Below are 564,702 nucleotides of genomic sequence, written 5' to 3'. Positions count from 1 at the left end.
CACATTGATTACAGAATCTTTTGGTACCATGCAGACACCAGCGTACAAATTTTTTAATACGATAACCATAAAATAAGGATGCGTCGCACAGGGTCCGCGTCAAAAAAGTATTAATTTCTAATATTTTAAGACGAGCCAAAAATTTATCGATTATACATTTAAATAGTACATTGATTACAGAATCTTTTGGTACCAACCAGACAACAGCGTACAAATTTTTTAATACGATAAACATTAAATAAGGATACGTCGCACAGGGTCAGCGGTAAAAAAGTATCGATTTCTAATATTTTAAGACGAGCCAAAAATTCATCGATTATACATTTTAATAGCACATTGATTACAGAATCTTTTGGTACCATGCAGACACCAGCGTACAAATTTTTTAATACGATAAACATAAAATAAGGATGCGTCGCACAGGGTCCACGTCAAAAAAGTATTAATTTCTAATATTTTAAGACGAGCCAAAAATTTATCGATTATACATTTAAATAGCACATTGATTACAGAATTATTTGGTACCAACCAGACACCAGCGTACAAATTTTTTAATACGATAAACATTAAATAAGGATACGTCGCACAGGGTCAGCGGTAAAAAAGTATCGATTTCTAATATTTTAAGACGAGCCAAAAATTCATCGATTATACATTTAAATAGTACATTGATTACAGAATCTTTTGGTACCAACCAGACAACAGCGTACAAATTTTTTAACTAGATATACATAAAATAAGGATGCGTCGACAGGGTCCGCGTCAAGAAAGTCTCGATTTCTAATATATTAAGACGAGCCAAAAATTCATCGATTATACATTTTAATAGCACATTGATTACAGAATCTTTTGGTACCATGCAGACACCAGCGTACAAATTTTTTAATACGATAAACATAAAATAAGGATGCGTCGCACAGGGTCCGCGTCAAAAAAGTATCAATTTCTAATATTTTAAGACGAGCCAAAAATTCATCGATTGTACATTTAAATAGTACATTGATTACAGAATCTTTTGGTACCAAGCAGACAACAGCGTACAAACTTTTTCATTTGCTATACATAAATTAAGGATGCGTCGCATAGGGTCAGCGGTAAAAAAGAATCGATTTCCAATATTTTAAGACGACCCAAAAATTCATCGATTATACATTTAAATAGTACATTGATTACAGAATCTTTTGGTACCAAGCAGACAACAGCGTACAATCTTTTTCATTTGCTATACATAAATTAAGGATGCGTCGCATAGGGTCAGCGGTAAAAAAGTATCGATTTATAATATTTTAAGACGAGCCAAAAATTCATCGATTGTACATTTAAATAGTACATTGATTACAGAATCTTTTGGTACCAACCAGACAACAGCGTACAAATTTTTTAACTAGATATACATAAAATAAGGATGTGTCGACAGGGTCCGCGTCAAGAAAGTCTCGATTTCTAATATATTAAGACGAGCCAAAAATTCATCGATTATACATTTTAATAGCACATTGATTACAGAATCTTTTGGTACCATGCAGACACCAGCGTACAAATTTTTTAATACGATTAACATAAAATAAGGATGCGTCGCACAGGGTCCGCGTCAAAAAAGTATCAATTTCTAATATTTTAATACGAGCCAAAAATTCATCGATTGTACATTTAAATACTACATTGATTACAGAATCTTTTGGTACCAAGCAGACAACAGCGTACAAACTTTTTCATTTGCTATACATAAATTAAGGATGCGTCGCATAGATTCCGCGGCAAAAAAGTATCGATTTCTAATATTTAAAGACGAGCCAAAAATTCATCGATTATACATTTGATTAGTACATTGATTACAGAATCTTTTGGTATAATGCAGACACCAGCGTACAAATATTTTAATATGATAAACATAAAATAAGTATGCGTCGACAGGGTCCGCTTCAAAAAAGTATCGATTTCCAATATTTTAAGACGAGCCAAAAATTCATCGATTATACATTTAAATAGTACATTGATTACAGAATCTTTTGGTACCAAGCAGAAAACAGCGTACAATCTTTTTCATTTGCTATACATAAATTATGATGCGTCGCATAGGGTCAGCGGTAATAAAGTATCGATTTCTAATATTTTAAGACGAGCCAAAAATTCATCGATTGTACATTTAAATAGTACATTGATTACAGAATCTTTTGGTACCAAGCAGACAACAGCGTACAAACTTTTTCATTTGCTATACATAAATTAAGGATGCGTCGCATAGGGTCAGCGGTAAAAAAGTATCGATTTCTAATATTTTAAGACGAGCCAAAAATTCATCGATTATACATTTTAATAGTACATTGATTACAGAATCTTTTGGTACCAAGCAGACAACAGCGTACAAACTTTTTCATTTGCTATACATAAATTGAGGATGCGTCGCATGGGGTCAGCGGTAAAAAAGTATCGATTTCTAATATTTTAAGACGAGCCAAAAATTCATCGATTGTACATTTTAATAGTACATTGATTACAGAATCTTTTGGTACCAAGCAGACAACAGCGTACAAACTTTTTAATTTTCTATACATAAATTGAGGATGCGTCACATAGAATCAGCGGCAAAAAAGTATCGATTTCCAATATTTTAAGACGAGCCAAAAATTCATCGATTATACATTTAAATAGTACATTGATTACAGAATCTTTTGGTACCAAGCAGACAACAGCGTACAATCTTTTTCATTTGCTATACATAAATTAAGGATGCGTCGCATAGGGTCAGCGGTAAAAAAGTATCGATTTCTAATATTTTAAGACGAGCCAAAAATTCATCGATTGTACATTTAAATAGTACATTGATTACAGAATCTTTTGGTACCAACCAGACAACAGCGTACAAATTTTTTAACTACATATACATAAAATAAGGATGGGTCGACAGGGTCCGCGTTAAGAAAGTCTCGATTTCTAATATATTAAGACGAGCCAAAAATTCATCGATTATACATTTTAATAGCACATTGATTACAGAATTTTTGGTACCATGCAGACACCAGCGTACAAATTTTTTAATACGATAACCATAAAATATGGATGCGTCGCACAGGGTCCACGTCAAAAAAGTATTAATTTCTAATATTTTAAGACGAGCCAAAAATTTATCGATTATACATTTAAATAGCACATTGATTACAGAATTATTTGGTACCAACCAGACACCAGCGTACAAATTTTTTAATACGATAAACATTAAATAAGGATACGTCGCACAGGGTCAGCGGTAAAAAAGTATCGATTTCTAATATTTTAAGACGAGCCAAAAATTCATCGATTGTACATTTAAATAGTACATTGATTACAGAATCTTTTTGTACCAACCAGACAACAGCATACAAATTTTTTAACTAGATATACATAAAATAAGGATGTGTCGACAGGGTCCGCGTCAAGAAAGTCTCGATTTCTAATATATTAAGACGAGCCAAAAATTCATCGATTATACATTTTAATAGCACATTGATTACAGAATCTTTTGGTACCATGCAGACACCAGCGTACAAATTTTTTAATACGATAAACATAAAATAAGGATGCGTCGCACAGGGTCCGCGTCAAAAAAGTATCAATTTCTAATATTTTAAGACGAGCCAAAAATTCATCGATTGTACATTTAAATAGTACATTGATTACAGAATCTTTTGGTACCAAGCAGACAACAGCGTACAAACTTTTTCATTTGCTATACATAAATTGAGGATGCGTCGCATAGATTCAGCGGCAAAAAAGTATCGATTTCTAATATTTCAAGACGAGCCAAAAATTCATCGATTGTACATTTAAATAGTACATTGATTACAGAATCTTTTGGTACCAAGCAGACAACAGCGTACAAACTTTTTCATTTGCTATACTTAAATTAAGGATGCGTCGCATAGGGTCAGCGGTAAAAAAGTATCGATTTCTAATATTTTAAGACGAGCCAAAAATTCATCGATTATACATTTTAATAGCACATTGATTACAGAATCTTTTGGTACCATGCAGACACCAGCGTACAAATTTTTTAATACGATAACCATAAAATATGGATGCGTCGCACAGGGTCCACGTCAAAAAAGTATTAATTTGTAATATTTTAAGACGAGCCAAAAATTTATCGATTATACATTTAAATAGCACATTGATTACAGAATTATTTGGTACCAACCAGACACCAGCGTACAAATTTTTTAATACGATAAACATTAAATAAGGATACGTCGCACAGGGTCAGCGGTAAAAAAGTATCGATTTCTAATATTTTAAGACGAGCCAAAAATTCATCGATTATACATTTAAATAGTACATTGATTACAGAATCTTTTGGTACCAACCAGACAACAGCGTACAAATTTTTTAACTAGATATACATAAAATAAGGATGCGTCGACAGGGTCCGCGTCAAGAAAGTCTCGATTTCTAATATATTAAGACGAGCCAAAAATTCATCGATTATACATTTTAATAGCACATTGATTACAGAATCTTTTGGTACCATGCAGACACCAGCGTACAAATTTTTTAATACGATAAACATAAAATAAGGATGCGTCGCACAGGGTCCGCGTCAAAAAAGTATCAATTTCTAATATTTTAAGACGAGCCAAAAATTCATCGATTGTACATTTAAATAGTACATTGATTACAGAATCTTTTGGTACCAAGCAGACAACAGCGTACAAACTTTTTCATTTGCTATACATAAATTAAGGATGCGTCGCATAGGTTCAGCGGTAAAAAAGAATCGATTTCCAATATTTTAAGACGAGCCAAAAATTCATCGATTATACATTTTAATAGCACATTGATTACAGAATCTTTTGGTACCATGCAGACACCAGCGTACAAATTTTTTAATACGATAACCATAAAATATGGTTGCGTCGCACAGGGTCCGCGTCAAAAAAGTATCGATTTCCAATATTTTAAGACGAGCCAAAAATTCATCGATTATACATTTAAATAGTACATTGATTACAGAATCTTTTGGTACCAAGCAGACAACAGCGTACAATCTTTTTCATTTGCTATACATAAATTAAGGATGCGTCGCATAGGGTCAGCGGTAAAAAAGTATCGATTTCTAATATTTTAAGACGAGCCAAAAATTCATCGATTGTACATTTAAATAGTACATTGATTACAGAATCTTTTGGTACCAACCAGACAACAGCGTACAAATTTTTTAACTAGATATACATAAAATAAGGATGGGTCGACATGGTCCGCGTCAAGAAAGTCTCGATTTCTAATATATTAAGACGAGCCAAAAATTCATCGATTATACATTTTAATAGCACATTGATTACAGAATCTTTTGGTACCATGCAGACACCAGCGTACAAATTTTTTAATACGATAACCATAAAATAAGGATGCGTCGCACAGGGTCCGCGTCAAAAAAGTATTAATTTCTAATATTTTAAGACGAGCCAAAAATTTATCGATTATACATTTAAATAGTACATTGATTACAGAATCTTTTGGTACCAACCAGACAACAGCGTACAAATTTTTTAATACGATAAACATTAAATAAGGATACGTCGCACAGGGTCAGCGGTAAAAAAGTATCGATTTCTAATATTTTAAGACGAGCCAAAAATTCATCGATTATACATTTTAATATTACATTGATTACAGAATCTTTTGGTACCAACCAGACAACAGCGTACAAATTTTTTAACTAGATATACATAAAATAAGGATGCGTCGACAGGGTCCGCGTCAAGAAAGTCTCGATTTCTAATATATTAAGACGAGCCAAAAATTCATCGATTATACATTTTAATAGCACATTGATTACAGAATCTTTTGGTACCATGCAGACACCAGCGTACAAATTTTTTAATACGATAAACATAAAATAAGGATGTGTCGCACAGGGTCCGCGTCAAAAAAATATCAATTTCTAATATATTAAGACGAGCCAAAAATTCATCGATTGTACATTTAAATAGTACATTGATTACAGAATCTTTTGGTACCAAGCAGACAACAGCGTACAAACTTTTTCATTTGCTATACATAAATTAAGGATGCGTCGCATAGGGTCAGCGGTAAAAAAGTATCGATTTCCAATATTTTAAGACGAGCCAAAAATTCATCGATTGTACATTTTAATAGTACATTGATTACAGAATCTTTTGGTACCAAGCAGACAACAGCGTACAAACTTTTTAATTTGCTATACATAAATTGAGGATGCGTCACATAGAATCAGCGGCAAAAAAGTATCGATTTCCAATATTTTAAGACGAGCCAAAAATTCATCGATTATACATTTAAATAGTACATTGATTACAGAATCTTTTGGTACCAAGCAGACAACAGCGTACAATCTTTTTCATTTGCTATACATAAATTAAGGATGCGTCGCATAGGGTCAGCGGTAAAAAAGTATCGATTTCTAATATTTTAAGACGAGCCAAAAATTCATCGATTATACATTTTAATAGCACATTGATTACAGAATCTTTTGGTACCATGCAGACACCAGCGTACAAATTTTTTAATACGATAACCATAAAATATGGTTGCGTCGCACAGGGTCCGCGTCAAAAAAGTATCGATTTCCAATATTTTAAGACGAGCCAAAAATTCATCGATTATACATTTAAATAGTACATTGATTACAGAATCTTTTGGTACCAAGCAGACAACAGCGTACAATCTTTTTCATTTGCTATACATAAATTAAGGATGCGTCGCATAGGGTCAGCGGTAAAAAAGTATCGATTTCTAATATTTTAAGACGAGCCAAAAATTCATCGATTGTACATTTAAATAGTACATTGATTACAGAATCTTTTGGTACCAACCAGACAACAGCGTACAAATATTTTAACTAGATATACATAAAATAAGGATGGGTCGACAGGGTCCGCGTTAAGAAAGTCTCGATTTCTAATATATTAAGACGAGCCAAAAATTCATCGATTATACATTTTAATAGCACATTGATTACAGAATCTTTTGGTACCATGCAGACACCAGCGTACAAATTTTTTAATACGATAACCATAAAATATGGATGCGTCGCACAGGGTCCACGTCAAAAAAGTATTAATTTCTAATATTTTAAGACGAGCCAAAAATTTATCGATTATACATTTAAATAGCACATTGATTACAGAATTATTTGGTACCAACCAGACACCAGCGTACAAATTTTTTAATACGATAAACATTAAATAAGGATACGTCGCACAGGGTCAGCGGTAAAAAAGTATCGATTTCTAATATTTTAAGACGAGCCAAAAATTCATCGATTATACATTTAAATAGTACATTGATTACAGAATCTTTTGGTACCAACCAGACAACAGCGTACAAATTTTTTAACTAGATATACATAAAATAAGGATGCGTCGACAGGGTCCGCGTCAAGAAAGTCTCGATTTCTAATATATTAAGACGAGCCAAAAATTCATCGATTATACATTTTAATAGCACATTGATTACAGAATCTTTTGGTACCATGCAGACACCAGCGTACAAATTTTTTAATACGATAAACATAAAATAAGGATGCGTCGCACAGGGTCCGCGTCAAAAAAGTATCAATTTCTAATATTTTAAGACGAGCCAAAAATTCATCGATTGTACATTTAAATAGTACATTGATTACAGAATCTTTTGGTACCAAGCAGACAACAGCGTACAAACTTTTTCATTTGCTATACATAAATTAAGGATGCGTCGCATAGGGTCAGCGGTAAAAAAGTATCGATTTCCAATATTTTAAGACGAGCCAAAAATTCATCGATTATACATTTAAATAGTACATTGATTACAGAATCTTTTGGTACCAAGCAGACAACAGCGTACAATCTTTTTCATTTGCTATACATAAATTAAGGATGCGTCGCATAGGGTCAGCGGTAAAAAAGTATCGATTTCTAATGTTTTAAGACGAGCCAAAAATTCATCGATTGTACATTTAAATAGTACATTGATTACAGAATCTTTTTGTACCAACCAGACAACAGCGTACAAATTTTTTAACTAGATATACATAAAATAAGGATGTGTCGACAGGGTCCGCGTCAAGAAAGTCTCGATTTCTAATATATTAAGACGAGCCAAAAATTCATCGATTATACATTTTAATAGCACATTGATTACAGAATCTTTTGGTACCATGCAGACACCAGCGTACAAATTTTTTAATACGATAAACATAAAATAAGGATGCGTCGCACAGGGTCCGCGTCAAAAAAGTATCAATTTCTAATATTTTAAGACGAGCCAAAAATTCATCGATTGTACATTTAAATAGTACATTGATTACAGAATCTTTTGGTACCAAGCAGACAACAGCGTACAAACTTTTTCATTTGCTATACATAAATTGAGGATGCGTCGCATAGATTCAGCGGCAAAAAAGTATCGATTTCTAATATTTCAAGACGAGCCAAAAATTCATCGATTGTACATTTAAATAGTACATTGATTACAGAATCTTTTGGTACCAAGCAGACAACAGCGTACAAACTTTTTCATTTGCTATACTTAAATTAAGGATGCGTCGCATAGGGTCAGCGGTAAAAAAGTATCGATTTCTAATATTTTAAGACGAGCCAAAAATTCATCGATTATACATTTTAATAGCACATTGATTACAGAATCTTTTGGTACCATGCAGACACCAGCGTACAAATTTTTTAATACGATAACCATAAAATATGGATGCGTCGCACAGGGTCCACGTCAAAAAAGTATTAATTTCTAATATTTTAAGACGAGCCAAAAATTTATCGATTATACATTTAAATAGCACATTGATTACAGAATTATTTGGTACCAACCAGACACCAGCGTACAAATTTTTTAATACGATAAACATTAAATAAGGATACGTCGCACAGGGTCAGCGGTAAAAAAGTATCGATTTCTAATATTTTAAGACGAGCCAAAAATTCATCGATTATACATTTAAATAGTACATTGATTACAGAATCTTTTGGTACCAACCAGACAACAGCGTACAAATTTTTTAACTAGATATACATAAAATAAGGATGCGTCGACAGGGTCCGCGTCAAGAAAGTCTCGATTTCTAATATATTAAGACGAGCCAAAAATTCATCGATTATACATTTTAATAGCACATTGATTACAGAATCTTTTGGTACCATGCAGACACCAGCGTACAAATTTTTTAATACGATAAACATAAAATAAGGATGCGTCGCACAGGGTCCGCGTCAAAAAAGTATCAATTTCTAATATTTTAAGACGAGCCAAAAATTCATCGATTGTACATTTAAATAGTACATTGATTACAGAATCTTTTGGTATCAAGCAGACAACAGCGTACAAACTTTTTCATTTGCTATACATAAATTAAGGATGCGTCGCATAGGGTCAGCGGTAAAAAAGAATCGATTTCCAATATTTTAAGACGAGCCAAAAATTCATCGATTATACATTTTAATAGCACATTGATTACAGAATCTTTTGGTACCATGCAGACACCAGCGTACAAATTTTTTAATACGATAACCATAAAATATGGTTGCGTCGCACAGGGTCCGCGTCAAAAAAGTATCGATTTCCAATATTTTAAGACGAGCCAAAAATTCATCGATTATACATTTAAATAGTACATTGATTACAGAATCTTTTGGTACCAAGCAGACAACAGCGTACAATCTTTTTCATTTGCTATACATAAATTAAGGATGCGTCGCATAGGGTCAGCGGTAAAAAAGTATCGATTTCTAATATTTTAAGACGAGCCAAAAATTCATCGATTGTACATTTAAATAGTACATTGATTACAGAATCTTTTGGTACCAACCAGACAACAGCGTACAAATTTTTTAACTAGATATACATAAAATAAGGATGGGTCGACATGGTCCGCGTCAAGAAAGTCTCGATTTCTAATATATTAAGACGAGCCAAAAATTCATCGATTATACATTTTAATAGCACATTGATTACAGAATCTTTTGGTACCATGCAGACACCAGCGTACAAATTTTTTAATACGATAACCATAAAATAAGGATGCGTCGCACAGGGTCCGCGTCAAAAAAGTATTAATTTCTAATATTTTAAGACGAGCCAAAAATTTATCGATTATACATTTAAATAGTACATTGATTACAGAATCTTTTGGTACCAACCAGACAACAGCGTACAAATTTTTTAATACGATAAACATTAAATAAGGATACGTCGCACAGGGTCAGCGGTAAAAAAGTATCGATTTCTAATATTTTAAGACGAGCCAAAAATTCATCGATTATACATTTTAATATTACATTGATTACAGAATCTTTTGGTACCAACCAGACAACAGCGTACAAATTTTTTAACTAGATATACATAAAATAAGGATGCGTCGACAGGGTCCGCGTCAAGAAAGTCTCGATTTCTAATATATTAAGACGAGCCAAAAATTCATCGATTATACATTTTAATAGCACATTGATTACAGAATCTTTTGGTACCATGCAGACACCAGCGTACAAATTTTTTAATACGATAAACATAAAATAAGGATGTGTCGCACAGGGTCCGCGTCAAAAAAATATCAATTTCTAATATTTTAAGACGAGCCAAAAATTCATCGATTGTACATTTAAATAGTACATTGATTACAGAATCTTTTGGTACCAAGCAGACAACAGCGTACAAACTTTTTCATTTGCTATACATAAATTAAGGATGCGTCGCATAGGGTCAGCGGTAAAAAAGTATCGATTTCCAATATTTTAAGACGAGCCAAAAATTCATCGATTATACATTTAAATAGTACATTGATTACAGAATCTTTTGGTACCAAGCAGACAACAGCGTACAATCTTTTTCATTTGCTATACATAAATTAAGGATGCGTCGCATAGGGTCAGCGGTAAAAAAGTATCGATTTCTAATGTTTTAAGACGAGCCAAAAATTCATCGATTGTACATTTAAATAGTACATTGATTACAGAATCTTTTTGTACCAACCAGACAACAGCGTACAAATTTTTTAACTAGATATACATAAAATAAGGATGTGTCGACAGGGTCCGCGTCAAGAAAGTCTCGATTTCTAATATATTAAGACGAGCCAAAAATTCATCGATTATACATTTTAATAGCACATTGATTACAGAATCTTTTGGTACCATGCAGACACCAGCGTACAAATTTTTTAATACGATAAACATAAAATAAGGATGCGTCGCACAGGGTCCGCGTCAAAAAAGTATCAATTTCTAATATTTTAAGACGAGCCAAAAATTCATCGATTGTACATTTAAATAGTACATTGATTACAGAATCTTTTGGTACCAAGCAGACAACAGCGTACAAACTTTTTCATTTGCTATACATAAATTGAGGATGCGTCGCATAGATTCAGCGGCAAAAAAGTATCGATTTCTAATATTTCAAGACGAGCCAAAAATTCATCGATTGTACATTTAAATAGTACATTGATTACAGAATCTTTTGGTACCAAGCAGACAACAGCGTACAAACTTTTTCATTTGCTATACTTAAATTAAGGATGCGTCGCATAGGGTCAGCGGTAAAAAAGTATCGATTTCTAATATTTTAAGACGAGCCAAAAATTCATCGATTATACATTTTAATAGCACATTGATTACAGAATCTTTTGGTACCATGCAGACACCAGCGTACAAATTTTTTAATACGATAACCATAAAATATGGATGCGTCGCACAGGGTCCACGTCAAAAAAGTATTAATTTCTAATATTTTAAGACGAGCCAAAAATTTATCGATTATACATTTAAATAGCACATTGATTACAGAATTATTTGGTACCAACCAGACACCAGCGTACAAATTTTTTAATACGATAAACATTAAATAAGGATACGTCGCACAGGGTCAGCGGTAAAAAAGTATCGATTTCTAATATTTTAAGACGAGCCAAAAATTCATCGATTGTACATTTAAATAGTACATTGATTACAGAATCTTTTGGTACCAAGCAGACAACAGCGTACAAACTTTTTCATTTGCTATACATAAATTAAGGATGCGTCGCATAGGGTCAGCGGTAAAAAAGTATCGATTTCTAATATTTTAAGACGAGCCAAAAATTCATCGATTATACATTTTAATAGTACATTGATTACAGAATCTTTTGGTACCAAGCAGACAACAGCGTACAAACTTTTTCATTTGCTATACATAAATTAAGGATGCGTCGCATGGGGTCAGCGGTAAAAAAGTATCGATTTCTAATATTTTAAGACGAGCCAAAAATTCATCGATTGTACATTTTAATAGTACATTGATTACAGAATCTTTTGGTACCAAGCAGACAACAGCGTACAAACTTTTTAATTTGCTATACATAAATTGAGGATGCGTCACATAGAATCAGCGGCAAAAAAGTATCGATTTCCAATATTTTAAGACGAGCCAAAAATTCATCGATTATACATTTAAATAGTACATTGATTACAGAATCTTCTGGTACCAAGCAGACAACAGCGTACAAACTTTTTAATTTGCTATACATAAATTAAGGATGCGTCGCATAGATTCCGCGGCAAAAAAGTATCGATTTCTAATATTTTAAGACGAGCCAAAAATTCATCGATTGTACATTTAAAAAGTACATTGATTACAGAATCTTTTGGTACCAAGCAGACAACAGCGTACAAACTTTTTCATTTGCTATACATAAATTAAGGATGCGTCGCATAGGGTCAGCGGTAAAAAAGTATCGATTTCTAATATTTTAAGACGAGCCAAAAATTCATCGATTATACATTTTAATAGTACATTGATTACAGAATCTTTTGGTACCAAGCAGACAACAGCGTACAAACTTTTTCATTTGCTATACATAAATTGAGGATGCGTCGCATAGATTCAGCGGCAAAAAAGTATCGATTTCTAATATTTCAAGACGAGCCAAAAATTCATCGATTGTACATTTAAATAGTACATTGATTACAGAATCTTTTGGTACCAAGCAGACAACAGCGTACAAACTTTTTCATTTGCTATACTTAAATTAAGGATGCGTCGCATAGGGTCCGCGTAAAAAAGTATCGATTTCTAATATTTTAAGACGAGCCAAAAATTCATCGATTATACAATTTAATAGTACATTGATTACAGAATCTTTTGGTACCAACCAGACAACAGCGTACAATCTTTTTCATTTGCTATACATAAATTAAGGATGCGTCGCATAGGGTCAGCGGTAAAAAAGTATCGATTTCTAATATTTTAAGACGAGCCAAAAATTCATCGATTATACATTTTAATAGCACATTGATTACAGAATCTTTTGGTACCATGCAGACACCAGCGTACAAATTTTTTAATACGATAACCATAAAATATGGTTGCGTCGCACAGGGTCCGCGTCAAAAAAGTATCGATTTCCAATATTTTAAGACGAGCCAAAAATTCATCGATTATACATTTAAATAGTACATTGATTACAGAATCTTTTGGTACCAAGCAGACAACAGCTTACAATCTTTTTCATTTGCTATACATAAATTAAGGATGCGTCGCATAGGGTCAGCGGTAAAAAAGTATCGATTTCTAATATTTTAAGACGAGCCAAAAATTCATCGATTGTACATTTAAATAGTACATTGATTACAGAATCTTTTGGTACCAACCAGACAACAGCGTACAAATTTTTTAACTAGATATACATAAAATAAGGATGGGTCGACAGGGTCCGCGTCAAGAAAGTCTCGATTTCTAATATATTAAGACGAGCCAAAAATTCATCGATTATACATTTTAATAGCACATTGATTACAGAATCTTTTGGTACCATGCAGACACCAGCGTACAAATTTTTTAATACGATAAACATAAAATAAGGATGCACAGGGTCCGCGTCAAAAAAGTATCTATTTCTAATATTTTAAGACGAGCCAAAAATTCATCGATTGTACATTTAAATAGTATATTGATTACAGAATCTTTTGGTACCAAGCAGACAACAGCGTACAAACTTTTTCATTTGCTATACATAAATTAAGGATGCGTCGCATAGGGTCAGCGGTAAAAAAGTATCGATTTCCAATATTTTAAGACGAGCCAAAAATTCATCGATTATACATTTAAATAGTACATTGATTACAGAATCTTTTGGTACCAAGCAGACAACAGCGTACAATCTTTTTCATTTGCTATACATAAATTAAGGATGCGTCGCATAGGGTCAGCGGTAAAATAGTATCGATTGCTAATATTTTAAGACGAGCCAAAAATTCATCGATTGTACATTTAAATAGTACATTGATTACAGAATCTTTTGGTACCAACCAGACACCAGCGTACAAATTTTTTAATACGATAACCATAAAATATGGTTGCGTCGCACAGGGTCCGCGTCAAAAAAGTATCGATTTCCAATATTTTAAGACGAGCCAAAAATTCATCGATTATACATTTAAATAGTACATTGATTACAGAATCTTTTGGTACCAAGCAGACAACAGCGTACAATCTTTTTCATTTGCTATACATAAATTAAGGATGCGTCGCATAGGGTCAGCGGTAAAAAAGTATTGATTTCTAATATTTTAAGACGAGCCAAAAATTCATCGATTGTACATTTAAATAGTACATTGATTACAGAATCTTTTGGTACCAAGCAGACAACAGCGTACAAACTTTTTCATTTGCTATACATAAATTGAGTTTGCGTCGCATAGATTCAGCGGCAAAAAAGTATCGATTTCTAATATTTCAAGACGAGCCAAAAATTCATCGATTGTACATTTAAATAATACATTGATTACAGAATCTTTTGGTACCAAGCAGACAACAGCGTACAAACTTTTTCATTTGCTATACTTAAATTAAGGATGCGTCGCATAGGGTCAGCGGTAAAAAAGTATCGATTTCTAATATTTTAAGACGAGCCAAAAATTCATCGATTATACATTTTAATAGCACATTGATTACAGAATCTTTTGGTACCATGCAGACACCAGCGTACAAATTTTTTAATACGATAACCATAAAATATGGATGCGTCGCACAGGGTCCACGTCAAAAAAGTATCAATTTCTAATATTTTAAGACGAGCCAAAAATTTATCGATTATACATTTAAATAGCACATTGATTACAGAATTATTTGGTACCAACCAGACACCAGCGTACAAATTTTTTAATACGATAAACATTAAATAAGGATACGTCGCACAGGGTCAGCGGTAAAAAAGTATCGATTTCTAATATTTTAAGACGAGCCAAAAATTCATCGATTATACATTTAAATAGTACATTGATTACAGAATCTTTTGGTACCAACCAGACAACAGCGTACAAATTTTTTAACTAGATATACATAAAATAAGGATGCGTCGACAGGGTCCGCGTCAAGAAAGTCTCGATTTCTAATATATTAAGACGAGCCAAAAATTCATCGATTATACATTTTAATAGCACATTGATTACAGAATCTTTTGGTACCATGCAGACACCAGCGTACAAATTTTTTAATACGATAAACATAAAATAAGGATGCGTCGCATAGGGTCCGCGTCAAAAAAGTATCAATTTCTAATATTTTAAGACGAGCCAAAAATTCATCAATTGTACATTTAAATAGTACATTGATTACAGAATCTTTTGGTACCAAGCAGACAACAGCGTACAAACTTTTTCATTTGCTATACATAAATTAAGGATGCGTCGCATAGGGTCAGCGGTAAAAAAGTATCGATTTCCAATATTTTAAGACGAGCCAAAAATTCATCGATTATACATTTAAATAGTACATTGATTACAGAATCTTTTGGTACCAAGCAGACAACAGCGTACAATCTTTTTCATTTGCTATACATAAATTAAGGATGCGTCGCATAGGGTCAGCGGTAAAAAAGTATCGATTTCTAATATTTTAAGACGAGCCAAAAATTCATCGATTGTACATTTAAATAGTACATTGATTACAGAATCTTTTGGTACCAACCAGACAACAGCGTACAAATTTTTTAACTAGATATACATAAAATAAGGATGGGTCGACAGGGTCCGCGTCAAGAAAGTCTCGATTTCTAATATATTAAGACGAGCCAAAAATTCATCGATTATACATTTTAATAGCACATTGATTACAGAATCTTTTGGTACCATGCAGACACCAGCGTACAAATTTTTTAATACGATAACCATAAAATAAGGATGCGTCGCACAGGGTCCGCGTCAAAAAAGTATTAATTTCTAATATTTTAAGACGAGCCAAAAATTTATCGATTATACATTTAAATAGTACATTGATTACAGAATCTTTTGGTACCAACCAGACAACAGCGTACAAATTTTTTAATACGATAAACATTAAATAAGGATACGTCGCACAGGGTCAGCGGTAAAAAAGTATCGATTTCTAATATTTTAAGACGAGCCAAAAATTCATCGATTATACATTTTAATATTACATTGATTACAGAATCTTTTGGTACCAACCAGACAACAGCGTACAAATTTTTTAACTAGATATACATAAAATAAGGATGCGTCGACAGGGTCCGCGTCAAGAAAGTCTCGATTTCTAATATATTAAGACGAGCCAAAAATTCATCGATTATACATTTTAATAGCACATTGATTACAGAATCTTTTGGTACCATGCAGACACCAGCGTACAAATTTTTTAATACGATAAACATAAAATAAGGATGTGTCGCACAGGGTCCGCGTCAAAAAAATATCAATTTCTAATATTTTAAGACGAGCCAAAAATTCATCGATTGTACATTTAAATAGTACATTGATTACAGAATCTTTTGGTACCAAGCAGACAACAGCGTACAAACTTTTTCATTTGCTATACATAAATTAAGGATGCGTCGCATAGGGTCAGCGGTAAAAAAGTATCGATTTCCAATATTTTAAGACGAGCCAAAAATTCATCGATTATACATTTAAATAGTACATTGATTACAGAATCTTTTGGTACCAAGCAGACAACAGCGTACAATCTTTTTCATTTGCTATACATAAATTAAGGATGCGTCGCATAGGGTCAGCGGTAAAAAAGTATCGATTTCTAATGTTTTAAGACGAGCCAAAAATTCATCGATTGTACATTTAAATAGTACATTGATTACAGAATCTTTTTGTACCAACCAGACAACAGCGTACAAATTTTTTAACTAGATATACATAAAATAAGGATGTGTCGACAGGGTCCGCGTCAAGAAAGTCTCGATTTCTAATATATTAAGACGAGCCAAAAATTCATCGATTATACATTTTAATAGCACATTGATTACAGAATCTTTTGGTACCATGCAGACACCAGCGTACAAATTTTTTAATACGATAAACATAAAATAAGGATGCGTCGCACAGGGTCCGCGTCAAAAAAGTATCAATTTCTAATATTTTAAGACGAGCCAAAAATTCATCGATTGTACATTTAAATAGTACATTGATTACAGAATCTTTTGGTACCAAGCAGACAACAGCGTACAAACTTTTTCATTTGCTATACATAAATTGAGGATGCGTCGCATAGATTCAGCGGCAAAAAAGTATCGATTTCTAATATTTCAAGACGAGCCAAAAATTCATCGATTGTACATTTAAATAGTACATTGATTACAGAATCTTTTGGTACCAAGCAGACAACAGCGTACAAACTTTTTCATTTGCTATACTTAAATTAAGGATGCGTCGCATAGGGTCAGCGGTAAAAAAGTATCGATTTCTAATATTTTAAGACGAGCCAAAAATTCATCGATTATACATTTTAATAGCACATTGATTACAGAATCTTTTGGTACCATGCAGACACCAGCGTACAAATTTTTTAATACGATAACCATAAAATATGGATGCGTCGCACAGGGTCCACGTCAAAAAAGTATTAATTTCTAATATTTTAAGACGAGCCAAAAATTTATCGATTATACATTTAAATAGCACATTGATTACAGAATTATTTGGTACCAACCAGACACCAGCGTACAAATTTTTTAATACGATAAACATTAAATAAGGATACGTCGCACAGGGTCAGCGGTAAAAAAGTATCGATTTCTAATATTTTAAGACGAGCCAAAAATTCATCGATTATACATTTAAATAGTACATTGATTACAGAATCTTTTGGTACCAACCAGACAACAGCGTACAAATTTTTTAACTAGATATACATAAAATAAGGATGCGTCGACAGGGTCCGCGTCAAGAAAGTCTCGATTTCTAATATATTAAGACGAGCCAAAAATTCATCGATTATACATTTTAATAGCACATTGATTACAGAATCTTTTGGTACCATGCAGACACCAGCGTACAAATTTTTTAATACGATAAACATAAAATAAGGATGCGTCGCACAGGGTCCGCGTCAAAAAAGTATCAATTTCTAATATTTTAAGACGAGCCAAAAATTCATCGATTGTACATTTAAATAGTACATTGATTACAGAATCTTTTGGTACCAAGCAGACAACAGCGTACAAACTTTTTCATTTGCTATACATAAATTAAGGATGCGTCGCATAGGGTCAGCGGTAAAAAAGTATCGATTTCTAATATTTTAAGACGAGCCAAAAATTCATCGATTATACATTTTAATAGTACATTGATTACAGAATCTTTTGGTACCAAGCAGACAACAGCGTACAAACTTTTTCATTTGCTATACATAAATTAAGGATGCGTCGCATGGGGTCAGCGGTAAAAAAGTATCGATTTCTAATATTTTAAGACGAGCCAAAAATTCATCGATTGTACATTTTAATAGTACATTGATTACAGAATCTTTTGGTACCAAGCAGACAACAGCGTACAAACTTTTTAATTTGCTATACATAAATTGAGGATGCGTCACATAGAATCAGCGGCAAAAAAGTATCGATTTCCAATATTTTAAGACGAGCCAAAAATTCATCGATTATACATTTAAATAGTACATTGATTACAGAATCTTCTGGTACCAAGCAGACAACAGCGTACAAACTTTTTAATTTGCTATACATAAATTAAGGATGCGTCGCATAGATTCCGCGGCAAAAAAGTATCGATTTCTAATATTTTAAGACGAGCCAAAAATTCATCGATTGTACATTTAAATAGTACATTGATTACAGAATCTTTTGGTACCAAGCAGACAACAGCGTACAAACTTTTTCATTTGCTATACATAAATTAAGGATGCGTCGCATAGGGTCAGCGGTAAAAAAGTATCGATTTCTAATATTTTAAGACGAGCCAAAAATTCATCGATTATACATTTTAATAGTACATTGATTACAGAATCTTTTGGTACCAAGCAGACAACAGCGTACAAACTTTTTCATTTGCTATACATAAATTGAGGATGCGTCGCATAGATTCAGCGGCAAAAAAGTATCGATTTCTAATATTTCAAGACGAGCCAAAAATTCATCGATTGTACATTTAAATAGTACATTGATTACAGAATCTTTTGGTACCAAGCAGACAACAGCGTACAAACTTTTTCATTTGCTATACTTAAATTAAGGATGCGTCGCATAGGGTCCGCGTAAAAAAGTATCGATTTCTAATATTTTAAGACGAGCCAAAAATTCATCGATTATACAATTTAATAGTACATTGATTACAGAATCTTTTGGTACCAACCAGACAACAGCGTACAATCTTTTTCATTTGCTATACATAAATTAAGGATGCGTCGCATAGGGTCAGCGGTAAAAAAGTATCGATTTCTAATATTTTAAGACGAGCCAAAAATTCATCGATTATACATTTTAATAGCACATTGATTACAGAATCTTTTGGTACCATGCAGACACCAGCGTACAAATTTTTTAATACGATAACCATAAAATATGGTTGCGTGTCACAGGGTCCGCGTCAAAAAAGTATCGATTTCCAATATTTTAAGACGAGCCAAAAATTCATCGATTGTACATTTAAATAGTATATTGATTACAGAATCTTTTGGTACCAAGCAGACAACAGCGTACAAACTTTTTCATTTGCTATACATAAATTAAGGATGCGTCGCATAGGGTCAGCGGTAAAAAAGTATCGATTTCCAATATTTTAAGACGAGCCAAAAATTCATCGATTATACATTTAAATAGTACATTGATTACAGAATCTTTTGGTACCAAGCAGACAACAGCGTACAATCTTTTTCATTTGCTATACATAAATTAAGGATGCGTCGCATAGGGTCAGCGGTAAAAAAGTATCGATTTCTAATATTTTAAGACGAGCCAAAAATTCATCGATTGTACATTTAAATAGTACATTGATTACAGAATCTTTTGGTACCAACCAGACACCAGCGTACAAATTTTTTAATACGATAACCATAAAATATGGTTGCGTCGCACAGGGTCCGCGTCAAAAAAGTATCGATTTCCAATATTTTAAGACGAGCCAAAAATTCATCGATTGTACATTTAAATAGTACATTGATTACAGAATCTTTTGGTACCAAGCAGACAACAGCGTACAAACTTTTTCATTTGCTATACTTAAATTAAGGATGCGTCGCATAGGGTCAGCGGTAAAAAAGTATCGATTTCTAATATTTTAAGACGAGCCAAAAATTCATCGATTATACATTTTAATAGCACATTGATTACAGAATCTTTTGGTACCATGCAGACACCAGCGTACAAATTTTTTAATACGATAACCATAAAATATGGATGCGTCGCACAGGGTCCACGTCAAAAAAGTATTAATTTCTAATATTTTAAGACGAGCCAAAAATTTATCGATTATACATTTAAATAGCACATTGATTACAGAATTATTTGGTACCAACCAGACACCAGCGTACAAATTTTTTAATACGATAAACATTAAATAAGGATACGTCGCACAGGGTCAGCGGTAAAAAAGTATCGATTTCTAATATTTTAAGACGAGCCAAAAATTCATCGATTATACATTTAAATAGTACATTGATTACAGAATCTTTTGGTACCAACCAGACAACAGCGTACAAATTTTTTAACTAGATATACATAAAATAAGGATGCGTCGACAGGGTCCGCGTCAAGAAAGTCTCGATTTCTAATATATTAAGACGAGCCAAAAATTCATCGATTATACATTTTAATAGCACATTGATTACAGAATCTTTTGGTACCATGCAGACACCAGCGTACAAATTTTTTAATACGATAAACATAAAATAAGGATGCGTCGCATAGGGTCCGCGTCAAAAAAGTATCAATTTCTAATATTTTAAGACGAGCCAAAAATTCATCGATTGTACATTTAAATAGTACATTGATTACAGAATCTTTTGGTACCAAGCAGACAACAGCGTACAAACTTTTTCATTTGCTATACATAAATTAAGGATGCGTCGCATAGGGTCAGCGGTAAAAAAGTATCGATTTCCAATATTTTAAGACGAGCCAAAAATTCATCGATTATACATTTAAATAGTACATTGATTACAGAATCTTTTGGTACCAAGCAGACAACAGCGTACAATCTTTTTCATTTGCTATACATAAATTAATGATGCGTCGCATAGGGTCAGCGGTAAAAAAGTATCGATTTCTAATATTTTAAGACGAGCCAAAAATTCATCGATTGTACATTTAAATAGTACATTGATTACAGAATCTTTTGGTACCAACCAGACAACAGCGTACAAATTTTTTAACTAGATATACATAAAATAAGGATGTGTCGACAGGGTCCGCGTCAAGAAAGTCTCGATTTCTAATATATTAAGACGAGCCAAAAATTCATCGATTATACATTTTAATAGCACATTGATTACAGAATCTTTTGGTACCAAGCAGACAACAGCGTACAAACTTTTTCATTTGCTATACATAAATTGAGGATGCGTCGCATAGATTCAGCGGCAAAAAAGTATCGATTTCTAATATTTCAAGACGAGCCAAAAATTCATCGATTGTACATTTAAATAGTACATTGTTTACAGAATCTTTTGGTACCAAGCAGACAACAGCGTACAAACTTTTTCATTTGCTATACTTAAATTAAGGATGCGTCGCATAGGGTCAGCGGTAAAAAAGTATCGATTTCTAATATTTTAAGACGAGCCAAAAATTCATCGATTATACATTTTAATAGCACATTGATTACAGAATCTTTTGGTACCATGCAGACACCAGCGTACAAATTTTTTAATACGATAACCATAAAATATGGATGCGTCGCACAGGGTCCGCGTCAAAAAAGTATTAATTTCTAATATTTTAAGACGAGCCAAAAATTTATCGATTATACATTTAAATAGCACATTGATTACAGAATTATTTGGTACCAACCAGACACCAGCGTACAAATTTTTTAATACGATAAACATTAAATAAGGATACGTCGCACAGGGTCAGCGGTAAAAAAGTATCGATTTCTAATATTTTAAGACGAGCCAAAAATTCATCGATTATACATTTTAATAGTACATTGATTACAGAATCTTTTGGTACCAAACAGACACCAGCGTACAAATTTTTTAACTTGATATACATAAAATAATGTTGCGTCGCATAGGGTCAGCGGCATAAATGTATGAATTTCTAATATATTAAGACGAGCCAAAATTTCGATTATACATTTTAATAGTACATTGATTACAGAATCATTTGGTACCAAACAGACACCAGCGTACAATTGTTTTAACTTGATATACATGGAATAAGATTGCGTCGCATAGGGTCAACTGTAAAAAAGTATCGATTTCTAATATTTTAAGGCGAGCCAAAAATTCATCGTATATATATTTCAATAGTGTATTGTTTGCAGATTATCTAAGTACCATAAGCATACCAGCGTACTATCTTTTTGGTCCAATATACGTTATATTAATCTGTTCCGTATGGGATTTGCGGCTTAAAAATTTTAATTTTCGATATGTCAAAACGTGCAAAAAATTAATCTTATATACATTTTAACAGTACATTGTCTGCACATTATCACGAGTTATGCGTGACTGCATGCATATATCGCGGTAATATATGTCGAAGCTCATTTCTACTGCGCATTCGGAATTCGAATTATATCAAGATAATCGAAAAGTTTCGGACGATATATATTTGTGACTCTAATTAAGAAAATAATTTTTGTTTTAATAATTATATCTACGAAACCTTAATTGTAAATTTGTATTCATGTCTCACTTCTATTCTTAACTTAATGAATATACTACTTCTTAATTAAATAAATATATTAGAAAATATTAATATAGTAAGGTAATTAAATTTTAAAATAGTAATATGTTATAAAAATTAAAATAGCAATATATTGTAAATAATATGTTGTAATATCTTATCCTCGATTAATATTTTTGTTACAGAAATCAGCTGATTAAAACGTTAATTTGCTAATTAATTTTTAATATAAGAATATATTATAACATTTAAAATAATATGTTTTAAATAATGTAATATATAATTCCTTAAACTCGATTAATATTTATAACAGCTATCAGCTGATATCTGTCAAAAAATATTAATCGAGTTTAAGGAATTATATATTATTTTAATTTTTATAACATATTTTTATTTCAAAATTTAATTGGCAATGTAATGCTTTAATCATCTGATTTCTGTAAAAAAATATTAATGAAGTTTAAACAAACTTTATATAAATACATCATACTTTTTTTAATAAAATCGAGAAATGGCATAACGCGCGCTTGTGTTATTCTAGTCTTTTTCTAAAAAAGACATATTAAGTCGATTCTCGCAAGTATTGTTGCCTCGTTTCCGCAAAAATATTAATCAAAATTTAAAGTATTATAACATATTATTTAAAACATGTCATTATTTTATTTAATTTTATTTTGGACTAACTGTCAAACTGCTAACTGCTAACCCTCACGATGACAGCCTCTTCATGCTACAAATATAACACATAAGGCGAATGTCAAAAATAATAATCAAGTTTAAAGTATTATAACATATTATTTAAAACATATTATTATTTTATTTTATTTTATTTTGGACTAACTGTCAAACTGCTAACTGCTAACCCTCGTGATGACAGCCTTTCGATGCTACGAATATAACACAACGCGTATCGACAGAGAGCCAATCAGCATCGCGGAAAAGCGACAACAATGTCAATAACATGCCTTTTTTAGAAAGGGGATGATCGATAATAAAATTATAGCGAAGACAAAAAACTTTGTATTAATTAATATTCCAACAAATAATATATGATAGTATATAATATAAAATATAATAATATATTTTTTATGTACAAAAAAATATATGTGTGTGTATTAATTTCTTATATTTGTTTCCTAATAATTCTCTATATTATAGTTTCTACATATATATAACACTATCTATTATACTTACATATGTGTTTTTAATAGTTTTTTGTCCTGCAAACAATATGCTAAAATAAAATATTATATATGTATATTATTATATAAAATAATATTACATTATTTATAAAATATTAAAAACATTTATACACACACACACACACACACATTATTATACGTCATAAAATGTATAAGCATAATTATTATTATACATAATAATGCATATTGATACGAAATCATAAATTCTTTTACGGATTCAAAAATTTTGTTTTGTTTGTATATTCTATAAAAGTAATAATTTTATTTTAAGCTAAATTTGATTCTGATTGTTGATGACACTTTAAACCCTGCATTTTCACAGTTTAACAATGACACGTTTAACATTGAATCTATATCGTCTATATTGTCTAATTAATTATCAATATTATGATGATAATTCGATAGATATTTGCAAAAGTTACGACTTTTTTGTTAAATCGATTCCATAAATGTATTTTTTATGTTACTTCGATTCTTACACGATTAAATGAAATGTATTTCGAGATTTAGCTTCGCGATATATGTAGTTACACATTATATATAATTGTAAAAATTAATAACTCATTTTATCATGGGAAATAGTTTTCTGATATCGATCACGATTGCGTGTAGAGAAGAATCCTTTTACCTTTTAATTTTGTTAATTTAGATTTATGTCACTTCGAATCTTACTTAATAAAATGAATATATTATGAATATATATTGCAATGATAGATCTCGAAACACTTTTATTCGTTTTTATTCGTAATATATTCATTTAATTAAATAAGAATCGAAGTGACAATCCAAATTAACAATTAAGATTTTATAACGATCTTTAAGAACAATAATTATATATTTCTTTAATCTTAATTAGAGTCACAAATATATTTCGTCCGATGTTCTTTGATGATCTAAATATAATTCGGATTGAGAATGCGCAGTAAAAATGCGTTTCGAGATCTATCATCGCGATATATATAATTATACACATTAATTGTAGAAATTATAATAACTTATTAATTATTTTATCATATATATGAAATAAATTTTCTGATTTATGATTATGCATTGTAAAATCCTTCTCTACATGCAATTGAGATTGATATTAGAAAACTATTTCCTTTAATAGAATTATTAATGAGTTATTAACTTTTAATTTTTAACTTTTTTTTATTTTGCGATTATGAATTTGTATATAACATTGAAGGCAAAATTAAATCGTAATTATTTTTCTACGAATTTACAGAGGCAGACAAAAGTATTCGAATGGCCATATGTTCATAGTTGAAAAAGACACAAATTACACAATGTAATAAGTATTTGTATAAAATTATGTGTACGTTGTATATAAGTTATGTATCTGAATAAAATAATATGTAAGTTTAAGACTAAATTCAAATATAAACACGTCTAAATTACAATTTTTTTATTAGAGTAAGAGATATTATAGATCACAATAAAATATTCAAACTGAGATTACAAATTATAATTATATATTTATTTAATATGTATGAAAAAAATATTCGAGCAAACGGTTAATGAATACACAAATGAAGATACAATGAACAGTAAATTTATCAATTACATCTAAATCTTACTGTCATTTGTGGAACGACGATCAAGATTGTGGAATTGTCAAAGTCCTAAGTATAATAGCAACGCTATCACATACAATTAATATAGAAGATATCTGTAAAATCTAGACAGAAATGGAAACAGCGAAATTATTTTCAAGGAGACGGATTATGAATCAAGTTATCCATCATATAAAGAGGAGATGGACAGCAGGCAAAGGCATCAGTCGAAGAAAAGATATCCAGTCATGTTGGTGACAATTCTACCATTTTTTATAGGTACGTTTTTAAAATTTATTTTAACAGTAAATCACTAATATTTGTGCTTTGTCCAATAAAGACAAAATATTTTGCTTATTTATATTTATATGTCAATAACTTCGTTTTATTAATTAATCTGTATTTTTTAAACCTTGAGGATTCATGTGATATAAAGAGAAAAACAATTTTATTATTATAAATATATATATATATATACATATATATCTAAAAATATATTTTTAAACATTTGGAATTAGAGAGACTATCTCGTCCTAATTATTATACAAAATATTAATTCTTTCTCTTTTTTATTCTTGCAGTATTTAATATTATTAAATCTATAAGCATAATAATTTGCACCTGCAGTAATTGCAATCATTTATATTAACCGTGATCTTATTATACTTCCGCTAATTATTTTTTATCATCCCATAGCCGCAAATGTCACCATCGACGATCAACAGTCCAAATGGGCTATGTATGGCCCAGAATGCACCTATGACGTCCTCGTAAACACATCCCTAGCCAACATCGTCCACGAGAACGATAATTTCTGCTCCATGATGGCCACCGAGCTTAAGTGCCGACCCAAGGGACACGATACTCTTAGCTGTCGCTTCCAGAATTCTCGAATCAAACGTCCCGATCCGAAGGACAGTAGATGCTCAAACGCGAAGGACTTTGTGCCCACAAGACACAAATTCGTGGGCGAGGAACCTTTCGAAATCAGATTTAATTCGAGGGGTGTCGAGAACCTGGTGGTCCATAGATCGATTCCCAGATGGAGACTCGACATGATCAAGATCATCGTAAGTCAGCTGAACATCGGGTTTGAAGTGCCGGAACGTGATAACTTGTTCACTATAATGGAAAATTCGACGATGGGTCACTGCAAAGTCGACATTCTAATTAGCCGACATTTCGGTTCCGAGGAGGACGATGATTCTGCCGAGATGAGCGAAAATTTCGAGATTGAATATCTCACAGGTCTAGTAGATGAAAGTCTTTATGTGAAAAAAGTACGACATTCAAAGACATGTCCGCGAAGAATAATATATTTTTTCGGAGATCATGAAGATTACAGTCGTGGTAATAGAGAACTTTACATGGACATGGTACGATGATTGATAGTAATTTATAGAATATATCAAATTAAAATTATGTTAAATATAAAGCGAACGATATAAGATATAACTGTCATATATTAATCTTTTTTGACATTTATTTATTGCAAATCTTTCAAAATTGCTCTTTAATGTTCTAAAATCATTTACTTTAAAAAATCTGATATTTCTTCGGAAATTTAATATCACACAAATTCAATTATTTATTTAAAAAAAAAAAATTTAACAAATAATGTCTTGCTGCCTCTATATAGATATATGTTTAATCTCTCTGTTCTCTTTGTTTCAGACTAGTTCCACGAGTTTCATTACGATCTCAAAGGACACTTTTGAATCTTATACAGTATCGGAGGGTATAATGAAGACGGCGAATAAATCGCGAATTATGATACCTCGTCAGAATATAAGTGTAAAATTGAAGCAAATAGATTTTGCCCAATTTTTAATGCCAGAGATACAAGATCCAGCCTCAACAAGTCTATTTGCCTTTTCAAATCTTGAAGTCATTCCGGAAGACAAATGAAAAATTTGTCATATTGAAAAAAATCGAAGAAATCATATATGTATATTAAGACATATAAAAATGAATGGCCGAAATAAAATACTAATCAGTTATTAATAAACAACATATTGTAATAATAACGTTCCGTTTTTTTTTTTTTTTTTTTTTTATTGGACGATGTATTAAATATTTGTAAGTGTAAATAAAATTATAATATCGCAAATGCATTTATAGCTTACAGATTATTAAATATGATATATAATAAAAGTATGAAGCAAGAATGATATAGTGACACTAGAATTGGCATAATTCTTTGAATACCTTCGCTTCTTGCTAAGCAATTCTCGCCTTATTGTCAACGATTGTGTCCGCTATGAGAAGAACTAATTTAATTTCATTTAAGACCCGCATGTAACGAGACTCCTGCAGCGCTTAACAAATCTCCAAGAAGTGTGCGTTATAAATAGACATATGCAAAACGAAAATAAACTTTCCGCTAGTCACAAATACATCTATTGGTGCGCGCTAAAAAATGATACAATTATTCTATCTTTCCTCTAAAACAAAAGAGAACGGAAGAACTTTGAAAAAATAATTTGTGTAATAAATTAAATTTCCGAAGAAACTTCAGGTTTTTAAAAATAAATAATTTTAAGAGTAATTTTGAAAGATTTGCAATAAAATAAATGTTGAAAAAAAGATTAATAAATTAGACACAATTACACCCTATAATTTTCTGTCATAAAATAATTTAGTTACTTAATAATTTGAATGTAATATATATGTATTTTGCTATTGTGATTAATTATAATAATATTAGTTTGATTAAAAAATATTGAAAAGCTCTCTTTATATCGTTTATATTCGTAATTTATTCTTGCATCTACGCACCTATGTATATATATGTGCCAGATGCAGTACGATATGCGTCATTCTATAGGGTTTGTTACGGATGCGAGCGCTTGAACATTATGCTGTTAAATTATGAGCACGTTCTGATATAAAGGAGGCTTGTGCGAGTGTAAGAAGACTAGTGTCAGCGTTCGTGTAGCCGGTTACGTTGTTACGAGATGAACGTCGTTCTAATCCCGTTTTTCCTAGGTAAGTCACTAATAAGTTAAAACAAGGTTGAATTTATATGCTCTTCCATTTATTTATGTAGCCTCATGTTGCATTTACCTATTTCGAACACGAAAGCATGTTTAAATAAATAATTGCATAAAAGCATGTTTAAATAAATAAATATAATATATATAAATACACGTCGTATATTGATTCTATATATTACTAATATTTTAGAAAAGTTTGTGACTGATATAAACTTAAATAAAATAAAAAAAGAAATTAACAGATCCAAATAGCCTATCAACTGTTTATCTGTTATTTTTTTTTCGCAAACTCTTCCTCAGTGCCTTCTTCTTCAGTCTGCGAAAGAGAAAATAATAAATTTTCAAAATAAAAAAATAGTCATCAAGTATTTGATCAAAACAATTGTGTCTAAATCCAGTTAAAAGAAAAGCGAAAATTGTTAATATATAATATTAATTACATGCAGCAGCTTCCTGGAAAAGCGCGTTCTATGCGGACAAAATTAATAAATTGCAATTAAAAATCCCAAACAGAAGAAAGAAATGTTTTTGTTAATACATAAAAGTTATATATATACTGATAAATATAAATATGCACATTTTATTTTTAATTTACGAATTTATCACATAAAATTGTGCATTACTGTAAAGTTCCACTGATCTCTTTGTAAAACATATTCTTCTAACTCAGGAATGAATTTTCAAGCACATTAAAAGATATATTACTGCGTTTGCACTATTCACATTTTTTCGCAAAATCTCCTAATAACTTTAATGTGTATTTTCGAAGATATCTAAAGGTGCACATTATTGCTTGTGTAAAGTGCATTACTTACTTCTTCGTGAAGTATATTTTCCGAATAATTCAGACGAACTTTTGAGAGTATGAAAAGACGCGTATTACTGCACGTCAACTGCATTATCTGTAATTAATAGAATATATAAAAATTAATTATATCTAAATATAAATATCTTAATAAAATTTCAAAGTTTGAAAATTATATATAATAATAATCTTAATAAAATTGTATATAATAAAAAAAACTCAATAAATTTCCAAAGAAATGAAAATTAATTTTATATCTAAATATTATATATCTAAATAAATTTCCAAAGTTTTCATATAAATATTAAAATACATTTTTAAAATATTTATCTTTATTTTATATAATTGATATTGTGCTATATAAATTGTTTTACTTTCTATTCTTTTTTTTACATAAATAATACTTTGTAGAAAAATTTTACATAATACTTCAAACAGAGATATACTTGTTTGAAAAATGAATACTTACGCATAAAATAAATATTTAAATAACTCTCATCATAAGGATCTTCTGGATCTCCTAAAGATCATTTTTGAATATGAACATTATGGGTTCCAATAATTCTGAACAACTCAAGTTGAAACAAGCTCAAAGATGCTATTAAGCATTCATCGCCCACCTGTCGCATAAGTTTCGGTACAGTTTTATATATAAATTTGTATATAAGGGAGGAAAAAATATATATAACTCTTTTTATAAGAAAAGTGAAAAGAAAGATACCTGTATTCTTCTCTGTTTGTTGTTTTGGCTTTTTAACAATAAATGTTTTCTCCTACATACATTTAAATCCACATGACAGAAATATATCTTTATTTGAGAGATCCAAAAGCAACTCATCCTCCAATTTGTTAATTTGATTTGCACAATTTGTATGGAAACAGATTTTTGTAAAAGCCAGAAAAATGTCTGCGTGACATCTGCACTGCCATAATTCATATGTACATGTGTATCCTTAGGAGAAATTGCATCTTCCATATATGATATCTTCTGCGTTTCAACACCTATCATAAATCCAAACATGCAATCAAACAGTGCATCTACATGATCTTATCAATAATATAAATGTAATAGAAATTATATTTTAATTTTCAAATTATTTGTTTAAATATAACAGTTGATTAACAGAATTGTAAAGTACTTGTGATATACCTGCAGCAGAGACTCTTCCATTGCTTGCATCAATTCCTTCGTTTATAAAAAAACAATGTTGATAACAAAATCCTGTGTCCCCATGTCACACTTGTTTATATTTATTAATATTACGGCTAATAGCAGAAAACAGTCTTTGTACTTTATTATACTTTGCAAATATCTCCTTGCCACTGCACGTAATGAAGATACATAGAGCCAGAATGAATAACAATGTTTATGCTTGGATTTGCTGAAAAAAAACAAAACATTTATTATGAATATTTAAAAATAAACAAATATAAAGCAATATATGAAATATATCGAAAAATTTACAAATATTTATCTCCCTGTAAGTATATATAATTTTTAATAAAGAGACATAATTACTTTTGCATCCTGATAAATCGCCATTTTCTCGCAATATAATATTATAATAATAATTGAAATCACTTTGAGTATTTTATTTTTCTTCTTTTATTATCAATTTTCTTTTGAAATGCAGTATTTTCTTTCTTTTTCTTTTTTTCTTCTTATTTCGGCATTTTATTACAATTTTCGCGTAAAAGCTGTCATCGATATTTCACATCATGACTAAATATTTTAATAATTGTTAATAACAACGTTCATAGTGATACATATTGTATTTTTTATTATTATGAATTTTTTATTTACGAGTATCATCAATTTGTAAAAATTATTTAGCATTATTTAATAAATTTAATTTAATTTAAAACAGGTTATGTATCCCATATGTGCCACGTGTCTCTTAAGACGTTCGAAAAATCGACCGAGTTAATAGGGGAACATATTTTGCAAAGAGGTAGTGCAGCAATATGTCTTTTAATATTTCCGAAAAATCGTCTGAGTTAATAGGAATACATGTTATGCAAAGAGGTTGTTCGAAGTAATGTCGGTAATGAAGGTTGGTAAATTATCGACGTTATTATCGACGTTATTATCGACGTTATTATCGACGTTATTATCGATAAATTAGCAACTTTTATTACCGACGTTACTTCGATCTACCTCTTTGCATAACATGTATTCCTATTAACTCAGACGATTTTTCGGACCTGAAAAGACACATATTGCTACACTATACCTCTTCGCAAAATATGTTCCCCTATTAACTCAGATGATTTTTCGAGCGCAATAAGACATATATTATTGCTCGTTAAATCTCTTCGCAAAATATAATCTATTAATTTAGATGAATTATCGAAGATATTAAAAGACTCGTATTATTGCACGTTAATTGCATTAATAATTATCTGTAAATTAATAACAAAAATATATGAAAACTGATTTTTCTCGCAGATTCTGCCACTGAATAAGCGCAAGAAAGAGTCCTGATGTCTTTTAATATATTTTAAATAATATGTTATAATACTTTAAACTTGATTAATATTTTTGAAAGTTATCAGCTGATTTCTATCAAAAAATATTAATCGAGAATAAGATATTATAACATATTATTTACAACATATTACTATTTAAATTTTTTATCATATTATTTAAAAATTTAATTAATAAATTAACGCTTTAATCAGCTGATTTCTATGAAAAACTATTAATCGAGTTTAAACAAATTTTATATTATTTTTAAAAAAATATTTTTTTTAACATAAAACCGAAGAATGGCGCGCGCTTGTGTTGTTCTAGTATATAATATTTTAAGAATATATAATATTCTATATTTCCAATGGAAATGACTTATAAAAATTATTTAAGTTTATCATATTCAAATATCTTGAATGACTGAAAATTAAAAGAAAGAATATGCAAAAGATTGTATATTTTTTAACAAATATCTTTGGTGATTATTTAAATTATGAGGTCGGCCCTAATGTAATTAATTACCTATCTTTTTTATAAGAATGTGAATAAATAACAAAAAATATTCTAATATATAATATTTTACATCTTAATTTATTCTTGCTCGATCAGCGGCCAACTTGGTCGTAAACGACATGTCGAAATGGACATTCGGGCCGAAATATTCGTACGACCTAAATATGACCTACATGATAAAAACGGATCCTCATGAGCCGGTGGAAACCATGATTCTGATTTCCAAACTGGAGTGTCGTCCCAAAACGGCGGAGAATCTCTTCTGTCATTTGCAAAACTCGACGATCGTAAATTTCGGGAGAAATCGCAACACGACCCGAGAAGTGGAGACGGAACAGATGTTCGAAATCAAGTTTGGCGAACGCGGTGTCAAAGGTTTGACAATCGAGCCGCCGTCTCACATGGAAGTGGTGAATATTCTTAGGAAAATCGCCAATCAATTTAGCATAGGTGTCGATTGGCGCAAGATCGATCGAAATAGGCAACTCATGGGCAGGGAGAATTCGTCGATGGGAAATTGCGCGACCGTATATAAGATCAGACGTGGAGAACTCAAGACGAATACGATCGAGGATGATGAGCAGATTGATGACTTCCGATTTGTTGCGTCGATGGAAGCCGACGATGATGCAAAATCTATATTGAACGTTTCGATCGAGAAATCTAGAAGGGGTTGCATCAATCCACCGCGATACGTCGATTTCTCATCAGGAATTTTAAAAATGGTACGTATGGAATTTATTTTATATATTCTTATAGAAAAAAAATTTTACTCAAATATATATTATTGATTTGCAAAACTTGAAAAATATAATCAATTATGAAATTATCTTGAATACTCTGTACTTATTATTATAATAATTTTTGCAGGGAAGATTTTACACTAAAATACAGATCAACAATAAATTCGAAGTCTCTACTGAATTTGATGGGAAAATACAACCTCCGATTGACTCCATGAATAAGATGCTTTCATTCAAGGAAATTATGCAGCTCAATTTGAAAAGTATTGATCCCGCGGAAGGCGAAATTCCATCCATTTCCTGTGGCGAATCGATTGATCTAAATACTGGTACCGATATACCAAGCAATTTCATAAATTAAAAAGCAATAAATATGTGCATTTTATGTGTTATTCATAGACAAACTGTAAAATTTGCGTCAGTTTTTTTTAAATCACGTTAAAAACTATAAATTATAAACTATAAGTAAGATTATAAATGAAGCTTAATAAATAGCATTTCATAAAATGTCTAATTTTCATTTCTTACTTTTAGGGTTACTGTCATTTTTAAAGTTAATCATCAATTAAAGGTAAACCATCAATTAACCATCATTTAAATTTAAAAGTTAAATTGGCGGTCCAAAATCTCATAATCAACTTTGAGGGTTTTTTTTACGATTAACACTCAAACTTGAGTGTATTTTTCTGTAAGAGCTGCTTTGCTATTAATTAATAATTGATAATTAATTAATAATAAAGCAATGAGATATTGTATATAATAAATTTCTTTTATTTAAATTACATACACGTTAAATTATAACTACACGATGGACTCATGTCACGTACAAATACACACACATAATATGGATGCGCGTGTATGTGTGTGTTTTATTGGCGCGTATGTGTATATATGAAATGCATGCACACAGTGATCATTGTAAATTTAGATTCTTATTCAATGATTGCATTACTTAGCTCTAATTAGTCAAATTGCCAATAACTCTCGAGAATTTTCGAATCGCGCGATTTAATATAACATATAATTATAATATATAAATGCAAATACTTCAAGTTTGCGTAATTTTTCAGCTTCTATTCTTTTCTCTCAAGCAATTTTTTTTCGCTTACGCATTACATGAACACGTTGCAGTTACGTGTTCGTTCACATCTATTGCTTACTCTTGAAATAATAATGCAATGATGCGTCTTAAGACAACAAATTTAATACAATAAAAATATCTATACAAATCTCGATAATATGCATTGCACTTAAATTCATTCAGTGTAAATAATTTCTTTTATCGTCTAATGTCTAATATAATGAATTAACATCCGATTATAATAATCTATCATAATTCAAGTTAATTATACAAAGTATGTTAAATTTTTTATAAGTTTCTTTTAAGCTTTTTCCTTTCTTCCTTCTCTCCTTCCAATTTTACTAAAAATGTTAATTATATGAAATTTTCTCTCTCTCCTTTTAAAATTGTCTCAAAAGAGTTTTAATCATTGATTTATTTTGCGAATGAATTCTTGTTTCGCACAAAAGAAGCTTTAATATTTTTAAAAACGATTAATTCTATAATCTACACGCACGAAATGTTAGATAAACTTGCAAAATTGAAAAAGAGAAAGGAAAAAAGAATAATCAGCATTTTACTTTTTTTAATTGCAAAGAGCAACCGCAAATATTGTTTTAATACTCGCTATTAGTTGCATAAGTATGTTTCGATTTGAATTGATTATAAATATCATGTAAATATCGAATCACACCTCAGTAATAATAATGGCACGATTATGATTTTTGCGTCAACATGATTACATTATTATTATTCATTATCTGGCTATTTGTAACGCAAATAATCTGGCATCGATTGACATTATGTTAAATAATTTTAATTCGTGTTCAATATATGAATGTCATATAGAAACTGTTAGTGCGCTAGAGTGAAGGCAGATTAACAATGAAGTATCAAAAGTCACTTAATTCCTAGTTCAGAAACGGATTTTGTTTAGAGCCAGATAAAATGTAAAAATCCATCGATATCTTGTATATTCGTATTTGATATATGTATGTATAAATATAAAGAAATATATAAGATATTTACTTGATGTGTGATTTGTATAGCCATTTGTAAATTGCACTCGATATAAAATCCGTTTATGTAATATTGATGTGGAAAAAATCGGGCCAACAAGTTTTTAGACCGTCATGACTCTCTGATAGACACTTCGAATTCACTGAGAGCGCATAAAAATAACAGTTCAAACAGAGATCACAAGTCTCTTACGTCCATACTATATCAAATATACGTATGTTTACATTGCGTTAAGTATATTTGTGTCTATACTGTATATACGAGTGTTAAATTTCATTCGCTCTATACGTATGCAACATGCGCTGGAGGATTTATTTACTTAAAATATATATACAAAATGTTTCTTAATTTTTCGAATTCAATTAAAAAAAATCAATTTTTCTAAGAGAAAATTTCTAAAAAAAATTGTATATCAGTATATCTCGCTAATTAGATCTGGTCTTTTTTTTTTTAGAACTTTTCTCACCACAAATTTATATCTTTTATGTTATATATAAAATTAAAAATTAATGTCAGGTATCTGGAATGCCCTGTATATTTACTTTTCAAAATATTTCGGTATGTATTGTAAATATTTCTCGATGTGATTTCTTTAGCGTGTGCCTTATCTGCCTGCTTATCAAGTATAAGATTGATTTTTATAATGAGGCAACACAAGTAGAGTGAAAATAAGTGATATGATTGCAAAAACGAGAAGAAGAATCCCACATTATTACAGTAACACAATCAATTAATCACTATTTACTAGAAAAATATTAAAAGCTAAAATAACGCCAATCCAAGCGACAATTTGCACACACCTTATATAATACATTTTTTGGAGGATACGAAAGTATCGATATATATACGTATCATAAATCTTAAATACTTTAGTAGCTGAGAAATTGTCCGATCACTTGTATTTTAATATAAAAAATTCATTTATTTCAAAATTACTTCAAATTACGATAGTTTATATTGCAGGCGAAAATCTTAATCTGCAATAATTGTATATATATTTAAAGTATCACAAATGCATACTATTTTAATATTGATATTTTATATACTTATGTTTCATAGAGTCATCAAGAAATATTTAAGTTTTTACGGTAAAATAATTTCTTCTTTCGTAAAACGCACGAATTTGTTCACCTCGCGCGACTATTCGTTCGAACAGGATCTAGGGATTCCCAAGTTTCTTCTACTTCTCGTCTTTTGTCAACTTTTCCTAGAGAGAGTAGTAATACTACTGATCTTCTCAAGCTAACTTAAACTACGTATATACAAGTGTTACGCTCGTGGAAGAGGCGCGAAACGAGGCGGCCCGTTCAAAAGTTTCTGTGTACAAAAGCTAGACGGCACATATAGTAGTAGGTAGGACTCCAAATCGCAACATTATTGGCCATCGTTCACGTTATTCGCCTGATTTTTCACAGAATCCATATTCGGGATGTAGTCCATGGCCATCAAGCAGACGAACACCGTCATCACCATCTTCGGCTTCACTTCGGTGATATCTTCCGGAAGTGCGTAGACGCGCGCGCCGCACTTCCGCGCTAAGGATATCGCGTATTTGGCGTTATCCAGGTTCTCCTGCGCAACGAAAGAAAAAATGATAAATGCTACAACAATTAAACAAGCCAATAAGGAAGATAAAGTGTTCTTCATTTCGCAACATGAATATCAAGAGGCTTAAATTTCATCGATAAACGGAATCCTCACCTTCTCAGTCCCGCCCTCTTTAATGAGGTCGTAGTTCACCGAGCCGGGTTTGATAGCGTCGATTAGATCAAGGACAACCTTGCCGTCCGATATCGCGTAATCCTGGAATCCCTTGATGCTGCTGGTTTTCCCGGCCATTTGAAGCTTAGAATTCACCCATTGGACGATCTCTTTTTCAACGATGGTGCTTGCCTGAGTGCCAGCTAAAGATGTCAAGATTGACAATGTATATGACCTCATCAATTGCCATATGAGAGCCAACGTCAGAGTCGCGTTTCCGTCGTTGATGTCCTGTCCGGCGATACCCACGAGCGAGAAGTTCATTTGTTTGCCCAGTTCGACGGCGTAATTACAGTTCTCCAACTTCTCCATAAACTTTCGCAGCTTCGTGAACTTTTTGTGTACCTTGTTCCAATTCACGGTGCCTGGCTTAATAATATCGTACAGCTGGAAGATAACCAGACCATCGGCTAGATCCGAATAGAGCCAGTTGACGTAAGGCATCACACCCATCGAGTTCATCCAATTTCTATAGGTCTTCTCTTCCCGCGTCTCCTCAAGAGATTCCAAACCTTCGATCTTGCTCTCCGGCTTGTCCAATCCGGGGTAGTTGTTGAACATATTGGCGACGAAGGCTAAATTGAGCTTGTAGATGCCGTTTACGACATCGCTAGGAGTTACGAAGCTACGACAACTCAGTTTAGCGGCTTGCTGAAGCATGATTTCCGCTCTGGACGTATGATTCGGTTCCATTAAGGCCTCTAAGGTGACGCCAGCCGAATTGGGCGCGATCTGTCTGATAAGGTAGGTATAAATCTCAGAATCCGTGATGTCGGACTGGAAGTTGTTGCACCGCCTGGCGATGCCAGCGTTCTCCAGGTGATGGTTCACCCATCTGAGGAGAATAGACTCCGGAGATAGTTTCAGCAGATCTTCGATTCGTTCGCCGTCTTGCAGAAGCGTGGCAAGGCCGGGACAATTCTCTAGGGTAATCTGGTTGAACAAGCCAATTCGGATGATCTGCCACAGCAGCCCCAACACCAAATGAGGCGAACCTTTCGTGAGATCGTGAGCGTCAATGTTGACGATGTTGCAGCCAATGGCTTGAGCCGAAGACAACGCTAGCGTTAAGTTCTCGTGTTTCTTGTATAACGTCAAGTTCTTCTTGTTAATCGCGCGCTCATCAATGGTGTCCGGACAGGAGTGATTGATTATTTTACTGTAAAATGGGCGAGAAATTAACTTCAGCAATTAATAAATTTTACATAACTATAACAAATTGAGAAATTTCAATATATCAATTAATTTCTTTCATTATTTGAATATCATTAAAAAATTATTTGTTTATTAATGAAAATATTAAAATAAACGTATTAAAATTAAATTATAAAACATACAATTAAAGCGTAATAAATGCAATTTCACATCTAATCTCTCTTTCAAAAATATATTAATGTGATTTAAATAAATAATAAATAAAATGTATTATACATACCAAAGTAGTATCCCGTCTTTGACCTTGTCGTAAAGCGCCTTTCCCTCGGGATCTATAGGGAGAAGATGTTTAAGGTCGGGATCGTGTGAGAGATTAGTGTTGATCCAGTCGCTGAACGCCAATTGTTCCTCGAGCCTGACGGAATGTGTGGTGCCTTCGCTGGATGCCTCGGAAATTCCACCTAAAGTTTCCAGATTCTCCTTCTTCGAGACGACGTGCTTGAACGTAGAACCCAGTTCGTTAGCCTTGAGCTCCTTGCAGAGTTTCTCGAACTCCTCGAAGGAAAGTCGACCTCTGTGCTCGAGTCGCTGCTTATCATCGTATTCCTCAATCATCTGACGCACCTTGTAGCCTGGCATCTTGAAACCGCAAACGTCCAGTGCGCTGCGCAGTTCGGTGACATTGATGAAGCCATCTCCGTTCGCGTCAATCTGTCCGAGGAAAAAGTCATTAGTCACTTCATCGATGATATACTACATTATGAAGATTAAAAAAAAAAATTAAAAAATTTACAAAAATATTAATTTCCTATATTTTCAATTAAAAAATTCCCTCTTTGTGGTGACACATCAATAATGAATAATTTTATTACGCAAGAAATGTCAAATTTTATTTTATTCGTTTTCATATACTAATTTTTCATTTAGCTGACGCTGAGGAGCAATGCATAAAGCAAAACTTACAACATCGTCTTTGGTAACATTGTGGCAATAACTTTTCCGCAACACAATTTCTATTCAAAAGGAAATGCGTCTATTAAGGAAGGAATGATGATTGTGTATGTACACGGCAGATAATAGAATACAATTAATTTAATGATCATAGCGTAGAGAGCGTTAACAGATTTCGTAAGATACATATCGCAATAATAAAAGGATAACCTTTCTTAGAATCAAAAGGATGTGAGAATTGTTTCTATTGTTGTAATGTGCTATTTTTAAGTTTTTATAAAATTGCGCGATTGTATACTTGATACATAATTTATTTACATGTCTGAAAAATTGTCAAAAAAGTCTTTAATTTGTTTGATTGTTTATGTTAGACATCTAATAAACTCGTCAGAGGATCAGTAATATAATTAAATAATCAATCATTTCTGTCATGTCTCAACATAATTTCCAAACGATAACAGAAGAGCTGAACAATTTTTATACGCAGTATATATGTGATTTGTCAAAAAAATATAATTTGAAATATAATTTATACATACATATCTATCGAGAATTTTACAAGAGAGTAAGAAGTACAAAATTCTATGACAATATAAAGAAAATATATAGATGATAGATAATAAATATAGATAATACACGCGATAAGAAGCACGAAAAAATATCTATGCTAAAATTATTTTTATGAATGGCAATAACTATTTTATTTTATGGCAAAATGGAAATAGATATTATTTTATTATGTATTGTATGTCTGTGTGTATATGTATATGTATATATTTTTTATAAACTATACAACTGCATCCTTCTTTTTTAAATAGGTTTTTCTTTCCAATTAATTTATCTCATTATTCTATTCAGAAAATTATTAAGATAAGATTATAAAAAAATAAATATATTATGAGATATTTTATATTTTTTGTAATAATTATCATATAATAAGTAAGATTCCTGCGTGATTCATTCTTAAAATATATCTTGAGATAAAGAGAAAAAATACAAAAATAACCCTGTTATATTCCAGAAAGAATTTTGTATAGCGATACAAATATATTGATTATAATTAAAAAGCAGCGGAAGTGTTTGATAATTTGGAAGAAATAAACACATGTATCTCGAAACTTTCCTGATGTAGCTCTTTTAGGAAGATCACTTATCGTATCCTGTCTGAACGATTAAAATAACCGCAGATATCGTACACACAGAAAGGGGAAATACGTATCGTCCTGTGTATGCATATGTGAAATTATAAAATTTATTGCGCACAATTCTACATATTTAATACAAAATTCATATTTGATATATTAATTTAAATCTTCTTTTTAATGTTTTATTAGCTTCTCGATTCACGAAGCAAATTAATTTACGAGTCGAATTGCATTCGTTCGTGCCTGATACATTTTTTATTTAGACTTTAATTGATTTATTAATTTTTGATTCATGAAATGCGAGCGTTGCAAGTTTTAATTTTCTGCTTCGAATTTAATATTGATTTATTAATCATAAAATTAATTTAGACAATATATAATAAAGTGCAATATATCACTATATCTAAACGCAAAAGATATATGCAAAAATATAAAATAAAAATACGAAACAAAAAATTTATTTATTACAAACGTCTTAAGGAATACTAATCAAGGTAAAAAAAATCCTTAACAATCCCAGAATTTTTCAGAATTTTTTCAAGACGTCTCACTCTGATTTTTCTCTACAACGCGCAAAAAAAAAAATACGCAGCGAATTCTTTCAGAGTTCATTCGCTACTTTATTTGGGCGGCAAATTATGAGACACTCTGTAGAACCATGAGCGGGGTCAAATTTCTCTCTCCTTCGCTTTTATCCTGAGAACTGGTTTCGTCCGGCATTACATTGCACATAGCCCTATCCCGTATGTACCCGCGGAAATCGCGATCGGATTATGCGGAAAGAGAAACTACAGAAAGGGAAAAAAATCAACAACGTGTGCACACACTCGCGCGTGGCGCGTTAATAGACAATCTCGAGGATTAGGGCGAATGCCCACGTTCATTGTACGAAAACAAGTTATAACATTGGCCTTAATGCGTCGAATAATAGCGGTAAAAAATGACGCAAAAACTTCTCTTGATATTTATCCTCCTAAAGATCTTTGTTTTTATTTTATTTTATTTATTTTTATTTATTTTATTTTTATTTTATTTTTATTTATTTTATTTTTATTTTTATTTATTTTATTTTTATTTATATTTATTTATTTATCTTGTTAAGATAATGGTCCGATCTCAAGAAAACATCCATCAAGACCTCGTTTGTCAGTCTAATTATGCAATCACTTATAATTGCTTATGATTCGATAATTCCATAAACGTTTTATAAGAGACAATGTTGCAGTTTATAAAGTGATAATTGGCTATATAAAATCGATAGATTTGCGTGCATTCCTCACCGGACGGGTTTCTAAAAATGGAACAAATGGCCGTGACGAGTATAAATTGCAATTCAGCGAATACCTACATATTTTACAATCGCTTATTCGATTTCCTCGCTTCCAAGGCAATCTCATTGCTATGTCATCTTATTGTTGATTCTTCCTTATGTACATGTTCGTGCGGATATTGAATATTCGAAAGAAACATTACTGTAGATCATTTAAATGCTTGTGATTCATATACGAGACATATCGATAGATCAAAAGACCGCAATCTTCCAAGGTTTTTAATTTGCAAATTCAAATTACATACACATAATGTATAGCATACAAAAGAGCAAATTCTTTCTGCCATGAAGAGGATTTCAATGTTACTTATAATAAAAAAAACATAGAAAATAAAAAAAAAGGAAAATATAGATATATTTAATGAATGATTTTTATCATGTAGCTAATATTAATATTATTTATTCTTATTATATCATTTAGCTATTGTCAATGAAGCCATTATAGAAAAAAATATTTTAAGGTGAATTAAACACATTTCAGAATTTACATGATCCTTGTGACGGAATTTCAAATTATTTCAATTAATCATATTAAATGATATCTGTTTGGACAATATAATAACACAATGAATTTATTTTAAAAATAAAATGTCACACAGATAATCACTGAGAAGCAGGGTTTGACTAAGTGGGCCCAACCCAATAAAACCCACCGGGTTTTATTGGGTTAAACTCACTTTAAAAAACTTACTTAAAAACCCATTTATAAAACCCATCCAAAAATGCTAAAAATTTAATAATATTATAAATGAAGTATTTAATATTGATTAATTTTTATTTAATTTTTCTTATTTATTAATGTAATAGAAGGTCTATTACATTAATAAATAAAAAAAATTAAATAAAAATTAATTCATAATAAGGAATTGTGCCAATTAAATAGCCAATTTTCTTAATCATTAGCGAATTATAAAAAATTAAATTAAAAAAATTTAAAAACCCAACAAAATCCCAAAAAACTCAATAAAACCCCAAAGAAACCCAATAAACCCCAAAAAACCCGGTTTAAAAAAAAACCCACTGGGCTGAGCTTTTTAAAAAAAATCCGGGTTTTTTCAAACCCTGCTGAGAAGCCACTATTGTTGTGTATATATAGTGTAACATCTATACACTATACCGCTAGTTATTTTGTATATAGAAATATAGAAATTTTGTATAAAGATAATGCACAATTAAACGCCATTAAAATAATGCTCTCAAAAGTTAACGATCAACTTTGCTTTCTTAATGTCAGACTATATATAAGTAGTGATCTTTGATAATTAAAATCAACGAGCACTATAGATTTCACGATGTTACAATGTCGTTTTAGATTTAATTCGAATAATGCAAAATTAAAAAATAAATAAAACAGAATTTATTAAATTTTTAATTTTATTGATTTTATTTCAGCGTTTATTAACAATTAATTTTCTTGGTATCTAAAAACACTCGGTAAGAATATCTTGCACGCTTCTCCAGACAATATTTGGCATTGATAAACACGAGTTGTTTCACTGTATAAGTTCGTGACATTGGCCTTGATCACAATATTTTTTTCGATAGCATCAGCATTACTGTTATTTTCAACGACTATATATGTTCGTCTTCTTTGACTTTACACTTTCGTTTATAATAAATATATATATTGAATGTACGTGTGTAACAATAATAACAACGTGATATAATTGTATACAGGATGTCTCATATTTTAATTAATATAACTGAATAATAAGAAGAATCAATTGTAAAAAAAATATATACAATAATTGTTTTAAAAAAAGAAAAAATGATTGTCCTGCATTCTGAGATAAAAAAGTTAAGCAATATTCCAGCTACAAATCAACACTGTATAACAAAATGTGTTTCATACAATGTATGACTATGTTCTGTTGCTGGAAAGCACCCATTATTTAATATTCTTATGAATCATTGTATCATAGAACGTATTTTTTTACATAATTTCATTTTCTAGAATAATGAACGATGACTGCGCTAATCTTTTCGATGACTCAAAATCATGTACATATACGTGCAAATATCATTGATTTTCTCTTTTGTGATTTAATATGGAAATATATATATACATATATTAAAGCGACACGACAATTTGTGAATCGTGATTCATAAATCTTGAACAAAAAAAAATATATTATTTATCCCTATTTAAAAGCGAATAATTTCTCCTCCGAAGAATATTCTATGCATTTAATTACTCATCGGCGTTAGATATGTAAATGACAAAGAAGGAACAAGACATAAATGTGCAGAAATAAAATAATACTTATTTTACGCTATTGCGAGAAACATTACGAGCAATTTTACTAAAGATAATCATATCGAAAAGTTAGTACTTTCTTGAAAAAAATTCCAATGACAATTTTTAGTTTATTACAAAGAGATAAAGAAAAAACGCAGAAAGAAACAAAAATGATTGTTAAAGTTCTTTCTATCTTCAAATAATGTCGAAATAATTACTATGCAAAACATAAATATATATATTACGCATTGCATAGTGAATAAGAAACGAAAGGAAGAAAATAATCGGAGAAGTAACGCTAAACATGAATCAAAGCATTTATTCACGAAACTCGGAAGTGAAACTGGCACGATCTTAATGAGTCATCGATTCCAAATGTAATGAACCGATGACGTCAAATCAAACATTCATAAGTTCCAACTGAGTGACTCATATCACTGACGTACTCTCAATTTAAACAGCATATTTTTTTCCCATAATCACAGATTACACGTTATCAATCTCGATTTTCTTAATAAAAAGAGAGACAGAGAGAAAGAGATTTTTTAATTAATCGATCTTCATTATCTTTTTAGCTATTTGAAATACAAATTCAATTTACATTAATTACACTACAACGTTCGGTTAAACGGCTCAATTCTTTCACATCGTTTTATCTCACTGTCAGCTGATAAGACATACATATACATATATGTACATTTTTGCTCCTTCGTTAAACATACTTTTTTACACACTTGTTTTATGAAATTATACACTGAAAAAAGATTTTTAACTTGATTAAACCTTTCAACTAAATATTATTTTGTTAATTGAACATGTAGAAATATTTATATTAAATATAATATATTAAATCTAACAAAACGTTTATTATATTTGACTTAAATACTAATATATGTTCAATTAACAAAATTGTAATTTAGTTGAGAGATTTAGTCAAGTTTACCAATTTTTTTTTTCAGTGTATTGCAATTATATAATTCCCTCTGTCTCTTGAAAAATAAATATTTAAAAATATTATTGCAGGGAGAGAATAACACACACATGTACATATTGTTGAATACTATACCTAAATAATTAATTTTTTTTGTATCTTAAAAAGACATTTGTAATTCAAATCCCTTGCAATTATTTTTGTATAAACATTTAAAAAATGTCAGGATAATGTTTTTTGAGATATAAAATAAATTCAGAGTTTTCGCAAAATGTCATAAAAAATAAGAATATTTAAATGATAGTTAAATGACTTATTCACACATATGTACCTATTATAGTGTATATATGTTAAAGTTAAAATGTACACGCGCTGTTTTGCATTAAAAGCAAAGTTGAAACAATAATAGATATAAAGGCTGTTATTTCGCATTTATACATCTGCAAGTTCTACAAAGTCAAAAGTTGATTCTTGAAGGGAGATTCCCGCCTGCGGTTAAAAATGCCTCGTTTCATCGCGTCTTGTTGTTAATCTTAACCGCGGAACCTCATCGTGCGCCAAGAAGGGCTTAATTATAATAGCGTAATTAAGGAGCTAAGCGTGAGAACGGAACCGACAAAGGTGCATGTACGCATCACGGTATAAACACACGTATCCGGGTGTTCTTATGTGAGAATTGGCTCCGAAACGTTCATTGTCCGAAGAGCTGAGAAAGGAATCTCGGCCATGTTTTTTTTTTTTTTTTGACATTTTTATGCTTTCTTCGAAAGCGATTCTCTAATTACAACAGTAATAAATCGATTTTGTTCTTCCTCCGCGAGCTATTTTGAAATTTAAAGTGAATGCAGGGTGTCTACTCAAATTTTGTAAAAAATTTCCCCGAGAATTTCCAGATTTTCCAGATATTTTCGTTTAAAATTCCAGGTAAAATAAGAAAATTTGTAGATGCAGCTTTTTAAAATAAGTTTCTTTGCTGCATGCGCTTTCTATATAATGTTTTCTATTCATACGATTCCAAAGTTATCAAGAGTGCAGTTTTTCTAGCATTTAATATTGATTTATTAATTAATTAATTTGAACATAAATTAATATAAATTAATGTGGTCAATAAGTGCGATATATCACTATATCTAAACACTAAAAATATAAGATAAATATATAAAACACAAAATAATTTAGTATAAATGTCTCAAGTGGAATACTAATTTATTTAAATAAATTATTTATATTAAATTATTTATTTATTTATTAAATAAATAAGTAGTACTAATTTATTTAAATATTACCTATTTTAAAAAATTCAACAATTTTCTATGAAACTTACATAAGATCTTGATATCTTGAAAAATAGATCTTCAATTAATAAAATCACAGTTTTAAAAAAAACTTAAATATTGCAAAGATGTTAGACATATATTTCTTAAGTGCTAAGAGTAAAATTATCAAAAGGGCAATTTTTTAAGAAAAATCCCAATAAAATTCCTCGAGAGTTCCCTGATTTTTTTCAGAAACAAAGATATCTCTGAGAATTCCAGATTTTCCAGGGAGACACTCTGGTCACTGAGAACCACTGATTGCTAAAATATATGTGCATTACAGGCGACCTATGTGCAGTTGCGCAACGATCTTACTTTTGAGCAGTCGATCGCGCCACCCATTTGCTATCCAACAGCGTGCAATTACATAACAATTGTATCACGTTGTAGCAACAGCGTAGTTGAGCAAGAATTGGAATAGGCATGATTAGCCTTCTAATGATAAGAGTTAGCTTTTAGAGGCAGCTGCGCCTGTTTGTATTACCAATTAGCTCGCTTTGCAAAAATTCAAAGAATACTTGGACATGCAGGTGTATATATATAAATATCGCGAGATAATAGGTATTATTTTTGCGGTTGTAAACAAATTGTTTCTTATCTCGTCTCTCGTTATCAAAATAAATACCTAATGCAATAACGTTCCGATATCAATGCAATAGTACGAAATTTGCATCACAAGAATTTCAGAGATTATATCATAGATAATCTAGAAGAAGAGGAGAGAGAGGATAGCACAATAATTTTTTAATAACATATCTAATATTTTTTGATAGATTATTTAATAGTATTATTTAATAGTATTAATATAAGACATGAAAATTAATTTAAAACATTATAGAGAAATTTAATTCTCGTTTCTTTGGCACATCATTCTAATTTAATCAGCAATGCGTAAAATATTTCTCGCGCGAATATCAGTGGACGATTGCGCATTAATTTCATGCTTGCAAAGCTATGAAATAGTTCTTGACCGACTACACAGGCTCGCAATATCTTATTAAGGATCTCCAGCGCATGAAATGCATCTCTGCAGCCACTTCTATGTTATTATATAATCATCAAACAAGCGCTTACTTTTAATTACCGTTTTATTTTAATCATCTTAAAAAGAACGAAAGAGGAAAAATTTAGAAACCAAAAACCTTGAAATCGATGAACAAATAAAAAGTTGAATGACAAATAAAATTTCGCACATCCGCGACGTCCTAAACTCGGTCGAATAAAATTGTGTTGTCGGATATTTTCGATATTTATGTCAATATTTTCGGTCTCTCGTTATAGTCACGTATCGAGTGAACTGAACTGCTACTTATTCACAGCGGTTGGTCTTCTGTTTTTATGAAAGACCAACAGCACGCTTTCGGGATAAGAGAGGAACGGCACGTGCCAACGCGGTGACACGGCGCGTTTCGGGTGGTCGCTTGGTATAGTGCACGTGCTCCTTTTTTTATGCTGAGTTTATTCTCACCAGGCCTGAAGCACGAACGTGAATTACGCTTTCGTAGACTAAGTACGACGAGTGAAAACGCGCTATCAGATGCTTTCCAGCAACGAAACACAGGCGTACATTGTGTGATACAGTATTACACAGTGCCGACTTGTAGCTGAAAGCTGGAACGCTAGCTTTTTTACTTCGTCGTTATAGAATAGAGATCAGTCACCAGAGTGTATACTCAAATTTTGTAAAAAAATTCCTTGATCTTCCCGGTATTTTCATTTAAAGTTTCAGGTAAAATAAAAAAATTTGTAGATGCAGCTTTTTAAAGGTTTCTTTATTGTATACGCTTTTTTAAAAATGTTTTCTATATTTATACGATTGGAAAGTTATCAAGAATGCAATTTTTCTAGCATTTAATATTGATTTATTAATTGTAAAATTAATTTGGACAATAACAAAGTGCGATATATTATTATATCTAAACGCTAAAAATATATGCAAGAATATAATATAAAATAAAAATAATTTATTATAAACGTGTTAAGGAATATTAATTTATTTAAATTAATTATTTATTAAATTATTATGCATTTGTTTATTAAATTATTTATTTAATTATAGGTATATTTATTAAATAAATAAGAAGTACTAATTTTTTTTAATATTACCTGTTAAAAAATTGAACAATTTTTTATGAAACTTACATAAATTCTTGATACTGAAATAGATCGTCAATAAAAAAATCGCATAAAAAATATTAATAAAAACTTAAATATTGCAAAGATGTTAGATATATGTTTTTAAGTGTTGAATAAGAGTAAAATTATCAAAAACATTCCCTTAATCTCAGTCAAATTCCATGAGAATTCCCTGATTTTTTAAGATAAAACATGATTCCCTGAGAATACCCAGGTTTTCAAGATTTTTCCCAGCAGTACACCCTGATCACTTTATATTTTTCAAGGTTTTAAATATATTTATGATTCTTTTTTAAGGTTTTTTTTAAAATTAAATTTACCTTCTACCTCGGAATACCATTCTGTATAGAAAAGAGAAATGATATCAAATGTAAATGTAATGTTTTTGGTATCCATATGGAGTGACAAAACGATAACACATTCAAAGGCAGCATTTTAGCTGTGTACGATTGTGTCGACTTATGTCATAGTTGAAAAGCACTAGGTCGTACACTGTATTACAGTGTCGCCTGTAATATACCTATATACAGTTGCTGGAAAGCATTCCCATAAAGATTACCTGTGACGTCAACACCGTCACGATTCAGTGATGGGATGAAAAACCGGTTTGATTTTCAGTCGTGAAACAGGACGTCTACTCGCAGTGTGCATGGAACGATAATTATACACTTCAGTTTTGAGATTTGCACCAAACGGAACCTGCGTGCTTTATAATCTGACGTTGGATGAGGGATACAGGTTCGTGACATGCGAGCAGTTGAACGAATTTCTGAGGCTTTAATTTAAATATTAAAGCAGCCTTTGATTTATACTGTTTCGTGAACTAGTTGCATGAAAAATTTTATGTGCACAGTTCACGCTTTCCATTAAAGCTCCTGGCTCCTTGCCGACCATGTCGAAATCGTGACGTCAGAGGCGAGAAAACACACGCTAAAATTTCTTAGATGCCATTTCGAAATAAACAAATATTTCGATGAAACAGCACTTCAGATGGCTTTCGCACATTCTTAAAAAAACCCCGAAAACTATCCTTTCCCCTTTATAATCAATCAACAGCTGTAAAATTTAATATTATGAAGCCCAGTCCGTCTGGTCTTTGCACATGCGCAGTCATTCCGCATGTCAAAGTCTGATATCTCGATCATTTTACAGATGTTGATTGATTATAAAGAGAAAAGGATAGTTTTCGGGGGTTTTTAAGAGTGTGCTAAAGCCATCTCAAGTGCTGTTTAATCGAAATATCTTTTCATTAAGAAATGGCATCTAAGAATTTTCAGCGTGTGCTTTCTCGCCTCTGACGTCACAACCCAATATGGCCGCGGTGAGCACCCAGAAGCCTTAAGCGTGAAAGAAACTGGAGCAAGTACGAAAGCACAATTCACGTTCGTGCTTTATGCCTCGTAATGCAAAATTTATCATAGCTCTAGCATGAGTAATATACGTATAAAAAAATCAAGATAACTATAATATCTATATATATCTCATAATATTAAATTTCTATCCTCTATAATAATTTTAATGAGAAAATTCGAATTCAAAATGAATTCTGAATTTTTAAAATTTTACATCTGTCATTTCTAATATTTAATATTTTCTAAATCATATGTAATACAACTTTGATTTAGATTTATCATATCCTGAGTATGTGAATGTGTGAATGTAAGAAATACAAAGAAATAAATAAATCAATTTAATTTCAGTGACTATAATTCTCTCTCTCGAGCTATAATTTTTATGTTAATTCTTTGAGTATTTTTACGACTCGATGATGTGATACGAAAAAAAATCATTGTGCTGATACGATTGTCTTCGCTGGCAATAAATAAAGTGCAAAATTCCAGAAATGAATATCGCACAGGAAATACGAGTGTAATACGAATTCAGACAGCTCGAATTCGTGCAAACACTTCGGCTTTATTCCGCGTCTCTGGCTCTTTCATCATCCATAATTCAAGATATTTTTTACGTTATTACATTTTCAATAATCTGCAAAAAATCGTATTTGAAAGACACAGACATATTACAACACGTGTCCATAAGGTGCTTTCATTACAAGTGATCAAGTGACAGATCGTTAAAAGTCAATCTTAAAAATTTAATTAAAAGTTTTAAAAATAATAAAAATTTAATTATGAAAATATTAGATTTTAGAGACTAAAGAATAAAATAAAACTTCAAGAGTTATTAAATAAATCTAGCTATTTTAATAAATTATTAAATAGCCGTCAGTTATTATTATTAAATGTCTGTTATCATTATCTCTGTATTATATAATTTTACAATGGATTTTAATAAAAAAAAAAACTTTTAAACTCAATTATTAAGAAATGTGATGCTAAATGTTAAAAAATATAACATGCAATAGTCGTTCTCGTATCATCAAAGAATCTGATATCAACGCGAAAAAGACTGAACATCCTGCATATTCATAAATTTTTCCGTTTCCAATATTCATCACGCTTATCTATTTTTTTATATCGCCAATCAAACGCCACAAAGGCACTCGTTTTTATTTATTTATTTACAAAATATTATATATTTATTTACAAAAATAATTTTCTGATATGTATCTTTAATCCTCTGATCCAATATTTGAATACGTACATTTTAATTTCGCGATGTAAAAAGAACGATAGATACGCTCGAATGCGTAAGGACTGAGAATCATCCCGTCAAGAATGATGAAAGGGTGACGGGTAATCTGTTGGAAAAACATTGTTGAGTACGCATCGCATAGAAATGTCGTGCTTTCACACCTTTGTCTTTACAGCTAGCTAGAGTTTGAAAGAAAAATCTTCAAGAGGGATTATACACTCTAAAATTGCGCTCGTTATAATATTTCACCCTAATTTTATAAAATAAATTTTATAGTTAATTATAGTTAATTTATTTATAGTTAATTTTATAATTAATTATTTTATTACTTCATTATTTTATATAATTAATTATTTTATTATATATTTCATTATTTCATATTAATTTAATTTATTTATTTTAAAATTACAGTAGAATTTCATTATTTGAAAAAAATTACATCTCTCAACATGGAGAATTTCAAATATTTCCAAGAGATACAATTCTTATATCGAAAAGAAAAAAATAATAAATTGAAAGAGTTAGATTAAAAGAAAAGGAAAGGAAGAACATTGAAACTATATCTGCACACAAGAGATGGGGTGATTATTATTGAACACCCTGTACATAAATGGGCACAAAGCAATAAAAATAATAATTACGAATCGTTTACTCCTTTCCAAGGAGTATTTCTCATCGCGAATAAAAAGGAAAAGTGATCTGTGTCTCCAAGCAGCAAGTCGTATTATACATTTATTGATTTTGAAGTTTGATGATTCATCACGCGCGCAGCACAGAAGAAGTGGCGAAGGGTTACTCGTAGAATGGCCCTTTACATTGTGCATCATTCGTATATAATTTTACCATGCAGGATGTAGGAAGGGGTTGTGCCTCTCACCGGTAATGCGATCAATAAGATAATTGAAGACTTTCTCGACAGGAAAGGAACAATTCCACGATCTCGCTCATAGTAACGCAAGATCATTATTTTCAAGACGCCTTCCTCGCTCTCGCAATTTTATTACACATATCCGCATAAACATATAGTGAAAAGAAATATCTTTGTGTCTTATATATATTGTAGTACAGCAAGATTTTAATTTCAAACTCGAATTGAATTAGAACCTATTAAAGTGAGTTTGATATTAAAAAGAAATAGTTTCGTCAATTTTTATGCTTTTAGAGCTTGGTTTGCGAAAAACGAAAATTATAACTATGAAACCGATAATTCATCGCTGAGGCTACAACTTTTATAGTATAAGCCAATATTCCAATAATTTGATTAAATGTTAATCAGATAATTTGTGCATATTACATGTGAGTTATTATTATTTCACAAAATTAACGATTATATAATATTATTTTAATTTCTTAATTAGAAATTGTTGCTCTAATTAGTTTTCGAATTATAATATCACCTCTTTAATATCATAAAATTATTACTTATTAAACATTGCATAATTTTTTGTTCTTAATTTTAATAAGCCTTGTCATTTCCTTTTATCGATATCGTAATCTCTGTTTACAACTGCCAAGTGTTAAAAAAAATATTATTGAATCAACCAAGTACATGGCTACATCTCGACACGTGCCTCATTATCAGTGTGTTTAAAGATATTTAATCTGTATCTAATCATAAAATTTTATTCAACTACATCGTCCAGAGATGCATAGACGACAAATGATGCATTGATCAAACTTCTACAAAGTTCTGCGCCATTCACATATAAACAAACTCTAACCTATGTATGATATGTTTAATTTAATTAATAATTCAATTAAAATTTTATTGTAATTCAACATTATATAATTTAATAATATTGAAATTTTTTGAAGAAATAAATATTTAACAACGTGAAACATAAAAGTTAAATTTAAATTTAAATAATTTTATAATTTATTCAAGTGATAATAATTTGAATTATTATTACACATTAATAAATATATATTATTTATAATAATAATGTATAATTTAAATTATTTACATTATTTAAATAATTTAATTTTAAATTTATTTTTGATTGAGCCATTTAAATATTGCGCAATTTATTAAAGATAAAGAAAAAAGTAATTTACACTTTATAGTAAAAATAACTGATTTCTATATTTAGTATATACTGTTCATAAAAAAATTTTTTCGTTTAATTTTCTTTAGTTGGGAGTGAGAGGATTAGCTACATTGAGAGAATTTTCTTTTAAAATTTACCCTGATAATCATGAAATCGTGGGAGAATATGGTATGGAAAAAATTTTATGAGAATCTCTCTGATTAATATTTATCACAATAAAAATAATATCTATCACAATGAAATATAAAACATGTTTGATTAATTTTACTAAACTGCATAGTAAAATTAATCAAATATGTTTTATATTTTATTGTGATAGATATTATTTTTATTGCAATAAATATTAATCAGAGAATGTCTTATAAAATTCTTTCCATAGATAAATAGATAAATGGATGAATTTAGAAGTTGAATTTTTAGTTACTAAATTAAAAAAATTTTTAATTCATCTATTTATCCCTCTTACATGCATTTAAAGTTTCATCGACGTCAGAATTTTCGGATTTGCGAGGTTTTTAATTTGGGCCGCAACTAAAAATTCAACTTCTAAATTCCTCCATTTATCTATTTATCTATAAAAAGAATTTTATGAGAATTTCTCTGATTAATATTTATCACAATAAAATATAAAACATGTTTGATTATAATAATTTTACTAAACTGCATAGTAAAATTAATCAAACATGTTTTATATTTTATTGTGATAGATATTATTTTTATTGCAATAAATATTAATCAGAGAATGTCTTATAAAATTCTTTCCATAGATAAATAGATAAATGGATGAATTTAGAAGTTGAATTTTTAGTTACTAAATTTAAAAAATTTTTAATTCATCTATTTATCCCTCTTACATGCATTTAAAGTTTCATCGACGTCAGAATTTTCGGGGTTTTTAATTTGGGCCACAACTAAAAATTCAACTTCTAAATTCCTCCATTTATCTATTTATCTATAAAAAGAATTTTATGAGAATTTCTCTGATTAATATTTATCACAATAAAATATAAAACATGTTTGATTAATTTTACTAAATTGCATAGTAAAATTAATCAAACATGTTTTATATTTTATTGTGATAGATATTATTTTTATTGCAATAAATATTAATCAGAGAATGTCTTATAAAATTCTTTCCATAGATAAATAGATAAATGGATGAATTTAGAAGTTGAATTTTTAGTTACTAAATTAAAAAAATTTTTAATTCATCTATTTATCCCTCTTACATGCATTTAAAGTTTCATCGACGTCAGAATTTTCGGATTTGCGAGGTTTTTAATTTGGGCCGCAACTAAAAATTCAACTTCTAAATTCCTCCATTTATCTATTTATCTATAAAAAGAATTTTATGAGAATTTCTCTGATTAATATTTATCACAATAAAATATAAAACATGTTTGATTATAATAATTTTACTAAATTGCATAGTAAAATTAATCAAACATGTTTTATATTTTATTGTGATAGATATTATTTTTATTGCAATAAATATTAATCAGAGAATGTCTTATAAAATTCTTTCCATAGATAAATAGATAAATGGATGAATTTAGAAGTTGAATTTTTAGTTACTAAATTAAAAAAATTTTTAATTCATCTATTTATCCCTCTTACATGCATTTAAAGTTTCATCGACATCAGAATTTTCGGATTTGCGAGGTTTTAAATTTGGGCCGCAATTAAAAATTCAACTTCTAAATTCCTCCATTTATCTATTTATCTATAAAAAGAATTTTATGAGAATTTCTCTGATTAATATTTATCACAATAAAATATAAAACATGTTTGATTAATTTTACTAAATTGCATAGTAAAATTAATCAAACATGTTTTATATTTTATTGTGATAGATATTATTTTTATTGCAATAAATATTAATCAGAGAATGTCTTATAAAATTCTTTCCATAGATAAATAGATAAATGGATGAATTTAGAAGTTGAATTTTTAGTTACTAAATTAAAAAAATTTTTAATTCATCTATTTATCCCTCTTACATGCATTTAAAGTTTCATCGACGTCAGAATTTTCGGATTTGCGAGGTTTTTAATTTGGGCCGCAACTAAAAATTCAACTTCTAAATTCCTCCATTTATCTATTTATCTATAAAAAGAATTTTATGAGAATTTCTCTGATTAATATTTATCACAATAAAATATAAAACATGTTTGATTATAATAATTTTACTAAATTGCATAGTAAAATTAATCAAACATGTTTTATATTTTATTATGATAGATATTATTATTTTTATTGCGATAAAAATATTAATCAGAGAAATTCTCATAAAGTTCTTTCCATAGCATATTGTCCCATAATTACTGATTTTCAGGGTAAATTCTAAAAGAAAATTTTCTCTCTGTATAGGCAGACATATTCCAGGCTAATGACTGCAGCGATCAATGGCACACGAGACGAGATATATAGTATAAACACAAAGCATGTAGTATCGTGGTTTACGCGTTTTAAATGTATACCATTGTTTATACATTCGTACACGTGCGTAAGATCATATGCGAAAAGTGATCAGGTCTCCTGCGATCACGTGTTCGACCAACCGCGACCGACCAGTTCGAAATACCTAATGTTTAACTTTCTATTAAACAGTTTTCACATATTACAATTTTTAAAAAAATGAAAGACGTATTCTTTATCCTGTTTCTCATTTTTTTGTTTCGGTCCGTAAGTTACCGTAAAAACAGTAGAATTAAAAGAAATTTCCCGTTTCCTGCGATTTGGAATATATGATATGATTGAAATTTCGTAATTCTCTTATTGCAATCTTCTACACATTATCAAATATTATATATAACTCAGTATTATGTATTATCAGAGTGTCTTGCAAATCTGGCAAAAAAATTTTCAGAGAATTCTCTGATCTTTTAGGTATTTTCACTTAAAATTCCAGGTAAAATAAGAAATTTGTATATAATAATGTAGCTTTTTAAAATAAGTGTCTTTACGCTTTCTAATGTTTTCTATTCATATGATTATAAAAAGAAAGCGATTATATACGATTGCTAAAACTTGATAAATCGACATCTTGCAATGTAAGAGTAAAATTATAATTTAAAAAAAAAATTCTCCGAGTGAAATCTCAATAAAAATTCACGAGAATTCCCGGATTTTTCGAGGTAAAAAAACAATCCCCATTTTTTTCAGAGAGAATGTAGACACCCCGAAATCATAATTAATAATTATAACATCCAATATATATTTAAAAAAATTGATCTATTATTAAAAATTATTTAATGGAATTTTTATATCAAATTAAAAATGTATATACATAATTTATATATTCACTGAAAATTTTCTTTTATCTTTTAATCTCTCTTTTGATTCTTTAATTCGTTTTGCACAATGTTGAGATTATATTCATTCAATACATACATTTTTACTAGGGAAAAAAATGCAAATTATTTGCAATTCTAATTCCAACTTGGAATGAATGTGTACGCTCGACCTCGCTAAGATAAATAAAATGATCTGGCGAGGTATGATTCATGTCAAGTAAGGACGTTCTCGCAGCAGCTCTGAATCACAGGTGCGCAGGAGGTGCCGACCAGCACCGACTGACAGGGCGGCAACAACCGGCGCGTCGTCGGCGCTTTCGTGGGGGTAGGATAGAGTTTCCACGCTGATAAAACCCGGTGATCGATAAGTAAACTATGCCCTGGGCATAGCTAAACCACCGCGCGAAAAATCGTGGAAAGTGGATGCCACCTCTCTCTCACTCTCTTCGAGGGGGACGAGGAAAATTTTTACTCACTCACCGCTTGAAATTGCTCCAATAGTTCCTGCCGGTCGTCGATCGCAGTGGCCATGTTTGTCCGAATATATAATTCTTCCGCCTTTCCTTTCTCTCCGCGACGGCGACCTCGGTCGATGCTTCTCTGTCACTCCTTCACGCCCGCTCTTTTTCTCTCTCTCTCTCTCTCTCTCACTTCCTCTTTCGAACCTCTGTCTATCTCTCTCCACGATATACGCGATACACACCGTGACACAATGCGGCGCGCAACGTGCGACTGCACTCTCGATCTGATAATGAAACGAGCGATTTTCTCACTCGATGTCGTCGAACGCGAACAAGAACGCGCGATACCTGATAATTGACTAGAAGCAGCTCGATGTGCGCGTTTCGGGAAAAAGAAATCTTTCTTTTTTGGAGCTCTACGTCGGCCAGCCGGAAGTCAAGTGCGCAACATCCCACCCATTCAGAGTCGCAGCGAATACTGGCGAAAAAACCGATCGTGCGCTAAACACGCCGAGCCGCCGAGCCGCCGAGCCGATCATTGCCGAAGACGCACGAGTCCTCCCGAACCGCCCAGCGGCAATTTGACATATGCCGCCTCCGGAATTTCCAACACTTCGTTCGAAGTACTAATTTCATTAAAAAATGCAAATTAATAATAAATTAATAATTAATAATATTAATTATTATTATATTGTTATATAATAAATTATTTATAATTATAATAAATTATTAATTATAATAAATACAATAAATATAATTATAATAAAATATTAATTATAAATTATTGTTATATTATAATAAATTAATAAAAATGCTAAATATAAACAAATACTTAACAATATAAAAAACAATACACTTAATAATATAAAAAATAAAAAGTAACTTGTCGAATTATTACTTACAAAGGGATGAATGAATCAAATCTCATCTTTTAATTTTTTTATTTAATAAATGATATAATAGGAAAAACAAACGTAGGAAAACTGATCCTCTATTTATAATGCATATAAATGTTACGTGAACGATATTTACATGGACATTATTAATCATTCTTTTTCAAAATATATGTCAAGAAATATAATAAAATAAATGTACACAACTACTAGCTAATTAGGATTATTAATGTGAGAAATTGTGTAGAGACTATATATGCATTTTTTTTTTTTTAAATAATGAAGGCGACAGGATAAGATAATGAAAGAAATCGATAGAAATGCGAGAAGGAGAAGCAAACGCAAAACGCAATACAATTGTATAGCCTCTGGTGCAAAATTGACAGCAAATACTTATAGATTATTATTTCGAGAAGGCGGAGTAGATGCTACATTAATCTGCTTGTTAATCGTTTTCTTTTTATTTTATACAAACTATAGCTTATTTATTCTATGCAATCTAATATATACTAATATATATAGTGTCTCAAGAAAACTCTGGATATATTTTTAATGGCAAATTCTCTGGACACTTTGCAGTCGAATTTTTTCTTAGCGAAAATGTCGAATCATTTTTTGCATTTTTTAAAATGTAATATCTTTATTCAACCAAGCCTCAAATTAAAATTCATTATTAAATTCTATCTAAAAGAATGTTTTTCTAATAAATGAAAAAATGTGATTTTAAACTTTTTAACTCCACAAAATACAATTTGACATTTTCGCTAAGGAAAAATTGTCTTCAAAATGGCTGAAAAAACTGCTATTAAAACCATCCGATAGTTTTTCGAGCATCATATATATATATATATATAATTATAATACACATATCTCTTATTTTATTTTCTGTACATAATAACGTACTCGGCGCAAAGAAAATTCTCGCTTGTTGCTTTGTGCGCACAAGAAACGCTTGAGAAAGTCGATACAAAAGACCGACCGAATCCCTTTCAATAACGCGATACAGTTTTCCACAAAGGATTGTGATTTCAAGTATTCATCAATATATATTGAGAATACGCTTTCGCGACGTATCTCACTCATCGTCCGGATCACTTCAACTCGCGATATATATATATATTCACATTTCAGGAGTAATGTTTTTCCTCCAATGTCAATAGCTAAGGTAGTAATACACACTTAGATAGATCGTGTTGTTATAGCATCGCTGTAAACTATCCGTGATTACGGATATTTCATCTCGCATAGAAACTGTTTTATTCGATCATTCACAGTGTGGCGCGACATACACGTGTAATATTTTTTTTTACACAAATTAATAATATAAAATTATATAAAATTATGTGTAAAGAAGGCGTATATCAACGGTTCATCCGTGATTCGTCCGCCGTATTCGTCCAAGATACGCGAAGTTGATAATTTTTAGTCCGAAAAGAAGAAAGAAAAAAAAGAGTGAGACAGAACAATCCAATGAAACATATATATATATATATATATATATATATAGACGAATAATACTCTCACAGTCGTGAAGATGAAAGTAAAACAGGCGCTTTTATCTCTGTATAATCGAATTTTCGAGGACGCGAAAGAAAAAAAAGAAAAACAATTCTCTGATATTATCATTGTACAGCATTATTCCATTATACCTTTACGTGTGAATGAAAATTTCATATATCGGTATAAATGCAAATAGAATGGTCGATTAGCCTATAATCGCAATATAAAGCCACTGTTAACAAGAAAAACATTTATCATAATGTGTATTGTAAATTCGACTATGCTATATAATACTTAATTTTTCTTTAAGTATTCGTCTGTTTAGTAAAATCGTAGTAATTCAAATAAACGTACAACCTCAAATAATGTCGCTAGTTTCTTGGATAACGGTAAGAAACAATCGTAAATATTCATACTTTAACTTCATACCGCGAGTTCTTAGATCGAGAGAGTTCACAATTATCGCAAACACACCCCGGAATCTCGGTGCAGACACTAACAGACGACACGAAGTGGGCTAGTGAATGTCCTGGGACGAGGGGGATGTCGCTTTTCTAGACGCCCGCTTCAGTGTCGGTGGTGCTGCCTTGGTATCCCTGGGGCTAAGAAAGGGAAAGAAGTGCATCCAGACCTAATGATTGTGTCGAATCTAGCGCAGATCTCGACTACAATGCTAAAAAAAAGAAAAAAAAGATCCTCGCTCTAAAATTATACAATGGAGTGTATAATCGAGAAAATAATGTAACGAAGAAACGTGAAAGTGAAATGTCGTCGAACAAAATGTAACAATCTGGGACATAAAATTAATTGCATACCATAAATATCTCAAAAACAAAACATTGTAGAAAAAAAGTGTGTGTGTGTGTGTGTAAAATATAATCTATAAAATAAAATACAAAAGTAGGATAAGATACGTAATAATGATATTTATAATTCGATAATGTACAAAATGTGATAAAAAAAATAGAGCGAGATACATCTCATGTTTTTTCGAACTCTTTTTCTCTTACCGATGCATTTTGATCGATTTCTTTACAGTTGCTACAAATATAATCATCTTCCTCGGCGATTTCTGTGCGATCCAAACCGACGCAATGCATATGGAACCAACCTTCGCAGCCACCATCGCACTGAACCCAATCAACTTCTTTACCTAAATAACAAATGAAATAATATAAATATCTTGAAACATTGAAAGAAAACATAATTTTAAAGCATATATATGTATATAATTAAGTATATACAAAAATCGTGTAATATTCGACACCTGATTTAAAAAAAGATTTATGTTCATTATGTTCATGATTTACGAGAATAATTTTAGCAAGATACAAATTAATAACACTTATCCATATTTTTTTCTGTATAAACGAAGACATGCTATAGCAGGAATCATATAGACATAAAAATTACAAAAATATATATATATATATATATATACTATATATATAAACTGGAAGCCATCCGAGGCTGCAAGGCATGAATTAAGAAATAATATATAATTAATATATAATTATGTTTGGAGCATATTGTAATGCTAAAAAATTTCATTAAAACCACGTTTTGTAAATATATATTATAGTAAATTCATCCTTACCACTAGGCCGCAAACAGTTCACCGCCGCGCAATCATCCTCTTCATCTGAGCTTTCTTGTTTGGTTTTCTTCGTGCGATTACCACCTCGTTTTCTAGGACCTTCTTCACCCTCACTCTTACGCTTAATCTGTAATTTATATATGTAATTGAAATCGAACTGATATTTGAAAAACCGTAAATCGTATTAATTTTGTCTAAAATATCTTAGAGATTTAAAATATTTATAAGATTATAAATAAATAAATATGCATATATATATATATATATATATATATATATATATATATATAATATTCTTTGATCGCTGTAAAAGTATACTTAAAATTACTACGCTTTTCTAATATCAAGTTTTATACATATATAGGGTATCTCAAAATTCTAAGATAAACTTGCAACATTAAAATTTATGAAAGTTCATGAAAAATTAAATAATAAAAGTGCATGTTATTTTTTATTCCAAGAAATAGTTTTTAAAATATGAAGATATAAAGTTAAATGATTTAGGTTATCCTAGGCATCAATCGATCCGAATATTTTTTTATAATTAATAATTTCCTACTATGTGTGTGTATGAATAAAATAAAAATTTATTGAGAAAGATTGAATTCGTGATATCATCGTTATTAAGAATACAAGAAATTACAAATACCTTGCGAGGTCCACGTTTCATGGGAACTGGCGAACTGCTCTGTCTCTTCTCCTTAACGATAGGAATGTTTTTGTTACGTTTAACTGCGTTTTTTTCTTCGATTTTCTGTCGTCCAATTTTCTTCAACAACTCGAATTCCTCCTTTCGCTTCCTCCCCCGTTTCTTTATGTCCTTCATCTCTTGATTGGCATTCACTTGAACCTCCTCGAATGATTTATACTTCTGCATCGTGTTATGATTATTCATATGACTTAAGATACGCCAGATATGTTGCGTCTCGTCCAAGGCAACTTCCAACAAATCGCCTTCCATCATTAGTTCCTCCAAACGTAATCTCACGCTTGGCGATAATAGGCCAAACGATTCGCTGTCATCCGATTGAGGTCCTTTTCGCCTGATTTTTGAGACTGAAATAATAACATAAAATATGTAATTATTATTATCTGATAATATTTCCTAACAATATTTCAAATATATTGCATATTTTTGTCATAACTGAAAACATACTGTATGAATATGCATGTTCATTGCTGTTGAAAGTACTACATGTTGGTTCGTCATCCATAGCAATGATATCATCATCGTCATCCTGCAATATTATAGAAATATATTAATATATATTTATATAAATATATTATATATTATATTTTATATATAATAATAGTATAATATATTTAATGATATATTTATATTTTATATATAATATAAATGTATATATATATTATATATTAATAATTTTATATTATATATATTATATATTTATATAGTTTATTTTATATTTTGTTTACATGAACCATAATATTGTTCATAATATGAAAAACATGAAGAAATAAATTTACAAATCGCATTGACACTCACAGCAGTACTAAGAGCGCTATCGTCTGAATGCACTCCGCTGAGAGGCGCAATGGCTTGCACCCTTTGATGCAGTTCAGGATTATTTGCTGCTTTCTTCAACTCGCTGCTGATTATCTTCTCCGTCTTCTCTCTTGCCGCTGCTTCAACTAATTTTTGCGACATCACAGAAAGTTTCGCCAGTATGGACGAGATCTCTTCAGTGGCTAATGCCTGTCTCGCTCGATCCTACGTATAATATATAATTAAAATACGCTTATTATACAAAGATGTCATTTACTTAATTACAATTTTAATAGTACGTATTTGATGAATACACACTTACCTGCCAATTCATTGCACGTTCAGTCAAGCATTGCAATGCTTCTCCCTCCGGCAATCGAATCGGAATTTTCTGAAGACTCACTAAGAGAGCTAGTATCGTCTCTAGACGAGGTCGTCGAGAACGTAGACAACATGGACACAAGAATTTTATGTCCTTCGGACCTGGTGGTTTACCCTTGTACGATGTCTTAGGCAAAGGCACGCAGTTTGCTGCAAAAAATAAAATAATTGATAATAATAGCAATAATTATTTTTTTTCTTACGATTTACAACAATATACCGCCATACTTACTGTGAAACCAATCTTTGCAAAGCTCGCACTGAAACATAACGCCAAATCTTGGTCGCCGGCAGACGCAATATTTAGAATCTTCGACATCAGTTTTTATCTTCATCAAATTTCTCTCCCTCAAGCTCCTCATCGCCTCCATCTCGCGCTGCTCCGCAAGCTTAAAGGCAGCAACCACATTCGCTGAATCGCTGGAGTCATCCAATTTCGTATCACAGACATAGACAGCCCCTACGGATTCATCGCCCTTATGCTTTTTGGTCTTCATCGCCTGGACGCCGACGCCAATTCTCGGGGATAGAGCTTCCATCAATGTATAGTGAGAGTTTTTTCTCAGAAATGTCCTCGCAGTTCTCTCCTTCCATGCTTTCGCCTGCGAGATCGTAGATTCCAGCATCGGAAGGGCGTCCAGATGCACCGGAATATTTCTGCCCTTCCTTATCAAATCATCGAGAGTGTCGTAATATGGAAAGTTTTCTTTCGCTTGTATCTCATCGACGAGCTTCGTCCAATTCTTCACCTTGTTCAGGGTGTCCTGAAGATTATCCAAACTCGGCAGATACGCCTCAACTTCTTCCGCCTCGTGAATAAACTTTTCCACATCGGCGATAGTTCGTCTATTTTTCGTGTGAAGGAATATCTTGGCCTTCTCTTCCCACTGATCAATTGCTTGCGTTAACGCGTGTAATTCCGACAGCGTAGCTTCGATACTGAAATGAGGCGGTATCGTCATACCTTTCTGGATTAACTTTGTCACCTCTTCGCGACTGGCAACTTTCGGATCGTCTTGAAGAATTTTCACTTCCTCTAACCACTCTATCTGCGCTAATCTCTGTAAAATAAAAAAAAATATAATATCAAATCTCTCTTTGAAAGAATAAAATTATATACTTGTAGCATTACATACTTGTTTCAATAGTACAAGTTGAGGCAGATCAATGCAGATGGAGTCCCCAAAGTCAATGCATTTCTTCAATTTCTCAATATCGCAATCTTCTTCCTTGGCCTCCAATTCTTCCGCATCTTTTTGAAACTGCAATACTTGATCGAGTATAAACTTAACGCCATCCGATTCTTTGAGTTCACAACACAAGTTGGTTATCTCCTTATAGAAAAGTGTTAATTCTTCTACAGTGAGTTTATACTTTGTCTCAACCGACTGCCTAGTCCTATACGAAAATCACATAAAAAAGTAAATCAAATGTGCACAAGTCACCATACAAAATGTTACGATAAATGTTGCACTTTACCTTGTACGCTGTTTATTGTTCAATAGCTGTTGTGCGACACTCGCACACTTCTCAGCATCTTGTACAGCGGTGGTTAAAGCTGTGAGTAATTCGCTCTCGGGAAACTTTTTGTTCTCAGCCTCATTAAGGAGTTCCCTCAATTCGCTCAGTTCAATCTTGTCATTCTTGGGATCCATCGCTTCTTTCACTTTAGTCACCCATGAGTCAAATGACTCGGCCTTCAGTTTCAATTTCTGCAGCATGATCGGTAATTCGTCCAACGTATACCGATAACGCAATGTATGCTTCTCCGGTGGACAGGTACACAATTCAGCAAAGTGTCTTAAGCAAACTAATTGCGAGTTGTGGCACGAGCATGTAACCGCACTCAGGAAGCAAGTGGTTTTGCATGCTTCGCACTGCCTCTCGTCGTCCGGTAGAAGCTCGAATGCCTCACGTTCCGCTTCCGTCACACCCTAAGCAGAAACAAGGTGTCCAAATTTAAAAATAAATAAGATAAATACTGAGAAATTTTTATCTGAAATTTTTATTCCCTAATTATCATTAATATATATATTATTATATTAATCATCCAAATTCAAATATAAAGATAAATACTAAGAAAATAAATATGAAAATAAATCTAAAGATAAATATTTTGAAAAACGTTTGTCTATTATTCCCTGCGAGTTCACTTCTAACTCTCTCTTCACATCCTAGGCAGAAAAATTAATTATATATTAATTATCCAAATTCAAATATAAAGATAAATACTAAGAAAATAAATATGAAAATAAATCTAAAGATAAATATTTTGAAAAACGTTTGTCTATTATTCCCTGCGAGTTCACTTCTAACTCTCTCTTCACATCCTAGGCAGAAAAATTAATTATATATTAATTTATTATATTAATTATCCAAATTCAAATATAAAGATAAATACTAAGAAAATAAATATGAAAATAAATCTAAAGATAAATATTTTGAAAAATGTTTGTATATTATTCCCTGCGAGTTCACTTCTAACTCTCTCTTCATATCCTAGGCAGAAAAATTAATACGAAGATAAATACTGAGAAAATAAATATGAAGAAAAATATGAAGATAAATATACTGAAATATTCTCGTCTCACTATTCTAGAACTTCGCGCACAAGTGACAAAATGTATCCGTTCGCTCTCGCGATCAACCCGAGACGCACCGGCGCGAGTTTTTCACGTACTTGAAGACGCAAAACGTACGGCGAGATCCGACGAGAGAAGCAAGCTGCGTGTTTAGCAACATGGCACACAAAGCTTCGAAAACATAACCTCGCCTACTCACCTATATGTGCAAGCAAGTTACATAATCCGAGGATCGCGGAGGGATCGACGAGGCATCGGTTAGCGAAGAGTAAAAAATTATCGCCAACTGGTATGAATTATTTCACCGATAAAGACATAACAGACTCGACAAGATCCGAAAAGGTCAAAGATATACGTGACGGCATTAATTAGGTTTATATAAAACGTGGACGATCGGCCAGTCCAACTCCAACATGTCTAAACGACAGATTTTACACCGCACGCGTCCGTATATATATACACACACACACATATGTACACAACTGGTGCGTGTATAAGTGTGTGTGTTGGCGCGCGCTTTGTGTCATGCATGTACTGCTTGGCCTGAATATGTTGACTCTCTTCGCGGCAAATATATTACCAGTGTTCCGCATGTAGGATTCATCTCATTTGTGTGTTCGAAAGATTTACATTTTAGCGCGACACCGTTTAAGTTTGTTCTCTTTCTGTGGCTAGACTGAAATGATATGATATATCCACTTTAATGTTCTATCCTGAATCTTTCTTTTTATAGCTCTTTTATGAAAAAATCTTTCGCATAAAAGTTGCTTGATATTTTCAGGAGGATACAGCGATGTTAATTTGTTGGGGAAAAAAGATATTTAAGATGGGACATTAAAATAGTCTACCCTGTATTTTATAGATAGAAAGAAAGGGAAAAAACTGCAAGAAATTTGGCTGTAAAGAATAAACGTATTGATTTTTGTGAAAAAAATCAAATTAGATTATATTACTGTCATGTAAGGCAAATAAAATTATAATAAAAAATAGGATCAGTTATATATCACCTATATATTTTTAGCATTGAATGTAGAGTATATATATAATGAATGTGAAATATAGATTTCAATAAATTCTCTTTTATAAAGGCCATTGCACGTAAAAGAGTTTTAATCGTAAGCATAAGATTATAATTATATATAATATATAATTATATAACATATATATATAATATATATAATATAAAATATATATAATTATATATAATTATATATATAAGATAATTGACCAATCACAATCAAATTTTTTTACAATATAATATTTGATTATGATTAGTCGGTTTGCTTTCATTACGATTAAAACTATTTCATGTGCAATGGTCTTAAATCTTGAGAAATTTACATATATACTCTCTATATTTAATATATTAATACTTATAACATAAGTGTAACGTAGGAAAATAATACAATAATATTAATAATACAAGTTAATAATTATAAATATATAAATAAATAAGTAAATTATATTTGTTGTATTAGGAATTAAAGAATAAAAGAATCAGAACTAAATTATGTTGGTTGATATAAAAGAACAAAAATATTTAGAAACGATTAAAATCCTATTAATTTTAATTTTATTAAAAAAAATGTTTTATGTGGAACGTCATAAGTTTTTCACTTATGAACTTAAGATAATAATTGCTTGTATATGCTTTAAATATTACTCTTATAGCAGAAAATATTATAAATATAAACTTACCCATTCCAGCAAGTTTTTCCGTAATTTTTTCTCATCCTCCACCATTTGTAGCATATCATAATATGTGGCAGTTGCGACACCAATATCTAACGAATCTGGATCCAGTGACATCTTGCATACTAACTCATCGTGAGAAAATACACAAAATCTCCTCAAATTCGAATAATGCGTGATACAGTCTCGTCCAATCTTAAGCTGGGATGAGAAAAAGATATAATTTAGTATAATTTGTATAATTTATAAATGTACAAATTTAAATATTCCTAAATAATATATTATTTATACTTAAATAATTAATTTGAATTCTTGAATATATTGTAAAAGATCACAACTATGTTTTTTATTCAATAAAGGTTAAAAAGGGGAATTTGTTGGCGCAATAATTACTTACCCAATCTGCAGGTGCAAAATTGACAGCTTCAGCAAAATTGTAACCCTGATTAAAACCTGCATGATACGCTCTTGGAAATGTCACAACAAATTCACCTGCATGCTGGTCTGTTCTAAATACCGGCACTCCTGTTAAATAATTAGAAAATTTTGATATATATTTTGATATATATATTTTTATATATTATATAAAATTTTATATATTATATATTATATTTATATTATATAATTTTTTATATATTAAATAATACATTAAATTAAATACATATATATTCATATATTAAAATATATATAAAAATTAAAAGAAATTCAAAAAATGTTTTTTTTAAATGTATATGAATCTTCTTGTTTAATTTTCAGTTTAATGAACAATGTAATGATGTACCTTCGTTCGTCAATATGTTCGGATTCATGATAGTGACAAGTTGATGCAATAGATCAGGTTGACTGTGAAACAATTCCGGCGCGGCGGACTTCATGGAGTGTTCGAAGCGCTCTGCTTGAGAGCCAGGCACACCGTACCACGTCTTTGGTTCGCCCCAATGTAGATAATTGATGGAATAGCTCCAATGGTCTTCATTATGCCAACAAAATGTGGCAAAGCACATACCGACATACATCCAAGGAACTTTCATGCCACTGATGTCAGCGTTAATGTGGCCTAAGATGCTGCCGCGCAAGACCGGCAAATTATTTAGATTCCACGAAGATTCGGCGTACTCCTGATCGCAGGTGAATAAATTCACGCTGGTCTTGGTCGGAAATCCAGATCCGTGATCCATCGTATGCAAATCAGCGCCGTATTCCACAGTCACGTCCTCGTCGATAGACGAGACTATTCTCCAAAACTCCTTCTCCACCAGTGATGTTGGAACCATCTGCAAATAATAATTTATTAAATATAAAATTTATTATTACAATTTATTATTAATTAATTGTTATTACGATTTATTATATATTTATATTACAATTATTAAATTTATTATTACAGTTATTTACAAGTTATTCAAGTTATTAAATATAAAATTTATTATTTATTAAATATAAAATGAAGATAAATATAAAATAAATATACAGAATATTTCATCTTAATTAATATAGCACTATATACTTCAAATCCTTTTTCTTGAAAACAAATGTTTTTACTTTAAATTGACTCCTCTCATTATTTTTAATTAAAATTCAATTCAGATTATCAACTTTTTTCCATTTCGAAATCTTAACTTTTGAAATATTTTTTGTGTACATACATACACGCACATATATGTGTTAGTTTATTCAACAGTTTAAAATATATTTTAATAATATATAATATATATAATTAATAAATACATAATTAATATATAATATAATAAATAATGTTATGTAGCCTGAGGAGGACCCAATTTAGGGTCGAAACGTAGCTGAATAAATAAAAGAATTTCACCATCATTAGCCAGTTGGTCGTCTAAAAATTATCTACCTTGATAATAAATAATGTATAATATATAATAATTTATTAATTATATATATTTATATATAAATATATATTAATATATATTAATAAAATATATTTAAATATAAATATATTTTAATGGCTTGAGCAACGAGAGGACTTACATGAACAGGCATATTAAAGTAGTCGCTTTTGAATTGATCAGCCATTTCTCCGAATTGCTGCAACGTATATTCCCTTTGCGCTTGTTCGAAGCCGAACGCCTCCATAGGCTTAGATACTTCTTCGGCGACACATTTGGGACATCGCCAATCACCCTTTGGTATTTCCGTTAATGGCGGCATAAGGCAAAAAGTGTGATAGCTGTCGTCGCAACCGTCGCACAACAGCATGTTCTCTTCATTGTCACCTTTTCCGCAATTGTGACAAATGTATTTTGCCAACTAAATGAAAGATAAAAGGACAATTAATACCTAATTAATAAAAGTTACTTGATAATAATTAAACATACACACACAGACTTTTAATTAGAAAACGCACAATATAAATAGATTACTATAATCGTACTTACAGGATCGAAATCGTATACGAGTTTCAAGCCGCGTGTTTTATTAGACTTCTTTCCCTCTTTGGTATTAAAACCGGCCATTTTCGGGCCTGGTCCGTAAAATTGTAATTTCTTAAGCTCCTTGCTTTTGTCCGTGTCGAAAGTGAAATGATGTCTGCTTTTAAATTTATCCTTGCATTCGTTGTCCGAATCGCACTCTTCCTTACAATCTTCTTGTTTAATAGATACATCCTGCTTCTCTTCTTGGCCGGAATACCGTTTGGATCGTCGCGAGAATTTCTCGTTCGGCGGTTTAATTTGCTGTCGAGATATTATACCGTGGGGTTTATAATCTCGATCCCTTTTCTCATTAACATCCGAGTCTGGTTCGATTTTCTATATAGAATAAAGTCACATTAAAGTAAAATTACTTACAAATAATTATAAATATATATAATAAATACTATAAAAATAAATTTTATTATTAATAATATAATTTATTTTAAAATTATGTATGGTATTTTTATTATATATTATATTTATATTTTATATATATAATTTTTATTATTATATAGTTATATATTATTTATTATATATATATATATTTATAATAATAAATTAAAAATAATTGATTTTATGATTCGACGTTCTTGTAAGATTTTTCTACGAGTCAAACTTGAACTTACAATATCTGACAATTGTTTTCCTTGTCTGAAGACATCAAATGGATATAAAATTCTCTCATAGTGATTTTTCAATATACTGCCGACACTTCGTCCAGATGGGTAACCCATTTTGTTGGCAATTTTTGCCCATCTTCTTTCTTTTGTTACAGTTTCTATGCCCCCTGTAAGCAACATATAACGATTAGAATTATAAATGTTTATATATATATATATATATATATATATATATATATAATGTACAATAAATAAAACATATAAAGTAAAACTGACCTTCATCTGTGACTCTTTTATGTAAGGAATACAAGTCCAGTGCCTTACGTTCAACAAGCGGGATTTTCAAGGATGAACCTTGGAGCTCCCAAAATTTTGCAATTTGATCTAAGAAATTAAGCTTTATCCTGGTTTTAGCTTCTAATTCATTTAATCTTTGTATTCTCGGAACAAATTTAAATTTGTCCACGTCCACGGCGAATGGTGGCTGCCAATTCTGCAACAAATCATAGAATCTTACAAATATATTTATTTTACAAAAAGTTTTAATTTTTCAGAAATTAATTTCATTTCAGAAAAATTTTTATTTTTTGAGGAATCAAATTCTCTAAATATATATATTGATTGATTACAAATTAACGAATAAACTTCATATCGACAATTATTACTTTTTTTAGTCACAAAATTAAGCCCATCTTATTACTGTTTTAGATTGTAAATAAAAATGTAGCTAGTACTTATATGCTGCCTTATCAGGCTGAATAAATGGCAACTAAGTTATTATTTTATAACTTATACTTATACACAATGGATATTTCCTTTTTATACAATTTGTTTACTGAAATAAAATCCGAATTATATTATATCTCGTGGAATATATATTTATATATATTATTAATCAATAATGCATAATACATGCTCGCATAATAATATACAATCGAATCATGTTTCTAAATATATATTCCATGACAAAATACATCATATATAAACCAGAAGAATTATTTGGTGAAACGATGAAATAAGATAATCGATCAATTTTCATGCTAAATTGTACATTTTTCTGTAAAAAAAAACTAAATTCAGATAATCAATATTATTTAATTGAATAAATTAAATCAAATTCTGATTAAATAAGATAATTTTGAGTAATATCAAATCATATTTTTTAATGCATTGTATTAATGCACATACAAATACTTTCCAATTTAGTGTTTTTATTTAAATTATTCCGAAAAATAAAATTTCTAAATATTAGAAAATTTAAATGAAAAAGAAGTTCAAATTTTGTATGATAATATAAGCGATAAAATGACAGATAAAAGTTTTTAAAATGATTAAAAATAGCAAAGTCTGACTATTCGCGCTATCTAACGAACGTTTGAATATTTTTGCAAAGAAAAATTGACAAATGAACAATTCACAATTGAACAAAATTGACAATTCACAAATGAAACAAATCTGGCGTTATCTCGGGCGTTATCAATACATCAAGATTTGTTGAAATTTATATATGGTTTTTAATCCTTTAACATGTAAGCTCGAATTAACTCGGGCAGTGCTTTATTTTATTTTATCATTAAAAAAAAAAAAAAATTTTTTTCTGCCATTTTATTACAAAAAAAGTAATCATATTCTTCCATTATATATTTGATGAAATATCAATGTGCACATCAGTTAGCAAATTCGAAGCAGTCAAACATAAAAAAGAAAAAACTTTAAGAAAAATTTCCACTTACAAGATTTATTATTTAATTTTTTTTATATATTAATCTAAGACAACGACAAATAAACACAAATTATACTCTAAAAAGAAATAATGAAGATACAATAGTATGTATATACAAATATTCAAAAGTAAATAATTAATCAAATTTAGAAGTCTTTCGTCTTTAATTATTAATAACTCTATATGTCGAAACAGTAAGAGAGTATATAAAAAATAAATAAAAATAAATAATAATCAAAAATATTCCACACATTTTTTTACTGTTTCCTCAGATAAATTTCATTTTCATGAAATATTGTATAATTAATGTTTCATGCATCATTCTCTGTTCTTTCTCGTGCAACAAAAGAGATATTTCATCAGAACAGTTTTAAAGTTTATTAAAAATTTTATTTTTAAATATTCGAAAATCTCGAAAAATTAATATTTTATAAAATACAGAACTAGTGGATTTTTAAATTTATTTATCTCTTTTATTAATGTAATAAAATTCAAAGTATTCAAAGAATAAATAACACTACATTAATCGCATCAGAATAAAACTACATCTTCAACGAAATTAAAACATTTCATTATACTTATTGATGAGATAAACTAAACAATTTTAAATCTTTCAATATCACACAATAATGATTAGATAAAAACGATACACATAATGATCGTAAATTATACATATAGCATTACTCATAAATTTGATTGTTAATTAATAAAAGCAAAAAAAATGCATCACTGAAGCAAATTTCTAAAATTTTTTTGTACAAGGAGGATCAATGATCGGTTGTAGCGCAATAATTAATTATTAACTATTGATTTTAGCTACGGCGTAAATAAAAATCAATAATCACTTGAGTTTGTGGCGCTTTGACGTTGTTTTTGGCACTTTTGAGCCGGGAGAAAATAACAAGGATATAATCGCGTGCATCCTATATCTTCGTGTTTCTGACAATCTATTTTTCTCGAGAAATGATCTTTATGTAATTTCGATTATTAAAGATTACTATTATTTCGCTCATTATATACATATATACACACTCTTATTATTACACTTTTAATAAAGGAATCGTTGAAAAATTGTAATTCGTTGTAAAACGAGTATTTGGAGATCGATATATCATATGAATTTTATAATACATTTTAAAATATATTTAAAAAAAAAAATTTTTATATAAAAAAATAAAAAAAATATATATATTTCAGATCTATGTCAAAGTGACAAATACACGAATACGCTCATTAATTAAGGCTGGTATTATGTAAACACTCAAATGTAATATTGTCACAACGTCATTTCAAGATAGTCCGATTATATTTTATTAGCAATGTTATGAAATCACGACGAAGGCATTTTCACATCGAAAATACATACGTATCAGTATATCTCGTATCGATTACGCGAGCCTATACCTATAATTCGGGGACTCGTCCGAATATATTCGTGTCGCGATTATACTTGTCCCGTAAAGAGGAAAGGTTCGATTTCCGGCCCGAATTGTTCTTCTTTCCTCGCGGAAACAAGATGGTGGCGCAAATCGTTTCTAATGGTGGCGTAAATCAATGACGTGGGAGTGAAAAATCGTAGGACCACCTTTCGTATATAAAGGACACTTGGTCCGCTCAGGTGGAGAGGAAAAATCGCCAAGAGATTTCGTTATAGCGAGAGAGAGAGAGAGAGAGAGGGATCCAAAATACAAGGAGGTCTCCCTGCTACTGGAGCTACTCGATGGTTTGCGAAGTGAAAGATGACGACAGCGTGGGGAAAAAAAATTATGCAACGCGCGGAGAGATTCTCTCCGAGGAATATATGGAATATATAATCGCGAGACTCTTTATTTTTACGCGAAACAGTTCATCCCGAAGGAGAGGATGCGGTCAGAAAAATATATATGACATTTTTCGAAGGCAAACCTTTTGACATTTAACGTTTCCCAATTTCCCTTTTTTTTCCCCCGCTTAGAGAGTACTTTGTATAACTTTTCCTCGACGTGACATTATTTGTCCTACTGTAACACGGCCATTTTATATGGCGTTGTCTCGTTTCGCCATTAGTTATCGTTAATAAACATTTTAATTCATTCGTATTCGTATCGATATAATTGGTATGTTTTTATTAATATTGTTACTATTTCGATCGTCGTCGTGGAAAAGTCACTTCGATGCATCCGTTAAACATATCATATAACGTGTAAAACACTAGTCGAACGGAAAAGAGAAGGAAAGAAGAAAGAGTAAAATTCCTTCTTTCCATCTGCTTTTCACATCTAGCGTTTTCGATGAGGGCGAGAATTCTTTTTCCTCATTTTTTTCCCGGTCTTTTTGACCCGAATCCCGGATGCAACGCGCGAAACGCACGATACGTATATTTTATTATTTCACAGGCGAGGTAAGTATGGAGTACACGATTTATACGCATATGAAATGGCGTGCGTTGACGAAGAGGAACGAGTCCTTGTTTCTTTCTCCTGCCTTCGACGTGATTCTTATTATCATTGACAGTTCTACTTATCCTATAGAATATATTAAAAGTAAAAATAAAAAAAAAAAGCTCGCATGCATATTACTGAAGAGAAATGTAATCCTCGTGTCATGTGTCATTTCTCTTTCTCGAAGAAAATAATAATAATAATCACGTGTAGGAGTATCATTATTTTCAATTCGACGTCGATGATCCCCTCCTACAGGTCCCATCATTTCGGCGAAACAACGAAAGAAGACGAGATGAGAGGAAACTCTGGTTGACGCCTGCAGGGAGGAGAAAAAAGGCCCGTGATTTCGTAAACCTGGGCTACTCACGGGCGGCGGTTTGATCTTGCAGATACCGGACACCTCGGCGATCGGCCGTATCTTCGCGATGTAGGCGAGAGGGTCGTGAAACTCCTCGTTAGTGGGTTCGAACACCGGTGCCTCAGGCGGTACCATAAATTCAAAGTCGTTCTCTGCGCGTTCGCAGGCCATGTCTTGGGTGCAACGTTGTTGTTGTTGTTGATGATGATGATGGTGATTCGTTCCGGAGTTACGACTCTCGTTGCTCCTCGAGCCCATGACTACCTCTGATGACGCTCTGGCTGGCTGATTGGCTGCTGACTGGCACGTAGGTACGCATGCACGCACTTGGGAGTCTCTTAAGTAAGGACCGACTACCTCTTCACGCCTGGACGCGACGCACCAACGTTCTCTCTCCTCTCAATTCGGACCGCCGAGTATCAGCCCGAGTATCATCGCGTGACCGCGAGTTCCTGGACCGATCATGTTCCACCTGGGTGTCCCGCGAGCGTGTTCACTTGGCACTGGACTTGAACGGGCTGCCTGACAATCAACGACGCGCGATGGATGCGAATCACGCGGACGTAACATTGACAAAACGCGCACACCTTCCCATCACGAGCCACCGTAACTGCACGTAATTTGGTACGGACTCCGTGTGTTTCTCGCTTGCTTCCCCTACTCTTCTACTTGCTACAGGGTACGTTTATCTTCGAGTTAGGTGTGTCTAGTTCACAATAGGGAATTTAAGCCCTAAGCTTTAAGAAGTTGACCAATCACAGTCGAGTATTCTCCTCATTCTTGACTGTGATTGGTCAATTTCTTAAGGTGCCTTTTCATGCTGACGCTCGACGCTTATTTTTAGCGTTAAAAGACGTCACGTGACCAAAATTGACGAATTGGTATCTTTATTTTTGGTCACGTGACGTCTTTTGACGCTAAAAATGAGCGTCGAGCGTCAGCATGAAAAGGCACCTTTAAGGCTTAGGGCTTAAATTCCCTATTGTGAACCAGGCTTTAGGCCGGGTCTACAATAGGTGTAGAAGCCCTAAGCTTTAAGAAATTGACCAATCACAGAGTACGTTTACACGGCACCCTTAATCGGGTTTAATAACATCCGTAGTTGTAAGACTGGCCAATCACAGCCGTTCCATTCTTCAGAGAAATGGCTGTGATTGGCCAATTTTACAACTACGGGTGTTATTAAACCTGATTAAGGGTACCGTGTAAACGTACTCACAGTCGAGTATTCTCCTCATTCTTGACTGTGATTGGTCAATTTCTTAAGGCTTAGGGCTTAAATCACCTATTGTGGACCCAGCGTAATAGACATGAATAGTGATGTTAGCAGCATGAGTGAAGCACAATCTAGTGTAAGTGAATAAAAAATGTTTTAAAAAATGCGAATTTTTGTAGATTTAATAACATTTCTTATATTCTGTATTATAGTATTATCAGTGCATGCACAAACAGGCATTCCGCATCACGCACGATTTCAGTGTGCTCTGTTCACATGGTGCGTCATAGAAGGTTTATTGACGTATTCAATACAGATATAATTTAGAAAATAAATTTTTATTTTGAAAGATTACGCGACTTTATGACATATTGTGTTTCAAATTGTATACAAGATTATTTTCAAATAGTATCTAATTATTATTTAAGATTATTTTCGTTACAATACTTTATGCATTCTAATCAATTTTTTCAATTTTTAAAACATTTCAAATTTTTGTCAGTCTTTCAAGTCATTTTGACGTACCATGTGAACAAAGCACACCAAAGCGTGCGTAATGCAGAACGCGGAATAGCGCTGGGGCTCGATTCTTGAATTCATTCGCAAGAGAAACGTATACGCAAATTCGGCTCTTACAGAAAAGTTGCAAGTTGATTGGCTAAAAGTCATGCGATAGCCAATCAACTTGCAACTTTTCTGTAAGAGCCGAATTTGCGCATACGTTTCTCTTGCGAATGAATTCAAGAATCGAGCCCCTGATTGGCTGTTCTATGACGCACGCTCTATTCCGTACCGTGTGATTTCGGCCGCAGAGCGAAGCAACTTATCAGCTGATTGGTCAATCCGCAACTGTCATCATTGAATCAGAGAACTATCTTGTGACGTAATAAAAAATAGTTATATTTTTTATTTTATTTTCTGATTGGTCAATTGCTACGTGACCCTAGGCACCACTAGATATGAATGGTTATTCCGTCCAATAGTGTCCATTTCTCTCTATGCCTAGAAAGTTCAGTCATAATAAAGAACAAACCTAGAAAAGATACATTGGATAGTCACCAGATGGCGTTTTTCTGAGAAAAAAATCAATACGAAAATTGACTGGAAATCTTTTCAGCATTGCACAATATTCTTGTATGTGTGTATGTTGTGTTAAGTGAGTATGAAAAGGATACAATTATATAATGTTATCATATATTCAAAATATCCAAACTTGATTTAAATTCAGCATATTGAATTTAAACGACATTTTAAAAAACATTTACGTTATTAATACTGTTTGAGAATGGTCATGTTTTATCAATTAGATATATAACCACAAATTTTTTTTTTAGGTCTTAGCCAACATGGGAAAACAGTTTGGAAATCTTGCCAAAATCAATGGCATTATCTATTTCCGTCTTAGTCCATATGAACAAAAACCCTTTAAAGGAATAATCTCCGAAGGTGTACCAAACTTGGCACGGCGCTTCCAAGGTCGTGTATTCCGTGTTGCACCTTGTAAGCATATTTGATAATTACCATATTCATGTTAAATGTCATGGGAGCCACCAGTGATTAGCTATTAACTTATTTATGGTGATTACTTGTGACCAACAATATTTAAATCAATTAAAACGTTTGCAAATAAGTCGTACTATTTTTAAACTTCTGAATAATAATATAGAATTATCTATACTAATGTAAAAAAATTCGACGGCTTGTTCGGAAGGTCATTTAACTAAAAAATGAATTATATGAACGTAAGTCCTATTTCTCTCAATTAATTATAGAACTATAAGAAATCAAAGTTTTATTAATATGATAATAAATAGTAGATAATATCTAATTATAATTCAAAACATTCTATTTATAAATTAACAATTATTGGAAAATAATCTAATATATGAATTATAACAAATGCTTAAAATGTGCTCCTTCAGCTCGAATGCAAACTTGACATGCAATTGAAATAAAATTTATATATATTCATATAACATTTTTTATTCGAAATGACCTGAACAAGCTGTTCAAGTTTTTTTACATTTGTAGATCACTATGTATATGAATGCGCCATAAGAGTCATTGAAAAGATTAAAATAAATGCACTATGCATCGCAATGGCAACAATTCAATTATATTTTATAATTGTACGCTTTCAAGTGAAAGTTTCTGGCATAGGTGGCAAAAAATGCAACTACATTTATTTTTTAATTATGGTTAATGCATTTTAATATCTCTAATAATGAATTATTTATTTGTCACAGATTTCCTGTTTTCCTACTTGCTTATAAGTTGGGCAAACGAGAAGAATAATGCTCTATCTCGCAAAAACCCCAAAGACTATGAAAATGATACGTAAAATATAAGTGAGTAGAATTTTGTAATATAAATAATACACTCAAGTAGTACATTGTAAAATATTAATGAATCGTTAACACTGAAATAAAAAAATAAACTTATGTGAATTACTGTATATATTAAGAAATATCTTGGATTTTCTTTATGCAAATCCATTGCTCCTTTTTTTTATGCAGAATATTTAAGCAAAATGTAAAATATATTTAAATTATAAAAAAGAACATTTTATATATTTTGAAAAAATCTCTATTAAGATGGCTTAAAATCATTTTTTTTTTTTTTTTTTTAATATTGAACTTTATACATTTTAGGAAAGCTGTTCGTTTATTTAATTATATGTCTATTTTTTTCTGTTTATTTATAAATCTTAAAAGTTATTTTTTTTTAAATTTAATACCGATTTTCTCGTCTTATACGAAATATAAACAAGGCAATCACATAATAAATCTCATAAATTCAATGTTTCTCGAACTGATTAGTTTTATTTAAATATTTTATATCTATTAAATAAAGGAATTAGATTTATAATAAAACATTCGCGCGCAACATTTTAAATAGTTTCGCCATTTTACGTTCAACAGGTGCTTAAATTCCACCTTTCATCCTATCGAGTCACATTCTTTACAAATCTTCCTTTATAACAGGTAGTTTTATTGGCTCGAGATACCCGAGTCCTCGGATATACGTTCGTCTTTCTCTCAGAGCGCCTGCTACAATTTACATATTTATTATTCGGCGTCTTTATCATTACATCGTTCTATTTTTCAAATAGTAAACCTAAAAAGAAAAGAAGAAGAGATTTTTGCAAAAATCACATGGACGAAGCGAGCCAGCTGGGATCTGGAATGCCATCGGTTCATCGGCGTCCGATCCTCACATTCCTCGCGTAGATCGGCGATCCGTCCGCCATGTTGGTCTCAAGTCGGCCAATAGAACGTCGCGTTACGTCAGGCGCACCTGGAGGCAGGTAGACAGAGATCGACGACGATCGGGGATTCAGTCGCCGGAGTGTTTGCGGTCGAGCATGTTCGGGACGTAATTAGCAACGCGTGTGTCATCTCCGTCGCCTCGAGAACCCGAAGGGAGCTTCCCCCCTCCCTCCCCCTCATCTGTCATCGTCTCTCTCTCTGGATGCGCGTTGCGAAAGAAATTTGTAAATAAAGGTAAGCAAATTCCATCCTCCTTTTCTCGAGCCTACGAGATCATAATCTCGCGTACTGCGAGATATTTCGTGCGAAAAGTTCCTTTAATCAGCCCCCCCCGAGAATCTTCGAACGTAAGATATTATTCTCTCGGAGAATCTCTACTCGTGAGGGACACCTTGTTTAGGACTGCGCCGTTCTTGGACAAGCCGGGACGGATCATCCGGTCACGCGCACCTGTTGCCATCTTCTGCATGGCCGCGATTGCGTGCCTGTGCGTGCTTGTTGGCCTCTGCAGCGAGCGATGACGAGCAGGCGTATGGCAGATAAAAATTGGCCTGATAAAAGACGCTGTTAAGTTTCGATCGCTTATGCTCTAGACTCTAGAGTCATCGACGTGAGATTTGCATATCTCGATCGAACATTGGTTTTAACACTTGTTCGCTATATATTGCGTTTTAGAAGACTCCGGGTCACGACCGGGTCGACGGGAAGCGAGTATGAGAACGTGTAGGATTAAAGCTAGACTAGATTAAAGAAGAAAAAACCGATTTGCTCGATTGCAGTTTTAATCTCGATTAAGGCGCAAAATTTTCATATCTGAAAGCTGCAATTAAAAATCGGAGAAATAATATTGAAGGAAATAAATTGAATATTTTAACAATTTATCTCCTTATTGACATTCTAATTAATCATATAAATGAATGTTTAATTCTTTTACATATGACATATATTAGCAAACATGTGTATATAATATAAAATATATCTTATTTAAAAATATAATATCTTATTTAAATATAATATTAAATATAATATTTTATTTAAATATATAATATCTTAATTTTTATACGATAAAATTTCGGGAAATAATTTGATATTTTTGGTCTAAAGAGAATTTCTATTATAAAAATCGCATGTGCTTTTTCCTGATATAAATTCACGAATGATTACACTGGAATGTCGTATATATGTGTATGTAGGGGGGAAAGAGAGGATGTGCTGTTATATACTGTGTGTACTGTGCATTTTCAATGCCATTAGAGAATGGGTTTTACACGGTTTCCTAGCGCAATTAACTAATTAAGTAATGATTAAGATTGAAGTACTTTTGAGAGATTGAGAAGACAAATTTTTTTAATTATGATATGAAATTTTAATTATCGGACACAGATTATTGTGTCTGAAAACTTTAGATTTTTTTCTCGCATCTCCATAGGTTTAATATTTAAATATCCAATTATAAAATCTAAATCTCCAACAATATTAAAAGAACATTTTTGTATTTTTTATTAGAACTCTTTATTCGTAAAAAATATTCTAAAATTGTTATACATATATTTTTTAGTAGTCTTTATTATTAGCAAGAAAGATTAAATATAAAATCAACAACAAAAGTAGAAAGCAATATTGTTCAATCACAATTGAGAGATAAAATTTAAAAGCAGTTTGTATTAAATACAATATGAATAAATTTAACTTTTTCAGCGATGTTTATGGAACAAATATTTTCTAATCGTAATTTTGATAATTAGCCATAAAGATTATTACTTCGTACAAATCTATAACAAACATCGATTCTTTTTAGCTATTGTATTATTGATTTGCCAATTCTTATCAGACTATCATTATCGTGATCTATATATGATGATCTCCGATGATTCAGATCGCCGACCTTTGATCATCCTTTTTTATTTTATCCAATAATTGTGTCACGTGTAATTTCCATTATTTTATCGGCGAGATAAATATTTAATCACAATAATCATAGAATTTGCGTTTTACAATTTTCTGTATTTATCATTTATAAATAACAATTATATATAAAACAGTAGTTAATTATATATCTATATACAATAGTTAATTACATATGTAGTTTTGCAGTTTATCATATTTTAATATGTCTTAATATGATTTCATATAATAATCATAATATGATAACAATGATAATGATTCTAATTTGATTGTATGAAGTTTTGATTTGTTTACATAATTATATTGTCCGAAAAATTAAATTAAAAAAATATTTAGATCAAAATAAATTATAATAATTATACAAATGGATGTTTATCTCACAAAAGGGAATTACAATAATAATATTTATCATAATTTGCGAATATTCGTCCTGTTATATATTTACGATAACTTCTTCCTGTTACGATAGTTTCTTCTTATCTCTTTAGATTTTTTCCAAATATCATATGTTTCGTTCTTCAAGTAAGAAACGATTATTGCATTCGTTAAGACTTAATTAGAAGCGCAACATCTCGTTATTTGTAAATAGGAATCGGTATTTGTAGCCCGGAACCACGCGAAAGTCGGCATCTTTTTATCGTAGGTAGGGGTTTTTATAGGAGTAGGCAGGTAAAACGACGATATCTCACAAGAAGAACTACAGACATTCCTCGGTTCCTTCTGTTAAAAAGCCCTAATCCCATGTCGCTGCTCGCCCGTGACATTTGCGAACTGCATTCCTCTCTTGTGTCACAACACAACTGTATTGTTCGTTATTTTATTATTTAATCAGTAATGACGATACATACATACATATTTTCTCTTAAAATTTACCCTGAAAATCATGATAATCGTGGGACAATATGAAAGAATTTTATCAGAATTTTTCTGATTAATATTTATCGCAATAAAAAATAATATCTATCACAATAATATATAAAATATATTTGATTAATTTTACTATATAGTTTAGTAAAATTAATCAAACATATTTTTATATTTTATTGTGATAAATATTAATCAGAGAAATTCTCATAAAATTCTTTCCATAGATAAATAAATAAGATATAGATAATAAATAGATAAATAGATGAATTTTTAGTTGCGGCCTAAATTAAAAAAATTTTTAAATTGATCTATTTATTCCTCTTACATGTATTTAAGTTTTCATCAACATCAGAATTTTCGGGTTCGCGAGGTTTTCTTGTCAGTAGCAGAGTTTACCTATTGAAGGAGGTAGAATCGAGTCCTAATTAGAGATTCAATATTTTTTCTTTGTTCAGGAAAGGTCTACAAGTCTACAGTATATAATACGCTTGAGTTTATATTTGAACGATGATCCCGTCGTATCATCATCTCTTGTATCCCATCGTCAAACGACACCTGTAATTCACGCCTACGATGACTATGATTTCTCCCACGTGAGACCAACGTCGTGACACAGATCGCGAATGCTTATTATTGCGTTTATAGATTCTCGTCATTTCAATGTTCATGATTAACGTAAATTGAGGAGCTTACTTTCACGCAAACTGTGCCAAATCGATATTTCTGATGATTCATCGCAATGCATTTTAATTTGAATCTATGTGTGTTGTCCTTGTTGAAAAATAAGAAAAGCAAAGATTATTGACATAAATAATTTTATTGACGGTTCTCTAAATATAAAGAATAATGTTATTTTCTTTATTATTGCAAAGCAACAAGCAAAACAAAAATTCATCACTTTAAAATCCAGAAAATTTTAATTCTATTTGTAATTTAATGTTTTATGGTGTAATGTAATTTTTTGAAATTAACTTTTTTAATCGTTGAACATTGCTGTTTTTATATCGTGCATATTGCCTTTAATAACGTTCTGGTTTCTTAAAATCTAGCGTACACAGCATACGTATGGAAAACGTAGCTGCATATAGCAATAGTTTGTTGACCTTCTAATACGTCTGCGATTTCGTGACACACATCGAGAATATTTCTTGCTGTCCATCAGTATAATTTTTCATACACCACCTGTCTATCTATAAACATTAAAAGTATTTTTGTATTTTTTATTTATAAATATTTTTATTTGCAATCAAACATATTTCTCTTTAAATATATAATTTTGTATTTTTGTATTACATAATTCACTGTATTTTTATATTACATAATTCATTTAATGTAATTTAATTACATATGTAAGTCAGTTAGCTAACATGTTTACTCACTTAATGGACTTATCGCAGAATTATCGATATGCATATTTTAATTTTTTATTATACTTATTACAGCAGTGCGAAATAAAAACGGAAATTCTTATCGTTTTTTAATATCTAGTAGAGTCAAACAAATTTCTATACTGAAATATTCCAAGGTTTGCATTTGATATCAGATATCATATCGTTATATTTTTCGTGAAATCGCGAATTTCGTTCGCGATATCATGAAGTTTTCACATCTGCGCAGACATTATATTGCAAAAAGAGAAAGAAAGAGCAAAAGATACCAGAAGCGCGAGTTATGTTTGTCATTATGAAAACTATGAATTCCTGTTTTAGACTCGCGGATTCCTTTTTTTTTTTTTCGCCTTTTTTCCTGCATAGGCTTTGCTATCTAGGAAACTCGTCACACATTCCACTTAGCATATTTTTCCGAGAGATTGTTTACGTCCATAAGCGTAATTTCGTCTTGACGTTGACATGTTCTTCCTTGCGGTTAAGCATACATGCATACATAATACATATATCTCTTAAATATGCCAATATATTATTCGAACGATTAGCGAAAGGCAGTTTTCTATTGTCTGCGAATTTCGCTTTGACAAGCATGATTTCGAAATCTACCTACATAATCATAATAATGTACATAAAATCAATATTAAATAACACACACACACAAATATAATCGACTCATATATGAAATATATATATCTACATATAAATTTTAATATACATATATTATTATTAAATATTAATTAAAGATAAATGTTACATTAATCATATTATTATATTTCACACGCAATAATTTAGATCAACTACATTATCTTTCTATAGTTTGCATTTTTATAATTAAGACATTTAACATACATCACATATTATTTAACATATATCATTATTTAACTAAATATTATGTTTAATTATCGTGTAAAATTATTAAAAAGATTATATAAATTTTGGCAGAAGAATAGAAATTATTAAAGATCATAAGAATCTTTCTATTTCCATTAAAAAAAAAAAAAACTAGGTTGATCTTTAAATGACCTTGAAAAACGCCATTCAAGGACAATTTTCAAGGTCACGATATAATATCTTGAAATCCTACAACTTTGGCCTACATTTTCTTTCTAAAACTCCGTGATTTTTAAATATTTACCTATTAAAATTAAAAAATGAATCACTCTATTTATCAATCCGAACATCAAGGGGACTACGAAAAATTCCATGTTTATCAAAGATATCTCTCATACCTTTATACAGTTAAATGCAAAGAAGATTCACATGAAGCTCGCAATTAAAAGAAATGAATATTTTATTTTATTTTGATACATAATGGGAATAAACGCGCACCAGGACTTTTGAGAAACAGATATAATCGATTGCGAGGAGTCCTTAATAATGAATTAATCAGCGAGTCAAACGGTCAGATGAAAAGTTGATTCGTCTGCTGCAGTTCAGTTCATTCACAGCAAAACTCGTTCGCAACTCAACACGAATAGATCGCTGTAGGTATGCGAGGTGTATTGGCAACTTTCTTTCCACTTTTTCAGCTTATATATGTGTACTCATGTCCGCACGATGTATGTATTTACTTTCAACATGTCTCTCTCTCTCTCTTTCTGGCGTGGCCGGCATTCCGATCTTATGTATGTATGAGAGTGGAACGATCAAAGTTTCATTTATATAGTTCCGTGTGAAAATATCTTTCGCGCAAGAGGTCAACTTTTCGTGGCCAAATTACCTTTATTGAAATATTTTTTTTCCAAGAAAATACTTTGTATTTTTAAATATTATATATTTTTTTAAAAATATTTTTATATATATATATATTTTTTTTAAATATTAAATACATGATTAAAATTACATGTATAAATAAACGTTAATTTTGATATCGATTAATGATTAATAAATATTGGCGTAATGTGGAATTGTCTTTTGCAACCGACTGCATGCAAATCACATATTCTTAATGAGAATCTTCTATGCTTTCTGCAATTTGCATGTTCATCCCACATGCATCCCATATATGACATATTAGAGTATCATTAAGTAATAATTACCGCGTCAAAGAAAATGACGTAATATTCATTCGCGATTATTTGCTTTTGTATTTACTGTATTTCAATGGAATCCCACACAACTATTAACATTCAGAGAACAACAGAAAATATTAATAAAAATTGTAATTAAAAATTTTCGTACGAGCGGAAATCTGAAATTCGGTGCGTTGATGAGGAATTTCTGGCACGCAGAAAACACATTGGCACTTTAATGTTGAGGAGAGACATACACATTGAAGCCTATACTCTCACCTTCCTTCCTTTTCCCTTCCCTTTTTGCTATGATTACTGTACATTAGATCGCTGTCGAGATCTTTATGCTCGAGCATTATAGAATCGCGCCGTGAATTCTTTCACGTCCAGTTGAATAGCTACCTATAAGGTGTAAGAGAGAACTAAAGGCGAAATAGTTATACTTAATATTTTACACAGTCTAACATTTTTTTGCACATTTTGTTAGATTTATTATTTCTATCTTAGGCTTGGCAAAATTAAAGAAGTAAACTTGTATTATAAGAATTTGTATAAATATTATATATTTATATGATCCACATATATCATTATTATTTGAAATATTATTTCTGATAAGTATTTTATCGTGCAAAAAAATTCTAATTCCATGGAAGTTGCATGCATGCAAATTAAATGAAAGGCGAAGAATCTAGCGAATGATTTGTTCCATTGAAAGTTTTACTTTTGATAATAAAATTTAATAAACCGAGAGGAGAAGATAAGAATATCCATAGTGGAGGATATGATGGATTTCCCTCATGTAAAAAAAAAATACTTAAATTTGAAACTTTACTTTGACGATGTAGGGAGATGCAAAGTTATTGACTTTTTTTTAATTGACGAACACCAACTTTGAAGGCCAATTAAAATTTTTGTTGTACCCTTACTCGGCCATGATGAATTATTATCCGACATATAATTCAGAATTCCTTTCACAGCGATACATTTGTAATTCATCCTGGTTTCTCTGTTTCAGTTAATCAGGATCGGAATATCCTGTTAATGATGCCGTACTATAATAGTAGTCACAGTCCCGCTTATAAAGGTGAGTAATCTTATTAGATTATATCGCGGAATTACAGTTGTATAATTTCACATTTCAAAGTAAATTATTACTCGCTAATATTGTATATTATATTTCGCTGCTAATTTTATTTGATTTTATTTGACTTATTATTGCAAATTGTAGAAGAAACAATAAAAGAAATAGCTTTATGTAAATGTACGAAAAATTAGAACAAAATTAAAAATAATTTGCATTTTAAAAATATTTTTAAAATGAAGAAGGAACAAATTAGGAGTGCTTGTGTGGAAAAGAAAAATTTAATGAAATTATACTAATTATACAGAGAGGATCCGGTATAATAATCGCCTTATCAATATAAGATTCCATTGTTACACGGTTATATATAGACGTAATACATAATTAAACTTGATTATTAATTCCGCTTCGTTGCATGTTTAGTAACCACGTAACATTGTCTCTTTTGCATTTTTGTGCTCGCGCCGAATTGGCTGACTTTTTAAAATTAATTTCTCATTAATTTCAACTATCGCGTAGCTCCAAAATGATAAAGGACTTTCCTACTCGATTAAACCTGCTCTACCTGTACATGATGAGTGAGGCGATTATTAGCGGACATCCTTATAATTAAAAAAGAATGATAAAAAAATGACATTCTATATTATTTCAAAAATTGAGCGATGAGAGGAGAATAGCGAGAGACAATTTTTTTAAAATGACTAGTTAATTATTATTTTAATTTTTTTTAAATGACTGAGTTAATTAAAAGGCGAATCTCACATTTCAGATGGCAGTTCCAGCGGGCCATCGAGCACTTCTGGTGGTCGAGCCAGCAGCTCGGAGCCGACGTATATGATGGAGCACTTGGCCACGTTCACCGTCACGAAGGAAACCGGTATTGTTTATCCGGCTGATGGTATGCGGAGGCTTTTACAATTAGAGAAAAGCAATGGCATCTGGAGTCAGAAAATGCAGCTTCGTCTGGAACGAAACTGGGTTCTTATCATGGACAACGAAACGGGGGTGATTTCTCTTTCTTAAACTTTACCATAAATACTAATGATCGAAAATGATCATAGGACTCAATAATGTTTTTAATTAATCCATATTTTTCATCATAAGTTCTCTCAACCGTCAATAAAATTTGTAAAACTTATTATGATCTTTCTTCTTCTCTCTTTCTCTTTCTGAAGCTATAATAAAATGATATTATAAACGAAATTATTTGATAGTTGAGGGCTATCTTAATACATAATTTGTATCAACATTTCGACTTGCAATCTCATACGAAAAACGAAATTACTGCTTGCAATTGGTGAACAACAAGTTTCACTTAATAATAATATACGATTGTAAATTTTTAGGCTGTCATGGAACGGTTCCCGGCTTCCTTGATACAAGAACCGACAGCGTTCACGTCGAGGGATCCCATGGAGATGTACAATAACATTTTAGTCTTCACGGTGGCCGATGACAGCGGTTCCGGCCAGCGAGCGGAGATGCACATATTCCAATGTCAGAGTGTATCGGCGCAGGACCTTGTCGAGGACCTGAAGATGTTGCAAATGGGAAAACTTGTTACGGGTGGTTCGCCCAGGGGTCCTAGAGGTCACATTCCGCCTCCGCCGACCTTACCGCCCCCGGAACCACCTCTGAACGGCGTAAATGTCAGGGAACAAGTGTCCACTTTTAATACAGCAAGTGGTAATTGTCGAAAATTAATTAATTTTATATCGTTGAAATAATATTTTAATATTAACGTTTACGTAAAAGAAAAGCGAAAAAAATATTTCAAACATTAAATATAAGTAGAAAGCTCGAAAATTATCGAAAAATTACAGTGATATACGAGAATCATTCAATAAGTAAAGCAGACAAACAGTTGTTGTTTTAATATATATTTCTTCTTCTTTTGTCATTGTTAAATGAATGATAGAGGTTACTGAAATAGTTGTCAAACAACTGTTTTAAATTAATGACAGGGATGTTATCTTATATATATGGTTTTGAAAGTATTATACTATTTATTTATAGATATTTTTTGAACTACAGCTGTTTGTCTCTTATTGAATGACCCCCTATATATTTTATTTTATATAATCAAAGCTTTACGCGGTTTTTGAATAGATAATATTAATAATAGATAAAGTTAATACATCGAGAATATTTTTGTGTATATTTATAACACAGCAGACAATCAGAATGACATCTCCCGGGAAGAAAACAACGATGAGGTATCATCGACGTCGTCGGAGAAATACGAGCGCGACGTGACGATTCTGAACCACTGCTTCGACGACATCGAGAAGTTCATCGCGCGTTTGCAGCACGCGGCTGCTGCGTCGCGAGAACTAGAGCGCCGAAGACGTAACCGGAAGTCGAAGAAGAGAAATTTGGGCGACGGTATGCTGACAATGAGGGCGAAACCACCGCCCGAGATGGAGTTCATCGATATCTTTCAGAAGTTCAAGCTCTCGTTCAATCTGCTGGCCAAGCTCAAGGCTCATATCCATGATCCCAACGCGCCCGAACTTGTACACTTTCTCTTCACGCCGCTCGCGCTCATCGTAGATGCGTCTCACGACACCAATTACGACCCGAATCTACCGAACAAGGTGGTGTCGCCGCTTCTCACGCGAGAAGCCGTCAATCTGTTGATAAACTGCGTAACCAGCAAGGAGACCGAACTCTGGCACTCGCTGGGGGACACGTGGCTGATTCCACGTGATCAATGGAAGGGTCATGTGCCGCCCTATCATCCGATCTTCATGGACGGCTGGTCACCGGAGTATCCTATTCCCGAGGATAGGGACCACGATCACTTGGCGTCCTTGCTGAACGCGGATAAACAGAAGAGAGACGAATTACCGGAACAGCAAAACGACCCTTATTACAATCACCGTGACGTAGACGAATCGCATTACAGCAGCGATTACCTGGAGTACGAAAGTCGGGAGGAACGGGGCGGTAATGAGTACTTTGACAGAAATTACGGGCCCAGCTCGGAGTTATATGGTAGGGAGGAGAGAGTGGATCAGACCAGGGCGCACAGCGATATCTCTGTGGATTCGATCGAGAGGGCTCCTAGAACGGCCACCGGGATAGACAGAGCCCAGGAAGCTTGGCTGGACGAATTGGCAACGCGCCACGCCAAGGTCGTGCAAGTCACCTATCCGCGTACGGCAAACAACGATAAGGAGCTCACCGTGGTCAGGGGCGAGTACCTGGAGATCCTTGACGACAGCAGGAAATGGTGGAAGGCGAGGAATTCTCGGGGACAGATCGCTCATGTGCCGCACACCATCGTTACGTCGCATAATTCCACCGCTCATTCGGCCGACAATGATGTCTTCAACAATCCTTTGTATACTAGCAGATATCCGAGACAGGGACACAAATACAACTACGAGGTAAGAGTTATTCAGAAGCGAAATACTTCCTATAGCTTCGTCGATGAATAATCACTCGGGTCTGCATAATTTTGCGGTCTGGAAAAGAAAAGTAGTTTCCATGATAGGCCATTTTGTCTTGCAAATTTGAATTCAGCGCATAAGAAGACTATATAGGAAACTACTCTTCTTTTCCAGACCGCAGAAAAAATGTAAAATTATGCAGACCTGTGTTATTATGAGTAGTATGAAGGATGAAGAATATGAATAAAATTGTATTTTGTGTAAAATAAAAGTTTAAATAGCCAATACGCAAAAATTGAAATGCATAATAATTGTAATACATTATTTTATAATAATACAATTTATATGATCGGATTATAATTCGATGTAACTGTAGTGAGAAGTCTAAAACTTTAATGTACGTTAAATTGTTATTAAATTAGCCGTAGATTTCTAATATTTATAATGAAATTTGTCGTAGGATTCGGAGATCGAAAGAATCAGTACTAGTCCAGGACCGGAAGCTGCGCATCGAACACACGCGATTCCGCCACCAGCGCCTGCTGATTGGGTGAGAAAAGAAAGACTTGGAAAAAAAGGTGAATTTCGATACTTTTAAGCTTTTTTGCAGCTTGCAAGCATTATTGTCTTTATTCGAATCGAGGCAATTTCTGAATATTATCAGGCAAAGTTGCGAAATTAGAAGATACAGCTTTTATATTGTCCCTTTTATATAAATAAGTCTCGATTTTAGAGCAACAACACGAATGTGTCTTTTAAAATCGAAAGATGATGTCTTAATTGGTGCGATTACGATTTTAAAAGCAATATAATATCAAATTTGATAACAAGAATTGATAAGAGATAAGGAAACGCGCATAACATTAGTATGTAACTGAATTAGCATAATTAACTGTTAGATCATTGTCTACGTCACGTTCCAATGTGCGTAATTTGTCGAAGAATATTGTAATATCTGATGATTTTCTCTTGAACGTGTACATATGCAGAGGTATAAGAAAATAGTATGAAAATAGTATACATTTTTACTTTTTTTTTTTACAAAATTATATTGCTTCTTTTTTCTTTATGTTGCAATATCATTTGCGTCTGTTTTTGTCATACGATCTGAAATGTCATAATAAATCTCATAGTTGCTATTGACAGAATTAATAAATACAAAAAAGTTTTAAATGTGTGTATGCGAGAGTTAAATAGTAATAATATTCACTCTTTTATGTGAATATTTATATAATAATTATTATTCTCGAAGATATAGATGATTATTTCGTTGAATCTCTTTTATTTTATTATCGTAAACATATCGTTATCATAGACAAAAATTATGATTGGTAACGATCAGAAATAAAAGCACAGGGACGATATAACATTAAAGGTATTGAGGGAACTATTTCTCAACGTAATATGATGTATTATTGTATCAAAGCTAATATACATACAATATATATAGATATATATATATTGCAATATATATATGCACATATATATTGAAATTCATTTAATATGAAATTATAAATATATTAGCATGCGTTTAGTATGAAATTAATTGACCAATAATATGAAATCTGTTAGAGTCATCAAGTATAGAGTAGTGACTGTCAACCACAAATTTAAAATAATAATATTTAAATTAATAATAAGTAAAGAAATTGATAAATAACGATTGCGTCAAGTCCGATATCTAACGTGGTTGAGAGTTACCGAATTAGTTTTAATATTTTTGATTATCGATTGTATGATTATTGAAGATTTTATTATATATCCTCTGTATTTATCGACTAAAACTAAATTTAATTACATAATTTTATAAAAACAGAAGAAAGAAATATATGCATATGTATGTATATGTATGTATATGTATACACACACACGCATATATATATACATATATATGTCATATACATATTATATATTATACTTTACATAGAAATGTTACAATATTAACCCATTGAAATTGAATAGTTTCTCGTTAGAAAATACTTATATGCATACGAATATTTACGTACATACAAATAAAGCAATGCAAGTTATGTCAAGTATAAAATTATATATACAAGGTATCTCAAAATTTGCGAATTAAAATATTATAGCAAGAAACTTCTCAAAAAATTAAGTAAAACAATTATTTGTAACTTTTTATTTCAAATTATAATTTTTGAGATACATATCAGGATTTAAAGCTAGTCAATCACAGCTTTAAATTTAAGCCCTTATATCTCAAAAACTACTGCTTAAAATAAAAAATGGCAAATAACTTTTTAATTTAATTTTTTGAGAATTTTTCTACTATAATATTTTTATTTGTGAACATTCTGGTCATTCTATTATTTTGCTGTTCAAATGTTATGTATATAATTATATATAACACAGATAATATATATATAATATATTGTGTGTATATAATATTTTTCAATAAAATTAAAATATCATTTTAAATCGATTAAAAAAAATTATGAAATTCAAATACTTGATTCGAAATAATGCTTTAATTTTATTGAGAAATGTATTTGAACGGCAAAATTAACTTATTAGTCGAATTATAATATCTATTCTATATTTTTTCAATGAAATTATAACGGAATTGCTTGTCTGTCCTTTGTCATTATTGGGAATTTTAATGTGAGAAAAAGTTTTATGATTTCGATAAAGGCTCTTGATAAGAATATGGAGAGGATAAGCGAAAACAAAACTTCTGATATATTACTAACACATTTTAGCGTTTATTACTGTGTTTTATCAATAGCTTTTATTGAAGCAAAAAATCTTTTGTCTTTGATTCTGCTTGTACATGTCGTCACATGCATTTTGTATGTATTAAATCGATGTAAATAAGCTTGTATAAAAATGGTTGAAGGAAATAGTTAAAAAGAAAAAGAAGATATAAAAACAACGAGAAATAAAAGATGTACACAATGTTCGTAAAATCGATATTTAAAAAAACGAGAAATTATATTTATTCATAATTTTTATTCAGTAAACAAAAAAGATTTTCTTGTAAATCAATTCTTTCCTTATATGATTTATATTAATTTTAAACTTATCTATCAATATATAATACGTTGACTCTAAATCTTTAACTATCAATGAATAGTAATAAAAGGTACAAACATAAAATACAAAACTGATATTATCAAATTGATATTGTCATTACTTCTTATAGCTTGCATTATTTATTACTATATATTTAAATCCATATAGAATTGTTGACCTAAATGCGATGATAATAAGTGGACCAGGAAGTCAATGAACAATATATTCGCGCGTGGACAATATAATAGTATAATATCGTTTAAACAATAATCATGAATAAATATTTGTTAATTCATTTCTATATCATAGATTCATTTTGTTCACACTCCTTTAATTGTTAAACCATAAATAATGACACATTTTACTGTATTTTCTAAAATACAGTAAAATCGCGACATATAATTTCTACAAAAAATTTTACAATGTACATATAAATGTAAACGGCGCTATTTCCTATCTTTTTTGCGATCGATGGAAGCCTTAATTCGATATTTGTATGTGTGTCCACGGGTTGGGGATGCGATTCATGTCCAGTATTTTATTACACTGTAATTTATGTATATTACTCTTATTGTTAATAAATATATCCAGTTACAGATTGTATTTGTGCGATATATCGTCGTCTCCTTAATTTTTTTCTATTTCCTGTGAATCGATTATTAAACGTAATTGTACATGGATATTTAATGAATTTTTGTTATTTAGATTTGTATTAACTAGAATTTAAATTCCAAGTTGTAGAACATTTTAAATATTGCCATGTAATGCTTAACCACTATGCTTAATGTTTGTTCGTCCAATATATATCTTAAGATTGTGTGTGTATGTTCTATCTAGCGAAAGCTTTGGGGTAAGTTATGATCTTTTTATATTTTCAATAGCTTTTCCATACTTTATAATATTTATGCAGGGTGTTTAAATTGACTATGGGTACATACAAAAATTGCAGTTTGTACTTAAAAATAAATAACATTGCAAAATTGTTTTACAGAAAACATTCATGTTTACAACGGAGCCACGAGTAACAGTAGCAGGTCAAGTGTTTCTTCTATCGATAGCACTTCCGAATCGCACGGAAAGCTCAATACGCAGCAGAGCATCGTGGAAGTGCATTCACCACCTCGCGATATGATGCCAGATGATGTAATATCCGATCAGGAGGTCCTGGAGAAGATGGCACTTCCGCTTCCGCCAGCAGTGTCTGCATCAACAGCGAAATCGGTGTCAACGTTATCTGCATCTAAATCAGCACCGATACTGTCTGCATTGAAATCAACACCAGCACTATCTCCACCGAAATCAGCACCAGCATCACCTGCTTTAGCTTCGTCGAAGATACCTTCTACGCCGCCTCCACCGCCTCCTCCACCACCGACGCCGATAGGATTCACCCCGCAGCTTCAGACTCAAAAATCTGCACCCTCGACATTTTCCACCCTCAATAAAGCGGATGTTTCTAAAAGTATTAGATTCTTTAATGGTGAGTTGTGAGAAAAGAGAGAGACTAATCCTATATGAAAGATCCTGGATTCTGGTAAAATCAGCTGATTTTGTAGCTGAATAAAAAATGTAATAGATTCAAAGCTAAGCTTTGTCCAGCAGGTCAAAAGCTACAACATATGAGAAGATGAACTGATTTTATTGAGGTCCAATTTTATATAGGATTAATGCAGGGTTCTTTTACTTTCAAACTTTTTAGTTTTCAATCTAATCGCTTTTATATTGTTGATATTCGATAAAAAGACAAGACTTCCGGTCAAGAAGAGGTTCAAAAGGAGCTCAAGTTTGTCCTGACGATGTTCCGAGAGAAGAAGGCGAATTCTTCTCTCAGCAATAACACGCACGAGATTTGGGCGAATCAATACTCGACCTCTCAGGAAATTCAAACTTGGTTGAAGGCCAAAGGATTCTCGAAAAAGTATGCATTGATTCCAGTACTACCTCGCGATATTCATTATCCAATGGATTCGTTTGCTCAGCGATTTATCTTATTTGCAGAATCTGCAAACAATTGGAAGATATGAACGGCATGGAATTATTTAATTTATCACGGCGACGATTGGAGCAATTGTGCGGATTGTCCGAAGGAAGCAGACTCAATGGTCAATTAACTTTAGCGAAAAATGAATGCGGGGTAAGTGCAACTGAAGTTAGATTTAATCTTGTGTCACTTTCTATGCTCGAAATTTTATTTTTAGTACAAAACAGCTCGATCATCGGAGCTCAAGCAGATTTTAGAAAAAGCTCGCCAAAGAGCAGAGGAGTTAAATAAGGATGAAGTCGCGTAGTAAAGTATATATACATATATATATATAATTTAGTGAATCATATGTTCCTCATATATTCCGCATATATGCGGAAATGATGCAAATATAATAGATAGGTGATATATGTGCAAGCTTTATTAGCGAGAACTATCAAGTGAGAAGAGAATGAAGGGTAAAATAAAATAATATATATATTTTTTCGTAATTTTTCATAGAAAAAGCTTTTCTTAGAAAGAATTTTCAGAACGAAAACTCTTATCAATAAAAATACCGCGTCAAAATATTTTATTTTACCTTAAATATTGTGATAATATATTATTTACACGATGAATTAAAGCAATATTGCTTGCCAAAGAATTTTTAGCAAGATACAAGCATGTATTACATACAATAAATTACCTGTAATGTTTTTTCTTTTGGAAAACATAACATTCAGTACAAGCATAATATTCAGTTATTATATTTTAATAGACTTACGCATAGAGATAAGTTAGTTCCCAGTGCGATATTGAATCGTGAATTTCGTTGAAGCATTTTAATTTGATATGTATTTATTACATACATACATAATCTATATATACAGAGTATTTCATTTTAATTATTATAGTCGAATATTGCTGAAACAAGAAAATATTTCATACAAAAGTAATTTTGAATTTTAACTAACAAAGATCATTTTTCCAGGTCCTAGTTTTTAATGGAACTATTCTAATTTTTTTATATAAATCGAATCCTTGCAATATTTGTCATAAAAAGTTATAAGTGTAGAATAACCAAAAAGTGAATAGTTTATACGAGATATTTTTTATACTTTAATGTGACTAATAATTTTGCATAAATTATAAAATATCTCCAAAAATATTCATTTTCCATGATTTAACATTTTTATGTATAAAATAAGGAGAGGAATCAATTAAAGAAAATATATACATATAATTTTAAAAAATGTAGTTGCTAGTTGCAAATTATATACTTTTTAAAAATCTTTTGTATGAAATATTTTCTCGTTACAATCATAACTTCAGCAATATTCGACTATATTAATTAAAATAAATATATATTAGTAAATTTATTCTACGTGTGTGTGTGTGTGTGTGAGTATGTGTGTAAATGAATGAAATATATGTATTAGTATAAATAGAATCACTTTATATTACTCGACAGCAACGTATTAACAAAATGAAGTTCAATTAAAATGTTATAAAAATATGCTATCAAAATAATATTGATATTAGAAAACAGTAATGAAAAAGTTAATGTATTATATAATTAATATATATAACATCAATTTATATATATAAAATCTGAAAAATAAATTGTTAAATTGTTAAATCATTAATTAATTGAAAGAACAAAAACAATTTGCCGGATATATAATCCTTATATATATATGTATATATGTTCCTGCGTTTTTAGCTTATATATAAATCTAATTAGAAGAATAAAACTCTAAGAAGGTTCTGGATTTATTCTATTGAGAAATCATCTATCAAAAAATTGCGTTATTATTGATGTTATATTTTTATTTAAAGCGATCACATATACATTATAACAGATATAAATAGAATATCTAATTGTGCTATTTATGTCGATAAACTATACATTTTTTCTGAATACTTGAAACGAGGTCACATAATGTGAACACATTAATAATTACATATATTAACGCTATCATCAAGCCCTCTTATATATTTATGCCTTTTAAATAATTGATATCACAAGATATCTAATATAGTGATAACATAAAAAATCTTTTATATTGGTATAAAATATACAACAGCGTCACATGCAAAACATAATAACTTTCTGTATAAAGTTTAATTGAATAACAATACGTTAAAATATTCCATTATAAGATATATACTTTACGAATCAATACAACGTTGTAATTTGCCATCTTTAATTGTTCATAATGCTTTACGCAAAAACTAATGTTTCAAGGAAATTTGTATAACTTCCTTTTCAGTTTTCTCAAATTCAAAAGCGATTCCGAATAATTATATAAAATCGATAATATCATTTTTATGAGAAGAAAAAGCATTTTATGCAAAAATTGAGTGTTGTAGTTATTTTTAGAGAAAATAATGTATGCGTGAATACAAAAAATACAAAAAGTTACTATTTCAAATAATCTTACGTCATATTTCTCTCGATTTATTTTATATATAGAGATGTTTAGAAATGTCTTGCAAAATGTCGATAAAAAATCTACTAGAAAACTTTTGATTTTTAACGTTGCTCGTGTGAAAAGATATGAAACGACGTTTCGAAAATCGACAATAACATAAATTTTAATTTTTCCGATTTTACAGATTGTTTGCATAAGTTCTAATCCTACAATAATTTATGTTCTGATACATTAATAATTGCGTCATTAATACTCGATATGCGATGATGATGACTATGCGATTATATTTTATTCTTTTTATTTCTTATCATTTTATCATGTCAAATAAACTTTGATAATAATACGATACTTTTCGATATATCTTATAAGCGTTAACAATGTTGATAAAATAATAGATCAGATAAAGATAAGATATTGTGTGTTGAAAGGGAATTGGTATTTGATACTTCAATTATATAAACATATCAAACAGCAGATTAATTTCAAGACTTTTAAAGATCGGAATGTAGGGAAACTTGAATTAAGTGAAAAAAATTAATAATATAATACATGTGAAGTGTGAAAATGATTGATTACTACGAATATTTCTTATATAAGAAGCTTCTTACAATTAGTGAATATGTACTTTTTATGAAACATAATCTATTTTGTTCTTATCGCATCTTATGGTCTTTTTACAGCGATAGTATGAGCGAGTATTATTAAAAATTTGTGCGTCGTTTCATATCGTGCGCTCGGACGTCATGAAAGCGAATAATTTGATATCGGGGTATCATCGTAAACATTTACTGATAAGATTTACATATGTTAAACGAAAATTTCGATTTGCTGATGATCGATATTTCTATTATTTCCATGTATATAAATTTTGTGTTCGATCTAGAATCATCTTTCCTTAATGTACTTTGCTTTTTTCTAGGATTCTACAGCAAGTACAAATTTATCGAAAATTTGATCCGTAAGAAGATATTATTTTTATCAGATGTCAAAATTTCTCTGATTTATATATGCTTATGTTAGACGTATGTCACAATAGATTTAGAACGCAACATTCAATCTGGATACTTTTAATAAAATTATGAGAAAACACAATGTAAATTTTTATACGATACACTGGTTACATAATGAAAATTATTTAAGCTAATGTAAACTAGAATCGCGCATTTTTATATGTATATTTAACAACTTAAATATATGTACTGAAATATATTTTCTTATTGATCACATAATATATCGTAACATGAGAACGTTTATGTCTTGTTGGAAAAAAATAATAAAATAAGTAAATTGAATCGAAATAAATTTATATCTCTTCGTATAATTGAAAAATCAATGTTCAAAGTATTTCATGCTCAATTTGTAAGACTTACAATTAATGGTAATTGTGCAAATATAGAGAATCTTTATGTAATAATATTTATATATGCAATTGATATTCATTGTTGTAAAAATAAAAAAAAATGAATAGAAATCTCCAACAGTTTTTTGATTATATATAAGCATATATATATATAATTATGCCATAGAGTGCAATTAATTCATATATATATATATGTATATATGACTTAATTGCATGTATGTATATATATATTTGTGTAACATATGTTATATCATAAATAAATATAACTTTTTATCTATGGCTCAACGTGAGTGTTGTACCTTAAGTATTTCACTACACTGCTTTGAGCCGCAACTCTTTTCCAATGCGAGTCCTCTTATCGCTGACAATAAATAAGCCACTGTCTTATAATAATAATAATAATGTTATTTATTGTTTAATAATAATATATTAATAGTGATAATGTTAATTGTGTGACATCTAATATCACAATTGCCTTTATTTTCTAATTTTTAAATATTTTTATCTGATTATTGTAATTTCTTTCCTTCGATTGAGAAAAATCGTAATATATAATGTAGAAAGAAGCAAATTATTTCACAAAGTTCATATAGACAACAAATGTTTTTAAATTTGGCTTTGCAACCTTTAGAGTTAGTTCACAAAATGATTATCGCATGAAAAAATGAATTAAGTTGATCATATACACATACATACACAGGATGTTTGAAAAATCCCGAAACAGCCTAATATTAAAAAAAAGGATTTAAAAAAAAAATGTTCCTGACAAAAATTATAGTGTTTAAAAGAATCCATTTAATAGTCTGAAAAGTTTGATTTTAGATGGCAAAATCATATCAAGGTCATCTTGAATTTTTTAAATTGAGATTTCTTTTTTTTTATTATACATTATACATTCTTGTAGCTCTTGTCAAAACGGATTCAAAATACTATTCAATTCCACATAATACAGCTTAGATAATATTAATGTCGGCAGCATCTTATTAACTTTTAAGCTTCAGATTTCGAGAATGTTGTCTTGTAGAATGATTTTTTAAAAATTATATATATAGACTGTTCTGGGACTTTTCAAACATCCTGTACACATACACACACAAACAAACAAACATATAGATATATATATATTTAGATATTAAATGTATATATACATATATCTTTTTTGCTCTATGACATAATATAAATTTTATATATGTAGTATATATATATATATATCTTTATATATGTGCACAACAATAAATAAATCTTAAAGTGAAACTAACAAGGGTGATTTTAAAGAAAGTCTTGGTATATATAAACATTATCAAAGAAAAAGATGGAGAACAGATCAAAATTAATGATTCAGGTATGTCAGTGATACAGTGCAACACTAAAGCGATGAACGAGAGTGGAACGATGAATATATGTAAACATACAACCTACTGCCCAGCGATCTCTACATCCTCCTTCGATGGAACAGACCTTGATCGATGGGAATACAATGTGAAAATGACTGAATTTGGCATAATATTTAATGAGTAGCGAACCTGAAAGCGTAGGGCTAGTATTTTTCGAAATGAAGCGATATATGCATATATGATGGAGGAAGGAGAAAAGAGGATGAATATTACTTTCTTGTTAAATGATGACTCTTATATATAAAGCGAAATCTTGATGCTTTCTTATTTTATACAAATTACCAAAAGCCTCCTGCACTGCGGCCGCCAGGTGGATTATTCACGCGAATGCAAGCCCTTCGTGCTTCTTCGACGTCCTCTGCAAGAATAGATTGCGCTTATATTCTCGTAAATAAAGAAATATGAAGAAATGACGAAACAGGAAGAAAGAAATAAGTGAGATAAAATTAACGTTTTAAAATTTTCCACGATTAATATGTGATATCAAGCTTAAACAAATTATATTTAATATTTCTTTGTCAATATTAATATAAGGCCACCAGAAAATACATATATATTGTGTGGTCAAGACTTAAAATTATTGACGTAAAACTCACCACTAATGGAGAAAGTAGTATCTTGTAGGTTTCTCTGCCCTTCTTGTCTCGGACCTCTCGTGGATGGCGTCACCACGACAGAGTCCGGCAAAGTGGGTGCATAGTTGGCTTTAAGTTTATTTGGTCTTGGACTCTCGTGAAATGAACCGTTGGTCTGATTACCCGCGGCTGCGATTGCGGCTGCGACGGCTGTTCTCGCCGCTTCCTTGGTCTTCGCAATCACAGCGTCTTCCTCCGCGTATCTCTTGGTCTCCGTTTCAGTTCGTGCGATTCCACGTGGTCTCTACGCAGTTATAAATTTTAAATGACATTTTTTATTGTAGACAATTAATTTGTAATTAAATTCAATAATATAGTTGCTTTAATAATTATTATTTGAAAATAACGCGAAAAAAATAACGCCAGAGGAGATTATTGTTATACCTTTTCATTATCGTTTATCATGTTGTACACATAAGCGCCAAATGGCTCCGTATTCACGTATTTCCCGAAGCCATGAACAGCTTTCAGCTCACACTCGTCCACGCATACGCGTCCATTGACAATCACATATTCAGGTACGCCAGTTACTTCCATACCCTATATTAAAAATCGATTATTAATTAAATATAATTAAATTGTTTATACGTCAGATATTTTTAATCACAATTGAAGCAGAGTTATTTTCAATAATTCTGCCACTTCTGAAAAAATTATACGAAGAGTTGAGTACACCTCTATTTAACCACATTTAATAATATTTTTAAAAAATAATAATTTTTGAAGTAAATTCTTTTTTAATCCTTGAAAAAAATAAATCGCAGTTGTTGCTTCTTGCTGACAGCGGATGACTTATTATAATTGAACTCGCCTCGAAGATGTTGAAGTCAACGGCCTGGACGTGGGTCTGGGCGGAAATGGTGCGCTTCCTGTTTGGATCCCAGATGACAATGTCGGCGTCCGAGCCCACGGCTATGACTCCCTTTTGAGGGTACAAGTTGAAGATCCTGGCAGCGTTCGTGCTGGTAACCGCGACGAAACGCGTAGGATCCATTATGCCGGCGTGGACGCCCTTTTCCCAGAGCACCGCCAGTCTATCCTCGACACCGTTCACGCCGTTAGGGATCTTCGTGAAATCATCCTTACCCAGAGCCTTCTGCTCGGCATTGAACGTACAATTATCACTGCCAATAACTTGGAGATTATCTCTGAAAAAATGGCCATATTAATATAATGTAATCCGAAAATCGAATTAGAATAATTTCAAATATTAAAATATTATTAAATAAAAAATAATTAAATATTAAACGATTCCTTGACATCGAGTAGGCTAAAAAAGTAATTAAAATTATATAATAACGAAATAAAATAAAATTCGCGTACACAAACTTTAATGTGGGGGAGGTAGTTTTTCCTCCATCTGTGTATTAATTGACATTAACGCATTGTATTGTATATATAAGTGACTTCCCACTATTAATATCATAGTTGACGTCGCGACTATTAATATCAAGACTGCAAGTCTTATGTCATTCACGTTGAGTTGTTATTATAATTCATCGCTGCGAAAGTGGACGTGCATGTGAGGCATGCAAACGCGATTGTTATTTCTAATAGTGAATTCGTTTTAAGATATTGCAATAATAAATCACTCTGTGCCTCTGTGGCATCTTCAATGTACTTAACTTTAAATAAAGTATTAGAAACATTTTTTAAAATTCAGACATCTTTGTAGTTTCTACTAATACGTCTTGTAGCTTATTTAAAGAAAGAAGATCTTTATTAAATAATTTTTATCGATTTTTAAAGGGAGATTCGTAAAATTTGTATCTGACAAACTAATTAATTAATTTTAACATTAAAATAAATAACTTTTTGGAAAATAATTTTGAAGAAAAATTTCTTTATGAATCTTTAATTAAAGAATTATGAAGAAAATATTTTATATATATTATTTAAAGAAAGCCTCGCTTTGCAAAGATAAAACTGTGCTATTTTTGATATGACATAAATTTCTGCGATATATGTAGTTTTTAATGTTCCAAATATATTTTATTTTATTAAAAAGAAAGACTGTTGATTTAAAACTATTAATATTTTCTTCATTAGAAGAAATTTCGTCGGAAGCAGTTGATATTATTTTTTAATGAACATAGCATATTTTCTGCTTCGATGGGTCATTTTTCAGTTTAATACATAAATTATTCCTATCGTTAACATAACAAGTTCATTTAAAAAATTGACTTTTTTGTTAAATATATAGATCACAAAAGATATACATAAAATGAGCTCCTAGATCTAATGTGTTCGTTTCTGATTTGCACTCACTGATAATTAATTAGAGATATCCTAATCTATTTTTTAATTTAATGATGTCAAACTCCCTTCTGTACAAACTTATTTAGAAAGAGGAGAAAGAATAAGTCATTTTCATATAAATTGATGGTGAAAAATGCTTCTGAACATCAGACCCAAGGTTGAATCAGAAGAAATAAATGAGAATTTTTAATATAAAGCGGATAGAAAAGAAAATAATAAATAATATATAATCAATAAATAATCTTTTTCATATTTTATATATCTTCATATCTCTTCTCATACTTTTCTTTGATCAATTAAAAAATAAATTTTTCTTCAAAGAGAATGTCGAAATACTCTTCTAGCTCTTAATAAATAATTAAGAGATTGCAATTAAGAAATATATATAATAAAGCGAAATCAAACCCGTATATAAACATGAAGAAGGTTCTTTGTATACGATCTACTTACTGGGCCAGATGTTCGGTTAAATAAGCAGGTGTTGTCGCATCGGGCCGCAATGGCGGGTTAGTAATCAAACGTCTCCCTTTTTCCATATCTTTACTATACTGCTCATTACCATCGATACCGATGGTGCTTGCCAGGGTTTCTCCAAATACGATGATACCCTCTGATCGTTTCGCTGACACGACGTCGGCGGCCGACTTGCTCGAGATCGACGATACATATAGGGGACTATTTACCTAAACGCGATATTTTTATCTTCTCACTAAAATAACCTGTGTGTCCTCTTCCTCTCTCTTCTATTCTATGTATACTTAGATAAAACGAATCACGGCTGAAAGTTTTTCTGCATCGAAATTTAATTAAAAGTTTAACATGTGTTTTACAGAGTTATAAATATTTGACAATTTTTATTCTATTATTTTTTTAATGGTATATTAATATTATAACGCGTAATTTTGAAAAATATTTATATTAAAACAATTACAATATAACACAAATGTTTAGAATATAAGTAAAGAAATTAATAGAGCTTTGTGTAAAACACAATTTAAAATTCCCCGAGTTAGTGAAAGTCAGACGCGAATGATAGTGCATAAGTTTTTAAGAAAAATTTATTTTTATGCACAAGACACAAATTTTTTTAGTGCGACACCAAGTGATTAAATAAATCTCATTGAGAGGTTTTAAAAATAAATCTCGAAGTGAGATTTATGTAATCGTTCAGTGTCGCACTAAGAAAAATTTGTACCTTTGCACTACTATTGAATTTAAGAAAAATTGATTCTTCTTAAAAATTACGCATTATCATCCGTATATTTTTCCTAGCCCGAAGAATTTAAGATGTCTCAAATTCATATGTCTACTAGAATTATGTTTCTAACAAGTAGACACACAGACATTATTGATTGATATAAATTATACATCAAATTCAAGCCAAAAAATCATAATTTTTTTCAGCCGTGTTCAATTTATCTATATATAATTTTTCAAAGTTTATATCAATTTTTTTTATAAACTAACTTTATATAAACATTTTCAAACATCTAACGTGCAACATTAAATTATTAGAGCGATAATTATCAGAGCGAATTGTGCTATCGCGTAATATACATATTTAATACATAATAAAAATAGGAGAACTTGGTGAAAACAAAAGGAATGATACTTATTTTCAACATGCATACGGAGTTTCATCGTGCGAAACCGCTAAATAAATTTCAGTGCGCAATGACGAACAAAAGCATATATATAATTGCACTTTATGCAGTTTGTCACGCAAGCGTCTAGCTGAATAACGTATAAATTTAAATTGCTATTGCCGCAATTGCAACCTATTTTCGCTAATCGGCTGAACGGAAAGTGCAAGGGAGAACGCGAAACGAAATAAGGGTCTGTATAATCGATACTTTACGCCGAATGCATATATGTACATCCGTATTATTTTGGGAGATATTCATGATGTATTTGATCGATAGAATAGACATAAAATTTAAGGTAAAATCTATAGAGTTTCTCTATCCGAGACTTTCTCTACGAATCCAACATTTTCCCTCATAGTGTATACTTATACAGTAGTTGTTCAGGAAAAAAAACCGGTCGGTGCGTTAAACTCCTTTTAAATAGAAAGCCACAATCGTTGACACATGTTCATTGTGGATTTCAAACGACAGTATTTCTTTTTTCGTCAACATTCTTGCGAGTAAGAAACCATTTGGCGAAGATTTCACCGTCTGGGAATGTCTATCATATAATTGGATCTATATTTAAACAGTCGCAACTCTAGCGATTTGTACTAACTCTATACTTAATTTCAACTTATAATTTGTCATATTTCCGAATTGTCAATGACCATGAATCTTCAAATCTTGTGAATTGAGCACTTGTGGCTCTGTGTATACACAAGATAGATTCGTAAATTTGTATTCTAGCCTGCTCCCGATGTCAAAGTCGTTTTGAAGTCTGATGGCTTTAATGGCTTGGCTTCAACTCACTTGGCTAACATGTTCGTGAGCACTCGCGGCGTATCCGTATCTGGTCTAAGTGGTGGACTTAGAACGTGAGCGGCCGCGTGTCTCCAACATTTGTGCGAATAGTTGGTACCGTCCGTGCCGATTGCAGCCGCCAGGGTTTCGCCGAAGACGCAAACGCCGCGATTTCGCGCGGCCTTTACTTGCTCGACTGCGCTACCACTCATCACATGCACTACATACAGCGGACAATTGACCTAAGCAAAATTTCGATACTAATGCTACAGCTATTGAGAATGTGCGAGGCGATATAGTGTCTCTGATAAGTATTTTGCGTGTCTCATTAATCTTCTTATTAACCTCTTGACTGTTTCGCGAAAAAAATGCTTTTAGACCAAGAATGTTTTCAATGTCAAAATTTATAGAAAAGTTACTTTCTGCAGGTTTTTTAAATCGCTGAATCCGAATCTAAAGTTAAAATATAAAAATCTCAGCTTTAGATTCAGCGAAAATATAAAAACTATACCACCCTATTTTAATTGTTACAGTAGAATGTTATATTTCAAGAAAATATTATATATTTCCGTCATGAACAGTCAAAAAGTTAATTTAGAAAATAAAATAAAAAAAGAAGAGAGATGAAGCGAAAGTTTAAAGATGAAAAATTTTCGACAAATTCGACATAGGTATATTTTTTGAGGGCGTTATTGAACTTTACCTCATGACATAGATATTTCCTAATTTTGGTAAGACAGTAATGAGAATTTTGGATATATTGCAAATTGGACATCTGCCACGTAGCGAAGCAGTTGCGCTATGCTTTTGTCCTGGATTGTAATCTAGAGATTTATGATCGTTCGTGAACTGAATACCACGGTGGATAGCATGCCAAGTGCATTCGTAACAGAACTTTGAAAACAGATAAATATAAAAAGCTTATTGTGTGTGTATATATGTGCTTATAGGATAAAATAAAATATATGTATATATATAAATAGATAGACAAGCTCAAATATGAATAGAATTAACAAAGAAAGATCAACGTTTTACAACGATATTTAACAATGATAAATATTCAGATTAGCATTCCGCCTTACCTGATTTGCGATAATGCAGGCTCTATTGACAGCCTCCGCCTCGACTTCTTCAGGTCGTGACATTTCGTGGCCCTCTGGACCTGTTACTCCTGCGGCGAGTAGTTTCTTCACATTCTGCAACAAGTTTATGGCGATAGGAGAAAGCTCGTATATTTTATTTTGTATTAACATTTTTCTGAACAACGCGAATACGCAACGTAACTTCTAAGTCATACATCAATTTTATTACCCAACTTTCTTTTGATGTTCCTTTTGATGTTTTATTTATCGATTGTAGTAATTTTGAAGTTATATGTAATATAGAAAGTTATTTTTATGTTTTTTGTATTGTCTTAAGTAGAAATTTATATTATTATATATTTTATGCTTATTACTATATATTTGTTTACTTATTTTTAATATGACTTATAATTATGAATATATTTATTTAACTTTCCCGGCGAATATAATTTAAGTATTGCAGAATTAAAAGTTAGAAAAAAGGAAGAATACATAAAAGAAATATTGTAAAAAAATATTTCTTTTATAATTTTTATTATTATCAATTTTAAGTTTTATTCGCATATGACAATAAAGAGTTCTAAATAATTATTTCCTATTCCGTGTTTTTCATAAGAAATTAAATGCAATTAAATCAAATCATTCTTCATCAGTAAAATAAAATCTGACAATTTTGAAATGAGATCTCATAGGCTGTAGAAAACATCAGCAAAAATTAGTAATCAGAATTATAAAATAATTATAAATTTAAATAGTTATAAATATATAAATTTAAATTACAATTAAAAATACATTATAAATTTATAATTCTGATTATTAATTTTCGCATATGCTTTCTACAGCCTATGAGATCTCGTTTTTCAAAATTGTCAGATTTTATTTTACTAATAAACAACAATGATTTGATTTACCCTGATTAATTTGATATTAAATGAAAATCTTTTCTTAAAATTAAAATTGATCCTAAACAACCCTATATTGGTATCATCATCATCACTACCCACCGCTTCAATAAGGTCACCGTTTTCCGCGTGTACCATAGCTACGGCACCGATCTCTTTGCACGCCTTGAAAGTCTCGATCAGCTCCGGATCTCTCAGCATAAATACGTTGTGGTAAGCCATAAACATCTTGAAGCTACCGACGCCGTGGTCCTTCGCCAAAGTCGCCATTTCCTCTTTAACCTGCAAAAAGAAGACGAAATAATGAGACGTCGATGAATAATAAATCAAATGCGGTTTCCTTTTGAACAAAATGTACGGCAAATAAGGCTCGTCTGCTGCCATAGCGGTCTTAGAGACAGCACGTACGATTTCCTCATCCGTCATCCGCGTTAATTCGGTATTTTAATTGCATTAATCAACAATCACAACACGCGCGATACAAGATTACAAGATCTGTGCAAGATAGTCGCGGATAATTTAACAATACCAGAGATCTTACAAACAGAGTGTATTTATGCATAATTATATACAGGGTGTATATCTAAATAAGTGCGAAAAATTTTAGGAGATGATTCTTTGTCAAAAATTATTAAGGGGGGTTTCTTATATAAACATATACTCTTATATCCCTCCCTGAGGAGTTAAAAATTAAATAGGGGTTGTTAGTTTCATCTCCTTATAATGATACAGGAAGATCAAAAAAATATTAATAAATATCCTTTTTATTAGTGGAAAATATCCACCAAGTTTCATTTTTCTAATTTGTCTAAAATTTGAGAAAAAAAATAAAAACTTAATTTTTACCTCCCTCTTTAGAAAAGTGTAACTCCTCAGGGAGGGATATATATAAGAGTATATGTTTATATAAGAAACCCCCCTTAATTTTCGACAAAAAATCATCTTCTAAAATTTTTTACACTTATTTACATACACCCTGTATAATATAAAATATATATAATTCTGCAGGGTGATTCATTTTAATCTTAACAATACTTCGAAAATAAGCAATTTTAGAAAAAGATTTTCCCAAATAAAAGCTGGGAATCATCATAAGATATCAAACTATTTGCCTGTTAAAATTAAAATGAATGAACAGTAACCGATGAATTCGTTAGACTATTATAGATTATACAACAAGCCTAATAATTGGAAGCTGCAATTGTGGATTAATTTTCTGTACTCTGTATACACGCATTCACGTAATTTACTATTATTCCGGAATTACGTAAAGTGTCATTATGTCAATTGATCAATGTCATCAACGTAACACTGAAATAATAAAAATCGTAAAGTTTCTTGCGTTAACTTGGAATTAGCGAAAAGAGAAATGAATAAAGTCTACACGTTTTTTTTTTCTAGAATTTCGTGTTACTGCTATTATTTCGTTCCAGGTGACTAAAAAGGGGGGGAATAGAGAGTACCGTATTGTACTTACATGGCACGATAATCTAGCGCAAACATTATACTGTAACTTACAATGGGAGCGTTTAATTGAGGTATCAGTGTCGTAAAAATAGGACATCCATTGTGTTTACATACATACATATAAAAGTAGAATTTATTAAATATTATATTGATTATATATAGAAAACAATTAATTGGTAACCAGAAAAGCTTATAAGATTCGAGATATGTAGATATTTTATGTGTCCTATCAATCTTGATTTCAATAATTTTAAAATTCTATAATAAATTGCCGCAAAAAACTCTACGTCTAATAAAATATCTAGAGAGATATTGTAACATTGCAACAAGAACATTTATACACAGAGAGAATTTTCTCTTAGATTTTACCCTGAAAATCATGGTAATCGTGGGACAATATGTTTTGGAAAGAATTTTTGCAGTTTAGTAAAATTAATCAAACATGTTTTATATTTTATTGTGATAGATATTATTATTTTTATTGTGATAAATAATCAGAGAAATTCTCATAAAATTCTTTCCATACTATATTCTCCCACGATTACCACGATTTTCAGGGTAAATTCTAAAAGAAAATTCAGTATATAAGAAAAGAAAAGATATATTATAATCAAAAAATTACCTTTGGACTCCAAGAAGTGACGGCGACGTGCAGCGCGTAATCGCAGCATACTTTTTCATCCGCCGTCTCTCTGTACCTCTCATAAGCCTCCACGAGACTCTCATCTTTCCGTGGTATTGCGAAATCTATAATCATCGTGGTCCCGCCGGCGACCGCAGCTTTCGTACCCTGGTAAAAGTCATCCACCGACTTGGTACCCATAAACTCAAATTCGAAATGCGTATGCGGATCTATCCCACCGGGCATCACGTATTTTCCTCGTGCATCGATGGTCCTCGTCCCACCCGGAATGATAAGATTGCGTCCCATTTGCCTGCGGATTTAAGAAATAAATTTCTTTTCGAGCAACAAATTTTCTGTGCTTCGATTTGACTAGCGAGCTGATTTTTCCGATGAAAATCGGAGTAGCTTAAGTTATTTCAATAGCTTAAGTCATCTGCACTTTTTGATTGACAGTGATGACTTAACGACGTGCTTGCGGGCTACTTAACTACGACTACGATCAGTCACGTCTGTTTGATAAATCAGACTCTTTGTGATTGTCACCTCATTCAGCTGCAGTGATAAAATAAAACGTGTGTATCGCGTTTCACTTGTATATCAAGTGGTTAGACACGTGAGCTGAATATATTGTGATCTAAATATATCATAATATCAGTCGTAACAGAAATTTCGTTATCTTTGAGAAACAAAGTGTGCGGATCTAATAAATTGTTCTTTAATGAGTGATCAATAGTGATTTCTCCAAACGATGCGTTATACAAGATGCAGGTCATTTTAATGTATGAGTAGAATATAAATCCAATTTTCGAAGAATCTAATAAATAATATTAGATATTATGTAATAAAAATATTTAAAAACCTCATTACCTGATGATGCCATCTTCAATGTAGACGTCGCTGTCAATGATCCCGTCGTCATTGACAACTTTGCCATTTTTAATTAGCAATCTGTTCTGCGCGCTCTGTGAAACAATAAAATATTTGCATTAGTTTAATGTAAGATGTAATTTCATAAGTACTTAAATTCTACGCATTAAGTGATTCTCTTTTTTATATCGATATAAATCGTCCGATCATTGTCGAATGGGTTTCAACATCCGGCGTACGCAACTAATATGCGTACGTGCATCAATATATCAATCAACGCTGGGTGAATGACGACTTCACGCACTTCCGCTAATGCTAGATTGGGAACATGTTGTACGCAATGTGCATGATCCGATAAGTGAACAGTTACCTCGTGCGTTTAAGCGAAAAAGAAATGCGCACGCACGTATATATAAAACGTATAAATTATACATATTTTATATATTGTTTTTAATTCATAATAAATAATTCATTCTGATATTAATTATTGAATATGTAAGTAGCTAAATTTATAATTATTTGAATTATTTTAATTTTCGAATTAAAATTCTTAAGCAAATTATTTTAATTCTTGAATATATAAACAGCTAAATTTATAATTATTTTAATGAGTAATTATTGAATAAAAATTCTTGAGTTAATTATTTTGATTCTTTAATTAATTATAATTAATTTTTGAATATTAATCTTTTAATTCTTGAATGTACAAGTAGCTAAAATAATTATAAGTAGCAAAATAGTAGTAAAATAGTTAATTCAATAATTTTTATTCAAGAATTAAAATATCAACATTCACACACAAAAATTAATTATAAATAAACAAAATATATATAAAATATAAATTATATATATATTTCTTCTTTCATAATATATAATACATAATTCATAATATATAAATTGACACATTTAAATTTAATTGGCATAACGAGTCTCGAAAAAATGAATAAAATAAAAAAAAATAAAACAATTTTTTCTAATTATTTTTTATTTTATTATTGACATAATGTATTAATTATCGGGTACGATCGATATTTTCCCGAAAGAATAAGTGATGAAGAAAGAAGAATAGAAAGGCATTACACTATATGTATGCATTAATGCATGAATGCACCGACAGGTTGTTGTTGAATAAGGCGTGTGTCCTTTCAAAGGACTCACGTGCCTTTCGTCCTCGCACGTGCAGGGGGAATATATAAATAAGGCCCTAACATAATACAAAAATACAGGCAATAGGGACAAGTAACAGGAATAGGGAATAAGAAATTATCGTCCCCTCAAAACCATTTTAACCCCCCCAAGACTTCTGTGTCACCGAGCTTTCTTTGTTCTCAATGATCAAAAAGCATATGTTTGATCAAAAATTAACAATATCTTTGCAATTCTTTTACAAATCTTTACATAAATGTCACTTATAATAATCTTATTGTATAATCATTAAGTATTGTAAATATGCTATTATTAATATAGTATTTAAAGCGAATGAGACAAAAGCTAATAAGGCTCTAAATTTTTTATCCCACAAAAAATCTAAATATACTTCTCGATAGATTTAGAATATCCGGTATGTTGAATGAATACAGTTAATGGAATCGATATATAACAAAAAAGTACATTATAAAATAATAAATAATAAATAAAGTAGAAGATGCAATGTGTGGATTACATATATACAAAATCTTATCGGAAAACGAGAAATACACGGATGCTCGATCTTCGATTTTTATACCTCGAAAGACCATTGAAACCTCCTGCAAATATAACGTATATGTGGGCGGAGACCTTGTCATCTTCAGAGTGCGCAGTTATTAGGACCAGACATGTGTGTTTCATGTGTTAGAGATCGGGCTTTCGGGTATTTTTGGCATGCTCTTATAATACACTTTCTATGCATGCGGCATCGTGTGTTTTTTAAGAGAAATCTTCGCGGGAGTGCTATAAGAGTGCTATAACAGCGATAAAATCTCATTAAAACAAAGTACACATCAGCCTCTGAGCCTGTAATTTCTTAGCCAAAATTATTTCTGCATCTTATTTTTTTTTCTCGTATAGTTTGATTAATAAAACCACATTTCTTACGTGTCCTTTCACCGATACCAAGGATATTAAAAGCATGTCAGTCTTGAAATTAATAGATAGATTACTAATAATAATGCGCGTGCATTATATTAATAAATTAGATGTATAATAGACAAAATGATTATTTTTATTATAAAGCATTTGCTGAGAAAGCAAGTACGATAATACGACGCAAAATGCGGGTCGCGTGGAGCCAGACGAGCGGCCCTGGTTAAAATCAATAACGACACTTCCTGTCTATACATCTCGAATCCGCCAGTACGAACTGACGCGAAATCGCTTATCGCAAATATCTTTTCACGATTAGATCGCAAGTGGTAATTCGGCGTGTCGAAATGTGCTATTTTCCTTCTTTTTCTCTAGCTATCTATCTATCTATATCTATCTCTTTGTCTCTTTCTTTTGTGAAGGTCTTGAAATGCATATGTAAGAAACTGATTCCACTTTTAGATTTTCGGTGCAAGGTACGAGAATGTATGATTAGTTTCTCAACAAAACTATTATGTTAAACTATGTTACCTTGGCTATATTTAAATACTATACATTGCTTAGATGATTAGATAACAGCTGTCATTTTCACATGTTGAAAATGCAACTCTCATAGCTCTATTTTATCTATGTATTTGATTTAATTAAAAGTAGTTTATTTATATTGATTTTTCAGACGTACGCACGATGCTCTGGATTGCAAAAACTCATAATTATACAATTAATATATAATTTATATAATTAATAATTATATAATTAATTTATATATAATTTAAAATAAAGATTTATGTCTCTAACAAATATTACTTCATCTTTAAAAATCATAAAATTCATTATATACTTATTCTAAATATGATTTAGATGAATTATATGACAATGATATGCAGAATATAATATTTAAATATATTCTACAAAAATTATTTAAAAAGTAATAATAAAATGTGCAAATCTAATTTTAAGTCTTCTTGAAAAAAGGCCTTTCTTAGATTTAAATTGCGTTAAACCATGTAGTTTTTATTTTTCTCTAAGTGCATACAATACATGCAAATGTGTTTGCATGCAAATTGATTTGCGTTTGAAAGATATACCAGTAGTTACTTTGTTGGACAATTATTGCATAACCAATCCCAATAGAAATGCGTCTCGTTTCTTAATGAAAGATACCGTATGTAAACGTGTGAGCATCTAGTTTGCAACCGCGCATGAAAGCTACAAGAAGTCTCTTTGAAATAACATTATATCGTCACGATCAAGTCGTCCATGAACCATATCCCACGATCACATTTCTTCGCGAAGCGTACAAGAAGTATCTTGAGTCCATCTTACTCAAAATATTATTTGAGATCACCGACATTTTATATACATTAATTTTTAATTGAATATAATTAATGACATTAAGAGAACAAAAGTCACATTTGTTATTATAATTTATTCTAAGTTTATATCTAGTGTTCTTATTAGGTGCTCGCCTTTAGTTAGCTCCTGCGAACTCTACAAACGGGATCGCGAACAATTCGCGTATCTAATCTACTTTACATTTATACATTCCGGTGTGCACCGGAAATGGCAGACATAAGTCACATCTGGCTTTTTCTAACGTGGCCATTTACATTTTAGAAAGGATGCCGGAAAACACGTGTTTCGATTAACGTTTTTAACAGTCGATTTAGGCGGTCGAGACAAATTTAACACCTCATTATGTGAAAACACGTGACGAACGAGACAGGGAGAGAAAAGAAAGAAAGGGGGAAAGTTTTGCGCGAAATTACTATGATCAATAATGAATAGATAAAGCTTGAAGATTGATGCAGATAGATGGAAGAGGAAGCAGAGCGAAATAAACAGCTGACGAAAATTGCCGCGCGAATAATAATACTCCGACATGCTTTAAAGTCATATGTGTCAACCTTTCAATTTTGTGGCTAGATCATTTAGAGATGATTTTCCCTCAACAAAAATGTCGAGGCATTAATAATTTTCGAGAGAAGCGATTAAAGAAAGAAAAACTTAAGCTTTAAAAAGTTAAAAGATTATCAAAATTATATTTTTATCTCAAATAGAATTTATTCTAATAGAATTTTAGTTTAAGGCTTACAAAAATATATGGCAAAAATTAGAAACTTGCAAAAAGTGATGATCTCCTTCGACATTCTCGCTGAGGAAAAATTGTTTCTAAATGATCTCAATAATCTGCAATTAGCAGATGAGATGCGGACCCTGGAATACTTTATATATAAGGGAAAAATTCATTTATTGTATGAACATTAATTTGAAAAAAATGGCGGAGTATTAATAACTCATGTGAAAAATTCGAGAAAATAATAAGGAATAAGAACAATATTTGTCTTTTTTCATGCAGTTTAACTGGCAAGTTAAGCCACCATTTGCGCTTGTTCCAGTTAGGATAGAGTTCAGTGATCAAGATTAATTTGTGAGTCATAACATGTCATTAAATCATATGAAAATAACACACATATTACCCTGAGAATCAAATAATATTGAATGCTAAATATAGGATATGTGAATAGAAGCTATAGACTAAATTAGTGAGAAAAACATCCGCCTTTATTATAATAAACAAATCTGTTATAAATTTTTATACAATTAAATAAAAAAATTGTTTATTGAACAAATTAAATAATCAAATAAAAATTTGTAATTTACTTTTCTTTATAATACAATAAGTTAACAAGTTGTTAACTTATTATTAGTTATTGATAGTTGCCATTTTAATCATTTAATCATTAAAACGACAAAAATATTTTGGCATATTTAGTATTATCAAGCTATTAATATATATATAAATAACAGTTTTATATTATTATTAATAAAAATAGTACAGTTTTTTAAATGAATACATATCATAAGGTGCACAATGTAACGTGAGAAATATTGTAAAATCGGATCAGTTTCCATTATAATTACACGTTTCCCATATTACATGCTTTTCGCAGATATGATACTAGGTTTTTAGTGCATCGTCGACAAACGCATTTTTATTTGCTCCTCTCATTCACGACTATTGTTAAGATAAAAAGAGGGTCGAATGATCAAAGAGCAAGAGGCGCGTTTTTTTTTTTTTTATGTTAATGACATTTTTATCTTGCTAGGAAAACGTTCATGTTATTTTTCCTTGTGGGACCGCGAAGAGATCTTTATTTTTTCTCTCGGGAAGACCCCGTTGTCATACGAGACAATTTAGCGGTTGAATAATAAATTGAAAAACATAGAATCGTTTTTATTTGCGAAGTGACACGAACAAAAAAATATATATAGGAAAAAATGCCGCAGTTTTCCCGACATTAGGTCGACGAGGCGAGTCGACGAACTATTGATTCGCGCGCTGCGCCGGCTTCACGTTCTCAACTTATTTCTGCCTGCATCGCAGGGCCGTACGATTTTCTCCGATGTTCCATTTTCCGTTTAACACATTTTTAATACTATTGGAATCTAATATAAGAGATTTTTAAAAAGTCGAGAATTTGTACTTTCTTCATAGAATTTTTAATATCTCATGTTTTATATATATTTCCTTTTCTCTAAGTAATTTTTGGAAATATTTTTTAAACCTTCCATTTTTTAACAATAATCGATTTAGATTTATCAAAATTATTTTTCTGCTCGATTCGTATTGTACATGATCTGCATGAGAAGTTACATGTATTGTAGAATCAAGAAAAATACCGAGACATGTTCATATTTCTAATAAGTAGTTTTTTTATCCTCGACAGAGAGAATTCGTCAATAATTATATGAAGAAAAAAATATCATTATTGTAAAAAATGCGATGAATTAGAAGTTTGTGTAATTGTATATAATTGTAATTTTAATATTTCTAAGTTAAAAAAGAATGTACATTGAAAATTCGATATAAATCTCTTATATGATTATTATAAATACAGATATAATTATATGAAGTACAGTTAGTGCTTGAAAATTAATATAATATAGTGGTTATTCATATATACCGTTCGTAGAATCGGTGAGAAAGAGGATGGGAGTTTTTTGCTTTCAATTAGTGTTAAATAGTGCTAATTAAACGCAACATCGAGTCCATCATTCTTTAGTATCATTAACAGGTAGAATTAATATAAATAATTTAAACAAAACACAAAATTATTTTCAGTAGTACGTAAAATATAGTTTTACAATTTTTATCCTGACATTAAAAATTTTATTGATGATAATTTCAAACTATTACAATTTTTAATAACGTTGCAAAAGAGCCACTAAATTTTATTGATTTTCTCTCTATACAAGTCAAAATTTTTGACCGGTTCTTATTTTTCTGTTTAAAAATTGAGCACTTAAAATTGGTGAGAATAGATTTGAGAAAAAATTAAAATAGTTCGGATAAAATACAATGTAACAGTAACATTGTTCGTAATTTTTATATTTTTAATACTTTTGTTTTTAAGTTTTGACTGCAATTTTATAATTTTATGTAATGTTATTAATGTATAACAATTAATAATAAAATATTAATTTGCCGTTGAACTAGTGAATATTAATCGCAGCTCTTCAGTGTCTTAATTAACTGAACGTAATTAATAATTTCATGCACTTCATAAAATATTTATGAAGTTTGCATTATTGATATTGATTCTAGAATAATATTAATAAAAGAATGTATGAAGACTCCTCAAAATAATTTTTTTATTTAACTCAATAATTATTTAAACATCTAAAGAAAGTAATAATTTTAGAATTAATTTCAAAAAAATAATTTAAATAATTTTACATCTTCATTCATAAAATAACTTATTTTTACGCAAATTATGAAATGTATCTTAACTCGTATGTCATCACAAATTTATCGCAAGTCAAGTGTTATAAAAATTATTTTTCTGTTGATTAAAAACCGTTAATATGCACATCATGAATGAATGAACACACACACATGCTAGTATGTTATTAAAAGTCAATTTCAATACATTTCATCATTTATCTCTAACAAAACACACACATATATATAGAATGAGATTATCAACTTTTTCCTCCTTGAAATCTTTGAACTTTTGTATGAAATGTTTTCTTATACAGCCATAGTTTCAGTAATATTTGACTATATTAATTAAAATAAAACACTCTGCATATGTAAAATTCGAAAAATCATAAAATAGTATACACTATAATCACGATTTCAATTACGGCCGGATTTTTTTTTGATTAAGTAGACATTATTTCATATGCACATTCAAATTGCAACTTCGCAATAAAATAAATTGTATCGTAAAAATCAATTTCTAAATCAGGATCATGCCGATTAAATCATCTCATATTAGTCAAAGTTATCAAATATCGACTAATTTATACTTTGAACTCTAATAATCTATATATAATATGAATTTGTATATATATATATATATATATATATATATATATATGTTTGCAACAAATCTTCACCAAAGAGAGTGGATAAAAAATGTGATAACACGATCCTTACTATACAAAACTTTACAAAAATTTATCGTATGGATCGATTGATTATATATCAAATAAATGTATAAAAATGATTCTATATAAATTTTATTTGCTTTATTTAATTATTTTAATGTTAGCTAACAGAAAACTTGTGTACGTATTTAATTAAATCCTCATTCTTCGTATTAATCGCTATGTAATTTTGTATTTCACACGATTACAAATATAGATAAACATTGATAAAGTTATCGTAGTGTTTATTAATAGAATGTCAAAGGTAATAAAGAAATTATTCCAGAAAATATGATGTAACTAATTATTATATGAAAGATGAAGAATTTGAATAATTCAATTTTGTGATTAAAAATCACAGTTCTAAAGTAATAATTTTTAAGTATTCCTCGCATATATATATAGAAAGCATATACATTAAAATTAAGAAATAATATGTATATATATATATATATATATATATATAAAAAATTAAGAAGTAGCTTATGGCTTTTAATTCATTTGAGAAAACCAAATAAAAATTAAGGCTCCTGGGTGCTCATCGCGGCCATATTGGATTATGACGTCAGAGACGAGAAAGCACACGCTGAAAATTCTTAGATGCCATTTTTTAATGAAAAGATATTTCGATTAAACAGCACTTCAGATGGCTTTAGCACACTCTTAAAAACCCCCGAAAACTATCCCTTTCCCTTTATAATCAATCAACATCTGTAAAATGATCGAGATGTCAGACTTTGACATGTGGAATGACTGCGCATGTGCAAAGACCAGACGGACTGGGCTTCATAATATTACATTTTACAGCTGTTGATTGATTATAAAGGGGAAAGGATAGTTTTCGGGGTTTTTTAAGAGTGTGCTAAAGCCATCTGAAGTGCTGTATAATCGAAATACTTTTTTATTTCGAAATGGCATCTAAGAAATTTTAGCGTGTGTTTTCTCGCCTCTCACGATTTCGACATGGTCGGCAAGGAGCCAGGAGCCTTAAGCTCTAACTCTATAGCTAACAATAAACATTAAATGATATTAATGCAACAAGTCCTTTGATGAATCAATGATTTCCCAACTATATGTTTAATATGTATGCTAAAATCTCCGTTTGTCCTTTGAAAGTGATTTTTGATAATATCAATTTTTAATGTGCACGCAATTTACACTCACAATTTAAAATCTTCTATCAAATATTGTTCATAGTAAAAAATGTGTATAAAAATAATTCCTAGACTTTCTCGAAAGTTATAATGCATGATGTTAATGATTTTACTTGATCACGAAAGAGAAAATCTTAAGAGCGGAAATGAGATTTCCAAGCAGAGGTGAAAATCGCGAATGATATTTTACGCTTTTACGATATTGAAGCTTTTCTCGCTGCTGCGAAAAAGGGAAAACTCACAAGACGACTTTTATACGCTACATATAATATATCAAATACGTATAAAATATATAATATATATGTATAATACATAAATGTTATATTTTGAAATTTTCATAAATGTATAAAAGACATTATATATACACAGAGAGAATTTTCTCTTAGAATTTACCCTGAAGATCATGGTAATCGTGGGATAATATGGTATAACAAAAATTTTATAAGATGAATTTCTCTGATTAATATTTATCACAATAAAAATAATAATATCTATCACAATAAAATGTAAAACATATGTTTAATTAATTTTACCATGCTCTGTTTAGTAAAATTAATCAAACATATGTTTTATATTTTATTGTGATAGATATTATTATTTTTATATTAAGATATTTTATATTTTTATATTTTTATATTATTATTTTTATTGTGATAAATATTAATCAAAGAAATTCATCTTATAAAATACTTTCCATACCATATTATCCCACGATTACTATGATTTTCAGGGTAAATTCTAAGAGAAAATTCTCTCAGTATATCTATATTTTTTTCCCACTATTATCAATTATAACATTTATTTTTATTTTTTTATGATAACATCATAGAATATTTTGTAAAATAAAACTGTTTAATTTTAATAATATACAATATTATTCAATTAAAATAAAAATATAAATAAAAAAAAAATAAAAATGTTATAACTGAAAATAATGGATTTACAAGAAAAAAAGGAAAATGAAAAATGCATAGAAGAAAAATAAGGAAGTGAAAAATGTATTCAAGAATCAATGAAATTATTCGCACATAATTTAAATGATTATGCGTACATCTTGAATAATAAATGCTCCGACTTAGCGTTGTTGACAACGATCGTTCGACGTAATTAAATGCGCGGTATTAACATTAAAATAAAATCGAATACGAATAGTGAATCGAATATAATTCATTTTATCGTACGACAAATATAACAAAAAGTAATGAAAGAGATTTATCACAATTTATTATCGCCACCCTATTTTTTCGTCCACCATCTCGCGCGACGCATATCAAAAGAATAGCGACATTTTTTCTCTTCGCAAAATCGAGGAGACCGTTGCGAAAAATTTACAGGTGTTCAAACGTACTCACCTGCAGATGAATGGGCACTTTCTTCACCGGAGTACTCATCTTGCGAGCTCACGTTTCACTAATAATATATGTAGGTTCACAATATTTATTCCCCAATACGCGAGTCACTTACTCCGATTTGTATGAAACAAACGTTAAGCGCGCGCAATCTTGTTTTTTTCTCTTTGTATTGTAGAGATGAGCAAAGTGGGAACGTAATAAGTCGAGCAACGTAACCACACGATCGACTAAAGGCGACTGACGCTGTGAAGTGAAGCGCGCGTTAGTATCGTTCGATGTGGGTAGAGACGCTCCCTTCCGCCAATCGGAGCAAAGTAGTAGAGCGCGGGAAATATGAAATGTAAAGTGGGAGATGCATTCTATTTGGCGTTTCGATGCCTAAAATCATTTTATTCAAGACAAAAGGAACAAACATTTCTTTCTCTGATTAATGGATCAAAATTTTCTAATATTTAAATGTATTTAATTATAAAATCTGTATTATATTATATATATATATATATAGATTCATATTTAGAACAGACCTTTCATTACCCTAAAGAACGATTGCTAAACTAATTCATAATTCTTTGATGGCGAACCATAGATAAAAAAAAAGAGAAAAAGTAAATATTTATTATAAATTTTGCAAAGAAATTTAAAACTAAATCTTATTTATGTCCAATATCGCATTTTCCAACAACTATTTGTAAATTATTATATGCTTATTTCATATTATGATATATAATATTATACATTTTATTCACCATTAAATTATATATCGAAATAAATACTTGAAATTAAATAAATACTTTGTTTATTTTTGCGTTAAAAATAAACAGTTATATTTGTGTAAAAAAGATATGTTTATTTTTTACATATATATTGAATATATTGAAAACAGGCAGAAGAGTTCTAGGCATACATGATTCTTCTATCTTCAAATTCCATGTCGCATATGATAATAGCTTAAATTATTTACAATCGTATACATATTTATACTTTTCTCTAGTATTACAATAAAAAAATTGTAGCAGAAATATATATATACAGCAGTGTAACTCTCATATTTTAGACTGAATATTTAGTGCCACATTTCTTTATTGGCGTTAATCTCAGGCCTTTAGCTAGCATTTGAGCTTCGAGGTCTCGATCTTCGTTCTGGTACCTAAAAAAAATTATATATAATATATATATATATATATATATATATATATATATATATATTCTATTTATATATGTAAACATAGTTGTATTAATTAAATAATAACATTTGCTAAAGTTGTGTGTGCATATAAAATATTGAGTAAAATGTTTATGCAAATATGTTACTATTATTTTCCAAAACATATTAATATTCAATTTAGTTATTTAATCAAAAGGAAAGTTTGAATTTATAGAATAATTTAGATGCATTACTATTAATTTATTAGTCTACTAAAATTATAATATATATATAATTTAATGATTAAATATTTATTATAATATATTTTCTAAGATCGTATACTTTCATTTAAAATAATACAAAATAATTCAACATTATATATATTTACAAATTATTAAAAAATGTCAACAGAGATTTGCATAAATATATATATTATTAAAATGTATTCTTATAATTTTTGTTAATAATATATATTTAATAGTTAACATAATTAAAATAATATATATTTGTTATATACTTGTTAGAGCGTTTGAAATCGATTCAGAAATCCGGATTTAATTTTTCAGAGTTTAACAACTTTATTTTCTTTTTGTGCATTACAAAAAAATTATTATCAAGCGGCATGCAAGATTTTTAAACTATCTATTAATAACAAAAATAAAAATAACAGTGAAAAATAACAGTAAAACATGTGAAAAAAAGAAACAAAATAATAATTATATAAAAACACTTATCAATTTACATAATACATAGATTTTTAGAAAAGATAACATTATATTTAGGAAATATGTGCATAGTATATATTACCACAATTATTCATGATCAGTAAATAATGCAATATTAAATGTTTTGTAGATTGCGTATTGAAAAAGGCATTGATCGATGACATTGCAAACTGCGTAAAATTTAAAAGATATTAATAACTCCTGATTACAATTAATAAATATATCTGTTGTATAAAAATAAGAAAATATACATAAATAAAATAGTTAACAATGTAAATATGCAAGACAAATACTCCAAAGTATGCAAAAGCATTTTAAAAATACAGATGTAACATGCATTTATATATATGAAAGTAATGCAAGCCAAATATGATGATTTACACCACCTTTGTCGTTCTTCTTCTAGCAAAGCGGTTAAGGAATCTCTCCTTGCTACTATCTCCAACATTTCCGTCAAGATTTCTCCTTCCTTTTTAACATCATCCCTAGTCTTCTTTTCATCTATAAAGTAACATAGTTTTTCATTTTCATATAATTAATTTATCTCTTTTAGTTTATATGTGTGTGTAATATTTTTCATATACAGAGTGTGTATTTTATAATAATTTTTTATTCTTTATATTTATTACCAAAAGACAAAAATATATTATATTGAATTTTTTTACAGAAAATATTTCTATGACAAATTATTATTGATTGCGCTAATTTAGAATTTTTAATGTTAAATATCTTAAATCTCAAATTTATTATAATTAATATCGAATTATTATTAACATCTTCTTGCTGCAAATGCTCTATTAATTTAATTGTACTATATTTTTGAGCTATTATAAGAGTATTTTATTTAAATTTATATCATATCAAAATTTCATATACATCTCTTTTACAGAACCTTTCATGTATATTCAATTAATTGTAATTATCTTATAGATAATTAATTAATTGGAAAGACAAATACTTACCGTCATTAGCCAAGCGTTCACGCAATTCTTGTTGCAATCGTTCATGGCGATCTTCTAATTGAACTTCTTGCGCGCGTACTAGAAGCTCTTTTTCATATCTACGTAGCTCCGTACGTTCCTTCATAAGATCAAACCATTCCCTAAGTAAATCGGCTTCTTCATGATTGGAACAATCTAAATAAAATTGTATCATTTCTCAGATTGTATTCTTTTTCCCTCTTGTCTACATACAATGCATACTTATTTCATGAGCTATACGTAACATCAATTATACACATATTCTTTACTTGATTTTTCTCATAGATTCCTTCGTACAAATTAATACATCAACAATATTATTGGATATATTATACATATACACAATTTTATTGTATATATGTTGTAATAAAATCAATATTATATCTAGGCAATTTCTAGCTACCCATTCTATATATACATATAATTTATTTCTATATAATATTTTATTTCTTATATTACAAATATATTTTTGATATTTGTAATATAAAAAATAAAATATTATATAGAAATAAATTATAATTGTTATATTGAAAAATAAAAAAATGTATGAGAAATCACAAAAGATTAAATATCTATGTATATCACACGAAATAAAAATTGGAAATTACGGTTTACAAATTACATTTCTAAATAAACAAAAAATTAAATATTAATTCTCTCTCTTTCTAACTCAAGCACACAAAATAAACATCTACTGATTCATCTACACATGTATATATTAAATACATCTACAATAAGAATTTCAAGAGAATCAGGATGTATAGAATATATATTACCTCCTTCACCACGTAGCGCTTTTTCGACACTCACACCACGGTTTTCCAATTCCTTCTGTTTCACTTCGGTTTCCTCTAATTTTCTCTGTATTTCTTGAGCCATACGCAATCTTTAAAATATATCTAAATTAACAATGTTTTCAAATTAAAGCTACTTTCCTAAACATTTGTATATCAAGCGCACGAGAATGAGATGAAATAAATATTTTAACTCGTCCATTTGTTGGAAAGGATTATCTTGTACAGGATTTCATAAAAATTATAAAATTATGAAACACAAAAAAAACGATAATTTATTTTAACATTTTTATTAATAAAAAATAGACTTGGCATAGACTCGCCAAGAAGAATGATTTCAAAACATATCATAAATAAAATGATTATGATATTGTTGTATCATTCATTTTTTGTAAAATTTCTTTAAATATTTCTCCTAAAAATTTTTATTTTATTAATTTAATTAGTAATTAAATTGAGCATGTTATTCTTTTATTTATTTTTTACATAAGTATATTTCTTTACCTCTTTAATTGGGCTTGTCTAGCCACTTTTTTAGCAGACTTTGATTTACGTGGAACGCTACTGCATGATTCTTCAGTTGCAGTAACTTTTTGTGTACACGATGTCGACAAAGCAGCTGTTTTTGTGTCGTCATCAGATAAACTATTATCTGCAATTTCTAAAATTTTTGTTTAGATATATTATATAATATTTTATTTTGCTTTTGACAAAATGACGGAATAAAATAATTCACATGCATATTTATTATCATTAAAAAAATAGCAAACAGATCTGTTTATCACACATATACATACACACTTTGCTAAGTTAAACAATTGTATAACATATATAACATGTTCCAATGTTTAATGTTCATAAAGCGAAGAAAGAATATTTATATAATTCGTACCTGATACTTGAGTGGTAGATGTAGAGTAATTAAGCGGTGGTGGTGGCAGAGGTGGTGAACTTTCACTCAGAAAATTTCGTACAAGCATGTCTTCGCACATACTTTTAGGTCTTAGAGCTTTTAGGTCATCAGATTTTGATGAGACATCTTTGTCAAACTGAAAAATTTTCAAGATGTCAATTAGAAAGTAAAAACTTAAAATTTTTAATAATTATTTTGAACGTTACAATCATAAAATTATTTAATAAATTATTTATAAATATTATTATTAGATAATTTAATTAATAAAATTATAAATAATTATTTTATGTTACAGTCATAAAATTTGAATATAAAGTAGAATATAGAGCTATTTCCAAAAAAAGAACTTAGGAAGAATCCAATAATATATTATAAAAATCGATAATTATATTTGCTATTTATAATTATTATAGATTTGCTTTGTTAAAAAAAAAAAAATAACAGACGGAATCGAGGACCAAATAGCAAATGTAAGTATATAATATATTAAATACAAAAATTAAACAATTCACGAAAATCTCTATGAATTAAAGTTCACAAAAATAAAACTTATGACTAAAAACAAAACATATAAACTAATAACACAAAATATAATAACGACGCAAACGTTTCTGTGCTAGACTGGATTCTTTTCAGTAATATAAAAGCATAGAAAAGTGGAATACAAACTTTCAAGATGTAAAATTGTTTTTAAAAAATTTGAAAAAATAAATAAATAAATAAAAATGCAGAAATCTTATTTATTATAAAATAAGTAAAGAAGATATCATTTACGTTATATAAACGTAATATTGTCCATATTTTTTGTCTTTTTAAAGTAATATTTTGCGTACATTTTTACACTTTATATGTAATAATAATAAAATAATAAATAACAAATTGTGCAAATATTACTAACTTTTTCTTTTGATTTCGAAGTTAGTCGAAACATCGAGAGCTTCTCTTTCTGAGGTGATGGACTGAGATCTTTCTTGAAAAAAAAATCCGATACTGCTTGTATAATACTTTTTCTTCTCTCTGAATCTTTTGGCTTCTTCTTATCTCTCTTAATTATTGCACTATTGTTATCGGAAAGCGATAAACCCGCGGTATTCAACAATTCATCCATCGATTTCGCGCTAGCTGCCGGTAATTTCTGAAAATTTATTTTCTTTGTCATATTCTTCATATTGTCGGTACTCTTACTGGTTTGTAATTTCAACTCGGAATTATCTGTCGTGCTTGAACTGGCCCTTTCAATCTCCGATGTATCATCCTTTTTCGCATCATCCATCGAAAGTTGTCTTCGACACATCTTCCTCCTCAATTCCTTGATCCTATCTTCGGGGCTTAAACCTAGATCCTCGTCACTCTTCAGTCTAGCTCGTTCTCTGGCGTCCTGCCTAGCCTTTTCCGTTGTCCTCCTTGCTTCCTCGTTCTTAAATCTTGGCGGCGCGATCGGCGTCTTGAAGATATCCTCTAGACTAGTCGGTCTTTTGACTGTCATCTGCGATTGACTTGGCTGATCGGCCTTCTTTGGAATTTTTTCTTTGGCTTCTACTTTATCACATCGCTCATGTGGACGCGAAGACACTGGAGAATCCAGCAATTTATTCGCCTCGGTGCAAGGTGGGTCAGCTGGACTCTTTGTTATAGAGACAGGGACAAACTTGTTACCAGTGGAAAGAACATTAGACGTTTCCAGCTTCACCGGCGATAACATTGTGGTGAAGGACGAGGCTCTGGCGGCTCTTCGAGCCTTCTTCTCAGCGGACTTCTGCTTGTGAGCCTCGAGTTTGTCCATCAGGAGATCCTGAATGAGAGTCTTCTGCTTTGATCGCTCCCTGGTGATCTCCTCAAGCTTTCTCAAGGTCGCCGGTGAGTTGATGCTGCTGTTATTCGCAGCCGTTATCTCCTGACACTTGATCTCTTCCGCGATTATCTCCGTGCTGCATGTCTGCGCCAGACTCTTCGAGGTCTTCCGCTTTGATTTTCTCACGTCGATAGAATCCTTCGCGTTGCTGAATTCCGCGATTCTAAACTGCAGCCTTTTCACGTATTCCAGATAATCCGGATTGTTGGAATCCGCTTTGCTAACCGGAAGCTCTTCTTCGCGCTTCGTTACTAGAGGAACTATAGATACCTGAGGGTTCACCGGACTGGCGAGTATCGTGACTACTTCACTGGTTGTCGTATCTTCCGCTGGCTCCATCATCAATAAACTATCTTCCTCCATCGATTGGAACATAACTTCCTTGTTTATAGCTTCAATCAATGGCTTCTGCTTCGCGTCCTCTTGTTCGACTTCCGTTTTTCTCACTGACGATTTATTCACGGGCTCGTTCAATTTGCCGATCACATCCTCCATAGTGACAGGATCAATCTCGATCACATTGGCATCCTTGAAGCCTTCTTCCTCTTCGCTGTAGGAATCGTTTTCCAGGTCCAATCTCGCTATCGGCGCATCAGCGATCGTGTTATTAGTAATAGGGACATTGGAAAAAGTCTTGACATTCACAAACTTGACATAGCCTCGGTTTCTCAGCATCGCCATATTGGAAGCGTCCTGGAGACTGTCATCCAGCAGTGACTCATTGTCCGTATCCATGTAATTAATATCCTCGCCATTGACCAATAAATTAGACGTGCTGTTATTCGGATATGTCTGATCGATCAGCTGGTCGAGCCTGGAATATTCAAGCTCCGTGTCCTCTTCCTTGGCGATTCTGACAGGCGTGGAAGTGAACTTGATGTTATTTCTTCGTACAGTAATAAAATTAGGATCGATGTCGAGCTCTACGTCGCGGAGATCGTCGGAGACCAAAGCCTCCCCGTCGTGAGCCCATTCGGAGAACTCTGTCTCGGTGAAAGCCGCGGTGGTGATGTCATTCTCTTCGGAGTCATCTTGCTTGTTGGACATCGCCGAAGCTTCGGAAGAACTGCTGCACTCTCTCTTATTATTGTCGTCCCGCAAGTCCAATTGTTCCATATTATTATTCAACGTTTCAATAGTGCACGCGTTGTCTATTGACGAATTGATGCTCGATGGCTCCATCAATCGACGATCCTGAAGGAAGGAAACCTCGATGGAATCCGGCTCGAAAGTCTGGCCATCGTCGGGATCGTAATGCTTGTATCGATCAGCTCCCTCGTCCAGCAGAAGATCACCATCGGTGCTGTGAATCTGTAATCTAGGCGGCGAAAGATTTATAGGGACAAACTGATTATTCTCAACAGCTTTGTTGGAATCGGAAGAGGATAACGAGTCGCTATCTATCTCAAAGTCATCCGAACTGGCATCCTTGTTCTCGTTCTTCTTCTTATTCCAATCCACTTGCGGAACAACGATGGACGTCTCGTGAAGGGGACTACGCGGTCTGAAACCGTTAGCTTCTTCCACGTTGCTCAGAAGAATCTTATCTGTATTATTCTGCGAGCTCTTTGTATCCTCTATAGAATCCTTCGTCAAGTTATTAGTTTGATGAAACGCTGGTTTGTCGATTAACTCTCTGTCTTTCATCAAGGACTCATTACAGATAACAGGTGCTGTCTTTGATTTCAAGATATTAGATTCCTTTACCAAATCAGGTAAGTGCTGTGCCTTGAACATTTCTATCGGAGTGCTCGCCGGCTTGTAGGCGATCTCGTTTGATAAATTTCGACAGCGATCGGTCGAGAATTGTCGTGAAAATAAAATCGTAGGCGACAACGGTGAAAGTGGCGCATTGTTGGTTCGCAGCTTACTAGTACCTTGAAAAGAATTACATAAATATTATTTTATTATATAATAATTTATTATTTATTATTTTATTATATAATTATATTATATAATTATTATATTATTATATAAAAATTTATTATTTAAAACCTATAAAGTTACCTTGAAGAAATGCTTGCATGGTGGGACTAGGTTCCGGCGCTGGATTTAACAGCTTCTGGTGCTGAGAAATCGCGTCGGTGAAGTTTCTCAGTTTCGTGTCCACGTTGGACGCCGATCCTGACTTCACGACGGAGCCGCTCAAGGCTGATCCACCTAGTAGATAACGTTTCTTCAACTCCAAAGAGAGCCTCGAGGCGATTCCTCCGGTGGAGTGAGTGCGATTCAGAAGATAATCCCCCTTTCGCGGGTTCAGCAAAGGCGTTCGGCTATTCGTGTCGACGGTAGCCGACGTGTTACAGTTCACCTCCTTGTTTGGCTGATACTTATCATTAATATCGTTGTTCTTCGTAAGCTGCACGATATCTTCCTCTTGTTTCTTATCCTGTTTCAGGTTGCTATTGATCGAGGAGATCATCTTGCTCTTTATCTGCACCTTCTTCGGCTCGACATAAGTGCCTCTCGTTTTCCGGACATACGAATCGTTGATGGTGATCTCAGGTATCTCGTGCTGCGTCGGAGTAGCTTCATCGTGCTCGAATTCCGAATCGGTCGAGATCTCCGTCGCAGAATTTTCCGCGCTCTCTTCGGTCGATGCTTCCTTCGATGACGCGACCTATGAAACAAAGTCATTAAACTGAATAAATATCATATAAATATAGCGGATGTACAGAGTCAGACATTAGTTAAATTTTAGTAAATTAGTATGAAGAAGAGAATGTGAAGAGCCACAAATATGCTAATATTCAGCTTAGTGTGCGTTGTATGTAATTTTATTATTGTGTGTAAATTAACAAAATGTATGTAAATATAAAAATTGTTACTTCTGTAAATGTTGCCTAAATCAGTGCTATTATATTATGACTAATTTGCTTAATTATAGAATATCACAGAATTCTTTTTTCTTTCATAAGTGTGTTAGTTTAAACTTATTTTTTAGGTCAAAGTAATTGCGCATTATGATGAATGATTTCAAGGATTTACATTAAAAAAATATTAAAAGAAATAAATTAATTTAAAAAAAATTAAAACTAAAATTTATTATATTATATTACCATGTTATGTGTTTTTAAATGTTCAAAAAACTGATTAGAATAATAGCAAGTGGCTGACAGCTGTCATTTTTGCATTTAAAAATAACAGCTGAATAGTTTCAGCAATTTATCGTGAAATATCCTGTAATAAGTCGACATTCTTTATATACAAATTTAAATTAATTTTACATCATTATTAAATAATTTTTGTTTATGTGTGATTTTTATCTAAATTATATTAAATGTTTTAATATTGCAATTTAAAACATCAGCATTATCAAGAATATCACAATTGTGTTAAAATAAAAAAAATAAAAAAATTTGTCAAAAGATTTATTTTCATTGTTAAAAAAAATGCATTTTATAATTTATTTTGTATGCATGTAATTGTATGTTTAGTCATCTGCATATGTCTATATCAAATTTATATAATAATAAATCTAAGTAATATATAATAAATCCAAGTTTTGTAATTAAAATGAGAATGTTTTGTAATTAAAATGAGAATGTGGTGAGAGAGACATTTAATAAAGTAGTCGGCTGGTGGTAATTTTTAAACAAATTAGTCAAAATTGGTGAGTCAACTGCTATTCTTAACACGAGCACTAAATCAAACACAAACAATTAATAAATGATTTGAGTTATTGTTAATGATAAATTAGTTCAATAACACTCCATTCATACACAAGAAAATGATTACCTTTTCTTTAGTGTTCCTTATTCAGTTGATTAAAAATTATCCCCTTTGAGAATTAAAGAATCAATCACCAGCCATTTTACACATGTGTTCTGTTTTTTTGTCTACTTTATTAACACATCTCACACAGTTTTCTCAAGTTTAAAATCACAATTTAAAAGCAAAATTACAATATATATATTAGAAACATATAAATATCCATAGCATTGTGAAATATAATTCTAGATTTCCAATTTTATAAGTTAATGTAAAAAATCAAAATCTGTATTCGTTGATAACTTCATTCAAGCAAAGTTTATATAGAATCATCAAAATATTCAATAATCCATTTATAATATACATATAGTATTATAGCATCAAATTAGTATACGAAGAAATTCTTCGCTCAATTTGAAGACTTTTAATTATCAAAAGTTTGTTTATAATTATATTTTTCATTGTTAATATTAAACTTTTTGGTAAATGTATGAAATAGTTTACATCTCACTAATCACTGATGTAAAAAAAACATATAGTTATTTTTAAAAAAAGTATACAGTTACACATTGCAAATTTTTTTGTCAATCTCATATATAATATCGTGATAAGATGTAATCTTTTATGCATATTTATCAACTTTTTAATTGTTAATATTAAAATAATATTTTAACACAGTTAAGCTTTCAATTAAAGTTCTCATGTTTTACACGAATCACACTGAATCAGAGTTTGCTATATAATTGCATTTTCTGAAGCTTAATTGAAAATTATCAGTTGTTTATAATTAAACAATTGTTAAACTATGTATTTAACTACTTTTTAAAAACGTATTTCTAAACTTTTATAGTTTTTCCATAAGCTTTTTTTATATCAAAAAACAATAGAAAATTATGCTATCAACTTTGATAATAATTGTGAGATAATTAAAACAAACATAAATATAAATCAAGCAAAGTTTTTTTTAAAACATTATATCATAAAATTCTTAAATGTGTTGTATCATGAAATTACGCATTTGTCTTTCTTCGAATGACTACTATCAGAAATAGATTTTGTAAATTCCTCGGGTTTATTTGGCAAACGCCGATTTGTAGAAAGAATTTTCGGAGTCGAAGGTACACTTTTGCTTTGATTTTGTAACTTTACATCTGCAATGTTTCGATTTTTTGTCGTCGTATCCTTTCTAATTTCGTTATCTAAGTTTTGTAATTTTGTGACGTTTGATTTTGGAAGTTTTTCAATATTCTTTTTCTTATCGTGGTTTTGGATATTTGAAACACCCTGATGATGGTGAATTTTCAAGCTATTATTAATATCTTGACTTTGTAATGTTGCGACATTTCTTGTATCCTGAGCTTCAATTTCCGAAAGCTTGACATCCTGACTTTGAATGTGAGGAACATTATTACTATTCTCACATAATTTTGAAATATCATTCACAGTTAGATTTTGCAGCTTCAATATATCTTCGACATCCTGATTTTGATTTAAAGATTTATTTAAGTTTCTTTTTAAAGACTTTTTTCTTATCGGGATTTTAGGTATAGTTTGATTTTGCAATTCTAATGTATCCTCTAATGCATCCTTATTTTGATGTGAAAGCTTCAAACTTCTTTTCGCAGAATTTTTTCTTATTGGAATTTCAGGCGGAGAAGGTTCCGTGTAAAAAGTTGTGTCATTTTGAGAAAACTTAATATCATTAGACAAATGTTTTCGTTTCAGCCTTTTAGGAACTTCTAGGATATAGTTTTGCATTGAATTATCATTCGTGATTTTCATATCTATGATAGCTGATGCGTCTGTTACTTCGATAATTGTATTTTTTACATCCTCACATATGATGTCTCTTAATTCAGGCAATGATTTTGAATTAGCTCTAATGTTTTTGCAAAACAAACACGGTGTACTCTCATTTAAATTAGTATCACTTTTATATATTATATTACGTTTAATAGCTTTATCCGTATTAATATTTAACAATAAAGCAGGGGTCAGCATTGTATTAATATGTATATTATTTTCAAATAATAAATGTTTATTTAATTCCTTATTTTTATCTATGTCATTATTCGAAATATTTATCTCTCTATTATTGTTATCTGTAACAGCTCTGTCTAATTTTGAAAAAGTTTCTGCATTTGCTCCACTTAAATTTAAAATACTGCTCTCTGAATCCATTTTAATCAAGTTCTCTCTTTTAATTATATCATTATCTATCATGTTGCTATTTAAATTCATATTAGTTTTTTCTTCCTTACATATTTTATTTATGTCATTCTTCAAAATGTTTTCTGGGTCTATATCTGAATGTAAGATATTTGTATTATGATTCTCTAATTTGGGAACATTCTGATTCGAAGTCAGAGAATCGACATGATCAATATCAGTATCATTTAAATGAGGATGCAATTCAACAAGTTCATCACACATCAAGTCTAAATTATCATCTGTAGTTTCTTTCTCGTCATTGCGTATTTCAAATATCGACAAATTGAATTGATCCATCCTATTATCTTCCATATCAATCTCACTCTGCGCTTCGATTTGATCAAATTGGCGATCAATCGTATTAATTGTTTCGTTGCTTACATCCTTGATATCGATTTCCAATTGTTCATTTGGTTTAATAGCGGCTTCAGTTATGTCCAAAACTTTACATTTGTCACAACTATTTGAAAAACTGGTCTTATTGAAGAACTTCAACATTTCATCTGCATTTATCTTGTCGGATAATCTAGGCTTAATATCTAACTTCACCACTTCTACTTTAGAATCATCAGTTTCTTCGTGTTTAAGTGCCGATCGACATTTCGAGGTTAATTTTTCATTATCAGTGAAATATTTACTCATCTTCAACCGGGCACTTTCAGTCGACAGTGGTCGAAGTCCATTTCTGATGGCTTTGTTCTTTTCTTTTCGTTGTTGTAAATCGTGCTTCAGCTTATCAAATGCGCTGTTGCAATTCGAAACGTCATGCGATTTCGGAGGAACCAATAATTTCGCGTCCAAGGATAATTCTTCAAGCTGTGTTTCCTGTGTTGGAGATGATGACGTCACTGTCACTGTTGGATATGCCGCGTTTTGTAATACTGCATTTACGTCGACTTTCTTGTCAGTAACATCGTTTACGTGAATATTATTACCATCATTGATAGATACATTCTTACTTTTGTTGATAAAATTGTCAATCTCACTTTGATTAATCACACAGATATTTTCATGTTTATGTATCCCTACTTCTTCAAGTAAATTAGATTTCAAGTCTTCCACCAGGTCATCTAAGTGATTGTTGTTGGCTGAATTGTTACGCAATATCTCAATCGATTGACAGATCTCCGATGCTGAAGAAGATGGACAGTTTCTATTGCTATTCAAAGACGAAGCGTTCACACTCGGTGTATCATCAGCATTCAGGATAGTTTCGTTATCAGAAACCTTGGGATCCTTGCTTGTATCGGTGCAAGGTGTAGTAGTATCCGCAAGTGTAATTCTTGCAATTTGTTCTAAATCAGCTTCATTATTTTGTGCAAAGCCTTCTTTCAAATTATTTATAGAAAGGTCTAACGAATTGTTAATTAAATCGTTTAAGTTAGAATCATTAATATTTGTACTTAAGTCAAAAGGGTTTAAATCCAAATTTCTCGTATCAACATTGATAATACCATTTTGCAAATTATTGTCATTGACTCTGTTTCCTGAACCGTTTAAATCTAATTGAACGTTTTCGTCCACGAAACTTTCGTACTCGGAGCTATAGTTTTCTTCGTTAACAGGAATATTTGTTAAGAAAATTAAAGATCTATTTGCATTCGAGTTACTATCATCATCGGCATTGACCGGTGTCGAAAAAAGGGTTGAAATGACGCTTTCGGAAGTTTGCGGAATAATATTGGGAGATGTACCATTTTTATCGGCGGAAGTCATAGTGTCCTGATTATATGTACCTATACCTGATTCACTAGAAGTTAATGCAACCTCGTTGGAAGATTCTAGCAATTTTTCGAGATTGTTTCTGCAGGATAATGATTCGCTACCATTTATGTTGGATACTGAAGGCATTGTTACTTCAGATTCGAGAGAAATGAGTGATTCTTGTGCTATAGCGGGATTTACAGAGTCTTGAACAGAATGTTTCACCTCTGTTTCCGAGCCAGTATCAGTATCGGAGCTGCGGGGTGGCATCTTCAACCATACTTCTTGTTTTCGCAGTTCTCGAGCGCGTATGTCCTCCTCATCTTCGGTCGCAGTGCCGCTTTCATCATCTAATAGAGAAATCACAAGTTATATGTATTATAATATATAAAATATATATTAATATATATTATAAGATATAAAACTAGAAACTCTAATTAGAAGATTATCCATTGATTCTGAATCAATTGAATGATACCTTCGCTAGTATATTCATCACTAGAGTCTTCGTATTCGTTGCTGCCAGTGTCCGATTGCCCGATTGTAGCATGTGGATAAGAATAGCGCAGTGTCCAATTTTTAGCCAACTCGAGAGTTCCTTCGGTTGTTAGCGGCTGGTCTATAGCTTCCTCAAATATTTCATCATCTTCATCAGAATCACTGTATCAAAATTAAACGTTAACATAAAAATATTATATATATGTAATATAATAAATATTGCATAATGCATGTATATATATATATATATATATATATATATATATATATATATAACTTGCCTCATATTAGAAATATCATCACTGGATCCCATTTCTGCAGTAGAAACACCAAAATTTCTATCTGTCCACTCGTCCTCGTCCATTTGACTGTGAGCTTCCTCAGGATCTGATATTTCTGCTAGATTTTCGAATTCAATTCTCTCTGGAGTTTGACCACGATCGAGAAGATCGAGTCCAACGATGCCTTCCAACGGTATTTTGACCTAATACACGCATATGTGCTCATTAGAATATATTTTTAAGTAAATTTAGATTTCAAAACACTTTCAAAAAGTATTCCTTTTATTTAGAATTTTTCTGTATTTTTTGTGTTGATGTATTTTTGTTATGTCATTATATAAAATTGTACGATGTTGTACCTTTTCTGGAGTTTTCAATGTAATTCCAGCATTAGGTACATTTTCTTTATTCAACAAATTAACTCTCTTCTTTTCTGCTCTAGTCTTCATCGTTCCTGATAATCCAAAGTGTTGAGTACAGTAAAAACGCCCTCCATTTTTTTCTCGATCAAACGTATGATTTCCTATGAAAGATAAACAATATCACAATTATTACCACAATAGTATAAAATTACTGAAACATACAATATATGTGTTCTTATTAATATATGTGTGTTTATGGTATATATGTTTTCTTATTAATATTTTTATCGCTGCATCAAGTTATTATATAAAATATGTGTATATAAAATATATATATTGGCTTTGATCAATATATTAATAATATAATTTATATAAGCTCTTGTTTTCCTATATTTTTAAGATCTTAAAGAGACGAATATTACCTATTCTTAACGAAGTGGAGCAATATTCACATCGAAAACAACCACGATGAAAGAATTTGCCTTCCGCACTCAGTCTTTCCATTAAATAGACCCTTTTATTGCAAAAATGGCACATCTCCGAACTTCCTTGCACCGGTAGCACGATGGCGGATTTAGTATTCTATACAAATAATTTGTAATTTAGTATAATTATTAATTTTCAATATAAAAAATTATTAAAGATATTATTAATATTTTTTAACAACGTAGTTTTAAGTTTTTATATTATTATTATATGTAATAATTATGCACGTGCACACGTAAGAATTAAATATAGTAAATGATAAACCAGTAAAATATCTCTTTAATATAATTAAAATTTTTAAAATAATTTTTCTAGACAAAAGTTAGATAGACATCTTTTGGTATTATTTTTTTTACATAAATGTCACTATTTTTAAAAAATTTCTATTTCTAAGTTTTTAAAATTATAATTATAATTTATAATCAGTTATAATATTTGAAACACGATATACGCATCGATCTTGGATGCTATTTTGTAAATCTATATATTTATAATAGATTAAATATTTTTTACAATTAATAAAAATAATTTTAAAAAATACAATAAAAAATATTTCTTTAAAAATACAATGATCTACGTCTTTCTTAAAAGATTTCGTAATTAAGAAGAATTTTTTTAAGATGCTCAACATATACATAAGATATAATACTTATACACCAATAGATAAAATTCTAATGTTGTGTTGACCATTTTTTCCTACGGAGATCGTGAAGAGATTTGTATTTACCGATTTCTGCAGCTTGGGTTCCGTATCCTGATTTTTATTCAAAAATTGTTCAGCCATGGCTGAAACTTTATTGTGTCCGAGTACGTTACCCTCTCGGATTTTCTTCCCTATATTCTTCAGGGTATTGTCTATATCAGCGTACTTACTGTAGGTGTCCCTTTGATCGTTGCCTCGCTTCTCCATCTTGATCTGCCGAGCTAAAAACTGAATGAAACATATACACATCTAAAAAAGTGCGAGAATGTCGGTGCTATTGTGCGTTTCTTTGCCAACCTGCTCGCGACTCCACTTTGGCACTCTCTCTACGCGATCCTGACGAATGGCACGGCCCATTTTGTTTTCTTCGATTTTCTTCTCAATCTCCTTCACGTTCCAATCCGTCTTCTCGATCTTACCTAGATGTGTACACGAAAGTATCTTATTATTTGATCTAACATAGCTTGACATTATTATTGAACCTAATAGATCTATAAATAAATTTTAATAAAAGGTCTATCTCTTTTGATCAAAATTGTTTCAAAACTATATAAGTTTCCTCTCTCTTTCTTTTTTTTTGTAGTTCTTTACATAGAATTCTCCAAAAATTCGCCAATGCTAAAATCTCGAAAACGATGGACTATAATAAAAAATATGTAAGAAGCAAAATTATAGGGCTTAAAAGTCTATTCAAACAGTTTGACTTTGAAATTCTTAAGATCATATAAAAAAAGGTAAAGAATTTTAAAAATTTTCATTTTTTATTTCATATTTTTATAGGTGACAATTGCATGGAATTATAACTTCGGGAATTCTTGAACAAAAATATTTTGTTTATATCATTTTGGAAACGCTTTGATGTCAGCAATCAAAAATAGGGATTTTTATTTAAAAAGTCAAACTATTATTAGCTTTAGATAGATTTTTTAAGTCCCACAACGCGTTGCTTCTTACATATTTTTTATTACAGTTAATCGTTTTCGAAATATTTAACGTTGCCGGATTTTCTGAGGATCCTATATAATTGGAAATGCAAAAAAAAATTTCAATGGAATTAAAAAAAAAAGATGAATAAAAAATTAAGTGTGTACAAACCGATGGCACGTAAAAGATCTCTAGGTTTCTTCTCGGAAGATGTTGTCCCTTTTAGTTTATCTTCAAAATTTTTTATTCTTCCCGAAAATTCTTCGTCCACACTGCCTTTTTCGTAGCCGATGTGTATCTTGGATTGTCTGTCCTAGGAATAATTGATAAATTAATAGAAACCTTTCACAGAAACGAATAAAAATCACAGGGAATATAAATAATGCAAGCAAATATCACGAAGATATTTCACCGTATTTCACGAAGAGCAATTCTAATATAGATATACAGGGTTTCTCGGAAAGGATAAAATAATTATAAAGCAATATTTTCAAACAAATTCGAGGATTAGTTCAGATTTTATCAGATTTTTCATTCAGATTTTTTTTTATTATTGGAATTGGAAACTAACAAATTTCTGGAAAAATAAATAAAATAAATCGTAACAAGAGTAACAGATAGAATTTAATTTAATTCAAATAAATTATAATTAAACTCAGTTTTAAAGTTTAATATAAGCAAGATATTTTGGAAGTAATTGTGTTCTTTTAACTATACCAATTTTTAAAATGTATTCTACATTTTCGACTTATTTTTTCATATAAAATTATTTAAATCTTTTCATTGTACCATCAGTTACGAGATACTTTGCACATAGAGAGTTTCTAAGATCATTTAATTATTTTGATAAATATTCAACTAACTTAACAAATTTAAATAATATAATTTAAACATGTGCGTGATATATATATGTTGAATTAGTGATATTAATTAAATTAGACATATAATCTAATTACTTTAGAAGCATAATTATATATTTGTTATTATTTTTAAATTAAATGTATTTTAATTTCAAATTCTTTAAACTCAAAAATGCAACTAACGTAATTTAAAGTAATTAATTTCTATTAAATCAAAATTGAAAAAAAATATAAACTCTAAATATTATTTTCTAAATATATTTTTTGTCTTTATTTCGTAATACTCTTTTTCCTTCCATATAAATGTTGATCTTATAAGTGCAATAGTTACGAAGTACGACTGCGAATAGAGTGATTCATCGTACAAAAATAAATTGAAAAAGTCCATAACTATATTATTGCAAAAATCTTATTAAGCGTCATATTAATCAAAAGTTAATAACATACACAATTTATCTTTCAAACAAGTTTAATTAGTTAATAATAACTATGCTATCATGCCGAGCAATTTCTAGAAACAATGTAGTAAATATGCATATTAGGGGACTCACTTCTTCACTAAATAATCTTGACCTTGATAATATAAACATGTCAAAATCAAGATTATATATTGGGAATGAATCCCCTAATATTTACATATATATTTATCAACAATATATTCTGTTATCTTCAGCATTGAAAGACATTGATTTCTTATTGATGAGTAGAAAAAAAAAACATTCAAACATCTGCACTCATGATCGATCTCTAGCTTACTGGGTAGAGTATTTTCTGCTCTAGATCTTTTACTCTGTCCTTGAAATCTGGCGCAGTTTGACGATATAAGAAAATCGAATAATCCTCAAACGGCTCGTCTTTCTCGTGTTTCGCGTTGGCTTGCAGCATTTGCATGCTTTTGTAGAATTGTTGCGTTGCCATCTTGCGCAAATATTGACGCTTCTTCATGCGCTCAGCTCGATGCTTTTCGATCTCATCGATTTTTTTCTGTCTTTCATCCTTTATTGCGAGTTTGAGAATTAGTCGTGAATCGACTAATCGTAAATCGTAAGTTCTAATATTTTTTTCTTTTTTACAATAAAGCATATTATATCACATATCAAATTATGCTATTGTGAGACAGCATGAAGCTAGCAACGAAGAAGATTCATAATCTCTTAAACCGTATTTAAAGAACAAAATTTTACATACAGAAAACAAAGTTATAAAAAAACAAACATAAAAAAAAATAAAATAAAAAAGAATGTAAGATCAATCGGTTTCTGTAAAATATCTGTTTATTATAAAAGTATTGCTAGCTTCTAAATTTGATATCTACGCTAATCAATTACATTATTGCTGTATATTTAGCCAGCATTTACGCTTATGACAACAATTGAAAGATTATAATTATTTTTTTTGTGACCTCCTAAGAGTTTAAATTGATAGCAATTATATGACAACGTATATACTATAAAGATTGTATAAAAAAATGATATAACTAACAGTCTGGACATCTCTTCTATGGTGGATATTATGCATATTCAGTACATGTTTAATCCCTCCTGAAGTACGGTAAGGATAAGTCCGACAAATACGATTAACAATGATATGAATATCCCGCGGCTTGTAATAGCTTCGATTTTCTGCCATTGCGACTATATAAGATTCAAGCATTTCAATCATTCTAGAAGTGAATTACTACGTATGCTTTTATAAAATTAATTTGTTTTTAAATTTAAATATTTTTTGTTCTATTGTATTTCTTTTATCAATTAAATATTCTTAAAAAATTAGATTGTTTTTTAATAATTTTTTTTTTCTATTATTCTAATCCAAATTCTTGTAGAAAGATATATATATTGTTTTTAGAGAAATAAGAAATAAGAGTATCTGTTTGTAAAATAATATTCTTAAAAAAAAATTAATTTTCTTTCAAAAATTTAATCGTTTTTTAAAGGATAAATATTGTAGATTAAATGTAAATTGAAAGTAGAATAAGAATGTCTCTAAAATAAAAATCAATTTGCTATATATAATTAAGTTATACCACATACCACCGCATATAATCAATACAAAAAAAATTATATTTCAAAATATATAAGAAATATATTAAAGTAATTTATACTTTATATTTTCATTCTCTCTGTTTTTCTTTCTTATGTAATATTAAATGTTCATGACACTTTAGAGTTATTATAAAATTGAAGTTTTAGAAAAATATTTGTAATCTGATTACGAGTACAAAAACTTCTACACTTTATTCTTATATATATCCGCAATACTTTTCATATATTTTACTCAATTAAAACAAGTGCAATAATGATATTGTATGCTTATATATGCATCTTGCAATAAAGCATATATAAATAGTATAAGACAATCCAAGCATAAAAAATATCAAATATATATGTATAAAATATAATATAAAATAATATAATAAAATATATAATATATAAAATATCAAACATATATCATTAATGCATTTGTTTGTCTTATTGTTAGATAAATAACTATTATTCATCATGAGCTACAGAAAAAGACAGAAAATTTCTTTTACTTACCATTGTCGCACTCATTTTCTCGTTACTGCGCCTTTTTCGAGAACGTCGACTAGTTACATTTTCTTTTTTGTCTACGTAAGACTGTACATTCTCATTAGCATATCGGGAGCGCGAGTGCCTTTTCATAGCTTTTTCCTCAGATGTCAATTGTTTCAGTTGTTTTGGATGTGCGCTGCATTCCTCTGCTTCTGGCTCCTATTTTAATACAAACATTGCTTAAATTTTCAATTATGCGCAAAATTTTAATACATATTAACAAAAAAAGTGTAATTTCAAACAAAAAGGAAGAAAGATTACAGATTTTTAATTAAAAACATTTAGTTGAATAATTGTACTACAATTTCGTAAATTATTATTAGTTAGCAATGAGATGATTAAGACAAAAAATATTGAAAAATATTGAATTTTCCTGATTCTCGTTTTTTCTATTATCTTTTTATACACATAATTTAAGTTAGTTGTCATGTTTTGGAATTCTTAGAGAGCAGATATAATTATCTATTTTTAAAGTTACTTACTAATTTTGGATGCTTGACATACGGAATTTCGCCTCTGAAAACTTCATATATTTGTGTTAAGTAAGAAAACATGGTAAGTGTATCTGGAACATCACATTGGGCCATTTCTTCTCCTGTCATTATCTGTAAGTATAATTATTTTTAAATCTTCTTATACATATATTAACAGCATTATACAGATAATTTTTAAAGAACATTACACAGTAATTTATATTAGTATTGTCAATATTATCCCGGTAATCTCTATATCTTGGTACCTGAATATCTATTATTCAAATTCGCAGATATTACTCGAGTATTCTGTTATCTTGAAAATTATTCGGGTAGCTAATTACTTTAGCTATTATTCAGGTATTAAAATTCATAAATAATATTCGAATATTTAGGTATTCAAATATTGTAAAAAGATTCAAATTATACAGTGTTTTCTTCTATTAAAAAATATTCACGAAAATGATCTATTTTTTTACTTTGAACTGAGAATACTCCCTCAAATAATTTATAAATGAGAATATATAATATATATATATATATATATGTATTATAATATTAATAATTTTAAAGGTATATGTTTGTGTATCATAAATAAAGAAAAATATGTTTACATAATTGATATTAGAGCAAACAAATAAAAAATGTAACATGCTTACCGATGATATATTCAATTCTTTTTCCAACATATCGAAGGCTAGTTGATTGTTCTTCACTACATCTTCTGCGTTTAAACTATAAAAATTTATTAGATCTGGACGGTATCTATGAATGATTGCACAAATAGCTAAACCATCTTTGAAGGAGGCACCCATATCTTCAATGCGAACTTTATCGTACAGTGCAACTTGCTTTTTCAGCCAACGGAGTAACGTGTCTGGATGAATCTGAGCATCTCTCAATTCTATATAAAAATAAAATCTTTAAATTCATATAATAAAGAAAATAATTAAAATATATTATTTTTGATCCATGATATTATTGTGTAATGTGTAATTTATATATAAAAAAGAAGTAAATATCTCTAAGAATAGGAGAGTTTTTCAGAATATTAAATTTTTAAACAAAATTTAATAGAAAATATAGAAAAATAGCATACCAAATTAAAGTATACTGTTATAAAGTTAATGAGAAAAACCGATCTCAAAATTATATCCATTTTATTTAATGTCTAAAGCAAGTTATAATCATATGTTTATTTTAATTTTTTAAATAATTGTTGGGGATCTAATAGCATCAAGATTTTTTTTTGCATTAAACTTTCTCTTCTTTTTAATGAAATCGATTATTTTTTATATTTTAAATTTTACTTTTAATCAACGCAAGAATATTCTCTTATATGAATCAAGAATTGACAAATATAACTTGTTAGATTAAGAATTGATAATAAGTATCGCTTAGTGACAGTTAAGTTCTACTTTCAAATTCAGAATCTTTTCCAATTCTTTTAGTTAATCCTTATACAATTTTCTATTGAAACTCATTATATATGACATAAAACAACATTAGCGTTTATTTGATAAAAAAAGACAAATTAGATTTTATATTAGAGATTAAATAACTTAGAAGTTTGAATATTAAATGTAACGGAATCTGACATTTTAAGATAATTATAATTTGTAATTCAAGAATCTTATAAAACTCGATATTATATCGTTAAACTTACCGCGACGTCTTCGTTTCTTTGGAATATCGGCCTCAGACTGTATTGCAGGTTGTTTGATGCCCTCAAGATCATCTGCATCAAGAAGACTGCATACTTGTATTGGGGTTACAGAACGTACATTAAGATTTGGATACCTTGAAAAAAATTAACAAATTTGTTTTATTATTATTATTTTAATGGATATTATTCTTATTATATTTATAATTATAAAATATTATTATCATATAATATAAGGAATGATATAATATAAGGAAAGAAAAAGAAAATTGCAAAAATTTTCTTAAAAATTTACATAATTTCTGTCATGATAATTTTCTAAAAAATACTTGATAATCACTTGATACGTAAAAAGCCATTTTCTCTATCTTCTAATTATTATTTAATACCATATTATTTTCTAATCTTTTCTATTATTTCTACCTTCTAATTATTGCTTATTTTATATTATATTATTTAATATCAATAAGTTGATTTATTGTAAATACAAAAATAAAATTCTAGTTGAAAGTTTTACCTAGTGTGAGGATCAAGGGTGTACGCAGCATAATCTCTATTCAAATTCTCCGGTGTTGTCTGTGCCAACAATCTGTATATTGACTCACGCTCAGCGATTACTTCTAATGGTGAAAGCAAAGCACCCCAACCCTTGATTGCCCAACCAGCATCGAAAGAGCTCAAGAATCCTCTCGCGCAACCAGAGCCAGTGGGCCAAAATGGCTAAAATAATTCCTTCAGTTTTTCATTGAAGATCAAATAAAATAAGAAATGCTGAAATCTAAAATTCTGAATATATGGAGAAATATGGAAATATATTTAAAAAAGTGAAAAAATATAAAAAAGTTGAGTAAATTAAGAATGATTTGAAATAAAAGACTTTAATAATAGAATTTTGTTTAATCCTACAGCTGTTGTCGTTTTTATATGTTGAAAAATTTTTAAAATGACGAATTTACAAATAAATTTACAAAGTATTTTGTTTTTTATATAAACATTATTATATTATTTTATATATAACATTATATATAGATTGTTCGTTCAAAAATTCGCGAACTAAATAATTTGAATAACATATTTCTCAAATAAAAACAAAAATTGTAATATTAAAATGTTGAGACTATAATAGTTTTTAAATAAGAAACGTTTAAAATTGACCAATCTTAAAAATTTGAATTTTTATATTACACAAATGTCTAAAAATGTCAAAACAAATGCTAAAAAAAAACAAGTAGCAGATAAAACAAATTATTCTTTTCTTTTTCTTTTTTTGTATGTATACACATCTCTATCTTTTAAAGTTTTCACTATAAATGTATAAAATTTACATAAAAAAAGAATTTTAATTTACATAAAGAACAAGTTTTACACAATTTTGTGAGTGAACGCGAAAATACATCCTCATTTACCTCTAAAAGACTGTCGCCTACAAGAATCATAAGTAGTTTATGTCCATGACGCTTCAATACGCGACTCGCATTTTCTGCGGCGTACATTGAAGTAAAGTCAAACATGGCTACGTCCGGTTGGCCATAATGATTCACCGCAAATTCCATGTTCATCATTTGATATTCCGTCGAGAATTCCGCCGCTTCTCGTGCATACAACATTAATGCCTCGCGATCTACGTTCTCTTTCGCGAGTAATTTAGCAGTATCAGCATGATCCTAGAAATCAATAATAATTATTAATTTAATTGTTGAAACAAATAAAAGTTATATAGCTTTGCAATAGCTCATTCTCTATTGTTTGAATAAATATTAAAACATTTAAACTATTTTCATATTATCTTTTGTTTATAAATATCATAGTTATTCATCTGCTTGTAGTTTTAATGATAATTTCATAATATCATATCTCATTAATTGAAAGATGTGATGAATATTGTAATTGCTTACTGTGATACAAATTAAACAAAATATATAATATAATTAAAAAAAAAAGATTTACACTAATACATTTCAATGCGTGTCAATTGCATTATGACATGTTAAAATAATAATTTTAAATAACATTCTATAAAATCTTTGTCATAAAGTAATTAGATTTCAACAATAATTATTTCAAACAATGTTTTTAATATTGTAGTGTTTTTAATATTATAGTTCTAATATATAAAATGATAAAAATGATTAAAAGATAGTAAAATAACAATACTCTGATATTTATTTGAGCGTACTGTACAAAATAAAATAAACTTTGCTATTATTTAATAAATTATGACGTAATAACATAATAATAATTATGTTATAAGAATAATTTTCTCTGGAATTATTTGAAGATCAATATGAAATATGCGTGGCTGAATTTCTTGTTTTGTCAGTTATAATACTAACAGAAATGTGTATTAGTGTTTAAAAAATAAAAAACTATAAGTGATAAACTTAATATTATAATATTAAAAAATGTATATTTGAATGGAAATGTTATTGTATTATTTGTCTGTTTAAAGCAAACATTTTTCTCTATATTTTTAATATTCTTAAAAATAACCGAGATATTTCAGATTCTTTTAATGTGTTTTATCCTCTGTGTGTGTGTGTGTGTGTGTGTGTGTATACAATATACATAGATATACATATATATAAAATATACTTCTAATTCCGAATGCATAAAATATTATTTTTTGTTACCTGCAGAATAACTCCCTTGTCGATTAAACTGTGTTTCTTAGCAGTCATAACGAAATAATGCGTGTCATCTTTGTAATATACGATGTTTTCCAAGTCAATTCCCGTTACTTGATATAATTCTTTAAAAAACTTTTGATTAAAGATAAAAGCAACGCCACTAATCTCTTTAACACGAGCCTCTGCCTCGGTTCGTTTATTTATGAAATTCGCGGTTATTGCAATAGCTAATTTTCCTCGAAATTCTTTTCGCTTAAAGCCTTCTAAAGTATTTCTTTTGCCATCAGCTCCGATTAACACATCAAACTCGTATTGAGAAACTGGATGATCCACTGGTAACGTTTTTGCTCTCCAACCAATCTCTGAAGAAGATAATATTAAAGTTTATTATAATTTTTTATTATAAATTTCAAGATAAAGTTTATTAATAATGAAAATAAAATATAAACTTTAATTAAATTTTTTTTATTAAAAAGATTCTAAATTATGTAAATTATTCTTCTTCTCCTATATTATTCACATAAACATATTTTGCCATAATTTGTACATATTAATAAAATCATATATGCCTGACTATTAAATGCATCAAATACTATTTGAGAATTTCAAAGCATATTCCAACATGACCAAATAATTATGTAGTTGCACCTTGAACTTTCCCAAAAATAATCAATTATTACTCACTGCCGTCCTCTTGATTTTCCGGTGGTTGAATCAAGGAATCGAAGCTCACGCTTTCATGGAACTCGACGCCGAGAATCAAAGCAACCTTCAGTAAAATACATTGCACTTGCCGAATGCTGATGTGATCGATGGCTCCCGCGCAAAATTTTCCAAAGAATTTTTTTGCTCCCAAACCTCGTAGATCCTGGATAACAAAGGGCCACAAATGCAATACATTGTTCCTAGACATCCGGTCCCTTTTCTCCACTACCACGACTTTGGCACCTAATAACTGTGCCTCTATAGCTGTGCGCAAACCACATGGGCCTCCACCGATGATCAAAACCTAGAGACGAAGAAGAAATATTCCTGAGATAAATGTTTTTTTTCTATATTATATTGTCAGGAAAATTATATAATGTATAAATCAATATAAAATACAATCAGTTCCTTCGTTCCAAACATTTTTATTAATAAAAAAAAACAAAAAACAAAAAAACTAGATTGATCTTTAATTGATCTTGAAAAATAATCTTATTGTTAGTCAAAATTCAAGATTCAATTTCTTCCCTCCTCAAAATCAAACACCTTTTGTTCGAAACATATTATCTAAAAAGGCGATGTTTTTTTTTTTTATATATTTAAGCATATTTTTAACAATAGAACTTCTATTATAAATGTTTCTATTTTATTATCATTTAAATGTTCTTTTATTCCAATAAAAAAAATCTTGTAAAAAAAGACAACTCTATCAAATATGACTTACAGGAGAAAATTAAAAAAAAAAATATTTTAAACGTTTCTCGTAAAGAGAAAACAATTAAGCAAAATAAAAATGAATAAATAAACTCACCCTTGTGTTTGGACATGCTTTACCACGATTATAACATTTGTGATTGGCTCGTTGATCGAATTTTTTCCATAGCGCTTGTGCTTTCCATGATCGTAGCTTTGCCTTCAATTTTGGATAAAACTGAGTAATAACGTTCGGTCGAACTTTTAGCAATTCGCACAACTGTCTGTAATAGCCGAGAATAGACTTCAACGTAGTGGCATTGCAAAACTGATCGAACACATCGCTAGCCAACGCAATTTCTGGCGAATTGACCGGATCCATCGTCCTTTGCCTTCAATTTCGTAGTAGTAATTCAGGTTCATCAGTTCTTCATTACCTGCAAAAAACAGTTTTATTTAATTTTTCATAATTTAAATATAGTTTATATGCAGAATGTTTTATTTTAATTAATATAATCGAATAATTGTTGAAACTATGGCTAACGATGTTAGTTATGTCTTGTGTGTGAATAATACATGTAATAAATACAATAAGTAATCATTTCTAGTCGCAAAATAAATAAAAAAGTTATGTTGCACTCTTCTATAAAGTTAGCACATTCCATTCTTAGGATTTCAATATAATATAATTGATAGAGTTCTCTACTAGAGAAAGAGAACTCTACTTTTTGACAACATTTGCCTCATTTTTGTACATTTTCATTTGTATTAACATTACATATGTTATAAAAAAATTGTTTACAAAAAAAGAAAAAGCGAAATAAAAAAAAATTGGGATAAACATCCTACATTTTTTCATCTTGTTCAGAATAGATAAAGAATGCATCGATACTTAAACAAATAAAAAAAAACCATCCTATTATCTACTCTATTAAGATATAACTCTCACTTATTCGCGGTCTTTGCGAACTGTAATAATCTTGCATTGAAGATGCTGAAAGTCCGCTGTGCTCTTCTTCAGTTCGTTGAACTTACGGTCTGATAACTTTGTAGCTCGTCTCGTTGCATTTCGCCGAAGAAAAAAGCGGAAATGCGAAAACTTTTGCAATGGATTTCCGGTCAAAAATAAGCTTATCGATATCTCCGAAAATTCTGAGCATTATGTTCGATATTAAAGCGATGAAGAGTGTTATAATACAATAAAACCGATATTAATTTTGATAGTATGTAGTAGATGATCTAGTATTTAAAAAAAATTATTCGATATTTTTCTATGGAACAAATTTCGATAGGAGCACATAGATATTTTTTTATATCGAAGCATTTTATTACTTTTATCATTTTCATGTTTGAAGAAATAGTGTGTAATGAACGTGAGAGCTTTTTAACAATGCACTTTGAAAAAAGGAGAGATGACTGTAATGCAATTAATTCATTGTTGACAATAAAAATGCTTTGTGTGATATGTCATGTCATGAGAAAATAGCACATGACAAAATATTTTTATATATATAGGCAATAGTTCATATCGTGACAGTGAATCAACTCAATTTGTGACTATGCATGAAATATATTTAATGTATCTATCATTATTATATCAAAAATTGCTATTCCAGAAGTTCGTTTAAAATTTCCAGTCTTTTATCTATCTATTATCTCATTTCTTGTAATGCCAAAGAAAAATATTACTAAAAGAAAAATTATATACATACAAAAAAAATTAATCAAAATTCAAATAAAGAAAAATTAATGAGCGAAAATATGATAAGATTATTTATATTTCCATTTGTATTTAAATAAATTATGTATAGCTATGTATTAATATACTATCATACTTGACTCATTGATTTACATGTGTTATATAATATATATTCCTTTAATTAGGAATTTTATTAAGAATTTCTTTTATTAAGAATCACTAATCTAAACACTGTACGTATTTTTTTATAATTTTTACATGTAATTGATGGCGATCTAACAATTAGCAATTTTTACAATGACTTTTATTAGTAATAACAATCTTTATCATGTGATAATATAGCATAGAATAATAAAATATCAAATTTTTTAATATTATAGAAGATCAGACTTAATTTTTAAACTTAGAAAAATAAGAAAAGAATAAAACAGAGAAAATATAAAAAGAAAGAAAAATGAAAAACATGTTAAAATTTACATTAAATCTCAATCAAAATGTATTCATTCAGCCAGCAGTTTCAATAGTAAAAGATTGAAAGAACTAGGAAAATCTGATAATTTATACCACAGAGACACTCTAATAAGTCACGATATAACAGTGATTTCGTCAAAATCCTGTAACAGAGAAAGAGAGAAATATATACTTGTCTTGCTGTATAATTTAATGCGTTGATGCACCCATGCGCATAAAACTACTGCTACTGCATGATAAAGAATTGTTATTACTAATAAAAGTCATTGTAAAAAAATGGTTGAATGTATAGCTCTAGTTTGCAACTCATAATTTCAGATTTTTATCTATTATATGTAAAAATGATAAAAAGATATGTAGTATATTTAGATTAAGGATTTTTTAATAAAAGCCATGCATATATATAACGAATATAAAAAGTATCGATAATAAATCAATAGCTATATTTAATATAAATTTTAAAAATATAGATAATATATTCTTACATGTTTACACTTATTTATCCTTTCTTACTTGAATTTAATTTAATTTATTTGTATATATACACATTGAGAAACATATTAAATAACAAATAAGTTTTTAAATATTATGTAATATAAAGACTTTCTTTAATATTATTATTTAAACATAAAAAAAACTATTTTGTAATATTTTTAATACGTTTATTTTTGTGTTTAAATTTAAAGATAATGCAATTATCAAATTCAAATATACCAATAGGCGCAGAGAATGGATATATTTCTATTTACTGCTCCTATTGTCTGTACCTTTGTATTGTGTGATAGACTTTATTATTAGGCTATGTTCCACTTGGCGATCGTAGGATCATTCCAATCTCGTTGTTTATCGATAGTTAAACAAAGATAGATGATGCTATGAATGTTGAGATCGCCAAGTGGAAAAAAAAGTCATTACTCATTAAAGATTGATTAAAGATTGGAATTTGGACTAATTAGAAGAAGAGGAACTAAAACTTTTTTCTGATATGAGCTACAAAGAGTTTCTAGTTTATGCAGACATAAAATATGAAGTCTCTTAAAGATATTTTACTTTTTTCAATAATCTTATTTTAATATTTTCGTAGAATAATAAGATCAATCAATTAATAATCATAATTATTTTTTGCATAGATGTCCCGAATACTTGCAATGTGCAATTGCATTTTTTAATTATAATTATATATGTTCTTTCTACATTAATTAATTCATTTTATTATATTGTGTATATATTAGTATCAGAACAAAAGCATCAAGAAAGAAATTGTGCATATAAGCATTAACACAAAATTATTAGAAAGGGAACTTCAAGAAATATTTCAGATTGATCAGAATGTATCAAAATATGCACACAAAATATAAAAATAACTACACAATTTTATATATTAAATAAATATAAAAATAACTACTAGTTAGTGTATGATAAATTCATAAGTTCTATTATTTAAGGTTATATTGGCTATACATTCCCTGCAAAAAAGTAATTGAATTGAGGATATTAAAATATTTATATTTCCACAGATAGAAATAACTTTGTATAAATAAAACAATGAAGGAACAGATTTTAATTATGGACATGAATATGCTTTGAATATAACTCGAAAAAAATGTGAATATTTCAACAGCAAAGATATGCAAACTTCAAAACTCCAAATTCTGTAATTATTTACATAAAAACGAATCTATGAATCGTAATAAAATTTGGCATAAATCATCTTGAATATTAAAATGCTTTTTAACAAAAAATTGATTCTTTTTTATTTTTTCATAGCTCGCAGTAATAATTTATGCTTGATGCTTTGATGTTCTGGCAAAAAATCAACTCCAAAATATCTATTATTAAAAAGATATCCAGGCATTTGTAAGATGCCTTATATAATTTTATATATATGTATGTGTGTTATAATTTTGAATATATTTAAATACACACACATAATAAGTACGTAAATAATACAAGCTCATTTAATTGACATAATTGACGTACAATGTTATTATGATATGTGAGTGAATACTTTTTTTTTTTTTTTTCTGCTTGTACGAATTTATGAATATATAAACATACATATAAGTGTGTGTGCTATATGAATATACGTACGTGTATGAAAGGCTGCGTCACGCTGCGTATAATTGTACGACTGACGATATTACTCTGACTATATTCTCGTAGCGATTTTGCGGAGCGCGACCTCTTCCTTTTTATGGACTCGCACTCGACTCCATCGCACAAAACACATATAGAGTGAAAGATGCGGGCGTTATTAGATGAGAGAACGGGGAGACGGGGTGTGTAACACGTTCACGCACCATGGAAATACCGATGGGATGGATTCGTCATTCACATGATGCTGGAACCCTGGAACTGACCTATTTCGATTTCACATGCATCACTCGTCGTCGAACAAATATAAACGTTACACACCTACCACCGTCCATTTCCTCCTACGATTCCAGTTGGACTTTATTCAATTACACAGCGCTAGACGATGCATACCGAAGGCTGCTGCGGACTGCGGACCACTTCAAATAAACTCCGTCGACAAGAGTGACGGGCAAAAGTTTGCGAATTGATGGTGGAGACCTCATGTTGTAATAATGCGAAGCTCCGACTTCAGGATCACCAATCCCGAGAAATAAATTTTTCATGTCTACTGATTCGTGTCATATGATTGGTTATTCACTAGAAAAATTTTCGAGGCACTAAAAAATTCACTAGTCAGTAGCCAATTGCATCGCGTTGGGTCTATTTATGTTTTCTTGCTGAAAAAGAAGTTTTTGGTTTAGAATTTCTGTGGTTTTTTAATAAGAAATATTTGTAAATGAAAATAAATCAAAGAAATAAAGGGTATCGATCATGTAACTTTCCTTTAGAGTGAAAACGTGAAAAGTGAACAATTTCACTATGGAAACCAATGCGTGATTGACGGAAACAGAGCAAAATTTTTCACTTCTCACGTTTTCGCTCTAAAGAAAAGTTACGTGATCGACCCCAAGAAATCAATATTAAAAAATGATTATAGAACATACGTGCAATCAATGTTGCTAATTTCAGATCGCGCAACACGGAGCGAGAGAGAGAGCGCGTGTCGACGTGCGCGGCGCGTTCAACTTTGAATCGATTTTGACCTTCAGGTGGCGCTACGTCACGGCGTCGGAATTCGGCGCACGGAGTGGGGAGCAGTGGTGGGGAGAGAGAGTGGGGGGTGCGCGGCGCGCTAGCGCGCACCCCCCACTCTCTCTCCCCACCACTGCTCCCCACCACTGCTCCTCACTCCGCACGCCGAATTCCGACGCGCGTGACCACGTGACGCAGAGACGCAGCGCCGCTTGAAGGTTGCGCTGAAATCTGAAATTGGCAACACTGCGTGCAATGGCCTTTTACGAGAATCAACCTATCGCACGTATTCCACGTATCCTACATTTCACGTGTATATATATGCATATCTAATCATACAGATCATGTCACATAACAGCTACATAAGTTTTCCACAACGTTCAGTGAGAGATAATCTGAAGTTTTAATATATTGTCGAAACTAAAAGTAGAAATTAGGTGCATTATTGTTTTTTACGTGTATACGGTTTTTATAGTTGTCATTATATTTAATCAAGAATATTTTCAAGAATAATTTATATATCGTAAAACGTGTAATATTTCATGCAATATTATATCGAATTAGATATTTTTATGCAGTAAGTTTTTATGCGAATTGATGAGTGATTCGAAAAAAAAGAAAAACAGCAGAGTTCGACGTTCGAATATTTAAAATATTATACTTTTTTCATCACGCATCTTTAATTAATGGTGCGAGAAATCAGTCGCATCAGCGATTTTTGTTCAAGATGAATCTTGGACACAGTGAGAGGATGTTCTATTGGCTATTTGTAACAATTTTACTTTTTTACCTGCAAGTAGATGCAAATTATTTTGGAACTAACTCCAAGAAAGATGATCAATGTTTCTGCAAGGTATTGTGTGTATTTTGTTTTTGATATTATCCCATATTTATATCTCTTGCGAACAAAATTTATTTCATATGTCGATCATTTTTGGATTATAAATAATTTCCTTCTCTTCTTCGCTTCATATATTTTTCACTATTTATTTTTCAATATTTATAATAATAATTCTGTGTTTTAATATCTTACTAATATTATTAATAACTTATTAATTATATATTGAGATATTTAATGTATCGAGATATTAAATATCTCAATATTTTGCTGTAATTTGATTAAAAATGGGTATATATTTGCATATATGTATTATGGCTGAGTTTCGATATTCACTGCCAGTACTGTAAATATATAGTTTACGTCACGTACACTATAGATTTTCAGTACTGGCAGTGAATATCGAAACTCAGCCTATATTATATTTATACACACATTTTAAGTTTTATAATTAAAATTTCAGTTGAAAGGATATATAGATGACTGTACTTGTAATGTGGATACTGTGGACTATTTTAACAATATGAAAATCTATCCGAGAATTCAAAGTCTTCTAGTCAGAGATTATTTTAGGTTTTACAAAGTAAACTTGAACCAGAATTGTCCGTTCTGGGCAGACGATAGCAAATGTGCTATTCGTTATTGTCATGTGTTGCCGTGTCAAGATGTAAGTATTTCTTTTTTTTTCACATGCTACTTTAAATAAAAATTATCTCCATTTTTTAATTCCCTGCACTCTATTGCAGAATGATATCCCGGAAGGTTTAAAGGGAGAGATTCCAAGAGATATTCACTTTAATGAAAGTCCCGCAGATAAATATAAATCGAATGCACAAATTACTGACTGCTCGAAAGATCATAATATGGAACTTGGTTTCTTGAACACAACAATTAGGTAATATAAAAAATACTTAATACCAAGTTAAAATCTGTATGATAAAATATACATCTTATTATAGTTCAGAAAATTACAAAGAATTTGAACGATGGCAGCGACATGATGATGCGCAAGACAATTTTTGTGTACAGGAATCTAATCCTGGGGAATATGTGGATCTTTTACTTAATCCTGAAAGATATACAGGATATAAAGGAATTAGTGCACATAGAATATGGCGAAGTATTTATATGGAAAATTGTTTTAGGTATACAACTATAGTTATATCAAATGTTACACTTATATTTTTTTTATTTTGCCATCTAATTTATTTAATTTAGTATAATGAATTATTCTTCGCAGACCTGAAAACTCGCCACACATTTTTATACCATCTTCTAAAATGAATAGTAAGTCTTGTACCAACTCCATTCTTTTTAAACTTATGAGTGTGTATGAAATAGTTATAATATATCATATGTTTTTTTATGCAAAGTTTGCATATTTTCCATTTGTTTGTTCATATTACAAAACTTTTTTTACAAATATTTACATTATTTATATAAAATGCAACTTTAATTAATCTGAAAAAAAGGATGTAAAGTTAAATAATTATATGTATTAAATTGAAAACATGAACTTGTAAGTTATATATATATATATTTTTGTTTTTGTTATGTTTCAGGAATGTGTTTAGAGAAACGAGTTTTTTATCGAGTCATATCTGGCTTGCATGCTAGCATCAATATACATTTATGTTCAAAATATTTGTTAGCCCCTCAAGATGGTTTACAAGTATCATCTGATAATCAATGGGGTCCTAATTTGGAAGAGTTGCAAAGAAGATTTTCTTCTGAAACAACAGGTGGAGAAGGTCCAAGTTGGCTAAAGAATTTGTACTTCACTTATTTACTTCAATTAAGAGCTCTGGCTAAAGCAGCACCTTATTTAGAAAGAGAAGAATATTATACAGGTAATGAAGTGGATGATGAAGATACAAGATTGGCGATAAACGATATATTGAATGTTATCAAGTAAGTATATATATAACAATATTTTATTTGTTACAATATATATAAAATAATAGTAAAATGAATGTGATTTATATTTTATTTTAGATTATTTCCGGAACATTTTAATGAAACTGTTATGTTCACTGGAACAGAAGCACAATTGTTGAAAGAAGAATTTAGGCAACATTTCAGAAATATTTCTCGTATTATGGATTGCGTGGGATGTGATAAATGTAAGCTGTGGGGTAAATTGCAAATCCATGGCCTGGGCACTGCGTTAAAGATATTATTCTCAGGCAAATTTGATAGATGGAAACAGACACTTAATAATCTTAATCGAAAGGTGTTTTTCTTAGAAAGAAGTGAAATTGTTGCTTTAGTCAATGCTTTTGGAAGGTAGATTTGATTTTTAATATTTATTATAAAAAATAGATCTAATTTAGTAATAATCTCAATTTTAATCTCAATTTTACAGGTTATCGGAAAGTATTTTTGAGCTGGACAGGTTTCGCAGGATGATGAGATAACATAGTATCAATTTATAAACTATTCAATTCCACTAAGAAACATCACATAAACACATCACTCAGATTTTCTACTTCTCTGTTTTTTGCTTCCTCTATTTGTAGAGAGTGGACTTTATTGTGCTAATCTAATTGAATTGCGTGTTTGTTAGTATAAATGTTTTTTAATATGTAATATTTACATAACTAAATAATTAATAATAGAATCAGTCTCATTTTATATAGAGTTTTATGCAGATATTTTTTTTTAAAGGAAGATAAAGAATGTGTTATTCTATTGAAATGATTTATTTGAGTATATTAATATAATTTTAAAACTACATAAACGTCGGTTAAAATATTAACTATTCAATTAGATTTTAGCTATTTGTGAATATTTCTTCCATGCTATATGAAAGCTATGTATACATATATATGTATGTATATATATGTATATGTATCCATATATATGTATGTTAAGACCAATTGTACCAGTGTTTACTTATACAAGTTGATAATTAAGTGTATATTCTTATATTAATAAATAGGAAGAATAATATAGGAAAAGAAAAACAGAAAACAAATCATTAAGCCATCTAACTAAAAGCAAAAATCGGTGCAAATAATTATATACAATACACACACACACACACACACACACACATACATACATACAGATATATGTGAAAAAATGTAATTAGACATATTTAGTAAGAGATTGTCGTCTAAACTGATATTTTCTTTCGATTTATATCGTAGCTTTTGACTCTGTCTGTGATAAATATTTCATCTAAGGCAACTATTTACATAACTTAAATTGATGTATATTATACTTTACAAAGTTGAGATTTTGTTTACAATACATATTTTTATAATTAATACGACAAAATTTTACTTAATAATAGTTTATTTTTCATAAAAAATCGAATAATTGTATAAGTATATAAATATTTGAATAAATATAAAATAAAATACAATTTTCGATATATATAGCTTGTAATAGTCAAAATTATACTTAAATTTCTAATTATATGTGTGTAAATTTTATTTGCATTTTTGGAATGAAGCTTACAATATGTCGAATTTATGTAATAAGAATAATACATGATCATATATATACATATATACATATATAAATGAGAAAAGAAAAAAAATAAACTTATCTTGAAAACATTCTAAATATTCTAATCTAACCCGAGATAAAATAGTTTAATATAATATACATATATTTTTGTGAAATGTATTTTTCGTCTAATGTAATTTATATAATTATTTAATCGAATACAATATTGTGTGAAGCGCTCTATGTTAATCGATCTTTTCAATGATCGATTAATCGCGAAGGACTGACAATTTCTAATTACACAGTTGGCATCACTGCGACTTTCGGCGTGAATTTTGTGTGCATCACGTCGCGCGGATCGTAGTCGTAGCTTCGTTTATTATAATTATAATTATCGCTGTTCTCTCACTATAATTGTGCTGTTCTCTCAAATATGCGTATAATTAACAGAAGCGCATGAAATATGCGTACGATTAAAAGCGGGAGTGCCGTATGAAAAGTCACGTACGAATGTCGCGAGTTTAGCACGAAGTATCGCGATTAAGAATCAGAAGTACTGTATAAAAGAGTCGCGTTTAACGGCCGGGAGTGTCGAATGATATTGTGCGATTATTTTATTTTGCCGATTAGCCAAGTGGCAAACAGACGCTAAAGTACGAACAAAAGTGGAGGAGAGGAGGCAACGGCGGAGCAATTAACCTTGTCGTAAGTAGAGAGAGAGAGAGAGAGAGAGAGAGAGAGAGAGAGAGAGAGAGAGAGGGCATAACTTTTATTTCATTTATTATTTATTACTTGTAAAATTATAATAATTACTCGTTCATCTCCGCGACAACGATTCATTGTATAATGTGAATTTTGGATGTTTTACTTTTCCAAATTTTTAATAACTTTTAATAATTTTTAATAAATAATAAATTATAATAAAATTTTTTCATAATAATACACACAACTTTTTATATGAAAATTATATTTGATCATATTTTGTATATATTTAGATCTAATTTATTCGATGAAATATAATTTATATATAATTGACATAATTTATATTAATTTTTATATAATTTATATATAATTTACATAATTTATTCGATTAATCGCGAAAGAAGGGCGAGTTTTCACCAACGTCGATTAACTTCAACCTCCGATTAAACTATATCTTTGTCTCTTTTAAGAACATACCTGAAAAGAGACAAAGATATAATTTAATCGGAGGTTGACGAAGTTAATCGACATTGGTGAAAACTCGCCCTATAACTCTATAATTATTTTTACAGGTGGCATCACTGCGACGACATCCCGCGTTTTCGTGCATCGCGCATCGCGCCGCGGATCGTAGCTTCGTAATTATAATTGTCGCGTGCTGTTCTCTCAAGTATGCGTCGCGTCTAATTAACAAAAGCGCATAAAATATGCGTACGATTAAAATCGAGAGTGCCGTATGAAAAGTTATGTATGAATGTCGGGAGTTCCGCACAAAGTATCGCGCGATTAAAATCGCAAGTGCCGAGTATGGAGTCGCGTATGATTAACGGTCGGGAGTGTCGTTCAAATTGTCGTGCGATTAATTTATTTTGCTAATTAATGCGCGCGCGTGTGCCAACAAGACACTGAAGAACAAAAGAGGAGGAGGAGGCCCGGGGAGGCATCGGGCATCGGCCGAGCAACCATGTGGTAATTAAGCAGATTATAATTAAAACAAATTTATATTAAATTTATTATTTAAATTTTTATTTTATATATATAGTTTAAAATACGGTAATGTTAAGAATAAATTTGGAATAAAATAAAAAAGAAATAATGTGAGAAAAAAATAAATATGGATTTTTAAGATAATTTATTAAAAAATAAAAAAAAATTAAATTTGGAATAAAATAAATTTTTTGGAGAAAAAAATAAATATGGATATTTAAGATAATTTATCGAAAAGTAAAAAAAATATTACATTAAATTTTATTAGAATTAGATAATTAATAATAAAAAATTTTATTATATATACACGTATATAATTATTTAACTTGCTTTTTTTTTAAATTAAATTTTTTATTATATTTTATATAATAATATAACTAAAAAATAATTAGAAAGTTTAATTTTTATAACGTAATAAATTTTATGAAATATATTTAACGATACCATGCAATAAAAGTTTAATTGCACATTATTGACTTTTTTAAATATTAATTATTTTGAAAACTATTTTGTATACATAATAATTTGTGTTTTTTATGTTATAGACCAAGGCTTTTTACTATGGAGTTTCGCATCGTATCGGTGAGTGTGTATTATACATATATAACATTATCTGTACATGTAGATTAATCATGCACCAAAAATTAACTCGAACGCAATTCAGAAAAAAAGAGTTAAGAAATTATGTTACCTTTATATAAAAAAATTTAAGAAATTAAATTAACTTTTTCATATGTTAACTTTTTTATTAAAACAATGAATTACATAATTTTCTCTAAAAAATAAAAAATATATGCGAAGCAAATAAAAGTATTAAAAATTCTTGTTTTTTTGTTTCGTATACATATTTATATATTATGAACATGATTAAAACTTTCTGACGATTATTTCTGTGATTAAAATATACAAATTATATGTTAACTTTTTCATTAAAACAATGAATTACATAATTTTCTCTAAAAAAATAAAAAATATATACTAAGCAAATAAAAGTATTAAAAATTCGTGTTTTTTTTTGGTTCATGTACATTCCTATATTATGAACATGATTAAAACTTTCTGACGATTATTTCTGTGTTATATATTAAAATATACAAATATATAAAGGCTGCGCACAATAAAAGAATAAGGAACGGGAAATAATAAAGAACAGAAAATAGGAACAGGAAATGGGGAAACAGTTTAATATAAAATATAAAACATACGAAATGTAATTTAGTAACGCAGAATAGAGAAATTTCATCACTTCACCTTAGCACTATTTCTCTGTTTCTCTATTTTGCGTACTAAATTATATTTCATATGTTTTATATTGAACTGTTCGCTATTCCCTGTTCCTATTTTCTGTTTTTTATTTCCTGTTTCTTATTTCTTTTTATTGTGCAGCGCCCAAGAATTGAAGTGACTCATCTGAATCGATGTGAATCCAAATTAAAATGTATTATTTTATAACGATTTTCATAGACAATAATAATTTTCTTAATATTAATTAGAGTGACAAATATATTTCATTGGATGCTTTATCGCATTCGATTTTTGAAAATCTAAATATATTCGCAGATTTAGAACGCGTAGAAAAATAATCGAAGTATTCACGAGTAATTAAAATAAGAATAAACTCCGTTACACTCATCGTTTATTAAATAATAATTAATCTGTACTTTAATTAAAATGCTCGTATAATTTAATATTCCGCATATATATATATATATATATATATATATATATATATATATTATTGCGTCATAGTAAAATATATTTCAGCAATATTTTTAGAATCAAATGTATTTCGTCCGAATCTTTATATGGTTCAACTTTCGACCATCTAAATATGTATAATTCAAATTAAAAAAAGAAGCAACAAAACAATTTTATCGCAGAATGGAATTATTAAATTAACGATGAGGTCCCATATACATACATCAATTTAATAAATAATTATTTTATTTTATTTTAATTATTTTAATTAAAATATTAATGTGTATTAATATATAATTAAAATATTAAAATAGAAAAATTAAAAAATAATTTTAATATTTTAATTATTTTAAAAATTCTTAACGTTAGTCTAAAGTTTGTCAGGATAAATAAGATTGAAACTCTGTGAAACGCTGTGAATATGATTTATTGTTATTACAACTATACGCGCGTACCCAATACGGCACGCAACACGATACAATAATTATTGCATAAACGTACAGAGAATATAATAGAGCGTAAACAAATAATAATATTAATAATTATTATATTATAATGACTGAATGTTAAATTAATATTACGCAGTTAGTCTGGTTTAGACACGAAAGAAAATTTAGACTTGAGAATAAGAAAGCGTAGAACGGACGACGAAGAGAATAAGAAAGAATAGCAAAGAAAGACATGGTCGGTTCTCTCAAAAGCGAGCCCTTATTAATCCCTTCAGCGACGACCGATTATTTTTATATGTGTTTCAAGACATCTTTTTGTACCTCTTTGAGATAAGACGCATCTTACACTCGTTTTATTATACATCTATTCTTAGTATGAGGTGATGTATCTCATACCTGTCGCCATATTAAAGGGCCAAGCATATCCAAGAAGGACTCTTATTAGGGCCAACGTTAATCTACTTCTTGACCATCGAATGTACAGTACGAATTTTGACTAGCACGTTGAATAACTATGAGTCCTCTCTCTCTCTCAATCGCAAATCGGATTCGTAGAGAGCGGAAGAAACGCCGAAGTTTCGACCGACCTTTATCCGGAAGACAAAAGTAGAAGAAAGATTGCAAAAGTAGACGAAAAAAAAAGATCAGCGACGTGAGAAAAACCGATTGTTGCGAGCATCGGTGATCCTCTCGCACCGCCATATTGTCGTAATTACAATATAATCATCGATTCGATCGTAATAATTGACTGCTCATCGTCGTATCTGTCGGACTCTTTGAAGACCGACTCTTGACGGTACACGAGCCCGAAATGGCAAGAAAATCTATATGGTTTTACCGAAAGAATACGCGCGATACTGCCTCATATCTCATATATGCATACTTCTTTTCGAGTAGCATCTCTCATTACAACCTGCGTTATTTTTTAACTAATCCTAAACGTAACATTGCTTTCTCTATTAGGACTTGTACCCACGATGATTCTCCTCATAGTGTCTCTTCAAGGCCTTTTTTTAAGGCGACTTTATCTCGCGCGGTAGCACATTTGCAATTATTTATAACATCGTTCTTTCGTACATCGAGGGATGACACGGGGGTTTTTTTCTTCTATATATATGTATGTACGTGTAAATGTGTGTGTATAACATGCTCTGCAAAGGACGTAACATTCTCTGTCAAATATTACTCGAGAGTCTCAAGTATAACATGATAGTATATGAATTTAAGATGTTCGCGCATTATTTAACAATCTATTTGTCATTTAAATTTTATTAAAATTAAATTTAATCAAATTATTCGTCATTTAAATTTTATTAAAATTAAATTGAATTTAATTTAAATTTTCTTTGTAGATACTTCTTCTAAAATCAAGACGTACAAAAATACTTTTGTTCATTTAAAAAAAAACTTTATTAATTCTATAATAAATTAATTCTGTCATGACGGATTTCTTTGAATATAAGTGGAATTGAAAAATTTTGTAAACAAATTAGATAAGTTATACACAGATAATATTGCTTGGGATTACTTGTATATAATAATGCGCGAATATTTTATTATCTTCTGTGTGATAGTGTTACATGTATGTAGTATGCGTAAGTGTACAATGCGTAAATAGTTTCTGAAACCGAAGGCCTATTGAATGTCGCGCGAGAATGTATATATATATACGCTCGTTTCGAATGCTCGATGCCCTTCGTAGGTCGCGCGAAGAGCACGGTTGATTCTCTTCAACTATGACTACGAGCTAATCAATAAATTCGCGTGTTGATGGCTAATCGATTGTATTTTAGGCGGGAGAAGGTGGCGAAATCACAAACTCAGCAATTTCGCAAAAAAGAAAAAAAAAGAATTTTTTATAAAATCTCGAGGTATATACATATATATGAATAAATATATTTTGCAGAAATATATATATAATTTGAAATTTGCCATAACTTGATAATTACTAAATGGTAAATTATACATAAGCTAAATATTGTAATTATAATATTTCTTATGTTTTATATAAAAGGCATTACAGAATGGTCAAGATATTTTAATAACTTTTTAAAAATCGAACATACACTACAAATATCAAACGCCAGTCATTTGACCACCTTACTCTCTTTAGACCACCCATTATAGTACTCTACTATTCGCTACGTTAAATCGTAACAATAACGATAATTATAACAATAACTTTCTTATCCTGACTGCATATTGACGCGAGGATGGAATCGATTCATGCATAGCTTCTCGTTCTCTTTATTTCGAAGAGAGGGGTCCTCGACTTTTTCCCGGCGTTTTACCGATAATTATATCGTCCTTATTTTGTTTGTAATATGGATGTTCTACTGATTTAACGCTACGAAATGCACGAGGATTGATTACGAGTAGTCAGTTAACGATAATAATTAATTCGTGCAGCGCGGAATTTTCTTCGGCGGATTCTTCCAAAAGATTCGCGCGTATCTTCGGCGTATCAGCGGCATAATGATTTTATCAATCGATCATATCGATTATTATTCATTTTCGGTCGCTTTTTGGTCGCTTTGCTCTCAACTTGATTTTGTGCTAGAGATATGTAGTCGATGTCAAATCTTCATGGCGGAATCGTTAATAAATTCGCAGTAATATATTTGTGCCCGTTGATTGATGGCGAGCGAGTAGCGATTTTTAGACGATATTGGCCTTGGCGATGGAACTTCCCATCATGACCTTATTCACGAAATTTACAATAGCCGTGGCCGGTTGCTCTGGTTCCAGTTCGGCAAATACGTGGCACTGATTGTCCGATTTGTGAGCAGGCTTTCTCGCTACAAAGCCGAAGCAGCGACTAGAAAAAAAATTATAAGCAAATAAGTTAAATTCAAGACAGAAATTGAATTGACAGCGAATTATCTCCTTAATACTTAAAAAAAAGTCTATCACAATTTAAAAAAAAAAGAATTCACATCACAAAACTCCATATTCTTCCAGATTTTAGATATTATAAAGTAAAAATTCTAAAATATTATACATTTAAATATATAAAAAATGTATGTTATTTTTATATAGTTACATCGTTTTTTTAAAGAAATTGATATTTCAAACGTACTGAGCGCTAAGTGGTCTTCCGGTATCTTCGCTGGCAAACTCCCACGTGCGTTCCTCGGTGTCTAGTCCACAATAACTTATATTATTTGTTGGATAATGTCTACGGAAAAATAGCTTTCTCGCGTTGTCAGTCAAAGTAATGCCCTGCGTGGAAACCTTAAAATGCACAATTGTGGCGATCGGTAGCGGCTTCTGCTCGAATAGGTTGCTGATAGCTTTTTTAATGGCCTGCGGTCCGGTCAAAGATTCCGTATCGATTGTAAATAGGTACAGAACATTACAAGCTGCAACAATAATATTTAAAATATTTATAAAATTTCTTTCTTTTTCTCATCTTAATAAATCGAAGAGAATTTGTAAGTGAAAGATTGCTCTGAGCTCGAAGAATCCATGTCTAGCAGTAATCAAATTTAAAGTTCCATCTTGCCTGCTTAATTTAATCTCCTTTAAATTAAGTTTACGGCCAAATAAATTAATTATAAGGATCTTATTAGGACCTTATTCGAATGTGAGAAAATTTACGCGGTTTCTTTTTTATCGTGTCTATTTCAATATAACGTAGAAGTATCATATTGAATTAATTACCTGCTCCTTGAGCAAGAAGTTGTTGAGTGCTATTAATACCAGGAGAGTCCAAGGCTCTAGCGGCTGCTTCCGGTTCCGGTAGCAGAAGTTGACAAGGTAGCGCCATGGCCATTAGACTATGCTGATAAACCAGTGCCGAGAGAGAACTAAAGACTGGTTCGTTTGCGCATCCCTTTAGTCTAACGCCACGTGACGTTGGTTCGATCAGGAAATGCCTGACAAGTTCGCTCGAAGGATCTCGCGGACTGCTAGGCGCGCCAGGGGGTGGTGTTGCTACTTTCAATGCTAGCCCGAAGGCACCCGGAAACGAATTACTGTCTCGTACCACGAATGTGCCGGGTGTCGCGTCTTTCAGCATCGAAATTGCTAAAAAATTTTGCAATGTTTATGTTTCACATCTCGTAACAATCACAATTTTTTAAGCTACTAGAGAACAACACAAGCGCGCGCCATTCCTCGATTTTATGTAAATAAGAATGATATTTTTATGTAAAGTTTGTTTAAACTTGATTAATATTTTTTGACAGAAATCAACTGATTAAAGCATTAATTTGCTAATTAAATTTAAAATAAAAATATGTTATAAAAATTAAAATAATAATGTTATAAATAATATGTTGCAATACTTTAAACTCGTATAATATTTTTTGACAGAAATCAGCTGATAACTGTCAAAAAATATTAATCGAGTTTAAAGTACTATAACATTTTATTTAAAACATTATTATTTTAGAATTTTTATTACATACTATTATTTTTAAATTTAATTAACAAATTAATGTTTTCATCAGCTGATTTCTGTCAAAAAATATTAATAAAGCGTTAATTTGCTAATTAAATTTTAAAATAATAATAGGTTATAAAAATTAAAATAGTAATATATTTTAAATAATATGTTATTATAATTCCTTAAATTCGATTGATATTTTTGTTGATACAGTTATCAGCTGATTTTTGTAAAAAAATATTAATCGCAGATAAGGCATTATAACATATTATTTAAAATATATTACTATTTTAATTTTTATAACCTATTATTATTTTAAAATTTAATTAACAAATTAACGCTTTATTAATATTTTTTAACATACATCAGCTGATTAAAGCGTTAATTTGTTAATTAAATTTTAAAATAATATTATGTTATAAAAATTAAAATAATAATATGTTTTAAACTAAATCTCTTATAGTACTTTTTAAACTTGATTAATATTTTTTTTTACAGTTATCAGTTGATTTCTGTATTATTCTTTTTAACATAAAACCGAGGAATGGCGCGCGCTTGTGTTGTTTTAGTCCCTTTCTAAAAAAGACAAGTTAAATCGATTCTCGCAAGTATTGTTGCCTCTTTTTCGCGATGTTGATTAGCTGCCTCGATTTGCGTTGTGTGTTATATCCACAGCATCGAAAGGCTGTCATCGCGAAGGTTAGCAGTTTGACAGTTTGTCCAAAATAAAATTAAAATAATAATATGTTTTAAATAATATGTTTTAATACTTTAAACTCGATTAATATTTTTGACAGTTATCAGCTGATTTCTGTCAAAAAATATTAATCGCGGATAAAGTATTATAACATATTATATTACTTACAAAATATTATTATTTTAATTATAATATGTTAAAATATTATAATATATTATTTATAAAACATAATATATTATTTTATTTTATTTTATTTTGGACAAACTATCAAAACTGCTAACCCTCGCGATGACAGCTGCTCGATGCTATGAATTCAACGCACAACGCGAATTGAGACAGCTAATCAGTATCGCGGAAAAGCGACAACAATATCAATAATATGCCTTTTTTAAGAAATGGATTGCATATGAGATTAGATGAAAGAATTTATAAATCAAATTTGAATCTTATTGCTATTGTTACATTTGCTCCAGATCTCAAATAGGCTTAAAATATTTATTCTGCATTTACTTAAAATATTTATTCTGCATTTACTTAAAATATTTATTCTGCATTACAATAATAAAAGAAAGAATTTTTGATTATAAAAGATAAAAGGAAAAGCTTGCAAATTACCTTGCTCCCGCGATATATTGGGCTTGTACCAGATTCTGCTAGTGTCGCGTACAAATTTTACATTCGCGTCGGCTACCTCCTGGGGTTCGGTGTTCGAATGAACGCTGGAGCGTCTCGAGCCATAATATTGGACCTGTGGTGAAGATTGGCCACCACTATTGATCGAAGTGTATGACACAGCACTCTGCAAAATCCAGAAAAATATTCAAATCTATTCTCTCACGTAATATAAAGTATTCTAACATATATAATTAATAAATATTTCTAGTATTTTCTTTCAATCACACACATCATATTAATAATTAAATTATTTTCAAACAAAATTAGTGATTAAAAAAATCATATCGTTGTCTAATTAAGAAGTTTAAATAAAGTTTCAGTTTAATCGTTATAAAAGTTATATCAAATATAACAGATACTTTCTTTCTCTCTCTCTTTTTTTTCTATTTAACATCTTAATTGAGATGAAACAATGATTCAAGAGTTAAAACAACGATGCTACACAGTTTGAACGTAATATAATATAGGAATATGCTTACCTTGGGGCTTTGGGCGAATTCTATATGGGTCGGTGTTCCGGGACTGCGCGAAACAGCCTGTGGCTGCGACGATTCGCTTAGTGGAGAAACAGGTCGGTCCTTGCTGCAAAATGAGCAACCGAGCGTAACGTTAAAAGATATTTCGCGAAAATGTACTGACATTTCCGTGCAGACAAACGTGTATTGGCTGACTCGTGCATAGTGCTATACATCGTGAGGAAAACACTGGAGAAAGGTGGTACATATTATCGGAAAAGGCAAAAGGAGTGTTTAATGTTGAATGAAATGAATGCGAAAAGCAGGAAAGAGGATTGATAGAAAAGATGTTCTTCTCTGAATTTTTCATAAGGATGTGTGGAAAAGTTTTCTTGATTCTTCAACAATATAAATTATTTTTTCGATACGATGCAGTTATTCTATGAGAGATTTCTATGACACACGATGCAAGGAAACGCGAATCTTTGTTAGTTCGAAAGTGCAACACACACATATGACATATTTATATTCATGATATAGTCGAGTTAAATTTTTCTATTTATAACTAAAAAATAAAATACCATAATTGAAATAATTTTAACAATTTATTGCGATAAAATGTAGTGCGGTACGATCTTTTTATAATCTATATGTGTTTGATAAATCTTTATTTATAGTAAATATTAATAAACATCAAAAATGCAGACGGAAAGACGATAAAATGATATAAAAGTAATGTTATTAGAGGGTTTTATAAAACGCAAACAAAAAAAAATTAATTTAGAGAAGATGTTTTTCATTCATTTTATTATCGCGAATATAAAAATGATTTTTATTATCCACGATATGATATGCAATCGCATTCCGTGCGTATGAATACACGCGCGGTTAGTAACATGACACAAAACATTCATGGTGCATAATTTGGGCGCGATGCTCTTCGTCGCTGTGATTAACTCTAACACCGTTAATTGCATGTTCAATTACAGAGATCGCTTGTTCGCGCAATTCTCTCGTGATGTATATTACCTATAGTCGAACGACGCCGATTGGTTAGTGAGCGGCCATCGTTTGTTATGCATTTGTTTAAGCGGCCCGCTTGCCGGAAAACTCAAGCGTCTAGAATCACGAATATCATTCTGCATCATTACCGTCGCTTTAGAATCCTCCATCGTATTCAAAGAAATTTTTTTTACTTTATATTATGTCGTATATGGGTCACTAGAAATATTTTTGTAAGACATATTTATAAGATATCAAGAGTGCCACGGATGTGCATAGTATTTCGACTGATATTTCCGTCAAAAAAACAATTAAGAGTTATAAATTTTATATTTCAATAACTCTCGTCAAAATCTGATTTATGTCATAAAGCAGAAAATGTTTCTATTTTGTCTAATTAAAATATTTTATTACCTAATTAAAATTTTTGTTACCTGAAAATGAAAATTGTTAAAACTCTCTCGTAAGTAAAAGTATTGCAAAATATAATAATACGTTGTAATCTTGTTTATAGCTAGCTAGAGCTAGCTACACAACTACAAAATTTTTCGGCATTGCGAAAAGAATCTAAAAATTTTTAATTCTCAATTTCGCATAATTATACATATATATTGAAAATAAAAATATATAAAATATACATATATCTCTATTATATTTTTTTTTCTCATTTTGTTTAATTTAATCGAATATAATTACGTGGGCGAAGCGAAGTTATATTATTCTTTAATAATAAAATCTGAAAAATTGCAACGCATGCATAAAAATTATTATTGCAATGCATGCATAAAAACATATTAGATAATTATGCAATGCATAAAAATTCAATATTTAAATCTCTGACAGAAAATGCGAGCAAAAATATAGTTCGCAGTTTCCATTAAAGATTTAAATATTGAATTTTTATGCATTGCATAATTATTAATATATTTTTATGCATACATTGTAATTTCAAAGATTTTATTATCAAAGAATAATATAATTTCGTTTCGCGCGTAATTATATTCGATTAGATTAAACGAAATGAGAAAAAAACTATACATATATATATAGAAATATATATAGAAAAAAATTTATAGAGATAAATATATAGAGAAAAATATATATAAAATAAAATATATATATAAAATAAAATATATATATAAAATAAAATATATCAAGTAGGAAGTGGAACTTACCGCTGTGTTGTCGGACTCTTGGGTGGAAGCCCCGTCTCCTTCGAGGCTTCTCTTCGTTCTTCGATATATATCGTTCGTTCGGCGCCGTAGTTCCCGACATTATTGTTATTGTTACCGCCAGCCTCGTTGCTAACGTTATTATTATTGTTGCTAACATTGTAGCTGTTGTTGGACGTCATGTAAGTGCGATCACTGGCGAACGTCACCGTTGGTGACGCATTATTGACGTACGGCGTCCGCGGATGAACCGGAAACGCCGGCGTCTGCGGTCGCGAGGCGCCGCTGATGACTGCACTTCCGGGGCTGACGCTTCTCTCGGTCCACGATGACGTAGAGTCATTGTGTGGCTGCGGGGAAAATCAAGATTATTATTATAATTACATATATATAAAACGCGAAGCATAATAAAGTAATGAGACATCGATTATAATAGTCGTGAATAAAATACACATCGTTCTATCTAGTTAATGCGCTACCAGCCAAGCGAGGCGTGCTGGATAAGCTCAAAATACCGGATTTATATTGAATTCTTGATTAGCGATTAATCATCAGCGAAATAATGTAGAAAAAAGTTAAGACAAATGCTTGTTACGTGTATAAACATATACGATTCCTGGGCGAGGACGCGGGATTTGCGTGTGAGGATGAGACAAACCTGGATGCAATTCTGCCATGCTTTTGGCGACTGATTAGGGGAGCAATTAGTGACATTGCTAGGTACACTGGTAGATATTGTAGCGGCTGCGATCGCGTGACTGGAATTCTCGTTTTCGACTTTAGGCGTGCTCGGGGACGTGCGAGTCGGCGAGATTTCGGTTAGTGATTGAATGAGGCTCACGAGAGGATCAGGCTGATCAACCATCGTCAGTAATCCGCCGTCCACCTGGTCGCCGTTGCTGGCCTGGGAGCTGTAACTCCCGACACTCTGATAAGCGACTCCGCGGTTTCGCGACTCAGGACGCGCGTTTCGACTCGGCGACGCGTATTCCTGAGTCGCGATCGTGCTTTGCTTCCGCTCGACATGATCATGATTGCCGATGCCGGATTGCAGCTGGTGGTGATGACGATGCTCGCGCAGCAGCGCGTCCGCGCGCGCGAAACTATCGCTCCGCGACTCCGGTCTCGGCGGTGGCTGATGCTGATGGTGATGATGCTGTTGCGGTCTCTCGGCTGCGCCGTTGGAGCTCGATTGCTGGCTCGCTAACCCTAAGGGTGGCGCGGTCGCTAAGGCTGAGCGAGGGGATGTCGGAGGGCTCTGGAATGCAAGCCAAGCGCTATGCTACATGCCGGCGAACTAAGAGCGTTTAATCCTTTCGGTGCTATGCTCCGAGTACCCACGATTACCCACGCCAGCGGGAGCTTTAAGCCCCGAATCGTTGTTAATTAATTGCGCGGGCTAATTAATGGCGCGAGTTAACGCGATGGAGTCGTAACGCAGCTGCCGTGTCAGCTGGAAATTCTGTTCGCGAACACGATGAGGAGGATGACCTTCTTTTGATAATACTGCGCAGCTCTCTGTTTCGCGTACTTTAATTAAAATCATTAAAGTCGTACGTATAATGTTATTATAGAGTTATTTTTTTTCTTTATGAGAGATACCACGTATTAATAACCGAAGCAGAATTTCTTAGCCGAGATGAGTAACATTAACGCAATGAATACTACGCTAAATATTTGTTATTGAATAGTTATTGAAACACAATAAAATTATATATTATTTATTACATAATGTTATTAATAATATATAATCTTATTGTGTTTCAATAATTAATAATATTATAAATAATATTATTAATTAATAATATTAAATAAATAATATTATTTGTGTAATATTATTAATATAATTATTATAAAGAATATTATTTATTACATAAATTATAATTGCAATAAAATTATATATTAATTGAGTAGTTAAATTGCTAACGTAAGATTGAAGATTTTACTGTGCAATTCATTTTTTCTTTTATAAGTGCGCATCGAAAGTATAGCACGTAAAAGGATTAAAGGAAATTTCTATCTCGGATAGGTAATCGTTTTAGAGAGATCGTTTCTTGCTATTTAGGGGGCTAACTATATGGTATTGTTATAAAATATAGCGTTGTTTGGGGGGAGTTTCCTTGATATCTATAGAGCCTAAATTGTAGCTTTCGTGCTGCCGCCCTCTTATATTGGCATAAAGCGGAATCGATCGTACCACCGTTTCGAAAACTCCATGCAAACTAACTGTTTATTTCGTTCAATATTATTCTTACTGCATTTTCAGGTCTGTAATAATATTCTGTAATAATCGCAAATTTTCTAAATATTCCACAAAATATAAAATTTAAATGCAAACTGAATACAAAGAATAGATAAAATCAAACTAATTATCTTTTCATTCAAATTTTTGAAATGCTGTATAAATGTTTTAATCGCTTGTATGTTTTTCACAGAGAAAACGTAATCAATTAAACATTTTAAAACACTAGATAATAATTAAAACGATCGTAATATATACAACTTCCGTCGTTTATTCGAAACGTACGATCTAACGATCCCAGCGATCTAATGAGCAGATATCGAATATATTCAAAAATTGCACACTGTACTCACCTGACTGTCGCTGTATTTGCGGTATTCGTAAGCGCGTTTTACGGAGACGAACGGTCGTTCGTTCATACTTTCCGCTCGGGGTCTGCCAAGGACGCCGTTTCCGCTATTGCCGTTGTACTTCCGGCTGCTCGATCTCTGCGGAAGTAGAGGACTAGCTGGTGCGGAGGTGTACGAAACAGCTCTCGACGATGGCTAATCGATAAATGGCGTATGTCAATTAAATTAGTCCTAGAATGCGCCATTTGTCTTTTACGAGTGAAGATTAAATCGTATAACCGCTTTAAAAAAATCATAAAATCTATATACTTTTTGTAGCTAAAGTTTCAAAAATAAGTACATTTTTTAAATTAAATACGTAATTCAATTTTACTTTATTTCTTGCATTCTAAGATTAATAATGATTTTACTAAAGAAATTCTCTCTTTCTCTATATATCACGTGTATTCAACATATTTAGTACAGTTATGCTTGTTATTAGTTTTTCTGTCATAAAAAAATTTCATATACAGAAGAAAAGTGACGATGAATTGATCAGCAGAATTAATGAATAAAACTTCATATCCTAAGAATTTCTTACCTGTCCAGAAATGGAACTCGCTGTCCATACATCGTCATCATCGTCGAGAACTGCCGAGTCGCTCGCGTAACCATCGTGTCTCAATATTCCCCTTTGCAAGCTCCTAAGTTCGCCGATGACACGGTTTCCGGTCTCTTGTCGCCAAAGTCTGCCGGGATTCCTTTCATCTCTCCTGGCAGCTAGTTTCAACTGCTGTTGTCTTAGCCACGATAATCTAAAGGATGACAAAAAGAATGGAACTATAATATTTTATCGCGAGCTTTTTGATGTCTTTCTATCAAGCATGCCTTGCACAAAGATAAAAAAAAAAAAAAAGAAACGAGAATTACTTTATCAAGTACAAATATTATATGAGAGGTTCTTCCATAAATTGCTTTCATTACAAACTCTCGGTCGATGACAGAGTCGAGTTTTCAATATTTTTATATCGTCAACATAAAATTTAATAGCAGGTCGCAAGTATAATACCGGATCTCACGATGTTTCTCGCTTTCATGCCTCGCAATAGGGTCTTATCGCGTTACACGGTGCGTATACATGAAAATGCGAGAAGTTGAGGGGACTTTGTGGGAAACGCGAGACCGCGAGGCTCCGATAACAAAGGCTCGTTAGAACGCTCCTTCGCAAATAGAGTCGCGGAATTCTGCTACGGCAGATTCTGGACCTCCTACCGCGATAGACGCCGATAATTACACCCTGATCGATGAGGTCGCTTCGGGCCACCGGTCCGTGAGGCTCCGAAGAGCAGTGTTACATCCAGCCGTTTCCCCGAGATAATAAACGACGGCCTCGGTAGCCAATCAGCGTAAGTCACGGAGGATTTCTTTTTCCCAATAATAAAATTTATACCCCGCCCGAACGCGCACAACCCCCGGGAGGGTTGTAAATTGCACTTGTCGCTTGAGAAGAGCATTAGTTTGAAGACGCGTCGCTTTAGATCTTCGGGTTTGTCGCGTTGGCTGTATTATAAAATTCTATTGTTTTTACATGAACAAAAATTTATTGCATGAAACACATACGTGATACATTAAAAAATGTCGATGTTGTATGAAAAGAAATTTCCGGGAATAAATGAAGAGAGAGAAATAGAGGTAGAGATAGATAGATAAATAGAAATAGGGTTTTCATATAAAAAAAAGAAATAATTTTTCTCGCGATAAATTGTATATCTAAAGATGCAAGAATTCTCTGAATGGCAAATGCAGAGCAGCACTTTAAAAGCATCAAAGAGGATTGGAATCGTGAGCTTGTATCAACCTTGACCGATTCCTCGAATCTTTCGCGAGTCACCGTGTTTATTTTAACTGCATCATTGATTGAAATATTGATTTGTATTTCTTGGAAAGTCCAAACACCATACGCCGTATTATTAAAACAGAGAGAAAACATGGAATTTCATCTCTTTTCTATTATTCATGATGAATAGCAAACACAATTCTATCTTTGTTGATTTGCTTCGATCGTTCAATTGCAGCGAGTTTACTGCGTCTCGCTCAAAATTTATTTTACATTTTTTCTATTAGATATACATATATATGTGTGTAATTTACTATCTTTACATTTCAAAATATGAGAAATTATCTTATCTTATTAATTATTATCGCTATTCTATACGCGTAATTCAAGTTGTTAATTCTAAAATATGTTACGAAGTGATTATAGCGTATATATCTCAAGGCTGATATATTAGCAGAAATTAAAACAAACGCACGACTCGCACGCAAACCATTTGTGTGACATAAAACGCAATTGTGTGAATCCAGATCTCTTTTGCGTAATGACGCAATATGCGCCAATTCGCCCCTGGGTAGATTTTAAATTGAGAAATGAGCTTCGTTATTTAATTTGCATCAAAACACACAAGCTTGCATATTCAAAAATAAATTACGCGTGCTTATTATATATTTCTATGTTTATATATTATATGTAATTTATTAATTACTTTTATTTCATAATTTTATTTTTGTTATGTCAGTTTTACATATTTGCTTCCATTTGCCATCATGTAGTATATAAAGGGAGATTAAGAATTTCTATTAATTTTATTAATTTTATTAATTATTAAATTTATAGGAGATGCATCTTCTTTTATACGCAGTGACAAACAGAAATATAAAACTCTGATATAACAAATTAAATTTTCTATTAATTTTATAATTTTATTAATTCTATATTGTCTTACCAGTTGCCATCATTTACTATTTGCATTATTTTGCGCAACACTATCTTGTTTATCTGGCACAGTAATTTGCGAAGCTGCATTATAAATATATGAATATGTAAAAGTATGGTAAAAAAACTTTGAAAAGATCTTCCGGTGCATTAGAAAAGTTTGGCGCGATATAAAAAAAGTCTCGTCCAACCGCGAAAAACGACGCAAGCTCGAGCTCGCACAGAAATTATATGAGGCTTTATGTGCGACTTTCGTGCTCTTACTTCGCTTTCCAACAACTTCCGTTTCCGATGGTGTTGTTTTTCCATTATCTTTGCATTTATGACGAAAGAAAAGTTACCGAAAAATAAAAAGGACCACAATGTAACATACTTTATGGACAGAAAGAGGCAGCAATGTTGCAGAGAAAACAAAAATTTAGTGACAATTAAAATTAAAATGAGCTTTGTTTATTAAAAAAATGAAAAGTGAGAATATAGTGAATTTGCATGAAATATACAAGCTCGGCTATTCAAGGATAAATTACGCGAGTTTACATAATTCTATGTTTGTACACATTATATGTAATTATTATAATAATTCTTATTTCATAATTTTATTAATTTATTACCTATGTAACAGTGTATAAATTGAAATAGTCAATTATCTCTTTCAATGCGATTTAATTTCGAGATTTAATAATGTCAAAAAATAAAAATATCAATAATATCTATTATTATATATCAATTATAACTTATTTTGAGACAAAGAATTATTTTATCTAGACAGGAAACATTTGATATTTCTTGGGTTAATAGAGATCATTTCAATATCCATGTGGGTAAATGAACATAAATAAGATGCTGAGACAGAGTGGACGTATTCATGGTTCTACAACACCGATTTAATGTCTCTCTTTCGGTCGTTCTATATTTATATAATTATGTCAGAGGACGACCGGCGTCCCTCGTGAAAGAGAAAGAGAAGGAGAAAGAAAAATAGGTGATTCCTTCATCTCTTAAGCTCCCTCGTATTTTTCCTTGACGATACAATCGCGTCGGAATATTACGATCCTAAGAATCTCTAAAATGTGTTCATTAAGTGCAACGCGACATTACGACATCGCGTTTTATATTAGTGAGAGTGATAACGAATAAAAGAGTAAAGATCTTCTCACAACTTCTAGAACTGTTTTCTTCGCCCGCGAAAAAGCGCAACCTGCCGAACATCCGTTGATCTCTTCGACCGTAAACGTCGTCTGTTTCCTCTCTCTGGGTCGAGAGATGAAGCATCTCTGCATAAATAACCGCATCAACTCTCGCAGTTATTTCGCGCCCAGCGCAAAATCTCTCCGTTCGCGGAGGGAAGTCGTGCGTTTATTTTCACGGCGTTTCGTGTGGTGCGCAATACGATGCCTCGAATTTTACGGCGTGGATATTTGCTTCGTCGTACCTAACGAGCTACCATCCATCCTCCATAACTTCGCGTTTCGTAAAGCTCTCTTTGGATGGGTGATTAAGAAAAACTGAGCAGAAGTTGAGAATTTTTAAGTGCCGATTTTTACGAACTGAATATTATTCGGCATAAAAATAAAATCTATAATAATATTTTATTGAAAATAATATTAAAAATACAGATTTGTAGGATAAAAAAAATTAAATATAATTATATATAATATATATAAATAATTATTAGTATTTTTATCCTATAAATCTGTGTTTTTTATATATAAATATCTCTTCAGGAAAGTATCATTTTCGATCAGATAACAAGACATTTCAATCTATAATTTAAGAAATAAAAATATTTTTCTTTGTACACATTTAAAAAAAATGTAAAATTATTCATGCCCTAAGAAAGAGATTGTAATGTTATAACACACAACGATCTTCTCAATTTGGTACGTTTTTATGATACCGTGAAAGAGCGACGGCGTGAATCGGTATGTCACTTTATAGTCATGTCGAGCCGAACAGAGTTAACAGACTCGTTTAATGCGATCGTGCATGCTTTCTCCTCCGGGCGCGGCAACTCATTCGCGAAATGTGCGGGGCGGACCTGGACCGCGAAAGTCTCGGCAAAAAATTGATGACATCAAGGTGAATGGCGTATATAGTAACTTATAGGATCCGTTTGCGAAACGCGATGTAACAAACGATCCTTTTTGAAACATTGAATGCCCACTTAACATTAATTCTATATTTATGCCACAACGTGGTATCTATATAAAATTAATACAGATTTAAAAAAAACATTTTTCCCGTTTCAAAAATAACAATTTTTAATAAAATAGAATCAACTGATTTGTACGCGTATTAATTAATTTTTATATAATTATATTTTATAAATATATTGTATAATTATATTTTATATAATATATAATATTTATATTTTATAATTTTCAAATGTGTAACTTTTGTCTTTATTAAGATATTAGAGAAAAAGAATTTTATTTATAAAATTTTTAATTTATTAAAGAAATTGCAACAGATCTAAATGAGGGGGAAAGTTATAATAAGCGATAAATTTATATTACACAAATTCTGTATTTATTCGCGCTCAGTTCCTGCAATCAATTAACGTTAAATTAGCACTTTGCGCAGTTTCATTGACTGCACTTAGCAGCTCGCGTCATTCGTGAGATGCCATCGACCATCAACGAAGTTAAGATTTCTTCCTTTAGATTTATGTTACTAACTACAATGACTCACAGCGACCGCGTTCACCATTCGCGGCAAAAGTATCGCGTATAAGTCGACAGTTAATGAATTGTCTGTGTGATCGACGAATTTATCTGCAATCTTCCTCTCTCTTTTTTTCTCTCTTCTCTCAAGCGAAGGCGCGCTTCTTTTGCGGTGCCCCATTTGGACAAAGCATTGCGACATTGTACCTAGGCGACGATTCTTTGGATGAAGCTTTGCCAGAGATACGTCCCACATTATCGCGATTTCCCCTGCCGACGTTCGCGGAAACCTCGTCTAATCTCCGCTTTCGCAATTTATTTACCGCGAAGAAACCGTTTTCGGTCGCTGACGGTACAAAACGAGTGGGTATCGTGTGTCACGAGATACGAAGAGCGTAAATTTCTCTTAGAAACGAGAGAAAGAGAGAGGCAAAAGCGAACAGTTAATGATGTTTCGCAGAGAGGATAGAGTTGCGTATAATTTTAGACGTAATTAACGTAGCGAGAATATTCTACATAGCGTGCCCTCGTTATTATTATTTTTAGAATGCTTCATGAGATCTTAAATATATGAAAAAATAATTTTGGCAAATATTAGATTTATAAATAAATTTGAAGACAAAAGAGATCACTTACCCGTCGATGTGATCGATTCCACTCTTCACGGGTCCGTTCGCGAACTCCGGCGGCGGATCCGGAGTATTCGGACTCAGGGGGCTGATGGGTCTCCTGGAATTCTCGCCAAGAATGTCCTCGAAATCTACGACGGGTGCCACGCCTCGCACAGACGCCTTCCTCACCAAGGAAGGCGACGACAGTTTCTGGTGCTTGATCATGTCGGTGGTAGCACCGTACGAGAACGGCTGGCTGGTCTGCCTAGCGTGATACGGGATATCCTCGTCGATGAAATCGATGTTGCCAGGCGGCGAGAAGGAATCCGCGTGCTTCTGCCTGTAAGAGTCGTTGGAAGACTCGGATATCTTGCGGTCTGGGGACACGCGATACTCAAAATCGTCCCTCCGATGCTCGACACTGTTCTTCAGGGTGCTGTAGCTGCTGCTGGAATTGTAGGGCGGGCTGGATTCCTTGCCGTAGCTTTTGTAGGAGTCCTTCAAAGTGGAATAAGTAGACGTTGGATGGCTGCTGTAGCTTCGCGTTTCTTGAATGTACATCTTCTCGCTTCGTTCGCGGTTGTAGTCGTCTGTCGGAGGATCTGGCATAGACTGCGAAGAAATATCATAATCTGAATGGCATCTTTTTCAATCTAACTTCAATTTTTATTCCATTTTTCTACGTATCGGCGAGTGCAATAATAATTATCTAACATTATGCGTACATAATTATCAATAATTGATTAAATATATAATATACTATATAATATACTAAATATAATATTATTAAATATAATATATATCAAATATAATATACTATACCTCGACGGTGAGCATCATATCATGAAGAAGCTTGTCGAGATCTCCGTGAGCTTGGGTGTCCGGCTCGGGTTCTGGTGGACTGGGTTTTTGCGGTGGTGCACTACTTATGCCACTGTCCATGGAAACCGTCAATGGCGAACCGCGGGCGCCTTCTGCAGCACCCTGATGTACCACAGCGTATAACGATCCATCTATGGGACCACACGTGTAACCCAAGCCCCGAGGTGAAGTCTGAACCGAAGAACTCGAGGGAGGCAGCGGTGACAATGGGGTCTCACGGCCTTCTAGAAGAAAACACGTGTCCAAATATAATGAAATGATGACAACGATTATAAAAATATATATATATATATATATTTTTTTGGCACAAAGTTTCATCGAATATATATTTTTAAGAAAAAATATATTTGTTTTTTAATTGTAATTCTATTGCCATTGTTTTATTTTTTTAAAAATTATATTGATAATATAATTATAATAATTAATAATATAATTATAATAATAAGTAAAAAGTGTATAGAGCATAATTTTTAAATAATTTTTTTTAAACTGGCTTTCTCTTAAAATTGTTTGTTAACGATTAATATTAAGCACGTAAATTACAGAAATGAAATATTCTAAATTTGAAATGAGAACGCGACAGAGAGAATAAGTTAAGTCCGCAAATAAATGCTCTTAGATTCTTCTTGTGTGTATAGGAATATCTGCGGGCGCCCGCGTAAACTATAATTCCGCGAGCCCCGGGAAATCGAGGAGCTTGTTAGAGAAACAACCGCGTCGGCTATAAATTGTCGACGCTGCTCTCGAGAACAAATCGCAACGAGTTAAGAATCTTCCATTCCATGTTTTCATTTCGACCGACGCGTCATGCAATTTAGAGCTAATTGCTCAGTTTCTAAGATACTAGGAGTGTCCATAATTGAAGTGTTTATAACTTACAATTAGTCATTTATATTATACGGAAATGCTGGTATAATAATATAATTCGGCTCAACTTTGAAAATTTAAAATATAATTTATGGACATGTGTGTAATTTACAGCTTAATAAAAATTGCATCAATTGCATTTATATTTCAAAATCGAGACGTCTTTTGCATTAATATATATAAATGCTTTTGTAAAGTGTTGGAAAACGAACGGTTCTGTAATAAGTCTTTTACCAAAATCGATTTCGTAATTTAAACGACTACAGGTCGACACAATGTTTATTATTCGGAGTATAATTCCGGAAATCCATTGCACCGTCGCAGTTGCCAAGTTTGCAATAAGGATTTCTGGAACTTCACGATCAGCCGTGATTACTCGATCCCCTCCGGCGTCTCAGCCACTTTCTTTAGGGCACAATTTCAAATGAGTCTTTTTTTCCCCGGTAACCTCGTGACACGGGGCTAACCTACCGCAAGGATTTACGTCACTCAAAGCGCGCAAATTACTCAACCATGACATAACACGGATTAATCGTAAATTGGCGCAATACTTTTAAGCGAAAGAGAAAGGATGCATGAGTGATATTTCGTGTCTCGGTGATAGCTGAAAATTACACGAAACAGTTTTCCAAATATATATTGAAAAATTTCAAGATTATAGCATTGAAAAAAAATTTGAATAAAAAAAAATTAAATTTGTCAGTCTTTATTAATAATCAAAATCAGAAACTATTTTTTGTAAAAAATATTTTAACATTAGTTTAATTGAACACGTAAAAATAAATAGCGACAATAATAAATGAAATGTTCTTATATATTATAAGAATTTTCCAACAATTATTGATAAAATCCCATCAGGTAGCCATTAATGGCGTGAAAGCTTCTGGGAGCTGAATCTATTTCGAATAAAAAGAGAAGCAACAAGAAAGCGGGTGAGCGATGGTAAAAAGTTTATTTAACTCACTGGCGAACTTGGATAACAATGTTGAGGATAAAAAGGCGCGAGCCCAGCTGTAGATATGAAGTGAACAAAATCGAGAACACGCTGGAGAACCGGGGTTCAACTTTCTGCGAACGATAAAACTTCATCCGAATCTACCCACGCAGAATGGAAGTACGATGGGAAAATGAAAGTTTAAGATGTACGGTTATGAAGTTTTCCAGGTGTTAAGTATCCAATTACTTCGAGATATCGACAATTCACATTTATCTGTAAGAGATAATGATGATAACAAGACGACAAGCTAAAATGCATCCCATGCAGAGTAATGATCACCTTTGCGCTTATATGCATGTATAATTCATGTATGTAATAAAAGAGGAAAACCTGTTTCCGAAAAGAACACGCAAATATTCGTTTTGAATAAGTGAAGGATTAATAACACGATGAAAGCATCAGGCCATATCGTGCGAACGAGAATGTTTTCGCCAAAGATCTGTATATTCGATCCGAATTAATCAATATCCGAGAGACTTGATGTTTCTTCTAGTTTGCATCTTCATTGTTTCATACATACAATCGACGATCGCAACGTCGCGTCGAGGAGGGCGAAGACAAAAAAAAGGATTCGTGGGGATGATTGTGGGTTTGGAGCAAAGGATGGTTCTCGGTGAAAGGGTCTCTCCGTCGAGAGTTGCGTATTCGGTAGCGCGTAGAATTTCGCGGCGGTTTATTTTTCGCCCTGCATTACGTGTTTTTTTTTCTTTTCCTCTTTCTCCCTCTCCATCTCTCTCGAATCGTCGATCTCTTTGATCCGACATTCCGCGCGCAGCGGGACGCAAATGTATGGCCAATGCACTTGCCTTAGGCTCCTGTCACACTTTAAGTCTCTCTCTCCGATGACCGGCACTTTGCGCAATTGTTCCGGTTATAAGCGCTGGATTATCGGATTTAATTGGAATTCCCGGGATGTAATTATACGTCTAAGTGGTGCGTTGCATATACTCTCGATTGGGCTCGTTCTTAACATATTCGCCTGCGCTGGAATGTTTAGTTCTTTCGCCTCGTTGACTGAAAACGATCGCTCTGGCATTTGCGAAACACGTGTCACATTATTTGTATAGTGCATCTGACATTTTACAAGATACATATCTTTATAACAGGTCTGTGCGAACTTAAATTGATATTTTTTTGGACTCGAGTAAATTAATATGTACGTCAACGTCATACGGAGCATGCGTTATCGAATTATTCGCTCGTGTAAACTTGAGATTAAAGATTAATTAAAGATTTAATTAACTAGTTTCAATTAATTAAAGTTTCTTGCGGTTTTAAAAACTCAAGTAGTTGAATATGTTTTGCTAATTCTATTTTTATAACTCTCTCTCCGTTTCCTTCGTAAAATTGTAAATATATTGCGACTTTATCAGCGACGTCTGAAGAAGAAGTAACGTAAGAATATACGACAGCCGTAACAAATCACGAAACGTTATTATCGTATTTACGAACAAGTTTGATGCCATAATGGCGTGGCGATCGAGATCATCACGGGAAAGATTTCGCGAAGGACACCGAATATAATATTCTATAGGGCCCGTTTGCGGGGAGTCTCATCTGAATTCAATCCACGCTATCTCGTCGACACATCGCGCTCGGTGTAAATCATTTTTATTCGAGCGACTCACTCGCTTATTATACTCAAACCGGCTCGGAGTCTGTCAATGTCGACTAATCTACCACCTTAGAGATATGGAACGCATTTAACATTCGCTCGCGAATATACTAGTAAGCAGAATCACACTTAGAAATCATGAAATCAAAAGCGGATTTACTAAAGAGCCTCTAAATAAGTTTAATTTTTTCTTTCTAATATTTTTATTTAAGAATATTCTGCTAATGATGAACTTTAGATTCCAGCATAGAATTAAAAAGAGAATGTATATAATAATTACAATTAATACTAATTAAATATTTATATTTTATTATATTTTTATAATTTTAATACTAAATAATACTAATTATAATTAGTATTAAATTATAAAAATATTTTCTAAACTGCATTGTTTATGAGATATTTGACCCACACATATGTATATACATAATTTGAATAATTTGTTTTCAGATCAATGTGCTGTGTACTACAACTTCGCTATTACTACACACGTATCGGTGAGTGAGAAATTGTTTATTTTATATCATTTCTATAGCTGTAATAGGGATGTATATAATGTGTTGAAAATATTGAAGTAATATGTTTTAAATAATATGTTGCAATATCTTATTTGTGATTAATATTTTTTGACAAAAATCAGCTGATAATTGTCAAAAATATTAATCGAATTTAAAATATTATAACATTCCCCTTTCTAAAAAAGGCATGTTAAGTCGATTCTTGCAAGTATTGTTACATCTTTTCCGCGATGCTGATTGACTGTTTTGATTCGCTTTGTTTGTTATATTCACAGCATCAAGAGACTGTCATCGCGAGGGTTAGTAGTTTGACAGTTTGTCCAAAATAAAATTAAATAAAATAATAATATGTTTTAATACTTCAAATTCGATTAATATTTTTGACAGTTATCAGCTGATTTCTGTCAAAAATATTAATCGAGTTTAAAGTACAATATTATAACATATTATTTAAAACACATTATTATTTTATTTTATTTTATTTTGAACAAATGTTAAACTGCTAACTCTCGCAATGACAGCCTGTCAATGTTACGAATATAACGCACAACGCGAATCGAGACAGACAATCAACATCGCGGAAAAGAGGCAACAATACTTGCGAGAATCGACTTAACATGTCTTTTTTTAGAAAGGAGGATAACGATAAAAAAGAATCCACATTTTTATATTTTTAAATAAAAATTCTTACATTGATATTCACAACAATATTTGCGACTTTTTGAAATTGCATTATATGTCAATATACGATGATGCAATAAGAACCACCTATTTCGAGACCACCTCGGACTTTTTCCGAAGAACGAATTTTGCCAGAAGCCATGCACGACCGATCATTTTTGGTTGATTTAATGAAGCAAGTTCTCATCGATATTGGCATAAAGGCTGAAGGAAAGTCGCAATATTGTTGAATTGCGTGCTCCTGAGCATTTACTGAACGCTATGTGTGTATGTGTGGGTATATATATATTAGTCCGAGATTGACGCATCGTTTGGATAAAAGTGAAATGAGTAACCATTACCGGTCGACCCTATTAAATTATCGGAAGCATCTCATACATAATCCAGACATGCGACATGGCCGACATAAGTGTGATTAAATTGCCGCCGAGGCAAAAATACACGCGAGCGTATACCTAATAATAGTAACACGAGAAAAAATGCCAATACTTTGCACGTCTAATTGTAAGTCATACAATGGTGTTGTAATTAGGGTGGTTACGTCATCCCTATACAAAGATAAAATCAATTACAAGTCCAAGAGCTGGATTCTGGCGGAAAATTCCGTAGACGGCGGGCGCCTGGTATCACGAAAATATACTCTCGAGTGATTTTCGCGTTTATCACGGCCGAGAGCGGCGCGTATAAATTTCTGCGGTCCAGAAAGAGGGCCGCAGCTGCAACCGCACTACTGCACAGCTGATCACGTGGCGGATAACGGCGTCGCCGTCGGCCGCACGCTCCAACGCGAATCGGTCCGGGATTTATTACGTCAAATGATACCGTCGACTAACTCTCTCCTCCCTCGTCCGACCCTTATATTGCAGTTTCTCCGACGCCCGTCTTGCTTTTTGCTCCGCGCGAGAACGCGCCAAGATGCGGCGAGAACAAAATCGGCCCGCGCGCGATTTATCGCCGTCATCATTCATCATTCGCGAGCGATTCGCATAACGGGAGGATCGAGGTGTCTCGGATGAGCTGTGCGCGTCGGCGGAAGACGTATCGGCGTATTTTTTAATTTGAATTTCATCATTGGGATGTGCGAGAAAAGTTTGAAGAGCTGTATTTGACATACAGGACAAGATAGATGTGTAATTCGCATTTATAACGAATGAAGTATATTTAATGGATATTTATCTATAAAAGAGAGATCTAATTTGCAACCATATCAAATTAAGGAAATACTTAACTTAATACTGAATATATTAAAAGAAAATTCCTCAAAGAAGTTTGCACAGGAAGTGCAGTTTCTTGCCAAGTAGGATAGAAAAGAAACTTAATTCGAATCCGATAGAGCGTTTATTAAAAGTACCATAAAATATCACCGTCACTTAACGTTGCCCCGATTTACAAGTTTAACGAGTTTTCGTGTTCCGGAACAAACAATCTTCCGAGAGGACGACATAAATTTCCCGGGCGCCCTAATATAAACGTCAAAGGCGACCGACTAGCGAGCTACGCAAATACGAGAGGAGGCCCCGATACCGATCAATTAATACTATCGCGAATACTAGTCTCGCGATCGTAGATCTAGCTGTTATCAGCGCGATATCGATGTCGCAACGCGCGTGTCGTAAAATCGTCCGCGAGTAGATAAACTGATAAACTTTATCTTTAGGGGCGCGTCCAATGAAAAAATTCTTAAGAGGACATCTTCGCGGAAGCAATATCGATTATCTTCGATGAATCATGAATCGCGAATGTCAACTACGTCGCTTTAGTCAGAAAATATAATTTAAATTATCTTAAATTATTAATTTAAATATAATTTAAATTAGTTTAAATATAATTAATATAAGTTAATTAATATAGTTTAATTAATATAATTTAATATAGTTTATTATAGTCAAAATATAATTTAAATTAGTTATTTAAATATAAATTAAATTAAATTAAATTAAATTAAAGAATTTGAATGCAGAAAAAAGTGATATTTACTAAATACGTATTATATTATTTTATATAGTATTTGAATAATTAATGTTATTATATATATATATATATATATATATATATATAACTAAATTTATTAATTTTTCTCTCATTGTGATATCTATATAATTAATTGCGGAAACAAATTATTTTGCATTTGCGATTATACATTATTATTAAGTTTGATGCATTTCGGCAAAGTGCATCGCCGATGTCGCAAAAACAATGACGATGACAATGATGTACGTAATCGCTAATTATTTCAATTTCTCGTTCCCTAACACGGCGAATAAATTGCGCATTCGCGCAACGATATCTGACTGGATATGGTAATTAGATTCTCGCGCGGGAACGTCATCGCTTTAGCCGGCTCGAATGTTTTCTCTTTCTCTCTGTCTCTCTCTCTCGCTCTTTTGAGGGTTTATAGTTGATCGTAGTGGTTAACTTATTTACCGGCTATGCTGCTATGATTTAACCGCGGAATTTAGGAACGCGATACGCGCGAATACGGGTATGGGAAATTTAAGGACGCGATTCAGTGCACTCGACAGGTTTACGACACCCGGTGGGTTTCCGCTGCATATTCAGATGCGAATGTAAATGGAAACTTCCCTGGCGACTTATGCCCTTGGACTTGTAATAAAAATTCTAGAAGGAAGTCTATGGAACACGAAGGCGCTAGCACGGTGGGAAGTCTTGATAGCGGAAGACTAGTAGTGGTTTCAGTAATGCAGTTAAACTGAAAAGCTACGTTATCCTTTATACATATATACGAGAATACACAAGAGAATTCGTCAGTGATGTAATATAATTTAATCTATCTCTTCTTATGCATTTTTAAACGTTTCGAAATCTTTAATTGCGCGTCTTTTCTTCGAGCAAAACGACCGTCATAATTAACCGACCGACTCATCAGCATAACAAAGCAGTCGCCCACGTGGATTTTTCAATGCGTACAATACGCTGTCTTTGTGTCTCTCAAAAAAAACTTTTTTTTTATTCTGCATCACACATAAAACCACTTCATCGTTCCCTCGCTCCTCCATTTTGGCGAAGGACAGATCGCTCATGCGCGAGGTACTAAAATTTAACATCCTTCCTTTGGAGAGGGTTTCTCTATTCATCAGCATAGTGGGCCGTCATTATCTCCAGGTGGATGACGAAGAGCGAGGCGGCGAGAGAAGTAAGTGGTACTCGATGCGTATATACCGAAAGAAAAAGAAAGAAAGAGAGCTGCGCACGGACGAATTACTCGTTTGACGGCCTTATAGAGATTCATGAGACGCCGATGGGAAGTGGGCACCGAGATATCCAGTCGGGGATCCACGTTCACGATGACAAAAATGCGAAAGACGGAGGCGTGGCCGTAGGGAAGATGTAAAGGGTTCGCGCGCAGCGAACTATGATTAAGAGTGTTGATAAGTAAGGCGGTTCGCAAAATTGGTCTATGATCATGAAAGTCGATCGAAACAGATTTTATTAATTACGTTTCGTTTTTTTTTCTATAATAAAAAAGTCAACGATGTGTTTTTTAAAAGCTACAAGTAAAAGAAAAATTATTATCATATTATCGTACCGAGTTATGCATCAACCTCGAATAGCGTCAGCCACTAAAACCATTGAGTTGCACTAAACACAAACGATTCCTAATTCGGACTCAAGAAAGCTACCGATATACTTCTTCGGCAACTTGCTCGGGATTCAACGGTAACGAGAAAACAACGAGTGTTCCGTTCACCGGGAGCACAGAAACGGCACTGTGCGTTGCAAATGCCGTACGATAGTGATCACCACCACCACCAGCACCGTCATTCGCATTTAACCACCACTACCATCGTCTCCATTCTCGTCATCATCATCGGCGGCGAGGCTTACGTCCTACGCAAGAAGTTGGCGTGGCGATATGGAGTTTCGGAGCGTTGCCTCTCCTCGGCACCATATAAATACACGCGTGCACGACGATCACGTGCGTGCAGATATGCAGACTCCGAATCGCGCAGCTTCATCTCATCCTCTCTTCGAGGTGCGCGCATGAATCGTTCCTTTGAAATTCAGGTACAAAGAGAGGCGCGTGTGCGTGTATTTAGCGCATGTTTATGTACGTATGAAATTATATACATTCGGACATACATATTTTCCGAAGCGCGCTTCTATAAGTAGGCCACGTACTTTCTCATTCCCTACAATTGATACAATACTAATAAACAAATCAGGGAAGAGAGCGTGGAATATATCGGACCAAGAATGCGAGCTGTCAAATGACGTTTGGCACATTCATGGCTCTTATTCTGAACATATACATAATGTATCGATATGAGAGAGAATAGGCCTCAATTTGATTCATGCATCCTCACGCATTAGTAGCGTAATATGCAGCGGTGCACGTGTTACGCGAAGATCTCACGCACGTGTGCGTGTCTTGTACTAGTGTTCCTCTTGCGGTAGCCCCTTTCCACTCATTCCAACGGCCTCCGGTCGCCGGTCCTTCTACGGCAACTCTCGGCTCACCGCATAAGCCGGTCGACTATATACATCGTCGTCGTCGTCTTTCTCGATCGTACATACACACGCGCACGAGAAAACGCTACCAAATTGACCGGCACCGCCTGCGATTCGTACCAGACCGATCGATAACGAAATTAAAGGCCGCGCTGGAGAAAAGTGGAGCACAGATGATGACGTTTGCTCGGGTGATCATTAAGATATACATATACATGCAGAGCAGATGAAATATTTCGATAAAATTCCAGAACATAATCCTGAAAGATTAGGCATTAATATGATAATGTATGAATTAATTAGACGCTACGCGCGCGATAGTCGCGAATAAACGGTAATTAATGATTCATCGACCGCAAATACGGCACCACCCTCTTCTACATCTCTCTATATCTCTCTTGGCACGCGCGTGGTAATGCGCCTCTTCTTTCAGACTTGTTCACGCAACGTGTATTCTACATCTATTGTTGCGTGTACATTTGTTAGGTGCACCGGGTGACGAATGCTAATGCTGATGCTAATGCCTAGCGCGAGACGACAATGAAGGGACATTATGGGAAGAGAGCGTCGTTAGGGGGCAATTAGGTCCGCGCGGATTGCGCGTTGAATCAAAGTGATTGATTGCTTACACATTATGAACACCGCGGTAGCACTTGGATGTTTAGACTGGGATTTGCTCAGGCTGAATTTACATTTCTCGCTTTTGACGCTAGACTTTATCTAGGCCGCGACGTTTCGTTGATCAAAGAGATTGATATGGATACCTATACAAATATATATAATATTAATAATTATTATATAATAATTATTTATATACAATTAAAATTCGTCAAATATCTTTGAACGTATTATAATTAAAATTTCATTGAGATACGATTGATAAATTATGGATAAGTTTTATATATAGCTTGCGAAACTTTGCCTCTATTGGAAAATCCAAAACTATTGATTGTTCGAGCGAAAGAAGCTGTTAACGCCCGCAGCATCCCAAGTACCAAGAGAAGCTCATATCTGATGCGCGAACACATTCATTAAGTGAGACTCGCATGGCACGAATTTCCGACCGCATGCACGTGAATTTCGAGCGCACGTCATATTAATATTGATGCCGATTGCTGCATCACGAGGAACGGGTGCACGCGGACACGACATTTACACCGCCTTAAATAAGGATATACGTTGGCCTCGCTCTCCTCTTGTCCGGTAATAATAACTTATTAGGCGCCGGGATTATAATGCGTAACGCGGTACGATATCGCGCCGGATCTGCATAAGCGCGTGTGGGACGTATTTAGGAAATAATTGGCTCACCAGGTATATAACGCACACGTAACCCGCTCGTTTAACTATTATAGGCCGTGCCATGTGTAAAGATACCGGCGGTTATATTACCGCCATCGTCACTCGTAATAATCGTGAAGCTTCGACAACCGGTAATTAAATCGCAATCGTTTTAGATTACTCGATATGCATATAAATTATATTTGTTCCTTAGATATTGAGGCGCGTGTCAGCACTTGCATTAATAACGAAAGATTTATCAACTCTGAAATTGCTATGCGCTCGTATGCAAAATTAAGATTGATATGGAGATCGTGAGGTAGAAGGTCGAAATAATCAGAACTCGTTGACGTTTCACCCTGCATATATCGGCGCTCAATATTTTCAACGAATTGCATTAAGACTTTTGCAGTGCAGCATATATATATAGGTCTTTGACAAAAAATAAATAAAATAAATAAAAATAAATTTAAAATTAGCCAGAGAGAACTTTCTGAATACTTTCTAAATATATGTATATCATGTTGCCACGACTGCTTTTATTTACTTCTTTCGAGTAATTTATGATTGAAAGAAGGATCTACGAGATCTATCGCGGAGATTCGGATCTGAAACGCACATCCGCGACAGACTATCGCGATTACCGATTTACTACCTCGCACTCGTCCGAGCGTAACGTGGCTATTTCTACTGTGTCGAGGATAGAGCGAAAAGTTGGTCGACTACCGTCGGGAAGCGACGATGTATTCCTAGGCAACTAATCTGGGACAAGGACGCATGCACGATTTATGCGTAAGATGACATGACGCATTATTATGCGTCTATCTAGATGAAACGCGGGAATACGAGACGATGCAATTCATTATATTGCATGTATCTCTTTATCGATAGGAATGATTAATTAAATTAATAACATTGCCAACAGGAGAGGAATTCATGTAAATTTGTAGCACGCGATTCTTTAAACATATGTAGCCTTATTCTATCTACATCATCTTTAGATGTTAATTTTCTTGTTACAAGACATTAATATAATCATTTCTTTCCTTACATCTCAATTAATTATAATTACTCTGTTAAGTACGATAAAATTTAAAATTTTTAAGTATCGAATTCTAGAACTTTTCTTATTCATCTACCTTTATTCGAAAATATTTTATATCATGACGTAATACGTATATGTACATCTCAATTTTAAAGAGAAAGAGCTAGTTCACTTTATATAATACGAACGATATACCGGAAATTTCGGTATTGACATCTGGTTATAGGGCAAAAAATGATTTCTCTTAGTTACGTCCGCCCATAAAGGGCAAAAATATCGCACAATGGGCATCGAAGTGGCAAAGTAAAATTGCTGGAGGCGGCCCTGTACAGAGGTTGGGGTAAACAATGGTGACGTAACAGCGGGAAGACGTATGACCGAACGACAAGACAATGGGCTCTTGTCTCTGTTCTCTGTCCTCACTCCTACACCTCTCTCTCGTTCTTTTTAGGCAGACGTTTTCTCTTCTTGTTTTTATCTCACAATTTCTTCGACAGCGACCAAACAAAAGATCCGAGATCGACCAGTAAACGGGATTTTTGAGACTCGACAAATCGCTCATTTTATATTTTTATATATAATATATATTATATATAATAAATAAAATATACTAACAGAGAAAAATTGACAATCTAATGGAAGCTAAAGCTAAAAGCTCTTCGCGGTCAAGTGGTTAACGCGTGCAAAGATCGGACAATGTCTGTTTACTAAGGTCTATTACTACTTATTATTCTTCTCGTATATTTCGGTGTCTTATTACATAGTCCATTACGTTTCTCCAATAAATTTTTATAAAATTTTGCAATTATGTATATATATATATTTATTATATTAATATATATTATATATATTAATATTATACATATATTAATATTAATATTATCATTTATATATGTATATATGGTTTTGTGTTATTATGATCTTTCGCAAGAAACAGGAATGTCAAGAAAAGTATTAACTTTTATAAAGTAAAATTTGTTCTCTCAATAAATATTTAGTAATTAGATAGAAGTGCTATATTGAGAAAAAAGTAAAAAAAGTCGAAACATCGGCGTTGATTTTTCCTTTTTTCATAAAAGGCTTGATGGAGGAATTCTGCGTTAAAAGGAAATCGCACATCTAAGATCGTTACCAACTATGGGGTGTTTTCTTAACATCAAGCTCGATCTATACTTTCCAGGAACCAACTTTCTCATTGTATGATTCGAAGGCGATTCTCAGAGCGAGAGTAGCCCGGTCAAGCCGGTTCGCCAATTTTGGATCAAAAGTCTCTATCCTACGTGAAGCATCGCCTTAACGGTAAAATTAAGGTCAATCTCCAATTGTGAAACGTTGGATATTTGTTGCAGTATCATGATAGAAAGCGATAAAAAGAAATATTCGAGAGGCATATATATACACTTTTTTCTCAATATAGCACTTCTATCTAATTACTGAATATTTATTCAGAAAATTTTACTTTATAAAAGTTAATACTTTTCTTGACATTCCTATTTCTTGCGAAAGATCATGTATCATATGTAGCATACTCTTAAACAATAATTTTAATAATAATTTATAAATAATTTCTAGTTTTTTTCCTACAAACTTCAGATTAGAATATCAAATTGAAAAAGTGTTATTTTTAATATGTAAAAATGTGTTCAAAATTTAATATTTATAAAACAGCTTTTTAATTATTTCAAAGTTAAATTTACGCTTGTCAATTTAAAAATTGCTATGTTATACTAATAATAAAAAAAAAATACAATTACGTTTTCACTTACGTTCCACTTTCGCCAATTTAGTAATTACGATTCTGCGGTTGTCGCAATAGCATGTAATTGCGCGCAATCACCATTCGATGAAATCTCGTATTTATCGATACATGACAGGAATACTAATTTCTACAAATAGAGAGAGTCATGCACGCACTATTGATCACGGGAGAATCACGAATCGAACTGAGACTGGTTACGTAGAAGCGCGCGAAAACTGTTAAGCTCTATCCCCATCCATGGCATTCTGATGCCAAGAATAAACCCAAAGACTCCCCACCACACCATGAAAATCATTTATATTGTACGGCTTTCCATCTCTTTCTAAGATGCAGTTTCCACGACTTTGTTACATTCTGATCCGCGCAATAATACTACTTATTGTGATAAAAAATATATTAATTTATTTTATTTAATACATTTATTTTTATATATTATATTCTCTCTACTTAATCTCTTTCTAATTATTGTATTTATATTATAGATTTATATATATATTTAATAATTATTTATATCTCTCCTTCTCTTTTTCATTTTGTGATTTAAAGATTAAAAAACTGTATTTACTTTGCAAATATGAAAATACTTTCTCTCGGTATGTCGCTTTCTTTTTTTTTTAAGTTCATATTTCGATCTATTAATAGATTCAGCTTTAACTTTGTCCTCTCATCCTTCGCAGTTTCTTAAGCAGGCTATTTTAATCGAGATCGAACACATAGATGCTTCATATGACATTAACCCGGAAACGCGGAAGATTCATTACACTTCCGCTTCGCTTCGCGCGTCGCCGATCAAAGATAAAGATCGGAGGAAAGCTTTTCGCGCCGGTTCACATAACTCAGCAGATCGTTAAAGCGGGATCGTCCGCGCGAGCACGATCTATCCCTAGGAAACGCTATTCCGTGTCGCGTGGGTGCAGCGTGTGGGCATCGCGACGTCTTCCGTCAGACGTCTCGTCACGATGGAAGTTCGTTCCACTCGCCGATCCAATCCGCCGGCGGGAAGAGGCTCTTCGTGCGGATAAATATTGCCTCGCGATGAAGAGAAGTGTGTCTTGTATTAGAACTCTTTGCTACGAGGAAAATCGCGCGCGCCCAGACTCGCATTAAATCGTTAAACAAAGTAGCGGCGCACAAATCGAAGGCTCGAGCGCCAATTGATGCGGGCCCCTCGGCGACAGATCGTTTTTGATACTTGACGAAGCGACTGGAATTGGAATGATTTAAGTATGATTTAAAACGTCTCTCCGAACCGACACGGGCGCGATTAAGGGGGACGGCTTGAAAAATCATCGTATTTGTCGTTCGTTGAGATTATATTGTGATCGAGATTCCTTTACAAATTCATGAAACACTGTCTATTGATGTGGAAATAAATAAAAGAATAATCTGATATTTTAAATACATTTTTTTGTATACTTAAGAGATCAATATGTACTTATAGCTTTGATGAATTTCTAAAAATATTTCGCGATCAATGTTGAGACGATTAAAACTTGGACAGGGGTAGAAATCAGCGTGATGTAGAAGTCCAGGATTTCTATAATCGATCTCGTTCTGATAACGACAGGGTACACGATCTCTTTCGTTCAGCGGGGCTGCCTGGTTATCGAGAGGTGGAATTGATTCCAGTTTGGTCACACCCCTTCGGCAAATGGGGGGAGGAGGGGGTGGATATCCGGTAGATGGGTCGCCGGTATTGCGATTAAACTACCGGCATCCAATCGAGCATCCCAGCCCAACCCAAATACTGATCTATCCGTCTCCCTTTGGTCGCGTCGCTCAGGGCCACCTTCCATCTTTCTTTCCGGTCTCTCGTTTGCCATCGCTTTTCGTCCCATAACAAACGGCGGCGATTTAGCGTCGCGCGCGCGCGAGCGCAATTTGGGTCACACAGCTTTATTGGAACCCACTGGGTCTCGATCGCTAACGAAACGAATTGACTCTGAGAGCGTTGGTTGTCCGGCGTAGCCGACGCGTGCTTTTGGGGAATTCATGGCGATGACGCAATCATTTTGATTAAAGCACTATACCGAGCAGAACAAATCGCTACATTGGATGTTCCTCGCTAAGCGTGGCTAAAACCACGTAACGAGTGTAAATCCTCGTTTTGAGTGGAACTCATTTGAATAACGTGTTTATGCTAGCATTATTGAATTAATTTTTGGAAGTAGCAGGTAAATAAATTTAAGGGAACTTGCAGCGAATTCTTGTTAGGATTATTTCGCGAGTTTAATTAAATTTGAGGGATTAAAAATTTATCATATTTTTATCATAACTTTCACGTAATATTCTCAATAAATGTAGAACATACATTTTGTATCACGGATATTTTATATCCGTTTTGAGTGGAACTAATTTGAATAACGTGTTTATGCTAGCATTATTGAATTAATTTTTGGAAGTAGCAGGTGAATAAATTTAAAGGAACTTGCAGCGAATTCTTGTTAGGATTATTTCGCGAGTTTAATTAAATTTAAGGGATTAAAAATTTATCATATTTTTATCATAACTTTCACGTAATATTCTCAATAAATGTAGAACATACATTTTGTATCACGGATATTTTATATTCGTTTTGAGTGGAACTAATTTGAATAACGTGTTTATGCTAGCATTATTGAATTAATTTTTGCAAGTAGCAGGTAAATAAATTTAAGGGAACTTGCAGCGAATTCTTGTTAGGATTATTTCGCGAGTTTAATTAAATTTGAGGGATTAAAAATTTATCATATTTTTATCATAACTTTCACGTAATATTCTCAACAAATGTAGAACATACATTTTGTATCACGGGTATTTTATATTCGTTTTGAGTGGAACTAATTTGAATAACGTGTTTATGCCAGTATTATTGAATTAATTTTTGGAAGTAGCAGGTAAATAAATTTAAGGGAACTTGCAGCGAATTCTTGTTAGGATTATTTCGCGAGTTCAATTAAATTTAAGGGATTAAAAATTTATCATATTTTTATCATAACTTTCACGTAATATTCTCAATAAATGTAGAACATACATTTTGTATCACGGATATTTTATATTCACTGCGACAAGCACACTTTGCTCGTCTCATCAAGAAGTTATACGCCAGCGTGGCAGAGAAAAGTGAAGATGTAAATAGGTAGCGACAGGGTAGAAATGCTATACTCGGAAGCGGTTAACGCGATGGACCTTGCCCATCTATCGGCCCGACCTTTGATCTATTTCCAACCGTGGAAATCGCCCTCGTAGCGATAAACCGTCATTTTCCCTCCACTTGGCAGAACGTATTTCCGGCGGCGTTAGTCAGTCGTTCTAAATGCACTATACTCTGACCGCCGCTCTCTCGTCTAGCTCGCTCCCTCCCTTTGTGAAAGCTAGCCAAGTTGTATTTCTGACTAGCCCTCGCTGCCAGATCGAGGTTAATTGGGTGCCATTACGATGAAAATTAGTACGAATTAGTCGACAACGATGAGCTCCCCCGGAGTAAACCGCGGATCGTGGTTTTCACGATATCGATCAATTAATCGACGAGCTCGCTATCGCATAATTTACAGAGACAGATCGGCATCGATTTGCAAGAATCATATTGTAAATAAGAGATGTTTTTCATTATAGAAAATTTATTTCTCGTTACAATGTCGTCTCGTTTACATGTTCAGCTGTCTTACGTGTTTTATTTAAGCGGTTTAGAAATGAAACATGATAATTGACACATAATAACGTCGTTCTCGAGCAGTTTATTATATTGCATCGTGCCAAACATATTTCGTTGGCACAAAATTGATGTTATTTATTAGGTAAATAATTTAAAGTAGACTATTTAATGTCCAATTTAAATTAATCTTCAAAAAAATTATAAAAATATTGGGTGCGTCACTCTTAAATGAAGAGATAAATTTTTCGGAGGGAACGATAGGGGGTAGAAAATGAAAAAAGATCTGCAAAGACTCACCGTCGTCGCTGATTTCGAGATTCGTGTAGCTGTCCCAGTGCAAGATGGGATCGTGATGCGCCGATGCATGCGGCACCGCCGGCGTCGGCGCCGGTACTGGACCGTCCTGGCGTTTCGCGTCGGTGGCGAAGTAGAGTGTCACCACGCTGTCGGGCGGACATCGGGGATCCTCGCAGGCGACGTCGAGCTCCGATCGCGGGAAGGACACGACGTTCTCCGTAATTACGCACGTGTGAAACTGCGGAAACAATAATGGCCTTATGTGAGAATGTGTGCATGATTGATCCACGTGCTGAGATTTCAGCAAAAACTTTTCCTCATCTGTAGATTTCCTAGTTTTCAGATTCTTTGAGCAATTTAAAGTTGATCCAATCTTATAGAAATTTTTAAAATTCGAAAATTAGACATTTTTCGAAAACTATGCGAAATTTCTGACACAACAAGTATAAATAAATTATCTAATAAAATACGATACTCATAAATCACAACATCAGGATTTGCAAGTATGCAAATGTCGAATGTCACTGTCGACTTGCGTAAACAAGTATATATGCATTGTAATGTCGATCGGGTTAAATAAAAGTGTGCAATCTCTTTATTTTTAATGTCTTGTCACTCTAGAGATAAGACTTGATCACATATCGCGTGATCGATGTGCTCTTTCTACATTGAGTTTATATATATATTTTTTCTGCATCTCACAGAGAATACAACATATCTGGTTATTAACTGATCATGACGTTACGTCGATTTCAGAGGATGTTGTTTGCCTCTCGGGCACAAAATTACCGCGCAAACGCTTGCCGCTGTTTTCCCGAACACGTACATACATTTAGATCGTTATCCTTATAACTATTTACGAAGCACTTTGCATCAATTGCTATTTACGTCGCTGATTTCATGTCGTGTTACATGCGTACTAGTATAACACATCCATCATTGTAATAATATATTTACCCGATGTAAACAACATACTTGACTTGATACCATTGATACATATTTTTATATCGTATATAATTCTATGTGAATGAAATCAACACAAAATATTTAAAATATAATAATTAAAATACAATAATAAAATCTAATAATAAATTTATATTTTAATGAAACTCTAAATAATAAAATTTTATAACAATTTTTTTTAATAACACACATCTACTATGTGCATTACATTCTCACCTGGAGGGAAAACATGACCTCTCGAGTCTGTTTCGAGTATACCCTGTGATAGCACTTGATTAAGATGTCACCTCTCAGTCGAAGTCCGCCTAGATTAACCGTGAATTCGCGCGCGTTTGTCACCGAATACAGATCCGAAGTGTAAACCGGTGTTAGTCCTTCGTATACTTTGAGGAAAGCTCGACAGCCCGTCGGTTCGAAGAGCGGAACTCCGAGAACTGTCAAGTGGGTCAAGTACAATGGCGACTGGCTGATCCTCAGGGAGCCCGATAGCAATCCGCTGAAGTACTCGATGTACCTGAAATAGACCAAGAAACCATTATCACGCTTGACGTTCAAACAGCTATTTATTTTTTTATTTAAAATCTCATTCTTCCAATCTCTAACATTTAAAAAGATAAAAAAATATATTATAAATAAGAGATGACGTGAATTGATGAAGAGCATGAAATGATCTTCCTGGTAAAAAAAAAGAAGAAAAAGCAAATTTCTTTCAAGAAGCAAATGCATGAGAAATATGATGAATGAGACTGATGGTTCGAGGAACGGAAGCCTTGGCCCGTGACACGAAGGCACGAGCAACTAGCGTTCGACATCGTTCGTCGTAAGAGATCTCTCTGGCCGGTAATGCTTTCATATGTTCTCGCGAGAGTGCAGCTATACGTTAACGACATGCTAATGCTCGCGACTCGCGGAATTAATGGAGGAACTCCGGCAGACGAGACCGGCGAGGTAAGGACCACGAAGAGGAGGCGATAGGATGAGTAGAAGAAGAGGAAGAAGAAGAAGAAGCGCGCCGAGGAAGTCGCGGGCACACCTCGGTCGCGGCTCATTACGGTCATTATAATTGCGTACGGCGACGCGGATGACGAGGACGACGATAAGGATGATGATGACGGTAATGATACGGCGGCCGCAGTGTAACGTTGGGGTTGATGGCGCGTAATACGCACGATAAACAGCCGGATGAGCCGCATTTATTTCGCTAAAAGCAACCGGTTGGTCGAACCGCGAGTATAAATTGCGAGATAAACGGAGACGCGCGCGAAAAATAGAGGATCAAAAGGATCGATTAGGATCTTCAAAAAATGGGAAAAAAATTTGACGCATTTATTCGTCTGCATGGTTTATATTTTCGATTTATTATTGAGCTTTTTATTTAAATAATCGATTCGGGGGACAATTATTCAAATAAGAAAAATTAAAGAGTTCCTCAATATTATTAAAATTGTAAGCAGTTACAAGAATAATTTTTATGTAAATAAGTGGTACTAAAAAGAAAATAATTATTTATCACCTAAAATACATAATTCAGTATATAATGTGACATAATTATTTTTATTTAAATATTTTATTTATTCGGAAGATAATTATTAATTCCTTGGGATAAAAATGATAATTTCATCATAATAAGTAAGATTAATTTTAATAAATTTATCTCGATGCGTTTCAATCGTGCATATAAAAAATGTTGTCCCCTATTCCGGTTGTATTTATAAATTGGAAAAATGCACTGGCTATAAGTGCGAACATGATTAAAAGAGACAATCTCAATGTAAGCTCGATCGCGTTTCATTACAATCATTACGAATGCACACGACGACATGGCAGTGAAGTAAACGATCAGGCTGTCGATGATGATGATGAGGATGATGATGAGAGCTCGTTATCTTTGGATCGGTGGTTCGTAGAACCACGCGATAGAGAACCGGCTGACAGAAACATTTCTTGAATAAACGAGAACATCAAATATGCAACATGGCCAATCATTTTATTTTGTTAATATCATCTCACTTCGCGATTATCTTCCCTCGTAAATAAATATTGTGATCATGGTGCGAACGAAGCAATTACAGAGTAAATTTAAAAAAGAAACGATGCCGAGTTATTCTGAGAAATTTCTAAAGATTATCAAATGAAAGAGAGAGAAAGAGAGAGAGAGAGAGAAAAAGACAGAGAAATTCCGGAATCCATTATGAAGGAATGATCGGATAGGCATCAACATGATTAATGGAGGCATACGAACATGAAGAATGGCATAAAACGAGCAAGAATGATTGAAGATGATGATGACGACTAGATAATGAGGACTCGACATTTCAGGTCGATGACGCGTAAAACGAATTACAAATAAAATGACGGGAATGTCTACTCAAGGACGTGAGGTGTCCTTCTTAATCGAATAGCCGCGACAAGAAACGCGAACCAGTTACACGCTCTCTTCTTCCTGCGATATAAATTTGAAGAAACTGAACGGCTTTCAATAAACATCGCACACATCATTGATAAACGGCTAAAACAGCCGTTTCTTTTCTGCATATAAATTTAATTCAGCACATTTCGTATTCTCTTTTTTTAATTTAAAATTAACACAACTTAATCCTCAATTTGAAGCCATGAGCATCATTTATAAGAAGCACTTTCCTATATTTAATTCTAGAATTAAGATTGTGAAAAGTCAAAATACACAATTAGTAAAAATTGAATATAAAATAAAATGAACTCGACTAAACAAGCATTATTGTTTGAAAACACGAGGGAACCAGGAAATAATAAATTTATAAATTTGAATATATAGATAAAATGTACTTTAAAGCCGTATGTCAACAAGTCACGACATCATGCATCTTTTATACGAAATTTTGTTCCCTTTCTCTTACCTTCTATACGACGGAACGTGCAACGATCCGATCTTGTCGTCGAGGAACCTCCTCATGGCGAACCTGTCGAGCGCTTGATCGCGTCCCCCGCAGATGCTGCTGTAGTTCATATAAGCGGACACTGCCACACCCAGCCGCTCCTTGCTGCCCCTGAAGAGAACGCGATAACGTTAACTTGCAACTATACATTGCGAACGTCTGTGTTGCGTATATACCTTCTCTCTGTAAGACGCGAAAAGATTTCGCCGCGGGCTGATCGCCTTCTAATGACGTTATTATTCACGATGAATGGAAATGACTAACGGGAAGTTATGAGAGTTTCGAGAGAGGGCGGTGAATGTATATTCACCGCGGTAAAATTATGATTTTTTTTGATCGTTTGAACGTTCTATTATGGAGAGACGTGGCTCGTATCTTTTGAAAACAATTTCTTTGCGCTTTGAAAGATTCATACTACTTCCTTTGTGATAGGTATTAGTACCATTAAAGTCGTCCGTAAATTAAATTGCGTAAACTTAGCCTTTAATCTTGCTTCAGAATTATTTAAAAAAATTAAAAGTTAAAATTGAATGAAAATCTCGCAAAGTCACCTGGCATGCAGAACAACGACGCGATTAGATGCGCCGTTCAACCAAGAGTCCAGCTCCTTGCAGAGGGCGCACAGTCTCTCCAAACTTGGCGCTAATCCCTGCGGCCATCCGGCTTCCCTCGTATTCGGTTCACCGGGTCGACCGGGCGACGATAAATTAAAGATCTGGAAACCAAAAGTATATCTAAAATTTCAAGAAAAATATAAAATAACTATATAAATTTTTATTTTTTTTGCGAAGGACAAAATTTGTTCCAGCAGCATTTAAGAGATAAAATCTTTCCAATTTCGATTTTCTATAGAATTTTAAAACTAATTTTTATTCATATTTTAATAGAAGAGAGCTATTAATTATATATATTTCATAATTATCTTCTAATGTTACAAAGTGCGCGACTGAATTTCCTTCTTTTTCACGTGGAAGGAAAGAGTAGTGAGAAGCCAGGATTATTGAAATTCTCACCATGTAATTATCGGCGTGTTTTCCGCGCAGAAGGGTCGTGGCGTGCTCGAGGACACCCTGCGCATCCTCCCTGTACCAAAGAGCGATGATCCTTTCGGTGACGTAACAGAACTCCATTACCTCCGCCACGCGACCTCCGCCCTTTCCGGGTCCCGTCATCGTAGAATCCGCGCCGACGCCCGGTGTCCTCGCAGGCGTTGACGCCTGCACCTGTAATCCGATGGTTCATTCGAATTTTATAAAGATTTGAAAAGCAAAGCTTTTTATGTTAATATTACAAAGAAATGTCCAAAAAAGTTCAAATGCGGAATAATTAAAAAAATAATTAATCTATGGCCAAAGAAAATATTTTCATATCTATTATATATATAAAATATTTTTATTTAAATATATATATATATATATTTATATATTTTTATATTTATATATATTATAATGATATAAAATATTTTTATATTATTTTAATATATATTTAGTAAATGATTAAAGAATGCAATATCAATCGTTATTGCGAATAAATTTCTAAAGCAATCTTTTCTAGAATAATTATTATACTTAAAAATTTTTTTCCATCAGCGTATAATATACGAGATTTATTTTTTATGAAAATACATTATCCTATAGCGAATATATCTAAATTCGTTTTCAAGAAGAAAATCTTTTCGTGAATATAGCTCCGTTCTAATCCTCAGGTTTGGAAACCTTTCCGCAAGATTTGTCTCTGACTGCTGCGAAACTCAGTTTTCCTGTGTAAATTCCAAAACAATGTCGCGCCAGACAATCAAATCTTCTTCGCGGAGAGATTTCATTTCTTTAGTCTTTGCTTACGAATTCACTTCGTCCTTATTGTTCTCTCCATAGTAGCTTTGATATGTATAATTTAGGTAAATAAACATACGCAATACGTAATAACATCTTGAAATGAAATAACGCCAAGGAAAATTATCTCTGATTTAAATTTAAATTTAGAACATATTATATAAAGTGTATATTCAGAAGAAAAACATGAAATAATTAAATATTTAAATTTTGTTAAATATTATTAACGTTGCCCACTAATATTGCAATCTGTAATAGTTTAATTCGTAAATTAAATACGAATTTAGATATTTTTCGAAAATTCCCCAAGGATTTACATCACATCAAATTCACTTCCACTTCGATTACATCACACATATCACAATATTATATAAGAGCACGAAATTAAATGATAATTCGGCAAAAACTTTACGATAAATTAGAGATCATCGTTCAATTTACATGACAAATGGAATTAGTTGCATCCACCTTGGAGTACTTCGGCGCGTAGACGATCCTGACGACGATGTTCTCCGACATGGCGACATGTCCTTACGGAGGACACGCTATCGCGGAATAGACCGACATGTAATCCCGGCGCTTTAACGACGGAATGCTCCGAGTTTATTTCGCCGCGCGCGCGCGAGAGATACGTCCGGATGATGATGATGCGCCGTGTTTCCTCGCCGCGGAACGATACACTGCCGGGTATTGTGTTTCGCCTGGTTCTGCTGGAGATACGCAAGAATATCTAGTAGCCGGTCGGCGGTTTTGTCAGATAATCGCGCCGCCTTCTGTCATGTATGTATCTGACGTGTGCCAGCTCGCGCGCTCCAGGGCCGGTTATTTACCGTCGTCATCATCATCGTTTCGCGATGATAGTTCGCCTCAAAGGTGCGCACATCATCAACGAGATTTTCGATTCCTCTATGATTAAATGACGCCGTACGTGAGCAATAATAATCGGTAATGAGCTCTCGAGACGCATAAATTGATAGTATTATGCATAATATCGCCTCAGTCTTCAAGATTTCCGAGGAACATTCTGATATTGAAAAATATTTCTTTATTTTATTTTTTATAAATTAAAAAAAAAAAAAAATCCTTAATTTTTTTCAGCTACAATTTCTCAGTCTTCTGTAAATTATCGAGGCTGAAGAAGACAGCTAGGTGTCTTATTATCATTTGATTAAACATATTTCTTGTTGAAGCGGCCCTGTGGACGCGTGATGTAACGAATTCGTGCAAGTAGCGTGACTTTGATTCCCACCGAATAGTCACGCTATTCACGCTCTGCCAATCGGTCGTCTTGCTAAGATCGTCTTGATACGATGCACGAGTTGCGGAAGACGCGCGAATGATTTGTCGCGAAGGACGTGTGAAAATCGCATATGTAAAAGCAGGATGTTTTTTTTTGCACAAATTGCTGCGATTTCTTCCTCGTCGTACTTGGTCGAGAGAATCATTTATAGGAACCTTAACAGAGTCGAGCGCTATCGTACCATTGAGATACCGCGTTATTGATGGCGCTTGTTAAAATTATTCGCGTGATTTATTCGCCGGATTACGAGCGTACGTTGTTTGCGTTATTTGTCTCTAAATATTCATCTCTCTCTCTCTCTCTCTCTCTCTCTTTCGTTCTCGTCCGAGAAATTTTATCAGAATTTCAGATAATTCGCGCTTAACAGACGTAATGTAATCCGTAAGTCTGACAAGTTGGCCTTTCTCTACTAACGCGCATATAATTCCCGACTGTATTCAAGCGTTCTCCGCCTGGTCCTTTTAAGCGGTTCGCCGAGACTCCGCTTTTGTATGTTAGACTATGGTGTTATAACTAATTATAGCGGTGGGGAACGCCGAAACGCCTGTGGCATAGCCACGTATGTCATTGTAATCCTGTACTTTAATCCTGCGTGTATATATTTCTGTCCCACAAATTATATCGCATATAATACTAAAATAATAAAGCAATACTGAAATAATAAATTAAATTTTGGAAAATATCTTTCTCTCTAGATAAAAACGCGTAACGAATTTATATCCGAAAGCAAAATGTGATCGAAAGGATGGCGAATGAGTATGCTGGATTATTCGCGTTCGAGTCTCGGAAATATGAAGGGCGGTTCGTAACAATGAACGAACGTCACGGAAAAGAAAGCAGAGGCAGAAACTGGGCGAGAGAACAAGAGCGAAGACGGCCACCTCTAAAAATACTTGCCTTTATGGGGATCGTAAGACCGCGAGTTCGTTTCTCGTGCAGTCAGGCCTACCCACCCGCTCATAAATCCCTCCGGCCATTAGGCTCACGTGTGAAATTACTATTACGTCGTGTGGTCCTACCGCAGCTGTGTGTTGCTACGCGAAAAAAAACTGCCCGCGTTCGTACCCTTAAGTCCAGTGTGTTTCTCAGGATTCAATCGTATAGGGCGAGGCTGCCCGTCATGGTTAAGCCAGAAGCGAAATGAGAATACTGCCTATTGCAGAAAACAAGTCGTAATATCGTTGCTTTAAATTTAAATTTCCACGATAGATGGATTATTAAAAGAGAAATTCGGAGGAATGAAAAGTGCGAAGTAGATTTACTACGGTGGATTGCTATACAATGTGAAAAAGCTCGCTTGAAATTCTCTTGCAAAAACTTTATTAAATTTTGGAATAATAATGTATCTAATAAAATAATTTTTAATAAAAATTAATATTATTTAACATTCAATAGAATATTAAATTATAACAGATTTAAATTAATTATTATTGTCTTCTTCTATAAATTAATTTTCAAATGAAAGTGATATATAACAAGATAATATTATTTACATTTCGAACGTTCGCCGAAGATATCTACATTTCTGCATTCATCACAGAATCTTGGGTTTTGATTCCTTTTAGAAGAATTTGAGAAATCGAAAATTGATAATCAGTACAATATAATATGCCCAAGAATGAAGTTGCGACTCTCTATATCGCCTGCTATTAATCTTGTGCAATTATATAGGAGCGAGAAGTCGACGTATGCAATAAGCCGCGCCACTAATGTCAATTACCGTTAATCCACTTAATTGCTCGCGGTTAATTTCTAATTGGAAGTACAGTGACGGAACGAATAGGTTTAATCTTCATTGATTATGTTGGATATGCCTAATAATGGCGATATGGCTGGATTATCTCGTTCTTATTATTTCTCGTATTCTAGTCATTTTTCCATTTGATAAGTAATTTAAAGGAAAAAATAATTTCGTTAGAAAGATATAATGATTTACATTATATCCTGTTAAATTTCAAACATTATTCCTTATTTAAAAAAAAAAATGTTATCGATACTATTTTCGAGTAAAATTAGTTTTTAGCAATAAACGAAAATACAACGCAATATACGAACAAAAATGACCAATGAAAATTCTCAATGTCACGAGAAAGAACGTATATGCGCGATAACAGCTGCGCAACAGTTTTTACCGCACACTAATTGCCATTCCGCATAATTATTACTGCTCCCACTAGTCCCACTGCGCCCCACCTTTACTATTCTTTGGACGACCCATAACTGCGATGTAATCGCGAACGATAATTTCCGGAACGGATCCGCGTAATTAATTAGCACACATATAAAAAGAAAAAATATATAAATACATTAACCTTGACCATTATTTGTTATCATTCAAAAAGATGCTTGAATGTAAATTTCAAATATCTTTACACGTTAATAATATTTAATTAAAAAAAAGATTTGAAAAAAAATAAAATTAATAATAAAGATAAAAATTAAATTAAATAACAGAAAATATATAAAAATAAAATTATTATTAAAATTAAATAATAGAAACATAATAGTAATATATTAATAAATATATGTTTCCTCTGTGTTTCAAAAACAATATTACTTACTTATATATATATATGAAAAGCCTCACTGTAATCTTCTCTGTATCACATATAAAAATAGTAGCGACCGGTGAATAGCGACTGTCGTAGCTTCGTGCATATATTTTGCACAATAATAACGATGGCCCGTGCGCGAATAAGTGCGGGGTTTCGCGAATATATTATCCATCGGAGACGTCAACACGTACTAGGGTTATCGCGACATAACATCGCGACCGTATAATGCGCTATCTTACTGCCACTTTTGCGTATATGTGACGAATAATTTTCAATGGCACTGTTGACGCGCAGGAAACGCTGTTTAAACGGAAGAATTTTAAAAAAGACTTGCATTATTCTTTTTTATTCTGAATACTGATGAATCGGCCGAAAGACGCAAGCTGTGAATGACGTAAAATGATGTCTCGTATTTTTGTGACTTTTAAAGAAACTAGAACAACACAAGCGCGCGCTACGAGTGCACCAGTCTTCGATTTTATTTTATTTTAAAAAGAATGATATTTAAAAAAAAATAATATAAAGTTTGTTTAAATTCGATTAATATTTTTTCACAGAAATCAGCTGATTAAAGCGTTAATTTGCTAATTAAATTTTAAAATAATAATATAAAAAATTAAAATAGATTAATATGTTGTAAATAATATGTTATGATACCTTATTCTTGATTAATATTTTTTGACAGAAATCAGCTGATAACTGTCAAAAATATTAATCGCGTTTAAAGTATTATAACATATTTCATTTAAAACATATTATTATTTTAATTTTTATAACATATTATTATTTTAAGAATTAATTAGCAAATTAACTGTTAAGCTGATTTGTGTCAAAAAATATTAATAAAGCGAAAATTTGCTAATGAAATATTCTAGCTTATATATTTATATTTGTATGTTATAATGTGAAATAATAAGATTATTCCAACGTATGTATTTTATTTGTTACAGGTAGCACATTGCGATACACAGTCGTGTAAAGTTTCGCGTGTCGGGAGTGTCGCGTAAAGTGTCGAACAATCGTAATTATTCGTGTTTTCGTGAGTGTCGTGAGCGCTACGAAGGACCAAGAGAGGAGGAGGTGTACTACAACTCCGTTATTGCACGTATCGGTGAGTGAGAAACTGTTTATTTTATTTATATCATTTCTATAGCGATAATGGGGGTGTATATAATATGTTGAAAATATAAAAATAGTAATATTATATAATATTATAAAATAGTAATAAAATTTTAAATAATATATTATAACATTTTATCCGCGATTAATATTTAATCAGCTGATAATTGTCGAAAAGGATACTTGGACCGATACGGCAGATAGTTATTTGCGTATTTGTCACGTAGATTGATTTATGAAATCAATTTGGATAGTGCATGAGCTGGAGAGAGAGCCAATGAACAAGAATAATTAGCGTAGCTGATTACTGGTCGGATATTAGTATTCCCTCTCCGCTGTACACGCTAATAGAAAGTTATTCCGCCAACGTAGTAAGTGGCGGTTTATGCAATGCGTGTCTCATTCTCAATCGCAATTATGGTTATCATGGATTTAAACCGCTTTAATGCAATTTCCCGGGATTAAATCGCCGATGCAATTAAACTCTCATCGCTTATTTATTAAAATTTATATTCCGCGCATGCGAGAAGGAGAAACAGAAAAAAGAGAGAGATCCAAAAACCTTCCGTCGCACATAACGATATAATTCTATTTTAATATCGCGATGCGGATAACGAGCTACCAGCGTAGAACTTCCGGTGCGTAAAAAAAAAAAAAAAAAATATAGCATAAAAGAGACGGGCGCATTTCCATTTGAATGCGGGGAAAACTCTCTTCCCCGCGTCCGTAAAGAGTTCAGCGTTTTGGAAAGGTCGTACACGTGTGTCCTCCGGTTTCTGCATTTCGAAAGCAGGTATTCGAGAATGGGCGACGACGATGTGTCGTCGGGAATAATTTTTCCTGCAACCTGCACGACACGAAATGTTATCTGACAGAAGATTCAAACGAGTGTGCAAAAGTCATGCGTTTCGAATGTAAATAGCCTCGCTTCTTTCTGTCTTCTCGTGGAATAAATAAAAGTATGCCCGATGTAGAGTCAGTCGCTTGTGCGTGTACGTCGCCGATTATATCGTTATTAAATATTTAGAGATGCTTAACGATGAATCGCGAGCTTTCATCGATGCTGATAAGCTAAGGATAGAGAGTTCTTTAGTCCAGCTCATGAGAAAAAGCTATCTTTAGAAGATTGATTATTCATTTTCCGTTTCTACTATATCTCTAGTTATAGCAATAGTATAATTTCCGATGTGGTATAATATATGGTTATTTATTTCTAATAATATCATAATTTAAATGCGAGTGAATTTGGACACAGTAATTAAATAATTATGTCAAATTTACTTACATGCTGTTTGCTTCTTCCGATATTATTAACGTTTTTCGGTTGTGATTCGTAACCACCATTGTGCTGTAAATGGAAAAAATGGAAAAAATTAATCAACATGTTTGTTATTAAATATTGTATAAAAATTAATTAAGAGTACTCTATCAAATTAAGACTTAAAATGACAAAAATGTCATTGTCATTTATCATATAAGAAAATTAATACGCAAAAAATTATTGCTTTGTTAAAATAATGCCGCAATAATATTATTTTGAATATATTTTATTATTGAGTTGAGAATATAATAGCTCGGTTTTATATTACAACTTTCTGTTCGGTTCGTAGAAAATGTAATGCTATTATACTCTTCGTGGGCGTTGTCTCAAGAAAAGTAGGTGACATTATGGTTCATTGTTTTGAAATTAATGATATGCAGTGTACGATATTTCTATTGTTGTTTAAAGGAAAAATTATACAACGACAGGTGCCGTAACGGAGAGATTGAGTTGCATTCAATATTTCTAAAAAAAGACCTGCATTATCAATATCAATTCAAACCTATCAAAACCTATTAAATATCTTATATTGGATGCTGCGATTGCACAGTTATAGAAATGCAGTGAACGAACTTAAAGTTAAAAGAAATATATGTCTTCTATCGACAATATCATATATAAAAGCTAAAATTAAAAATTTATTCGGGAAATAAAAAAAAACATTTTTAAACGTATAAAAGAAAATAATTTAAAAAGGAATTTTTTTATATTTGTAGAATATTGAGATATATAAAATTTTAATTAAAATATTTTAGAATAATACGATCTACATCTGCAAGATTAACATTCGGTCAAGTTTCCGTTAGAGACAAGTAAAAAAAAAAAGAGATGATGACGTTTATGAGAAACTACTATTATGTAAATTGATACACACATTGCGCACGCGTGTGAAGGCACGCATGTTATTCGCACGCACCTCGCTCTCTATATGGAGGGCAGTGTGCCAAACAGTAAAGGCGATGCGGTGCAGAAGAGTCTCCGTTTTCTCTCGCAGGGGTGTTTCGACGTCTTTAATATTATTGTTAGCGTTATCCTGTCGGGTGTCGCCGCAACGGCAGCAGTTTGCTCGTAACCAGGCGCGCGATAGAGAGCTGCTGTTCGAGCTCGTCATCGGTGAGCAGGATCGGGGCCTTTATGTAATTCGTAATTTCCATATATCTCCCATTAGGCAAATGACGTCGGCGCTAAATCAGTCAAACGTTCTGGCACAACGACAGTAAACGCGAATGATATCTGGCATCAATCACCAGGAACCGTCAGAATTTTCGAATGTCTTCATCGCGCTCGTATCTTCATCATATTCTTATTGTGTGTGTAATTTTCTTCAAGTGAAACGATGTTTCAATATAATATCTTGGACATGTCCGACCATAGGAATCATAAATCACTCTTTTTACCAACGTCATCGATATTCATAAAAAAGAATGTAATAAGACTCGACATGATCGGCTCGATTTATTACACTCCCTATTTGTATGATATCTCTAAAAAATTTTTAATATATTAATTATTAATTACCAACAATAAGAATCTTGAATTTATATGTCTGAAGACACCATGCTCACTTCGTCATGTCGGGCACCGCCTTCTTTTACACTTTCTTCCCTCTTCTGTAAAAAACCGCGATGCTTGCCAAACGTGTCTCCCTAATACGATGCGGATCATTGATGTGCGACTTCCGGGTCAAGTATCGTATAAACATACGTAGCGTAACGTAATTCTCCTCTTCTCGATCACGTGAGCCAAAACACTCAACCCTTATTGGCACCAGGATCAGATGGAGCAAGTTTTATTGTTATCCAACTTTTACTACTATATTTGAGCATTTTTCTCTCTGTATTTTGTACTGTACGTATGGCACATTTCGACAACGTGGGATTTCCACTATGAATTGTGTTTACATATAACTAAAGATTTCTGAGTTTTTGAAAACTTTCAGATTTTCTATTCTTAGATTTCTCTCACATACACGGGATATAACAGATGTATACATATATATTATATAGAGATATTTTATTATTATTATTTATAATATTATAAATAAGAGATATATTATTATTTATTTTATTTTAGTCGCACATCAATTTGTAATGTGGAACATGATTTTTTACTCCGATTGCTTCAACACTATTTCTTTGCACTGTCATTTATCTCGTTATTGGCGTATCTTGCAATGTCTTTGGAGAATATCTCTTATCGGCTCAAACAAATAAAAAGATCATCGATCGCACTCTGTATAACCTTCATACGCAACCAGGCCGCATGATTAGCTCTCCCCCGCGTTATTCCACCCTCTCGGGCGCCGATCAATTCACCTGCCGCGGCTTGCAGGTGTGTGCGTTCAAGGTCAGTCGCGTTTCAAGGTACGCACCCTCTCCTATGGTCACGCTCGATTCCATCGAGCGTTTCTCTCTCACTTTACGTAGCCCGCGACCGCCGCCCATGGTTACCCTCACGTTCTCCCCGGAATGACGCGAGGAACGAAGGAGAATGACACGTTGAAAACGATCGGAACCCGAGTTCCGGCTACGGCGCGACCTGGGTCAACCGAACGTCTGCGGCGCACGGGAGCCGCCCCGGCGCTGCGGATGCACAGAAGGTTGAAAGCCCGCATCTCTCTCCCCCGGCAGGCCGGAATGTTGGGGTCCAGGACGGCGGGGTGGCAGAACGGGGTGAGAGAACTTGACGCGTAACCATGGCGACTGGTAGTCGGCGTTTCACGCAGGCTCGATCCTGCGCCGGGTGCAGATTCTCCTCCTCGCCGAGTGCGCTGCCAGCTTCCGGAGTGCCGAGCGAGCCGGCAGAGGATGTAGGGACGACACCTTCGAGAGTGGTTGAAACGCCACTCCCTTGAAATATAATTAGGCCACGTCGTCCCGCGTGGAATTTATCTCGGGGTGGATGTATCTTCCCCTCGAAATCTTCTCTCTCGACTGAGCGAGTAGGGAATGGGACTTTGATGATACGGGCTTGCGATATTTATCTTAATGTCTAGATCATGTCATAATGCGGATGTAATCTATACGTTATGTAACATCTTCTACGCGTGATCGATCAAAATATCCGTAGTAGAAAGTTTTATTGACACATCTTGCTCATCCAATTTATTCTATTTAATAAAAATCGACGTCTTTATTCATGAATTAGTTAAAATAATCTCTTGAAGATTTTTGTCGTTTAATTATTTTTCTTAACTTTCTTGCGAAATTTTTATTTCTTATTTGAAACGAAAAATTAAATAAAACGAAATTAAATTTCAAGCTACTTGCGAAGTTTCGCTCGCTTCTGTTTTCGATAGGTTTTATTTTAGGTTGCCATGTACGTCTCTCTGCGGTCGCATCGCCAATAAAGAAAAGCGTAGCCGAGTAGGTCGTGAACGTGCCACTCCCGTGGAATACAATTAGGCCACCTGGTGATATACACGCAATTTCTCCAATGTCATTTACTTTGTACATACATCTAAATTTTGCCCGTTACTGCGGAGGGTGCACGTTTGAACTTGCTAATTTGTAGCTCGGCAGGGAGATTGTGGAGAATGAGATTCATGAGCCACGCGACAGTGGGGATGCAATTTTTAATATGTTCTAACAAGATTTTCATTTTTCGAGTGATAAAATAACTTTACGGGAACGTGTCGTGACGTGTGTGAAACGATGTCTTCGTGTTTTTAACGTACCACGTCTTTCCAATATAATTAAGTCAAGCTTTTAAATTATTACATATATAATGTCGCGTGTCGGACTGATTTTAAGAGAAACTTTACTTATCTCGCAAAGTCATCCATTATTAATTTTTTATTCATTTTTATTTATAAAGTCCAAAAAATTGATTAAATTGTATGACACAAATAATTATTGTTTAAATCTTTCTTAAAAATAATGCTGATAATTATATAACTAGTCAGTGCAAACTCAATCAATGCTAAGTCGAAACGTTGAGTTATAAATTTTATTTTACGCCAATTTGTATGGAGAAGCGATGAGTCAATATTTATTTAATATTTCCATGTTTGCGCGTTTAGTGGAAAAATAAAAAATATATAGCCTTTTAACACGAATTCTTTTGAAAGTTTTTCTTGGGGTTCTGACGCAACACACTAATTTTCAAGCAAAAGAAACATCAGCGACATTTTACGACAAGATAAATCACACAAAGAGGGTCGATAGGCTTTCGTAGGTGAAACACGTTTTACCAGGACTAGGTAACCAGATAAATAAATATAAGAATGTCCTTGGCGAGAGAAAGATCGCAGATGGAATATATCGCCTCTGTCTTGGAGTTTAGATTCCGACCGGATTGCGAAAACTGTACGATTACTAAATCTGCCGCGTAAAAAATATGCGCGGCTTCGGTTATAAAAAGAAGCGGATAGAGGCCTCCTCGTTTAAATTCACATTCGTGAGTAGTGAAATATCGAGACGGTGGTATAAACCGTGTAGTATTTTTAGATTTCGTTGAAAGCAGTATGCCGTGCAGTATCGCTCCTAAAATATTGCGCACACGCAAACATACACACAATTTACAGATTAGCATAATTTAACATTGCAAATTATAACATGTCCAACAATGTTGCGGGGTTCGTTATTATGAAACAATAATATTGCGGGATTATCAAGCCTTAATTGGTTTAATCTCTTAAAATATGTTTTACCTGCCAACTAAATTCGCACTAATTAATGCACGCGATCGAAAACACGTTTTATCATCAAGGAGAAAAATCGATGAACGTAATCATTAAACAGGATTACGCGACGAGGACTTTCGCTATTTTGTGTAATAATTCAAACAAATCTCTAATTTATCCTCGCTACAGTATAAAATAACGTAATTTGTTGTAAGACTTGCATATTTGAATTGATAAAGCGAGAGAAGAAAATTAGATGCAGATTTTTCGAATATAATTTTTTTCATGTATATTTCATTTACATATCTAGGCGCAATAATATGTAATAAAAAGTACGCGATTTAAAGAATCTGATCTGAAAATCTATCTAAAACGTGATAATATCGATCAAAAGGAAAATCGTTTTAGCACACTAGATATTTATTTTAATAAAATTCATAATTCTATAATATAATTATTTATTTAATTTTTTACCACTTTGCCTATATATAAAATTTTTTATACCGCTGATATGTAATCTGTAAAAACAGTAGTCTGAAAAAAACATTTGTTGCAATCACGCTGAATCTGCAAAATGTCAAAAAATCTGATCTGGCTTTATTAATCGCAATTGTATTATTTAAAACTGATAACGCCAGTTTGATAAAAAGATAAAAATAAAATGATAGGAAAAAACGACGTATACGATAACACGGAAGTTTTGAGTCAATGCTATGCGGAATATATTGTTATTGAAATGGGCAATGATTCAATCTCACAATCAGCGAAAGAAAATAATTAACGTCTTAATGACGTCGATAATAAATATGACTTATGTATATAAAGTCAGATTAAACAGCGTGCGCTGTGTTTAGTTTGGAATGCGGAGATTAGTGTATGACGTTCGTCGAAAGGGCGAGTCGTACGAAGGGGAACCGACAGGATATACGATTGGCTAATCCGCACTTAATTGACTTATGTTTCGCAATCGAGCACGATCGGGAATCGCATCAGGGATCAACTGGAGCGCAGCTGCGGAGGGTTTAGATTCCGGACAGTTCTCGTTATCGGCGAACAAATCGTGACGTTGTTGGAATGAGGAAAGAGCGGGAATGACAATGGGGCGTTCGTAGTCACGCCGTATTACATTAGCGGATGTGTGGCAAGATGCCGATTGATAGTGCGGAATGTAAATTCCGATCGCGGCAACTATCACCCATGTTTCTATGCAAATGATCCGTGATGCTTGCTTATAATAAGTAGGCGGTAAATAGCTCAGTAGTAAACGACGGTGTTGGCTACTAGAAATGTTAATGCTAGAAATCTCGAGAAAATATATAAAAAAAGGTATTAAAATATTTTATTAATATATCCTTGATTTTTAAAATCGCGAACATTTTTTATATTGGTTTGTTTCGAAAGCTAATAGAGAATCAAATCTTGGAAAATGAATAAAAATATATAAGAAAAATATTTATTCTCCAATTTTTTATTGTACTTAAACAACAAATTTTAATATTTAAAAATCAGTAACACAAAATTATTTTCTTGGTAATTTAAAAGTTGTCAGAGAAAAAAGGATAAAGTCGCGATCAAATTTTCATGGGGGATAAACTCAAAAATATCATCTTGAATGGCAGATACAGGGCTGAATTTTAATATTAACGTCCCACACGTATACTTTTGATCCTCTTAAGATGATATTACTTCAATCAAAGTGCCATCAGAGCGGTCGGAAACTAAAGAACGTCACGTACGTGAGTTATCACGCGGAATGACTTAAGTTTCCCAATTTCTTCGATGGGACATTTTCGCGCTCCTTAGATTAGATAGACGGGACGCGTTTCGTAAGGTTTGTTTTCGATCCATCAGTATCTGAGCACTTGGCTCTTGCTAATATCAGATGGAGACAACCTTTGCAACGTTAGTCACAGTCTCGACTTTAGCCTTGTGGCAAAATGTGACGTGACAAGACACGGACACGTGTTACATACATATGCGCTCGCCGTCTTAATGGCCGACGATTACGTAAGGTCAGGTTTTTACACGCGCGAAGTATATTCTTCGGGAAATATATATTCTCTCCTCTTCCCACCGTAAAATTTATAGGAAGCCGAGAGAAGTGATCTCATAGGAAGTGACGCCCTTTACGATCATCGATATAAATACGCGCCCACCCGAGGCAAAAGAGAGCCGATGGCTATCATTTCATTATCCGTTCCCTCCTTCTCTCTCTTCCTTCGTCCGTTGTAATATCTGTCATAATTTCTTCGCGACTTCCATGGTTTTTTAACAGCATGGTTATACAACTTCGTAGTAAATATGACGTAAAGAAAAAGACGATAGCGATCGTAAAGAGAATCGCCGTCAAAAGGAATCGCTAGTTTATCTACTTACTAGCTCGGTTTTATCGTCGACCTTCGACCTGATCATTCGACGAACGCCGATTTAATCCTTTCATGTAATGTTTTTCTAAGTCTTGATAAGTGCGTCTTAATTTCGAACTTGCTTCATCTCTATTTGTTTTCTAGACATAATAAAGTCATTAGTGGCAGCGCGAGAGAATTTATCACCAATCGAACTGTATAAATTCCGCGCAGCGGAAATCAGAAATTATTTTAGTTAGAAACGGATATATATTTTATATATATAATACTTTTTCTTAACAAACTTTATGAAATTTGCATCTAACATTTAGCTTGATTCAATATATTATCGTCGTCGTATAAAGGAGATGAAAAAAAAAAATAGAAAAGTAATTGATTGTACACAGAGAGAATTTTCTCTTAGAATTTACCTGAAAATCATGGTAATCAGTATGGAAAGAATTTTATGAGAATTTCTCTTAATTAATATTTATCACAATAAAAAATAATATCTATCACAATAAAATATACTTAAAGTTTTATATTACTAAAAGTATGGTAAAATTAATGAAACATATTTTTAAAATTCTTTCCATATTGTCCCACGATTACCACGATTTTAAATTCTAAGAGAAAATTCTCTCTGTGATAGTATTATCCTTTTTAGTTAGATTGTAAAAAAATTCTCTTTCGTGAGCGCGATTAATCGAAACTTAATGACCGGCGTAATACAGTTTGCTTTTTCTTTCTTCACTTCCACGACTTTATTTCTAAGCGAGAACCACCATGTAGTAGAAATGCGATCACCGGAAATTTCGTATCCTCGACCGCATGCTGTCGTTCGTTCGTTCTAGATCGCAGTCTCGATTCGGGTTTTGGATTCATGCCAGCCACCTATCGAAGATCCCCTACTTTCGCAGCGGTAAATCGCCCACGTCGCGTGTAAGGAAAAGGAACGAATACAAAATGATCCCTACTTGCTTCTACTTAATACACACATTATTTTAATAATTTCAAAATTCCAAGCGAAATTAAAAGCATCTTAAAAAGAATTTTTGGACAACGCTAATTTATCAATATTTTCATAATAAATTCAAACTTGTCCCTTTTTACGTGATCAAGCAACTCATAAAAGTATCTGGATCCTCCTGCGAGAGAATTTCCGACCTCTGATGTCGCTTGCAACATCAGAACTCTCGTGGCGCACGCAAAAAACGCCCTGCAGATAAACGCAACGATAGTGGAATTAAATCACGAGCCGTTTACACGAGATGTACTCGTGTATTTCGTGTTCGCGTGTATGGTGAGAACGTCCCCGCGTTAAAGACAACTCGCTTTCACGAGAATTTTCTGACCGCCCAAGGAGCGGGTCGTTGGCACTATCAGCCGGGGTTTTCACGTTCGATAACGAAGATTTACGAACGACTTCGCGACGCTGGATTTTTATGATTGCTGGCGCCATTTTCGGCGATGTAAAATTCTGCTCGCATTATCGGGATCATTGAATCTTAAAGTATTTTTAGAATTGTCACTGAAATATACATAGGTATCTGTTTATCACAAATCATTTTTTTCTACACAGAGAAAATTTTCTCTTAGAATTTACCCTGAAAATCGTGGTAATAGTGGACAATATGGTATGGAAAGAATTTTACTATGCAGTAGTCAAATTAATCAAACATGTTTTATATTTTATTGTGATAAATATTATTATTTTTATTGGTAAAAATATTAATCAGAGAAATTCTCATAAAATTCTTTCCATACCATATTATCCTACGATTTTCAGGGTAAATTCTAAGAGAAAATCCTCTCAGTGTATTTATACTAATATCGATCGGAATAAATTTGAGTAACTTGAGCGATTTATTAATATTCGATATTTATATTCAATCTAAAATTTATCAAAAAATGTCTGAAATATCTATTTAAATGTCAGAGTATACAATAATTATAGAACCCAATTAATATCCGATCGTTTTATCGAGAATCGCACGAAATAACACTCAGGACTCTCGCCGAGAAGATGTTTATTTGCGTGCGAGAAACTTATCGTGTCGAGCCACTAATTGATGCCCCACGAGAGAGAGAGAACTCCGTACAAGAAACGTCGCCCGTGATTTGCCTCCATTTGTTCGGCGAGGCGTGTAAAGAACTTAATGTCGCAGCCAATTACTGTGCATAACAGACGAATCAAAGTGCATTGTCGGCAAACCAGTTCAGCACGCGTATATAGAATTGTCACTGTGGCTTCACTCATCGTTACTATTTCGCTCGCGATTACATCCTCGTCGGTCGATGCAACAATCGTTGACAGCTGTAATAGTAATTTCTCGTACAAGCGCATTGTATGCGATTTATGATTAATAACGTTCGCAATAATAATGATATATCGACTGTCGTCATCTCGGAAATTGTCGAAATAAATCATATTGAAAGCAAAGTTGCGCGATAAATGTTGAATTTCGAAAGATACATTAATACTTTTCGAAAAAAATAAATTTACCTATTATAAGATAGAATTAAAATCAAAGGAGGAGAAAGAGGGAGAGAGAAGTTTATTAATAATTAGGGACTGAAGCGGAATCTTTAACAACTACTTATTACGTTACAGGATAATAATTATACATTAATACTTTTCGGGAAAAATAAATTTACCTATTATAAGGTAGAATTAAAATCAGAGGAGGAGAAAGAGCGGGAGAGAAGTTAATTATTAATTAGGAACTGAAGCAGAATCTTTAACAACTACGTATTACGTTACATTACGTATTATGTACACGCATGTTTCCTATAACGGGGTCTAAAGTGGAATTGTTAACAGCTACATATTACGTTACGAGTCACACGCTTCCCATAACGGATCAAATAGGTCAAAGAGCATCCCGAAGAATTTCTCGGGCAACACATTTTAATGACTTTATACGTATATTCCGCCCCTAGACCCTGTGAACTTTTTCCGACACTTCCCAAGCGTTCGCTTATGTTATTTCACATGTTGGGCGGAAACTTAAATCATTTGACGCACCTTGCGAACCTTTCCTTCAAGCTGGATAAATTGTTAAATCGCGATTCAGAAGGGTGTACCCGTATCGAGACATTGAGGATGATAAATCGAAGGGAGTCAAGACAAAATAAGATGTTAGAATGAATCCAAAGACTCTTATTTTTTCTTTTTGGTCTTTTATTTCTTGTCCTATCACTTGCTTTGATAGATTATGATTTTTTTATCTCTCATGTAATATTCTTACTCTTCTTTGTTATACTTGACATAGTTTTCCCCGATCTTTCGCTCTCTGATATAAGGTGTTTCGGCAACATGTGCCAGATGGCCACCAATTCCTGTGTAACCTAATGCGAGATTTCGTCCCCCGTATATTTCCGTGCGACAACATAACAACGCGGAGGAAGACAAAGCGTGAATCGGCCGATGTATTGTTGTTGGCAGAAACGATACGAGTTTCATAAATCAATGTCGAGGATATTGGCGCTATCGCCGGTTGTTAGCTGATGGATCGGAATATTTTAGTTCGCAATTTGCCAGATGATTTACAAAAAACTCTGCAAAAATTATTTAAATCGAAAGCATTATAAGACTTGCACGGTTTTTCCTCGTTTCTTTTGCATTAATGTTTGAAAAGTAGCTGCATCTCTCTGGCAAACTTTGATCAATCCCTATTTATAATAAATTTTTGCAACTTACATATGTTTGTAATGAATTTATATGTGAGATATATTAGTAATCTCATAATTCTATAGTAATTAAAAAATATATTTTATAAATGTATATATTTTGTAATTTAGTTTTGCAAATGCAGTACTGAAATAAAAAACAAAATTCCCTTAAAATTATATTGAAAGCGAGTTAGACGTGGTTATATTCGGACCGAATATTGAGATTTTTCTTTCAATATCCGGGTAATGGTCCCTTCCACGTATTTTCTGCAAGCCTATGGAAATACCATCTTAAAATTCCGCTTGACGCCCCGGGTAAACTCGTTCGCCGCGGCGATAAAGTCGAACGAGAATAGATGAATGACGCAAGGCGCCGTGAGCTCGTGATATGTATTCGATACTTATCCGCATATAAACGTGATTTGAGATGGAATTGAGAAGAATTGGTCCAGCGCCTGCTAAGGACTCTGTTGAACATCGCAATATGACCACACCCTCTCGCGATATCAAAAATGCACTATTTTACAACTTACATTAGCGATAAAAGAGAAATGTATTTTTATATCATATCGTATCGCTTTCCCAAAATTAAATTGTCTCTTATATAAAATGTCTCAATCAATTAGATTCTATTGTAATATAAAGCTGTTGAATATTAAGTACTTTTCCTTAATTAAAAATTGAAGATTATTATTCATAGTTTCAATAATTTTTAAATCACAGATTCATTGAAATAAGATAATTTAGTTAAAATAAAAGAAATCTGAATTAAATTAAGAAATGAAATTTTCTCCATCAATATGTATATATATTTCTGAATTTGCAAAAACTTATCAATGGGCTCAATGTTAAATATTTCATATTTAATTAATACCAATAATTGGGCTCTTTTTAATCACATTTTCTTCAGGAAAAAATCAGAGTAAGACATAATGTTATCTATATTGTTAGAACTTTCATATATGCAGGTAATAACTCTAATATTGCGTCCAAATATCATCGACAATCGTCGAGAATCATCAAAAAACATCTGCGCATAGCTCTCGCTTGTAAGTTACTTCCTGAATTTTTATGGGACATGTATAGGTGAGCATTTTGTGAGGAAGGCGAAAAAATTATTATCGATCGTTTTCGACGATGTTCGCAAAAATATATTTGGCGTAGGAATTTATAGCATTCTTGATATTTTGCGATCCTGTCAGAAAAAGTGAGCGTGTCATAAATTTCATCGAAGCGATTCCTATTTCAAGTGTATTACACAATGTAGGAAATTTCTTAGAATAATATTACACTGTAGTATATTTTGTCTTACGTCATCGCCATTACCCCTTTGAATATTCTGCGCGCACAATTACGGATTATATTTACATTCCTCATTTGTTTATACATTTTTATGGCCATGATGCTTTTATGTCTGCTACTCTTTATTTTTTTTATATTAGTCGCTGTAAAATATATTTACTCTCTAAATGTTAAATGGAGATTATCTTTTTACTTTTTGTCATATTATAACTGATACAAATATCACAAGACACGTGTGCTTATGAAAATAAAATTTAGATTTAACTCCGAATCTCTCTTTGCAATCTCTTTCAAATAGAAAATTGCATTAATTTTTATTTTAATACTTCTCGATTACATAATATGCGACTCGTAGGATTTTGCAACAAAATAAACGCGTATTATTATTAAATCAACAATTATCTCTCATTGCAATATTATTGATCCAATCTTCCTGTCATCGAAAGATTCATCGGCGCTCGAAATAAATCGTTTCGACGCGACGAAAAACGGTCTCGATCGTCTCGGCTTTGAAAACTCACCGTGTAAGCGACGTGATAATTCCGATGTACATCGCCGTGACACTGGACCGTCGACAGCATGTTGTCGGCCGGCTGTCAGCCACTCGAAAAAGAAAACAACTGTATCGGCTGCCGACTATCTCCGCACTAAAAGCGCAACGACCTCGTGGCTTAACGCCACATCTGACCGATGATCCGCCACGCACTTTTCTTCATCAACGATCCCCCGATGGTTCTCCAGACACCCCGAAAGTTTCCCACCGACGACATCCCCCGACTGTCAAATGTCACTTCCCGACGTCACCGGCAATTTCCCTTTAATTTTATCCTTTCAACTTGCGCGCATCTCTTAACTAATTTATCAATTAATTGAAATGAAGTGATAATTGTTGTTACATCGTTTATTATTGTTTTAAAATTCTGCGTCGATGCAGAGAGTTTCGTAACGACGGTGAGAAATTCTCGGGAAGGGAGAGACGACTTTTTCGGGTGGCGAGGACGAGAGAGGCCGAAAAGACGCGGCACACGTTCGACGGCAAAAGCCGACAGAGGACGAATGGGGAGCTCGCGCATTTCGGAGCATGCATGGATAACGATAGCGCTCTCTCAAGAGAGTACGAAACACGCATGCGTGATGCCCCCGGGCCTGCTTGCGCGCGTATCCCTCGCCGTTGCTTTTCCTCCGCGTGCTCCATCAGCATCTCCTCGTTGTCTGACAGTTCCCGGCTTTTTCAATTATCGCCGCCGATGCTCTGACAGCTTGCGTCTTTCAGCAACGCGCCCGCCGCATATTTGCATCGGAGGGTCGCGGGGGAAGCGAAATTTTTGGGATGTGAAATTTTTGACGTTCGGAATTAAATCGACAGCTCGCTGCCGAAGGGCGCAAGTTTAAGTGCTATTTTATGTCATTTCAAACTGTGTATAAAACTGTCATAAATTTCTCGAGAGATCGTAGATTGCAATTTTGTTGCAAATCTGGATTACGATTTGAAATTCTATATTTCTAGTAGAAAGCAAATATTGGAAAACGTGTATTTCGCACGACATCCTACGGCGCTCGTACATATAGATTAAAGAAAAATAGATGCACAAGTATTACGTTTTTATTTTTTTTCTTTCTACGACGAGTAAACAATTTAATGAAAAATCCGAATGCGATAGAAAAAAACTGAAGATTACTTTGTCATCGTATAATCCATTATAGTGTAATCAAATTGAGAGATTCTCGATATCGTTCTTCATTTCAATTTACGAGCCATTTCTATAATGTATATATAGTGTCTATTAAATTAAATTTTATTATATTCATCGAAGATCGATCGATTTTATTCCAGCCTGACTGCGACTCTATATAACGGATTTATTTTATGATTATAGACGATGGTTTTAAATTATTATTCCCCGCTGTATCTCGATCGATAATCGATATAGTTTCGATCCGAGACTCTCCGTCACTTTTATCGCCTAAACTGGTTTACGAGACGGATCATTTGTCTCGATCCGCGTGTCTTCTCGATACCGTCATGTCATCCTCGTCCTTGATCCACGATCGCATTCTGATTGGCCGCAATTGGTCAACAGTTCTTCTTCTTTAATTTACGAAAATACATCAGCCTCACTTTCATCATCGACTGCCGTCGTTAATTATTATTTGATTCACGATAACGCGAGATTAATGACTTTGTACCGAAAGGGTTTAATTATTCCGCGGTCGATCGTTGCGAAATACTTCAATAAGAACATCGTAACAAGCAAGCGTAATATACGTATTACGAAACTGTTTCTCTTTGAATTTACTTATAAAATAGATTTTTCATTATTTTACTAAATACTATGTTAAACGCAAATAAACATTTAATTTAGGTTGAGAATTATGATGATTTCTTTTACTTTCGTTAATTTTTTTATATCAAAGGAAAAATACACGTTAAAAAAAGCCTTGAGCTAAACTATTACGTTTCATCGCCTAAAATTAGTGATTTCTGCACAAGTACAGGAAATAGGAACCGCCGACGTCAGAACAATAACAACGATCGATGGTTCCAAGCCATTTCGCGCACTATATTAATAGAACTCAATCTCAGCTGTAGCCGCTAGTAAATCACATATCGGGGAATTTTTATTTTCGAGAGCTTTCGGCCAAGAGAGATCCAAATATCGTTTAAATATATATTATATCCATACTTCAAACTTTTTTTAAAGTTTGCTATTTTTATTTGTATATATTTCAAGAGAATTTTATTACAATATAACTATTTTATATTGTATTAAAATATTATTTTGATAATACTAATCAAGACAAAAGTTATGTTTAATTAATAATAAAATGCGATTAAGAAATCTCTAAAGAAACTGAAATGTCGTAACTTTTTATGAGAAATGTTGCAAGCTTGCAAATATTTCTGCGCACCATTCGGCAATAACACGCGATATAGTACATTATACGAAAGTCTCGCATAAGAGAGATTTTCGCGGCGTTGAATGGCAGCAATGAAGATCGACGATCTTCGAACAAGGAACTTTGAAGAGGCTATGCGAGGCGTCTTTTCATTCGACGGAGATTCGCGATTGATAGATTGTCTCGGTAGGCGGTCAGCGGCATCATTTTTTATCTGGTCGGTGGGCGACTCTGATGGCACGATAAATTTTTGTTTCTCTCATTTTTATGTATTACAACTCGTAATCGATGCGTGGACAAAAACGACTTTTCCACAAGTGCGTTTCATTGTCTTTGATAAACAGTGAATCGCGTAGAAGAAATTGTCAAATTTCTCCTCCGCAAAATTAAAGATTTCATGATTGTTATATTTTTTTAAATCATAATTTTCGTCGTTAAATTATTCCCTTTAATTATTGATTGTGCCGTGAAAAAATATCACGACATAATAGAAAAATTACTAATCGATTATATCATTTTGATCCATTATAAGATAACAGCATAATATTATTTTTATTAAGGTTTATTAAATTATTAAATTATTATTAAAGTTTTTAGTTATACACAAAGAGAATTTTCTCTTAGAATTTACCCTGAAAATTATGGTAATCGTGGGATATGATGGAAAGATTTTTATGAGAATTTTTCTGATTAATATATTTATCACAATAAAAATAATATCTATCACAATAAAATATGTTTGATTAATTTTATTATACAGTTTAGTAAAATTAATCAAACATATTTTATATTTTATTGTGATAAATATTAATCAGAGAAATTCTCATAAAGTTCTTTTCATATCATATTGTCCCACGATTGCCACGATTTTCAGGGTAAATTCTAAGAGAAAATTCTCTCAGTGTATATATTAAAAATTCATAATATTAATAATTCATAATATTACTAATACGTAATAATAATTCATAATATTAATAATATGTAGACGTAAATATATGAACGTACTAATTCTCTAATTAACGTTAATAGATATTCGAGCATAGATATTGAAATTAAAGTTGTGGTAAAAAATGCCTTTGCATGATTCTTTACTGGCACTAAAGGATCGAGATTACGCGAGTGTGCCTCGGAGAGCCATCAATCTCGTCGTCGACCCTTTAATCGCTAATTAGCCAACAATTTATTCACAAGCGTTGCTCGTCTGTCGCGTGTCGGCATCGCGAATTTAAATCCAACCGCGAATTTAAAGCCGCCACGTCGGGTGTGAGAAATCGCATCGAATTTCGGGATGCAAATGTGCAGGCGAGAAAGCAATTTCGCTGTGCGCGCGTGTTGGTTCATATATACGCATCGCGCTCGCGCGAAACCAATTAAAGCTGTTCTCTCTCTGGAAGTGGCGAAGGTCGCCGCTTCAGAGGCTACACAGACTGACTGGCGAAAGATATTCGCGGAAGAAACGTGAAAGGCTAATACAGGAGCGAGTATATGGTGGTGTGTCGAGCAAAGCGGGCGGAACATTTTTCATGCTTCCGACATAAAATCCGGGCGAGAGAAGCGGAGCATTAATCCTTCAACCGGGCATCGAAGGCTCTCCTCCGGCAGACCCGACTGCGGCAAGACAGTTCATAAATTTCGATGCACTTAGAGAGAGGCACGCTCGGCCATCGCTTCGGCGCATCGAATCGTTACCCGGATACTTCGGGCAATCGGTGAAAGACGAGGCGAGAATGAATGGACGAAAGTGGTGCGAAGAAACCGGGAGACACAGTAGTACTAGACCTGCCGATGATCGTGTAAAATAGGAACTTCTTTCTTCTTTCCTTTCATACTTGGAAAAGAAATTAATAGCTTGTATAATACAAATTGATCGAATAGGATCAAACGTAGATATTGATGTAATAAGTTTGAAGAGAATAATTTCGTAAAGGCTTATATCATTAGGAAAGTAAAATGCAATGACAGTAAAATATTGAACCGACTAATAGCATTATTATTAATTCTTCGTTCTCTTTTATAACAATGAAAGCCCTCACAAAGGGAGACGATAAGTATTTTACTTCGCGCGAAAGGATTCTTTTATATAACCATGGAATTTTCCTCAATCAGCTGCCATTATTCTACATTCTTATGGATTATAAGAGTGTTGAAAATTACTATAGGTATTAAAGAGCTACGATTTGTTACTGAAATAAAAAGGAGAAAGTGGTAAAGAAATGAGAGACACAGGAAAAATTGGGACGATCGAAATTGCATATATGTATATATAAAACACACACACGAACGAGATAGTGCAAATGGTAGCACTATATAGAGCAGTGACAAATAGCCCAAACGAAAGGATGGGCTCTGGTACCAGCGTACGGAAAAATGCAAACTTTGATAAACGGCGCATAACTCGGAGGAAAACCTTCTTTCTTTCTTTCTTTCTTTCCCCCTTCGCCTAAACGTCCACACGCTTGCTGGAAACTATGAAAACCGAATATGCTCCTAAAATAAATCGCTTTAATGCATTATGCGATGTGTTGCCGAGAGTGCTGCACATGCTTTCTTTTATCTTTCGAGATAATATGAAAAAATACAGAATTTCCGATTTGAATTTCAGGAGCAGAATTTGCACAATCTTTCACTTTAGGATTGAGTATACTGAGAGAATTTTCTCTTAGAATTAATCCTGAAAATTATGGTAATCGTGAGACAATAGGATATGGAAAACATTTTATAATTTCTCTGATTAATATTTATCACAATAAAAATAATAATAACTATCACAATAAAATATAAAACATGTTTGATTAATTTTTAAACTGCACAGTAAAATTAATCAAACATATTTTATATTTTATTGCAATAGATATTATTATTTTTATTGTAAATATCAATCAGAGAAATTTTCATAAAATTCTTTCCATACCATATTGTCCAACGATTACCACGATTTTCAGAATAAATTCTAAGAGAAAATTCTTTCTGTGTAGATTTATTTGTTTGATTAATAAATCTGTTTAATGCGTTCATGATGTGTCAGCGAGATATGTTTCTAATTTGTCATGATTGATATTAGGATTCCTCGAATTTTTAACGAATATTAACAAATTTATTTTAACTAGAACAATACAAGTACGCGAAATTCTTCGGTTTTATGTTAAAAGAATGATATTTAAAAAAAAAGTTTGTTTAAACTCGATTAATATTTTTCCACAAATATCAGCTGATTAAAGCATTAATTTGCTAATTGAATTTTAAAATAATAATATGTTAAAAATATTAAAATAGTAATATGTTGTAAATAATATGTTATAATACCTTATCCGCGAGTAATATTTTTTGACAGAAATCAGCTGATAACTGTCAAAAATATTAATCGAGTTTAAAGTATTATAACATATTATATCTAAAATAAATTATGATGGAGATAAGGCTGAATAAAGCGTTAATTTGCTAATTAAATTTTAAAATAAAACTGTTATAAGAATTAAAATAATGAAATGTTATAAATAATATGTTATAATACTTTAAACTCGATTAATATTTTTGACAGTTCTCAGCTGATTTCTGTTAAAAAATATGAATCGCAGATAAGGTATTATAACATATAATTTATTACTCACATATATTATTATTAACATATTACTATTTTATATTTTTTACAACATATTTCAAAATTTAATTTTCAGGTTGCTCGGACCCGGACCGCCGAGCCAAGCCGAATCGAGCCGAGCTCGCGACCCCCACCACTCGGCCATCTTGTCGCGAATGTTGCGCGTTCCGTAACTAGCAGTGCCCGTCCGACGTCCGATGTCAGTACTGCTGTTGCTAGGTGCATTGTTCGCGATCGACGTTTGCGCGCTCATATGTTTTTACGTGCTTAATTATCGTATCAATCCGATCGCGTCGCGAAATCGGTACCGACATCGTGATCGCGAGTCTACTAATTGTGAAATATAAAACATAATGAAATGCAGCGCCCATTTCGAGAAATATCGGCGACTCCTGACCTAACCTAACCTAACCTGCGTGCGTCGCGGGGAAATCGCCGCATCATCGTCGTTCGATGAGATCCTCCGATAAATGGGCCTCGAAAAAAGCGGCGACGCGAAAATAGAGCATCGGTTCTATTCGCGCGCGAATAAGCTCTCGCGATTCTCGCGTTTTACCGAAACGCGTCGAAAGTGTGATATTTAAAATCCGGGCGTCGCCACCGAATAAGAGTTTGACTGCGAGATTCTATCGAGTGTCGGACGTTGATTTGTACGGTTTTAATTTTCGAATCTTTTTTTCTCATTGCGCAATGTACGCGAAATACGTGATTCACGCGTCACGTCGGGAGTGCCGTGTAAAGTGTCGGGCGATCGTAATTATTCGTGTTTTCGCGAGTGCTACCATGGACCAAGAGAGGAGGAGCAGGCCCAGGGCGGCATCGGGCAACAGCGAGGCAACTGCGAGGTATGCAAAATATCTAAAAACATTTTTTCCAAATTAAACTGAGATATTCGACCGTTTCCAAATTTTCAAAACACTGTACACACACATACCTTTCCCCCTCCCCCTCCCCCATACACACACATGTATATATGTATGTACATAATTTGAATATTTTGTTTTCAGATCAATGGGCTGTGTACTACAAACTACAACTCTGCTATTGCACGTATCGGTGAGTGAGAAATTTTTTATTTCGATCGAATTTTTTGAGACTAAAAAAGACGTTAAGTTTATTCTCGCAAGTATTGTTGCATCTTTTCCGCGATGCTTATTGACTGTTTCGATTTGCATTGTGCGTTATATTCGTGTAGCTTCGAGAGGCTGTCATCGCGAGAGTTAGTAGTTTGATAGTTTGTTTAAAATAAAATAAAATAAAATAATACGTTTTAAATTTAAATAATATGTTATAATACTTGACTTGTTATAAAACTCGATTAATATTTTTGATAGTAATCAGCTGATTTCTGTCAAAAAATATTAATCGCGAATAAGTATTGTAATATATTATTTACAACATATTACTATTTTAATATTTTTTACATATTGTTATTTTAAAATTTAATTAGCAAATTAACGCTTTAATCAGCTGATTTCTGTAAAAAATATTAATAAAGCGTTAATTTGTTAATTAAATTTTAAAATAATAATGTAATATGTTAAAAATATTAAAATAGTAATATAATATGTTAAAAATATTAAAATAGTAATATAATATGTTAAAAATATTAAAATAGTAATAAGTTGTAAATAATATGTTATAATACTTTAAATTTGATTAATATTTTTTGACAGAAATCAGCTGATAACTGTCAAAAATATTAATCGAGTTTAAAATATTATAACATATTATTTAAAACATATTATTATTTTATTTAATTTTATTTTGAACAAACTCAAACTACTAACTCTCGATGCTACGAATATAACACACAACGAGAATCGAAACACCCAATTAGCATCGCAGAAAAAGAGGCTACAATACTTGCGAAAATCGACTTAACATGCCTTTTTTAGAAAGGGAAATTGATTCTTATGTTTTATAAATATGTAAAAAAATTAGAAGTGTCAGAGAATGTATTGTTGTGATAAAATACGATTTATTTTACAATAATACTGATTAATGTGAAAATAATTGTCTTTCACTATTGTTTATGATATTATCTAATATACGCAGTGTCTATAACATTGTAGATATATGCGTGTTTAAATTTTAAAGCGGAAGTAAACGGCACGCGACAACCAGATTGTGTCTGGTGTCTGCGCCGAGAGAGAGTGCATATCTCTCCTTTCGTCCTGTCGTAGATCGAATCCAGACTCGGATGTAACCCCATCTCCGAGTTACCGTAAATAAATCGGTAGCGTTAAACGCATGCATGGCAGATGTTAAGGACGCATTTCGTTAGTCGGGACTGTGTTCTCTCGAAAGAAAAACACAAGAGTTCGTAAAATATTAGGTCGTAATAGCAGTTTGTTGAAAGTCACTTTTGCAATGTTTCAAAAAATTAATGCGGTTATTTTTATCTACACTGAGAGAATTTTCTCTTAAAATTTACCCTGAAAATTATGGTAGTCGTGGGAAAATATAGTATGGAAAGAATTTTATGATAATTTCTCTGATTAATATTTATCACATTAAAAATAATAATATCTATCACAATAAAATATAAAACATGTTTGATTAATATTTGACTAAACTGCATAATAAAATTAATCAAACATATTTTATATTTTATTGTAATAGATATTATTATTTTTATTGTGATAAATATTAATTAGAGAAATTCTCATAAAATTCTTTCCATACTATATTTTCCCACGATTACCATAATTTTCAAGATAAATTCTAAGAGAAAATTCTCTCTGTGTAGAGGTTTTGCAAATAAATATATAAAAATATACGAACAATATATTAATTTTAAAACTCTATATTAATTTTTTAGTTGAGATAATAATTTACTACTGTTATTGTGTAGAGAGAGAGAGAGTTAAAAAACAATATTAAAGAGAAATTGCGTAGTTGCTCTTAATAAAATTATAACTGGGCGCGATAATCAAACAAATTATATATCTCTCTCATAACTCTAAAATACCGATAAAATGTGCGCGCATCTGTTATAATAACTGATAATTCAATATTTATATTCAGACTCGTTATCGAATTCGAACGAGTTATTGCTTAGTGATTCGCAATAATGAATGTTCGTACGAATTTATCTCGTTAGTTTGTAAATGCTGAAAATAAATTATTGGATATGCAAAATAATAGGCAGCAATATATGTCTTTATATTTTTTCATTATTTTCGAAAAGTTTATGTCATAATTTATTCTTAAGTATAATTATATTATACTGAAAAGCGTTAGTTCTGAAACTTTTGAAAATATTGCAATAAAAGAGAACAGAAAACATTTCTGAATGCTTAAGTGACGAAAAAATTATGCTAGTTTTATTAAAATTTCCAACATATTAATTATATTTAAATGCAAGAACAATAATCAAAGATTTTGCAAATTCAGAAATTAAATACCTAAAATTTTCTCTGAAGAAGGCAAAATATTAATATTCCCTAGTGTTCCCGTATCATCTCATAGTTTTTAAAAATTATAGAGAAAATATATACACACATTTGAAATAATTTCTATGTCATTTGCGCGTGAACAAAAGATATGTAAAATTCTATTTTTTATTCAGAGAATGCAAAAACTACCCTACATAATTGAGACACCGCATCATGTACGTTTTATTGTTTACTATGCAAATTGCTGATACCAACATGAATATGTAAAACGCGATATGAATCATGCCGCGCAATATTTTCATGCAAAATTGCCATGTCACGATAACAATCAAAAAATGCAGATATAGTAAAAATCATCGAAAACGCGCAAGATTACGAACGACTGCTGTATCCAGCTGCGTCATTAACGTACTACGTTGTATCCTGTCAACGTTTCTAACGACCTGTACGATCTTATTTCCCGACCTTTTCGTCGAAATGGTTAGACGTGGAACACGCGTACAAAGTTTCTTCAATGATGACTGGCAGCTGCAGGATTCTCAAGGATCCGCGCTGCATCTTTTTTCTTTTTTCTTTTTTTTTTTAACAGTCGACCCTCTTAACCTTAAACCCTTTTACGTGCCGAAAGGAGCGAGTAGGAAAGAGAGAGAGAGAGTAGCCTTAATAAAACTTTCGTTAAAGCGGATGGAAATTTTTTATTATCAGGCTATAGTGTAAGAAGCGAGATTAATCGCCAAGAAATTTAATATTCGCATCGCTGAAAAGCGGAAACTATTGACTCGAGTTATTTCATCGTTATTCTTCTCTCTTGATATTGTGCTTATATTAAATTATTACTAATTAAATTATTAAATTATTATTAGATACAGAATGAAACAGACACACTCTTATATATCACGCGTGAATTTAATCATGATATTTTAATTTCCTGCGTATCGAATGGTTAAGATTCAATTCCATAGAGTTACAAATTCTCTCGCGAGAATTTTATTATCCTATATTTCTGCGACGCGAAATAACTTCCGGCGTTAAAAGATATAACTCACAACAATGGCGAATTCAAATATCCGGTGGTAAAAATCGAACCTGCTCGCCAGCCTAGTCGGTCCTGCTGAAACATCGCTCCATTATTCCGAAAGAGCCCGGTGACTCTTTTACGAGCGCAGCTCGTTGCAGTTATCGCGATGTTGCATCGTGCCGGAGCTTATTCGGCGCTTATTCGTAATTGCAATCACGGGTCCGATTGAGACGTTTATTAGCAAAAGATGTGTTTCTTGACCCCCTGGTCTCCTGGAGGCCAGGGGGTTAAGAAATTAATTATCTCGGCTGCGGCGAATATGAAAAGCAGATTAATCACGATCCGTTATATGTACGACGTCATCGTCGTCGTCGTCGTGGAAGTCCTACGATGACCGATACGGAGTCTCACCTAAGGCGGCTTATTCGCGAGCGGGTTAGTGACTTCTCCTCGCGAGTATATACGTATAATCTAGCCGAGGGGTCTGGTCTCTGGCTTTCAACGAGGGGCGACTCGCGCTATCAGTCTCGGTGTAATCATTACGCGCCCGCGATTATGACGTCTGGTAAATTACGTGTACATGGGATATATGGCAACGCTATTTATAGTAGCCGTATGCGATAATACACTCGCGCGTTGGAATATGTACATGTGTAATTAGAGCCTCGGCTAGAGTTGTTAAGTACGGCTTAGGATAATTGCGCTGCTTTGGAAAAGGACGTTTATGTCTCGTTACTTTAATAACTATTTGGGCAAGAAATGAAAATGCAGTAATGAATGAAGAGAACTCGATATAACAAAGTACGGTGCTAACGAAGAATTATATATGATGCTCAACGAATTCAATGTAGCAACTTTGCTAATTGATGTTGGCTACATGTAAATACCGCGTATCCGCTTGACGTAATGATATGGCGACATCAATTAGCGATAATGACATCAGTAAGTTAATCTGAAAAAAGCGTTGCGTTATCAAATAACCTTCATCTGGGCATTATCTTTATTAATAAAATCTATCTCTACTTTCGCGACTGAATTTACTGCTTCCTCGACTTTCCATGCCCCAGATCTTGACAAAAATTACTATTATCATCCGCGTAACTGCGTATTGTATTACGATATTGTAAATCATTATTATTATATCATTGAAAATATTGCCCTATTTAGCGTCGTTCGTAAAATGAGCGATTTTCTTTTTACAAAAATTTATTTTTCATCTCGGGTTCCTATTACGTAAACGAGGAAATATTCCCGAGGAGGTCGATGTTGATGCTTGGTGCTTTTAATCGACGCTAACATGTTAACGATGTCAGACTGCAATCGCACGCACAATTGAGCTGCTCGATAATTTGCGTTGCAAAATTCGATCATACTATCACATGATAATGTGACGTAAACGGAAATTCCTATCTTTAAATATATTAATATTACGAAAATCATATATTGCGAAATATGATAAAGCTCAAGATATAGGATGCATACGCGAATAATATTATTATTTAAATATTTCAGATAGATGAATGAAAAATTCTTGCTCTGAGAATAACTTTATATTAATAATATTTTAATTTAGAAATATTAAATATTAAAAATTTATCAATATTTCCAAAGAAAAAATTTTTCATTATTTTAATTAAAAAAATTCGTATTTTATTCTCAGACTTTCTTGTTATTTAAATATTTCTATTATGGAATTAAAAATATTTCCTGTCCTAGGCTTTTATCTGTAGCCTCTTTTACAAGAGATGTAATATACATCATAACATTATATCCGCTTGAAGCTCTGCTGACCGCGATAGCGCGTGATCCATGGTCATAATTACGTAATTAGGTCGCGCAAAAAATGGGATCATCGCGGTTTTCTCGGTTTTAAAATGTACAAATCGTTGATGTCACCGTACCGATTTGATCGGTGTATCAGAGGTAACCTTTCGCCGAAGATAAACTCATGACGGAATCGAACGGGTAAAAACAAGAATTAATTTAAGATATTAGCGCAACGCGATTTTATCCGTCAAATTAAAAATTAGTAAAATTGAGATTCGTGGAATTATGATTTAATCGATGGGTATCTCGTTATTTTTTTACGTCTCCGAGCATGACTACGGTGTAAACATGTGTGCATAGTTGCGTGCGGTATATCACCGCAATTGCAACTACGTAATAGGTCGTAAGTTACTATACGGTGTATTGTTTGCGGTTGCTATTTCATTTGCGGTATTATATACCGGATAAGAAACGCGAGGATTGTCTAGCAATCAATGCGGTTGTTTCAGTTAAATCTCCTGATGAGTCTTCTGAGAGAGAATCTTATTAAGTAGAATTGTTAAAAAGTCTCTCTGACACAAATAACAGCCGTATTTGGCAGCCAACGTTGAATCTTCAAGAGAGCTTATAATTGCGATACTATTAGTACGCTTCGTTCTTCATTAACAGTTTTTCGTCGCAGACTTTTATCTTCGCTTTATCCAGTGACGAATAAATGCAAATGCAGAATCACACGGAAGACTCAGAAAAACAGAGAGAAATCAGGTTACCCCGGAAATATAAATTCTAATCCCGTTTTCTCCGTGACAAATGCCGGCGCTAATTTCGCAATTACATATTCGCTGTCATCTCTCGGCCTGTTTCTCTTATACAATAACGCCGACCAGGAAGAGATCTTCATCTGCTAGTCGCGAACGGGGCGACCTTAATCCCCGAACGTCACGTCAAACATTCTCTCGCCTGGCGGGAATTAATTCCATAAAAGACAAACTCGTGTCGCCAGGAGGAATTCAATTTGCGCGCGAGTTTTGCATAACGAGTACGGCGGCCACACCGTGGCCACGTATATATATATAAGCCCGATAGTTTCTCATTAGCTCACGCTGACCCAGAATCGGACCCCGCAGCGCGAGTACAATAGTATCCGGGGATAACCACCCTCTTCGACTGCTCGACCGGTTCAATTGGAGGGTGGATATGGCTCTCGCATACCGATTATCTCGTGGGAATAATGCTGTGCGTAAGTTTGCGCCTCCATACATATACAGGGTGTTAAAAAATTAGACCGACAAATTTTTAAGGGAGAAAAGACTTTGAAATAAACATTTTTTGTTAATATTAATTTTCTTTACAACGTTTAGTTTTAATATACTGAGAGAATTTTCTCTTAGAATTTACCCTGAAAATCGTAGGATAATATGGTATGGAAAGAATTTTATGAGAATTTCTCTGATTAATATTTGTCACAATAAAAATAATAATATTTATCACAATAAAATATAAAACATGTTTGATTAATTTTACTAAATAGTAAAATCAGACATATTTTATATTTTATTGTGATAGATATTATTATTTTTATTGTGATAAGTATTAATCAGAGAAATTTTCATAAAGATCTTTCTATATCATATTGTCCCACGATTACCATGATTTTCAAGGTAAATTCTAAGAGAAAATTCTCTGTGTAGGTACTACATGATATGAGATATGATTTGTGACTTTTCAGTTTATCACCTTTATATTAAAGTTAATGGATGACTTTTTGAGCGTTTACTGTAAAAAGAGTGAATTACTTTTATATATTTGTTCCGCGTTTTGTTTAAGATTAGAATAAAATTTAATTTTTTGATTTTTATGTTTGTGTTTATTGTTTATAAGTTACAAACTTCTATTTTATACTATGTAGTTTAAAACTAAAATCGTCGTAGAGAAAAATTGTATTAACAAAAAATAGTTATTTTAAAGTCTTCTATTTTCCTTAAAAGTTTGTCGGTCTAATTTTTTAACACCCTGTATATGTATTCTCTCTAGTGACGCAAATAACGCTGTAACGTCGTAGAGTTGATGTATGATCCATCAAAGGGACAAAAATTCGATGTATCGAGAGCTTTGAGCTTCGTTTTTCGAAGATCGTAAGTAAGGAATTTCGAGAGCTTTTCGATAATATTGGCTTCAAATAAAATATCTAATTTGCATTCGTCGATGCGAATTAATTTTGCATTTGGAACTGATGGAAATTCGTGATATTGTAAAACGAATAGATTTTGTTGGATCGAGCGTTGCCGGAAGAAATTTTGCGAGTATGTTTTGGGGGAAAATCGCTATATGAAAGCAGTTTCTTTAACGAAAATGTAAATTTATGGTCAAAAATATTTCAAATGCGGTTATCGCGCATTATTGTCGGCGGAAATCGATGCAGAAATCGGTTGTAACATTGAATGCATGCACAATGAACGTGCTCGTATATATACATATATACGTGTATCGACGCTCTGCAAGAGTTCGACGATAGCTCAACCCCTGACCTACATGGACGACGGAATCTCAAATGGTGGTTGATATACCCCGGAGAATTTCAGGTCTCTCAGTGCACTTATGTGACGTCTGCGCTTGCACAGGATTTGCTCCACCGAAAAGATATATCGACGCTTCTCGTCGCATTTCGCATACAAGCGCTAGATAAAACTTTATTGGCCTTTCGAGGGAAATGTCGCCGGTCTAGATCTCGTCGCGTGCACAACAAACAGCTCAACATTTTGCACGACACCGTGTCGGAAGAAATTGTTTCTTTTTCTTTTGGGACATATAGAACGTCGCGAGATCGCGTAACAGCGCAATTAAATTGCCGTTTGTGATTAATAATTGCGAAAATTTCGTATTAATCAATAAACGATTTTTAACAATGCAAAAAAAAATTAAAATAGTTTATCATTAAGAAGAAACATAATGTCACCTTTTCTCCTCTTTAAAATTGGATTGTTGCGAGTTGTAGGAAATTTAAAATTGAATTACAACGGGGCTTCTAGATTGTATCGCGCGTAATTTAATTTGATTAACCACAGGTACTCACTGTGACTTGCTGATTAGTCGGACTAGGGCTAGGGCTGGGGGTCGAATTTGGCGTGGAAAGCTCTCCTGATGCCGGAGAGGGCGAATTTGTGGAAACACTGCCGACGGTCGGAAATGCCCTCGCTGGATCGGCTTGCCATTGTTTATGAATTTGCTGCGAGGTGTCTCGGAACCGCGCACCCTGAAATAAAAAGCGACACAATTTCTTACTAAAGATGTCAGAAGACCAGATGATATTTTGACATAAGATAATTAGGAACGCATGCTGGTCACTTCATTTTCAGATTAAAGCGATAGAAACGTCTTGTCATTTTAAATATATAATAATATTTGGAACACGTACATATATCCTTCTCTTTAAATAATAATTTAAAATATCAGAAAATTAATTAAATCGCTTCTTTCAGTTGAAATATATTTGTTGTGCTGTTTCGTTCTGTCAAGATTCAACGTTTTGTAACTGACACGTGTTATTACATGTCATTGTACGGAAATTAATAACGCGTACATTGTCGCGAGTGTGCTATTAAACACTTGCATCCTTGAAGAAGTAGATCATACAGATCGTTTACGTTCGCATATACGTCACATCAACCGATGACACAGTTCGATTAGTCTCGGATATTTGTCCCTAGACAATTATATCGGGATCGATCGCTCCGCTCCGTCGATCCGACAAGTCTAATTAGAATGGCGAGCCAACTCACGCGATTGCTTTAAATAAGGCTGCATTTCTTGTTAAATTTCGATTTAACCGAAAATACATTAGTTACTATCGTCTACTTTCATATCATCTCTCCGAGTATAATGATATCAGATTATTTAAATCGATACACTGAGAGAATTTTCTCTTAGAATTTACCCTGAAAATCATGGTAATCGTAGGATAATATGGTATGGAAAGAATTTTATCTGATTAATATTTCTCTGATTAATATTTATCACAATTAATTTTACTAAACTGCATAGTAAAATTAATTAAACATATTTTATATTTTATTGTGATAGATATTATTTTTGTGATAAATATTAATCAGAGAAATTCTCACAAAATTTTTTCCATACTACGATTACCATGATTTTCAGGGTAAATTCTAAGAGAAAATTCTCTCTGTGTAGAAATCAATATAATTAAATAATGGCTGAAAATATGATAATTAATGTTTCTTTTTTTATGTCATGCATATTAGTACCTATATTTTATTTTCATATTATATATGTATATTATATCGTATTATTATTTAACTTGTTAGAGAATGTGTCAATCGTTTATCATGATACGTATCCGCCGCAATTAATAATTCTATAGTGTTCGTTAAGAAGATATACGAACTAACAGCTGATGTAAAAGTTCGTAGACCCCATACACAGACCCGAACTATGAAGGATTGCGTGCACATGTGCAATCCTCCGAGAACGGCATCGTGGGCGCGATAATTGCGCTTATGCAACACCTCGCTGTAATAGCAATTAGCATCGGTGGCTTATAATAGAGGCCGATAGAAGCAGAATCTTTCGACCGAACGTGTCTGCCGATCGCTCGTCGCTTCTCGAAGCTGCCTTTTCGAGACTCAAAACGGCTCGTTCGAGCGCGAATTATCGGAGGGGGGAGTCAATCTAAAATTTTTCACCCGTGTCAAATCGGCGGCGTTCAATTGCCACGGCCTCGGAATTAATTTCGCGAGGAATGAGGCTAATTTACATCCGCCACGGCGTTCCCTTCGCAATCCCGGCCACATTGTATATAATAATATCTCACGTCGCGCCGTGTAATCTCCCGCAAGATTGCACGCCGCGATTAAAGGATACATTTTTCGGGAGCCTTTCGCATCGCGCATCGCGCGGTATTAAATCTGCGGCCGCGTGCACGTGTCAGTCAAAGTGACACTCGCGGAATGGATTGGTAAAACAGTCGGTGTTTGTACAGCCGCGGTATGTATATGGTGGCTTGGAAATTTTCTCTTCGCATTTTAGAGACGCTCCATTTCTTACCCCAATGTTGTCGATTAAACATTTGGAAAATTATTGAATAAATTAATATTTGTATTTATAATATTTCTAAATTAATGTGTTAAATAAATTAATTATTTTCTCCCCATTGATATCAAAATATAATGAATATATATAATAGAATCCATATGTATGCACATATTTTGCATATTTATAATTTTTATATCAGTTTCCAAGAATTTTCAAAGTGTCACAGAAAAAAGTGAAGATTGAAGGTGGATTTACTTATCACAATTCATGTTATGTTAATGAACAACAGCAATATCATTTATATGTAAGAGATAAGGCATTCATAACAAATTATTAATAAAATAATTAATTTAATTTTTTATCTTTTTAAAATAAATTAAATTATTAATAAAATAATTCATTTTATTCTAAAAATATAAAAAATAAAAATTCGAAATAATTAAATTTTTATTTATAATAAAACCGACGAGAAAATTTCTGTTATATGCCACCCGATATGCCTTCCACACAGAATTTCCAAAAGATTGAATGAAACATTGTGTGTATGTGCTATGTTGATCGAGTACGAGTTCACATGAACGTGATCCGCGATCGAAACTAACGGCCCGCAGTGATTTAGCCCCCGTCTTTCATGATGCTGCGCTCGAGAGTGATCCGACACGATCAAGATCGTCAGATACGTCCGTGGTATTCTCGTGGCGATCTAACGCGGAGGTCGACTACCGGATACAGCGGAATACACGTGCGAGCGCGCGATCGTTTTCATCGTAAACAAAGGCGCGGTTTAGACGGCGTTTCAATTAAATCACGATTTACAACGGGTAAAACGTAATGTTGCGAAACAAAACTCTTTCAACGCTGTTATTTGTAATGAAGCGTGTAATTCGCATAAATATTGTTGTACCGATGTAGCGGAAACGTAGCTCTGTTTATATTATAGAATCACTTACAATTCATACTCTATATTAATAGGTTTTTTCAATCTGCAGCTCTCGTTACGTAATCTAGCATTGTGTTTCATCGCCTTTTTATAATAAAAAATAGCAGTCGAAGAAAGTAACTTTTAAGGCATTATTGAATCTGTATATGAGCTATTCAAAGTATATTTTCCATAAAATCTATAAAAAGTAGTATATTACATAACTTATGAATGCATAATTTAAAGTATGTAAATTTACTGAAAATTTAATAAATTTATTAAATTTAATAAATTTGAAAGTTTTAATTTTTAGAAACAAATTAAAAAAGTTTCTAAACTTAATAAATTTAATAAATTTAGAATTTTGCAGTTTATTTATTTTATAAACGTATAAATGTACTACAAATTTAAACATTATCGAGGCATAATCATTATTCGAAATTTAATTTACAGCATCGCATTTACGATAATAACATTCACGGTAACAATCATTTGTGCATCACTGTCGCGAGGAAAAGATTTCCCGTTATCAGCATACAGATCGTCCTTTTTTCTTTCTTCTACCCTGTTGAAATGCAGTCTATCCGATCATTCGATAAGATCGACCGTTATCTATCATGTAATCGCAGCGCGAACACGTTGCGGCCGACTCGAGCACGCGGCGGAAATTGATTGCATCGCGGTAATGCAGCGAGTACATACGCGCGACGTAATTCCGCTTTTTATTTCTTCCTATCCGCGTAAGGAGTTCGCCGCGAGCCACGCGATGTCATCTTATTTGCGTGTACGACGTTGTTCTCCGGTGGATTAAACGCTTCGCGAAATTTTTTTCCAGGTCGAGCGTCCATCGGAGCGTGGAAACGGAGCGCGTGCGAGTTTCGCGCGACACGATATACATATTATATGTATATCGAGAACAACGTTGTTAGTCCGATAACTATGAGAATTTCTGGGTTGAGGTTTTACATCGGGAAATTTTGCTGTAAATTTAAACCGAAATTTTGCGATGTCAGAGACGGGACCACGATGGATCTTGTCATATTTCATGTCTCACGAATTAGAGCTTCTCGCAAAAAATTCTGCCATTTAAAAAATTTATCTGACAATTAGTGTCTTGTAACCGGTAATTTTTACATTTTAATGGGACACGATTTTTAAATGGCTTTACGAATTATTAAAAAAAAATCGGAAGATATATATTCGAACAAAAGTATACGGAGAGAATTTTCTCTTAGAATTTACCCTGAAAATCATGGTAATCGTAGGACAATATATAGTATGGAAAGAATTTTATGAGAAGTTCTCTGATTAATATTTATCACAATAAAAATAATAATATCTATCACAATAAAATATAAAACATGTTTGATTAATATTTGACTAAACTGCATAATAAAATTAATCAAACATATTTTATATTTTATTGTAATAGATATTATTATTTTCAGGGTAAATTCTAAGAGAAAATTTTCTCTGTGTACGATATAAAAATTATTATATTAATATAATATAAAATATTATATTATATATTATATATATACATATATTAAAATATTATATTAATAATAATATAATAATAATTATATAAAAATTATGATATAGATATTTATTATATTCAGAAGACGAGCTAGCACTATTCTTTATCAAGAGCCACGTCATGACGTGTTATTCCCGCGTCATTAAAATTAAACACGCTTGACGTGCCGGCGAGTTGTTGGCATGCCAATCGGCATCTCGTGTCTTGGAGCGATGATGCCGGTCTAACTAATCGCGCGATCGCAAAAATTGAGGAAGCGCGTTAAAGAGGAAGCGAGGAAAACGGCGACCGCGCGCCGAATTGACGTTCCTTCGGGTTCCGATGCCGAAGAGCGGATCTCGTATCGAGCGATCTTACCGCGTACCTCGTCGAAGAGGTCGTCCAGTTCTTTCTGCGATATCTTGGCCTTCATCCCGCGGGCGGGCATTCTTCGCGTCTTCGAACTTCCTCCCCAACGTCTCTCTTTATCTCGACGCTGCGCGGAAGAGACTGGTGAACAAGAAGAAGGAGGGCGAGAGGGATCCCGTTTCCCTTCGTTTCTTCAAATGTCACGAGTCGAGTCTGTTCCTTCTCGTTTCTGCGGTTGCTCTCGAAACACGTCGCTCTTTCTTAGACACATAAATAGTCGATGACGCGTAGCCAAGTGCGAGAGAAGGTCGCGCGATAATAATCGCGAACGGTTCTGCGCTCTTCGTCGTCGGAAACGCTGTCTTCGTAGCTTGTTGTCACGTCGGTCCATCGTTCATCATCTCGTTGTTCAATCTCCACCTGATTCTTCCACTCTGAAAACGCATGTTCGCAACAGCTCATGCGAAATTACACTACATCGTTTCCGATTCGAATTTTTATCGGTGCTCTATTTTCCGTCAAAATTAGTATTGTGATTAAAAAATTATACAGATAAATTAATATTGTTATAATTAATATAATTAATATTAATTTATTAAATAGATATATATTGATATTTTTGATACTGCACTATATTTATTAATTATTATTTAGCGAGCTGAAAACTTATTCGATAGAAAATATATTTAAAGCAAGTATTTTTAATTAGATAACTCGTACGTAATATATCTCGATAATTACTGGTTATAGACCATACATTTAAAGGGTGGTAACACTATTTGTGCGATGATATTTACTACGGAGATTTATTGGCCCATTCGGTATTATCTATGGCAATATTTTCTTCGCGTTCCGACTCCGATGTACAAATCCACGCCTCGACTTTGCGTGACTTTGTCGATAAAGCGCGAGAATCTTTTCAGAAACTTTAAAATCAATTTGTCTTAGCGTGTTAGCAGTCCCTATCAAGACTGCATTTTTTTTTAAAATAAAAAGGACTTTGAATTCTACCATTTATATCCGTTCATGATTTTTTCACAGATAAAAAACTTCTTATTCAGTAAAGAAATTGGCGCAATTTAGTCGACATAAAAGACGATTAAAATTATTTCTTTATTTAAAATGGGAATTAATGAAGTCATTTCTCTTTCTCCCTTTTTTCTTTCTCTCACACAGAATATTATTTTTAATTGAAAGATATTTGAGAGAAGAGAAAATTAAAGCCAACAGAAAGAATCGCCTTAGTCATAAAATAAAGAGTTTGAGAATTTATCTCAAAGGATAAAATTTTTTCGGACTCGAGTCTACAAAACGTAACTGGTTTTATTGTTCACGTCGAAGGGCTCGTTGCCCTTTTTTTTCTCAATCCGTATTTCCGCGGCATATCGTACTTCGAGTACTAGATGTCGAATCGTTACATCGATATCGATATATAGGGCACATAAAATGCACGGTTTCTTGGTGACATGACGATGGAGAACGACATCAGTATGTGTTCTCACGACACACGGTCCTCGATTACGATCTCTCGGTTTCTTTCCAGCGTGCCGCGAGGATTTCCGCGTGCCATTAATCTCACGAGCTAATGTTAATGCGAAAATGTTCAGTCGACGAGTTCCGCGGGCTCTCAAGTGATCTCCCTCCGATCGTCGCGAGGAGGCTAATAAATGTTCCCCGACTGCGCACAGACATCTTCAACCGTGCATAGACAAATGCGAGTTATGAGTTATTCGTCGGTGATGATGATAATAATAATAATAAGCTAAAAGTCGTTAAATTGCTTCTCGCGGGAGTTTGCGATCTATTATTGTGTCTTAATTTCGTTCACGTCTCTTTATTCGCTGGACGAAGCTGACACATCGACCGAAATAACCGGAAGGATTATTTTTCGCGTTCAAAACCGACCATTCGTCTATCCGCGTAAATGATACTGCGCGTCCGATGCACTTGAAAAGATGTCACTCTTCCGCAGCTTCGTTCGAAGGCAGCCTTGCCGAGATGATCTCGCTCGACTTCGTTCCCGCTGGAACATACACTGTAATAACTAACGATACGTTTACTTCGACGTAAACATGTCTCGCCCAAGACCTATGTATCTGGCTAGTATCTAAGATCCGTCACCGTCACCAACGCGAGGCTCTTCCATCGGATGACGCGACCTCCCCATTTATCTGTTTCAGTTTGTTAGACAATCGAAGGGGGGAGTTAAAAATCCAGGCTTCTAATATCGTATATCGATAGAAAGAGGGATTTTCTGTTACCGATATTCGAACGATGACAGCGCGCTTTAAAGTACCTACCTACGTACAGACAGACGCGGCAGACCTACGCGAGGGAGAGAACGAAACCGGACCTTCGCAGCATCGCTTCGGGGAGGATAAACGACCTCGCGTGCAAGATCGAGATTATACCGGCAGCGAAGCCTCGACATTTGTACAGTCCCGATTTAACAGCGCGGAACGCTCTCTTTTCTTTTTATTTTTCACCGACGAAATACGTTGTAATCCCGAATACTCTCGGTATGTAGCGTTCAACTGTTTGAATGCGCGAACAGAGAGCTGTGAGTGCAAAGCTTTATTCCTACGTAACATTGAAACAAAAAAAGAAATAAAAACGTAACTGTTTCGCGTAAATCCTGGATAAAAAATCAATCGTCATTCACATCATCAGACACAAGTGGGAACAAGGGGGTGTTAATAAAAAATTAAACCTTTCATTATCGCAATTAAAATTTAAGATATCAATTTAAAAAATCAATCGTCATTCACATCATCAGACACAAGAGGGAACAAGGGGACGTTAATAAAAAATTAAACCTTTCATTGTCACAATTAAAATTTAAGATATCAATTTAAAAATTTATAATTAAAAACATTTTTTTAATTAAATCTGAGAGATGAAATAAAGACGAAACTGTTTCGCGTAAATCCTGGATAAAAAATCAATCGTCATTCACATCATCAGACACAAGTGGGAACAAGGGGGTGTTAATAAAAAATTTAACCTTTCATTATCGCAATTAAAATTTAAGATATCAATTTAAAACCTTATAATTAAAAAAATTTTTTTAATTAAATCTGAGAGATGAATTGAACAATCAATGAAAAAAAGCTTAGGGTCGAAAGTATAGAGAAAAGAATGTGACACCAGCTAACAGAGATAAATCCGCGTGTATCTCTCTTTATTAGACCGAAAATTGCGAGCGGGGATCGTCCATTTCCTGAACAAACGAGTCCTGGTAGGAGATTACAGGCTACGAAGCAAAACCTCGGCGTCTCCAGCGTCGGCTCTGAACCCAGCTGTGGCTGTCGCCGTTTGTTCACGAAAGAAATTCAGGTTATATGTCTGCTTCGCTTCGTGCTCTTGCTACGAAGTCTCCTCTTTAAGCGATCTAGCCGCGCACGTTTCGCGAACATATTGGTTAAGGGATAGAGTACATCTCGAGATACCTCGGTTCTCACGGTACGGCTATCGGTTTTTTACGAGCAGATATGTGCACGCGATATTTATATATCGGTCGGGAAGCAAGAATAAATTGGAGAATTTCTACCATTGCGATATGAGACGCGACGCGCGCAACATGACAGTTCGCGAGAGAGCGAAATATCGTGTTGCCATATGTTTAAATGAGAGTGTCGATTCTATCGTGGAACACGGACATGACACGACGGGACAAAGTGCTACATAGCGGTTTAATACAATGATGTTATCGCCGATATTTCGGTGATAACGCGCGGTGCGAAATTGTAATACGTTTCATGGAGATATATCAATTGGAAACCCCGTAGAGAGTAGAATTGATTGCGCGTGTTTTCTCGATAATAAATTGAAAATAAAAAAAAAAACGGATTTTACATTTTCAAAGAGGATCTCTACACTGTGGAGAGAATTTTCTCTTAGAATTTACCCTGAAAATCATGGTAATCGTGAGACATTATGGTATGGAAAGAATTTTATGAGAATTTCTCTGATTAATATTTATCACAATAAAAATAATATCTATCACAATAAAATATAAAACATGTTTGATTAATTTTACTATGCAGTTTAGTGTGATAAATATTAATCAGAGAAATTCTCATAAAATTCTTTCCATACCATAATTGTTCATACCATATTCCATACCACGATTACCATGATTTTCAGAATAAATTCTAAAAGAAAATTCTCTCTGTGTACAATTTTCTTTATTATATTATTTTTAAACAGAGCTCTTATGCGCGTTTCAACGATATTAATTTACTATTGTGTTAAAAATAAAACCGTCTACGATTACGCGCTTTGCGGCACGTCTCGATGAAAGTAGTAATATGGGTCGTTATTGTCCCAGCGGTATTACATTTCACCAGGACATTGGTAACGGAAAGGTCAATTGATGGACTCTAGCGGTCCAGAAAGATTGGACGAGCACAGCGAGATATATTTCATATGAAATGATTTCCCAAACCATATACATCACATGCAATTTCGACTATAATTTACGCAATGAGAGAAATTTTTTAATCGAAATCTCACATTATGATTATCGTTATTATTTCTATTATGCAATGACAGGCAGTGCCGGTTATATGATGCAAGATAAGCAAACAATTATCGCTCTCACGCGTTGCCACCAGCTTACGTGTGTCGCGGAAACACGTGGGAATGATCACGCGCGAAGCAGCCACGAATAAAGAAGCCTCTATACTTTCCGTTTACGTGAGATACATCATCGTATGATGAAGCCGTTAACTTTTTAGAAATCTAAAATGAATAAAGATAAGAGAAAGAGCTCGACAACATCCGACTCTATTTAAAAAAAATACAAGTGGACAATTACAATAGATTACAATTTTACTTCATGTTAAATTAATTAATAATTAATTGAAATATGAAGATATCATTCCTTTTAAATCTTTAATGTCACTTTTAACTAAATATTTGCTGGATATAATGCTAATACTCGCTGTTAAAATGTTCACGACTCGAGAATTTTAAAATAGTTAACATTTAGAGATATTGATAATTTATGACAAATTTAATATTTTAAATAACGGAGTTAAGTACTCCTCTCTCTATAATTAATCTGTGAAATATGGAACGCGTATTTTATGGACCAATAACTTTCTCGTAGCATAATAACATATCTCAACAGTAATTCAAGATCGCCGCCGCCCACGCGTCTGTTACGCATCAGCATTAAAGTATGGCTGAATGCATAATTCTATCGAGCGATAACCAGCCGGATATAATCGGATTATATTTCTTTTTTTTTATTCTGCCAGTTTCAACCGTATCAGGTAATTTATCTTATAAAACAGCTATACAAATATTTGCATAACTTTGTCGCCCTCTGCACTTTACTTACGTCATAACGCATACAATCCTGTAGTATACTGTATTAAGCAAAATTTTTGGCATTTTTATTTGAATGTAAAACATCAATGTGCAATATTCATCGAAAACATTTGTACAAAAATAATCCGTAATAATATTTAAAACAAAATTTCATGAATATGCGCTTTTGAACTTTATTCCATGCGTTACATCTATTGCTTTTAATTAAAATGTCAGTGTGCAAGTCGATATGCAAAGTAGATAAGAGGATTGAAACTATCAAAATCTCTTTACATATCATAATGTGTAAGTTTTTAAAAATATTTTTCATTAATTTAAAATATACGATTGTATATCAAGTTATCTTTAATTAAGATAAACGATAATTAAAAATTATTTTTAAGTACATGTTTTGATTGCTGCAGTTTTTCCATCTGCGAGAGAAATTTCTATTATGATATAAATAAAATAACATAATATGAGATAAATAAGATATTGAGATAATTATCGAGATATATTTGTACGAAATGTCTGATAATTTCTCTTAATATGATTCATTATTAAATGACTTAAATGCTCCAAGGACACAGATACGACTCACTTTGGATTATGAGATCATTTATAAGTCCAGTAGAACATAGAACGATATAATCGCGAATTTCTAATATTACCTACTACAAAATTTTCATTTTAGAAATCACTCTTGTTTAATTAGAAAAAAAACTCTTTGTGTTTTTCACAGTCACAAATGAAAACTATGACACATAGTTCGAATAATTTATAACTTTACACTTTATATATAAACATAAATTTCACAATAGCTCCAAATAACGAAATAACTCAATCTGCTAAAAAAAAAAACTTTTTGAAGCGCAAATTGAAAAAAAATCGCCCAGCTTTGCAAATTTGTCGCAATTACCGATCCTAAAATCCTCTCGGGAAGTTTCGTGCCGGATTTCCCTATCCCGAAAGGGAACGACGCGATTTAAAGACAGCCCGCGCGAGTTTCTCACGCGTGCTCGCGTGCGCCTCTCGTATATACGTGCGCTCACACGTGTGCACGTACATCGACTGGCCGCGCGCACTCACGATCCGCGCTCACGAGATGCTCCGAGAGAGAGAGAAAGAGAGAGACGTGCGTCGCATGTGCCGTTCACCGCGAGGACCGGACCTCGGCATGCTCTTCGTCTTCATGCCGCGTCGTCGATAGTGGGGGTGACGGCAGAAACTGCAACGGGGATCCCTGCTGCAGCTGCAATGACGCGACCCGAGTGCTTGCGTAACCGAGGCTCGCGATGCGCGAAGGGAATTGAAGAAGGGAGGTTTTTCCTATTTTCCTATATCCAGGAAAAATAAAATAAAAATTGTCCCGCGATAGTGGCGATGAATTCAGGGTATTAAAAGAGGAGTATTGAATTTTTTTCCCCCAATTTCAGATATCCTCCGTTATTCGCGAATTGTATGGGATGGTATACATGAAGTGATGGATTGGTTGCAGTTGATATAAATTTATCTGGGAGACCGAATGGACACATTCGTTTCGAGAGACAAAATTAATTTAATATTGATGATCATGATGCTTGATGAAGCTGGAATAAACTTTCCTTCTCGTTGTTTTTTTTTAGAAATCTTAAAAATAGTCAAGGTATATTTTGTACATTATTAAAATGATCCATAGTTTTATTTTATATGCAACTAGATAGTGCTAAAAATAATGTTAACTGTGATGGCTCTTGTATGATTCACTAAACATCCGGGATGATGACTATAGATCACATTTGATTAATTTTCCTCTGCTAGGTCGAATGTAGACACGCAAGCAAACTGGCCTGTGGCCAATTAAATAATAACTCTTCAAGAAATGAATCCAATTTCTAACATCGCAACTAATATTGCAAAAGTATCTGCAATGTCATCGTTAATATATAAAACAATTTTTATTTAATGAACAATGTTTTTTATAAATTAATAAATTAAACATTTGAGAAACTATTTGAAATTATGATTACAAAAATAGCTAGAAAAGTTTGGTATAGATTTACCGCATCCATTCACTTTATCATAAGCTTAAGTCTATATTACACAGCCTCAACGCTGTTATATATCAAGGCAGTGTAAATGTGATAATAATTATTATCCACGAACGTCATATTCGTAACACTGTAAACGTGATAATAATAATTATTGTCCACATACGTCACGTTTAATTCTAGGTCATGAAACTATAGATTGTCGCGAGTGCATCCGCAAAGTTTGCTGCAGTGACGAAGGCCGCGCGTTTATGTTTGCGTATCCAATAAGAACATTTGTCGCAGTTGTACCGAGACAAATGATGACAGCGACGACAGTAAAAGCGTTTTCTCATTTACCACTAAATAGCAAATAGTATTTTAGTATCCGTACAGTTCGCGACTCATTTAAAATTATATCGCGAATTTGAAATTAATAATATATGCTGGTGAGAAATAATTCGGTAAAACAATATAATTTTGCGCTTATTGTATATTAATGTCGTTTCCGTTCGCAACCTTATCTCTGCTAGTATTACTTAAGCCATTTTATCTTGATACAATATTATGAAAGACACGCGCGAAAAAATGTATTCAATTTATTCAATTAAGTATATAAATATTAATCAATACGTGTATTAATACATTTATTTTTATTTTTTTTATTTTAATACATAAATATTAATTAATTAAATTTATATTTTATATTACACATATATTATATACTTTATATTTTAAATTTTATATTTTATATTTATTTAATTTATAATCGGGATTTTATATAAAAAATGCAATTTAAATTTTATTAAAAAATTTATACGTGAATATCGATAAATATTTAATTGTAGCTGTCCTCGAAGTAATTTTTTTCCAAGATAATATGGAAATAAAATTAACGTGTTTCGGAATATATTACTAGGAAGCCGCGAGGCATGACGTTTTTTTTTTCGCTGCGAGGCAATATACGTCGGTCGCGCACTTATGTAACGAATCGAACGTGCGATTCGTCGCACGTTGAAGTGACAACGGTGACATCGGCGAAGATAACAGTCGGGGAAGTATTGCGCATCGCAGGGGAGAGACCGCAGGTGGTGTCGCACGATCGCAATCTTAAACGGGCCGAGTTAATTAGAGTCGGTGCGCGCATTTCGTCGTAATTCGGGATTTAATTAATTCGCTTATCGGCGCGGCTAATCTCGCGCTCCGGCTTTATATACCCATGAACATATATCACGTGTTCGCGGCCAAACAACAGGTCTATTACGGCAAATTGGGCCTTCTGGCTCGCAGCTATTGTGCCTTGGAGTTGGAGTTTCATTTGCGACGATAGAAAACCTCGAAATATCTTTTATCAGATAAAACTAGGATCTTATATAACATTCGAGATATGATTAGCGATTCGTTTTTATCGCGTCTTATCTGCGTCGATTGATTTCTTCGAGAGAAAACGCCGATGTCGAGATTTGAGACATAAAAATCGAATTAAATAATTAGCAGGCGACTTTCGAACGTTGTCATTCTGCGATTAGTCGCAATATATAGCTTGAAACCAAAGTACACGACACGAGTAATTGCAAAGCTGATTTCACGTTTGCAAAAGTATATTTAATCGATAAAGATAGAAAGCGTCGTGGAGAGCTAATGGAATAATGGAGCTAATGGAATATGTCAGCTCGAGCATGAAAGTTTAAACGGTTCGCGCGAAACGCCTGTCTTCGACCTACCTAATTTCGTATGCAGCGCTCTTTTATATATTGAATAACGGTGCGCAAAAAATGCCGGAGAAGAAGGAAACTCGGAGTGCGAGGAGCGCTTAAAACAACCGAGACTTCCGTCAAGATCTCAACGATCTGTTGACGGAGAGCGAGTTTGAAGAGCAAGACAAGAGAGAACGGTTTGGAGAGCCCTGGAAAACGGCGGAGAGAGAGAGAGAACATTGGAGAATGTAGGCACGACGCCCACACATACATATATATATATGTACAAAAAAGTTGGCAGGATATCGCCACGGAAAAGGATCACTGCGACGTCCTACGCGGTCGATCGTTTGCACGAGGAGACGAGATTTGCACGTGTCTTTGCGTGAGGGAGACTATGGTCAGCTCCTCGACAGCAGTTCTTCGTGTCGTGGAAGGACAAGGCAAGAACATACAATGGCGAGCCACGGGCAGGAGGAAGAGGCTGAGTTATGAGACGTCATATAATTGCGCTCCGATCGGCCCCGCCGAGGAATGCAATTTGTCTGCCGGCCCAGCCAGCGGCGCGTATTCGCGAGAGTAATTAAGATGCATGTCGCGAGACGAGGTTGCATCGGTCCAACTGCTGCAACTGCTGATTGCACTTGAGTCGAGTCGCCTCGAAACGCCTTTTAGGCCCGCGCGCTACGTCCACGTTTTAATTAGTCGAGCATTTTTGTTCCGTTGCCTAGTTCGACCTCATTCGGAGCAGTCAAACAATAGAGTTTTACACAGATTTTTAATTGATCAAAGAATATATTTACGGAAGAGAGATATTCGGAATTTTTTTTATGTTTCTTTAAATTGTATTGTATAACTTAAACATCAGAAATGTGATATCTTTACTAGATTTTTCACACACAGAGAGGATTTTCTCTTAGAATTCACCCTGAATCGTGGGACAATATGATATGGAAAGAATTTTATGTGAATTTCTTTGATTAATATTTATCACAATAATAATATCTATATACATGGCATGATAAACGATTGACATTCTCTACAAGAGAACTGACAAGTTAAATAATAACACGATATACATATATGTACATGAAAATAAAATATAGATACTAATATGCATGACATAAAAAAAGAAACATTAATTATCATATTTTCAGTCATTATTTAATTATATAGATTTCTACACAGAGATAATTTTCTCTTAGAATTTACCCTGAAAATCATGATAATCGTGGGACAATATGGTATAAAAAAAAATTTCATAATTTCTCTAATTAATATTTATCACAAACATAATAATATCTATCACAATAAAATATAAAACATGTTTGATTAATATTTTACTATGCAGTTTAGTAAAAGTAATTAAACATATTTTATATTTTATTGTGATAGATATTATTATTTTTATTGTGATAAATATTAATCAGATTATCATGAAATTCTTTCTATACTATATTGTCCCACGATTATCATGATTTTCAGGGTAAATTCTAAAAGAAAATTCTCTCAGTGCAGATGTATTTGTATCTCGTTTAGTATGTTGAATAGAGGGTCGAAGAAGTGCGAAGACTATCGTTTCTGCGAATTTCGCGCAGATCGCGGTATCTTTCCTGGCGGTATCGTCCCGGTTGTTAAGTCGCTATCATGCGTCATAAAGTCGAGCAGCAGCATTTTCATAAACGTTATCGCTGTCACGTGGAGCCAAAGGTGCGTGCGAAGCCGAGTGTTATTACGGCTCAAGTTTTAATGGTCCCGCGTCGAGCTGCTCGCATATCAGCAGCGTGATACAACGACGGTGTCACGCAATCGTTCGGCAAATAATTCGCGTCATGTCGCATTACGCTACATACGGGTTATATGGGATTGTAATTATATTTTCTATTAATAGTGGAATCCAAATAAAATGCATAATTACAAGTAGGTTCAATAGTTTCGTTCTATTTCATTCGATAGAATTATACAATTTTAGTATCAGTGCTGCCGAGCTATTTAATTTTCAACCCTCATTTTTAATTGTAATTGTACCTTTTAGTATCTTCGAATGTTTCTATTAGGGTTGGTCTGTTTTTTAAATTTATCTGAAAAAAAGACGAAGACATGCTATCTGTCGGATAAAATGTACCAAAAAGTTGGAACAATCGGTCCTTAATCTATTTTATCGTGATGTTATTTCCAAGTTTTGCTAGGTATTAAATCGATTTTTTGACAATTGATATTATATTCATGGCGCTCCTCGCCGACGTTCGACAAAGTTTCTTCAGCTTGATGTCTCGAAGGTCGACGGAAAGGTAAACCAGGGGTTATAAGCTCGTGCACAAGAGTCGAGCACAGTGGGCACTTGAGGCAGCACTCTCCCACCGATTGGTACCAGCCGGCCAAGCAGCCACCCACTTTAGCTAACCACCCACGTGGGAACACACAGTTCCGTCGTGTGTTTGCATTCCTTCCCGAATGCGATGTCGGCCGGTTGGCCACTCAGAGTGTACTGGAGTGCGCAGTACGAGAAAGAGAAGAAGAAGAAAAAAATCCGGAATGTCGCGAAGTCGCCGTAGAAATTATTGCTTCCAGTTACTGCCGTTGCTACCAGAATATTTTACAGCGAGTGAATGGTTTTCTCGCGTCCCCCCCTGGGTGCGAGTTACACAAATACGCGCGAACGAATGACGACTGGCTGGTTTCCCCTAACGTAAATACTTTAGATAGCCGCTGATGACAGTGTCCGCGTGAAATATTAATAAATGTGGTATATTTTATCGTCCTTCCTCGAAAGAAGGGAGGGAATGGAGGGACCGTATTCCTTATGCGCCGGAAATGGATGTGTTAGAAATTTAGCAAACTCGGTGGTCCACCGAGACACGCACGTGGGAGGGGAACAACTTCTTAGCAAAATTCTATTCCCGCAGAAGTGCATACGAAAGTGTATCAAAAGTTCCGCAAAGTGAAAAGAGCAACAAGTTTTCAATGAAATTTTCTCTCCAAATTTTCTCGACACCACGCTTTTCCAAAACTTCCTCCCGTAACCGAGGAAACACGCGAGTTTTATTAAATATAGAAAGTAGATATATGCACTCTTTCTCTAACTTAACAATATCAAGACTCTTTCCACTTCTTTCGTGAAGTTATACATGTGGAAGGTGCTCCGAAAATTCCACAAAACTCTATTTCCAAAAGAGAAAAATCTTATCTTACAATATATTCTACAATGCGATCTACCTAGCGATTCGTGCACGTAATTCGATTTAGATTAGCTTTACAAGCGAAGGGTGTCGTTGCAAAACAACGATCCCACAACATCCGGCCGACTCGGAGGCGAACGCGTGATAAGCCTCGTTTTTCTTTAATTACTCACGTCAAAGCTGACCGAAATTAGAACCGCTAATTAGAACAAGCGTCGATGCGGAATGAATGGACGTCCAGCGACATAGGCAGTCTCTTATCTTCGTAGTACTACGAACGCCTTTTTGTATTTACTCTCGATAAGACATCTATCGATAAGGAGAGTTTACGTTGATTTGATCGTCTCACTGACCCACATAATTGCGCACACGTGCGCATACATATGCGCGAAAAACACGGATGAATCTCGTTAACGGAATCGTTTCAATTTCCGAGAAATCTGTAAAATTTGAGGACACGTTTAAATATTGATTATATTTAAATGATTTATCGTATAATCGATTGTCAGACGATCCACTTTGTTGTACGAGATGATAAGATGTTATGATTTTTCTCAGCATCCTATGCATACTTGTGTAATCTATTTCGAACAAGTAATCAAGTGCAATTAGCCAGATTATAAGATGATAGAGTCGGAATTTCAATTTTGATTTAAAGAATTTGGAATGTTTGTACACAGAAAGAATTTTCTTTTAGAATTTACCCTGAAAATCTTAATCGTGGGACAATATGGTATGGAAAGAATTTTGAGAATTTCTCTGATTAATATTTATCACAATAAAAATAATATCTATTACAATAAAATATAAAACATGTTTGATTAATTTTACTATGCAGTTTAGTAAAATTAATCAAACATGTTTTATATTTTATTGTGATAGATATTATTTTTATTGTGATAAATATTAATCAGATTATCATGAAATTCTTTCTATACCATATTGTCCGACGATGATCATGATTTTCAGGGTAAATTCTAAAGTGTAGTAATTTATAATATTTAGAATGAATAATATTGAGAAATGGTGTATACCAATTTATAATAATATTTGTAATAATACTTATAATAATCCGATATGCTAATAGAGGATAAAAATACCGCACAACTCGAGAACGCGGAATATTTAGCTTGTATTAATGCTGTTCGACTCCTGTGTAAATTACAAAACCGTGATGCCGTACTTCAACGCACTCCGCTTTTCATCAACGTACTAAAACACTCATCAATGCAAGAGTACTTTGTTCTAGAGCGCTAGAGTGTCTTGATTATATATGCGGGGTATTGAGAGAACCAGAAGAAAGCTTTCGATTGCACTTGATGGCCAACGAATTGTTCAAGTACCAGTCGTCATTCGACAAAGACGCTTTATCGAAAGGCTAGTTTATCGAATGTCTATGGCTCTTCGATACTCATTATATTATTCGTACATCGACATATTCTGTTTAATGATTTAATAGATAATTTTCTACAGATAAATAATTTTCTACATCCGTATTCATGATAATGTTGTATAAAAAATTGTCTTGTTTTTTCGATTAAAATTAGATAAAAATTTCGGTAGAAATGTTCAGTGTGAAAGACGCTTAAGATCGATCCGATGCGATGTAGGATGAGATTGGTAGGCGAACAAGGGGTGGCGAGGAAAGACGTGTGGATGAGGCCAGGTGAGGTTATTCGCCGATGTTGTGGTAGCCACGGCTCTCCAAGGTCGCCGAGATCACGGCGAGGACGTAGTCGCTGGACCAATCAAAAACGCGCGTCAACGATTATGTGATTTTTGGAAAATATGTATCTCGTACATTTTCTATCTTTACGTTTTATTCTCTTATCCGTATAATCTTTGAAAATCATATTGTAAAATATGAAAGCAAAGCACGTGTCATTTAATTCGATTAAAAAAGAGCATCAAAAATAATTGTAAAAAATCTTTCGTGATCTTAAAATCTTAATACATTTTTATTCCAAGTTTATTCTTATAATATATCTTTCTTTAAATATAATATATCTATATTATATTAATATAATATATTTTTAATATAATATATTTTTTAAAATGATTATCATTAATAAAATACGTGTGGAAACAGAGGAAAAATTAATGTTAGAAATTTTTCTGATAACATATGAAGTATATCGGAGATATGCAAATTTCTTCGTTAAAAAAATGATAAAGCATAAAATTCGAATCGGAAATTGCAGCGGAGATTTGTTTCCTTTTTCGCGAAATCGCGTCAGATATCAAACGATAATGAGTTGCGAGCAGGGTATATCGCGTGTTATTTAAAAATCACTTAAATATGCCGCGGATACGAGCCTGAAATATTTGCATACACACCTTTACCCGCCATTTCTCATCTCCGGTTATGGGGGGCCGGGGTTATAGCGACGCTTGTACGGACAACGGACGATTTAATGATCTAATATTATCGAGACGACGCGACGCACGAAAAAAAAGGGGAAAGAGCGGATGTAAAATTAGCATAACTGGCTGAGAAAGGTGAAAACGAAAGTGGAAGAATCGTCTCGTGTCGCTGCTGGGAAGTCGCGTCTCGCGCGGCAAACGAATTTTTCGTTTTAACTTGCGAGATTCTTTTGCACGCTGGGTGTCGTGTCTCTTCTTAATTGGCGAGACGTATGTACGAGCCAAAGATTCTCGTACCTCGGCATGAAATTTCTCACCTTTAATCGTCGAATCATACGTGTGACTATTATTTATTTTTCTGAAAATAATCGTCGTCCTCTTTTACGCCTCTTCTCGCGATATGATTTATGTCTCTACGTGCAAAAGGATACACCAGAGTAAAACATATTCAATATTTATTAGATAGCAATAGCATTCATAACACGAGAATTGCAAATTGATATGTTCCATGTTAAATAATTTAAATTTAATAGAGAGAATATATTTTTCCTTGAATCTTTTTAATTAAATAAATAAGGTTTTGAAAAAAATGCGCTCAGTAAAATTTTGACTGAGGGAAAACTTTAAATTCACCATAGAACGAATTCAAAGAGTTATGCAACTTTTTAAATACACGCGGCGTTAAATTTCATCATTATATCTCTCGCACACGTGACAAATTGCGCGTAGGTACGAGAGAAATCTCGCGGTAACGTAATAGCAGTGAATAAACGATAGTAACATCAGGCATTTCCATCGTATTGTTCCAGGCAGAATTCCATACGATCAACCGAAATATGCAACTCGCCATTGCACGCGTATATCAGTCTGTATATGCAAATGCAAATATCTCGCTTGTAATTACACGATTTCGAGTCGGCGCGATGCAATGTCAATCATTAGGCGTCGTAAAACGTGGTATTTCGAATCGCCGTCTCTTGATTTATCAGCGTTAAATACTGGCTTACGCTCGACAGTCGTAGAAACCTCCGAACGGGATGGTTGATGGCTTCTTCGGGGCGACGCAAGGTGGATAAAAGAACCAGCCAGCGCGCCCACGCGTCTCGGTATAGCCATTCTCTGATTCGTATAACGCGATAAAGTGTCGCGCGGTTGGAAGACGAAAGGATGCAAAAAGGCGCAAAGAAAAAGAAAGAGGACCGCGCGCGGTGTTAACTTTCTCTTCCGCTTGGTGTTAAATGCTGCGCGACAGAACAAACGGCTATCTCGCGCGCCAGCATCCGAGGTGGATTTGTTCGGGATCTCGTGGAAACTTGGGCCACAAATTTACGTCGCTGCTCGAGTGTAGAATCTTAATAGTCTTGTTGGACAGCGATTTAAGCCGGGGCAAGTTCCGAGTTGTTAGTTAGTAAAGATATTAATTATTTCTCTACTCATTAAAACGTCTTTTTACTTTGATTATAGAATGATAAATGAATATTTATATGTCAATTATTTATATACAAAAATACATTAAAAGGAAAAAATTTTGATGTTGAAGAATCTTCGTAATTTTTGGAGCGTAATTGAGAAATATTTTTTTGCGACTTTCTTGGAAATTTGTTATATCGTTAAATCTTAAATCTAATTAGCTTACGGTTTAATTTCAAATTTTTCTTAAGCGCGCTGTATAAATAGTTATTCCAGTGAATGTTAAAGCGAAGAGTAGAGTAATTACATATAATAGCTTGTGATTATGCAAAATCATCAATTTTCAATCGCTTTGGTGGAATATTGTATACATTCCGTTGGTAATTATAATATGCATGTATTATGGTGCAATTTAGTTTCGCAATTTACAACGTTATTGTTCCTGTACATTTGCGATAGGGCGCTCGAGGCGCACGTATCGCGCGAATGCAAAGGGTTGAATAAAGGGATAACCACAAACGCAAATCTCGCGACGCCTGTTTTGATTTATTGCCGATCGTAATTCATTGGCGTCGGACAAATGGCAATATTTGCTCAAAAAAAGGACAAGTTCCGCCGAGTGTTGGAGTCGCATTGACCCCCTGCGGTTCGAGAGAGCAATTCAGTATTACTTGGAACGTGTCGTTAATTTAACAAACGGATTGTCGACGAAAGAGACCGTCGCAAACGGCTAACATCGCGATGTCGCGTTCATAGAATTTCATCAAAGCATATACATTAACTTTGCGTGATTCCGCAGTACAACATTAATAAATTAACTAATTGTGAGTTTGAAAAATTGCAATATGTATATATACACCTCTGAGTCATATAGGTATATCTTTCTCATTTCGTTTGATCTAATCGAATATAATTGCGTGTGCGAAACGAGATTATATTATTCTTTGATAAAATATATAAATTGCGGTCGGTGATAGGAATCAGTTTCGAGACATGAAGGCGCAGGTATTTTAATCGAAAAATTCAATTTTTTTGTTCGTTTTCTGTTGAAGATTTAAATATTGAATTTGTATGCATTGCATAATTAATAAATATATTTTTATGCATACATTGCAACAAGAATTTTTGTGCACGCATTACACTTTCTAATTTTATTATCAAAAATATAAAAATTGCAACGCATGCATAAAAATTATTATTGCGATGTATACATAAAAACATATTAATTAATGATGCAATGTATAAAAATTCATTATTTAAATCTTGAACAGAAAATGCGAACAAAGAAAAAATTGAATTTTCTACAAGAATCTTTCGATTAAAATACCTGCGCTTCCACTAGACTCGCGCGTCTCCATACGTCCATCGTCCATCGCGTTGCGCATCTCGCGCGAGACTGATCTCGCTCGACTTCGATTCGGCTGCGACGTTAGGTTTCGCCGTCAAGTGATGACGTCACTGCTCACAGTCTCGTGGTCAGTGGTGGGGATCAGTCTCACGTGAGACGTGCAGCATTGCAGACGCATGGGACACACGCCTCTCATGGAAAGGATCGAAGGAGAGAGATATTCTCGCCGCTCTCTCTGCTCCGCTTCACTCTTGGCTGTGAAGTTAGGTTTCGCCGTCAGATGGCGACAGCTGCTCAAAATCTTGCGGTCGGTAATAGAAATCAGTTTCGAGACGTGCAGCGTATAGTGGACGTATAGAGATGCGCGAGTCTAATGAAGATGCAGGTATTTTGATCGAAAATTCTATTTTTCTGTTAAAGATTTAAATATTGAATTTGTATGCATTGCATAATTAATTGATATATTTTTGTGCATACATTGCAACAATAATTTTTGTGCATGCATTACAATTTCTAATTTTATTATCAAAACATAATATAACTTCCCTTTATTAGATTAAATGAAATGAGATTAAATCTCGATTAGATTAAATGAAATGAGAAATACAATATATATTTATATATACATATTGCAATTTATAAAACTCACAAAAGAATTGCTGATAAATAGCAAAATATTTCTACGAACAAATCGCAGATTTTTTAAATTAGATTCTTATACTTCGTCGATAAGTAATTTAGGCGAAATTGAGAACTGCGATGTGTATTTTCTGCTCCTTGGTTTATAATATTTATTAATTAATTTATTAATTAATGTTAACTGGGAAATGTATATTAACAGAAAGCAGTGAAATCTATGGAAAAAGCATGCCATAATAAAATATCGAACGTATATTCTAATATTCTGCGCATAGCTCAAGACAAAAAAGTTTTACAGGAAAATCGATGTCTGATATTAATACTGTCTGTCACTACTGTCAGTTCTATTCTATTTTAGATATAATCGCAGGGTGTTATATTATTTTTTTATATAGCAGACTTTTTTTACACTAAAGTTATCGTGTATGGAGCTGACAGAAGCTGACGATTTATTAATGAGTCGTCAAAACAAGAGGCATGAAAATATCTTAAAACTGACTGACAGTTAAACACACGTGTCTTCGATTCGAGCGTCCCGCGGGAACCGCTGCATCGCAAAAGCGTTCAATTTTCCTCAACCTCCCGTCGTATTCCGCAGATAAATTCCTGCTCTTGTCGCGAAATATATCACAAAACTAAATTCATAACAATATGTGCCTCCTGGGTACGAAACGCCCGGTTTCACCCTCGAAAAGTCCGCGCAATCCATCAACGGAGCGGCGAAAGAGTTGAACGGTCATACACACACCAGGATGCGCAATCTCTCCGTTGTTGGAAGCTCTCTCTTTCTCTCCTGAAATCCATCCGTTCCGCTCGCGGACGTACAAGCGTGACAAGCGGCGTGAATCCTCGCGCTCGCGCCGAGACACTTGTATAAACGTGACGACTTTAAGAGCGGCGCGAGACCGGGCGAGGCCGGGGACAAAGTGATGGTGTTCACGGTGTAACGGCCGCGTTGGTTACCGGTTTGTCGCGCGAGAATGTCTACCGTGAGTCCCGAGAGCACACGTGCATCGGCGGTTCGCTCCAAGACGGATCACCCACGCACGTGAAGACGCGAAACGCAGCCCTAATGCGATGCGTGCGTGCGTCCTCGTTGGGCGAGTGATCGATCATTGTGATTATAACGCGGGCGACGACGGGATCACCGATGACGAAGCGAGCGTGTTCCCTTCCGGGATTGAGATAGGGTTGAGATGAAGACAGACGACATTGTTAGGGGATGCTATTTTCGCGAATCGCGATATGCATGAAATATTTTAATATGTATGCATACCAATTATTCTTGTTGTGATAATAATATCTAAATTTATTTATCATTGATAATTTAACAAATAAATAAATAATTAAAGAATATTAATTTAATTGATAAAGTAATTGTATCAATAATTACGCTTATTGGTATATATGAATAATCATTTAATATTTTTTAAATTCAATTTTTTTAAATACAGCTTAAAAAACTACATATATTTAAGTTAAGCTCATATTAAGAAGGATCATTATAAATAAATAAATATCTTTTATGTTTCATCTTAAGCTATTAGACTCTATTTACGATCGTTTTAACGTCAGCAAATATCGTTACCGCTTCTCGTTAATACAACAATTGCATTACAAATGTATTGCGGCAAACTTACAATAAATACTTCCATATCAGCTCGGGCAACAGAGCAGTATCTCAATATTTATGAGCGTATAACGCTACCTATCGCGTTCCTTTCTCTTCTCTTTCTCTCACCTGAGACCTCGCCGAGGCTTCTCTCGCCTAACATCTCGCGGAAGCCTATCGCGATCAGCGTTGCGTCTCGAGCCGAGCGTGACTCGTAATGAAAGTTTGCAATTAGCGTCCTATGGCGCTCTAAGAAGTCATGGATAATAAGGAGCCCGGTCTGACTAGCCATTTGTTAAAATCTTTTAAATAACAGCCTGCGCGCGTGTAGCTCGAGGTGAGACAGGTCGGTGTAATGTTACTATACGCATATTTATCGTAAATGAAATCTCCGCAAGCGAACGAAACTCCCGCATTCTTCTTCTTCACTCGATCCCATCGGCAAAAATTTCAACAAGAATTTTTCATTCTCTCCTATTTTTTTACTATCCTCGGGGAAGAATTTTTATACAATTAAAACAATTGTAATCAATCATCTAAAATTATTTTTTAACGTCTTTATTCGATGAAGAAGTAAACTAGAAAGAGAAAATGATTAACAAAAAATTTTATGTTAAAGTTATTCGAGTTATATATATGTAGAGAGTTTATTCGCAACGTTAATGTCAGAATATGAGTATACAGTCAACAGACAGATTACAAAACAATTTAGACAATCTAGACGGAGCACTATGGGGACGATCATTGGGGAATGGCACTGTCAGTCCGCTGTCAAATTTCGTGGCCAGCAACAATATTTCGTAGGGGCGAGTCAAGGCGATTCAATATCATCAGTCAGTTCTCAGTCTGATTTATTCACACGGTACTTCGTGTCTATTTTTTTAGCGACATCCTCTGTGTCGCCGATGCTCGTCGTGAAACGATTATTGACTGTCGTTGGCAATAAGCTGTTTTATTTCGTCTCCTCCATTGTAAAGCGTCGTTCATTAAAAATCTTGCTTTGATCGTTTCGCAATGAATTTAATAAACGAGGTCAGTTATGAAACTCGATACTGTGACATATGCACAATCGTGGTATATAATTTGTAATGGAAGGAAAACCGATATCAGCGTATTTCAAGTTCATTTTTTTTAGTAATTGACATTAAAAGATGTACAAAAAAACAATATAAATATAAATTAATATAATATCAATATAAAATAATATTTATGAAGGGATTATTATTTTTTAACGTTTTTATTATTACTAGAACAACACAAGCGCGCGCCTTTCTTCAGTTTTATGTTAAGAAAATATTTCAAAAATAATATAAAGTTTGTTTAAACTCAATTAATATTTTTTCACAGAAATTAACTGATTAAAGCGTTAATTTGATAATTAAATTTTAAAATAATAATATGTTAAAAAATTAAAATAGTAATATGTTGTAAATAATATGTTATAATATCTTATTCTCGATGAATATTTTTTGACAGAAATCAGCTGATAACTGTCAAAAATATTAATCGAATTTAAGAAATTATAACATATAATTTAAAACATATTATTATTTTAATTTAAAACATATTATTATTTTAATTTAAAACATATTATTATTTTTATTTTTATAACATATTATTTTTAAAATTAATTAGTGCAAATTAATGCTTGAATCAGCTGATTTCTGTCAAAGAATATTAATAAAGCGAAAATTTGCTAATTAAATATTCTAGTTTACATATTTATATTTATATTGTGTATGTTATAATTTGCTAATTAAATTTTAAAATAATAATATGGTAAAAGTTATAAAATAGTAATATGTTGTAAATAATATGTTGTAATACTTTATTCTCGATTAATATTTTTTCTTTCTAAAACTATATCTTTTCGAACGAATCTCCTTCGAGTTTTAATTAATTATTAATATTAAGTCATGTATATAGTATCGCACGCGCGTTATTAGAGTGAAGTTGCCGATGTTCGTAGCTTCGGCCATTACCGAAACGCCGCGAGTATCAGGCAGTTGGAGCTGCGTCCCGCTGTGATTAATTAGTAAGCATAATCGTTAGAAACGATTTCTAACCTTTGTATTGTAACATTTATCAATCGCATATCATAATTTCAACGTTAATGTAATAGCCGTAATTGTTCGAAACGCATATTTCGCGAAAAATTCGATGCAAAATCTCTTGCCAACCTAACCCAACTTAATCTGTTGTCGCGCGCGCGAATGTGTTGCGATCCGTGGATATATTTATCGTTAATTCTAGTTTACATATTTATATTGTGTATGTTATAATGCGAAATAATAAGATTATTCTAATATATGTATGTATTTTATTTGTTACAGGTAGCATTGCGGTACACAGTGCGATTCACGCGTCGTGTCGGGAGTGCCGTGCAAAAAGTCGCGCGTCGGGAGTGCCGTGTAAAGTGCCGGGCGATCGTAATTATTCGTGTTTTCGCGAGTGCTACCATGGACCAAGAGAGGAGGAGCAGGCCCAGGGAGGCATCGGGCGACATCGGGGCAACTACGAGGTATGCAAAATAAAAACATTTTTATAAAACTGTATTGTTTATGAGATATTCGACACACACATATCTATATAATTACTACATAATCTATATAATATCTACATAATTTGAATATTTTGTTTTCAGATCAACGTGTGCTGCGTACAACTCCGCTATTGGTGATTGCGTATCGGTGAGTGAGAAATTATTTATTTTATAACTTTTCTATAGCGGTGTATATAATCTGTTGGTGTATATAATATATGTTGAAAATATTTAAATATTTATGTTTTAATATGTTATAATATCTTATCCGCGATTAATATTTTTTGACAAAAATCAGCTGATAATTGTCAAAAATATTAATCGAATTTAAAATATTATAACATCCCTTTCTAAAAAATATTAATTGTAAGTCGATTCTCGCAAGTATTGTTGCCTCTTTTTCGCGATGCTGATTGACCTTTTCGATTCGCATTGTGCTTTATATTCGTAGCATCGAGAGGCTGTCATCGCGAGGATTAGTTTAACAGTTTGTTCAAAATAAAATTAAATAAAGTAATATATTTTAAATAATATGTTATAATATCTTAAACTCGATTAATATTTTTGATAGTTATCAGCTGATTTCTGTCAAAAAATATTAATCGCACATAAGATATATTATAACATATTATTTAAAACTAATATTATTTAATTTTATTTTGAACAAACTGTCAAACTGCTAACCCTCGCAATGACAGCCTCTCGATGCTACGAATATAACGCACAACGCGAATTTTTATAGCTAATGAATGAGCATCGCGGAAAAGCGACAACAATAAACTTCGATATATGCGAGTATCGACTTTACATATTTTTTTTAGAAAAGGATATATAAATTATGGTTGGTTTGTATAAATTATACAAATTAATTTAAAAATCATAATTTTAAGGCAAAATTAATCTCAGAAATATGAAAAAAATCTAAATAAAATTATTAAAATCGTTAAAACAGATGATCAAATTTTTCATAAGTATTTAGAATTGCATACATTAATTAATACATCCATAATATCATAGAGGAATCAAATTTTACAATGTACTTTTTTCTCGCACGTGCGCGAGAAGAAAAAATCCGAGAAAACCTAGAAAGCCGTTTCGAACTGAAGTTATCGGTAAAACTCTTGAAGCGATTCGAGAAAAGCTCTCGGCAGACGTTTCTCCTCACTTAATCGTTTAACGACCGGTAGAAGTCTCTCTCTAGAAAAGTTAACTGCGAGCTCGAAACAAAAAGCCCCAAAGTACTGCTTAAAGGTGATCGATAAAATGCGAGAATAGCCGACACCGCGCGTTTTCCTTGATTCAGCACGGGTATACCCGTATTCCGTTTTTCCACGACAAAAGATTGTCTTGGATGAAGCACAATCGTGGATCTCATTATAGGATGGAAAAAAATATCTGTCAAATAGAGGGACCGCTTTCGTAAATTGTATTTCAGTCAGTTTTTCTAACACTTCTTGCTCGACTATGAGAGGAATATTATTCGAAAGGAGAGATTATTCAACAGAATAAATTCGGCGACTCGAGAAATGTATAAAAAGTGAAAACCGAAAAGAATTAGGATCGAGAGACGAGAGACAAAGAAAAAAAAAAAGGCGCGCCACGTAAATCGCGAGCGTGTTTTCTCTTTCGTCGTGCCCAGCCGCACGATTCGATGCCCCGAAGTGTTAATAATGCTAATGCATTGACCTCGAGCGAAGCTCTGTACCGGCTAGGCACATCAATATTCATTAGCATGGCTCGTCGTCGTCCCGCGCCGAATAATTGCGCTCGGTCTGCCCGTCTTGTAACCCACAAACCCACAATACGCGTGAGCGCGTTGACGCGTTTTACGCACGTATGAAAGGATTCCCTTTGCCATCGCGGGTATATATATTTACACACCTGCGACATTTCGACTCTCTCTTTGTCTCGACACATTGTGACGCCTGATTAATGACGGATATCAAACTCGACGATATTCGCGTCCATAAAATCCGATCGCGAACACATTCGAATGACGAAGCTCATAAATGATGAAATGACTTTGTCGGAATCGGCGTTCCTCAAATATATGGCGAAAACATGCCGCCATTCAAATTATTTCGCCACTCTACAATTATCGAAAATTAATGGCTATTAAAAAATCTTTTTTGCGTACAAAAGAGAATAAGAATAAATTTCTAATCAATGAAAACTTTTGATATTTCCTTGGAAATAATCAATTCGATCATTTTTGATTAGGAATAATCTTACTCCCAGTGTGTGTGTATGATATTTTAATTTTGTGACTGATCTTTAACGATCAGTTGTCATCGAGGAACCTTTAGTTTCGATTAAACTGATCTTTCGGCTACTTGTTCATACTGAGAAATTAAGCCAAATTAACAAAGACAAGATTATCAAAGAGGACAGGTTAATGCTCGTCGGTGACATTACAATTATAAAACCGGCACAAGTCGCGGAGACGAGGCCTTAAAACACCGAGGAAGCGCCGAAATCGTCCGATACGCCCACCTTCGTTGTAATTTATTCGACGACCGTAATTATCCCCCTTCCGACGTGTTCGCGTCGCGAATCTCGAAATTCCGCAGTCCGGTTTTCGGAGCGAGACTCTGTCGCCGAGCGTGGCGGATCAATTTTATGCAGGTCGTTTATGAGCTCCTTATGAGCGGGCCCATACGAGGAAGATTTCATTGCGGAAGGGAGAGAGAAGGAGAGAGATAAATAGAGAGAGAAGGATAAATCGTAAAATGTTACTGCCGCGGTAATCTGAGGTTAACTCGACCAAAAACCATCGGGTTTCTACTGCTTTCCGGCTTCATTCACGAGAACGAGAGATCCTACGTCGCGGACTGGGTTTTCGGATGAGAGATTTTATCGCTACGCGCTATTTCTCCGTTTGAATCTCGAATAATCGTTATTACGCTTATGCACGAATGGAGATTTGTCTTCTGGAGTCGCGTTCGCAGTTCAAATATGTGTTTTCGGAATTATCTTGAGCTAACAAGTGTAAATATCCCTTACAAATGCTTATATTACATTTACGCAAGTAAATTCTGCTCTTATTGCACCCCTATATTTATATCAGACATATATTATATAGAAGATATATATCAAAAATAAAAAATGTGCCTATCAGAAACTCATTTCATGTAATAAATAAGAGGAAACTGATTTTTCTTTGCTTCGCGTAATTCGAAATCAATGACGGATGTAGCCGAGCAAGAAGCCGACTACTCTTTTCCGCTTTTCCGCACTTTCCACTCTTTCCGCGTGTATTTTTTTCTTTTTTTTTTTTTCTGCGGTTAGCCGACCGACGCGCCCGACTTTCCCGGCGTTTCCCATTTCCTCGTTCAGGCTACCCGACTTTCGCGTATCCGACTGCCCGAGTGGTAGCCCGAGAGGAAGTAAGTCCTTTTATTCGCGAAACTTTTCGCCCTCCTCGGCAGCGGACCGCAGAGTCCTGCGGCGGCGAATGCCCAAGAATTTAGGACGACCGCTTACGTCACGCGACGTTGGCGGAAAGATCGCGCGATGACGTGGACACTAAATTCGGCGGGAGGGTCCTCTTCTCGGCGAGAGAGGAAGCGATTATTAGAGGGTCGTAAAACTGGTTTTGCGAAATCGCCCTGGCGCCGGGCGTCTCGTGCATCTGCGTGTTTAATTCACAACATTGTGTCGTGAAGCGTAATCCGCCGGCCTTCATTCAATATTCCATTTCTTCGTTAACGTAAACAACACTGGCAACACAATGATGTGGATATGCGATTATATGTCACCACAGCTGCTCTTTATTCCCCCGCGAACCATCTTGTTACAATTAATTCCGCGATTTACATTCGCGCAATGGTATAATTAATTGTGCGTGTGTGTATTAATAGAGCATGGATATGTTTTAATCTTAGAGAGAGAGGAAAGGTTAATATCAAAATTATCCTCTTCAATCCATCCCTTAATTGCCTTTAGCTTGATTATATAATTGAATAAGATCGTTATTTATTTCTGTAATGTTTTGCATATAAGCGTTGCAATTCAAAATTGTAAAATAATATTTAAAAAATATAAAAGGATATAAAATTATATAAAGCATATATTTAAAAAAAATCGCTAACAATAAATATTAATTGAAAATATAGCCCCAGCTCGTTTCAAGTAATAATTTCTCTTATTGATTCATATCATGCGTAAACTGACGGATCTCATTAATTAAAATATATCGCAACAGTCGTTGGGATATATCCTATATACAGTTATAAACACTCCATCCACGTGTCTGTATCCGAGATACACGCGCATATGCGCGACGAAATTCTCGGAAAGATTATTTCGGCGCGTTTGTGAATTTTTGGGGGTCGACCTTGATGAGTCTCTCGCGATGCCGCGCGTTCTTGAGACTTTTTTTTGCAAAAAAAAAGAAAAAAAAATCGGAAAACGTAAAGTCCATCGCGGATGAAAGGAGAATCGCTCTCGTATGAATGGATTCGCTTCTATTCCTGGTGATTTGCGCTTCACCTCATTTGCATACCAATTAATTGATCACAATTACCGCAGGATTTATAGCGCCGTGGATGTTCCTGTCGCTATAATCCTCGCTGAGACACACCCTTTTCTGTCCTCGTCCGAGTATTGCCAATGAAAAATTATTGGCACTTCTCTCTACGATTCTCCTCGGCGATTTGCATACAATTTGTTTAACAAGGTGAGAAACTTCGGAGAAATTGTTTTCCTTTTTTTTTTTTTTTACGTTTTATCTGCGCCAGGAATTTTCTCGGCATTTAAATCACGATGAAGACATATTACTACTGGCACGCAGTAATCGTACCTGTAGACAATTTGGATCTTTTAATTAAGTATTAAGAGATCTGCTTCTCTCTCTCCATCGCTTCTCTTGTTACTGAGAGACTTGAAATTTGTGTTTAAACTTTCCTCTTTTAAACTTTTCGTCACTTTACTTCTGTTATCTGAAATTATCTCGCTTTAAAAGGTCCTCGATTTTCTTCTCTCGTATTAAATCTTTATATCCTCGTAATTTATTAATGTTTGGTCCCCCATTTCATTCAGAAATTAAGCATGACGGATCTTCAAGGACTTACGTCAGTCTTCGTTATACGTTCGCACGCATCTTCGCGGTTCCAATCCTTGGCAGTCCAAGGCCGAATATCATTTGACATTCATTGAAACAAATTGCCATTTACAATAGAAATAAAAGGAACACTACTTTAAGACTTTCAATGCCTTTGTGCTGCGTCCATTAGTTTATGCTAAGATTGCGGAGATAAAAAATTGTAAGAAATATACAAAATTTAAAAAAGTATTCAAAATGGTTTTTTCGTGAGAAAGAGAGAAAGAGAGATCCCCAAATTTTAAAAATATTTTTCATTTTTTCATTAAAATGTTTGAGCTCGAAATTTATTTCGAGACTATACTGGACTTGGGTTTTAACGTGAGACAAAACGCTCACATGGCGTAATAAAGCAAACCATTAAAAATCAATACGTTTCTAGCGATAATCAAACATAGTCTTCTTTGTCGCCTAAGAAGATAAGGTCCGTGGGACATCCGGTCAGTAACGGAAGCAGAGCTGTCGATTTGTTTGTTAATGATCAATATGGTAATCGACGCGGTTTTTCAATTTTAACCGTTGCGTGGACACACGAAGGAAATAAGAGTCCATTTCTTTTTTCTCTTCGCGGATAGCTGGCTAGTCGCCAGGAACACTTTATCGAGGAACAATCTGGATCGCGCACAATGCGTATTCGGCACACGAAAATTGCCCGATATCAGAGAGAAGCGAAGAATTCTCTTGTGTGTCCCAATATTCCTTTTTTGGTTTCCAGTTTTCCAACAAAAAAGAAAAAAAAATCGCGGTTAGGCTGAAGAAAAAAACCCAGCGTGCAAAAGCGGCACTTCTTCGACGCGCAAACAGTACCGTACCTGTCACGGGCTGTTATCTAATCGAGAATGGGCCTTATCGCTTCTCCCCCTGCCGCCTCCCATTCAAACACGACCTCCCTAGAATTGCGAGACGCCGCATAAAAATTACGCTCAGCCTTGCGACGTATTATGTATACTGTATAGTCTCTCATAGTACAATGTAAAACGAATGTTCGTGATACATGTGCGATAGCAGTCACGCACGAGATTCTTTTTTATTCCATGTATATACACTTCGCGGTGCAAAAGTATCGAGATTATTTGCTTTATTCTCTGGGAGACAACAACGGTATATCAGGCCTCAATTATCGTCTCTGTGGATTTGACAGATAAACAGGCGAATCAAGAGATTGCATGTTTTCCTCCAAGAGTGATAATGTGTCGGTTACATACTGTTAGATGCCAAAATATCGTTATGCTAAATCTCGGGACCTAACGAATACATTTTACACTTATATTATTCGCGAATTAACGCGGTGAATAATAATTATAAAAATGATTCGTCCCAAGGAGTATCTATTGTCAATAAATTTAACATTGCAATGATACAGTTGTGAAGCTGTATTTTTGAAATATAAATTACACATATTTATATATATTTTTATAATTTAATAGATATTGATTAAATTACGAAAATTAAAAAAGAAATTATATAAAATTTATAAAATATATACAATATCGAAGTTTTTTTGAACAAACAAGAAGAATTCTAAACCTGTTTCTTGCAATTTTCAAACGTGCACTATTCTGCAATCTTACGAGTCCAGATAATTTTATTCGCTGGGATTTTCTAGACACTTTCAACACAGTTTCGCGATATCCCTCAAGTAACACCTAACCCACGACAGCTCTTGAAACACTTTATGCCTAAACTGCTTCGCCGTTTGTGCATCTCTTCAGCCGTCGTTGAGCAACAATTGTTGCGGTAGAAAGGGAGGCCTTTTCAGAGTCCGCGTAAACGTCGTCGCGAGTGCATCTGCATCCCGCAATGCAACCGCCGAGCAGACGCGTGAGGAATTTCTCCTCTTCGGTAGAGCTATATACATACTCGCGCGGCGAATTTAGAACGCAACAAGAAGAAGAAATCGCGACATGAGGGGGGAGGGACACGGGGAAGGAAAGAGCGGCTGAGGAGCCGACAGAAGACAGAGAAATCGAGGGAAGAAGGAGCGCCATTTTGATACATAACAGACATTTGCACTATGTCGGAGCACTTGCACGTCCGCCGGCGATGTCGGGAGGAATTTGCATGTCACAGATATATGAAAAAGATGCAACGCAACGTTATCTCGCTGATTTAAATGTAAATTTATTATTTATTCAAGAGACCCCGTTCCGAAGATTATTCGATCAAAGTAGAACAGATTTTTAAGGTCGACAATTTTAATATATGCTTGCCTCGTAATAGCGCTTTAATTTAATTAATTTTGATTTAAATAAAATTTAAAGCGATGCAGGGCGAGATAAATTCATTTTTGCATCCTCAATTTATATGATGAACAACACATAAATAAATATAAATAAATACGCGTACAACTTTTCTCGGCAAATCTCGTGTATTTACTTAAGAGTAATTTTTAAATACGTCATGTTATTCTCTTTTTACATCCGCGATTACCACTATTGCTTATCAGCCGTAATCGCGCATTGGTACAAGGATCAACATCAAATCTGACGTGCCGAGAATCCGAACATCAAAGAGGATCTACGAGCTCCACGGATGTCCTCTCTTTGGAGAGTCCGGGGATCACCTTGAGCGAGGCGGAGGATTAATCCGCGACTCGAGATTGTCAGTCAAGAATGGAGCGGACCGTGATTTAAATATCTAAAGCACATATCGCGGTAAGAGGAGGATATGGCAGAGGGGACAGAAAAAAAAATATTACATACGACATATGTACATATACAACGGCGGGGGAAGAAAGAGAGAAAGAAACGCGTATATTCGCAAGGCGAGTACCTCATTGGTAGAGCCGTGACCGTTCATCTTGCCGTCACCTCTGGTATCCCATTACCGGTCTGCGGCGAAACGCTCCGAGGATCGTTCACCTCCCTGCATCTCTTCTCGAAAATGGCACATCCCGTCCTTGACGCGTTTTCGCGAGGACTCTCGATTTTCGGACGCACTTTCAAGGTCACCTCGCCGCCGACGTTAATATCGGGTTCGACGACCCCCTACAAAAATTGGTCTCGATCCAAGAGACAGACTAAGGTTGACAGATCGGTTGGGTAACTTCTTCAAGAACAGAAAAATGTGGAGTAGCCTCCTCGGCTTCCTCACCCTTGTCCCGAGTGTCCTATTCGCGAATTACGAAACTGATGATTAATCACTGGACCACTCGAACACGTTGTCGAAAACTGCGGGTACCAGATACGATTATTAAGTTTACATTTGACAGATCGCGATCTGTCAATTCTCTGGATCACCACCGGTTCATGATGACGTTCACGTTGCTCCGATAGTTGGAGCCGCACGTGCTAGATTTCTTCTCGTTGGGATTTCGCGTGACCCGTTCCAAGGACGAGTTGCGGCTGTGTTTGCGGGCGCGATTTTCGGAGCCGGTTCCTCGCGCCGGACAATCGTCGCGAAAACGAAACGGAGCAGGAGACCGGCGATCGATCTTTCCCACGTCCTTCGCGTCGGAGCGCTCTTCGCGGACTGGAGAGCGCCGCGGCGCGCGTGCACGAAGCCCATCGCTATCGCCGCAGGTAGACACCCCACTATAGCCGCTTGAAAATTCGTGGCCGCGAGTTAATAACCCGTTCTCTCTCGTGTACGCCAAGTCGCGCGAAGTGCGCGGGCGGCCGTCGAGCTCATAAATATGCCGAAGAAGAATTTGTAGACGTTCGATACTGCCAATTATATTACTGGAAGGCGAAAATTTCGAGAAAACGCCAAGTTCAAGCTCTGTAAATTCCTACAAGGGCTCGGTTACATTTAATTGTGAAAAATGCCGGACGACAAGTTGTCTAAATTTATCGTAAACAACAAATCTCTTTTATTTTTCAAAGTAGAAATTATTCTTATAAAAACATTTTTTAAATAAATATATTATATAATTTTGTGTCAAGCGTCACGGATACCTGGCTCGAGACACCGCGAAATTTTTTCGCGTCGATCTCCCTGTTCGATTCTCGATCGATCTGGCCCCGGACTAGCCGCGCCGTCCCCACGAAATCCCGTTACAACCCTCGCACGCGATCGCATCGCATTTTCCCTTCCGCGATTCGAAAACGTGCGGTGATGCACGTGCGTGTATCGGGACCTCTAGTAACTCGGCATCTCCGACGAGGTGTCGTGATCGTTTAACTTAACGTGCCTGCCTATGTAATTCGTCGCTTATGTACTGAATCACAATAATTACTGGCTCTTTGTCGAAAGTGTGATTACGATAATTATACGCCGTCGCATTCGATCGTACGAGCGGATAGTGGAAATGAAGAATTTCACGCGTGCGGTATAAAGTTCATAGGAGGAAGGTGATTAACTCTCGGGTCGGCTTTTCTTCGTAGCGAAAGATTGCTTGGTATTATTTTAGATTATAAGCGTAACGGTAAAATAAATAAAGCAATTATTTTCATAGAAGTATTTTCGAAAATTAAAATAAATTATTAAATAATTAATTACATCATCATTAAAATTAAATTAAAAAATTAAGACTTAAATTAAAATAAGTTATATATCTCCCTTTTTCTCTTTGTCTCTTATTTTCTTTTCACAATCATCCTCTATTAAATTTAATAGATGACTTTCCATTATACTAATTTTCCTTAATCGATAACGTCCCGAAAAAACGTTTAGCAAAATTCATAGCTGCCTCTCAGCGCGGAAGGGTTCGTTCTCAAAGGGCAAATCGATCTCGCCGCAAAAGCCGATAATCCGGCATCCTAGCTCGTCAAAGTAAACGAACATTACACACAAGGCGCCTTATACCAAGGCATCACGACCCTTCTACCGGCAAACCCTCCCGTTTCTCATGCGCTCTCCCGGCGGTCTCACGTGACCTCTCGCGTTTATGCCGAAGCAGCCCTCTGCCTCCCTCGCAGCGCACATTCGAGCTTCCCCCTTGGCATCCGATCGACTGCCATTACGTTATATACCCGGTATCTCTCACACTCGTCGCATAGGATGAGAATCTCGCCGTTCGGGCTAATATCAGTGCAGCTGCAGATGCATTTACCGCACTACCGTGTGCGCCAGAATGCAGGTCTAGGGGGGTCAGCAGGAGGGAAGTAGAGGGAGAGATGTAGTGGAAGAGAGGTCTCACGATGTTACCGTCTGGTTTCCCCGGTTCTTGCCGCCTGTTTACTATCCTGGAAGACCGAGGCCTGCTGGTACCACATCACCAGGTATGGTAGCAGTCGCCTGTTTCGTATTTGACGCGGCGTAACAACAACGGGGCGATGCACCGGAGTCGGTAGAAAAGCCTCGGCGCGATTCGACGTATTAAAAGGGGCCCGTTCCCTGTAGAAACTATCGGCTGCCGGCTACCGGTTCGCCGGCGAACTGGAGAACAAGGAACGCATTGCGGGGTTAAGGTTACGAATGATGACTCTTCGATTATTCGCACGGACTTCCGATTGCAATATAATTTACCGAGAAGAAGAGTTATTTCCCGAACAGTTTATTATAATCCTAAATAAATTATCTACTGTTATTAAAAAAATAAAATGATCGTTTCTTGACTAGATTCCAATGTGGATCTTTCGGTTAGAACTTCTGTCATAATACATGAACTTTTATATTCTAAGACTCTAAGAGATAATAAAGGAGTTCAATATCCAATCAGTCATGAATAAAAACGCTTCTATCTAAAACAAGCGGAGTCGGAGCCGTCTCTGGTCTCCGAGATATCACGATATTTCGGAAGAATACTGGGTGGCGATCATCAAAGATGACTTCGTATGCAGGCGGAATAGCCTGGGGGCGTGCGGAGATTTCGGGATCGATAAAAAAGGAGAAGAGTTTCAGAGGGGGAGGGGGCGGATGGAGAAAAAGGTGTATCGCGTAGAGACGCGGGGCGAGAATCGTGTGACCTTCGATCTCGAAGGAAACCTCGGGTTCTCCATATTCGACGAGTGATGTCGTTCGTTAGCTCGTACCATCGGTCAGCGACTCTCAACTCGCTCTGTCTGGAATTCCAGGAGGAGCGGCCGAGTTACGGCGATGATATCAATACTCGCGAAAGATACGGCAGAAGATGAGAGAGGAAAAGAGAGAGAGAGAGAGAGAGAGAGCACCGTATCTCGCGCGATATCATTGTAACGCGCTAGCATCTCTTCTGTAGGGGTACATTATCTGCTAAAAGTTCGTAGAAATCATTGAAGAAAATATCATTGATATTTTCCACTAATTTTTTTATCTTTTAATAGAGACGCCGAAGTGTGAAGAGCCTTGTATCATGGTCGAGTCTTACGTTGCATATATCCAGCACGCGATCGTTATTTGTAATGCTGTTATTATAATCGAGGGAGACTCGGTTTCTTCCGCAACGGAGGAGAAAATCGAACGATTTAAATCGGTGTTGAAATAATAAACAAGTTCGCGTGAAACGAGAGCTTTCTCATACCGGTACAATCAATAAGAACGAACTCTCTTTACTCTCCCAGCTCTCCCGGACCGTCTATTGCGCCCAGATAAAAACCGCTGCGCCAGAATTCCATGTGCGTCACGTTCGCGTTTTGAAATTCGAAGCAGGTTCCGGTTCCTTCCAGGAGTCACATGGCCCGTCACAGCCATCACGGGGCTCGCGACTCATCTCTTCGCGGGATTGTTGTTGTCCCATCGACCTCTTCTCCTTCTCCTCCACATCTCCTCCTCCTCCGCATTATGATGTAATTCACCACATGCGTCTCTCGGAGAGATTCTCGGATGTACCGAGTATCCATACCGCGCATCTCTCGTCGCCTTGAACTTAAAACATCATATATATATATGTATCCCGATAGAAGACCACACGTGTGTGTCGGCATATATGAGCTTGATGCGAGCTCTCGCGTTCCTAACGACTGTATACGCTTTGCGCCAGTGGCGTAGAATAATGTCGTGGCTTTAATAACGTTGTATATATAACGACTGATGAAATAGATTAAATTAATCCCGATCAATTTACAAGTGTGAAATTGTTACGATATAATCAGCACCGTGAAATACACATGATTACGGAGTTACTTGCTGAAATGTGCGAGCAATTTGGTCTTCAGGTTCGAAAGATGCGGCTTTCATATCTGTTACGTTGCGATAATTCTCACCCGTTCAGTTATCCACCTTCTTGCGCGTTTGCTTGAATCTTTTTCATCCCGTTACAACCATCTCAAACCTCTACGGCGGATATGACGTCGTATTTTTACGGCCGGTGCGGCAATTATGCGTTTTTCATCGAGAAGGGAGAAATGACGATCGTTTGGCGCTCGTAAGCGTAATGAGTCCGCGTTACTAATGACCTGTACGTTTGTGATCATGTCGAAGGGACCAGATGCCGCCGGACTCGCTGATCAATCGACGATAGTCGCGACAACCTCGGCAATTACTATACGGGCTCGTTTACGGCCCCCTCTTGACATTTTTCTCGCGTGCACGAAATATCATTCGATCGCGATCGTTAATTTCGCGGCGGCTTTGAGCGGGTAGTTTCGGAGCAACGTGACATTTCGTGGAAATGTGAAAAAGCGCCAAACAGCGCTTGTATCGAACATCATCCTCGTCGTAACGAGCTTAAAACGCGCTCTCCAGTCAATTAATTCCTCGAGAGTGTTAAGGTTCTTCAGGAATTTGCAGCGGATCCCCGATTTGTCCTATATCAACGAGTTTTATATCTCGTATAGTTTTACACATGTACATTAAAATAAAGATTTAATCGCGCAAAGCTGTATAAACTAAAAGATGAGCGGTAATTTCCTAAACGACGCCAACTTTTAGCAACTTTTTGCAACCAGTGCGGTAACTACCCCCGCGACATCCCCAAGATTGCGTCGTCTTCCTGGACGTTACATCGCCGTTATCCCAAGGTAACGACATGGTTAATCCGCCCTTTCCAGAAAAAGTGCAGAACGACTTTCAGCGGCGGAGTCGCTTTTACCGGAGGAAGCCAGCGCCTCTTCGAGGCCCTGCACTTCTCTCTCGTGTCTGACGCACGTTCTTCTTCATGTCCAGTAACATTCAGTCTTACAACCGACACTCAGGCTCGACACAAGCGCGTGCTTATGGGTATATATATGTTCGGCCCTATCTCTCTCTTCCTCTTTCTCTTCATGCGCGAGCGTGACATAGGAGTACTTGGAGATACGAAGAAGGTAAGGCTCGTGCCCTGCCCGGTGACTGAACCCACACCGCATTTCAAGTAAGGAGCGCACATGCATGCACCAATACACACTCGCAAACGCGACGAGCAGATATATACACACACACAGGCTCATTCGTCTGAGACATCATCGGACCGAAGAGAGAGAAAGAGAGAGAAGAACCGTTCGGAGAACCGAGAATCTCATCAGTTGAGATATCGACGTACTTTTTGGATTGAAGCATATACGATGGAGATTTACCGCGCATACATGGGTGGAGAGAGAACGGTGGAAGCTACACTCATTAATCGTGTTATTTTGCTATCGCGCTATCGACCCCTAGGCCGTGAGAAGCACGATTATTACCTCGAGAAGTAGGTGCAACGACTGCGAAATTATGTGACGTTAAGAGAGATATTTAGTTTCCCGATGCTTCGTTATAGAATTCACATTAACGTTGAATCTCGTATCTCGAATAAATCTCATGGAGCTCTTAGAGAATTTTTAATATAAAAAAAGAATATTTTAAGATATCAAACTATATTATAAGAAGAATAAAATTCTAAAGTTATGTCATGTCTGAAGATGAATCATTATCTAAAACAGAGGGATCCAAATACGTGAATTTAAATTTTCTTAAAATATTCCTTATCTTTGTGAGAGAAAAGAGACCGATGTACGCAACTATCAACTCGAGTCTTGGCTTAGCGTATCTCGAAGACTCCGAAGGGTTTGTTTAAGTACCAGGAAGTACGCGGAAGAGTGCGACTGGAAGAGGGGCTCTTCATATATACGTGGAAGTGTTGTTTATTCCTTGCTCCGGTCTGTCATAAACCTTCCGAGAAGGAGCGTCTTGATTACGAATGTCGTGATTAGGAGAAGTGACATATTCACGACGGTCTAATCGCATCGTTTGCATTTGCGGAACGCTCGTCAGGAATCCGTTACGCGCGTCGAAGAGAAATCAAGAGCAACTATATATTAAAAAAGATATACCATCACATACCTTGTCTTCGCATGTCTTATGGCAGATGTATTTGCACACTGAAACAAAAAAGATTTGAATGTGTAAATAATTTTTCTAATCACAGTTCAATTCTTAAATAATTTCAATATCAAATATATGATATCTAATTTTTTTCACGAGATTTATAAGCAAATTTTCATCGAACGATAAATAATAGATGAGGCTCTGATTTTATTTGTATCAATCATCGTTGTATTAAACATTACAATCACGTCTTTGGTGTATGAGTTATGTCGATGCACTATCATGCCAATTATTCGTTTGATGCGGACGTAGCTAATTAGGCCGATTTAATCTTCACACGTAGTAGCAATGCGCGCTTATTTTTCATTGATCGTGATAGTCATTCGATGTAATCTGAAGCACACGGCAGCGAAACTTAATAACAGCAATGATGCTGATGATGATAATAAGAAGAAAAATATCGAGTTTCGACCCCCGCAGCGATGTCGTTTCTAACCGGCACTTTCCCGCCAAGTATAGGAGCTTCCGTATCAACGATTGATTCCAGAGTACTACCGACGAAAGCTGGCTGTTACTTGGTACCCTGAAGAGAACGATGTTATCGACTTACCTCGGCAGCAGGAGGCTTGCTTGATGACCGCCTGGTGGCACAAATGACATGGTCTGGGCTTGCGCAATTGCTTGGTGCGGAACACGTGACACTGCGGTTCAAAATCGCTCTGGAACATAGCAAGGAGAGAGGACCTGATTATTATAATAATCTCGCGTTTCAGATGATCAAGGGGGAAAAAAACGACTGGCGTCAGTTTTTTTTTCGTCGGCGCATCGATCAATTAATCGCGAGAATCTCCTGAACGATTAATCTCGTTAAGGCAAGGCATTATAAATGGATAGTCTGTTCGACAGTGGCACACGATGGGGAAAAAATGCCTGACGCCCGAAACGAGGTCGCAGATCTCAAGCCTTAACTATAGCAAGAGCCATTTTAAAACGATGAAATATTCACAGGCATAAAATTATTAGATCGAGAGATTTATTATGATTATATTTAAACATGCGTTCTAAATTTTTTCATTATCTTATCATTTTTTAATATTTTATTCCGTATAAAAGAGAAGCTACAATCGTTTTACAACTACGAATAAGTATATTATTACACCTGTCGCAAGAGGAAAGTTAAAAAGGTCGACATAGAATCCTAGGTAGCCACATGTTGATTTCACAAACGTTTCTTAAATGTCCTAATACCATGAGACGCTATCTGATGGAATGTACACATAATTTATTCAAGAGATTGCGGATTGATCAAAATTATTGAAATATAAATACCATCATCGATGCGAGAAATTGACTTAGGATGAAACGTCAAAGTGCGGCGCATGTTCGCGATATTGCCGGCTCGGCAAAATATGCGAGCCCGAGCGATTAATCACATAACAAACCGAGGATCCTCAGCTCCGCTTAATCACTGTTCCGAGGATCCTCTCTCACTCTCTCATTTTGCGCGCGCGTTTCGCGGTAATTATAATCATTCTCATGTGCGGGCCTCTGCTGCGGTCTTTCCCGGATGGGAAAGAGAGGGCTCTCTCTCTCGGACGGTCGGTCGGCGCATAAATTGAGAAAACAGAACAGCCATTCATTAGAATCGCGTTTATCCTCGGATGCGGACGCTGCCGGCGAAACGCTCGCCTTCTCTCTATGACTCCGGTATACGACGACGGTCAACCTGTTAACAGTACTTAAGCCGGTGCACGGTGCATCTCTCTCCGTCGGGAGAGGCAGTTCGCAAAGTTATGCGCAAATAAGCGCCCGAGGCGCACCGCATCCTCCGCAAAGCACAGCCTCCGATTACGGACACGCGATGCACCGGGTCCCTTCGTCGAGAGAGAGAGAGAAGTGGATACCTCCGTCTTTTCACCCACGATCGATCAAATCCCCGTACAGAGGTAAAACGCAGATTTGAATATATCCGTGAAGCACGAACGAATATGATCGCACACTTATATAAAGTATGCGCACATTCCGTATAGAAGAAAATAAGTTTTCTTTATTTTTAAAAGAATTCATTTTTTATGGAAGAAAAAAAATATATATAAGAGAGAAGATATTTTAAACCCGTACAGAGCACATACATATGTTTCAGATTTACCTGTTGTAATGGCAGATTCTTGGGATTATTTGGAAACGATTTTTCCTCGGTGAAAATGTCGAGGCACCAATAATTTTCGTGCCATAAACGATTGAAAATAAAGGGTTTTTCGCAAATTAAACCTAGTGGAAGAAAAATATTAAATATTTTTCAGTTAAATTTAGGTCGAATTTAACTTAATAGAATTTTAATTAAGGCTTATTAAGACTAGTTATGTGATGGAAAAAATTGGGAGTTTGTAAAAAAAGTTGAGGAAAAATCGTCTTAGGAATCCGGTAAATCTGGGACACTCTGTATAGCTTCGTTATAATTCGCGACTGCATATACTCACGCACGCACACGCGTATTTTTCTCACTGCGGATATTTAACGGGTTTAATCATCGCACGTGCACCGCAGTGCAGCAATAAAGCGTTTTTTAGCGAGCCACGTAATTGAGACGCGAGAAGAGGGGCGAGATCCTTGGTTGAAATTTGCACGACATTCCACGTTATCGATGTATAAATTTTATTGCGTATGGGGCGCATTTTTTTTTTTTTTTTTTTTAAATAAATTCTCTCTTTGCACGAGCGAGAATGAATGCGAATTGAAGCAAATTATCGGGCCATTAGCGCGGTGCAATATTTCGTAATTATCAGTTTTATCGACGCCGCGAGATTTCAGCTTTACACGTCGTAAATTATTATACGGACTCGGTGAACAACGGAGTCTTCCTTATTGATCATTATACTTCTCATCATCGTAAACGTACCTAAGCCGCCACGCGCTTATCCTTTTTATCGAACGATAAAACACACTGTTCTCCACTGTATCGTTTTGCTCCGAGTCCTTCGCGAAGTTTGATCTATGGACACACCGTGTTTGTCGAAATTACTTCTTGGCTGGTTTCTCGTCGTGCAATGATACTGCCGTTGTATCTCGTCGTAAAAATTGATTTACACGACACAATTGAAACTTACATACACACAAACTTTGATATGAATATAAATTTTCCATGCTTTTATTTTCGACTCGTGTGATTTTTTGGTGTAAGTTTATATAGGTATATGTAGCATATTAATCTATTTTAAACAACAAAAGTAGACATAAGGTAATTTAATTATTGTTAAAATTTGTCGAAAATTTGAAAAAAATTTCACGTTGTTTTCTATCGTAAATTCTGTAATTTTGCACAAATTTTCTACCGCTTTTCCATCACTTTTTCGAATATAGAACGCAACATTCGAGCATTTTATACTCGAAAGATAATAATAATTATCGAGCTGATAAAACGGTTAATGACAGCAATCGATGGCAAATCCCAGCTGTAATTCAATCGGCTTAAAAGTAGTACATCTGATTTATCAGTTAATTACCAGATACATTTGTACGTCACTTTTGAATAGCATTGTAAAATAAAAAAGGGATCGTAACGACACGGAGCTAATAATACGTGCTGCACTGTTATAAATATTCTTCTCTGTAGAGATTATATACACATCTGATATTATACAGTTAGAGTATACTAATTGCCAGATTCATTAGTACATCGAGACCTCTGACATCTCTAGATAAAGCACCGCCATTGATCATGCGCTACTAATTGATCTTTAATCTTCGCAGCAATTGGCGAAATCATACGCGATCTTCGTTCCTACAGCTTTTAAAATTCGAAATTTCATTCCATCGTATTTCGCTCTTCATTTAACCATCGAATCTCTCAAGCAGCTTAAAATTTTATAGTTTTCAAATTTTATTTTTTATACGTGAGTAAGCTACATTTTTTAATACATATATTTTATCTTTTTATATTATATTAAATTACTTTGCTCGATTTTTGACAAGTAAGTTTTATACAAATGATAAGACAGAACTTTCTCTCTCTCTCTGACTGACATTTCCATAATAATTAGTTTCTGATAGTTTAGTCGCATTTGTTTTTCTTTTTGCATTCATTTCGTTTTAATCGATTCAATTATATAAATAACTTTATTCTCTCTGTTTGACAAAACTCGTATAATTAGATGAATATCCGTGCAAGTTAAACGCACACGTGTATTTTTTACTCCGCAATCAAGATAGGGTTTTCCCCTTGCGATGCACGCGAATAAACGAGATGGCACGGCGAGATTTCGTTTATAACGAGCCGGCTGATTTAGGATCGCATCACGAATAAACCTTGCCGCGGGTGGATAATAACTATATTTCATAATAGATTCGGTGAATCATGCAACACGATATATCATGTAACGTGTAATTTCAACGTTGCGCACGTTGTTCAATGGACGCAATACGCATAGAAAATTGTGCGGTCTAGCATAATTTGTGATAAATGCACGTACGGCCATCCAGTCCATTTTAATAAATCCAAAACGCGTCGAATACAATTCTAAGCGCCTCTTGTTTCAATAAATCTAGAGTGTCATTGAAATTTGATAATATATTGCGAGCAATACTACAAAGCAATACTACAGCAATACTACAATTTTAATAATTGTATCATTAAATAAAATTTGTCTTTCATGCGTGATTATATATCATTATAGAAATTAAATTTTTTGTATATATAAGAATAATATTTTTGAACAAATTAATAGAAGAGAAATGGATTAAATAGGAAGTATCAGTACAGCTAATATTATTATTCATAAAAAATATATCTATTATTATTAATAAAGAAATAAAAGTATAATGAATTCTGAAACATTTAATTAAGATAACGTTAATTAATCAACAATATTTTTGCTTTCGAATTATAAATTTTCACAAATGTCTATATTTTAACTTGACTCGAGAAAGTAATGATTTTTTTTTATAGCAATCAGCTACGATAAATGTGTCGATCTACTAAGACACAACTCTCGAAGATATCCTGCTGCGCGCACTTAAGCTGTCTCCAGTAGAGTTATCATGTTCTAATTAAGAAGTATAACCAGTTTCATTAAAATAAAAAACTAAAGATGGGAAACAGAATTTTAAATCCCTGAATAAAAAAAAAAAATTCTTCGTAAAAACTTTAATCCTAAGCTAATGTTTATAGAATTAATTTTTTTTAACTAAACACTCTTTAATTAATCTTCTCTTATAATGAGATTTTATATTCGTTGTTTTATACATGGTTCTAAAAAAAGACTCGAGATCCGAGTTCCGCAGTTTTATTTAGCAGAACCAGAACCTCAATCTAAAATCTATTTAGAGATCTTCTTTCTCCGATCGAATATGGACCTCGTACAGAAAGTCGGGAGCTTGTACGGAGGTTCAAAGCTCGGGTAAGCGATTCAAGTGGCATCAAGTGCGCTTTCTCTATCGCGATACCATGTAGACCAGCGCGAGATCGTTCGAAAGAAAACGAAAAGTACAGAGGCGAGTTTGAACAGAGCTGGCATTGTCGCGTTTGCGCTTGCGAATCTGGAGTCGGAACACTTCGATTTGCATTTAACCACAAAGATACAAAGACGAGAACGTCCTCTCTCCATCTCTCTCTTTCTCTCTCTCGCGAGAGTCAGCCTCTCGTGTCTTCTACTTCTCCGACAATTTTATCTTCATAGTTTTCCCAGACAATATATGATGACGGGAAATATCGCTGCGAATTATTATTAGAGCGACGGGTAAAATCCAGGATATTCTTCATCTTTTTTTTCTCACTGAAATATGTGTAACTATTTTATCTTTTATAAATTTTAATTAAAAATTTTGACAAAAAATACAAACACTACAACAACACGAAAGATTATCATCTAAGATTGAGAAGAGGAAATAATATTGTACTGTCAGGAGCAGTCATGCGCAGGACAAACATCAGACACCAGTGCCATTATTCACCCTCGATAAAAATTTGCATTGGTCTAAGCGATCGCCATCTGATCTCATACTTGTTCGACTGTCGCGACTGATCGCCCTGACAAACGATTCGCCAAGGTGGCCGGTTCGCGTCGGCGAGGAAGCGGCAGCTTGAATAAAAAAAAAACGAACGAACGAGCGATTGGGTCCAGAAACGAGGCTAACGCTCGCACAACGACAAGATCTTCAGGCTCGTGTACAGCAAGCGCCTTGTATCGCCGCTGGCATGTAAACGCATGGACGTGTCTTCGCTCGAGCTTGCTTCCTCCAAGGCATCTCCGCGATCGCACGGAAGTGACGCGTGTAATGGAGAACGCAAGAGGAAAAAGACGGACTTCAAACTGGCTAATATATATTTTATCTTATGATATAAAATTGCAAATTAAAGTCTTCGTAATTTTATCGGCGAGAAAATGCGAGAAAATGAAAATCGTCACCTCGAGTTATATTTCCTGTACGAAGGGGGAAGGTAACTTTCAAGGTGAGCGCGGCGTGCCTGCATTACGAGCATTCACGGCTTAACAAATTGCGGGAGCGTGCGGCGAGATGGGCGAAAAAGAATCCCCGGGATCCCCGTGCTCGGGGAGCGTGAAGCGATTTTATATCTGATGGCGAGCTCGTGTCCTGTGAAGCTTCACGTGAAGCTTCACGAGGTGTGGCGCCTCCGCAATAACGCGTGCTGGGACAAAAGGAAACTTGTGAATATCAACTGGGAGGGGGAGAGGAGTGGAGCTTCGGCAATTAATTAATTTATCTGTTATTGCTGATGAGATATCAATTCCGCGTAGAAGCTACATTTAATTAATCGTCGACTGGATTTTTTGTTGTTGCAACGTTTGATTTACATTAGAGATAGAAAACTTGTTGTACGTAATTTATGCGTGCTTCGGAGATAAAATGGTTAATCACCGTTAGTTAAAACTGGAAACATTATTTCTGGCATTTATTATTATCTATGGGTCGCTTTTGCTTTTATATATTTATCATTTTTTGTTTGTTTGTGGCGAGTGTCGATAATGCATTCTCGAATGCGACTTCACCTTTGAGCATAGCGATAACTCAAGTCACTGTACAATCATTGGCATTCTGGACGCGACTTTGTACCGGCGTAATAAAAAAAAGAACAATAGAAGAGAAAAGAAGAGGAAGAGATCGAGAATAAAGATTCGAACCGCGCAAGCAGAGAGATGTATAGAGAGAAGAATAAATAAATATATAAATATATTTACAAGAGGAGAATGATATATATTCTTCGCAGGAGGAGGATCGCACCTTGTCACCTCGATCGTTTTCATTAAGAATTAAAATATGCGGCATTACATTTGGGAAGAAATCAATATTTTGATTTATTGGCGATCCGATCGAAAGTTTAATTTAACTTGGCGCTTAATTTTCCATTAAAATTCTAGCGATTCCAGGAATATATATGTATATATTCTTCGTAGGAGGAGGCTCGCATCTTGTCACGAGCATTTTCATTAAGAATTAAAATATGCATGGCAGCATTACATTTGGGAAGAAATCAATATTTTGATGACTCGATCGAAAGGTTTAACTTTTCATTAAAATTCCAGCAATATTTAATCATAATGTTTAATATTAATAAATACTTTTGCACGAAAGTTTCTTTTGAAACAAAGTTACGCCACTGGTCTCGTAATTTTGCCACCCCGATTGCTTCCAACTCGCCATATCGCAATTTCAGCGTGGCCGAATCTCCGATGACATCGGAATTACGACGAGCGAACGTAAGGGAATGAGAAAACGAAGGTCGTGGGATGAAGATTAAGGAAGGAGTGGGCATGGCCGCGTGATTGGTAATCCTTTCGCCCGGTAAATCCGGCATGGAAATGGAACAGGAACGCGCATTCGAGAAACGATATTCGTTATTCATCGAGCAGCGCCTGAACGTGCGTGAGTTCACGCGTTAGACCCTGTACGATCACGCGCCAATAAATTTCCATTTAGGACCCCTCGTTCTTCGACTCTTGTGGGCCTCGATATTGAGTTTCACGGTGATTTCGTGATATCGAGTTTTGGCCGCTCGACAGAGGACAACAGCGTTATTTTGTCGGCCACCGTCGAGAATAAAGTTTGCATTAAATTGTTCTACTCTGGATGATGTTGTCTCTTGAATACGATGGTTTCAGTTCATCGTATATATTGTATTACATCATTAACTCTTGTGCTATGGAATTTAATTAGTTCTCTCACGTCTTATTTAGTTCGATCTTGGTGAGGAGATCAATCATCCATTGATTCTGCTTTCTCTCGCATTAATTAATCAAGCTTTATTATTGACAAGAAGATTGAAATAAGGCTTAATGCAATGATCCAAAACTTGGATCTTTTAAGGAAAATTAAAAGCGAATAATTTAGAATAATTTTTCTAAATTGGATTGGAAATAAATTTAAACTATCTCTGTTCTCGCTGCAAAATCGTATCTACAATTAATCCAATGATAATGGGGTACAGACGGAAGTTGGCTCTTGGTGGAACATGGATATTTTCCAAGAACCACGAATTTGAGATACAATCCTAGCGTCACGCGCAACAAGGAAACCCTGAAGAGGCTGACTATTGACAATGAACTTGGATAGATATCTCGCTGGGTTCACGAGGGTGAGAGACAGAGAGATAGAGGGTGGAAGAGGGAGAGAGATATGCATCTCCTCATCATTAACTCTCTTGTGCTATGGAATTTAATTGATTGTCTCGCGTCTTATTTAGTTCGATCTTGGTGAGGAGATCAATCATCCATTGATTCTATCTCGCATTAATTAATCAAGCTTTATTATTGACAAGAAGATTGAAATAAGGCTTAATGCAATGATCCAAAACTTGGATCTTTTAAGGAAAATTATGAAATTAAACTATCTCTGTTCTCGCTACAAAATCGTATCTACAGTTCATCCAATGATAATGGGATACAGACGGAAGTTGGCTCTTGGCGAAACATTCTATATCACAATGCACATTCCATTTTGATATTTTCCAAGAACCACGAATTTCGAGATACAATCCTAGCGTCACGCGCAACAAGGAAACCCTGAAGAGGCTGACTATTGACAATGAACTTGGATAGATATCTCGCTGGATTCATGAGGGTGAGAGACAGAGAGATAGAGGGTGAAAGAGGGAGAGAGATATGCATCTGTTCACGGTGCATCGAGATTGCGCGGCTGATAACGCGGTCTTGCTGTACTTGACACACCACACAGCGAGAGATTATGTTGCACGTGCGCCGGATCGTGGCGATGCAGTCGGCCAGGTAAAATGCAGCATGACGGACGGCCGCGGTTCTATCTCTCGCGGCCGTGCCAACCGGTTTTCTCCTCTTGCGGAGAAAATTTTGCGCACAGAATTGCCCGGGATGTCTGCGAATTGAGGTACACGTGCGCCGATGATCGCGCGCGGGCTACCGCGATGCGGTTCGAGCTGAACGCTGGAGGATGGAGAGATTACATTGCAACTTTGTGTGTATACAGGAATGTTGCCCCGGGTTTTCAGCCAAAGTCAGCGTTTCCGCACACGCGATTCTCTCGACAACGTCGGCCGTGTAACTTTCGCGTATGCAGAATACATCCTGTGCTAATGTCAGAATATCATAAATCATGCAAGTGAAGTTTCCAATGAAGATTAAATGCATCGAGAATGAAAATGTATTAATCTCTCTCTTTATACGGTATAATTAAAAATTTGTAGTTATTTTAAATTATTTTGCAAATAAATTGATCAAAAAATAGGGCAGAGAAGAGGAAGTATAAAAAGAAATATATAAAAAAATTTAGAATATCTTGTATAAAATTTCAAACTAAATTTAATAAAGATACATATTCTTTCTAATCTAATTTTATAATCTGTAGAATAAAAATTTATTTTTTTTTACAAAATATTAATACTTGCAAAATGTATTGTGAAAGGCGTGGCAGGCTACTATTAGATTTGATAAATGGGATGGTAACATAGCGCAGTTCACTTATTATTTTATCAAGCGCAAAATTCCAATAAACTCGTTCCTCTCGTATTTTTACTGATTCTCAATAAAAATTGTACCGAATTACCATACAGACAATTAATTTGCAAACCCCTGAATTAGCCGACATTTGCAATGCAAATTGTTCACGATTATTGAATATCACTTATATGTAAGATAGGCGTGACTCTGTTTTTTTTATATTTCTGTCGCCTTATTAAAGCCTTTTCTCTTTATACTGGACAGAACAAACTTGGTATACGCGTGTGTTCACCATTTGTCACGCATGGTCGTGCGCGGTTTTTGTGGTCCTACGGACTGACAAGTGAGATATGGACCACTCGAAAAATTTCGTCTCTCCTTTATGAGACTTCGACACATGTTCTTTTCTAGGAACTTGGCAATTTCGATTCGTTCTTTGTCTTAACTCGGTCAGAACTTTAAAAATTATTGCCTTAAATCCTAGTTTCCGCTAACAAAGAATTAGAAGAACGATAGATTTTCAGAATATATTCAGGAAAATAAAAAAATGAGAGAAATTGAATTAAAAACTGGTTGAAATTAAAATAATTTAAAGTGCGTACTGAGTTTGAATTTCTCTTTTATCTTTATTAAATAGAATCTAATTCTATATTTTATATTTAAACATACAGAAATTTTACATATATCAGTCAAATAAGTAAGGACCGGGCAAAAATATCCGATATATTTTAAAACGCTTCATATGATCCGCCTTAGGATCAGCTATTTATCAAAGTATTCCAAACACTTATTGGACTGTCCATTCTAAATGGATAATAAGATGGTTTAATCTAGAAAGAAATCAGAGTCGGCCGGATATCGCTGGTAATCTGGCGTCGTTTGTCATCGTTAGGTAATCCGCAATAATTCCCGACGAAGAATCGCGTCAGTCGTATTTTTCAGTGTATATTTTTGCAATCGGACTAGATATATAAAACACACGTTATTTCGCGAACATGAGTTAAAAATAAATCCGTTCTCGACATGTATCAGCGAAGATATGTCACGAAATAAATTTATCGTTACGCAATTGTAGAATAATTATTCTCTCTCTTTCTCTCTCTCCTTTTTTTTGTAAATTGTAACATCTCATTGAAACTTCATCGCACGTGTGTCAACGTTTGTGATCGCTGCAATGGATAGCCGAAATGCCATAAACACGAAAAAACGTCGACCGAAGACACACATGTCGCCCATATACAGGCCGTGTTATTACTCGGAAACATTATAATCCTATATTTGACGCAGATGGACACACGCATATAGGAGGGTCGCGTATATAAATCTCTCCGGTCCCTTCGTTACGGACGCCCTCGATGTGCTCGTGGAATTTATTCATAGAGTCGGCGAGTCTACGTGGACTCTTAACATAAAACGCGCGGAGCGGTCTCTTTCTTTTTGCTACTTTACGATTACCCGACAGCCATCAAAATATATGAAACTACGTATTTTAATTTTAGACTTCTCTCAAAACTGTTACCATCTTATTATAGTTCGTTATTTCTGTGCCATTTATCATACATCAATATATATCGTATCATTTTCTACGACATGTAACGTTTTTAATCTCTCCCTCGTTTTTTATACACTTTTAGTAATAGCGAACGAGATAAATCACCGTAGTTTTTTTAAAATTTATATCGAGTTCTCGACACAGAGAGTTCACAGTACAAACATGCGAGACATATCTGCGGATGTATAGAATAATTCGACTTTCTACTCTTTTGCCGACCCTTTCATGCCTTCTCTCCTGTCGACAAAATAATGGAAAATTCGCTTTTCGTTCGCAAGTAATGCTGTATCGAAGTTTTCGCGACGAGTGTGCGGAAACTGAATATGGTTCTTCGTAGTTTTAAAGGGAAAAGGAACCTTTTCCACTCTCATATACCGTCTTCAAAGAGGGATGAGCGCTCTACTTTCCTGGTTTTGACATGAAATGTTTAAGCAAGTTCTTGGCAATCCGCTTGACCGACTAGAAACAGCTGTTACCGACCAAAAGTTCTAGAAATAAGGGCACACTGCTCCGTTATCTTTCGTCTATACTTTATGGTGGCCAAACACGGGAGATTGTCACTTATTGTTCGTGAACATTTTTAATCGTCAAAAATATTGGAGAAAATTTGCAATCTGGCGTCGACGACGAGTCATAAGCAGATTGTAAATAAATTTTGAATAAATTAATTAAAAGAACAATTTTTTATTCAAGACGGTGCTGATAATTTGATGAATTTTAAAATCATGTTTGCATATGTTTACGATGTAATGGATATAATTATTATTTATTACCTTATTTAATTTCATGTTTACGGTAGTTAACCTTGTTACTTTACGATCAAGTGTCTTATGCAATTGCTTCTCGTAGTCTCGAGACGCGCACCTGACGGATTTTGGGCCGATGATGAAACACTTTCACGAGTCACTCGTGTTAGAGACCTTTATATCTGGTTGGCATGCCAGAGAGGTATAAAAGTAAATGCCTGCCAGATAATTTACGTAATCCGTCAATCATGTATCTCATTGTCTACGGTAGCCGCAGTAGTACACAAGCGAATTGGACAGGCGTTTAAAGCTCATGATTCGGAAATGACAGCAAAGGCAACACCAAGAATAAATCTAATCAAATTTAAAAATTAATAATTTTTTCTCCAAAATGTAAAATGCAAAGATAGATTTTTATTTATCAATATATTTATTAGTTTATAATTATAATTATTAATTGTTAATTTAATTATTAATTATTAATATAATTATTAATTTTTAATTTTATTATTAATTATTTATTTAATTATTAATAATTAATAATTAATAATTATAATTATTAATTTGAATGAAGCTCAAAGTCAGACGCGGATTGTATCACGTGCGGATGTGATGCCATTTTCGCGATTCCTCATCGTTATATATATATATATTCGCGGCGAGTTCTGAAGTTGGACTAGAAGCTTAATTATTCCTGATCGCCGAGCGGCGCGATAATTGAAACGCTCCCGAGGCTAATTACAGAGAATGCACAAGCGAGCGGATGCCGGATGGTTCATAACCCTGGCTATTTATCTATCTCTCGCATAAATACACGCGCGTGTGTGCGATACACTGTCACATATATACAGCTCACGAGCACGCGATATTAGTCTTATTTGATCACCGATGTTTTCGTCGCATTAATGCCAGTGATTATGTCATGGCGCTGTGATACGTAAGAACAGTTCTTATCTTCTGGTCATCCAGTTTGTGACTATCGAGTTCTTATGCCGGCAATGAATGGCGGGTTATCGCAGGTTACTCTTGTTGCTTTTCCGTTCTTTTTGTAGCGATATATTGTGAGAACATCAATGGGGAAAGCTTATATTCAGCGAAAGATCGGAGATACATTTCTCTTTGTATGTCTTTCAAAGTTTCAATTAACATCCGTATTAATTATTCATTTGCTTTTCAATGATTATTTTTTTAAATATGTATAACAAAAATTTTACCAATTTTTCCAAAACTAGTAAGTAATATTCTGCACATGGTACCGCGCGTTATATTCTGATTTGATGCAAGTTGATGTTTCGTAAAAGTTGAAATACACAAGTCACATTCATTTTTGGAGTAACTTTTCAACTAATCTGACCGGTAGCTGAGGAATTATTAACATCGTCTGTAAAAAGCTCCCTTATCTACACAAAATCTCTCTCTTGCCTACTTTCTCCGTTGTTTATCTCGGTAGAATAGAGCGGCGTGGCTACGTAAAGCATTAGCATCATACGGCTGACCCCAATAATTTAATGCATATTACCACTAGTTTATGCATGACGCGTCTTGTTTAGCGGAGATAAAATGTCGGGTTGCAAGAAGAGAGGTTGAGACCGAAAGTAAAAAATAGTTCCTGCGGGCTGCTGCGGTTTTCTCGTAAAAAGTCCGCGCGACACGCGACATCACTTACACTTTATTGCATTGTTAAATGTAAACCTTCCCGGGTGTATTCAAGTGATTTGTTGCAAGCGTGAATTAAACGTCCGAGAGAATGAAACGTTATGCAGTCATGTGTATACAGAAACCACCGCATAAAAGTCGGCTGTGAATTTATACAAATTAATATACTGCGAGCCTTTGTATTTATTAAAGTCTCATAAAACATATACGCACATTAAAAAAAAAATTATTCATACATACTTAAAAAAAAATAAAAATAAAGAAATCTTTCTTGGTCTTTCTTATCTTTGATATTAGAGTAATAATAATTATGAATTTCTATTATTTATTATTTCAATTATTATTATCATTGCTTACTAGTAATTATTATTATTATCGTTATTTTCATTTTGCTACAAATATATCAAAAAATAAATGTAGCTTTTAGTAATATGTATTAATTAATAAGTCGCAAAGATATTGGTGACATTTTCTAAATTAATAATTCAAGTTAATTTTCTAAAAACTTTTGATTCTTCTCGCGTCATATCTTTTTACAGTTATCAATCTATAATCTCGCATACGATCACGTCTGTATAATTGCGTATGGAATATTAAACACGAATGAATTAAACGTCGCGCGCGATCAAGAATCGGATATAAAGTTACCTAGTCATGTACGAGGCATTACCTCGAGGTTAAAATCCCGATCGTCATTATATAGCAAAGTCATATAGCGTTTCATTGAAGTCGCAATGCGAAAATGTCGACAATAAGATCTCTAACTCCCGATTAGAAGTCGTCAGCGTCGTTTCTTAATGATTTATCGTTAATTAAATCTTCACAGTTCGGTTTTTTTCGCTTCATGCAGACCAAAACAAAAACAAAGTAGCAATCTTTTTTTTCGAAATATTTGATCGACGGACAGTTTGATCATTTAAATAATGCACTACTTAGAATATATAGAGAGTGTCTTAAAATTATCGCCATTATAGTTTTGTTTTCTGAATAACTTAGTATCGATTTATTTTTTAGAATAATTCTTACGATTGATTTCTCAGAAAAAGTGTTATTATAAAAAAATTTTGTAGAATAATGAATCTCTAAGTTGTGTTAATTTTTAATAGAATTGAAATTCTTGGACAAATATAATTAAAATTTTTCTTTGTGAAGATCATAGTCTCTTCTAAGTGAGTATTAATGCATTTTACTGCATGATTCTTACGTAACTTAGGAACAAACAGCATATTCCATGTCGACCTTGACGTTTGATATGTGCTTATGTGTACATAGAATATTGTTGACAAGGATACGACCTCATTTGTTAATATTACACTCGTTTCTTACCTAGTACAACACTAGCTAATATAACCATCTAATAATTTGCGTTGAATAAATTCTTTTTTCAATAAAAAAATTTTTTTAATAATATTTTTTGTATCGTTTTAATTCAAGTGCATCAGTAAAGACTTGTCAAAAACATGAAAATACGAAACAGCAATATAATAAATTGAATTTATATTATGTAATTATATTTTGGCCCAAAAATTTTTTTTTTAAATTATTTAATTGTGTAAATCTTATGCTTTTCTTGCAACAGAAAATATCAATTATTATTTCTCCGAGCGATTATCGATATCCTTCCAACGATCTATGACAATCTTGAACTTTTTACGCGCGCGGGAAAAACTTGTTAGATTAGAATAACGGAATAAGGTTTTCGTATGCGTGGAAGTAGAATATGTATTTCCATGTTGATGAGATTATGTAACGAGCATAAATAAGGGAACGAATGTAGCCTTTACAACGCGACAGCGATACTAAGGAAACTTTCGAATCTAGATCTTCTTTTTCGAATCGCCCTGTAGTAAACAGCTTTTTGCTAAGACGTAGTCGGAAAGAGTCAACAGTTTTTTTTCCATCTTTTGCGGAAACGTAGATCTGTATATCTCTGCTCTAATTTCTGAAATGCACCAATTCCGCAAGAAATAAAATAAAAAAATTATTATATCGTGAAGAGATCACTGAATATACGTAAACGTGCTTAAATAAAGCTTAAATACTTCAAATATCTTGCAATTAAAAAAATATTACGTATCATTTATAGATTTTTAACTGTATAAATGCCAAGAATCTATAAATCATATGAAAAACTATCACAAAAGTTTCTGTTATAGTTTTAAGTTGTATATAAATTATTTATATTTGGTAGAATTATATTTTTCCACGAAAAATTTTACCTGATATAAATAATTATCAAAGCTATTCAAGATATTTCTGAAACTATATATCATTCGTCATTGATTACGCCAGCATAAATATTAATTCAAACCAGACCACCGGTTCCTCGAGTTTAGCTTTAGATCTGACGCAACATCAACGACTACAAACATCCTCGTAGATCTATATCATTCCAAATCTATGTACCTTTGGTCCCAATTGGAGATCTCCATGGGATTTATAGCTGGCGATTCAAACACGCACCGCTATGCATCATGATCGCAAGTTAGCCGAACAACCGTACGTGTCTTCCTACATCGAGTTAGCCATTTACGCAACGCTATAACGTTCGCGTTCCGCATAATTTCAGTGTCCTATATGCGACGTCCTGTCGCCCTCGTCGTCGAGAGTATCACTGATGTCTTTTATCTCGCGAACCATTGTGGATTATTCGCACGAGAACGTGATAGGGACCGATTACTTCCGATATGCTAATCGAAGCGTGTAAAAATGGAAATGACTTTATTGTTATATATGTGCCGAGTTAATTAATTGTTTACAATATAATAAAATTCGGCTGTAAGTTTTGAAACAGACGCATTATATATTTTCCAGCTTTTTGTTAAAATTATATTTTATTTGTTAAAATATTTAATGCATTAATACATTTTAATATAAAAAGTATGCGTTTTTAAAATATTTCTACATACATTTTTATATAAACGCAATTAATAATGATATCATGGATAATAATAAATTGATATATTGAATCTTTTCTGTGAATAAAAATTAAATCAAAGTAAAATTTAATGTAGAATTATAGAATCAAACTATAGAATTTTTATAATATATTTATTCTGACGTATATTATGCAAAAATAATTTTAATCTTTGAAAACTTAAAGCATAATTTATTACGTCGCTAACGAAACAATAGAACTCTCTATGAAATATTTTTTTCCCAACAGACATTATGTTAATATTGCCATTCTGACCTCGTAACTATTCAACTGACAATAGGAACGCGTTAATAACGTTAATCAGTACAGATAAAAAATAAGCCAACGCTAAATGAAGCTCAAAGCATACAAACCTATTTGAAGAATGTATTGAAGTTCAAGGCTAAATTGTCGTTTTTCGTTGAGAGACTTTAAGACTCATCTCAGTCCCATCATGCAATATCCGGCAATTTTGTTATTATCTTTCAACATGCGAATAATTGAGTTTTTCTTATCTGGAGAGTAAGATAATTTTAGATCTTCTATATAGCTATTATAATAATTTACTTTCAAATTATCTATCAATAAACAAAATATTAAATATTATGCAAAGTGATAATATAATAAAATGTTTACGCTATCTTACACATTTTTTTTATTTTATAATTGATTATCTTATAATATTTAATTACACTGTTTTAAACAGGAGCTTAAAAAATATATTATTTAGAGAAACAAAAAAAGAGAAAGAATTAGCAAATAAAATATAATTCTTAATATCGAAAACTGTGATATAAGTGTGATCGACACTTATAAATAAAGGTGTAAAGAAAACGTCAAATTTTCAGGGTTTCTATAAATAGTACACTGTGGAAGAAAACACAAGAGTAGCTCACATTTCACGATAAATATCATCGATAAATCGGCAGCACAGCTAGTAAATTATTCTGTCAGTCAATAGCGATTGGCAGAACAACATGTCCTCAATATATTTTTAGGAATAACGTCAACAGAACGGACACGTAATTTGACTTGTTAAGCCGATCCATTAAGGAGATATGGTTATCGCCAGCGTCGTCATCGGCCCTATTGCGCGGGTGAATTCGAGGTCGTTTGTTTTCCATCGCTGACTGCGCTGTCAAATATACAAAACAAATTCAAAATTCAAATTGCTTTCCACGAGAGCTATTTTCGAACGCATGACGTTCCGCCATTAGTCGATTGGATCGCTAAATAAAACGTATGACGTGATTTGTCCGCGATATCGTGATGACGAATGCTATACGCTTATTATTGAACGTATTATGGTTCTGTAAAAATATAATATTAAAAAAAATATAATAATATTAAAATAATATTAAATATAATATAATATAATATTAAAATAAAATTAAAATATATATACATAAATAAAAAAAGGTATGTTTGATGCAAAGAATAACTAGATTTAATCATCATCAAACCAGATTTCCGTCATCGTGATATTTATCGTATTGTCATATGTAATCAAAAATGACTCTCCTTCCATTGATTGAGCTATCACGGTGTGTTTGCAATCTGTCACATTATTAAAACTACCGCGTACGAATTTTTCTAATGATATGTAATCGAGAAAAATATCATTTTCGATATCTGCTGAAAAACAGCAATTGTGAGCGAAGATTGCTGAATAGTAATCAAAAGTCACGCGACGCCGTTGTCGAGAGCCGTTTAAAAGCCGCATTTCTCTCGTACCGGCACGTTTCCCGTCATTATCAACGCCACGTGACTCCTCAGACACAGTATATTATGAGTTAGCGTTAGGTCCTAGATAATTAGCTCGTACGAGACTTATTCAGACGGAGAGAGAACGTATAAGACCATCAGTCGCCAGACGAGAGTCTCATGTCGCCGAGAAAACAAGGGCGACTTCGAGTCTCGCGACATCGCGATGCTGCATTATTATCGATCTCGGCGCAAGGATGAAACATCCGCACGAGAAAAAGAGTACGCCAAGAAATTAACCTGCAGCTATAAAGTTTTAACGGCGACATTCAAAGGACGATAAATCTCCTTTACATGCTGAATATATTATGATTGCAAATTGATACGTCGCGGTAAACTCTGGTGTATTTCGCGAGACGATAATCTCTTATACAACTCTGTATAATGCCTGGAATAAAATGTTAATTTTTAAACAAAATATATTTTTTACGTAATAAAATAATAAAAATCGTGTTACTTTTATCGATACTGTGTTTCGAATGCGAGATATATAGCGTTATGAATGAAAATAATTTTGATAATTGATCTTTTTGGCAGAATGAGGATGCGAGACTAATGACACCGTCATTAAGTGTAATAAAAATCTCTGTCTATTCTATCTATGCCGCAAATATAACAACTTGACCAAGTCAAGTCATTGAGCGCTTCGAGTTCATGATGCAACGATAAAGTGATGTATAACGAGGCGTGTCTAGAAAATATGTAATCGCTTAGAGAATTTGCAAGGGAATTGATGCTCTCTCAGTCGACCGTCTGATGGCAATTTGTTTTCCGAGACGTCTCATACTTCACAATCTATTGTGAAACTTTTTATTGTTGAACCTATTGCTTTGTTACTGAGTCATACGAGATTGCAGATATAATAAGTAAACTATGAAAGATATTTATTATATGCAGGCGCGAATGAAAGAATAAATTTTATACAAGATCGAAAATTTTGGAATTATTATAAATAAATAAATGTGTAGCTAAAAAGCTCTTAAAAAATTTATCAAATTTTTTGGTTATTTTTTATAATAATTTTAAGAATATTATATTTTATTATTTTATTTTTTATAATTTATAATTTTATTATAATTATATATAATAAAATTTATAATAAAATTTATAATAAAATTATATATAATAAAATTTATAATAAAATTATATATAATATAATTTATAATTCTATTATATATATATATATATATATATATATATATACTTTATTTTTAAATAAAAGCAGCAGAAAATGAAATTGTTAACCGTGTTTGCAGCTTAACATTGATCTATATTTTATTTTGACATCTATTAACAATGTTGGCACATATCAATGATTTATTGACACAATTGATCGGCGTTTCTGTGTACCCTGCCTCGCTTTTTCTTTCACAACCTAGGTGTAATTTAATACAATTAATGACCGCACCCGTACAGCCTTGATCGCTAGTGATTGTCGGTCGATATATATCGAACACAGCATCGAAATTGCAACAGAAAGAATATGTCGGGAATGTCGTTTGACGTAACTGACGTCGTGATTGTTGCGTGTCAGTAGTTGTCGGAAACGTATATACTGCAGGTGCACTGTAAATTTGAATATTCCCTGACGCAATAACGCATAACTGCGGTAAAGACGCATTCAAACGTTTCACGTGTCATATCTATCTTTTTGGAAGTTTTGTATTAAAGATTGCATGGATAGTCTATCTCTTTTATCATTATAATTTTATTTATTTTCTTTTTATTTATAATTTTATAATTTTATTTTTAATTTTATTTTATAATTTTATAATTTTTATAATTTTATTTTTTTAAATAAAAGCAGCAAAAAAATTGTTCAAATTAAAATTGATCTATATTTTATTTTGACAATTGTATTATATAGTTATTTTTATAATAATGAAGTTAAATTTGACAATTTTTATGTAATCATTAATTTGAATTAATTTAAATTGAAACGTCATCGTTATTAAAATATAAAATTAAATTACAATGTCAATTAAATAATTTACTGCATGTAAAAGATACAGATTTAAGAATACGAGAATATATATAATAATTTGCTGAATTTTCCTTTGTCTCGAATTAATAATTTCACCGACTCCAATTCGCGATGTCGACTTGCAGTCACAGAATTGTCAAAATTGCATAACACGCGGATTTATTGCGTAACGTAAGCGATCTATCAAATTCGAATATATATCTGCACTAAATTATGCGTCGCGGCAGATTGGCACATTCCGAATACAGACCGTCGAAAAATCGCCACACTTCGTCAGTCGTTTGACTAGCAATGCTGGTATTTTAATATGCGGTCTTGTCGTATTTCACTTTCCACCACAAATTGTCGCTCGATGACACGTGCGTCGCGTGATAAAGAAGAGCTTCGCTAGGCAATTTCTTTGTTCCCAGCACTGGGAGAATAGCGCACAGTTCTATTAATTAACTTAATTGGCAGCTTTGATAACACACACATGCCGCGCCATGTCCAAGAGTTCCATAAATTTTTTGTCAGTCTTGGAATTCGTAGCGATGTACCCGCATCTTCAAATTACGATAAATTACTATGATACGAGGAGGGAACCAATTGACACTTGCGCGACTTGATGAAGAATAACGGTCTCTCTTAACACTTTTAGGACACGGCTTAATTCACGATTTTTTCCCAGCCACACGATGTGTTAATATGGGAAAAGTATAACGTGTTTTTTGAATCTTGAGATGTGCATTTAATATTACTATCTATAAATATAATATCTTCAATCAGCACTATTGAAAATAAATTCTCTCTCGTATGTCACAATTAAAACAAAATTATAATAATACATACCTATATATAATAATTTTTTTAATGGTGATTTAATAAAAAAATATCACTGCAGTGTCACTCAAAATGTTCTGACGGCGATTCAATCGCATGTGACTATGGCATTTCGCAACCTCAGCAGAAATTTACGAATACAATGTCATGGTTTTTATGCTTTGTGCATGCGCAGGAACTAAGCTATACGATTCAATGTCTTTTTACGTAAGTCAGAACGCTCGTTATTAGCTCGAATCGTTAGATATACTTTCGCAATTCGCTTTAGAACCATTTCCAGGAATAGTTCGTGTTCTCCAATTTTTTAAATTAGATAGATACGCGTTTATGACATCGTGCGCATCAATGCGTGCATTTGTAGAAGCTAAAAAATCCAAGAGAGAGAATTTATAAGTTATTTTTTTCTAATATACTGATAATTTAAATAAATGGACAGGATCTTCAAACGCGATATCGCAATATGGCGCATGAGGAATATAAATGTTTATGCAAGAAATGGCTCAAAACGTGACGATAACTGTCTTTTTATATTCGCAATGATTCAGAAAGAAACGTAAAGATTAAATTCAAGGATGGCAAGCAGTAATTTGACACTTGATGAACAGAGATGATGATTTGAATAAGCTTCGTATACGTAAGCAGAAACGCTTCGTTGGCAGCAGAGAGATGAAAAAGATATTGCAAGTAGAGGATCATATAATTCTGAATCGCAATTTGCACTTTACGGCGCGGTAAGTCTAATTATACCAACTGTCGTAACAACTGAAAGATATATAGCGAGTCTCTCGACGAGGAAAATATCTTACGATTTGAACATTATTATTTTATACGAGAAATGTACAATCTATTTTGCATTTTATCACACCCGAAGAATCTATTATACACGTCTATTAGATACATTCGACATAAACCTGATGGATAGTGACGCTTGTAATTAGCGGACCTTGGTTTCGAATTAAATATGTTACATTCCCTCCCTATTAAACCCACATTGGATTAATTAAAAACACGAAATCGGAGGCGGAGCGTAGCATCACGCATGAATTGACTCAAATACCACAATCATGAGACAGTCACCTCGTTATTAATTAATTATGAGACTCGCACGCGACCGATATTATCTGATCGGCCAGACGAATCGTGTAACAGTAATTTCCGACATTCTTTTAACGCTCTAAAGTATTTTTGTGCGCGTAATACAGTATGTGGTAAATAATATTTTATTATACATGTATATAACAATGATATTTATAATATGAATAAATAGATTATGTACAAGTTTGATTAAAAAATATCGTGCTTGGAGAATTTCTTCCATTTCGCGAGCAGGAGAATCCAATTCAAAATTCAATCCATTTCAGTTTGTCGAGAGAATTAAAAGTGAATTCCTATAGCAAGAGATTATTGCATTTATATTGGATTTATTTAACACGGCCGTTTCAAAGCATTTCGCTTCACGTTCATTGAAAGAGAAATTCTGGCTTTATACAGTCTCTCTCGTAGATTGTAGAATGTTGCCGAGGTTCGCTCTATGTGTGTTACATTAATTAACCCTCTCATCGGAATGGTGATGTTAATGTCTATGTATACATGGACGAATGTGAAAAAGTTCGATATCGAATACTTTAGAAAATTTCATATTATGTGTATAAGTACGATCAATTAGCTTCACAATCACGATTATATTTAACTTGTTTGTATAAGAGATACATTATATAAAAATCGAACTACATTTTTATTAAATAATAACAAATTTAAATTGATTATTTATTTATTTATTTTATAATTTATTTTTATTATATAAAATATCAATCTCTTTTAAGAAAATATTATATCTAATAGGACATTTTTTTTCGAAAAACCTAATTATAAAGCAAGAAAATTATTGCAGATTATTGCAGATAATTAGGAACACGTTGTTCTTTGAACAAAATTTACATCAACTTCGGCATTATAAATTAAAGCACACAGCTGCTTCACGGCCGAAATATATTTTCCCTCGTCAAATTACGGAAAGCGGCCTACGCATCCGGATAATATCGACGAATTACGCGAACGAGACTGGTTAACACACGGTAAATTTCGATTGACCGTAGGGGTCAATGATTGGTCGATCAAGTTCAGCAGTCAGTTAGTCGACAGTTAGTCTGCTGTCGTCCGGCTAACGACTTAATGACGGGAATTCACCACTTATGAGTTCCTCTTTTTCTCCCCCATTCTCGCTGGTCAACTCTCTCTCTCTCTCTCTTTCTCTTCCCGTTCCTCTTTTGTCCATAGCTCTTGTTCTCTCTTTCATTGGCAATGCTATTCGCGTAAAACAACGTGGTCGACAGACCAGTAAAAATGTCGGAAATTAGTTGCCACTTAAACGGGATCGTCATTAACCTTTATTGTGCCGCAACTAGTTATATCGGAAGAAGTAGATTCAAGCAAGAATATAAAAAATATATATACGACAGGATGTTGAAAGTTGAAATACGACAAGACCTGCACTTTTTAAAAGACTTTTTCCTTTCTCTTTCGCGTTTTAAGTAAAGTAATTTTTTAATTAGAAATAGAATCTGTAATATGTTGAAGGAGAGACTTCAGCGTACTGACACAGGTTTTATCTCTCATGTTCCTAGCACTTTTATTAACAGAAAAATTATTTGATTGTTTAATTATACATTGTTAAAAAGTTTTATTTTCTGAAGTTTTTGGGCCAATCTACTATTTTTTATAATATTGATTGTTCTTTCCTAGAATAATAATATTCGGGATTGTCTTAATGATTTCTCGCATAATGCTAGGAAATTATAAAACTACAGGAAATCATTCTACAGATTTTATTTTACAGATAATTGTTATGCAATAGTAGCGTAACAAAAACCGCAATCACGTTTCTTGTGTCTTCCGAACATTATTTGTCTACTATTTTGCTACTGTTTCCTATTGTTATAATAAATCAAAATTGAATTGCTTCTTTATCTTTACAATCATAAATTAGATACATTTATTGTTTTTTTTTAATTCAGAAGGTATTTGCGGAAAACCGGTTGATTATTTATTAATCTAAACAAAAGTCTAATGAATGATTATAAGATTAATGTGTGAGAATATTAATATATATTAGAAATATATATACATATATATATGTATATAAATGCTGCGCAATATAATAGTAGTAAAGAGAAATTTTATATTAATGCAATTATATTTATTATCCAATTACTGTCAAAATCAAATGTATCTTTTGATGAATAGCCTTGTTACATTTCTTTTCATTTTCATCACCGTTAAGTGAATCGATCCTTCGGAACGTTTGGCGTATAAAGATAATCATTTTGAACGCTATCATCTACGGTACATTAAATTAAGACTAAGCCTTATCCGATGATCACAATCTCTCTCTTTCCTCAGGACTGACGTGCTTTAACTGATATATCTATATAGACCCAATATATTATAAACCGCTCGAGTGTCACAATTTAATATTTGTAAAAACGATTGTTGATTGAAAATTTTTTACAAATATCAAATATGTATATCTTTCTTATATTACATAATATCAATATATTTGTTACACATTTGTAATATATGTATGCGTATATTAAATAGGTCTTGTCTTTTACTCTTGCTAATATATTCATGATATTTACGCAGATAAATTTTTGCTTTTAACTAACAATTAGTATTAAATAACATGTTTCTCCATCTAATTTACCGATGAAGTTTCATGCTTCGCGTGCTTTAACGCTAAAGATGCCGAGCAATTCTTTACGTAATAAATTCTTGTCCTGTGTTATGCATGTCGATGGAAACGGACACATTCGTTAGTGGGAGCTTGTAGAACACTCGTAAACATTTGGATCTGCTTGTACTCTGTGTCTTTTTTATAAAAAGTGTATAAAAGTTATTTAAGTTCTTCAGTTTGTGATGAAAATTTCTGTATAAAATTTAAATATTTGGATTGAAAGTAAACTTCATCTTTCAAGTGAATAGTGTAGGTGTAAATTTTACAAGATGGACGTAAGTACAATAATAAATATTGGATCAAGTACAAATAATCTAGAAAAATTTGATTGTATATATTATCATTGTTTTATATAAATTTTGAAATATTTAAGGAAATCATTTAACGTCACGTATTTCTGTCTTATAATCATTGTATTATAATTAGATATATGTTTTAATACTAAATTATTTAAAAATTCTGCTTAAAATCTCTTTCTCTCTCTCTCCACTACTAATTTTCCAATAAATCGTATTAAATTATATATCGTATTGCTTATAGGCATTAGTTATCGAGGGCAAGATCCACAGATTGCAATGGCAGGATTATCTCGTGATTGGCGCAATCATGTCAATTTCCATCCTCATAGGAATCTACTATCGATTCAGCGGTGGTCGACAACGTACGGCAGCGGTCAGTTTCTCGAAAATAAATTTTTATGCGAATTAAACTGACCGCGTTCGAGATAATTCGTATGCAAATCGTATCAATGCAATGGATCTCGTTTCGTGATAGATACTATCATCTGCATAAATTACAGTTATCGCAACTGCTAATAAATTCAATTCCGGCCAAAATTGTTTGCAAAATGCTCGATGGATTAATTAACGTTACACTACGATTTGACATAATAATTCGATGAGAACTTCTAATTGATAACGCATGAATCTCGTGAATATTAAGAAAAGTAATAGAACAAAGTTTATATTGCAATTTATGAAGACGCATATATTTTCTTATTTTATTTTTCTCTTATTCTTAAAAAAGAAAAGTGTTGAACACTTCACTATTTATAATTTTATCAATTAATCCTTGATCGTATGAAAAACCGCATAATTTTATCAAAGATTAATTTAAACCGATCGTTTTAATTAAAAACGTAAATGAATATTTTAATTAATAAACTAAATATTTAAATAAATCAAAAGAAAAGGTCTCTTGTGTACGAAGCTGTTGCTTAATCGCACAATTATACCGTTGACAGGAATACTTTACCGCGGACAATTCGCTAGGCATCTTCCCTCTCTCAATCGCCATGATGGCCTCCCATATATCGGCAATCACTATGCTCGGAATGAGCGGGGAAACTTACATCCGCGGCTTGTTCGTCGTAGTATTGTATTTCAGTGGCATTTTCGTCGTGCCGATCGTAGGTTTCTGCTATCTACCAATCTTCTTCGAGCTGAAGATCGTAAGCATCTACGAGGTAACTGTCAAATAATCGCTCGGAATATGGTCTATCGATTTCGACGTTGTTCTTCGAAGATGATCAGTTATATCGCGCAAACATATATATGTTATAATCGAGTATATAATAAAATTTGCTACATTTCGTGGCAGCAAAACGGGAAATATAAAATTAATTGCCGAATACGAATTAATCTAAAATTTTGTAAGTATTTTAATCAAATTGTAAAATGATTTCTTGTGTTTTGAATCAATTTATTACTATAGAAATTATTAAAGCATAAAGAAACTTTGTAATCTCGATAGTTTTGCAAAATTCTTTTCTTTCAGTATTTGGAGAAACGATTTGGATTGTATGTGCGATTGCTGGTGAGCGCTGCTAATTTCTCCGAAACGATGTTATTAACCGGTGTGATGCTATATGCTCCTTCGTTAGCTCTCGAGGCCACCACAGGATTATCGAGTGTTATGAGCATCTTGGTGCTTGCCACAATTTGTACTTTCTATTCCACGATAGGTGGCATCAAAGCGGTATTGGTCACCGATATCTTCCAGGGTTTACTTATGATTGTTGCCCTCAGCACTATCATCTTAATTATTGCCACGGAGATCGATGGAGGAATCGGTGGTATTTGGCGCATTGCTCTGGAAGGAAATCGTCTTGATTTCTCCAAGTAAAATAATATATTCTGAGAATGCCACATTATTTCAAGATATATTTATTTATTGCAATATAAACTCATTCCCAAATAATAAAATTGACAAGAATATTAATTTTCTCCTTTTTTTAGCGTAAGTTTGGATCCAACTGTGCAATACACGTGGTGGAGTCTTCTGACTGGCGGAGGAGCGATAACTCTATCATATCTCGCAGTGAATCAAGTGCAGGTTCAACGTTTAATGACCGTTAAGTACGCGTAAATTTATTTACATAATTTTGCGCAAGTACTCATCATATTTCAAGATTATTTATCACTTCCGTAGAAACGTAAAGGTGGCTACATATGCCTTGCTGTTATGCGGTCCTTTCATCGCGTTCATGGGTTTCTTGACATGTTTCACCGGCTTGTCGCTTTACGCGATCTATAGAGAGTGCGATCCTGTGGCCTCCAACAAGATCGCCACCTACGACAAATTAGTGCCGTTTTTCTCCGCGGAGAGACTGTCACCCGGATTGGTCGGTCTTATCGTTTCCGGGATTTTCAGCGCTAGCTTGAGCACGATTTCCGCCATGATGAACTCGTTGGCCGCGGTGGCTCTTGAGGATTACGTTAAGCCGCTGCATCGAAAGTTCGGAGTCGAGTTTTCCGATAAGAAGGCCATCTTCACGGCCAAGGCTCTTACCGTCGTAAACGGCGTCATTTGCTTGTTCTTAGCGTTGTTGGCGGAGACGATGGGCACGCTGGTCACCGCCGCCTTCAGCATCCACGGCGCTATCGGCGGACCCATTCTGGGTATCTTCACTCTCGGAATGGTGTTTGAGAGCGCTAACGAAATTGGAACCATCATTGGCATGGTTACCGCATTGGTAGTTTGTTTGTGGGCCGCTTTCGGGTATCCGAAACCGCCTATCCCGGAGCTACCGGTATCGATCGAGGGTTGCGCGAATTCCACAGCGTTGCTCGCTGAACAGATGAAGCTCAACAGGTAGGATATTCTTAGAAATCATCGCAAAATCATGCACTAGAGAGTTCAATCATTTTTTTTTCAAGTTAAAAAGTACTTAAATTGCAGTTTTCTTACGATATTAAAGTAAATCAATTAAATACGTAGATTAAAATTATGTATAGTTTTAAATTTACCATGTTAGTAGTTTCACAAATGCGAGATTAAATATTTAGATTTCTAAATCCATTTTTCACAATTATGTATTTTATTCATTCATTTTACGCATATGAAAGTGTGAGCTGGATAAATGCGATACACGTATTTATTACAATTGCCGGTCATTTATCTTGCTCATCGTGGACCGACAAATCGAATCGCGCGCGAGCATACATTTATCTTAATTGAGAGAAACGGATAGGAGAAAGAGAGAGAACGACTTGACAGCGCATGGTGGATCGCGCGATGATTAAAATATAAATTGTCAGCCGTGTGCTGTAAATTGTCTTATCGCGGCTATTAAAAAAAATAAACAGAAAAATCCCGAATCATCGATGTTATTATGGGCGCGGGGATATTTAGGTGCCGGTGTAATTAGCTGCGAGCTAATAAGCGCCACTTCCCGATTTCTTTCACACTCTACGCTTTCTCATGGACGATAAGCTCGCCATTCGACATTCCCACGGCGATAAACAACGCTAATTGCGCCGTTAATAAACTGAAATTACGATTGTCCCGTGGAATCCTCGCCGCGTCGTTATTAGCGGGATTAGACATATATTATTGCTTTCTCTTTGTCGGCGGAAATTCGTGGTAAAATCGACGACTCTATTTTCAACGATGCGAGAAATTGAGAAGCTGTCCGCGAAAAGACGCAAAGACGAACGATCTCATTTAATCGAACCGATCTCTCTCGATAATAGTATAGATAGGCACATAAATTCAGTTCTTCGGAGCGTAGTTTAAGTGCGAATGATATTTCCATCTTTTTTATTTTGCAGTACTATCGAACCGGACAAATCGTCGTACTTTTACCTCTATCGCATTTCCTATTTATGGTACAATCCTATGGGATTGATAATTACTTTAGTAGTTGGATATACTGCGAGCCTTGTAGTTCAGTTTATTCAACGCAGAAGTATTATTGAACACGATCCAAGTTTGTTTATGCCATTTGTGGCCGCTAGGATCAGACGGAGACGCCAAGACGCGCAGAAAACTACTAACAGCCAGCTCTTCGTTCTAGAACCTAGCCATATAAAATGAGGCTTTTATAGTTGAATATAATCTGCAATTATTTAGAGACGAAAATATGTTATTTCAAGTCGAGCGATCGATAAAATGATCAGTATGCTTAATACCATAAGGATAATGGACTGATTCTATTATTATAAGAATAAGGCTAAAAAACTTATTTTCATATATGTCTTTTCCATAATATATTTTTATCAAGTTTTTCATCAACATAGCGTAAGTTATTAGAAATAAAAATATTGGTTATAGCTAAATGAATTGAATAACTACACACACAATTATTAAGAATATTATTATTGTTATTATTATTATTATAAAATTATATTTCTTTTTATTATATTATACTTTATTATATTAAATTATATCATATTATATTTTAATATTATTATTATATTATTATATTAAATAAAACGCATATACTAATGTTCCTTATATAATGTTCATATTCAATATTTATATATTCGTAATAAAATTAACGTACACATACACATATACTAATATTATTGAAAACATCTCAACGATGCAATTAACTTTTACTTTGTAGACAATTTTCGTCTTGTCGATTTATGCAATTATATGGCTACAGAGCTATTATCCAATTATAAGATAAGCGAAAACCTGTCTGTAAAATCGGCAACAGTATACCTTGATGAATGTTCGAATAAAATTCATGTGTACCAGTTTCCTCGACGGCTTCGTATCTGCGTTAATTTGCAATTTAACGAGCGCTGATTGGCGGAAAAGAGTAATAGTGTGGGTAATATGTGTATATCGATTCGACAACGACGAACCGGCGATTTAAACGATTCCATTACATTATTGCCGAAATTGGCGCGACTTATCTCGTAATCGTTTACGGCGAATTACCGCGTCGAGTAGGGGCAAGCTTTTAATTCGTTTAATCGAAGTTCCTGCGCAGCGGAATGTTGTTATTCTCTGACTTGACGTATGATTGGTTGATCAAAGACAGAGGCAGTAAATTTGATATGTTGTCGAATTTCCATTACAAAAACGTCGTACTTTTTTTTTTTATGGTAAACGGTTTTTTTTACGATAAATTTTGTAGCGATGTCCATTTAAATTTTTCGAAGCGCCATAAATTTAAATGAGATAACTTTTATTTTGGAAAAATTAATCGATTCTCTCGTATTGTAAAAAAAATAGTAATATATGGAGGGATGTCAATTTATTTCATTTATTATAAAACTAGCTTAAAATAAATTTTAAATGTGACAAATTCAAACCCTCCGTCAGCAATCTGAGTCTTTTAAGGCACAAGAAAATTTCTATTTTTGCTTTGTATAAACAATTGAATTTAATATTTGGCTTTAAAATTTATTGGATATTGTAATAGAGATATTAACAAATAATTCCGATTTTTTTTTATTTTTTGAAAATGTAGAACATAAAAATAATATAGGGTGAACTTAAAAGATCCCAGTTTGTTGATGACGTTAGTAAAAAAAATGATTGGTAACGGAGGGTTAAATAAAATATAGCTACATGTAAAATCGACGCATCGCAACAAGATCTTCAAAAAATTCGACTCACGTTCAGAATAACTTTTTCAAAATACATGACTCGTAAACTCTACGAATTGAAACGCGCAAACCAAATTTTTCTCGATCTGCTCCAGAACTTATCACCGCAATCTACGAAAAATTCACTGGTTATCGCGTGTGCATCGCATTGAATTTTCATTCGCAGCATCGCGGCGAGGAGTCGGCTGACTGAGAGAATTTGCTGCTCTCGAGCAGAGAAATAACCGGAGGACGATACCTATAGAAATGCGCATACGTACATACGTATGAGCGCACAATGGCTGGAACTTTCGTTCCACCCCCGTCTCTTTACCTTCACGGACTTGCATTTAAAATTGAAATCACGGGTCCCGGCTCTCTCTCTCTTGGCTTCATACGGCACTTTACTACGTCCGATCTTGATCATCGACGCGTTTCTCTTTTTTATATTTCCTCCTTTCTCTCTACTCTTCCTCTGTTACCGCCCTTTCTACTCTCACATCCCTCTTTCCTGCCATCCGTCCATCCTCGCTCGAGTTGCGTGAATATGCATGAGTTGTCTGGCGCGCGGCCAGGACGAATTTCAAAGCAGAAATCCCTGCCGACCGGTTCACTCATCGGAAGCGACCGGACGTGTTTACGTTGCGACGAATTGTTTACTCTTTGAAGGGACGGGAGGGAAACTTCGAAGCCCTTCGAGGATTTTGCGGTTGAATTTATTCAGGGTCTCAAGACCGGACAATAGTTATCTTCATGGTATAGCTGTGGTATCTATAATAATATCTTATTCAGACTATATGTTCTACTGATATATGACGTGCTCGCGATACGAAAAAGTGATATAAATTGTTAAAATCAATAAAGTTATTCCATATTTGGCACAATAATTTCAGATAAGATAAAAAGAGAGAGAATGTAAATGTATGATAAGAAGTTATTATTATCGATATCGTTGTGCTTTCCAATTTCGAGGGACCATTCGCGATTCGAAGATATTCGCCACGTCGAAAAAGTTTACATCTCGTGTCGGAGCCTGGGTCTTCCGCGATAACCTATGCAAAAGACAGTTCGTGCGATGCAGAATTCAGCGATGCAGCCGACCCATGTATTATAGAAAATACGATATCCATCTCCTGTCGAGATTCGCGGATTTTACGGTCGCTGTGGTATTCCTGATCGCAGTAAAACAACGGCTTGTGAGAACCTAGAATCGCATGTAATACGTGCGTGCTATTTAACAACCCTTAGTTAATGAGACCCAACCCTTAGATAGCGGCTAGTTCCTTCCATGGGAAAATAATTTATACATTTTATTTTTAATTTATAAATATATTACACTCCAACTGCGTACATTATTTCAAAAAAGCGACGTAGAAAATAAATCAGAATAAATATTTAAAGCGCGAGGGCATATTTAATAAAATACCCTTAAATCCTGAAGATATCTCTTAGAATTTAAATCTGATGTAGTGAACTTTCACGTTGTTTTTGCAAATCCCGGTTGTACACAGACGAAAATGTCTTCTGTCTTCTACCTGGGATCGAATCCACGATCGGCCTCATATTGGGATATCGGGATCTAGAGACGTTATTACGGAAAGTGCCCCCGGGTCTTGGCTGGAACGGACGGTGCAAGTTACGAGATGGTCAGTTGCAATTGCCGTGTCTTGCGCAGCGTGCGCCCTTCCTGCCGATTTAACGGCAAAACCGTCCGACAGGCGGATCTCTATCTCGAGCTTAAGTGCAGCTTGCAGCTCGCCACCGCGTCTCGGCTTCGTAACGGCGCATTGGGGATTCACGAGGCGAGCCGTGTGAAATGATGGCTACCGGGAAGAAACGCAGGGGCGGATTTAATACGCCACGAACGATCCTGAATTGACTTGTAAAACGGAAACAGTAAATCGCGTTTGCGAGGAATATCGATCCCCGCCCGTTTCAGATATATACGGGCAAACGGCTCATACATGTTATCTCGCGGGAGATGAAAATACATGGAAGAGCCATGGGAAATATGGCAGTTCCTCGTCGGACGTTAAAATGTGCTTTCCATATATCACGGTGTAAAACATGAAATTCGTCCTCCTGATAAACTTAATTTCTAACCATCCAGCGTTCTAAAACCATATTGCACATAACACTGAGTATGTAGAAATATATTGTTAATCCAAACAATAGTATACGCGAACGAAAAACATTCAAATTGCATGTTTGCGGACGCAATATAGTTTCTAGAAATGTCTTACTTATAATGTAAAGTGTTAGTTTACGTGCCGCCCCTGGCGACGCAGCTGATACTTCCATCTGCCGCGATCTTGTATTGCTCTCCCGCATTTATATTGTGCGAGGTATTTGCTAGCACTTTGTCGGCGAGCTCGTTATAGCAGCCGAGAGAGGTGTTCGATGTATCGAACTCGATCGGCCTATTGTTAGCGCTGGCGCGCGCTAGTCACGCAATAGATACTCGATCGTTTCATCTCTCCGGATCGGCAAATCGTTTCTAGCCCTTCGGGCTGCCAGACTCATTTTTGCCAGGCGCGTTTTACAAATATTGCCTCGTGTAATCGTCGTGTAATATCTCTCGCACGACTGTATCATTTTATTCTCCCCCTTTCACGTCGTCGATCGGTAATCGAGATAGAGGAATCGCGTTTTATAATTAAAGAAAAAGGGAATGAAACTTCTATGATTCGCAAATTTTATCCAATTACGAAGCAATCGTATAATTATATATATTTCTCGATAAATTGACGATGAAATTTACGCAACAGTGATTTTCACCGCCACCCATGATGACATTTTACACATCGGTGTGTTTACAGCCAGAAGGGAAGTTGTCAGTCACAACTGTGATATACTATATGTAACATTCGGCGCGGCTTTGAAAAACAACCCTTAATCATTTTAACGTTCCTCCATCGGGGAGAGCTGTTCAAACAGCAGGTCGACCGATATTCTCACGCGTTCTTTTTAAGGTGTGGGTGCGTCTGAGTCAACAAACAGAGTCACCTTTTAGCTACGACCTCTCTTCAATGCGCGTTATCGTGCGTTAGGCATGTCGATTACGTTTTGACTCGTGAAGCACGTGTCTGCCGATGACACGTATAGTAAAAGGACCCTGTACAGCCGTGTGAGATTAATTATCCTCGATTGTGGGACCGATTTTTCCTGCACGGAAATGGCGTAAATTATAGCGTCGTATTACGTGCATGCCGCGTTATTTGCGGAAAATAGGCTTGGCTGTCTATTCTTCTTGAGGCAGAAGTCTCATAGAAATTATTCTATCGTGATCTTTTTAAATATATTTTGCAATTATTATAAAATATTTATAGATTATTTATATTATTTTTTATATATAATATAATATAAATATTTATATTTAATTTTAATATTAATATAATATTTATATTTTATTTATGTATTTACCATATAAAATTCTCAACTATAAATAAAATTTGTCTGATGCACTACGACGTTAATATTTATTTTCAACTCCGCATGAATGTTTATATAACTTAATATAATACTATTACAAGTGCACTTTATCATGCATGCGTAAATTCTCTCGAATAACGATGACATTTCGCGATATGTACCGAGAAGGACTTATGCATAATTTTCTCGCCATGAAACGAAGCCATAGCGTTTCACATATGTAAATATTTGTATAATGCGTAGCAAGAGTTTATGTATTTGCTAAAGATATCACAATCATGACATTTTGCTTGTAATGTAAAATTAATTTGTCGTTATAAATTATATACTTTTTTGCGATGCTGTTATAATAATAATAATAATTTCTGGAAAGGTCGAGCGAAGATGTGCAAAGCAGAGTTAGAAAGTGCTGTTGCGATCTTTAATACTCCTATTGACTTCGGATAATTTGTTAGTAAGGCGCGTGGAAATTATAAAGAACGACTCATTTTCTCCGGGTGAGAAAACTGCACACATCGAGTCAATTTCAACGATATAATCGCAAATATTCTTGCCGCGCCGTTTTCAACAAACGCATCAATTTACCCGCATCGATATCGCTTTCGCGCCAATCGATTGCGACGTAATAATGCCGGAATAGACTTTAATTAAATAGATTATAACCTTGCGTTCGCGCTTGTATTGTAAGCGCAAGATCGCCAAGATCGAGATAATACCAGATTCTGAAATAATGCAAAAGGTGCGCCGCAAAAAGTCATTTCACTGCGGTTCTAAGATATTATTAAATTAAATATGATATCATATCTATTAATTTGTAAATACAAGCGGAATAATTATAGACTTCCAGTATTTGCCATCGGCAATTTCAAGAGAGATGAAGCTTGTATAATATCTAATTTTTCTAATAATTCATATTTCGATGAGAAAATGTTCTTTCATCGATCTACGCGAAGAATTTCTTTCGCAAATTGGATATTTATGGGAGGGCGCAGTTATATAATTTTTTAAAGAAACATCAGTAGATTTAAATTATTCAAGGGTGGGTGTGTTTAATTTTAAAGAAGATTATAGACAATTTTTGATTAACTAGAAGAACAACACAAGCGCGTAGCGCGCGCCATTTCTCGGTTTTAAGTTAAAAAAATGATATTTAAAAAAAAATAATATAAAGTTTGTTTAAATTCGATTAACATTTTTTGACAGAAATCAACTGATAACTGTCAAAAATATTAATCGAGTTTAAAGTATTATAATATATTATTTAAAACATATTATATTATTTTAATTTTTATAACATATTATTATTTTAAAAATTAATTAGCACATTAACGTTTTAATCAGCTGATTTCTGTCAAAAAATATTAATAAAGCGAAAATTTGCTAATTAAATTTTAAAATACATAATAATATGTTATAAAAATTAAAATAGTAATATGTTGTAAATAATATGTTATAATACCTTATTTTTGATTAATATTTTTTGACACAAATCAGCTGATAACTGTCAAAAATATTAATCGAGTTTAAAGTATTATAACATATATATTATTTAAAACATATTATTATTTTAAAAATTAATTAGCACATTAACGTTTTAATCAGCTGATTTCTGTCAAAAAATATTAATAGAGCGAAAATTTGCTAATTAAATATTCTAGCTTACATATTTATATTTATATTGTGTATGTTATAATTTGCTAATTAAATTTTAAAATAATAATATGTTAAAAGTTATATAAAATAGTAATATGTTGTAAATAATATGTTATAATATATACCTTATTCTCGATTAATATTTTTTCTTTCTAAAGCTATATCTTTTCGAACGAATCTCCTTCGAATTTTAATTAATTATTAATATTAAGTCATGTATATAGTATCGCGCGCGCGTTATTAGAGTGAAGTTGCCGATGTTCGTAGCTTCGGCCATTACCGAAACGCCGCGAGTATCAGACAGTTCGAGCTGCGTCCCGCTGTGATTAATTAGTAAGCATTATCGTTAGAAACGATTTCTAACCTTTGTATTGTAATATTTATCAATCGCATATCATAATCTCAACGTTAATATGTAGGCGTGATTGTTCGAAACGCATATTTCGCGAAAAATTCGATGCAAAATCTCTTGCCAACCTAACCCAACTTAATCTGTTGTCGCGCGCGCGAATGTGTTGCGATCCGTGGATATATTTATCGTTAATTCTAGTTTACGTATTTATATTGTTTATGTTATAATGCGAAATAATAAGATTATTCTAATATATGTATGTATTTTATTTGTTACAGGTAGCATTGCGGTACACAGTGCGATTCACGCGTCGTGTCGGGAGTGCCGTGCAAAAAGTCGCGCGTCGGGAGTGCCGTGTAAAGTGCCGGGCGATCGTAATTATTCGTGTTTTCGCGAGTGCTACCATGGACCAAGAGAGGAGGAGCAGGCCCGGGGAGGCATCGGGCGACATCGGGGCAACTACGAGGTATGCAAAATAAAAACATTTTTATAAAACTGTATTGTTTATGAGATATTCGACACACACATATCTATATAATTACTACATAATCTATATAATATCTACATAATTTGAATATTTTGTTTTCAGATCAACGTGTGCTGCGTACTACAACTCCGCTATTGATGATCGCGTATCGGTGAGTGAGAAATTATTTATTTTATAACTTTTCTATAGCGGTGTATATAATCTGTTGGTGTATATAATATATGTTGAAAATATTTAAATATTAATTAATGTTTTAATATGTTATAATATCTTATCCGCGATTAATATTTTTTGACAAAAATCAGCTGATAATTGTCACAAATATTAATCGAATTTAAAATATTATAACATAACTTTCTGAAAAAGGCATATGTTAAGTCGATTCTCGCAAGTATTATTGCATCTTTTTCGCGATACTGATTGAATGTTTAGATTCGCATTGTGCGTTATATTCGTAGCATCGAGAGGCTGTCATCGCGAGGGTTAGTGGTTTAATAGTTTGTTTAAAATAAAATAAAATAAAATAATATGTTTAAAATAATATGTTATAATACTTTATCCGAGATTAATATCTTTTGACAGAAATCAGCTGATAACTGTCAAAAATATTAATCGAGTTTAAAGTATTATAACATATTATTTAAAACTAATATTATTATTTTATTTAATTGTATTTTGTACTGTCAAACTGCTAATCCTGACAGATGACAGCTTCGCGATGCTACAAATATAACGCACAACGCGAATCTTGACAGCTAATGAGCATCTCGCGGAAAAGCGACAACAATAAACTTTGATATGCGAGTATTGATTTTACATATCTTTTTAAGAAAAGGATTACATTACGATTACTGACGATTATCTGCGATTATCTAAGGAGATGAGGTTTGGGGGGGGGGTTAAAAATCTTTCTTTGGGGGGGCAAAAAAATATTTAAAAAATAAAAGAAAAAATTTAATATAAAGCATTTAAAAAAATAAAAATAGAATTAGAAGTTTTATTTTCAAAAATCGACCACCGCATTTAAGTTGCAAAGACCGATCGTTCCGGCAGGCTCGTAAATCGGCCTTTATCAGCAATCAGAAAATTCGACTTCCGCATGTAAGAGGCAAGAGAGCTATGAGCGCAACGTCGTCGTACGCAGCGGCGTTCTTCAAAGCAATGCGTGTGTGCATGCGTCATTTAGTGTGCGTGCGCGGAACGATCGCGTAAAGCCGTTCACCGTGAATTCCGAACGAGCTCGTCTATAAAGTCGTCGTTCATTAAAAATGTATTTTTTAATACCTTCTCTAAGACTTCGGTCGAGAATCGTAGTATGTGCAAGGAAAATATAATTGTTTCTCTGTGCGTATTTCGTCGCAAAATACAAGTTGAGTCGGAAATAGTTCGGATTGCTGACTTTAACAGAAGGCGTGACGTGTCAGCGACCGATTTCGAAAATCCCACGATTTTGGCACGTTTCCGCCGCTTACGTAATACGGTCGTTGCACTAGACCAGCTAAAATTAACGCCTGATTTGATTTCTACACGCATTTATACATATATCGGCGTTCAGGCGCCGATTGTTAGTATTATTGTCAGTAATTACGCATGAGAATAATATTTTCGTCGCAAATATGAGCGTAGGATCCTTCGAACTATTTTCATATCGAATTTATGAGGGAGACCTAGAAAGCTTTGTAAATAATTTACGCCATTCGTTAATAAAGTTGACTGACATTGAATTCAAAAGGGGGAATGGACATTTAAATCGTCTTGCACAAAGAACAAAAAGAACCGCGAAGCTTTCCGCATAACAATGCTCGCTATAAATTAAATCGGGTACCAACAGCATTTCCTGTAGCGACTCTACGGTCTCGCGAGACAGCGGGTACTTTGTTGCATGCGAGAATACAATTTAGTACCGCGGCATACATCATTGAATCTGAGACTTGGCGCTGGACTTTCGCATGGTCGTTAACGCGTGTCAAGTAAAAGGGAAAATCCATCAACGTAGTAGGACCATTGTCTCTCGCGACGAGCAGACTGTTAAAAGACTCTTTAAAAAACAGGAAATAATCTTGCATCGCAAAAAAAAGAAAAGGAAATAAACACACTGAAGGACGCGAAATTTTTAAATTTTACAACAATAAGCAAAATGGATAAAATAATTCAAGCACACAGTTTAATACATTCGAACAATTATTTTGAAGTTAATAAATAAAATAAAAAATAAGAATATTTTTGGCAAACACGAGTAATATAAAATATTTATATGTAACGTTTGAATATTTTATGTAGCACATAAAATATTTACTTTATAATACTATGGAAGTTAAAATATATATATTTTATTTTAATTTATTTTTCTATACATTTTAAATAATGTATGCCATAATAACGCACTCACTGTGTTTCGCGGTTAAAAATAATTGTCATAACATAGCTAGAGAACAAACAACCGCAAACACACACTTGATATAAAATTATTTTTTTCATCAGATTTAACACTATTTATACATTTTATGTTGTAAACATTTTGTGACAATTTTTAAGTTATATTTTTAATACATTTAAAAAAAATTAGTTTTAATTTATATCTTACATTTGATTACTTATTAATATGAATAAAATATATAAGTGTTTGTATCATCTCCAGTAAAGAAAGAACAAATGACAATTTAAAAAGGAGTCAAGAAATTGATGATATGTGCTATTTAATAGGAAAAATAGAAGTTACATATATAGTAAACTGTCCGAAAAAAATTAGTTTATCTAATGATTCATATCTAATTTTCTTACCCTTCGAGAATAAAAAAGAGGGATGTAGGCTTGAAGGCTTGAGTATGAGTGACACGAGATTGAGGATGATGCAGTTGTTTACCGTTGTTGTTCTCTATCAAACGTAACGACGGAAGCACTTAGCGCGATCACCTAAAGATCCGATCAGAGGGAGCGAGGTAAAAGTCATCATGTTGTGTTTTGACACATTTAAAGGGGAGCCTTTTCGAGAGGTTACATTAATCTTGGCTCTTTCTGTGCAAGCTGGGCTTATATTTCGATGGGAACGAATAGAGAACCTTCGCGTCTCGGCGAAGCCATGTAAACTGGACCACCGGAGATTTTGGTCACGTAACTTAAGATCCCCGGAAACAGTAGATAGGTTGGTCAGGTGAGCCGAGATTAACTGCTTCATCGGATTCCTCGTAGAATTGAGAAGCAAACTTCCCGGAGGGAAGGTCAATCCTTAGTCTTACAGCAATCTATCTTTTTGGGAGGGCAGACTTTGATTTTAAGACTGGGCGAAAATCGCCTAACATTTCTTTGTCACTGGATTATGTGATCCCTTTTAAATTTTTCTCTCAGATTAAATGCAATTCTTTCAAGAATCAATTTTTTAAAGATCAAATTAATTATCTTATATTATTAATATATAATATGTATATTATTTTTTTAAATTAAAATAGAGAGGCCCCAATATATATGTTCAATAACATAATATTCACAAAGTTTGAACGAGATGCTCCAACTTTTGCCTCTTAAAATATGAGTTAGTACTTGAAGAGAGAGCGCGGCCTTCTACCCATATTTTTATTCAGAATTTTCTAAAAACTCTTCACTTTCTATTATATCTATTTTTTCGCGGAAATATTAAATTAACTTTATGAAAAATCGTTAATAAGAGAGAGATAATCTGCGATTATTTCGTTACGACGAAGCCAAGAAATTATGTAAACAACATTCCATTCTATATATCCGTTCTGTACACGCTAAAATAAGACGAGCCAAGTGTGTGGCGATTATAAATAAGCTTCCTCTCGATGATCCGGCTAGATCATCAAAGGAGCTGCAATCGCACGACGCATATGTACGTCTACTTGAAGGAGCGCATGAAGGTATGCGTCCGGTTTGTGAAAGAAGAAGCCATCGTTACCCCTCTGTAACTGACCGATTATGTAAAGCGAGTTTCCACGGGTGGCCTCGCAGCCTCGCAGCCTCGGTATATATTCTTATGCGAGGCACACAACCTCGTCTTTCATGACGCGCAATTGCGCGGGCGTTTCTACGGATCCACCCACAAAGATCTATCGATTTCTGCGGCGGTCTCTCGCAGTCGTGACGCTGTATGCGATTAATCCTTTCAATCCTTTGTGCGGAATGATCAAAGAATTCTTCTTTCGGAGAAACAGCTTGATTAAGATGCAATTTCGAATAAATCACTGTTAATGATGCCGATTTAACGTCCTTAAAGGATTTAAACACATCTTTTATCAGGCTCAAAACATTAACTATTAATCTTATCAAACATATGGTAACAAATATAGTAACTCATTATATTCTAACGAGAAGAGAATTACTTTTTGTAATTCTCTTCTCTTGAATAAAGGAAACTTAATCTCCATTCACGCTAACGAGCATATGTCAGCTTCCGCTTGAATTTTCTGACTAATGAACCGACAAACTAGTTAGTCTAGAAAAGCTAAAAACATAAAGATCGACAGAGTCCTAATTTCGACGGTCGTTTCAAGTGTTCCCCGAAAAGCGTCGAACAAATTCTCACGTTCCTTTCTCGACTTTGTTTTGTACGAATATATTAATAAATTAAATTAATGAAAAATTATTAAAGAAACGTTGCATTTATTTAGCATTAATTTACTTTATAATATTTTATTTTTTATCATAAATTTTAATAAAATAAATTCGCAAAATCTAATTGCAAGTTATGCTATTTCGATAACGTGGCGTTTTATATTTGTACATACGTTTCTCAAATAAGCTTTCATAACTTTCCACGTATTATTTTCGCCTACAAGCGAATATTGTTCCGAGAATCTATCGTATAGTACACACGGATCTAACTCAAGATGAAAAAGCTCTCGCGCGACTAAACGACTGGACCATTGTTCTCTCAAGATGTGTTCGCACGTGTGGAATAACGCACCGGAACGCGAAAACGCGGGATCCTCTTCTGGGTCCCATAGACCGTCGAGCATCACCCAAGACGAATATCGTCGTTGACCACAGGGTCCATCCGGTCGACACGAGCCATAAAACTATGTTCTTTGTTCGTTCGCGCGTGGCCGGTTGTCTGTCGTGTGGCTGAAAGCTAACAAAATTTCTCAACCGTCGCGATGGTTTCCTGTTCAAGTACCAGTTGCTCGTAAAATAAGTTGTTTTTAAATATATTTTTAATCTCGCATACTCGCATCCAGAAAAATAATCGATTATAATATAATATATTATATATATTATTATAATATATATAATATATTAATCTTATATTATATCTAGATGTAGTATATTCCACAAGTATGTGCGATTGTTTAATATTGCAAGAAAGTACTTATCTCTTTAGAAAAAAATAATGAAAATGATACTCTAGAAATTTATATAGATTTTTTCGAATTGCGACATTTCTACATTTTTCATCCCTTATAAATATAATATTATTCCGATGAATAATGCATAAAATCCAAGAATGAAAAGCAAATTCTTTCTCGCGGTCACGGTAGATCTTCTGAAATCGGACAAAGCGAATGCATCGGGGATAAAGGTGTATTTTCTAAACGCTGCACTAATGTGTTATTATATCGCGAGAGCACGTTCGTCGATTAAAAGAGGGATTTTATGCTCGTTCGGGGACAAAATTCATACATACGCGCGTGTTTCCTTTTATACCGGGCACCCAAAAGGATTTCACGGAATATAGAGAAAGATTATTATACTAATACGATCCTTTTCTCACCAGCGTTATATAACGTTGCAGGAAACGAGGATTGCATTAATAAATTCCAATCTAACACATAGATGCGTGCGTAAGCGTATCTTAAAGCCAGATTTCCGGAATCTAACTTCAGAAACACCAACGATTCTTTACCACATTTTACTTTAATATACTTTCCCTAATATCTCTTTTAATTTACTGTTACCTGTGAAATCTTCTGTATGCATAAAATGCATAAAGAACCTTGTATTAATACTTTTAATGTAAAGGATCTAGAAAAAAATTCCTTCAACACGTTTAAATATAGAACTGACTCGATTCCGATTTATTTATATTATAATATTTGGGGTGTTAAATGGTGTGTTATAAATGCGGAGCATTTATTTAAGAGGAACCAAGTTGCAAGAGTCATGCAAACCGCTTAGCATGCGAGGATGTGCAGAAATAAATCGATATTTCTCTGCGGAGCGGAGGATCGTTCGCTGTTCGCTCGACGGATTTCAAGTCACGATCATGATAAGATGAAGAGCCCGTTCTCGCGATTGCCTCCTCCAACATATGTCGCGGTCCGACGTGACGCGATCTTCGCGCAACTACCAACGATATGGCATATGTGGGAGAAAAATGTATGGGAAATGTCTTTCGAGAGGGTGGAAGAGCGCATGTACATACGAACGAGAGCGTCGTCTGATAAATTTATCTGGGACAAAACGCGACGTGTCGCGATGCACGTCGGGGAGTTAGTGTTATTTACGGGCGATTTAAACAGCAACGCGCTTGCATCGATGTGTATTTCTGCGAAACATTCGGCTAGAATTGTCTGAGAGAGATGAGACTGTCCAGGATTCTAGATGCGCCTTTCTAGAGCAATCGAGTCTAAATATATACGTCGCGTTCCATTTTATACATCAGATTACAGTTTTACGCGTGTAAGATAACGGGATAAATAGCTAACAATTGAAGATAAATATTTGACAATTATTACATACACAGTTGGAAAATTTGTGTTTTCTTGTTAAAAACGGTCCCCGTTAAAATTTTTGTGTTAAATATTTAACACATTCATGTGTTAATTTAACATATTGCTGTTATGTTAATTGGACTCAAATGTTAAATTATTAAAACAACTAAAAAAAAGTGTAAAAATAACACAATGTATATCTATTTTTAATTTTACACAATAAATATGTTCCGTATTATTAGTGACAAGATTTATTTGTTAAAATTTACAGAAAAAAAATGTTAATTTTACTTTATAATATAAGTGGGGGTGATAAAATGTAAAATTAACAATTTTTTTAGTTAATTTTTACATTAAAACTATGTTAATTTTACACAAAATTTATTTTAAGTTTATTTGAAGTTTGCATTTATTTTATGTTAAAATATTAACACATATTCGTGTCACCATTTAACATATCCGTATTATGTTAAATTAACACAAAAATTTCTGTGGACCGTTTGGGACAGGTGATATTTGTTAAATTTAACACAAATTTTTCAACTGTGTAACATTGTATTATCGCACATTCATAGAAATGATTAATAATATTCTCATTCTTTTTCAAGGGAGAAATAATTTCGAATATTTCTATTCTCCACGATTTTCCGTTTCTGTTAAAAGTTCGATGAAACGTAGCGTGTGGATTCTAACAAGGCCGCGATTAACGCTTCTTTGAACCCTCACAAAACCGGTTTCCTTTTTTTTCGTAGGTGTCGTCGTCCCCGCCCAGATGCGCCCTGCGAAGGGCGTCGCGTTCGATTATCATGTATAATATGCTCCGTTGGGGCGTAGCGCAGGTACTCAAGGGCAAGAGAATGCGCTAAAAGAAAAAGGGGCAGGAGGGAACATCTGCGAGATCTCTAAGAGCTCCTGACCTGCTCTAATCTCGCTGGCAGTAAAGAGATCTCATGATTTCTTCTTCTTGCCTCTCTTTCTTCCTGCTTTATCCCTTTTCCTTGCTAACGGACACCACGATTCGAATCGTTCAGACTTGCACAGCACTTAAAATTTCTACTATGAATCAAAGATGAGAGAAGAGTAGGCCTAAATGAAAAGAATGCAAGATCATCGTTTATCTTCTCGTAATAGATATCGCGATGTTCTTAATGTGGTTGATTAAATTTTATGACGCTCATGCAATTATAATAATAATATAAATTTTTGCATAAACATCTCCGAATGGCTAGAAAATTATTGAATCTAATCGCTTTTAAAAGGCAGCCTGATTGAATTTCTGAATTCGAAATTTCATTTAAGAAGTGATATTTTATTAAAGGTACAATATATTAATTAATTTTTTTTCTCCAAAGAGCTTCCCAAATAGTAGCTGAAAGTAGGTTTATTCGAGGCGAACTCATTTAATCAGAATGTAAAATCATAATCGTGTCGCTCATTGACTATAGAAATAATGATACAGATAACGATGATCGATTTTTTCGCGCAGCGTCGAGGAAAATCACGTACGATAGTTCAGTTAACTGGATTTAAGTAGAGGTGAAATTCGCTACGGCTGTCGGTCTTTCTCCAAAGAAATCGAGACCCACGATCGATGCGACAGACCCGGAAAAACGGTCTAGGATAACTGGAGATAATGACCATAATGTGGCGTAATCCTCTGAATTGTAGAAAATATTTCAACGGATTACGCGAGATTTTGCTGGACACGGTACGTGTCACGATTATTACGGGAAAGCGATATTGACAGCTGCTTGTATAGAAGTAATAGACTTTCGCGTTACATCTGCGCTCACTGGCGATGTAATGAGCCGCGATGTCTTTCATCGATACCTCTGTAATCTCGGAAGTCGCTAATCTCGCCGATTCGATGAATTCTCTCTACCGTGCAAAATTTAATTGCCACAATAATGCGGTATCTAGTTTTTCATATCGCGGAAACGAGTATTTTAGTACTGTTATTTAGGTTTCTCAATAGAGATCTTTGCCTTATAACATTGCATTATATAAGAAAATAATTATAATCCAGAGTACGACTTCTCTCTCTATCATTTCTGTTGCATAATATACTGTTATGTAAGAATATTAATTTTATATTATGTTTCGTATTATTGTACTTTATAGATTTGAGATCTCCAAAATTCCGCGTTAGACAAAAATACAATAAAACTATAATTACCGCTCGTAAAAAAAAGTATCAATAACAAGACGAATAATTAGGAGAGTTTGAATGAATTTTCTAGTCATTGAAGTTTCATCCGGAAATTCCATTCCCGTAAAATTAATTCCAGCCATAAATTTCGATCCTCATCTTTGTTCTTGAATAGCAAAGAGGATCCGCGCGAGCCTCGTAATCGTGATTTTCGTGGGAATCCAAGCGGTTGCCTTCACCGTATAAGTCAGCACGCGACCATTACGTACACTTTGATTCTTCGGCTCGATTGCGCGCGTCCCTTGTCGAGGATAATGGTCCAAACAGGAAGCGCGAGCATACTTACACATTTATCCAAACGATCGAAATTCCGTTCTCCTTTATGCGGCGCGTTCTTGATGCACTTTCACGACGGTGCGTTTAAACGTGTGCACACGGTGGAAGATACTTTTCCGAGATATAAAGCTCTTCCTCGATGATAAACAAAACAAACAGCCCTTTAAACGCGATAATTTATTTCCACTATCTTGTTACGAATATATGTTTCGCGTATATAAAATTTGAAAAAGCGCGCGATATAAGATTATATTTATCGTCAATTAATATATTTAATTTATATTTATTTTTATCTTATAAGCGATTAATTCAGATGATAATTAACATATGTGTTTATCGAAAAGATGCAATATTGATTGAACCGAGGGGTGTCTCACTGTCGCAATACATGTACATTTTTTTGGAATTAGGCATTACTTTGCATTGATTTACAAGCATAAAACAATAATAATCCAGACAAGATTAAAACGTCTTAAAAAGTAAAAATAATGTGTTATGACGTTTTTTAAATATATATTGTATTAAATATTATAATTTATGAAATCATTAATATTTTATATTTAATTTGTTTAGATCTAATCTAATTTTATTTGTATTTTGTGTGTGTTCAAATTTATATAAAAGAAATTTTTAATAAAAATGTTTTTTTAAGTTAATTCTTAAAAATTTCTGAATTTTTTAATCACGAAGTTTAAAACAAGACATTTTTTAAACTTATAATTGGGAACACGTAACTTTTTGTTATATCTTTATTATAATATAATATTTTAATTTAGGTGTTCCAACTAAATATTTACAATATTAATTTAAAAAAATATTAATTTTAAATTTTTTGCATAATACATTGGTGTATGATTTACAATATCTCATAAATTAATTTTTTTTAACATTTCTTTTTATAAGCATTCTAATTACATTTTTCTTACTAAATTAAACAGTACTAATATTTAAATATTGTATTTTATTAAAAAAAAAAGAATTAACGCATTACATGAAATTACTTAGAATTCTCGGTGATTCGCAATACATGTACAAATTTTTGATGAGTGAGACACCCCTCGAGTTTTTCAATCGTCGAACAAATTCTTCACGGTTCAAAAAGAATTCAGTATTACCGAAAAGAAAGAACATGACTTCCAGAGACCCGGAATAATTCGATCGAAGGGATTTTCTAGCGATTTACGGCGGCTTTAAATTGCGCGCATCTTGATATCGGTGCACTTTGGTCCATCCATATGGATAATGGTCCATCGTTTAGTGGCCCATTATCCTTAAGCCTACGGCCTACGTTCTCGATATCGTTGATGAAGTGAAAATGCCCAGGCGGCATCTTAACCGAACAATAAATCGTATGACTAAGAGCTTCTCCGTAATTCTGGAAACGATTATGCGATCCATATACTTTCGGCGTTGAAGGGTTTATCTCTTCTTTAGGGGATTGATTGTTCGTCGTTGAGTGCTGAGCTAATTAGCGGCGTAGAGTGTTAATTTCTTTACAGGTCGACTTTATATGCGGGAAAGTATGAGATTTCTCATTGAAAGGGGAAATAGCTCTCTTTCGAAAGGATTTAGAAAGATTTTGAGAGAAAAGAAATCATCAGTATGTATCTAGAAATAAATTAAAAATGTATCAGAGTATTCAGGAAATTCTTTTTTTCGAATAATGAGAATGCAGACCGAAAGAAAGGCGGAAGTTTACGGTATATATTTTGCAACAACTCTGTTGCTCTATGAGATATATATGTAAGAAAAAAAACTATTTCTTGGACTTGAACTCGTTCGGATATATTGATTTTCGCGTTAAAGTCTAACGAGAGCGCTTCTGACCCTTTCCATTAAAAACTCGTTCGTTCCATTCACTATCGTCGAAATCAGACGCAGCGGTCGGTCTTTCGAAATCACTTACGTCGACTTGCGACACTTGTCTCTCTTCTTGATGCGCGCGTGGGCATTCGAGAGAAAGGACCAACTACCGGGATTTGTTCACCGACGCGACGCGGAGGCCCTTAGCCTCCTCTCGCATTCTCCTCGCTTTGGATGTGCCGTTAATTTTACGCGCAGGAAGGCACACACACACACATATCCATTCATTACTTTGGTTATTTCATCCGGTAGTCCCTTTCCTGGCTTCGCGCCCTCATTATTGTCGCCGTTTCTCTTCAGAAATCATCATCCGGCTACCCGGACTCGCTAAGGCGCTGATTACCGGGGGATCCCCGTCGACTCGAAATACGGAAACGAAGTTCAGGAAATATTCCCCGATCCGGTTGTATAGAAAATATATAATTGCGGATCTCTCAAGTCGAGGTCACGTCTCGAGATCGAGTCCGAGCTCCACTGCAATTTTCCTTCGTTTGTGTTATCTGTTTACGCTGATATAGGTACACGACGCAATCGCAATGTGTTTTCCGAATAAGCTGGGCACCGACAAGAATAAATGTGATTATACGCGGGATTGCGCCGTTGTTTGCACTTCGGATATAAGTATACGGGCGTGTATGATTTTATTTTTATCCGTACCGTTCGCGTACATCTAATAAGCAAACTTGTACAACGAAGGAAAATAATTACGCTTCTCGTTTTCTGAATTCGTTTCTGAATTTATAATGAAATATCTTAAGAGAAACTTTAATAACAACGTATTTATAATAATTCAAGATGCAGACGGACTTTAGAATTCCGTTCCATATTTTAAATTATCTTGTTGCATCTGAGATTCCCACAAATTAATTTTTTTATTATTAATTAACTATTTGTGAATTATAAGGATAATTTTAATACTTATTAGGAAAATCTATTATATAATATTAAATGTTGTGAACACAGCCTGTCTGAATAAAATCGATTATCGTATTCGCGATAAACTTATTCGCATCGTCCGGAAAAAGTTGTCTAGCAGCTGCGCTTCAAGTTCCAGGAGCTCTTGAAGAAGCTCGTTTATAATATTCATAAATCGGCTGTTCGATGTCAGGGTGAGCATTGTTATTCGTCGTGAAATCAAAATTAACGATCGAGGAACGTTCATAATTAGATTCCACGTGTATTCGTTGCACATAATCTCGCGAGGATTATACATGTTGCTGATGGCGAACCGCTCGCTAATTTGGAATGATACGAGCACAATAAATATAACCGCACGCGCGTTAAAATATTTCAGTCGGCCGGAAAGTCTCCCGAGAAACGGCGGATAAGATGAGAGCGAGAGAAACCGACGACATTATATAGTCGTAAACTATTTTTGTCAGACACACAGGTAACCGATCATAAACTCGCGGGTTCGTCGCCGAGAGAGATTTTTCCCACATCGGGCTAAGCCCTGATCGTAAACGCTTTGCATTCGCGAGAGGAGTCTTGTACGGGAAAACACCGTGTTTTACCACCCTTGACATTTCCCAGTATTGTCTAGCGGATTATCATATTACACGTAAGCACGACGGAGCAGACATTCTCAGATTCGCCTTTTTGCTGATACGAGATATTCGCCTGATGAACTATCTTCACATAAGGAGAGGCCGCTATCTTACGATTGCAAACTGCATAGTCTTACGTTTGTGCAAGAATGACACATTCGTTGAAATAATTGATAATTGTAATAATATTTAACAAGATTGACCATAAAAATGAAAAAGTATAGATAATTAAATAAATAATATTTTTTTCAAAAATTATTAATTAATAACGATATGTGATAATGATATATAATAATATATAATAGGGCTAATTAAATCTGAACAAAAAGATCATAAAAATTTATTACATTTCCTGATTAGAAAATAATGATTAAATTCAGAAAGATGTTTTTTGACATTATATCGATGGATACAAGATATTCGCCTGATGAACTATCTTCATATAAGGAGAGGCTGCTATCTTACGATTGCAAACTGCATAGTCTTACGTTTGTGCAAGAATGACACTTTCATTGGAATAATTGATAATTGTAATAATATTTAACAAGATTGACCATAAAAATGAAAAAGTATAGATAATTAAATAAATAATATTTTTTTCAAAAATTAATTAATAACGATATGCGATAATGATATATAATGATATATAATAAGGCTAATTAAATCTGAACAAAAAGATCATAAAAATTTATTACATTTCCTGATTAGAAAATAATGATTAAATTCAGAAAGATGTTTTTTGACATTATATCGATGGATACAAAGAAACCTCAGGTTTTGTCCGACATATACTAAACAAATGCATATCATTTGCCACACATAAAGCTTTCGATTTTCTTCAAGCCGATGATGGCTCGATCGAGAATGGTACGTCATTTATTAAAAACAATGAACCAACGATTGGACATATCGTACAAGCGTGGAGCATCTTGCTTTTCGATCATTGGCTTCCTTATTGCCATTGCTCAATGTCCAGTCACAAAGATCTATACGTCAAACCGATATTTCTCTTTCACAAGATACGAGACACTCAGTTGGAGAAATCGCGAAAGAGATCGATGAGAAATGACGACGTCGTCATTGGAATTTGTTATTCCGTTAGAAGCATATAATTAATATGGCAGAAATTATTTTGCACGTCTAACGTTAATGATACTGTATTATAGGGGAGTAATTACAGGTTGTCTGAAGAAAATGCTTACCTATATATATAAGATTCGATATAAATGAACATGTTAATGAAAGGTTCTTAACTTGTTGTATACAAATGATAAAAATTTACTTATTACGATTGGCATGCTAATGTTAGCACTCTGTGTAGGTATTTGTCAGATAAAATATTATAATTTGTACATATCGATTGGCTATCGGATAAAAAAAATTCCTGATAGAAACGTTCTAGAAATGTTCTATACGAGATTATCTTTTTCTATATGTTATCGATGAAGGATTTAGTATCCGCATCCAATTAATTTATGGTAAAATTCATATGCCTTATTCTTATAGCGTATTGCACATTATTAAAATGTTTGACATTAGCATGAAATATTTCCTGACTTCAAATCGATTAATCTCAAGAACAATACGGTATGCAACTTTGTTGTCACCGTGGAACAATAATATATAAGAATACAAAGTATCGTAAATTTTATTAACTAATTGTCACGATATAACAATGGCCAATCGGAATATATCAAATGACAACAATAATATAAAAAATTTTGCAAAATATTAATTAGGAAAGCGTATTTTAGTATTAAAAAAACGTCTGCTATACGTGAGATTAAAATTAAAATTTTCTTATTACGTTTTATTCTGAGTATAAGAGCAGGAATAAAAACATCTAAAACTCTGGCGATATATATTTCCCTAGAAGAACGCTTGCGAAAAAGTCATTAGCCATTGTATCCATGATTAATGGCGAAAATTAATTCGAAAAAGAATTAAAAAGAGACGCGAGACTTTCTCTCGATGCAATGCTTGAAGAGTTCTTGCGCGAAACAACCTAGTATTATCTTCAAGTTATCGAGAAAGTTGGTCCTTCTTGGACAATGGTGCGCGAAAATACGTCACATACGTCCTAATTGTGGAACTTTAATTGCGTACCGTTATGCAACTGCAATTAAGGAATCTCGAGAGGGGTCGTGATATCGCGCGATTTAATCTCCTCCTCGCATTTGTCCGTTCCGCATTTTTTTCCCGTCTTTTTTCGCATTCTCTGCAACTTAATGCTTGTTAAGTCTCTTTAACATCGTCACACTTTTTTTCTTTTCGCCGGATATCAGTCGCACTTAATCCGCGACGTAGAAAGACGGCTTTGCGCGCGGCGAAATGAATAGTTGAGTGCCATTCGCGAAGAATCAGACGAGTCATACTTTGCAAGAGTGAGATAATTTCATACATGCACACTCATACACACATGTTACGTCTATTAGCATCGTCATTTAACCAGACAAATAAAAGCGCAACGCAATATTTATAAATATCTTGTGTCTGTTGAAGTGTCTTATTAAGATGCATATTTAACGATACATTTTCAGTTTTACTAGCGATAAGGAATAGTTCAGATAAGTACAAACAATATAATTCACAGTAGCTTATTTCATTTAAATTGTACCTATATCAAACATATTTTTATTTCTATATCCAAAATTGCGACCTAATGTCTCGGCTTATATATTTAGATCGCTATTATAGTAAATTATCTCTAGACTTTACACTGAATTTATTATACAAATGCATTACAATTTGATGTGTTTCAAATTAAAAGGCACTTCTTTGGCAGACAATCAAAGAGGCAATGGAGAAGAAATTTATTAATTCATCTTGGCCTCAAGTTAAAAGGGCTTCACGTTTACAATTCAATTTAATTGTAAATTAAAAACGCGAGAGTCAGCTGTGATAGCTTGTAATACAATTTTAATCATACAATGCATTTAATAAAGTCAACATCACATTTCACTTAATTTTATTTTTATATGCACACACGTGTATGTATATTTATTTAATAATTAAAAATTATTTCTTTATATATTTTATACATTGCAAAAACGTGATAAATCTTAACGATTTTCAAAATTAAATTTTTTAAAATATCTTAATATTATATGTTTGAATTATATTACAAAAAAATTCTCTCATTATTTTCTTTAATATAATAAATAAACATAGATAAAATATAATGTGTATAGAATTATTTGAATATTTAATATTGCACTAAATTTCAATAATTGAAAGAAAGTGCTTTGTACATCATCATCGTTGAGTCAGGCTTTGCAATTTTGGACGCTATAAAAATATGTGCGACGAGACTGGTGGATAGTTCTCCAGGAATGATGATGCGTCGCGACGAAGACAAACACGCGACGGACAAAAACCATCGTTGTTATTTTTAACATTTATATTCGGGAACGAGGGAGTCCTTGTCTTTGCTCTGCGATCTAAAATCGCCGTAGACATCCCTGGGGCTAAAAATAGGACAAGGGTAAAACCGCTGCGCAATTGACTGACTCGTTCTAATCTCGTTAGGACGATTCGCCCTGCATTTGATTAGCACCGATCTTGGAAAAGAGAAGGTCGAAGAAGTTACGGTTCAAACATCGGCGCAACATGTTGAAGCGGAAAAGTAACACGCCGTAACACTTTTAATCGCGATTTTCAAGAAAATCGATAATTTCGCAAAAGCTAAGGGAACCATCGAACCGTAACAGGAATGGTAGAAGAAAATCTGCAAAAATCAGCGTAATTTCCGGTGTCTGAACTATACATTATGCGTAACTGATCGCAAATCGCAAATTTATATCAGGATTGGCGAATGGACACGCATTTCCCGCGATTGATTTCTATATTTTACCGAGTATCGAGTCTATTGAGATCCCTTATAACCACGCATTACGTCCGATCGGTTCCTGAAAACTCCGGCAGACACGATAATTTTCGTCGAAAGGTTAGCGGACACGCTCGCACGACTTCTCTCAAACCCGCAGGCCTTGCAATTCGTGTCGAGGATTAGGTAATTCACGTTAATCACCGTGGTTCCTGAAACATCGAGCTGGCGAATACGCAAAACTATCAATTAGGCATAGGTAGTGATGCACCTGCTATTTTCATATGAAATAATTTACTTTAAAGTTTGGTTTAGCTAGATATGTATTCATATCAGTGATAAGAGAGAACCGTGTTCTTATTGTTATGACTACGTTTGAGGGAATTTTGGGTATCGAGATAGGTATGGAAAAACGATGTAAGGTAATATTATGACAGCGCCCACGAGGTGTAAGAAAAATACGTGTGCGAAGAGCAAACAACGTAAGGTATTGAGCAAAGCCTGGAGTAAACGTACCGCAAAGCAGAGTGTGTTCATGCGCGTAGGTAGAATCGACAACGTGTGAAGAGATCTAACCTTTGGAAGGATATTGCATTGCCTGCTGCTGAGGCTAAAAACTTGGAGAGTGTTACAAAACTAGCGTCTAATAGAAAATATTACTTAAAAGAAAACAATATTATTTCATTTACACATGTCTCTTATGATATATTGTATCGGTTGTTGAGGAGTCTCGTTAAGATAAACGAATCACACATCTCATTCATCGAAAAACGTATATAATATTTTAATTATTATTCATACAATCAGAAATTTTAAGTGAAATAGAAGATAGCATTTGGTTTTTTAAATCCAAATTGCACACACCCAACATATAAATACAATATCTTTATTATATTTCTGCTATATTCCGCATTTAATTAATAATGATAACATCTGTCTTCTTTTGTACTTTTTTAAAATTTTAAATTATATAATAATAAATATTTCTATAATAATTAATTATATAATAAAAATTATATTAATAATAATTAACAATAAATTATATAATAACACTAAATGTGTGATGCCCCCATCCATAGTACTATATTATTTCCAATTCAATCTTCCTTAGATATTAAGGAATATTTTAATTTATCGAAATTCTGAAACATAAATATCCTTTCTGCGTGAAATACCGATCCAAGTGGGAACGAATTGCCACGTGGGCGGCGGAAAAATCGGTCCGTGCTCGAAGGGTTCGCTAATTTAATTGCCGATCTTACATCGCGCAAGACGACGACGACGACGATGGTGGGCGGTATTTCGTACGCGCGTGCATACACGCATATATGCAGGTGTACCGCTTGTGCGTCGGTACCGATAATAGTACGGTTATAATAACAGAGAGAGCCATGGTTTCTCTCCTTCTCTTGTTCGGAAACGCCAACTTGAAGTCATGGCTAGAAAGCCATGGTGGTCGGACCGGACTTGAGGCATCGACAGCCTACAACGCGTTAGGGAAAATATTTTCTCGTCTCGTATGTATTTCCCATATACAGTCATCATAAATTAGTAATATTGATTGCGAAATTGTACATTTTATAGAGTGTGTCTTTGCATCGATTATTCGAATCTATATTTTATTGTAAAATTATGACTGCCTGAAATTTCATGTTATTATAGAATTTTATTAAATATTTATACATATAATATATAATATATAATTATGTAATGTTATATATATATAATTATATAATTATTTATATTATTTATACATTATATAATTATTTTTATTATTTATATATTATATAATTATTTGTTATAAGTACAGATATTTTTTTCGCAGCTAGTAAAAATGGTATTTCATTTCGACAAAAGAAAATTTTAAACTCTACATGTATGAAGATATTTAATAATATAGTTTGTTCATTTATTATATTAAGAAGCTTAGAAGGCATTAAATTAATGAATAGTGTTTCTGCAAACATAAAATTTCGTTGTCTATTACATTCATCATACGTCTACCGAGCCATATAATTTACGTTCGCGCATTTACGTCATTTTATGCAGATAGAAATAATGCTCCGGTTGTAATCATTCCGTAGAATGTCGTTTAAAGTGCCGCTTTAATAAAATGTCATAGCGTGCCGCCGCGGTTATCTTAGTATTATGTAATTGCTTCTTAATGCTTGTTGTTTTTTTAGCCGATCTTACCTTCGTCGTATTTTCTGCTCGCGATTAAAATTATTTCAGTTCTGCGAAGAATTAGAACTCTTTAAAATTACGTGTCTCTATATAAATATGTCTTTCTCAAACAAAATAAATTATTCAAAATAATTTTAATATTGCTAATAATTAGAATTTTTGAAAAAGATGCAAGGATATGCTCAATATTATATGAGAATTCTTTTAGAATAAACTCTTCAAAATTATCTCACATATGTTTTCCTCGGATAAAATTGAAGCGAGATGTCGGGTTTAATGAAAAATTCTGTATTCTTTGGAATTTTATTTTTTCTTATTAATTCCAGCAAATTTATAATTGCAAAGCGAATCGTCGAATCTCCCACCTATCTGTTATTTCGCGATGAGGGACCCCGATATACTCGATTACCACAGTACAGTTTATTTTTGCGGCTTATGTGCGCGCATTTCATTGTAACGGTATGCAAATACGGAAGCGAGCGATGTGAATTTTGATTACGTAATGATTCGCGCGCTGAAATTAATTTATTTTCCGATATGTTACTTCGCATTTCATACGCCACTTATATCCGCGAAGAAATATCCAACTCAATCGAATTATATTAATAATTAGCGAAAATCGTCGAGTGACATTTTTTTTCAACGCGATTGTGATGACATTGTACTTTAATGATGTGTATGTATATACGTGTGTACACGTCTGCTGGGACAGCTTGTCCGACACATATGGTATGCGAAGACCAGAGCTGAAACACGAGCACTTTGCACGAATGTGTCGTGCCACCGAAATAGCATTTTTTTTGCTTCCTGGATTGTAATTTTACCTCATTATTCGCAAAAAATGTTGTCTCGGTATTTCATGAGATAGCTACAATAAGATATATGTATAAGCATACAAAATTCCTAATTATAATTTTTAAGATTAAATTTCTTCAGATTAATAATTAATATTATTATTTAATTAATTAATTAATATTATTATTAATTGCTTTATTCTTTATTATAATTATATTTTAAGTTTCAATTAGCAAAATTAGCAAAAATTAGCAAAATTACGCCATATTTTATAGAGAAAGATACCAATTTAATATATATAAATCTGAATTCTCGTTACATCAGGGTATCTCGTTGTATCATACAAAATTCCTAATTATAATTTTTAAGATTAAATTTCTTCAGATTAATAATTAATATTATTATTTAATTAATTAATTAATATTATTATTAATTGCTTTATTCTTTATTATAATTATATTTTAAGTTTCAATTCAAAAATTAGCAAAATTACGCCATATTTTGTAGAGAAAGATACCAATTTAATATATAAAAATCTGAATTCTCGTTATATCAGGGTATATATTACATCCGAATAATATTTGTTTTTCTTGAATCAGTTGTAATTGCTACGCTTGTTCGGAATCCTCAAAACATGTTTTCGTTACGTATCCGGAAAAGTTACGCGCTCTCGCTCGATTACAAAGCAATATAACAATGACATCGTACAAAAGTTGCTTCGACAAGTTGCTCGTGCAACTAGTATCACGAGCTCCGGAGCTTGTTGTAATTTTAACAAGTGGCTAAGATCGCGTCTGTTATTACCGGCTTAATTGCCGGGTCGTGCCCAAGATATCGTCAAATCGATACCCGCAGGGCGTCCGTCCCCGAAAGGGGCCCCGGAACCCGGGGAAAAGGCCGTCCGTCGCGGAGAATTTAATAAGTCAGCTAGCCAGCGGGGAGGAGAAAATGTTGACCACCGCGGTGTGTCCCTCCGTCATCTGGAGATTTTGTATCTCTCGATCTTACGGCATCTCGGGATGAAAGAAACTGCCTAATAACCGTCGCCTCAAGCGGAAACCCTCCTACATTCTCTTACATTATACATAGAGGACCGTTTCTTTCTTTTTTTTTTTTTTTTTTTTTGAGGTTGTCGTACTACTTATTAGCGGCAATGATCTATTTTTTTCTATTATCTTTATTGAATATGATATGAGAAGAGCAGTCGGTGATAATGAGAAAGGAAACTGAATAATAATGAAATGATTAGCGGCGATTAGGGAATAAATATTGGAATTTATCACGAGACTATCAGGTCCCGAAAATTGAACAAGTTGACCTTAGATTGTTGCTTTAAAGTGTTGAATAAAATTTGATTTCCATAATTCATATTGCGTTCTAATAAATTCTAATTAATAATCGCGTGTTTATTTGCACCGACAAATACTGGATTTAAATCTAAGAGTAAATTTGTATTTACAATTTACAACACAGTTGTTATAAATTGTGATCTTCAAATTAAACGAAATATATTTCGATTTTAATTATCATAATTCATTTATATCATTATAAAGTTTTCTCTCGATTGTAATTAATCGAGAAATCATACATATTCGAATACCAGGCTTCGTTTCATAAGCGAATTGAGAGAGCTAAATTTCTACATGAGAGGAACATTTGACGTTTCGTTCGTACATCGTAATTATAACGCATCAATAAAGTACTATGGGAATCAGAACACTTTCTCGTTTAATTCAAGAGTTCTTGTTAAAAAAAATGATAGCCACAAGACCATGTGCCACAATATTGAATAAATCAAGTAGAGCAGTATTATACAGTTTTTGCTCTTATTATGAATTGCAATGACCTCCCTAAGCGTCTATTTTTAAACAATGCATGTGGGAATCTAGATTCATATATGCAATAAAAATTTGCAACATATGTTTCTTATTAAACTCCATATGCGATTAATTCATCTTCTAATTTCCCGTTGATTTTATCACTTTCACGAGATTATATAAAATATATGAGGTATAAAAAAATTAATTCTCTATAACAGAATATAATCAAAGATGTATGTTTTTATCTTTAAATATGTACTTTTTTATCTTGTGGATTTATATATTTTTATTCTGCTTTATCCCCTCTGGAAATTTGAATGAACTCTGTTAAAGAAGCTAGCGTGTAAAGAATTATGCTCCGAAAAATCCTGCTCGAAAGAAACGAACTTGAATATATATCGAATTTTCGCTCGGTTCGTCCCGAGATTCGCCGCGGGAAAATCGCGCGGAAAACTTTTCGAGAGGAATCTTACCTTGACGAGCAGGTGGATCGGTTGACTGACGCTGAGTGGTTTGCCCCTCCTGGCCTTTCCGCCTCCACCACCCAAACACTTTATCCACGGCATTCCTGAAACGTTTCCTCGTCTCTGCTTGTGTTATTTGCAATTCTCGCCTGTCTTCCTCCTCCGCTTTCGCGATTCTTCTTCCGCCTTTTTCACCGCTCTGCCTAAGATTTCCAGAACTTCTCACTCGTCTTCTCGAAACTTGTTCGTGTCCGGTGCATCGCGCGACGTACAATGGGATTTCCCTTGCTTCGAGGAGATTTTTTGCAGATTTTTCGATATAGATCTGTCAGGCAGTTACTCGTAAAATGAAAAGTCGAGAAATCGAAAATTACGTCTTCAGAAAATTGAAGACTCGACGATAATTCTAAATGATTTTTGATGTTCTTGAATATTTGATGCAATTTTTTCAACAAATTTTTCTCCCGGACGAGTCCCACGGAGAATATCTTCACCGATGCGATTTATATTTTCTCGAGGGAAAATAAATTCCTACGTTATATTTAAGAAATATTGTTCTTTTTTTCAAGTCGTTCGCGAACAGGATTTCCGATTCTGATTTTCACACTTTTACGGGAGTTTCCGCGAAAGGCAGAACTTTCGACAGAATAAAAATGCTTCCGGGATACCCGTGCGAAGAATCGGTTTCGTCTCAGGTGTAAGTGGAAGTTTTATCTGCGCGGTAACTCTAAGCGCTCAATCTCTTCAGAGAGATTTCATAATAGCCATATTCACACCTTCGCGGAAGTACTTTTTTAGGGTCTGTCAGCGGTAAACCTTTTTCGAGAATATCCGCGGAATATCCTACAACGAGGATACCGGAGTATCCTCTGCGGAGATGTCTCGAATAACCTTCCTCCCTTTGGGAATTCCTCCTTCCTCTTCTTTCGTTCTACTTTCAAGCTTTGCTCGAGAACGCTCGTACTCGATTCCGTAGAACAGTCATAATTCTCGATGTATAAATGTGGTCCCGATTAAATTTAATAAATGCAATTAGCGATGCAATAAATACGGTTGCCACACAGTTTCGTTTGACGGAAATATGCAATTTTGTTATTATTTATTCATTATTCGATTTCGTATAATTAAAAGATCCTTTTCATGTTTAGCTGTTATATAATACTGTAATTCTGTATTTAATTATTTTCTGCGAGAATCTTCATTAATGCAGTTCCGTATTTATCCTTGTATCTTTAATAGAAAATGTTAATTTTTGTTTCAATAATATTATTCATCAATGGAGTAGCAAATAGAATCACATTCGTGTAAAGTTTCAGTTTTTTCGTTTGATATATCAATTTTTCAATTTTTTTGTTTTTTTCAATCTTGCGTCGAAAATCAGCACAGATCGATCATTTTTCCCTTCCTGACAGAATTAAATCCGACGAAACATTTTATCGGACGTGTACTTCGATCTCGTAACTTCCTTCGATTTTGCCACACATTTCCGCGATCCACACCATTCCTGTCGCCCGAGTAACGCGAGTCCGCAACGGGAGGGAAGAAACGGGAAGAAAATGTCACATGTATTGCGCGGGAACGAGTTTTCCTCCTGGCTTTTCCCTCACGTGGCACCGCATCGGCGTGAAACGAGCGACGTCCGCTCTCGCGCGCGGCTCTCGCAAGACTGGCGGCTGTCCAGTTCGCTATCGGCGATTTTATACGCGCGCCTTGTCAGAGTACGCCTGGACTGGGTCGCGGTCCGCGTTATCGCGGAGGATGCTGAAGACGACCGCGAGTTCGATCGATATTCAATTCCGCGATGCGGTATGCATTATATATCGAGGAAAAATGCGCAGACGGTAAATAAAAAAAAACTGATTTCATGAATTCACCGAAAAAATTGCATTCTCATCTTAAATATATGCCACTTGTCTTTATAATATCTTCCACTAAAATAGGCGCCAAGAGGATCCTCTTAATCTAAGAGGAAAATTCTCTAAAGAGATATTCTTAACATGCAAGAATATATACTTAATTTTTTTATTAGTGTATTATTGAAATTATTAATCGTGATAACAAGAAACAGTCTTATAAATGGACATTTGTTATTTATTACATGTATATTTAAATGTTACACATATAATTGAATATTTTTTATGTATTTGATATTTAAATACACATTTTTGCTTATTATATAATTATTTTTAATATTAATTGGTAAACTTATAAATTTAATATAATTTAAATAATTTTATTTTATTAATTTATTATATTTATTTATTGCGACGCTGAAGATGCAAAAAAAAATTAAGAATATATTCTTAATTTAAGAGGATATTTCAAAATATAGATAGCAAAAATATAGATAGAAATATTCTTATTCATTAAGAATATCTATTAAGAGTATTTATTAAATATGCATTTCAAGAAAACAATTTTTTCGGTGTTACGTTGCAAAGTCGAAAAAATTGTCGATCGCTCTTTATATTATGTAAAATTATCAAACTTATCGAACCTCGTTAAGTAACAACAGTCTCTCGTGAGATAATATTATAAAAAAACGTATTTTGCTCCGATTTTCTTTTAAGCAGTTTATGAAATATTCATGAAATATTCATTATTATCGTCTATCGTCGTTTATTATGGATATATCGGAAGCTTATTACATTATCGTATTGCGTTACATCCCACGATAGCACACAGTGTCATTTCTCATCTCGTAACACGGCGACACGTCAAAGTTTAATCGATGCGTCCTGAGAAATTTAGATCGTAATCTTCCATTCTCATCGATCATGCTAAGTTATAAGACAGGGTCTCTAGTTTTCTTGCCGTCCACGGTTTTGTCCCAGAAGATCGCTTCAATTTTTCATTCGCGACTCGAAAATTTACGATTACAAATCTATTGTGAAAAATTCAGTTCGCCATCATCGCGTTCTTATCTTCTCGACTTCTAATCACCATATTAAAATTGCACCAGCACCTTCGAATCCATAATTAATGCGTCACCGCGCTTTGATCAATAATACATGCTATCCTAGGATTACGAAGATATAAGTAGTCATCTTCCGAGTGAAGGAACAGAGTCAGACAGTTTGTCAAACGAAAGGCAGATCTCGTTAGAACGAAGGATGAAACTCGGTTGCAAAAATATCGGAGAACTCTCTTTATCCCTTCCTCTCCTCGTTCACGTATAGCGAGATTATTAATGCGCCACGTCCCGCTCGTAATACGTTATACGAAAGTCGTGTGTATCGCGTGCCGGTCACCATTATTTACGTTCTCGACCCCGTGTTACGATACACACAGGGGCCTCACGATCTCCCATCGAGATCCACCCCGAGGGTCGCAGCGGCTCGACAGATCGCGGATCTAATACGTGTGTTTTCCGATAAACTCGTTACCGATTCTCATCAGTAATTCTCTTCTTTTCTATTTCGTACGGCCGAATTAATCCATCAGCGACCTCCACATCGGCGCGTGCACTACCGGAAGACAGAGAAGAGCGTTTATCTTATTTTTTTTTTACGCGCGGGCGGTCCCAATCGACCGGTTAGCTCCGCAGTCTGCCGACGACTGACAGAAAAGGCCAGCCGGCACCACGAAGAGAGCGGCCCTACCGACGAGCGGCCCGAAGGGACCGACAATCCGTGTCGAATAGCAGCCTCGGCTTGACTCAGCTCGCCAGCATCTGCGATCGGGCTTAGAGCCTTCGGGATGGCCGCGGTTTCGAGGATCGATTCGGTTCCGGTCGCGTTTATGGCGCAACTTCCGTATAGATTAGGAAGTTAGCCCTTTGTGCTGTCTGACGCTGGTATATATTATATGTATATGTATATAGCTGATGCACCTATGCACTTCCGGCCCATTTTGCGAATTAAGCGCGCGGTGAACAGAGGTTTGTCGGATAGTTGAGGGAACTATCATTATTGCTTGTGATCAGGCTTTGTGCTCAAGAACCTAAAGAATCTCGGTATCTCCCTTGTCAGAAAATATTATTCTCGTTGCTCAAGAGAATCTCGCGATTTAAAAAGGATTATGACGTGCACATACTCTGTACAGTCTTATTTATTCTTGTCCATATCGCAAAAATGTTAATAACGGAACATGTCTGTCGCATTTTGTTCATATCGCCTCCTTCCCAGTGATAAAAATGATATGAATCGATAATAAAATTGGATGTCCCAAGAGACGCTCGAGAGAGACGCGGTATTTCGTATAATGTAAACTGTGTTACAAAAGGGTATCAACGAGAAACACGTTTACATCTCGTTCTCGGTGCAACGACGAACGGTGTACTTTATGATAGGCGGTTGTAAAGTCAGTGCTGTACTAACCTTTTATCTTTACGCTTTTGTCGTACGGCATAAAGACGATAAAATAAAATAGCGAGCAAGGAATGAGTATGGAACTTGAAAAACGCAATTTTGTTTTTAAAGCAAGTTCATTTGTGAAGCCAAAGTAAAATTAACGATAATTTTGATGTGATAAGATAATAAATATATCAAAAGACACGTTTTAAAAAAGATAGATTTGTGTAAGTCTTTATAACATCTTTACTTTCTTAAAAATAAATAGGTAAAAATGTCAGTTTGTGAATATGTTAAATTGTTTAAAATAAAATTAATAATCCATCAAGGGATCATTTATTTATTTAGTTTGAGGAAAAATTGTTTATATTAAAATATGTTGCATATATAATTTTATATTTGATGCTAGAGAAAGAAAGGTATGATATGTAACATAAAATGGATAGTTTAGGTAATTAGATTGAAAGTTGACTTGTGAAATTTTCAACAGAATGTACACATACGAAACTTTCTATTATATTAGCCTGGCTAAATGGCACTGAAATTAATCGGCTCTAAGAGCACCTTTCCGATTTCCGACTAAACGAGTTATGGATCGGCCGCGGAATTTTAGTTAATCCATTTACATCGTACGATATATATTTTCGAGGACCGATGATAAAGTGCCGTTCCACTATTGTGCATTTAATGCATTAACGAATGCATCGAAATGCAATCCAACTTTACAATTTCGGCTATAACTGCTGCACAAATAATACTTGTCTCGCGTTAAAGAATCGCTAAACTTTTATCTATAGAATAGCTATGATTCAAACACACCTCATCTCGTCTCGTCGGATCGAAAGGAAAACGGGCTTCCAAGTTTTCTCGTCTTTCTTTGCGACGTCGGAATCCCTAATTAAGTTTGCACAGCACTGTCGTCACGTAAGGCGGAAAAGTACGTAACTTTCTTGAGTTCAGAAGGGAGGTAATGCGAGCGGAATACTTAATACTTATAGCGCGTAAGTATATACTTATATAAGTATACAGAGAGGTTCATTTAATATCGTCGCTTTCTCGTACATATTCGTGTAACTCGAAGATTAAAAGTTTCTTATTTAAATACGAGACTTTTTTTGAATCGCAAATAAATTACTTGGGATCCTTCCATAGTCCTTCCTCTTTTTCAGTTGCACCAGAAGATTAGCATTGCATAATAGCTCGCCATGCAGCTATCTCTCTATAATGATTAATGCACCATGAATTACATCAAATTCCGTGTTATACATGAAACTGCAATATCGTGTAAATCGATGCATGACGGTGCACCGATCGGAAGTTGCGTGTTCTGGTTGCTCATCTTTCTTGCCGCCGAACAACACAAAGTCGCGCTTCGCTATTAATGTGAGACACAACACAGCTTGACGTAACGCGAGCGCACACCACCCTCTCTCTCGAGCAAAATGCAATATCGAAGTGCACCAGAGTGCACCTACGCATATGGTCGGGTAATGCCAGTGGCGTATGCAAAGAAAGAAGTTGCGATCCAATTTGACGCAGAGGAAGGGATGTAGAGAGTCAGCCAATTTCAGGACCACTTTGTTCTATTTTCGTTAATCTTTCGTCGACGTAGTCCAGATCGCTTATAACTCATACCTTGAAAGTCTTTAATAAAACTCTCGTGCGAGAATCATATATAAATATTTTATGTATGCATTATACAGAAATATCAATTTTTAATTTAAAAATATTTTTCTTTTAATTATCATGGACGAGTAATATTTTTTAAGAAAAAACATTTTGAAAAGTACAATATAAATATAAGTATATATAAAATTAAATATTAAAAATATTAAATATTAAATATTAAATATTAAATTATATATTATTTAATTTTTTTGCATGGCTTCACATGACCAAGCAGACATATGACTAAACTTTGTGGTATTTCGCATATTCGACATATTTGCTCTTTCTGCTCTAAAGTCGGAATTATGCTGAACATTGGAATATCTTTTCTCCATGATTATTTTAATAATAATTTTCAAGAGGACTATATATATATAAAAATTAAACAGTTAAGATTATATAAAAAAATATATGAAATATATAGAAAAATATGTTCAACAAAATTCTTCTTAACAAACAATAACAACATCTTTGAGTTTCTGGATCGATTAAATCCTTTACGCGTAAAAAAGACGCTCAGTGTCTGAGGAAGGAATTTCGTTCGGCAACTTGAGAACTGTCTTAGCGAATTAGTAAGCTAAAAAACGTTTCGGTTCCGCGAATAGCTCCATTAATCTCTTGATATTATTAGCCCTGAGAAAGATCCCCGTCTGATTCACGTGCCACTCCTTCAACGTTCTTTACAAGCGGCCGCAGAAGCCGTCATTACGCCACTGATCGACGCACAAGCGTGTACGCGTGTATAGGGCTTGAGAACGGGCTGAGCTTGATGTTAAAGTGTATCGCTCTCTTGGAACACCATCGAGGCCACACACTAGGATCAAGCGTGATAATACAGCGTCTGTAATACGGTAACATGGTACCACGAGTGCCTACTCGATTCGGAATAAAAATAATACGAAAAATTTTATTTTGCCGTGACTCGACAATTTATTCAATTTAATTTTCCGATAATTGAACCTGATAAAATTTCACTCTTATAACTTTTTATATAAAAAATCTAAATAAAAAAATAATTATAATATGTATTTTATTATATATTTGATATACACACAACTTTGCGCACAGCTGAATATTTTTATTCATTCATTATCTCATCATAGTGCAAATGCGAGAAAACAAATATGTTAAAAATGTTTGGAAAACAGAGACAAATGTAGAACTGAATACATAAAATTGAAAAATTTCAACTGACGGCGACTCATCGATCGATATATGACAGACAAATGAAAAATAACGAGTGAAAAATAATCCAAACTTGTCGCTTGCGCGTAAAATTTATGTAAAAAGTAAACTTTGCATATTTTTTTTAACTATTAAAAATATTCAACGGCGTTTTATTTTTTTTTTTTACTGCGTTTGTGATATAATCCGTCTTGTGCAACGCAAAACTAGTGAATTGTCCATCGGAAAACGGCCGAATGAGACGCGTAACTATCTATACGACTTTTGTGCCTTTTTTTATCGTATCGCACTATTCGCAATAGCGACCTGCATCTGCGATAACGACAGAGATAGATGGGATACAAGAACGGCAATAAAATTTGCGACTCGGGCGATTGACAAGTTATTGTTAAAATTTTTTACTTTTATTTTGTATTCTTTTGTATTGCTTTATTGTTTGAGGCAATACTGTCACACATTATAAAAAATATTACAAATATAAAAATATTTATCTAGCAATGTTTGATTTTAAGATTTTTAATGTGGTGTCGAAAGTCTTTGATAATATTTATAAATCAGGTATCGCGAAAAAAACGCGAACAATCCACAACGTGGTGAAAATCGTCAATGCAGTCTATGTTTTGAGTACTTAGCTTCCCTTTCGGGATAAACCTTCCAGGTACTGAGCTCTCCCACCAACGACAAGGTGTACCCATTGGGAAAGAAAGTTTTATCAGGGAAAAGCCCCAACGATGCAACATAAGTAATGCTGCAAAAAACGAGAATATTTATATTGCATCCCCTATCACTGTAATATCAATTCGTTTCGTTATAAAATCAATTTATCAAATAAATTATTCTATCTTATTTATCAAATAAGATATACAAATATTACATTGTAAAATAATATGATATAAATGTCAAATGTATCTTTTGCTCAATGCATCGCAAATTAATTAATAATAAGTGGTTAATACATGCGTGTGATGACTCTTTTTTATTAATATGTGATTTATATATATAAATAAATATAAATCACACATAATAATATATATAATTATAAATCTTTATAAAGAGACACGAGGATGACTGGTAAAAAACGTATTTTCTCTGTACCGTGTCATCATTATCCAGCGACGTCTCCTTGACTGCGTTATATTTGATCTTGATCTGCTAGGAAGTATCAAGTCCAATATCGTTACGTTCGTTCCTTATATCTTTATTGAGAAATAAAATCCACACTTTGTTGCCTGTCTGGATCATAAGCTGAGCGCAGCACTTTTCCAAACGCGATTCAACCCTTAGACTCTCCTGTATAAATTTAAAGCAATATCTTTAAATATATAACGTTTTATATATTTAAAATTAATAATATTAATAGAAGTTAATTTTTTATATTTCTTCGCATATTCAGCGATTAATATTTTTTTCATAGTCTTTATTCTCATTGTTTATTAAATTAATTATATATAGCTTTTAACGAGAGCCTTCTATGTCCAACTCATCATGTGCAAACTACCATATTTCCATGTAAGTTGTAAATTTTATTAGTAAATTGGAGAGATACGAGTCTCTCACAAGAGTCCCACGAATAATAATCAATAAAATTATTATGTTTCGTCAAAAAATCATTACTCTCTCTTTCTTTCTTTTTTTCTCTCGGAATCGTCGAGATTTACGTTACATCCGACGCGATCAGAGAGAATTATAGTCATAATGGAGGTAAAATTTGCATAATCCGTGAAGAGCGTTTACAATGTGCTTGATAATCGCTCATCATCCCTCTCGTGACGGATGTTGTGCAGTGATTGCCTGTTGTGTAGCTCACATCGAATGGTATATAATACCGGCTAATTGGACTTAACCTGGTTCATTATTCTAATACTATCGTCTATACAACGCAGCAGTAAGGGCACGCGTCAATTTTACATAAATCGTGACAGCATTAACAAATGCGCTTTACCCGAATATTAACGATGGCAATTAAGCCTCTCAGTTGAGATATTACTCGGAGAAATTATCTGATTAATTATTCTAGTCTCCGATTTATTTAGTCGAATATATATTCTTGAAAAAATATATTCATAATAAATTCTAAAATATATATATCTAAAATAATATGTTATTAATATTAATAATATAATATGCAAATCGATTTTATGCATGTTAATTTAAAATTTTGATTGAAAAAGAAAATATATTATTAATGATAAAAACAATTATTTAATATTAAGAATTAATTCAGTATTTTGATTTTATTGAAAAATTAAACATTTTTGTAGTCTTTTCCCATTTTTCAATTATTAAATAAATAAATATTATTAAGTTAACCACCTTTCCCTATATTTGACACTTTTCTTTGAATAAATAAAAGTGCTGTTCGAAAACTTGCTCCTACGCGTCTCTTCTTTGTCGCCGCACTCGTTCTTCAACATTGTATTCTTACCTTGGCTCGTAACGAGATCACCCATTCACGGTCTTTCAATTCATTCAAGCCGGAATGTTGGGCCGTCTTTTAATCTATTTTCGACAGACGCGACGTGTGCCCAGCCACACACCTGGCTCTCCTGCTTCCGACATCTGTGCGCACTCTCGCTGTTTCGCGAGCCCTCTTTTCACGAATCGATCTATTTTTCAAGTCGTAACCACCCGGTATTTTCACCATTTGTTTCGTATATTTTTGTTTTCTTTTTTTCTCTACAAAACTTAACTTTACTTATAACTTTTTATGAAATTTTGAAAAGTTTCCGACGCTCAAATAATTCCTTTTTTAATTTGTTTTATCCATTTATCTCAATATGAAAATAAAGTTAAATGTGAAAATATGAAAATAAAAATAAGCAAACTTTAAAATAAAATATGTAGTGAATTATGAATATTTGAAAAGTTCCTGACGCCCAAATAATTTTTTTTTTTTTAATTTACAGACTATTTTATGAAAATAAAATAAAATAAAATAAAAATAAATAAATTTTCGTTTCTTTTACTTTGAGAGTATTTTACGAAATATAGATACGAAACATTTTGTTGAAAGCAAGGATAAAAAATAAGCGAAAGCAACAATCCCAATCTTGTCTGCATCTATAACATACACGAGTATTTTTCGTTCGTGTATACTATTGTGTAAGAATATGTAATGAAACAAACGAAAAAAGAAAATGTGCGTTATATGAATAAAATACAAACGAACATATTTCATTCAGAGTGCATGCATTTTCGTGTAGTATAGTGATGTTACATAAAGGACAAATATTTGAGCGTTTCATGTAGAGAGGATTCTTTCACCGAGGTTTTCATTTCTCTTTCCTATCTCTCTTCCAGTTTTATGTGCAACAATATCATACTCAGGAATGCTCCATTTCTTTTCTATAGTTCTACATTATTTAAATTATAAGTAAATATTTTATAAATCTTGCACACACTGTAATAATGCATTTTGTAATAAACTTAAAAAATCAATATTTTAAATAAAATTGTAAATTATACAAAATTTGTAATTAAATAATGTTTCGTGAAATAAACAATATATTTTATGAGAGAAATTCCAATTCTAGACTCCATTGCAATTAACCAGACTAGTTTCAAAGAGCTATGATATAGACAGAAACAGTATCAGTTTTCTAATTAATTTTTAATTGGACTTTTTGGTCATACCAATTATATAGATATTATTATTGAACCAATTTCTTCAAAAAATTATTGTTATTCTGTCATATGACTATGGAGCTATTTTTTTAAATAAATAATTCAAATTTAAACCTTCATTGATCCATGTTTAACATTCCCTACATCTCGGAGCTCGTTATAACTGCGTATAAACTAAGTAATAGGTGCGAATCATGTTCGGTGATATCAGAATGAAGCCTCGATGTCCAAAATTATAATCGCAGATCGCACGTTCAGCCTTCTGAATACCGTTTATTTTAAAACGAACAAGCATGATATGACTCATACTTTTAACACATGTATATATAAATGTTATACAGATTAATCGTGTATTTTAAAAATATGCGAATAAGCAAAATAATTATTCTTGCAACAGCTTTTCGTGCCCTCTTGCAATTTTCAAAAGACATTTGCAGATGATATTTAAAAATGACGTAATCTTTGATTCGATTTCGAAGCAGCAGTTTCTGCTCTTACTCGTTTATAGAAACTTTGCAAGTGCAAAGTCTAAGGTTTTTTTTTCTCTATCGATTTCCGAACGCAGAAATTCCGTCCATGCATAAGTCATGGCATAGGAATGGACTCTTTGAAGTTTCTTTCGGTTCACGCTGACGCTGCCGTTCGTCGGTCGAAATAGAGATGACTACGTAACTAGCCTGTCTCACGCATAAATAAAATTGTCTATGCTAAATACGCGCTTCGCGTTGGCGAATGCGCCCGCATGCGTGTTCAGAAAACATAGTCGGATTATACATATATACGCAACACGGACATGTCGTAAAGTTTCAATATCAGTGACGCTTCGTAAAATATTATTTAATTATTTATTTATTTAATTATTAATTTTCTTTGAGATAAACAACGTGAAGAGATCTTGAAAATTTAGCTTTTTGCCTGTTGTAAGAGAAAATTTATATTCAATTTTCTATGTAATATTATAAATATTTTTTTATCGGTAAAAAACCTCCACATTTAATTGATCGGATTAAATATTTGCATCTGAAAATGCTGTGGAATTTACTTCAAACTAGCTTAATTAAAACCTAACTTAATTGAATGTATTAGAAATAATTACAAATACATATAAAAAAGCTAAATAAATGAGCTAAATAAATTTGAGTTAATTATCACATTTGTGAACTAGATAGAAATAGATTGAGAGAACTTTTCTTGACAAAACAATTCACTTCGTTCGCGTATCTCAATTAATATGCACGCAATTTGCGTGCCCAATATGGAAAAGCTAGAAAAGAAACAGTTACTTGTAATGCAATATAATTTAACATACTAGACACGTGCAGCTATATGCAGATCTAGATTCGATATTATCTTTTATCTTGTTCCGCAAAGAACAATTTTTAATTAATAAGTATGTATAAGATCCTGGATTAATTCACACGCGATAAAAATATCTTTAAAAAATTATTAATTTATTTATAAATTAATAATTAATTAAATTTAAATTAATAATTAATTAATTTATAAATTATTATTATTATTAAATACTAAAATAGTAAGAGTTTAATGATGCTCATATTTTAATCCAAAAATAAAGTAATTAATCTTAAAAGCTTCAAAATGACCGCACTTACCTTTCTTCTTTCCCCAAGCTATTTATTTCTTCCGAATGGCTCAGGTCACGAACCGCTGGTGGAGCAATCGCAAGAATTGGCACCGACCGGTGTGACTCACCGTTTTTTCACGTGTCATCGGCGATCTATTTCTGCCACCCGGTATATTAATCCGGACACGGCAGAACGGCGGGTGCTCCGTTGCGCACAAACAATAACGATAATGACTTAACAGGCCCATCTGCTGTCCAGGTAGAGGAACAGAGGGCCGAGGGTAGAAGTGGGCCTGATGGAAGTCACTGTCGACGGCTTCTAAATGATGATAATGGAAATCAATCTATCCCCTGGGACGTGCGTGCATGCGTGCGAGCATCACGCGTTCACGCATGAGCGATTCCTATCGTGCGTGTTAAATTTAGTAGCCAATGCTTTTAATTACATGTGGTAATTTTCCTAAGATCTTATATGACAGGACGTAAAAGTTAATTGAACAGAAATAGAGGAAGAGTGTTGGAGAAACGTACAGATAATAGGCTGACGCTGCTATAATTGACGCCTGTTATAATTAAAAGATTTTTATTAAAAAACTGAAACAATTATTTTAAGATTATATTTCCAAGCAAAGATTCTAATCGAGATTCTAATCAAAATGGATAACAAAATTTTCTTTATGTTATTAATCTCCAAATATATATTTATATATCTATTTATATATTTATATATATAAATAGTATATGATTTTTTGATCTATGCAAATAGAATTACTTTCCAAAATTCTCAAAATTTCTTTAATTTAAAGTAGCTAAATTTTTTTCCCCTAAATGTTTCTTAATATAAAATCTTCTGTTAGAGAAACATACATATAATAGGTTGACGCTGCTATAATTGACGCCTATTACAATTAAAAACTTTTTATAAAAAAAGCTGAAACAATTATTTTATAGGCTTACTATTTCCATTTCTTTCGCGATATTAATGCAAAGATTCTAATCGAGTCAAAATAGATAAAAAAATTTTCTTTATATTTATTAATCTCCAAATATATATATATATATATATGTATATGTAGTATGCGATTTTTTAAATACAATTTATGCAAATAGAATTACTTTCCAAAATTTCCAAAATATATTCAAAATTTCTTTAATTTAAAATAGCTAAAATTTTTCAATAAATTTAATATAATCTTTTAATGTTTCTATAATAAATAATTTTTGTTTTAATTGTAAACGTCGACCTTGCAAAATACTTGCGCGCATAATTCTCGCGATTGGTAGCAACGATTGCATTCATTCGCGTTCGATCGCGATTTCTCCTACTCGCTTTCCTATTTCGTTTTCACCGCACTACATCCTATGCATCATCGATGTGCGTAGCACATCGGAGCACGCCCGACGAGTCGGCTATGACACGCACGACCTGCGCCTTTCAAAGAGAGAGAAAAAGAGAGAGAGAGAGTGTGCGGCTTTTTTCCGGTGCTCTCACGCCGCCGGCGGACAAAAGACGACGACCGGAAGTTTCGCGCGGAACGGGATGCGGACGTTTTTAACAGAAGGCTCGCGGAAAAATTGGCCTGCGTTGTACGCAATAATGCGTACACACGCGTGCTGGTACAATACGCCGGTAATTGGTGATCGCGAGGGGGTTGGCTGATGGATCTTCCATAGGAACGGATCTGTGTCGGCGAAATGCCACTTTTATTCCCTTCTAATGAACAATCCAAGTCGGCTTTCAGCGGGCACGATTTACGATTCCGCGAAAGTTTGTTCGCGTGGGACGAGAAGTAAATGCTGCATGTCTTGCTATTATCGTCGCTTCCTGTTGAGATCTGGGTAATCGAAAGGACAAGGGGCTGAAGAAGAGATTTATCACAGTACCGGGAAAGTTAAAGTTATTTTCCGCGCCGATAAATTATTATTTTTCCATGTATCTCACATATTAATGCTTAACTCTTCATGAAAATAAAACGAAGATAAATGCTCGTATGTCATGTCGATTGAAATAAAATGTAATAAAGTTTGATAAATATATTATAAATATATTATAAATATATTATAAATAAATATATTATAAATGATTTAATAAATTATATAAATATATCATATAATAACAACTATTTGCTGGAAGCATATTATTAAAATAAATATGGAAAAAACAAAATAAAGTGAAAGATATATACTAGTTTTGATGCTATGAATCACTGAAGTGCGAGCCTCGCCCAGTATAAGGGAAGAAAGGGCGGCAACTCCCGCCTAATTTCGTAAACTTCCGATTACGACTCATTTTAATTGCCGTTATTTCCGAGAAAGCGCCGCGTTTTTCGTTCAGAAAGATACTCTCGCGGTGAGCATATCAGGATACCTTTGTTCAATGCGGAAACGTGTCGTCACACCGGTAATTACGTGGATGCCGGTCAACCATGAAAGCCGACCTATTTTTTTCTTTTTTAGCTCGTTTCGCGATCGAGGAAGAAATTCCGCGTGCGAGCACGTTTTCATCGAGAATGAACGTTCCATCAGTCAAAAAGTTCCTGGAATTTGCATTTAATACGCTCACATTTAATAAGATCACAAATATAACGTAAATTTGATATATACATAAGTTTGTTCTACATATAAAAAAATTTATAAACTTCGATACAAATTGTATAGAAATTTTTTGAGATTTTTGTAGAACATTTTTATTTGAATACTCCTATGTTGTCCCCAATTTTCAATATATTTTAGAGCTTCATTTGCAGTACTTCATGTTCCCCTTAATCAATCACGTTTGATCGGAGACTCCACGGATTTTGCGAGGGGAGACTTACGGCAATAAATACCGATCTGTCAAAAATCTTCCCATACGCGGTTAATAGACACTTTTTCGCACAATACAGGCAGTTTGTAAAGGTGCATCAACGAGCCTCGACCAAGTAAATACAGTGCACGTGTGTACACACATGTTCGTTAATGGCCACGTATTGACGATACGCCGCCAGTTTAAAGTAAACCCGATGGATACGAATAATGAGCTATTGTATCGATCCGAAAATGCATGTTTCTCCTCTTGTTCGCGCCTTCCTCCTCTCTCGGCAGTCAATACAACATAATGTCATTATTTATATTTCAAAATATAATGACATCGATTGTATCGATTCCAGCAAATCACATGTGCCTTCTTACAGTCGCAGAAAGTTGCCTATCAAATACCTAATTATAACATTAATTTGTTTAGATTAATTTGATACATGTGTATAATTTGCACAATAAAATCAAAATTTATATTAATTATTTTAATTCATATCGATCACATTTTTTCTTACTTACATTAATTTTCACTCCAAATGCTCCACTGCAAATTTAATTTTAAACACTTTACATGATTTCATACCTTATATATATTTTCTTCAAATCTTCATCATTTGTTTAATGCTCAACTTAAGGCTCAAAAGGTACCATAGTTCTGCTTACATTCATTAGCAAGCATCCTAAAGTGGAAGCATGTATTTTCCACGCTTTCTTTGAATATCGTCGCTAAAGAGCACCGCGTGTTTTGCTTTATGCACGCATCACAGAAGAGGCACTGTTGTGTGCCCGAACAAGCAACAGCTTCGTAACGGCTCTTCATTATACGCGATGGATCAACGACGAAGTCGTGCGTGAAAATAATCACAAATCGGTCAGGTAGAAAATTCAGCGCGCTCGCATTTCTTATTGAAATAAATCCGCGGTGCCAATTCTCCCTCCGCGATAAAATTATTACGATGAATTTTTATAGCGACAAAAACGTCACTGACAGGACTCAAAATTCAGTTGCATATGTAATATGATAAACGAATCTCTGTAATATTATTTTATATTATAATAAACTATGTTTGTTGAAAAATAGAATTTGCAGTTGACATGTAAATTGCATATGTCTTATATGTCTTATACATATAATAGAAGAGGAAGAGAGATAATAGAATTAGAAAATATTAAGAACAAGTATTACATAATAATCAAAAATATTTTAGAGATATTAAAAAAAATAATAGATAATAATTAATTAATAAAAAAATAATATATGATAAATACACACAATAATACAGCACAAACAATCAATTTTTTTTTCTCTTTTTAATGAATTCACGATTTACGAACTATTGTAGAGAAATCTCATTGTATATTATTGTGTGTGTATATATCTGATATAGGTAGTTATTAACTCACATGTCACGAATATAACTCGCTTTCCCAAGGCAAAGGGTTAAGTGGGCTACAATTTGCATAGCACGTGATATACTATGCCTAGAGAGAAAAGACACGTTTTCCTCTATCAACAATAAGTCGAAGGTTGTAAAGTGCATAAAGATTACTCATATTTCTCCTGATAATTTTTATCATATATGAGTGTACTATACGATTTTTGTTTTTCTTTCTCTTATCTTTTATGGTGGTTATTTTTAATGCATACATTGAGAGAATTTTCTTTTAGAATTTACCCTGAAAATCATGGTTATCGTGGGACGATATGATATAGAAAGAATTCTATGAGAATTTCTCTGATTAATATTTATCACATTAAAAATAATAACATCTATCACAATAAAATATAAAACATGTTTGATTAATTTTACTAAACTGCATAGTATGTTTATACATAATTTATATAATCTCTTGCTTAGCGTAATTGTTAACAGAATTTCCACGTTAAATTAGAATTTTTTTTTTTACTTTATTATTTTCAGATTATTTTATTTGAAATCTGAAAATCATTTGAACGTCAAGATTATAAAAATTAGAAGAACATTAATCATAATAATATAGTGATAAAGAAATGTGTTATACTTTTCTCTTTGTATTAGCAGTTAGTAAGTTACCTTATAGAAGTCATGTAGAAATACATCAGCAAATGGTGTTGAAGAAATCATTGAAATATTGCCATAAAATGATGAAATCCTACAACAAAAGAAAATAATATTACATATTAGAATAAAATTTATTTATATGACTTACCTCTCATACAATATAAATTATTTGAGAGAAATAAAAGTGATGTTGGATAGCATCAAGGAACCTATTTCGCCTTCGGTTGCTATTTAATCGATACACCATCTCTGCCGGTCAATTACTGACATATCTGTAAAGAAACTATAAATTAATTATTTTAAGAAATTATATATATTCATATATATCAATATATATTACATTTATATAAATAAACCAAACTCTAAATTAAAATAAATAATAACTCATCTATAACTCAGTTATAAATTAAAATATCTGCAAATGTTTAAATATCTGCTTAATTAATCCATTATTCCACTATTAATTTACTAGTACTAAAATTGCATTGTAATAGGACAATAACAATCTGTAGTTATATTCTATGATTTTTATTAATTATCATGTTCTCTCTTTTCTACAATATAATTCGTATATATACAAAGATCTATTTAAAACACTACTATCAATATAATGTACTTCATCAAAATAACAACAGCAAACGGAGAATAAAATTTGACTCCACAAAATGCGGATACGCAATGGGATAAAAACATAAATTTTTAGAAAGCACACGTTCAATGAAAAGACAGCAGGAATCTCAAAATTAATTCATTTGCATCATTATGCATAATTCTTTGTTAAAAATTAATTTTTTTTTCACTACTTATACTTATTCGTCTACGTCATACACATGTATACATGTTACGATTTAACATAATGTATACTATCTCCGTTTACAATGTGATATAGTAATCTAAATTTATTGTATACTCATCGGCGCTTAACGTCTAAATATATATAATTATACATTTTTCTTTACTTATTAATTTCTGTGTATATATACGTAGTGCCCTTTATTAATGTATGCAAGGGGGCAAAATAGGAACTGTGATCGCCTGATGTACCATGTTCGTCCGTTCTTTTTTTTTTTTTTTAACATCCAATTATACCTGAACGCCCCGTACTATTATTTTTATTCTTTCACTGTGAATTCTTGTAACTATAATTTTAGGACTATCAAATCCTTCAATTATTTCTACCATTGAGAGATATAAGAATTTAAATCACACAACATTTTGTAGTGAACTACTACATCTTTGTAGAAAATTGTAAAGAAATGTAAAAAAAATGCTACAAAGTAATACGTGTCATGTTAATTGTAAACTGTAAACGGTAGGAAAAGTTAATATATATAATTGCCACTTAATACCGGTGACATAAGAAACCTTATTAATACTTTTCGGTTGATATACATATTTAAATATATTTAGAAGACGTGATCTTGAAAATATGAATGAAGATGTTACTTAATAGGCAGTCAATGTCTTCGATGAAACATAAAAAGATAATAATCCTTTCAATATTTAATATAAAAATTAGATATGGAATTTTTCATGTAATAATATCTATCGCACAAACGGAGCTTTCATCGGCGAGTAAAACACTTGGACGAATACGTGGTGCAATTTGCGTACAAACAGGCCGCAAGAAGGCACCGAGCAACGCAATACACGAGCTCCCTAACTCTTGGACAACGATTTTGCGAATGGCGACGTGCAAAAGAAAGACATATTTTACAGAATTTTATCGATCGCGATGGCATTTATTTCGGAGAGCAAGAAAAAACTATAATTAACTCTCTCCAAAAAAAAAAAAAAAAAAAAACACGCAGACTTTTGCGTCAAAAAAAAAATTGCTGTCATTTGTACGAGGCTTTGTCCGTTGTGGCAATTCAGGATGATTCGTTGCCACAAGGAAATGCTTGCTCGCGCTGTACGTAAAATGCGCGACGTCGAATCGATGGAAACGTCGCGCGCATCCGTATTAAAGCTGAGCTTTTCTCTCGCGGCGTCGAGAGGCTCGAATCTTCGAAATGTCGTTCTTGCCATGGCAAGAAATTCACATCAGACGTTACAGTCGCTTGTCAATCATTCGTACACGATTTTCATTAACTAAAGAATCTGAGAAAAATAGAAAAAAAGTATATAATTATTAATATTAAAAATATAGAATTATTATTCACAATAATTCTCTTGTGACTGTTACATAATAATCTTTTATTAGGCAAATTCGAAATATATTTATCTCGAACATTGATGAATATTTCGTTAATATCTACTTTAATCGGTTTATTAATTTACATATTTTTTGAAATACATTGTTAGGAATTAATTAAAAAAGAAATAATGGCTTTCTCTTATGTATATCTTAATTTTGCACGCGCCAATTCCATCTTCCACTTACGTTGGTTAATCCGCGACTAACTCAACATATGTTGGACGTAATTAACAATAATGTTACAAGAGATATCTACTTATAGATACAAGATATATAGTCTATATATCTTTTTTTTTCCTTTAAATGTGAAGGTATCTTATGGTATACACTAGTTTGACGCTTATATGTAGAGAGAAAGTGCCGAGCAATTCGCTCTTGGATCGTTTTTTCCCTCGTGGCGATAAATTTCTAATGGTGATGAAAACATGTTGGCGCTTTTCGTTCACATCGCGACTACTTTCGCGAAAGCGCTTTAAATTTAATCGTATCTCTGAAAATTAGCAGCCTCCACTATTGGAGATCTATTTTTTTCTACTTTTTCAGAAAAATTCCTTTAATTGTTAGATATCAAATCTCGACATGCACACATTCATGGGGATCCCATGATTAAAACGCATATTTCGAGTACAAATACGTATTATATTTTTCTGTTGTTATGCATGTATATAACTCTATGTTAATTTTTTTTTGTACTTTGGTCGAGACTTGCATATGAGATTTTGGTAAATCCCTGATTGAAGTAGATACGAAGAATTGCGAATCACAATGTATGCGCAGCACAGATTAAAAGAATCATTGTAAACACAAATTATTTTTTTATATATATACCTATAAGTATAAAATACAATTAATTTTTATAAAAAAAAAAAAAAAAATAATAATAATAATAAATAAATTATATTTACCAATCATTGACAACCTCTTTCTTTCTTTCATTCTCTGTAAATATAAATTTTAAATAAATTAAAACTTTTAAATAAATTAACATTTAATAATCATATATATAAATTAATTAAAAAAAAAAAAAAAATAAATAAAATTACCTTTGCATATTGTATGTGTATACTTTCGTAAAATAAATTCCTATAAGAAAGAGTTTTATCTTTTATAAGATTTTTATGTGAATCTGGAAAAACGAAAACACCTGCATATTATCATATACAGGATGCACACACAAACTGAGAAGGAAACCAAATAAAGACTGAAAACACAAGTAGGCATTGCTCACTTTCTTTCATCTATTCTTATTCATTCCTAACATATTTATTTAAAATAAGTAACATAAAGTGGCAAGTTAATTCAGCATAATGCCTTACATACTACATAAGATTTGATCGAGCTGCGCAGAACTTAACTAATAATATAACATAGTAGTATAAAGAAAACAATGGCGAAAAAATGAGACATTTCACACATCAAAGGTATTTATCAAAAGAAATAAGTACAGTTTCTCCGAAGAAACATTTGACTTAAATAGAATATATGATATTTACAGATAGAAATTATGGAGAATAAGAACGCGGAATAGAATTCCGGAGAAAATGAGAAATATACGATACGAGAAATAAACTGGCACGTTTGAGTACAGTAAACCTAACGATTACGTCTGTCTTTGTGAGCAAAAACGCCGCAGAAAATCGATATCGACAACATGCTAGAAGAAAGAATAAAAAAAAAAAAAAAAAAATTGAAAAAAAGAACCGATTTTCCGAACAAATAATAACGTTCCCGACATTTTTCCTCGACGAGACAAACGCACTTTCTTACATATTCTATATAAAAATTGCTAAAAATAAAAAAATGGAACAAACGCAAGTTTAACAATAATAATTATGAGAATAATTAATCCTAAGAAGAATAATTAATCCTAAAAATCGATAATGAAAAGAAAACGTAAACGTAACAAATAAAATAAGATAAAGTAAACTAATATATAATTCTTAATTAATTAAAAACCTTAATGTACGACAATAATTCGCCAATACTTACTTATATAATTAAAAAAAAATGTTGGATTTCTTTGCGGTAATTTTTCCTTATTTTTTCAATCCATTTCTGGTTCTCCTTTAATATTTATTCTATATTTTAACTCTCTTTCTCTCTCTCTCTCTCTCTCTCTCTCTCTCTCTCTCTCTCTTTCTTTTACTTTATTTTTTTCTTTCATTCGTTTATCTTTCTTCTCTTTCTGTTTATTCATTTTGCGAATTTATTATATAAACCATCGATAATGATAGAACGAATTCGGTCACTTGCACTAATGGTTGTTAAATATATAATTTCTTGGTTGATCCTGCCAGTAAAATCATTAAGCCTTGCATGTCTCAGTGCATATTTCAGTGCATGTCGAATTAAGATGACCGAATTCGTTAATAATACCAAATAATTAAGTAATAATTTTCCGAACCATGATAAGATTTATAATCATAGTAAATAATAACAAATAATAGAAATATGATGATACGTATAGGATTCCACTATGAATTTTACGCTTGAATGTAATTCGTTTAGTTTCGACAATAGTAATCAGACGAAACCAAAACAGAATGGAACCCCTTTGAAAAATATATAAAAATATAAGATCGTATAAAAATTAATATGATCCTGTGAGATAGATATTTATGCCGTTGTGATTAGGCGAACGATTTCGTGCGATATTATATCGAACGTTTTGCAATGATTAATTTAGGCCTTAATACACAGATAGTGGATAGCAATTTGACTAATATAACGATCGAATTTTTCCCTTGCAAATGTTTTCCTTCGTCTCATATTGCTTATATTATCCTCATATTATTGTTTAAATGGGTTTAAATGGGTTTAAATGTTCACAAAATATGTGAAAATATGAAATACGTGTAAAAACATAAATTATAGATGTACTGTGTAAAATAGATCTGTTGTATTATCTAATCACAGTATTAGTACTAATTTCACTTCATTTTCCTCAGAACTTCTTCAGCCAATGATTAGTAACTAACTGATACGAGTCAGGTATATATTGTGCAACGTGTGTTTAAACAAATAATTAATTTGTATAATTTTTCGGTTCTAAATAAATTTTCCTCTTTGAAGATAAAAAACATTTCTCTTATTTCCGATATTGGAACGTAAGATAGCTTTGTAGTGTTATCGCGTATCTAAGATAGGAACAAAGCATGCAAATAAAAATGATATAGCCATCGATTTGTATCGATATGGATAATATAGCTGTTGTACAAAGTTTCATATCGTTTTCTCGATGCTTGTGCATTCAAATGTATAATTTTTGTTTGTAATGTTCAAATATTTATGAAAATAAATATATAAAAGCGACAGAAGAATCGGTATTAAAAACTACAAAGCCTCCTTTTTATTTCAATTCGGATGAGAAAATGCTTTATCTAAATTACTCGAAATAATCCTTTTCCGAATCAAGAGACGCGAATCAAGAGAGCGTTTCGCTAAGTAAATATATCTTTCGTGATCTTATTTTTCTTTTTACAGAAACGCTACCGTGTTTATGTATTAAAAATGTATTATAAATTTATTATACATATAAACACACACACATACACACACACACACACAATACATACATACATATAATTTTACATATTATACATATATAACTTTTTATTTATTTTATTCTATTTTTTAAATATTCAATTTGTTTTTCTTGCATTTTTTCTTTCTGTCTTCCTTCTCTTACCCCTCTCTCCTCTCTCTTTCTCTTTCTTCTCTCTTTTTTTTATTCTTTTTCTATTTTCCAAAGAATATGTATATTAGTGTATACAGATATTTATATCAAGTTCAGTATACTTAAAAATCAAAATATTTAAAAATCCAAATCGAATTCAATAATAATCAAATTTCATTTTCTAAAATTAATACTAATAAGAAATTTTCTAGAAATAATACTAATAAGAAATAATATTTTATGTATTATACTTGCTGAAATAATCAAATCTAGAAAAGTATTCGAATTTTAGATTAAATATCTGCTTTGCGTAGGCATAGACAGACACCGGTACTACATTGACTATTCGCATCATTAGCGGAATTGGTATTATGAACATTCGATAATGATGACGTTTGTGACATCGTTTGTGTCGTTGGCGCCGTTTCAGGCTTCTCGAAATAGTACTTATAAGTCGAATCTTTTACAAGTATTATATCGAATTCTAAGATAAAATAAACCTATTTTTATAATATTTGCTACACATTCACACACAAGCGCACGCACACTCCTACTCATTCACCTATCCTCACTTTTTTCTAAAAGTACTCGTAAACGATTTTGTACATACTTGATCAAGGTTTAAATGATGATAATTTCATTGCACGAAAATAATAAGGTGAAATTCTTTATATCTATATAATATATATTATATCTATATAATATATATTATATCTATATAATATATATTATATAGATACAAAGAATTTCGCCTAATTATTTTCGTACAACAAAATTATCTCATCATTTCGTCCTATGTCTGACTTAATCTATACTTAATTCCTTGAATGCGTAATGAGTATAATTTACAGTGTATCTTATATATACATATTGTATATATTATATAGATATAAAGAATTTCGCCTAATTATTTTCGAGCAACGAAATTATCTCATCATTTCGTCGTATGTCTGACTTAATCTAGACTTAACTCCTTGAATGCGTAATGAGTATAATTTACAGTGTATCTTATACATACATATTGTATATATTATATATATATATATATATATATATATATATAAAGAATTTTACCTAATTATTTTCGTGCATGAAATTATCTCATCATTTCATCCTATGTCTGACTTAATCTAGACTTAACTCCTTGAATGCGTAATGAGTATAATTTACAGTGTATCTTATACTTTTATATATATATAATATATATGTAAAATATATATATAAAATATATATATATATATAAAAGTATAAGATACACTGGAAATTATGCTCATTACGCATTCAAGGAGTTAAGTCTAGATTAAGTCAGACATACGACGAAATGATGAGATAATTTCGTTGCACGAAAATAATTAGGCGAAATTCTTTATATCTATATAATATACATATACAATATGTATGTATAAGAGACATTGTAAATTATACTCATTACGCATTCAAGGAGTTAAGTCTAGATTAAGTCAGACATAGGACGAAATGATGAGATAATTTCGTTGCATGAAAATAATTAGACGAGGAATTCTTTATATCTATATAATATATATATATATATATACACTGGCGGATCCTGGGGGGGGGGGGGGGTTACCCCCTGCAAATTAAAAGAAACAGTTTTGCTGAATTTGTTTAAAAAATATAAATAAAGAAAAACAAACATTAAAGAGCTATCGACGTCGTTGATCCTGGAATAAAAGCTACTCATAAAACCAAAAATATTAAATAAAATAATTTTGCAAAACCCCCATTATCGACGTCAGGATCCGCTAGTGTTATAGATACGTACATACATACATACTTTTTCTTTCTTTTTTTCTTTCCACTTATATCTTTTATATATTTGATATTTACTTAAATTATATTATATATATTTGGTTCAAAGAAAGGACCGAAACGTTCAAAATAATTAGAGAAAAATTTAAAAACAAGTTTGTTGCACACACCTAATATCTGCACTTAGCTCTTAACCCTTTCTGATTTTGCCACATCTGATTTTATAATTATATTACATTTTATATATTTATATTGCAGAGTGTCAGTACTCGTTGGACACAGTTTGGCTGAAAAAGTTTGAGATTAGTGAACCTTTGTCTACAACATGAGACGAAGTAAGAATGCAAATACTGATGCCAATCATCTCAATAATGTTTTTCATAATGTTCTTGACGTTTTGTCAAATTGCATCATTGCACAATAAAAAAAAGACGAGTATTCCATTTTTCTTTGGGGTTCTGTTTCGTTATGGCTTCGCCTAATTAAGCAATTCTTGTGATTTAGATCGCGATATTTATTTCGTTTTGCAAAAGAATGTCGAATTTATCAAATGAAATATTAATTACCCTGGAACTTCTTAATAGCATGTTTGCACTGTAAATGCAACATCAAGATTGTTCCCGTTTTACTTCCAAATCGTAAAATTCACGATCGTCCACACATTATTTTCCATTATACTCCACTAAGAGATACGCATTATTGAGCGTTTTTTCCACTCACGTGCATTTAACACATATAATAGGAATTTTGCACACCATTTCGAGGTTTGCTATTACGAGGTTCCAGTTGTAATTTCATGTTTCGCGTTAAGTAGAGTTGGCCAAAATTATTAAAATATAATCATTGCAATTCATCTTTGTTCTTTCTCCCGTATTTGTTCTACCGGCAAAATTCTAACGATGCCGAGTACGTCGAGATTGCATAATCATCTTGTCTTTGCGATATATATAAGATTAATTCTTATATTCGCGACACATAATTTACAACATAAGTTAGTTATTTTAGAGTTCCTAAATATTCTTACCACTTAAACGAGTGTAAGCATATATACGTCGATCTTGTCATTTACATAATGCATCTCCGTGTGTGCAATTATGTCAGCCACAAAACATCACTTATTATAAATGTACTCATATTTGTTAATTTTTTAATATATATATATATATATATATATATATATATATAATCTAATAAAGTATATGTAATCCGTATATAATCCATTTGTGGATTGTCACCCGATCGAATAATGTATATTTACGTATACGCAAATTTCATATACATATGAGTTATTCTAATCAAAATTCATACATTTGCACTCTCTCTTTTTCGCCTCTCGCTCTCCCCATCTCGCATTTCATCATGCACATTCACGCGATTATCTCTTTGTTCTACATGAATTCAGCGGTAAAAATCACTAACCGGTGTCACGAGCTATATGAAAAATCACTGTAAGTACAATGTATTGCATTTTGGAATTTCACCACTGTCGATCACAGAACAGTCGAGCATTTGGCAGTGTATCATGCATCCCGGAGTAAGATGTATATTTGAATGTACGTATAAATATACACAGCTGCACAAAGTGGTAAGCCATCTCTTAAAGATATCTCAGATAAATATTTACTATCATGTATATATCAAACAGCATTATAATAGTAATTATAAATGTTCATTCTTAAAGAAATGAGAGACTTATTAACCTCGCGAAAGTTGTATACATAAGTCTAGCTTGAACTGGAAATATCTGGCTTATTATTTATCTAATAATAAATTAAAATTTTAAACAGTCAATTTTAAAGTAACTGCTTATTTAAGTAATGTTGTCATGATTTTACATCAACTAATACGAGAATAATAGACAATATGTAGCAGACAGCACTTGTATTTCATTCGGTAAAAAGTTTGAAAAAAACAATTTTATATATTTCGCAGCCAACGATTTAATATGTATTCAAAGAAAAAATTAAACCAGAAATAAATTTCAAAATAGACTTACGTATCAAAAATGATGTTCCGAAGAATGAGATGTCTTCAAGCAAAGATGTTCCGCTGAAGATTTGATGATTTACCACGTCTTGTCCAACAGCATACAGACATTCATTTCACATTCCCACAATAAATTTATTATGGACTTGAGGTAGAGTTTGTTTTCATTTCTTCTTTCACAAAACCTAATCGAGGCTGCATGTCAAATGAAAAATTTCTTCAATTCGAAAAGGTTTCCAGTAATTCTATTTTTTACTAATTTGTTTTTAATTAAAATTCTATGTATAGATCCTATTATATAGACACCTGATAGTATCTGATACAGTCGAAAAGTTAAGCAAGCGGAAATTCGATTTTAATAAAATATGAATAAATTTACGCTATAAAGAGAACTGCTATTCGTCGTATATATTAAGCGTAAATTAAAAAATTAAAACCTCACGTTTTTGATTGGAATTGATAACAGTTACATAATAAATAATCGCTTCGTAAAACAATCATTCCAAGAATGTGAATTACTTTGATCATTCACGCGTGTTGCTCATAATGCTGAAAATATTTGTTTAATTCTAGGAAGCTATCATAAAATATAATTGCCAATTAATATTGATACGATTTTACGTATAATATAATGCCGAAGAATTATGCAGTCAGTGTACAGAAACAAATAAATTATAATATAGCACCTTGATCATTAACTGGCAGAAATTGCAATAATAAAAGATGAAATGACTGCGACAATAAATGCATATAAAGTATAAAGAGATCATTTGCTTGATAGTAAGGTTTATATAATTTGTGATAATTATGAATATATATAACAAAGCACAAATAGTAAATAAAAAAAAAAAAAAAAAATAAGAAAAGAAAATTATAATACATTTAAATTATATCAGGTATATATAATAAGATGCATTTTCATTTAAGAAAATATCTATTATATCTAGTGAATTCTCACACAATTTTGCAGTAGAAACCTCCTCAAATTGATTGCAGAAACTTATAAATCACACTAATTTGTTCATTTTTTTATTTATGCTCGCTCGACTGTTCCGTGTAAGGAGGCAATCCCTTAATCTATTATAAATCCATGGAAGCTATATTACTTCGCGCATGTGACTATGTGTAAAATATATCATACATATATATATATATATATATATGTATATAATATATGTATGTATATCTTGTATATATTACACACTGAAATGATGACTCGCGATTGATGTGAATTTTCAAAATATGTATGTACATATATGTATATCATATAAGTGTGAGCATGAATATAATATGTGAAAAAGACTGATATCTTTCTAATAATATGGAGGTAGCTGTGGTGATTTCACAATTATTTTTTCCTGATGTAAATGCGCACGCGAAAATTCGTTTCAAAGTTTCTCCACAATATAAAATGAAAAATTCGTAATTTTGGAAGAAATAAAAGCTGTTATTATTTTTTTTTAACTGTTCCACATATATGAAGTATTCTCTTTAATATTTCCACACGTTATTGAGCATTATTTACATTTATAAGCAAGTTATAACTTTTCTTTCGCAAAGTTAAATTAAAGAAAAAATAAATATCTTTTTCAATTAAGCTTAATTTTTTGGTATAATCATCGTTCAATTTTTTTATAATTTTGGTATAAAATTATCGTTTAATTTTTATGGATACTCGTAGCGTTATAAGATTGCCAAGCAAATTTGTTTTAATTTAAAATTATCGACAAGTTGACGCGTGAGCGTTTGGCGACTATCGATTTTAGTTGACATCGTGCAATATTATATTAAAAAAATAAAAAAATACTTCATCTAGGAAGAGAAGGCCATGGAAAATTAATAGTTGATTTAATAAGTTTTGGAGTAGATGTAGAGATAAAGAATTAATTATTAAAATTTTAAATTGTATAAACAAATATTGTAAAATTGTTTCAAATAATTTATAAATATTATAGATTTGTTCACACAAATTAATATATAATATTTCTGAAAAAAATATATGAAAAAGAATTGAAGAGAAACTTTAATATGGATTTTAAATCATTCGCGTATAGGATAGAATCATATCTCAAAAATTCTAGAGCATCATTGAAGGATTAAAAATTTTATAGGCGCATTGGCCAAAACTTTCGCCATAAGTTTTAAGACTGCACAGTATATTGATTTGGAAGATGTACTGATTTCGCTATCCACCACTTGGTATTTAGAATAAACCAAATATATCTAACATACATATAAAGTATATTGTATAGAATTTGTGTGAATCTCTACTGAGAAGAATCGCAAAATCAGTTACATCAAAATAACTTTTGGCGAGGTTTTGAACAATTAAACCTATTTAATCATTAATCCTTCCATTATTCTCTATATATTATACCTTACTTCCTTTGCTGAAGCGGTGTGATATTTCTTTGCTCTTGCTAACATGAAAAGACATCTCGAAAACGGATTTACACGCGCGCCGAAATATACGGTGTACATAATAGTATCTATATATGCATGTGTGTCTCGTCACTTGCTAGTATAAAATCTTGTAATAAACAAGAAACAAATAAACAAACGAAACAAAACACTAGGCTAAGTCGCCTATGTCGAATTATAAAAAATCACACCCGCCTTATAATAATAATAGTAGTAGCTGTAGAGTAGTAATAGTAGTAGTAGTAGCAGCAGTAGTAGTAGTAGTAGTAGTAGTGTAGTAGTAGTAGTAGTAGTAGTAGTAGTAGTAGTAGTAGTAGTAGTAGTAGCAGCAGTAGTAGTATGTAGTATAGTCTTTATAAGTATAATATCACGGCCTGGCTGCTTCAGATTTCCTGAGTTTGTTATTACATTTATATGCATTATTACACATCGTGTCGGTTATTAAGTACCTGAGACGGTGTCTCGCTCCCGGCCATGCGCACATATATGCATTTGCGTGTACTCTTTGCCTGTCCTGTGACTGCCAACAGAATGACACACCGCATATGACGACACACTTGGAGAACTTGTGATTAAACCTCTATGGTGAACAAGCTCAGGCCTCGGGTTTACCGATAGCCTCAACTTGCTAGTTTGTTGACTAACTTTAAGTTTCTTGATAGTTGGTAGGTCTTCTGAAGGCAGTACAAGACGGCATCATGCCTCAATTTTATGTGTGAACATCGCAATGACTAATTATGCATTGATCGTCTGGTCCCCGATCGATGATATCCTATTTAAAGAGAGGAAACGGGTGCGATAGACGAAATGATAAGGATGACGATAAAGTGATTGCTCACCCCATTTCGCGAGGACAATTTCAGTATCATCGCAACTGCGATCAACCTTCTTCTAATTCGTTTCGAACTTCCTCATCCGAATTTTCACATTGAATAAGTTACCGTCCAGTTTTGTCTAACGTCTGAACGTAGAAACGCACGACGATTCATCAAGTATATTTTTAATGACTGCTGTTAAAATCAAGTTAAGAAATTTAATATCAGTGTCTATGAAAAAGGAATTAAATTTTCTTTTAGATTAATAATTTAACAATTATCTTGAAGAAGATTTAACTAGATTAAAATTTATGCCGTAGTTCTCTCGCAAGAGCAAGCTAATTTAATTACTCCGAAAATTTATGAAGGACATTCGCTGCGGCTTTTGTCCGAAACATTAATGCGCGGATGTTGGCGCTCAGAAATTCCGAATGTCGCGGCAAGAACGAACTGCACAGCTTCGCATTTGCATCCTCACTCTCTTGTCCGAAAGTCGAATGAACAGCCGCGACGACGGCCAGACAGTTCATAAAAGGCTCAACGCGTTTATAGCATCGTTAAATCCGTCTTTATAATCAGCGAAGCGAGACCGAAGAGCCAAGGAACATTCGGCCCGATTCGAGAGCTTTTACGAGCTTCCAACTCGCTCGCATTATTAACGCCGATAACCGAGACCGCGGTATCGCCGTGCGTTAACTACGTTCGTGCTGTAACTTCCTACTTACACGAAAATCCTGGGCCGATCTATTGCTGGCAAAAGCCTTGCAAGAGAAACGAGGCCGCCACGGCGTTTTTACGCGGCGCCACTTTAGGAACGATCGATCCTTGAAAGCTACAGCGTGTATAAGAGCCTGCTCTATTTGCATAACTACTGAATTAAATATGTTCCACTGTTCAACAGAGTTGGAAGAGAGAAGCTGAAATTAGAAATTTATTCTCAGAGAAAATGTATCGAGTTTTCAAGGCCCACCGGTTCCTTAGAATTCAAGCTCGAAAATGCAATCGATTAAAAATAAACTTTGATCTATATACACGCGGTACAGTAGGAAGATAGAAAAATTTTAAAACAAAAATAAAGCTTGAAGTCTGTAGTCTTTGAGAAAATTTTAGTGTCGATTGCAATTTGTCGTTAAAAAGCGACTTTTTTTAGATTGACATAACTCTAAAAAATTATCGTATCGAGTTCCGCCAATTGCAGATTCTCACTTTGTCGTCCGTCATTGCAAAACTGATCATTCCACGTAATCAACACTAAAATTTTCTCAAACTATTCTAAAATACTAAACTAACTATTTTAATACTAAATCCGTTTTCACTTGAGAACGCTAAAAGACTAATCGAGTCATTATTTATTTTTATTTTTACTCCGAGTTTCCACGCTCAATCCTAGCTCGTCTAAGATCTTCGCTAATTCTTTGTTTTCCTTAGTTTTCTGCTCCACAAGTTCGGCGAGCGAGTTACTTCTCAGTTCTGCTTTCCTTATCATCGCATGCGTTTTTGGAACACCTCCGTAAAATTGCAAAAATTACATGTCCCTAATTATTGCACTTTCAAGGATCGATTTTGTATATCCCTTGCAAGGATTAATGAATAATAATAATAATGATAGACGGAGGACGAAACTCCGTCATGCGAACAAAACAGATCATTGTGCCTTCGAATAAATTCTTACAAGAGAAATCTTGCAGTCACGTATCCTTCAAACATTTTGTTCAGAGTAAAATCTATATCGATGGAAAATTAGTGCCCTTACGTAACAATTGTAATAATTTTGCCAAGATGTCAATAAGGAAAGCGCCGGCCGGGCGCGTTTATATAATTTACGCATACGATTGTCTCTAAAAGCTATTGCAATACTGTAATTGGTGGTATTATTCGAGATGACTATTGCGGACTATGTTCAATGGAGGACTATGACAACGTGGGGACTGACCCGGCAAAGGGGTTAAGAGAGGATGGCGAGATCAAGCTGGGGATCTTTTGTGTAAAAATATATATATATATAATATATATATATATATATATATATATATATATATGTATGTACATGTATATACACATATAATCTCTTTTATGTATATATATAGATAACTATATAAATACTGTCGTAGAAAACTATAATCGGAGGGGGAGGGAATAAAAGCTTTGCATCTCTTCATGTATATATAAATGAGGCTGACCCCGCCAACCTCTCGTCATTATAGATAATAAGTATATAGAATATATATATATATGCACAAGATGTTAAAGAAACAGTTCAAGACTTGGAAGGCAGATAGCATTCATTAAATTAAATAAAAAAATTCTTAATCAATATGTAGATCAAAAGAATTAACTTTTTCAGAGGTAGAAAGTATTCTTTTTGGCATTACAGGCGACTTGTTTGCATTTTTGCATGGAGCATATGTTTTTGTTTTCGCATAAATCAATTCTTCTTCTGTCATTCGACATATAAAAATAATAAAGTAGAAAAGAGTAAGCATTGTGAAATAATTTATATTTTATTTATATTTTATTGTATGTAAATATAATCAAAATAAAATATATTATTTTCATTATAAACTGTTTCATAAAATATTTATTTCTTTACAACAATTTTACCTTAATATTTTTATATGCAAAAAATAACTAAAAAGATATATTTATGTGAAAATAATTATATATATAAATCCACAGTCAATTTTTATTGATCTATATTGATTAAGTTTTTTTTACTATACGTGCTGTGTCTACCACATTTATGAATGATAATCTGTCATGTGTTTATATTTATTTATGTCTATATTTTGCGGGCAAATTTCGCGCGCGCGCGAATTACCACTTTATTATTAGAATTAAAAAGAAATGAGAAAATTATCGGCGAGATCACTATTAATTACCAACGATGACGTTACGCGACAGTTGCGGCTATCATTTTAACCCGTTTTTCCGGCGCGCTTATTTTATTTTACTTCAGTATCACTGCATCAAAAATTTTCTTCCCTCGTAATTACTCTACAACGTGTGACTAAACAAGAACAAACATTAAGCATTGATCTTAATTCGAATTATCGACATTTTGCAATCGCACAAAATAATCGATTGCGTTCTATTCGTGATTTTTGCCTTTCTGGCTTTCTCGATTTATGTAATTATTAGATGGAAAAAAATTAATGCAAAAACCAAAAACCAATATAATCAATTATTTAATATAAGCAAAACCTGTTTTGTTGAAAAATTTTACTGAATAAATTTATAGGAACGCGAATTTGTTGCTCAAGTTGTTCTTTGGATCACTTGCAAGAATTAAAATATTTATTTAGTATTTTCTATTTCATTTTCTATCTATTTTCCACAGCGCTGTTAAAATAAAATAATTTATTTTTAGAAAATATATTTTTCTGTTACAGCAAAACAATTATCATAGTTAAATAATTCTTTCTCGCTAATTTAACAAAAATTATTTTCAGTAAATAAAATTAATATATATTTACTAATTATATATTTAATTTATTTTTTTTGTAGCCCGTAATTAATACGATATTTATTACCCTGAACGGTGGATGACACTTTTCACTGATACTTGGCTCGTGAATTGATGAAGAACGCAAATTAATTGCGTCAACTTGTGAAATGCAAGACACGTGAACATTTCGTAAAAACTAACGATATTTGTGTCAGCAGAATCTTTTTTTTTTTTTCTTTTTTTTATATACTTTCGAAGTTAAAGTTTTATCTTCCTGTATACCGTGGCTATTCGATCGAAAATGTTCTTCAGAGATGCGATTTTAAATTTCGAATATTACACGCGGCTCTATCCATATTAAGTAAGAAGAATCTGCATTTTCGTGTACAAGTCGATACCAAAATTTATGTAAATTATTGAAAATGGCAATGATCTTACGTGTCCACGACTCTATTCATGCGTCGCGTTTTTTTTTCTTCCCCTGACTTTTACTTTTTAATTTTATAATGCTCTTAAAAGTTTCAATTCCGTTGATAAATTTGTACTTTGCACACGATGATCTGCTTTCTTTCATAATAGAGAGCTTCAAGGCAAGAAGTGATATCTTTGTACCGATTAAACCTGGATTATATAATAATTATACTGATTAAATCTCTCAATCGATATCATTTTCATGTTTCTTTTCTTTCTTTTTTTTTTCTTATGTCTGGAGACCATCTGTATGTCTTTGACAACTTTTCTCGCGCTTCACTTATTTCACGTGAAAGAATTATCTATGGACACGATTTAGATATTTGTGTATGCATGTAAATTTTGTATATAGATGTGTGTTTATATGTAAATATTACATTTTTCTCTACTGTTTGCAACATTATATAACATCCTGGCTAACTTGTATACTATCCTCTCCTATCTTTTTTTCCACAACATCGGTCTTGATACATAGCATGTGCATTCACTACTACAGCAGCTATTTGTGATGGAGGTACAATCCATATACAAAATTAAAAAAAACGCGAAATGCTTTATGTCTAGAATTATAATATATTACCGCGGATTTTTCCACTATCCTCTCATAATAATTGTTGCTCGCGGCTCGATAAATAGCAGATTATAGACGCGTTTAACAAGTAAGTGCTATAAAAAAAATATTATGCCTGACAACAATGCCCGTAGTAGAATATCAAATATTGTACATGTACTTTTATAGAATAGCATGACGCGGACAATAAATATGTACAATTTTCTCTCGTACCTTATTGCCCCCCTCTTTTAAGTTCTTGCATCGTATACAAGTGTCACGATCGTATACAGTTGCATTCGTATACAAATATTGAAATTTAGTGTATCAATATACGACATTTATTTTCTTCGTCCTTTAACTGACATAAGTCTTTAGCAAAGCACAATCTTTAAGTTGTTGAAAATAAAGTTATCAAGTTAGCTTGAAAAGTTATATGTTACACACATCATTTAAAAATTATTATTCTTTCCTATTTAACAAATATATCGATTATAATTTCGCGACACGTTATTTTCAGCTTTTAACTTTTAATTAACGTCACTACGGTTTGCTGAATTTCTTTTGCGTGATTTTTTGCAAGCTTGATGTTAATTGTAATCACTCGAAAGTATCATTCTTTTGCACTCTTCCACGATCTTCTTTATTTCTGCTTACTATAATCGCGTTTAATTCCACTAAATGAGAGTCAATCGTCTTGTCACACAAGAAAAGCACCAATTCTCATTAAAAGATTTCATTAATATCCAAGCCATCGTATTCATCCTTTTCGTATTCACTTATTTATCTATCATTATTATTATTTTATTATTATATTTATTCTTGTTATCATATCTATCATTATCGTTATGATTAGGTAGTTCATCATCAAGCATTTTTCAGATAGTCGCGTATTTAGCGTTCCACGACATATCTAAACTTAATGTCTAATTCAGATTGAATTTAAAAACAAGTTTGTTCTGTCTAACTTTTGGGCTTGCTCTTATTAGCCCTTTTTATATCTGATTTTGCATTTATAAATCAGAGCTTTTTCAATTTATTATTATAATTAAATGTCTAATTGTTCCAACTTAATAAATCTACCGTAAAAGCTAGTTCGAAGTATACTTCGAGTATTATATATATCTAATTACGAGACTTGTATGGGTTTCAGACGCTTGTATATGCTAACGTATATATTCTACTACCTAAATTCAATACGTAATATCTAATTCTACTTAAGCTGACACTAGAGATGCTCGGATTTGCCATTAGTAATGCATAGTAATTCACGAAAAATCGTGGTTCTCTAGTGTGGATCCTCTAATCTAAACTATACTATTCGTGATTCGTGAATTATTTGATCGATAGGTGTCGTCCGACCCATCAAACTTGTTAAATTTTCAATTTAAACGTCGATTAACCCTTAACCCTTCTGTCTTAGGTATGCACGCGTTCATTGATAAAAGGGTTAAACTCGAGCTCTCGTTGAAACATACGATGAAACGTCATTTTCGCGTTTCACACATCGTATCGCGTCGTTAAGTATCCATCTCGGGATTAAAAATCGAAATTTTTTCACCGTCCGTGTAAGAACTTGTTGAAGATGATACGATACTAGGATCGCGTTATGTTATCGTTTAAATTTATGGCGTCATATTTCCTTGAATTAATTCAAGATTAATTATCGAGAAAGTGTTATGAAAAAAGACGTATAAATAAACGAATGACGAATAAACGTATTTTATATACAGGGTGTCCCAGACTTACTGTGACGTTAATAGGAGATTCCTAAAATTCATTTGCAGACGATTTTTCCTCAGCGAAAATGTCATATCATTTTCATGATTCTTTAGTTAAAAGTATCGAACATAAGGAACACTATTTTCTGTGAATACGATAACGTTGATAATTAAACGTGGTAAATATCATTATCGTATCATTGCATTATCATAACTTTGCTTTAACAATATCAAAGTTTTCGACATGGAATTGCGCTATCATATTCATCGGCATCGAACAAATTCTCTGCTAAACTTTCTGTCAACCTCGTAATCTTGAAAAATTATCGCAACTCTTTTAAATAGAATCAGTATGTTATAAATGATGAATTTAAGTGGTTTCAAGTATATAAGCATTGCAACAGTGAAATTTCACTGAGAAAAATCAGTTAATGGTGATGGCTGATTTTTCAGTAAAATCTACTGTTATAATCAGTGAAATATAAAACAGAAGAGCAAAAAGTTTTAGTTTTTTTTTTTTACTGAAGATCTATGAAATATCACTAATCTTCGGAGAAATCTTGTCACTGCTTTAATCAATAATATTTTCACTGATTTAGTTTAGGAGAGCATTAATAATGAATTCGAATTGGACTAAAATAATAGGATAATTAATATTACAAGATATTATTATCGTTATTTATATTGAATAACAAAATAATAACTCATGTAGCATTAATTATCTTATTATTTTAATTATTTGCTATTTGTTACGACAGCCTTTAAATTTTATACCAATACGCATTATTTATATAACCGAGATATTCAATTAGCAATCGGTCAAATAATTGACCATGGAGATGATAAAACGTTTGAACATAAATCATCTAAAAAAAAGAGGACGTCGATTTTTCAACATTTCTCGATCGTATTGCTATAAGTTTTTCGCTTCTTTTTTTGTCCCTGCATCTCTTATAATTCTCTTATAATATAATATATCTGTTATTATATATATACGAGGGCAGTTCGATAAGTCAGTGACTTTTACAAGATATGGCACTCAAATCGCAATCTAATTTTATTTCTGATATTTACCATCTTATTTAAGTATACACACCAAGTTTCAAGTAGATCTGTCAAATAGAAATTTTTTACACAGCGTTCTAAAGCCGATAAGTTTGTGTTTTTTGCTAAAATGGAAAAAAGTGAATTTCGTGTGCTAATAAAACATTACTTTTTGCGTGGAAAAACCATTAAGGAAACTGAAGAAAAGCTAAAAAAGTATTATGGGGACTCTGCTCCGTCGCATGGAATATACATAATACTTTTTTAGCTTTTCTTCAGTTTCCTTAATGGTTTTTCCACGCAAAAAGTAATGTTTTATTAGCACACGAAATTCACTTTTTTCCATTTTAGCAAAAAACACAAACTTATCCGCTTTAGAACGCTGTCAAAAAATTTCTATTTGACAGATCTACTTGAAACTTGGTGTGTATACTTAAATAAGATGGTAAATATCAGAAATAAAATTAGATTGCGATTTGAGTGCCATATCTTGTAAAAGTCACTGACTTATCGAACTGCCCTCGTATAGATATAGTTTATCACCTATTTATATTATACCTATACCTATGTTGTTCATCGGAGCATTATACATAGTAGGAACAATTTCATGATTTACCGCGTTGCGTATGCATGTTCGCAAACAAGTATTCTCATCGTTAACTTTTTTCTTACGTTTCGAAAAAAAAAATGGAAGAAATTTTTGCCTCATCAGAGACACTTGACATTCGCTTTCCCCATTAACTCTGTCCTCGTTTAACTTTAGGCGAACAACAAGGATGAAATGATTCCACGAGTATTAAGTGGAACGCATCCTAGAAAAACATTGCACGCGCACAAACAACGACAAATCAAATAGATAGACTTCCGTAGAAGTCGAATGCAAATATACGTTCAAATGGCATCGAAGATATCGCCATAAAAATTTAATCCTTCTGTCGATGCATTATTGGACTGCGATAATTTATTTATCGAACATTCTTTCTTGTTATATTTGTATTTTGCTTCGGGCGGAAGAAAGTTCCGACGCATTTTTAACATTTAAAGTTGCTTCGGATTTCCAGATATACTGGATACCCGTTTATTGACAGAAGGATTAATTTCTTCTCATTGTGTGTTGATTATTGTGTTGTGTCGATGTGGGCTACCGATATTAGCCTATTCCGTACTCTTTCAAAGACTACGTTATTTCTAATATTGACGTATAATGACTGTTGCAATTCTTTTCCGGTGTTAAAAAAGGAGCAGTCAATATTCTAAACTTAAGTACTATATGTCATGGCAAGCCCTAAAATACCTTTCCCAAACGACGTGTCAAATACAGAAGATGATAGAGCGAAAATGGGACATTCCACAGGAAAATATCGATAAATATAGATCTATATTATATCAATATTTCCTCTATCTGAATATTTTAGTAGTCACGTATGTGCCAGCCATGATATTGGCATAATATCGGTTAACTACAGATTAATTCAGAATTTTCCTTTTTTTTTTCTCTAAAGAAAATTATGTATGCACTTTCAATTGCATTCAGCTCCGTTAAATCTCTCTTTATTATTATTATTATTGTTTATATTCATAAGAATATTATTATTATTGTTTTCATTTTTTCTTTTTCCAAATTATAAAAAATTGTAAATAAGTAATAATTCCGAATCAGAATATATATGAATCAAATTTATAATCGCGCGTTATCTTAAGCAACTCGATCTGCGTATATTACAATTAGCGAAAAAAGATTAAAAAATTTTTAAAAATAGGCTATTAGAAAATTTTTTTAAATAATTTTCTGCATACGTATATGATTAGTAATAAAGAAAAAAAAATTAAAAATATAAAAGAAAACTTTTTTTTTTTTTAGTAATTCTCTACATGCGTCTGATAGTTGATTCTTCTAACAATAAGAGAAAAAATTTTCTTAATCACATATGTGTCTAGAGAACATATGTATGTACAACCGAATATATTAATGATGTTCGATGCATCTGCATTTATTAAGACATTTCGTGTCGTCCAATTCATCAGTTTTTTTATATTTTTTGGAACATAAGGGGGGGGGGGCAAAACCATAACAAATCATACAATTAATTATGTATCGTTTAAATAAACGGGTAATGGAAGATGAAGAGATAAAATTAGAGAGAAAATTATAAAATTTATAAAATTAGAGAGAAAAAGAATTCATAAATTATATACTTGTACTCGTTGAATGTAATGCATCAGAAATCAGTAATATATCTGATTGTTTATTTACTGTAAGAACAAGCCATTGAAAAGGCAGCTGTTATTATATCGGACACAATCTTCATTGGACATAGTCTCGATCGGACACAGTTCTACATGGATTTGTAATTTTCTACGCCAAGCGAGATTTATCCATATCAACCAGTGTCAGTCATTGACGAGATCAATAATTATATATCTGCAAGATTCCATATGAAAATTCACATCACGTCGATACAGAAATTGTGTCCGATCGAGCCTATCTTCGATCGGGAAATATCGTTGTGTTCGATTGTTAATGTGTGCAATCGGAACTCACTTGACAGGAAATGCGCAGTTTGGCCGCTTAAATGTTTGCCACATTGTTTACCACATTGTTTACCACCCAATTATAAATATATCTCTGTCAAACCTCAATTATATCTCTGTGAATACATTTAGCGTCTTCCGATATTACTTCTTATGATTTTTTTTTGAAGAATAATGTGACGACGCAACGAGCAGTTTATGACAACATTACTGCGCGTAAACAATAGTACGCTACATGGTGCAAAAACAAATCCCAAGTACTATACGATAGTTAATTTGTTATTATCACAAAATGTTTAACATGCTACAAAAGAAATTTGCTTGTAATATTTTATACTTTTTGAATTTTAAATTAATTATTTATTAATGAACGATTAATGTGTGTTAAGTACCTTTTCGTTATTTTAATTGTTTAATCTTGCAAATATTTACTTTATTTGTGATCTCAAACTGAAAATGAAAAATAAAATCTACGAAAATTGATAAAAACTGATTAAAGCACGATACTAAATACATATTTGATTCCAAATATATTTTAAGAAATAATTATTGCCTGTAGAGATTGCATTAAAATTATAATTTCTATTTTTAATAGATACAAGACACTACGTTACGCATATTTGCTATGTCATCAAACATGGTAAAAAATTGTCACAAATGTTGTCTAGATCTGTTCAAATTATATATAATATATGTGTTCAATATTTATACATATATAATAAGACAGGTATTACACGTCTTACGTGATATATCAATTACTGACAGATGTTTGAGATTATTTTTAGAGACAAAAATTTGTAATATGTATTAGAAAAAGTTTAACTAGATTAATTATTTAGGTATAAATTTTATATAAATTAGCTAAAATTCAAAAGAGTAATTTTTCTTAATAACATATTTTACATCAGAGCCTTGCATAAATTACGTCAATTTATATTGTTCAATATCCGATCTAGCTCATCAGACAGGATTTAGTTATATTAATTATTATTGTAATATAAAGGTTCGTAGTCTCATATCTGATCGGATTCAAAGTTCAAGCCAAATATATAAATTTATAGAATAAAATGATATCCAAGTAATAAACAGAGATGTATGTATTTAGTGAAACATGGTACGAACCCATATACTCGTAACATTTTCCGAAGTAATGCGAAAGTAATTCTTAAGAGGAGCTTTTTCAAAAGACCACGCTTATTGATCACTGAAAGGGAAAATATTTCAATACCCATATCATCAACATAATCATTAATCATCACGATAATCACATGGTTAGACCAATTGCATCCAAGCCGTCCACATAAAATGGCAAATGCATTGAATTATGCATTATTGCTTGTATTGCAGTAACAATTATATAAAATATTGATGATAGGACGATTTTTCATCGTTTTAGAGATTGCTTTGTATTGACACACACTTGTAAGGGAAATGTATTACTACTAAATAATATGTGAGTTGAGTAATTTTCATGTATGTATGTATGTATGTATGTATGTATGTATGTATGTATGTATGTATGTATGTATGTATGTATGTATGTATGTGTGTATGTGTGTATACATCTTTCTCTCTCTCTCTTTCTCTTCCCCCTTCTCTCTACTTCTCTTTTTCTCCTTAATTGGAATCTTAAATCTATTATATCTTTCCGAAAACTTATTTTACACTTTACATTAGAGATTACATTGCATCAACACAACTGGCGAGAGAGAGGTGTTACTACTAAATACATAATATATGACTTCAGTAATTTTCATTTATATATGTATATATGTAATTTTATTCGATACATTAAAAGAATAAAAAATGAGGTATGAAATCTCTCTCTCTCTCCCCCTTTCTCTATCTATCTATCTATCTATCTATCTCCCCCTTCCCTCCCCGTCTGTATCTCGTCAAATGCAGTAAATATCGTTCGCCTGATTGTGAGCTTTCGTAAAGAAATCGTTACGAAGGGGCCTAATAATGTGAATGAAAAGCAAAAGTGTGTGTCGTCGAAATTCTTTTCGATTTCATTGATTTTTTTACGCATCATTTTCCGAAGCGAACGTCGATTGATTAAAAAAAAATGAAAAAAGAAAAAGAAAAAAGATTTATAAAAAATGAAAAGATTACGTTAGTGAACCTTTTTAGTTTATATTCTATATCGAGTTATATATATATATATATATATATATATATATACAGGGTGTCCCGAAACTATCGCGAGATATTTTAAAGGCAGATTCTCTGGCCAATTTAAAAACGATTTTTCCTCAGCGAAAATGTCGAGGGAGACCATCATTTTTTGCATGTTCCCAATTTTTGTCATCATGTATCTTTGTAACTAAGCCGTAAATTAAAATTCTATTAAAAGAAACTTTACTTAAAATTAATTGAAGAATGTGGTTTTGTTAATATTATATTTCTAGAGGGCTTAGTTTACGAGAAACCCTTTATTTTTAATCGCTTATAACTCTAAAATTATTGGTGCCTCGACATTTTCGCTGAGGAAAAATCGTTTTTAAATTGGCCAGAGAATCTGCCTTTAAAATATCTCGCGGTAGTTTCAGGATATATATATATATATATTGTTTGTCATAGATTATATCAACATTTTGCTCACGAGACAATATGGAGTTATTCAAAATGATTCATCCGATTTCAAATGACTATATTTTTGAAATTTACAAATATATAATGATTTCTTTCATAATGATAATCTTTCTTTCATACTCTAGCATATGAGTTGTCACTAACTCCACAGCTAATATACATTAATAATGCGATTTTTGAGTTCCCATAAGAAAAAATGATACAATTTGGTGTTTTACAACTGGCCCTCTAAGTCATCGGAATTTACGCGACTTTTTCTTTTGGGAATATGTTAAGGATGCTGCCATCATTGCTCCGAATAACTCTGAATGAGTTCAAAAATCACATTGTATAACTATAGAATCAATGACAAAGGATGTGCTAAACTGAATGTGAAAAGATATGATTATCGTCTCGATGTTGCTCGTGTAATTAAGAAAAGTCATATCGTGTAAAGACAAACGACAGTATATTTTTTTTTATTGATGTATCACTAATCACTATGTATTTGTAAATTTCAAAAATCACTATTTCTAATTAGGAGATATATGTTTGACAGATATATCAGAAAATTGATTTAATATAATTAAATTTTATGTAATCCTCAAATTGTTCAAATCTACGTTTTCTACGTTGTTTTTATCGCTCATGACAACGCTTACTACTGATTTGAATGATTTGCTGAAATGTACAGATCATGAAAGTAATTCTGGACCGATTGCTTGGAAAAATGACATATACTGAAATAGCAAATTCGATCTTCTCCGCACATATGCACATAGTTAAAAATATCCCTCCTCGTAATATACTATTGCATTACTTCATTGTATTAAGTCAATTTCTTTATAAACATAACAAGCAAACACTTTATTCAATGGTTTAATACGTGACGTAATTACAGATCGTATAACTCGATAGATAAAATAGTAATTATAAAAATGTCAGTGGATGTTATTAGTGTCAAGAGATGAGAGAGTAAAAAGCAATTAAATTACAATCAGTTTTTTTTTTTCATGCAGAGTATAATTTCCTAACATTAAATATTGTATAGAGTACAATATTTAACAGCAACTTTTTAAAATTATTCAGTATTATAATTATGCCATATTAATGCGACATAAATGTTAAATATTGCACTCTATATAATATTTAACATAAATTTTGCATTAATATAATAGTGGTATAATTATATTATTGAATAATTGAAAAACAAAATTGCTGATGGAAAAATATTCTAACATAAGTCTCTCTTAACTTGTAGAGAAATTTACATCTACTGGCATCCAATAAAGTACGCTACCATATCCAGAATTGTATACATAGCATAGATGTGTACAATTAAATTAATCCCGTCATATATCAGCTATTTAATGAAATGTTTGCAAGTTATGTTTACGATTTATTTTCATATATATAAAACAATATAATTTTGTGGCTCAGGATGGAGCCTATTTAAGTAAATACAAGTTGAATATCTGATAATAACCGAACCGGATCAGATATTTATCAAGTATTGATTAGTAAGACTCTGAGTGTATAATAGAGAATTACTCAATATAGAAATTATATCGAGAATAAAATTAAAAATTTCTGAGAGCATTTTTACCATTGTGTAATGTATCATATTAAGTGCCCGAATTCGGAACATCTGATTGATTTCACTATTTTAAACTTTTCACTATTTTAAACTTTTCTATATATAAACTATATCATTGACATATTTTGATATTTAGATCTCTGTCATTGAATAAACTCAAAAATCTGCCATCAACTGATGTTAGGGGAGGTTTGAAGTATTACATGTAATAATAATATTACTAATAATATATTATTGTTTCTAATGATATTAATAATAATATTATTATTTTATTCGAAACAGTGAGTTAAATATTTTGTGAAAATTAATAAATAGCAAATTGCCTCGTCGTCAACTTCGATATTTAAACTTACAAGCACGGCATCAAAGTATTTTTTTTTCCCCAATTGTCGTTTAACATAAATCCTATTTTACATCCTCTCTTCTTCTACTGAGATTCATCTTTGTCTGCTCTATCATCTATCGTTCTATCATATGCATTGAGGTAGATGATTGGAATATTTGTGAAATATATATATAATATATATGTGTGTGTGTTTACACAAACATATGCGCACATGCATATTTGCACATATGCATGTAACTAGACTTTGTAGTTTTAATCGGATGTAATTGAAACGAGCAAGCTCGTTCGCGCGTCGTCTCTAAGGTCGAGATCCAAATGATCGAAATACTTCTTTTTTCGATCATTCTTCATACGCATCCGATATATATAATAACACCCTTACTGAGTCTCTCCGCGCGTAAGTAAGAAACGATAGAAACGAACTGTCGAATTCGATGGATGATCTTTCATCGCGCATTTCTACTTCTCCTTAGCACAAGATAGCAACGTGATCGCGGCAACTAGCCAACTTGTTACTCGTCCCTACCAATTATAGGATAGAGATCTTCCAAGCTCACGAAATGACGCTCATTTGTGCTTCGACGGAGCCAAACTGGGCCGTCCGAGTCATGTCATTAGCAATCGCGCGCTCCGGAATCAATCCTATTGTCGTTAGATCCGAGTTCGCCGTAATAAATTGCAGAAGTAGTTCACGTTACCGCGGTTCAACAGTCGTGTCGAACAACTACCGATATTTCCAACCTTATAACGAATAACGAGAAACTATTGAGATTTGATAACTTCCGCTTCTTCGTTTTCGCTATATTCCTCCTCATCCTCCTCCTCCTCCTCCTCCTCTTCGCCCGACACATTCATTTCATCCGCGGCAAGTCTATCGTGCATGGACACGTCCCTATCCTCATGATTAACTTTGGCTACCTGTTCCTCATCTCTACCGATAATAGGATAAGGATCTTCCAAGCTGCGACCGCCGTGTTTCTCTATAATATTCAGTTGCGCTTTGGCGGAGCCAAGCTGGGCCATCCGAGTCATCGCGACCGCGTGCTCCGGAGTCAGCCCTATCGTCGTTAGATCCGAGTTTTCCGCGATCAGTTGCAGATAAGTATTTAGGAGCGCCGAGCCGGCGATCGCGCTGGTGTTGTGGCCCGGATGGTGACCGGACGAATGCAACGGCGCCATGTTAGGCTCGCGACTATCATGCATCATGTCGAGAGACTTGGCGGCGATCGCCGCCGCCGTCATCGAGTTCTTACTGTGGTTGCTACCGTTACTGCTGCCGCTTACCCTAGTGATCACGCTGGTGATGGAGTTGGATTTAATGGGAGACGGACTATGCTTGAAGGTGAGAGGTAAAGTGAGATCTTCGGGATCATCGCCGCCGCAGATGCTGCTGCCAGCCTCGGACGGAGCTCCTCCACGAGGTAGTTCTAGCCGCATGTCGCTTCTTCGCGGCGCCGTCGGGCTCGCCCGGGCGCGAAGTTCAGCCGGACTCACTTTCACCCCTGCCTTCGCCAACAATCGCGACGCCAACTCGGGATCGAACTGGCTGGGCATCTGCAAGACTGGTAGGTCCTTCGTGCTGATGCCGCGATGTTGCCTCGACATGTGTGAGTGCAGAGAGTTCCGTGATTTCGCTACTGTACCGCACAGGACGCATCGATAACCCGGACAGACTGTGTGCTTGTCTTCCAAGTGGGTACGTAACGTGTGCGCTGAGCGATACATCTTTCCGCATTTTGGACAAGGTCTAGGATCCGTGGCGCGTACCCGTACTAGGTCCATAGCTCGTCGACTGACTGAAAATAGATGATAAATAAATATGTGTTTAATTTCTTTAGAGAAATGCAGGATTGTGTGATCAATTGTGTAACCAATTAATGATGAATTTTTTGAATGTAATTATATATATATATATATATATATATATATATATAATAAAATAATAATTTTATTGATATTTAAAAATACTTATAAAATTTAAAAAAATACTTATTTCTCACAAATAATTATTTCTTAAAAATAATTACTTTTACAAGTCATCAACTTTAATTTATTTTTACCTTCTCTATATAAAATGGATCATGTACCATTATGTTATAGTCTGATTAGCATTAGTAGCCAGGTCAATGTTAGTGGAATAACGTTAGTACACTACTAGTAGAGAGAGAGAGCGTTAAAAAAATTATAAAAATATAATATAACACTCGAGATATTTCTCTGAATACTTTTTATTATACAAAGCATTACTTAAATAGTATATAGACTTCATTTCGTATGTTTTATATATGTATATATGTATAAGCTAGTACCTGCTAAAATAGTGCATATAATACTCTATACATTATTTACTATACGAGCTGTCAGTCATGATAATATTAGTCGACAATAAATAATACGTAACGAAAAGAAATTGCAATCATGCTTTGCCACGGTTCTGTATGTTCTACATATATCAGTATAATGCATTCTTTATGCGTTTCAACGTCGTTTTAAAAATTATCGTAATTAGAAGTACCGCATACACTAGTATTCCTCATAGTCAATGACGTTTTCTTCGAGATCACAACTAACAACTCGTACACATATTTATATATAATATATTTATATTGTATATAATATATAATATATTTATATATATATAATATAATATATATATATATACAATATATATATATATATTTCTTTGTGTTCTAAAATACGCCGCAATTCACGTATACATGATCTCGAACGTAATGTTTTCTGGGGAACTCTTTACCTAGGGAATACTGATAAAAGTAAGACTGTAGAAAAATAAGGCGTGTTGTCGAGCGACCTTACTTCTAGCCGACGTATTCACTCGCGATTTCACCCACTCACATAGATCAGTATATTTTCACGCAATTTTGTGTGATCTAGTACACGCACCGACACATCTCTTTCTCTCTCTCTCTCTTTCCTCGGCATCTCACATCGAATTTTGTCCACACTTTTCTCTCGTCGCTGGAGCAAATGAATCTTTAGAGCTAATCGAAGCCGCTTGATTTCGGCGCGATTGTCGCTGCCGTTTTTGGCGTGCGCGTTTTTCCCAGTTTCTACATTCTTAAATACTACGTTATTTAACATAAGGCTGGCTTACTCAGCTTAGAGGAACATTGTTTTCTCTTTTAGATATACGTAATCTAATCGTTATATCTCGACGCCGGGCGTCGCTGTGTGTTTATTATTATGTATCGCTTGATTTTACCTGGTCTACGCTTCGCATTCTAGAGGAAATACTGTTTTTCATACATTTTATACAAAATCAATTCTATATATGTATGTATCTCTCTCTTGTATGTATCTGTCATGTGTACATATATACTCTATATTATAATAGCTCTTTATGTATATTTATAAACTTTTTTTTTCCTTCGTCGATATAATTTCTCGCATATGTACATACAGTGTGCGCTTTTCATCGGGGGATAGACTTCACGGGTGCATATGTGTGACAGTTTCGAGATATTTCGATTGAAGATAGTTCGATTTTCACTTTTGTGCATCTCCTATCACGCGAAAAGACTATGCTATACTTACGTTTTTTTTAGCTAATTTTCAATTCCGCATTTCTTATCAACGCGTACACTTATTTCGCTCTTGTGTCTCTCGATGCTCTGCATATAGTATATTATAAAATATCCAATCTTTGTCGACCAGACTCTCTTCCAACTTTCATGATTCAAAATAGCTTTCGCGCGGCGATAATATACTCCGTTTTATATCAATTTGATCTTATTGAAAGTGATAAATGTATACAAGTTTCAATTTTTTTGTGTACAACAAATGATTGTCGATTTAATACATATATTTATTTTAATACATTATTTTCTCATACGTAATTGTTTATTTAATTCTATCGTATAAGAGTAATAATTTTTGCAATATTAGATTTTATATCAGCGACAATACTTTTTTTAAATAATATTTTTATTCAAATTTAGATATTTCGACTGAATCATTTTTATTACGAAAATTTTAATAAGATGTACACATAATAATTTCAACAATTTTCAAATATAAATAATGACTTTAATCTACTAGATATTTATCGCCGCGTAATTGCTACATTAAAAGGACAGAAAGCAAAAACTTCTTTGGCAAATTAACATTACGACATGCAATTATACGAATCTAGCGACCTTCGCCTGTTAAATCAAACGTAGGTCCACCTCAGGGTCTTAATCTGATCCCACTGTACAGGATGCTTCAGTCGCATATGATTTCTAACACTATTGGGGTGGGAAAAGGTTTTGGCACAGGAGGTAACGGGACAGGTAGGCGAGTCTCTGGGATAATGATGATCCAGATGCGCCCTCATCGCGCTGATGTCCTGGAACGTTCTGCAGCAAAGGGGACATCTGTAACCGTGCTGCCGATGGTGCTCCCGTAGTAATCTCTGTTGCCTGAAGTCCGGCTGGCCGCGTTGATACTTGCTGCTAGTCGTAAGTGTCGTGGTGCCCGTGGTGGAAGATTGATTAATTGATGGGTCGTCTTCCACTGGCGCCTGATGACGGTGGTGAGGAGGAGGGACGGGTAGTGGATGATGATGGCGATGCCGATGATGTTGCTGGTGATGGCTGTGGTGGTGGTGGTAAGCCGCACCCTCTGCCTCATCAAGCCCCTGATCTGCAACCACCACCACACCAACGTTACCACCAGCCACCACCACCGTAATCCCACCCCGAGCTATACACGATAATGCTACGCGCCCCAACCTCGACCCGATCTTCAACATCTAGCAATATTTCCCGCAGCGAAATTATACCGCGCTCTTACTCTGATATCAATCGATCGCTAATTGTTATTGGCGCGGGCGAAGACTATCTGTGCAATTAACTTGAAGTGCATATGCTTTGAAAACGTAACTAATTACTCTGTTTTTTCAAAAAAATTAATATAAACTCTAATAAATATATGGAAATAATTTTTTTCTGATTTAAGCGTATTAATTTTTTTTTTTTAACATTTATATAATTTGTTTTTTAATTACTTGTCACTATATGTATTGAAAATAATCTCACGTGAAATAGTCTTCAGCAGTTCAACATAAAAATTGCATCAAGAGCATTAAAATATATACATGTTATATCTTTCATACTTTCGTTATAATATTATAATAAACATTTATAACAAATATAGATATATATCACAAAATTGAGAGCATGGCAAATGTTGACACATAGCTAGGATAATCGGATTATAATAATAAACTCGATTTAAATAAAATTCTACCAAAATAAAAATGCGATATATATCGCGCGCATGTTAAGATTTCTTACGGGATATAATTATTTTATAAACATGGTTGGATGGAGTCTGTATCGTGCAAGAAAATGGACAATTGACATTGCCATTTAATTATATTCTTTTTAAATGGGAAAATCAGGATACTTTGCAGAAATTTAAGATCTTTCACACTAAATAAGAGTATCTGGATTTTCGGCGAAAGGTAGCGGAGGTGTTCGAGGTGTTTTATCAACAAGGCTTGTCGATAAATTTGCAAACAATCGAGTATGCCAGATTTTTAATAAGTCTCCTATCACGTGATCAGTTATATAATTATGCGTTCATGTAATTATTTTGTATTATTTTAAATTATGCATTCGATCAACTTTCGTATACTCATTCGATCTCGTATACATTTCTTGTTACATTTAATTGATTTTGAGCGCCACGTCAAGACATCAGACAATCAATCATCTTTTTCTCATGTCGTATAAAAATCAGTATTCAAGTAATGTCTTGTTTGTATTGCGTTTGTGGACATGGGTTTTATTTGTCGCCCATAAAATTCATGCAAAACACGCAACTCGGCAATTACGTTCAATTCATTTGTCATAATTGGAAATAATAATTATTTTACATTGGTTTTGTTTTCATTCGTCACGTAGTTCTTCTTAATCTCTCATTTTTCAGCAAAGTTTTCGTTACGATTGTAATGTTATCAACATCGAATCACATCTCAAAGTTATATCACAGAGATAAATCATATCTAGCCAAGACGCTAATGAATACATCGTGCTAGCATGTTACCATCGTGTTATCATCGGACAAATTATAAAATAATACGTGAGAGGAAATAAAAATAAAATTTTTCATTTTTTTCAGTAAAAACAAATTAACTTGGTTAATCATACATAAATCAAATAGAATAAGTAATTTTCGTCAAAAGCCGCATTGTGCATATTCGATCCTCAAATTGTGAAAGCTACAATGTGTCCTCATTAACTCTGACTAATGTCCAAACGACATTATTGGAAATGTATTTCTCGCTGCTCTGTATCGACCACCTATAAAAGCTTCTTGTTTCATCACGAGCGAAGCCTTAAAACGGATTAAATAAATTTGGGACAAGTAACGGGGCGGCAGCCGCGATTTTCAACAGCCATATCGAGCGGGTAGCAAAACCATCCCTTGCGTTTCCGACCGCGCGATATCAACTAAAGCCTCTCAGCAATCGGCGAACACTTGGCTTCTCGACGACTGTCGGACACCGAATATACTCATGGCAACGAGGACGGCGACTGATGCTGTTGCTGCTGCTGCTGCTGCTGAGCAGGATTCTGCATGCTAGGTCGCTGATGGATCCCGTGCGCCTGCAGCTGATGATTGATCAAGTAATGTTTGGTCTTGCACCGCTTGCCGCATACGTTGCACTGCGGCCACGTGTCCGGTGGCGGCCAGTTCGAGTGGACGTTTTTCACATGCTGCCTCAGGTTGCTCGGCGACGAGTAGCTACGGCCGCAGTAACGGCACACAGGCCTGGCATCATCGTGGCGCAGTGCCGTGTAGAGCCTCGTTAAAGTCTCCACCGTCTGTGTGGGTTCGGTGGCGACGACCGTCATCGCGGCTTCTTCCCTCTTCGGCACCACCGATCCTACAACCAGGACGTGCCCATCAGTTGATACCATTTTCTTCCTTGCTCTCTCTCTCTCTCTCTCTCTCTCTCTCTCTCTCTCTCTCTCTCTCTCTCTCTCTCTCTCGCGCTCCTCTCACATCATCTTTCTCTCTCGCTAGCTCTCTCTTTCTCTAGCATGCTCTGTTGCATGAGATTCGCACTCCCTCTTTCACACACACACACACACACACACACACACACACACATACACACTCTCTGTCTCTCTCCTCTTCATTCAGTACCACAAGCATGTCTTTTCTCTCTACCATACACGCAAAGTCATACACGTATGTAGATATACACATTCGCACCAGTGTACAGAGCCACATACACGTTGAACCTTTCTTTCTTTCTGTCCCTCTCGCTCCCCTTGGTTCTTCGTGTCTGAGCACATGTGGCCAGTCACACGTGACTCCTTTTTCTCTATCTCTCACCTTCTCTCTCACCTATTCTCCCTCTCTCTCATTCGTTCCGCACCCTCGAGCGCACTTTCGCGCTCGATCTGTCTGTCTCCCTTTACACACATACACACACACACCCATATACACATACACACATGCTCTCGTTTTCTCTCTCTCTCTCGCTCTTTCTCATTCACTCACTCACTCCTTGCATTAGCATAAGCATATTCGCACGCGTACTACTCTCGTACTCTCAGGGCATGCCCGGTTGTAGGATTTTTAGTGTGTTGTTGATGTTGTTGTAGTTGTTGATGTAGTTTCTTATCCAAAATATGTAATTTGACGGCCTAGACTAATCGAGTCGCATACGCAAGACTTTTCCGTTTATTTGTTATTCGTTTATCCCTCTTAATTTTTCGGCATCGTGCTTACGTGAAGATACAGGCGACTTCCGGTCGTTGTATACGCAGTTTCGCAACATGCAATACTATTCTTGCAATTTCGGAAGAGCTGCCGCCGCTACGACGCGCTTCTCTCTCAAATGGGGTGGGAAATTCGGGGAGTAAACTGAAGATCACCGTATTCAATCTATCGTCATCCGCCTTCGTCCTCGTGCACATTGAGTTCTCGAAGAGAGAGACTGAGAGAGATAGAGAAAGAGAGAAAAAGAGAAAGGGAGAGGGGAAGGTGGAGGAGAGAAAGACAGGCAAAGGAGAGAGAGAAAAACAGAGAGTTGAGAGAATAAAGCCAAGAGAAATGGAGGATCCGGATGGAAGAAAGAGATAAGGAAGAGCGGAAAAGTGTGAAGGAGAGAGACAGAGCAAGAGTAAGCGAACTACGTAAGAACCCTCGTATTGATCCACTCTCTACGCCTCGTTACGACTATCTTTCCTACGAATCTCTAAGCATAAGGCCTCTCCCACTTTCGTGTACGTCTCATTACGTAAAAGGGAAGAATGTGTAGATCCACCACGTGGATTCGTTTAGATAAAGACTTCTCCTTTCTCGCGATTAGTCGTAAATATTTTATTTTTAAACAAGTCTAATGTTTTAAATATTGTATGAGAAGAACATCATTATTTCTTTGCTAAAGTAAAATATTTTATATAGATTGCGCGCAAAAGAGTCGACACGCTTTATAGGTATGTATTTTTTTAAATTTATAACGACCGAGGAAAACAACAAATGTCATAGCTGTACTTTTTTCTTCCTCCACCGATGAAAATAAAATATTATTTCTGTATTAAAAACATTCGCTTTCCAATATAGAGAAAAAATATTTTTTTACACGTTAGCAAAAATAATTTTGAACCGAAATTCGATCAACGATATTTATATATGAGTAGTATTCCATTCTCGAAATTGAGTTTTGTTGGCTCATCAGAAACAACATGTAAAAAAAAAGAACGCAGTATGTAGACTGCTTTCTGATTTATAGTGGATGACAAACCAATTTATTAGAATTACTGAGCCACATATATACACGTATAACACGAAACGCGAGAAACGCGATGATTTATATATCAATGGTGCTACAACAGAATTTGGGTGGAATTAAGAATTAAGGTCACATTGCTTCTGGAGCATTAAGGTCACGACTCACGACGTGTTCTTTTCTTCTCATTTCCATCTTTTGTCATCCAATTTTCAAACTTCGCGTATTCGCGAAAACACATAAATGAATATACATATATGTAAAAAGAGTCTCTTACCCCATTATTTAATATTTCCAGTCAAATTGCCCAGAATTTAATTAAATCTTAAATGCCTATTTTAATTTATTTAATCATTAGTCTATGTCTATAATATATTTCATAATACTCCACATTCCATATTTCATAATCCATATTCCATATTTCATATTTCAATGATATTTGCAAGTTGTGAAACTGATAAAAGTCAAAACTTCCACTTAAGTAAATATTATCAAATAATCAACTTGATTGTTTGCAGAATTTTCAATTATGAAAATCATGTCTCATATTAGAAGCAAAATATTATTGCTTATCACATGATTATTTTTTTTAGACATGAAATACATTCAGGTAAAACAGTGATTAATCGAAAAATCTTGAAAATTCAGGTTCGATCGATCGGGGTGAGAGGTGTACGTATTCGTTTGATTACAGTCAACCTCTGAACCGATCGGATGGAAGAGAATGATGGGTGTGGAATGTGGAAAAGAGCGCGATAAACGAAAAGAGACGAAATAAGGGAGGATAGGCGAAAGAAGCAGGAGAGAAAAAGGGAAAAGACAGAGGAAGAATAGTCGAAATGATAAAGGATCTGGAAAATAGGGAAAGATGCTAAGAGATTTAGAGAAGATAAACGAAGGGACGTGATTTCTTTTATAAGAAATTCTTCCTCTAAAATGAAATTACCTCTCGAGAAAATGTAAAAAGTTCTGCGGAACTGCTAAAAAAAATTAAAATTTACTTCTCTCTGCTTAAACTTGATCTCAAGGAGAGTAAAATGAAAGATAATATTTTAATTTTATTAAGAGAAAAAATATATAAATATATGCGTTTCTAAATTGGAAGAATTTAACGATATATAAAGTGAAAAGACCTTATATGCGAAAGGATAAAATTAGGACCCGATATATTTTCGTTACGATGAAATGTTAGAAAAGAGAGCAGCTGCTCTTAAAGAATTCAACATCAATTCGCAAGTATCCTCAAGATTTCAGCTTGCGTCATTATAAAACTTTTTTACATTATTCAATGGAAATTTGCCAAAATTATTCCGATCTATAATCCAGAAAATTATAATAACATGTAAATTCTCTTCTAAGAACGCATAACATTAAAATAATTTTAACCCGTGATTTATACAAATGTTTCAACAGCAATAAATACTTGTCTAATTATTCTCAGCATCAACAAAATTTATTATTTTAGAAAAACTAATTGGAATTTTTACTGTTTTACATTGTGTATATATACAACACAATCACGTGGAAAAATGAGCTGAAGGTAACTCATTAAGAAAATTCGAGAGAGAAAGAAAGAGAGAGGGAGGAGAAAGAATGAAATATTAGAAGATAATGCAGCGAGAACTTTGGGTGAACGTCTCGAGATTTTTGCAAAAAAGTTCAAGTAGAAGGAAGAGATATAGGGTGGACACCAGTGTTGTCGACAGGGAGGGAGAATCGGTAGCAAGCCAGGATGATTGCGCGAGTCCATTAGCGGCGTCGCTCCGACGAATTGCGCTGCATTAACGAGGAGCTGCTTCTCGAGAAGCAGTCAGCACGCTGATTGGCCGAAGGGAGCCCGAAGATCGATGTCTTCGGGTTTCCGGGAAAGTCCTTCCGCGTCAGCCTCGCGTTACCGCAGGGGCGAGCAACCCGAAAACGTCGATCCGGTAGAGAGAAAGAGAGAGAGAGAGAGAGGAGAAAGAGAGGGAAATATAGACGGGGATCGATATATGGCAGTGCAATTTCTATTCCTGGAAGTATTACCGAAATGAGAAACGAGCCTTGATGTGCCATAACGAAATCCGATTCTATGTTGCGTTGCGGCCAAGTGCGAAATAACCATCAGCAGTTTTCCGCAGCCTCCCATGGGAATTAATCAGGAATTGAGTTTAAGTCTTGATACTTCGTACATTGAATCTCTTCACCCCCAGAACTTTAAATTAAACTGTTTTTCCTTTTTTTAAAATTACAAATAAATTTTTGTGACTTATTATTTTTTTCCAAATCGACAATATTCGTAAAAGCTCTTTGACACCTGTCAATATCGATAATTTTTATTGCTATGCTTTATCTCCCTCTTCGATCACACCTGGCTTCCAACGCCAGTTTTCTTAACGATCAGTTACATCGGCGTTCGACACGATTCAAGCTTTAGATTTATGACAGGCGGTTTGATATATTGCAGTCGTCGAGTCGGAAAGGAGAAAGTCCGAAGGGGTAGAAAAGTTTAATTTAGATAGCTGACGTGGTTTACCTATAGACTCGCGCTTCTCCCCTCAACGCGATTCAAAGTTTTTTGTTCCTTCGGGGGTAAAAAGAAAGAAAATACACCGCGCATTACGATGAGAGTACTTTTTTTTCAACTTTCGCTCTTCCGCTCATTCGCTCGCGTGCAAAACGGGGATGTAAAGGGGAATGTTTCGTATTGCATAAATTACATTGCTTTTATAATAATTGATCGAGGCATTTAAATCTCTGACCTTGGCATCCCTATTCGATCTCTTGGCATTCAAGTTTAATTAGCACATCAGGCTTTCAGAACACATATACATTTTTAAAGACAAAGTGAGACAAAGAAGTCTCACGTATTTTAATTAAATTTGCTAATTTCGTGAGTATTAATAGCGACTTTTCTAACTTGTGATTTTTTCAGAATCTATATGTAGTTGATTCCACTGGCGGATCCTGAGGGGGGGGGGGGTTAACCTAATTATATAGATATAATATATATTATATATATATTATATCGATATAAAGAATTTCGCTTAATTATTTTCGTGCAACGAAATTATCTCATCATTTCGTCCTGTGTCTGACTTAATCTAGACTTAACTCCTTGAATGCGTAATGAGTATAATTTTCAGTGTATCTCTTATACATACATATTGTATATATTATATATATATATAAATAATTTCGCCTAATTACTTTTGTGCATGAAATTATCTCATCATTTCATTCTATGTCTGACTTAATCTACACTTAACTCCTTGAATGCGTAATGAGTATAATTTACAGTGTATCTTATACTTATATATATATATATTATATATATATATTTTATATATATATATATATATTATATATATATATATATATAAAAGTATAAGATACACTGGAAATTATACTCATTACGCATTCAAGGAGTTAAGTCTAGATTAAGTCAGACATAGGACGAAATAAAGAGATAATTTCGTTGCATGAAAATAATTAGGCGAGAAATTCCTTATATCTATATAATATATATATATATATATATATAAAAGTATAAGATACACTGGAAATTATACTCATTACGCATTCAAGGAGTTAAGTCTAGATTAAGTCAGACATAGGACGAAATGATGAGATAATTTCGTTGCACGAAAATAATTAGGCGAAATTCTTTATATCTATATAATATATATATATATACACTGGCGGGTCCTGGGGGGGGGGGGAGTTAAACCCCTTCCCCTTGCAAATTGAAAGAAACAGTTTTGCTGAATTTGTTAAAAAAATATAAATAAAGAAAAACAAACATTAAAGAGTTATCGACGTCGTTGATGCTGGAATAAAAGCTAATCATGAAACCAAAAATATTAAATAAAATAATTTTGCAAAACCCCCCTCCCCCCCATTATCGACGTCAGGATCCGCTAGTGGTTGATTCCATAGATCAGAAATTATTGTTTGATTGAGTTTAATTTTATATCACATTAATTTCTTTCTTACAACTTATATGTATTATATCAATAAGACAATATTATAGTAAAAATTATTAAAATCAATTTCCTTTTTCTTGAAAAGTTTTTTTTCATAAAACTATTTTCTGTAGATAGATTTTTGTATTTTAAAAAGTTTCTGAAACGACACGAAAAAACGATCAGGCGATACTTTTAAGGTTCTTTATAGAGAAGTTCACGAAACGAGACGGAATAGGATGGGTCTTAGAATTGAGAAACCATGTCGTTTGTTGAAAGTTTTTCCCAAACGGAATATGACGCACATCGCACATCGTGCGTGACATGAGAAAGCATGTTTAGGTGGGAAGGAAGAAGAGACACATAGTTGAAACGACTTTTGTCCTGTGGGTGGGTTGGATTTGCAAATGCGAGGGTTAGAATGAAGCGATGGTATGGCCGGAGCCGCCTGGATGAAACTGAGATTGCTTGGCAATGGCAGTAATAACGAAAAATGTAAAACTATATATATAAATATAAAACGAGAGAAACATAGTAGACAAGAGGATATTATCAATAAGATATTCGAAATAAAAAATAAATTTTTTATTTCACAGTGAAAAGATCTGTTTGCAGGTTTAATTAAAATAAGTATTGATTTTACGCTCCAAGAAAGATTTAGATTAAACAATTAAATAATAAATATTTTAATATTTTTACAAATATTCTTAATACTTGATTCGAAAATAGAATGTATTTATAATTCGTAAAAATATATGAAATATAAGGTGGCAATAAATATTATTATCTAGCAGCATATTTTCATAAATATATATTGCATCAGGCAAAAGATATATAAGATAATAGAAGATTGGAACGGACACGTGATATGGAATTGTATATGAAAGGTACGGAGGAAGGATAAGAAAGAGTATTGGAAGACATTGAAGGGGATGGATATCGCTGTGCGTGACGCGCGTGTGTTAAGACGTAAGTGCGCGCGTTCCAGGCACGTTAGAAGGAAATAAAGGGTGGATTTACGTATTCGGAGTGAATTTCGCCCGAGGAGATTGCCAGAATCACGTGGGACAACGGAACCTCGTCGTAAAAGCTTCGAGGAAAAACGGGTCGTATCGAAAAAAACGCATAAAACAAAAACTCCCTTAAAAAGTTTATAAGAAATTAATCCTCGGAATATGCAAAGAACGCGGAAATGAAATATAAATATTTTCGAAATGCAAAATTCTCGAGAGACAGTTTCTCGATTACTTTCAACACAGAGGAAGAGAGATACCTGTAATGGAACGTCTATCTAATGTCGCGCATTAATCATTTCGGAAACTGCGTACGTCCACAAATACGATTGGGGTTGGATCACGGTTGGATCGAACTCGTAAAAAGAAACTCGAACGATATCGGTGACTGCCGAAGGAAATAATATCTGTGGCGCGCGTGACGTGCGTGCGTTAAGCCACGGATGCGTAAGACTCGGACATGTTGAGAGAGAGAACCAAAAAAAAAAAAAAAAAGAAAAGAAAGAAGAGGGTGAATCGACGTAGTTGGAATGACTTTGGTCCGCGAAGGGAGCAGCGAAGGGTAGAAAGGAGAGTCGGGGGTAGGCGTTTGGGCGATCGGAGGTATCAGCGAAGAAGCTTAGGGTGGTTGGTGGTAGTGGCGACGGTGGTGGTGGTGGTGATGGTGGCGGCGGCGGCGGCGAGATGGTAGTGGTGGTTGAATGGCGGCAAGGAGTGGGTGTACCGGGGGCAAGTGAGGGCAGATCAATGCGAACATGTGCGGGAAATTGCACAGGGATCGATCCCAGGACCCTCGGGGAAAGCGCGCGGCCTCTATGTTTTTCTCTGTCATTCCCTCTCTCGCCTAACCCCGCTATGTACCCTCTGTGCCACCGTCTACTCTATCTCTCATTTTGCTTTTCTCTGCGTCTTTGTCCTTCTTCACTCTCTTTCTCTTTCTCTTTTTCCTTCTCTTTTCTTCTCACTCTTTCTCGCGAATTTTTTGCGTTTTTGTGAAATGCCCCCCTCTCTCTCGATTGACGAATGAATCATTTATTGAAGTTATTGATAATTATTTTTAAATTGTTTTTTAAAAAAAATTGAAAAAAGCAATAAAGTTATACATTACAATGAATAGTATATATTTTTTTTGTTTTATTACAATAAAATATATAGAGTATTTCAAAACCATCAATTGTTTTTTTAAACATCCATAAAACATTAAAATATATTTACTATATATTTTTATACTATATATATTTATATATTATATATTTTATAAACATACTTTCTTGATAAAGAATATGAAATATATATGCAAATGTGACCAAAGTAATGTACATAGAAGGTAAATACATATGTACATGATTAGTACAATCTATGTATATACCCAGATAGCACAGGAATATTTATCGAACATCTAAAATTAAATTGATAGAAACAGTTACATTTTTTATCTTACTAGATTATACAAGCTTTATGCAAGCTTTATATTATCTCATGATTAAAACGTAAATATGAGAAATAGATAGCATTTAGCGCGTTACATAGCAGTAAACGAACAAACTAGCGAATTTTATTATGTATGTGCAATGTATGTATTTAAAGATTGCATGATATATGTATATATATAATGTACAGGAATGTACATACATATAACATACAACAAAGTATATACAATTGCATATTCATAGAATGTCCGATGTTATTGGGCAGATTCTCTGGCTAATTTAAAAATGATTTTTTCCTCAAAGAAAATGTGGTAGCATTATTAATTTCAGAGTGTATTATAAGAAAAAAGAAACAATTTTTCGCAAATTAAAATTTGTGGAATTAAAAGATCGACAACTACATTTTTCCGTTAATTTTGAAAAATCGAGTTTACTTTAATAGAATTTTAATTTAAGGCTTACATTAGTCAGACTACTATATAATGACAAAAAATTGAAAGTTTGGCCAGAGAATTTATAGTCCAAAAAACGTTTGATGGTTTTGGAATACTCATATATATTCATATGCTTCGTATACTCTGTACATTTATTTTTCTAAAAATATAAAGGAAAATACAAAAAAGACCCCTAAGTCATACGAAAATTTAAATAACAATGAAACTCTATGTGACTTGAAACAAAAGTTTCTTTCTCTCAAAAACTATTTAATAAAAATCCAATATATTTTTCACAATTTACTAGGCATGTTGAAACTTCAAACTTCAAGAGATTTCAAATAAGACTTTTCATTCTTCTCTCAGCGGGTTATTTCCAAAGAATTTGTATTGTACATTGCTGAACAGAGGAATACAAAAAAATTGTAAAGATCTTTGCGTAAGAGATTTCGTAAGAGTTACGGTATATCTCCATGAAAATTAACAGAATCGTATTTTACGAATAGCACAAAGCGTGCAATATTAAAAAAAAACCTCAGATTTATTACCCTTTGCTGTACAGACATGTATTTGTACAAAAAAGTGAAGAGTAATTTATTGTTCTCAAAACACCTTGCCTTGCAAGGGTTAAACAAGAGTTTTCCTCTAAACGAAAAGTGCCAATTTTAAAGCACATCTTTCTGTATTTTTTTTTTTTTTGCAAATTTACCTAACCCCCTCGATAGGTCCGATCTGGATCGAAATAGTACCGCGTATTTCTCACGAATGCAGCATCCACGCGGCGCAACATGGTTGCGAAGATTGATTATCCCGTCGCCCACGCGAGTTATATTAAAGACGTGACCCGACATAAAGGTTCCTTGTCTTCGGTTCCTATCTATCTCTTTCGCCCACCCTCTCTCTCTTTCCTCTATGATCACATTGATTTTCCACAGTACTCCACCCTTAGTCCGCGTCATTCTCCGTCCCCTCCCTCCGTGTCCGCTAATTTACTCTCTCCGCAAATTCTCTTCCGTAAGAGAGAGTATACCCTCCCCGAAAGCGGGATACAAACAAGTACGTACGTCGCATCGAACAACCGCGAGCGACTTCTTCCCCGGCGTCTTCTTATCGAGAGACGTCCAAGCGTCGCGCTGAAAGCTGCGCTGCAGTCGCTGTTTACTCGCGAGTAATCCGGGAACGAGTGCTCGAAAGCTTTGCAAGTTTGATTGAATTCCGGCAGCGTTGCCGACAGAAAATGGACAAGTTGCTGGCTTCGGAGTTTGTTCCTCACGAATCCCACATTTTTTGTCTTCTCTTCGCGAAAGTTAGCAAATATCACGAACAGGAGTGGTTTCGGTCAATCGCAATCGGCTTTTAAATTTTTGTATCTTGAATAAAAAGAATACTCTCAGATTTGTAAGCAAATCGAATAATTTAGGCAATTTTGTGATAATTATATTTCCCGATAGTAATAATGATATATAGAAAAGTTCTCTAATACTTTAAATGTCCTATTTAATATTTTACTAATCATATTTTAACCATTTCATTTTTCTACCATTTAAATTTTTGATGGAACACAAAAAAAAAGAGGAAGTACGCACACACATGCACACATATATTTATAGTTATAACGCGATTTATTCCTCTTAATTATGCACGTGCATATTGCAAGCGTTATTTTTCGACGCACAAATATTCATTTATTGTTGTCAATTTGTTTAAGGGCTCGTGCTTTTTTTCAGATAAAAGCATATTTGAATTTTTCATCATTTATGAGATTTCACCTTTGATGTGCGCCGTTTTTTATTGCATTAAGCGAATATTGAACGTAATTTTTTTTTAACCGACCGCGCCACGTTTGTCATGCTCAGCATGCTGTCTTTTCGTTTCTCGTTCAATGTTATGACAAGAATTAGTAGACAGTATGGATTATACGGCTAATACAGCCGGAGACATTCGAATAAAGTAACAATTTTAGACATCCGAAAGCGCACACCATGTTCTCTCTATTGTCTGTTTTCTTCTGTCGGCTTGTTAAAGCCACACAATTTTGGAAACTTTTTTGCATAGCCAAAAAAAAAAAATTACACTCTAATATATATTTTCCTTCTCTTTTTTCGCTCCTAGTTTTATGAATAATAAAATCAAATTTTTATAAAAAAAATTAATTGTCGCATTGTTCAAACTTATTTTAAATTATTATGCGATTATTTGCTAATATTTCTTTATCCATATAGAATATCAATAGAATTGTACTTATTGTTAGATCAATTACGCATATAATTATTTATCAAACGATACCACACAAAATGACGCAATAAGTTCCGAGAGAGAATTGCAATTGTCTGGAGAAGGCAATAATATATACGGACGAATTACCCTTCTAACTGTTTAAGTTGCCCTTGTAACACCCGCGTGCTCGTACCAGCACGTGGATCTCACCAAGGCAAGGCGGAGAAAAGGGCTGCCCGAGACATTAGGGAGGCAAGAGAGGAAATGGGCGGTGGAAAAAGGTCGGATGAAGGAAGGATATCGAAGGACAGACAGATATAGGTAGAAAGAATAATAGTAAACGGTGGCGGAAAGAAGGGAGATACAAAAAACAGTTGGACGTAACACCATGCTTTTGTCTCGTTGCTCCGCTTATCGCGCAAAAACCTCATTTTCATCCTCTCAGAAATGTTCTCCTTCGTTTAGATCTCGCGTAGATCACCTATCTCGTATCTGTCTCTAATCCCTGGAATATACCCGATGGCATCGCCACTCCCAAAAGTAGACTTATTGTGGGGTGGCATATTTAGGATTTTGTTTCGCGGGAGGGTGAACGATTATATTAAACCGAATTCATAATTAACATCAAGCAGTGGACTGTCATTTTATAGGCCTGATGAAACAGTGCTTTATAAATGCGAAAAGACTGCTTAAATCTGATTAATACCAGTTAGATCTTGCTATTGTATATTCAATCCTATCTAATTTTCAGATCGTTCCTTTCTCTCGCTGATCTTTGTTTTTCAATTGCAATTTTTGTTTCAAACAATTTGATTGCCAATACAAATAACCCGATCAATGACCTGTATATCATAGCTCCTCCGAATCTTTACAATACACTTTTTTAATTGAGAAAACAGTTTTTAATTAAAAAACAGTAAAATAAATAGAAAAAATAATAGAACGTGCATACCAACATCTTTTTGATTTATGTTTTGATATTGCGTAACATATCAAAACTTATTACTTTGGAAAGAAGATCTCGATATCTTCGATCTTTGCTTTGATGAAACTTATGATAAAATCAAATGCTTTTTCTTCTCTCCCCTTTCTCATATCCGAATACTCTGAAAAAGTAAAGACGAACGGATGGACATGTGGGCGGTCAGTAAAGATTAAGCAAGAGAAGAAAACGAAGAAGAATCCTTCCTCCCTGTATTCACGTGCTTCACGAATGTGCCGCACGTGCGAGCACACACACTTACACAAGATTTCCGGACGCGAGCAACCCCTGCGTGTGTGATCTTTATGTGCCTTCGCAACATTTGAGATCAATTCTCAATCCTCCTCTCTTTCACGTCATACATGTCAGAAAATATCAGACAGGATATCGAGCAATGATGGTAAAATGTTGGCAAAACTACTAAAACTTTTGGAGAATTGAAGGGATGAGGGCGGCGGGAGAGAGAAGCTCGCCGGGACTGATAAGAATCTGACCAGGCTCGGTCGAAACGAAGTTATCCGAATCGGATCCGGGTGATAGATGACTCTAATCTGCCGAGAGTGCGCGATCGAGAATCGATCTTGCAGTGAAGAACACAGAATTCGTAGTAGGCTGCTGGAATCCAGGGCGAGAGATAAGGACCGGCGCAAAAAGGACATAAGTCACACTGACACGTAATTTCGCTGGCTGGAATGATACGCGTAATTATCTCAGATGTCACTGATGCCAAGCTACGAACGTATGTTCGTAGGACTTTCAGATCGATTATCAAAGTAAATTCTCTGAAATTTGTAATTCATTTTTCTTAGGAATATAATTATTTCATAGATATTTTTAGCTGAATGATTTTTTAAATAAACGCGTTAAACTTTTATAAATTTTCGAATCATTGATAGAACGTCAGTTATATGCACAATCAGATATATACGAAGATTGAAATAATAAATCGAGAAAAAAATTAAGTCTAAATAAAATTTATTCAAAAAAATTTAGTATGTAGAATGCTTGCAAAATTTTAACATTAGATTTAAAAAAATAGAGATTTGTTGCCTTTTTTCGTCAATTTTATAAAAAATTAATTTAATGTATCTTTACGATTCTCTACCTCTCTGTATTTCAATTTGTATGTCTCTCTATGTAAGTCTCTAAATGACTTTATAAATGATTTCCACTGATTTTCCCACAAGCCTCGGAAAGATTGCAATTTAATCGAAACTGCAATTAGGAAAGTACATCTACATATACACTCTCTATAACTTGAGAACAAATCTCAGCAAAAATTTCTTGCCAAGATAGATAGATAAATGAATCTATCGCCTCAAGCTTAAACTCTTTAGAATATTCAAAGTAAAACAAACAAAAATCAAACAAAAAATGGAAATTTCTGCATACAGAATAGAAAGATTTAGCTTCTGATAAAAATTAAATGTAAAAATAAAAAATAAAATAAATGTAAACGAGAGAGAGAGAGAGAGAGAGAGAGAGAGAGAGAGAGAGAGAGAGAGAGAGAAAAATTATAAGAGCAAAATGCCAAGAGAAAGAAAAATGGCGCGTTTATGCACAAACATTCATACAATTGTATTATGCTATGTCAAAATACAGATGCAAATTGACGTAAATAAAGAAAAGAAAGCAACAATTAAAATAAAAAGAAATGATAAATAAGAATTCAAGCATAAATAAAGCAAAACATAAATAAAAATATATAAGAGTAGATAAGAAATATATAAGTATATGAAAAAATATATTTAGTAGAATTACTCTCACTTGTGATAAGATACATTCAAGAGGAAAATCTTTTTCCTTCAAAAATATATATTTAGACATTTAGGGTAATAACAAAAAATCACAAAATATCTGACGAATAATGATATCTAACATGTGCCTATAGTTGTTCTTTACTGTCTGCTATTTCTGCTCTATTATATTTAGAATATATATATGTATATTTATTTTGGAGGGAAAAAAATGTCTAAAATAGTATTCTCAGACTCAGTATATCTTGTCACACAAGTGAATAATCCTACTAAATACATCTCTTAATTTGTCATCATCATATCTCGTTATTGTTCCTCATATAGTTCTGAATTAAATATATGAAATAATTGAGTCAATTTCAAATTGCTGACTACTAAATAACTCACTACTAACTTTTGTATGAAGCTATTAAAAGGGATAAGACAATTATCCCTTCTTCTAACTTTATATTTTTGAAAAAATTACATATATTATTAATTAGCTTTTAAAATTACTGTGCTTTGCAGTTGATATATAGATAAATTGTAGACTAAAAAAAAACTTTTGTTTTGTTTCCTCACAAAAATCTAAATGAGAAGATCGAAAGCAGTCGTTAAAAAACAGATGCTTTTGCTATACATTTTTACTCTGACCTTTTTCAGCTAAAGATTAACTATCTGATAATCTAGATCTCTTTGCGTAGCAATCCGAATACAAATCTATCTATCTTTTTCTTATTGATATATATATATATATATATATCTACTATTGTCAACGTGTTCCGTTGTAGAATATATTTTTTACTTTTAGCATGTACGCGATTCATCACTAATTGTAAACGGAAAAAATGGATAGATAAAAAGAAAAAGTCTACTAAAACACTCAACGAAAACCTTCATAAAGTCTCATTTCAAAGATCCAGAAACTATTTCATCACTTTCAAAGTATTCAAAAACATATATAAATAACCCTTGAAACTAACAAGTGTGTTGATCTATCGTCTCGCATTTAGCCTCGTGTCACTGGGTTATCACGTGTCCCGGAACGGAAGTTGATCGTCTCTCCCTGGATCGCGTCCACATCTAGAGTGAAGTGCCTACTGGGTGAGTGCTTTTAGAGCCTGCACATGTAAGCGATGAAACTTTACGCCGACAGTACAAAATAAGGAGGACGCGGACAAAACGGCGGTGGGGAAAGAAAAGGGGGTTAAAGTAAGGAGTACGAGCACGGATATGAGGAGACGGGGAGGAAGGCGAGCCGGGAACAAATGCGAGGCTCTTCTTCCATTTATGGCGGGGTTGCCACGAGTGCCAGGGGTTGGCACGAGAGATGGAAGAAATTCGTAGAAACACCGCGGAATTGGATAAGCAGACGCGGGGTTTGTTTTGTCAGGGGTTCGCAACGAGGGTAAACGCGACTCCGGCATCGCGTGGTCGATGGTCATAGACCCAACCACCATCGCGTGTCTTGGCAAACTTTCTTTCGCCTGCTCGCAAGCTCGCTCGTTCGTCTGCGCGGAAATCGGCAATCTGCTAGCCCGAGACAGGCACTCGCGCCGTTAACAAGCGCCGCTGGATCGATGGATTGAAATGGCTTTGCTAGTTAAATTAATATTCCCTCGGAATTCCTTACTTTTCACGAATGACTAAATTTCCACCGCTAGCGTCTTCTAGGAAGCCGTTTAGCGACTGCGAATGAATTGATTTGGAACTAAAATGCTGTTCGATTAAGTTAACTGAACTTTTGTTTTGATTTACGAAAACGTTTGTAAATTAATACATTCTCTTTCTGATGTAAAATGCAAAATTATTATATATATATATATATATATAGAATTTGCTATTAAAAAATAAACTAATATTTTATTTTTTAATACATTGACCTCAGTTTCCATCGTACTGAAAGTACGAAAGAAACGCATCTTTACGCGAAGTATCGAAAGCCCGACAATGGAATTGCGATTATCGTCCGAGCGGAGGGTTGCTTGCCCTCATCAAACTCCTATATATGCGAATCGAATGGTATGGAATACGATGGTAGACAGGGAGAGGAATCGGCGAAGGAAAGAGAAAACGGAAGGGTGAGGAGCGAGACTGGGTGGAGAAGCAAGATAGAGTTAGAGAGGAACGAGCGGGAGGTACTAGGTGCTGTTTGTTGAATCCTCGAGATCAATACGACATACCCTATCTCTTCCTCCCTCGTAATATTGCAAACCATAGCACGCGTGACACACGTATATGTTCGTATTCCCGATATCACATCGAGAAGGGAGGTGAGATGGTGCGCCGAATGAGTCTGGATTTTTTACAAAACTGGTTGCCAATCTTTTTGTTAAAAAAAGAAAAAAAAATGAGTGAAAATTACGATTCGCTCCGTTATTTATCTATTTGTTTTTTTTATATAAAATAAATTTACACCATCAGTAATAAAGGGAAGAAAGCTGATGATTATATATATAATCATGCGATCGTCATGTCTGTGTACATATATCAGTCATGCCAATTGATAGATTGCTATCATGAAATTGCAGTATTATACCCCCCGATTCGGATAGGCATACAAAATAATTTCGCAAAATTCTATCTTCATGTTAATTTCTAAATAAAAAATCTCATAATTTTTATAGAAATTTTTGTTCGAATTCTCGTCAAGCCTCATTGATATATGCTTTGTATATAAAAGTTCAAAAGACTTTCATAGGATTTTCAAAAGATTTGCTTCACAGGAAAGAAGCGATGCGAGTAAAACGAAATTAGTCACATTCTTCGAGAGGTGAGAGTTCGTATCTCCGGTTTTCCCACCCATTTCTAGGTAATTTGTCATTCCAGCTCTTTCATAAAGCCAATTCTACAAAGGGTTGATATACTGTAAAAGGATGGTCGCTTCACGACGGAGGCCTATCTTTCAAGAAACTAGGCTGGTCATATCACTTTACTTAATACGTGCTAGTTACACCGCAAAGAATTGGACAGAGGAAGAGCTCTCGCAAAGCTCTTTCCAACTCTATCCCTCTCGCGTTTCATCCCCATTCTTCCTCTCCCGACCAATCGAGGAAGCTTGCTTATCGTCATCGCGAAGGGTGAACTGCGCACTGCGGTATGGGACGAAAATAGGTCGGCCAATTCTCGTGTACCAGCACCCTCTTTCGCCAACACCTACCTATCGACACCTCCGCACCCTTATCCGAGCTCTAAAAAAACGGATATTTGCGAGTGGGCTTCGATCGTTTAGGCGCGGTCTTTTCGACGCGCACTCACAATCAGTGTCAAACTTAAGCACCGCCGATGCGCTGAGAGGGAGGCGGAATACATAATAAAGTTCTCCAAAGTGTTACACATTAATAATTAATTAATGCCTCAGAGAGAGTGACAGAGATGCGAAATTGTAAATATAATTTTGCAATTAAGTGCTTTCAATTATGCAATGCAACTTTGAAGGTATTACTTGTGTTAGCAAAGATATCATATCAGATGAAAAAACAGAAGCAACGTATTTTTAATAAACTTTTGCTTGTGTGATTGCAAATAATAAAACTCAAAAATTCATTAATCTTATAAAAGTATCAAGTTAATTTATTACAGTTTTTCAGTACAACTAAACTCGTAAGAATAACTTGCAACTTTCTTATATCTTCAACTTAAATCTCTATTATTTCTTTAGAACTCAATATATATAATATAATATATATATATATATATAATATATATTTTATTATTATCTTTATATATAATATGGTATATACATAATAAAGATAACAATAAAAATTTAAATAATAATCTAAAGATCGGAGCAAAAACTCTTCGTCACAGTTCGATCTTGTTAATCGAAATAAACTAATTATGAGATCATCTCGAAAATAAAGTATAAAATATTATTCTATGTAATTGTTGAACTGTATGATTGCGTGTACTTTTAATTTCATTGAATGCTCCATTATTAAAATAACATAGTCTTACGTTAAACTTACACCTTCCTCTAGCGCATCGCACAGAAAAGAAAACCTAATATAAATATAAACATATTAACTTCTGCGATTATATATCGTCAATTCACTTCCGCGCTAAGAGAGACGAGCACATATCTCGTCATCTCTATGACGTGCAGAAATGCACGTAGTATATTTTTCACATTTGATTCTTTTATAATGTGATAATAACGAATACGTCACTATAAAATTGTCAGTCTTACGAGAATTACCTAACAGCGTAGTAGGTTTTTATCAATGTCTGCTTTTATCACAAATCATCTGAAAAGCCTTGGTGAACGATTCTTCTACATGTCAAAGAGTCTCTTCAGGATTCTTCGTCTACATGCGTCAATTATAATCGATTTTTTTTTTACTCTGGCTTATCTCCAACTCACTGCTTGTCTTCGGACCATCTCTCCGACGTGGAATACTGTTGCTGCTGGCCCGCGGAAACCTGCGAAGCAGGCTGCAAGGCAGGTTGCTGTTGAGTTAGCATATTCGTCTGCATCTGATACAGGGGATAGCTCTTTCGCTTTCTGATACCGTGCATGGAAAGCAAGTGGATCTGTAGATACTGCTTGGTCTTGAATTGCTTGCTGCACACGTGGCACGAGATGTACTCGGTCTGCACGGTATGAACGTTGACAATGTGTTGCTTCAAATTGGAATTATTCGAATATATCTTGCCGCATTCGGGACACTTGGGTTTACCATTGTGATTGGTGTTATCCATCGGTTGCTGATGGTACCGCCTCTGTGTCTGCAGCATCGCAATGCTCTCAATCTTGTCCTTCGCGCAGGATTGCAGCATCAGATTCAGTTGGTCGCCCTTGGCAGCGGTGTTCTGCTGGAGACCTTGGAGATTATTCTGCAGTTTCTGATGCATCATCGTGAGCTGTTCAGTGTTCAGGCTGTTGAGGGAGTTGAGGGTATTAAGGGCGTGTTGCTGCGACGACTGTTGGCTGGTGGCATGATGATGATGGTGTTGCTGCTGATGATGATGGTGCTGAAAGCTGGTTGACGGATCCTGCCCTTTCGAGTTGTGACCCCCGCCACTCTGGTAGGTTCCAGACCCGGTGTCGTTTCTCGTGGAGGACGTGCCCGGCAGCCAACCGGAACTCGAGCTTGAACCGTCTCCTCCAGAGGGCTGCCACCGCCCTGGAACCACCAGCCAATGTCAGTCCTCAGCCAACCTCGTACGATCCCTTAAACACTATTTAATCGCTCTTTTTTGTCTTTCGCAGCCCTTTTTTTTTTTATTCACTCTTTCGACTTTCTCCGTTTCGGAAAGTGCATTTCCAGGTCTTAAATATAGCTTGCCCTCGATTAACTTTTGCTCGATCCCTCCCCCAAGTCTCTCTCTAAAACTAGGATCGATTCTTCATACGAATTAATACGATAATCGTTTCTGCCGCTCCTTTTGCGGCCTACTGTTTCGCCTTCTTCTTTGTCATCGCCTTCTAATATATCGCAGTTTTTTTTTATCTCTGATTTTTATTCGAATTTCTTCAAGCGAGCGAGATCACTCGATAAGCAAATTGTCACAATTTTAATTTTAAATTTAAATTTCATTTATATAAGAAATAATGACAACTGACTTTGCCAATGTAATGTTTAACGCGGGAGTTAATTTTTACAAAATTTGCATAATTTCCTAAATCAACAGGCACACGGAAATAAACTTCACGTCGCAGACGTGAAGGCAAAAAAAGAAACGAAGATACGACGTAAGAGTCGTTTTCGAATCTAAAAATAATTGCATGATTGTAAAGAGAGTTCGCATTTTCGGAAGATAGAATAAGAGATACGCTGTAGATAGAATAAGATACGCCGCAGTAACGAAAAACCATCGAAATGCGACTCCGTAATACGCTCCTGGTTACCGTGTAATAAGAGGGGTGGCTGGCAGGGGATGCAAGGTTGTGAGAGGTACGAGAGTTTTCATGCATTCCGAATAAAGACTCTTAGAATCTTAGGAAACGACGGAAGGATACTAGTCTGGGCTTCGAAAACATTTAAAAGAATGAGATCAAATTGATTGATTTAATATACTCACCATAATTTGGATCCTGATTCGTCACTTGATGTATACCTGACGGACCTGGTAACCCCATTCCTGTAATTTACGAATAAAGTAATTACACAATTCAACAAAAAGTAACTTTATTCAAATACAAAAAAAAAAAGATTAATCATTAGATCAATATATTTTTACTGACATGTAAGATATATCTCTTGAAAGGCTTGTTTAATAATACGTGATACATCAATAAATTTAACTATTTTAAGGTAGAAATATAAATCTTTAATGGAAATGTGTGTAGTATAAAGCATGAAATTTATGTGGCTCAATGCATAACACAAATAAATAAAATAAAATTATATTAATAATGTTAGTTTGGTAGATTTAATAATAGATTTATACCAATACATTTTCACAAGTCAAGAAACACAATAAAATTATATACACAAATAAAAATAATTATAATTATTCAATAATTAATTTTAATTGAAGCCGTAATTAGTAATTAAGTCGTGCTAATTGCTAATTACGAAAGTAATTAGTAACTGGACGAGGAATTAATTATTAATTACAAATGTAATTAGTAATTAAATGTGCCATTAATTAAAAAACTAATTTGCATTCTCTCAACAAAATTAGGATTTCTTTGATTCATCGTATATTCGATTCTGCCTTGTTAAATAATGAACCGACTCTTGTTTGCGCAAACAACTATCAAAATGAAATAAATGGCATTTCTTTTAATAAATTAATATTTTTTTCTTCTACAAGCATGCAATAGATAGATAATAGATTTAATATATATATATATAAAATGCAGTATGAAATAGCCGAGAATTTTTAATAGAAGCTATATAAATAATAACCTTGAAGGCCCAATAATGCCGCAGGAAAACTGTTGCGGTGATGTTCTATAGAATCGTTTAGAATATCACTCGGTTCAGTCTTCACCGTGTTCAGGATGCTGCCGTTATTCGATATGTCTTCTTCATTGTCTGACATCGAATTCGAGTCCTCCCCAGTTGACTGAAAGTAAATAAAAAATTTCCTGTTTTTTTAAATACATATATAATTTTATAAAATACATATATATTCTTTGGAATATAATATTAATCAGTTTTACGAAATTTAATCAATTTTACGAAATATAATTAAAGATTTATCATACAAATATTTATCCAGTTTTACAAAATTTATTATTCTTTTTATAAATATATTCATAATACGGATTTTAATATCTGTTTATAAATCATTTGTAGTTAAATATGACGAGATATTTTTTTCTCACCTGTATATTATTTGTGGGTATCGTATGTATCGTGGGTCCACCTTCGAGAGCCTGACCTAACAAGGATTCTTGCAGATCCGATTTCTGTTCGACGTGGTTGCCCAATGGCGGACTGCAACTTCTCGGCCGCTTTTCCGGAGGGCTCATATCGCTTTCATTGAGATCTCCTCTACCATTGTCCTGCCAATTACGTGGTGTTGCCTAACGAAAAATTAAAGACAATATGAACAATTATAATATCTTTAAAACAAGTAATAATTATTCTTCATAATCCAATTCCACATAATTAATATTTAGTTAATATTTAATATTTAATAATCTAATTATATTCATACATATATATTATAAATATTTTATTATACAGCGTGTTTCAGAAATAGATGGCCAAACTTCAAGAGCATATTCTACTCATAATAAAGATAAAAAAAGTTATATAAATAAGTTTACTCTAAAAGTAGTTTGCTTAAGTCTTTGTGTGACAAAATATAAAATATTTTGAGAATTTTTGGACAATTCATAAGACGTCTATGCATGCATTGATGCGGAAGGAAATTATCTTCAACAATTTTTTGATGAAATGTTCTTACCAAAGTTTGTTGCAAATTTTTAAAGTTTTATAATTTAGACAGGAAGCGTTTTCGCCCCATATAACTTTTTTTTATCCTTATTGTGATAGAATATGCTCTTAAAGTTTGGCCACCTATTTCTGAAATACCCTGTATAATATAAAATAGATTATATAATATAAAATGATGCAAATTCAACAATCTATTATGAAGAATTGTTTTAATAGAAAAATATTTTAGAGGATTTAAAGCTTTTTAAACAATCATATTTCTGTGGCTATAGTTTTTAATATATAGTGATGTGTTTTATCTCATCTTTTCGTTTCAATCAAATATTTTAAAATATACAAAAAGATAAAAAATATAATACATATGTATATGTACGTATGTATGTATGTATATATATATTATCCGCAGCAAAACTTCGAATACTCATTCATTATTAAAGTTTTCGCGTAATATTTGTCTAATGTCTATTATAATATAAATCGCGAAATTAAAAGGTAAAGGGACGAAGTGGGGAAATTCTAGTCGGGATTTCGCATGTCACGGTAACACAGCGATGGCGTAGTGTTAAAAGCACATTAATTAAAATTCGTTTTAATTAAGGCTAAATTAATTAAAAGTTCGAAACCAACCGTATAATTCCTATAATTAATTTTCCAACTTTCATATTAAACTGCCGTGGGGACAACTTACAGGCGCGCTACCGTTGTTGCCGGCCGACGACGATGGAATTTTCGTACTGGAAGTGCCGCTGTTAACGTCCGCCAATCCCTTTACCTGAAGCATCTGCGCTGTCTTCAAGAAGGCAGGCAGCTGCTCCTGACCTACGTGTACCTCTCCGTTGTACATAAAACGCAGCAAGGACTCCATGTCCGACGATGCCACGTCCCTTAAGATTACAATTGGATGCTGACATGGATTTGCCTGCGGAAAAAAAAATTTACATTTCCTTCGATTTTCATAAATTTCGAATCGATTAAATTTTCTCGCTTACGCACTATGTCGCAAATTAAACAGCTATAGGGTCAAAAAATGGTCGATATGGGTTACCTGAGAATAATTTGCAAAATAGATTTTCGCACATATATTCAAAGTACAATTTCTGATATTGCTCGCAAAATACATTTGTTGTTGTAATTATCACTTGCATCGCTCACTCTCACACAGATAGACATATGTGTTATAATTAATTAAGAATGTTCTCACGCTGCGTTTATTTTACAACGTTCAATTTTTGGCTTTTTAAGTCACTAGAACACAAGCGCGCGCCATTCTTCGGTTTTATGTTAAAAAAAATGATATTTTTTCAGAAATAATATAAAGTTTGTTTAAACTCAATTAATATTTTTTCACAGAAATTAGCTGATTAAAGCGTTAATTTGATAATTAAATTTTAAAATAATATGTTAAAATAATATGTTATATCGTATTCTTGATTAATATTTTTTGACAGAAATCAGCTGATAACTGTCAGAAATATTAATCGAGTTTAAAGTATTATAACACATATTATTTAAAACATATTATTATTTTAATTTTTACAACATATTATTATTTTAAAAATTAATTAGCAAATTAACGCTTTAATCAGCTGATTTCTGTCAAAAAATATTAATAAAGCGAAAATTTGCTAATTAAATATTTTAGCTTACATATTTATATTTATATTGTGTATGTTATAATGCAAGATAATAAGATTATTCTAATATATATATGTATTTTATTATTTGTTACAGGTAGCATGCGGTACACAGTGCGATTCACGCGTCGTGTCGGGAGTGCCGCGTAAAGTGTCGCGCGTCGGGAGTGCCGCGTAAAGTGTCGAACAATCGTAATTATTCGTGTTTTCGCGAGGTCGTGAGTGCTACGAAGGACCAAGAGAGGAGGAGCAGGCCCAGGAAGGCATCGGGCGATAGCGGAGCAACTGTAAGGTATGCAAAATAAAAATCTTTTTTTTAAACTGTATTGTTTATGAGATATTCGACACACACACATATGTATACATATGTATACATAATTTGAATATTTTGTTTTCAGATCAATGTGCTGCGTACTACAATTCCGCTATTGCAGGTATCGGTGAGTGAGAAATTGTTTATTTGATATCATTTCTATCGCGGTAATGAGGGTGTGTATATGTTGAAAATATTAAAAATAATAATATATTTTCAATTATGAGATCTTATCCGCGATTAATATTTTTTGACAAAAATCAGCTAATAATTGTCAAAAATATTAATTTTTTTCGAATTTTTGTTGTACAAATATAATATCGTAAATTGCGTAACGATATCATATAGAATCACGTTAACTTATTAAACTTATAATGCCATATTTTTGTAAATTAATTATCGAGAATTATATAAAAATGAAATATTCATACAAATATCATAAAAGCATAGTTTTGTTTATTTTAAAAAATAAGTTTACCGCATTCATATCATTTCTCTGATTCTTTATTTGAACAAAATTGTTGAAGGTGACACTGTTATGTGTAATTATGATAACGTTGATAATTGAACGTTGTAAATATCATTATCGTCTACGTATCATGGCATAATCATAGATAACTTTGCTTTAACAATGTCAAAGTTTCCGACACGGAATTGCGCTATATTATATTTAGCTGCATTATACTGTAATAATAGTTGGGAGATATATGTAGTCCTTTAATCTCACCTCATCGGCATCGAGTAAATCCTCTATAGTTGAACTTTCCTAATCTCAACTCACAGAAAACGATAAACATAGTGAAAATAGACAGGGAGCGCAAACTTCGAAATCTAAAGAACGCGTAAAAAAAAAGAGAGAAAAAATTGTACATTTCTTTTTTTAACATATAATGAAACACCCAGAATTTAAAGCTGATTCAATAAATGACACAGAATGAATCATTACTATTATTTTCATTATCGATGATAAAATGTAACACGTATTAATGATTAAATCTTTTATCGGTAAATAATTATCATACTATTATATCATTGTTGATAGTTTAATGATTTTATTTTTCTCTCTGTATGATTATATTTAAAATTATATATTTATGAAAATTGCACACTGCACTTTTTTATATAAACTTGTAAAACAATATAAAAGTATATTGTTAAACATTTTTCAGACAGCTTATATATAACGCATTCAAACTATTTCGGTCTGTATATAATATCGCAATATTATTTATTATATCAAACACGCAATGCTGATTCGCAGAAGTTTGATACAAGATACCAATGTCAAGTTAATCACAGTTATTAATTATCAGCCTATTCCAAGTAGCTATTATACAGTTATTTCATCCGTAATCAACTTTCAGTCAGTATCCATAGTGTGGCAATTATAAAAAGCACTTACTCTAACATCCGATCGATCAAAGTAATCGATCCGTAGAAAGCGTACAATTTTTCTAATCGTAGATTCACGTGAGCGGAGATCAGAAAATCAGGAGAGATATATCGATTCTCTCTATATCCGCGAGAGGTCAAGAGGTTTGACGGTCGAATCCTCTTCTTCTCTCTTCCTTTATATTATGTATTGAAGAAAATATTTTTCGCGTATGTTAAAATTCAGTAAATCGTGCTTCACTTCGATATCAATCTCGCGCAAAAAGAGAAGTTACACTTTGCCAGGGTAAACGATTCAGCATCGGTTAAAGGTTAAGAGGTATACGAGGATTCTGATCGATGCTCAGCAAATCGATCCTTCTTCCAAAGTGCTTAATCCCATCTACCGATGGACTGCGCAGGAGGAGTCTGATGGCCGATTCATTTGTAACGATTTATTACTGAGATGCATATAATCAGTGTAGCTTAATCCACGTCGAGACTGACCTTCATTTCGCTGCACCGATTCATACATTTAAAAGTGCATAAACTCATATAATCATCATGTGATTTTTCCTTCCTTTCCTTTATATTTTATCTCTCTTTATTATATTTTATTTCTCTTCCTGTTTTTTCTCGTGCTGATATTATACTCTTATCTTTTCTACATTTTTAATATTATCTATAAAATAATGCGCTGAGGAAATCTTTTTGTTTCCATTTTTGTTTGCGTATAAATAAATAAATCTGATTTTTTATCAATACGTGTAGCCAGAAAATAATAAGATAAAATAGAAACCTATTTAAGTATAAGGAGCAGAAATTTTACAAGATATGACGAATTACAAATTATTCATGCGGTGCCAAGAATGTTATTTTTTTTTTACCTTTTATCAATTGACCGAATAAAATGGCTTTCCGCCGACCTTTAATTGCATCTGCGAATAGTCACGATCGACGGCCAATTGATTCGTAACGACGATTAATAACTTCGGCGCGTATAATGATCGATACTCAATCTACGTCGGGATGTTCCTGCATCCCCTGGGCATCAATTCTTGCACCTGTCAAACCAAAGAATTAGCTCTTAATATTGAACGATTCTTAAAATCGTAGACGGTAACAATTTATTCACGGCAATGAGTACAAAGTTACTCATTTATAGTTTACTTATGATTAATTATATTTATATAAATATATTTATAATATTATTATATATATAAATAATTTATATATATATATATATTTATATAATATAAAAAATTATACTTGCCTTATTAAATAATATATATATAATATTATTTATACCTGGAAGATATATTATTCAATAATTATGTATGTGGAATTAAAATTATTAAATTATAATCACACATACATAGATGTCATTAATTCTCACTCATTCTCACTCATTCTCTCTAATTCTCACTAATTTATTAATTAGTTAATTATTTATTGAATTCGAGTAATTATTCCTATAAATCTATCCATAATTATTAAGCTGACAAGTATATTACTTAAATCATTAATTTATAATATTATTATATATATAAATAATTTATATATATATATATATATATAATATATATTTACATAAAAAATTGTACTTGCCTTATATATATATTAAATAATACATATAATATTATTTATATCTGGAAGAATTATGTTTCTGGAATTAAAATTATTAAATTATCATCACACACACACACAGATGTCATTAATTCTCATTCTCACTAATTCTGACTAGCTCATTAATTAGTCAGTTAATTATTTATTTAATTCAATTAATTATTTCTATAAATCGATCCGTAATTATTAAGCTTACGGTATTACTTTAATAATTAATTTCTACGTAAATTTATATATAGTCGCAATATGTAGATGCAACAAATGCACAATGTATTCTTGGCTAAGCCGAGAATTTGCATCGATGCACCGGTATCAATCACGATCTCGCTCCCGCAAAAAGATCGCGAGGGAGCAAATCACCTTCCTCGGGCGTATAAAGCGGAGGCGTTTCACGACGATGTATCTAATGCCGTGGCAACACTACACGAAATGCCGGTGCCATTATCGACAGCGATATTAATTATAATTAATGAGCCTCATGGGGTGGCGCGGCTTTCTGCCGGTTATATCGAAACGTGATGCTGCATACATGCATATATATCTGCGTACACACAACACCAATATTCCCTATTCCGCTGAGACGTATTACAATGCCGCGATCTCGGTGGCAGAGAGCCGTTTCGACTTCGATTATCTACGTCTACGTCCTAAATTTAATGTCGGTACGTGAAAACCGCGGAGACCCGGACGCTGCCACGTGCAGGGACATTTATTATTGGTCAGTATCGACTTAATGTCCACGTACACGTGGTGCAAGGAAGTGCGCCTCTCGATTTATTGAACTGCAACGGAAGTATATTGTATGATCGCGTGGAAAGTGCTTCTTGAGATAGATAGAATCAAGTTGCGCGTATATCGCGTGAAAACGTCGTATATAATTTGAAAGAGAAATGTTAATCAGTTAATGAGTTGATAGATGTTGGAAAATACATGTATTATAAATTCCGAAAATAAATTAATACCAAATGAGTTGTAGAACTACATATATACTTAGAAAATAATTAAAATTATTATACAAATATAAAATATATGTATATTAATATTAATTATTTTTTTAAGTATATCTAGTTGTTCTCCAACCTAATTAATTAAAATTTATTAATTAAAAAAATTAATATTACTTTAAAGAATAATTAATAATACTTAAAAGAATAATAAATATTAATATATATACATATATATAAAAATATGCATATTAATATTAATTATTTTTTTTAAGTACGTAGTTATTCTCCAACTAAATTATAATTAATGCACATATATATATATATATATATATATGTATATCTATCATATATTTAATATATGAATAACTTTGAAATATTAAATTTAAAAGAGAGAAAAGCATATTTATTTAATATATCATTAAAAAAATTCTATAGAAAAGAAATTGTTTTAATATACATATAGACAATAAGAGTTTTGTGTGATATAATATAAAATTGCATTTCATAACAGTTCTTTCTTCCACAGATTCTGTAATGAATCTATCGTTGCATGATGCAGTTTCGTAATTGGAGAAGTACATTTTATTAAATGCCGATGGTCGCTCCGCAATAAAAGAAAAATTCTGCGCTGATCGAGCTTTTCATCTCGGCAAAAGTATGACTTAATCAATCGAACGCATTGAGATTCATCTCTCGGCGAAGGTAATTTCTGCAACGCGCGTAGAAGAGAAATATTTTTACCAATAATCCGCCGCAGTTACGAAAGCACGACTTTTTAATAATAATTATACGATTGAATAAACGATTTTTATTATAACGATAAAAAATATGGGAAAAATTTGATGTGAACGATAAAGTATAAGTCTTGTTATTGTATCACATTTATTGGTAAAGGTGATCGAAAAAGTAACGTTAATTAATTAATAAAAGGAATAATAATAATTAACGTTATAATAATAATTAATAAAAAGAAATTATTATGAGATTAATATACGCTATTTTTAGCATAAAATATACGAGTAAATTTTCTACGAGTCAAAATTTTCAATTTGTCACAATTTTTAAAATGAATAATATTTTATCCTGGAAATATCAACAAACGCATTTCTAAATATTATACTTATCCTACGATATTTTATTATCGGTATACACGATCCTTTGCCACTAACTACATCGGATGCTAGAAAGCTCGTTAATGGAAATAGCTCAAATAATTGAAGTAATGGAAATCGTCATCGCCCGAAGGTATCTACACACCTTTAAAACTCGACGCTAAAAAGAGACAAAACGAAAGATAGAAAAGCAGAAGAAGAGAGATAATGGATGATGCGGGAGAAAGAGAGAATGAAACTCTACGAACTCCTTTATCGCATTAACCAACTCAATTAACAACTTTGAGACGAGACACCATCCTCTCTAATTAGATCTAACGGGATTAAAATAGATCAATAATTAATTGTACGATCGCGTGTGTGCGTCAGAGCAGAATAGACGAATAATCAAAGAGTCCTCGCGATTAATTCGCGAGATATATGGTATGATATCGATCTGATTATCACGATTCCCTAGCGAGTGATACTTGCTCGATTTGCGAGCTATGTATGCAAGGATGATGGTGGCTCGACGTATTTTTTCCTATAATTATACACATCTTTATACATAAAATGTAGCTCGCTGAAGAATTATATTTCATTCCGTTATAATTACGCATGGAATTGTACAGAGAGCGCATTAATGTAATCTATCACGAAAGATTATATTGTAGTATATCGTATCGTATATGTGCTTGTTATCAAATGAAATCTAATTGATAAATTGCTCGTATATACTTCATCCAACGAACAATTTGTCTCAATCATCAAAATAGCCGCCGGATAATACAATATTTTTAGCGATATATATGTTACCCATTCACCCATTTTCTTAGAATTCAATCGCCGCACAAATCAATAATACACGCGTTTTTTTTTTTGCGTTTTTCAATCCTACAATATTTGCGACGCAGAGCCATGCGCATGCAAATGTAATATCTCTCTCGAGTGAATGTAAATGGGATATCTATTCCCGTTATTGTTGTCTAATATTCCCATTTGTCTAGCGTGGCTTAGGCGATTAACTTCCGCCTGACTTTTTCGAGAAAACGCGGCTCGAGACGTGGGAAACTTTGCGCCAGGCCTTATTAACGACTCCTTATTGCGAGCCGCCGTGTGCATGCACAATTTTTCCTCTCTATCAGCAACGTCGCTCGACCATAATTATATCTAGCCATCTGTGAGCGATCGGAATCCAGAGCGTCCGCTTTCTAAAATCCGTAAAGCAAATGAACGAACGCGATGAAGATCGAGCGATTAAGAATCGACTGCGCGATCGAGCCGCGGCACCGATAATTGATTAGTGGAAATATAAAGAGGGAGAGAAAGATAGAGCATGCGTGAGAGACACAATGAAGGGGGGCGGTTGGAGATTAACGATACGCCGATAGAAAATGGGCGGACTTGTATATCCGAGTGTGTCGCAAGACAAGACAGACTCTACCTACTTACAGTGCTTGCGGTCCTTAACTCCTTTAAGCCTGGGCGCCTTCATTATAACGGGTCATATATCATTTTTATTTGTGATACGCGAAAGCATCTATTTTCAAAGACACACGGTATTGTTGTCTCAGTTTATGAACATGCCCCGTGAGTTATGATTTAAATTATTTAGCACAGTCCGCGCTTGAAGCGGAATAATGAACAGGGGGGGAAAGGCAGGCTCACAATAGTATCTTAAACTAAAAGAGTTACTAATCATAGGCAGAAAGTGATTTAGTTAGAGAGATGAAATATAGCAACCAGTTATGCAAAAAAGACATGTATTTTTTTAACGCGGTCTTATATATACACAGTTGAAAAATTTGTGTTAAATTTAACAAATATCACCTGTCCTAAACGGTCCACAGAAATTTTTGTGTTAATTTAACATAATACGGATATGTTAAATGGTGACACGAATATTGTGTTAATATTTTAACATAAAATAAATGCAAACTTCAAATAAACTTAAAATAAATTTTGTGTTTTAAATTAACATAGTTTTAATGTAACAATTAACTAAAAAAATTGTTAATTTTACATTTTATTACCCCCACTTATATTATAAAGTAAAATTAACATTTTTTTTCTGTAAATTTTAACAGATAAATCTTGTCTTGTAATAATACGGAACATATTTATTGTGTAAAATTAAAAATAGATATACATTGTGTTATTTTTACACTTTTTTAAAAGTTGTTTTAATAATTTAACATTTGAGTCCAATTAACATAACAGCAATATGTTAAATTAACACATGAATGTGTTAAATATTTAACACAAAAATTTTAACGGGGACCGTTTTTAACAAGAAAACACAAATTTTCCAACTGTGTATATATAAGAAGCGTTTATAAGGTTATTCGTATTTTTGTCTAATATATAAGAAGAAGAATAAAGTGATTGAAACTGTGCACATTTATTGGTCTTTTTCTACGTATGAATCCTGCAAAGTTACACATTTTTTTCCAGGCATGCAATCTATTAGATATAATCATTGTAAAAATCGACATTGTTTTTTTTTAAAAAATGTTATTAAAATTTTATTAAAAATTACTAAAATTTATGAAAAGTTTATTAATTTATATAAAATTAATTTTTGTGCATTTTAGTAATTCTTAACAAAATATGAATAACATTTTTTTAAAAACAATGTGCCTATTTTTACAATGATTGTAAAAATGACAAATCTTGCATTGCTGCAAGAAAAATGTTATCTCTGCAGGATTCATATGTATGTAGGAAAAGACTAATAAATATGCACAGTTTCACCACTTCATTCTGTTCCTTATAAGCAAATGTATTTTATGAACGCCCTTATCTACATATAAGATTGTCAAAACTCTGTTGAAAAATTCTTGAAATTATTTTAATTATTTACAATTCTATTGATGAAATTTATAAAAAAATTCCAGAGCCTTTCCTTCCTTTTTTAATAATATGCAAATATTTGTTTTAGAGATTAGCAAGATTGCTCGTCACATACTGAAACAATTAATTAGGGGCTAAGAAAAATCGTATCATTCTCGACGAAACCTTAAATTGTTTCTGGCTTTAAAAGAAGGCGCGAAGGAAAAGCTAAAGACATTATTACATACCGTTTATAATAGCGTATACGTATTATATATATGTACGAAGAACGCTGAGTATCACGAACGCCGGAGTACGTAATCACGTATAGCTATATGTCGCGATATCGCATGTGCGCGAAGCACCTTTGCTAAACTGTAAGTAGAAAAGTAGATACGATTGCATGGTTTCTGATCCGGTTATACGATGTGCACGCCAGCAGTCGTGGCTTCGCAAAACAAATCATCGGTCATCACGTACATATAAGTAGCGATGGGTTCGACGCCTCTCGTTTGCCAAAGATCGATACGCGGAACGAATCACGCATAATAATCAATCATTGCGTAGCATCATAGAGCGCGCGAAATAGCGTGAAACTGTGAATTGCAGGGCGGAAACTTGACCGCGTTTGGAAATTCCGCTTTTACTGAATGCAGAAATTATAACGCCACGTGTGTGTGTATACGTATGTACTCCATTCGAACGGAAAATTGCTGAAATTATTTGAGCGCATAGCGATTGAATTATTTGCGAATTATTCGATTGCGAAGGTGATTAAGACATTTCAAACCTGTCGGCATCGCGCTTTAGTATCGAAACGTTATATTAGTTTCTCTTACGGCTTATGTTAATTCCTCGACGAATATATTTCGTTCGATAATTATTCTCACGAGCGCACAAATATATACTTAACATTTTAATATTATTTTTAATTTTATTTATTATTCGCGATAAGTAATGTACAACAGTTACTTATAATTGCTTGGCGAATTATAAATGCGAAAAGGAAATTTCCATTATTCGTGAATATTCATTTGCATTAATTATATTGCGCGTTATAAGATATTCGAATGTCTTAACATTTAAATAATTCTTGTAAAGAATTATAAGAATTATATGTGTAGAGATTTAGAAATAATTTTTTTTTTCTATTTAATATATACCACGAAATATTCGTCTCGATTCGAAGCTATTACTTCGCAGGAATGTAGATGAATATGCATACGCATACACACACATATATGCCTTACGCATATGTGTGTGCGCTTCTGTTATCTGCTTATCTCTGATGTCTGATGTTTCACTGACGCACGTATTAAACTTTCCTCGCATTATCCGACCAATTTGCGAGATAATGGCGGCGTGGGTATCGATCAAACTTCGCACATAGTTACCGACTTCCTGCTTTTTTTTTTTTTCTCTTACAGCCACGCTGCCGATTCAATGACGGCGATAAATTGGATACACGAGAGATACAATGACAGATAACGGGATTAGATATTGGATCTTCGATTATTGAGATTGATCTGAAATTAAAATTTCGATCAAAATTTATCGAAACTGAATTAGATTTGTTACCCTTTATAGCTTTATACATATAAAGATTAGTATATTTATATAAAAATGGTGCATCCTGAGTCAAAATTTTTCGATTTTCAAACTCTATTTTTTTTTTACATTTATAGATTCAGAAAAATTTGAGGCTTTATTTATATAGGAATTGGAGATTTAAAAAAGCTATATGATAAATATATTTATAAAAATGGTTCATCCTGAGTCAAAATTTTTCTATTTTCAATCTGTATTCTTTTTACATTTATGAATTCTAAAAAATTTTGATAGGTTTCATTTATTTAGAAATTGTATTGGATTGAAATTCTACTTTGTGCCTTAAATAGGCAGTAAAAATAGTTTCCCTCTTAGAGATGAAAAAAAAAGCTATATTATATCTTGAAATTATTTGATATTTATTTATCAGCGTTACACTAGAATTAAAAATAACGCGAAAACAAAAAATCCAATCTTTTTTTTAGCACCAAGCACAGAATTATCACCTAATTAATTTTACGCTTACGAAGATATGTATAAATGAATTTTTCGATATTTTTAGCTTCCTCTGAATCATAGGCTGCGGCAACAGCATTAATGTCACTGCATATAATTACGCCAATTAAACGAGCCATTGCATCTATGCGTACCGATAGACGCATCGCTCGCACAAACATCATATATACTATTGCGCGATATTTCATTCGCGAGATAACGATGTAACTGTCACCATCGCGACGCTATCGATTTCCTCGTTATTATTGATTCACCGTGGATTCTGGATCGGCGACGCGACGTCGGTGCATCTGTCGGTGCACCAGGACGGCGGAGAGGACAAATAAATGTGCATCGCGTCTCTCTTCAGCATCGCCTTTTCCAGGCAGAGCCGCGGCCAGAGGAATGCGCGCACGTACATACATACAACGACGCACTTCCGTTGATAAAAATATACATGCGGCATAATGCGTCTCGGTACGCGCGTCGACATTTCGCCTCGTTATACGAGCACAGAAAGAGAACAGGACACCGCGAAAGGCGAGGCGAGTCCGTCTTTGTTGAGTGTTAAAAAAAAGAAAAAAAAGAAAAAAAATTGTGCCGCGCACAGCACGATGTTCCATGTATATACATGAAATTCCGCATAAATATGCGCATACGCGAAAGATAATGCGTATAAAAAAGGGAATTAAAATCGAGCGAGCGAATATTGTTGAGAAAATTCGAAATTTTATATACCTTAAATTTCGGGAAATTTCGGGAAGTTCACATTTTCCTACATCGACTAACGATAAAAAAAAAGAAATTAATTATATAAAAATAAAAAAAATATATATTTATATCCCTCCGTTAGCAATCTGAGTCTTTTAGGCACAGACAAATTTCTATTCTTTCCAAATTGCTGTTCAAATTCAAATTTCGCTTGGTATAAAAAATTGGATTTAATATTTGGTTTTAAAATCTATTGTAATAGAGATATTAACAAATAATTCAGAATTTTTTTAGATTTTTTGAAAGTCTAGAATATAAAAATAGTATGGGGTAAACTTAAAAGACCCAGTTTGCTGGGTCTTTTAAGTTCCAAATTGCTGTTCACATTCAAATTTTGCTTCATATAAAAAATTGGATTTAATATTTGGTTTTAAAATCTTTTGGATATTGTAATAGAGATATTAACAAATAATTCAGAATTTTTTTAGATTTTTTGAAAGTCTAGAATATAAAAATAGTATGGGGTAAACTTAAAAGACCCAGTTTGCTGGGTCTTTTAAGTTCCAAATTGCTGTTTAGATTCAAATTTTGCTTCGTATAAAAAATTGGATTTAATATTTGGTTTTAAAATCTTTTGGATATTGTAATAGAGATATTAACAAATAATCCAGAATTTTTTTGAATTTTTTAAAAGTCTAAAACAAAAATAGTGTGGGGTGAACTAAAAGACCCAGCAAACTGGGTCTTTTAAGTTCCAAATTGCTGTTCAAATTCAAATTTTGCTTCGTATAAAAAATAGGATTTAATATTTGGTTTTAAAATCTATTGGATATTGTAATAGAGATATTAACAAATTATGCGGTGAACTTAAATGATCCAGCAAACTGTTTTTTAAGTTCACCCCATATTATTTTTGTTCTAGACTTTAAAAAAAAATTTGTTGGATACAGATATATATAATACATATTTCTTTTTTGCTACTTTTACAACTGAGACTTATATTTGCGATCAAAGCGATTAAAGGCTATTTATTTAACGTAGACGCCGTTCGATCATTTCGATATATAATGTGGGAGACATTTGTTCATGATTCTATTAACAGAACGCAGCGGACCGTGTGCGTGGCGGCAATATAAATGAAGTATAATTTCACAGAGAGAGAGAGAAAGAGAGAGATACGAGACGGCATATGCTGTGTAACGCCTCTCTGTACGACGTTGATTTCGCTGCGTCGCTCTCTCCAGACAGAAAAGACGAAGCGTATATGCGCATACACAGCACAATTATATACCGGCGATAATTTGCTGGCCGCATGTGCGCCGCTTAGACGCGTGACATTAAGCGTAATGCGAGTACATCCGCAGGCACTAACGAAAAATGAGAATCCCCGAGTTGCCGAGCGCGAATTAATGGATATTCTTCCCACGAACGAACATTGCATTCATCTAAAATCGAATGCAATCCCCGGAAAATAAGTAATATCTGTCTTTCGAGACGAGATCGGAACAGGAAATGATAAATGTCATTTTTTTCAATCTAAATATAGCATAAGAATTCAAAATCTATTTTATAAAAAAAAATCAGTAATAGAATTGAAATTTCATTTAAATCATTTAAAATTGAATGCAATCTCCTGAAAATAAATATCTATCTTCCGAGACGAGATCGAAACAGGAAACATGATAAATGTCATTTTTTTCAATCAAAATATAGCATAAGAATTCAAAATCTATTTTATAAAAAAAAATCAAGAATTGAAATTTCATTTAAATCATTTAAAATTGAATGCAATCTCCTGAAAATATAAGTATCATCTTCCGAGACGAGATCGAAACAGGAAACATGATAAATGTAATTTTTTTAAATCAAAATATATAGCATAAGAATTCAAAGTCTATTTTGTAATAAAAAATCAATAATAGAATTAAAATTTCATTTAAATCATTTAAAATTGAATGCAATCTCCTGAAAATAAATATCTATCTTCCGAGACGAGATCGAAACAGGAAACATGATAAATGTCATTTTTTTCAATCAAAATATATAGCAAAATATATAAGAATTCGAAGTCTATTTCATAGAAAAAGAAAATAATAGAAAGTTAAATTTCTTATCGAGTACTTCAAATCCTAATCGACAAGTTTAAATAAATGTACGAGTCTATTTTATCTGCAGCGAAGGAAACATTATCATTATTGCGCTATAACGGGTTTTGAACAAGATAAAGTACTGCTGAATTAAATATAAAAATCTGACACGTGTCTTGTAAAGTGATTATTTAGAGAAAAGCTCTCACATTCGCACATTTAACACTTATAAGTGTGATCTCTCTCTTTAGCGCATTAACATTGAATCAAGTGACAAATCAAACTCCAGGAATCAAGACGTGCGCGTTAAACGCGAGGATTTAAATATCCCAATATCAAAGATTTAAAGTTTGGTTCCTGATGATAAATCGAGTATCGAGCATGGAGGAATGGAAAAATAGCCAGGCTTTTAACGGGACTTACATTTGGTAGTTCTTTTATCGACCTTGCCGACGCTTCGTACTGCTATTTAGAATTGATACGATACGAGTCACATGATATATTTAGATATGCCGCATTCGAAGCAGACGGGATATTTTAAAAGACGAAGAGAGGATGGAGAGGATCGAGAGCGAGTGAGCAAAATGTATTAAGTACAATAGCGTCAGGAATAAATTTGATTATTAATCTTGTTATTCAGTGCATCGTTTGCGTACGGATGTGCAATAGAAAACACATATTATATATATATATATAAAATATATTAATATATATAATATATACATTACATATATACAAGATATATATATATTTTGTATATATAAATATATATAATATATGACAATATGGTATGGAAAGAATTTAAAAAATATGTTTGATTAATTTTACCATACTTTTAGTAAATTTTACTATACTTTTAGTAAAATTAATCAAACATATTCTATATTTTATTGTGATAGATATTATTATTTTTTATCGTGATAAATATTAACCAGAGAAATTCTCATAAAATTCTTTCCATACCATATATTGTCCCACGATTACCATGATTTTCAGGGTAAATTCTAAGAGAAAATACTCTCTGTGTATAATATATTTTAAAAATTGTTATCTACATCTATTCAAACAAGTGCCCGGTACTCCGAGTGCCTTTATATGTGTCGATGGATTTATATACTAATGTCGCAAAAAAAAAAAAAAAAAAGAAAAAGTTACATTCGACTTTTACATAACGTCGTCAGTCCGAGCTATTTAAACCCGCTTCCGCGTATACACGCAACAATAAATAATCACGATTTCTGTCCACCCATGTTATTAGCCAATCTCATTAATCTCCGCCGCGCGTTGTACCGTGCCAAATACTTAATGCACCGGAGACATTAACGTAAGACATTACGGTTCGAGACCATAGATAGGTTCATGTCCGAGAGCGAGAGAAAGAGAGAACATCCAATACCTTCCCAAAGCCTTCCCATCTCCCCATCTCTCGAGGTCGAGATAATTGATAGTTAGCTCTTCGCGTACTGTTATGTTGTATTATCAGGTCCGGCTGATCTTCGCGCATTTAAAATTCACGACACAGCGGTGGGGCGATGTCCATTTCGGCAGCGACGCCTTCGATCCGACGACGGATAAATCACCGTAATAGTCTATGGTCGGTGCCTCGCGGGCAGCGGAATCTAGATGCCCGCATGCACGAGCAATGACGGACACACACGCATATAATACACGCGCGCGTTTCCATCTCGCGCCGGTTGGAAATTACCGATCCGATATGCAAATAGCCGCTGATGTGACCACTAATGCGCGGTTAACGGTAACGTTATTAACGGATCGTTGTACGATGTCCGTGCGAGAATGTGCGTGCACGCACGTTCGTAGGAGCGGAGAATAGAATATAGAATATATAATATATATATATACATCATTGATGTTCGCGAAAAAAAAAAAGAAAAAAATCGCAGAGGACCCATGGGAATTGATCGGTAGAAGAGGGAGATCTAGTAAGGAGAGAGGCAGACGTGCGTATAATTAAAAGTTCGACGCCGGCAAAATAGCGGTAGCAACGGGTATCAATTAATAAATTGATGATAATGAGCAATTAAACGATGCCATGAAGCGATTTATTGTTCGCATGCGACGCAACCAACTGAATAATGCTGGAATGTATATGTAGTCATTGCACAAAACGCTAATGTGCATATATATATATATATATATATATATCCGCGATTGGCGAAACGCGAGTGTCTGAAATGACGGAACGTATTTACGGAAATAGGATGATTCGAAACAGGAAAATGTTTATCGGCAGAGGTTGAGATAAGAGAGGAGAAACTCGTGGATGTGTGTGAATGAATTTAGGAGCGTTATAGCGAAATACTGCTGATACAGATGACGATATTGGATGCCCGAAAGGCCATATGACACTAATCTCGTCTCGGCGATGTCTGTTTTAGCATCGGAAATAAGAAGTGTATTTTTTTTTTTTTTTTCTTTTCTTGAGAAATGAACGTATTTACTTCAACTTTGAACTCGATATATAAATAAGAGAGATTAATCTTATATTAATAAATCCCTATTTTTAGCCCGACCTTATACCGAGTGATTATTGAAATCGAGTAAAATTATATATGCGAGAGACGCGCTTATTACGTCGATAATTATGAAATATATATCGCAAGTGCGACTTCAAGTATTTTTATCTCCATCCAGCTGGTAAGAAGCAACGGAAGCCTGTATTCGATTTAAATATCGATAATGAAAATTGCATATTTTGCTGGAAAATTCTGCGAAACTTCTACGCCGTACATGATTCAGCCTGCACGATCATGATTGAAGAAGCTAGTTAATTAACAAGTAACGCAACTTTTAGTCGCTGTGCGACGATCAACAAGAGCGTTTCCGAGAAACAAACGCGTTTGAGGAGATTGACGAAAGTCGCGAATAGGTCGCGTATGATTCAGATGAAATCCCTGAAATAAAGTGCGTCGCGCAAAGACTCGCGCAAAAGCGCATTCTTGCGGAATGACACCGCAAATGTCTTGGGAAAAAAAATTGCGGACAGACGAATCGAAGGAGAAACAGAGTTCGTCAGCTCCCGAATGATTCAGGTAAAACGTTTCCGAAAATTCAGAGTGCTTTCAGACCCAGGCGAGCGCGAAAGGAAGAAGCGCGCGTGATTTAGCGAAATCCGTGAATCAGCTGGAATGGAACATCCTTGCGAAAACAAAAGATCGCCAGTCTACCATTTCGGTAGAATCTCGTGTCCGCGTTTCGAGTTAAAGAAACCCGTATGTCATTTACCCGAATAAGTGTATAAAAAAATAACAATATAATTTTATAATATAAAATTACGAATCTCAATTTTAAATATTGGATAACATACTAGGGTTGCCCCAAATTTGTTTTTCTTAGAAAGTATTTATTTAATAGGTTTGAAATTTACTTATATCATACATGGATGTTTTCTTTATATATATTATTTTTTTTATATCATTTTTATATTGTTTTTATATTTTTATACACAGTTGGAAAATGTGTGTTTTCTTGTTAAAAACGGTCCCCGTTAAAATTTTTGTGTTAAATATTTAACACATTCATGTGTTAATTTAACATATTGCTGTTATGTTAATTGGACTCAAATGTTAAATTATTAAAACAACTAAAAAAAGTGTAAAAATAACACAATGTATATCTATTTTTAATTTTACACAATAAATATGTTTCGTATTATTAGTGACAAGATTTATCTGTTAAAATTTACAGAAAAAAAATGTTAATTTTACTTTATAATATAAGTGGGGGTGATAAAATGTAAAATTAACAATTTTTTTAGTTAATTTTTACATTAAAACTATGTTAATTTTACACAAAATTTATTTTAAGTTTATTTGAAGTTTGCATTTATTTTATGTTAAAATATTAACACAATATTCGTGTCACCATTTAACACATCCGTATTATGTTAAATTAACACAAAAATTTCTGTGGACCGTTTGGGACAGGTGATATTTGTTAAATTTAACACAAATTTTTCAACTGTGTATTATTTTTTACACATCATCCTCAACTTGTTCTGACCACTTAAAGACGCGCGGGACAAGATTTGAAGATGAGGGCGTGATTTAAGCAGTATGAGACCATGACAAATTGATGGAAGATTATGTGTAAAAAATAATATAAAAAATAATAAAAATATATGCAAAGGAAACATTCATGTACATTGTGAATAAATTCCAAACCTCTTGGATAAATTTTTGAGAGAAAATGTACGGCATTACTTCCTGAGGAAGGATAAAAATTTCCCGTCACAAATTCGAGATTCTTTTTAAATACCTCGACGCCTCGTGCTCTTAAGCTCGATCTTATATAGCCAGCTTCAATTCCGCCCGAGTGTCATCGCGGACGAGCGGTCAAATTCTTGAATTACATCGTAACATATATAGCAACGCTCAACTTGGGAAGGGGTAAACGGGGGGTTGGCTCCCCGTTCTTTGGATCCCCGGCAACCTCACGCTTTGTACGTTTTTTTTCTTCTCGTCTCTTCCGCCACCTCTCTCGCTCTCTCGCTCCCGGTGGCACTTGACGAAGGAGCGAAGAGCGCGATGAGAGCGGGAGTAGAAGACACGCGGAGAAATTTATTACGGCGCGCGGTAGCCGGATCTTATTTTAAGATCCGCCGGGCGCGCACGAGCTCTTTCCATGGTGTGTCTGGGTCGTGTATGCATGTATGTATTATATGTACGCGCTCGAAGTACTTATGGCGACGATCCGGCGTTATGGTCGACAGATGTACTACGTCCGCCTAAATTCGATATGCCGGGCCGCCCTCGAAAACGAGACCGAGATAATTATGCTCGGGCGAGTAAGACACTATTAGGTTGGCCAAAAAGTCATTGCGTTTCTTTCCATGTAAATGAGAGGCCAACTTTTCATGGGAAACAGAAACTTTATTAAATAATATATTGACCACTTTGTTCGATTATATTATCTTTTGCCATCTTTCAGGCAAACTTCATGATTGGATTCGATCAATGCCTTAATTTTAGTAAACCAATTCTGACACTGCCGTAGTTTTAAGACATCTTCACCATACACATCGTATAACTTTTTATAAGCTTGCAGTATTTTCGGAAGTAATGCAACAAAGTATGACGAAAATGTTTTTTTTAATTTTCCATTTTCTTTCTCTAAAACAAGCTTGAACTGCCAGTTGTCAAGTTACATAATGAATTCGCGGTTTAGAATAAAGTTAGTTACATTTCAAGACATGTATCTCCATCATTATTAGAAAAAAACGCAATTACTTTTTGGCCAACCTAATACTTTTATGCGTACATGAATATGTAAATATTATAATGTACGTATCGTGTGAAGCTGGGAGAAAAATGTTGGGTATTAAGAATGAAAATATTCCGTAAGAGAGTATTTTTTAACGCAAAGCGATGCAAGAGTGCACTCTTCGCGTTCCTGCTCGCTCGTCTGTGCAATATGCGAGAAAGTGAATAAATATTGTATTATAGCCATCTGTGGTGTTTCGACAGCGACTTAATTGCGTATTTTTTTTATGGCTCGAAAAGAAAATCGAATTAATTTATTTACAGCTCCGCGATATTTCCACGTGGCATTTGATGTTCAAGGAAGTTGCCTCGAAATAAAACGTGGGCGATAAATTATTATACAATTTGCGACAGAATTACGATCATAAAACCATCCTCGTTAAATATCGTACGATAATTTGATAGAATATAGCAGTCGTTATTATTATACTAATAATAATGACCTGATTAGTGCATCCTGGATTTTTACTAATTATATGCGCTTAATTAACTTGCAATAACTTAATTCTGAAGCAAAAAGAGATATTTGACGAGACTTTGCATTATTTATCGGAAGCGAAATCATAGATATAAATGTTGCGATGTGCTAAACTCCCCTATATATCTATTCTATTTGCAGTCCAACGGAATACAGTCCGACAACACGTAGATTGGACGTTTATTAAACGTCAGGAAAGTAAACGAAAAATTAATTATCGAATGAACGACATTTCCGCAGAACGGAAACGAACGGAAGAGAGGAAGAATAAAATCTGAGCTATATTTGCAAGCTGAACTTTTAATCATCGAAACATCGTTTCCTCCACCTTCTTCTTGTATCACTTTTTAGAGCCGCTGCTCCTTCTCTCGATAATTTATCGATTCGTAAAAAAACGCGCGGCTACGAATCATTGAAATTCTCTGTATATATAAAAAAGATACGCATATATCCGTCGCCCAAGACATCGTCACGGAAAACCTGACGAGGAGAAAGAGAGAGAGAGAGTTGTTGTCGTAACCGTTATTGCCCGGTCAAATATAGCTCCAGCGGGTCCGATACCTAACGCCCAACAACGAATCTTGAAACATTTATCCAGTGCGTTCGAAATAGTCTTGGTTCGTCGCGTATTATTCTTGGATATTCAAGTCGAAAGCTGGACGATGGATCGCTAACTGCTGAGTGCTGCCTAATCAAAGCTCCATTCTTCCGTCCCCTGGCACGTCATACCGCTGTTTACGATTACTTGCGTCATACCAGGTGCACCCACGCACTTATGTATATGTACTCGATTAGCAACTAGACGCAATTCGCAATCGCACAATATTTTATTGCGCATGATGCGGATTCGCCGATTTTCTCTTAGAAATTCACCCTGATAATCAAGGCAATCGTGGGATAATATGGTATTGAAAGAATTTTATGAGAATTTCTCTGATTAATATTTATCACAATAAAAAATAATAATATCTATCACAATAAAATATAAAATATATGTTTGATTAATTTTATATTATTATTTTTTATTGTGATTAATATTAATCAGAGAAATTCTCATAAAATTCTTTCCATACCATATTGTCCCACGATTACATAATTTTCAGGGTAAATTCTAAGAGAAACTTCTCTCTTTGAGATACGCTCGTACTCTATTCAAGATAGAGAGAGAGAAATTTTATTAGAATGCGCGTGTATCCTTTTTTTACGAAGATTAACCGGAGAATTTTTCGCGTTTGGACATGCGGAATTATTATATTTTGACGATTGTGCCATCTGTCGCCATGACGGATGGGCTGAAAAAAGCCACCGTTTATTCCTTATTAATTTTCGAACGATCGCGCCGGGTAGCACGACAGGTTTTCCCCTTCATTAGCGATGAATTACAGTGTTCATAAGCGCCATATTTAACAGCGGGACGCGATACAGAGAGACACACAGAGCGAGAGAGCAATATATACAGAGTAACATAAGGTAAGGAGGGAGAGGAGAGACGGACAAAAGGAAACTCTCTTCGCATGATGAGTAATGTATGGGATGACGCAGTCGTTTAAGTCTGCATTAACCGCCCTCGCACGCACGTGTAAACGGTCGAAGGATCGTAGGATAGGAGAAAGAGACGGCGATACACTGGAGAGGATAATTAAAGCGAGATATACAGGAGACTAAGAACATTATCTGAGGAAGCGCGATGCTAGAGACCCCGAAGAGACAAAACGAAACGAAACGAGACGAGACTTTCATTACCTTTTATGCCGCAGTTGTTCTCGCCTTGATACTCTCCCTTCACGTGCAGTCTAATCCACCTATATATCTTCTAATTAGATTTATAGTTAGAGTCTTTCACTTGGAGGTGAATATCGTGGCTGAGAATCGTATTGTGTAAATTTGTTCGCAAGTTCCTTCCAAGTACCGATTAACTGGAGCAAACACGCTCTCGAATCTTTAAAATTTGGTTTAAAGAAAAATCCTTTTAAAATAATAAAAATTTAATTGAAAAAATTGAGGAATGTGTATCTAATTATAGACTGGATTATCGAAATATTTAATTTCTTTTGGTAAATTGTAATTAATTATTAGCAAAGTGAAACACTATTTAACACTTTCGTAAATTGATGTTTCCGAAACGATCAAGATTTCGGTGATATTAATGTCGAGCGAATCTCTTTGTGTAGAAAATTCTTATAAAAGAATAAAAATTTAATTGATAAAAATTGAAGAATATGAATCTAATTATAGACTAGATTGTCGAAATATTTAATTTCTTCTGTCAAATTGTAATGTCAGCAAAATCAATGAAAACACTATTTAACACTCTCGTAAATTGATTTTTCCGAAGCGATCGAGATTTCGGTGAAATTAATGAATTGATCCGACGAGCAAAGCTCTTAAAGTAGCAATAAAAATCTTTTTAATAAAATAATAAAAATTTAATTTAAAAAAATTGAGGAATATGTATGTGTATCTAATTATAAGCTGAATTGTCGAAATATTTAATTTCTTCTGTCAAACTTCTGTCAAATTGATAATTAATTATTTAAACAGAGTTTTGTCGAGCGGAAACACCATCTAACTTTCGTAAATTGATGCTGTTTCCGAAACGATCGAGATCTTGGTGATATTAATGTCGATCTGACGAGCAAAGCTTTTCGAATAGACATAAAAATTCTTTTAAAATAATAAAAAATTAATTTAAAAAAATTGAAGAATATATATCTAATTATAAACTAAACTATCAAAATATTTAATTTTCTTCCGTCAAACTTCTGTCAAATTATAATTAATTATCTCAGCAGAGTTTCATTGAACGGAAACACCATCTAACTCTCCTAATTTGATGTTGTTTCCGAAAAGATGGAGATCTCGGTGATATTAATGTCGATCCGGCGAGCAAAGCTCTTCGAGTATAAATAAAAATCCTTTTAAAATAATAAAAATGTAATTAAAAAAATTAAGGAATATGCATCTAATCAATCTATGATTGAATCATCGAAATATTTATAATTTCTTCCATCAAACTACTGTCAAATTGTAATTAATTATTTAAACAGAGTTTTGTCGAGCGGAAACACCATTTAACTCTCGTAAATCAATGCCGCTTCCGAAACGATCGGGATCTCGGTGATATTAATGTCGATCTAGCGGAGCGAAGCTCTTCGAAATAGAAATAGATGCTACACGCCAGGCGTTAAGATTCTTGCTACACAGTCGCGCTCTCTCATCACGCGCAGCCGGAAACAAACGGGGGCTCGTGCACGTCTCATATATTTCCAGTTGTACACGCACGCATATATACACGCGCGTGCGGATTCGTAAGAACGTCCCGAAACGGCGCGCATCGATGGTAAATTTAAATGCGACCGGTCACGGGGGGGAAGGGAAAGAGAGAGACGTACACACGCACGCACACGCGTGTGATATCTCAGTTTGCCCTACGGACGTCTTTAAATATAGAATATGGAGCACCTTGCCCCGACGACGATGAGGATTGTGCAAGCGCGCATGATTTTCTCTGCCCTGCACTCAGCACGCGTTGTTTCTAGTATTTCCCGAAGCGTACACACTCTTCTCTTTGTATATCCTCTCTCTCCCCTCATTTTGCTTTTATCCCCCCTTCATTTATATTTCTTACGATTTATTTCCAGCTACACTTACATCCCCTCCTCCCCCATCGTCATCCACCGACATAGATTCTCTCTTTAAGCTAATGCCTTGTCAACAAAATAACTGACGTTTCGAAATATAGATAACTCTGAAATATATATGTAATTTTTTTAATAATAAAATAATTTAATTATATATTTTATATTTTATTATTTAATTTTATTTCATATTTTATTTATTTTAATTTTATTTCATATTTTATATATGAGAATATCTTATTTTATTTCATATATATATATACAAAATGTATATAAAATATATAAAATATTCATATATAATTTCATATATAAAATATAGATAATTTCATAGGTAAAATATAATAAAATTCAATAATATATAAGATATAAGGTATATAAGAAAAATAATTAAATTATTTTATTATTAAAAAATTTTAATTTTTTATAACGCGCACATTTTTTTATACCCCAAAAGACAAAAATCACTGTTATAAAAACATTGATCTTTATCGTTCCTTTCCGCGCTCGCGTCTACCATTATATCTTCTTTTTTTTTCAACCGCTGCATTTAATGGTTGTACTTTCGTTAATTACGAATCTGAAAAAAACCGTCGGGCTAAGATAACGAACTTTTGTTGTCTTTTTATATCTCCTGCGCACTCTTATTATTATTTTCACGCGCGTGCGTCGCGTGGGATGTCGGGGATGCACGAGAGAAAGAGCCGCAATTAATATAATCGTGCTCATATATACATATGTACACACGCGTTTGGGTCTAACGCGTGAGATGAACGTGATAACGACCCGGGTATTTTTTGCTATCTTAACAGAGGAAGTCGCGTGAAAATGTGGTCAAATTGTACGTAAATAATATGAATGAAAGTTGTAACTTTGCATTTATCACCGAGTCGCGAAAAGAGAAAAGTCACTCGCACGAGGCTTTCTTTCCAAGAATCATCAATGGATATAATGCATTGGAGAAATCATTACGTCTCATATTTTATCGAAAAGTGTGACAATGCCAATTTATATTAATGTTGTAATAAATTCGAAAATTTTGTGCTGCGTAAATTTGTACATGCATATTATTATGAATGAGAATAAATTTTTATTTTTTGTTTTATTAAAAATTACTTGCAATTTTAAAAAATTATTAATATTTCGATATCTTTTTTTTTTTTTTTAAGATAAAATTGATGTCAAGAAAATTGAAAAATTTGTAAATAAAACGTATCAATAATATCGAAAATATTTTGTTCATACAGTCATGTTAAGAATCTGTGACTCTCAATAGAATATATATTTATAAAATATATATTTATTAGATGAAATAATATTTGGATATTTATATCGTGAAAGAATCTATCTAAATAGATAGGAGAGAAAACATAAAAAAGGGAGAATGATTCCATGAGCCCAATTCATTCATTACTTAGTCTTTTGCCGTTTTGACGATGGTTGCATGTTTTTATGTATCTGTTCATGTCTTTGGCGTTTCTGCGTTTCTTGGTGATACACAGAGACAATTTTCTCTCAGAATTTACCCTGAAAATCATGGTAATGGTGGGACAATATGGTAATATGAAAAGAATTTTATGAGAATTTCTTTGATTAATATTTTTTTATCGCAATAAAAAATAATAATATCTATCACAATAAAATATAAAATATGTTTGATTAATTTTACTATACAGTTTAGTAAAAATTCTAACAAGGAAAGGTACCCAACTGTCACTCACGGATTTTAATGAAACTTTGCACACTTGTAAAACTATGCAAAATAATAGACACGTATTTTTTTTTATGTGCGGAGAAGCGATTTTAAGGGCAGACTATACCACAAGTAGTAGGGATAAAACAAAAGAAACAATTAATGAATTAAATTCAATATACTAATTGGTATTGAAGAAACTATTATTGTATGCACTGTTAAATTTAATAAAAATTAATTCCAAATAACTTGTTTAACAAGACACTTCATGTACCTTTAAAAATTGTAGACCAATAATACTACAAATAAGAAAAAATATGATTTTCGCCACAAAGTAATCACAAAGTATGGGCGTTATATTTAATCAGCCATTTTGTATTTTTAAATTATAATGACAGATTCGAATTCTGCGACCCCGCAAACCCCATAATACCTCAGTTTTCAAAAAAATTGTCAAGAATGTATTTATAACGTGAAAATCACCCCATATATACAAGGGGTTGTTTCTGCCCTTAAAATCGCTTCTCCGCACATAAAAAAAAATAGGTGTCTATTATTTTGCATAGTTTTACAAGTGTGCAAAGTTTCATTAAAATCCGCGAGTGACAGTTGGGTACCTTTACTTGTAAGAGAAAATTCTCTCTGTGTAGTAGTGATATGATGATTGGTAATTGAGGTGCCTGTACAGGTGAATTATATTGTTTATTGACAAAGTTGCATGAGATGTGATAATGAGACGTTAAGGCTTTCTAGGACACTTGGATATTAATTCGCCGATCAAACATCTAACAAAGCGGAGCGTAGCTTTTCAGAGGCCGTCACGTTGCTAGACAACTCCGCTTAACATAACTCTGTGTTCCATTAATAATATCCACGGGCGATGACCGTTCGAAGGAAATGAAATATACTTTGTGTCGGGCGCGCAGAAATTAACATGACTTTGCAGCGCAGCGTAAATGTCAGTTGATCTAGTCCACGGTTTTAATCATCTGATTTGCTCCCCGTTACTTTTCGCTTTAATCCCTCAGTTCGCTCGAGTCCACCCGACATAGCTCCGATTTAATTAACAGATTAGAGAGAACGCGTAATTAATGTCACTTGCGATCTCCTGCTACGTAACTGAATTCAAACTTTCTCAATATTGTATATATATCTTTTTCTTTAATAGTGCAAAACAGTTTTTTTTAAATAAAAATTAATATAAAACCCGATGACGCGCGCAAAAGTTATAAAATACGCTACATCGAAATTTACATCTCGTGACGCTCATCTCTCGCGATTATTTATCTCTCTTATTCGCCGATGAATTTATTTCTCGCGAAGATAAATCGGCAGAGCCGGAGTATTCCCATCGAACACTGATCGGTTTCTGTTATTGCGATTTACAGGATGTCGTGTATAACGGGGAGAGCATTTGTTATCGTCATAGAACCCGCGTGTACAATCGTTATTCGTTATTTTGGCAAATATCATTGCGGCTCGATAACCAGGCGCGATTCGTCATCGACTTCTGGCCGATAGTCAAATGAACGAGTTTCGCGTCGAACGATGCATCGACGCGTAAATCATCCGTCGTCGAGATGCACCTTTATCGGAGCTTTCGGACATCGGTTTCGTTATCGTTGCGCACAAATCGCGTCGAATGAAATTGGGAAACATTTGCGGAAGTCGCGAGCTCATCCGACCGTGTTATTTGCCGAGCAAACCGATTAATGCTACGCAATAATTAATACGGAAAATAAAATGAAAATGATATATACAATAAAGAGGCGTCCAGTGTAGCGGTAAATATATCTCTGGAAAAATAGCCCCGGGATAACGCTTATCCGTCTCGTTTTTATTACGATGCAGTAGTAGTTTGTTATTGCGACTTCCAATGAGGAAGATTCATAACGCGCGGTGTTTTTTTTTTTCTTTTCCTTTCTTTTTATGTCGTGAAGAGAAACGTTCCTTCTCTCTTTAGTTTTACTCTTATCGTCGGTCACGATCAGTGTTGTGCTTAGATGATTTTAAAATTAGCTAGATAAAGATGAGATAAAAATATGTAAATTTATCTTAGATAAGATGAAGATGATTTTGTTTTAAATATATCTAGATAAAAGATAAAATTATATGACGATTCATCTAGATAACTTCCAGATAATATTATTTTTAAAATCGCTTATGTAAACAGTTAAAAAATGTAAATAAATAAAAATGTAATGTAAAATAAAAAAAATGGAAATTATAAAAGAGATATAAAAATATATTCATAGTTTTTTATTTATAAGTTTTTATCGTTTACCGCTTAAGTTCTACTATACTGAAAATATTTTCATGTGCTATGAAACTCTAAATCAAATTATCTGAATATTATTTTAGATAATTTAGTAAAGATAACACTTTTTTTTATCTAAGATGCAGATATAGATAATATATTTTTTAATTATCTATATAAAGATAAGATAACGCCAAAATTTCATCTAGATGATCATCTATATAATTTTATTTAGATAACAGCAAACACTGGTCACGATATTACCAAATTTATCACGAACACACGGCCGGAATGCCTCTTTATAGCCGGCTAGAGCGTTGATTACGCCTGCGATCGAGGTCACATCGGCCGTATAAGAGTTACTATACTATACTCCGGCGCTGTTTATACGCTAACAATAAGTAGGCGATCGTCGAAACCAATATGGAATCCTACGTCATCGCGCAAGTGAGCAAACAAAAAGCGGGTAATACAGTGGAGCGTCTGCTATTAATGCCGTAATGGTAACTCTTGTTGCCGTCTTGTTGTAAGAAGGTTGTTAATACAGCCTGGCCTCTCTCTCTCTCTCTCTCTCTCTCTCTCTCTCTCTGTCTTCCCCACCATCCGTCATTACAAACGTGGCCGGTTGGCCTTAATGTAATTGTGTTCGGAGGTTCAAGCGATACAACATAAAATCCTGCGCCATCGCAGACTTGTGTCCACGTAGCCGACGTATGACGTAAGCGTATGCGACTCACAGCCGGCGTGTAAGCTTTATTAACTCGCCTCGAGTACTATGCCGGACACTTAAAATCAATTAGTGGTACGCGTCAATTAGAAAGTCGGTCGCTTCATCCCGAGTCCGAGTCGTTCCTCGGACGACGACCAATCCGCTCCGATGCAAAATAATATAATCGTCGAGGACGACGAGATCCAGCATGCTCAACGCCGTGATTTTATAAGAAACGCTCTATCGCTCTTATTTTTTTTTTTTTTTTTTTTTTTTTTCGTACGAGAAAACCGCGATTTTGTTCTATAACTAAATTAACGATAGCGAAGTCAGATTTGATCATCAGGTCTCTAAAGTCCCATCGTGGGATTTATAAAACGCTGCTTCGAGAAAAAGCAATGAGACTGGGATCGAGAGGAAACAGGTTCTTGAAAAGATAGCGTGAACCTCTCGAAGTGTTTACGACATAGCGACGACATGTCAAAGTGATCGATGGTGTCTCGCGTAGAGATAAAGGGTGGACCTCGAATGCTACATTATTATATGCATATAAAACCGGAAGTCCTTTGTGGACTTTAATACGTAAGAAAATTCTTTTTCATCAATAATCATGTTGAATGGATTATCTGGATTATCTCGAGATCTCGGAATTCAGATATAACTAGAATGCATCGCGATGGATTTTTTAAATATCTGATAAAAAGTTTTCAGAAAATTAAAATATTATTACCGTATATGATGTGAAATCCTTTGATGCAAAAATATAACGCGCGTTATCAAAATATATATATTATAATGCTATTTTTTATCTCGATAATTATATTTAATTGTTTTATTTGTTATTTCCATAATATTATTGTTATTCTTGCTTTTGATGTCATTTGTCAAGGAAAATCTAATAAATAGCATTGCATTAAAAGATAATTATATTGTTTCTTTCATAACCAATATCACGCGTGCTCTGCGGTTTTAAATTATATATAAGTTATATATATATATATAATAAATAATCGCATATATCGAAATTCAATCTTGAAAAGATAATAGCATGCGAGAAAAGTGAGGTTGCAATCGTTCTCGATGATTTTACGTTGATTTGTAACGTTCGAGATTTATGAGGTAAGAACCGGTCTGGTTGCTACGCATTTGTTTGAATCAGTTAGTTAGATAGAATATGTAATTACTACCAGAGTTATTATAATTAGCAATTGCAGTAAAGCGCGAAATAAAACTCTTGCATTACCTCTCCATTCGCTTATGCGCCATTTAAATCTAATTAGAATGGGATCTCGAATTAATTTCTCTCGAAAAATCTGAGAAAAATATGGAACAATCAGAAGCATTAAAAAATCATTTTAATCTATAATTAAAAAACTTATTTTAGTTCTTCACAAAAGATAAAATTACATCATTAAAAGATAAATCATCAATTCATTTTATAATAAATAATGAATAATAAATAAAAATGTAAATAACAATTAATAAATAATAAATTATAAATTGCTTATCTCATCGTTAACTCTTTAAAATTCTTCCTCGTTTGTCGCTTTTGCTATTTCTTCATATTTATAAAATACTCATCCGCAAGAAAATAGTTAATTGCAATTGCGCACGTGCTAATCATTAAAATACATTATGTGACACAATATATATAATTTTAATGTTAATTGCACACATATTTTATTTTTTATTGCAAAGAAAGACGCGTAAATCGCAGTTACATACAAAAACTAACACGCGCGCACAACAGTTTTTTCTTGTTCGGTTTTCAACTTATGAATGATAACAAGATTACCGTATGTAATATGTAGCTATATACAATATATCGACAACGTATAGCTTTAAGAGAGTAACAAAGGATAGATGACAACAAGCCAACCGCTTGTAAATAACAGCTATACGTCGTCAAACATTGTGACGTTTTTATCATATACGGTGATTCTGATATCATTCACACGCGATGAAATTCAAACGAGCACAAGAATCATCCTCTGACAAGTAAACCTCTCATCTTCTCCCTCGCGATTGAAATTGAACTTTAGGAAATAATTTATGCATATCTCAGGTTTATTTAAAATTAGTCAAATCGAAAGAGTTAGTCTGACTAAAGTGCAGTTTTACTACTTTTCCAATTATTCATTATCTAGAAATTAATTTATATATTTGTAGTTTTATTTTATTAATAATTAGACAATAATTATAAATAACACAAATTTATTTTTTAAACCAATTTATAAATAATTTATATTATCATGTTATTTCTCGAAATATACTTAAGTAGTAAAGAGATGCCGATCATCGATCAAACGATCATTCTTTACGAACAATTAATGATTGTCAGACAGTGTAAGTAATTAATGTTTGTGATAATTTAGCCGTGCGATCCTAGTTTTATATAATCATAATTTTCGCATTTTCCCATCTCAATATAAAGTAAAATGAGCATCATGCGATTCATGGGAGTATTCTAGTGATTAGTGCATGCGCGATAGTAATTAATCGTGTTTTCACGCGTGAGTATCATATGAGTAAAGAAGCAATAAAGACTAGACAAGAGAAGAAGAGAAAACTCTGAAGAAAATTATCGGAGCAATAGACGAAATATGAAATAAGCGATTTATAATTTTATTCATTTATTATACTTGTTATTTATATAAAATTAATTGACATGCATGAAGCATGTCTGGAATTTTTAATTCGTAAAAAAAAAATAAAAAACGTGGTTTTAACGCAAAATTATGTATCTCTTGATGTAGAAAGTTAATTATTATTTGAAAAAATAAAACGCATATGATAAACTGCGTTTAAAAAAATATCGTTGTTGAAAAAATAAAAAAAACTTGGTTATTGTTAAATAAAGTTCTTAAACTAGTATATAAAATACGGACAAACGTCACTACTCTATTATTTCCATTGATGATCTGAAATTAGAAGCTAGAACTTGTGTGTTTCCCTATTAATATCATTATTACAATTGTGAAATATAAGTAAAAACCATTTTTTTTTGAGAAATATAATTTTTTAGCTCAATTAAGACTGACATTTTAATTGTTAAATTTGCAAAAACTTGTTGAAAATTTCGCAACGATGCATTATTAAATCACAGAACTGAGGAATGTAATTTAGCGGTCACTGCGAGCGATGTAACTCGATCGTAAAGTAGGAAAGTCGAGTCAGGGTCGCACACATGACACTAAAATGTGTGTAGGAATTCTAGCACGTGGTGGCATAACGAAATCATAGCTAATCGCGAACTACTTGCAGTATAAATAAATAAATACAGACAAGTAAGTATAATTACAGATGATCGTAAAAATCATCTGAAAAAAAATTATACTTACTGTATAAGTAGTTTGCGATTATGAGCTGTCATTTCGTTATTAACACGATTAAACACTGAAAAAAATTTTTTTTTTTTACATGTATCTTAATATTCAGATGACTTTTGCGGTCATCCGTACTTTAGACCATTTCTAAACATTTAGGATAAACATAAGAAGAGCACTAACCTTTAACAAGTCGCGGAAGTATGGGCTGCAGGCCGAAAGAACGACTTTGTGCGCGGTAAAGGTGCAGCTGTCGCAGGCAAGCGTGACGTCGACAAAGTCTTCTTTCTCTCTCAGACACCGGAATGAGCTGAGAATGCTGAGGTGGAAGTCGTTCCACCTAAGCGAGTACTGCTGCTCGCCACCGCTCGACGAGGACGAGGAGGCCGCCATGGCTTCCGTCCCCTTAGGACTCGCAGCTCGCGGTGCTATCGTGTTCACTCCTCACTACACCACCCTCAAACACCCTCGCCTGTCTTTCAATTCACTCTTTTACGCCGTAGCTTTAGTACTAAATGCCTTGACCGTGTGTAGGACGAGTGTCAAATTTGTTTCACAGCTGACTAGCGGCGTTATTATTGCGACGAATAACGTTACGCGATTGTCATGGATATCTTTTATTTTACGCGACTGTTGCGAAACAGGCCAATTTTCCAAATAAAAGCAGATATAAGGGAAATTCTGGTTGCTCTAAGTTGACGTGTTTCATAATATTGGTTTCATCATAAAAATATACTTCGAGAGAAAGAAACGCACTAGAAAATTAGAGAGATTACCCGTTTCCGATACTAAATCCGATTATTATATTTAGCAGACTTGATGGTTTTTAGTAGCTTAGTAGACTCCTGAATCTTGCGAGTTGATGATCATCCGTTATTTTCCCACTATTGTTCTCTGCAACATAATACTTGCCATTAAAAACAACCACTTACTATATGTACACAGAAAGAATATTCTTTTAGAATTTGCCCTGAAAATCATGGTAATCGTGGGACAGTATGAATGAATTTTATGAGAATTTCTTTGATTAATATTTATCACAATAAAAATAATAATATCTATTACAATAAAATATAAAACATGTTTGATTAATTTTACTATGCAGTTTAATAAAATTAATCAAACATGTTTTATATTTTATTGTGATAGATATTATTTTTATTGTGATAAATATTAAGATTAATTATTATTTAATATAAATTAAATATAAATATTAAGATTATCAGAGAAATTTTCATAAAATTCTTTCTATATCATATTGTCCCACGATTACCATGATTTTCAGGATAAATTCTCTTACAATCAATGTATAATACATACAGAAATAAGTAAGAATTTTTTGATCAACAAAGATCACATCATACTTATAATAATGTGTCAGAATGTGATAATAATGTATCGAATCAATGATATATTAATATAATATATAAGAATTAATATAGATAAGAATTATTTTAGTTAATATAAATAAGAATTATTTTAGTTTAGAGATCGAACCAAGTCATTAAGTAGTAATGCTCTTATATTAAGCCGACAACTATTTTATGACAGAAAAATATCCTTTTTCACTCTTTCTGTCCTGTTTTTTAAAAAATTTTTCATATATATTTAAACTTGCGTGAAAATTTATATTTATATTTAATTAATTATTATCAAGTTTGCTGCATGCACTCTTGGATGTGACATTTGTGACTTTTCATCGTTGTTTTTCCAAATTGTGTAAGCTTTAATATAGAGAAAATACGTTCAAAATGGCATTAAACAGACTAGTTTATTATAATTTACGCGTTACGTATGTATAATATTATTAATAATTCATGCATATAGGTTGGTGAAACTTTTATGCAGTTACTCGGAAATCGAAGATTACATTTTTAATAACCACCGACTGGCCAATCGCTCATGAAAATTCAAATATGTAATTCGTAACGGACACATTATGCATTACATTTTTAATGCCGGACTCATCGGAGACGATTAAAATTTAAATTTTAATGCACCGTGTTCGTAATGAACAAATTAAGTATTATTTTGCCAATGTAAAATTCGCGGCTAATGGAATTGTGCAATCGACCTTAGCGCGCGTGCACAATCGTCCGGCATAAAATATTTTTATGTTTATTTCGTTAACCTTTTGTTAACACCATCTAAAGTTGTTTGTGCTAAAATTATAAAAGCCATGAAAATTTCAATAAAAATAATAATAACTCATTTAATATTGCCACGCTCATTGCAGCGTAAATTTTGCGGCAATTAAAAACGCTACATTAATTTAATATATTCAAAGACATGATTTCCATGATTTATTACAAAAGAGACATGCATTTTAGTTTATTAATTAGTTTAAGAAAAATTTGCTGGCATTTATTTTACTAAAATTTTATTTTAAAAAAATGTTCAATAATCTAATCCATAATTATATTTATATAACAATACATCTTCAAATTTGCAACAGTGTAAATAAGAAAATTAATGTAACATATATTTTGAGACGAGGAAAAATGAAGTATTATTTATTATAGTAATGCAGAAACAAAATAATAAAAAAGTAATAATATAATATAATAAAAAAATAATAAAAATAATAAGATAATAATAAAAATAATAATAAAATAATAAAAAGAGAGATTAAATTAACCAATGATTAGAAAATTAGTTGAATATATTTAATTCTTTCGTTATTACCGCCTACTACAATCATTTGCAAAACCATATATGGGTACTATAAATTTCAATTTATTTTTTATATTTAAAAAGTTATACCTTACAAAATAAATTATAATTATGATATGCTTAAAAAATATACTGTAGTTAAATGCAAAATGCTGCTTATTAGTATGCGTACAGTATTATATAGCGTTGCTTTTTGACCAGACCCACTATAGAAAGGATATAAAAATATAATATAACATAAAAAAAAGTAGTATATTATAAAAAATAATATATAAAAAAATAATAAGAAAATAATACATATATTACAAAAAAATAAAAAATAATAATTATAAAAATAAACAATATATAATAAAAAATAATAATAAAATAAAAATACCAATAACAATAATAATAATAAATAAATAATTATTTTATTTATATAAACACTGGTGAAAATTAATTTGTGTGTATGGTTTTTTAAATAAACAATTTATCGCGCTCCAATTTACCGCGCTGTGTTCTGTATTGCCATTTTTATTTTATATTACTGATTGTATTTAAAAGCCTATTAATTTATACTAGTTATTTATTTAATTATTTTAAATATTTAATTATGTTAAATATTTTATTTAATTATATTAAATTATATTATATCAATATTATAATAATATTATATTACAATTAAATAACTATATTATATTAAATATAACTATATATATAAAATCTTAAATATACTACTATTATATTACATTAATATTATATAAAAAAATAAATAATAATATGTCTTACAGATTTTCGGCTTAACTCGTTTCTCTCGGGCTTCTTTTTTTCTCTAGTCCTGGACCTGGAAATTTGATACTTTTTAGAACTATCTGTATTATGACAGTTCGTTTAATTTATAAGCCGTTAATAACAGGTAGTAATAAAATTAATTATGTATTAGTTGTTATAAATTCGCGTGCGTACACTACGAATTGCTCTTTTTTCTTATTTGCTTGTCAATGCGACACGAGAGTGAGAGTACGAGAGTACGAGGGTGAGAGATCATAGAATCTCATTATAAAGCAATACTCTTATTTAACAATAAGAATTATAAAGGCTCTCGATATTAAATATTTTGAATAAAAGCTGTCTAGAAGAGCCTAAGTGCGGATGTTTGTGCGTCAGAACGAAAATTAATTTTCCATTGGAACTGGATATTCTGTGCACAAGGCACAAATTTTGCTTGGTGCGATACCAAGATTTTATTTAGAATAAATCTCAATTCAAGATTTTTAATTTCAATGATCCATTCTGATCTCCCTAAAGAGATGTAGGCGAGAAAAATATCGGGGCGAAATCACTGAATCGCGAATCGAACCCGAGTCTTTCGCTTGCTTACAAAATTTAAATTTACTCTTGTCCACCATAAAATTCATTTATTCTACATATACATATTGTTAATTGATGGGCTGCATGAAAACATTTATATTTCTTTGAATATAAATTTTTCTTTTTATTTTATTTCTAATATTACTCCTTAATTGCGTGTAAATATGATTTAATTTGCTTTTTGTATATATTATTCAATACTTAGAAAGCTTACTCTAGAAAATACTTCTTCCTTCTCTCTTTCTCTCTTGATATCTAATTCTTCCTCGGAGATGTTGGGGTATATTCCTTTCTCACGCATACCGAACTACTTGCACCCTCTGTTCCTCAGCGTCTGATTCTATAGTCAGATACAATATCATGTTGCAATAAAGCACCAGGTCTCCTTCCGAGTCGCGGTGAATGTATTATTTCGACATCTAGTGTTTACAAACCGTAAAATATTTCTTCGCCTTTTTTTTGTGTTACTAACAATAGAAGCACTTTCGTTCTATTCTTCGTTCTATCTTTTCTCCCCTCTTTCTCTTCTTTTTGTTTATTTTTTTCCGTCTTCGCACTCCTCTTGCTGTGTTCGCTTTCCTCTTTTCTGTAATCAGCAATCAATTAAATATAAATTAGACGATTTAAAATTTTAATTTGACGTTGAGAGATATAAGATGAAAATTATATATCAACGATTCTCGAATAATTTAATTTTGAATTTGTATATTTGTATATTTGAGCATTTATTAACAAAAAATAGTAGTTTGATTTATGTTCGACAGACTGATTGAGAATCACTGATCTTTCTCATTAATTATTGATAATGAAACGAATAAAGGATTCGATACTAGTTAAATTGGACTTTCTTTCTTGGTTTATTTATTATTGCATACAAATATTATTGCATACAAATGAAGAAAAGAAGGAATAAAAAGGTAATATCTCTTTATATCAGTAATTCTCTGGATTCTTTCTTGCTTGGATTATTAATACAGTTCCACTCAAAAAAATCAGAAGAAATAATGGCGATCGAAGGAAAAGCTCGGGCATTCATAAATATCCAAGACATTTTATTTGATTGTGCAAAATTATTAATTTATAATCAAAATATTTAATCAAGTTTTTGACCAACAAATACTTCAGTCTCGATCCAAATTATGATCGAGTCGACAAAGTTTGTAGTGTCGCAAAGAATTCGAAAAGTTTAGTCAATGAGACGCTCGTTTCTTAATCATATAAATGATTAGACTTTTCCATATCAACCTGTCTGTGACAAAAATGCCTCGCAACGGAATTCCCTGAACATTATCCGGTTTACGATCGTTTTATTCGCACGTTGCGCCTTCGGGTGTCCGAAATGTGTCTGACGGACACCCAATTTTGCACCGCTTTTACTGGCCTCGCGACATTTAATGCGCGGCTCGATGCACACTTGTTATGCATTTCTCTCGGTAATATATGGCCTATATAATGGGTCAAGTGAGGAACGTAGGAGACTCGTAGTCTCATTAAATTCGAACGATTCGAAAAGATTGCCGTCGGAATAATTTTGCAGGAATCATTTAATGTCGGATGCAGGGCGACCGGTGCATTCCTTGCATTTATCAAATATATTATGCATCGGATTATAGTGAAAATTATTACACTTTTATTATTTTGTTTTCTCTTTTTTATATGATTTGACATATTTGCACGGTTAAAAATGACTTGGGTGAATACATATATATTTATATAATAATATAAAACATTTCGCAAATTTTTATCCCTACGCTATATGTATATACATATATTATTAATTTTTTGCATATAGAATTTTAAACGATATTCTGGCCAAGAATGATTAATATATATTAATTTCAAGAATTAAGGGAAAAGAGCAATTTCTAACAATGTATACAATGTATACAAGGTATGCATGCATTATCATCGACAATTGTGCGACGAAATGCAAAGCTTCACTTGCATCATACGTAGAGGAATCACTGATGGAATTTTTTGTTTACAAACAGCTCTAATCATAAATCATTTATACTTTACGATCGGTAGTGAACGTTTCTTTCGTACATCGGTTACCAAGATGTAAGTGCGATGTCCATCACACCGCTCTCTCGATCCTATCCACGTTCCTTCGCGCATTCGATTATCGCGCACATCATCAATTGAAGACATGGATTTATATCCGACTTCCGCTCCTTACAACGCATACGTCTACACACATATGTATGTGTTACATGTTCAATCTGTTAATTTTTTTAAATTTTCTTGAAAATATTTATCAAGCGGATAAAATTTTCCGCGATAATTTATCGAGCGGATAAAATTTTTCTCGAAAATTTCTCGTGCGGATAAAATTTTCCACGCAAGCGTATAATAAAAAATGTGCAGATTAGCAATAAAAATTGCAGAGTGTTGTGAACAGATACTAAACACATAATAATAAACATATAATATGAGAAAGAAAGAGAGAGAGAAAGAGAAAACACATAGAACGAGCATATAAAATCTGCATGCAGATTTGCAATTGCATATACGGACAAGTAAAGTAAACAAAAAATTGTATTACTTACACGATTTACAAAGTGTTAGAATAAATAACTATGATCCCTAATTAAGATCCGGATTATTTGGTACGTCAAAATAATAAATTATATTAAATGACAAGAAAGAAATTCATTAAAAAAATTTTAAAAATTAATAATAACATCAACAAATATTGCTCCTATACTGTTGCCCCTGAATTTTATGTACTTACTTTACGTCTACAATTTATTTTTATAAGTATATATTTATTTATTAGATAAATGTAGAATTTATATATAATTTGATGATATGAACAATAATTTTTCAATCCTTTTTCTCTTTCGGCTTTCTAGTTCACCAATTTAGTTTCTATATTAAAAGTAAACTTTTCGTGACAATGCACGATTACTTATCAAGGGCGGCTATCAGGGAAAATGTAAAGCTTGACCATACATAATGTATGATTGTCTTCACGGTTTTAATTACGAAAATAGCTCTTTGTCGTTGATAGTGGTCGCGTTGTTTCGCATTTCCGCGTATATAGTAATGCTTTGTAAACAAGGTATCATGAAGTAACGCGTATTTGGTCTGAAAAAAGTTGCGCGGCCAGGTAGGTAATGCTATTACAACGCACGTGTTGGGACTCAAAAGCGCGTATGCCGCGGTAATTATGCATTACGAAACCACTATAACGATTTCGCTTATTAGAAAGCGCTTATTAGCCGGCGATCGGAAATCTATCCGAAAAAATATATGGTAATCCGAATATGTATACATATATTAATCGCTGTAAAAACAATGTCACATTATGTTTTAATACTAATCGCAAAAATTCTACCAGGGACATCGAAATTGTAATCAAAAATAAATTACGCGTGTTTTACGTCATTCAATATCGTTGCTTATGTATGAGTATATACATATATATATATATGAATAGTTCAAATTAATATAATTTATACATATAATTAATCCATTTGTATGATGCGTGTGTGTTAACAATCAATTGTAAAAAAAAGGTGCAATAATTTAATTATCGCGAAAGACAAACATGATGTTACGTGTTTGATTGAAGATATAAGACATGAAAAAAATATTGAATATACATACATATATATATATATATATATATATATATATATATATATAAATGTCTTGAGATGAATTTGGATTAACTAAGCAACAAAAAGTCTAATAAATGTTCGCGGCAAGATGCAACATTGACATTACATTTTATACGGCTAATACAGCGATAATAAATATATATTCGCTTGATAAATATTTGTTTTTTTTGTAAATAATTTGCTAACAATTAACTTAATTTTATTAACGTACATAAAATAAGAAATTACTTTTATATTTCTCTGTGTTGGATTCTCCGTTGCCTTCGGTATAGGCTTTATTCTTTACTTATTATTAGCTAACAGTTGTCGAATAATATTTTCATAATTCAGTATTTTGCAATGTAAAAAAAGTCTTGTCCGTTTACTTAAAATTGATCACAACGAACGATATAAACGGATCCCCTTAAATGCTGAACTTTTGAAATCCGTGCAATGTAATATTTTTGGATTTTCGAGAGTGGGATGTTTACATACACAGTTGAAAAATTTGTGTTTTCTTGTTAAAAACGGTCCCCGTTAAAATTTTTGTGTTAAATATTTAACACATTCATGTGTTAATTTAACATATTGCCGTTATGTTAATTGGACTCAAATGTTAAATTATTAAAACAACTAAAAAAAGTGTAAAAATAACACAATGTATATCTATTTTTAATTTTACACCATAAATATGTTCCGTATTATTAGTGACAAGATTTATCTGTTAAAATTTACAGAAAAAAAATGTTAATTTTACTTTATAATATAAGTGGGGGTGATAAAACGTAAAATTAACAATTTTTTTAGTTAATTTTTACATTAAAACTATGTTAATTTTACACAAAATTTATTTTAAGTTTATTTGAAGTTTGCATTTATTTTATGTTAAAATATTAACACAATATTCGTGTCACCATTTAACATATCCGTATTATGTTAAATTAACACAAAAATTTCTGTGGACCGTTTGGGACAGGTGATATTTGTTAAATTTAACACAAATTTTTCAACTGTGTAGAAATATTAGACTTTCTTAGATTTATAATATGACACGTTTCTCTGGATCCCCAAATTCAAAATACACTTAGGCCAGGTTCCATTTGGCAAGCGCAATGCTTGTGGTATTATTTCATTGTTCACTAAAATAAAGATAAATATATAGCATTACAAGTGGAATGAAGTCTTAATTGCACATTCTTGCATCCTTATAATTTTGAATATCCTTATCTTCGTATTTACGATGAAAAGCGTAGTTTATAGCAGGCAAAGTACGCCCGCGAGCAATCACATATTATAAAACTGAGATAATAACCGCGGTTTTGTAAGCGCATACTTAGAAAGCGTTACGCGTCTGCGGAATGCGCCTTTTATCTCTATCTTTCATTTTACAATCGAATTCAAACTGAACACATTTCACTCGACTGGCTTGCATCTTTCTATGGTAAAATGAACTGACAGGTGCGCTATATAATCACGAAAGCAACTGCTGATACTATACTGTACGCAAACATTTATATTCGCATCATCGATCATGTGTTCAATTCGGAGCAGCCATGTGTGAGAATCGGGAAGAAAACAACGGCGAACAATTAAGTGCCGAGAAATTCAATTTCTCGAATACATAAATTATTTTAATGGAAAATAATATTTTTATTGTGATAAATATTAATCAGAGAAATTCTCATAAAATTTTTTCCATATCATCCCATATTGTCCCATGATTACCATGATTTTCAGGGTAAATTCTAAGAGAAAATTCTCTCAGTGTACATAAAGGATTTCACATTAGGTTTCGCCTTTCTCTCTCTCTTACAATTAATCGATCGTTTCAATTTGTATCCTCTTCGATGTGCAAACTCGACAGAAATAAAGTTTGATTTTCAAAATTAGATATAAACGTAAAATATTTTAATTTAAATTAACGTCATTGTTCTGAAGAAAGTGCAATTCTTTGTCGCGAAAATCGTGTGCTTATCTGACTCGAGTGACGATGAGGTAAAACACACACGCTCTCTCGCTATCTCTGGCTCGTCTGTCTTTCGGTCAGGTGTTTACCGGCCTGTGAATGTGTAAAATCGCGGGAACGTAAAACACAGAGCGTGTCACGCACGACAGCGTGTGTGCTACCGGCATTCCATTGTATCGTATGAATGAACTACGCCGTAGTCCGAAAATATATTTCGACTGATCGATAGCAACCCGAACGACGACGGTTCTTCGGTGCGTCATCGACGGGCAAATATAATTTCAGCGTTTTGCCAATTGACTGAAAATGCGAATTACGTGCTCGAAATCATTGGTCACGCTTTATATCGCTCGGTCTAATTGACGTCTGGTGGTACAGACTGAAAAGCGAATCGGAGCTTATATACAGCTCCGACATTCATGCATTTTTTTTATATTTTCTTCAGGACGTCGTCCTGCTGCTTAGTAGGAAAACGATATGTGTGTATTAATCTCACTCATCAAAAATTTGTACATATATTGTGAATTACCGAGAGTTCTAAGTAATTCCATGTAATGCACCGTATAATTCTAAGTCGTGCGACGAAATGTGTGTAATTATGTTAATTCTTTTTTTTAAATAAAATACAATATTTAAATATTAGTACTGTTTAATTTAGGAAGAAATATGTAATTAGAATAATTATAAAAAGAAATGTTTTAAGAAAAATAAATTTTTGAGATATTGTAAATCATATAGTACTAATACTAAATATTATGCAAAAAATTTAGAATTAATATTGCAAATATTTAGTTGGAGAATACCTAAATTAAAACATTATATTATAATAAAGATATAACAAAAAGTTATGTATTCCCAATTATAAGTTTAAAAAAAAATATCTTGTCTTAAACTTCGTGATTAAAAAATTCAGAATCAACTTAAAAAATCATTTTTAATAAAAATTTCTTTTATATAACTTGAAGATACACAAAATACAAATAAAATTAGATTAGATCTGGACAAATTAAATATCAAATATTAATGATTTTATAAATTATAATATTTAGTAAAATATATATTAAAAAAACGTCATAATATCATTTTTACTTTTTAAGACGTTTTAATCTTGTCTGGGTTATTATTGTTTTATGCTTGTAAATCAATGCGAAGCAATGCGTAATTCCAGACAAAATGTACACGTATTGCGACAGTGAGACACCCCTCGGTATTAACTTATATCCATGCAGTGTTATATTAAAGAAAAAATATCATACTATCGATTTTTCTTGTACGAGGCAATAAAAAAATTAATAAATGTTATTTTTATAAAATGCCTCGTAAAATGCTAATGACGCGCATATATTTAAGATAAAAAAAACTGAATGAACCATGCAGTGGGATTAGATAACGGCAATGATAATTTCAATGTTGCGCAAAAGATTAATTTCAAGAAACATAAATATATCGAGCTCGGTACAACTCGGCAACGCATTGAACAACATTGATTAATAATGCTGTTTATAATCAATTACGTTAAATCACTTTTAACCGGAAAGTCGGAAGACCTCGAGTACTCATCCGCTTTTTCTGCCCAACCGGCGATTACTTTACATATCGTTGTGTACGACGTACGATATATATACGATGTATATATAAAGAAATATATCCCCGCGGGCGCAAAAAGCTCGCGATCTGCATATGTCGTTAGGAATGATCGATGAACCCATCAGTAAAATCCGGGTAACCGTCATTAACGCAGTCGCTTTTTGCTCGCGGTTGCAGCAAAACGATTCTCCTTGCCAAATTTTTGCGCGATTTAACGGCCGCCCGACGAAAATTGTCTGATTTGCCGCGTAAGAAATAACGAAATCGACGAACGAATCATTTGCAATTTAATTCTTCATACATTATTTATCATCCTTAACGATCGTCGCCGCTTCTCATGAGCTTTTTCAAGATAAGTTATTTTTGCTCCAATTCCGCGATATCGATAGTTTGAAAATAAATAGATGAGAAAATTTGTTTTAATATTGATATTATCGAAAATTAAAGAAATATATTCATTTTATATTATATGATCCCTAATTTCTCTAAATAAATTATAATTTTTTTTCGCAACTGAAATATACTCGAAATATTTTTAATTTTTCCAAAATATTATAACATTTATTTTTGTGTGTCAAGAGAGATACCACTATATATTCATAATTTCATAATTTAGTTATTTTCATTCTACATGTGTATATTACAGAAAAATATTTAAAAAATGCCTTGGCAATATTGGTCCTTATAGAGAATATTTATATACACGATTAACAAAAAAGTTATTATTTTAATCAACTTGGGCGATACTTTTCAGTAGTTTTGCAAGAGTAAATAAAACTTGCGATGCCCATCTCTCTGTCACCTCCGTTTTATGACTCGATCTCGCATGTAAACGATTTGTATACGTTCAATTTGATGTGACGGATCGTTTTATTTACACATTGAACATGATTACATTGATGAGATGTATCGTCGAGAGTTATGGTTGAATGACGGTAGCATAATAATAAGTCAACCAATATCATCACTATCATTAACAATATCATCAACGTTATAAACGGACAGATGATTTTCACCTTCCAACGCATCATCATCCGTCGCATCGTCGCACCGTCGGATCATCGTATCTGCACGAATCTATGTATATGTGTATACGTGAAAATCAGCGCATATAAGTGTTTGGCAATTTTGGGAGATAATAGAATCCTGGATTGGATCCTTCCTTAATTGGAATCTTTCGCGAACGCGTATCGATTGAGTACATCGATGATGAAGAGATCATAATGATTATCCTGAGAAATTCATTACGCGAGATTGGGAGATGTAGGGGTATATATAATTGGAATAAACAGAAGTGTATGTAGTGAAAAATGGCACGTTTTTGTAGCAATTATCTATCGAAGGCACTTACGCATCTGTATAGATAATTTTTTTAGCCTAACGTCGCTAAAAAACTATATCTGCAGACTAGAAAAATACATGAGACTAGTTGAATCGAACCCAAGTCTTTCACTTTTCAAATAAGCTTTTGTTCATTTCACTGAACTGTTCAAATCTTATGTCACTTTTAACAATAATATATTAATATATTAATATAATAATATTTTATTAATTATTAATATAATAATATAAATTATTAGCTGGATTATAAATACGAAATGTCACGCGGGAGAAAAATCAAAATTTTTTGTACGGCGAGAGACATCATAAAAAAAATTTCAAAAGTGTGTTTAATATTGATTCGCAAAGAAATGCAAAAATAAATAAATCAAATTGATGAAGTCATCATTTTCTCGAGAGTTGTGAAATGCAAAAAAAATTAAATTAAATCTCATTACCGATTCAAAAGTGCACAGAAAGCACGCAAAGAAAAGACAAAGGCATCGAACAAAATATATTAATCATAAATTATTAATATAATCAATAAATTAATAATGTAAAAATTTATCGAAGATCTTTATCGTAATTCGCGAGCATCGTAATTTTCGTTCGGGAAAGGAAGTACGTTAAGCCGAATCGTTAAATATCGCCTGCATGCGTAAGGGCGCATATATAGGCGCGGTATTAATTTATTTTATGCGCGCTCGCATCCACCGGCTCACGCACACGTTTCCTGATCGTATATACACACGGTATAAATGCCAGGTTGACGACCCTTAATAACTTGGTGCGTTCTCACTCCGCGATCGGATATGAATCTCGTATCGGCCAATTAGGAGACGTTTAGTAATGAGGATGCTGATGAGATTCCAATGGATCAGCCGACGATGGATCGGCTGATATTCGACGAAGATAAGTCACGTGGCCGGAAATAGCTTTGTAAAGGAATTCGCGATACGCGCGCGGTATTGCTTCCGGAAGAGAAACGAGGTGCATAATTTGCTATTAACAGCACATCGATGAGAGATCTAAAGATCTCCAATGCAGAAATTAAAGCAAAAATTTATTAAGCGATAATTTCATGAGTCTAATCAGTAATTTATTGTGTAAATGTTTAAAAACATTTTTGTATATACATATCAACGCGTTCATTTTTTTAAAATAAAAGTTAAAATGTTATTCCGACAACATTATTCGCTAAGTACATATATATATAACGTAACGATGCATAAACTGCATTTCGAGCGCAAGCACAGTAAATGCAGGGACATTTTAAATCTTAAATATTCCACGTAGACGACGAACCTTGACGTGACGTACATTATTATCAAATACGGCATCACACTTGAAATGTTAACTTTAGCAGCTGTAAGCTGTTTAGCCTTTACTCGACACGCCTGCCTATGATATTTCAGTTTAAAGGTATAGTTAATAATCAATAATATCACGTTTTAAAGATTTTATATTGCTCTTTGCACATTAAACTTTTATCCAAGATGCATATACAACGCTCAAGAGTGGAAAAACAAGGGACAAAAGAAACGTGTATAAAGCGCAAATGGGCAAAACTTGTAACGCAACTGACGGCCAGGAGGGAGAGAAGAGAAAAAGCGAAATTAATCGTAAAAAAATATACGTCATTCGCAGAAAATGTCATTTATTTGAAATTATTTCTTTTTTTAGAATTTTAGAAATGTCATTTATTTGAAATTATTTCTTTTTCGAATTCATCCCTAGATCATGAAGATCGACGTGACGAAATAAAAAGGAACGCACACGTAGCATTGGCTCGCACACATACGAGTAAATAATGCGAGATCGCTCTTATCTCACCGGCTCGTTGCGCACAATGTGGGACACCTTATCAGAGCTAGTCCGCTGCAAAAAATGCTGCATTTTTGTCCGCGAAACGGGGAGATTCGCGAAAGAGAGGCGAGATCGATAGGGGAGAAGGAAAAGAGAGAGAGAGAGAGAGACATGACAGATCTGAATTAAGATCGATTGCCGCGAGCACGTCGACACGAGTAATTTATCAACGGATGCGTGTTTACGCGCCTGGCTATCGCGACGCGTACATTTCGCATTTACTATGTGTCATCCGTATTTACCGCGTATTTATTACATTGTAAGCCGACGGTAACCGTGAGCTTCCGCCGTCCGTCGCCGCCGGATAATCCGCGTTCGACATTCGTTATACGGGGGTGTAACTGAAAAAACATATACAGCATTCTCTCGAATTCTCTGGTCAATTTGGAGACCATCTTTCCTCGGTGAAAATGTCGAGGCGCTGATAATTTTCAAGATATAAATTGAAAAAGAACGACAAACTAAATTTTGTGAAGTTAAAATATGAAGTTAAAACTGCATTTTTTCTGTTAACTTCAGATAGAGTTTACTTTAATAAAAAATTTTTAATTTAAGGCTTACAATTAGTTAAGAAGATGCATGATGGAAAAATTGGGAGCGTGCAAAAAAATGATGACCTCCCTTGACATTTTCGCTGAGGAAAAATCGTCTCCAAATTCGCCAGAGAATCTGATGATGTGTTTCGTATATGTTTTTTTAGTTACACGCTATATATTCTCGACACGAGAATTTTATTCACGAGAATCGGCGCGTATATTTGACGATGAGAGAGAAATTCTACGATCGCGACGCAAACAATCTATAAAATGGATTATTTCGCGAAAATAGTTTATCCGCTGTTTATTTTTGTCAATATTTACAGGCGAAATATAAAGAACAATTTGTGGCATGAAACTGATATTGTGTAAATAAATTTGTAAAGGAAGTGTGCAAATTTGAATTAACTCTTTCGACAAATGATTTTAATTGAAATAAATATTTGTATTAGAAATTTGTGTTGTGTAGTTTTATGCTTCACAATTTTTAATATCTGGTATAAAGAAATCGAGTCGAAATCGATGAATCGCAGTAATCGCGAATGTGTTTACCGTCCAAGTATTTTTTGTTTATTCGCCGAGTATAAATTTATCATGATTATAATAATACTCTCGAGATGAAGCAATCGGCTAATTTCAGCGGTTAAGTAATATGAATAATGAATAAATTTATCACAAATACACAAAAATGTCGCTTGGTAATAAATACAAAAATACATTAAACATATAATGTGTATAAAAAGAATTAATTTATATAAAGTATCTTTATATACACAGTTGAAAAATTTGTGTTAAATTTAACAAATATCACATGTCCCAAACGGTCCACAGAAATTTTTGTGTTAATTTAACATAATACGGATATGTTAAATGATGACACGAATATTGTGTTAATATTTTAACATAAAATAAATGCAAACTTCAAGTAAACTTAAAATAAATTTTGTGTTAAATTAACATAGTTTTAATGGAAAAATTAACTAAAAAAATTGTTAATTTTACATTTTATCATCCCCACTTATATTATAAAGTAAAATTAACATTTTTTTTCTGTAAATTTTAACAGATAAATCTTGTCACTAATAATATCGAACATATTTATTGTGTAAAATTAAAAGTAAATACACATTGTGTTATTTTTACACTTTTTTTCAGTTATTTTAATAATTTAACATTTGAGTTCAATTAACACAACAGCAATATGTTAATTTAACACATGAATGTGTTAAATATTTAACACAAAAATTTTAACGGGGACCGTTTTTAACAAGAAAACACCAATTTTCCAACTGTGTATGTATAATCGACATTTAATCGATTTAAATCATTGATTGCCCATTATTTGTGATTCGCAAAAATAAATTCAACAATACTGTTGTTTTGAACGAGTGGACAAAACTAGAAACACGTTTTTCGTTTCGGAAAATGTCAAAGTTCTCCTTACAAGTTTCGAGAACTAAATATATATAACGTTTTTCCTCCTGCGACGGCGAGAAAATCGCGAGAAAATCGCGCCTGATTCCTGGAATTTCAATCGCGAATGTCCGCGCACGCACATGCGCAATTATCCGAGTGCACATGAGCGGGATATACATATGTAGATATACATCCGGAATAGATCAAGACGAGTCGAGATTGGGTACGTATCACGGTATGCCGCGAATTCGAGGTGTGGCACTATTCCCTCGCCTCTCGAGAGGGAAACTATTCCTCCTCGTGGGTCCTCATTGACTGCCCACTCAAGGAGAGTAGTATTGTGAGGCAATTAGAGTCGCGATACATAGATTCATCGACGTTGCACATAGGCCACTGTCTCCATTCCTGACATTCTCGTCACTCCCTCCTCGAACCAGCAACGCGTCTATGCGAAATCTCGAACGAACGAGAAAGCAAACCCTTTCCACGTGTAAGAAATTGTCTGTCTCGATAAATTCGCGAGAAATTATTTTTACCGCCCAACAATTTTTTACTCTCCGTCCGAAGCGATTTACGAATGGGGGCCAAAATATAATTGCCGAATGTATCGTAAATTAACGTGTGGCTGGATTAAAAATTAAAGCGGAATTAAAATATGCCTTACCGCTATTACAAATTTAATTTATTTAATTAATGCTCGTATTATCGATGTGAAAGCTTCGACGAGCGATTGAATGTCCTACAATATTATCCAATTCTGGATACTCCATTATTTAAAAAAAAAAAAAAAAACTTGAACGTGACAAGATATCTTTTCGACGAGGAAACGAGCGGAAGTTAATGCGAAGTAGTAATTGCATAATAAAGGAAATCGAAATTGCCTCATTCCGAGGACGGCGCGTGTATCACGATATGCACATCGTCATTTGCATTCACTTAAGCGTCAGTGCTTTTTGCAAGTGGCCTTTGCGCGCACTACTAAGCAAAGAGAGTACAAAGTCGCTTATTATACATGAAGTAGTACCGGATATTAATTGGCTCTTGATTCCACGCGTCGACAGTTTTTCCTCCGTGAAATGTATTTTCGCGTAACATCAACTACGCCGTACGTACGATCTTACGTAGTGATGCAGGTGCGAAGTAAAGAACGCTGCGCAATGGACGAAAACGTAAGGCAGGGCGAACAAAAAAGGAAGGCACAAAGAAATACGAAGGGGATGTTGGAAGAGTCTCACGACCGTGGAGCAAATGTACATTTCGAATAATGTAGTGGCAATGAATCATCAGCTTTTATAATATATTATACCGCTCGATACAATATATTCTTTATTATATTTTTTAACGGTGCAATAATATATAAGATTGATCTTTAAACAAATTTTTGAATTTTTGATAAAATTGTTAAGAGAGTCGTTGAAATAATAAATAGTTATAGAAAGAACTCTTAATATAAATAGAGAGAATTTTTTGATGAAATCCACTCACAATGAAAGAGAAGAAATCATAAAAATATCTTTCCTTGTTTAAGTTGAATTTTATTTATTATAATAAGCTTTTTGTAAATTATATGGTAATACTTTGCAATAAAATATGCGATATCTTAATGTGTTTACGATGTTTATCCAGCCGTGGAAAAATAGTGCAATATACTGGGTATCCGTTCTAACTTGAATATCTTAAATATCTTATTAACTTTTGATAATACGAAAAAATGTCAAAGGAAAACAATATTTATTTCGAAAAGGGAAATATTATGGTCAACAAAAATTCACATTTTTCATTTTTCTTCAAGATTTAAAATTATCAATTTTTTTAAATGCAATCACATGTCATTGTCAGCGTTTTTTTTGTCATAATATATTCAAATATTATTTTTCCCTGACATTTTTGTATTATCAAAAACAAGTGAGATATTTAAGACGCTCGAGTCAAGTAGAACACCCTGTATACGCACATCAATAATACGAAATTTATCGGTGAAAATTTTCGTGGTACATTGAAAGTGAAAACGCATTTTCATATGGTGTATATGCAACGAGTGCACTTTACAGACGCACATGTCGCGTCCTGGAAATCCTATAACGAGGCTCGTATTACGAGCGCCCTTTCATGTACTGCACCAATAGATATAAACGTGTGTGTGTGTGTGTGTGTGTATATATACATCTCTGAGGGTAGTGTACGAAAGATACAAACGAAAAATGTAAAATGTCGAGAGAGGAAAAGCAGGACGTACTCGTATTACAAGAGAAATGTACAGTGCACTTCACAAACAATCGGCAGCGTCGTACGATACCAGAAACATTTTTCTTATTAAGAAAAAGAATATTAAATCTTTCAAATAGCTGACGAGTTTATTTGTCTGTGCAAGAAAGAACGTAAAAACGAAAGGTTAATTAATTAATTAATTAATTTGTTAATGCGAAAATTGATAAATCAAATTTTATCAAAATTTTAGAGATTATTAATTGGAAATGTCTTTGCGTGATTAATAATATATGTATTTTACGTTTACATGTTTAAAAATGTCTAATAATTATAATGAATAATTTTAATTATTTTAAAATGTCATTTTAAAAATAACACACCAAAGCAGTCACTCAGAATAAACGTAATAACTGCATCTTTTTTCATGTTTCAAAGATTAATTTAATATAAAATTAATATATCTAATAAATAAAAATACATTACGGATTTACATAAATAAAAAAATTATGTTTATTAATTCATTTAAAATAATTTAAATAAATAAATGCTTGTGATAAACATGATTTATCTAAAACTTTGCATATGTAAAAAGCCCATGCTATAATCTATTATACACGCGCTTTTTTTAACGAAAAATAAGACAAAAGTGGACTTAAAAATCGATTTGTTTTTGGTTAACAATGCGGTTACCTATTCGCATTCTTTTGAAATGTATTATAAAAGTCTTACAAAAGTCTGCACAGCATGACATTTATTACAAGTAAGAATTTCGTGACAGTAAGCCTGTAACGACTATTTTCTTTTTATGACTATGACAATAAAAGATTTTGGCCATGTTTAAGCAAATTCTTCTTTAGAAAAAATATCCGGTTAAAATTTTTCTACATATTATTATTTTGGGGCAAAAAAATGTACAAACATCAATATAGCGAGTTCTGGAATTATTAATAAATAGAAAAAAAATTGAGTTTAGTTGCAGATATGTATGGTCGAATTGTTTTAAATAATTCGATGTAGAAGATAATTCGTATAATTTAAACGAAACAAACCAACAGTTATAGTTTCAACGAAATCACTTTAATAATCAAATTTGAGATTTGGTTGCAATGGAATTTTCTATAACAAAGAATAATGCAATTCTTTTTAACTTGTGCATTTAAAAAAATATATAAATATGCATTTTCGATATATTTTTAGTATATAATTCTAGTATTTTCGCAAAAGAAAAAAAAAGCTGAAAATTCCGAAAAATCTTTAGATATCAGGGTTTGCTTAAAATTTAAAATTTATTATTAAATTAATGAAAAACGTTTAAAGCATTAGAGAATACATTTAACAAGTAAAAATTTCAGTTTAACTAATACATTGAAATACACAAACTAAATATCTCTCACGGAACAGAAATCACAATCGTATATGAATAAATAATATTTACAAATAATGCAAACAAGTATCGAAATCTGCGCAAAGATAATGTCGCGTTATAAATCATTAATTAAATATAAAAAGATTCAGAACATTCACATTGCAACAGCATCATGACTAATTATAAATTGAAAATCGGGAACCCGCATCCGATGTTAAAAGTAAATAGCGCCATTGTGTTTTTTTTTGCCGTAAGCTCGGTTTAAAAAATGTATGTAAAATCTTCATCATTTTTCATCTCATTGTCAGTACCTGAGTCAGTCTCTGAAATCTTGGGTACGATTACTAACCGAACGCAATTACCAGCTGGTTCCCTCTGGTCTATAATGGTTTCAAGGGTTCCTTTAAGCAAAGCAGGTATAAAAAAGAAACCTACGAGTGCGTGTGTGTACAATATATATATATACCATCTACGTACGTTTTTAGAAAATGCGATCTGAAAGATATATATCTTTCTCATTGCATTACCTACCCTAATGTTCGAAGAAACCGGCACTGGTTGGAATACGAGAGGAAAACTCGATTCGTCTCGAAACTCTCAGATAAAATCTAGGCATCTCTTTAGATTTTAGACTGAATATTTATCGTGGCGAGAATCTTTGTGATGTACATTATAATACAGCAGTGTTTTTTGCATTATTAAAAAATATTCATCAAAGTGATTCAAAAATATTCATTAATATGTCGAGATATATAAATGATTGTAAAAGAGAAGTTATTCCAATTAAACCATTAGTACGAGAATTTTTAATCAGTTACTTCTTTTGGGGAAAAATTGTGAAGCATTATAGATTACCAATATTGGTATAGCCGAGCGGCTGTTCCTCTCGACTGTACCAATATCCCGCTACTCGCCCTCCCTATAATCTTGTGACTATGTATTGGTTACTCTCTGATTCCCTATTTGTTACCTCTTCTTGCGCAAGAGGAAATAATCAATACCTAGTCATGCATTCATGGAGCAAATGTGATTGATGGAAAAGCAGTTTGACTACAAGAGTGTTTAAGAGTCAATTATGCAAGAAAAGAAGCAACAATCGATATAAAAAATAAGATATAACCAATACGAAGCTTAACCATGTACTAAACATGTTTAAATAAATACGTAAGATATAAACTATTTTCATTTTTTATCCACAAATGCTTAACTCTAATAAATAGTTTCATATTTTATATATAAATGATAAATAGATATATTTTTTTTAATAAAATAAAATGCAACAAAACAATTTTCCTATTTCACGGTCATTAAATGAACAAAAGTACTTTGTTACAAAACTGAGAAGTAATAAAGAGACACGAATAAAAAGACAAAGAGAAATGAGATTTGGTGAACAGAAAAAGAAAGATTGAAAAAGATTTTCGACCACCTTACTGAATAATATTAATAATCTTTCAACACCAGAGGAATCGTCTGAGAGTCCGCGCAAAATTATCAGAACGTAGTTTCATATTTTTCTCATCTCTTTCGCGTTAATAAAACTCTTCAATAAATATCATTACGTTGTATAACGAAAAGAGTATAACATCGATGAAATTCTAATTCCGGCGCTAGTTTGCGTGCTGCAATTCCAATATGGGTCTATCGATTTATCTCGCACGATTATAAACAATATTGGCATTTGCTAATTCAATGGTTGCAATTAAATCACTCAAATAATGTCTGCCGCTGCAAATCACGCAACGCTATCACATCCCTTCCACCACTTACGCCAGATTATAGTTCGATATCCGGCAGTCCCTCAACAACGGCTCGGCATATATCACCGACAAAGTTTGCCCACCGACAATTGCCCTTCCACCCTCCCACCCTCCATCATCGTTCCCACCATCGGACCGTGACGAATGTATGTACATCATCTCGCGGCCGCAATCTCGTACCCGTCGATTCATTAATTAATCGCTGGACACACATACAAAGACCGCGTGTTCGCGCACGGTGGCAATTACCGGCGCATTGTCGCGCATAAATCATTAGCAAACGCGTCGCTTCCATAATTCGGTTAATTTGCAGTGTTTTTGCCGACCCCCGGGCGTCATGTAACGCGCCGCGATGCTTTCCCTCCCCCTTCCAGGGGGGCTTTCTCTTATCTTAATTATCTTGTTTAGGCCGGCCGTAATTTGCATTACAATGATACGATTGATGGGCGTCGCGCGAAATTTCAATGACACGGTTTGCCATATCAACTGGAAGAGTTAAATTGGATGTTTAAATAATTTATGTATGCAAATATAATGTAGCAAACGATTGTGTTAGAGACAAGTTAAACTAATAAATTGATGTGATTTTGCCGAAGCTCTTTTTTAGCTATATGTATATAAATATATATGGTAACATATTTCGTGATTTTAAATAATAAATTATTATTATGACGATATATTGTAATTTATTACTTTTAACTACTCTCTTTTTCTCTCTCTTTCTTCTCTCGCGTGTAAAATAATTAATAGTTAAAATTAATAAGAGCTAAAAGATTATTAAAAGATTGACAAAATTATTATTTATATATAATATATAAATTAACAGAAACACTTATATTCGACGTTCAATGCGTAAACTTTTTAAAACTAGTTTCAATTTCTATAGTGTAATAATTAATAAATATATTATTAAATATAATTATTACTATTATTATATAAATTCCAAACAAGGAAGTTGCTGAATTATATTGTAATTTATCTCTTTTAACCTACTCTTTTTTTCTCTCTCTTTCTTCTCTCGCGTGTAAAATAATTAATAGTTAAAATTATAGTTAAAATTAATAAGAGCTAAAAGATTATTAAAAGATTGAGAAAATTATTATTTGTATAACATATATAATCAATTAGCAGAAACACTTATATTCGACGTTCAATGCGTAAATTTTTTAAAACTAGTTTTAATTTCTAAAGTGTAATAATTAATAAATATATTATTAAATATAATTATTACTATTATTATATAAATTCCAAACAAGGAAGTTGCTGAATTATGTTTGTCGCGTAATTAAATCGTGCAGATGATAAAATCGATATCTTATCAGGAACGATATAAGCTTCTAGTTTAGAGTAACTAAATTCGTTGCTTTTATCACTTGATATATTTGAAAGAATTACATTTAAACAAGTACGTTTAGTAATTGACTAATATTATCTATTCAACGAAAATTTAAAAACAGGAATTATTTATATTATTATTAAACTATCAAGTAGCATCTCAATGATCAAAAAAAATAATTCGAGTCATGTGATAAATTAGAAAATGTAAAAATATGCAACGACACATTAAAACACGTGTTAAATTATTATAAATAAAAAAAATTGAGAAGACTCTCATGTCAAAGACTCAAAGAAATGATTTCGTGTTTATAGATAATTCGTTCCTCATTTTCTGACCGCATATTTTTGATAACAACGGGATTAAATTCGTACGTTCACCGATAAATAATCTGAAGATAAAACAACGCGATGAGTACATACACGCGCTTCAAATCGCTCTCGTTTTTATTGATGTACGCCATTCGGCAAATCTAGTTATTGGATTACAAATTGTCTGAGTTAACCCTCGTCAATATAAGCGTCTTTGAAATTCACTTTAAATTTACATAAATATTATGATGCAGGCGCAAAATTACGCATGATATTGTCCAGTGGTATAAATTTAATATTGATAAAGGTGACGTATATAAACTACACTCTCTTTATATATAACAATACAATTATGTCACTATAGTTGGATAATACAATATAAAATTTATGAATTGAAAATAAGATAATGCATGAAAAAATAATAGTAATTGATAATAAAAATTATTTTAATTTATTTCAAATAATTTTTTTATCCATTGTTACTAGATTTTTTTTAGATATTTATAATTATATAAATATACGTTTTATGTACTTTATATCTACTTTTTATCAATAACATAGATCTTGATTGACAGATATATGAAAAACTACTATAGGCAGTTTTGAAACGTCCGCACATATGCGTGTTTTTTACAGTTCACATATTTTGTTTCAAATCTAAAAAATTTGTATTAGAGCCATATATATTCAAGTGAGTTACTATAATAAAAAGTTATTGCTTAATTTAAAAAACAAAAATCTATAATAAAAGAAAAATCCATTGCGAGATGTGCGAAAAACAAACCAATGTGTATGCGGCATTATTTATGAAATATATACCGATGAAAAAATATCGGGAACCATCGAAGAATGAATCACAAATACGTATATTGAAAAAAAATAGATAGAATAGAATAAAATAGATCTATTGGAAACAAATATTGCAAAGGTCTTGTAGTTAAATTACATTTTAGTTCTAATATATTTGAATAAAGATTGATGTAAAAAAATGCTCTTCCCCCCCCTTCTCTGTCTCTTCCTCCCTCCTCTCTCTATTTTTATTGATTTAATATTATTTCTAATCGCAATATTACAACAATATAATTCGTCATTGTTTTAGTTGTCATGTAAAATTTTTCCAATTTTTGAAAATATTTTACATTTCATGAGTAAATTATTTATTAGAGAATAGATAATATTTATTTAAAAGAAAAAATGCTATTGTGCATTTATTACTTTATCTAAATTGCTCCTCAATTTTCCTCAATTTTCCTCAATTTTCCTAGTATTTCCGTTAAACTTCATACACGCGCTCGTGCAAGAGAACGTAATCTCAAAGAATGATTATTCCCACTCCTATACATAATGAACATTCGGTCATGACTATCAGCTTATCGCGACGCGTGTGAGTCAGTCATTAATAAAAGGGTAGCCATGCACACCGTGAAAAGCGTAGAGCCGAGGGTTCGTATCGATCAAATAACCATCCGCCGCCATGTATGAAGACGCAGACCGAGGGGTTTCAGTTGTTAACGTGATAGTGATTTTCATTAAATTGCCAACATATAATTATTTATGAAATGAGTCATTTATGTAAATAAAACAGTAAATAAAGCAATATTTTTTAAATGAAAAATTGTATAATAATTATAAACTATTGTATATTTTTAAAAAATTATGAAAAACAATTTTCTAAGTGTCCAGCGATATACTCTATACATACTATTAAACAATGTTAAAACTGATAAGCGCGCGAACTAAAATTAAAGCGACGAAGCGAATTTCATTTGTTCGAACCTCCAATTACGAGAAAATTCCGTATCCTTTGAAATGCATATATACGTATATCTCTGTAACGTTGTAACTCTCGCTCTGTAGGGTATCCTCTTTAAGCGTAAACGTACCTGGTGATCAACAAACCTGCGTCGCGTTGAAAAAACAACTGAAGTATTATGAAGTAAAACGATAGAATAAATAAACTGCTACGTGATAATAGATACGATGCTGATCAAGTCCGGAAAAGTGTCTATTTTTAACGAGCGAGCTCGAGCATAAATGCGAGGCTACATTGCTATGAAACCTCAGGTCGATCCGTTTGACCCCCCCCGATATGCGTGCATGCATTACCGGATAATGCACGTGCGTACATTAATTACCCGTCGGACAGCTCGTGGGTTCTCTCTCTTTCTCTCTCTCTTTCTTTCTCTTTTATCCCCAGGAAGCCTCATATCGAATTTATCAAAAACACAACGGGAAGCCTGTGGGATGATAGAGACGCGGAGAAAGTGAACGCGGCTTGAGCTCTCATGTGTGTCTATGATGCGGAATGATGCTGCGTTTCTCGTTATTACGTTTAGAGAAATCCTGCTTACTCCCACGAACTTCATTCCGGACGGATTAATCGGCGGCAAATATGTTGTAACAGAGAATAGAAGAGAGAGAGAGAGAGAGAGACAGAGAGAATTGCTCACTTACTCGTCCGAAGTGTCATATATGTATAAATCAGCATAATTCTCACGCGACTGGTTTCGCGTATTATTCTAGTATTTAATCGAACCGCCATTTTCCACATTGTAGATCAGCAGTTCGTTCATGAATATATAAGTAATAAAAGTATAAGTATAACTACTATAAGCGTTAAAGTATATCGGTATAAGTTAAAAGAATGTAAGGCTTTAACCCTCGCAATTGACCCAACCGCACGTGTAAAGGATGGCGTAACTGATACGCAAATGGTTGAAAATAGCAACAATGTGTCATTACAATTCGCATTGAATTATCCAGAACTTTGACGGAATAATGTGTGTACGTATACGCGTGTGCATGTGTATGTATCAGCTTTGATTAAAATTATTGAATTTTCTATTTAAAAATTTTTTGTAAAAACTATAAATAAGTTTCTCTTTCTTAAAAAAAGAAAAAGAAAAGTTTTCCTTGTAGAAAAATTAACACATAAGTTTAAAACTTAATGCAGAAACAATTAATTCAAATGATGAAAAGATAAGTACATTTGAGCTAGATATTTGTTAAATCAAAAAAGTATATTAAATCATTCATCAGCAGTAATAAACGAAAAAATATATTTAAAAGATATTTTAATTTATTAAAACTAATATATTAATAAAATATTAAAAATATATTTAATCATTTATCAACAGTAATTAAACAAAGTAATAATTCTTTTGTAACAGTGATAAGAGGATTATCTTGTACATTTGACATATTGATAAGAAAATAACGCAGTATGGTGTAATAAAAAATAATTTAAGTATATATAATGATCCTATACAATAATGTAAGTTAAAAAGAGAACAACCCAGTTCTAGAAAACCTTGTTTTGTTTGCGCACGCAATTTGCGTATGGAGCGAGTATAGTCTACTATTATTATCATGAGTAATAATAGCAATACAGCTGCAGCTGTTCTCTCGGCAATGTACGGAAACATGTCTGAAATGAAAATGTCGCAATGCAATTCTCATAAATTGTATGTGGAAATGGTATTCTACCTTATTCTCTATCGAGTCTACTTTTAAAAAGTTGCTTACGTATCGATTGAAATGCCACGTGTGTATAAAGATTGCGCGCAAAATAATGATATATAAATTCTCGAAATTTTCGAATCATATCGATCTTTCCTCGATTCCCGTTAAACACGTGATTGATAACTGTCGTTTCGATCCGAAATTGTAGCGTCTATTTTGACTAACGCGTCGACACAGAAAGGCATGTAATTAATTACACAGGCTGAAAGCCAGTGAATGAGATTGCGGAGGATGAATCAGATTTTAAATAAAACTCGCTCGCTGATACTCTTATTAATTCTTCTGATTGTCAGAAAAAAAAAAAAATATATACATTCATAGAAAATTATTCCATTTTTTTTTCTGCAATATAAATACAAATCAGCTTTTGTTCTCTCCACTCTAGTTAAACAAATTCCATCAACCATTATAATTATTATTTTGCTAAATGCAAATTGAACGAAACATCCACACAATTAACATGTTAGCTTTGATATACGCATATGTATATTAATTTTTAATAACAATTCATCACTGATGAAAATTATTGGATAGTGTCTTGAAAACTTGCATTCAAAATTTGTGGTACGCATTGCATCTTTTTGTAATAGTATAAAAATCAAGGGTCAAAAGCATGTGATGCACACAATGCATCACGAGACGTCGGAAGATCTCCGTTAGGTTAGGGATCTCTCTATGTGAATGTGTGTCTATATATATGCACACGTGTACACACATGTGACTATCATTGTGTTCGGGCTGCACAGACCGATTTATTGATCACACGCGTCGCACGCAATACGACGAATGCGTGCCTGTTATGTCGCAACCATGTACGACGTCGAAAAATTCTGTTCTATGATTTCATACACTGTAGCAGCTATCTCAACTTCCAGTACAGGAGCGAGGAAAAACGAATGAGTAAAAACAATCAATGTTATTACAAACGACGAAATTGATAAACGCGAAAATTAATTAGACAAAGAAGTTTCGTTCATAATAAAAATGATAAATAAAAATCGTTTCGCTATCTATATAATCGCGTGGCTTACTGGGGTGCTCCAATTTTATCGGAGAAATTATTGGAGTATTTTAAAACTAAGGCACGTATTATAATTTGCATGAGACATGTCTTTTTAGTTTCTTACTAATTATGGAATTATTAGAAGTTTCAGTCCGCTAAAAGAGAGATAATAAAATTGCACACGCGGTATTTCATACTTTGATTCTCGAAATTTCGATTTGTAGTTTCTTTCAGACTGAGCGGCAACTAGCAAAGTTAAGAACCTAAAATTTTAGATTTTAAGTATTGTACATAGATTTCATAGTTGTATCTTATTGTATGCGACTTTCAAGAACTGTAATTTATCTTACTCTGTATTCATTCTTTGTAAAAGAAATTTTACGGTGTAACGCGCGGAGGGTATAGAATGTCTACTAGAAGCATGTTAGACTCAATGTCAATAATGATTGTGGGACTTTTTCGTTGTTATTCACCGAAAGTTAAAGAAAAATTAGATTTGAACCTTTTTAAAGAATAGTAACTAATTATAATAACCATCAACTTTATTGCGATTTCACGCATGTGTGACAGAACTGTCATATAAGATCCCGCTTATGAATATAATAAATTTGATATATTTAATAAGTATTTTCTATACTATATGCACTGATATATTTAATATAATTATTTATATTATATTTATGCATTTCACATTTAATTGATACTATTTATAAGACAGAGTATAATATAAATTCGATAAGTTTATTCTTATTGATATTTCTAAATAATAATTTTTTAAATCGAAAAGAACCATAAGAGATTTTTTGTAATTACTCTTTTATTACTTCTAAAAAAAAATTAAAATTTGATAGCAGCATAATCGCTTCTGCGATAATCATTGAAAGATAATAAAGTGATTAATTATCGGTGCGGAAAGACATTTTGACAGTTGAATATTAAAGATAATCACAGATAAATGAATATGAAATAAAAAAAGGATTGAAAGAAAAATTGCAATATTGGGTAAACAGACTGATTGAAAATATATAAAAATCGATCAATCGTATGAGATGGTAATATAAAATTACGAACAAAATGAAAAAAAAAGATACAGCTTGTTGCTGCATCATCGATGTAATCATACAATATAATTTATCATACCAATACACAAATAAATATTATCAAATAAAACACAATAAATCGTGTTTCAAAATTAATACAAACTATTTCTCATTACGTTTTTATTAATTATTCATAGACAACATTTCCTCAGCCCCTCTTTTGGGAAATAATACATGAAATCTACCCGTAGGTTATTTGATAAATATTGTTCTCAGCGCATAAACGATGTTGTAAATTTTAATATAATGCTCACTTTAGTAGCAATTATTGAAATAATATAGATAATGCATATATCAATTAGATATATGAAGAAATTGACAAATCTGCGTTATATTCCTTTACGAAAGATTATTTTTCTACGATATTAAAAAAAAACGTCCTCAACAATGTATTATTTTGGATATGTATGAAGAAGTGGAACGGAATGGAGCGAAATGCCACATATGTTTTAGGATCTTCGCATCGCCGAAACATACTGCGAAAAGCTCGTAAACACATGTCTCGCGAAAAAGAAAAGAATGTACACATAAAACTCTCACAACGCGTCGAGTCGAGAAAAACTTGTATGTGTGTACTTGTATGTCGATTTTCAATAACGTTAGCAACCTCGATCAATTTCAATTGAAATAATTCGAAAGTTTTTATTTATTTCACGAGAAGCGTGATATATTTTATTTCAACAGGGTAGTTTATTTCCTAATATTTGATTTCCTAATAAATTTACTCGTCTATGTCGATTTTCAATAACGTTAGCAACCTCGATCAATTTCAATTGAAATAATTCGAAAGTTTTTATTTATTTCACGAGGAGCGTGATATATTTTATTTCAACAGGGTAGTTTATTTCCTAATATTTTATTTCCTAATAAATTTACTCGTCTAAATCAAGCATAATATTTCGAAAGAAACACGAGTATCCGGAAAATATCGAGATTGCAGATTAATTATCAAGGATTGCTTAAACAATATCGATCGCCAAGAATTTTAATTAAAATTATGACGTATGTTGCGCAAAATGTTTCTCGCTAGTTTGATATATTGGAAAAGAATGTTCCTAAACGAACGAGAACGTTTTGCGTAGAATTTTCACGACGACTCGTCTAATTCCAAAGTCGTCAAACGTCATCGCGTAAGAATTATCTATACTATAAAAACGCGCGCGTCGTGCAATGAGCAGGACGGCACAATTAATGGCGTGGGCTGTGGTCGATCGTGCAATTAACTTTAACGAACGGGCGGCCTTGCGATTAAACTTAATTAGTATGGCAATAATAACTCGTTAATAATCAGAACTGTGTAGAAGAACATGTAGCTTTTGTATGTGCCCGACCGTACACACGTGTACGCTCATCATTTTCTCCAAATAATCTTTTATAAACACGTGTGTGTGTTTGTGTGTTTGTGTATGATATCTGTGTGTGTTTATAAATTTGCGTAGGTAGGCTTCGTATTTACGTGACAAAGATTGGCGACAAAAAGGACGAGCTTGACAACGCTTTGACGCGATTCTACTGTTAAATACGGTGATTTTCGACAAACCGGGCGTTCAATATTAATCAAAAATTAGGTTAGAGATGAATCAAGAAAAAGATAATAAAGCAAATACCTATGTGCTCGATATTCGTAAATTTTCCTTCGATCTCCCTTAGGTGCTAATATATATGATGACATAATTACCTTGACCGCGAGTGCGTCTTCCTTTGTAATTCCACTGAGAAACGAAAATAAAGAAGAGAGAGATCCCTCCGGCTTAGAGTTCGAACGATGCGTGAAGAAGACTGGCTGGCGAAACCTCCGCAAACCGTGTAGAATCAAGAACTGACACTAACCGATGAAATATTGACCGAATGAAAAATTGTGAAGGAGCTACCGGCGAGGCATTGTTTTTCCTCTCATCTCCTCGCTCGTTAGGCGCGCCGCCGCTTCTTCGACACTTCGAAGCTCCCTTTTCCCTCTTCGTTCTTCTCTCTTTTTCCCGCGCGCGCGATGACATACGCGTCGCGTGTCGCGTCAGAAGCGCGACGTACAAATCGCGAACAACCGCGCGGCGGCGTGAAGGTATCGGCGAATCGTTTTCGAAAACGCGCGTTTTCCAAACTCGCGTCAAGAGCGTCACGAACAAGTTCTTTTTTTTTTTTTCTTTCTTTCTTATCAACCGGAGGCGAGTATATCCGTAAATAAAAAAACGCGTGCACACTATTATATATATATATATATGTATATATATATTGTCTTCTCTCCTCCGGCTGATGTGGAACACTGCGGACGAGGCACGAGACTGTCTGCGCAAGGACGGTCGGGCGAATGCGATCCTTACGTTTTCGGCGGTGGCAGAGGGCGCCCTCTCTCCTCTGTTTATAGTCAGTACTCTATCTCTCTCTCTCTCTCTGGTTTATAGCGCCGGATGTAGTTCCTCGTATGGCGTACACTGTCTACCGCTTACACACACCACTCTACCAGTTAGTACGAGTACAGTGGCTCTTTATATCGTTCTCCTACCATCGCTCTCTGTGTCGCGACTGCAGAGCTCGCCCCTCCAAATGCTTCGCGGTATGCGCGTGGTTACCATTGCTCTGCTGAATCTGGAGAAAGGGGGAGAGGGTACAAAGAGGGAGAGGTTATAAAGAGGGAGAAGGTGAAGGAGAGGGAGAGGGAGAGGGAGAGAGAGAGGGAGAGGGAGAAAGAAAGGGAGGAAGAGAGAGAGAGAACGTCAATAAAGAAGAGAGAGAGAGACAACATTGCCACCTTACGTAGAGAATGATGACGGATATATGTTACTGGGAGACGAACACGCGAGAGCCTTATTTAAATACATCTTCCGGTAAGTACGAGGTTTTAACGCGAGAATGATTTTCGGAGCAAATATCTGAACGCGTCTCTCGCGGAAAACTCGAATATTATCTTTGAGACGAAGTGAAAATATACATAGTTCCTAAAGACGGATTTAGTGTCACACAGTTTCGAAATAGAAAGTAATCAATAGCGATAAAACGAGAATATTTTTTCACAATTAGCGATCGCTTTCTTGTATAAGGCGGATATAAATTTTGCAGCCGCAAAAATGCATTTACTCTTCCGCGTAATCTTTATTCTTCCACGAAAATACACAGTTGAAAAATTTGTGTTAAATTTAACAAATATCACATGTTCCAAACAGAAATTTTTGTGTTAATTTAACATAATACGGATATGTTAAATGATGACACGAATATTGTGTTAATATTTTAACATAAAATAAATGCAAACTTCAAGTAAACTTAAAATAAATTTTGTGTTAAATTAACATAGTTTTAATGGAAAAATTAACTAAAAAAATTGTTAATTTTACATTTTATCATCCCCACTTATATTATAAAGTAAAATTAACATTTTTTTTCTGTAAATTTTAACTGATAAATCTTGTCACTAATAATATCGAACATATTTATTGTGTAAAATTAAAAGTAAATACACATTGTGTTATTTTTACACTTTTTTCAGTTATTTTAATAATTTAACATTTGAGTTCAATTAACACAACAGCAATATGTTAATTTAACACATGAATGTGTTAAATATTTAACACAAAAATTTTAACGGGGACCGTTTTTAACAAGAAAACACCAATTTTCCAACTGTGTATGTTTTCTCTCTTGCGATCGGTAATAAACTTTCTAACAATGTTACAAAAATAAAGATATTAAGAAGTGACATTAACAAGTATTTAAAAGACGGTATTGTTCTGATAATTTTACTTCGTATTAAATATAGTGTTTCTTAATTATTTTTCTAAATTCATTCCTAATGCATATGAAATTAAAATAATTAAACAATTCTAAGAACAAATTAGTTATTAGTAAAACATTTACGGACAAATATCATATATGTTGCTAATTTTACTTCGTATTGATAATTTTTGAATCATTTTTTTTTCTCTTATTTCTCAACATATAAATAAAACGTGGAAAAAAAAGAATTAGTTATTATCACCGAGATTCGAGCAAAACATACTAATCAACAGTCAGAAAAAGAAATTTGAAAATGCAACAATTTTAACGAGGAAACATTTATTGGCATCGAAATAAAATTAATTAAAAAATATTATAGTATAATTAAGAATCCTAGGTAGAAATAATAATCATTATGACATTATTTTGACGTCAAATTATGTCATTTTAGACTTGGAAGAGTAAATTTAATCTAAATATGTCTTTTAATATAATTTTCGAAACATTTTCATACACATATACCATTCGAATATAATTAAGCATTGAATAAGAAAAAGTTTCGAGTAAAATAAAATTGCTCAATCGCAATAAGTCAACGATATGGAGATATAAAATTTTTAATTCATGAAATTGTTACATATACTAAAGAGATAGATATTTTTAAAAAATTATTATATAATTCTCTTTTTTAAACTATTTTAAAATTTTACTTTTTTTTACTTGGCATAGCTTTCTATCCAATGGAATGCTCAAATATGAAAATAAAGCCAATGCGTCGATGTTTTTGCAAAAGATTTTTCGACCTGTATTGTATCTTCTCGCCACCCTCTGTTCAAAAGGATACAACCAAATTTTCTCATTCGTATTTTCCTCTAAACTATTAAGAGACACAACCTACCTGTACATAAATCGGTAAGTAACTCTACCTTTAAGAAAACAAAGCGAATTTTTGCAAAATTTCTAATGTAAATTTCTCTTTTGTGGAAATTGTTACCTAACAGCCTTACCCCGAACAGCAGGCAAGAAACCATCGATGACACGTAGGTATCTAAAAAAAAAGAAAAAAATTAAAAATAATTTTTAAATAATTGGACAGTTCAAAGATTTTTAAATCAAATTATAAAGAAAAAGATTCTTCTCGAAAAATTTTCTTCCCAAAATATTTTGCGCAATGTACATTCTAGATGTAGCCGCCAGCCTGCAGCACCGCGCTAAGTTGCAATTCTCACTTGCCACCCTTAACATCATGCGATCGATAAGCCGTGGTGAAGACACACCCGGGGGTGCAATCTGCGACAACGTGCTTACCAGAAGGTGGTGACTTGAACCGGGGATCCCTCTCAGATGTCGGCGTTATTGCTGAAAGTCGGTAAGACTGTGCAGTAGAAAAATTCGAATAACGGAGGTGGTGCGTTTACGCGGAAAAATACCGTACTTATTTCATTTTCGCCGCAAATATTTCTTCCATTTCACTTGCTTCCCCCTCCGATAGATGTCAGTGTTTGCAACGTTGCACAATAGGGTTGCAAAATCAAAACTGCATCAGCGGGGGGTGATTCTTTCGCTCCGGCACCGAATTTCTCTACTTTTGCTTCTTCTTCATCATACACATATAATATAAAATTAATATCTCGATAGGAAAATTACTGAATTATCGCTCATGCAAAAGCATCCAGAATTATATTTATTCTTTATTTTTTTATTTTCCTATCTCTTCTCATTTAAATTGTATGTTTATAATTTATATAATATTTGTTTACATAAATCTGCTGCTTCTAAATTTAGTTGAAACTGTAATAATCTTCTAACATCTCAGAGTTATTTAGAATTATTAATGATTTTATATAAACAGTACTACGTTTTGATAGCGCAAAATAAATAGTGCATATTAATTATTTTATTATTTTTGCAAATTAACGAGATTTAGTCAGAAATTTGTGGAGATTTTGTTCGTTACATCGTTTTAGAGATTTGATAAAAGTGCTCGTTGAATATCCGGATAAAAACGGTATTTGTAACGACTGTTTTCTGATAAACAGCATAATTAATGTATAATCGTATTGATAGTATAATTTCAAAAGTACCAATAAACATTCCGATATGTGTTCAGTGATAAATGAAAGCGACTCGCGTTAAAAGCAGCTTAATTCGAAAATGATATCTTATTTTGCTTTAAGGAAAACATGACATACATTAAAAATCTAATAACTATAAAATATCCTGCAATTGCATTGTTTTAATGTAAACTTTAAATTTATAAATTTATTTATTTTAATGGTTACCTTAATATTTTTTCTCTTCCAGAAAAAAATATAATAAGTATGACAGAAATATTAAATTTATATTGTGTGTGTGTGATCTCTATTTCTGTTATTTACTTTTTGAAATACTCAGCATGCTGTATAAAACGAGATAATACCGTGAGCTTTAGAATAAAAGGAGCAAATCTTGACTTGACAGGTAAAACACGATAGGTTCAAACGAAACCACGTTTCCAATACCCTCTTTCTAAACAAAACTACGAGCAATAATATCATTGTCTAATTAAATATCGATTAATTTTATTTCTAAGTATTCCTATGTTTATTTGCACACAGAGTCATTATTTATTTATAAAGAATCACTTAATATTTTATCGCTCAATTAAGCTTACTATTAAATTCGATTTAGATTTCTTCGCTCAAGTGCAATTAAAATAAAGAATTAACGCATTAATAAAAAAAATCATCCTGTCGTCCATAATGGCATTAGTTGACACTACGATAAATCGAATTTCATATTTGAATAATCAAGTATCGGAATATCGACAGGTATGCACGACAATACATGGATATTTTAAGAATGAAAAGCTTGAACTGTCTATACCGCGCCAATCGTAATAACGAACACTAGCCTTATTATTATTATTGCAGAGATCTCTTTAAATATACAAATTACGAATAAAATGTAATATTTTTATCGATAATTATATATTTTCGAAAGACGCGAGTGTGTTTTGCCATTTCAGCAAAGCATCAGCAAATATATAAAATTTCATGCAATGTCGTAATTAAATGACTCATCATCGTGCGATAGAGAGAAGATTTAATACATATATGCATACGAAATCGCTAATACAAAATACTTTGCGATTTATAAACGCATTTCACATGAGATCAAAATCATTCGTCAAAAATCTATCGGACAAACAGACTCGAGAGCCCGAAAATTTTGACAGAAGATCACCTGTGCGAGCCCTCGAACTGTCATCTTTCAGCCACGTGTCCCGCGTCTGCTTCCGATTGTCCGGAGTCGCTGCGCGATATGCCTCGGCTGCGCCAGCGCAAGCGATCGATATCCCAGACTGCCGGGGTTTTCATCTGTCGCTGCGTGACGTCACGTTGCTGCGAACCGAGCCAAGGCGACAGGGGCCGTAACCTGCCGAGGGTGGCCGAGAGAGTCGCGGTGTGAGTCGGGGTGGTGTGAGCGGAGCGAGCCGTCAACGCGAGAACGCTACTCGAGTATTACCGTCGAGTTTTAACGTAGTGCGTCCACACTACACCACGTCGCCGAAAAACGAAACGTTCCCCGCGAAAGTTCTCTCTCGCGCCGTCTCCGCGAGTCCCCGTGATTTTCCGCGAGTTCCGTTCGCCGACGTCGAAGCGAAACATCCGCGCGCGAAAGTGTCAGAGAGCTCTGCTCCCTGTGGTGTGCCTGAGTCCCTGGAGAACGTGCTGGAGAGACACGACGTTCGAAAAAGATACCCGTAAGTTTCAGCCGACGTTAGGAGAAGAGGGAAGCGGAGCGAAAAGTATTATGATTGGAGGAAACAGAGGGTTCTCAACGTTTTGTTAAATTTTTGGAGCGCAAGGTCGCGACGACCTTCGAACCGAGGGATACTAGATTCATTTCGCGTCGGAATCGGTCCAGTGGAAGAGCTGGGACACGAGGTCCGAGGTGTCCGTGACGTGTCGCGATACGCCGAGCTGATGACGGATCCGTCTGACCGTTTGCCGGCACTTACCACTGACGTGACGGTTTTCGTGCCGGTGCGGTGCACGCAGTGGAGAAGCGGACCAAGGAGAGAGCGCAACCGGCGCCGCTCTCGTCTGATCGCAGGCGAGCTGCAACCCCTTCGGGTCGCGGCGCAGCTGAGCTCGACCGGGCGCGACCCACAGCCCTACATTCACGGTCTGCGGCGTGACCTAACTTCAACTCACCCCACCTTAGACGAGGGCCTCGTCGCCACCCTCTCTATTCCGAGAACTGTCACAGAATCTTACGCGTTCTCCTCTCTCTCGTCAGCCATACATTTATTACATTTTCATTATTGTGTGCAGTGTTTGCTGTCATGCTAAATAAAATTATATAGATGATCATCCAGATCAAATTTTGCCGTCATCTTATATTTATATCGATAATAAACATATGTATTATCTATATCTGTATATCTTAGATGAAAAAAGGAATAATGTTCAGATGATTTGGTTTAGAGTCATAGCACATGAAAATACTTAAGTAGTAGAACTTAAGCAGTAAGCGATAAAAACTTATAAATGAAAGTATTTTTATATCTCTTTGAAACTGTGTTTAAGCGGTCTTAAAAATAATATTATCTAGATGAATCGCCATATAATTTTATCTTTTATCTAGATATGTTTAAAACAAAATCATCCTCATCTTAGCAAAGATGAGTTTATATATTTTCATCTCATCTTTATCTAACTAATTTTTAAATCATCTAAGCACAACACTGATTATGTGATATATTTTTCATTCCTTTATTCCTGTCAATTTTAAAATTAATTTCTAGATATTTTTATTATCGAGAAAACGATAATGAAATATGTAACTTATAAAATTTTTTAAATTAACAGCTCGTGTTTGAAATTCTTTTTTCATATTCTTGATAGATAATTTTTCTCATAAATATTATTAATTTAAATGAAAAGAGAGAGAGAGAGAGAGAGACAAGGTGGATATCTGTGCATTTTCACTTTCTTTACGGTCTTTAAATACTTACGAATAAGAAATGTGTTAAATTAAAGTGTTAGCGGCACGTAAGCTTAATTAATTATTTAACTGACCTTGTCGAGAGGAATCAATCATTTATATAACAACAGTCTAGGGAGAACGCCTTCCGATGATAGTGCCATTAATTAACGAACAAACGATTTGACGGCCGCAGCTCGACCTCGTTATCATTGTACTTAATAACGACCGTTGCGATATGATAATACTGCACCGCTGAATGCGAAGACTTTATGAGAACGTCTACTTTAATATTCACCCGAGACACTGTGGCTGCACCGAAAGATGCACTTTCTTATTAACAGTTCACCAAAGTTCTCGCGATCAATAGCTGCAATTTTTCTCGATCTTTAAAGAATCTCGTAAAATGCGCCAGCATTTTATGTTATTCGAATATGACAATTTTTACTTTACTTATAAAGAAACGTATTAAATTTATAATTAAATCATCAACACGTATATATTTATTGCATAGAACTTCCGTTCGCGAAATAATTCAAAGCATTGCGAATGATATTTCCATTATTTTATTCGAGATTCTTACAATATCACAAGGGTCGAATCGCGCGAGGTAAATAGAGTTTGGCGAGAGTAAACAAATCCAACAAAGGGAAGACAGTGTTCTAAAAAGCAAACTTCAAAGAATATCAGGTAAATAGTGTGCGATACGGCGAAGAAAGCAGATATAATATGTAAAATTAAAATTTTCAATTTGACAAAATTGAGTTATCTTCGGCGTAAACAAGAAAATTGAGTTTACGATAAGGATAGAAGGTTGCCATAACGTCGCGCAGCTCTTTTAATACGTGTAAACAACATCGGAAACCAAACAGATCGTTCCGGATTTAACACAAATTACTGATTGAGCCTTGCAAAAAATTCGACACACGTGCGGACAATCGAGGACAGTCGAGGAAACGCTCCATCATGTGTGTCGAAATGTTATGTAAATTGCAGTTCTATTTGCATAATTGATTAACTTATAGCTAAATTAATGAAATAATGTCAATTTTCTGCTTGTTTATACACAATAATGACGAAATTAAATTAAATAATTTTTATTAATTAAAGTTGCGAATGATAAATAATTTCTATTGACAAAATTAGAAATGGGATATTATTCAAATATATAGAAGCGTAACAAATATGTAGAGTAATAAATAAAATTATATACGTCATGCGAACAAAACAGAAATAAAAGATCAATTATACTTATGCTATTGATTTGCGACTATTATATTGAGATTAAATTAAACTTATTGAAGTAAACTTTAAACTTAAAATTTATTTGACGTATAAATTTTATTCTATAATATAAATAAATAAATTTTTTAATTAGTGATAAATACATTACTTGCGATTTGTCAGTTAAAATGCATTAGAAGAGTTAAAATTAAAAATTAAATTAAAAATCTGTATTTTTATATAATTTTAAGCTGAAAAAATTCCATCTAAACATTCTTTACATTTATTGAACATAATATTAAACGCATCTTTTTATCTTATCGTTATACAACTTTATAAATAATGCTGGATTGATACGTGCAGTTGACGAGGAAGTCGTGGTCAATCGTGTCAATATATACACTTGGTGTTGTTATCAGCAATATATATAGATACACAATTTAAACCATTATTAAAAAAACATAATAAAAATAAATAAAATAAAATAGTGAAAATATAATTATATAACGGTGTATATATATATTTATATTTAAAATTTGTAAACTGCACGCGTAAATACCATAAATCTATGATTAATATTTCTCTAGTATCTATCCGAAAGAAATGCAATTAATAAAAATACATTAAATATCCTTACTATATAGCAATACAGATGTGTAAAGAAAGTATATATATTCAAAGAGATATCACACATTTTTTCAATCTTAATCGAATCTCCGTTTCCCCTGTCAATTTGCAGATAGTCGTGTCAACTCCACGTCAACCGCACGTCTCACTTCCTAAACAAAGTTAGGCAGTACGTAGAATAAACGGCATTCCTCGTTGCACCTGGGACGGAAACGGTGCGGATACGCGGATCTCTCGAGAAGACGAGACTCGCAGGTGGACCTCGAAGGAGGAGGAGGAGGAGGAGGAACTCGAAGTCAGGAAGGAACGGTGGACGCGGAGGAATCGGGTCGTGAGAGTTCCGGGCGGGATAGCCTTTGATTGTGATGTGGTGGAGCCCCCCGGGGGGCCGCGGGGGCAGGAGGTCAGAGGAAGATCGGTAGTGAGGGCAACAAGCACGGCTCGGCTGCCCCGAGGCGAGATCGCCGGCAGGGCGGAGGACGAGGTAGGATGGTGTGACCTCCGGCGTCATCCCGCCCGACGCGGAGGTGGTGCTGGAGGCGGCGGCGGAGGTGGCGGCGGAGTCGAGCAGCTGCTGCCCGACTCGGAAGAAGAGGAGTCGACGGCGATGTCGAGGCAGCTTCGAGGCGAACGGGACCACGTGAGCGGCCGCGACTACCAGGAGGGCTACCTCGGTGACTTTCGCGACCTCAGGGATTACAGGGACTTCCGGGATCATCGAGAGCCCCTCGACATCAGGGACGATCGAGACAGGGAAGGACCGGTCACCGGCAGGAGTTATCGGGACGACTATCCGGAGGACTACGATCACCGTCCCACCGCTGCATCTACCTCGGCGAATCTCACCAACAACCCGGTAAGTCGTGGCTTTCTTCCTTTTTCTGCGAAAGGATTATACTTTTTAATGTCTAGTATCAAACACAAAAACTTGGATGTTTTCATTTTGTTAAAAACAAATAATAATATTGTATAATTTAAAAGATTACATAAACACACAAGCGATATTGGACAAGAATTTGCAATCGCTAATTGAGCAAAACTTATCTGATTGACGCTCCGTTTAATTTAACGCCTCGAAAGAACCGTCAGATTCAGGTAGCTGTCAGTCAAACGCAGTCTTGATCAATAACGATGAAACATTTTTATCAAATATCTAACGTGTATATCGTTTACGTAATTTTTTAAATTAACATTATTTTTTTAATAAAATCAGAACATTAATGTCCTCAAGTTTTTTCTTAATATTATTTTTGAATTAAAAATAAAAATATATTTTCAATTAATTAATTATGCATAATAAATTTTAAAAAATGTTAATTTTTTTACAAAATTACCTAAATATCTATACTCTTCTTTTTCTTTAATTCTTAAATTATTTTTTATATTTTAAATTTTATCTCTAATTTTAATTTATTCAATATTTTATTTTAATAAAAATTTAAATTTTATATTTTTTTATACACATTAAATATTCATATTTCTTCTACCCATTATTATTATAATTTTTTTTTAATCTTTACTTATTTATTCTTTTTCCTTTCTATTTTCTTTTAACCTCCCATTAAATTAGATATGAAATATAATATATTTAAATATTAAAAATAATAAGATATTAAAAAGATATATATGAAAAATAATAGATATTAAAAAGAATAATCTCTGCACGCGAAATATATACGATATATAATAAGTTTAGGGTAATTATAACTTGAAAACACACACATCTTCTTTGCCTCGCCGGCCAAATAGAGCATATTGCACAGTGTGATAACGTCCATCTCTCGAAGGCTCTTTCTCGGTGGCATTGTTTCTTGCAACTGCACCGTTGTGCAAGGGAAACGCGGTCGTTTCTATTAAAAACTTGCTCCCATGAGCCCGCTTAAAACTTGAACAACTATTTGTATAGCGTTACCCTCCCCTTTGCCATGAACGAGAAATACATAGTTGTAAACTTGGACTATCAACAGCAGTTTCAAATCTCATCGAAATTTATATCGTAGGCAGTTTCCGCTTCTGCATATTGCTTTTCCTGCGCGATAATGTACTTGTATATTACACTCTCTCCTTAACAAGATCTTTATGCAGGAATTCAACACGCATAATATTATTAATATATACAGGATTAAATTTTCTTTTAAACATTCCTTATTTATAACATAATTATTTACGCATATTTCTTCTCGCAATACATATTGTGCAAGAAAGTGTGCCATATTTGCATTTGACGCGCCGGCTGATTTTATGGCCTGGCAGCTTCAGCTATTGATTGAAAAAAAATCTCGTTCAAGTGTGCAAAACATAAAATCTCTCCGTCTGCAAATACATACCGTTAGAATGAGATCTCTCGGTGTTTCCTATTGGCGGACAGATCGCGGTACTCGTTTTATAACATTGCGTGCACATCGTATTGCACAATATTGCGCTTCGCCCGGCTAGAGGCCATCAGTACTTATATGCTAGAACTCTCTATATCTTGTTATATGGAGATTTCACTTCTCAGCTCCGCTTATGCATCTGCGCTTTTTCTTATCGAACAATAAAGTCGAATTAACTTAACTGTTGATTAATACCATCGTTACGATCTGCAATAACTATTAATTCTGGAATTCCAAATAATCGTTCCATGACTCGCTTCGTCGCAAAGAAACACGTGCTCATTGATATTACTATCGCATGCTTTTATATGGCCGCGTATCTCGATCGTGATTGCTCTACGCACGGATAATCAAGACGGAATCACTTTGGTCCCGCAAGCTAATTTTTTTTTTTCACATAAACAGATTTTTGTTTATCTTTAATAAATAGACTGTTCTATATCTTTCTTCTGTAATTTTGAAATTTTTGTAGCAACATTCTTAAATTTAATGATTTTTTTCTCATCTTTTTATTTAACTGTAAGCAATTCTTAGATTTCCGCAGAATGTTTCATCCTTTTTAAATTATTAAGCCGTTCAAGCATCTTGCAATTAATTATTAAATTTCTTTGTTTCTTATCTCATCTTTTGCTATTCATTTTTGTGCATTTTTTTTTATTTTTTATTCTAGTCACTATTCGAATTCCTTGTACTGCGATATAACAGCGATATAAATCCATGGGTTTTCATTGTTACTTTTTTTAGTCAATAGCGACTCGGGTTTCTTGCGTTTGTAGTGTTAAACTCGTGATTTCTCTTTTACCATTTTTTTTCTAGCTACTATTCGAGTTACATACGTTAAACTTTCGTGACTTTTCCTTTATTATTTTCACTATTCGCATTTTCTGTGCTAACAGTGATAAATTTGTGGTGTTCTTCCTTTTCATCTGAAGGGGTTAGCTCACCCTCATAGGATCTAAAATAAGCATAAATTCAAGATTTTTTTTAAGTCAACTACTGCATAGAATTAATTTTTATGATAGGAATTTATTATACAATAATTGAACTACCAATTTGCAATTTATTAAAAAGAAATAAAAAATAAATTAAATAAATTAAAATAAATTTTAAAAATTAAATAAAAAATATAACCTGTGGAATAATTCCCACGAAGCTCCGATAATCTGAAATCAAAAAGTGAAATATTTTTTTGTAAATAGAATTGCTTAAGTCTAATGTATTTTTTTTATTAAGAATTGGAAAGTGGAAAGCGGCGTGATTAAAAAAAATTTAGCCTTAAAAAACGAAAAAATTTATTCTAAATAAATAAATTAACATATCGAAAAAAAATCCTACACCATCATTAGAAATAATTTAAGAATATTTATGTCAAATTTGAAGTCAATCAAACTATTAATTCCGGAGAAAATTTGTCTTGTCTTTAATCTGTTATTAGCATCAAAAAGCTCTGCTTCTAAAAAAAAATCTTCAGCTTTTCATTTACAAAACTCTGCGACGCTATCGAGCCTCTTTTGTACCTTGTTGTGCCTGAAATTCTGTACTAGAGATGTGAGCCGCATCGACTTCTTGACAGATTAGGATTTACCGGTTTATTTCAGAAGTTTTATCGCCTTTATGAAAGAGCTAGAGTTCACACTAGTCGGCTCTGAGAGATAGGAGTCACATACAAAATCATTAATCATTAATTGATCTAAGTCCACGAATACTTGCTTCTTCAAAATGTACATCACCATTACATGTTTTATATTTAATGACTAATGACACTACTAATTGCAGAAAAAAATGATCTAATATATTGAATCGATATTCAAAATTTGAATCAATAAAGACATCGATATCTCAGTTAAAATCTTATAATTGACCAATCTTCTTATATATTTACATAACTTAGCTAATTTTTAAAATTTCGATATCGGGCTTAAAATATTTTCTATTAGACTTTAAATTTGACCCTTTAAGCTGCTTTCCGAATTTAGCTATTAAATAGTTAATATATTTGTTTCTTAATTTTTTTTGCTTTTTATTTATTTCTTTCTCTTTTACATTTGTATTATTTTTTTCATTATTTATTTGCGGAACAACACAAAAATTAATAAAGAATCACGCACGTCGAAACAGGCGAATAAAATTTACGAGTTTGGCGAATTCGGCTATTTAATTTTAACTTATTGTTAGACACATATTTCGCCAATAGAGCTATAATTCATTTAATTAATCAATCCATTTACTTCTGTGATTCCCATTTGAGGATTTTTTCGCATGTATTATTTTTGTCTCTATGTTATGTTAACACATGACATTATTTAAAAAAACAATTAAAACAAAAATTTGATAGGAAATAGATTAATCTCACTTTCATTTCCCTAATTCAAAAACACATTTGGTGTTCCATATAATAAGAATTGCACTTCTTTACCAAAAAGGACGACCATCGAGTGAACGTCTGAAACATACAGTATAAGACTAACGATTCTCCTGGTCGTTGATTTATTTTTCGGGCTTGATAGTTTGTTTCAATCCGAGATACATATGTCTTAAAACATCTGATTTCGGGAAAAATTATTATACCTTTCTGACGATCCATCTTTCTACGAGCCTGAACATAACAATACCATAATTTTATAAGATCTAGCTTAATTGCAAGACTTGAATAGATTTATAGGATACTTCGAAACTATTTTTTACAACTGCTATTTGTCCGTTCGCCAATTGATGGGCCTTACTTAGTCGTAAACAATTTTATTTGTGAGAAGCTAGCTCACGAAGTTTTCTCTTAAAACTCGAAAGGAGGTCAAATGTATTACAGGATGAAATACAGCGAAGCACGAGGGTGCCTTTGAGAACGAAGGATCGACCTGTTTGATCATAGTGTGCTCGCTTTAGACTCTCTTTGGCATCCGTGGTAATCGGTATCGGCGCTCTTCATTTAGCGTTCTTATATTTTTAACAGCGTGTGTTCTCGATACCGCGTTTGCACGTGTCTTCTCATTTGTATTTGCATTCACCGGCGTTTCTTTCCCTGCTCTTCGCTTCTCGAGAGTCAGACTCGCTAATGAGAGGGACGAGAAGGCGGAGATGACAAGGTAGAAAATGGAATCTTCCCTCTCGGATGACACTTTTTTAGCGAGCGAATATGACTCAGAACACGCGAAACTGGGTCAGCTCTGTACGCGATAACGCAATTCCGATATATTAGTTTGTTCGAATATAATACAAATTAATTGCCGTTCGGTTTATACGAGGAGTGTTTCACTGTTGCAATACATGTACATTTTTTCTGGATCTACGCATTACTTTGCATTGATTTACAAGCATAAAACAATAATAACCCAGACAAGATTAAAACGTCTTAAAAAGTAAAAATGATGTTGTTATGATGTTTTTCTAATATATATTTTACTAAATATTATAATTTATGAATCATTAATAGTTGATATTTAATTTGTCCAGATCTAATCTAACTTTATTTGTATTTTGTGTGTGTATAAATTATATAAAAGAAATTTGTATTAAAAATGGTTTTTTAAGTTGATTTTTAAAAATTACTGGATCTTTTAATCACGAAGTTTAAAACAAGACATTTTTTTAAACTTATAAACTTGGGAACACGTAACTTTTTGTTACATCTTTATTATAATATAATATTTTAATTTAGGTGTTCCAACTAAATATATTTGCAATATTAATTTAAAAAAAATACCTATATTAATTTTAATTTTTTTGCATAATACATTGGTACTATATAAATTACAATAATATCTCATAAATTTATTTTTCTTAACATTTCTTTTTATAATCAGTCTAGTTACATTTTACTTACTAAATAAAATAGTACTAATATTTGAATTATACGGCGCATTACATGGAATTACTTAGAATTCTCGGTAATTCGCAATATATGTACAAATATTTGATAAGTGAGACACCCCTCGCGTTTATATCAAAGTGCAAATATTACTTCATATCGTACAGCAAAATTATAGATATCTTACAACATAATTACACAATTTATTGTTTTGCAATTAAGAGATACTGCTGCATTCATCCCGAATATCAAAATTGTTTTTATCTGAGCAACGGTACCTCGGTAGCGAGATTAACTGGCTTCTTCGTGACACGAGTAGAGTCACGTTGAATTTAATGTTCGCAATCCCGTTGACATATCTTCGCATAATCGTACTATTGCACGGTCGACTAGGCGAGCAATCATTTTGCTATCATTCGATTTGTTCTAGTCAAGTCGAGAATGTAGAACGATTTAATTTCTCTCACCTTCTTCAAGATTGATGCATTTTTGTTCAAACATCTTAAGTCTATGCGTTTTTAGAAATTGAAATTACAAATTAATAATCTTTGAATAATTCCCCATGAATCAATCATTAAAATGTGCTGAATTAAGGGGGTGGCGGATTTAATTACTTTTTAATATATTGTAAATTATAATAATTTTTTTAAAGAACTATAAAACAGGATGCTATATTTAAAAAGTTCTACAGATAATATTGTGCAGAATTTATGCGTTTATAATCAAAATATTCGCATATATTCATTAATAGCATCTCGTTCAGAAAATTCTATCGATGATCGGAGGTGATCAGAGTCCACTCGATCATCTTATTGAGATGTTACGCATGTCAACTTGTCGAATTGCAGTAACGCCTTCCGCTCGTGATCATTCGCGAGAGAGTCGCGCGCCTCCTTTAATCAATATCGTTAGGTAACGGCACGGGCGTGTTCGTATCCATCAGACTGGGCGCATTTATCATTAAAACCCTTCACTTACACTGATTCAAGAATCCCGCCATGCCTCGTAATCGTACGTCTGTAATTATGCAAATGCCGGCCGCGCGTACGCAATATACGTACAGCCCCTGATACACGTGATAATAGTGCGGCAACTTAAATGAGCTCCGCAAACTGAATCGTCATCAGTTGTCTTTGCGAATTAATCGCGTGAATTAATTATGCGTGAGGTGTTGGATAAACACGCGGCCGTTCGAAAGTGAAAATTGCACCCGGTCGGGAAAGAGGTGCGTAACATCGCCAGAAAATTCGCCCAATATGTAATTATACATATGTCTGCGCGCGCATTGTTCGCGTATATATTGTCAAAGTTCCCGATTGACATTACACGCGCGCATGTGTGTGTGTGTGTTTATACGTCATATATACTGCACTGCAGCGAGCGGAAATCGAATCTATGACCCTTCTACCGATGATACTGTCGTGTTCTAGAAACTTTATCAAGTTAGATATTTCATCTCGTGTTAGACATCTCTGACCTTATTGTATACAGATGACGAGCAGAGATGTTTTGCAATATCAAATCTTTTTATATAACGAGAGAAGAAAATTATTAAGATTTGTATATTTTATACAGACGTGTGCAGATTATTTATTAGACTCAAACATATTTTTATGTTGAGATTTCACACACAGTTATATTTTTTGCTTTTTCTAATAGTCACGTTTATTTAAGTTTTATTTTTTTTTTTTTATAAAAGATTGAAGATTTCTTTATAATTTTTTGAGCTGTAGATTATTCGAAAACACCTATTTTAGTGATGAAAACTCATATTGAATCGATCACTGCGTGTCCATGATGTTTGTGTCACATTATCGCTGATATCGATTGGTTTTATCGTATTAGTTTTGTACAAATCTAAATAATGTACTATATGGACAATAATATATCTTTAATTTTAATTAAATTGCAATTGTTGTTTGATAACAGAGAATATTTTTGAATAATCGTCAAAATTTTGAGGTTTGGAGAAGAAAAGATCTATTAAAGTGATCTATTTACTAAATATTGAAATATAATTTTGAATATTCTATATGTTATATAATTAAGGTTACTTTCTCAAATAAATTATTAAATTAGTAAAAATGTTTGAGTCTAATAATCTGCATATGTCTGTATATGTTTCTACCTTACGATCAGTGTTGTGCTTAGATGATTTTAAAATTAACTAGATAAAGATGAGATAAAAATATGTAAATTCATCTTAGATAAGATGAAGATGATTTTGTTTTAAATGTATCTAGATAAAAGATAAAATTATATGACGATTCATCTAGATAACTTCCAGATAATATTATTTTTAAAATCGCTTATGTAAACAGTTAAAAAATGTAAATAAATAAAAATGTAATGTAAAATTAAAAAAATGGAAATTATAAAAGAGATATAAAAATATATTCATAGTTTTTTATTTATAAGTTTTTATCGTTTACTGCTCAAGTTCTACTATACTTAAAATATTTTCATGTGCTATGAAACTCTAAATCAAATTATCTGAATATTATTTTAGATAATTTAGTAAAGATAACACTTTTTTTTATCTAAGATGCAGATAATACATTTTTTAATTATCTATATAAAGATAAGATAACGCCAAAATTTCATCTAGATGATCATCTATATAATTTTATTTAGATAACAGCAAACACTGCTTACGATGGTAGTAAAACTTCATTTGTTACGTTATGCAAAAATTAAAATAATTACAGAACAATTTCGGAGATAATATAACTACAATAAAGTTTATTATATTGTAGACTGTCAAAATTAATTGACGATACACTTCGTCTGTTGCAATGTGGGATATTTCGAGGGATATTTTTGAATGCAAATTTAACTACAACTTGTTGCGACAATTATAATTAAATATGCATTTATCTGCATAAATTGGAAATATCGTATCTTGTTTTTTCTTTTCAACAAGTTATATAATTCAGACATACGATTTGAAATGGGGGGATATAACGAGGAAGTCCGCAGTGAAAAATTTTCGATTGACGTAGGATTGCGTTAGCATTAACATCTAATTGCCGCAATGCGCGCATGTATAACTTGAAAGTAGAACGTTGTTGTTACTGCTACCGCACGCAATTAATATCTTTCGATCTGCATGCGAAAAAGCGAGCCATTACTCCCGTAATAACCTCGCTGCCCCGAAACATGTACAAGCCGGGGATTTTCTTAAGTATCGGGCCACCCACGCTCGTTTCTCCGGCGAGAAGCGATAATCCAATCGGTCGTTTACATCTGTAAATTTATAAGATAATAATACCGTGATACGTGCACGCCCGTTTTTCATGCTTAACGTAACGGAGAGAAAAGTAAGAGGAAAAGTATATAGCATGATTTCCTCAGCACACAATGTCGGATTGCGCATTCCTTAACGTTATGTCAAAGTAAACATAGAAAGGAGAGAAAAATTTTAGCCCATAAAATGAGATATTTGTCAAGAAGATGATTATGAGATTTATTATCATTTATTGATATAGTGATGGGATAATTAACAAAACTAATGTGTATCTGAAAAATATTTTTGCAAGAAGAGTCTAAAGATTCTGCAGCAACAAACATATTAAACATCGTGACAAGCATAAATATCATCGAGAGAGGAAATATCGATAAAAAGGCGGATAAAGAGTAGCTGTAGCAGGTAGAAAGAGAGACGGTCTCTCATCGTCTTCGGCGAAGAGTTTCTTCAGGGTAGTGGGTCTCTGTGGTGGATCCCGGACCCGGTTCGAGCGAATATAGGTCAGTGTACAAGCGGGCAGGAGCAAAACGGCTGGATTTTTGCCCGTGAGCATGTCTCGATCCTTCTGGACTGCGAGCGAGTCTGGTTCAGTGTCGGGGATTCTGTGCTAACGGCCAAACGGGTTTGCACGAGCGTTCCCTTCCTCCTTTCCGGCTCCACCACTCTCTCCCCTCGTTTTCTTCTACCTATACCGAGAAAAGATTCCGAGAGACCGAGCGTGTCTCTCTCTCTCGGGGCCGAGGATCACCATCGAAATTATTGTTAATGGGCCGCCGCGCGAGTGTATCAACATGGGCCCCTGGCTATCCGTGAGCCTCGAAGAATCCGTCTAATGTGTTGTATCTTAATGCCTCTGGTAATTAAATACTTATTGCTCTCGATCGCGATTCGTGTCGTATCTTGTTTCAAAACGGTAAGACTGTCTCGCGAGCAAAAGACGGCCAATAATGAGCCAGACGAATCGAGGAGACTCACTGCGAATTTAGCACTACAAATTTTATCGCGCTGTCCTTGCCATTCTTTCAAGATATTTTACTTTTTTTTTTTTTTTTTTTAATATCTGGACTATTATTTTTTTAGATGTCTGCAATGAAATGTATGCATCGCAAAAAGAAAAAGAGAAAGAGAATAATAATAATTTCAAGTTTCTGATTACGAGAGACATGTATTGTGATTAATAGCTCACGACGCTGACTGAAGATTAAAAACAAGTTTTTATATCGCAATTTAATCTTTAACATTGTAATATCTAAAATCGCATTAACGTGATTTCGAATATCTCGCGTCTTGTTAAATGGCAAGAGGCAATCTATACTATTAAGGTGCGACGTAGCACTTGAGTACTCGTTGGCGCATAGCCAATAAGGATCAAGCCAAGACGGTATATCGATCTTGGATTGTGTCATCTCTCCCTCCCCTGTATGACCATGAATTCTGATTTCGAATTCGCAGTTGCATTCTGATTCTTTATTCTGATACGTCGCGAGTGCGTGATGCATCTGCTAAAGAGATGTGTCTTCCGTTATAAATGATATCATAAGGAAGAAACAAAGTAACAATCGGGTAAATTGTAGAAATATCGCGATTATTCGCCATTTATCATACACATTCAATATACCGATTAAAATATATTTGACCGGTCTTCCTCGAAATGCTTAATAAATCGTCAGATTTAGGAACAGCGTGTGCTAATTAAATAATTATTTCATGATGATCAATTAAAGCAAGAGATCGCTCTAGAATCTAGAATATAGCCCGTCTTTTTATATCCTATCCACTTTTACGCGCGATTTAATTCATTGGCTTATATGCGCGTATAGATTCCGAGGCTGCCGGTGTGTAAATGATGAGAAAGTACGTATATCGCTTCACACGTCAACCGGTATAAATTTCACTGAGAGAGGTATTACTGATTTAACGCTTCGCATTTCCTGCTTTCGATTCGGAGCAGGGCGCTCCGCAACCGATAACGTGTTTTAATAAATAGAACCGATCAACAACGGTAGACGCAACGCGGAAACCGAAGCGCTTAGGCAACATATTTATAGAACTCACTACTTTCAAATTAGCAATCCCGACCGAATAGTTCACGATGGCAACATTTCTCATTATCCAATCGCCAGCCAGACATCCAGTCCGCTTAATATTCTTAGTTGAATCCCGACCGTTTTGTCAATTAAATTAATTATAATTTTTTCATCGCTTAAACATATATATTTCACGTAAGATATATAATAAGAAATGGATGTACAAGTAAAATAAAATGGAATGAAATAAGATAAATAAAATTTATTTTTATTTTTTATCTCGAGAATAAATAGGACAATAGATTGTACATTGATTACACCGACAAGAAGAACGTAAGAGGAGGAAAAAAAATTGAAAGGATAAAAAAAGCGGGACAACACCCAGGGCCTCTTTGTTGTCCTAGTCTGGCTACACGCGGCCCACATTTAGATTGTATTTTGTTATAGTGCGCGTACACATACACACACACACACGCGCGCGCAATAGTTTTACTTTTTATTTCCTTCCTTCGACTTGCAGTTCTTAAAACACGTTTTAAGCCACATAGCCTTTCGCTCCGCGCAACTCCAAACCCACACATACAGTCCTTGGTGTGCGTATGCACGCATTATGCGTTGCGCAGCTAGTGATGGGATTAAGGAAAGAAGTAAAAAGATACAGAAATTTTTTGAAGTCTACATAATTAATAAGTTGCATTACAATTTATATTATTTATCAGTCTCACATTATTATCAAGAGGATAAATAATTTAAATAGGAATATTCATGAAGTTTAGAACGCGAATTTGCAGTTAGACATTTATAATAGCTTTGATGACGCACAATTCGTCTCTATCTCTATCGTAGCACAAAATATCTCTCCACAAAATGCATTATTCGTCAACGTTGTATTATTCGAATCGTGATAATATCCTGTCGCGGTTTCAAGCCAACCCTACCTCCGACAAGAAACCGAGGTGAGGCTGTTTTAAGCGCAAAACGTCGTCGCCATCAACGATGGCTGATGCCGCTTCTGTGTCCGGTACACCTGCGGAATTAGCCGCGAAAAAAAGCTCTCATTGGGCCGCGTGCCTCCGAAATTGCGGAATTATTATTCTTCTCGGAATGCCCTGGACATGAATGTCGCCGGGTTGCATTAGAGAGGATGCGCAAGGTGAAAGGGAGAGAACGCGTCGGGCGAGACGAATGGAGGACGAAGGGAGAGAGAATCGAAGGGGGTTCAAGTCGGTGAAAGCATGGGGGGACACCTTGGGACTTCCCTCTTCACGTGATCGCGTTATGCCTTTTGGCCAAGTGGACGGGGCACGAGCGAACGATCGAACGTGCACCCTCTTATGCACCTGATCGGGGCTCCCGCCGCTTAATTGGAAAGATCCAGGAGGAGGATCGGGGCATTGTGTGCTCGCGGGACGAGAGTCCTCGCGTGAAACACGCAAGGAAGTGGCACGATCGCGGCCTTAAGCCTTGATAGAAGCGCCGCGCGCTCGACAGGGTGATGAGGGGTTTTCGCGGCGCGATAAGCGCACGGGGGCGCAAGGTGCATCCAGTCGTTAGCTCGGGTCGTTAACTGCCTCGGAGTTGTCTCGTTCCTGGCCGAAGCGTGTTATGTAATGAGTTAATACCGTGGAAGAGCTCGTAACATTCTTTTTCTCCCACTTCCGCGGACGATCAGACGCTCTTTGCGTCTTTACCCGCCCCCTAAGAGGATTAAACGCGCGTTTTGCGCACGTCGCCTGTTCTTGTTGTTGCCCCTCGAGGAGCACGTGACGTTACGATTAACTGTTCCTGTGATAGTTGTCGTCTTGAAAAATTATTCCCGAGAAATAATAAAATTGAAAGATTTTTTAAGTAATATGATTACTAATAATTTTTTTCTACTTAAATTTCTTTTTCCTAACAATTTTGATAAAATTATTTTCTAGGTAATTAAAGGGTGTTAAAAAATTAGACCGACGAACTTTAAAGGGAGAAAGAAGACTTTAAAATAAACATTTTTTGTTAATATTAATTTTCTCTACAACGTTTAGTTTTAATACTACATGAAATATGAGTTTGTGAGTTTTTACTTTGTCACTTTTATATTAAAGTTAATCGAGCAATTTTTGAGCATTTACTGTAAAAAGAGTTTTTTATTTTTACATATTTGTTCCATTTTAATTTTTCGACTTATATGTTTGTTTATTGTTTAAGTCACACACTCCTATTTCATACTATGTAGTATAATACTAAAATCGTAGAGAAAAATTAACAAAAAATGTTTATTTCGAAGTCTTCTATTTCCCTTCAAAATTTGTCGGTTTAATTTTTTTACACTTTGTATAATCTGAGATTTTGCTGCGTCATTATTCAGTTTTTACTACCGATCAAATAAGTTACCAAAATTTTGAAATATCTAGTAGCTTCACTAATCGGACACTAAAACATATTGAATCAATTTACAAATTATTTTTTATTGCTTCTATTAATTGTTTTATAGTATTAATTAGTCGAAAATATCAAGCACATAATAACTGAGGATTAATGATTGTTTTTCTATGAAAACTTCGATTTGACACAGTTAGTGTATGTATCTCTGTGAAATTTGTCTTCTTTTTACTTTTTTAACTTTTTTGCTCGATGCATATAAACATTGTTATATTATATACGAAAGAAAGTCAAAAAGTATAGGAACATTTTGGATTTTTAAATCACAGATGGCCGGCAACACTGATTGCTGCATTATTAATAATAATCTCTCAAAGTGTCTTTGTATGCTTAGAGTGATGATTTATTATGTAGCTTTTTTTTATTATGATTTTAAGTAGATTTAAAATGAGCCCCCATTGTCTCTGATTGCATCAAGAAAAAAATATGAGCAGTGATACGTTTCATTCATTTAGAGAGAATAAAATCTACAAAGATCATTCGCAGAATGCATGATGAGAGTTGTATAAGTCGAAGCAAAATCCACAAGTGGATAGATTTTAAAAAATGACCGGATTTTTCTCTGCAATAAAGAGCGTTCAGGTAGGCTTTCCACTTCGAAAACCAACGTCAATATCGAGGCAATTGATCGAATAATTCGTGAAAATCGGTAAGCTAAAATCGATGAAATTGCAAATGAGTTGGATATTAACCATCCCTCAGCATTTTCAATCATCTATAAGTCACTAAATTATTTTTTTTTATTTTTCGTTTGGAAATTTCGAAAAAGTATTTGGAACGTTACAAGGAAAAAGAAGATTATTTCTGACACATATAATAACCGTGACGAGACGTTCATTACTTTAAACCGGAGATTAAGGGAGGTAGAATTTATTGTGGTACGAGAGTGACTGCGCACGAGATCAAAAGGTTTCTTCTAGGGCTAAATTCAAAAGCTCATTAAAAGATGAATTAGAAGTCCACATAAATGGGGGTGGGGGAGGATTATGTAAAAAAATTACCTATATTTTACTTTTGTACAATTACAACTTTTGATTTCTGAAATGTCCCTTTCCTTTTTGATTTTCTTTCGTACATTTATAAATTATATTTTTTTTTACTCAGCTTGCAGTTGCATAATATTCAATAAGCCATAATAATTTACTGAACGCTTATCTAAATAATATTCGGAATAGCAATTTCGTTATATTCGAAATAATTAAGCTACTGATAACATAAGAAAGAGAATTTTTAAAAACCTGATTTGAATTTTCCTCAACCATCATTAAAGTCTTCTCTATATTTCTTGCAAATTCAATAGTGTAAAATTATATTTGTCTGCATGTTGTTTTTTCTGTATAATGTCCAATCAGTTTTTAATAATTTACAAAATTAATTCTCTGCAATTATCCTTAAATTGCTAAATGTGTCATAAATGAAAAATTAAGAGAATATGTATGATATAAATTCACACAATAATTATTAATTTTCTAAATTATTCATTTTTTAGAATTCTTGCTGAAATAAAAAAATCGTCCATTTCACAAATTGTTGAACTTTTAGCTAATTGTGATCTCAAACCAAGAGATACTGTTCCGAAAAATTAGAAATTAATTTTCGCGCTTGGCTCTATTGGCCGACATCTAGAACATCAGATCACATTTATTTATTTATTATTTATTAATATTGAGAGCCGATTAAATAAAAAATATATTTTCTTAATTCAATTTTGTTTTTTTTTTTTTTTGCGAATTTACGACTTTATCATGTGCGCAACTGCAATTATGGATAAAAATATGTCAATAATTTTGGAATTATAATTTGTGCTTATATATACATATGTACATGCATAATATATGCACTAATTTTAACGAAGAAACTTTTTACTGCATTTTTATATCCTTTAAGTGCTTATAATAATTTCCTGTCTAAATGCGTACGTCGTTGTAGATAAGACGCGCGCCATAAATAACATCGTCACGTTTCATTGGATTTCTATTTAATCGTTATCGGAGATAAATTATTAACTACGGGTTTACAAGTTTCAGTTGTTTGTTAAAAATAAAAAAATTCTAAGAAATTTGAGAAAAAATTTTCTAAAAATCTTAAGAGAAATAGTTATAAGATTTTACGAGTTGAAATTCTAGTAATCTAAAATTATTTTATAAACGTTTAATCTGTTCTATTTATTCACTAAAGACAAAAGATTCTAAAAAAATTCTGCGAACATAATGAATCGAATAGCCGTATTCTTGCAACTGGTCGCAACGAGAGACCGCAAGGATCAAGCCGGTCCAAGGATCTTTATGTAAAATATCATAGTGTAGTATCCGACGGAACGGTCGAATATTATTTCGCCTCTTAAAGATTCTGATGAGAAAACCGGGTCGGGATTATTTAATGACGTGAATATCTCTCTGCAGGTATAAAAGTAAATAGGGTTGGTGCGGGGAGATTAAGGTGAAGCGCGAGGAGGAGAACCGAAGGCATCAGGTATTTTAAGTATGCGAGTGTTCTATAACATATAGTTGTATGAGAAGGTTGAGTATATATTTGTGCACTTGAGTGTAGTCATTTAAAATGACAAGGGATTGGGCAGACATATTTCGGTCCAAAAATTCTTTTTCTTCTACATCCTTCGATCTACGTTTCTATATATATGTATTATGTATAGACTTGTTATATGTTTCTATGTATAGATACCTGTTCTCTCAGTACGTTCAGGTAAGACCCTTTAGGGTAAGCCAATCATATTTTGTAAGTGCCGAAGGATAAAGGAAGATGACGTAGAAAAATCTTAAAACGAATGAGAAGGCGGTCCTAGTCCTTGCGTAGTTAATTTTTTTAGAGTCTTACCGTTCTCGAGAAAAAATCTACCTGTACTATACAGGGTGTTTTACAATCTTCGTACAATATTTTATTAGCGTGTTTTAAAGATAAAATAGAATAGAGATTGGCAAAAAAGAATGACAAATGAACATAAATTTTGTTAAGTAATTGTATTTGATCAGGAAATTTTTAATTAAAGAATCAATAAATAATTGCCAAACAATAAAATTCTATGCTTAATTTTTATCGATTTTTATACATTACAACTTTAGTAAATATAATATAAAAAATACGTTTAATATTATATATAATATTTGATAATTTGATAATATCAAGACATTAGGATTTTAGAAAAGATAAACGATAAGAAAAAATGTACTGGAGCAATATATATAAGATGGAGCTTATTTTTGCACGAAAATAAATTGGTGTTTTGCATGCAGCATTATTAGCGTTTATGATTCATTAAGGAGGTCAATTGTGTTAACGTTGACAAGTTTATTACAGTCTTTCCGGCGCAATAGCAAACGTTATAGATACCCGTTTTTTCTCGTTTATTTATAAACATTTATGAAAAGTTAAGTAACGGTGGAGATTTGTACTTGACCTCGAGTTTTCGCAGTCTCGAAATCCATTACTAGACGAGAACTCGGAATTTCAACAATTCATCATCCAGAAACTCATTATCGTACAAGACGAATGTTTTCTACGTCTTCCAGATTTTACAGTCACAACATGAGTCAGAACATCTCACTCGATCGCTTTTATTCACAAAGTAAAAATGCAGAACTAGCTACCTGACATTAAGAAGATCAAAGAGAACCATATCTAATGCGTTGCAACATATTGAACTGCACGGATCATTAATGACATTTTAATTACAATTCATTAATCACATTTCAGAATATAATGGGATTTTTTAAAAGAATGCTTCAAATAATTATTTCGCTTATTATGTCTCAAGAAATAAAATGTAAAAAAAGTCAATCCCCGGGAAGCTCACAATTTGTTTTACATATATGTCTCTTCTATCTTATATATACATATATTATAATTCTTTTCTCTCAAAAAAGCTTGTATATTAATTAACCGATTTATTTAAAAATATTTTGAATGATTGATATTTCAAGATCTTGTGTGCGAAATCATCGCGTATCTAAATAACTGAATTTTTAGCCAGAATTTTCTGGTTTCTCGGTAATCGAGATCGCACTAATGGCGCGGTCTTAGACGCTCAAGGCGAACAAAATGAATTTTGAAGGGCGGCGCGGAATCGGCAGAGATGCGCTAAGCGCTGGCTCCGAAAGCCGAGGGAAGAGAGCGAAGGTCTCGGGACCGACTTACGACCGCTTCTTGCTAGAAACGCATGAATAATGCAACAATTGGTCGGTGAGACGATGAGCCTTTGTTTTCGCAGGCCCTTCGTTACCGGCCGCCAAATTGCTCGCGAGCTATATCCACATCGTCCGCTAGTCACCGACCAATTTCCGACACAGACAGCACCCATCTTCCTCGCACTATCGCGATCTCGTCTTCCTCCGTGCATACAGACCCGAAAAATAATTAACAATTATGGGTGGATACTAGTTTGCGTTGCAGCTGCACTTTGCGCGCAGAAGGCTGTCAAGAGGATAGATATCCCTTTCCAGGAAACGCCCGAAAGACGCACCGCTAAATTAGAGCACGAAAGCTCCGCGATTAATTGTTGATGACGTTTTGCTTTCATTTCCTTTTTACGAAATGCCGCCGCCGTCTTTTTGAAAAGATCTTTCTACGGTCCCTTGTGTTCATAAATGATTTTTAAATATATATTTACTTTCGGACCTTAATCTATAACGACTCTCTCTACAAAATATTATGCGAGATAAGATAGAAAAATATTAGCGATCCTAAGTTCAATCGTTGTTAAGACTAGCTGATTTTTTTCAACATTTTCCGATAGAAAAATACACATGAAATTTATACTCAAACAAATATATATTTTTTAATCTATGTTAGTAAAGAAAATTTGTCATACAGTGGTTGAAAGAAAAATATATGCGCCAAGTGGAGAGCGTACGATGATACAAGACTCGATAACTTCCTTCCATCTATCGATTGTGTCGTATATATTCATGCAGAACGGCAACATTGCTTCTTATTGGTATAGGTCGGGCTAAGAGCAGCCCGATTCGCCCTTTTGAGGCTGTTCAGATGGCAGATTGCACTCGCAAGTTCCGACCCACATAGAGAGCCTGCGCTCTGAAAACCGGTAACCAAGTTCTCTCCGGAATTAATGGAATTCGGCCAAATGCCGAAGATCCAAATTCGGTTCCCTCCGCCTTGATTATCGTCCAGTTCTCTCCCAGCGCAGTTGCTTTTCTCAACGTTAGCTTAACACGCAGATCACCTCATTGTTTCTTCCTCCACATCTATCTTGAGAACAGCATCATACCGATTGCATCTAATCGGAAATTTAAATCGATTCGATGTCTTCTAATGGATCAAATGAATAAATGTCCATTATTCAAGTCATCAAGTTTTTACTATCAAGGAATAAACAACACGAAAATTATTTTCGCGTGTCTGTTAAAATATGAATTTATTGAAACTATTTCGCGATTTTGTATTAATTCACAATTACATTAATTCGCGATATTCTGATCTTTTCGCAAATGACCTACTTTTCTTTTCTTAGTGTCACAAATCAAACGTCTAGGATAAAATGAGAAGAGCAACAAAAAATTGCGCGCTATATCTTCAGTGTTGTGCTTAGATGATTTTAAAATTAGCTAGATAAAGATGAGATAAAAATATGTAAATTCATCTTAGATAAGATGAAGATGATTTTGTTTTAAATATATCTAGATAAAACATAAAATTATATGACGATTCATCTAGATAACTTCCAGATAATATTATTTTTAAAATCGCTTACGTAAACAGTTAAAAAATGTAAATAAATAAAAATGTAATGTAAAATAAAAAAATGGCAATTATAAAAGAGATAAAAAAATATATTCATAGTTTTTTATTTATAAGTTTTTATCGTTTACTGCTCAAGTTTTACTATTTAAAATATTTTCATGTGCTATGAAACTCTAAATCAAATTATCTGAATATTATTTTAGATCATTTAGTAAAGATAACACTTTTTTTTATCTAAGATGCAAATAATACATTTTTTAATTATCTATATAAAGATAAGATAACGCCAAAATTTCATCTAGATGAAATTCATCTATATAATTCATTTCATCTATATAATTTTATTTAGATAACAGCAAACACTGTATATCTTATACAAGATGCAAACAAATGACAATTATACTGTTACTTTGTTTTAACAGTATCTATTTTAATAGTACCTGAACTTTAGGCAACTGTAATTAAATAGAAGAATCGATTTTATCTCGGATGATGCAAATAACTCGTCTCGAAATCCGAAACGAGATAAACCTCTACGGTACATCGCGAAATCCGTCGTATAAATCTCAAGCTTTCTCGGAGATATCGCACCTATCTGTCGCGGAAAGTAGACATCGAAAACTCGCAAGGTAGGAAACGGAGGAATCGCGGAGATAACAAAGAGATGAAGAAGGAAGACTTCAGTGCTTTCGACTAATGAAGAATTTATAGACCTAGTTACCAGTGTATTCACCAGGTTTTCTACGATTAAGTTGATTATCGGCCTGGCCGCGTAGTGAAAACTTAGGAAACGAGATAGTCCGGTAACGCGCAGAAACCGATTAAAGAAATTCATGAATATCTTAAGAACGTTTCACGACGCATCTGTCCCCCCTTCTTAATCTTCTTACTCAAGCTACGTGACAGTTTTCGGGTCGCTCGCACCGGCCTCGTAATGTACTCATTTGGACGAAGCTGACAACGCTGATGTTGAAAGTCCGAAATTTGATAGAAGCGCGTGATGACGGTGTTTCGTTTCTTACATACTACATCTCTGTAAAAAAAAGTTTGGAGGGACAACAGGATAAATGCGAGTCTAAATCTTCATTTCGAAATATAAATCGACAGTCATTATTTAATTTAAAGAATGTGAAAGCTGAAAACCTATAAGAATTATAGACAGAATTAAATATCAAATAACGAGTAAATAGAAAAAAATATTCTTGTTTAATAAAAAATTATTATAAATCTTTTTATAAGTATATTTTTTATTTTTCAAACTTTTGTTATATATCGATCTGTGTAATTGGGTAAACTTTCAGACAGTTCTCTAATCGTGAGTTATCATGCATTGCATGTTTCCCTCGTTTTATTCTCACATTTGACACAGAGCTGTCTACTTTCAGTCGACAGTAAAATTCTCTTGCCTTTAACTTTGTTATAAAATTTACAAGATATATGTTAAGGCCCGAAGTTTAATCGAATTCCAAAATTTCGAAAAACTTCCGGCTTGTCTTTAGATCCCCTTCGGCGACAGCAACGACGTCGTATCGGATCTTTTTAATTTGCTTGTAAAACGCGTGCAGAAATTAAATGAAGGTCATAAAACCGGGCGACCACGCCTTAGTACAGCCGCGAGTTCCGTTTCGTTTAGGCACTCATTTGTTACGTGACGTATAGAAGAGAGATTTAACGTTTTATGGATCTTTTAGAAGATGATTTACGTTATATCGACTGGTCCGTCGTGAGGTGATGTCCGCAGGATATGACGCGATATTATACGATAAGAGATGTTGGCATAATGTCATTCTGGTCGTTTGTATATTTGAAATTATTCTTATCGCGAGCTATATAATGCTGGGAACAGGGTGAAATTATGGAATTTTAGACGTGTTAATTTTAACAGTTCGGTGAAATGTGTACGAGATCTATTACAAAAGTAATGAGATTCAGTTTTCGAAACTGATTTTTAAATTGACGCAAAACAGCTGATCTGACTTGGATCTTGCAAACTTGTTATATGTATGTTTCTATTTATATATAATGTGTTGAATAATCATGAGAGAAGTAGATAAGTGTGTTCTTTTTCTTTTTATGATAATAAAAATTAATATTTAAAATTAATATTTAATATTAAAAAGGTTTCTTTATTCTTCATAATTTTAATCATTTGTTTTTCCAATAATTTTATCGTCCTTCTATATTATAACACTTATTTAGTGACAACTCAATATTATTTCTTTTTCTAAATTAAAAAATGCCAATTCTATATAATAGTTTCAACACAAATTTTATTATTGCAATAAAATCATTTTTTTGTGAAATAGTATCATATTTTTATAAAATACAATTAGAATTTAGAAATGTATTTTACTAAATTACTGCAATATTATAAAATTCTTTCAAAATATATTCTTTTCAAAATATATTACCTCTTTTGGTCTCGATACAATGTTTTCTCGCTACTGTAAAAATTCCTTTTCACAACGCTACCTGTGATCTTACGTAAATCTTGGTCAGTTTTTCTTTTATAGCTGCGTTTTCTTCTTGGTATAATATATAAAGAAGTCCTACTGTTTTTTAATGTGAAAGTGGTAGGACAAAAAACCATAAGCATATTTCTTCTTTTTTGACCAAAATCCGCCGCACAAAGAGTTGGGTATACGTTTGTCTTTTTAATGTGATTTTTAATGCAAATTAATCGTAGAAACGTTGCGTGCAGAATTGTGGAACGTCGTCGTGACATAAATCACGCGAGATGGTCGACAATTGGATTTCTCTTAAGCGATCGTAAAAATATTTCCAAACGCAACCACTTCCCTTTTTTTTCCCCTCTCTCTCTCTCTCTTTCCACTTATATGCTCACACTCCAACTAGCATTAACCAGGATTTGAAATGGAGCAGCCGTACGGAGAGAAACGAAAGGAGGATAACTGGTTCTCTTCATTTAGCGCCCACACGCGTGTGTTTATAGTCCGAAGGGAAATTAATCGCGGAATATATACAAAATATATTCAACGCTGAAATACGTGGAATGTTGCGCTTATACCTCTTTTATATGTGTCGACAAACGCAGCCGAGTACGACCGAGTACAATAAAAGAATCGGGAGAGAGACTCGGATGTAATGGTAACCTTTTCTCGAAAATGGGAATCCAACGTGTGATTTCGCGTTCGAGTTTCAAGGTCGAATGTGGACGGACATACATTTATATACATAGAGGACGATGCGGGTCGATCGCCGAGGACACTCTCGGTATACACAACGCGTGAATCGCGGCGATTCATGGGACTGGATTTAATGAAGATAAAAATCTAATTAGCCGGCCGTAAACGAACACCGGGAACTTTTAAGGCCGTCGCGCCACGACATGGCGCAAATTCATGAGCTTCCTCTAAGCGCGGTAAAAAGACTCTTTTTCGATGCTGACGTCACGCGGACGAGAATGCGGTCAGTCCGGATGGGATACGATAGTATCCTAGAAGTATCGGCCCAAGAGGCAGTGCGATTAAAATATTCGCTGTAAATCGTCGATCGTTCCATCGGATTGTCACTTCTTGCTCGTTACACCTTACTCGTTGGAGAAATATCGAAATTTCATCCGATGAATAAATTTAAGCAAGAGAAACAATCTTGTTATACATGTAGATTTAAAAATATTTAATACATTAAAAAGGTAGAACTTATGGTTAATTAATTATTATTTATTTTTAATTAGATGAAGACAAGTTAATAGGACTAAATATTGTAAATTATTTAATGAGTGTTGCATTGCAGTGCAAGAAGATTATGCAAGAAAGTAAATTCAATTTTTATAATCTATCTTTAGAAATTAATTTAATAAGGATAATTTAGTTGAAATTTGTCTTATATCGACGTATAATCAAAATATTTATATTGCTGCATTCATCCATTTGGTGTTTCTACTTAAACTTACTAGAGAGAGCGAAGACGTTTGATGGAACGAGTATACTTTTCCTTTCTCTCCGGCATGTCGAGCGTCTTAATCCGTAAGAGGGAACATGCGGTTATAGGGGTTTGTCGAGCCTTATTAAGTATTTAGAGAGCATAAGGGCTCTGCGTCGCCCTGTGGGTTTAACCGCCTGCTCGAATTACCTCTCGCTTCGTATTTCTTCCGCGCTAAAGAAAAATTATGGAATACTCGCGAAAGAAAATCACGTTAGAATAATTGATAAAAGATCAGGATTTAGAACATTTCATTCTAATAATGAGAACAAAAATCGTGGAAACAAAAAATAAATTCTTACTAAAAATTGTAAAGAAAATATGCTGCGTTCGGAGATAAGAACGGAGATTTAAAAAAAAGTATTTACTTGATCATTGAATTTACATCTGGTCAAGTTTTAACAATTGTTCTTTCTTATTTTCTTTTATTCACTTTTATTGTCGTCATAAACCGATTTTTTAATATATGCTCCGTTGAGATCTGGAATGAACATGAAGTACTATATTTTTAATAAAAGAAATGTCTATTACCCATATTAACTAGACAATATATAATTGTCATAGATGCCGCAACTTAATCGCGATTATAATCAAAGAGATAATCGATCAAATTTTAAATCAAGATAATTTTTTGAAGCATTAGATTTGCAATGTTTGAGAGACGGTGTAGATGTAATGCAGAAAGTTGTAACGCGATTAAAAAGGTTGCGTTAGTATGATAAAATACGGAAGGGCTGATTAAAAGGACATTGCGCTACTGATTTGGAAGAACTTTGTGACCTTATTCTCAAATTCATAGCTTGGATCACAATCCCTTTTGGGATTCTTTTAACATTGTATCTTGAATTGATGCTTACAATGAGGAGATGCTGCCTCCTTGATAATATTTTTTTGTGTATCTTCTTTTTACGCGATTATTTCTCAGGTATAAATCTTAATGCATCTTACAATTAGAGTAAGAGAAATCCTGTAGCTACATTATATGTTAAAATATATAATGTATTATTTTATTTCAGTTTAATTGTTATGTAATTATAATTTATACAAGAAAAAAATATTTAATATCAATTGTGGTTAACGTTTGATATTATTAGTATTATTATTAAGATTGATATTATATAAATTAAGAAATATTTTTATCGGCTCTCAGTATATAATAAATAGATATGATTTTTTAATTCCGGCCAATAGAGCCAAGCACGAAAATTAATTCTAATTTTCCAGAACTGTATCTTTTGGTTTGAGATTACTAAGTTCCATCAATTGACAATCCTCGAACTTACAGTTCTGGAAAATTAGAATTAATTTTCGCGCTTGGCTCTATTGGCCGGAATTAAAAAATCACATCTATTTATTGATATTATATTTTAAAATAAATAATAAATACACAATAAAATCTTAATATTTGTTATTAATTGGTGGATATTGTGTCATAAACATATTACATTATATAAAATAGTTATGAGAAGCAATTAAATGATTCAATATCGTGTATCACTATGTGCTCAATATTCTCATAAATTAATAAATTTTGAAACATAATTAAAATAAAGTAATTAATATCGCAAATTTATTTATTGTATAATAGCTGTAATTGTATATGAATAATTTTCTAGAGTTACTATAAATATAATAATTAATTTCATTTGATAATAACAATTTATTGTCTAATAACAATTTCTTGTATTTCATAACATTTGCAATATATTGCTGATTTAATTTAGAATCGAGAATTAATCAATTACAAAAACATTTCTACAAAATATTTAAAAAAAAGACCGATAAAGATTTGTCAGAAAATATAGGTAAACACGATAACTTTCAGTTTGCAGCAATTGGCTAAAAGAAATCAGTTAGAATTTTTCTTTTGAAGACACAAAGTTTTTCCAAAAAGTGTTACTTTCTCGTCTTAACTTGCATCGTGTCGATTCTGTCACTACTTTTTGTCCGGGTTAAAAAAATTTAATGAATATATTTCCAGAATCACAATTTTTAGTCAGATTAGCTTCTATTCTAGTTAAAAATTTATATTCTTAAAATTTCAAGTAGTAAATTTTATTTCTTGACAAATGCTTTTTTTTAACATTTTCGTCCTCTTTAGGATTTTATTTATGTTTCTTGGTAGTACTTACTAACATTTATATTTTTAAATATAGTGAGAATTTTGAACTATTTTGTCGCTTTCGATGGTCTGTGAAATGTATATTTCCTTAAAAAAATTTATACAACAAACTTAAATACTCCGAATTTCGTAATCATACAAAATCATTGACAAATTGCATCGAGTTGCAAATTGAAAGAATGTTTCCAAAGAACTATCTAAAGATATATAAATCTGACATATATACAACGCTATTATTGATAGATAAAGTTTCATTTCAAAATTGAAGAATAATCTCTATCGAACAGCCCTTTTGGATAAAATACATATAATGAAATGGGAAAGAAAGGTGCCATCTACCTCACCTATTTTCTGCCGAATAAGTAGAGTACTTTATTCAGGCTTCGTGATCATTTGATCATGAATCCGCGGCCTTAGGATCCGGTTGACGGAAGGTCAAGGAGGACGCCGCCAGCATCGGCACGCCAAGAAGGAAGGAAGTCGGTAGCTGAAAAACAAAAGGACCACCAAAGGCAACAGACGTTGGCAAAACATCTGCGAAGAGGACCTTGGCGAACTTACGCCGGTAGAGATACATATAGCTATCCATCCGCCCAGTGTAATACATACACACATATAAGGATGGGGGCTAGACCGAAGAGCGTGATCCTATTTCGAACAATAACGCAGCTAGAGACGAATAGAGAAAAGAGCAGATATAGTAACCCCTAATTTGTTCGTCCACCAGATGGCGTCTCGTGACCAATGAACATTATGGCAAAAGTTTTGGTTCAAAATTCAAATTCAAATGCACGACCGCGTACACTAAGGTAAGGTGAGGTATAGCTCGCGGCTGCCTTTCTAAACCATTTTGATTATACTCATTACCCGGGCCCTAGCTCGTTCTCTCTCTTCCTCGCTCTCTCGCCCTTTTCCTCCCTTTCTTTCTCTCGTTTTAAAATGGTCGAGACGAGCAGACCTTCGTCTTCTGTTATTCCCGGAAATCGTGGATCGTTTTTGATAGACCATACATGTGCGTGTGTAACTCTTTAGGATTTACGATGGTAGACATCAGAGGGTGCCTGCGTAAAATCCGATGGGTTATTTCTACGCGTCTTTATGATTACTTTTTTTTTTACTGTTGGTTTTGATTTGTCAAAAAGTTACGTTTGTCCACACTTACGATACAACATTGCATAATAAATATGAATAGAGCAATCTTGCACATATTAGATAAAAAATGCATACGCACAAAAAATTTACTTTCGAAACTTATATATGTTATACCTAATAATGCACAACCAAGGATAAAAATATAACATTATATAATCGCTAAAAATTTAGTAAGGCTCTTAATGTGAAATAAAAATTTTTAATTTTAATAGGCTAGAATGAGCGCTAAGAAAAATTAATTTTTCCGCATCTGGTTCTTTCTGATCCATTGAAATTTAAATTTGTATTATATAATCGAATTACTATCCAGAATCAGAGGATATTACATCTACAATTCGTTTCGAAGGTGATCATTGATAGTATCATAATAAATGAGACAATAAGTAGTTGTAATCCCGGAAGAGTAAGAAGAACTCTAAATAAAAATTTCATAAAACTACTTGAAATGAAAATTGAAAAGCTTATTTTACGTACGAGAAGTATGAATTATATTCTCGATAAAAAAAAGATTATTTTAAATATTCTTTACAGCAGTATTATATAACAATTCTATAACACATTATCATATAAATTAAGCAATGCATCTTCTAACATTTCGTATTGTTTTCTCATTTAGTACTATTAATTATAAAATAATTTTTTTTCTTGTTTCTATATAGATCAATTATATAAAGATTCTTTAGAAAGCATTACAGTTTGCATATTTCTTAATTAAAAAATGTAAAGATCAATTAATATATGTTAGTTTGATTACATATATAATTATTATACTAATTATTTCTATTTTTCTAATAAAAAAGCAGGAAATAATGTAATCGATTTATTATTTCCTACTCTCTCTTCTTTGAATTCAAGAAATGTAGATAAAGATAATAATGACACACATATATTATATTATATAATATTACATCTCATATATAGACATATATACACTTATTTAATAATATATAGATAAATAATAGGAATACTGCAGAAAAAATTATTATGATAAATTAAGTGTTAACTATGATTACATTGTTACAATTTACCATATGTTTTAATCATTTTATTATAATTGTTGTCGTACTTTATACGTAAAATTTTGCAATAATTATGCGCTAAAGCAAATACATATTTTAAGATACTTACATATATTGTTCTGTAGAGGCTGTATGCATACGTCATTCTATAGAAATAGGTATCGACAGGCATTAAATGCAAGTGCGGTTGTATAGCGAAGAAAAGCGCTAACAGAAACCCATTACGGTGCGATCGATTTGAGCGTCGGCGTTCTAAAACACAAAGCATTCGAGATTAATTAGGAATTGTAAGCGACGACGTGAAAATATCGAAAGGCTTTATCCAGTCCGGCCCCGTATCTCTAAATATAAATAAAACATCGCGCGGATAATAATAACGACGATATAATGGGACGCACAAATATCGAGAGCGCAATAATGCATACAAATATCCAGATGATCGCGACGTCGCGAGTGAAATCCCCGCGCGCGTGTCTAATTACGGTTTACATAAAATTTACGGCGGCTTAAGAGAAATCTTTACAGCGTGGTAAATGGCTAAATATAAGTGCTGGTTAAGCGCGGAAGTCACACATATACACACACATATGCAGAGCTCAGAGTATCCGCGGAAACGCATTGATCGATGGGCTACAGCGAGAATGCACTTTACGTGTAGTACTTCTAGCTTAGATAAATGATAATAAAATGTGACCGTAAAATGTTTACGCTCCTCGATCCTACATAATTTCTGTATGACGCATTTTGCGACCGTTAAAGATGTAAGTTAACGGTCGGTGTATTGAATCGACCTTGGATGATATTTGTACGATATATAGGTTATTAATATTATTTTTATTTTCTCAATAACGCTATATAAAAAGAAGAGAGGAGAGTGTAAAAATAAATTTTAATAACATTTTCTATTCAGGGAAGTGAGTCTAATATCGTATACATTTATTGTATTTCTCTACTGATGCAGCACTCTCTTGGAAACTGTCTCACCTGTTTCTTTTTTGTGCAATATAACGTAATGTAATGTAATCCATTGTTATGATTTATTATTTGACTTTTGTATTATTTTGTAATTTATTTTTATCTTGTGTTCTAACTGTTAGTCCTTCTTCATTTATCTAATTTTCGTGGCTCATTCGTGTTGTAGAAAATTTACGACATCTTCAACTCTTCCCTTTTCTTCAAAGATTATAAATAGGTCTCTAAAGATAAAATCAATAGTCCTCCCAGCTTTAAAAATCAAAACTTTCTGAAAAGACATTCTTAATTCGAAATAAGTCGAAATCTAATTGGCTTAAATCAGAGCCAATACAGTGAGTTAAGACTATTGCTTAAAAAAGTTTTAGTAGTCACTGTAGATTGTAAATACATCGACTAATCACAGTCAAACAGTTCTTATTACGTTGTGAGAATGTTTGACTATGATTAGCTTACGATCTTGTGCCTGAAATATTTGACACCCGAAAGCATTAATTGTATTTGACCAACATTGACATACACACAACTTTATAATTTTTTTCTCGACATGGGGCGTTGACATTCAGAAAAAGGAGATCCTCTTTGTAGCACATTATATGATATAAAGCATGCAAATGTTTTCTTAAAATACAAATTTATCGGAATTATTATATAGTAAATGTTAATGGATCTTGCTTTTCATAGAAGATCAATAAGATATTCTCAGCACATACACACATGCACACACATATTCTGTTACACAAAAATATTATACTGCATATAATCAATTAAAAAAGGTGTTATGTTAAACGAAGAGAGAAATGGCTTTGCTAATAATATATACATATATATAAATAATGTTTAATTATATAGTATAAAAATAAAGCTGTACAGCTGATAATTAGATGAAGGGAAATTGTATATATAAATATATATATATTCTAATACAATTATACAGCCTGATAAAATTTAAATTTGTGCTTCTAATACATTTCTAATGCCGAGACATAGGAAAACCGGCGTGCTAATTAATTATACCGTACACAATTAAATCGTTATCGGTCCAACAAGCGGCCCAAGTTTCGGAATGCACTTTCCAACTCCGCACACACATATAATATTCTTAATACGAGATCATGTTAAGAAGGGGACACCCGCTGAACGACATTGTAGAGCGACTTGCGACATGCTCGGCAATTATCCGCTCCCCGTCTCATTTGCGATTGTAATTAAGATCGGCGCAGGCGCGAGCGCATTGGACCGTTGCAGCCGATCGCAGCTGATTGTGACGCGGTTTTCAACGTGCGAGTTGCGATTTCATTGCGTCGCTAATGGGACTAAATGCCTCGTCGCGCTGCCCGTTTAATCGTTTCCGATTTTTTTTTCCCCCGCGTCTCGCGTCGTCGTTGTTCGCGGATTTTTCCCAATCACCTTGTGATGATAAATGCAGGCTAAATTGCCAAGGATATACATCGAGAGATTACATCGAGCAATAAAATTATTGCGCGCATCTTAATTTTGCGTCTTCATGCTTTTAGTAATTTTTGTAATAATATAGGATAAAATTATTCAGAGATGCTGCTGAAATTCAGAAAGTATGAAGAGTAAAAGGAAAGAAGGTAAATGTATTTTTCAGGTTTTTTAAAATTCTCTTGAATTAAAATTTTTTATGAAATTAATGTCCAAAGATCGTGATTCGTCACCGAATACGTAAGTATTCAATGCTTAAATAAAATTACTCTCTCAGGTGATCTTTATCATTTTAATAAGTAGTATATTTTTATATGACATATAATATTTTATAAATCCAAATTTTAAATGTTCCATATTTTATATAAAAATAATAAAAAAGATGTTTTAAAGAATCTCGCAAAAATTTCATACAAATGTCATCTCATACACTATTACTTCATTTCGATAATGTCGATTGAAATATACTGTGCAGCTTTGTTTAATCAAGTTGCACGAATGTATAAAGAAACCCCGGAGGCATCTAGGGGGACGAGTCTTATCGGTAGGTGTAATTATGGGTCAATTAAATTAAGTACATATGTTCGAGCGTAAAGGACTTTCGTTACTCATGATATATCGGCGCTTTCAGCTTGATTTTGCGTTATGTATCTCCGGCAATACGTTGATATTTACCACACATAAGTGCGAAACTTGTTTCACTTTAGGTTGATCACAGTAAAACATCGCGCGCGTGTTTATACTTTATAATTAATCCACTCAGCGAATTATTAGAGAGTAAAAAAAAAACATTACTTTTACGCAACGAACAAGTTATTTTTGTTTAATATTTTATTTAATTATTGTAATTAAATGGATGGTAGATAATATCATGTTTAATTTTTCTGCGATAATAAAGCGTATAATTAGTTGAATTTTAAGAATAATTTTAAGATTAAAAGTAAAATACATATTTAAAAGAAATTTTTTTTAATTTGAAAATGCACTGCACTAATTTTCAATGCTTAAATAAAATTACTCTCTCAGGTGATCTTTATCATTTTAATAAGTAGTATATTTTTATATGACATATAATATCTTATAATTCCAAATTTTAAATGTTCCATATTTTATATAAAAATAATAAAAAAGAATGTTTTAAAGAATCTCGCAAAAATTTCATACAAATGTCATCTCATACACTATTACTTCGTTTTGATACACTACCTCCCTTTCACAGTCACGTTTCGCTTTTATTCTCCCTCAGCCACTGTCATGGCCGAAACTTTATTTTGCGGCTTGCATGATCTCGTTTTCCTCGAAAGAGCGTACGATCCGATCATGATAATCTACTGACAGGGGTTGTGCGTCACGTAGATGCATTCACGCTCCTTGCGTGACTTCTCTCTTTCTTTCTTTTCTTTTTTTTTTTTTTTTTGCTGATCACCCTATAGATCCATCGCGCTTACTTGCGCGACGTGAAATGCAAGGAAAACGTGCATACACACGTGCGCATCTGGTGGAGACACCGAAAAAAAAAAAGAAATACATAAGAGCACGCGCACGTTACGTCACGCACACATCATTACGCTAGAGATAAAAATCAAGAGGAGACAGCTGTGCATGTGGAGGGGAGGCCACTGATTAGCATAATATTAACAAATTTTTGCTAAAAAAAACTCTCCTCTCTCTTTAAACAATTATACAGGGTGTTTCTAAAACTATGTCATCAGAAATTTTAAGGGTATATTTTAGGGGTCAAAATAAGAAAAAATATTATATAATATATAACATATCTCCCCCTCAAAATCGGACCAAATTGTCAAAAGCACATAAAAATGAAAGTCACTATTAATTATTACGCTGTGCAAAATTTCAACTTTTTTCCCCCCACATTAGGGGGCTATAACTCGGAGGGAAAGCATTTTTGAATCCACGTTAATAGGAACTTTTTTTCTTATTTTGACTTTAGAATACGCCCTTAAAATCTCTGACATAGTTTTAGAAACACCCTGTATAAACTTGTTTGAATAAAAACAATTTTAATATTTACAAAAATTTTGTTTTCTTTAAATTACAATATGTCGCTTTTAATTGTTTTACCCAAGTCCCAAATTTCTTTTAAAAATAACAATTTATCTTAAAGTTCTGTTCAAACGCAAGACAAAATAAATGACATTGCGGCATCGGTAAAGATGAAATAAGTCGAAAGGCAAAGCACGCCCTTAGGAAACAGAGCCCGAAAACTACAAAAGGGTACCTCGCGCCGGTCACCACATGTTTCAACTTCTCTGGAGAGCGAGATTAAAGGAAAGGGAGGGTGAGAATTTAGCTTTATTATTGCTTCGCGGCAACTTTGACGCGATAGCCCCCTGCCTCTTCTTCTGTGCCCTACTTTTGCCGGCTTGCACGTACACTTGTTCCCTTTCCACCGTCTATTACTTTCCCCATGTTCCGATATTACTGCTAGTACTGAAAATATATAATATACGTAACGTAAACTATAGCTTTTCAGTACTGGCAGTGTACATCGGAACATGCCCTTTGTACCTGTTGGCGATCGCATCCCCCGAATCGTATATGTGCGAGCCATCTCGACCGCTCGGGGAATCCCCGACGACTCGGATTGCAAGTGCAATCAACGTAATGAGGTGCCGAATTACGGGGATGCAAGCAAACGGCGAGAAGTTTCACGAACCCAGAGTCGCTGGTGGTGACATAGCGCGACGCGGCACGAGCTGTTTTGGCTCACAGCTGGTGATTTCGATGCTTAACTAATTGGATGTTTCTACGTGGCATTAGGTCGCGAACATCCAGAACAAACAGTGATCTCTCCGTGGAATGTCTGTTCCATCACGCCCTACTATAATTTGAAGAGTTTGCGGTGGCGAAATCTATATTGCGTGACTGTGTCGCGATTATGATGTATTATATTTAACATAGAAAAATATATCTTTACATATATAACAGGATATCCCAAGATATCCGAATCTTCTTTTAAGGGCGGATTCTTTAGCCAATTAAAAATTTTACTAAAGTAAACTTTGCCTGGAATATTAACTGAAGAATGTTAGTTGTGTTAATCTTTTAATTCTGCAAAGTTTTCTTTTTCAATTTCTTTCATAAAAAGTTTAGAAAATTAATTTTATACTACAATATACCATGAAGAAAAGAATTATATTTTTTGAATTCTTATCTACTTATCGTAGAAATATCTGTTATTTAAATTTTTCTATAACTTGTTTTTGACAATAGGAAGGTTTCAAAACAAGTGTTACAATTTAATTATGATTGAATTCCTGCCGCTTAATTCTTTTAACGTAGCTAAAAATTTCAGTCGATTTTTTTAATACAAAATTCTAACTTAACGAAGGATTATTAATACTATTGTATCAGTTATGAAAATAAATAACTACGAAAGAAAAATTTTCTTTCCGCAGAGTAACTGATTGGACATTTTTTATAAATATCAAGAAGGTCAAACAGATATTTCAAAAATATTTAATACGCAAAAGTGTATGTCACTTTTCAAAATAATTATTTTTAAAACGGATTTGTCCATAAATAGCAAAAAGAATAATTGAAAAAAGGATAATCGAGATTAAAATAGGGATTTTGCTTTTCATACTTTATTTAATCGCCTAAGCTTCTTAGTTTTGAAAGCAGCTGCAGAAACACTTGCAAAATTCCTTACATTTTATGGATTTTTTTTCATATTAAGTAAAAAAATGTAACATTTCTACAGACTTATTCTCTATATAATTTTCTATATGTAACTAATAAAATCTCCGCACACCTAAAACATTTTTTTTAAGGATCAAATGTGAGCTATAGCAAGATGTTGCATTCTCGCTTTATGAATAACATCGATATGTATCATCTATCTCACAAGCCTTTTTGATAACATGACGCAAAGAACAAAGGAATAAATTTATCAATTAGATTGATTATCTATAGTATAACAGAGTATTCTGTTTATTTAATCTTACAATCTGCAGCTACTAAAAAACATACATGTAAATTCATAAATTGAATATATATTTTCCTTAAAAAATGGGGAAAAAATATTTTTTTAAGCATTTGAAAAGAAACCTTCTATTGTGTAGCATAAGAAAAAAAGTCATTTGAGAAGTTAAATATAGGTACAGTTGAGAGTTGAGTTCTACAGCTATAGAGTAGAAAAAAAAGAAAAAGCGCAAGTGGAAATCAGCAGGGAGTAAGAAACAGAAAGTAAGCTGATACAAAAGAGTAATATAAGTTATATAATTATAAAGGTTTGTAATATATTGCTTTTAAATATTCCCAAATATGTTTTTCAGTTATATGAAAAATCTTCAAATCTTTTCTACTTGAAATAATATAATGGACAACTGACCATTTATGAGATATGAATAGAAATATGACAAGGAATATGCTATTTACGTTGCAGACGTAAATCTCCGGAGTCTTTTATTTTCTTAATCTTTTATTTTTAAGATGGCGCAAGACGTCATTGTTTTCTTTTCCGCTTAAGAACAATAAGTCGCGTAATTGTAAAAGTGTCTATGTTAATGAAGTCATACGACGCTTTACCTCAATAATTAATATTAATATACATGAATTCACAAAACTTTGACGTTATATTAATTTGCGAAAAAATATCAGACATTGCATTCTATTCGCAAATACATATAAGGATCACGATCACATGCATTTCATAAATACAAAAGTCAGTAATATTATAATTGTATTGTAAACAAAATTATTTTGCATTTTAAACAACACTTTGAATTCTCGATCATTTTATGATTGTCATCGATATATTTTCTTAATTTTTTTTTATTTTAATAAATATAATTTTTATAAATATTATATTTGTGCTATTTTTTTTCTTAAACATTAAAATATATTTATATTTTATACTCAATAACAAATTTATGATATCTCGTGCTTGCAATGAAATCTCTTGCACCTGCCAGAAGAAGGAAGCGGGTTTGTTACGTAATTACAAAGTATGAAGAAAGATGAGAAGGAAACCGAGATATCGGTATAAAACCCTCTCCCAAATTACTCTCCATAAAAGGGCTCGAGAAAATATCTTTGTATCCAATATTACATAGGAAAGGGAGGACCTAGCAACGATCGTAAATAAATAGACGACAGGCAGGCATACACACACACACACACACACACATATATATACAATCTCGCTGTAGCTGGCCCAAATAAATAAATAGTGACCGGAATTCTGGCGACCACTATCCTTTATTCATCACGCGCAACGTTCAGACGTTAGCAGCATTAAGAATAGATATGCTATACAATTGAAAAATGTTGTGGATGTTGCACATTTTTTATACGAAATGTTTTAAAATTTATTATAGTAATTATAGAAATTTTTGGTCAAAGTAAATTTTAATTTTCGTGCGTCTTTTAAATATAAGAATTTATTAAAGAGCAGCTAGCTAATTACAAGCTACATTATCAGAAGATAAAATGTATTATCTATTAAAATATAATTAAAAATTAATCACGAATTACATAAGCGGATGCTAATATGATATTTTATCTAAAGTATGTAATCACAAAAATACTGTCGTAGGCGTAACTAATGAATAGATAATCGCGTTTACTGAATTGTAAACTCCTATACGTATTTGAAAAATTATTGCTTGAAAAAAAGTCACAAAAATTTTAATTGTAATTTTTAGAGAAATTTTCCATGTGCGCATGTATAATATTTTGATCCATAGATTTTTAATCATTCTTTATTGCGCATAAGTAGCGAGATAGATGATGCGTGCATTTGCGTATTACTTTAAATCTTTGATTATTTGAATGTTGATAAGGAATATTACTAGTACGAGGGAGAGAGGAAGCTCTTATCTTCATGCAATATTAGAATCTCCTTATGATTATTACACTATATTAAAGCAATATAATAGAGAAATTAAAATAATCTGTTAATTCTAAACATGTATTGTTTAAGTCGTGCTTAGAATTGACTCCTGAATTTATATTATTATATTATTATTAATTACATTAATAATTAATTTACATATCCCTAATCAACAAATAATTAATTACTAATTAATTATTAATCATTAATTAGTATTAGTTACTGATTTATTAATTAATTATCAATCAATTATTAATTGTATTAGATTATGATTTATTTTGTGTTTTAACACAGTGACGATGACAACATCAAAAGTTAGTGAATGAGAATTAATTACATTTATACTTTTAAGATTGATAACGTTCGTGCTATGGTACAAGATGTTTATCTCAAGATACTGTTATATAGAATAAGAATATAACACCGTTACGTTTCTTTATTTATGACTTCTTTCGTTATTGAATGTATACAATTATTCTGTTTGCCTCTCACAAATTATCATGTCAAATTAATTATCGAGATTTGAATTGACTACTCGATCTGTGATTATCCTGCTGTTTTTTAACGAAAATTTCTCTAAGCAGAAAACAACAGACGAGTACTTGATAAAACTTGTCTGCCTTTAATTTATTTAGAGATTGCAATAGAAAAAAAAATAAAAATGAGCTTGAATAAAATATAAAAATGCTAAAATCTATTCATGAAATAATTAAGGAGCATTTACGATAAAATACACATAGCTGAACTAATGTTATTAATTGACTCGCATTTGCGCTCGAGTAGAAATAGCAATTATTAAATTGCATTATTAACAAATTAATTATTCAATTAATTTAAATATACTTATAAAAAAAATTAATACAACTTATTACGCGTAATAAAAGCCATTATCAATAAAAATTCTCAGTGCGATGGCTAGCCGTCAGTTTATCTATTTTCTCTCGAATTAAAAATTTAATGGGCTTTCAGGGAAGATTGAATGGAAGAGTCACGCTGGATGAGGGTCGCAATGATCTACAATTAGTGAATCTGTGCGTACCTACAAGATCGGCGATTGTTGTAAGTAGATCAATCGTGATGCTGCTCTTGACACAAGCAATATTAAAAAGCTTCAGAATGATAAAAATTCACATATCTATCACGTGCAATTGCACAGCACTATATCAGTCAATTGCTGAATTTATCTTTATATCTTCACTATTGTAGATTGTCACATATGTTTGTAATTAAAAATATTAAATCACACTATAGCACAAGTTTTGTCAAATCATGGATTATTCTAATTTTTTTTTCACTTTGCATACGTTAATCTTCACATCACAGTAATTAAAGAAAAAACTGTTGCTTGATATATATAATTAATAATTGATTTGTTTTTTTAATTTGCTTTTAGTAACTTGATAACTACACTTTTTGTTAACAGAATGCATTTCAAAATTGGCAATGTTAAATAAAAAATACAGAAATGACACAAAACATTAAAAATACACATTGATTAGACAGTACTTTAAATCGGAAATTAAAAAATTGCTACAAACTTTAAACTCAGACCGAAGCACTAAACGAATTCCATATACAATAGTTCGTAGTTCACACTTTGAAAGTTCGTGTTAGACTGACATAGTAGAATTGTGACACAGGGACTAAGGTATACAAAAGCATAGTTTTAAATAAAGGAAAAAATATTTTTAACGTAAACTTAGGTCAGATAAAATAAAGTAAGATAAGGTAAAAGGAGGATAAATTATGATAAAAACAAGGATGCAAGTATGCAACAAGTATGTTAGGTTTGTTCTTTGTGCTACATTAATATACTAAAAATAAGATTTTATATATATATATATATATTTAAAAATTGGAGAGAAAGAGAAGAAAAAAAGTTTAGCTATACAAAGGATAAACCTATTTATACATTTTTCAGTCAGACTATGAATTTGCCTATAACATATTGGAAAGAGACAGCCAATCCAGACTTTGTGACATTTAGACAATACATTGTTAAATAGATTGAATTTATAATGTCTTTATAATTCTTTTTCCATTATAATATAGAAGCAGTTTTGATATCTTCAATTTCTTTACATCGAATATTATCCATTAACCATTTTCTTGTGTCATGTGGAGCGATAATATAATTTTTGTCATATAAAACGATATATATACATAATAATTTTTAATAAATTTTCTTTCATTTAAAGAAATAAATGAGATGAAAATTATAAATTAAACTCTGAGAAAGAAGAAAAATTATAAATTACAATTTTATACTAATAAATTTTTACAGAAAATTTACAGTATTATATATAAAATTTGATGTCCTAATACAAATTTGTATTAGAGGAGTAATTTATATCAAATATTTGGAAAAAGAATATAAGATAGATTTGAGATTTTAAATTCACGTTAAAGTTAATTTTGCTGGTATCTCGAAGTACTTTGAGCTGTATTTGGAGAAGCATTAGCTACGTGAAGGTCGAAGTATCCTCGACAGCTGCAGTTCGCCGTTGTTCGGTGGTGGGACGGCTGCGACTTGCATTAGTGCAATGACGGCCTGCCATAGCATGGCAGAAGGGGAGGTTCCTGAAGTAAGAGAGAAGAATGAGAAAGGGAAAGGATCTCTTTGTCCTCATCAAGATCCTTACGGCAGAATATTTTCCATTGGCGTAGATTGACCAAATTATCGAGTATCTTCTCGGACAATGTTAAAAATATAGAATTACTTCGCAATATATTTATAATTTATATAAAATCGAAAGTGAGACATAAGAAAACTATATAAAAATAATGACATATATTTATAAACATATAATATAAGTATTTTAAAAATAATTATAATTTGAGAGAATTACAGATTTATTTGTTGCTGCAAACTTAAGTATTAATCAAGAAATCTGCAAACACAATAATATCTAAAAGAAGTCTCATATTGATAACAGCATTATCAATTACAAGTGAAATAAAAATTTACAAGCTGGATTGATTTTATAAAATTACAAATTGTATTATTAGTTAAAGTATAATATTTATTTACGACATTAACAAGCATTTAGCAACACGTGACACTTAAATATTTATTTCAATTAAATATTTATTTATCTAAATATTTATTTCAAGAATACAATATACTTATATTTTTATATAAATATTTTTTTATATATTTTTTATATATACACTTTTTTATATTAACTTAATATAACACATTCGAATTTAATATAACATACTTAATACAACATACGAATGTAATTTGAAGAAACAGTTTTACGCCATTGCTCGTTGAAACTGGCAAACTAGCCACTCGCAGCCCTGCTGCGTCGCGGTTAACTTCTGCCAGATTCCGACTTCGTCTCTTAAAGTATTGTTACACCCATTGCTATTTTTTGACAGGTACCAACGCGCGTCCTCCTACGTAGGAGGGATTAGCGTGTAAAATCAGAACATGTGTGCCCCGCTTCTTTACGGGGTCCGCGAACGCCGAGAGGGTCTCCGGCGCAAAGAAGGAGAGAACCTCTTTCACTCCGTTCATTGGTATTTTATTTTATTATCGGCATCTCATAGTCAACCGAGATATTCCGTTCTTCGAGAGCGGACTATTAAGCCCGGGGATGATAAATTTTTATAAAGCTATTCCGCCGTTAATAGTCACTTACTTTCGGTCAGGTTCTCTTGGAACCTGTTTTTTCAGAGGGGGTTTTTACGTAGGTTAAACGTATACGCGACTGCGTGATATTTTGTGATCGGTCGGTGTATCTATGTATTGTATATACGCGCAAAATCTATTTGCTTCCGGATTATCGATCGAATGATTCCTTTTTAGAATGCCTACCTTTCTCCGCCAGATTTACGGCATGTGACAAGCGACGCATGAAATATTGGATTTTATTTGAATATGTTGCGGAATTAATGAACGAGTGAAATGAATTTTTATTTATTGTTCATTTCGTTTCTGTGCGAGCAAAACAAAGAGTTCGCTTTATTATGTTCTTAGTAACACACAAAATTGTAATTGTTTTATAATTTTATAATATTACATTTTCTGTTATTTCTTTTATTTCCCATTTTTTTAGATTAATATTGTTAGGTCCACATTGTACAAGTGATTATTAAATTTATCATTTTTTAAAATTATTCTTAAATTCTTTTCTTTATTTAAAAATTGTTTTCAAATTGCAATTTTCATGAGAAATATATGTTTTCTCTTTTTAAAGTGATCTTCGTCAATAATTCAGTTACATAAATTTTATGCATAAGAAAAGTGTACCTTAATAATGTGGAATCCATTTTTTAAAACCTTATATTTGGACAAGATTTCTTTTAAAAAATAAATTTTTTTAAATTAAATAAATTCATGTTTACACAGACTTCTAAATTTAAGAAATAAACTAAACTTTTTCGATAATATAATTCATTTTTTTAAGTGGAAATATAAAAAAATGATAATTTCTGATATTGGAGCATACTATGTTTTTAATATTGTATATTTAATTTTTTAAAGGCTAGATTATTGAAAGAAAAACATTAATTTTAATTTATTAAAATTGTTTATTTAATTATCAATATGTACAAAAACAATCCAAGTCAAAAATCTTTTAGAAAAATGTCAGTCCTAAAATATCATACATTTGATAAATTACACAATTCGAATACAAAACACAAATATATACACAATACAAAATAATACAAAATTTAAAATTATAATGACAGATTACATTTTAAACTAAAGTTACATATTTTTAAATATCGTACACAGTGAGTATATGAGTACATGATCAGGCAAATATTCATGAAAGAAATATGTTCGCACGGGAATACAAAAATCTACAACTTAATTTTTATTAAAATCTATTTTATTTGTTAATTTTTGTGAAAGTAAAAAAATATATCCTACAAACTGCATATATGTTTAAAAAATACCTTCATTCTCGTATCTGTTATTTATATCTTTCATTCGTATCTCTTTATTCAAAACACTTGTTTAAACACACGTACGCAAAATTTTGTTAAATAATCAAAACTGAAATAATTTACATTGACAAACTATACTTTCTTCACTTCTACAACTAGACTGACGTTATACTGTATAAAGATGATGCAGTTACGACAGTTTCCAAGAGTATACTGTATAGTAACCAGTGGAGAAATACAAACGATATTGGGCTGAGTTCCTGTCTATACAACCCGCCCTCAAAAGAAAATTCTTTGTCAATTTACAAAAGTTAAAACCAATAAGAGAATAAGGCGTGTAGCTCTGTATATACCTGTAGGAGGATCAGGTAAAGTTATACAGAGTTTCACCCTATAGTCTTTACTTTTTCCCGAATGAAACATACAAGGACAGCCTCAACCTGACCTGACTTAATACTGTAACCGCCCTCACGATATGCAAATGACTTCAAACTCTTTGGTATTGGGAAAGTCATCGTTTTTCTTTTACTCTTTCTCTTTCTCACTCTTTTTCTCTCCTCCCCCCTTCTTTGACCACACCTGACCAAAACGAATAATTTTTCCGTCCATGGTAATGCACGAACCAACTATTGTACGTCGAAAATCGATCGATGAGACTAGTAAAGTTAAATCCCGACACTTCGAGAGACTGATGATCGCGCATTGTTACAAATCTCGAAATCTTTTAAAATATAACGCGTCTTACCTGAGAAAAACCATCACCTCGCCTCTCGAGAGCCGAGATTTTGCATCTTTGATTCGAGATAAGCATCTCTCGAACACGGCGATGTTTGACGAGGGGCGACAGGGTGAATGTGCAACGCATCTCTTTTTCTCTCGCTGCCTCTTTACACTTGTTTGATCTGTGAACGCGCAAGTCTCTCGCGCTCGATCACGTGCCACCCTCTTGCGTAGGATCAGCGTGAGAAAGTCCGAGGATTCGAAATTATTTAGAAGAAATTGTCGTTCCTTCTCGAAGAAAACGGAAGTGAATTGCTTCTTTGCGGAGCATTCTATAGAAATAGAAATCTCGGATCCTAAGATCCTTTCGAGGGAAGGATGTGAATATTGCATATATTTGTAAGGAATATAATGTGTCTTCGTCTTTTTGACAATTTTTTAAAAATAAAATTTTAATCTACATTTAATCTCATTTTAGACGAATAAAAATTTAAGATAAAATTTATCGGAAAAAAAATCACACTTTGTAATAAAAATTGATAATTTCGGAAATTGTGCAAAGAAGGGGGTGAAAATTGCCGTCCAGATATTTCATTATATTACAATTGATTTTAGTTGCGGTCTAGCATGATCTCTCGCGAGATTTCCAAGTTCTCATTTCTTCGATGAACGAACGATGAATTCCTCTCATACCTTCACCCATCGAGAGAGACGTGGTAACGCAATCTCAGTAACCAATAGCGTTGTCGGTCGACGGGTGATCTCCCCACTATGGACCGAATGGGGCAACGAGCTAAGAAGGCCCGAAAATATCCACGAAGCATAAAACGCGACTTCTACATACACATATGTACGTGGGCACATAGGCGTCGACATGTACAAATTGTGTTAATAATTCACGTGATCGAAATGTCTAGTTTTAAGGGTCGCAATTTGATTATTAACTCACCCCTTTTTATTATATTTATCGTTATCATAAAAAAATCGTCAATTGCATAAAATGTTTATTTAAAAATAAGTGATTATTAATTATTTAGTTTTTTATTAAATATCCAAATATGTTAAATACTGTATCATTAATGCTTATATATATATATATATATACATACATATATATAATATTAAATATATATATATATATATATATACATATATATTGTTGCAATTTCAATAACCGACAGTATATTTCCTTTGTTCGTCAGAGGGCTTCTCTCTATACTACTTAAAGACGATTCACGGGCGCTAATGTCCACTTACCGTGTGGGGACCATAGGGCCCAGAACTATTCGGTTGTTTTACTTTAGTGCTTTACAGCTCGGTTATAAGACCTTCCCTCTTAGGCCAGGTAAAAGATCAGGTAAAAGATTCCAAGCCCAAAAACCAGTGTAAGAAGACCTAAGAAACTATCGCGCAAGTATAAACGTGCTTGTCCAAAAATATATTCCTTTATATGGAAAGATATTTATGTGAAATAACAATCTTTTTATGAATTATTATATTTCACTTTTACAACTGTGCGAATTTGACTTAACAGAGATCTTAAAACAGTCTGAAGAGTTTTTAAAAAATAGTAAAAGAACAATCGAAGGATGATTCATTAAATTTTTAATGCGAAAAAGAGACAAGACACAATTATTCACTTAGCATGGTGGTGTAAAGGATTTAAGATGTATTTTTGTCCATTAATTTCAAACATTACGTATTTAAAGTTCACACGTCAGAGTGATTTTAGAGTATGATGTGCAAACAGCGCGTGTCTGAATGCGAGAAGAGAAAAAAATACGACAGAATTGATTATACGCGAGAGTAAGATTGCACCTGCGAAATAATGAAATGCATAATGAGGGGCTTTCGGCTTCGAGTTTTCGTCGATTTTTCGATCGGCGCGCGAAGCTCTTATTGGGTGGTCCCTTATATTACAACCGTTTCCTCAATGACTCCATAGCGAAGTCGGCCAGAAACCATATGCTTCTGGCCGTTGATTCACGATGACTGGGCTCTACAGAGAGTAGTATTGTATAACTGAGTGTGATTTTTCATGGGAGCACCAGTATGTGTCAAAAACTGTACCGCCGTTCCGCAATTAGGTCTCGACTGCACAAAAACTGGCTGCTCAATTCAGAACGAACTAAGCCGTGGAATCGCTGCAGCTAATGACTGTAGCGATGATCCGAGCTTTTAATGTTTTTCGAACGGATTCTTTCAAATATATCTTGATATTTTCTCATTATAATACTTTGCTTAGCGTTGTGAGAAAAAAAATCGGAAACAAGAATTAAATTCTTCGAGTTATGTCCCAAATAACCATTCATTATTTTCACGGTTTCCCGATAAATCTCACCCTTTCTCCTACCTCGACTATTCCCTCTAATACTTACCATTCTCACGCGATTCTCATTTGAATGCTAAACCGGGTCGAAACAACGAGAGAAACAGAAGCAATAATCGACGGCTCGTTGAACGGCATAGACAGAGTCCTCAAGGATACTCTCGGAAGGAGTATCCTCCCCTCGCTCTAATAGAGCTGGCGGCCAGCTCTCGCGGAAAGGGGTAGCTCCCGCGATCGTACGGGCGCTAAGGGAGCTTCGATACGACGAAAGGAGGAATAGATAGACCGAGACGAAACTGCGCGGTACGTGGGCCCGGGAATACCGGGCAATTATCATTTCTTGTAGGAGCCGGGGCCGTATCGTCACAGGCGGTTTTGCAACATTCGGAACCCTCATTGTGGCGTGGTTCCTCGGCCTCTCCTTTTCGCCCCTCTCTATCTCTCTCTCTTGCCGCTCTTTCTGTCCAGCGTACGCTAAAACAAAACGAAGGAGAGATGCATGGCGCGCTCTCTCAAGGATAACAACTATGAAGCCTAGCCGGGAAGCTAAGCCGACGGCCATATTGCCGACAATTGAAACCGTTGCGCCGCTCTTCTCGGTACCTGCAGCTGTGACAACTCGGGTGTTTGGTGTATCACGCACGTCGCAACAACGAACGCAGATGCGCGTCGCCCAGGGGCAATTAATGCGGGCTCACGTACGTCGTACCCGGAAGACGGGAATTGCGGGCAATTAGATACGTCCTGACGGAGCGGGCATCGCGGCGCGAATCTTGCGATTCAAATCAAAACACGAAAAAAAAACTACTTTTATGAATGATTACGGAGTAATAAATACAGCGAGGAGAAAAAATTTATTAACATATTATCAAATAATATTTTTTTTTTATTGAAAATATATGAGCGATATGATGAATTGAGGGGAAAAAATATTTTTTTTATTAAGAAATTATAATGTCATATAAATAATTAACTTTGCGGAATTTTATAAGAACCAAGTTTGGTACATCAACATCAGAATATTTTTAGACGCCGATGGGGAAAAAGATGTGGTCAATTATAATTTTTACATTCTAGCCGAACAAAGACACTTGGCACATTTAGGAGGAGGATCCTTTCGCAGGTAGAAAGGAAAAAGAATTCAGTACTGGCGGCGATGCAAGTTCGGCAACCCATAAAGTGAAAAAGATCGCGTCTATATGTATCACACATTTTACAAAAGCTAAACCAATTAACTAGACACACCTAGAAAAATCAGTGATTATTATATTTCTAAAATTAAGTAAATTTTCGAAAGCTATTTCCTCTCTCTCTTACAAAGCAAAAGAATCTTCAAGTAATAATAAATCGAACAATTAATCATCGATCTGATGTATCTTCTCGCCTTTGCTCGTTTAATCCAATTAAATCAATTTTGCGATAGCGAGAGTCATCTTGAGTATGTCGGAGTCGCGTGTTTGTCGCATCGCAGCGCATTTACGGTCGTGTAAAGGAACGCGAATCGCCGGCCAAATCTTTACGATCATACCTGTCGTAACGATGACGATTATTCGCGGCGCGGCGCGGGCATAAAAATTTATTTTATTTCCAAGGGGGAAAAATAAAGGTGAATCGCCGAATTTCTCAAACTGGCCCGGGAAGGGTCTCCGAATCGTCGCCGGTAATGGAACTTAGGCACCGTCGAGGTCGACTGTAGAAGAGAAGGGGGGAATGCGGTGGAGCGGGCCTTACCGAGCGTAAAGGACTTAGGCGGGTTTGAGAGAGAGAGAGAGAGAGAGAGAGAGAGCGCAGGACCCGAAAGTCGTCTTGCATGGTCAGAGAGGGTCCAATCTCATTTGGTACTACTAGCATGCCTTGCTCACTCACCTTCCAGGCTTCGAATTACTGCCTTTGCTCTCTTTCTCTTTCTCTCTTTCCCCCTGTGTTTCCCTCTCTGTCCCTCTGTCTATCTCTCGTCCCTGTAGCATCCCGGCTCCGGTAGAGCCGTCTCTCTAGTATACTCATCCCACTCTTCGACGTTGATCATTATCGCCCGGCATTCCGAGATGCGTTTGTATAGTGCAAATGCAAGCATTATTAAATGCAACAGTCTCGCATCAGCGCTTTGTAATTTGGAGAGAAGAATAGAACAATGTACGAATAAAAGTAGTTTCGAATAGTTGTTACTGTTGAAAGGCTGCAACTTCCTTTCTTCAAGAGAATCGACGCTTTCCCTCTTATTTGATTGCAGCAACGTCTAATAGCTCAAATAGATTGATTTATTTTGTAAAGAATAAGGTAACAATATAAAAAATTTGATGATTTTACACGCGTACAATAATTAAACTCGCCTTCTCTTCTGCCTCGTGAGGGATTTTATGACTATGACATCACTTTTTCCTACATACTTTATATATACTTTGCACATGACCGCTATAAACTGTTTAATATATATGCATGAAAGAACACGAGGAATTAATCTTCTGTGAATTTTCGGCTTTATATTGTTGATCGATCGTCGGTCTCAATCGAGAGAGATTCTTGGCTGAGCTGCTGCGCTTAGACCCTGCTGAACAAAATCGATTGAAAATGAACCTCATCCCGAGGCGGCCTCATCATCGCCGACTCCAAGTGCTCCTATCCGCCCGTCTCGTCTAACAACATCGATGCTTCCGCGCGTTGCTCATGCACTAGAGAAGCCGTGTACGGTTTCAAAGAAATGAAAGAAACAGAAGCGGCCGACGTTGATGAATGAAGCTGATGAATCAGATATCCCTCGTGAGTATTCTCGAAAGGCCTTTCTTTACGATCGCGGGCGTTAAGATAAATAGGTCCTCCTTTTTATTTCGCCTGATATACCGGAGGCAGAGCTATTCGGCCTCCTCGGTGCATGTCCAGGTTGACTGCGCCTTCGAGATCCTCCGAAGGATTCGAGTTTTCGGTACACGATTTTTCGGCCTTGACTCTGTTCTCGATCTCAAGCTCGAAAAGGTAATTTTCGCTAATGACAAAAATGTCGAAAAATAATTTTATTTGAAAATTATGAGAAGAAATATTGAAGATATTAAAAATGTTAACGAGATTTAAGTACAATCAGGATTTCTAAATTGTAATTGCATAATTGGGGAAGATTATTTATAATATGATAAATATAATAAATACTGTTTAGAGAGTCGACTAAAGTCATTTAGATGGCAGTATTTTTTTATATCGCAGGTTAATTACATAAATTTAAAAAAAAGAAAGAAATGCAATTTTTGCCCGCAAAGCATGCACACATGTCGTGTACGTATATATATGGGTAACGATAATCTCGTGCACGCGACAATTCGAGCTCGATGTCGAATGGCGATATAATACCGCGTGACGATTTATGCGGATTTTCACGCGATCGCTCAAAAAAAAGAAAACTTTCGCGATCATTACGTCGGGGGGGTCAGTCACACTTTTCGCGCGATTCAATCTTCGTCGTGCGAATTATCACGTGTCCTACGATAACCCGCCCCGGCGTCCTATCACACGGGTATCTCCACTAATTGGGATTTCGCAGGATGGTAAGAAGACGGTCCGTGCAAAAAGAAGGAAAGAAACATTTATACGGCGGCACACAGAAAGAAGAAGAGAGAGAGAGAGAGAGAGGAGAGGGCGTGGGTCCTAGCACGGTATGACGCGATAATGCGGTACGAACACCGTCTAGAGGAAGCAGGGAAGAAGGGGGAGAGAAAAAAAGGGAGATCGCACTGGTGAGAGAAGAAGAGAGAGACGGAAAGAATCGAATATACGCGCAAACAAGAAGAAAAGAAACCGGACGAGGTGACGGTGAGAGGGGGACCGAGGGGGGGGGGACGGGTGGGCCTGCCGTACTGACCTTGACTAGGCCCGAAGTTGAGGTGGGTTGAGATGCTGCCGGACCCTCTTGTCGCGCCCCTCTCCCCTTTCTCCTGCTCCCCCCCTCTTCTTTCTTCACCACACCGTGCCCTCCCGAAGTTTTACCTTCTGTGCCCCGCGGCACTCCGGGCCCCACCGGGTCTGCCCTGTAGTTCTGCATTCGCAGACTCCTCCATCAAGGACATCACAAAAAGTACATTAGACGAAAACACGTTGCCATTATACCGCGGCGTACCGCGAGAGAGGAGAGCGAAAACGCGCTATGTCTGCGCTAAGGTCGGTGTTGTGCACCGACACTGCAGGCCCGACATTCGGGCCCCCGCAACACCGCCAAAAAGGGGCCCACGGACACATCTCCCCTGTCTCTTTCTCTCTCTCTACGACTACGTCTGGATTAGGTCGCGCTCGCGACTCCGATGCATTATATTTTCGAAGAAGAAAATGCGAAAATAATATATTAACGCGAAACAGAGAGTTAACCTTGCATTAAAAAAATCCTCATTAAATCAATTTATTTATAGCGAATGTTGTATTGCGTTCTTAATGAGGAATAATTTATTGTTAATAATAATATTAATGATATTACATATTATTACGTTAGCATGTATAAATTACGCATATGTTTGCAGATAAATATTATAAAATGAGAAATTGAAATCGGTATTATTTTACGATGTAGTCATTCGACTGGTTTTTTTTTTTTCGGCGAATTATACGAAAAAATGATTAATAAAGAAGCATATAAATTCAATACCAGATGAAGCTGGGACGAAATTTACGTACGCGCGAGAGACATTAAAATTATGAGCATGCGAATCAGGTATAGCTGGCGGCTGTACAAAGCTAGTGAGCCTTGAAAATTTAGATTCACTTGCGATAAAAGAAGAAATAAAAACTTCTCATGTGCAAATTAGCGAATTAATTGATTAATTTCTTTAAAAAAAATCAGATTTTTTAAAATTATAATATATGTCAATAGATATATTTCGGAATTAAATTAAATTCTTTAATTTAAAGCAAAAAAAAATATCATCGGAATATAAATGGACCAGTGTAATAAAATATACACGCAACATCTATATTGACGCGCATTTAATTTACAATCAGAAAATCACAAGATGACGAAACGCGCCTTAACTATCGCCTTTATACTTCTGACCCTCACGGTGCACCTCACCACTCACTCTCTCAAGATCAAGGTCAGCTCTTGGGAGATGACTGGACTCTTTAAGCGACGTACATTTTCTTCGTTATCCGCTACGTTTCTCGCTCTCCGACTCACACCGACTAGAACCTGATGTAAAAGTATCTTGCGGAAACATTTGCGCGAGAAACGGCGCGTACAATATATATATGTTTTAGCACGTAATCTCATGAACATAGATATACACACGCGTACAAAATAATAATATAAAAATCGCGAGATGAAAGAAGGGTATTCCTCATTAAGAAAAATTATTAAAATGTACTAGATTACTGATCGACATCTCCATCGATATTAGATTATTTGAAGATCGTCTGCCTCGTTGGAAATTGCAATATTTCTTTATAAAAAGAAGCTTTCCTATAAATCGACGCAATCATTTATTCGTCACATTTTGCCGCCTTGATTCCTCGCAAACGAGCGAATAATTTGCAGTTTCTCTTCGCACTCTGTCATGTGCAAATCTGTAAGAGAGGGCAACGCTCGTTTTACAAAATCTCGACGCATGTAACAGGTAATTCACGATAATTTCGATGAGATGCAGCGCTACTGAGATGCCGAGGCTCTCGCTTAAAGCTTTCTCCAAAGCGATCATTAAACTGCAGCGATTGCGACGTACCTAGTCCATCCGATGCAGTTACATTATACATGCTTTGCATCATCATCTGTGCGCGACGACTCAACAGATTTATTATCCACCTTGATATTATATCGCGCGTGGGCGGTCCATCGTCGCGCCAATGTTACCTTCGTAAGCTTGATACATCTTTATATTTCCAAATAATTCAGTAAGCTTGTTCAACACGAGTAACGAGTAACGCGTAATGTAATTTCGACTCATTACAATTTATAAAATGCATCAAAATCAAAAGAAGCACATTAATTTTTTATTGTAAATATTAGATATTTTCTTTCTTCGGAAAAATGGAATGCCATATTTTTTCCATAATTAGTTTTATATGAAAATAAAATAGTATATTCTCTTTCTTAGCTATTTAAAAATTATATAATTTAAAAAACTGAAAAATTTGTAATATGAATTCTTTTATGTGCAAGATATTTATAGCATAACACAAATTTTGTTTGGCTTCAACAATGACAATTATTTGTGATTTTTATATGCATCTAGTGATATTAAAATATTTTTCCAAAATATACATATGACATATATTATATATGCATTTAATCATGGTGAAAATTAATTGTATTATTTAGAAGTAGAGCGACTTTTGCCAGAGGAAAGCGCAGGAAGTTAACGATTTTTTTTATTCTCCTTATATAGTGGCTCGCTCACCTCTATATTCGTAGTTCGTCTCGTGAAAGTTGACTCGTATACTCGACGTATTCCATACCTGATGTAAGTAGGTGCAAAGTACCCTATCATTGTCGCGCAATGTATTACTGATAAATTTCTCCACGATTTTTTTTTAGAAAAAGCTTTCAAAAATTATTTAATTGTAAGAAGAAAATTCTATTCTTTGAAATTTTACAATGCACTCGAAACAATAAACTACAGTAAACGACTGTGAAAAATAAATCGAACAAATTTCACGTGCTGTAGCTCCAATGAAGCTATCAAGACAGCTCTGTTGACAAACGATAGAGTCGAGCCTCATTGTTGGACAGATCGATTGGCGCTCGTCAACTTGTAAATAGAATCGATAAAACGTCCAGTCATTCCTAACGATAGAATGATTTTGCCGGCGTCATTGACTAGTGCCATCGCGTGTTTTTGTGATGATGATACACTCGAGGATTCTCAAGCCATTGATCCTCCACTCGATCATGCTAACTTTATCACTACATCGTATTTGCAATTTAGCGAAAATTTATTCTTTTTTACATTAACATCATATCTCAGTATTATACCTTGAAAAGTAAGCTTTAATTATTTTAAATTATTATATCGAATTACTAGATGTCATCAGACATGAAGCGCGAAATTTAGCAGAGATATGTCCACTTTTTGAAGAGATACTGTTAGGTCCGTTTAGTTGTACACTTGGCGGATTGAATATTACAAGAAAATATGTAAAACATACCCGTAGGCGTTGCCCACGTTTCAGACATAATTCACAACAAGTCCTTGGCATTAAATATGTAAATCGGCAGGCGAGAGATCGGCAAACGCGACCGTTTAATTCGTCGGTGAATCGGCAATCGCGCGGACATCTCGTCAATTGGATTTCGAATGGCGTTCCATGAAATCATTGGCCGGTAATTAGGTTGCGCATAATGACGGCGGACAGATAAACAAGGTTCGTATGTGCGCGAGAGAGGCGAACGCGACGTTTCGATTAAATTATTATTAAAGGTTGATTCGCGTATTTGCGCGCGCTAGAGGCACCATTTATATACGAATGGATTTACGGTCGATCGGCGAAATAAACGAAAGAAAATAATAATGTTGTCGCATAGTCGACGCGTGGACGAGCAATCAAGATTCATAAAAATAAATCTGTACTCAAGGAAAGAGCCTAACAGGCCAAATAGATTTCGAACAGTCGTTTAATTTCGCGATTAATAATCAAGAGAATATTTTAATTCCATTACGTCATGTGCATGTGTATGTGTCGTGAAGAGAGAGAGAAACGTATTTTTCATTAAATATCTTTTATTGTACATTAAAAGTTTTTCTTGAACTTGATTTGCATACATTTCGATAAAATTTAAATTGGTGTAAATTACGCAATATTGCGCACATACGCAATATTATCATAGCGCTAATATTCACGTTGCTGCTCGTAAATGAATTTTTTTCATCTGACATTCACAAAATGTCGCGGTAATTATTTAAATATGCTCGATCAATGTTTTTTTTATTCAACAATTTTATTACTTATAATTTTAATTACAAATTAAAAGATCAAGAATGATGCAATCTGGACCAACAGATGACGTTTCGTCGAACTTTCTAACCAGGGGAGTTTCTGACGAGTGATAAAAGGTATCACGAGGTGAAACGTCTAGGAGAGATGGAAGGAAAAAATGACATTACATACAGCCAAAGTTTTCGCTTGCGCAAATGTTCTATGTACATGCATATGCGTACCCAATCGACGTGTATACACCCATCAGGCTCCGGCACGTGTGTAGCACTTTCGTGTCAATGACTGTAAACACCCGGGGCGGTAACCCAAGTAATTTGTACTGCGCGCGTGTCCGAGTACTCACGCGTCGCTTATACAGTAACGGATATCGAACGGATCCCGGGTATCCGAGTACTCGCGTATACGTGGCTTTTAGGCTTGCTCGGTGTGTCGGTAATAACATTATTATAGACGCGCCACACTTTATGGACCAAGAAATTGAAAGGAAACGAGGTAAACGTTGCAATTACCAATCATCTCGCTCCTTTATGCAATTTTCCATATGCGATCATCTTCAACCCTGAGCGATATCGATACGTTTTCGTATCTTCAGTAATATCGAAACACTGTCTCTTTATTCCTCAAGTTTCAAATGAAGCGACTACGTTCGTAAATAATGAAGTTTGATTAAGTAAGCGTTTAAGCTAGGCTGGAGAACGTTGCCTCATTATGCCGTCCAGGACCAGTTTGAGAGGTAGTTGCTGCTTATCAGCCGGTGCCATTCGGAATGTAACTTAGGTGCGAGTTTGTATTCCATGAGGAAAGGTACTCCGGGAGTGATTAGAGTCTAAATATGAATTAATAAAGATGTAAAAGGACTCTCTTCTCCCACGAGATGAACGAAATCAACTTTTGAAGTATCATCAGGTCGCAATTATAAATTTTTTAATGACTGGCAGTCTCAATTAATACTTTTCAAACAAAAATAACTTGGATTTATACCGATAGTAGTCGGCATAAAAGTGACAGTCAGAATTTTATTATTCTTGTCCGCATTAAATAAAGTAATCGGATAGGTTTTGCTTAAGAAACAATTTGCTTCTTGGCCGACGATATTTTTAGATCTAATCGACGTGGTACGTTCAGCCGAACCTCTTAGGAGTCTATATCTTCGAATATCCTAGCAGAGGTTGTACCCAAGCATTTATATGTGTGCGTCAGCTTTATACACCCACGCACGTACGCAATACGTGCAGCAACGGTTCACGACTTCGCTTTTGTGTGAAGCTCGAGCACGGAGGCGGGGTCGGGTGCTTAGAGGGCTATAAAAAGAGAAAGCTAGACGGTATCCTATGCGTATACACACGTATGTACCTTTCATGCGTATAGTGTGTAGCGGGTGTGCCGGCTGAGCGCATAAATGCGGCATAAAACGCCTGACCTGAACCGCGTCTTGATTTCCTCGACTCTCTTTAGCTGTACAACTTCTTTAAATACAATATCGCGTAATTATTGAATTATTTCTCACGCATTTTCTTCCTCAAGGGCTGAAGAAAATTTTTAGCACCCGAGGAATCATTTATTTCCACGCCTTTTCCCAAGGATAGTCATATATGACGATGTTAGAAATTTGCGCTGTACAAAATGAGAGCAAAGATCGGAAAATTTGGCGATTTTTAGAAATTGGAGCACTTATGTATTTCGTCGAAATTGTGCCATTAAAGTAAATGGTGAATTGTGAGGAGAGAAAGAAGCTAATGCACAATACGCGTGTTTCTTTACAAGAGCCTGCGCACATCCGCTTCTTAAACAGACCCAGCCATACCATGCGCCTAAAGCAACGACCAACGTAATTATTGGGTCCGCTTCCACCTTTTCTCGATTCCACGGAGTTTCATTATCCACGGCAATGCCACGCCGAGACCACAGCTTCATATACTACATCGATATAGCGTAACGGTGACCTACAAATTGGGCCTTAGAGGAAGAGAAATTATCCAAATAGCGGCGAGCCTGTACGGCGTGAGATCTGTGATCATGAATAAATGACTTCTATCGTTTCCTCATTCGTGATAATACGTTACGGATATTAGAAAAGAAAAACGATATATTATTCATCCTACAAGATTTTCTTTAAATTACGAAGAATTTAAGCTGCTCGTAAAAAAAAGAGGGAGAGAAAATTTGAATTTTATCTTCAGATCTAAGTTAATAAATTTATTTGATAAAAGAGTTAACTTGAGAAGAATCGATAATTGTAATAGCATTTTTTTATTTCGATGCATCAGCATCTCTGCGATTATTTCGCGAGCTCATATTTATACCTGTCAAGCTTCGTTTCTCAAACTTTTTCAAACAGATATATATTTTTCACAACTCTTTCCACATATACTCTTTTTCCCTAACTTTATATAACATAAAATAGAATAGAATATAAAATATGAATAGAATATTTTTCCCGAAGGAAGTCGAGTCAATGGAATTCAATGCATTCTCGTACCGTTTTATTTACATCACAATGCATCTCTGACAGATCCTCTCGCAGACAAGCTCGCTCCTCTTTAATTTCATCATCGTGCTCGAAACGATAATCGAGTTCTGATCGCATCTCTCGGATTACAATTTTCTCGAGTACCGCCAACTCGAGTTACGGTATCTCTCCGAGGTACAACCGAGTCCTCGAGCAGTCGTCGCTCGTCCTTAATCGTTCGATTGGATCTAATTCGCCTTCATGACTATCTGTGCCATCGTCTTCATTGTCGGTTCAAGGCCATCGTCATCATTGACCGGACCACAAGTAAAATAATAATAGCGTGGCTCTCTCTCTCTCTCTCTCTTCCTGGGTCCGCAATATACCAAGAAGATTCCCTCGATCTTATCGGATCTCTGCCGAAACTTTCGGTGTAGTAGAGAGTACTCAGGTGTCCACCATCTGCTGTCTATTCGCCGCCCTCCGGCGAACTTGGCACTTTACGTACTCGCGTTCACCATCAGGATGAGTTTACTCTCCTGACCTGCTTCGTTTCTCCTTTATACAAAAGAAATGAAGCTATGAATATCACAGTTCTTTTCTTATTAATTATTAAATGTAAAACCAAAATTGCGGACAAGTTGTCGCGTTCTTCGACTTCTCCACTTCATAATTTAATCTTATCAAAGACGATCATCAGATTATTATTAAAGCTGCGTCGGATGGAGATTAAGGAGATAGATACACAAATATAAAATGTACCCCGTTCTCAAACATTACTTCTTACGTACACGTTATAACTATAATTTCAAGTAATAAAAAAATTCAAATGTAGGACACAGATAGATATCGCTTATACTTGGGTATATTTTTCTCGATCTAGAAAACTTAAAGAGCCATTCGCACATTGTCGGTCGCCAGAAGCACGCAGCCGTCAGTAAAAGGAATAATTCCAGGTTCTCGATAGTGATCGTCCTCTAATTTGCCGTAATAGAGAACAATTTGCGGCTCGACCTTTTTCTCGCGCGTAACGCGAGCTGCTACTGCAGCTGCAGGCGTCACGAAAAGAGCGCACGAGATGTGTCGTTCTGGAAAAACTCGAAGAAATACACAGCTTACGAGCACGCGCGAAAAACCCGTCGTAGGGCTAAACGGGATTCTAAATCAGTCTTCTTCCCGACGAGCGACTTGTCAAAGCGGTCTACATTTCCGGAAGCCAACGACAACGATGATGCAAAAGCGAAGCAGGTGCAGCGAGAATGAACAAGCTCATTAGTCCCTAGGCTTCTTTCTCTCGGACTTGTCGTAAATCTTGCCAGATATAAGATCAATGATGAACAAAAAATTAATAAATTCGAAAGGCAAATTTGAGCCGGAAGCCTTATTATCGCGTATTAATTATATTTTATATCAAAAGTATATAGTTTTATCTTTAAAAATCTTTCGAAGCAATTTATTGCAAATAGGAGGGACGTTGAAATATAAGTTTGACGGTGAGAAAAGGAATGCGAGTTCATTCTTCTGACTGCACTTGCTTGGTATCTTCTCTATAGCCGTGAACATTCAGGCGTGCTCATGTAGTACGACGCCGAGTATTACCAGTAAATCTTATCGTGCTATAATACCCGGCGTCTCGTTTAATGTGCGCGCATGGTGTACGACTACGAAAATACCAGCGGAAATGCCGAGGCGCTGAATAATTAAAGCGGGAAACGTAGCGGCGCGCTTAGAATGAACGCGCGACCGTTCATTCGGCTGTTGAGCAAAGACTTTTGGTTCTCTATGCACGTATATTTAGCGCGACATTGATGATTCTTCCCGAAGAGAGAGAGGAAGACGTCCTGCATAACGACAGCGTTCATTATTCAAACGACATGTTGCAGAAGCAGCGTCTCTTTCAAACGGATCCAAAGTCTCTCCTAAGAAAAAAAAGATATAGAAATAAAAACTTTAGACGATTCGTTTGCGGTTTAAACGAGGAGGAAATGTCTTATTATTTACGAGAAAGTTTTTAACAAGCGCGCGATGAAGGAACAGGTTTTAATTGTATTGAATTTTACGATATTGATGAAGCTGCTTTCCAGGTGTACTATATTACTATGCTTGATGCCGACTTTGTAGAATTGCATGCATAAACAATGACACAATCTTTCCTGACTGCTTTTAAAAAATGCAAAACTTGTCTCTCTTCTGCTACTCTCTCGCAAAGATTTTATATCTTGGGAATAATTGAATGAAGATTGTTCTTGTTCTTCAGTTTAAAAGTTTAGTATTACTTTACAATTTAATTAATCACTCGGTTATATTATTTAGTTAATTGGATTTTCATTTAAAAATATTATTAAAACTTCACGTTTTTATTATAGGTATTATTATATTATTGACGTAAATATAATTTATTGATTTAAACTGCTGTAAAACCATAGTATGGACATCTATGGTCCTCAAGCAAGTTCTGTATAAAACGCTGAGAGAGAAAATTGTGTTGCTGTTCGTCGATAAAATAGGAGATTCCACATCTTTCCTAGTATAAGAATCATTGTTGAGTTACATTTCATACACTATTAACTGTTAATACTTACGTAGTTACCTTAAAAGTTCTTTCTCTTCATTTATTCATCTAAGATAATACTTTAGGATATTTCAAAATAATATACATCAAGCACAATTTTGAAAGATCGAAAAAGAAAAAAGTTATAAGAGTTTAATCATTAATGGATATTATTTAATATATATATAGAAAAAATGTACATTAACAAAATTTTATTAAAACTCATAAATTATAGATCTATCTAAATTCACTAATAATGAATCAGCTGAATCAGCTAGCGATGAAGCATTTGAAACAATTTATTTCAAAAGAAAATATGACTTTTAGAACATTTTTTAATACAAATAATTATTAAACTTAAAGAAAAATAAGTTGTAGCTTCTAAAAATAGATTTATTGAGAATTTCAGCAAAGCTTGAAACAAATTGACGCTCTGATGCTCAGATAGTTGTCGAAGTAGGGTCATTCGGAGGTATCTGCATGAAGAAATAAATGATTAAACAAAATTTGTAAAAATATTGAAGGTTCTTTTATCTATAGATCGATATTCTGTAGGGATGGCAGAAAAAATTCTTATTGTTAGCAAAGAGAAGCTGTCACAGCTGATCGGCATCACTTGGCCTGCCCATCAATGTATTCGAGGACGCCGAAGACACTAACTAACTTCCGACACTCGGAAAATTTTCCGATTCTCGAATTTTGCGAAGAAATTTACAGTGAATCGGCGCTGCCCGTCCCGCTGGCAGACTTTTCGATGTGGCGGCCGCCGTTTTATTTATAGCGGAGGAGGTCGCGATGCGTTCCAAAAGCTCCTCGAGTCACCAGTATCACCAGCACATCCACACCGAGCTCGTCTCGCACCTGATCCTAGAAATCCTCATTCATCGATAGAGCGGATCTGTAATTTCGAAAGGGAAACTTCTCTCGAGAATAGCGAGATCGATTCCCCATCGATGCGATAATTTGAGTTCGTTGTCTCGCGATCATCTCAGAGTCTTCTAGAGTCTTCTCGGGAAACAAGCACGTGACTTTTGTATCATCACAACTTGATGGCAAAGTGATCGATTTGGTGTTAATAAGAAGTGAAGTTTTTTACGATTTTATTGATAGGAAGATTAATCGAGCGGGTCAATAAATATGTGAAATGCAGCGATTAATCATCGCGTTTCTTAGGGTTAACGTTTCTTGAGATTGTTTACTGGATTGCAACTTTACGATCAGGCTACTCTAAGAATTATTAGAAGCTGAGAAATAATTTCTTATAAAATCATAACTTTTTATTTTTAACAGCGCCTTGTTTAGCAAAATAATTTTCAAATTTGATGTATGATGAAATATACATATAATAATAATATAATAATTATAATAATAATAATAATAATATAATCTAGTGGCTAATTTGAAATAAGTAATTAATATTTTATCTTAATTTTTAATTTTATCTCGCGTTATGTATTTTGTACAATAAAAGTTTGCAACCGTAAAAATTGATCAAACTATCTGATTCGAAAAATTTTTCAATGACAATCGTGAAATTTGTATTATTCGGTTTAACTTTATCTTGGATGCTAAAAATTATACTGATAAGTCAAGGTCAGGGCTAGAGATTTATGCGTCTGATATACTCTTAAAGACGTCACGGACTGTTACACTAACTTGTCGGCATTGATCCAAAGATTGGACGATGTATGAAGCAGCAGTCTCGAAATTTCAGGAGACACAGCAGTATCGATTTTATCTACTTTGTCAAAATTTTCTTCATATCATGCAGTAAAATCATGAAATGTGTATAATCACGTCTTGAGACAACATATGATTGATTAATTTATCAAATTAAAACATAAATATCAGGATATATTTAAATGTTATAATTAGCATTCGGTGTAAAATAAAAAAAGTCTGACGATCTCAGGCTCTATTCAAATCATATATCATATGTAAATTATATGGAAAAGAGGGAAACAAAAAATTATCTATATATAACAAATGCAAATATTATTACAGTTTTGAATGCACGTTAATGTGTGACAAAGAAAGCCTCTATCGGATCCAGTAAACAATTTTAACAAACCAATAATTGCCTTCAATCATTGCAAAAAGTGATAGCATGTTTCTTTGAATCTTCGATCGAGAGTATTTGAATTTCGATTGTTTTGATGTATCTTTTCCGCGTGAAACGTGTACTCGCTGTGCATTAAAATGCTGTGGAATTAAAAGAACATAGACGGTAGAACGTGATAAATGCGGCTTCGAACCAGAACTCGACGTATCTCGTGGCGGAGGTTGACGGAAGTTGATTCGCGAAGCTGACGAAAACTGATCCAGAGATAGATCCATTGTTTCTTCTTCGGTGTCAACGAGCATCAGCTTTGATTCATCCTTGCTCTTCCGTTCACCAACTTCCGTTTTTTCGACATGGCACACCTAAGGCGACCAATGAGGCGGGAACACTACAAGTCTTTCGGGAGAAGAAGGGTAAATGAACATATATTTCCATAATAATGATAAAACATGTCCATAATATTGTCGCTTGTTATTAAATTAACATGAATGTAACTTTGCGACAATTCGTGCAAATATAACCAGTCATACAGATCTATCGCAACGAAAATATCTACCGAAATAGTGTAGCTGTGTCCTTCGACCACTAAAAGTCCTCGCAATAATTGCCAAAAGCTTTGGCTGCGACAGACTTCTTGTATCTCGAGAATATCGAGAATATTTATTACACCGCTGGGCTAATTATTAATTATATCTGTTTAAAGATTTTATATAAAACAAAAAAAAACAAATGTGTGTGAAACGGATCGATATTTTCTAAAATTTATTTTATTTTATACTCGTTTTAATGTTTCCATTGACGAAACGTCATTTATTCGTAAGATTGTTTTATAGATTCGTTTATAAAATAGATATGCTTATAAAAGCGAGTTTCAATTCGATCATCCGCAACCTACTATATATCGCGAGCATGCGCATTCTTCTTCGCGAGCACAATGCTCCTAAATTTTATTTTTGCCCCACGTGACCGCGATGAAAGAAGGTGCCCGTACAGTTCACCGATTATTTATTTATGAGATGCGATTTTGAGATCGAAGCTGTCATCCTTATATATCCTTATATAAGTGTACTTTGGAGCTTCCACATTTCTTTCCATCTGCAAAATACTCGAGCGACTTTGTATGTGAATTTATCTTTTCTTAATTTTTTAATACGACAAATCTGTAAAATTCAAAATTTCTGGATTCATGAAAATTTGTAGATAAAACAAAGATCTGAAAAAGCTAACTTTAAATAATAAAGTTAATAAAAGATGATGATGAAGAAACTAAAATAATATTTAACTTCTCCTTTAGAAACTATAATTTAAACTGCAGAACCTAAAGGTGACAGATTGAAAGAGAGGAAGGCGATACGCGCACGCACCCTGCGTGACCTACATAAGTGACCTGGATTCCAAGATGACAACTAATTTCAGAAAATAACTAAATTCCTTGTTAACTTAATATTAACGTTATTAAATTCTATTCAATGCCAAATCAGTTTAAAGCATAGAATTATTTGTCGCTTAATGAAATTAAAAAATAATTAAAAAATAATTGTAAAAAATTAAAAAATAATATAAAAACAATATATATAAACAAAAAAAATTATAAAGATCATTATTCGGTTTTTCATGGTAAAGTTCTTAATAAAAGCAATAATATTTATTCGAAATTTATTGTTGGCGATCAGGCGAAATAATATTTGGCAGCCAAATAATAATACGATAAGCAATATTAATGTAAAAAAAATTTAATAAATTAATTTTGGATCAGTATTCCTTGAAATAAGAATGGCATCTTTTTTATTGGCGATTTTACCCCCATGTTTATGACATATGAGATACTCACACAACCATATCATAAATAAAGGTGCATTATATATTTTTACTATATTATAATTACTTGTGTGTCTAAAATAATTTAATTAATTTAAGTCAAAAGGACCTTGGTAGAAATTTTGATTTTATTTCCTCGAATCATCACGTTTTGTCTGACGGCACAACTTTGAAAAATTTGGCATGGTCAATCCAATGGCATGGTATCTTTCCAATTCTTTGGTGCTGACAAGTGTCGACAAGGCAATTTCTACCAGAGGAGATATTTTAAACAAAGTTAATTCATCAGCAAAGGTTTAAAAATTGCATATTTGCATATTCCGGGGAAATACAAAATTGTACACTTCCTCAGATATATTGTACAACTTTCGCTTGTCTCTTGCAATTGTACTCCCGTAGCTCTCGGTCAATTTCACCCTCCCCACATGATCGGTCGGTTGTATATACGTGTGCACCGAGTGGTTGATAGGACACGTTGCCGTCAGGGAGCAGTGGCCTGCCGTTGTCGTGCAAGTCGCATGCTCCGGGTGGTTTGCAGAGGAGGAGGACGCGGCGGAGAGGAGTATGTCGGGGTATGGAACACCTCTCGGATCGATATAGTCACGGGGGTGTCGTCCACCGACCATCGCAGTGGCGCCCGCGTACGGACGAGTCGGGAAAACGGCACTATTGCCAGAGTAACGGTGACCCAGCCAGTGATTTGCCAGGATCATGTCGTGTCAGTGCGCGCAGAGACATCGCCGGCCAAATCGCTCCTACGGGTCGTGCACCGTTCACCATTGCCGTGCGGACTCGCAGGGGTGAAAGTTTGCAGTTTGGTGAGAGAGAGAGAGAGAGAGAGAGAGAGAGCTCGCATGGATACGTGAAAGTCACGATCATCCCCCAGGATGATCGCAACGTGATCGAGAAAGACTCTCTCTTCTTGAAAATAGATTCTTTTCTTCTTCACCGTTATATATCTATCAATCCTTCAAGTACACTCTGTGAGAATTTCTAGTGATTGTGTCGGAGAAAATGTGACGCACGTGGGAAAAAAATATACGAGGCAATTCGGTATCCCTAAAGTAAGAAATGCTCTCTCATGTTGGGAAAAAGAAAGGGTTTCCAAGATGAGAGCGTGAATAATTTGGTGCTTGGGGAAAGAATAAGTTTTCTTAGGAAGGAAGCAAGTTCGGTAAAAGGTATACGGTATGGGGCGAGAATAATAAAGGACGAACGCAGGCGTTTGTAAGGAAAAATTGATAAGACCGGCCGGAGCTATTTGTCGATCGACTAACGAGCTGGAACGTGGAAACTGTACTCGAGGTTGCATGATGTCGTTGACCTCCTTCCGGGCGCCACGGTGCTACGGTGTGCCATCGGTTTAGCGGCTTTGGCATGGGTTACGACGAAGAGTTTTAATTTGCCGAACGAATTCTATTTACGCTTTTATAATTAGGAATGTGTGCAATATTGGCTAGCACGCTTCGTTGACGCTTCTTGGAATTATTTTTGCGAATTATCTTTGTAAAATGCGATGGAAGAAGCTTATTAATATCTGGTGTGATTAGTTCTGACCTAAAATCTATTTTGCGATGTGTTATCGAAAACACAGAAGGGGAAAGATGTTTGAATGATTTAAAGGAATACTAAGAATTAGGTGGAAAGGTTAGAAACGCAATGACTGTTATTCACCCCTATTTCTTTAGCTGAAGATTAACCTTACGGAAAAGAAGTATTTACGTTTAATACTTTTAAACCTACTCATGTTGATGAAAATGATTTTGTAAGCTCTGCGATATTTTTTTAAGATACGAAGAACAAATTTTTCCGACGTTTACAGAAAACTTTCACTCTCATGTTTTATTCTAGACATTTTTTTCTTGCGACTTTATCGAATTCTGGTCAATTATATTCCAATTTCCTATCTATGTATTTTAATTTTGAGTACACATTGAAGTTTCGGCTACTTAGGCAACGAGATTCGAAATAACAGATTTCTAAAAGGGTCAACAGTATCGATTATCCAGAAATAAAGTTGATAATTCAAGAGTCGATTTCGCGTTTCTTCGAATTGCTGCATTTTCGATTGACAAACGAGGTTATTTGTCAAGTTATTTCTGCAAAATGGATTAATTAATTATCTAGATAGATTAGGTGATCGGGGAATTGCGTGACGACGTGCTCAACACGTAATTCTTTTCCACTCTACTTCACTTTACTACTCTAATTCAATTTCTACTTTTTCATTCTTGCTGCGTATCAACATTTTTTCCTTTTTTTTTTTCAAAGGCGGAACAGGTTCGGTAAATGAGAGGAGAGCCTCTCCCTTTGGAATATTATAGAAAAATTACCAGCGGGAATTAAACTCCTAGCTCTCCACTTCACTTTATTGCATTTAATACGTCGGATAAAAAAAAATTTTAAATACCGTAAAAATATTACATTTTATTTATTTGTCGATTATTAATTTACTTAAATAGAATTTTAATTTTATAATACTAAATTATATATAATAAAGTTTTTGTCTCAGAGAAAAAAAAATTTGCATTATAAATTCTTTTTGCTTTAAAGTGTTGTTAAAGAAATATATGATTATCTTTACGATTATCTTTACGATTATCTTATGATAATCTTTTTGTAAAATTTTAATATAGAAAATTATAGTGAAAAAATCTTTATTGTGTACAGCAAACGTCAATTACGTGTAATCTTTTTTTCTTTTGATCGAGATTTTCCGATAAATTGGTCTAGGAAAAATATAGATCGCATTTGACGGATGTAAACACTCGATTTACATAAGTAGCATCATCGACAATGACTTCCGATCTTCTCTAACTCAAGAATTCTTCAATAACGGAGATAATCAATTGAGAAGTTTTGTCGTTAGGTAGGTCAAAGCTGTAGGTCAAATAAAATAGCGCACCATTGATTGTGGATTTCAATCAATTATAAATTAGCGTCGCGTATTTTGTGGAAAGAGAGGAATCAATCTCTATTCTTTTACGATTATTTTTAAACTCAGCGATTCATAATCTATATCTATAAAATGACAAGTAAAGTGAAATTATAAGTTTCTATGAATAAAAGCGATTTTGCTTTAATTACTTATATTTTTAATAAATAAAAAGATTTTATTCAAATATTTTTAAATATTTTTATGAAGAATTAAAATTTTAATTTTGTAGTACATAAAAAAAACAAAATTAATAAATATATTTTAAAGAATTCTAATTGATTGGAAATTTCTGCACTACATTTTCACTTTCAGCGTCTTTATAATATAAGAGAAAACAGATTTTGCAAGAGAGCGAAGAATAATTCATTCTAATGGGATCGTTATATAAAATCTCGATAAAATTTGCGACATTTAGCCCGATGTTCACATGTCACATAACCCAGTAGAATTATTGAATTGTAACCAGTAAAATTTCCAATCAACTTTGATTGCGGTGAATATTTCAAACGAAATTAGCGAAACAGAGATCGCGTGCAAATAGCGCAACTTTATATCAATCGAATCATAGCGGAAGTGGAAGATTTGTTGCATTTCATGATTGTTCGATCGGAAACCGATTGGCAAACGTGATATTATTTTAATGGACGTAAAGTAGTATTATCAATTCTTGTAAAGAATTCTATTCTGATAAAAATGATGTTACCGTGAATCAATTATCTTTGATTTCTCCCTTTGACACAGAATGTTGCATGTATAATCTTCTGTAATAATAATTACAATTTATGAGATAGTAATTAGAATTAAAACTTTTATATTTTTATATTTTTATATTTTTTATATTTTTATATTTTTATATTTTTTCTAGAACTACTATATTATCCAATTCCAAAAATGTTCTGAATATAGAAACTGCTAAATAGAATCTATTATTTATTATTACCAACGTTGACGTATAAGATATTTTTATCCTCTCTCTATCTCTTATCGTTGCGGTGTAATAATTTATTGATGCTTCGTGCTTACATGTACATTTTCGGCAATGTGGGGCAGACAATTTTAGGGAGTGGCATTAACTTCTTCGTGTAATCTCTTCACGTTCTTTCGCAAGCAAACTTGGTCAGGTCAATTATGGAACGGACAGATTTAGAAAATCGTTGAATTCCTTTTTATTTTTCCACCTTCATTTTTATCGCAATTTTATGACATCATACAATTATTGTTACGATAGCATGGCGATATTTAATCCATGAAAATCAATATTATGCTAAACTTATATAATAATTAATTCAATCAAGTCGACAAATTACTGCGTTCGTCCAATATGATTTATTCTCATCCTTTTTTTATTGTATCATCTTTTTCAACGACATACTTTCTCAGGCTGAATCAAAATTTCATTATATCTTACAGAAAGAGAGAGAGAGAGCTATTATTAAAAATATGAATATTCAGAATCGAATCTGATTATTCGCTATGAACGCGAAACGCGCCTGTCATCGTGGGATGACAATGATTGCTCAGGAATAGATCAAGATTTCGTGTTTGGATGGCTTGCAAACGAAAGCGAAAAAAGCTTGAGATACGACGTGCCTGAGAAAAGAGGTCTCCGAAACCCTGTGCCACTGCGCCGCATTCAGCATGGCGTAGCGGCACAAGCTCGAATATCGGTTCAACACAGAGACCCAAAGCATTTTAACGAGAGTGAAAATAGTCATGCGGTAGCGTGGACTAAACGAGGAGCGCTTTAGAGTCTCGATTAGCCCGATAAATTTCGGCTCCCTCCCCCGAATTGGGGCGAAGGCAGATTAAACACCATCAGAACAACAGCCCTGGCATCCATGGTGGTGATTCCCGGCGATGATCGGGTACAATCAACACAATTCCGGCTACAACAAGCTATTCACCCAGGTATATAGAGAGAAAACGCGAATTTCCTTACTTTCCATTTACTCAACAAACATGAGAAACATCGAAGGTATTTGATTATCAATTTCGATATAATCTTCTCTTGATTTTGTCCTCTTCTCGCTCTTGGTTACTTTTTTCTTCTCCCCCGTCCACTTCTCGCAAGGCTGTAATAAATAAAAATATGTTTACAGCATTGCTCGTCTTTTTATGTTCTCTAGTCAAAAAATAACTGTAATTAAACACATCAGTCAAGGGAGTCTGCATGTTATGTGTGAGAGAGGTCTCCGTATATAAAAATAAAACTGATTATATCGTGACCGCGCTTTGAGCAAGGAGGCGCAAGGAAAAGCGTTCGATCACGTCAAAGACGCGCCGCTTCGTAGACGTATAGGGGATGTTCTACGGCGTATCGTTTAAGCTCCGTATTAAGCAACGTGGCGTAAAACAGAAGCGATTATCCGTGCCATCATTGCAGCAATGATTTACGCCAATCGCGCGCTCGATCGAAGTTCACTTTTCTTTTAGCATGAAATCGAGCCTCGTGCTTGGACGATATGCTCTATTGATCTTGAAATTGCAATTTTCGTCCTTGATGTACTCTTTTCTCACTTTTCTCACATCTTGCGAGACATCGATACTGAAATTTTGCGCAAAGCCGCTTCAGCACTCTATAAATCGACATTATTTCAATTTACAATTTACAATTTGTTTTATCGATAATTACATAATAAAAAAGAACAAATATTTTTATACAATTATTGGATATAATTTTAATATATAATTTTATATAATTTTTATATAACTTTATAATTATTTTATATAATTTTGATATAATAATTATCTTCTATAATTTTTATATATAATTTTATATATAATTATAATGGAATTTTACACATTTATCAATTTGATCTTGAAATAATTGAAATTTTAATTGATGTTTGGAATAATTCAATTTTAACTGAACTATATGATTCTAACAGTATAATTATTAATTTATTCATTTATCAATATTTTTTCATACATTCTTATTTCGACTACATAAATAATTGCAATGCATATATATATTCGACATGATTGTTTTGATTGCTTATTGAATCGGTGTTTATTCTACCATCCTTCTCAAATCATATGAATAGATGATATTATTGACGCTTCTTTTTTTCGTGGAAAATGACAAGCAGTGACTAATCACAAACTCTTCTGATAACTATTTTTTAATTATAAAAATGTAGCAATATAAAAATTTTTTTAAAAACAAAATACTAAGTGGTTCTCTAAGTCGCTAAATGTTATCGATGCGAGTTCAATGTTAAATCAGAAATATACATGTATACATATGAATGTTTTCTATAAATATATAAATGCATACGTATCTATCTTTACGATTACTTTGCAATTTACAGGATAATAATAGGAGACTTTCAGAAAAAATGAGGTAGAAGCAATAGTATTTTTTTCAGATCATTTATAAGTAATATCTTTTTAGAACATTATTGTACACTTCTTGACTCGATCTATTCTATCTTTTCTCTTGTTTTTATCATGAAAATTGCAGGAAACTCAAGATAGACGTATCGTAGGCATATATGTATTTATAAAGAATATATAATAAAATATTTATAAAGAGAGAGACTTGGGTAATATTACAAGTAAAGGGTTAATTTAGCTCGTAAATTAATTTCTTCTTCAACAAGCTTTTTTAAGGGGAGGACGATACCGATGATATATTGAAAACAGTTTCGATGACTTCAGTTCTTTATTAATGCAAAGCAATCGTGGTTGCGATTAATCTTGAACGATTGAACAAGAAATAATATCATATTAAGATATATTATAAGATAAAAATAAAATTGCAACATAAATATGATAATATTATTAACATGAGAGAATTGTAATTGTAATTTCAAATTGAATCTGAAAATAGAAGCAGAGTTTATCTTTACTGTTTTTGAATAAAATCTTTCTTATAATATACTAAAATAAAATCTTTCTTATAATATACTAAAATTCTGTTTTAAGCATACAAAACTTCCATCAAACAAATATTTATTAAAAAAAATTTTTTTTAATGTATTTATTACTATTTTTATTCTAAAACAATAAGTATTTATTAAAATAAATATAACTTTATATAAAAGAGATTAATTTAGAAAATATGCCCCAACAACTGCGTTAATTGAAGCATATAATTTATTCATTATTACGGAAAGACGAGTCTAATAGACATATGGAAAGATGCTTCTCTTCAAGTAATATTTATAACTCTAATAAAATTCTCGTATCCAATATATGAATTTGTAATAAATATAAGTAAGTTTAGCACTTGAATACTCCGAAGACTCATAACACTAATCTCTATCTATTACTCAAGCTAATATATTATATAATATATAAAATCGCTAACATTCCATGTTCGCTGGGTCCCATTAACACATTGATCAAAATTTATGCTGGCCTCAATTTCTTGTTTACAATAACGAATATCGAATATGGTAGGTCTCCTTTCCTGTACTCGATCGATTCATTTAATTTTAACAGGAACTAATTAACGCTTGCTAGACCGCTTTCCTTTGTTACGAGGTAATCTACGTCAATGCTTATAGGGCGTGATAGACATAATGAACTGCGTCGTAGGGCACTTTATCATTCACGGTCTTGCGGACAAAGTCACAGTTAGCGTTACATGGCTACGCAGAATAAATACATGTTGCTTAAATATACACAGAATTCAAGGGGTTAAGCTTTACTTTAAATATTTATAGAGAAAATATTTGTAGGCGATGTTTTAATGTTAACATATTTTTGCTGTAATCCGAAGGACGCGATTTCATGAAATATTGCGATAAAATATGCGCAAGGAATGTATCTACAATATCTTATATAAAACTTGCATCATTCCTTGCATAACATTATCTAAGTCTCGACCAAAAAAATTCAAAATGCACGTGAAAGGCTATTGATAAGAAATTTAAAATGTCATATTTTTGCTAAAAATTAATAACTCGCCATAAATGTAAAATAGAAAAAGAGTTATTTAATTAATACTTAAAAGTAAGTAAACATGAAATTTTTCCATGCTTCCTCTGCGAGATTACACAGAGATTACACAGAGATCTGACGAAGAACTTGTCCGATTTTAGGGCTCGGCGGACTCGAACTACTCGCAGCCGAGCTCGGATCTCTCGCTGGACGAAGAGAAGGAAACCATACGGCGCGAGAAGGAGAGGCAGGCCCTCAATCAGCTCGAAAAAGCCAGAGTAAGTCATTGATCCTCCGCGTGCTCCAGTTTGCCTCGTTCGTTTACAGCTGTACGTGCCGGTTTATTTCTCTCTTTCCGCTCTTCCTCACTCTGGAAATTCTCGCGCGCTCGATCATCGCGTATCGATCGAATACGGGCGTATCTTATCACCCGCCGTATTTCATCGAGGCGTTCATCAACATTGAGAATTTGCATGAAAAGCGACTGAAGTCGGGAATGCGTCTGCAACGGAACGCAGTGTCGGGAAATGAGAAAATATGGAATAAAAACATAGCTCGCGGTGAAGACCAATCAGATGGTTTCGCGGAACTTCTTTTCACGCTTATACTCTGAATCGCGAAGAAAAATTTATGGAAATATATAAGATCCGATCTGAGAATCATGCGAGAAATATTTTTTGACAAAAACATGCGTGGAAAATATTTGTCGAAATGCTTCTACTAATTTTCAATTTTTTGAAGTAAATTATAAAATTTATAATTATATAAATTTTCACAGAAACACAATAGAGAATAATATGAAATAATCATGAATATTTTTTTATCTTACCAAAAAGTAATCTTTTAATCTATATTTAATTACAAAGTATGAAGAATGCAACCTTTTTGCGTTGATTATTTTTTATACGCTTTATATTTGTATATCAGAATGAAATGGCAAACGCAAATATAACAGTTAGAAAATACAGCGATGTCAAATACGGAGGATCCGATCGACTCAGTCTTCTTCGGCTTAGCGGTGAACGGATATTGATTGGCGGGAGACGACCTTCGAGAGATAGTTCGTCGCAATAAAAATGAAAAGCTCTCTTCGCGCATCGCCGTAATAGTCTTTTATTCTTTATATCGAAGAGACGACGCGTTGTCACTGGCAATACGCATAAGCTGACAATATGTCGATCGGCCGTGAAGCTCGGCGACGCGACGCGACAATGTGGTCGGAGGGGGCTTTTATTTTTCACTCCATACCGAGCGATATAACTAACTCCGTGTTTGTGTACACTCGTCGCGATATAGAAGGTGCATTGTGTGACCTGATAGAAAAGTCGATAACACAGGAGAGGGGGCGATGATACGTAACTAAACGCGGTGGTACGCGACGACACCGCGTTATTTGCCATCCAAGTTGATAATCATAGCCCGAGCTTTCTTCAGTCCACCACAGAGCAATCGTAGATGGATTGCATTAGTTTACAATTATAAATTATTTTAAACCACAGACAAAGTGTTTCTTATAGATTTTTGAGTGCTAAAGCTTTTCACTAGCACGTCAGATTCCCAAAATAAAATTTAATGTGCAAAACATGGTTTTTTTTAGATTTCTTTGTAAAAAAAGGTTAACGTTATCTGAAAAGTCTGATCAAATATCATGAATGTATTGTTCATCTCCTAAATGCATAAAATGCATTTTTTTTATTTTAATATCTTACTTTTTAGTCATGCTATGAAAGATTAAAACTCGGAATTACTTCTCATATGAAGATGCTCCTGAGGAAAAAAGTATTTTTTTCAAAATTAATTTTACCAGATTTTATTGGTCCCCCTTTAGATCAACTTTTGTCTGGAACATTTTTTCCGAAAATGCATTTGTTTCAAAAATTCAAGGTGGGCAATTAAAATGAGACATCTTATATATAAAGATATCCTGTATATAAAAAAAATTCAGTGGAATTTATCACGATAAGTTACACTTGTATGTGTATCGATGGCCTTAAACTACAAATTATGAGTATTATAATTATATAATTATAGGACTTCATCATATAATTATATGACTTTATTATTATAGGTGGAATATTTTGTTATCTCAGCAAAACTCTGTATTTAAATCCTTCCTAACATGTAAGATATAGAAATTAAAAAAAAATCATCTGAACAGAATTTCCAGATAACGTTAATCTTTTTTACAAAAAAAATCTCAAATATCGCAAAAAAGCTATTCTTTTATATTAAATATCAACTATTTCAGAAGCCTGACGTGCTGATGAAAATTGGCTCGCGGCATCGTTTTCCAGCATCCAAAAATCTATTAGAAACACATTGTCTTATTTAAAATAATGAAAAAAAAATTTTTTTTTTATAAACTAGTGTTATATTATAAAACAAATATTTTCAAAAAAATCACGCTAATAAAATAGATTTATTTAAACAAAATATACTGTCTTATCGTACGTTTTTTGTTGGTTAATAAATCGAGATACTGCAACATTGATTAAGAAACTATAATGTGGAACGAGGTTTTGACGAAATTTACGTTTCAGTCGAAGCCGGTAGCGTTTGCGGTGCGGACCAACGTCAGCTATGATGGATCCGTCGACGATGATTCACCCGTCCACGGCTCCGCCGTCAGCTTTGACGTCCGCGACTTCCTTCACATCAAGGTATATGGGTGTATATATGCTCTCTCAGATTTACAGAGTGAAATCCTCCTTGCTCACAAACCGCGGCTTCTTCCAGGAGAAGTACGACAACAACTGGTGGATTGGCAGGCTCGTGAAAGAGAACTGCGACGTGGGTTTCATCCCGTCGCCGGTGAAGCTGGAGGCCTTAAGGTTACAGGCGAGCGCAGCGCGTGGCACGAAAGGCCTGTACTCGACGCGAGGAGGGTCTTCGGGGAACCTTGGCGAGAGTGGTATGCCCTCACGTGGTTCCACACCACCTACGCCAGGTATCCTAGCACGTCCTTCTTTCTTTCCCCCGCCCCCCCCCCCCAAATTCACGATGTGTACTCAATTCGAGATGTACCTGTTCGGGAAGACTTTGATCCTCGACAGTCTATTACAGGCGGACGGATTATTGCCTACAGGCCGGTGTCGTAAAAATAAAACGTGACGAATAACGTTCGCTTGAAAAATTCTAAGTATCCCACTACTTCAGATACGCAAACACCAGCTTTCAGCGCTTATATCGCCCCGAAACATTTTTTAATCGAAGCAATTCCTGCGTAGACCGCAAGCGAATGTAATCAAACGTGTAGAATTTCTTTGATTATGGTTGCAATTCAGTCGGATCTCGATGCTAAATAACATCTCTCTTCCTTCCTTGCGATTTACGCGGAGATGCGAGCTTCTTCATTTCTGCTCTCTCGCGGAAGAGATTGCTCACTGCTTCCTCTTCATTATATATATACACGCCCTAGTTAGCTTTCATTACGTTGCTAAAATCATTAAGGTAAGTCGCTGTATTCGTGCCACTCATCTCAGCACACCTGCGATTCTTATTAGTACCTGCTGTAGCTAGCCGCTGATCTTTGATAGCCGCTGCTATGAGCAGAAACACAGAGCAAGAGCATAAATTAGCGAATTATATATCTAGGCTGCATCACATCAGTTGAATGCTTCTTGATAGCTTTTTTGAGAGAAAGAGGGACTCGGCCGTTCGCACGAGAATCAAATGAGATTTCGAATAACCGTGAACCGTATTCCTTTGACAGGTGACGACAGCGACAGTGTCGGGAACGTACGACCCGGCAAGGCGACCCTGACGACCCCGCCTGCTAAGGAGAAGCGGAAGAACTTCTTCAAGAAGCCGGTAAACATATTCGGCGGATCAGACACTGTCGAAATCTTATCTAACGCACTATGCACATATCTTGCTGCTTCTTGAGCTTTTACACTTAGCTTAAAATGCTATACGCACACTGACGTCGTGTGTTCAACGATGCATCATGCGTAATAATATGGATATCACACTGTGATGTTAGAAAATCTGAAAATATTCGACGACCTTAGGTTTGTTCGCTCCGACATTGATTACTGCTTTAGAATAGTTTATTTAATTCTTCTTTTATTTAACACCTTTTTTTTTACACAATAAAGAAGAACAGCTGCACCTATATAGACACGCACGATGCATCAGTTTCTCTCACACTTAGGCGTACAAATGATCCTAGCTAATATTTCTATCTAATTGCTCGATTTTGCTACTCTGTCCATGTCAAAACGTTCTATCGCTAGTTTGTTTTATAACATTGTTAGATATTTATTTTTTAGCAAAAATTGTCATATTAGAGATCTAAGAAACATTAAATTTCATTGATGCAGATAGATTTGAAGTTTAACGTTTTTGTGTACTATCATATAAAGGATGTCTTAAAAATAAGATAATAAATTTACCAGTCGACGCTCTCTCAAATATAAATGCGCAATTTTATGTAGGTATTTATGAGCATATGTTTGCAATTACATTTTGAAATTCATGCACTCAGTTCTAAAAATAGCGTTGAAGTGTTTTCAGCGCGATTAATCTTTTTATAGCATTATATCTAAATCATTTATTGTTGGTATATAAAGTTTTATTATGTACATTAAATTATTTTAGATTAGTATTTTCTAAATATAATTTGAAACACACATGTTCTTCACAACATACATCACATATTGTGTCGATACGCATAATATTTAATGCAGACAACTTGAAAACGACTGGTAAATACTCTATCATATGCATTTTAACACTCTACTCTTTTAAACTGAATGAGTAAAAATATCACTTAAAGTAATAAGAAGATTTTACCAAAAATTAATATTTTTTTTACTGATCTTCAGTGAAAACATTCACAATTTCCTCTTCCGTCTTGTTTTATTGCAATAAAAGAGAGATTTTACTGAAAAATTAGATGTTAGCACTAATTCTTCTCAGTGAGATTTTTGCAGTGCTTTATTTATAATTGAAATCACTTATACAACGATTCCGTTTAAGAGAGTGTTAATCAACTTTTTTCGCCACGCGTACAGCGTTCGTCCAACGATCATCTCTGTCCGGAGCCGCGCATCACGTGATGAAAATTGTTCACCGCCGTAGGGTAGAATTTAGCCAATGCGATTAGGAGGCCGTTAATACCTTAGTTCGATATAGTAGTTACTAACATACTGCTTGGCCAAAGTACACCTTCGGTGCTCGAAGAGGATATCCCCGTAGGCGGGCATTCAAGGAAGGACTTTGGCCGTGCAGGAGGTCGCATGTGTCAAATCGACATGACCATTAACTGATTTCAATGTTTCAATGTTGCATACCGTGCTCACACGCAGTCCTACGTAAGTGAGACTATCCTGGGGCCGATATTGGCGAACGGGGCTCGTCTCGATTGGTCCGGACTGATAGTTTACTCGGATTTTCAGGAAACGACGACCCCCTACGACGTGGTACCATCCATGAGGCCCGTGGTACTGGTCGGGCCGTCGCTCAAGGGTTACCAAGTGACAGATATGATGCAGAAGGCACTCTTCGATTTCCTCAAACATCGCTTCGAAGGCAGGTCTGTCTCGATTCTTTAGCCTCATCTCTATTAATCGCAAATAAACTGATTCTTTCTCTCGTATTTTTTCTCATAGCAAGAAAAAATGGATAGCTGTTGGTTCTAACAAGCTAATTCTTTTTTTTTACAGAATTATTATTACGAGGGTAATGGCAGATATTTCGTTAGCGAAAAGATCCTTGCTGAACAATCCAACTAAAAGAGCAATCATGGAACGATCAACCAGCAGGAGCAGCTGCTTAGCGGAAGTTCAGCAAGAGATCGAGAGGATCTTCGAACTTGCTAGAACTCTGCAGGTAAAAAAATTTTCAAAAGTACAATTATATATTACAATATATTTTCAAATATATAATAAAATTAATCCGTTTCGAATAAATTTATTGATCGAGTTTTTGCAATTCCAGTTAGTTGTTTTGGACTGCGATACCATAAATCACCCATCGCAGTTGGCGAAGACCAGTCTGGCGCCCACAATTGTCTACCTAAAGATCTCTTCGCCGAAAGTTCTGCAGAGGCTGATTAAGACCCGAGGGAAGTCGCAGATACGTCACCTCAATGTGCAGATGGTGGCCGCGGAGAAACTGGCGCAATGTCCGCCAGAGATGTTCGACGTCATCCTGGATGAAAATCAATTGGAGGAGGCGTGCGAACACGTGGCCGAGTATCTGGAAGCATATTGGAGGGCGACGCATCCGCCGGATTTTACCTCGGTTCCACGCGCCGTGCCTGCACCTGATGCACCGACAGACACATATACGCAACGCGTGCCATCAGGTATCACGATTCTTTCATAAAAGATCAGACGAAGAATCAGTTTTAGTTTTTTAAATTTAAATATCTCAAATATCTTAATTAAATGAAATTATTTCAGTCTACGATTCACAATTAACTTAAGGCTCCTGGATCCTCGCCGCGGCCATGTTAGATTGTGACGTCAGAGGTGAGAAAGCACACGCTGAAAATTCTTAGATGCCATTTTTAAATGAAAAGATGTTTTGATGAGACACTACTTCAGATGGCTTTAGCACACTTTTAAAATATCTCGGAAAACTATTCTTTTCCATTGACAGTCAATCAAAAATCGTAAAATGATCGTGATATCAGACTTTGTCATACACGGAATGATCGCGCATGTGCAAAGACCAGACAGACTGGGGTTCATATTACAGTCATTTTACAGCTGTTGATTGATTAAAAAGGAAAAAGGATAGTTTTCGAGATATTTTAAGAGTGTACTAAAGTCATCTGAAGTGCTGTTTCATCGAAATATATTTTTATTTCGAAATGACATCTAAGATCTTTTAGCGTGTGTTTTCTCGCCTCTGACGTCACAATTCACACATAGTCAGCGAGGAACCAAGAGCCTTAAATTATGAAAGCCATAGCGAAATATTTGCATCTCACAAAATGATGACAGAAAATTTTAAACCGATCGAAGTTATTTTTCTTCTTTCGAACGGATCTTAAGATGGTAGAAAGATTTTAAATAGCATATACGCGCAGATATTTCCTCGAAAGCCAATACTTCGGTCATTCGGTAATAGTTCTGTGGAAGTCATCCAAGATTGTCTAGATGCACGCAGGAAACAATGTAAAGCCGACGCTTTTGGCAGTGACACATAGCGCAAATCAACGCTATAATACGTTGATTGACGTCTTTGGCACCGCCGACCGGAAATCGGGCTCCTCTATGAACATATTTGGCAATGCACAAAGCTGTCTGATGATCGAAATACTGACTTCGTGGAAATTATTCATTATGTTACTCGGAGAAAATCATTTTGAAGACATTAATAATTTTTTATTATTTATTCAAATAATATTTAATATAGAGTGAGCCGTCTTTTTTTTCGTCTTGAATGCTTCTCGTGATATCCTTTTCCAGTATCCAGACTCTCGCTCGTACATTCTAGCCCTACTCAAAAATTTAACGAGACCCAATTTCGCCACTAACACTCGGTACTTTCTTCTTGTCCTCTCAGGTGCCCCTCATGAGCCTTATTATCATCGAAGAGGTAATCCAATATTTTCCTCGAGCATGTATCTCTGCATACGCATCCTTTTGTACCTATCTCTTGTTTCTATCTTTATCTAGCAAATCTCGTTAATTGCATGCAGATGATATGGATTCGTCTTAATAGAAAATAGAGTCCCATCTTCAAAGATTTGCTAAAGATAGCTAGGCGATGCATCCTGTCAAGATCTATACATATCTTTATATACTTTCTCAATATTACATATTCAGGAATTTCTATTATCTTACTGTTGCATGCTATTTTACATACAAAGTATAGCAACTTTTCTTAAACAGTTGTTATATCAATGTTTCCGATTGTTGTAGTAAAAAAGTTATATAATGTTTTTCTGTTACATATTATTATCTTTATCAATTTCTCTTAATTATATATAGAAGAGAATTAATTATTCGTTTATTATATAATAGTACTTGAACAGTAATGCGCATTTTCTGCAGTTATAATTATGTAAAATCTGTTAGATATGCTGATATGTGGAGAAATTTTAATGTTATTTATAATTTTATTTTATGAATTTATGTATTTATTATGCATTAATTTATGAATCAAAGATCTTTTTATCGGTAACAGGATATTATCTAATAGTCTTCTCTCTTCGTATTCCATCTCATTCTGTTAAAAAAGGTAACTGAGTGACAGTTAAAGTTTCCTCCGCATTTATCGCATATTCGCTTATCATCGAATTGATATCCTCATCCTGACATTATATTTATTTTCAGCGGCAATGTACGGATCGAACGTACGGATTGACACAAGCTTGTATCCAATGCAGTAAGACCGGGCGCGAATTATCTATCTCCCTGTTAGTGCGAACAATTCTACATTTCGTTTTTATTTGTGCAATCGCTCCCCTAATCCTTTTTTCGTACAGTCATCAGAAAATTTCTATTTTCTCATAATATTTAATATATTTAATAATATTTTCAAATACATATGCTTATCTTAATATCATTTTTAATTGCAACTTATTTCGTATACGCTGTAATCTAATTTATTATCAATTAGAAATTAATTTTTTTATGATTTGGAAAAATCAATAAGTTCCATTATAATGTTAATATAATTAAAAAGAAAATATTACAATTTTTTGCACACAATATTAAATTCTACGCTCGTAAATTTTCTATTTTTAAAAACTCCCATTCTTCGTATTTCCCATAAATAACGAATGCTCGAAAGAAGTTGCAAAATCCACGTGCTTTCAAGCTACGTCAAATTAACGCCAAAGCTATATTGCGCGATTGCGCGTGGCAGAAAACCAAACGATAGCTATACACTCCATTTGTAAAAATTCTCTCTTATTTATCTCCCCTTCGCAATGATATATATCAGCATCAATTTCTAAATTCTCTACATTGCAGTAACATAAAGATCAATGTGTCAAAAAAAAAAAAAAAAAAAATCTGCGAGAATTGTTCTATCTGCGAGAACGTGCGTAGATTTTATCATCAGGCCCATGTTATTATCAGCAACGAGCTCTGACTCCGATGTTCTCTTTGTTTACGTGTAAAAGTAGAGGCGGTGGCTGCCACGGGAATCATCCGAAAACAGAGCCAGCACAGCTATGGTCGTGGTGACCAAGAGACCAAGACGAAAGAGTCGAGTTAAGAGAAGGTCCGAATACGCGGAACGTACCTCTATTGTTGTGCGGTCGCTTCTCCACTTCCTCCTTTCATCGCATCGCGCGGATGCAATTTTTATCGGCGGCATAAAAGGCGGCCGAGAGAGAGAGAGAGTTTTACACACGCCATCCGGCCGGTGAATATTTCAATTCCGGGACGTGGATGCGATCGAGAGAATTAGAGACTGTGTAATATAGGGATACCTTTTTGAGGGCGCGCGTAGTAAGTACAGATGGGTTATTGGTGCATGGGCCCGGAAACACGGAACCGACCCGATTTTTATCTCTCTCGAGCAGAGAAAATGATTTACGTTTCCCTCCATCACTTTATATCCCTTTGTACGCAGTGGGGTAACTGTAAGTTCGCCATGCAGAGAACAATCGAGGACTTTCCAGAATATAAAACACTTTGAAAATTATTTATTACATGAGTCTCATCCTATGCGCACCTGCTTCACTTGAAAATTTATTTCCACATGCAAGGTCATAAGAATATGGCCAGTTACAGATTTACGCAACCTTTTTTTTTTACAATTATACATATTGCAAAAAAATTTAAAAAATATAATCTGCTTTTCAAGAATTTTAAAGATTTTTATTTTTGATTAGTTGATTATTTGCTGCAAATATTTATTGGCGCAATTACGCCACTGCTATTCAATTCCATTTTTTGGTAACAATTTCTTTATTCCAATACCTACAATTTTATTTCGGTTGAACTTCTACTTACAATCTAATTATCATTTAAATGCATATTACTCAATATTTTCTTTTTGAATTTAAAAAAAAATATGTATATATAGTATATTATTATATATATATATATATGCACTAGCGGATCCTGACGTCGATAAATGGGGCGGGGGGGGGGGGTTTGCAAAATTATTTTATTTAATATTTTTGGTTTCATGATTAGCTTTTATTCCAGGATCAACGACGTTGATAGTTCTTTAATGTTTGTTTTTCTTTATTTATATTTTTTAAAGAAATTCAGCAAAACTGTTTCTTTTAATTTGTAAGGGGGGGGAGGGGGGTTAACCCCGATCCGCCAGTGTGTATATATATATATATATATATATATATATATATTATATAGATATAAATAATTTCTCGCCTAATTATTTTCATGCAACGAAATTATCTCATCATTTCGTCCTATGTCTGACTTAATCTATACTTAACTCCTTGAATGCGTAATGAGTATAATTTCCAGTGTATCTTATACATATATATTGTATATATTATATAGATATAAAGAACTTTGCCTAATTATTTTTGTGCAACGAAATTATCTCATTATTTTGTCCTATGTCTGACTTAATCTAGACTTAACTCCTTGAATGCGTAATGAGTATAATTTCCAGTGTATCTTATACTTTTATATATATATATATATATATATATATATATATATATAGAGAGAGAGAGAGAGAGAGAGAGAGAGATATATATATATATATAAAGAATTCCGCGTAATTATTTTTGTGCAACGAAATTATCTCATTATTTCGTCCTATGTCTGACTTAATCTAGACTTAACTCCTTGAATGCGTAATGAGTATAATTTCCAGTGTATCTTATACTTTTATATATATATATATAATATATATATATAAAATATATATATAAAATATATATATATAAGTATAAGACTGTAATACACTGTAAATTATACTCATTACGCATTCAAGGAGTTAAGTGTAGATTAAGTCAGACATAGAATGAAATGATGAGATAATTTCATGCACGAAAGTAATTAGGCGAAATTATGTATATATATATATATATATATATATATATATATATAATATATACAATATGTATGTATAAGATACACTGGAAATTATACTCATTACGCATTCAAGGAGTTAAGTGTAGATTAAGTCAGACATAGGACGTAATAATGAGATAATTTCGTTGCATGAAAATAATTAAGCGAAATTCTTTATATCTATATAATACATACAATATGTATGTATAAGATACACTGGAAATTATACTCATTACGCATTCAAGGAATTAAGTATAGATTAAGTCAGACATAGGATGAAATGATGAGATAATTTCATGCACGAAAATAATTAAGCGAAATTCTTTATATATATATATAATATATAATATATACAACATGTATGTGTAAGATACATTGGAAATTTTACTTATTACGCATTCAAGGAATTAAGTTTAGATTAAGTCAGACATAGGATGAAATGATGAGATAATTTCGTTGCACGAGAATAATTAGGCGAAATTCTTTATATCTATGTAATATATATTATATAGATATAAAGAATTTCATCTAATTATTTTCGTGCAATGAAATTATCTCATCATTTCGTCCTATGTCTGACTTAAATCTATACTTAACTCCTTGAATGCGTAATGAGTATAATTTACAGTGTATCTTATATATATACACTAGCGGATCCTGACGTCGATAGCTCTTTAATGTTTGTTTTTCTTTATTTATATTTTTTAAACAAATTCAGCAAAACTGTTTTTTTTTATTTGTAAGGGGGGGGGGTTAACCCCGATCCGCCAATGTATATATATATATATATATAGATATAAAGAATTTCTCGCCTAATTATTTTCATGCAACGAAATTATCTCTTTATTTCGTCCTATGTCTGACTTAATCTAGACTTAACTCCTTGAATGCGTAATGAGTATAATTTCCAGTATATCTTATACTTATATATATATATATATATATATATATATATAGATATAAAGAATTCCGCGTAATTATTTTCGTGCAATGAAATTATCTCATTATTCGTCCTATGTCTGACTTAATCTAGACTTAACTCCTTGAATGCGTAATGTGTATAATTTCCAGTGTATCTTATATTTTTATATATATATATAATATATATATATAAAATATATATATAAAATATATATATATAAGTATAAGATACACTGTAAATTATACTCATTACGCATTCAAGGAATTAAGTGTAGATTAAGTCAGACATAGAATGAAATGATGAGATAATTTCATGCACGAAAGTAATTAGGCGAAATTATTTATATATATATATATAATATATACAATATGTATGTATAAGAGATACACTGGAAATTATACTCATTACGCATTCAAGGAGTTAAGTGTAGATTAAGTCAGACATAGGATGAAATGATGAGATAATTTCATGCACGAAAATAATTAAGCGAAATTCTTTATATATATATATATATATATATATATATAATATATAATATATACAATATGTATGTGTAAGATACATTGGAAATTTTACTTATTACGCATTCAAGGAATTAAGTATAGATTAAGTCAGACATAGGATGAGATAATTTCGTTGCACAAGAATAATTAGGCGAAATTCTTTATATCTATGTAATATATATTATATAAATATAATATATATTATATAGATATAATATATATTATATATATTATATTATATAGATATAAAGAATTTCATCTAATTATTTTCGTGCAATGAAATTATCTCATCATTTCGTCCTATGTCTGACTTAAATCTATACTTAACTCCTTGAATGCGTAATGAGTATAATTTACAGTGTATCTTATACTTATATATAAACACTAGCGGATCCTGACGTCGATAGCTCTTTAATGTTTGTTTTTCTTTATTTATATTTTTTAAACAAATTCAGCAAAACTGTTTCTTTTAATTTGCAAGGGGGGGGGGGGTTTAACCCCCAGTCAGGATCCGTCAGTGTATATATGTATATATTATTTATAAATAATTTTATTTTTATGCGTAAAATTTAAATCTTGTAAAACCATTAATTATTTTACATTTCTATTACTTAGTTAAGATCGTTTTAATTCTTATATTATGAAAAACTTGACTTTGATATATCTTACATATTTTATTCTAAAATAAAAATTAATAATTATTAAAAAATTGAATATAGAATAGAATAACATCATTTTCTTCTTCATTATTTTAATTACGTTGAAAATTCTAAAACATGTCGCAATTAGAAGTTCAGTCGTTATTTCTGTCAAACCTTCCTGTTTTACTTTTTAATATGTTTCGCAAGCCCTTCACCAACCCTTCACGTAGAATAGAATTATAGAATAGAGATTACCTAACGATAGAGAGAAAAATTAACGACATGAGCCGCGTGAGTCGAGAGGGCAGAAGTTGTTCGAAGTAATGAAGGGTTTTCCTTATTCTCGTCGCGGATCATCTCGCAGGATTCATGTCCAAGTTGTTGCATCAATCGTTACGACGAGTATACACTCTTCTACTTCTCGATTTCTGCGCACCCCTGCGCACCTGATAGTTTCGAACGTCGGAGTCTTTGCGACGTTTATCTCGTTTTTTAATTTAATTTTTTTCTTTTTTGCTTAGAGCTTGCATGGATTAGGTAACGTGGAATGTTGGAATGAATTGGCTGGAATGATCTGAGATCCCTAGTGCAACTCACAATTAATAAATTACCTTCGAGTGGCGTTCTTTTTCCATAGAGTAGAGAGTTTTAAACGATGTGGCATATAGCTTCTTGGCAATGAAATTATACAATATCAATTATTTCTCGATATGACAAATTCCATTTTACTCCAAAACAAATGACAAAAAATTCTTTAAGACACATTCCTCTTTTATTATATGAATAAGTCACAAAGATATCTGTGTTTTTAAATTTCGTTCCTTTATTCAATAAAATACTGATAACTTCCCAGATAGCAAAATATCTCTAAAATTCCTGCAAAACTCGTTAATTGAGAATATTGTTAAATTATTGGTCTAAGTATGTCCGTAAAATAAAACAATTTTAGATCGATCTCATATTGACCATAAATGTTCTTAATTATTGCCAAATTTTATATCAATTGAGTTTAATGTTTTTAATTGAAATCGTTAAATCAATTGTAACTTTATAATAGATATGCAATTTGATATTAAAATATTTCAATTCTGTATTAATTATAATATTTTAAATGGAGAAACAAATATATATATATATATGTTCTTTTTATAAAATGTATTAACATTTACATAGATTAGTACTATAGAATTTTTATTTTATAATATAACAGTAATGATATTTTTTTCAATTTTAATGAAAGAATCGTTTTGTTCTAGAAACATTTTGTTATATTTGTTTCTGCATTTTCTTTTTTTTTTTTTATTGAAAGGGTTTATAATTGTATGTACAATTGACAATTTAACAAGTACAATAATTCATATATATTTGAGAAAAAAAATTACTTTATGTTATGAAGCAATAATTGCTCGAGATACATCCGCTTATAAGAGCAATAATTAATCATTGATAATTCAGATTTTAGATTTCATTTATTGGGCAATAATTGAGAGTTAGTATGGTGTTTCACTTTTGATAGATTGATATCTAAAAATTGATAAATTATATTATTGTGTAAATATATAAATTATATTGTTCTCCACGTCATGGAGTGAATGTGGAGTTGCCGCTTCTCTACAATTTGCTATCTGGATTTATCAAGAACAAAATTAGATACTGAAAATACAAAGTCTATAAAAGATCAGGAACTGCTTGAGCATTTTGATACGATTTTAAATCAATCACAGCAGCTTTAATCTTTTTTTTCTTTATTTAATTCAGGAGCCAGTTACGGTGCCGGAGATGTCAGCGGCGGGACAAGAAGATCGCGGCTGGAGCGGATGGATCGCGATCGGGGCGATCGCATGGATCACGATTACGGTGAGGAGGAGCACGGCGTCGATTACGGTAGTGCCTCGAGACGTCGCCAGCAGCAGGACTCGCGCGCTCTTAATGCTATTTAGGAGCTGGGGCCCCGGGGTCTGTCGCTACAGCGCTGTCCCCATCTGCGCACCACCGCCCTATAGTAGCGGGCTCGCCTTCCGGTACGACGCTACCGAACGCTATATAGGAAGTGCGCTACCTCGCGATAAGATCGCTGCGCTCTGTTAGTGGGGCTGTTTTCTGTCGCGCTAAGGAAAAAGGGGGGATGAAAGAGAGAGAAAAAATAGGAGTAATTGTACGTGCCACCGACCGAGTTTGAAAGACGCTACCATATATATATATATATATATTGATTCTACATCCGGGCGCATTTCGAGACGATCTCGTTTGACCGTTGACGATTTATCTTCGCGTACCTGTTCACAACCTAGGGAACCTCGCCATCAGTCGCCAGCAGCGTGCACGCTATATGATCCCGGAAGGCACTTGAATTTTTTATATTCGCGCTGCAAGAGAAAGTACATATTAATTGCTGTTTAATTGGAAGTTGCGCAGTAACTGTTGGAGAACTTTGTGACACGATCGAAACGTGAATCCTTATCTCTTCCGAAAAAAAACTCTTTGTGACTATTATTCTTTTGCACCACCAGACCATTTCGATATCTTTCGCAATCTCAGCTCACTTGTATGATTACGCTTCATTAATATAATCAGCAAAGGACGATTTGAAGCATTGACAACTTTTTCTTCTTCTGCTTCTTCTTATTCGTCTTCTTCTTCTTCTTCTTCTTCTTCTGATATGCTATCAGTCACCGGCAGCGTGCACGTGTGGTTATCAAGACACCTTCACTCCGTCGCTTTATCGAGCAAAGTACGTGCAAATTGTTCAATGCTAAAATATCACCGTTCTTGCCCATCTTGCTGGAAATCTCGTCAGCGTGATACTAATTCCACAATTTGTACACATAATATCTAGAAACATATATTTTCACCTTTGTATATTCGCGTCTTGCCTCACCAATCAATGTCCCAGTTTCAATGTCGCGTATTCGATCTCTACAGCGATGTCATCCGCGCGAGAGATTGGAGAGTTACGCTATATCATTGACCATAAATACCAATTACCGAACTTATATCTACACGCACAAGCATCATCGAAATGTACTTGTCCGATGACGTGTATGCTTAAGAGCTCTGCTGTATTACGTAGAGAGAGTGACATTACATGTCAATCGTCCACATCCCATAACGATTACATAACGTACTATGCCAAATGTGTCAATCACTCACCCGTAAACTGCTGATCATGACGAGATGCGCGTGGCATCTTCTCTCGGGACATCTTTTATGCCACTTTACACGAAGACAGCACATGACACGCGTTGTGAAATAATTCTTTAAAAAAATATATACATATACATATATTTGACGTACATCCGACACTCCTCGTTCGCACAATCAAATCGACTCTGTATACATTTTTCACGCGAAAAATATTGCAAAACTTACTTTCGAATATATAATTATTGAACAAATATACTGTAGCGAAAAGTGATACGAAAAATTATCCGAACAATCTTACGATATTCTCTATATACACTAAACTAATTATTGAAATTTATTGAAATCCATTAATTATTATTGTTCCAATCGATATCATACGTACATTTTGACTCATCTGTACTCATCTCTTTGATGTTCGTGAATTCTACTTTTGGACACAAATCGTTTATCAAATTCCAAAATTATTATTGCAATAAGAAGATGGACTTTTTCTCTCGATATCTGCACGCGCTTCTTTCAATTGTCAGAAAAATTGATCGCGAATGCTTAATTAAGAGTTCGAAGTATTTTAACGACGATCGTTTTCAGCCGAACGATCTTCCTATATTAACAGGAGTCCTAGTCGAATCGAAATAATCTTCCAGTGTCCTTGTCCATCGCAGAGAGTACACGCAGGACAAAATTCCATTCGCGGAATCAGCTCAACAACACTAGTAGACGCGCGAGATAATCGCGTGGGACGAGGAGACCAAGACAGAAAGTGCACTTGAAAGAGAGTGAAGATGAGCCCTGGGGCCTTAAATCCCTGCACCGACTTCTCCCGGGCCCCATAATCGAATCTTTAATGTCGAATTATAGCGATCGACGATCGACGCAGAACTGAATACTCCTTGTGATCGAGAAAAAAAAAAAAAAAAAAGAACT

At 33.3% G+C, this 564,702-nt stretch overlaps 14 protein-coding genes and 1 long non-coding RNA gene across 65 annotated transcripts; 8 read left to right on the top strand and 7 right to left on the bottom strand.

Annotated features, from left to right (window-relative positions):
- The first annotated feature begins 25,802 nt into the window (after positions 1-25,802).
- Positions 25,803-27,904, top strand: LOC145939472 (vitellogenin). Its single transcript, XM_083043802.1, has 3 exons — positions 25,803-26,123; positions 26,541-27,220; positions 27,519-27,904. The coding sequence occupies exons 1-3, from the start codon at positions 26,048-26,050 to the stop codon at positions 27,750-27,752; spliced, it is 990 nt and encodes a 329-aa protein (XP_082899928.1). The 5' UTR covers positions 25,803-26,047; the 3' UTR covers positions 27,753-27,904.
- Positions 27,905-28,689: 785 nt separating this feature from the next.
- Positions 28,690-33,870, top strand: LOC145939347 (uncharacterized). Its single transcript, XM_083043598.1, has 3 exons — positions 28,690-28,832; positions 32,725-33,353; positions 33,499-33,870. Exons 1-3 carry the CDS (start codon positions 28,802-28,804, stop codon positions 33,730-33,732), a joined length of 894 nt encoding a protein of 297 aa, XP_082899724.1. The 5' UTR covers positions 28,690-28,801; the 3' UTR covers positions 33,733-33,870.
- On the bottom strand, positions 30,037-32,323 carry LOC145939348 (uncharacterized). The gene is made up of 4 exons (XR_014425810.1): positions 31,165-32,323; positions 30,796-31,027; positions 30,367-30,647; positions 30,037-30,265 (listed from the first exon to the last, which is right to left on the bottom strand). It is a non-coding gene; the product is annotated as an uncharacterized LOC145939348 (long non-coding RNA).
- A 1,659-nt stretch (positions 33,871-35,529) lies between the features above and the next one.
- On the bottom strand, positions 35,530-57,285 carry Fim (plastin-2 fimbrin). Its single transcript, XM_083043597.1, has 4 exons — positions 56,835-57,285; positions 38,648-39,078; positions 37,153-38,371; positions 35,530-37,023 (listed from the first exon to the last, which is right to left on the bottom strand). The coding sequence occupies exons 1-4, from the start codon at positions 56,883-56,885 to the stop codon at positions 36,826-36,828; spliced, it is 1,899 nt and encodes a 632-aa protein (XP_082899723.1). The 5' UTR covers positions 56,886-57,285; the 3' UTR covers positions 35,530-36,825.
- Positions 57,286-58,065: 780 nt separating this feature from the next.
- Positions 58,066-75,184, bottom strand: Kdm5 (Lysine demethylase 5). Of its 2 annotated transcripts, none has more exons than XM_083043591.1 (18): positions 74,539-75,184; positions 70,302-70,518; positions 70,032-70,192; positions 69,370-69,741; positions 68,963-69,241; positions 67,749-68,241; positions 67,365-67,492; positions 66,974-67,168; positions 64,173-64,627; positions 63,830-64,091; positions 62,926-63,754; positions 62,635-62,843; positions 62,313-62,537; positions 61,962-62,043; positions 61,455-61,861; positions 60,806-60,932; positions 60,219-60,361; positions 58,066-59,881 (listed from the first exon to the last, which is right to left on the bottom strand). In XM_083043591.1, exons 1-18 carry the CDS (start codon positions 74,785-74,787, stop codon positions 59,858-59,860), a joined length of 4,857 nt encoding a protein of 1,618 aa, XP_082899717.1. In that variant the 5' UTR covers positions 74,788-75,184; the 3' UTR covers positions 58,066-59,857. The 2 variants fall into 2 exon arrangements, with proteins under 2 accessions (XP_082899717.1, XP_082899716.1); XM_083043590.1 differs by having other exon boundaries at positions 58,066-59,810.
- A 1,585-nt stretch (positions 75,185-76,769) lies between these two features.
- On the top strand, positions 76,770-78,192 carry Uqcr-q (Ubiquinol-cytochrome c reductase ubiquinone-binding protein). The gene is made up of 3 exons (XM_083043815.1): positions 76,770-76,901; positions 77,080-77,245; positions 77,992-78,192. The coding sequence occupies exons 2-3, from the start codon at positions 77,092-77,094 to the stop codon at positions 78,084-78,086; spliced, it is 249 nt and encodes an 82-aa protein (XP_082899941.1). The 5' UTR covers positions 76,770-76,901; positions 77,080-77,091; the 3' UTR covers positions 78,087-78,192.
- Positions 78,193-78,886: 694 nt separating this feature from the next.
- Positions 78,887-96,222, top strand: LOC145939706 (epidermal growth factor receptor kinase substrate 8). The gene is made up of 10 exons (XM_083044242.1): positions 78,887-79,248; positions 86,202-86,270; positions 87,037-87,272; positions 87,614-87,953; positions 88,440-89,659; positions 90,123-90,240; positions 93,684-94,172; positions 94,436-94,610; positions 94,691-94,826; positions 94,891-96,222. The coding sequence occupies exons 2-10, from the start codon at positions 86,228-86,230 to the stop codon at positions 94,978-94,980; spliced, it is 2,847 nt and encodes a 948-aa protein (XP_082900368.1). The 5' UTR covers positions 78,887-79,248; positions 86,202-86,227; the 3' UTR covers positions 94,981-96,222.
- Positions 94,011-120,340, bottom strand: Crmp (Collapsin Response Mediator Protein). 5 transcript variants are annotated; one of them, XM_083044246.1, is made up of 11 exons: positions 120,114-120,340; positions 110,108-110,202; positions 109,238-109,550; positions 107,251-107,430; positions 106,247-106,360; positions 103,186-103,418; positions 101,288-101,624; positions 100,861-101,016; positions 100,438-100,720; positions 100,124-100,199; positions 94,011-94,148 (listed from the first exon to the last, which is right to left on the bottom strand). In XM_083044246.1, coding segments are annotated over exons 1-11 (1,827 nt in total). In that variant the 5' UTR covers positions 120,153-120,340; the 3' UTR covers positions 94,011-94,147. The 5 variants fall into 5 exon arrangements, with proteins under 5 accessions (XP_082900372.1, XP_082900373.1, XP_082900370.1 ...); XM_083044247.1 differs by lacking the exon at positions 94,011-94,148 and adding an exon at positions 94,563-94,693; XM_083044244.1 differs by lacking the exons at positions 94,011-94,148; positions 103,186-103,418 and adding exons at positions 99,315-99,905; positions 105,174-105,406.
- A 633-nt stretch (positions 120,341-120,973) lies between these two features.
- Positions 120,974-152,257, bottom strand: Mical (Molecule interacting with CasL). 9 transcript variants are annotated; one of them, XM_083044233.1, is made up of 29 exons: positions 152,189-152,257; positions 151,584-151,921; positions 151,260-151,528; positions 147,117-147,435; positions 146,285-146,609; positions 145,604-145,962; positions 144,380-144,637; positions 143,491-143,693; positions 142,977-143,110; positions 141,970-142,214; positions 141,320-141,442; positions 140,802-140,996; positions 139,018-139,257; positions 137,573-137,714; positions 136,775-136,896; positions 136,502-136,726; positions 135,711-135,870; positions 135,286-135,449; positions 134,927-135,129; positions 134,626-134,807; positions 134,373-134,497; positions 128,529-129,141; positions 125,568-128,398; positions 124,649-124,805; positions 124,261-124,417; positions 123,739-123,848; positions 122,945-123,118; positions 122,369-122,483; positions 120,974-121,260 (listed from the first exon to the last, which is right to left on the bottom strand). In XM_083044233.1, exons 4-29 carry the CDS (start codon positions 147,378-147,380, stop codon positions 121,164-121,166), a joined length of 7,923 nt encoding a protein of 2,640 aa, XP_082900359.1. In that variant the 5' UTR covers positions 147,381-147,435; positions 151,260-151,528; positions 151,584-151,921; positions 152,189-152,257; the 3' UTR covers positions 120,974-121,163. The 9 variants fall into 9 exon arrangements, with proteins under 9 accessions (XP_082900359.1, XP_082900366.1, XP_082900363.1 ...); XM_083044240.1 differs by having other exon boundaries at positions 136,648-136,698; XM_083044237.1 differs by having other exon boundaries at positions 151,260-151,523.
- A 247-nt stretch (positions 152,258-152,504) lies between these two features.
- Positions 152,505-156,411, top strand: Ero1l (endoplasmic reticulum oxidoreductin-1-like protein). The gene is made up of 8 exons (XM_083044181.1): positions 152,505-153,129; positions 153,578-153,781; positions 153,861-154,009; positions 154,074-154,259; positions 154,355-154,401; positions 154,677-155,025; positions 155,110-155,400; positions 155,480-156,411. The coding sequence occupies exons 1-8, from the start codon at positions 153,004-153,006 to the stop codon at positions 155,529-155,531; spliced, it is 1,404 nt and encodes a 467-aa protein (XP_082900307.1). The 5' UTR covers positions 152,505-153,003; the 3' UTR covers positions 155,532-156,411.
- A 1,787-nt stretch (positions 156,412-158,198) lies between these two features.
- On the top strand, positions 158,199-410,069 carry LOC145939701 (uncharacterized). Its single transcript, XM_083044229.1, has 12 exons — positions 158,199-158,241; positions 158,805-158,841; positions 182,227-182,273; positions 205,977-206,137; positions 225,985-226,753; positions 226,916-226,964; positions 261,858-262,045; positions 262,169-262,214; positions 312,889-313,076; positions 313,200-313,248; positions 409,179-409,373; positions 409,480-410,069. Exons 5-11 carry the CDS (start codon positions 226,599-226,601, stop codon positions 409,257-409,259), a joined length of 756 nt encoding a protein of 251 aa, XP_082900355.1. The 5' UTR covers positions 158,199-158,241; positions 158,805-158,841; positions 182,227-182,273; positions 205,977-206,137; positions 225,985-226,598; the 3' UTR covers positions 409,260-409,373; positions 409,480-410,069.
- By (focal adhesion protein tensin) lies at positions 160,367-336,432 on the bottom strand. Of its 16 annotated transcripts, none has more exons than XM_083044191.1 (22): positions 334,756-336,432; positions 276,862-276,970; positions 276,267-276,304; positions 235,168-235,347; positions 207,431-207,493; positions 200,353-200,562; positions 199,891-200,054; positions 199,301-199,450; positions 196,641-196,938; positions 195,462-195,699; positions 178,238-178,521; positions 177,441-178,027; positions 171,970-172,183; positions 171,393-171,527; positions 169,456-170,055; positions 168,801-169,147; positions 167,653-167,742; positions 166,648-166,750; positions 166,109-166,292; positions 164,070-164,435; positions 163,486-163,768; positions 160,367-163,224 (listed from the first exon to the last, which is right to left on the bottom strand). In XM_083044191.1, the coding sequence occupies exons 1-22, from the start codon at positions 334,846-334,848 to the stop codon at positions 163,065-163,067; spliced, it is 4,896 nt and encodes a 1,631-aa protein (XP_082900317.1). In that variant the 5' UTR covers positions 334,849-336,432; the 3' UTR covers positions 160,367-163,064. The 16 variants fall into 16 exon arrangements, with proteins under 16 accessions (XP_082900317.1, XP_082900315.1, XP_082900316.1 ...); XM_083044189.1 differs by having other exon boundaries at positions 171,393-171,584; positions 334,756-336,431; XM_083044190.1 differs by having other exon boundaries at positions 171,393-171,584; positions 178,238-178,518; positions 334,756-336,431.
- On the top strand, positions 301,314-305,919 carry LOC145939415 (putative sodium-dependent multivitamin transporter). Its single transcript, XM_083043710.1, has 7 exons — positions 301,314-301,623; positions 301,889-302,020; positions 302,592-302,813; positions 303,125-303,468; positions 303,586-303,705; positions 303,779-304,441; positions 305,401-305,919. The coding sequence occupies exons 1-7, from the start codon at positions 301,618-301,620 to the stop codon at positions 305,663-305,665; spliced, it is 1,752 nt and encodes a 583-aa protein (XP_082899836.1). The 5' UTR covers positions 301,314-301,617; the 3' UTR covers positions 305,666-305,919.
- On the bottom strand, positions 352,155-470,926 carry LOC145939696 (protein abrupt). 8 transcript variants are annotated; one of them, XM_083044212.1, is made up of 10 exons: positions 470,086-470,919; positions 443,940-444,091; positions 443,720-443,845; positions 442,924-442,978; positions 439,666-440,376; positions 408,136-408,366; positions 406,871-407,071; positions 406,449-406,608; positions 405,616-405,675; positions 352,155-352,210 (listed from the first exon to the last, which is right to left on the bottom strand). In XM_083044212.1, the coding sequence occupies exons 5-10, from the start codon at positions 439,873-439,875 to the stop codon at positions 352,170-352,172; spliced, it is 903 nt and encodes a 300-aa protein (XP_082900338.1). In that variant the 5' UTR covers positions 439,876-440,376; positions 442,924-442,978; positions 443,720-443,845; positions 443,940-444,091; positions 470,086-470,919; the 3' UTR covers positions 352,155-352,169. The 8 variants fall into 8 exon arrangements, with proteins under 8 accessions (XP_082900338.1, XP_082900333.1, XP_082900332.1 ...); XM_083044206.1 differs by lacking the exon at positions 352,155-352,210 and adding an exon at positions 378,285-380,879 and having other exon boundaries at positions 470,086-470,926; XM_083044210.1 differs by lacking the exon at positions 352,155-352,210 and adding an exon at positions 381,296-383,727 and having other exon boundaries at positions 470,086-470,921.
- Positions 470,927-473,302: 2,376 nt separating this feature from the next.
- On the top strand, positions 473,303-562,708 carry Ca-beta (Calcium channel protein beta subunit). 16 transcript variants are annotated; one of them, XR_014425876.1, is made up of 13 exons: positions 475,589-475,860; positions 479,050-479,793; positions 516,016-516,105; positions 547,766-547,882; positions 550,145-550,264; positions 550,341-550,551; positions 551,317-551,414; positions 553,004-553,140; positions 553,271-553,436; positions 553,545-553,914; positions 555,123-555,155; positions 556,690-556,934; positions 562,393-562,434. XR_014425876.1 is itself a non-coding variant. In XM_083044217.1 (12 exons), the coding sequence occupies exons 2-12, from the start codon at positions 479,545-479,547 to the stop codon at positions 562,572-562,574; spliced, it is 1,773 nt and encodes a 590-aa protein (XP_082900343.1). In that variant the 5' UTR covers positions 473,303-473,484; positions 479,050-479,544; the 3' UTR covers positions 562,575-562,708. The 16 variants fall into 16 exon arrangements, 12 of the variants coding, with proteins under 12 accessions (XP_082900343.1, XP_082900345.1, XP_082900349.1 ...); XR_014425875.1 differs by having other exon boundaries at positions 556,690-557,020; XM_083044217.1 differs by lacking the exons at positions 475,589-475,860; positions 556,690-556,934 and adding an exon at positions 473,303-473,484 and having other exon boundaries at positions 562,393-562,708.
- Positions 562,709-564,702: the final 1,994 nt, after the last annotated feature.

Source organism: Prenolepis imparis, unplaced genomic scaffold (genome assembly GCF_030444845.1).
Source record: "Prenolepis imparis isolate NDT839.2.m4 unplaced genomic scaffold, iyPreImpa1.0 SCAF_8, whole genome shotgun sequence".
Taxonomy (NCBI): Eukaryota; Metazoa; Arthropoda; class Insecta; order Hymenoptera; family Formicidae; genus Prenolepis; species Prenolepis imparis.
Note: the sequence above shows the minus strand (reverse complement) of the source record. Positions and strands in the feature narration are given on the sequence as shown.

What these genes read in the sequence shown, in the direction of transcription:
- LOC145939415 (XM_083043710.1), top strand. An exon ending in AATCGTCTTGATTTCTCCAA is followed by an intron (nt 303,469 to 303,585) that starts GTAAAATAATAT and finishes TCCTTTTTTTAG; the next exon opens with CGTAAGTTTGGATCCAACTG. An exon ending in CAACGTTTAATGACCGTTAA is followed by an intron (nt 303,706 to 303,778) that starts GTACGCGTAAAT and finishes TCACTTCCGTAG; the next exon opens with AAACGTAAAGGTGGCTACAT.
- LOC145939701 (XM_083044229.1), top strand. Translation starts at nt 226,599, where the DNA reads ATGTACGCGAAATACGTGATTCACGCGTCACGTCGGGAGTGCCGTGTA. An exon ending in CTATTGGTGATTGCGTATCG is followed by an intron (nt 262,215 to 312,888) that starts GTGAGTGAGAAA and finishes TATTTGTTACAG; the next exon opens with GTAGCATTGCGGTACACAGT. An exon ending in CTATTGATGATCGCGTATCG is followed by an intron (nt 313,249 to 409,178) that starts GTGAGTGAGAAA and finishes TATTTGTTACAG; the next exon opens with GTAGCATGCGGTACACAGTG.
- Uqcr-q (XM_083043815.1), top strand. Translation starts at nt 77,092, where the DNA reads ATGGGAAAACAGTTTGGAAATCTTGCCAAAATCAATGGCATTATCTAT. An exon ending in TGTATTCCGTGTTGCACCTT is followed by an intron (nt 77,246 to 77,991) that starts GTAAGCATATTT and finishes TATTTGTCACAG; the next exon opens with ATTTCCTGTTTTCCTACTTG.
- By (XM_083044189.1), bottom strand. Translation starts at nt 334,848, where the DNA reads ATGCCGTGGATAAAGTGTTTGGGTGGTGGAGGCGGAAAGGCCAGGAGG. An exon ending in ATAAGACATGCGAAGACAAG is followed by an intron (nt 235,348 to 276,266) that starts GTATGTGATGGT and finishes TTTTTATTTCAG; the next exon opens with GGTGCGCGGTTCCGAGACAC. An exon ending in GCAAATACAGCGACAGTCAG is followed by an intron (nt 170,056 to 171,392) that starts GTGAGTACAGTG and finishes CTTGCATTCCAG; the next exon opens with AGCCCTCCGACATCCCCTCG.
- Mical (XM_083044233.1), bottom strand. Translation starts at nt 147,380, where the DNA reads ATGGATCCGGTCAATTCGCCAGAAATTGCGTTGGCTAGCGATGTGTTC. An exon ending in AAGAATTGAATATATCATCG is followed by an intron (nt 141,443 to 141,969) that starts GTAAGCATGTTA and finishes TTATACTTACAG; the next exon opens with ATAATGACAGGAGAAGAAAT. An exon ending in AGATCTTTTACGTGCCATCG is followed by an intron (nt 136,897 to 137,572) that starts GTTTGTACACAC and finishes GTACACATCTAG; the next exon opens with GTAAGATCGAGAAGACGGAT.
- LOC145939472 (XM_083043802.1), top strand. Translation starts at nt 26,048, where the DNA reads ATGGACAGCAGGCAAAGGCATCAGTCGAAGAAAAGATATCCAGTCATG. An exon ending in AATTCTACCATTTTTTATAG is followed by an intron (nt 26,124 to 26,540) that starts GTACGTTTTTAA and finishes ATCATCCCATAG; the next exon opens with CCGCAAATGTCACCATCGAC. An exon ending in GAGAACTTTACATGGACATG is followed by an intron (nt 27,221 to 27,518) that starts GTACGATGATTG and finishes TCTTTGTTTCAG; the next exon opens with ACTAGTTCCACGAGTTTCAT.
- LOC145939347 (XM_083043598.1), top strand. Translation starts at nt 28,802, where the DNA reads ATGAACGTCGTTCTAATCCCGTTTTTCCTAG. An exon ending in TCTAATCCCGTTTTTCCTAG is followed by an intron (nt 28,833 to 32,724) that starts GTAAGTCACTAA and finishes TTGCTCGATCAG; the next exon opens with CGGCCAACTTGGTCGTAAAC. An exon ending in CATCAGGAATTTTAAAAATG is followed by an intron (nt 33,354 to 33,498) that starts GTACGTATGGAA and finishes TAATTTTTGCAG; the next exon opens with GGAAGATTTTACACTAAAAT.
- Fim (XM_083043597.1), bottom strand. Translation starts at nt 56,885, where the DNA reads ATGGCCACTGCGATCGACGACCGGCAGGAACTATTGGAGCAATTTCAA. An exon ending in TATTGGAGCAATTTCAAGCG is followed by an intron (nt 39,079 to 56,834) that starts GTGAGTGAGTAA and finishes TTCCTCGGACAG; the next exon opens with ATTGACGCGAACGGAGATGG. An exon ending in AAGAGGGCGGGACTGAGAAG is followed by an intron (nt 37,024 to 37,152) that starts GTGAGGATTCCG and finishes TTCGTTGCGCAG; the next exon opens with GAGAACCTGGATAACGCCAA.
- Ero1l (XM_083044181.1), top strand. Translation starts at nt 153,004, where the DNA reads ATGAATCTTGGACACAGTGAGAGGATGTTCTATTGGCTATTTGTAACA. An exon ending in TTCTTGAACACAACAATTAG is followed by an intron (nt 154,010 to 154,073) that starts GTAATATAAAAA and finishes ATCTTATTATAG; the next exon opens with TTCAGAAAATTACAAAGAAT. An exon ending in ACCATCTTCTAAAATGAATA is followed by an intron (nt 154,402 to 154,676) that starts GTAAGTCTTGTA and finishes GTTATGTTTCAG; the next exon opens with GAATGTGTTTAGAGAAACGA.
- Ca-beta (XM_083044217.1), top strand. Translation starts at nt 479,545, where the DNA reads ATGTCGAGGCAGCTTCGAGGCGAACGGGACCACGTGAGCGGCCGCGAC. An exon ending in CTACAAGATCGGCGATTGTT is followed by an intron (nt 516,106 to 547,765) that starts GTAAGTAGATCA and finishes GTCCGATTTTAG; the next exon opens with GGCTCGGCGGACTCGAACTA. An exon ending in GCCTTATTATCATCGAAGAG is followed by an intron (nt 555,156 to 562,392) that starts GTAATCCAATAT and finishes TATTTAATTCAG; the next exon opens with GAGCCAGTTACGGTGCCGGA.
- LOC145939706 (XM_083044242.1), top strand. Translation starts at nt 86,228, where the DNA reads ATGATGCCGTACTATAATAGTAGTCACAGTCCCGCTTATAAAG. An exon ending in TCACAGTCCCGCTTATAAAG is followed by an intron (nt 86,271 to 87,036) that starts GTGAGTAATCTT and finishes CTCACATTTCAG; the next exon opens with ATGGCAGTTCCAGCGGGCCA. An exon ending in AGAAAGACTTGGAAAAAAAG is followed by an intron (nt 90,241 to 93,683) that starts GTGAATTTCGAT and finishes ATTGTTTTACAG; the next exon opens with AAAACATTCATGTTTACAAC.
- Crmp (XM_083044244.1), bottom strand. Translation starts at nt 120,152, where the DNA reads ATGAGTACTCCGGTGAAGAAAGTGCCCATTCATCTGCAG. An exon ending in CCTGCATTATCGCAAATCAG is followed by an intron (nt 105,407 to 106,246) that starts GTAAGGCGGAAT and finishes AATTTTGCTTAG; the next exon opens with GTCAATTGTCCGCTGTATGT. An exon ending in CTCACGAACATGTTAGCCAA is followed by an intron (nt 101,625 to 105,173) that starts GTGAGTTGAAGC and finishes CCATTTTTTCAG; the next exon opens with AGATAATCTCCAAGTTATTG.
- Kdm5 (XM_083043590.1), bottom strand. Translation starts at nt 74,787, where the DNA reads ATGGGCTCGAGGAGCAACGAGAGTCGTAACTCCGGAACGAATCACCAT. An exon ending in GGAAAAACTTGCTGGAATGG is followed by an intron (nt 64,628 to 66,973) that starts GTAAGTTTATAT and finishes GTTTCTGCTTAG; the next exon opens with GGTGTGACGGAAGCGGAACG. An exon ending in AACAATAAACAGCGTACAAG is followed by an intron (nt 64,092 to 64,172) that starts GTAAAGTGCAAC and finishes ATTTTCGTATAG; the next exon opens with GACTAGGCAGTCGGTTGAGA.
- LOC145939696 (XM_083044206.1), bottom strand. Translation starts at nt 439,875, where the DNA reads ATGGCGGCCTCCTCGTCCTCGTCGAGCGGTGGCGAGCAGCAGTACTCG. An exon ending in GGCATTATTGGGCCTTCAAG is followed by an intron (nt 405,676 to 406,448) that starts GTTATTATTTAT and finishes CGTAAATTACAG; the next exon opens with GAATGGGGTTACCAGGTCCG. An exon ending in GAATCAGGATCCAAATTATG is followed by an intron (nt 380,880 to 405,615) that starts GTGAGTATATTA and finishes ATCTATTTTCAG; the next exon opens with TCAGTCGACGAGCTATGGAC.